The 487587-nt window shown below is 33.3% G+C and overlaps 13 protein-coding genes and 1 long non-coding RNA gene across 33 annotated transcripts; 8 read left to right on the forward strand and 6 right to left on the reverse strand.

The window, feature by feature from the left end:
- Window positions 1-35275: 35275 nt before the first annotated feature.
- LOC145333813 (ethanolaminephosphotransferase 1-like) lies at window positions 35276-429524 on the reverse strand. 15 transcript variants are annotated; one of them, XR_013884620.1, is made up of 18 exons: window positions 429486-429524; window positions 108122-108170; window positions 107238-107332; window positions 98425-98561; window positions 97969-98006; window positions 95604-95674; window positions 83608-83657; window positions 80474-80563; window positions 79617-79706; window positions 78389-78475; window positions 78126-78228; window positions 77731-77822; window positions 77493-77545; window positions 75020-75092; window positions 59264-59358; window positions 47511-47800; window positions 47244-47263; window positions 40848-41519 (listed from the first exon to the last, which is right to left on the reverse strand). XR_013884620.1 is itself a non-coding variant. In XM_080179112.1 (17 exons), exons 2-17 carry the CDS (start codon window positions 108147-108149, stop codon window positions 37692-37694), a joined length of 1287 nt encoding a protein of 428 aa, XP_080035238.1. In that variant the 5' UTR covers window positions 108150-108170; window positions 429486-429524; the 3' UTR covers window positions 35276-37691. The 15 variants fall into 15 exon arrangements, 2 of the variants coding, with proteins under 2 accessions (XP_080035238.1, XP_080035182.1); XR_013884623.1 differs by having other exon boundaries at window positions 40848-41148; window positions 47244-47306; XR_013884617.1 differs by having other exon boundaries at window positions 47244-47306.
- LOC145333860 (proteasomal ATPase-associated factor 1-like) lies at window positions 108172-429528 on the reverse strand. Its single transcript, XM_080179122.1, has 16 exons — window positions 429487-429528; window positions 139874-139966; window positions 139358-139403; window positions 138757-138882; window positions 137105-137182; window positions 136731-136772; window positions 135831-135953; window positions 130669-130725; window positions 130473-130510; window positions 130220-130283; window positions 129665-129783; window positions 129441-129505; window positions 128973-129077; window positions 124030-124113; window positions 110508-110571; window positions 108172-109364 (listed from the first exon to the last, which is right to left on the reverse strand). The coding sequence occupies exons 2-16, from the start codon at window positions 139963-139965 to the stop codon at window positions 109322-109324; spliced, it is 1146 nt and encodes a 381-aa protein (XP_080035248.1). The 5' UTR covers window position 139966; window positions 429487-429528; the 3' UTR covers window positions 108172-109321.
- LOC145333869 (uncharacterized) lies at window positions 115506-123176 on the reverse strand. The gene is made up of 8 exons (XM_080179134.1): window positions 122867-123176; window positions 120248-120385; window positions 119562-119705; window positions 118910-119005; window positions 117937-118028; window positions 117080-117151; window positions 116299-116358; window positions 115506-115538 (listed from the first exon to the last, which is right to left on the reverse strand). Exons 1-7 carry the CDS (start codon window positions 122894-122896, stop codon window positions 116313-116315), a joined length of 618 nt encoding a protein of 205 aa, XP_080035260.1. The 5' UTR covers window positions 122897-123176; the 3' UTR covers window positions 115506-115538; window positions 116299-116312.
- Window positions 156994-162024, reverse strand: LOC145333797 (methylcrotonoyl-CoA carboxylase subunit alpha, mitochondrial-like). 2 transcript variants are annotated; one of them, XM_080179045.1, is made up of 6 exons: window positions 161891-162024; window positions 161533-161663; window positions 160507-160590; window positions 159497-159568; window positions 159036-159148; window positions 158537-158675 (listed from the first exon to the last, which is right to left on the reverse strand). In XM_080179045.1, the coding sequence occupies exons 2-5, from the start codon at window positions 161617-161619 to the stop codon at window positions 159077-159079; spliced, it is 315 nt and encodes a 104-aa protein (XP_080035171.1). In that variant the 5' UTR covers window positions 161620-161663; window positions 161891-162024; the 3' UTR covers window positions 158537-158675; window positions 159036-159076. The 2 variants fall into 2 exon arrangements, with proteins under 2 accessions (XP_080035163.1, XP_080035171.1); XM_080179037.1 differs by lacking the exons at window positions 159497-159568; window positions 160507-160590; window positions 161533-161663; window positions 161891-162024 and adding exons at window positions 156994-157127; window positions 157708-157813; window positions 158036-158124 and having other exon boundaries at window positions 158514-158675.
- Window positions 429529-433656: 4128 nt separating the features above from the next.
- LOC145333908 (uncharacterized) lies at window positions 433657-437310 on the reverse strand. The gene is made up of 5 exons (XR_013884644.1): window positions 437172-437310; window positions 436706-436773; window positions 436409-436476; window positions 435857-435975; window positions 433657-435071 (listed from the first exon to the last, which is right to left on the reverse strand). It is a non-coding gene; the product is annotated as an uncharacterized LOC145333908 (long non-coding RNA).
- LOC145333880 (uncharacterized) lies at window positions 436807-440113 on the forward strand. 4 transcript variants are annotated; one of them, XM_080179163.1, is made up of 3 exons: window positions 436807-437346; window positions 438467-438528; window positions 438881-440113. In XM_080179163.1, the coding sequence occupies exon 3, from the start codon at window positions 438882-438884 to the stop codon at window positions 439185-439187; it is 306 nt and encodes a 101-aa protein (XP_080035289.1). In that variant the 5' UTR covers window positions 436807-437346; window positions 438467-438528; window position 438881; the 3' UTR covers window positions 439188-440113. The 4 variants fall into 4 exon arrangements, with proteins under 4 accessions (XP_080035289.1, XP_080035282.1, XP_080035274.1 ...); XM_080179148.1 differs by lacking the exon at window positions 436807-437346 and having other exon boundaries at window positions 438195-438528; window positions 438881-439207; window positions 439461-440113; XM_080179156.1 differs by having other exon boundaries at window positions 438467-440113.
- Window positions 440114-440145: 32 nt separating this feature from the next.
- Window positions 440146-443529, forward strand: LOC145333917 (uncharacterized). The gene is made up of 4 exons (XM_080179180.1): window positions 440146-440309; window positions 440856-440971; window positions 441236-441410; window positions 441878-443529. Exons 1-4 carry the CDS (start codon window positions 440282-440284, stop codon window positions 442513-442515), a joined length of 957 nt encoding a protein of 318 aa, XP_080035306.1. The 5' UTR covers window positions 440146-440281; the 3' UTR covers window positions 442516-443529.
- Window positions 443530-443986: 457 nt separating this feature from the next.
- LOC145333928 (uncharacterized) lies at window positions 443987-445716 on the forward strand. The gene is made up of 4 exons (XM_080179186.1): window positions 443987-444200; window positions 444428-444744; window positions 444973-445196; window positions 445410-445716. The coding sequence occupies exons 1-4, from the start codon at window positions 444111-444113 to the stop codon at window positions 445550-445552; spliced, it is 774 nt and encodes a 257-aa protein (XP_080035312.1). The 5' UTR covers window positions 443987-444110; the 3' UTR covers window positions 445553-445716.
- Window positions 445717-445756: 40 nt separating this feature from the next.
- On the forward strand, window positions 445757-448975 carry LOC145333937 (uncharacterized). Its single transcript, XM_080179198.1, has 4 exons — window positions 445757-446161; window positions 446439-446561; window positions 446872-447069; window positions 447480-448975. The coding sequence occupies exons 1-4, from the start codon at window positions 446063-446065 to the stop codon at window positions 448104-448106; spliced, it is 1047 nt and encodes a 348-aa protein (XP_080035324.1). The 5' UTR covers window positions 445757-446062; the 3' UTR covers window positions 448107-448975.
- LOC145312357 (uncharacterized) lies at window positions 448370-451138 on the forward strand. The gene is made up of 4 exons (XM_080151596.1): window positions 448370-448493; window positions 448785-450097; window positions 450428-450514; window positions 450769-451138. Exons 2-4 carry the CDS (start codon window positions 448864-448866, stop codon window positions 451131-451133), a joined length of 1686 nt encoding a protein of 561 aa, XP_080007722.1. The 5' UTR covers window positions 448370-448493; window positions 448785-448863; the 3' UTR covers window positions 451134-451138.
- A 2062-nt stretch (window positions 451139-453200) lies between these two features.
- LOC145333948 (uncharacterized) lies at window positions 453201-458232 on the forward strand. Its single transcript, XM_080179208.1, has 8 exons — window positions 453201-453307; window positions 453533-453664; window positions 454061-454171; window positions 454367-454447; window positions 456495-456575; window positions 456796-456879; window positions 457106-457173; window positions 457448-458232. Exons 1-8 carry the CDS (start codon window positions 453225-453227, stop codon window positions 457693-457695), a joined length of 888 nt encoding a protein of 295 aa, XP_080035334.1. The 5' UTR covers window positions 453201-453224; the 3' UTR covers window positions 457696-458232.
- Window positions 458233-460489: 2257 nt separating this feature from the next.
- On the reverse strand, window positions 460490-463524 carry LOC145333956 (sodium-dependent nutrient amino acid transporter 1-like). The gene is made up of 4 exons (XM_080179219.1): window positions 463097-463524; window positions 462549-462809; window positions 462262-462346; window positions 460490-461961 (listed from the first exon to the last, which is right to left on the reverse strand). The coding sequence occupies exons 1-4, from the start codon at window positions 463450-463452 to the stop codon at window positions 460663-460665; spliced, it is 2001 nt and encodes a 666-aa protein (XP_080035345.1). The 5' UTR covers window positions 463453-463524; the 3' UTR covers window positions 460490-460662.
- Window positions 463525-467903: 4379 nt separating this feature from the next.
- On the forward strand, window positions 467904-474324 carry LOC145333967 (uncharacterized). Of its 2 annotated transcripts, XR_013884659.1 has the most exons (8): window positions 467904-468448; window positions 469935-470112; window positions 471236-471351; window positions 471702-472002; window positions 472251-472406; window positions 472981-473042; window positions 473489-473858; window positions 474177-474324. XR_013884659.1 is itself a non-coding variant. In XM_080179232.1 (7 exons), the coding sequence occupies exons 1-7, from the start codon at window positions 468399-468401 to the stop codon at window positions 473589-473591; spliced, it is 966 nt and encodes a 321-aa protein (XP_080035358.1). In that variant the 5' UTR covers window positions 467904-468398; the 3' UTR covers window positions 473592-474324. The 2 variants fall into 2 exon arrangements, 1 of the variants encoding a protein (XP_080035358.1); XM_080179232.1 differs by having other exon boundaries at window positions 473489-474324.
- Window positions 474325-474877: 553 nt separating this feature from the next.
- On the forward strand, window positions 474878-486730 carry LOC145312358 (uncharacterized). Its single transcript, XM_080151597.1, has 13 exons — window positions 474878-474970; window positions 476347-476434; window positions 476954-477013; window positions 477452-477520; window positions 477951-478030; window positions 481623-481680; window positions 482230-482282; window positions 482667-482730; window positions 483800-483913; window positions 484274-484403; window positions 484725-485270; window positions 485652-485965; window positions 486500-486730. The coding sequence occupies exons 1-13, from the start codon at window positions 474936-474938 to the stop codon at window positions 486728-486730; spliced, it is 1842 nt and encodes a 613-aa protein (XP_080007723.1). The 5' UTR covers window positions 474878-474935.
- The last annotated feature ends 857 nt before the right edge of the window (window positions 486731-487587 follow it).

Raw genomic sequence — 487587 nt, forward strand, 5'->3', positions numbered from 1 at the left:
TTTATCCCTTAACCATGGGTAGTATATGTCAAGTAGATACACTGAGTTATATTGAGAAGTAGTTACTATTTATCCCTTAACCATGGGTAGTATATGTCAAGTAGATACATTGAGTTATATTGAGAAGTAGTTAGTATTTATCCCTTAACCGTGGATAGTATATGTCAAGTAGATACATTGAGTTATATTGAGAAGTAGTTAGTATTTATCCCTTAACCATGGATAGTATATATCAAGTAGATACATTGAGTTATATTGAGAAGTAGTTAGTATTTATCCCTTAACCATGGATAGTATATGTCAAGTAGATACATTGAGTTATATTGAGAAGTAGTTACTATTTATCCCTTATCCATGGATAGTATATGTCAAGTAGATACATTGAGTTATATTGAGAAGTAGTTAGTATTTATCCCTTAACCATGGATAGTATATGTCAAGTAGATACATTGAGTTATATTGAGAAGTAGTTAGTATTTATCCCTTAACCATGGATAGTATATGTCAAGTAGATACATTGAGTTATATTGAGAAGTAGTTACTATTTATCCCTTAAACATGGATAGTATAATGTATATGTCAAGTAGATACATTGAGTTATATTGAGAAGTAGTTACTATTTATCCATTGTCCATAGATAGTATATGTCAAGTAGATACAAAGAGTTATATTGAGAAGTAGTTATTATTCATCCCTTAACCATGGATAGTATATGTCAAGTAGATACATTGAGTTATATTAAGAAGTAGTTACTATTTATCCTTTATCCATGGATAGTATATGACAAGTAGATACACTGAGTTATATTGAGAAGTAGTTAGTATTTATCCCTTATCCATGGATAGTATATGTCAAGTAGATAAATTGAGTTATATTGAGAAGTAGTTAGTATTTATCCCTTAACCATGGATAGTATATGTCAAGTAGATACATTGAGTTATATTGAGAAGTAGTTACTATTTATCCCTTAAACATGGATAGTATAATGTATATGTCAAGTAGATACATTGAGTTATATTGAGAAGTAGTTACTATTTATCCATTGTCCATAGATAGTATATGTCAAGTAGATACAAAGAGTTATATTGAGAAATAGTTATTATTCATCCCTTAACCATGGATAGTATATGTCAAGTAGATACATTGAGTTATATTAAGAAGTAGTTACTATTTATCCTTTATCCATGGATAGTATATGACAAGTAGATACACTGAGTTATATTGAGAAGTAGTTAGTATTTATCCCTTAACCATGGATAGTATATGTCAAGTAGATAAATTGAGTTATATTGAGAAGTAGTTACTATTTATCCCTTAACCATGGATAGTATATGTCAAGTAGATACATTGAGTTATATTGAGAAGTAGTTACTATTTATCCCTTAACCATGGATAGTATGTCAAGTAGATACATTGAGTTATATTGAGAAGTAGTTACTATTTATCCCTTAACCATGGATAGTATATGTCAAGTAGATACATTGAGTTATATTGAGAAGTAGTTAGTATTTATCCCTTAACCATGGATAGTATATGTCAAGTAGATAAATTGAGTTATATTGAGAAGTAGTTACTATTTATCCCTTAACCATGGATAGTATATGTCAAGTAGATACATTGAGTTATATTGAGAAGTAGTTAGTATTTATCCCTTAACCATGGATAGTATATGTCAAGTAGATAAATTGAGTTATAATGAGAAGTAGTTACTATTTATCCCTTATCCATGGATAGTATATGTCAAGTAGATACATTGAGTTATATTGAGAAGTAGTTACTATTTATCCCTTATCCATGGATAGTATATGTCAAGTAGATACATTGAGTTATATTGAGAAGTAGTTACTATTTATCCCTTAACCATGGGTAGTATATGTCAAGTAGATACATTGAGTTATATTGAGAAGAAGTTACTATTTATCCCTTAACCATGGATAGTATATGTCAAGTAGATACATTGAGTTATATTGAGAAGTAGTTATTATTTATCCATTGTCCATGGATAGTATATGTCAAGTAGATACATTTAGTTCTATTGAGAAGTAGTTACTATTTATCCCTTAACCATGGATAGTATATGTCAAGTAGATACATTGAGTTATATTGAGAAGTAGTTACTATTTATCCATTGTCCATGGATAGTATATGTCAAGTAGATACATTGAGTTATATTGAGAAGTAGTTAGTATTTATCCCTTATCCATGGATAGTATATGCCAAGTAGATACATTGAGTTATATTGAGAAGTAGTTATTATTTATCCATTGTCCATGGATAGTATATGTCAAGTAGATACATTTAGTTCTATTGAGAAGTAGTTACTATTTATCCCTTAACCATGGATAGTATATGTCAAGTAGATACATTGAGTTATATTGAGAAGTAGTTACTATTTATCCATTGTCCATGGATAGTATATGTCAAGTAGATACATTGAGTTATATTGAGAAGTAGTTAGTATTTATCCCTTAACCATGGATAGTATATGTCAAGTAGATACATTGAGTTATATTGAGAAGTAGTTACTATTTATCCATTGTCCATGGATAGTATATGTCAAGTAGAAACATTGAGTTATATTGAGAAGTAGTTAGTATTTATCCCTTATCCATGGATAGTATATGTCAAGTAGATACATTGAGTTATATTGAGAAGTAGTTACTATTTATCCCTTAACCATGGAAAGTATATGTCACGTAGATACATTGAGTTATATTGAGAAGTAGTTACTATTTATCCATAGTCCATGGATAGTATATGTCAAGTAGATACATTGAGTTATATTGAGAAGTAGTTACTATTTATCCATTGTCCATGGATAGTATATGTCAAGTAGATACATTGAGTTATATTGAGAAGTAGTTACTATTTATCCCTTAACCATGGAAAGTATATGTCACGTAGATACATTGAGTTATATTGAGAAGTAGTTACTATTTATCCATTGTCCATGGATAGTATATGTCAAGTAGATACATTGAGTTATATTGAGAAGTAGTTACTATTTATCCATTGTCCATGGATAATATATGTCAAGTAGATACATTGAGTTATATTGAGAAGTAGTTACTATTTATCCCTTATCCATGGATAGTATATGTCAAGTAGATACATTTAGTTATATTGAGAAGTAGTTACTGCAACTGCAATCAAATTGCAAGAAATCAAGAAGGAAAAGAGAAACAAATAAACTTTATCCTAATATTATATTATTATCCTTCTATAGCATTGAAGAATATGCATAGTATAAAAAAAAAATTTCTCAGATATATGAAGTCCTATTTTTGAAGTCTTAATTGATGAAAATCAATTAGTTATATTTAAAAATAATTCAACAAAATAAGACACTTCGAATAAATTTTAATTTTGATAATTAAAAAATAAAAAGAGTAGGATTTTACAGCACACAAATTTTGATTTTATAAAATAAGAAAACAATAAGAAAAATCCTTTTTACATTTAGAAAAGAAACATTTAAATATTTTCCTTGAATTTGCCATTTCTGATTTGTGTCCAGTAAAAGGAAAGATATTTTGTCTTAAGGTAAGAAATTAAGGTTTCTGTAGGTAATTGATTTGATAAATTTTAGGGGCCGTGTGACTAGAAAGGTATTACAGCTTGACACATTTTTAAAAGCGAAGCTTTTCTATAATTATGGTTGGTCCGTACGTCCGTACGTCCGTACGTCCCTCCATCCGAGATAGATAGCTTTTATTCGTTAATTTAGGCATGTTAGAATTGTCCTATCGATTTCAAACTTTGCATGATGATTCCTGTAGTATTTAGGTACGATTTAGAAAGCGTAGCAACTCTATAATCATTACCAGAATTTCCGTACGTCCATTTTAAACATGTTGATTTTTCTACTTTTTTAACAACTAATTTTTATGTGATCTAATTATCCGTTTGATCTGATTTTTTGTATATTGATTCTTGGGACAACAAAGATCAATATTATAAGCGAAGCAACTCTATAATAAAGTCTTAAAAATGTAAGTATGTCCATAAACATTATCCTGTATCAAGCACTTTTTCAACAAATTTACTTACAATTTTGCGTCGATTCTTATGCTTTTATATTCTGATTATTCAGTTCAGACACTATACAAGTGTTAATGTCCGTTTGTCCTACCATTTCAGTGCTTCGCTTTTATGGATGTTGTCATCCTTGTTATATTGAAAAATAGATGCACTGTTACAAAACAAATTGAACAAAGATATTTATATGTAATACCAAGATAGAAAATTTAATTAAAGAGATATTTAGTATAAAAAAACTCAAACATAAAACTCAATTTGATGTAGACATTATTTGTTTTAATATTCTTTATATTTAAGTACAAAATCTCTAGCAAGAAAACTATTAAAGCTTTTCCAGATTTCCAATTCAATTCTTTTACCTTTTATATATTTTCAGAATGCTAAAAATTATTCCATATTTCTTATGTCCTGCAAAATAAGCTGATTTATCAGTCTGGGCAAAAGGTAATGTCAGTTAAAATAAAGCTTATTATCTAGTATAGAGTTTGTTTGTAGGTCTAGAAAGACTAGTGAAAAAATTATCAATAGAGATTTGGATATTTGAATGAAGTTTTTTATGTCATGCTTTTGATTTAAAGCTAAATACATGCTCTGAACTTTCTATCTGAAGGCTAAAGTGCAGCAACTAAAACAACAGTAACAAGCCCTTTTCACTCCACAGGAGAGCATAGGCCGCTGACAATTTGTCAGTGTTTCTGTAACAATGTGGCTTTTTTATGGATATGGGATTGGGTTGTCAGCCCTAAGCCCTATCATTGCAGTATAAAGCGTCCATTTACCATAACCCGTGACTTTGGCTCAACATGTAGCGCATCTGCTTGTCGTCAGGAATGTGATAGGTTCGAATCTAAGTCTGACACCGCGTCATAACAAAAGACGCTAAAAATGGTGCCTTCTGCTGCTATGTCAGGTGTGCGACATAAATAGTTAGAGTAGGGGTAATGCCTTGGCCCAAAACAGGCAAAACCCACTACTATGTACAGCTAGGACTTCTCAGACCAGGGTCGCGCAATCAAAGGGTTGGTTGTCTGATTGGCAAATGGACAATGCAGCAACTAGTAGATATAAATGCAATAGGTTCTACTAAAATAACATATTGCTCAAACTAATCTTTTTGTTTTCTGTAAATATTAAAGAACAGGCTAAACTGACAAAAAAAGCTAGACAAGTTTTTATAATAAAAATTGTATTGAATTGTGAAATATGTGGACAGAATTTCTTTGCAACTGTCTGCCAGAACTGGGTTTGATGTTTTATAAATATTGGCATATTTCTGCTGGACTAACAAGATTCATAATCTAAACTTTCAATGTTGATGATAAAAAATATAAATATCAAATATTTGTTTAACTTTGTTATTTCTAAGGGTAAGGTTAAAATAATAAATTCTTGCAATTCAATAAAATATTTCAGAAAAGATGTTAAAAACCATTGTGAAATATATAATTACAACTTTACTTTTGGAGGTTTATTATGGTTAGTTTTTAGGCTACCATCACACAGTGATTTAGCTATTGTAAGTTTTATGTCTGCTACAGGGGCAATAATCTTGAGTGCAAGGATTTTGGTAAAAATTCAAAGGATCTTTAGGTATTGATCAGGAGATTATACATCTTTGAAGTCTTGTTTTTGATAAAAAAAAATATAAGACAATAAGTGTAGAGATCAAATACTTTATTTGCTTGCTTACAACATTATCACTGCATTGTTCAGTAATATTGACTAAAAATATCATAATTTCCTTATTTTAAAACCTTTTTGTACTTCAGTACTTATTCACATAAATAATAATTTGTCCACATATATAAAAAAATCTCATTGTTCAAGAAAACAATGCCTTCTTACATGACTGTACAACTTACTTACACACAAACAAAATTCTTGGAATTAAAATGTTGTAAAGTTAATTTGTATATTTACCACTGGGCACATTCTTGGTTTAAAATGGAGTTCAGAGTACTTGAGGTAAAGTTTCAAAGATGCGGGTCTTACCAGGAATTAAGGGAGATCAGTAAATTATCCTAAAATTACATTTCTCAAAATTGCAGACAGCACTATATTAAAAGTTGTATTTATTTATTTTTGTATTTTATCATCATTTGTCATAGATTAAGATTGTTGTCTTTAAAATTATTCATTACTGACTGGTACTAAAATAATTTAAGATGATAACTTTGTTGAAAAAAAGTAAAATGACATCTTTAGATTTTGGAGTTTCAGTTGGGAATAGGGGAGGGGGGGGAATACAAATTATTAACAGGGACGTGCAAGATTTTTTATTTTGATGATGGTAAAATGAAGGGCCTCTAGAATTTGACGCGGGTAATTTAATGTACTTTTAAAAATTTTAAGGGGGTAAAATGTGGAGTTTCTAGGTTTGAGGGGGGGGAAACACCAAATTAACCCCCACCTTTGACGTTATAAACCAGTCTGTATCTAGTGGAAATTCTGCAAGCTATAATTGAGATAGTTGACCTATCTATTTATTCTTAGAACATTATTATTCTCTTATTTCTTAAATGCTAGGGAGCATAAAATACTGAAAATAATGTATATATTACAAAATGTGCATCATTTCAAAACTATAATATTAGGTAACAGCATGTATTTTAGGCGCTATTTTTGAGTTGAATTAGTGCTATTATTTTTAGTTTCATATATTTTGAATTTTTTTTGTATTTATTTGTCTGACCTTTTTAAATATCATTTTTATGTTAGATTAAACTCAAGACTAAACATTGAATTAATGTTGACTTGTTGATTTTAAAAACTCTTTAGAAAGTCTGTCTGTTTTTTCTTTGTACTTTACTGACGTCATATTCAACATGAATGACACTTTGATTTGATTTATTTTCTTTAAATTTCTCCATTATACTAAAGTAAATATTTTTTTAGAGTTTTAAAACTTTAGTGCTAATTTCTAGATACTTTTAAAATGTGCTAAATGTTAACCGATTCTAGCAAGTGTTTTCTCTAGATGAAAACCTGTTTTATCTGTGCTGAAAAAACATTTATTGTATGTTTTCAGAAATTGTTAAATAAAGAATAGATAAATAAATAATCTCTTTATATTTGGCAATTAGGAGTAGTCCATTTTATATTTGTTATTTTCTTATTCGCTGACAACTTTGTAATACCACCAAAAAGGGACCAGGATTATATCAAACTATTATAAGTGAACTATTTCACCCAATTACTTTTTTTTTCAAATCTTCGTACCATAATACCCACACCAGTGTATCCCAATTTTTAGTAGCGAAGCTACTCTATAATTTGAAATATCCGTCTGTCCGTATGTAATTCTGAAACTTTTGGGGAAAACGTAAATTCTCGGCTCCTATAAAAGATAGACAGCTGAAATGTTTAGTGAAGATTCCCATAATATATGCTCATCTAAAATATACATTGTTTTGTCCATTTGTCTGATATTTGGGGTGCTAGATCGATTCCTAGATTTTTATATTTTCGTGATTTTCTCAATTAGTTTTCAAGATAGATGACTCAAATTCTCAGGGATTAATTATTTTTACATTCTACATATTTTCACCAAGTTTTATTAAGATATGTTTATAAATTGGGGTGGTAGGTCAATTCCTCGATTTTTGTGATTTTCCCTATTCCTTTTTAGTATTGACGGCTGAAATTATTAGGGATTAAATTTGCCTATATTCTACACTTTCCATCAAGTTTAATTAAGTTTATTAATTGCGGTGCTAGATCGATTCCTAGATTTCATGATTTTAAAGGTTGCGTGATTTTAAAGGTTTCTTGATTTCCATATTTTATCAAGTTTAATGTTTATTGTATGACACTGCTCTATATAAAATATTTTTCCCCCATATCCCTTCATAATTTTTGAGCTTCGCTACTCATAGATGTTGTCATCCTTGTTAAAGTATATGTTACATTAAATAACTGCATCACGGTCCATGAATATATCGAATGCAAACAATTTGACAAATTGCAAATTTATGTTAAGATTTTTTGTCCATGTATCTGTTATGTCTGATCAGTCTGTCTGTCTGTCTGTCCATCGTGGAAGTAGTTTTTGCCTGGTCCATTACAGAATTAAAATCATGGACTGAATCTTTAATATGAAAACTATAGGCCCACTTGAGACGCACAATTGTATGGTTTAAAACAAAATTTTACTTTTCAAATGTAGTATAAAGTATTTGAGTGCGCCTATAAAAAGGGGGATAAATTTAAAAATGAGTAATGGACTATTCTAATATGACGTCAATCAGAATGCTTCGGGCAAAATATTTTAAATTTGTGCCCTTTTTTATAGACACTATAGAGAGTTTTATTTGAATGTTACTCAATCTATAATATCAATTCAATCTTAATTGATTTATATAAACTTTTATATTTATTCGGAGGTAATGTGGATTCAATAGGTAATCATGAAATTGGATTAGTAAAAGAAAGAGAGCTTGATAAATTGATTAAAATCGTTCACCTATTATTAAAAAAAAATAACTATGGAACATTTCTGCGACAAGCCATATGTGAAAATTTGAATTAAATATTTCAGACGCTCAAGTCTATAAATATGTTTAAGATACTCTTACTATTTGGCCGCAGTACATTTATTTTTTTATTTAGAAATTCCATTACTAATTAATTAATGTACGGATAAAACGGTTGGCTCATTTCGTTAATTTCAAAAATTTATTCAAATGCATGATGATTCATATAACGTATAGTTACGATTTAGGAAACGTAGCAGCTCTATAATCGTCACCAGATGCTAGATTTTTACTTTTTTGACAACAAATTTTTTATGTTATAATTATCCTATTCATCTAATTTCTGGAATGCTGATTCCTATTACCACAAGGTACAATAACAATGAATACATATTTCTTAAATATTTATATTTATCAAAAGTAAATTACAAAAAAACGACCATTTTTTGTATTTATTTTGCTAATGGATCATTACCCATTATTAATCCCCTCTAACCCTAAGAAGTGGAAATAAATGATATTCCAAGGTATAAGTCTTACTGTATATTCTAATTAAGGTTAATGTATGTATGACATAAATCTACAATCACAAACACAAATTAGCACTGTTCATTATTTCAAATCTTTATTATTTCATTTTATACAGCTGGATCTTTAAAAGTGTAGCCGTTGCCGTAGCCGTAGCCAGAGATACAGCTACTAACCTAATAACGATCTTTAAATTAAATTGGCTACGCGTGGCCATGGCTATATGCGATCTTTAAATCAAAACCACCTTTTGAATTTTCAGTAAAAATATAAAAAAAAATAATAATAATAATACGTAAAAACTTCAAACATTTATAAATCCATGTTTTACTGGCAGCACTTGCAGTGGCGACGGCTACGGCTACGGCTACGACTACACATTTAAAGATCCAGCTCAGGCCTTTAGTGAAAATTATAAAAATAAATAGGAAGTGGAGAAGAAAGGAACATTGACTCCTCAATTTCAGTTTATCTTTTTTTAAAAGGTATAAAAATTGGGAAAAGTATTTTTTTCTAGGTTTGATTTCTTTCAGGAGGGTTAAGATACTCTATTCCCAAAATATAAATAAAGGGTAGTTTGATCGGTCCAGTAGTCAGCAAGATATTTCGTACACACAGACAGACGGACATCTTGTTATTTCCCTGTCTAATCTGACATAAAGTAAAACAAGAACACATAAAACTACCCCACGCCTTATTTTCAAGGGAGTTCTGATGTCAACTAGGCAAAAATACATTTATGAAACCATAGTGATTCTTGGGCTCCTAAATTATAAGTTTTCTCAATAATGAACAGCCCTGATACACTTAAATAGATTTCTAACACTGTGTCTCTTTGTCATTTACAATACAATATCAAAATACAAGGAAGAATTGTACTGTAAAATTGTGGTATCATATATTTCTTAGAATCCCTATATGTCTTTGTGTATGACTATTAGACAAGTTTCTGTATTCCAAAGGTCCATTACAAACTATAGATAAAGGTAATATTAAGTTGGCTTTTATTTTTAATCAATATAAAATATCTTACTACCTAATATTTCATTATCTGTATAATTTAAATTTTTGCTGTTATAATATGATCAACACTTCTTTTTAAGTGCTGTACATAAAACATATTTACCAATTTCTTTTAACTGTAAACAATGTAGGTAATATAAAAACATAGATTATCAATATGAATGGCGTGGGTATTATGACAGCAGAAAAAAATATCGTCAAATTAGGTTTTAAATATGGACAATACATCACTTATTTGTTAGTTCGTTCATTCAGTAGGAGGAGAGGGAATAGGATAAAGGTTGTGGATGGGGGTATCGTTATTGGTCATTCGTATTGTATGATGTCATTTTTATATAGGCACTATAAACTGCTTTATTCTACTGTAATTGTACAAACAAACCTACCTCCTTTTAAAGTCTATGTTGTGTTACAAAGTCTATTAAAGGCAGGGTGGGAGGGGACATTCGACTGTTAAATACACATGTACCCAAAGTTTTATAACAATAAATTATCTTTGGTTACTTGTAATAAATTTAAATTTAAAGTAAAAGTGTCCAAGCTTTTCAACCAAACATTTAGGTTACAGAGGAGGGGGGGGTTGTTTATTTCATTGGGGATGTATATCAATTTATCTTCCATTGTCTTATCCCTTAAGATCCCTGATACAGGGCGAGGCAGAGATTACCAAGAGTTAGTCTGAGCAGAGAATATTAATCATTACACACAGACCTACATACATACTGTAATTACATCTCAATAAGATTCACTCAAAATATGGCCCTTAAGAAAAGTGACTTAAAATTATATCCTGTTCTCTAATCATCGCCTGCGGAGCTAACCCGTACCCCAAATGACCTAACCTAACTTAAACAAACAGACAATAAACTAATCTCCATCCTCTAAAATTTCAACTCTGACGGAAGCCGCCAGTCAATGATGACGAAGGAAGTCTCTAAAAAATCAGCATGTTACGTCATAAAAACGAGGGTTTATCTATCTATTTTTTGGGGGGTTTTATTTCCTACTCCTCTCCTCATCCCTCATATTTATGACGTCATTGAGGGACCTTTTTCGTCTTCCCAGTCAATGCGATGTTCTCAAAAAGGATAGTACTATTGTAAATGAGATATCAATTATTAAAATGTAAATTTTTAACTCAAGAAGATTTATTCGAATTTTGCTTCAAAATTATACGGCTACTTCAAATACAAATCTTATAGATAATATCACGAGTTTGTTGATTTCTGAGAGGCGTTTTTTGAGGTTAGTTTGACCTTATGTTTCCAAACTATCCTTAACACCACCCTAATGACAATTCACATTTACTGATCTGCCAAAACTTTAAACAACATAATGATATACACATTATAATGTAGTTATAATCTCATTAACATAATGTTTATTGATAATATGTCATCTAAGACCACTTTTATTTAGGGATCTAGTCGACGTAAAACTTTAAACATTATTGAATATTTATATTTATATCATAATGACAGTATAATTATATTAATCAGGGCTCGGCATTGTAGGTCAGCCGCCTGTAAGTCTCAGGGAATCAACCATTTACAATTTTTAAAAACATCTGGAGTTTGAATATATGACAAAGCCTTGTTTTAAAAAAATTAAGGAATCTAAACAAGTTTAAATTTGAGGCTTAGTTGTGGCTTACGCGCAGCTGTCGAGCCCTGATATCAATTCACTAATTATAACAACTTTGTATATGAAACAAAGATTTAGATATGCATGGCTTGGTATATCTAAACTTTAATAATGAAGGCTAAACCTTTCATACTAGTGCACTGTCATTTTTGAGGTGCAGCTACTTTAAAATTAAAGTATGTCCGTCCAACGCTTCAGTTTTCATTTTTTAGTAGGAAATACATAGCTTCTTAAAGAGCCTATAAAAAAAGGGGATAAATTAAACATTTTTTGTCCGATCTATTCCGATTGACGCCATATTACAATAATCCATCACTCTAAATTGACGTCATTCGGTATATTTCGACCAAAAGTTTAAAATGTATCCCCATTTTTATAAGCGCTGTAAGACCTTAAGCAGATACTTAAAGAGCAAATAATTTCGCAACCACCGAAAACATCAGGAAATTCGGACGAAGCCCATTTTGTTCCGAATTTGTATCACTTTTGAAAAGTGCGACTCCAGTTACGTCATATTTTTCTTTCCCGAAAAAGGGAAGGGGGGGAAGAAAATCTCTTCAAAAGAGATGGGGAAAACCCCCTTTTCTCTCATCTCTTTTTTCTTCCCCCCTTTCCCTTTTTTTCTTTCCCCCTTCCCTTTTTCGGTAAAGAAAAATATGACGTAACTGGAGTCGCACTTTTCAAAGTGATACAAATTCGGAACAAAATGGGCTTCGTCGGAAATTCGTAACTATTTTGCTTTTTTATTTTGCGCTCTTGCTGTTCTGATTGTACAAAAATATTTTTACCCATTTTAACTTTATTTTCTTAAGAGGGTGGTGGTAATAATTTTTGCTTTTGCAAAATAGGATTAATTCATATTCCAGTTAATCTTGTAGAACAAATAAATGGCATATTAATTAATTGCTAAAATTTGTCCAATATACTAAACCTCCAGAATAGTAGAATACTATGCAAATTTATATCAATCCAGGTTCAGAGACAAACAATTGGGAAACAAGGACGATTGCATTTAATTTTGCTGACGCTTTTTTAAACATTCGAGAATTGGTGCATTGGCGTTGTAGAGCAGACAGACACACACACACTTATAGAGTAGCTTTAGCACTAAAATGATATTACATGAAAATAAAAAATTACCTTGGGGCTTTATAAGAAACTAGCGGCTACGCCCCCTAGAAGCCTCTAGGGGCACTTGAAGAGGGGAGAGTCGAATTTGATAACCCAATTTATTATTGTAGATTTGAAAAGAAAAAAAAAAATTTTTTGGGGGGGGGGTTGAGTTTCCTGGCTTATTTAATTGTTCCTCATGCTGTTTTGTCAGATTTGTACTTTTATTTATTTATTCCTCCGGCTAGAAAAGTTAAATATGACATAATATATTAATTCATATTGATAATACAATTCTTTAACTGTCATATTCTATTAATTGTTTCTCAGAGTATAACTCCAGTGATCTGTGAATAAAACTCTAAACTTAATTGAAATCTTAATAGACTGTAAAAACTTCTCCGCAAAATTTGTAAATTTTCAGAGGGTTGGGGGAGGATTGTTTGCAGAGATTTGATGCATTTACATTTTTACTTTAATTTTGGCTATTTTAATCTAATTTTATGATACTTCCCGAGGACTAATTCATCAGTTCTATACATTAGATATAAAAAGGTTTAGATATTTATCTATTTAATGTACCTAAACCTTATCAGATCTCCTTAAAAGAAAATGCAGGTGTAAAGGCTTTTATTGTATATTTTAATAAGCATAGCCACACAGTAATTGTAAATGTACGTCTGTCTGTAACGTTTTTAACTTTTTTGATATATAACTAATTTTATCTATAATACAAAGAAGAACGATGTCGGTCTGTCTGTTTGTCTGTCTGTCTGTTTGTTTGTAGCGAAGGATCTCGCTAACCGCTGAACCGATCGGGTTCTCCTTTACAGGGTAGCTTTGCATAGGTCCCGGGAAGGTTTCTAACTATTTTCTTGGAGGTGGAACACCCCCAACCCCCCAAAAAAATGAAAAATCCCCCTCCTGGAATTTTTTTTTAAACTAAAACTAAAATTAAAATAGTGGGGTCGACTACCCCCCCCCCAAACAATTTTTTTTTTTTAATTTTTCTTTTAAATCTAAAATACAAAAAAATGGTTCGATCCAACCTCTTGGGGCAATGCCCCAAGAGGCTAGGGGCGAAGCGGCTAGTATGTATATATTTCATACATAAGAACAATTCGAAAATCTTTAGTTCATTGGACTTAGAATTTACTCGACTGCAGTTACAGGCTTTAGCCTTCAGTCTATCATATTAGGGATTTAAGCATGTGAGGTGTTGACACCCCTCTACCGCACGCTACTAAAAAAACCTTCTACAACAAAACTTTTAGATCGGGATTTTTGTTTATTTGAACGAAATTAAACCATTATGGTTACATTTTATTCATTCCCTGCATTATTTATTTGTTAGGCCTCTAGGGGCACTTGTGGAGGGAGCAGTTGAATTCGATAACCCAATTTTTTATTTGAGACTTAAAAAGAAAAGTAAATAAATATATTTTTTGAGGTTTTTTTTATAGGGGCGATTTCTCCAAAATATTTATAAAACTACCAAGAACTTCTGAGAAGCTACTCTGTAAGGGAGAACTGTATCGGTTCAGCGGCTACATACAAACAGACATCTTGTTACTTTATTATAAGTATTTGTATAGTTGGACATAGGTATGGGGAAATATTTGTAAATCTAAACACATGTTCTTTCGCATGAAAATAAGAAAATTTATGAATACAAAAACCAAATCTAATATACATCGGTTGTACTTTACATTAATGATTTCTGATAAAAATGCATGCTTTCAGGGATAAAGGAATTCAAACTCAAATTTCAAAATGGTTAAATAAAATACCCAGGGACGGTGGGGGCATTAGCCTGTTTATTACACTATTCCCCAAAGTTTTATAAAAAAAATTCTTAATCGTTGGCTTAACAACTATTTAGTTTTGATTGGTTGGTTTATTTTTCTAAGTGTCCAAATGTTTCAATCACTAATTTTAATCTACAGATGGGGTAAATTTGTCTCTCATCGTCGGAGATGTAAATCCCAACCCCACCATAGCCCCCACCTCACTACCGTTATGAGGCCTCTATAATCTTTGGTAGTAGCCGCTTGTCAATTAGAAATTTGTGTAAAAGAAATATTTTCCTTCATATATTTCTTATTGAAAATTGTTTTTTTTTCATTTACCTATTTCTTTAACTATTTTGTACCATGAATATATAAGACTTTTTTCTTCTTCTAAAATTGGTGTTTATACGTTTGTTATATAGGCAAAAAGAAGGATAATTAAATCTTAAAAGAAGCAAATCACAGTAACAAAACTTTAATCTGAAAAATATAGAAAATAAGTAATCCTTGCTAGGGGGAATCTTCAAAAAAAACTGAGAAAATTCTCGTTCCCCAAAAATATTTATTACAGACATATATTTGGACATATATATAGAGTAGGTACTAAAAATAAATATATTATCGTACAATTTATTAATAAAACATATTTGTACATATGTGATATAGCTGTTAAAAATATCCCGTTACAATGTATGGACACTGTAATATTGTATGCATGATTTATCTTAATCAATCAACATTTACCTACAAAAGATCTTGCTTGACAGGGAAGCTTGAACATACACTCACAGATTTTTATATCAATAATTTATATGATTCCTAGCGGTTGCGCCCCTCTAATGCCACTGAATTTGAATGGGGAGGGGGGTTGACCTTCCCCCCAGTTAAATTTAGGTTCTTAAGAAAAAGTAAAAAAAAAGTTTGTGGGGGTATCATTTTTTAATTGCAAGGTGGAGATACCCTCCCACCAAATAGTTAAAAACCTTACCTGTACCAATATGTAGCTTCCTTGTCCCGTTGTTCTAAGGATTTTTATGTTCATAGATGAAAGTTGTTTTATTTTCCAAATGATGTGCAAAAAAATGCGGACATTTTTAAAATTCATAGTGCGCGGCTTGAATTAATAGTAGAAAAATGTTACGCGTACTGTTACACCCGCTTTGAATTTTACTTTTTGGAAATAACAAAATAAAGCTTAATTCACTTTGTTCGTTTGTCAATCCATGTTATTTGTTCTTCGCTCCTTGTGGATGTTGTCATTCTTATTTGAATAAATATTAACCTTGCATGTTTCAATAAAAAATTTAAATTTTAACCTGCGGCCTGAGCTCTGAAAATATTAAATTTTTGATACAAATATAAAATGACATATTTTGTACAAGATATAAATAACCAGGTACAGGGATAGGTTTATCGAGAAGAAAAATTAAAAAGAATAAAATAAATGCAAATCTGATGCCTTTGAGTTTTGATTTCCATTTTAATTATTTATAAGCTTTTTTTAAACTTCGGAAAGGATTATTATGACAATTGATCATCTGCTTCACAACTCACTTTTTCCAAATGTCCATTCCACGATTTTTTATGCTTCGCTACTTTGTATATTGTTTTGCGATAATTTCTGAAAGCAATTCACTGTGGCTGGTAATAAAATTATTTAGAATGTTATTTGACCACGTATGACACTTGACAAGCAAGGTTTAGGCTATTTCCTGAAATCTTTTCCCATGACAGCATCACACAAACCAGGGGCGTCCAAGCTTTTTATTTTGGGGGGGGGTAAAAATTTTTAGGGGGGGGGGTAATTCGTGTTTGGGGGGGGGGTAAAATGGCGCAAATTTTTTTTTACCCCCCCCAAAATTTTTACCATGGGGGTAAAATTTGCTTGGGGGGGGGGGGGGTAATTACCCCCCCTGAAATCTGTTGGCAGGGGTAAATTTAGTTTACCCCCCCCAAAATTTACCCCCGGGGTAAAATTTTTGGGGGGGGTAATTTAAATTTTATTAGATATATAGTATTAAAAATGCGCGCGAAGCGCGCAAAAATTTTTTTTATTGGAGATTTTTTATTTTGGGGGGGATATTTACCCCCCCAAAATTGTTTGGGGGGGGGGGGTAATCGCCCCATTACCCCCCCCCCCCCTTGGACGCCTATGACACAAACAAAGTACAATTCTTATTAATTTTGCACAAACAATTCAGACAAACTTTACAAAAGTTAAAATTTGCATTTGATAACAATATTTATTTCAGTATGGCTTTGGAACGGATTAATATCTGATTGATTAAAACCGGCTCTGAGCCGAACTGAAAAGACATGTATCATATCGTATTATAGCAAATTTTCTACGAATAATGAAATAAAAATCATAAAATATAAACCAATATTGTTGGTATGCGTCTACGGCCCAATGGGCCCAACAAAACAGGAATTAATCTAATGATTTTTTATTTCAAAATCTACGAAAAGCTTTTTATAATACGATGAAAGAAATAATTATTAATATTTTCCAAGAGACTAGACTCTATCATAATAAAAACATTACAAAGTGTACCAATTGAAGTTATGTCAAGGTATACAACATCAAATATAAGTTTAGGAGGAATGTTTTTGTCTATAAAAAGGTACAACTTTTACTGTACTTTTTTAGGACTTATAAACAAATGTTGTACAATCTACAATATAACCCACTAGGTCCTTAGAATGCAACAATGGACAACAAACCTTTTATCTCAATCTTTACAGGTATTCAAAATATTGATATGCTTTTATTTCTAAAACAAATATTCTATTTTGTCTAATATTTAATATTTTAAAGATCAATTTTTAATTTCAAAATTAGTTCTTCAAAAATTCTTTCTTTAAAAATATTATAAAGAATTAATCAATTCTTCTTTCTTCACATTTTTGATTTTGCGATTTAATTAAAAAAATAAAAAAATTTCAGTACAAACAATCAAAATTTCTTTAGAAAGAAATCTATATCAAAGCCTAAAACAATGTAATTGTACAATAGAATTTTATTTTTCCTTAAACGAAACAAAAAAGTATGGTTATGAAAAGCACTTTTCGTACGTTTACAACAAATTAAAATTTAGTAGCAAGCAAGTGAGTTGGAATTAAAATTTCTTTTGAATTTGTGTTAAATTAAGAAAACCATAACTTCTAGACTAGCCTAGGATATTCTAAAGGATTGGCCCATTGTATTTCAAGCAAATTTTAGTTATATGCTGTATAAAGCTTGAAATATTTCTAGGAAGCTGCTCTAATTTAGAATTTTCTTACTTTTTCAACTTTATTTTTATCATTGCATATTTGAAACTCTATTGTTGATGTACTATAATCTTATTTCCTGAATCTTATATGTTATACACAGACACACACTCAAGCCAAAAATAAAGAAAAAGTAAACTACCTGAAAAAAAGAAAACATACTATAATAAATAATGATAACTTATATTAAACATAAAAAAGCCATAGATCTTGTTTTGGTAACTTTTTGGAAGTGCCTAATAAAAATGACGTCATTCAAATATAATATTGTAATGACCTATAACAGTATACATTTTAACATTGGTCAATTTTTTTGCTTTAATTGCCATATTAATTAAAATGGTAGATCACTTTTTCAAAGGATACCTCAAAATATGACTTTGTTTCATTACTGGTGTATCAAGCAGAGTCCTGGAACTCCAAATTTTCACTTACATTTTTCTAACCATTTTCCCCGTGACATACAAGAGATGTATATAAAAAGGATTCTTTTGTATAAAAAATATTCTTGAAGAATAATACTTTTATTATTATGATAATATATGTATTAAGATATATAAGTTTTCCGGAATTTTAAAGTTAGGGGGAGATTTGAAATCTGCATCAAATTTTAAGGATTTTTTATAAAATTAGTTTTTTGTATAATTCTTTATCTAAAAGCGGAAATGCATTTTAAGTTAATTAATTTTGACCAATAGGATAAGTGGATTTTAAACTACCTGCGCTCTAATTGGTTGAATGATGTACGACATCCAATCAGAGCGCAGATTTTTTAAATCCACCAATCACAGATGCCAAAATTAATTAACTTAAAATGCATTTCCGCTTTTAGATAAAGAATTATAGAAAAAACGAATTTTATAAAAAATCCTTAAAATTTGATGCAGATTTTAAATCTCCCCCTAACTTTAAAATTTTGGAAAACTTATATATCTTAATATGTATGCCAGCCACTGACAAATATGTGTATGCAATATTCCAGGGTTTCTATGCTGGAAGGTCAGGTACCTATTTGGGCACTAGTAGGACGGAGAATCATTTTTCTCGTATTCATTCGAATCCGGTGGATAGGAACCGGTTCTCATCCATACGAAAAAACTATGTCTAGCATCGTATTATATCCAGTTTTCTACGAATATAAAAATGTACAATCATAAGATTAAAACCAGTTTTTTTAGCCGGTGCCTCCGGCACCTCGGGGCTAAAAAAAACTAGTTTTAATCTTATAATTGTACACTCTATATCCGCGGAAAGCCGTTTATAATACGATACGAGAAATAACTATTCCAGTTTGGCTTAAAAACCGATTAATATGCGCTTGACCAGAACTGGTTCTCAGTCATACTAAAAAATCATATATAGCATCGAATTACAGAAAATTTCCTACGAATATTAAAATAAAAATCATAAAATTAAAGCCAGATTTGTTATCCCCGCAAAAGTCTGTCTATAATACGATGCTATAAATAACTATTACCACTTCAATTTCTTCGTTCATAACAAATTAGAAAAAAACCCTTGATAATCATAGTAGAAATAAGACAGTAATTAAACATCTCCCCCCATTAAATAAGACAGAATGTTTCTTTAGTCGTATGTATAGAGTTGACAGTTCTAAAAAGCACAACAAAACTTTAGATTTTTAACAAATCATTATAGTTAATTTAAAGTTGACAGCTTCGCTCCTAGTTCCTATTAGTAAGGGGTGAGGGGGGTTATAATCAGCATATGTTTTCTGTATTAAGATCTTTTATGGGAAGGAAATTTTTTCATGGAACCTTGGTTTTTAACACTCCTCCATAATGGAACAATTAAATTTCCTGAAAAATTTTGCAGTCATGGTCGACATGCAGACAGGATACGAAAGATAGAAATCTATTCGATTTTTTACTTTATGAACCTAAAATTAAGAAGTTCGCCTCTAGCCCCTAGGGGAGGTCAGGAAAACAGCCAAAAACCAACATAGGACATTTATAAAGCTTCCTTGAAAAGTACTATCCATTTGAACCGGCAATTTCCAAGATCTTTAGCAAAAGACAAAATAAAACCTTACCACTTTATATTATAGGATATAATATTAGTACATGGTGTGTGTAGAGGGGTGTCAATCTATCTTCCCCTTTTCATCCCCTAATGGATTAACATCTCCTTGATGAACGCTGTGCACACACTGGTTTAAAGCAAAATATCTCTGAAATGTCGGAGGGAGTCACCTGCTTCCAGGAAAATAATAGTTGAATAATGGAAATATTTTAGAAATGTTTTGAAGGAATTTACTTTTCAGAGCAGCATACTACCAAATGTTTAATTTTTAGCCTCTCCTTGTAATAAATTTAAAAACCATTAATTTTCATAGTGGCAGGAAAAGCACCAGTGTAATTTTTTGTCCGTCTAAAAGAAAATATTAAAGGGCTTTGCTTTTCAATGTAGAAACGTTATACTTATGTTTAATTTTTAATCTGTCATTGGAATAAACATAATCACCCTAATTCGATTTAATTTTCTAGTCTTGGGCACAAACCTACTTATAAAGTAATAATAACTAATTTACAGAACGGGTATTTTTGTTAATCTTCATTTGGATTGTACATCAAATTATCTAAAGGGTGAGCAAAAAAAAATGCGTAGATTTTTAAAATTCAAATTGCACGGCTTGTGTTAATAGTAGAAAAACGTTACGCATACCATTAGAACCGATAAGAAGTCTATTTTTTGGAAATATAAGAACGATGCCTCTGCTACGTATAGTTAGGGAGCTACGTGTTAAAATGTCCCAACTGACTAAAAACTTGACTTGCGAGTATATTAGTAAATATTAGACACTAATTCTTGCAAAACGACGTGCGTACATTTTTCAAATTTAAATTGCGCGGCTTGTGTTAATGGTAGAAAAATGTTACGCATACCGTTAGAACCGCTATGAACTGTATTTTTTGGAAATATAAAAACGGTTCCTGTGCTACAAATAATCTAGGAGCTAGGTGGTAAAATGTCCAAAAATTTACTCGCAAGTCAAGTTTTAAGTCAGTTGGGACATTTTAACATGTAGCTCCCTAACTATACGTAGCAGAGGAATCGTTCTAATATTTCCAAAAAATAGACTTCTTATCGGTTCTAATGGTATGCGTAACATTTTTCTACTATTAACACAAGCCGCGCAATTTGAATTTTAAAAATCTACGCATTTTTTTTTTCTCACCCTTTATATTGTCTTATCCCTTAAATTCCTGAAAAGAAACTTGCTCGAAAAAGTGATGTCTTTCAATCTCGTCCCAAACTTTGTCATACCTAATGATATGATAGTTAATTAAATCACATCGTATTATAGACAGTATTCTACAGATAGGAAAATGAAAAGATAAATTTAACAATTTTAGTTTTATTACTTAACAAAGGTCGCACTATCAAAGGGGTGGTCAGCAATGATGAAAAAATAGATTAATAGGTAGATACAGTTTATTTACTAAAATATATTGATCTATTTAATTCTATCATTTTCGCATGAAGTAATTAAGCCTTTAAAAGCTGGAAATATTAGGGAAAGACAGCAGAAAGAATATAATTGCCATTGTCTTTGCTACCTGTACGCATATATACATAAATACTGACCATATCTACTAGAAATGAAAGAAGGAGCTACTAATATGTGTGGCATAAAAATAGCTAAGTATTCTAAAAAAATAATCATCGGTTAAAAATAAGTAAGGTTACACCTAAATATTATCTATATAGCCTGTTCTTTATCCTATTAAAGGCAAAACTCTTAAAGGTTTTAATTAGCAGTGGCATTTTAAAATTAACATAGAAGGATAAACCACCTACCGCATTCTAGGTGAAAAATCTTGCTAATATTAAGCCACATCTCAAACTATTGAGATTATTCTACAGTTAAGAGTGGGTGTACCCAACAGTATTATACTTGCTAGGAATAAGCCATACCCAGACTAATTCATATCTTTTGTGCAAAGTTATGTAAAAACAAAATCTGGTTAAGTTTGAGCCACACCTGAAAGTATTGAGATTGTTGTTGGTGCCAAGAGGGGTGAACCCAACAATATATCACTAGATCAATGGAGAAAGAGTGAGAGATGGATGGATGGATTCTCAACAATGGGGGAATTTAGGAATACGTTAATTGGCCAAATTCAGCAGAATTGAGAAAATTAATCCCAGGATTTTTTTGAGTAGTTTTTAAAACATAAATATTTTTTTTAAAATTAGGTTTAAATAAGTTTTGTATAATAATTACATTTAGATGAAGCTTCTATACTTGAATTTTTAAAAATATGACTTTCTTTTTTCTTTAGTCAGATGACTCCCCCCCCTCCCTCCCTCTCAACACAATAAAAAATAATATATGAAGATTTCATATTATGAATTAAAAAAAATCTAATTTAGGTAAATATATTTTTCCATTTATTTGTTGTAAAGAATAGGTAGGCGCCAATGTATATTAGTAATATACACACCACTCACGCATGTATATTAGCTGGGCTTGTAACCATATATACTCTGATGCATAATCACTGCAATCTTTGCACCTATCTTTGTCTACAATATACTGTGATTGAATAGTTTTGATGTCTTTATAATTCAGTTATTACATGTACATTAGGTAAGCCACATTTTTGGCAAATTATTTTTCTTTTTTTTTTTGCTACTTGAGCGCAAAAAAATAATAATTCATACAATGATTTACATTTGGTCTAATGTTGTTTTTATGTGAATTGCTACTTGCTAAAATGTACAAGTGTATTTATTAAAAAAACATAGTTCTTTTTAATAAAAAAGGTTAACAGCATCAATAAAAGCAAAGCTCTATAATCAGACAAAACAACATCAACCCCTAATTTAATAAGCAGTTTGGCCCTGTATTGTAAATTTAACATAAAAAAAATTGGTTTTAAAAAGTTAAAAATCAGAAAGTTATAAATGGACAAAAAGACTTTCTGGAAACGAGTTGGTACAAATTAAAAATAGACAATTCTAACTTGCCTACATAAACGTTTGAGCTATTCGTTACAGATGGACGTATGAACTGACCCTGATTATGGAAAGGCTTTGCATTTAAAAATCAGCATGTTATTGTTCATCTCATTAAATTAAATACAACGCATAAAACTTTCTAAATCATGTATGCAAAATACTTGTTTCCTAAGTCCAACAAACGTCATTATCAAAAACGGAAACATAATAATAACATATAAAAATAATGCTTAATCACTTTTTAAAAGCAAAGCTTTTCTATAATTAGGTCGGTCCGTTCGTACGTCCGTCCGTCCTCCCGTCCGTAACAGATAGTTTTTTTCGTTAGTTGAGGCATGTTAGAATTGTCCTATTGATTTAAATCTTTGCATGGTGATTCCTTTAGTAGTTAGGTACGATTTAGAAAGCGTAGCAACTCTATAATCATTACCAGAATGTCTGTACGTCCATTTTAAATATGTCGATTTTTTTTACTTTTTTAACAACAAATTTTCATGTGATCTAATCATCCGATTGATCTTATTTTTGGTATATTAATTCCTGCGACAACAAAGTATAATGTTATAAGAGAAGCAATCAAGTCCTAAAAATGCAAGTATGTCCATAAACATTATCCTTTATCAAGCAATTTTTCAACAAATTTACTTACAATTTTGGTTCGACTCTTATACATTTATATTCTGATTATTCAGTTCTGACACTATACAAATGTTAATGTCCATATGTCCTACCGTTTCAGTGCTTCGCTTTTATGGATGTTGTCATCCTTGTTTAACCAGAAAATATTTGAAATATATTATATTCAGAGTTGTATACATATATGTACAGTATATACAGAATTTATAAGTTATGTACCCCAAGTAAAATTTGCATTTAATATGTTCAATTCAACAATTTCTTTTAAAGTTATTTTTAGCGATAGAATAGGATTCTTAAAGAAAATTCAGTTTTCTCCTTGTATAAAAGAAATATTTTTAAAAAAGATATCTTTAAAATCTTAAAGCAGTTCTTGAAATTTAAAGACGTTTTGTCGACTATCTGAATTTTATGGACATTGTTATAGTCCCTCCCTTTATTTTATGCCTTACCATTGCAAGGGGCTCTAACCAGGCGGAGCCAATAATTGCGTTAACCTAACCCTGCGGGTCTACGCTAGACTCAAGATAACCTGACATAAACTAGTCTAAATAAAATAAAAATATAAAAATAAATAGAAACATCTATCAACGATTCTAATTTCGATATAATGACAGCAACAAAGTTTAACAGGTGATATGTTAATTTAATAATGTTTTACAGAAGCACTGCCCGCATCCTTGGTTCTATTAAACTTAGATCACTTAATTCTCAGTGGATCACCTATAAAAGGAATAAAATTCCAGTTAATATAGACAATGATTCCTCTTTAATAGTTCACACGGGACAAATTTATAAAACACAGAGGAGGGAAAACTTAAATTATACTTCAATTGCATATTTATATGCCTAGGATCTGCGGCCGCTGTATTTTAGGGAGGCAGGCAGCGGATCATAAAAATAAGGCTAAAGTCTGACATATAATCTGGTTACCTTATTATACTGACGAGCATCTAAACAGCTACAATAATACTCAAGGCGACTAAGAACTCCTATTTCAACATTTATAACAACAAAAAGTAATCTTGAGATGTTTGTATTCCATTTTCAATATAACTATGCTCATATTACCATGATGTTTCAACCATCTTTCATTTGGTTAATCCCAAAGCAACTTTTACCTTAGTTCACCTTGAAAAAAAACCTTTTAGTCATTTTCATGATGAATTGATTGCATACTATTGAAGTTAAAAACATCAAGTAATGTAAGTAATCAAAATTTATTATTTAAAAAAGAAAATGTACAAATATACATTATACAATATACATATTCCAATGATTTCTATGATCTGTTGAAGAAAAAAATCCTAAATATTATATGAAAAGTTATGAATAAGTAAGGAGGAAATATTCCCAATAATCTGAGTTCTTTCTCTCCAATAATTTATTTTATTTCAAGTGGACTATCCTCAATTTTTCCTCATCTGATTTTTAGTGGCAGAGGTATTCTATGGTTCGGTGGTTCAGTACGTCAGTCCGCACATCAGTCGTAATTCAATAGAGTAGAAATCTTTATAATAAATTAACATGATCTCTGTATGTCCATGTGTCTGTCTGTGCGTGTGTACCAAAGGATTTGCTAACCGCCAAACCAATATAGTTCTCCTTTACAGTGTAGCTTCTCATTGGTCCATGGGAGGTACCACCAAAAGAAATCGAAAAAAAATATAACTAACCCCATTTTTTTTGGTAAACAGCTGAGAACCAAAAACATTTTTGTGTCCCTAGAGGCTTCAAGGCGCGTTGCCGCTAGTATAAACTATAGTGAGTTTACTGAATATTTTGTTTTACAACCGTTCAGACATTTTCTCGTATTCATTCGAATCCAATGGATAGGAACCTGTTCTCATCCATACGAAAAAACTATGTCTAGCATCGTATTATATCCAGCTTTCTACGAATATAAAAATGTACAATTATAAGATTAAAACCAGCTTTTTTTAGCCCGTGCCTACGGCACCTAGGGGCTAAAAAACTGGTTTTAATCTTATAATTGTACATTCTATATCCGCGGAAAGCCGTTTATAATACGATGCGAGAAATAACTATTCTTATATAAGGTGTAAATATTGCATCTCAAAGAGAAGAAAAGAACCAGAAGCGTTTTTAATTTGTCTTTGTCTAGAAAATAGATATAACCCTTTCCCCCCGATATAATTTCACTATCCCTGTTCGGGGAAGCTCTTTATAGTGCCCATAAAAAAGGGGATGAATTTAATTACTTTTAGCCGAAAAATAACGAATGACGTCATAATGACATAAATAGTAATGGACTATTCTAATATGATGTAATACAAGATACTTTGGCCAAAAGTTTTAAAATTTTCCTCTTTTCTTATAGTCTTATAGGCACTGTAAAGATCTTCGGGATCAGACAATGACAATTAATCTTTTTAAAAATTCTTGCTTGGTTGCTGTAAGTTTGGAAAAGGAGGCAAAAAAAAGCTTCAAACCATCCCAAGACTTGAATTTACAATATAAAAATGGCCCATGACCAATCTAAGAATAGCTTAAATAGAAAACCAAAGATTAAGTACAGTGCACTGCGGTGGTTAGCGGGATTTTAAGAAACAAAATAGCCTTACTACTTATATAAAAGGCGTAGTGGTTAGGCCCCTAGGGGCCTCTAGTACTGGGTAAGGGCGGGTGAAGGTGACCCTCAACTATTTAATTTGGTTTTAGAAGAAAAAGTAAAAATTATTGGGTGGGAGTTTTTTTCCCAAAATAGTTATAAAGTTTTACTCCAACCCTGCTAGAAAAATTCGGAGACGAGGCAAACTTAGAAAAATATTGGAATATCTTGTATTAACATAAATAGGATATTTCTTTCTTATACTCTGTCATAAATTTGAGTTAGTGGGTCGTAGGGGGTACAGCAAGGGATTTATAGGGCAGAACTTTTCCTCTCTAGTTCTCATTTACGTATGCAGGTTAAACAGTTCAGGAATTGAATTAGGTTTTAGGTTTACTGACTCTCAAGTACGTAATAGATAAGAAAAATCTAGAAAAGAATACTAGGGTTGGCCGGATATCCGGTATCAGGCAAAAAAAAGTATCCGGCCCAACCCTTAAAAATACATAATTGTACCAATAGTAACAGAGTTTAAGATATATATGACCAAATTAATGTTGAAAAGTTTACACATTTTGACACAAAAAGGATGGTATTTTTCTCTTTTTCCGCAGAAGAATTTTCAGTTTTTAATAGTTCAATTTTATAACGCTTTTCTTTGTGAAATTTTCCAAAAAATTTGTTTTAAAAATTGTGGAAAAAATCACACTACCAACTTGAAGCTTCATAACTTCAACTCAGTTTTATGCTTTATAGATACCACTTTACACATCCAACTGTTATTTCTTACAAACGGGGCAAAAAAAGGGAGAGAGGTTAAACCAAAAGGAATGATGAGAGAAATGAAAGGGGAGGTAGACTACCCATTCAAACTTTTATTACTTTGGACCTATTGTTTTAAATTTTAAGATCTAATATTAAGACATTTTATTATCTGAAATTGTGGATGATATAATATCATTATTTAACTGCAAAACTTTTCTACACATTGGCTGTACCAGTGTACCCGTCTTTCAATCTGTCTGCTTGTATGTAAGGAATAGTTGGATCGCAAGTTATAACACATCATCATGATCGTTACAGTAATATATTAAGATTCCTTAATAGTTATTTCTCGCATCGTATTATAAACGGCTTTCCGCGGATATAGAAAGTACAATTATGAGATTAAAACTAGTTTTTTTAGCCCAGAGGTGCCGAAGGCACCGGCTAAAAAAACTAGTTTTAATCTTATGATTGTACATTTCTATATCCGTAGAAAACTGGATATAATACGATGCTAGACATTCGTTTTTTCGTATTGATGAGAACCGGTTCCTATCCACCGGATTCGAATGAATACGAGAAAATAATTTATCCCTCATAAAGCTTATTAAATTACCACTGCAGACATTTTCAAACATAATATTTTTAATATTATTATAGCACATTAATTTGATATCATTTAATCATAGTTTGATTTTCAAACTAATTCCTAGAACAAGCAGGCGTGATTTCATAGGCGAAGAACTTCTTAAAACTGCCAAATAGAATATATACATTTTTAAAACCTTTACACTTTTTCTATAAAGTTTTAATTGTTTTTTCCCCTCTTTCTTTGATTTTTTGTTATTTTTATTATTAAAACTTTTGTTATGCTTTGCTTTTATGGATATTTGATCTTTGTTTAAATATTTTAAATCATATAACTAAACATCAAATTGTTAGATTTTAAGTATAATTAAAATTCAGTTTTTCCTTCTTTTACCTTTATATTGGCTATTCTATCTATTTTTCTAAGCGAAATTTCTCTTTAACTATAAAATGAACAAGTTTTCTAGGTTCATTAGGCAGTGGCACTTTTTCTTTCAGACGAAAAAAAAATTTTTTTTTGGCGAAGCCAATTTCTAGGTAGTGTGGTGGTAACCTGTACAAAAATAGCCATAACCCTTCTAAGGACCTATTTGAAGCTATATTCTAAAGAAGAAAAATATCGGTAAAGTGATTGTCGAGATATTGTTACACACCTAGACACCCTGTTACTTTTATATAAGGATGTTTTTCAGCAACATTATATAATTACACCGAAGGAATAGTTATTTCTCGCATCGTATTATAAACGGCTTTCCGCGGATATAGAATGTACAATTATAAGATTAAAACTAGTTTTTTTAGCCCCGAGGTGCCGAAGGCACCGCCTAAAAAACTGGTTTTAATCTTATGATTGTACATTTTTATATTCGTAGAAAGCTGGATATAATACGATGCTAGACATAGTTTTTCCGTATGGATGAGAACCGGTTTTTATCCACCGGATTCGAATGAATACAAGAAAATATTTTTATTAATGTATAATATTTTTCTATATTTGTATTGTTTTACTTACCTAGAAATTAACATTATTGTTCTTGTTATTTCAAAGAATTATCTAAATTAAATTTTCTTCATAGCAAAGTTTTTTAATTATTGGTGCTTCATTATTTTCTTCATAAATAGTTTCAAGTCTACAGTGTGTGTATATGTGGGCGTGTGTGTGTTTGTCAAGATTACCTGTGGAAACATTTGTATTGGTAAATTTAAAATAAATTCTACAAGAGGAAATATGATTTATCTTTAGCTGATAAATAAAAAGGAATTATTGTGAAGATTCTCAGGTAAGTATTTAACAGGGCTCCGCCTGTAAGCCACAGGGAAAACAATCTTTTACATTTTAAATTTATCTAGAAATGTAAACCTGACCAAAATATAGCAGTCCCTCATTACAAAAATGATTCAAAGTATCCAAACGGGTCTAGATTTGGGGCTTAGTCGCGCGGCTGCCGAGCCTTGGTAATTTTCATTAATTCTTAATAATTCCTTGTTTTTTTTTTTTTTAATTTTGTCTGTTAGTAATTAATTTTTATAGTTCTGTGAGGGAATTTTTTTATTTTCGTGACTTCTATTTAAGATAGAATGAAGGATTTTTTTTATTTGGAAAAGAACAAACCCCAAACTGTCCCAGTTTTGAGCAAGACGATTCCAGTTACGTCATATACGTTTCGGAAAAGAGAAAGGGAAGGGGGGAAGAAAATCTCTTCAAAAGAGATGGGAGAAAAGGGAAGATATTTTCTTCTTCCCTTCCCTTTTTATATGACGTCACAGGAATCGTCTTGCTCAAAACTGGGACAGTTTGGGGTTTGTCCCTAAAGAGCATCCTGCATACATCTTACTTGTTCGGGTGGTCCTTCGTATATAAATATAAAGGTTTCGTGATTTTCTTTTTTATGACCACTGAACAATTGCTCTAAGACTCAAGTTTTGCTTTTGCCAATCCATGATTTTTTTTTCTTACGGCTGTTATGTTGCTTTTTTTCTTTTTTATAATCTTCTTTATGTAAGAGTTTGTTTTTAAATGTTAAAAAGTTGCATTTTAAAAAGAGTATATTTGAATGAGAATGCTTTTTTGTATAGCTATACTGGGAATTGAATCCATTTTGTGTTTGTGTGTGTATGTATACTATGTTTGCATATTTGTGTTTATGAAAAAAAGAAGCATGTATATTTTTTTTATAAAAAAGTTAAATTCTTATGTTAGAATTATAACCATGATTTAAAACACAAGATACAATAGCATTAACAAAAAGTTTGCCATTTAAAACACATTGATTTTTTATCAACTTTACAAACTATAATATTGAAAGTCAGACTGCCTGAATAGTTTACTTTACTTTTATGGATGTTGTCATCCTTGTTTTATCTTAATTGAAGCAGAGTATTAAAGAGTCACAAAAAAACGCTTTTGCCAACCTTAAAATACAAACTAAAGCAAATTATGAGGTTTAATAATCTTTATTTCAAATTAAAGAATAAAATAAATAATGTTAAAAAAAAGATTGCCTATAATAAAACATTATTTTTTCTAACATATCAGCAAAAACTATGGAACCACAATACATATTATTTTTAGAAAAGATTTACCCAGAAGTTATAATACAGGTATAGTTAAAACAAAATATGAAAATTGATAAAAGGATGGGTTTATTGATGGTACACTTACGTACGCCGTAAGGAATTTTGCTTTGATCTTTACTGTAAACAATAAGTCATCCATATAACAAAGTAGAACGATGTCTGTCTTTCTGAAGCTTAAGATCTCGGTAACTGCTAAACCGATTGACCCCTACTCTTTGAAGAATAAAGCTACTGGTCCTACGGTGGTTTTCAGCCCTTTTTGCGTGGATGGGAAAATACCCTACCCCCCAAAAAAATTATTTTGCGACCTTTTGTAATTGTTAAAAATTTACAGTTTCTTTTTTTTAAACATAGGCATTAACTGAAAAGCTAGGTGCGAAGCCATAAGTTACTTAAAATGTATTATACAAGGGGTTTATTAATAGTCAACTTATATTGCAATTTGCTCTTTGCTGCCGTAAAAAAAGATCACAGAAGCCTTTATTGAAGGTCCACCTAATGCATAAGGGATGTTGTCATGATCTTTTAAACAGTTAGAAAGTCAGTTACCTTCAATAGGATTAAAGAATGGTTTATTTATGGTCCACTTGATACATAGGGATGTTGCCATGATCTTTGCTGCAGTGAAAAATTCATTACCATGAAATAAGATTGCAGTCAATTTTTAACAGAACAGCTACATAATAACTTGGGTCTGTCCGTATTTCTTTCTGTCCTGGGAGGTTAAAAAAAATATTAACTGAAACAATATAATCAAAACTCTTTTATTGCTTTAAATTTAATCATGATGTTTTTGATAAATTGAATAAATACAACCCAAAGACGGGTGAGAAGACCAACCATTTTTTCAAGCTTTATTCCTCCCTCCCCCCCTTTCTTTGGACGTCGTTGTTACATCCCAGTATAATAATTTGATAATATTATGAATGGTTTTGTATAGCACAAAACAAACACACAAAACAAAATATCTTAAATGAAATAAAAACCCAAGGAAAGGGAATTATGGTACTGTAAACATAAGTTACACTGTCAAACCTACATTATTAATATACTAGCGGCTCCTAAGGGAGGGGAATCGACCTACCCCCACCCCATTTTTAATCTTTTTAAAAAAATCAAATAAAATTTTCTCTTAGGCGGAAGTTCTAGTGGCATTTTCTCTTAGGAGGGTTGTGGTGTCCTCCCCAAAATAGGAATAAACCTACCCAGGACATATGACAAGCTACCCTGTAAAGAAAAAACTATAATGGTGCAGCGGTTAGCAAAATCCTTCGGTACAAACAGACACACAGAGATCCTTTCACTTCGTCTATTATAACAAAGTATTTTTCATGAAATATGTCTTTTTCTATATGTTTAGAAACATAAAAAGCATGGAATTGGAAACAATCATCAGAGTTCGGGCCTTAAATATTTTTCATTTGTCTGTTTCACTCATGTTTTGAATCATAAAAGGCATGGAATTGGAAACAATTATCTGAGTTAAGGCCTTAAATATATTTCATTTGTCTGTGTTTCATATGTTTAGAAACATAAAAAATATGGAATTGGAAACAAAAATCAGAGCTGTGGCCCTAAATATTTGTCTAAAGCACTTATGTTTGAAACATAAAAAAATGGAACTGGAATCAATCATCAGAGTTGGGACTTTAATTTATATTTCATTTGTCTCCTATGTTAAGAAACATAAAAAGCATGGAATTGAAAACAATCATCAGAGTTCGGGCCTTAAATATTTTTCATTTGTCTGTTTCACTCATGTTTAGAAACATAAAAAGCATGGAATTGGAAACAATCATCAGAGTTAGGGCCTCAAATATATTTCATTTGTCTATGTTTCATATGCTTAGAAACATAAAAACTATGGAATTGGAAACATTCATCAGAGTTCGTGCCTTAATTGTATTTTATTATCTGTGTAACTTGTGTTAAACTTAATTATCACTAATTACAAGTTACCATAATCAATTTTTAAAAAATGTATTATTTTACAAATCTTTGATACATAACAATACATTTAGTTTTAAAACGTTAACATAAATCACAAAATAATATTTTGAGTATTGGACCCAGGCCCTTTTTCTTTTTGCTGACTTGCTTTTTAAAGTCCAATCCTTTAAAAATATAAATGTAAACTATCTTTTTTTCTTTAGTAAATAGAATTTTAAATTAATCGCTCGATTTTGTAGAATATAATTATACAGAAACAGTTAAAGGAGTAGGTATAAAAAAGTTTCTAGGAAATTTTTTATCGTAAATTTTCTTGTGAAAAACCCCTGTTAAAGCTGAAGGGTTCTATTGACATAAAATTGAATGATGTATGTAAACTATAAATATCATTTAAAAGGGATCTAATTATCATAATTCGACCAAAATTTAGGAGATCTTAACGCTATTCTAAAAATGACTATATGTAAAGGTCGATATAATAATAGAACCAACGTTTAATAGATAAGTGGGTGCGTATTCGGCTTTTCATGTTTACCAAAAACTCTTTTCAACTAAAAAGTTATTTTTTTTAGAAGCGAAGTATCTCTACCTTCATCTGAATTGGTTATTACGTTGTCTATACACATAATCTACGCCGCGCTGTAAAGCAGATATAATCGATGGAAATTAAATTTTTAAAAATATCATCTTTTCTATGCCAAATCAAAGAAAAGGCTAGCCTAAGAGCTTCCTTACCTAGTCAGATGCAACGGAATTTGGAAACACTGGCTTCTAAGCTAAGCAAAGAATTTGTAAAGGATTCGGCCCTATATTTTCAGTTAAGACAAAGCTTTACAAGAAACTATTTATCTAATACAATTTCCATATTTTGATATTTTGTCTTTAGTCGTGAGTGTAGGAAATAGTTTAGTTAAATTGTTATCAACTGTAAATGTTAGTAGACGTAATTTCATTATAAAAGATTCAAGCGCTTACTTACACTTCAAATTTTTTTTTTAAACATGGCTTCTATGACTTATCAATCAATAAAAAATCTCACAGATGTAAGTACCTGTCCGGGCAACATTTATTTTGTCAAAATGGCGTTATATCTATTACAATACGTCTATTTAATACGTTTGTCTAGTCTGTCTAAAAACATTTTAACAAATGAAGGCAAGATGTTTAGAATTAATAAGTTATGCTCAGAATATCTCCACTTAAATATTAAAGTTTATTTATCATATTTCTGTCAAAGTGTCATTAGTAAAATGTATGCTTTTGATATTTAAAATTAATTTGGATTTAAAGGTAATCTAAAAATTGCCTCTAAAAAAATTGTGGTAAAAAAGTTAAAATCTAAATGTTTTCAGTGGACCTACGGACTTTCCGGTGGTGATTGTATGGTTGCTACGCTTTATAAATTGTACTTAACTGTTGTAACTAGATAAAACCGTTGCGTAAGGATGGATCGACACACCCCAAAAAAGCAATTAGATTCAGTTTGACTTTAACGTAGCGTTTGATAAAAATAATAAAAAATTCAAATAATTGACGAATAGAAATAGTTTATTGAGATCAGTATTAAAAATAACAATAAATGTTTAAATAAAATATATTTTTGACAAACATTCTTTATAAAATAGAAGATTTAGGAAAGGGAGAAGTATACCTTGTAAAACAATTACTAGAACAGAATTGACAATTACCAAATTGAAAAAGAATAATAAACAAAACAGTCTAATTCTAAGCCCTTTTTCAAAGTGAACGAAACATTGTAATTAAAATTTTATGGCAGATGTAAAAATGCTTTCTTTCTAACAAATTTTTATCTATGCTGTCCTTGATTTGTTTTTTGGTAACAATGTGGAGCCGACGACTTTAGCGATTAACAGAGTTAGATTCTTTAAAAAAAATTTTTTGTTTGGCTCACCACCTCACTAAACTTAGTGAGGCTCGCTAAAAAATTTGTAAAAATCCTCCAAAATCGCATTAAAAATCTACAAAAATTAAACAAAATCTTATGTTAATAACCCTTTTATGATTTCATTCAATTTTTGGTAGATTTTAAATGCGATTTTGGAGGATTTTTTTTACAAAATTTTTAGCGAGCCTCACCAATTTTAGTGAGGCAGTGAGCCAAAAAGTTTTTAAAGAATTCTGACTCCAGTTGGGGGCTGTCATAAAAACTAGAACTTTGCCATACAAAGTTTAGTATCTATCACCCTTCTCCCTAATCAGACATGTAATTAAACAGAAGCCTTAAAATTACTTCGGCTCCACATCACTGTTTTTTTTTTGTATACTAATCCTTTTCCCTGTATAGATTGACAACACTTAGATTGAAATATAATTCTTATATTTTCCTAGTTGAAATATAGGACGAGGTATCACATAGCCCGGGCCTGAGAAACCCAGCAATAGGGTATTTTAATTTCCCGCCTAATTTTAAAGGTTTCAATGTTAATTATTGGGGTTGAACACCCTGAACAGCGCTAATAAGCATTATAGATATAATTTTTAAACTGCTTTGTTATTTTGTGCCAAAATATTCAAATAATTTTGAAAAAATATGTTGAGTTTTAAAAAAAAACTGATTGAAATGCTCAAAAATGGTAATTTATAAAAAAAAACTTACTAAAATAGACATTTAATTATTGAAGCATAAGTGATAATGATATTTACCCACTCTCATTAACAGAATTTATTATACATGCCATATAATTCCCTTTCATAATGTATCCCCTCCCCTCTCCCCAAAATTCCAAATGTGTCACTTCTCCTTCGCCCCCCCCCCTTCATGGCAATAAATACATCATGCATGGTGTTCATACATTACTATTAAATAAAATAGGAAATGATCATAGATAGAGTTATGTGAAAAAGAGCCTTAACTATCTTAAAATATTCAATAATACTGTTATTCTTCTAATATTTGATTTAACAATATTGTAGGGTCCCCAATAGAATTTAAAAACTTATCTTTGCTGAAATGAATTGACACTAATTATCAAGCATTAGTAGTATGATTAGGATTGCATACAGGTCAGCAAATTAAAATGCTAGCAAAAATTCATCTACCATTGTTAAACATAATCATGAAACTAAATTAATTTAAAGTAATTAAATTAATTCTTATTCTTCAATTAAAACATATAAATAATACATAACATATAAAACATAAACATGTAAAAGATTTTTAAAAGTTTTACAATTCCAAGTAAAGAGAGGGGCTACTCCATAATTTTCTTTGAATTACAAATTACCCTTCTGTAGATTACAATTAGTGGCTGAAATGTATGAACACTCAACTTAACTAGTGTAATAAACAGATCAACCCATCCTCTCCCTGCATTATATAGCCTTTTACCTCTTTCCTCTACCCCCCCCCCTCTCATGGCATATATATAACTAACAAACTAACAACCCCTGCACTCATTGTTTTGTTCTATAGAAACTCAACCCCCTCCACTTAACACCTAAGTCAGGGTTGTATATTCTGCACAAGAATAAATTTTTTTACCACTGCTGCAAAATGTTTTTTTTCTTCCCCCTACTAGTTTTTTACATCAAGAAAGGTGAAAAAATAGAAAAAAAACATTCAGAATTCTTAATTTTATTCATATTATTATATTATCCCACATATTCTTTTAGATTTTTTTTCAACAAGGAAGAGAAAAATGGAAAAAAATGTTTTCATTTCTCTTAATTATTTTACATTTTCCCCCCAACTTTATATTTATTATTCTTCCCCCCACTTTAGCAGGGTCAACCATGCAGAATATATACCCCTGGTTTAAGTTTAAACCTGAATAATTTACCTTGAATTTGATGGGAAGTCCAAAATATTAACTTTAAATTCTATTACTGGCTTTTTGAGGCGGGGCATTTGAATGTTTACCCGAAATATATACCAACCTCCAACTAATGCATTTTTAAAAATAAGCTTTAGCGGGGCCATAAATAAGACAACAAGAGAAATAAAAGATTATGCCATAAATTTGATAGAGTTACACATTGAAAACAACCTTAGTAAGCAAAAGAAGGGACATGCATTCTAAAGAAATGTGTAGAAAAATAAAATTTTCGAAAACTTTTAGTTTGTTTTTTAAATTAACAAAAAGTATAGCGGACTTAAGACTTAATTGCTTACATCCAACTCTGCCTTATTTTTTTTTGTTCTCAATACTTGTCTCTGGGCTGGGGAAGCGAGCAAAGATTTTTAGTACAACACATTAAAGCCTTTCTTATATAATGAGCTATGAATTTTACTATAGATTTTTAAATAATAAAAACATTTACATAACGTTTTAGACTAGAAACAGTTATATTGAAGTAAACGTGGATTAAAAACACTTTTTAGGCAAACTTTAAAAACAATTATTTCATAGCTAATTTGTTTGTGTTTTACAATTAGCTGCGCTATTACTCAAGTCTTGAATGTATGAAATGCGGTACATAGAAGAGAGTTAATAAGAAATTTGTACCAAATAATTGAATTTAAATCTTTTTAGTGTTAAAGACTAAATGAAAAAGAAGTCAAGTAAACGATTTATTGACACTACCCGCCATAAAATTAAATTGATTTTGTAGTTTTTAATATTACTACACAACCAAAGGCTATATTTGTCCTTGTTTTCTCTATATCCACTTAAGTTCAATTGTGCATTTTTTTTTGCCAACTATTGGTGCCAAAACAGCGTATTAAATCACTTTTACTGGATATTCAAACATATTAGCGGGGTTACAGAGACAAATAATCATTCAGTCACAGCATGATATTATTTAGTCTACCATAGGCAGAATTATTCATGTAAAATTGTGCGATTAATATCTCTGAAATCGACGAATGCATTGACTAGTGTGTTTATGGACCACTTTGTTTCAATAACAAAATCATGGCTTGAAGGGGATAATTCATGAAATAGATTCGCATAGATTTTAAATAAATCAAGTAATAAGGACAAAATTCCTATGACTGTACTGGAGGGACTATAGATGCCTACTGCCCTCATTTTTATCATAAAAGAAAGTAAATTTGCTAGGATAAAGTACTTTTTATGAGGGTCGCTCAGACACCTAAAAAATAGGTAAAAACTTTCCCAGGGTCTATGAGAAGATACATTGTAGAGAAGAACCAGAACTGCTCTGTGGATAACAAAATCTCAGACAGATTTTCTGTTTTTTTTCAGAATAGTTCAAGTATGTTGAACATTAGTAAAGTGTTTGACAACCCATTTATTGAAATATGATCAATAGAAAATTAGGTGGTAAAACTATATCTTGCATGAATTATCCCCATAGTTACAGCCATTGGGTAGAATCATTCAATGAGTATACTTTTGTAAAAGGTATACCTAACTAAATATATTCAATTAGTTAAAGCTTTCTTTTCTGGTATTAAAAGACTATACAAGAAAAATATAAAATTTCAAAATACAATTTGAGTCTTCAATTTGAGCACTGTCGAAGATTTGTTTGAAGATAATTTTAGGGAAGATATCGGAAGTTTTCAACCGAATGGTTTTGTTGTAAATTTTTAAAGATATTCAAATTTTTATAGATATTGATGAACCAACTGGGAAAGTATTCTAAATAAAATTAACAGTAGACTGGTTAAGAACAGATTTTCTAATTTGAGGAAAGTTGGAAAAAATTCCAGGAATCTTAAATGAATCTGTGTCTACCATGTGCTAACTATTATTTTTTTCAGAATTTATATCTATCCTTGTTTTAACAAAGCTTCATGTTCACTTCTTAATTATCTTTCTTTTTACCAGGGCTGCTCTTGACTCCATTCTTTCTAAAAACAAATATTTCTATCAAAATAAATAGAATTATGAGCTTGGATTACAAATGATTTACCCAATGATCTACAAGACTAGCTTCCCTTTAGATAGGATCCGTACGCAAAGACACCAGTTCACGGGAGGAACATTTAAGTATCTGTATTTTTAAAAATATTTGAATTATTTTTGGAGGATAAAAAATATTGCTTGCCTCCCTTACCCTGAATAATCCCCTCCCCCTCCCAACAGACAAAAATAAGAGCATGGGCATGGTTATAATCAGGGAGTAAGGGAGGGGACAATGGATCGAATATTCAATTTTTAGGAGTCTCAGACTTTGGGGACTGGCTTAAAGGGAATGTGCAAGAATTTAGCAGTTTCTGACTGAGTTTGGGGACTTGCGCATAGAATGCCGCTACTCGTTATGTATTTTTTGAATATTGCAGACGGGGAGACGGGATAAGGGAAGTGGGGGGAAGGGAAATAAATATTCGTTGTGTTAGTTTGGAATGTAGCAGACGGGGAGAAGGGAGGTGGGGGAAAGGGGCAAGGGAAATAAACAGAATAAAAAGGGGCAGTCATATTCTTGCTAGGAGCTGGCCAGGTCCAATAATCTTTTAACATAAAAATCACACCAAAAAACCTCTATATATTTCATCAAAAACAAGTTGTGATTTCACTTTACATGATGCTATGGAAATCTATTATTCAATTAACAATCCCTTTTTAATTTCCTACAAATTTATTGGATTAAACTGGATTTCATGCCCTTTCTTTGATAACTCTTATATTGAATTAATTGCCCATTGTCCCCTCCCTTACTCCCTGGGTTATAATACTTTCGTTAATAAAATTTTCAGAGCAGCTCTTCATCGATTCACTCACAAAGTATAATAGCCATATTACAGTAGCTACATCAAAAACTGAAAGTCAAACTTGTGTAATATTTTTTTTTAATTTGCGAGCTTCGCTTTTATGATTGTCAGTATGTTTGGACATTATCAAGGCCCAGTCGCATTCTAACGCGCAGCTGAATTTAGTGCTGCTTTAAAACCACCCATTAAGGCTCAGCCAGCCTATGGCATAATCAGTCACACGGCCAATTAGACTTCGCGGCCGCAATAATTCGCGCAGCCGCAGACACTAAATATCAATTCGGCTGACTCCCGCCAAAAAAACTCGATAAGCCATATTAAAATCGCAGCTGCGTAATTATATATTATAATTAATATAATAAGACAACGTTCATATTTAATAATAATTTTGCTGATAAGTAATGTTTGATGTTTTGTGCGTTAACGCGCATGCGACATTAATACAACGTGCATAAAACGTGCACCAATTAAGTTGTAATGTTTAATGTGGTAAATAATAAGCAAAGCAATTATTGAAAGAAAAAAAATGGCAATTTACTTATTTCTTTGAAATCATAAGTAATTTAGCAAATCAAATTGTAAATAAGTAAATAATATTAATCGTTAATATTTTCGCTTTTATGAAATTAATACATTGCTAAAAGGGGAGTATGCAGATGAGACACTTCTTGAAACCAACCCTATTTTCAAAGAAACTCCCGTTCTGCCTAAAACCACCGTTTCCCGACGAGTTTTTAGCTTTTTCTTACCAAATTAGACAATTTTTATTTGAATCATCTGAAAAAAACTTGTTTTTTTTCAACTATAAAAATCCTTTATATTTGCACTTTTTTATTGTTGACATGTTTGAAAAATCACAGTTAAGTGAAAATAAAAAGGATTTTTTTTTATTGTAAAAAATAAGTTTGTCTCAGATGCTTAAACGTAGGTAGTCTAAATTTGCAAGAAAAACGAAAAAAATTCGGCAGGAACAAGTGTACGTCCACATTGAACATAACTAAAGCAACTGTCGAGTCAAAGCTCAGCTCTATTTCTGGTTTTGATTATTATATTGAAAAAGGAAACTTGGTTTTACTATTCGAATAAAAACTGGGGCTTAACAAACCCGCCAAAGGGTAAAAAAGCCTTAATTAAAATTTGTCCAAAAAAGTTGAGCCGCTTAATTATTAGAAAAATAGGTTTTAGTAACTACTGAACGGCCGCTGAGTTTATCACAACTAAAACATATAAAAAATCCAAAATACCAACAGAAAAACAAAGGCTTCAATTATAGGACAGCTTCGCTTGACAACCTATAGGTCAAGCAGAGAAAGGGGCAAGTCACTCAAAAACAAATAGTAGAACAGAGCAGTGAAAATCTAATTAAATAAAATCTAATCTTAACCTTTGTTAGCACTATTCTACTATTTGTAAATTTTAGTCCTAGAAAGGCCAATATTATTGTATAGTATTATCCCTTAAAATTATTCAAAACACAATAATTAAAAGCACAAAACGAGGATCAAAGGCCAGTATTCTGAAGAAACATATAGTAGAACAGGGCAAACTATTCAAGATTTATTATAGTTAACGTTTGTAACTTTAAATTTCCATACTTACTAAAACCATTGATAAAGTTTACATGATTGTTCTGCTTTGTTCTAAGTGGAAAAATCATATATTTCTTAAGTTGACCACCTCTACACTCTTCTCCTCCCTCCCATGATTTTCAATACTTAAAAAAGGGGGAAGGCGGATGTGCCACTTTTTAAAACCAAAAGTAAAACGTGCATGATCTCAGCCCATTAGAGTTACAGCTCTAAAATTCTGCACAGCAGTTGCTTTTGTGGTGAACAATATGGAACTGTGAAGAAACGGCGGCGGAACCGCCGCCGTTTCTTCAAAGTTATAACCCTATTTATGGGCTGAGATCATGCACGTTTTACTTTTGGTTTCAAAAAGTGGCACATCCGCCTCCCCCCTTTAAATCTAGAAAAAAAATTTCTTATTGATAAAAAAAACTAGGGTTGTATCGGATATTGGATTTTTTTATGTTTTATTTAATAACACAAAATAAATTTTGCTTCAGGTAACGCTTTTTGTTTCTTTCCTTAAAATGAAAACTATAACATATGTTGAAGAAAAAGGGTGTTAAAGGTGGTCAACGAACGAAATAAATGAATTTGGCAATTTAATTTCAAGAATACTTGCCCTTGTCCCTGCACAAACCCATAATCTACCTCACTAAAACGAAAAAAAAAATACAAAACTAAAAAATCTAATTATATTTGAATACAACCTAACAATGTAATATAATATACACAATAACAAATCTTATCACAAATATTTCTTTATTTAAACAATCTAATAATGTCAGAAAGGGATAGAATATTATAATAAACAACAAGTAAAATAGGTAGTAATAAGTTAAGATTTAAAAGGGAAAAAATACTATAAAAAATGAAGATAAATTGGTTCGATGTAAATTCACCTTAAAATTCCTTCTACAGTTTGTTTATCATTATATAAACCATCTTCCTGACTACATTAACGGCTTTACTTTTGAGTATTCTATCAAATCTACGTATCCAAAAAATTTACATAAATTTAATGTAGCTTAAAGTAAAAATACATAAAGATGTTAAATACGTGAACTTATTGACTAGATTTAATAAGATTTTTTAATGGTACATTTTTGTTTTCAAATACCATTTAGGAAGATACTTAATTTACAAAAAAGGAAGAAGCATTGCAATATGTATGTAATGGCACTTTTTATTTTTAGTTTTGGTAAAAAAAAAGGAGAATTAAGGTGTAAAGCATTATAATATTTGAAATAAAATTAATTTATTTTCAAACTAAATACATGCACTTTTCACAAATTGATACAAAACAATTCAAACAAGCAAAAACGAAGAAGGAATATTTTATCTCAAGAATGCCTATTTTGGCTTTAACTTTTTTAGCAGTAAAAACAGTAAGTTTATTCTTTTTATAATCATGTTGACTGAGAAAAAGTTAAAGGCATATAGAATACTTTAGATTGAATATTCATTTCTAAAAAAAACATACACACAAGAAAATAGCATCCATAAGCAATACAGACATGTTTTTGCATAGCAATAATAATGTTAGTATTGTAAAAGAGCAAACAGACAAACAAAAAACCTTATCACCAAATAAAATTTAAGTGGCCATATTATGACAAAAATATATTTATTTGACCTTATTCTGTTAACGTACTAGTTTAAAACGTTTATTTTCAAATTATAAATATTTTTACAGAATTTTAAGTAAAAATTCGTTTAGAATGTAAGGTGTATACTTAGGGTGTAAGGATTATGACAATTAAAGGGGCATTTTCTTACTACACATAATTATATAATTGAATGATATTTGAGTTTACTAAAAGGCAAGTTTTAGGCTATTTTCAAATTAGAAATTAATTAACCGTGTCATGTTTATTAATACATGAAATGACATTTTAAAGGCTTCAAACAAATTTCAACAAAAGAAGGCATTCTCTATGCTTTAAACAGCGAGGTGTCTCCTCCCCCCCCAAAAAAAAAAGTTCATTGGAGCACGCCCTGGTTCGGACTGTAATATTTTCAATTTTGTGAGCCAGACATGTCAATGAGATTTATGTACAAGCAAATATTATTTTTCTAAGTTGGTCACTTAGACTTTACTTATAAAAACGACCAACACAAAAGAAGGGGTAATTATTCACTATACCTTGTAATCAAGACATATAGGACACTAAATCCTTTAAAGGGTATTACGAGGCCCTGTTGTAATAAGAATTTTGTCATTATAGTTCAGTACATTCATGAAAAATATTTTTTATTACATTAGCATTCCAAAACAATATGAAATATTTGCAATTTCATTTTCTAATTGGAGAATATTTTTTGTTTAAGAACGATGAAAAAAATTGAAAGTACGTTCAAATGTAAATATTAGGAAAGTGTTTGTGTAACTTTTTTCTTATTTTTCTTGGTAAGGTAATAGTATTGGTAATGTATTTGAAAGGGGAAGAGTATCATAAAAAATTCTAAAATTTAACCTTAAATAACCTTATATCGTATAAGAAATATTTTCTAAAACTAAATCACCTGATTTTCTATTGAAAACTATGTGCTTTCACCCATTCTTCAAATAAGGAACAATGAAACTCCTCCACTAGTACACAATGTTTAATATTTTTTTATTGCTGGCTCAAAACTTTGGGTATTTTTATTTAATTCGGATATCTTGGTAATAAACTTTTAGTGTCTAAACCTTTCAACCAATAAAATTAATCTACAGAAGAGTTAATTTTGTTTATCATCATTGGGAACGCATATCAATCTATCATCCATAATCTTATCCCTTATTATCTCTGAAGGTAAATAAGTAAGGCTTATTAAGGTACACAAAGATTTCGGATCCCCTCAGATAATAGACATTTTTTTTCTAATGAAAAAATACTATGTAAATCTGCCTATTAAATGAATCTCCATTTTAATTTGAATGTAAACTTATCCCTGTTCATGGAGCTGTGTGTAAATAAAATAACAATGAATGGTCTTTGTTGACTTTTTTTTTCAACAACGGTCAGATTACAAAATTTAAATATACAAAATGTAAATTTTAGGCATTATATGAATGTATTTTTAGTAGCGAAGCTACTCTATAACTTGCAATGTCCGTCTGTCCGTCTGTCTGTATGTCCGTATGTCCGTATGTCTTAGTTTGGGGGAAACGTGATTTTCTCGGCTCCTATAAAAGATAAAAGGCTGAAATTTTTTGACAACATTCCCATTATTAAGGAGCACAATTAACTATAAAACATCAATGGCGGTTGGACCGCTTTTTAGCAGGTTTTAGGCTACTTTTGTATTTTTCACATTTTTGTCCATATCTTTGGTGTTTATGGTCCGATTTCCAAAATTTTTTTCAGTTATAGTATCAAAATTAAGTTTCCTGTCTTTTCAATAAAACAATTATAACGGTCAGACTGCCTTTAAGCAGGTTTTAGGCTATTTTTGTATTTTTTACATTTTTCTCCATACCTTTGGTGTTTATGGTCCGATTTCCAAAGTTTTTCAGTTATAGATATCAAAATTTAATTTCCTGTCGTTTCAAGAAAACATCAATGGCGGTCAGACTGCCTTTTTGCAGGTTTTTGGCTATTTTCATATTTTTCACATTTTTCCTCACAATTTTGGTGTTTATGGTCCGATTTTTAAAATTTTTGAAATTAAAAATATCAAAATTAAATTTCCCGTTGTTTTGAGCATCCATTTACTTTGACTGACAGTCTGTTAGTCATAGTACTGAAATATAAATATCAAGAAATTAAAAACAAATGTTGAAAAGGTTTCGTGATTTTTTCCCTAATATACATGCTTTTGACAACTAATCTTTAAATTCTTATACATATTTTTTCTGCTTCGCTACTTATGGATGTTGTCATCCTTGTTTTTGCTCTTATCAAGTAAAAAGCTAAACAATATGGAATTTATTTGGAGTTGAATGGGGATTATTGCTTTGTTATGCTATGTGTATTGTGTAAATTTAAAAACATTAGAAATTTCTAAGGCCTGATGAACCATATTGTTAAATTAGTTAAACCTGGATGTTTGCTGTATTGCCAAATCCAAAATTTGCTATAGGTGCAGTGGGGGTTCTCCTATCCCATTATTTGTTTTTGTTTACAAAAAAAAGCTATCCCTGCTATGATACAAGCTTGGCCACACATAAATTACCCACGGCACCACATCCCTGCTATGATACAAGCTTGGCCACACATAAATTACCCACGGCACCACATCCCTGCTATGATACAAGCTTGGCCTTGGCCACACATAAATTATCCACGGCACCACATCCCTGCTATGATACAAGCTTGGCCACACATAAATTACCCACAGCACCACATCCCTGCTATGATACAAGCTTGGCCACACATAAATTACCCATGGCACCACATCCCTGCTATGATACAAGCTTGGCCACACATAAATTACCCACGGCACCGCATCCCTGCTATGATACAAGCTTGGCCACACATAAATTACCCACGGCACCGCATCCCTGCTATGATACAAGCTTGGCCACACATAAATTACCCACGGCACCGCATCCATGCTATGGTACAAGCTTGGTGGCCACACATAAATTACCTACGACACCGCATCCCTGCTACGGTACAAGCTTGGTAGCCACACATAAATTACCCACGGCACCACATCCCTGCTATGATACAAGCTTGGCCACACATAAATTACCCACGGCACCACATCCCTGCTATGATACAAGCTTGGCCACACATAAATTACCCACGGCACCGCATCCCTGCAAGGATACAAGCTTGGCCACACATAAATTGAAGATAATTGAACATTATTTGTATAAACTATAAACAAGCCACGCTGCACTTACACTATACAACACATTAGATCTGACATGCAAACAGGGAACAGTTTCCCTTAAACAAATTGAATAAAAAATAACAATTAAATTAAGAAATGGTAAGAAACATTTAAACCCTTCATTATGGCCCCCTCAAAAAAAAAAAAAATGGGATCAACTGCAGTTCACGGTAAAATATTGCTGGTAAACAATATTTCCAAAAATCTATGAATTTTAAAGGCTGCTAGCTTCCAAATGGCTGAACGTACAGATCATGCCCGCACACTGTTTTAAGCGGAATAAGAAGGCCTACAAATAATCTGGAATAGCCATAAATCAATAATGCATAATTATCTCGCAGTGCAGAGAAATGCGCGAAAAAGAACTATTTTACGCGTTTTTTCTTCAGTGAAGCTTTCCCTGTGCATAATTGGATCTTGGCTATTCCAGATTATTTGTAGGCCTTCTAATGCCGCTTAAAATGGTGTGCAGGTATGATCTGTACGGTCAGCCGTTTGGCAGCTATCAGCCTTTAAAATTCATAGATTTTTGGAAACATTGCTTACCAGCAATATTTTACCGTGAACTGCAGTAGATCCAAAAAATGTATTAGATTACCCACCTCCCTCACTCTGAAACCTTTGAGACCCAACCGTTTATTCTTCTTAAAATAAAAAGCTTGGACGTCCCTGAATACTTCTCCCTGTTTGTACTTACAGTACTTAGCATTATATGTGCAAGCAATGAAAAATGAACATTATATTCACTTTTTTAATAACATAATGTACAAAACTAAAGGAGGAAAGGCAGAAATGCAACATACACAAAGGAAAGCAGAATAACGACAGTGGCATTTTGTTTTTCAGTTTGTTTAATGTAGTGCAATGTAAAAACGTAAAAAAAAACGGTATAAGTTGACGGTTTTTCAGCGACAGCTGCATTTAAGAATCCTTTTTTTCACAGCTTCTATTTATTCTACATTAAAGCTAATGCCACCCAAAGTCACAGTGCTTTTTTAGGCCAAGTTACTTTGTGTTAGTTTTTTAAAGTTGTACGTCTGTCCTCCAACTTTAAAAGTGAAAAAAAATATTCTTATCATAAAAATGATATCTAATGTAAATCTCTTTTTTCAGCTTGTTAATTAAACAGCGAAATTAAAAAAGACTAAATTTTAAGTAGATTATTATAAGCATTAACTTGCAGCACAAAAAAAACATGACAAAACAAAACCATAACAAGACGAAGCAAACACACAAAATTAAAAAAATCAAATCGATAAATTGTATAAAAATTTAATTTTAATTAACTTTAAGACTAAATAGGTAAGGGTGAAAATGACCACGAAAAATTAAGATTTGATGAAAAAATAGAATTCCATTTTTATACAACCTTATAGAAGCACTGTTAAAATAGGAAGATTCTATGATATAAAGCTTAATACATTGTACAAACATACATGTACATGTTAGTAATAAAATATATATGTTTAAATACAATATTTCATAAAATACATATATTAAAATTGTATGTGTGTGTTAATAAGCAATGCCCACTATTATTTGATTATAAATAAAAAAAATTTCTAATCTATTGAGTATTAACCAAAGTTATTATTTTGACTGAAAAACTGAGTTTTAATACTATTTATCTTCATTATCTAAGCAAAGATATGTCATTTTTAATCCCAATTATTAAGTTTTTTTCAGTCAAAAATATATTTTTGATTATGTGTTAAAAATAGCAGCAAAATAGTGATGGTCAAAATGAGCAAAGCTAAATTAGAATTTATTCTGGATGTCTTAACGTGCTCAGTATTGGTAATATGCAGGGCTCGGCAGCCGCATGTTAGGCTCCTATAAACCGAAGGGTAATCAACCTTTTTAAAAGTCAGCAGGAAGTCTAAACATTACCTAAATATGGCAATTCCCCTCCAAAGAAAGAACATCCAAACAGGTTTTAATTTATGGCTAGCTAATTAACGGCTGACGCACGGCTGCCGAGCCCTGGTAGAATGATTATAAAAAAATTGCACTTGGGAATTTAAAAGGTTAAAATTAGGTACCAGAGTAGTATTAAGAAACAGATAGGTACAACCTCTTTTTAAAATTAGGACTAGGGTTATTATTAAAAAATTAAATAAGTTTCTAAATACATACATGTTGTAGGTATTAATTCATAAATTAACCCCAGTTAAAATATAAATTTCAATGAGCATTTACTAGTCCTGTTTAAGTAAAATACAACCTAGAAAGTTATCACAACAAACCTACCCTTCAACATATAACATGGTCTAATTTGTAAAGGTAATGTAGTATTAAGTATTTAGAAAGGAACTATTCATGAGAAAAAATTTGAGAGTTTGTTAAATTATACCTAGCTATTGACTGAAACATAATATATATGCTTAGATAATTTGCCAATTCCAATATAAACAGCCCAGAAAAGAAATTATTTAAAGAAATGGAATAAAAACTAGTTTAATTATCTTATTTAGGTATGAATTTGCATAAAATTTCGGAGACCCATTTAACTCTCACAAATGAATAGTTCCATGAAGGGGCAAGGAAGCATTGAATACTATAACCAACAAGGTAACACCATTAGCGGCCTTATTTTCCATAACTATGACAGACAGCCTAGTTTCCCATGACAATGTCAACGTCGGATTCCTCGTCGTCGCTAATTAACCTGACAGTGTCGTAGAGCACGTGCGGGGCGGAGGGCGGGGTGCTGGGCTTCACCAGGCTGAAGGCTCGAATTCCAAAGTGCTGCGACATCTCGCGCACCACGCACACGCCGTAGTGGATATGCCATAACGTCACGAAAGCTAAAAATAAAATAAGTGCAAAATCTTATTAATTGTGTATTCTTGAAGGAATAAAAATTTAATTAAATTAATAACTAGGTAGATATGTAGATAAAAGGAGGATGTGCTTAAGGACCATTTGGGCAGGGGGGGGGGGTTTACTCGAGAACCCTTAGAGCTAGAGGGAGCTAATTTTGGATTTAAGCTTCTATGGGGCCAAAGTTACTTTTAAAATTATCGTCGACCCCCCACCCCCCCCCAAAAATTTTTTTTTTGGGGGGGGGGTAAAAATTTTTTTTATTGCATTTCTCGCCGAATTAGGCAATTTGGAATCATTTGAGACCATGTTATTTTTTTCAAAAATTTTTCGCCTTACAAGCAACCCTGCGGGGGGACTTAGTCATTTTTTTCAAATTCTCGGTTATGAAGGTATATCTTAAATACAGTATGCTACTCTCTTAGTTTTAAAGATAATTGGATGAAATCTTTTTGATTGTGTCACTTATTACCCCAAGTTTTGGTATCTTTAAAAAAAAACGGCGGCGGGACCGCCGCTCCCGCCGTCCGCCGCCGTTTTCCGTTTTGAAAAAAATAACATGGTTTACTCGAGAACCCTTAGAGCTAGAGGGAGCTAATTTTGGATTTAAGCTTCTATAGGGCCAAAGTTACTTTTAAAATTATCGTCGACCCCCCACCCCCCCCCCTATTTTTTTTTTTGGGGGGGGGGCGGGTGGATTATACTATAGGATGTTTCTAAGAAACGACTTGAGATAAATGGAGCAAACCTTAGGATACAAGTTTTGTAGGCCTATATTTGATTTTAGAATTATCGGTGACCACCCACCCACCCCCAAACCCCTAATTTGGGGGGGGGGGGGGCAGGTGGATTATACTATAGGGTGTTTCTCATAAACGACTTGAGATAAATGCAGCAAACCTTAGGATACAAGTTTTGTAGGCCTATATTTGATTTTAGAATTATCGGTGACCACCCGACCACCCCCAAACAACTAATTTGGGGGGGGGGGGCGGGTGGATTATACTATAGGGTGTTTCTCATAAACGACTTGAGATAAATGCAGCAAACCTTAGGATACAAGTTTTGTAGGCCTATATTTGATTTTAGAATTATCGTTGACCACCCACCCACCCCCAAACCCCTAATTTGGGGGGGGGGGGGGCGGGTGGATTATACTATAGGGTGTCCCGCCGCCGTTTTATTTTAAAGATACCAATAGTTGGAGTAATTAGTGACCCATCCCAAAAGATTTCATCAAATTATCTCTAATACTAAGGGAGTAGCACCCAAAATAAAATTGCTGGTATGTCGTGTGATGAGTCACAACATTTCCCCCCCCCCTTATCTAATACCTAATATTCTAAGTGTTTTATTTTGGGTGCTACTCCCTTAGTTTTAGAGATAATTGGATAAAATCTTTTGGGCTGGATCACTAATTACCCCAACTATTGGTATCTTTTAAAAAAGACGGCGACGGGACCGCCGCTCCCGCCGCCCGCCGCCCTTTTCCGCCGCCACCAAAAAAAAAATTTTATTGCATTTCTCGCTGAATTAGGCAAATTGGAATCATTTGAGACCATGTTTTTTTTTCAAATTTTTTTTTTAAAGATACCAATAGTTGGGGAAATTAGTGACCCAGCCCAAAAGATTTCATCCAATTATTATCTCTAAAACTAAGGGAGTAGCACCCAAAATAAAACATTTAGAATATTAGGTATTAGATAAGGGGGGGGGGGGAAATGTGGTGACTCTTCACATGACATACCAGCAATATTATTTTGGGTGCTACTCCCTTAGTTTTAGAGATAATTGGATGAAATCTTTTGGGATGGGTCACTAATTTCCCCAACTATTGGTATCTTTAAAAAAAAATTTTGAAAAAAATAACATGGTCTCAAATGATTCCAAATTGCCTAATTCGGCGAGAAATGCAATAAAAAAATTTTTTTTGGTGGCGGCGGAAAGCGGCGGGAGCGGCGGTACCACCGCCGTTTTTTTTAAAGATACCAATAGTTGGGGTAATTAATGACCCATCCCAAAAGATTTCATCCAATTATCTCTAAAACTAAGGGAGAAGCACCCAAAATAAAATTGCTGGTATGTCGTGTGAAGAGTCACCACATTTCCCCCCCCCCCTTATCTAATACCTAATATTCTAAATGTTTTATTTTGGGTGCTACTCCCTTAGTTTTAGAGATAATTGAATGAAATCTTTTGGGCTGGGCGGCGGAAAACGGCGGCGGACGGCGGGAGCGGCGGTCCCGCCGCCGTTTTTTTTTAAAGATACCAATAGTTGGAGTAATTAGTGACCCATCCCAAAAGATTTCATCAAATTATCTCTAATACTAAGGGCGTAGCACCCAAAATAAAATTGCTGGTATGTCGTGTGATGAGTCACAACATTTCCCCCCCCCCTTATCTAATACCTAATATTCTAAATATTTTATTTTGGGTGCTACTCCCTTAGTTTTAGAGATAATTGGATAAAATCTTTTGGGCTGGATCACTAATTACCCCAACTATTGGTATCTTTTAAAAAAGACGGCGGCGGGACCGCCGCTCCCGCCGCCCGCCGCCCTTTTCCGCCGCCACCAAAAAAAATTTTTATTGCATTTCTCGCTGAATTAGGCAAATTGGAATCATTTGAGACCATGTTTTTTTTTTCAAATTTTTTTTTTAAAGATACCAATAGTTGGGGAAATTAGTGACCCAGCTCAAAAGATTTCATCCAATTATTATCTCTAAAACTAAGGGAGTAGCACCCAAAATAAAACATTTAGAATATTAGGTATTAGATAAGGGGGGGGGGGGAAATGTGGTGACTCTTCACATGACATACCAGCAATTTTATTATGGGTGCTACTCCCTTAGTTTTAGAGATAATTGGATGAAATCTTTTGGGATGGGTCACTAATTTCCCCAACTATTGGTATCTTTAAAAAAAAATTTTGAAAAAAATAACATGGTCTCAAATGATTCCAAATTGCCTAATTCGGCGAGAAATGCAATAAAAAATTTTTTTTTGGTGGCGGCGGAAAACGGCAGAGGACGGCGGGAGCGGCGGTACCACCGCCGTTTTTTTTAAAGATACCAATAGTTGGGGTAATTAGTGACCCATCCCAAAAGATTTCATCCAATTATCTCTAAAACTAAGGGAGAAGCACCCAAAATAAAATTGCTGGTATGTCGTGTGAAGAGTCAACACATTTCCCCCCCCCCCCTTATCTAATACCTAATATTCTAAATGTTTTATTTTGGGTGCTACTCCCTTAGTTTTAGAGATAATTGAATGAAATCTTTTGGGCTGGGTCACTAATTACCCCAACTACTGGTATCTTTAAAAAAAAAACGGCGACGGGACCGCCGTTCCCGCCGCCCGCCGCCGTTTTCCGCCGCCACCAAAAAAATTTTTTATTGCATTTCTCGCTGAATTAGGCAATTTGGAATCATTTGAGACCATGTTATTTTTTTCAATTTTATCCAATTATCTCTAAAACTAAAGGAGTAGCACCCAAAATAAAACACTTCGAATATTAGGTATTAGATAAGGGGGGGGGGGAAATGTGGTGACTCTTCACACGACATACCAGCAATTTTATTTTGGGTGCTACTCATTTAGTTTTAGAGATAATTGGATGAAATCTTTTGGGATGGGTCACTAATTACCCCAACTATTGGTATCTTTAAAAAAAAATTTGAAAAAAATAACATGGTCTCAAATGATTCCAAATTGCCTAATTCGGCGAGAAATGCAATAAAAGTTTTTTTTTGTGGCGGCGGAAAACGGCGGCGGACGGCGGGAGCAGCGGTCCCGCCGCCGTTTTTTTTTTAAAGATACCAATAGTTGGGGTAATTAGTGACCCATCCCAAAAGATTTCATCCAATTATCTCTAAAACTAAGGGAGAAGCACCCAAAATAAAATTGCTGGTATGTCGTGTGATGAGTCACAACATTTCCCCCCCCCCTTATCTAATACCTAATATTCTAAATATTTTATTTTGGGTGCTACTCCCTTAGTTTTAGAGATAATTAAATGAAATCTTTTGGGCTGGATCAATAATTACCCCAACTATTGGTATTTTTACAAACAAACGGCGACGGGACCGCCGTTCCCGCCGTCCGCCGCCGCCACCAAAAAATTTTTTTATTGCATTTCTTGCTGAATTAGGCAATTTGGAATCATTTGAGACCATGTTATTTTTTTCAAAAATTTTTACCCTTGCAAGCAATACCAATAGTTGGGGTAATTATTGATCCAGCCCAAAACATTTTATCCAATTATCTCTAAAACTAAAGGAGTAGCACCCAAAATAAAACACTTAGAATATTAGGTATTAGATAAGGGGGGGGGGGAAATGTGTTGACTCGTCACACGACAAACCAGCAATTTTATTTTGGGTGCTACTCCCTTAGTTTTAGAGATAATTGGATGAAATCTTTTGGGCTGGGTCACTAATTACCCCAACTATTGGTATCTTTAAAAAAAAAATTTGAAAAAAATAACATGGTCTCAAATGATTCCAAATTGCCTAATTCGGCGAGAAATGCAATAAAAATTTTTTTTGTGGCGGCGGAAAACGGCGGCGGACGGCGGGAGCGGCGGTCCCGCCGCCGTTTTTTTTTAAAGATACCAATAGTTGGAGTAATTAGTGACCCATCCCAAAAGGTTTCATCAAATTATCTCTAATACTAAGGGAGTAGCACCCAAAATAAAATTGCTGGTATGTCGTGTGATGAGTCACAACATTTCCCCCCCCCCCCTTATCTAATACCTAATATTTTAAGTGTTTTATTTTGGGTGCTACTCCCTTAGTTTTAGAGATAATTGGATAAAATCTTTTGGGCTGGATCACTAATTACCCCAACTATTGGTAACTTTTAAAAAAGACGGCGGCGGGACCGCCGCTCCCGCCGCCCGCCGCCGTTTTCCGCCGCCACCAAAAAAAAAAATTTTATTGCATTTCTCGCTGAATTAGGCAATTTGGAATCATTTGAGACCATGTTATTTTTTTCAAAAATTTTTACCCTTGCAAGCAATACCAATAGTTGGGGTAATTATTGATCCAGCCCAAAAGATTTTATCCAATTATCTCTAAAACTAAAGGAGTAGCACCCAAAATAAAACACTTAGAATATTAGGTATTAGATAAGGGGGGGGGGGAAATGTGTTGACTCGTCACATGACAAACCAGCAATTTTATTTTGGGTGCTACTCCCTTAGTTTTAGAGATAATTGGATGAAATCTTTTGGGATGGGTTACTAATTTCCCCAACTATTGGTATCTTTAAAAAAAAATTTTGAAAAAAATAACATGGTCTCAAATGATTCCAAATTGCCTAATTCGGCGAGAAATGCAATAAAAATTTTTTTTTTTGTGGCGGCGGAAAACGGCGGAGGACGGCATGAGCGGCGGTACCACCGCCGTTTTTTTTAAAGATACCAATAGTTGGGGTAATTAGTGACCCATCCCAAAAGATTTCATCCAATTATCTCTAAAACTAAGGGAGAAGCACCCAAAATAAAATTGTTGGTATGTCGTGTGAAGAGTCACCACATTTCCCCCCCCCCCTTATCTAATACCTAATATTCTAAATGTTTTATTTTGGGTGCTACTCCCTTAGTTTTAGAGATAATTGAATGAAATCTTTTGGGCTGGGTCACTAATTACCCCAACTACTGGTATCTTAAAAAAAAAACGGCGACTGGACCGCCGTTCCCGCCGCCCGCCGCCGTTTTCCGCCGCCACAAAAAAAATTTTTTATTGCATTTCTCGCTGAATTAGGCAATTTGGAATCATTTGAGACCATGTTATTTTTTTCAAAAATTTTCACCCTTGCAAGCAATACCAATAGTTGGGGTAATTATTGATCCAGCCCAAAAGATTTTATCCAATTATCTCTAAAACTAAAGGAGTAGCACCCAAAATAAAACACTTAGAATATTAGGTATTAGATAAGGGGGGGGGGAAATGTGTTGACTCGTCACATGACAAACCAGCAATTTTATTTTGGGTGCTACTCCCTTAGTTTTAGAGATAATTGTATGAAATCTTTTGGGCTGGGTCACTAATTACCCCAACTATTGGTATCTTAAAAAAAAAAATTTTTGAAAAAAATAACATGCTCTCAAATGATTCCAAATTGTCTAATTCGGCGAGAAATGCAATAAATTTTTTTTTTTTGTAGCGGCGGAAAACGGCGGCGGACGGCGGGAGCGGCGGTCCCGCCGCTGTTTTTTTTAAAGATACCAATAGTTGGGGTAATTAGTGACCCATCCCAAAAGATTTCATCAAATTATCTCTAATATTAAGGGAGTAGCACCCACATTAAAATTGCTGGTATGTCGTGTGACGAGTCACCACATTTGCCCCCCCCCCCCTTATCTAATACCTAATATTCTAAGTGTTTTATTTTGGGTGCTACTCCCTTAGTTTTAGAGATAATTGGATGAAATCTTTTGGGCTGGATCACTAATTACCCCAACTATTGGTATCTTTTTAAAAAAACGGCGGCGGGACCGCCGCTCCCGCCGCTCGCCGCCGTTTTCCGCCGCCACCAAACAAAAAATTTTTATTGCATTTCTCGCCGAATTAGGCAATTTGGAATCATTTGAGACCATGTTATTTTTTTTAAAGATACCAATAGTTGGGGAAATTAGTGACCCAGCCCAAAATATTTCATCCAATTATCTCTAAAACTAAGGGAGTAGCACCAAAAATAAAACACTTAGAATATTATGTATTAGATAAGGGGGGGGGGGGAAATGTGGTGACTTGTCACATGACATACCAGCAATTTTATTTTGGGTGCTACTCCCTTAGTTTTAGAGATAATTGGATGAAATCTTTTTGGCTGGGTCACTTATTACCCCAACTATTGGTATCTTTTTAAAAAAAACGGCGGCGGGACCGCCGCTCCCGCCGCCACCAAAAAATTTTTTTTATTGCATTTCTCGCCGAATTAGGCAATTTAAAAATTTATTTTTTAAAAAAATTTTTCCTCTCTTAATTGGTAGGACAAACCAACATTAATACTTAAATAGTGTTAGAACTAAATAATCAGAATATAAATGTATAAAAGTCAAAACAAAATTGTAAGTAAATTTGTTGTTACAGAAGTTTAATATTAATTTGTATGGACATTCTGGTAACAATATTAGAATTGCTACGCTTTTAAAATCATACCTCACTAATGCAGGAATTATCATGCAAAGGACAATCCATAGGATAATTCTAACATCCCTAAATCAACAATAAAAGCTATCCTTTACCGACAGATGGACTGACTGACCTACCATAATTATAGAAAAGCTTCACATTTAAATATAAATCCATATTATTTTTCTCTAGATTGATTTCAAATACTGAATTTTAAGAAAGATTATTTTTTTGTTAAAGGCTAAAAGGGACAATCATGTGGAACAACACAAGAAATTTGTATGCAAAGCTTGCTTGAATCAATTCTTAACTAAGAATACCCTGAAGAATCATCTGAAATACCATAAACTATGTAGAATTTTCAATGCTAATAAGAATCCTGAAAATGTTAGGAGTAAACAATCTTCTCCTGGGCATTCTAGAAACTTCCATTGTAAAAATTGTTTGCTGCAATTTAAATCACAAAAAAGTTTTAAAAAACACACGAGATGGAACTGTAATGTATCAGGTATTTTTAAAAGCAAAGCTTTTCTATATTTGGGGTAATTCCGTCCATAACTGTTAGCTTTTTATGTGGAACTTAAGCTCTTTTAGTTACTTTAGACATGTTAGAATTGTGTTATTGTTTTTAAACTTTGCATTATGATTGCTATAACAGTTAGGTAAGAGTTAGAAAGCGTAGAAACTGTAAATGGTATCAGAAGGTCTGTACGTCCATTAAAAACATTTTTGAAATAATTTTTAACCTCTTCAACAACAATTTAATACTTCTTAACTTAAATAAAAATAAAATGTAAACCCACTTAGAGTATTTATTCTTTTAGTTTCAACCATTATCAAAATTATTGTGATTGAAAGGATTATTTTGAACAAAGACCTGTTAATTATTTTTGTTATTTCTATTAAACTGTTATTTTTCAGATACTTGTTAAATATAGAAAAGATTTGATGGCTATGGTGTAATCTTGTGCTGGGATGAAATGTAACTATAAAAAGTAAAAAAATTATAAAAGCAACTATAGGCCTTCATAAGTTTAATTCCAATTAGAAGTATTTATGGTTAATCCTAAGGTTTGCTCCATGTATCTCTAGTGGTTTCTGAGTATAAAAAGTATTAGCTACCAGGTCCACCTCCAAAAATTTGGTCTTTTGGGGGTTGGTGAAGGGACAGATATTTATAAAATTAAATATAGTTCTACAAAAGTTTTATCATGAGGTAAACTCCATTTTTCTCAATTGGTTACTGAGAAACACCCTATAATATAATCCACAAAATCCCTAATTATAGGGCCACAAAAGTTTCATCATTAGATTTGCTCAATTTATCTCAAGTGGTTACTGAGAAGCACCCTATAATATATAATCTACCTGCCCCTCCCCCCTAAGTTTATGGGGTTTGGGTGGGTGGTCAATGATATTTCTAAAAGCAACTATAAGCCTACAAAAGTTTTAAATTAAGGTTTGCTCCATTTATCTCAAGTGGTTACTGAGAAACACTCTATAATATAATCCACCTGCCCCCCCCCCCCCTAAATTAGGGCTTTGGGGTTGAGTAGGTGGTCGAAAATAGTTCTAAAAGCAAATATAGGCCTCCAAAAGTATTATCCTAAGATTTGCTCCATTTATCTCAAGTGGTTACTGAGAAACACCATATAGTAAAATCAACCTACCCCTCCCCCCTCAGTTAAGGGGGTTTGGGGTTGGGTGGGTGGTCAACAATGTTTCTTAAAGCAACTTTAGGCATACAAAAGTTTTATCCCAAGGATTGCTCCATTTATCTCAAGAGGTTAATGAAAAACACCCAATAGTATAATCCACCTACCCCCCTCCCCCCTAAATTAAGGGTTTGGTGGTGGGAGGGTGGTCAACAATATTTCTAAGAAAAACTAAATGCCTTCAAAAGTTTTACCCTAAGGTTTGCTCCATTTATATCAAGTGGTTACTGAGAAACACCATATATTATAATTCACCTGCCCCCACCCCCTCCCTAAATTAGGGGTTAGGGGGTGGGTAGGTGGTCAATGATAATTCTTAAATCAAATATAGGCCCATAAAAGTTTTATCCTAAGGTTTGCTCCATTTATCTCAAATTGTTTCTGAGAAACACCCTATAGTATAATTCACCTACCCCCCCCCCCAAAATTAGAGGTTTGGGGATGGGTCAGTGGTCATTGGTCAACAATAGTTCTAAAATCAAATATAGGACTACAAAAGTGTTATCCCAAGGTTTGCTCCATTTATCTCAAGTCGTTTCTTAGAAACACCCTATAGTATAATCCACCCGCCCCCCCCCTTAATTAGGGGTTTGGGGGTAGGTGGGTGGTCAGCGATAATTCTAAAATCAAATATAGGCCTACCAAAGTGTTATCCCAAGGTTTGCTCCATTTATCTCAAGTCATTTCTTAGAAACACCCTATAGTATAATCCACCCGCCCCCCCCCCTTAATTAGGGGTTTGGGGGTGGGTGGGTGGTCAGGATAATTCAAAAATCAAATATAGGCCTACCAAAGTGTTATCCCAAGGTTTGCTCCATTTATCTCAAGTCGTTTCTTAGAAACACCCTATAGTATAATCCACCCGCCCCCCCCCCCTTAATTAGGGGTTTGGGGGTGGGTGGGTGGTCAGCGATAATTTAAAATCAAATATAGGCCTACAAAAGTGTTATCCCAAGGTTTGCTCCATTTATCTCAAGTCGTTTCGTAGAAACATGCTATAGTATAATCCACCCGCCCCCCCCCCAAAAAAAAAATTTTGGGGGGGGGGTGGGGGGTCGACGATAATTTTAAAAGTAACTTTGGCCCTATAGAAGCTTAAATCCAAAATTAGCTTCCTCTAGCTCTAAGGGTTCTCGAGTAAACCATGTTATTTTTTCAAAACGGAAAACGGCGGCGGACGGCGGGAGCGGCGGTCCCGCCGCCGTTTTTTTTTTAAAGATACCAAAACTTGGGGTAATAAGTGACACAATCAAAAAGATTTCATCCAATTATCTTTAAAACTAAGAGAGTAGCATACTGTATTTAAGATATACCTTCATAACCGAGAATTTGAAAAAAATGACAAAGTCCCCCCGCAGGGTTGCTTGTAAGGCGAAAAATTTTTGAAAAAAATAACATGGTCTCAAATGATTCCAAATTGCCTAATTCGGCGAGAAATGCAATAAAAAAAATTTTTACCCCCCCCCCCAAAAAAAAATTTTTGGGGGGGGGTGGGGGGTCGACGATAATTTTAAAAGTAACTTTGGCCCCATAGAAGCTTAAATCCAAAATTAGCTCCCTCTAGCTCTAAGGGTTCTCGAGTAAACCATGTTATTTTTTTCAAAACGGAAAACGGCGGCGGACGGCGGGAGCGGCGGTCCCGCCGCCGTTTTTTTTTTAAAGATACCAAAACTTGGGGTAATAAGTGACACAATCAAAAAGATTTCATCCAATTATCTTTAAAACTAAGAGAGTAGCATACTGTATTTAAGATATACCTTCATAACCGAGAATTTGAAAAAAATGACTAAGTCCCCCCGCAGGGTTGCTTGTAAGGCGAAAAATTTTTGAAAAAAATAACATGGTCTCAAATGATTCCAAATTGCCTAATTCGGCGAGAAATGCAATAAAAAAAATTTTTACCCCCCCCCCCCCAAAAAAAAATTTTTGGGGGGGGGTGGGGGGTCGACGATAATTTTAAAAGTAACTTTGGCCCCATAGAAGCTTAAATCCAAAATTAGCTCCCTCTAGCTCTAAGGGTTCTCGAGTAAACCCCCCCCCCTGCCCAAATGGTCCTTAAGCACATCCTCCTTTAGAGCATAGATTGACACATAATACGGCACAGTTAAACCTCAACCATAAGAAAACAAAAGTTATTGAAAATAAATGTTGATTTCTTGGTTAGGTTATGTTTGGTAAGGGTAAAAAGAGGGGATAGATGTTTTTTTTATATCTATAATACAAAGTAGAACGATGTCTGTCTGTTTGTGTGTTTGTCTGTTTGTAGCGAAGGATCTCGCTAACCACTGAACTGATCGGGTTCTCCTTAACAGGGTAGCTTCTCATAAGTCCCGGGAAGGTTTATAACTATTTTGGGGGAGGGTACCACCACCCTCCCAAGAGAAATGACAAAAAAATCAAAAAAAAATTAAATTTAGGGGAGACTTCAAATAAGGTGGTATCGTACATAAAAAATTAACTTTAACAAACAACAACATTTAAAGTGCCACTAGAGGCCTCTAGGGGCGTAGCCGCTAGTGATAAATAAAGGGAGAGGATTTGGGTGGAACACTTAAATCAGTTCAAAAACAAAAACTTTTAAATAAACCTTACCTGTAAATCCATAAAGAAGAATAAGCTCATTTTGTTTGGACAGATTTGCAAATCCACCAATCAAACAGACAACAGAGTAGGGTAGCAAGATTGCACTGGGGGGTAAGCACAGATTTTATTTCTTTTTTAATTTCAAATCATATTTGATTAATGTTTATATATTAATTCAACATATTATTTTTTACAAGAATGGCTACTCCAAATGCCACCTGTGTCCGTTTGTGAGGTAATCTACACACTCAAGTACAGCATAATTCTACACGATTATAAATGCAGCTAAAACAATCTTTATTTTATGTAAATATACATACAATACACTAGATAATTAAAAATAGAGCTATTAAATAGTTTGGGTATAGTCCTTTCCATGACATCGCTCCATATGGGGCGATGATTTTCTATAGCTCCTTCAAGGAGCTATAGCATAGCCTCTTATCATATGGAGCGATGTGATAGCCCCTTTTAAGGAGCGTTCATATCGCCTCTTATGATAAGAGGCTATGCTATAGCTCCTTCATGGCCTCTTAATAGCTCCTTTGAAGGGGCGTTAATATCGCCTCTTATGATAAGAGGCTATGCTATAGCCCCATGATGGCTCCTTCATAGCCTCTCCATCGCCCCTCCGTAGTCCCTTACCTTAATTTATATAACAACCCACTTGATGGTTCTACATCGCTCCTCCATCGCCCCTTCTCCAAATTTATATTACATTGTACTTTGATGGCCCCTACATCGCTCCTACATCGCCCCTACATCGCTCCTACATCGCTCCTTCATCGCTCCTTCTCCAAATTTATATTAAATTGTACTGTGATGGCCCCTACATCGCTCCTACATCGCTCCTTCTCCAAATTTATATTAAATTGTACTGTGATGGCCCCTACATCGCTCCTACATCGCTCCTTCATCGCTCCTACATCGCCCCTTCATCGCTCCTTCTCCAAATTTATATTACATTGCAACTTGATGGCCCCTACATCGCTGCTACATCGCTCCTTCATCGCTCCTACATCGCCCCTCCATCGCTCCTACATCGCTCCTTCTCCAAATTTATATTAAATTGTACTGTGATGGCCCCTACATCGCTCCTACATCGCTCCTTCATCGCTCCTACATCGCCCCTTCATCGCTCCTTCTCCAAATTTATATTACATTGTACTTTGATGGCCCCTACATCGCCCCTCCATTGCCCCTCCATCGCTCCTACATCGCCCCTCCATTGCTCCTTCATCGCTCCTTCTCCAAATTTATATTACATTGTACTTTGATGGCTCCTACATCGCCCCTCCATCGCTCCTACATCGCCCCTCCATCGCTCCTACATCGCTCCTTCTCCAAATTTATATTAAATTGTACTGTGATGGCCCCTACATCACTCCTACATCGCTCCTTCATTGCTCCTACATCGCCCCTTCATCGCTCCTTCTCCAAATTTATATTACATTGCAACTTGATGGCCCCTACATCGCTCCTACATAGCTCCTCCATCGCTCCTCCATCGCTCCTTCATCGCTCCTACATCGCCCCTTCATCGCTCCTTCTCCAAATTTATATTACATTGCAACTTGATGGCCCCTACATCGCTCCTCCATCGCCCCTTAATAGCCCCTTACCTTAATTTATATAACAAAGCTCCTATATGGCCTCTCTATCGCCCCTTAATAGCCACTTAATTTAATTATATAACATTGCCCCTACATAGCCTCTCCATCGCCCCTTAATAGCCCCTTACCTAAATTTATATAACAAAGCTCCTATATAGCCTCTCCATCGCCCCTTAATAGCCCCTTACCTTAATTATGTAACATAGCCCCTACATAGCCTCTCAATCGCCCCTTAATAGCCTCTTACCTTAATTTATATAACATAGCCCCTATATAGCCTCTCCATCGCCCCTTAATAGCCCCTTACCCTAATCTATATAACATAGCCCCTACAAAGCCTCTCCATCGCCCCTTAATAGCCCCTTACCTTAATCTATATAACAAAGCTCCTACATAGCCTCTCCATCGCCCCATAATAGCCTCTTACCTTAATTATGTAACATAGCCCCTACATAGCCTCTCCATCGCCCCTAAATAGCCCCTTACCCTAATTTATATAACATAGCCCCTACATAGCCTCTCCATCGCCCCTTAATAGCTCCTTACCTTAATTTATATAACATAGCCCCTACATAGCCTCTCCATCGCCCCTTAATAGCCCCTTACCTTAATTTATATAACATAGCCCTACATAGCCTCTCCATCGCCCCTTAATAGCCCCTTACCTTAATTTATATAGCATAGCCCCTACATAGCCTCTCCATCGCCCCTTAATAGCCTCTTACCTTAATTTATATAATCCTTACCTTAATATATATAACATAGCCCCTACATAGCCTCTCCATCGCCCCTGAATAGCCCCTTACCCTAATTTATATAACATAGCCCCTACATAGCCTCTCCATCGCCCCTTACCTTAATTTATATAACATAGCCCCTACATCGCCCCTCCATCGCTCCTACATCGCCCCTTCATCGCTCCTTCTTCAAATTTATATTAAATTGTACTGTGATGGCCCCTACATCGCTCCTACATCGCTCCTTCATTGCTCCTACATCGCCCCTTCATCGCTCCTTCTCCAAATTTATATTACATTGCAACTTGATGGCCCCTACATCGCTCCTACATAGCTCCTCCATCGCTCCTCCATCGCTCCTTCATCGCTCCTACATCGCCCCTTCATCGCTCCTTCTCCAAATTTATATTACATTGCAACTTGATGGCCCCTACATCGCTCCTCCATCGCCCCTTAATAGCCCCTTACCTTAATTTATATAACAAAGCTCCTATATAGCCTCTCCATCGCCCCTTAATAGCCCCTTACCTTAATTATGTAACATAGCCCCTACATAGCCTCTCAATCGCCCCTTAATAGCCTCTTACCTTAATTTATATAACATAGCCCCTATATAGCCTCTCCATCGCCCCTTAATAGCCCCTTACCCTAATCTATATAACATAGCCCCTACAAAGCCTCTCCATCGCCCCTTAATAGCCCCTTACCTTAATCTATATAACAAAGCTCCTACATAGCCTCTCCATCGCCCCATAATAGCCTCTTACCTTAATTATGTAACATAGCCCCTACATAGCCTCTCCATCGCCCCTAAATAGCCCCTTACCCTAATTTATATAACATAGCCCCTACATAGCCTCTCCATCGCCCCTTAATAGCTCCTTACCTTAATTTATATAACATAGCCCCTACATAGCCTCTCCATCGCCCCTTAATAGCCCCTTACCTTAATTTATATAACATAGCCCTACATAGCCTCTCCATCGCCCCTTAATAGCCCCTTACCTTAATTTATATAGCATAGCCCCTACATAGCCTCTCCATCGCCCCTTAATAGCCTCTTACCTTAATTTATATAATCCTTACCTTAATATATATAACATAGCCCCTACATAGCCTCTCCATCGCCCCTAAATAGCCCCTTACCCTAATTTATATAACATAGCCCCTACATAGCCTCTCCATCGCCCCTTAATAGCCCCTTACCTTAATTTATATAACATAGCCTCTACATAGCCTCTCCATCGCCCCTTAATAGCCCCTTACCTTAATTTATATAACATAGCCCTACATAGCCTCTCCATCGCCCCTTAATAGCCCCTTACCTTAATTTATATAGCATAGCCCCTACATAGCCTCTCCATCGCCCCTTAATAGCCTCTTACCTTAATTTATATAATCCTTACCTTAATATATATAACATAGCCCCTACATCGCTCCTCCATCGCCCCTTAATAGCCCCTTACCCTAATTTATATAACATAGCCCCTACATAGCCTCTCCATCGCCCCTTAATAGCTCCTTACCTTAATTTATATAACATAGCCCCTACATAGCCTCTCCATCGCCCCTTAATAGCCCCTTACCTTAATTTATATAACATAGCCTCTACATAGCCTCTCCATCGCCCCTTAATAGCCCCTTACCTTAATTATGTAACATAGCCCCTACATAGCCTCTCCATCGCCCCTTAATATCCCCTTACCTTAATTATATAACATAGCTCCTACATAGCCTCCCCATCGCCCCTTAATAGCCCCTTACCCGATTTTATATAACATAGCCCCTAAATAGCCTCTTCATCGCCCCTTAATAGCCCCTTACCTTAATTTATATAACATAGCCCCTACATAGCCTCTCCATCGCCCCTTAATAGTCCTTTACCTTAATTTATATAAAATAGCCCCTATATAGCCTCTCTATCGCCCCTTAATAGCCAATTTATATAACATAGCCGCTACATAGCCTCTCCATCGCCCCTTAATAGCTCCTTACCTTAATTTATATAACATAGCCTCTCCATCGCCCCTTAATAGCCCTCCATCGCCACTTAAAAGCCCCTTACCTTAATTTATATAACATAGCCTCTACATAGCCTCTCCATCGCCCCTTAATAGCCCCTTATATCCTCCTTCAAAACAGTTATACACCTTCCCAGGATCTATTGGAAGCTACCCTATAAAGGAGAACCATATTGGTTCTGCAGTTAGCGATCTTCTTTGATACATACAGACAATGATCCTGTTACTTTTTATAAGGATTAAAAATAAAATGGCCTAAAGCCATCTCATTACCCATAGGAAGCTTCACTGTAAAGGAGAACCATGTCGGTTTAGTGGTTAGCAAGGTACAGACAGACATACATACAGACAAAGATCCTGTTACTTTATTATAAGGATTAAAATAAAATAGTTATTAACCTCCCCAGGACCTATGAGAAGCTACCCTATTAAGGAGAACGATCTCAGGACCTATAGGAATCTTCACTGTAAAGGAGAACCATATTGGTTCATCGGTTAGCAAGATCCTTTGGTACAGACAGACATTCATACATACAGACAAAGATTCTGTTAATTTATTTTAAGAAATACAGATAAAATTGTTATAAACCTTTCCAGGCCTAAAACCATCTCAGGACCTAATTTCTGCCGTTGACAACTCGAGTTAAGTTACTATATTATTTTTACAATGTTTAACTTATCTGTTATTATTGGCTGACGAAAAGTTTGGGCAAAAAAAAAATTTATTCTTCAATGAAATATCTCTCCAGTATAATTTTGCCAAGTGCTAATTTATTAAGAATAAAGTTTGCCACAAATTTACCAAAAAATCTCATTGTCATTTCGCCAGGGAGGATTAGGATAGTTCCCAAAGTGTTATAAGTTGGCTTATCCAAGAGTGCTGTCTAGTCTCCAAAGTTTTATAATACCGTTTTCTTATTCGTTAGATTAACAACCTTGGGGACTTTTTATTGTTTTGTGATTGTTTAGTTCATTAAGTTGAGTGTCTAAATGTTTCAACCACTAATTCTAAACTAAAGAAGGGGTAATTTTGTGAATCATCAATGGGAATAATTAATATATAAACATACATATATATACAGTGTTTTTTTTTATGAGAGCATTTTTGAAAGCAATTTTACCCTACTTATAGTTATCAGAATTTAATGATTAATGGCTTATTCTCTTCGTTTTTTATAACCATTAACAGAAAAGCAAAAAAATATTTCAGTTTTTATTTAAAAAGTACAGTAAATTCAAAATTTCAAAACATGGGTGTCAACATCTAAAATAGTTATTTCTCGCATCGTATTATAAACGGCTTTCCGCGGATATAGAAAGTACAATTATGAGATTAAAACTAGTTTTTTTAGCCCCGAGGTGCAGAAGGCACCGGCTAAAAAAACTGGGTTTAATCTTATGATTGTACATATCTATATTCGTAGAAAGCTGGATATAATACGATGCTAGACATAGTTTTTTCGTATGGATGAGAACCGGTTCCTATCCACCGGATTCAAATGAATACGAGAAATGGTTTTAGCGCATTTTTCTTATGCTCAAATCTTCTACCCTTTCCAAGAATGGAGGGAGTACATTGGGGGGCCAGTATTCCCTCCCTGGTTGAGATATGGCCTTCAAATTTCAAAATGTTCTAGTACATGTCACAAGTAGTATCTATATAAATTTTTAGCTCAATATCTCAACTTTGAAGCGTTTTGCAGCCATTCTTGCAAAGGTAGATTATAAGAAAAATGCACTAAAACCATTTTTAGATGTTGACACCTAAGTTTTAAATTTTTTAATTTACTGTACTTTTTGAATAAAAACTGAAATATTTTTTGCTTTTCTATTAAAGGTTATAAAAAAGAAGAGAATAAGCCATTAATCATTAAATTCTAATAACTATAAGTAAGGTAAAATTGCTTTCAAAAAAGTTCTCATAAAAAAACACACTGTATATATGTATATATATCATTTTATCGACAATCGTCTTATCCCTGTAGATCTCTGATTATCAGAGCATTTTTGAAATATTTGCTGCTTATTTTTTGGCTGCCTTTGGCAAAATAATTTTTTTTCATAAAAAATGTATACAAAATTATCGTATTAATTTGGTAAATATATCATTGCACTTGAATTATTTTTAAGTCACTAACGGCTAATCCCATAGATGACCCTAGGAGTACTTTAATGAATAGATGTGGTGGAGAGGGGGGGGAGGGGGAAGGTTAAGAATTTAAGGGAAGTGATACCTTCCGGGGGCTGAAAGTGTTAGTCCCCTCCCCAAAATGAAAACTTTTCCTGCGAGTAAAATAAGCTTCAATGTAAAGGAGAAGCATATCGGTTCAGTTGATACTGATAAACATCCTGTTACTTTAATGTAAATATTAGTTTAAGGATAGTCTGTATAATCTCAGGGATAAAGGAAACATTAGGCAATTTTTACAATAGTCTCCAAAGTTTTATAATGAAGTTTTCTTATTCGTTGGCTCAAAACTTTGGGGACTTTTGTCATATTTTGGTTGTAGTGTTGCAATTTTGTGTATCGTTATTAGGGATGGATAAAAATTTATCGGCCATTGTCTTATTCCTTTAGATCCTTGGTATAATCAACTGAATAACAGTTCCAACAACAAAAATTAAGATATTGCTTCGCTTTTTATGGACAAATATCCTGTTATTTTATTATAAGGAAAAAAAATAAACTATCTTAAAATCATCTCAGTACTCAGCGGTTAGCAAGATCCTACGGTATAGACAGACAGACATACATCATATCGGTTTAGCAGCAAACGAGATCCTTTGCTACAGACAAAAAAAAACTTTGTATATCGACTAGCGGCTACGCCCCCAGCATCTATTGGCTCTGTATTCAAAGGGGAATGAATAAAAGCCTAAAGCCTTCCCAGGACTTAAAATAGAATAGCCTAAAACCATCCCTCGACTTAAAATAAAATAGCCTAAAGCCATTACAAGACAAATATTAAGCTTACCTGAAATAGAAAGCCCAATCTGTTTAGTAGTTATTGAGATCTTAAGTTTCAGAACAGAAAGCCTTACTAACGTGGACAAACACAGGATATTTCGGACAAATGTCGGAGTGGACATTATATAAGTAAAACGCAGAAGTGTCTATAATATCTTAAAAATTAGGTTTCAACAACATTTGTTTAGTTATTTCTACACAGGTTAGGTTAGGTTAAGATATAAATATACAAATAAGCCCCCTGCAGGGGTTAGGCATATAAAAAAACCTATTTGACAGTTGTAAACAATGTGAGAAAAAAATATGTTTTAGTTTAATGAAATGTTCTATCTGTTTCAAACCTTTGCCTTTCGATAGAACTTACCTACTTTGGAAAACTGTTAGACTGATTTTAAAATTTCAGTCTGTGAGAAAAGATATTCAAGATTTTTTTTTGTTTTGAAAGATTTTTATCTTATAAATAAAATAAAAGACACTCCTGCGTTTTACATAAGCAATGTCCACTCCGACGATTGTCCCATTCCTAGGTTTGTCCACTCCAACGTTTGTTTATGTTTTACTACTTTATATAATAGGATAATATGTATTCTTCTTTTATATTTCTCTTTTCTTATTCACTTGCAGCTGCGCTCTTTTTAATGTAAGGAGGCAGAAAAATAGCCTAAACCAATTAGGGGCTTAAATCTGAAAATGAAAAAGCAAAATACCATCCCATGACCTATGTGAAGCTTCCCTTAAATGGAGAATTTAGTCAGTTTATGAAATTTTTAAGCTTCAGACCAAAAAAAATACTTTTTTTGTTAAAAGAGAGACTTTTCTACAATTAGGGCTAGTCCTTTCGTCATTGCTCTTCTCATTAAGTTAAGCATGTGGTTTTCTCTGCTATTGTTAAAGATAGACTGTTGAGATTTTTAGTGAATATTCCCATGACATATGTATATCCAGTCTATAAATTATTTTGTCTATCTCTCAATTATGCTTCAAAAGACTTAGGTTTCGTGATAATCTTTGAGTAATAGCATATTCTCTTAAAGTCTGCTCTATAACTTACTTTGTCTGTTTGTCCATTATATGATCCTTATTCAATATTCTATTTAACTAAAAAATTTCATTCTCTTAGTTTATTTTTTTTCTTTATTTCATTATGTTATTATATTATTTATATTTATTTTATTAATTCCTTATATTTTCATTATAATTTTCCTTTTTAAATGCGAAACTTTTCTATAGTAAGGATTGGTTTGTCCGTACGTCCAAACGGTTAGACGACATTTTCTTTAATTTAGACATGTTATAAATATCCTATCGATTTCAAACTTTGCAGAATGATTTCTATAACAGTTGGGTACAATACTATATTCATTACTAGAAAGTATGTACGTCCATTTTTTTGTATAATATCATTGTCCCATTCATCTGGGTTTTGGAGTAATGTTTCTTAGGACAACAAGGTTTAGTATTATAATCAAATACTAAAAATAAAATTATGCCCTTTTACTATATTCTATACTAGCAGATTCGCCCCTAGCCTCAGGGGCTTTGCCCCAAGAGGTGATAAAATTTTTTTTTGGCGAAATTCGTAATAGGACCAAGAAAATCTTCAGCAAAAAAAAAAATGGGGGGGGATTTTTTTGTTTTTGGGGGGGTTGGGGGTATCCCACCCCCCAAGAAAATAGCCTAAAACCACCACAGGACCAGTAGGTATATTCCCTGAATAGTAGAATATAATCGGTCCAGTGGTTACCGAGATCTTAAGGGACTGACAGACGGACAGACAGACGGACAGACAGACGGACAGACAGACGGACAGACAGACGGACAGACAGACAGACGGATGGACAGACATCATTCTACTTTGTATTATAGATTTACGCTAATTTTAACAAAATTTATGTTTGACCTCCTGATTTTAGAGCTTTGCTTTTGTGAATGTTGTTATCCTTGTTATCTTGCTTTTTTTTCCTTTTTCATAACCTATTATATAAAGTAGTAATCTTTTTTTTGTCTGTAGAAAAGCTAACCGCTGAACCTATATGGTTCTCCTTTACAGTGAAGCTTCTTTTAAGTTCATAGAGGGTTTATAATTATTTCGAGGGAGGGTATCTCCACCCTCCCAGAAAATTCACCCCAAGAAAAATATTACCCCAACCCCTCAAAAAATCTTTTTAACTTTTTAAAAGCAAAGCTTTTCTATATTAAGGATCAGTCCGTACGTCCGTAACGGTTAGCTATTTTCGTTAATTTAGGCATGTGATTCCTGTAGTAGAAAGGTACGATTTAGAAAGTCTATAATCATTATCAGAATATCCATACGTCCATTTTAAGCATACTAATTATTAACTTACAACAAATTTTTATGTATCAAAATTATCCGATTAATCTGATTTCTGGGATACTGATTCCTAGGACAACAAAATAGAATGTTATAAGCGAATCATATCTATAATCAAGTCCAAAAAATGTGAGTACGTCCTTAAGCATTTTCCTGCATGTTAGCAATTTCTCAATAAATTTACTTACAATTTTGTTTCGAATTTTAAATTTATGTTCTGACTATTCAGTTCTGACACTCTACATTATTAATGTTCATTAAAGGACGCCTGCAAGAAATAACACGCTTTAACTGCTAAAAGACTGCCACAAGAAGACCCAATACCCCAAATTATAAGCCTTCAGCTTCAATAACAAAAAAGTTCTAGGCATTTCAAAATAGCATTTTATGTACAATGGAATTTTTGAAAGATTTCCAATGCTCATAAAAGAAAAAACAATATTAAATTACGTTGCCTAGACATAAAATTATAACCTTATCTTTGTCAGAAACTTAGATTGCCTGTAACTGATTACATTTTTACAATAAAAACACCACATTTCATAGTCAAAATCTATGAAAAAAAATCGATTTAAATTGCATTTTTAAACGAAAATCATAGCGGAAACAAAGGGGTAAACTAATACAAGCTTAGCTGTGATTGGTTGTTAAGCTGATTCAGCCTTCTGATTGGCTACAGTACATTCGGTACAACGCAAGTAAAACTTATTTTTTTTTAATGATTTTGACTATAAAAATGGGTATTTTTATTGTAAAAATATAATTAGTTACTGGAAACCTAAATTTATGACAAAAATAAGCTTATAATTTTGTTTCTAGGCCACGTAGTTTAATTTTAAAGTTTTCAACATGAGCATTGCAATTCTTTCAAAATTTCCATTGTACATAAAATGTCATTTTAAAATGCCTAGAACTTTTTTGTTATAGAAGCTGAAGGCTTCAAATTTGGGGTATTTGGTCTACTTGTGGCAGTCTTTCAGCAGTTAAAGCGTGGTATTTCTTGCAGGCTTCCTTTAAACTTTTTTCTACCGTTTCAGAGCTTTGCTTTTATAAATGTTGTCATCCTTGTCATCCTTTTAAAACTTAAATTTAAAACTGTAGAGGGTCACATTCCTTCCTTACCTTAATGCCCTACCTTCTATAATGAAGGGGCAATATAATTACAGAGGCTGTACAGGAGCCATAAAGGGCCTATGTTATATAAATTAAGGTAAGGGGCGATGAAGAGGCTATGAAGGGGCTATGTTATATAAATTAAGGTAAGAGGCTATTAAGGGGCGATGGAGAGGCTATGTAGGGGCTATGTTATATAATTAAGGTAAGGGACTATTAAGGGGCGATGGAGATGCTTTGTAGGGCCTATGTTATATAAATTAAGGTAAGAGGCTATTAAGGGGCGATGGAGAGGCTATGTAGGGGCTATGTTATATAAATTAGGGTAAGGGGCTATTTAGGGGCGATGGAGAGGCTATGTAGGGGCTATGTTATATATATTAAGGTAAGGATTATATAAATTAAGGTAAGAGGCTATTAAGGGGCGATGGAGAGGCTATGTAGGGGCTATGCTATATAAATTAAGGTAAGGGGCTATTAAGGGGCGATTGAGAGGCTATGTAGGGGCTATGTTACATAATTAAGGTAAGGGGCTATTAAGGGGCGATGGAGAGGCTATGTAGAGGCTATGTTATATAAATTAAGGTAAGGGGCTATTAAGGGGCGATGGAGAGGCTATGTAGGGGCTATGTTATATAAATTAAGGTAAGGAGCTATTAAGGGGCGATGGAGAGGCTATGTAGGGGCTATGTTATATAAATTAGGGTAAGGGGCTATTCAGGGGCGATGGAGAGGCTATGTAGGGGCTATGTTATATATATTAAGGTAAGGATTATATAAATTAAGGTAAGAGGCTATTAAGGGGCGATGGAGAGGCTATGTAGGGGCTATGCTATATAAATTAAGGTAAGGGGCTATTAAGGGGCGATGGAGAGGCTATGTAGGGCTATGTTATATAAATTAAGGTAAGGGGCTATTAAGGGGCGATGGAGAGGCTATGTAGAGGCTATGTTATATAAATTAAGGTAAGGGGCTATTAAGGGGCGATGGAGAGGCTATGTAGGGGCTATGTTATATAAATTAGGGTAAGGGGCTATTTAGGGGCGATGGAGAGGCTATGTAGGGGCTATGTTATATTTATTAAGGTAAGGATTATATAAATTAAGGTAAGAGGCTATTAAGGGGCGATGGAGAGGCTATGTAGGGGCTATGCTATATAAATTAAGGTAAGGGGCTATTAAGGGGCGATGGAGAGGCTATGTAGGGCTATGTTATATAAATTAAGGTAAGGGGCTATTAAGGGGCGATGGAGAGGCTATGTAGGGGCTATGTTATATAAATTAAGGTAAGGAGCTATTAAGGGGCGATGGAGAGGCTATGTAGGGGCTATGTTATATAAATTAGGGTAAGGGGCTATTTAGGGGCGATGGAGAGGCTATGTAGGGGCTATGTTACATAATTAAGGTAAGAGGCTATTATGGGGCGATGGAGAGGCTATGTAGGAGCTTTGTTATATAGATTAAGGTAAGGGGCTATTAAGGGGCGATGGAGAGGCTTTGTAGGGGCTATGTTATATAGATTAGGGTAAGGGGCTATTAAGGGGCGATGGAGAGGCTATATAGGGGCTATGTTATATAAATTAAGGTAAGAGGCTATTAAGGGGCGATTGAGAGGCTATGTAGGGGCTATGTTACATAATTAAGGTAAGGGGCTATTAAGGGGCGATGGAGAGGCTATATAGGAGCTTTGTTATATAAATTTAGGTAAGGGGCTATTAAGGGGCGATGGAGAGGCTATGTAGGGGCAATGTTATATAATTAAATTAAGTGGCTATTAAGGGGCGATAGAGAGGCCATATAGGAGCTTTGTTATATAAATTAAGGTAAGGGGCTATTAAGGGGCGATGGAGGAGCGATGTAGGGGCCATCAAGTTGCAATGTAATATAAATTTGGAGAAGGAGCGATGAAGGGGCGATGTAGGAGCGATGAAGGAGCGATGGAGGAGCGATGGAGGAGCTATGTAGGAGCGATGTAGGGGCCATCAAGTTGCAATGTAATATAAATTTGGAGAAGGAGCGATGAAGGGGCGATGTAGGAGCAATGAAGGAGCGATGTAGGAGCGATGTAGGGGCCATCACAGTACAATTTAATATAAATTTGAAGAAGGAGCGATGAAGGGGCGATGTAGGAGCGATGGAGGGGCGATGTAGGGGCTATGTTATATAAATTAAGGTAAGGGGCGATGGAGAGGCTATGTAGGGGCTATGTTATATAAATTAGGGTAAGGGGCTATTCAGGGGCGATGGAGAGGCTATGTAGGGGCTATGTTATATATATTAAGGTAAGGATTATATAAATTAAGGTAAGAGGCTATTAAGGGGCGATGGAGAGGCTATGTAGGGGCTATGCTATATAAATTAAGGTAAGGGGCTATTAAGGGGCGATGGAGAGGCTATGTAGGGCTATGTTATATAAATTAAGGTAAGGGGCTATTAAGGGGCGATGGAGAGGCTATGTAGGGGCTATGTTATATAAATTAAGGTAAGGAGCTATTAAGGGGCGATGGAGAGGCTATGTAGGGGCTATGTTATATAAATTAGGGTAAGGGGCTATTTAGGGGCGATGGAGAGGCTATGTAGGGGCTATGTTACATAATTAAGGTAAGAGGCTATTATGGGGCGATGGAGAGGCTATGTAGGAGCTTTGTTATATAGATTAAGGTAAGGGGCTATTAAGGGGCGATGGAGAGGCTTTGTAGGGGCTATGTTATATAGATTAGGGTAAGGGGCTATTAAGGGGCGATGGAGAGGCTATATAGGGGCTATGTTATATAAATTAAGGTAAGAGGCTATTAAGGGGCGATTGAGAGGCTATGTAGGGGCTATGTTACATAATTAAGGTAAGGGGCTATTAAGGGGCGATGGAGAGGCTATATAGGAGCTTTGTTATATAAATTTAGGTAAGGGGCTATTAAGGGGCGATGGAGAGGCTATGTAGGGGCAATGTTATATAATTAAATTAAGTGGCTATTAAGGGGCGATAGAGAGGCCATATAGGAGCTTTGTTATATAAATTAAGGTAAGGGGCTATTAAGGGGCGATGGAGGAGCGATGTAGGGGCCATCAAGTTGCAATGTAATATAAATTTGGAGAAGGAGCGATGAAGGGGCGATGTAGGAGCGATGAAGGAGCGATGGAGGAGCGATGGAGGAGCTATGTAGGAGCGATGTAGGGGCCATCAAGTTGCAATGTAATATAAATTTGGAGAAGGAGCAATGAAGGGGCGATGTAGGAGCAATGAAGGAGCGATATAGGAGCGATGTAGGGGCCATCACAGTACAATTTAATATAAATTTGAAGAAGGAGCGATGAAGGGGCGATGTAGGAGCGATGGAGGGGCGATGTAGGGGCTATGTTATATAAATTAAGGTAAGGGGCGATGGAGAGGCTATGTAGGGGCTATGTTATATAAATTAAGGTAAGGGGCGATGGAGAGGCTATGTAGGGGCTATGTTATATAAATTAAGGTAATGGGCTTTTAAGGGGCGATGGAGAGGCTATGTAGGAGCTATGTTATATAAATTAAGGTAAGGGACTATTAAGGGGCAATGGAGAGGCTATGTAGGAGCTTTGTTATATAAATAAAGGTAAGGGGCTATTAGGGGCGATGGAGAGGCTATGTAGGGGCTTTGTTATATAAATTAAGATAAGGGGCTATTAAGGGGCGATGGAGAGGCTATGTAGGGGCTATGTTATAAAAATTAAGGTAAGGAGCTATTAAGGGGCGATGGAGAGGCTATGTAGGGGCTTTTTTATATAAATTAAGGTAAGGGGCTATTAAGGGGCGATGGGGCGATGGAGGAGCGATGGAGGAGAGATGTAGGGGCCATCAAAGTACAATGTAATATAAATTTGTGGAAGGAGCGATGAAGGGGCGATGGAGGAGCGATGGAGGAGCGATGTAGCAGCGATGTAGGGGCCATCAAGTTGCAATGTTATATAAATTTGGAGAAGGAGCGATGAAGGGGCGATGGAGGAGCGATGTAGGAGCGATGTAGGGGCCATCAAGTTGCAATGTAATATAAATTTGGAGAAGGGGCGATGTAGGAGCGATGAAGGAGCGATGTAGGAGCGATGTAGGGGCCATCACAGTACAATGTAATATAAATTTGAAGAAGGAGCGATGAAGGGGCGATGTAGGAGCGATGGAGGGGCGATGTAGGGGCCATCAAAGTACAATGTAATATAAATTTGAAGAAGGAGCGATGAAGGGGTGATGTAGGAGCGATGGAGGGGCGATGTAGGGGCCATCAAAGTACAATGTAATATAAATTTGGAGAAGGAGCGATGGAGGAGCGATGAAGGGGCGATGTAGGAGCGATGTAGGGGCCATCAAGGGACTAAGATATATATAATAGTGAAGGGGCCATGAAGAGGCGATATTTAATTAAATAGCCCCTTGGGATAAGAGGACATATCATCTCCTCTTTAGAAGGGGCGATAAAGGAGCGATAAAGGATCATTTAATCGCCTCTTAGGGCAAGGGGCTATTAAATCGCTCCTTTCAAGGAGTCATAACATCGCCTCTTGTTATAAGGGGCTATTAAATCGCTCCTTTCAAGGAGCCATTACATCGCCCCATGTCATAAGAGGCGATCAATTAAAATCATCGCCCCATATGGAGCGATGTCATGGAAAGGACTATACCCAATAGTTTTATAGTGTCGGTTTCAAAATTGTAACTAACAATCTAGGATCTTGATGGACAAAAATTGATGTACAGTACATCATTCATGATAATGATTAGTATTATAGATAAAAATAATTGGACACTTCTAATAAGAACAAAAAGTTTTAATTTAAGTAGGTATCCAAAGTTTTAAGCCAGCGAATGAGAAATCTTATGAGTGTATGGCCTGTCGCATCATATAATCATTTTATATGATAGGACTTACGAACATTGTAATACTTAGTATCTTTGACAAGTAATCTATTATCCAAATCTATCTAAAGAGTGTATAAATATAAAATCTGCTCTTGACCTAAAAAGTTCGCACTGGGTGTTCGACATCTGAGAGATGATCAATTTGCAACATATATTTGCAAATATGGTACCTAAATATAAAATATAATGGTTATTAATAAGAGGAACAGCATGTGGTATTTTTTAACTGGTGAAAAAATCTGAAACTAAATAATATCTCAATGTGTCATGTGAGAATAACATTAAAGCATTGAAACAAAAAAGTAATTTTTAAAAATATTTTTTTTGTTTTTTTCTTATTCTGATAATTTTTTTTATCTAATTCCTTATGAAAAAATCTGAAACTAAATAATATCTCAATGTGTCATGTGAGAATAACATTAAAGCATTGAAACAAAAAAGTAATTTTTAAAAATATTTTTTTGTTTTTTTCTTATTCTGGTAATTTTTTTTATCTAATACCTAACCCAGTGGTGCTTTAATATTGCTAGTTAGTCAATCCAAATACATCAAAGGATGTCATGTCATTTCATTTCAATTGAGGATAAATGGAAACAAAATAATAGAAGAGGTTGTAAAATCTAATCTATAATACAAAGTAGAACGATGTCTGTCCGTCTGTCTGTCCGTCTGTCTGTCCGTCTGAAGCTTAAGATCTCAGTAACCACTGAACCGATTGGGCTCTACTCTTCAGGGAATATACCTACTGGTCCTGTGATGGTTTTAAGCTATTTCTTGGGGGGTGGGACACCCCCAACCCCCCCATAAAAATGAAAATACCCCCCCCCAAAAAAAATTTTTTTTTTTTACTTTTTTTTAAATCTAAAATACGAAAAATTAAGTTGATCAAACCTAGCAAAGCCCCTAGAGGCTAGGGGCGAAGCCGCTAGTTTTTATTAATAGTACAACGTGTGTAAATGTACTATGTAAGAGGTAAATCAATCAGGACGGATAAGAATTTAAATTTAAATTATAAAGGATTGTGTAAATAAAAAAAATAAGCTTTGTCACAAATATGATTTGCTTTTTTAAAACTAGCGGCTACGTCCATAGAAGCATCTAGAAGCCCTTGAGGTTAGGAGGAAGTCAACTCCCTGCTCCCCATTTTTATTGTAGTTTTAAAAAGAAAAATTTTTAGCACCCTTTTAGGAATGGAAAACCAGTAAGTCTCACTTTTTTTGGCGAATTTTCTTGAAGGGGTGGAGATACCCTGCCCCCCAAAAAACTTTAAACCTTTCCATGACCTATGAGAAGATAAAATGTAAAGGAAAACCATATCGATTCAGCGGATAGCGAGATCCTTCGTTACAGTAAGATAGACAGACGGACAAAAATCCTGTTATTTTTATGTAAGGATTAAGTTTTAAGGTTTTTGTTTGAAGTAAACCACCTTTTTAAAACAAAACTTTTTTTGAGAAATTCTGGCTTAAAAATTACCCAACAAAAGTCTGAGAGTGCAATAGAAAATAGAATTAAATGTGATGTAAGACATTATTGTTTTTTTTTGTTAGGACACCCATTAACAAATATTGAAATAGGTAAAGTCAATTTGAATCCTTTGATTCCAGCCATCAGCCATTCAGTTACAGATAAAGACATATATTCTGGGAAGAAAATAGGAATAATTAAAATAGATACAAGAATTTACAAAACTTATTTGGGTTAGTACAAAAACAAATTTTCAAGTACATGTATATTTTTATAGTAACGAAAACCATACATTGCATGATATGCTTCATATTATACTAGCGGATCCGCCCCAAGCCTCTAGGGGCTTTACCCCAAGAGGTAATTGAGAAAAAAAAAATCGGAGATGCCCCCACCTCGAATTCGAAATTTTCAGAGAAAAAAAATGGGGGGGTATTTTTGTTTTTGGGGGGGTTGTTGGTGTCCCAACCCCCGAAAAAATTGCATAAAATCACCACCGGACCAGTAGGTATATTCCCTGAAGAGTAGAATCCAATCGGTTCAGTGGTTACCGAGATCTTAAGGGACAGACATCATTCTACTTTGTATTATAGATTAGGCAAATTCAAAAATGATATCATAATATTATTTAAAAGTAACAGAATGCTTTGCTAAAATGTCTGCCTGTGTGTAAAAAAAATAATTTTCCTTAGTTTTTCCACAAATCCCTCTAATACACAGAAAGTCTTACAATTGGTTATTTAGAATATTCAACCCTCTCTTCACTGAGCCATCAATAAACATTGATAGAAATGTGAAAATGGGAGAAAATACAGGGATACCAGGATAGGACAATCGGCAATAACTTAATGTTTCACTTCTAAAATCATATTCGTGTGTGAAATTCTATTTTTGATCTTTAGCAATTGTTAGGATGAAGATTAATATTCATGTTATTGTCCTATTCCATTATGCCTGGATTAAGTGCATTTAGATTAAGTAAAGACTTATATTAGGTAATTTTGTGTACCTACATCTAGTAAGCAGTTATTATCTAACACAGCGAATCTAGATTTGACATATTTTTTTTAACTTCATTGCTATTAACTATTTGAAAATATTACCTGACACATAAAACATTGCTCTAGGATCTAGTTCTAGAATATCATTTGGTGACCTAAAAAAAATCAATACAGCTCTTTTCTTCTTTTTTAATGCATAATTGTTCATTAACCTTAAATTTCAAAATAAACCATAACTGGGGTTGTTCTAAGCGACAATTTCAGTAAACCCATCCTAAAAATTCCCTTAGGGCTATGGGTGAATTTTTTGATTTACCCTTGTATAAAATAATGGTTTTACCTAAGAACCCAAATGAGAGAAACAATAAACGCCACAATGGTAGAAACCAGAGGACGGTTGGCTTCCAAAAAACTTCTGTTCTTGCCAGTGCCCTAAAATTAAAATTAGAATCATTAAATAACGTAATTATTCCTTAATTTTATGCTTTAAAATTAACAGCTGATGTTAAAAAGGTGTCGTGTTCGCGTCTGGAACACACCACACCAAAAATATTACCTACTGCAGCTAACTCTTCCAAGGACCACCAATTGTAAGAATGGAAAAAATGTTTTTGCTCAGTTAGGACTTTCAAACAAAGGTCGTGTATTCCATAGGTTAGTTGTCTATTAGGTATTTCAATTTAATTGGTCGGTGGTCGATATTTTAGAGTTGTCTGTTATGATGTATAGACTTACCTCCTTATAAGATTTGTAGATATTATAGAGGGCGACGGGTAAGGTGATTCCCATATTTCCAACGTAAACCATAATCTCCATGAACGGCCCGGGATACTGATTGCCTGTTACAGGGACATAACAATTGTCCTTTTTTGTCTGATTCGGGGTTATGTGATCCGGAAAAAAAATAGACTGCCTTCAACTTATCTTCCAAATTTTGAAATGAGTAAGTATTCTGATCAAAATAATGATAAAATTGTACTTAAATGACAATTGTCTTTCCTGGCAATAGAATTTTCCAGTATGACTGTCCAACAACAGAGGTTATCAGGTACATTACAAATCCACTCACCATAGAGAAATCATATCTAAATAAATAGAATAATAATCAGGTACATTACAAATCCACTCACCATAGAGAAATCATATGTAAATAAATAGAATAATAATCAGGTATATTACAACTCCACTCACCATAGAGAAATATCTAAATAAATAGAATAATAATCAGGTACATTACAAATCCACTCACCATAGAGAAATCATATCTAAATAAATAGAATAATAATAAGGTACATTACAAATCCACTCACATAGAGAAATCATATCTAAATAAATAGAATAATAATAAAGTACATTACAAATCCACTCACATAGAGAAATCATATCTAAATAAATAGAATAATAATAAAGTACATTACAAATCCACTCACATAGAGAAATCATATCTAAATAAATAGAATAATAATAAAGTACATTACAAATCCACTCACATAGAGAAATCATATATAAATAAATAGAATAATAATTAAGTACATTACAAATCCACTCATCATAGAAAAATCATATCTAAATAAATAAAAAAATAATCAGGTACATACATTACAAATCCACTCATCATAGAAAAATCATATCTAAATAAATAAAAAAATAATCAGGTACATACATTATAAATCCACTCGCCATAGAGAAATCATATCTAAATAAATAGAAATATAATCAGGTATATTACAAATCCACTCACCATAGAGTAATCATATCTAAATAAATAGAAATATAATCAGGTACATTACAAATCCACTCACCATAGAGTAATCATATCTAAATAAATAGAAATATAATCAGGTATATTACAAATCCACTCACCATAGAGTAATCATATCTAAATAAATAGAAATATAATCAGGTATATTACAAATCCACTCACCATAGAGTAATCATATCTAAATAAATAGAAATATAATCAGGTACATTACAAATCCACTCGCCATAGAGAAATCATATCTATTCTAAATAAAACTCCACTCATCATAGAAAAATCATATCTAAATAAAGAAAAAAAATTAGGTACATACATTATAAATCCACTCGCATGGAGATCTATCCAAATCTAAATAAATAGAATAATAATATCCTATGAAAGATTTAGTGTCGTTATCTATTATCGAAAGTTTTTGCATCGTTTTAAAAAAAAAATTAAAGTGATAACTCTATAGAAGTAATTCTTACCCCCAAGGCAGGTACAGAACACCAGTATTGTACTTCTCCCAGTGAGAGGTCAGGAAACAAAAGTACACGTTCCAGAGTACACAGTACATTCTGTACATTTAATAATCATGTCGTTAACACATGCTAAAGAGTCAAGTACAAAACTAATTAGAAGAAATGGTTAGAATAAAAAGTGACAATATTTGTCATGTACCAATCTTCTTTAGTTCAGCATCGTTTGTAAAAAAACCACTGAGATAAATGAAATTTATTTTTTGAATGAATTAATTGAAAAGCATAAACAATATTTTCTTAGAAATCTCTGCAAGGGGAAGTTAGAAAGTAGTTATTTTCTCGTATTCATTCGAAACCTATTCTAATCCGATGAATTAGAACCGGTTCTCATCCGTACAAAAAACTATGTCTAGCATCATATTATACCCAGTTTTCTACGAATATAAAAATGTACAATCATAAGATTAAAACAGTTTTTTAACTCGTGCCTTCGTCACCTCGGGGCTAAAAAAATAGTTTTAATCTTATAATTGTACATTTTATACCCGCGGAAAGCTATTTAAAATATGATGCAAGAAATAACTATAAAAGACCTACTTAAACTATTGATAAATCGTTTGAGGTGAGGGAAGACTACAACCAAATTTTCAATTAAGTTTTTTTTGGAGGGGAGATTTTTTGGGAAGATTTTAACCCCCAAAATAGTTGAAAACCTTCCCTGGACCTAAAAGAAGCTTCATTGTAAAGGAGAACCATATCGGTTATGCGGTTAGCGATATCCTTCACTGCAGATAAAAAATCTTACTTCTATATTGGATTGATTTTATATTATTATTTTTAAAAATCTGTTGCAATATGATTTCCTGAATGGAGAAATGCTGAAATGATCTTCGCTCCTACCAAAGATGGAATACACACTTCCAGTAATGAAAATTGTGGCCCAAGAATCCAACCTAAAATATTTTAATTTGTCTGTTTTGTTTAACTGTTTATTTTATATTTGATTTAAAGAAAAAAATAGCATAGTAGTCTAGCCAAAATTAAATTATATTTTGTTTGCCTTGTTCTTTTACTTTTTAAGTTACTAGTGTCTTTACCCCCCAAAAAGGAGGTGGATGGGGGAATTACCCACTTATATTAAATTTTAAAGTAGCTTTGTCACTTTTGAAACGACCAAGCTAAAAATGCTTGATTTACTTCTTATAATAATGTAATTTAACATATTCTTAATTTTAAGCATTTTTTAAATTAAACCTAAAACACAACGGGACTCATCCAAAGGAGTCACAATATTTAAATTTGACATTATTATTGAATCATATCTTTAATAGTTTTAATTTTTAAGTTCCCTTGAGCATGTTAAATATTTTTGTATTAAACTGCCCCTTTAGTGGTAGATAAAAAGAATTGTAAATATTAAGCAGAGATGCATTCTCTTTTAACAGAGCAAAATTAAGTTTTAATGTAACCAAAACTATGATTGAGAATTTTCAATAATACATGGTCATCCCTGATAAAGAAAACTGCTTTATAAGACTTAGACTACACGTGGTTTTTTCTTTGGTTTGTTTCATATTATTATTTGTTTCAGTTATAGTTATATGTAACAGTCTATAATTCCCTGTTAATTTGACACAAACATTTATGTTGCACCAAATTTAAACAAGGACGACGACTCCAAAAGCGAAGCACAAATAAAACTGTATTGAAAAAAATAGCTGCTGCGTCCCTAAAGAGGCTTCCCTAAAATGGATAAGTACAGACAAATTAAACCTTATTACTTTATATAATTGTATAAGACAAATGCATGGATGTAGAAAGTGATTACCAAATAAGGATACAAATTTGTCTGTAGAATCTTCATGAAAACATCAGACACTTATGTAGTTATGCAACATCCGACAGACAAAGAGAGGTGTAGAGCAGAAGCTCATTATATCTTAAATAAATATCTCGAATTTGGTAGCAAAATAAAACTCATAGACAGGGTGCCGGAGCCGTATAATTTTGATGCGGCTCCGGCTCCAGTTCCGGCTCTGGCTCCTACCTTAAAATTAATATATCATTTTTTTTCATTATTGAATTTGATAAAATAAAATAAATAGTATAAAATATTTTGCTTTTATTTGATTAAAGCTATATAAAAGTAGAAGGATGTGTGTCTATTTGTAAAGTAACAATAGTTTTTCAGTTTATTATATGGAAATAGACCGTTGCCAAATTATAATATTACTTTAAAAAATCATTTTTAGCTAGTCTGGAGCCGGAGCCGTTTTTAACGAAAAATACGGCTCCGGATTCGGCTCCGGCTCCACCAAAAATGTTACTGCTCCCGGCTCCGGCTCCAGAACACTGCTCATAGAAATACTACTGGCTGACAGGCTAAAAAGGTGAAATGCAATCTTTAATCTTCAATAGCAGCTGGTTAAGGTCGAGGTACCGACATGAAAGTACAGATACTATGCTTGAAAAAAGTTTAACAGACAAGTCTCAAATCAAATAAAACACAAAATGCAAATTAAAAATCTAGTTTATTTGCAAACATTAAAAATATTTGTTTGCTTTTTTTCTGTGTATTTTTTGTTCAGCAATTTAGCATTTTAGTGCATTTTTGTACGCTAATTTTTCATGGGTTTTGAATTGAACAAAGTGTACATTACAACAGTACAGATACGGCAAATTCCTTTTGTCTGTTATTTTCACATTTTATTTCCATTGCCCTGTCATTTAGTGATCACCGCGCCCTAGCACCCCTTTGTGAGTTTAACTAGCACGCACATAATAAATTAAAACCTGTCTGGTAGAGAACACTTTGACTAGTCCAGTGGGTAGTTATATTTTATGTTTATACTAGCGGCTACGCCCCTAGAAGCCTCTAGGGGCACTTAAGGTAGGAGGGGGAAAAGTCGACCCCATCCCATTTTAAATTTGTGTTCAAAAGAGTAAAAGATAAATTTTTTTGGGGGGGGGAGTGGGGTGAAGACACCCTCAGCAAAAATAGTTTAAAACCTTCCCAGGACATTTAAGAAGCTTTACTGTAAAGGAAAACAATATCGGTTTAGCGGTTAGCGAGATCCTTCGGGACAGACAAAAAACGCTTACTACTTTATATAATAGGATTTATAGTTATATTTAGTTTAAAATTTGTCTATTTAATTCTTTTAAAATAATAATTACACATTTTAACTAGGTAAAAAATATTGTTGTTTTATGTCAAGGGGGGGGGGGGTTGTACAGTTACAGGAAATGAAAATTCAGTACCAAATTTTGCCCTGGCCGTTTGGGCCTGTGTTTTAAGTGCCCAACCAAATTCTTTTTGTAAGCTCTCTTATATGAATGAATTTATCTGTAAAATTTTAAAAATTTAATTTTGGGACTTTCCCTCTAGGGGCTAGTGGGGCATAAGACCCCCCCAAACACTAAAGTTTTAACTTATGAGCTTATTTTTAAAGATATCGAGCTGATTTTTTGATTGGAACCTTTTATTACATAGATGAGTTGAATAGCCACCCCATATTTCATTTTTGCACTTTACTTCTAGGGGCTTTTGGGGTAAAACAACCCCCCCCCCCAAATACAAAATTTTTAAGTTTTGAGCTTACAAGCCCCTAGAGGTAAAGTGAAAAAATGAAATATGGGATGGCTAGGTAATCAACTCATTTATGCAATAAAAGCTTCCATTTAAAAAATCAGCTCGAAACCTTTAAAAATAAGCTCAAAACTTAAAATTTTAGTGTTTGGGGGGTCTTTTGCCCCACTAGCCCCTAGAAGAAAAGTCCCAAAATTCAATTTTAAAAGTTTTACAGGTAGATCCAATCATATAAGAGAGTTTACAAAAGGAATTAGGTTGATAACTATAAAAACAAGCCCAAACGGCCAGGCCAAAATTTGATACTGAATTAAGAATTTTCGTTTCCTATAACTGTACAAACTCCCCCCCCCCCCTTAATTTTATACGTCAAACTAACTTTAAAAATCTAAAAACTGGATATCTTACCCATGATCAAATAGTTCTCCTAATGGTGTGGAAGAACCCGTTCGTCGAGCCTAAAAAAAGTAAATTATTTAGAAAATGTCCCTAATTATTTGAAAATATCCTTAAACAATGGCACAAGAACCAAAAACCATGATAAATATCAGTGTTGCGGATCCGGATCCGCATTTTTTTTGAGTCCAAGGATCCAGATCCGGATCCTGGGGTATAAATTTATGGAAAAATCTACCTAAATTTATATAAAATTGTAACTTACAAATTTTGAAATATCTGGTAACCTTGTTAAGATTAGCTGATTCACTCCCACACTCTTCTCTCTTCGAGATTAAAGAATAAATATTTTTTGAAAAATTTGGTGATTTTATTTTTATTGTCAAGGATCCGGATCCGCACTGACCAAATTTGGAGGATCCGGATCCGCATACAATCAATGCGGATCCGCAACACTGATAAATATAATTATAAGAATCTCTCACACTTTCTGCTTCTGAAAATATATCGAACTAAAAACGATTTATCAATATTGAACTAAATGGATTTTAAACAATGACGTCATACTATGCTCTTTGTTCAGATTATGAAAAATAGAAAGGGGTGATTAATATAAAGATCTCGTGATCACGGGCACATTATGAAAGCACTTAATCATAGAGACAGAGACTCAAAAACAAAACTATCGTAGCTAAATATTTTGATAACTACTGAACCGTTTGAGTTCCTTTAAGGGAAGCTTCACATAGGTCTCGGGATGGTTTTAGGCTAATTTCCTGTCCTTCAATATCATTGCGAATGCAGACCCCCTAGATGCTGTGGATTCATCCACTTCCAAATATTTACGTTAAATAAATTATCCGACATTGATTTAGTCTTGTACAAATCAATTATAATAATTTGGATGAGCAACGAACTTAATAATAAAAATGTGACTTAATTAAGAATCTACTTATTGCTCATACCTTGACTTACGAATCCTCTACTATAATTTACCCCCCTCCCTACATAACTTTTGTACATATAGGGCTTTAATATGAAGTTTAGTAGCTCCCCCACTTTTAATTCACAAAGAGTTCATTTCCTCAATAAAAAATGAAATATTGAAAACTCTGCACACACACCCACACCCACACCCAAACACACACACCCTTACACAAAACACACACACACACACACACACACCCTTACACAAAACACACATACAGACACCAAAAGAATAATAAGAACAAGGAATAAGCGTAAACTTGCAAACCACAACCTTTTAATTGCACGACTTTTTTCTGGGTGCACGTTTTATGTATTATCAATAAGTTGAGCCTATGCATTGATATATGATATCTGAAAATTGCAGATTAGCGTAATTAATCTAGCAAAGCTGCAAACTGTCCCCTGAATCCATGACTCCTAACACACACACACACACACACACACACACACACACACACACACACACACACACACACACACACACACACACAGTAGCATTCACCAAATAGAGAACTGCAAAAATTTTGCAAAGCAATTCTTTAACAACACAAGCACACATGAGAGGGAAGCCAAACTCATAATGGCAAATTATTATCCACATAAAATTAGCCAATTTCATATCCATCTCATTGGCTAATGTAACATTAAGTGCGGCTTCATTAATATTTTCGTAAATATCAATATCGATTGGTTTATGATATTGAGAAAAGCTCAACTCAAGCTCAGCTTTTTACTCCAGCTTAGATTTTATCGAAGGTTTCTATATGAAAATTAGGCCTACATAGCATGTTATAAAACCTAAAATAAGCTTTAAACTGTAAACTAAGTTTGCTGGACATAGATAAATGCTATACTTAAGTCAAACTGTTTCATTGAAATTTAAGACCCAAATCTCCGTTCGCCAACATTTTATAGGTATCTCTTATTGAATTTCAAACAAAACAAAAAAATACAAATAAACAATTTTAAATACATATAATAAAGTAAAACGATCTCTGTCTGTTTGTTTGTATCATATCGGTTCAGTGGTTAGCGAGATCCTTCAGTACAGACAAACAGAAAGAAATTTTGTTGAAGCTGGAGTATATGCAGATTGATAAGAAAATTTTTTACGTGCCCTTAGAGGCCTCTCGTGGCGTAGCTTTAGTCAATATTAAAGAAACATTTAAAGCTTTTAAAAATATTATTTCTTTAATGTTCAGTGTCCTTTACGTAAGAAATCTCTGGGAAATACTTAGCAAGAAGAAAAAAAACATGTTTGTCTCAAATCAACTCAAGATCTAAATTTAAACAGAATTAATTATCAAAACATTGGATAAAAATGTTATCAAAGCTTTTTATTTTATGTAGAAAGAAACCTTTAATAGTATTTATATTTAGCATAGAGAAAAAAATAAAAGAGAGGAATCGAAGCAACTAGAAGACGAAAATAGGCAGTGGGCCTAGAGGCCTACTTAGCGCTGTTGCCGCGCTAAAATTTATTGCTATTCCACTACTTTTCAAATGGGAGGATTAAAAAATATTTAAAAAAAATATTTTTTTACTTTTTACTATTTCCATATTTATGGCAAGAATATTAGATTAGATATTTTCGTTTTAATATTTTAATTAAAAATTACATAGGATTTTATTTTTATTTAAAAAAATTTGTTCATGAAAGATGAATCCTTCTATTTCAAAAGAGGGGGAAATTTTTTTCATAATGAACATTCAGCTGATTCTGACCGCCCACGGCTGTTTGCTAAATATCGCTTTTCTTTTTATTCACATTATTATTTATGATTGACTTACAAAAAGCCCTGGGCGGTTTTTGATTTTCGCCTGCTTCTAAATTTAGGGATGGGGAAGTAGTATTTTACCATAAAAAAGGGGTGAGTATTCATTATTAATTAAAAGAGGAGGGGGGGGGGGGGCGTAATGACATCTAAACTTAAACAGTGAGCATTGAGCAAAATGGTCTAAATGTTGAGCTAAATTCTTGAAACTTGGTACATAAGCCTAGTCCTATAGGTACTACATCTGAATGAAAAAATTCAAAAATTTTAATTTTTAGGTTAGGTAAGAAAACACTGCGGAAATAGGATTTTATAGCCTTTTTGGGTCTATGTAGAAACTTACTTTAATTGTTTTTTCTTAAGTTTTTTCTATTCATAAGGACATTATTTAAGATGATGGTAGACCCAAAATACTTAACAAGAAAGTCCTAGCTTTTATTTGACGGGAGAGCTTAGGGCGGTCTTAATAAAACTTACTGAACCCCCAAAACATTTTGTATACTGAAGTAGTAAGTTATAAATTTGTGTAAAATAAACATGACTAGAGGAAATAATATTCTTATAACGTTATCTTTAATCCTGAGCAGGTTTCAGACTATTCTTAGGGTATAGGGAAGAATTAATTAATAAATGTGGAAGGCATCCTTAGAGGCTAGGGTTCAAAAATCAATGCAGTAGGGTATCAAATAGAGCTAAAACCGTAAAATAAGTTATAATAGTCTAAATAGTATTTTATTCTTTAAGCAAAAATAAGAAACATTGACAAGGATATTCACATTGATGAAATAGTAGATACAAATACATTTTTGTTAATGTAGCAATGAAAGACTTTTTTTTCTAACCCAAAATTAGTTGTATCTATTCATGGTGCTTGTTGATACCTATTTCTGCGCCCCTATGGAAATCTTTGTCTACCTTATTAAGTTATTCTAATATAAAAATACTAGTCCCTATCCCCAACAAAGCATATGTTGTGGGTGATTACTTAAATTTATATTCGTGGTGGCAGTTAAGCGTGCAGAATAGAAATGTGCGTACCCACCCTCCTAAACTTTTTATTCACAGGGCTCAAAGGATATATACAAATTTGAAAGATATAGTAATTTAAGTATAAACAGAGAAAACAAAAAAAAATATGAATATTAATAATAATAAAAAAGAAGTAACAAAGATTTTAAAAGATAATCAGTAAAAGGCAAATATAATAGATTGTAATATAAGGGGGGGGGGGGGTTTTAATGCAACCATCTCCTAATCAATGTATAAATGGCACTTAGTATTCGAATTTCGATCTCAAATTTTGCATGAGTTATCCTTGGTAGGTCTATTTTCCCTAAATCGAACAAAAAGTTGGAAAAGTAACGGCTGGCAGCTGGCGGCTCAGCCGTTTAGCCGTTTTTGCCTATTTTCAGGGCAAATTCGTCATTAATTACGTAGGAATCAACTTTTTAAAACATATTTTTGGTTAAATTCATGTTAAATGATAGCAATAACCATTTTTTAAATTTCTAGTACCAGCTGCTAAACGGCTAGAACCGGCTGAAAACGGCTGGGAGCTGCCAAGAGTATGAAGAGTTGATAGGGCATGTGACATGTCTAGGGGTAGGTTTTTATGGTTGCTGAGCTCAAAAATGCTACCAAAAATAGTGGCAGCCCATCCATATGGCAGCTGGGTAACAGCTGCAGCTCAGCTGGTAGCGGCCAAGAGTAGAATGAGTAGATAGGGCTTGTAACGTGTCTAATGGTAGGTTTTTATGGGTGCTGAGCTCAAAAATGCTACCAAAAATAGTGGCAGCCCATCCATATGGCAGCTGGGTAACAGCTGCAGCTCAGCTGGTAGCGGCCAAGAGTAGAATGAGTAGATAGGGCTTGTAACGTGTCTAATGGTAGGTTTTTATGGGTGCTGAGCTCAAAAATACTACCAAAATTAGTGGCAGCTCAATCATATGGCAGCTGGGTAACGGCCGCTGCTGAGCTGGGAGCGGCCAAGAGTAGAAAGTGTAAATAGGGCTTGTGACGTGTCTAGGGGTAGGTTTTAGGGGTGCTAAGCTCAAAAATACTACCAAAAATAGTGGCCGCCCATCCATATGGCAGCTGGTTAACAGCTGCAGCTCACCTTGGAGCGGCCAAGAGTAGAATGAGTAGATAGGGCTTGTGACATGTCTAGGGGTAGGTTTTTAGAGGTGCTGAGCTCAAAAATGCTACCAAAAATAGTGGCGGCCTATCAATATGGCAGCTGGGAGCGGCCAAGAGTAGAATGAGTTCATAGGGCTTGTGACGTGTTTAGGGGTAGGTTTTTAGAGGTGCTGAGCTCAAAAATGCTACCAAAAATAGTGGTGGCCTATCAATATGGCAGCTGGGTAACAGCTGCAGCTCAGCTGGGAGCGGACAAGAGTAGAATGAGTAGATACGGCTTGTGATGTGTCTAGGGGTAGGTTTTTATGGGTGCTGAGCTCAATACTACTACAAAAAATATTTGCCGCCCAACCATATGGCAGCTGGGTAATGGCCGCAGCTCAGCTGGGAGCAGCCAAGAGTAGAATGAGTAGATAGGGCTTTTGACGTGTCTAGGGATAAAAAATTAGGGTTGGGCCGGATATCCGGTGTGGCCGGATATCCGGCCATTTTCAATATCCGGCCGGATACCGGATATTGAAACTATCCGGCCGGATATCCGGCAATAAAATCTTTTATATTTTACAACAAAAATCTCTGTGTTTTTAAATCTTAAATGGCTGTAATTTTCTTATTATTGAAGCTAGAAGAACAATTTTTTCTGAATATGTTTATCTTTATGTAAATTTTATATTAGAAATCTCAAAACATAAATTTTGGCAGTGGCAGCAGTACTTGGCAGCTGCCAGCCGCAAACTGACAGTTGAAATTGTAATATGTCATAAAAATATGTATATAAAAAAGCCTAAATTTAATATTTGAAATCTTCAAGTAAAAATTTGCAGTCACAGGAACCGTTTAAAGATTTCTGGAGACCTGGAGGTTCAGGCCTTGCAGGATTATACCTGGAACCTGAAATCGACTTGAACATATGAGGATGTATGACTATAGGATATTTTAGTATTAGATAACATGAAATGCTTTGTTTAAGTAAAAAAATATTTTTAATTTTACCTGAATGACCTTACCAGATGTTGCTGGCATCCTGTGCCCGCCAGGAAGGAGGTATTAAAAAAATTTCAACTCTCAGTTATGTGTCATACCCATATTTCGAAAGTCACTCACCCTAGCCCTCTACCTTTTATACACAGAAAATGGGATAGAAAAAAAACAGATGGGGGCAGACATTCAACGCCACCTCCCCGCCCATCCTCCAACTGTTAGGGGTTGATATTACAGATTGAGGGTAGCAATAGTTAATTAGATTTATTTGTTAAGAAGAAAGATCATTTAATAGTTACTTAATTTTATCCTATTATTTAAAGTAGTAAGCTTTTTTGTCTGTAGCAAAGGATCTCAATAACTGCTGAACCGATATAGTTCTCCTTTAGAATGAAGCTTATTATAGGTCCCAGGTTGGTTTTAGACTGTTTAATTTTTTTAAAAAGTCATTGTTAGGTTTTAAGTTATTTTTCTGCACTTTCATGTATCTTCTAATATCCCTAGATACTAGGGACGCAGCCGCTAGTATTTTTTTGCGGGTATAGTCCCTTTCGTTGCAACGCCCCTTAAGGAGTGATTATTCGTATTTTCACAGTAGCTTTTGTTAACCAAATTTGTACTTTTAGCTATGTGAGGGGTTTTTAGAAGGACTGACAAACAGAATAAAGAGTGTAATCGCAAAGTTGGTAAAGTGTAGACACTTAAGCATATGAATAGTACTAATTGACCCTACGAATAACTTCGCACCACGCGTCGGGGTATCATAATTAAAACTATAAAGAAAAAGTTTAAGAGATGAAAAGTATATTGTAAAAAAAAGAATAACTATTTATATAATAAATTACTGGTAAAATAGAAACATTCATTAATATTAAACTTGACTAGGGAATTGATAATATCCTTCATAGATACCTGTGGCAGTTTTATAGTATATCTGCCACAGATATTTAATTCAGACATTACCAATTACCCAGTCTGCCATACCTTTGGGAGGCTGGGGGGAACAGTTGGTATCAGCTTGTGCTGCAAAACTGAACCAACTTTTTATGACAAAATATGCCTTTTTATATAAAATTGTTTTAGGTGTTGGCTCTGTATAAAAAGAGGGGGAGAACTCTAGAAGCCTTTGTGTGCCAGGCATGTTTTGTTGTTTAATGGTTAACAAGGATGGCTATGTTTTAGATAGGTATGGCTTTTATAAGATTACATACATTAGTGGTTTATTAACAATTATATGACTAAACTTTATGAATTTTAAATAACAACAAAAAGGTTTAATTGTTGTTTTTACAATCATGAAAGATGGGGTTTTTCTAATAATATATAAAGTGCAATTTTAGTAAAGTAAAAGTTTTTATTTTGATTATTAGAAAAAGAACATTCAACTAAAACTTGAAGTTTGTAAAAAGACCTTGAAGGTTTGGGCTTTAATAGGAGCTATGACTCAGTTCTTTGTTGAGGAGGTTGTTGTCTAAAGATAGTTGTAAAAGCTTGGAAGTATTCTTAAAACATCTGTGGGATAAAATTGAATTTTAGCCTTTCAGTGAAGCTTTATTTTGCTTGGGAAATGGGTTTGTGATGTTTATATTTTACTTAAAAGCTTTTATATATTACAGTTTGGATTTATATAAAATAAAAAAAACATAAACCTTTTTTTTACGGGTTAATTATAACATATTAAAGAGTAAAAAGAATTAAATTTAGGGTTAGGTTTTTCCTTAAAATATTCTAGTAGGGGCGCAGCCAATGGCTTATGCTGTTGAATAAAAAGGGCCTTGATACTTTGAAGCGTAAAAGGCGTGGTAGAGTGTTTAATATGTCTACAGTTAGACTTAAAAATACCACAAAGAACATTTTAGTTGTATAGTGGACTTTTTAGTAAGAGGTAAGTTTAAATAAGGCTTTTTGTATATGATATTTTTTTTGTGTTAAAAATATTTTTATTTTTAGGAATGCTGAAAGAGAACTGTTACAGAATAGATATGGTTGATTAACTTGAGGATATAAGGTAATTGATTTTTATAAAATTTTTTTAAAAATTGGGGGATAGAAAATGTAGGTTTTTAATCACCACTTTCCTCCTATATCTAGCCCCTCGCTGGGGACTCTAACCTTCTGGGGCCAATTGCCTAACCATGCGGGGTAATCACCTAACTAAATATAACCTAACCTAACCTAAAATAACCTATTAAAAGCAATTTTAAAAATACAACGAATCGCTCCTTAAGGTGTGTTGCCATGAAAGGAACTATATCCTTTTTTGATACTTTAATATGTAGTAATTTGGCCGGTTATCCGGCCGGATATCCGGTAATTTGGCCGGATAACCGGATATTTGCCGGATATCTGGCGTTGGCCGGATATCCGGCCCAACCCTATAAAAAAAATACTGCCAAAAATAGTGGCCGCCCATCCATATGGCAGCTGGGTAACGGCCGCAGCTCACCTTGGAGCGGCCAAGAGTAGAATAAGTAGATAGGACTTGTGACGTATCTAGGGGTAGGTTTTTTGGAGTGCTGAGCTCAAAAATACTACCAAAAATAGTGGCAGCCCATCCACATGGCAGCTGGGTAACAGCTACATCTCAGCTAGAGGGGGCCAATAGTAGAATGAGTAGATGGGGCTTGTGACGTGTCTTGGGGTAGGCTTTTATGGTTGCTTAGCTCAAAAATACTACCAAAAATAGTGGCCGCCCATCCATATGGCAGCTGGGTAACAGCTGCAGCTCAGCTGGGAACGGCTAAAAGTAGATGAGTAGATAGGGCTTCTGATGTGTCTAGGGGTAGGTTCTTATGGGCGCTGAGCACAAAAATACTACAAAATTTAGGGCTGTGCCTTCTATATGGCAGCTGGGTAATGGCCACAGCTCAGCTGTTTTTTGAGGCTTAAAAAATTGCTTATTTCAGTAGAATTAAACTTCTCCCAATAAACATTTTACCTTTTTTTCATGGATATAATACTAATAACTCTTTTTAATTACTAGATTTCACTGTTTCAAGAGCTGAAAACTACCAAAAAACAGCTGTTACCCAGCTGCCATATTGATAGGCGGCCACTATTTTTGGTAGTATTTTGAGCTCAGCACCCAATAAAACCTATCCCTAGACACCTCACAAGCGCTATGTACTCATTTTACTCTTGGCCGCTCCCAGCTGAGCTGTAGCTTTTACCCTGCTGCCATGTGGATGGGCCGCCACTATTTTTAATAGTATTTATGAGCCCAGCACCCCTAAAAACCTATCCCTAGACACGTCACAAGCCCTATCTACTCATTCTACTCTTGGCTGCTCCCAGCTGAGCAGCGGCCGTTACCCAGCTGCCATATGGATGAGCTGCTACTATTTTTGATAGCATTTTTGAGCTCAGCACCCATAAAAACCTACCTCTAGACATGTCACAAGCCCTATCTACCCATTCTACTCTTGGCCGCTACCAGCTGAGCTGCAGCTGTTACCCAGCTGCCATATGGATGGGCTGCCACTATTTTTGGTAGCATTTTTTAGCTCAGCAACCATAAAAACCTACCCCTAGACATGTCACATGCCCTATCAACTATTCATACACTTGGCAGCTCCCAGCCGTATTCAGCCGGATCTAGCCGTTTAGCAGCTGGTACAAGAAATTTAGAAAATGGTTATTGCTATCATTTAACATGAATTAAACCAAAAATATGTTTTAAAAAGTTGATTCCTACGTAATTAATGATGAATTTGCCCTGAAAATAGGCAAAAAACGGCTAAACGGCTGAGCCGCCAGCTGCCAGCCGTTACTTTTCCAACTTTTTGTTCGATTTAGGGAAAATAGACCTACCAAGGATAACTCATGCAAAATTTGAGATCGAAATTCGAATTCTATGTGCCATTTATACATTGATTACGAGATGGTTGCATTATTCATATCTTCATTTTTGTTAATTTTTAGCTTTAAATCTCATTTATGTAGCTTGTGGACTTTTTTAAAAGCAGGGGCGTGCGAGAGGTGGTTGTGATACTTTCATAAAAAAAGAAAATTAAAAACAAATATGAGGGGTTAATTAAAAACAAGTGCAATCGTTACCATGAACAGTTACAACTCTCAGAAAAAGGTCGTGAAATAAAAGAGTTGGTTCTCTATTGGGTGTTACTAAAAGAAGAGATGAGAAAAGCTCATAAAACAATTGAAAGGTAGCTTTACGGTTTATGGTATTTTCATGGAATTTACCTTTTTAGCATTTAAGAAAGGTGTAGTAATACTAGGTATCTACTTATTTAACTATCCTTTTATACCATTAAATTTTTCACACCCGAAATATCAACATTTGGATTTAACTGCCTTTAGCTTTGTGCTGCCTACATATTTATGGCCAACCCAGGGTTGAGGTTGCCATATTTTTTCAGGGGAGGGATACTTTATCAACAGAAAAAACTTGTTCCACCTCACTAAATTCTTTATTAATTGGGTCTTAGTAACTTATTACAATAGATCATCACGATTAGATATATTCTAATAGTAGAATCAGTAAAAAAAATACCCACTTAAACTACTTCGACTTTGTCCTGCCTTTATAATTACAGCCAGTTCAGTGTTGTAGTTAGTTTTTACTGGATGAGTTATAAAACTTAAAAAAAAAACAGTTTTCCCTCTCAATTTTCACAGTGATATAGGTTAACAATATAAATATTACGGGACATATAAAGATAATCTTTGTTTTTGGATCTTTGTTTTAGCTAAGCTTCACATAAGTCATGTGATGGTTTTTTGCTACATTTTTCCGATTTAGATTTTTAAAAGCTATTTTTCTAGCCCCTTCTAGCTCCTTTTAAAGCCTCTATATGCTAGAAGCGTATCCGCTAGTATTTAAAATACATCAATATCAATACGCTGTGAAATTATCTATTACTATATTATCCTTGAAATACCTAGGTATATTTTTTAATTGTTATCAGAAACACAGGCTGTTGTGTAATTTTCATATTTAAAGGGAACTATCCACGAACGAGAGCAAGTGATTCTAAGCACCTTCCAGCATTATTCCATAGTATTTTTTTAGTGAATATACTAGGTTTATGTTTAATAATTTGTTTATCAACTAAAAAGTTGGGTCTTACCATGGTTTGATATGAAAAAAAAATTGAAATGTAAATCGTTTTTTGATGCATTATCATCAAATGCTTTGTTGAGTTCAAAGGACAAAATAAAATAAAACGGAAGAAAAGCATTAAATGCTGTAAATTGCAAAAGTACATTAATTAAACTGTTTACAATGTTACAAGTTATCAACGCATTTTCTAAATATCCATTTTTAATCAAAATAATATACTTTTGTGTCTAAGCTATTAAAAAACAGTTTGAACTCATCAAAACATTTGATGATATTGCACCAAAAAATTATCTACTTTTCAAAGGTATACCTATTTAACATAAACCTAGTATATTCACTAAAAAAATACTATGGATCAATGTTGGAAGGTGCTTAGAATCACTTGCTCTCGTACGTGGATAGTTCCCTTTCCTCACGATGACTTGCAAGAAATATATTTAGGTTTCATGCTGCTTATTTAATAGGTATTTTCAAAAGAATACAATAAATACAATAACAGGTGTGAAGAAATTGTAGTTAATCTATAATACAAAGTAGAACGATGTTTGTCTGTCTGTCTGTTTGTTTGTAGCGAAGGATCTCGCTAACCGCTGAACCGATCGGGTTCTCCTTTACAAGGTAGCTTCTCATAGGTCCCGGGAAAGTTTATAACTATTTTCTTGAGGGGTGGGACACCCCTAACCCCCCAAAAAATGAAAACACCCCCCCCCCCCCCCGCAAAAAAAAAATTTATATATTTTTTTAAAAATCTTAAACACGAAAAATTAGTTTTTTAAAACCTCTTGGGGCAGAGCCTCTAGGGGCGAAGCCGCTAGTGCTTTAAATACTAGTTGTTTTTTTGGGGGGGAGAGGGGGGTTACCGAATTTGAACGATAATTTTATACACAACACCAATGGTGATAAACAAAAGTATTCCTTCTGTGTTGGGTAATATTATTGGCTGAAAGTTTTGGACACTACTAGTTTTGATAATAAAAGTTTGGGTACCAGTGTAATTAACAGTCTAATCTCTCCTCCCTCCATGTAAAAAAAAAGAGAATTCTAACCTGTTTACCATCTATACCATCAAGTGTGTGGGAGAGGAAGAGAAACAAAGCAACTAACACCCAGATATAACCTAAAATAAAAATATTCTATAAAATAAAGTAGTTAGAATTTTTGGTCTGAAGCTTAAGATATCAATAACTACTTAACCGATTTGGTTCTCTATTTTAGGTTAGCTCCACCTATGTCCTGTAAAGTTTATAGGCTATTCTATTTTCAGATTTAAATGTTATGATGGTTTAAAGCTATTTTTTTTAGCCCCCCTGCCTCTTCGAATACAGTGCCCCCAGATGCTAAGGGAGTAGCGACTAGTATCATTATAAAGCAAAGTCCTCTTAACTCTTTTAAAACGAATAGGTAGCAGAATACAGCAAAATCTTATACCAGTTCACCAATTTGGCCTAATTTTCCTTAAAAGATAGAAATTTAGTTTCAATAACTACATAATACTATTGTGCTCACATTTTATACCTTTTAACCTGTACTAAAATATTGTTGGAGAGGAACTAGAATTCTCATAAACAAATTGTAGACAAGATTAACAAGAGAGGGCAGAATAAAGCATGTATTAAGCTATATCCTTAACATTAGAAAGGCTTACTGGGGTTGGTAAAATATTTCAGGCATAATTTAGCTGTCATTAATCAATTGTAGGGTCTTGGGGTCAAGAAACTCAACCTTCCAGCCGGCGGCAACTCGTGAAACTTTATAAATCTGTCTTTGCAATTTATTTAAAATTATAAACAATGTATTTCAATCTAGTTTTTAAGTCTTAAATTTTTTCTAAAACACATTTATCCCTACATTTTTAAGAAATTGGATCAGCCTTATTTTTGCTTTCAAAATTTCATATTTAATATTGATATGTTAGACCAATGAATTTGCGAGCTATATCCAACGATATTTGTGATTTAAGAAACGGGGCAGTTATAGGTTTTAAATACTTAGACCCCTTACCTAATAGTCTATTAAACTATCTATTACTAACAGCTCCTCCTTCGAGGCCTCTAGGGGCCTATTTTTGAGGGGGAGGGTCACAGCCCTTCACTTTTTTAGTTTTAAAAAGAAACTTTTTTGTAGAGGGGGGAGGGGATGAGGAATTTTTGTCTACTTTCTTGAAGGGATTGAATTACACTCCCCAAAATAATTATAAACCCATCCTGAACCTATGAGAAGCTATATTGTAAAGAAGAACCCCATTAGTATACCAGTTAGCGAGATCCTGCGGTACAAACACATATACACAGCATGATACTATCAATTAAGGATTTATGTTATTTAATGTAGTTTTGACTTTAGGATAGTGTTGAATTTCAGATGAAAGTTTTTTTAAATTATTTTTTTTAATTTGCACCAAAAAAAGGCTTTCGATTGTGAAAAAATAATAATACGTAGGTATGACAAATCCACATGAATGGCTGGTGAAAAAGATTTAGCAATTTAAAATGTTCACAGTATTGGCGGTTTTCTGCTGCATATTCTACAAATTACAAAGGGGAAAAAATTACTATAGACAGAGGTAAAAGTTATTTGCAAAACGTTTTTCTTTTCATAAAAACTCTATTGTGAATTCCATCACTACTTGGCTTTAAAATTTGAGAGCAATATTTGGCATACTCGCCTAGTTTTCAAGTTTACCCCCTCCCCCATGAAATCATAATTTATGATGATAAATCGTATTAATGATTTTTGAGCTTAACAATCAAAGATGTCCGCTAACATTTTTTAATATTAAATGAAGTGGGGGGGGGGGGGGGTTATAGGTGGTCTTCTGGGATTCAAAGGATCTACACAATATTTTGATTAAATATTAATTTTTCCTTTGAAAAATGTGGAGCTTCAATATCCTGGACACTACAAGCTAAAGCCAGGAAAACAGGGAAAGGACAAATGAAAATTAAATAATATTGTCACTATTTTGAAAAATTTAATACTGTCCTAATCCAAATACAGCTTCTCATATGATATAGCTTGCTATGAACAGCTGATATTAACAAAGATCGAAAAGAAGATATATTATGTTCCACTAGAGCAGCCGATGGAAGGTATATAAATTAGTATGCTTTGTTTGTCTATACCGATGGTTCTCTTCATAGAATATAATGCAACAAAAGAAGTATACAATTAGAATTCTGAGCTCAACGGCCGTAGCCAAAATTCATCAAACTTGCTTTAGACTATCCGCAGCTGAAGTCAAAACCGCAAGTTATTCATATATATTCATAGCAGTTTATGTCTGTTATAGGCAAAAAATACATACATACAGCTGAAGCCTCAAATTCAACTATACTAGGTATTTTATTTTAGTAAAATATTGCCGCAAACAAGCCACGCTTAAAACTGAAGGTAAAAAATGTAAATGCTTACCAGGTACAGGAATGCCTCCAGGAACATCCGGGATATTACTACATAAGAGAAAATTAAATCCAGGTTATCTAATATAATCCCTACAACGCTGAATTTTCATAAATATCATAAAGTAGTAAGGTCTTTAGTTTTGGCTGGTCTGGTCCAATTGAACTATGCTTTTTATGGAAACCTCATCTATTATATAAATTAGGCTCCCACCCCCCCCCCCCAAGTCTATAGAATCAGCCACTAGTATTTTTATAATATAATAGCCACACATGTAATAATTGAAATTCCTTAAAAAAAAAGAATCCAACTTTAGCCAACAAATGAATTAGAATAAAAATTAAATAATAAGATCAAAAGTGTAGAAATTTGTTTTCCAACCTAAATTTTTTTTTTAGGTGTTTTGAGGTATTACTTTTTACAGTGATTGCTATGATTATGTCATTAAAATGGATTTAATTAATTTTCCTGATATCAGGGGGTGCTGTTCCAGATCTGTAGTCATAATCATAGAATGTCAACAATAGAAAGTGTCCAACACAGAACATAAAACCAACCAGAGTCAGCAGGTTCGGCGCTACCCACAGAGGACATAATTTTACCACCTGAAAAAAAAATAACATATTATTTCTATCAAGCTTAAGTGGGAAAACTTTAAAATGGGATAAAATATTTTAAAGAGAAATAAAAAATGTGCATAAAAAAAGAAATAAACAAACAGCCAATGATTAGATATAAACATTTTATTTATGTGAAGCGTGATTACTGCTTTAACAATGGCTGTTAGATCGAAGGTCTTGAAAATTAGGCTTTATATCCATCTTTTAAAAATAGCATTGTAACTGAAATATTATCATGTCATGCCTAAATTTTGAGAAGCTAAAAAATAATCTTGTTTTTCTGTACTTTCTATCTTTTTCTAGGCGAATTCTTTGTATATGAGGAGTACTATGATGTTATTTATTTAAGTTTAAAAATTGTGTTTATTTAAGATGTATACCTACCTACCTACTAAACAGAAAGTACAAAAAAAATGCAATTTCTTTCCTAGATAAATTGTAAAGCTTTTTATATTTATATGAGATCTGATTTTTAACCAACAGGCTCAATATTACTCAAATAAGCCATGAAGTTTTCTCTAATAGAATTGTGCAACATTTAAATTTTCAATTTAATACAATATAAAAATTCATAGGTCATGTAGGCATTTAAGTTTAAAGCTGTATTTACTTAAGATGTATACAGTACAAAAAATGCAACTTCCATAAACCACAACAACAAAGCTAAAAATTTATTTTTGATGTTAGTACAGTTTGTACTATGAGTGTTACTTAATCTAAACAGAAAAAGAGAAGGTTCATAACAAAAGTAATCATGTAATGATGTAGTTAAAATGAATTAACATTTGTCCATTCAAATAGATTTCATCACTGCATTTCTATCCTAGTTAAAGACTATAGATAGAAAAGTACAATTTATAAGCTGTACAAATCCATAAAATAAACCTAGTTTGATTTGAATTTTGCATGATGACAAGCCAATAAAAGGGTTCCCTCAAAAGAAACCTTAAGTGGAAAAGGAAGGTTCAAAGGCAAATAAACCTTACATAAACCTTAAGAAGTAGGAAATAAATGGTTAGGAGGAATAGGAAAAGCATTCTGGAATTTTTTTTGCATATATATAAAGTTGTTTAAAATTGAAAAAAAAAATATTTACACCAAAGTTATATGACATTAAATCAATATTACTAAATCCCCAGATGTGATAAAAAAAAACTACCTTATTAGATTAAAAAGTTTGGTGAATCTTAGCTTGACCAATCAAATCCTTAACAAAGCTTTCTTCTTTACAAGTTAAAGCCAATCAATAGCAGAAGGAGCTTAAAAATTTATGGATGGAAGAATCATTTTTTTTTAAACTTACAATTAGCAATCACAGCATGAAGATAAACTACACTTTTGGATTAATACCTAGCCGCAGAGATTATTTCCAACTTTTATACTAGCAAGTTAGAAGCCAAATAGTTTTTAATCAGACTAAACCCTGTTTCTGTAGAGTTGATGGAATGATGTTAAGATATTTGTGCATAAGAAGATAAGATTTGAATTGGCAATGAAAAGATGAAAGAAAGCCATGAGTATCCTCCCAAAATATGCCTTGTTATCTTGGTCATGGATAGAGAGGCAAATATTCAGAGATTGCCAATGTTAAAATGAAAGAAACTATTAATAAACTTACATTATGGGTATATCTTTTATAATCAAAGTCCTAGACATAGAGTTAAACATAATTTTTTAAAAATTATAAAAATGTATGGGTATTGTAGCCTTAAATATAACTTAAAAAGTTAAAATTGTGATCACTTGTGGATAGGGAGATACCATGAGAAAATAAAAAATAGAAAGATGAAAAAGGCCATGAGATTTCTTAAAATAAATGCCTGGTTTTTACAGTCACGGATAGGGAGATGAATTTTGGGAAATTTGAAAGAAAAAATCAGAGTCATAAAAAGTCAAGAAATATTTACAACTTCTACTATATATATTAACTAGCGGCTTCACCCCTAGCCTCTAGGGGCTTTGCCCCAAGAGGTTTGATCAACCTAATTTTTCGTATTTTAGATTTAAAAAGAAAAAGTAAAAAACAAATTTTTTGGGGGGGTATTTTTCATTTTTTGGGGGGGTTGGGGGTGTCCCACCTCCCAAGAAAACAGCTTAAAACCATCACAGGACCAGTAGGTATATTCCCTGAAGAGTAGAGCCCAATCGGTTCAGTGGTTACTGAGATCTTAAGCTTCAGACGGACAGACATCGTTCTACTTTGTATTATAGATGGAAAGGGGGGCGAATCTTGAGAAATTTGCATTGAAATTAAGAAATAAAGCCATTAGGTACCAGAAAACAATATTTTACTTGTTCCCATATTTATGGCCTATCAAAGCCTTCTTTGGCTGGCGGAAGTGTTGGTAGAAAAGTGAATTAATGACTGAATGAGAATAACCAGGAAAGAGTTTTTTTTTCTGAAAAAAAATATATGCTTAACACCAGGAAGGGAGGGGACATTGGGCTGTTTATTACACTAGTTCCAAAAATTTTTAATTTCATGGCAACTTTACGGACATGTTTTTGAATTTTGATTGGTTGGTTCATTAAGTTGAGTGTCAATACACACTTAAATTTTGTTTTCAATAGGTAAGTAATATATGATGAAAAAATTTCCGTAATACCTATCTTGTCACTCATGTTCTTATTTAAATTATAGATTATCTATATCTGTCTTTCAATATGCATGTGTATTATGTATATTAAAACATGCAGAAGTTCTACTAGAAAAATACAACAAAAAACTGCATAAATATTTTATAATCTACTCATGTAGTGCATATTCTCTTCTTTTATTTGTATTTCAAAATAAAAGAATTCAATATGATTCTACCATGGATTATTATAGATAAAATTTCAGATATCTTCCTTAAATCTTAAAAAAAGTACATTTATTAAAGAAAAACTTTTTTTGCCGTAAAATTCTCCTACATAGAAAGTTTTTAGACAAAATATAGTGGGCTTTTCAAGAAGCGTTAAAAATAAGCAAAGACCTAACATAATAAGTACAACATAAATTTTTAATAAACGGGGCAATATATATTCCCCTTCAAAATGTCAAAATTTAAATTCTATGTTAAAGAATACGAAATAAAATTTGTGTATAAAGGCTATATTCTTGGTAATAGAAAATTTCTACCATATTACATGCTAGGAGTTAGGTTTCACCTGCCATAACCCCCCCCCCCCCCCCCATCCTTCCCTCATCCCTTTCATTCTTTACTTGAAAAAATGTGCAAGGTTGATCTACATTTTTCTATGATATTTTAAAGGAAATAAGAAATGCATAAGAACATAGGTAGAATATGAAAACCTTGCAAGTACATAATGTAGGACCTTAGATATACTAACATATTTTGGAAAGATATATTTCTCTTTCGTCAATTTAAATTAGAAAATTATGAAACTTCTAATGTCGTATACCTTTAGATAAAGCATTTGATGAATTTCTAAAAATTACCTAGGTTCATTGTATCAAAAATGTTTTGATATCATGAGGCCTTTTTAAACAGTCACATAATAATTTATAGCTATCAAAGGTGGGATAATTTTCTCCTGGATATAGAAATCTTTTAAATAATCTTAAATATGTTATTTTTAAGGAACCTTTGCAAATTCTAATTACAACTGTATTATATAATTATATCATTTTATTGGTTTTCAATAAATCTGTTTTAAAATTGATAAATTGAAATTCTACCGATTTCTAAAAGATCCTAGTTTACAAAGAACGACCTTCGATTTGTATGAATTAAAGACTATTAATGCAAAGGCCAACTCAAACTCAGAATACAAGTTATAATGCATTGAAGGAGATGTCTTTAACAGAACATAATTTTGATTTCTAGGATTGCTTGAATAATTTGCAATAAGCAAAAGCTCTTCTACTATAATATATTACTAGCGGCTACGCCCCTAGAGGCCTCTAGTGGCCTTTAAATGTTTTTTTTTTATTTTAAATATCTAATTTGAAAAATAACTTGTCTATGTTTCAATTGTTAAATTCATGCGTCTACGCAGCGCGACTATGCTAGCGACACTATGCGGCGGAAATATTTAATATTTTTGATTTTATTGTGATTTCTCTTGGGAGGGTGGTGGTACCCTACCCCAAAATAGTTATAAACCTTCCCGGGACCTATGAGAAGCTACCCTGTTACGGAGAACCCGATCGGTTCAGCGGTTAGCGAGATCCTTCGGTACAGACACACAGATACACAGACAAACAAACATCCTGTTACTTTAGTATAAGGATTACAATATTAGTCGTCTTACTCTTGAGAGATACTGACTTCTACGAACTGTATTCTTCATTGAAGCTTAATCTCTTTTAATTCTAGAATGAAACTTCATGCATACAGATGAATGGCATAGTTATACATAATAGTTCACTTTAAAAATAGATCTATATTCTTGGGTTATGCCTTTCTCTGATTTACTACTTGAGTTTGTTCCAGGAAAAGAGTTCAAAGAGAAAGGGTGGGTGTGACACTTCTTGAAACCAAAACTAAGTCAAAGGAACTTAAATATAAAAGAGTTTCAGCACTGAAATTTGGAATGGCAGTAGCTTTTAAGAGGTAAAATGTGAAGAAATAATGACGGAACCGCCGATCTCGCCAAGAACTGCCATCTTCTGCCGATTTTTTTTTTCCTTTTTGTCGCTAATTCAGACAATTTGGAATCATTTAAGGAATAATTGTAAATTGTTAAGAGGAAAATGAACACAAAATGGTAAAATTCTAAAAAGCACGAAGATAAACTTTCTTTACAAATAAATAGGAGATTAACTTCCTAGTTGCTATACCACTTGAAGTATAAGTAGTTCTCTATTGTATAAACTCTGATTAAATAATACTCTTGTTAGTATTCATTATGTATAATATGCATAATTATTACAGAATACAGAAGTACATTAATAAATCTAAGATTCAAATACTTGACCTATTATTTCTTGCTATCTGTGAATTTTATATAGATATTACTCTTTCTTTCCCAACTCATTTTATAATTTTTACTTGATTTTTCTTTAAATGTTAGGTATTAACTATGCAGGTGTAAAAAAACTGTTTTTATTTTCATTCTTTTAAGTAATCATTTATTATCAAGTTACATATATCCCACATAAATGATTTTCGATCATTAATGCTATATTATACCTACAGGTAGTTAAACAAAATATAGAGATAATTGATGAAATAAGTTACCCCTTTCAATAAATGTCGTTTTTTTTAAATTCTGTAAACCAGAAAAGTTAATGAAAAATAAACATAAAGGCACAAAACGCCTTGCTTATGCCCAAAGATGAAGGCTTAAGGAAGATTAACAACAATAGATTTAATTTTGTAAAGTCATATTGTAATACTGTTCATTAAATTGATAATTTTTCTAGATTTGCATAAAGTTAAGATGGTTCAATAAATAATAAAAATCACAAGGGATATAACATGACAAGGCTTATATAGGTTGTTATCTCACTGTGATATGATTGGATAAGGTAACTGTAGAAACTACTTATTTAAAGTGTGTTAAAGTTTTGGCAAGTCAAGAGCACTACACTTCACTGTAGGATGAAAGGGATTATGTGTCACAAAAATATTAACATAATATGTTTCAAATCAATTGCAATTAAGATTGGAAATCGTTAAAGATGTTTTTTAAATCTGTTAATTAGACATCAATGGATGGGGTCTAATTTTCAGCAATATTAGCAAAAAAATTCGCACCTGAATTAATCCAAAATTAAACTGAAAAAAACTTCAAACTTGTGTAAATTAAGATTTTATGCTCGGATTAATTAGAAATCTTAATCAATTGTGAATTATACTTTGTCTATCATTGGACTTTCCGAAAAGAATGTTAAGAATCTGAAACCTATTTTAAAAAGTTCCTTGAATTGGCAGGAAGTTTTATATTGTACCTCAAATTGTTTAGGCTATTCCTATTCGAATTAGGTAACATTAAACATTAGAATCCACCCACTTCTTTATTACAGTACACAATTGATATGTGTGTAGAGTACTTTAAAATAGGTATTACCAAAATATCATGCTGCTCGCTTTAACTTTTTAATCCAACTTTTACTAAGGTTGACCAACTTTTATTATGGATTTGACCAAAATGTTTAGCCCTGAAAAGAGGGAGCATTCGGAGAACAAGAGATATATTTGTTTTAATTCTTTTAAAAAGCAGTATCCTATTATAAAAAGTAGTATGTAGAGGTTTTTTGTGTCTGTAGCTTAAGATTACGATAACTACTGAACCGATTGAGTTCCCTATTTAAGGTAAGCTTCACATAAGTCATGGGATTGTAATTTTGGATTTAATCCCTAGGATGGTATTAGGCTTTTTTTTTGTGTCCCAATCCTACCTTTTTATTACAGCGCCCCTAGATGCTAGGGGCCCAGCCGCTAGTAATAATAAAAAGGACTTTATAAAATCATGTTCTTTTACTAGATTTCATGGGAAGTTTAACCCTTTTTTATTATGAACACCTACACTTTAGAAAAAATTCTAAATTTCAGTATACTGTACTGTTATGTAAATATAACTTTCCGATCCGAATTTTATTGCAAATGCAACCCTGTAATTTACCTACCACTTTATCCTAAGAAAAATTTAAAAGTTTGTTGATATACTTGTAACTTATTTGAACTTAAGAAGAGGTCTAATAAAGTTTCAATTATACCTATGTAACACTTCTCTGTAATTTACTTGAAATACAAGTTTTCCTGTTACACCAGGCGATATAATGGCTATAAACCCCGCATTTTTGGGCAGCTTACTGACAGAAAGGATTTACAAAATTTAAAAAGTATGCGTAAAATATTTGTGAAAGGTACACTTTTCAAGATACAAGTACAGGTATTCTGGAAAATAAATTTACAAGGAATTAGTTAGTCATGAATATGTTTGGCTATTGTCACCTGGTCAAGATGATAGAAGAGTAACATATTTGATATTGAAGTGCCTTAGTGAAAGTACCGCAGAAAACAGTAAGTTGATAAAAATACAAAAGGCTGTGCCTATTAAACGGTTTAGGCATTCCCCCTTTATTGACATTCATGTAATGGACCTTTTAAACATTCAAAATAAAATTTTGCATAGAAAACCTTACCTTAAAAGTAAGCAAATAAAAGATTGTTTGCAAAAAAAATTTAGGTACTTTGAAAAATCTCAAAAATTCATAAGCATATTCTTTCATGCTAAACACAAACATATGTAAATATAAGAAGAATACACTATAATTGAAGTTGTATTTATATACGTAATAGATGTTCTTCAAAATATTGTTCCCTTACTCTAAATCTTACTATTTATATAAAATGCTCATAATTTTATTTACCTACATCTTAAAGGCTCATTATATGCAAGGATGCCATTAACTATTAATATTATTTCATATAGTTGCTTCGCCCAAAGCATCTAGGAACGTGAGAGGAAGGTCAGATAAATGGCCAAAAACCACCAAGATATTCATGAAGCTTCCCTGAAAAGTGCAACCAATGCCGACCATCATTTTCGGTGATTTTTTAATTTAGACAAAAAACCTTACTACTTTATCAAATAGGATTGCTATGGACAAGTTTACACTTGTTAATTCATACATTTATATTTAATGTCTATCATAACTTTATATGTGAAGGTATTTATTTAACATACTTTTATCTTTTTAAATTGGCTGAATAGGACATTTCAATGGTGTGTATATCATCCTTTTAGTGTCTGGATATTGCATCAAAGAATGTATGTTCATATATTCACACTCTCAAGTTCTTAATGTTTAATCTTTCTTTTTCATACCTAGTGAATTTTGTATGAAACTAAAAAGAATCCTTTTATTTTGCCTTGTGTGTGTTTTGTATAATTGATTTTTCATAAGAAGAGAAGTGTCATTCTGGTCTATGTCTATAGGCTTTATCTTTGGACTGAGAGGATAGGTTATTAAAGATAAAATCATTCTTATATGATGATTTTCCCAAGTTTTAAGATATTTTGGATAGGACTCCAGGTTCAGGAGCTCCAGGCCTCCAGGTGGTCTCTGTACAGGTAAAAATGGAAAAAAAATTTTTTAAAAGAGTTAGAGGTCAACTTATAAAACAAAATATGCATCTTTTTGATTGTTATTCACATATTTGAAGAAAAAACATGCATATTTTGTTTCATAAGTTGACCTCTTCCTTTTCAATAAATTTTTTTTTTCATTTTTACCTGTACAGAGACCACCTGGAGGCCTGGAGCTCCAGAACCTGGAGGCCTATCCAAAAAATCTTATAACTTGGGAAAATTCATCATATAAGAATGATTTTATCTTTTATAACCTATCCTCTCAGTCCAAAGATAAAGACTATATACCAGGTTTACACAAATGTGTCAGAACTTCCCCCCCCCCCCCTTATTGATTGAAACGAACTTAATGAAATTCTATAAAAAGTCCCCAAGTTATTAAGCAAACGAAAAAGAAAACATAATTATAAAACTTTGGGGATTAGTGTAATAAACAGCCCAATGTTCCGTCCCTCTCGGAGCCCGTATTTGCTGCAATTAATGTAGTTTTGAGCTAACCAAAGCTTTAAAATGTCATAATATATTGAATAAAAGGCCGTTGTTTCTTTACATCTAGATCGTTAGTGCAGAGAGTAATTTTGAAAAAAAAACTGCGATACTTGTAACAAGAATTACCTGATTCCAGAACGGGTGCATAACATATTGACTGAGCGGACTTGTGTCTTTGCAACTGTATTTATATGTATCAAAACCAGCTAATATTTTGGCACCTATAAAATAATTTTTTTTATCTATAATACAAAGTAGAACGATGTTTGTTTGTCTGTCTGTTTGTTTGTAGCGAAGGATCTCGCTAACCGATGAACCGATCGGGTTCTCCTTTACAGGGTAGCTTCTCATAGGTCCCGGGGAGGTTTAAAATTATTTTCTTGGGGGGGGGGGTGGGACCCCCCCTAAAAATGAAAAATACCCTCCTTTTTCTTTTTTTTTCTTTTTAAAACTAAAATTAAAATAAGGGGGTCAACTAACTAAAAAGCCGCTAGTTGATTTAAAAAGGATGACAACATACATAAGTAGCGAAATAAAAAAAAGGATTGATAAACAAACTGGCAAACTTGAAATTCATATATATATGTATTTTGTTGTAAAAAGTTTATTATTTACCTACCTAGATAATAACCTTAAATCTAATTAAAAGGTCGAAAAAACTGAGCCATAAAAAATCTTCAAATGAACATAATTATCTATATCAAAGTAGAACGATGTTTGATTGTCTGTCTGTTTGTTTGTAGCGAAGGATCTCGCTAACCGCTGAACCGATCGGGTTCTCCTTTACAGGGTAGTTTCTCATAGGTCCCGGGAAGGTTTATAACTAATTTCTTTTTAAAACTGAAATTAAAATAGTGGGGGGAGATTCCCCCCCCCCTCCAAGAAAAAAAATCCCCCCCAAAGAAAAATTTATTTTCTCCATTTTTCTTTTAAATCTAAAGTACGAAAAATTGGTTTCATCAACCCTCTTGGGGCGAAGCCGCTAGTAATCTTATAAAACTATAACTTACCTAAGTATTCGTAGTGTAAACCCACCATTTTAAAAGTATAATTTCATCAGTCTGAAATTAATAAAAGATACATAAATATTTATAAATATTATCTAACTATCCAGATTGTTATACTTTTACAGTCAAAAACACATGCTGTACCAATTAAAAGATATTTTTTTTCACCAAGTATTTTGTTTCATATTTTATAGTTCTGCTGAATCATATTCCTTTTACCTCATGTTTTTTTTTTCAATTTCGCATAAATAATCAATAAATATTCAACAAATACTTAATACATTTTACCTTGTAATATAATAATAAAAAAATCTCCGAACATATGTATAAAGTGGTAGCTCTTCATATGAGTTTACATAATATAAATCTTATCATTTATCACATAGAATTTTGGTATATATACTGAATAAATAGGTACTACATAGTTATATAAATGTGATGAAACATTTTTTTTGAGCCAAAGAGAATTTAGTAATTGGAATTATTTAGAAATGTAAAATGGATTCTCAAAAATCTCGACTGTATATACTTTTCATCTAAAATCACACACCAGGATTGGTTTTTCATTTTTCAAAATGGTAACAAAACTACAGTACAATATCATAAAAATAATACAGTGGGATGCTTTTAAGGTGACTCATATTTCTCGTATCGATGTCCCTTTCGTCTTTCTGGTGGGAGCTGGGTGAGAGAAAAACTCTAAGTTCTTAAGAGTTTTTTCTTTGTTATGGCAATAACATTCTATCAAAGATTGGTCTACTATGTAGCCCCCCCTGGTGACTTGCCAAAGTCAAAACTTGTTTTTAGTGTTCGGTAACTCCTTAAAAGCAACCCACTGTACTTCAGCAAAGGAAAAATTGTCAGTGGGATATTTTCTGGATAAAAAAAGCTCTTAACTAATTCTCTAAAGTTAAAAGTTATTAGTACCTATGTAAGTATTGTTTTAGTGTAAACATAAAACTGTATGTAATTCTTAACAGTTATTGTTTACCAATGAAAAAGTTGCATATTATTATTTTAAAAGTTTCAGATTTTCCAAGAATCTTACAGTTAAACGGAATAAAGGAGGTAAAACGTTATTAAATATGATCTGAACCCTACAGCACGTGACTGTAACCAAATAAAAAAGACATTAGAACCAGATTTCTTAGTATTGACATCTCCAATAAATTTCACGTTTCACTGCCCATTTTCTCAGATACATTACAGAAGGTTGACAACTTTATACTTCCTAACAACTCCGTCTCTGTAAATAGAATGAGATTAGAATTATGTAATGGTAATACGGCGTGGCTTTAAACAAAAAGCAATAGCAAATGAAAAAATGTCATCTTACCTAGGGATATAAAGGAATAAGACAATGGCCGATACATTGATGTACACCCCAAAGGATTAACCACAAAATTATTCCTTCTGTAGGCTTCAATAAGTGGGTGAAACGTTTGGACACTCAACTTTATGAACCAACCAATCAAAATTCAATTATAGTCACCAAACTTGTTGAGCCAACGTTAAGAAAACGTCATTATAAAACTTTGGGGACTAGTGTAAGTAACAGTCCAATGTCCCCTCCCTCCCCGTAACTTTTCAATTCTGATTAGGAAACGATATTTTTATTTATCACCCACCAACTACTCTAACTTAAATTTTAGATATCTTATTGAACAGACACGTCCAAATATTTTAGTAATAGTTGTTTTGCTGTTTAATTTCCACAGAACAGTCAAGAAAACAGTGAGATAAGAAAAAATAGCAAGGCGCACTTTAATTTATGAAAGATAAAATATTTTGTATAAAAATAATCTATTTAATATGAAGGTTAAAATTCCTGTTTATTTATATTTGCAAGAAAGTTCAGAGATAACGAATTTTTTACCTCGTTCTTATCAGGATATACAAAAATGTTCGACGTACTTAACATTATTCAAGCGATGCTTTTCAATAATTATGGCCTAGACGAGTACGGAAGCAAACTTACATTTTTCAATTAAAAGGAATTTCAGTATTGCCTGATCGTTCGTTGGAATCTTTGACTTGTTATATGGAGGATTTATTAAATCATGTTAAAAGCTACGCTTTGATTCTTTAATGTAAGCTACGATTTTATGAATGTAGACAACCTTGTTTCATACAAAGTCAGTAACAAAAAGTACGTACTCGTGAAAATGGGAAAAAAAAACAGTTTTAAAGGGAGGGAGGAGATATTGGGATGTTTATTGCACTAGTCCCTAAAATTGTATAATGAAGTTATATTATTTGTTGGCTTGATAACTTTAGGGACTTTTAATGAATTTGGAATTCCAAACGTTTCTAATAGTAAATATTTGGGCGTTCTCCTCTTGGAAATTTATTTTTCAATTTTGAAAATTTGAGTAATAATTTTGTATACCTAGATCCAGTATAAATATATTCGTCATCTCTTGTTATTCCTGTTATCCTTTCATAATCTGGACCTAAAACAATTAAGAACGTTAAATTAATCATGTAGGTATTTAAAGCACTGGCTTATCAGAAGTGGATTCTTAAGAAAAAAATTAGGGTCGCTGCATCGCTCCTCACCAAATTTGTTCAGGTTAAAATCCTCCAAAATCACATAAAAAATCTACAAAAACTAAATAAAATCTTTTGTTAATACCTACCTATCCCTTCTATGATTTTATTTAATTTTTGTAGATTTTTTATGTGATTTTTGGAGGATATTTAAAAAACAATTTTGGTGAGGCAACGATCCTATTTTTCTTAAGAATCCACCGCAGATCTTTTTTACCAGAAACGTTTTCATTTTCGCTGTATAATAGGTAGGTATAAGGCAAGTTTTTAATTTAATCTTTCCCCTTTACTATCATAGAAAGTAGTATTAATCAATTTCATCCCTTTTCTATTAACATGTTTTTATCAGGAAAAAAGGGGACAAGACAACAGCCAATAAATTGATGTACAATGTACATCCTGTGGTAATCAACACCCAAGTTTATGTATCCCTATCCCTGTTCACATTCCTATACTTCTCTGGCTGAGTCAGACCTCCACTTGTAACCGCCACCATACTCCATCCTGCTGTGTTGAGGGCCAGTTGATTGTTGCAGGCCAAAGAGTGAATACGCTTCCTCCCGTCTGCATTCGGTTAGATACAAGCCTATATGTCTAGGCTGGCGGTATCTATATTTCCCACGTGTTCAAGTACGTCGTTTCTTACCTAACTAAGAAACAGGACGTCCAAGCCTTTGATTGATATCATATTAAATCTATCCTATAATAATAATCCCATTAATCTGCCTATTTCTAACCAGTTTTAATTGTTTAATAAATGTGTATTTTTTAGAAATACTTTGTTAGATTATTGATTATTAAATTGTATCGGAGCTACTCTATACTCGTATTCCAGTCTGTCTGTACATCCCCTCATACGTCATTTTGGCGCAGTCTTGTCTACCACTCATTTTTTGAGGGGGGAAGGTTTAGATAATTAGCGTACAGACAAAATTAAATTGTAAAGTAGCTTCGATTGCAAAGTGAAATTAATATTTTCCTGATAACTAAGTTTATTCACGGAAACGGTTTACAGTAACAATTTGTTACAGAATATTTATAATAATTATTTCGTGGCAAACTGCCAAATAAAGATAAAAAGGAACCCGCCTTTTATTTTCACACTAGTATTTAATTTCACACATTTCCATATTTTCTCCTTAAAACAGGAAGAAAGGGATATTCCCAAGTTCTTAAAAAGTTTCGTGGTAGACAAATCAGTGTTAACGAACACTACACTCCAGCACCATGACCGATAAGAAAGGTGAAACTGATAAAACCAAACCGCCGCCTCCGCCGGCTCCGGCCGTCTCTGGTACCTCGCAGCAGCAGCAGCAGCAGCAGGCTGACCCGCTTTCCCCTGAAAAAATCAAAGATCTCATATCGGAAGCGTTAAATGATAAGTTAAACGAATATTCGTCCCATTATAGAGATTTAATAAAACAAGAATCCGAGATTATGCAGCTCGAATTAGAAACAAAATGGGCAGGGTTTAAGGACACAGAATCACATCGCAGATTATTAGCCGACACCGACATTTTAGATCTAAAACGCAGAGTATCAAAACTCCCAGCGGACGGAAATCTTGGCCCATTGTTTGCGGAAAAAACGTTAAACGAAAGTCTTAACATGACTCATTTTAACACCATAGGTGATGATTCAATTAATGCCACTTTTTATGACCGGATATCGGTCCAGCAAAAGATAAACGTGGTTGAATGGGTCGCCAAGGATAGGATGACAGCCCCAGGTTGTATGGCCTATTCAATTGTAGGCTTTATAGGTCCGGCGGATAATGACAATTGGATGAATGTAAGAGAAACTTCTCTAACTGAATATGAAAAAACCTTGCTAGAAAGGATTCCCTTTATCCCTGATAGGATTAAGTCGTTAGAACCCCTCCGTAGACCTACAAGGTCTGCACCCAATGTAGCAACAAGACCCTCTACAAGAAATACGCCAAACACAGGCACAGCCGCAACGGCAACAACTAGCGCCGCCGACGATGACTTTATTAAAGAATGCTTTATTAAGGGACAAAAATGGGATTCCGATTTTGCGAGGGATGCCCCAAGGTGGGACGGTAGGGCTGACTTTGATAACTTCTTTTCTAATATGTGGAGGGTTGCAAAGACATACAGAATCTGTGACCCAATTCTTTTTAAGGATATTTTATACCAGCGAATTTATGACTCTAGAGGGGAACGATTAGGAGACTTAATTACGCCTGAAAGAAATCAGGCCTTATCTGCTTTAAGTTATTACCTGATGATTAGGAGGCTGGTCACTCCTTTCTCGGATCCAGAAGTAGCCTCTCAGTACTTCTACAACCTAAAACAGGAGACTAATCAACCCCTTGACACCTATTTTGAAAACAAACTTAGGGTGTTCAAACTCATGAATCCTGGCCTCATACCTAAAAAGAAGTGGAAAGAATTCTATCTTAACGTTAGCAAAAATCTGCTGTATACCAACCTTGCCATAGACATGGCCAATTATGTTGAGAGTATGCAATTTTTGGACGATTACAACGCTTACTTAAATAAACTTATTAATCTCGGACAGAGATACGTTAACTGGGATGGGTCTGGCCATATTAGCAAGGAAAACCTTTCGGCTTGCTATTCTCAAGCCATGGAAATGTTCCTACCTAAAAATTCTGCGGAAACGAAAAAACAACCCATAATCAGTATTATCGAAGATAATATCCCCACTAACACGGCAATGTATAAGGAAAACTTAACCGAAGAACCTGACGAGGTTCCTTCTTGGGTAGACCATGAGGATGATCCTATTGCTTGGGATCAAATCGAGGGCGTTATAGGAGCCTTTAATGGGAGGAGTAAAAATATTAAATGCTGGCATTGTAATATCCCTGGCCATGTAGTGCAGAATTGCAACAAAAAGAAAGCTGGGGAGCCCCCAAATCCTGAGTCCCACTTTGGTAAAACACGGAGTAAATTCACGCCTAGAAAAGCTCCAAGTAATAGTAATAAAATACCTGAGCAGTATGCGCGTAAAACTATCAACCAAATGGATCAGGAAGCCAGCGAAGAATCTGAAATAGATAAATATGTACAAGCGATTGTTAAAAATCACGTCCACTAAATGTAAAAGTGGATTTACGCGATATTAATTGTCCCTATCCCAGAAAATAAAAATTTGCTGAATGAGTTTCATATTTTGATATGAAAGATAAACAAAATATCCCATGCCAAGCTAAGCTTGCAAATTCCTTAATATCAAATATCCCTTGCCAAGCAATGCTTTGGCGCGAAAAAATAAAACAAATTATTGTTATTAAGTCTGACTAAGCAACACAAAATAAACTCCTCCCCCCTCCTTTCCCTATCCAAATGTAGCTGATACAGGAAATTGGGGGAAATAGGGAAGTAACCTGAGGAGCATTTCACATGCACTTAATATTTCCATTTTTAAAAATCTAATAGTCTTTATCAAGAAGCTAATAAGTGAATACCTATTTTCTATTTAGTAATATTTATTTTTAATATCGCATGACCTATCTAAAATGTAAATATCGTATATTCTGAATGTATATATAGTAGAACCTAAAACATTCTAGTTCAACTTTTAACCGCTAGGGGAACTTAAGCGAATTATCTGTATATAAACAATGATTTTTGAGTTGAACCCTCAGTATCAATTTTATCTGAGAGTTGCTCACTCTTAGCCTCTGATTTTTGTAGCTGAAATATCTCAGCAATTATGTATAATAACTTATCCATATGGATAAATATTATTGCATTTTGTACAGTGACAATAATAGAACTATATTTAATTTATTATGTATCCGAAAGATGTCGCCTAGAATGCTACCGCGGTCCGTATAAGTAAATGATAAGATTAAGTAGGGGGGGGTCTATGGAAAATCTGTATAAATACAAGCAAATTTTCAAATCTAATTCAGTTGTCCTTCAGTTCTTTGTTGTTATCATTTACTCATTTTTGAGCTGCAACCAAGCAGCATTTAAAAATTAAAATCCTTAATCACTTAAGATGTGATTAATAAAATCTTAAAACATTTTGATTAAATTATTTTCCGCTAGGATTACTAGCAGAATGAAATAAAGTTAGTTCTATTAGCTTCCGCTAGGATTACCAGTGGAATAAAAAGTCTATATAAAAGTGAATGCACATTATTAATCGAGGCCAGTTACTATCAAAGCAGTTACTACAAACCACATCCTATTTTTTTAAGCTGATTTCAGCATTAATTATACTCTAGTAAATATATATAAGCTTGTCCTACCCCATAGGTGGAAAAATTAAGTATAAATACTAACAATATCAGAATATTAAACCAGTCATCATTGACCCTCTTTATTATATTAACCATATCTAATAATTTTTGAGCTATAATTTAGCGCTAACCTTAAATTATTTGTATCGTGAATCAGATACTGACTAATGACACTATATTTTGTATAAATACAGATGTAAGTCAAAAAATAAGTCAGTCTGTTTTTAATGTCTTGTTAGTTGCAAGCTGAACACTTATTTTTAAGCTACTTTGTAGCCCTTCAATCTTTTAAAACTTTTTAGTTCAGTTTTATTCCGATAGGTTTCTATCATATATCCAAGTATATAAATAAGGACCCGTATAAAAATTAAGTAGTTTCTTTAGAACTATTAACATTCTCATGCTTATTGAGACATTTCTGGAGCTGAAAAGCGCTTGATAAAAAACTTAATGAAACCCAGAAAGCTATACAAAATTATTTTAACAATTAACCATATTGTTAAAACATTTCATTATTTAAAAAATTTCGACAGACAACTATACCTGGAACACAGGAAGTCTCTGTGTGAGGATTACCATCGTCTAACCGCTGAGGTAGGGATCTTGGAAAATATGCATCTTAGGCTTCGACTAAAAATATAATTTATTTTATAATGCCTATCTGTGCAAAACTAAAAGTTCTTAATCCCGTGGGGGGGGAATTCCTGCAACACGCTTTAGTGGATACAGGAAACAACTTTAGGTCCCTTATTTCTAGAGAAATCTTAGATGATAACAAAATCACATTCACCCCCGCCAATCTTAGCGCTCTGTCTGTAGATTTAAAACCAGTAAATATCATAGGACATGTAAGTTTAAAATTCAGCTTTGATGGGTCAGAGAAAATATTCGAAGAAACGTTTTACATCCCTGAAACGACGTCTAAAATTATAAATCTAGGATATGAATTTCTCAAAGTTAATCGAATTAATTTATTACTAGATAAGTTCTCCTTTGAGCTCCCCACTGGCGAGCAAATCCCCATAGAAAATTCAACAATTAATATAGTTGAAGAAAGTAAAAACATACCCTTAATTCCTACAAATAATGTTCATACGGAACAAAACTCCCTTATCCCGGGAATAAATTGGAGTAACCAGGGGGGTACTGGGACATTAAAACAAAATAAAACATGCGTAAAATTAGCAAAGAAAACAACATTCTTGCCGGGGGGGAATACAACGGTGATAACAATTCCTATTCATCAGAAAAATAGGAAGCTGTATATATCCCCAAATAATTCTAAAATGACAAGCCATAACGGCTTAATGCTTATGGAGGGTATTTATAATGTAAATGAGAAGGGAGAATGTTGGGTAAATTTTGTTAATTTAGCAGGAAAAAATATTACCTTATTGGATAACGTTAAAGTTGGATATTGCTTTGAATTCGAATCAGATTCCCCAAATTCCTGCAATAAAAGTATTAATCAAATAAATGAATTATCAGGAACTACACTTCTTAAAAGAATTAAATTCATTAAAGAAAAATTAGATTTAGAAAATAGTGATCTTATCAAAAATAACCCAGGGATGAAGGAAAAGGTAGTAAAATTATGCCTTGATCATTTTGATATATTTTCGGCTGACGATGCCGATATCGGTAACTGTGATCTTTTACAGTATAAAATAGACTTGATCCCCGGGGCTAAACCTATTAAGGCTAGAAACATTCAGTTAAACCCATTATACGAAGCCAAATTAAAAGAACAAATTGAAAATTGGCTAAGGGGGGGCGTCATTGAGGAGGGCTACAGCGAGTGGTCCTCCCCAATCTTTGCGGTAAAGAAAAAACCGACGGCTGGGGGGGAAGGCAAGCTTAGGTTCGTTATCGATTTTCGTGCGCTTAATAGTGTAACACGAAAAATTAATTGGCCCCTTCCCCTGATTTCTAGTAATTTAGAAAAATTAGGCACTGGTAATGTATTTACCACCCTCGACTTGACTAGCGCATTCCATGCGCTAGCCATTTCGAAGGAAAGTAAACACTTGACCGCGTTCACAGCCCTTAACAGGCAGTATCTTTTCAAGAAACTGCCGTTTGGACTGTGTAACGCGCCAAGTGTTTTCTGCCACTTGATGGACAAAGTCCTAACCCTTATCCCTGGCTTATATGAATTTATAATATCTTACCTTGATGATCTTATTATATTCTCAAAGAATGTTGAGGAACATCTGAAACATCTCAGAAAACTCTTCGGAGTCCTAAAAATAGCAAAACTTAAGTTAAATCTAGCCAAATGTAAATTTTTCACATCCGAATGTACATATTTAGGTCATATAGTCAGTTCCCAAGGACTTAAAATGAACCCCGAATATTTAGAACAAATTAAAAATTGGAGCAGGCCCAGGACAGGCAAGGAACTCCAGCGTTTCCTGGGCTTCTCCAATTATTATAGGGCCTATTTCCCATCCTATGCAAAAAATTCTTGTACCCTAGATGAACACAGAAACGATAAAATTATCGAATGGACCAATTCCCTATCAAAAGATTGGGAAAATTTCATAAATATGTTCTCAAATTCTATAAGTAAAGGCTATCCCCAGTGGGATAACCCTAACCCCTTTATAGTAGACGTAGATTTCTCTACGAGTTATTTCGCTGGAATTCTCAGCCAAAACCAGGGGGGGGAAGAAAGAATTATTGGAATATGCTCCAAAAAATGTAACGGGGCAGAGAAAAATTATCCAAGTTATAAAGGCGAATTAGCATGTCTAGTATTTGTTCTTAAAACCTTTCTGCATTATTTAAGATTCAGAAACTTTATTGTGCGTACAGATTCGATTTCCTTAGTTCATTACAAAAAATGGCAAAAAGGAACAATAAATGGTGTAACTTTGAGATGGATTTTCTTCATCCAAAGTTTTGACTTTACAGTAATTCATCGAAAGGGTAGGGACCATTGCAATGCCGACAATCTATCTAGAGGGCAATTTTTATGCAAAGAACATAAGGAAACCGATTGTGAAAAATGTACTAGCTCATTTACCTTGGATCCTTATGAACAGGATTGCCCATACCAAGACCAGATTTTTGAGTTACATTCGGCTTCTGAAGTCGGTGTGAACAATGTTTGGCAATCTGAAACACAAAAAGATCAAGTATTATCTGAAATTCGTAGGTGGATATTCGAAAAAAAGAAGTTGTCGAGTTTTGAAAAAGCTGAACTAACCGGCCGGAAAGAGGTCCTTTTTAAATTAATAGAACATTTATACGTTATGGAAGGACTTCTAATATTTAGACAACCTCTTAGCAATGGAACATTCATTGAAAGACCCGTCGTACCCATTGGATTATATAATAAAGTTTTTGAATTGGCACATAATAATAGTATAGGTCACAAGGGGGTTAACGAAACAACACGCAAGATAAATGAAAGATTCTTCCTTATAGGAATTAATAAGTTTGTCGAATCACGCATCAAAAATTGTATTACCTGCCTAAGAAAAATAGGGCAGGTACCTAAACACAAGCAACCTATCACCCATTCAGCCATTAGTCACGAGATTTTTGGCCAGGTGTCCGTAGACCTTATCGGTCCTTTAACCCCTAACTATTTTCAAGGACAACATGTCCGTTACATATTTATCCTTGTTGACCTATTCTCTAGGTACATTATCGCTCACCCCATCAAGGACGCCACCGTGGAAAGCACGGTGAAGGTCATCCTTGAACAGGTGGTACCCATCTACGGCTTATTTCGGTCATTGAGAAGTGACAGGGGAACAAATTTTACTGGGGAAGTTTTCAAAAAAGTTATGGAGGAACTAGGTATCGAAACTAAACTTATTCCCCCAAGAAACCCTAATAGTAACCCATGTGAAAGGCATAATCAAAGCATTTATGCAGGTCTAAGATCCGATGACCGATTCGAAAGTAAAGACTGGGCAAGAAAATTAGCTTTGACCACTTTTGTAATTAACTCTAGTACGTCTAGAAGAACGGGGTATACGCCATATTACCTTATGTTCGGCAGACAACCAACTCTCAATCTCGATTTCTTTTCTCCAATCTTGCAGAAAAGGCAGGACATTGACTGCAGGTCTTACTTGAACTACCTAAAAAATTTGGAAGAAATTATTGCACAGGTTTCCAAAAAATCTACGATCTATTTAGAGTTTCAAAATAAATCTAGGAAGGCTTCATCTCCCCTTTTCGTTAACGACGTGGTCTTTGCATTTTTTAACCTAGTCAAGATAGGGGTCAGTAAAAAATTGCAATCTTTCTATGGGGGTCCTTTTATTGTAACAAAAAAATTCTCAGAGGCCCTTTTTGAGATCAGTCCCTTTGGATCAAATCCAATAAAAACTAACCAAGTTGTTAGTAGAGATAAAATACGGAAAATAGATTCTAAAATAGAATTATTAGGGGAAACACTTTCCTTTAACGTCTTTCCTATTGAGGAAATCGTCCCGTCTGAGGAAATAACCTTAACAATAGATAATACCGGGCAAACCGAAATAAACGATAATAAAGGTATGGAAAATGACGATTTTACCTACCTAGATAACGATGGTGACGATTTTATAGAAGGAAACCCTGAAACTAGTCAGGATTTACCCCAGGGGGAGGTGGATTGTGATGGGGGAGGGGATATAATGGAAAAAAACTCACCATTTGAGTCACAGCCCAAAGACCAAGAACCCCCTGGCGCAGATCGGTCATCCGGTCCCCAAATTCACGTCGAAAATAGTTTCTTGGAAGAAACCGTCCCGTCCGAGGCTTCTTTCTTCGCACAAAGACCCAAACAATCCAGCCCTGAAAAGGTTATTAACGTTAACAAACAAAGCATAGTACCCAAGTATATATTAGAAGAAGAAAGAAAAACTAGGTCACAAGGGGGGGATAACCGCATACATGTCCAAATCGGACTGCATAACCCAATTAAAAGGAAGAAATAAAATGTATATAAATGTATTATATAAAACCAAGGTGGCAAATGTATATAGCTTAATCTACGTATGTATAATAACGAAAATAAACAAAAAAAAAAAAAAAATATATGTTAAAACTAACTAATTAACATATTTCAGAGAAAAACGAGAAGCATAAAAATAAAATGCAGCATCATTTGGCAAAGGCACCAGGAGCTCGAGGTAAATTTATTTTGGGATTCTTGGGGCTTTTTATTATTTTGGCAAAATCAAATGCGTCCGAAATAATACAAATAGATGCGACTCAATGTGTAGCAAACGAAAATCCGCGTTTGAAAATCTCTGAATGCGCTGCGTTTCTTAATATTACTAATATTTAACAAAAACAATTTCACCTGCTGCAAAAGGTTGAAAGAAAAATTATACCTGGAATTCGTTGCCACCTCCGAACCAGTACTCATTACTGGTATTGTGGCAGATATAGCCACATACACCTCGCTGCTCCAGCACTTGTAGAGATACCGAACCTCGTAACTTATGAAGACTGTTACACCATGTCCAAAACTAAAATATTTAACTTTGAAGGGAAATCAGTCTCAGTGTATGAACACCAGATGTCATACACGCGTTTCCTGGTAAACGGGACACTTACTTACCCCAACAACATCCTTAACGGCATCGACCCCGCCTGCGAGGGGAACGGCGTAAACATTAACGGCATTTTTATCCCTGGGACATTTGAGGAAAAACAAATAGGGGTCCAGGCTGAGCCTGTTGAATTATTACAAACAAAAGCGGGCTGTTACCTGGGCAGTCACTGGGTGGGAAACAATTGTTTAGATCACAATCTGAGAATAGGCTACGATAGAATTATCTCAGATGATAAAACTGATAGCGCACAAAAATTCACTTCTCCTTGGCGAACGGTAGACATCTTTAATATTTCATTGTTTACATTTGAAGGAGAACAGGGTGCCCAAAAATATCTAGTGATCGATCCCCAAATTACTCTAGCACTAGAACTTAAAGATAAAAAACATTTTGAAAGTCTAATTCCCGAATTATTTTATTACAAAACTAATATTGATAACTTAATGGTATGGTTCACAAATTCTATAAAACCATATTTCCCACTCTTAAACGCTAAAGAAAAAGATGATATGTTACCACTAGAGATTTTCTATTCCTACCAACAATATAACAAATTAATTGTCCCCGAAACTCGCTGTTTACAGAACCATTTTCTGTCTAAAAGCAGTATTCAGACTCATCGTAAAAAACTAGTTAGGGCGCTCGGTGAGCTGGATTTAGTAATACAGTGCGACAGTCTTAAAATCAATGTTTCTTTGGGAGAAAATTTACCCTGTTTTGTGGATCATTTTTCGGTTTCAATCAATAATAAGACTATGGGAATATCACCATTTTCACGCAGATTGGTTAATACCACCCATTTAACCCCGACTAAATGTGCCGAAAATCCAATTTTCTTACATTTGTACCAAGGAAAATTCCTTGGTAATCAAGGGCAGGGTATGCAAATACTAAATGTAAATCAATATCTTATGGATAAACCGATTAGCTTATTTCTATATCATTCTTGGCAAAGCCTAGAAAAAACTAATTTCTCAGAAAGTGCCGAGGAATTATACCTCAGCCAACTTGCCGCAGACTCCAATAATTTTGAAGTAAAAATAACTGACTCCTGGTTTATTCAAACGTATCATAAGGTGGTTGATTTTCTATCCAGTACTTGGTATCATATAGTGCTTGTAGTAGCAGCCATCCTTACAGGAATAGGGTCGTTATTATGCGTCGCTTTTATTATTTACATATTAGCCTGCACCAAAATTCACGCGTACAAAGAAGGAGGTACGAGTGAAACACACGAATTGCGGGATTTTACAAATAATGGGGAAAACTAATCCCCTCAAAAACGGACGACCTGTATCAAGCATATATACCTATAAGATTGTCGTCCCTAAAGGTCGTCTTTGTAAAAATATTTCCTTATTCGGTATAAGGAATTAATGACCCTTAATTTTAAGTTTATTATTTTTGTTTTAGGATATCCCAGGCGGAATTTTTCAAGGGGTTTTCACCACTCCCATGGGGCCGGTCACTCTTCATACCGTCGAGAATATGAAGAGGCACCTTTTTACAATGAAGAGGACTATTACTATGACAGCAATCATGGCTATCCCCAGGGCGGCCCTGAGGAAGCCTACTATGAACCTGATGAAAACAGGTATCAGCCGCGTGTAAAACCGCCGCGCAACCCTGAAAACCTCAGTGAACTGCAATGTGTCTCAAAATCAATCCACGTTTACCGCACCGCGAGAAAAGATGTTCCAAAGGAACTCCTAGACTTGCAAGAAAAATTGCGGCAGGCTAAAAACTTAGAAGCCAACGAATATTCCGATAAAGCCAGGCCTAGAACCAGGCCTCTAATGGAACAAAATAGGGGAGGGGAACCGCAAAAAAATCGGGTGGAATCGCCACCAAAACGTAGTGCCTCACCTGAATTGGAGGTAGTCGCCGTAAAATCTGCCCCAAAAGCGGTAGAAAAACGTCCGCCAACACCAACAGGCAGCGGCGGCCCAGTAGCCAAAAAGGCTAAGGTGGAAATTCAACCGCCTCCATTACCCCCTAAAAAGAAAGAGACATTAGCAGAAAGCAAAAGTGAGCCTAAGGCTTTTTGGGTGACCGCTGAGGAATGGAAAAAAGTCCTATCCTCCACTGTAAAAGAAGCAATGGAGGAAGCTCTTCTCCCCTTCCAGAGAAGTCTGGAAACTAAAATTGCTAGCAATGCTTCATTTGTTGAGAAAGCATATATACAACATGGCAAGCGCCTTATTGAAATTTCCGCAGAATTACTGCGGAACCGCAAAACTTTGCGCGACAAAATTCGCACCGTCTCTGAGGACTCGACCGTTGAGTTAAAATCACGAATGACCACGGTTATTGAGGCCACTAGTCGACTGTTGGACCAAAACTCTGACAGGGTAATTAAATATATTAATACTCGTTGTAATGTAATGAATGTACCTGGGCAGAATGTGGCAACCATAGAGGCATCTCTTCCCGCTGGGGACGTACCCCGGCCAGATGATGATGGAGTTGAGCTGATCTCCCATTATGGCGGTTCTGAGTGCTCTGATGAGTACAGGCCCACCGATAGAGAAGGCAATCCAGAGGTCCTGGATCCTGCAGAGGAAAACAGTGACACAGAGCTCGATGCTCAAATCAGTGAGCTCTTTCCATCTGGAATTGATCTGCCTGTTAATCCGCAGGCTGGCGCTGCCTCTGAAGATCCAGTAGCCACGGCTCCCTGTGAGGGCATGTTAGCCCTCCAGAATGCTGTTGCGCCAGAGCCTCCAGCAGCTCCAGAAAATCCTACTCCCGCTGAACCCAATCCTGTGGATATCGTAGAGAGGGCTATGGCCGCAATCGAAGAACCTGCGAGTACCACATCAACCCGCAGAAGCCGGCGTGCAGGTCAACTGTGAGGGAATATTTCATATTCCCTCAGAGGGGGCAAGTGTGGTAATCAACACCCAAGTTTATGTATCCCTATCCCTGTTCACATTCCTATACTTCTCTGGCTGAGTCAGACCTCCACTTGTAACCGCCACCATACTCCATCCTGCTGTGTTGAGGGCCAGTTGATTGTTGCAGGCCAAAGAGTGAATACGCTTCCTCCCGTCTGCATTCGGTTAGATACAAGCCTATATGTCTAGGCTGGCGGTATCTATATTTCCCACGTGTTCAAGTACGTCGTTTCTTACCTAACTAAGAAACAGGACGTCCAAGCCTTTGATTGATATCATATTAAATCTATCCTATAATAATAATCCCATTAATCTGCCTATTTCTAACCAGTTTTAATTGTTTAATAAATGTGTATTTTTTAGAAATACTTTGTTAGATTATTGATTATTAAATTGTATCGGAGCTACTCTATACTCGTATTCCAGTCTGTCTGTACATCCCCTCATACGTCAATCCCCAATCATGATACAAAAAACTCCACTCCTGTAGATTACAATAAGTTGTTGAAATGTTTGAACACTCAACTTAATGAACCAACCGATAAAAATTCAATTAAAGTCTTCAAAGTTATTAAGCCAACGAATAATAAAACATTGAAAAGTTTTGGGGAATAATGCACGGTGTAATATATAGCCAAATGTCCCATCGTATTTTAATACCTGACAAAACAATTTGATGGGAGGATCTAGTATTATACAAAGTACATGTTCCATCCTGCCTACCACAAAGAATCTTTCCTTCTCCTAAATATAAAAATTTCATAGATAGGTAAATCATCTTTAATACAATATATATAAAGAAGTAAGCGTTTTTTGTCTGTCCCGAAGGATCTCGCGAACCGCTGAACTGATATTGTTCTCCTTTACAGTGAAGCTTCTTATAGGTCATGGATAGGTTTTAAACTATTTTTGAGGAGGGTGTCTTCAACCCCCTCCCTCCCCCCCAAAAAAAAAATTTCCCTCCTATGAAAATCAAATTTAAAATAGGATGAGCTCGACTTTTCCCCTTCCTACCTTAAGTGCCCATAGAGGCTTCTAGGGGCGTAGCCTCTAGTACAATATAAAGTAGGAAAACGTAGTTATGGAGTACAAATGTTATTATATACTATTGTGTAGACATAAGCAAGTTTATGTAATTTTATGAAGCAGGTCTAATAGACGGACACAAACTTCAAAGACATAAAATCCTCATTATGACAATAGAGTTAAAGATCAGAGTAGATGAAAAAAAGATACATTCTATGGCTTTAATAAATGGAAACTAAGATAAAGCGTAGAAAAGAGTAAAATCAACCAGGTATTGTTTTATGATCTTTAAACCATTTTAACCCCAGAACTGTTCTTTTTAGTAAAATACTTCTCTTCTTTAATGTGATCTCTTTTGTATATTGGTGTAAGATTACATGTTTGTACCTATAGAATATTAGAATATTGATTTTATTCAAAAGATTCAATAATGTTTAAGTGGATGCTAGAGGGGGCAGATTTTAGAAGGAATTTATGTACACTCAAATATTGGAACAGGTAAATAGGATGCAAATTGAAACTGTTACTTTAAAATTGGTCAAAGGTTAGGTATTTCAAATTACAATCAGTAATTTTGTGTGTCAAAATAAATCTAATCTAATCTGAAATATAATATTTACAGCAAAGCTTATCTACACGTATCCGTTAGTAAGTCGTATCGGAATCTGATAGCTCTTAATATTAGAGTTGTCCATCAATAACAAACTAAATAAAAAGATTCCTGTAATAATAAGGTATACTCTAGGAAGCGAGCTAAATCTACAGATTATTTCTATTCTCATTATTTCCTTGCATCCATTTTGGATATCTTAACAATTACGCAATTTTAAAGGGGTTACCTATATAACTTAATGGCTTACCCTGCCATTATCTATCACAGAATTGACAAAATTCTGAGTGTAAGGGGGCAAACGAGGTTAAATTAATAAACATTTTTTTTCTTTCAATTGTTCAATCCCTGTATCTCTTTATATGTATCTAGAAGGGGTTATATCAATTATTGGTTTTATCTTCCCATTAGAAACTTGAACAGATATTCATGTTTTAAAACTTTACATAAATGCTTAAGAGAGAAGAGAGTTTACACGAGATAAACAGATAGATAATCAGAAATTTCTTGTAAAAAAAGTAGCAGGATGTCTATCTGTGTGACTGTTGGTCTACGCTTCGGTTTTCGCACAACACGTTTTTAAAGGTCCAGGAAATGTTTATAACTCCCTCAATTTCATCACTTTTTCTTTTAAAATCTAAACTTTAAAGTGGAGATTTGACTTACCTCCCCTCTTAGACTTAAATAAATTTAATAAGATTAATATATCTTATGTTTTTTTAAGTATTTTAAATAAATAATAAAGTTTATCAAAGATTAAAAATTACAAAATATTTGCATATTAATAATTAAAGATAAGTTAACAAAAAATTCAGAGTTCAAAGTCTGTTTGAAAAAAAAACCCATTGAAAAATTTTCATTTTAGCAAAAGGGGGGGTTTTTAATGCAACCATCTCGTAATCAGTCTATTTTTCCTAAATCGAAATAAAAGTTGAAAAAGTAACGGCTAACAGCTGGCGGCTTAGCTGTTTTGCCATTTTTTGGATATCTATAGTACAAATTAGTCACGAAACCTATCTCCACATAATACTTGTTTCCATTCCAAAACTCTATTAAACGGTTCTAGACGGTAGCTGTTGGTACTAGAAGTTTCAAAAATGGTTATTGCTATCATTTAACATGAATTAAATCAAAAATATGTTTTAGAAAATTAATTCCTACGTAATTGATGATGGATTTACTCTGAAAATAGGCAAAAAACGGCTAAACGGCTAAGCCGCCAGCCATTACTTTTCCAACTTTTTGTTCAATTTAGGGAAAATAGACCTATCAAGGATTACTCATGCAAAAGTTTAGATCGAAATTCGAATTCTAAGTGCCATTTGCTCACTGATTACGAGATGGTTGCATTAACCCCCCCCCCCCCCCTTAAGAAAAATCGTTTTCAGGTCAATAGCGGGAAAGAACATAATTTATAATATACAAAGGAAATTTTTCATTTTTTATTAGTTAAAATTGGGACATTGAGATCTAAAGCTATTACTACACAAAACTTAATTGACCTTGCAATTTCATTTCGTCGTAGGTATTAATTATTGTGGCTCATATGGTTTAAAATTAATATGCACATGAACACTAGTAAATGGTTTATATTAATCTCAGATATTTGTGCAAGAAATGCATATAGGCCAAAACAGAAACAAAGACAGATATCATCTGATTTTAGTCATTTAATGCTTGTGAGTAAAAGTTGTTTTTGAAAACTAGGATATGAAAAATGTAATTAGGGCAACTAACTGGTCATCATTTTTTAGTAATTGAATTGAAGTTAATAAATAGCATAGGTATAACGAGCAGATTTATTACATCGTCAAAGTTACTTGGTGGTATAAGTTAATCATTTTTGTCTTAGAAAGTTATACATATATTAATAGAATGATCTACAAAACAGATGATTCATTAGTTAATAAATACCCTTTATGGAACTACTATCAACAGCTTTGAACCCAAGTAAAATTACTGTATAAGGTCATATATACTATAATATAATGTTTCAATGAAAAAAGTAAAATTTAGAAACAGGAATCATCACATCTTGTAATGTTATTATGTAGAAAGAGGAGAAACAACAATGTTCCTGAACTCCTTATAAAATGATTAAAATCTGTCCATGTCCGTGTAAAAGCCTTGTGTAAACAATATATAGAATCTTATTAAACATAAATATGGACAATACATCATGCATAAATATCATGGATATGGACAAATAAAAAATAATGGAAAGAAGATAAGTGCAAAAAAATTGGAGTTTAGAAAGAATTAAAAGTTAATTTTTAATCAAGATAAACTTCCTTATTTGAACCTTAATTATCTCTTCTAATTCAACATTAAATGAAATAAAATAGTTAATAGATGAGAGTATCATAGTTATTATTAAATTCTTAATAGATGATTTTTTGTTCAATAGACACAAATTGAAAAGGTTGTTCTTCAGAACACATAACCCCAAAAATTTGACAATTTAATTAACTTTGTTGTCAAAAAAAAAAATTGTCCTTAGGTTTTCTTGAGAACACTTAACCCTGTCCCAGGTATGTTGTATAATTTGTCAAGATTTGTTGCCAAAATTGATTAGGTTGATCTGTTGTATTCATGAATAAATGATCTAATTTCACTACCCTGCATTGCACACCCTTATGAAGCAGGGATATAGAGCGACCAGTAAATTGATGTACAACATCCCCAATGATGTTGCACAAAATTGCCACTCCTGTAGATAACAATAAGTGGTTGAGACGTTGGGACACTCCACTGAATGAACAAACCAATCAAAATTTAACAAAAGTCCCCAAAGTTAAGCCAACAAAAATAGAAAACTCTGTTATAAAACTTTGGGGACTAGTATAATAAATAGCCAATTGTCTCCGCTCTCCCAGCTTACGAATTTAAATTAATCGAGAATATTTAAAACAAAGTAAAATCAGTCCTTTTGAAGTCTAAGATCTTGTTAACTGCTGGACAGAAAATGTTCTGCTTTTACATCATGGTTTATGTCTATCAACTTGTTATTTCTTCAAGACAAATATTAGAATATTGTTCATTTAAAATTAATGATTTTAAAAATCAATTCTCAATTTAATTAAATGATTTTTAATCATTTGTCATTAATATCTACCTAACAATAAAGATTATTAGAAATTAAATAAAATTATTTTCAGATAAAAAATGTTGTTTTTTATTGAAAGAAATCATAGTTTTAAAAAATAGAAACCTACCTAACTTTTTTTCTTTGTATTTAACTTAAATATTTTCTAAAGAAGAAATTAAAAAATGATTCTCTTTTAAAATTTAATAGTTTAAATTAATGATATTTTAGAATCTGATGATCTGATAATTACCTAAAAAGTTTAGCTGTTTTCTTGTAGATCAAGGGGGGGGGGGGCGGATGAGACACTTTTTGTAACCAAAACTAAAACTCAAAAACTCGAAGAATAGTTATTTCTCGCATCGTATTATAAACAGCTTTCCGCGGATATAGAATGTACGATTATAAGCCTAAAACCAGTTTTTATATTCGTAGAAAGCTGGATATAATACGATGCTAGACATAGTTTTTTTCGTATAGATGAGAACCGATTCCTATCCACCGGATTCGAATAATACGAGAAAAAGAGTTACAGCACTGCAATTTGAAAAAGCAGTTGCTGTAAGAGTAATATATTATGCATCATTCTAATCTAGTTCCAAAGTAAAAAGTAAACTATCCCTTCTGTATATTAAAATTAATGGTTGAAACGTTTGGAAACTTTACCTATTCAATTATCTAACCAATTAGAATTCATGAGTAGTCCCCAAAGTTATTAAGCCAAAACGCTATTTTAAACTTTGGAGACTATTGTAATACACAGAACATTGTCCTCTCTCTATTATATATATGTTGTACCTACTACTTTATTTCTATAAAATATACCTACTGTGTCTTTGTTGAAACAAAAAATCATGGTAATATTATCAATTCTAAACTTACCTAATGAAAGCAATGAAATTACAGGACTCTTAGAAGCATGGATTGAGAAGATTAAAGACGCTGGGTTCTTTACATCTAATTCTAGTACTTCTCCATTTTCACAACCTAAAAAAAGTAAAGTTATGAACTTACATAAAATACTTAATATTTTATTTGGCCTCTTTAGGGCATTTAAAGAGAAGGTTGTGAGTCCAACACCTTAAAGTTTAGTTAAAGTAAAAAAAAGAGTATTTTTTAGAGGTTATTTATCTCGGGATTGTGTATCTAACCTCTCGAAAAATAAATAAATTCCTTTCTAGGACCAACCTAGATGAAAAATTGCTAATCGGTCCAGTGGTCAGATAAGAATTTTAATTTTTAAAAAAATTAAGATATTCTGGACTGCAGTAATAAGCATAAATACCCTAAATGTATTGGCGTTTTTAATTTATAATTCAATTTAGTTATTTAATAATCTTAGTAACCTACCTACTAACACACTCTGATGGTTAGTGGATGGTATAACTTTATTGACAGCTGAGTTACAGGTATATCTAAACGAACAAAAATATAATATCGCTTTTAAGACTAATAACTAAATACAAAAATTGGTGAAGAAAAAACAATTAAGTTAAAAAAAGGCACTTTTTATTCTACTAATATATCTCCATCGTTTCGGCTTGATAACATAGAAATAAAGAAAATGTACCTACCTATGTAAAATCTGATTACTGCTGAGTTGAACAAAAATAACTTCGCCATGTTCAGAACCAACGACTCCAAGTTTGTGATCGAGAGCTTCTTTGTCATCGATGTGTACACTTTCATTGGTCTGAAAAACAATAGGTATTTACTATTTATACCTAGTGTTATTTTACTGCAATGTTTTATGTTGTCATGTTTAAGGATGAGATACAAAAATAAAATATAATAGAATGGATTTTTTTTGAAAATTTGCCATTAGTGTTGTGTATCCGATCCTAGTGGAAGTTATTATTAGATATTATTATTAAATCTACATTTGTAACTTAAAAACATATTATTAAATAACTATCAATACTGCTAGCAGGTGTTAAAATTTACTAATATTGAATAATCCTAACAATGTTACTATTATGGATATTTGAGACTAAGTTAAAGTATCTGAAACTATAATACTTGTGTCAAAATAATACCCATCCCATTACCTTGCCACTTTTAGATTTACTTTAGATGAGTAACGTTTGTATGTGTTGTTATCTCTGACAGTAATATCAATTATAATTTACCTTATTTAAATCAATAACACAGCAAGAGTTCAGAGTTCCTCCAATATCTGTACTTGATGTACAACTAAAACAATATAAAATGGTTAAGTACCTAAAAAGAACACTAAAATAACACATTATCCATAGAAATGTCATAGATGATAGAGTTAAATAAGAGTAAAAAATATTTAAGAGATTTTCTTTGCAAATTCATCAGGTACCTATCCAATGATCTATAAAATTTTTTGAGATAAATAATAAAATTTGAATTTACCTAGATGATGCACAGTTCCAAACTTTAATACATCCATCCTTAAAAAGTACTACTATATAATAAAATGTAAATCTATAATGGAAACATTCTAGGGCTATCTGGACCATAGGTATGAATATGCATATTGAAGTCTTTCAGGAAATTAAGTTTTTACTATTATATTTTTAACTTTGGGTAATAATAAGAATTTACACACCTTTGAGCATGAAATAATATTTCTTCCTTTTTCGATAAAATCCGTGTCATTAACTGCCTGAAACAAAAAAAAATATTTTGAATATTTATTATACACATTACCCCGTCCCGTATTTGAAAAATTTTGTTAAAATTTTTGCCCCCAGCCAAAATATGGTCGATTTATGCAAAAAAATGACCCATGCAAAATATTTTTTCTGTAATGCAAAAATTGCGATGGTACAAGCACTGCAAATGTTTTAAAATCTGCAAAAACCCCTGTTTTTAGGGCTTTTTTGGGGCTTTTGTACCATCCCAATTTTAAAGATTTTTACAAAAGGGGGGGGTTTTTAATGCAACCATCTCGTAATCAGTGATTAAATGGCACTTAGAATTCGAATTTCTATCTAAAATTTTTCATGAGTAATCCTTGGTAGGTCTATTTTCCCTAAATCGAACAAAAAGTTGGAAAAGTAACGGCTGGCGGCTAAGCCGTTTAGCCGTTTTTTGCCTATTTTCAGGGCAAATTCATCATTAATTACGTAGGAATCAACTTTTAAAAAAATATTTTTGGTTTAATTCATGTTAAATGATAGCAATAACCAATTTTTAAATTTCTAGTACCAACAGCTACCAGCTAGAACCTTTTGATAAGGTTTTTGAGTGAGAAAAAGTATTATGTGAAGATAGGTTTCGTGACTTTTTTGCTTTTAAGATAGTAAAAAAATGGCAAAACAGCTGAGCCGCCAGCCGTTAGCCGTTACTTTTCCAACTTTTTGTTCGATTTAGGGAAAATAGACCTACCAAGGATTATTCATGCAAAATTTCTGATCGAAATTCGAATTCTAAGTGCCATTTAATCACTGATTACGAGATGGTTGCATTAAAAACCCCCCCCTTTCAATTCAAGTGTGTTGATATATACCTGAAATTTACCAAAAAAAATGGGGGCAGTCTCAATCATAACATATGAAGGTGTAGCAAGTAATCTTCCAAATACAAAATTGTTAAATTGCATACATATATAATATGGTTGGGCCAGATACTTTTTAGGACGGATACTGGATATATGGCTGATTTATAATTCCGGATATCCGGCAAATATATGTTATTTGGCCGGATATCCGGTTATTCGACCAGATATCCGGTTATTTGCCGGATATCCGGTTATTTGGCCAGATATCCGGTTATTCGACTGATGTTCTTTTATTCAGCCAGATATCCGGTAATTTGCCATTTAACGATTATACGTCATTAGAAATTAATCAGATATATCCTGTATCCAGCCAAAAAAGTATCGGCCCAAGTTCTACAGTTCTTGTGAAAATTAGATAATTTTTAACATTTTCTTTTTATGTGTCATTATCCATTGTTTATCTCTGTTTATTAATTTTGTATTGACTTAAAGGAAAAGATGTCTTAGCTTATAAAAGATGTTCGGTGCTTTCCCTCAAAACGTCTTTTGAGCACTGACAACCCCTCCCTCCTGATATTAACTTGCAAGGGTCCCTGGTACCCAATATAAACTATCCTAACCTGACCTTATATATTTAAGCAACAAACTAGAAAGTATCCGGTACTTGCTTACATGTGGTAGACTGGAGCACCGAAAACCCCCCCCCCCCGCTTAGTTTTGACAAAAATCAAAAATAAGGGGGGGGTAGTTTTTTAATGTCTGGAAAATGGCAAGGAGGAAAAGTGCAGGGAAAGGCAAAGACTTTTTGTTCAAAACCCCCCCCTTAATTTTGAAGAAAATCAAAAATAAGGGGGGGGGTAGTTTTTTCACTGTACATTACGCCAGAAAGTTGAGTGAGGTAAATCAAGTAAATCTAGTATACCAGAAGGGAAACCTTATTACAGGGATATTCATGTTTTGGGGCATAATTTCCTTATTTATTTATTTATTTTCCCAGTAAAAGGTTTTAATTTTGTGCGCACAAAATTAAAACCTTTTACTGGGAAAATAAATAAATAAATAAGGAAATTATGCCCCAAAACATGAATATCCCTGTAATAAGGTTTCCCCTCTGGTATACTGGATTTACTTGATTTACCTCACTCAACTTTCTGGCGTGTTGTACAGTGAAAAAACTACCCCCCCCCCCCTTATTTTTGATTTTCATCAAAATTAAGGGGGGGGTTAAAAACTACCCCCCCCTTATTTTTGATTTTTGTCAAAACTAAGCGGGGGGTTAAAAAACTACCCCCCCCTTATTTTTGATTTTTGTCAAAACTAAGCGGGGGGGGGGGTTTTCGGTGCTCCGGTCTTCACATGTAAGCAAGCACCAAGTATCCCTTCCTTTTTTCAAGGTCGGGTGAGGGGGGGGGGGGGTATGTGCTCGACTTGGCACTTGGGAAACTGGCAATAATTTGCATTAAACTTACGTCTTCAATATATCAAAAACTAAAGCTATAAAGCAGAAGTACCAATTGCAGAGTTGCTTCACTTTCTTAACCCTTATTGTTACAGGAATCATCAACCAAAGTTTTCAATCAAAAATTTCAACTTGCTTAGAATAAAGAAAAGAGCTAACCTTTACGGAGTTCGTTCAGACTCATATTATAGAAAAGATTTGCATTTAATAAGTATTAGAGATAGATGGGACAAAGGCTGTTTATTACACTAGTCCCAAAAGTTTTAAAATAACCTTTTCTTATTCGTTGACTTAACAACTTTGGGGACTTTCAATCAATTTTGATGGATTGGTTTATTAATTTGAGTGTTCAATCGTTTCTACCACTAATTTAAAAATCTAATGGCTTTTAAATTTATTTGTATATCCCATGATGATACACAAACTGACCCTTTCTGTTGATTACATAGTGGTTGAAACGTTTGATCACTAAACTTAATGAACCAACCAATTAAAATTCAATAAAAGTCTCCAAAGTTGTTGAGTTAAGAAATAAAAAAATGTTATTATTAACCTTCCGGGACTAGTGTATTAAACAGCCCAATGTCACCTCTCTCCCTAGTTATTATTAGACTTGTGATACACTCTTGTATAGTTGATTTATTAAGTTGAGTGTTTAAAAATTTCAACTTCTAGTCTTAATCTACAGAAGGGATAATTTTTTGTATCATTATTGGGGATGTACATTAATTTATTAGACATTGTCTTATCCCTTTAGATTCTTGAATAACATGTTATTTCTTGTTATGTAATAAAAATGAAAGTTGAGTACAGGGATCTAGAGGGATAAGACAATGGCTGATAAATGGACGTGTATACCCCATGATTATACACAAACTTAACCTTTCTGTTGATAACAATAGGTGGTTGGAATGTCTTATTAAACCAATTAAAATTTCAAACAATCTAAAAAGTTGTTGAGCAAACAAATGAAAAAGTTTTTAAAACTTCGGGGACTAGTGTAGTTAACAGCCAATTGTGCTCTGCCTCCCTAGTTATTATTAGACTTTTGGTACACTCTTTTATAATTTAGAGAGGGAGGGGAAATTGGACTGTTATTTCACTTGTCCCCAAAGTTTTATAATTGTTTTTCTAATTCACTAGGTTAACAACTTTTGAGAATTTTATTGATTTTTGATTGGTTGGTTTATTAAGTTAAGTGTATAAACGTTTCAACCACTAAGTTTAATCTACAGAAGGGATAGTTTTGTTTATCAAACAAATTTCATACTTATATAATAGAGGTGGGCCGGATACTTTTTTGGCCGGATACTGGATATCTAGATGATTTATAATGCAAGATATTCGGTATCCGGCAAATTACCGGATATCCGGCCGAATAACCAGATCTCCGGCCAAATAACCGGATATTTGCTAGATATCTGGCCATATACCGGATATCCGGCATTATAAATCAGCCATATATCCAGTATCCGTCCTAAAAAGTATCCGGCCAAACCATATTATATATGTATGCAATTTGACAATTTTGTATTTGGAAGATTACTTGCTACACCTTCATATGTTATAATTGAGACTGCCCCCATTTTTTTTGGTAAATTTCAGGTATATATCAACACACTTGAATTGAAATTTTGTAAAAATCTTTAGATTGGGATGGTACAAAAGCCCCAAAAAAGCCCTAAAAACAGGGGTTTTTGCAGATTTTAAAAACTTTGCAGTGCTTGTACCATCGCAACTTCTGCATTACAGAAAAAATATTTTGCGTGGGTCATTTATTTGCATAAATCAACCATATTTTGGCTGGGGGCAAAAATTTTAACAAAATTTTTCAAATCCGGGACGGGGTAATACACATTCTTATTTTCGCTATTTTTCTTGTATGTTATGTATTGGGATAGAACTTGAACTGCTCTAATGACAAACTCGCGAATGCCTTGGTTCATACAGTGGTGCACAATAAGGATTTTGGTACGAGCAATACAATGGTCTAATGATTGTGAATTAATGTAACTTTACTTATTACAAAGCTATTACATAAACATGAGAGTTTGAGCCAGTGTTGCGGATCCGCATTGATTGTATGCGGATCCGGATTCTCCAAATTTGGTCAGTGCGAATCCGGATCCGGATTCTTGACAATAAAAATAAAATCACCAAATTTTTCAAAAAATATTCATTCTTTAATCTCGAAGTCAAAAATACTTTTAATTTTCAAGTCTGAACCTAAACCTTAAAGATTGGCTCTCATCACGAGAATGTCTGAGATGATGACTATTTTATATAAATTTAGGTAGATTTTTCCATAAATTTATACCCCAGGATCCGGATCAGCATTTTTTTGCGGATACGGATCCGGATCCTTGGACTCAAAAAAATGCGGATCCTTGCGGATCCGGATCCGCAACACTGGTTTGAGTTCAACTCCCCATGTGACAACTCGAATTTCTCTGACATATTCATGCAACTTCCCCTGATTGTGTAAGGAAGATTATTGAGTGGTTTGGACACTTAATAGTCACGTACATAATATCTGTAGAACCCTTATCCCAAGCTACTCTGCAGAGGGCGTCATTCATTACGGTGACTTAATTTAGGACACCTGCCGTACGCGGCGAGATGAGGTAATAAAGAGTAGCTCCCATTAGACAGCGGGTCAAGTCATAATGTACTTAAACGTGGAGCTTGATAGCCCTAGTGGCTATTCAAAATTGATTCGTCCTAATTCATGAATACTTAGATCAAAAACACTTAGAAAAGTAGCTATAAAGTGTATAAACACACACACATAAAAAACATAAACACCTACCTTTGTATGACCTTTCAAAGTAACGGGACATTTGCCATCCGTAGCAGACCAAATCTTTATTTGCATATCAGCTCCGCTGGTCAATCCAACAATACCACTTGGAAATAGGGATCCACAGTAAATCTAAACAAAAAATAGTTTTAGCTACCCTATGTAAGTACGATAAATTCTCATATTGTTTGTCGAATTTAGTTTGAAGGGGAAAAAATTATAGAAATTCCAATATAAGAATATTTAATGAATAATAAGTTGACTTTTAAATGATTTCAGAAGAAACCCGTATTTTGAATCTTAATTTAGGTAAACTAAGCCACACAGGGTGAATATTTCTTAAAAAGTTATTATTCCAGAAGACATTAACTTTTGCGTTTTTTAGCATTGAAAAGGGGGGAGGCGGATGTGCCACTTTTTGAAACCAAAACTAAAAGTCAACAAAGGAACTCAACTAAAAAAAGAGTTACAGGTCTGAGATTTTGCATGGCAGTTGCTTTATAGAGGTACAATATGGAACTGTGAAGAAACGGCGGCGCAACCGCCGAAAACCGCCGTTTCCCGCCGAATTTTTTTGGCAATTTCTCGGCGGTTTTCGGCGGATGCGCCGCCGTTTCTTCACTGTTCCATATTGTAACCCTATAAAGCAACTGCCATGCAAAATCTCAGACCTGTAACTCTTTTTTTAGTTGAGTTCCTTTGACTTTTAGTTTTGGTTTCAAAAAGTGGCACATCCGCCTCCCCCCTTAGTTAGATTGGGAAAGGGGGCGGTATAGTTTTGTGGTCCACTCATCTGTCTTTTAATTGGATTACGTCAATAGATTCTATTTAAGTCAGCTATTAGCCTAAATTTATGACATTTTAACTTAGTAAATAACAAAATTATTAATTTAATGGATTTCATTTTACCTCGCCTACGTGTTCTGTGAATTCTCGCCTAACTTCTCCACTCTAAAATTCATCATAGAAGAAATTAGGCATTAAGAAATAAAATTTCTCGGCAAATAAGAAGAAAAAAAACAACAAACATTGACGAAATTTACCTACTTGAAAATATGTTTGGGCTATGTAAAGTTACAAAATCATACTAAAATTGCAAATCAATAATCAAAGATCATAGAATAAATTTAAGTTTGTCTCAACATGGCTTCATTGTCCAAATGATGACGTCTAAATATCGGAATTCCTACAATCCATTTAACCAGAGAGAAGTAGAGTAAAAGAAAGACCAAAGTGAAGTGAATTATCTTTCATTGTCTTATATCTGTATCACCTAAATTTACCTGAGCATCAAATATCAAGACTTTCTTATCTGAGGTGAACAAACCTAGTCCACCGCTGGACACTGACAAACTTGTTATCTGAAAAATTAATAAAATAATTTAAATTAGGGTTGGCAATCCGGATTCCGGGATCCGGAATCCGCCCAATTTTTGGACCAATTTTGGAATCTGAATCCGGATCCAGAATCCGTTTTTTATTAGTGGATTCCGGATTCTTAATTAGTATGCTAAAATTAGCGTCTTGAATTTTTTTCTTTCAACAATCGCTTTTTGAAGGCAACATATAAAATTTTTCAAAATCTTGTTCGATTCTCGGAAGTGAATTATAGAGAACACCAAGAACATTAATTTTTAGGACATATGTAGCACTTAATTTTTTTAAAAAGCCTTTTAAAAGACTGCTAGAATCCGGAATCCGAATCCGGAATCCATCAAAAATAAGAATCCGGAATCCGCAAGGAATCAACCACTTTTTTTGACGGATTCTTTTAAGAATCCGGAATCCGAATCCGGCCCAAAAATTCGACGGATTGCCATCACTAATTTAAATATATCCAGATATTTATATTTAAATATTTGTTATAATTTACATCTAAAAGTAAAGGGATGATACCTATACAAACATTGTCTCGCAACAATAAATGTTAGTAAATTGTATAAGTAGGTACCTATATATTTACAACCCTGACAACTACCTGGCCAAGGTGGTGGGGACCTTTTTAGTCTGCAAATTAATTTCTGCCCTTTAGTAGCGACTTGGCCGTGTTTATATTTCCGACGCTATTGGCTAATATTCAAAGACTTAATCAATTATAGTCTTCAAAGGGTTCTCACCCCTTGGGTAGAGTTACATATAGCTCATGCCCCCTCCATTGTTTTATTTGAATCTTGCAACAGCCAACCAAAAGACAGAGCAAGAGAGAGGTCATTTTCTAGTAAATCCCGTAAAGGTGTGTGTTATAAGGCCTAAAACTAGTAGTAGAACGATAAGGTGCTCTATATATTTGTATTTCCTATTGAATTGAACAATAGGGAAGAAATTTTTTTTTTTTTTTTGATAACCGTACCTGGAATATCTAAGAAATTTCTATCAAACGCTTTGTTTGGCTCAAACTGACACAAATAAAAAATAATATAATTATAATAAATCAACCTGTAAAGAATGACTTCTTCCTTTGTTTAATGGTATAGATTGTTCTTAACCTTACCTTGTACCTATAGAAAACATTATTATCATAATTATATTTTTTTTTAATTTTTGTCAGTTTGAGCCAAACAAAGCGTTTGATAGAAATTTCGTATTTTTTGAAGATATTCCAGGTACGGTTATCAAAAAAAAAAAAAAAATTCCCTAATGTTCTATTCAATAGGGAATACAAATATATAGAGCACCTTATCGTTCTACTACTATTTTTAGGCCTTATAACACACACCTTTACGGGATTTACTAGAAAATGACCTCTCTCTTTGTACGATATTGTAGAAATAAATAGTGGTTCTTTAGCATTCATATTAAAAAAAAAACTTGGGTCAGCGAAGACACGACGAAGCACATTTCTAATTGAAAAGAAGACTTCCGAACCATGAAAATAAGCGAAACCTCCAAATTGAATTTCTATTAGAAGTTAAATTAAAGACAAGTGAAGTCTTACCGGATGTTTGAAAGAAAAGCACTTTTGTGGGGCCAGGAACGTTACTTCATCTGCACCATCCCAAGTTAATGTTAGCACTTTGTTATTCTTTAGCTGGCCTTTTACTTTTCCAGATTCTGTGCCAACCTATTTTAATGATAACAAAGGTTAGTCAGTCCTATAAAAAACTAAGGGATATTGAGGGATATGACAATGGACGATAAATGATAAATGTACATTCCAAATAATTAACCTTTATAAATTTTTTTTTAATTTGTAGAAAAGTTTGGACACTGCTAATTAGTAGGTACAATCTAATCACAATTTTAAATATAACTCTAGGTTTTTAAGGCAACGAATGAGAGAACGAGAGAAGGTCCATATGCATGCATTCCCCTCTTTCCCTGAAAAAAAACCCACAAATTCAGCTATTTTCCTCTCCTAATTGCTTTCTTCCAAGATTTTGAATGTGAATTAAAACAATAAGTACCTACCTAGTTTAGAAAAAATTATGGAAAGATATGTAATAAATATAACGTACGGTACCAAAAGACACACCTAGGGCATTCTCCAGTTATAAAGTAGTTGCGCTACTTAAAATACATTTAGATAGAAAAATTACCTCGTCCCCAGATTTGATTAGATCAACATGGTCTCCTTTGGCATCTCTAAAAACATGAAGGTAAATTTTAAATTACATATGATTTAGGCATAACTATAAGAATTAATAGGTATATACTATATGTACCTATTGAAATACATTATACCCACGACCGTGGCTACAACTCGTAGCGCATCCGCTCGTCGTCGGGAAGGTGATAATTTCCAATCTCAGCTTAACACAACACGTAATAACTAAAGGCGTCAAAAACAGATCCTACTGCAGTACTGTTACTATGCAATGTCAGGTGTGCGACATAAATAGTTAAGAGTACGTAGGGGGAATGCCTTAGCCAAAACAGACACAACTCATTACCATGCACAATTAGGACCTCTAAGATCGACAAAGGTCGCGAATGTTGGTTGTTTATGTGGCATTTGGACCCCTTACACAGCTATTAATTCGCGGTATATGTTTTTAGGTGTGTGGAGACCAAGCTCCCAATTATAAAGTAATTTTTGTTTTATATTTTCTCACCTCAGCTTTCTGGTTGCCCAAACAGAAGCATCACTCTCGTTGCCTCCAAATCTATTTTCCCATCCGCCTTCTATACTATAACTAACATTCATTTCTGAAAATGATAATAACAAATTAACAATAAGTTAACAATAAGTTAACAATAAATCCCGTGGCCCCAAATTTCCATGCCCTATCTGTTCCTTAGGTGTTACAAAATCCACTGGCTCCTTCCAATGTAACTCCTGCCTCCAATGGGTCCACCCCAAATGTTCCCTCCTTCCATCCTCCACCCACTACTCCCCCTTCTGGATATGCCCCTCCTGCTCCCCCCAAAATTCCCCCCCTCCCTCACCCTCCACACCCAACTCCCCGTCTCCCCCACCTTCCCCAACAGCACCTCCATCACCACCACACCCTCAATCACCCCCGCCCCCTCCTCCCCCCACCCCTGCCCCCCGCAAACCTCCTGGTAAACCTTTCATCCTCCAATTCAACTGTAATGGTCTCCTTACCACCCAAGATGAACTCCACAACCTTATTTCAACCCTTAACATCCCAATTACCTGCCTCCAAGAAACTAAACTCTCCTGCAAATCCAATCCTAAACCCCTCCCTGGCTATAACTTCATCAGGAAGGATCGACAAGACCGACCTGGTGGAGGAATAGCCTTCCTCATTGCCGAAGACATCCCCTTCACACACCTTAACCTCAACCACCTCTCCAATGGCCCCATTGAGGTTGATGGCATCCAAATTTCCCGCAATGGCTCCCCTCTACAAATCATCAACCTTTACCTCCCCCCACACTCCTCCTGCCCCCCACAATACACCCCTGACTTTAACCTCCTTTTTGAAAATCCAAATGACCTTATCCTAGTCGGTGACTTCAATGCCCACAACCCTGCCTGGAACTCCATTACCCTTGACCAATCTGCCTTGAATTGTGGGGAGGCTCTGCTGGAAGCTCTCAATGAGAGCAGCCTTTGCCTCCTCAACGAGGATTCCCCTACCCGCCTTCCCCCCAATGGCCAACCTACCTCCCCTGACCTTTCCTTATGCTCTGCCCACCTTGCCCTTGATTTTTCCTGGCACACCCTTACCACCCTCCGTTCTGATCACCTTCCCATTCTCCTCTCCATTCCCGAAATCACCAGAACCCCCCGCCCTGTCAAAACCTTCCACAACTTCCATAAAGCAGACTGGGACACCTTTACCCTAGAAACTGAAACCCTTTTTGAAGACCTTCCTGACCCTTCCTCCTGCTCCCAAGGTGAAGCCACTTTCCGCCAAATCCTCCAAACTGCCTCCAAACACACTGTTCCTGCTGGCTTCATCAAAAATTCCAACCCTACCCTCCCTCAGTCTGCTAAACCCCTTATCCAGCAAAGAGACTCCTTAAGAGAAACCAACCCCCATGATCCTCAAATTCAAATCCTTAATGACCAAATCTCCTCAATAGTAAACCAACATTCCAACAAAAAATGGCAAGAAACCCTTTCCAAATCCGACCATAGAACAAATCCTTCCAAATTCTGGTCCCTCCTCAAGTCCCTTTCCGGCAAACACAACTCCCCTCCCTCCAACCAACCCATTTCCTTCAACAACAACAAAGTCCACACCTCCCACCTCCACATTGCCGAATCCTTCACCAGTCAATTCACCTCTGTCTCCCGTCATACTTCCAACCCTTTCTCCAGAAAAATTATCCGTAAAATCCGCCGCCGCAACCACCTCAACAGAAACTTCCAACCTTTTACCCCTGCTACCCCTTGAAGCAATTAAAAATTCCTCCAATTTCTCTGCACTTGGCCCCGACAACCTTAACATCCTTCACCTTAAACACCTTGGTCCAAATGGCATCTCCTACCTCACTAAACTTTTCAACCTCTCCATCTCCGCTGCCAACATCCCTGCCATTTGGAAACTATCCAAAATCATTGCCCTCCTCAAACCTGGTAAACCCCCTGACCTTTCCACCTCCTACCGTCCAATCTCCCTCCTCTGTCCTGCAGCAAAAGTCCTTGAACGCCTACTCCTCTCCTACCTTAAACAATCCCTCTCCACCCACCCCTCACAACACGGCTTTAAACCCCTCCACTCCACCACCTCCTCCCTCCTCAACCTTTCCACCACCATTGCCAATGGCTTCAATCAAAACCTCCCCCCCAGCCGCACAACTGTTGCCTCCATCAACCTTTCCAAAGCATTTGACTGCATTCCCATCCACCTCCTTCTCCAAAAAATCTCCTCCTCCAACCTTCATCCCAACATCATTAGATGGCTATCCTGCTACTTGCGTGGCAGGATGGCTTTCTGTTCCTATCAAAACACCAATGCCTCTCCTAAAATTGTCCACACTGGCGTCCCCCAAGGCTCTGTTATCTCCCCAGTCCTCTTCAACTTCTACATAGCAGATGCCCCCCACATTCCCCCTGCCCACACCTCCTCCTATGCCGACGACCTTAACTCCTTCCACTCCTCCCCTAACATCCCCCAGTCAGTTGAATCCATCAACTCCCACCTCTCCTCAATCGCTGACTGGGCCTCCACCAACGGCCTCTCCATAGCTCCCAACAAATCCACTGTCACCCTCTTCACTTCTGACCGCAAGCACCAATCCAACCTCCACCCTCAAGTCCAAATCAACGGCTCCACCCTTCCCCTTGAGAAAACCCCTAAAATCCTTGGAGTTACCTTTGACACCTTTTTCAATTTCAGTTCCCATGTCTCCACCATTTCCTCAAAAATTTCCTCCCGCCTTAGAATCCTCAAATGTCTGGCTGGCACCAAATGGGGCCACCAGAAGGAGACTCTCCTCACCACCTACAACACCCTCCTCCGCCCCATCACCACCTATGCCTGTCCTGTTTGGTTCCCTAACACCTCCAAAAACAACATTGACAAACTCCAAGTCCTCCAAAACCAAGCCCTCCGCATCTGTACTGGTTCCACTAAAAAATCTATCAGCCACCTCCACCAAGAAACCAAAATCCTACCAGTACGGAACCACCTTTCCCTTCTTTGTTCCCAATACCTGGCCTCCTCCCTCCGCCCCTCCCACCCATCCTTCCACAACGTCACAACCCCCCCTGGCCCTAGATCCAAAAAATCCACCCTTCAATCCATGTTCCTTCCTACTCTCCAACCTTTTCTTTCCCCCGACAACACCCTCCTTCCCACAAACTACAAATCCACAATCTCCAGACTCCACACCTCAGCTGTCACCCAAGCCATAAATTCTTACCCCCCTAATCCTGTCCCTAATCAAGCTCCCCCTGACATCAACCCCTCCGAAATCCAACTCCCCAGGCACTACAGAACCATCCTCTCCCAATTAAGATCCAACTATTGTCCTAAACTCCAAAGCTACCTCCATTCCATCAACGCTTCTCTTACCCCCAACTGCCCATCCTGTCCTGTTAATCCTACCCCAGAAACAGTCCAGCACCTCTTTTCATGCCCAAATAATCCTACAAATCTTACTCCTATGGACCTCTGGCAAAATCCCACCCATGTAGCTGCCTTCCTCTCCTCCCATCCAAGTTTCACCAGCCTTCCTCCCCTCCAACGCCCCCCTCCAGAGCCCCCACCATAAGCCCACGCCCCCCCCCCCTCACCCCACTGATGACTACCCGGACCGGAAACTGACCATGAGCAGCCAAAACAACAACAACAACAATAAGTTAAAACAGGGATAAATCAATGGCCGATTAAAATACTCCCTCTTAATATGATACACAAAAATACCCCTTAATTCTGTAGAGTACAATTATTGGTTAAAACGTAACGTTTAATTAGACAGAAATGCACTCAACTTAATGAAATATCAAATTAATTCAGTTATAGACCCCAAAATTGTTAAGCCAACGAATAAGAAACCGTTATCATAAAACTTTAGGGACTAGTGTAATAGACAGCCCAATGTCCCCTCAGTTCTCTGATGTTAACTTATCAATATTAGAATAATCCCATATATACGTTTCGAAAATTGAAAAGTCAAATTTTTTTAAGATCTTGTTATACGCTATATAGAAAAATATATATGAAGAAATAATCGAATTATGATTCTGAAGAAAAAAGGCTTGTTTAACTTATTACTCACTAAACAAAACATGATTATTCATATTTTGATTTTTTTTCAATTTCATTTTCAAAAGTCTCATCCTCATGTTTACATTTGGCTAAACAGCTGATTACATAACATAAGATATTTTTTTGCTTTTTTGCAGTCACTTCTGAATAGTTAGCTTATTTATAACTTTAATAATCTAATTTTTTCAATGTGTTTGCAAAATTAATAAAAAAAAATCAATGCCTTTATTATATATCGCAAAAGAGCTAGCTTTTTATTTATTAAAAATATTCAATCTTCTAAGCGCATGCGCACATTAAGGTAAGGAAAAATTGTACTTTTAGCTTGAGGGGAATTAAAAATTCTCGTATTTATAAGGTGTGGCTAACCCGAATTTATTATAACTAGGTTTTAAATTCTTAATATTTTTTTTAACTGATTTTAAAACCTACAATTTCATTAGAAATAGTTTAAAAAGTTAATATCACATATTGGAGAGATTTACACGATTTTTAAAAGTGAAGCTTTTCTATAATTATATGGGTTGGTCCGTCCGTACTTCCGTCTGTCCGTACGTCCGGAACGGATAGCTTTTTTCTGTAATTTAGGCGTAAAGTTAGGCTACAGCACTTACACATCCAGCAAATTGGTAGTGGATGTATTTTTGGTAAATTGATTTCTTAGTTTTTTTTCATGTCATAAATACATCCAACGCTGACAAAAATACATTCCGATAATGATCCAAAGATTTAAAACTTTGCGTGGTGATTCCTGTAGAATTATTACTAGTTATAATATTTTATCTTGTTCCCGACTGAAAAGTATTATCAAATATTAATAGCAGTGGCGTGCGAACCGAAAGGGGGCACTTGGGTGACCCCCCCCCCCCCCTGAACCTGAAGGATGGGGGGGGGGTATTAATAAATATTCATTTTTTTGCAAGATGCCTTTTAGCTCAAGGGATGGGGGATATAGATGAGGGATAGGGAGGGGGGAAGCAAGGGGGAAGGGATGGGGGAATGTATTGGGGAAAGGGATGGGAGGAAGGGATGGGGAAGAAGGAATAGGGATTAGAAGGCCCATAATCAAGTAATTCCACCACCTTAAAACGCCCTTGTTTAAAATAGGTATACATAATCAAAATGCCCCTTCCCCCCCTAAAGGGCACTTTGCTTTAGGGGGGGAGGGCAAAATTTTGCAAAATGTTCAAAATGCCCCCCCCCCCCCCTAGACAAAGTGCTTCGCACGCCACTGATTAATAGTAATTCCTTAAAAATTACATAGCTCATTTCCAACTGAAACTGAATATGAAAAAGCTTCGCTTTTAACACTGAAAGTATGTCCGTTTACGATATACTGTATTATGGCAATTTTGCAACAAATTTATTTACATTTTTATTTAGACTTGCAAATTATTGTTTTGTTTATTAAACTCTGACACTCTACAAGAATTGTTCGTTTGTTCTTCTTTCTGTTTCCTAATCCACAAAGGCAAAGTCAGATTTTAAAATGACAATAACAAACCATTTAGAGAACAGTTTTAGTTTTATATATAATTACTAGCGGCTACGTCCCTAGAGGCCTCTAGGGGAACTTAAGAAGAGGGAAGTTGAACGGCCAATTTTGAAAGAAAAAGTTTTTAAAAAATTTTGCGATTTCTATGTTGTGTTCAAGTCTCTACGAATATTTTTATTTTTTGTAATTTCCCTTGGGAGGGTTGGGATACCCTCCCCCAAAATAGTTACAAACCTTCCAAGGACCTATGAGATGCTACCCTGTTAAAGAGAACCCGGTCGGTTCTTCGGTTAGCGTGATTCTTTGGCACAAAAAAACAAACAGACAGACAAACACACATCCTGTTACTTTATTATAAGGATTGAAATAAGTCTAGATCAATGGATTGATTATTACTTAGATCTTACACCAGATTATCCCTGAGATTATCATTTCAATAAAGTTAAACTTGTAGCTTCCTAGAAAACCGATTCCTCTATCCACCCCCCCCCCCCTCACCCTCCTACTGGATGAACGAACTGACCATTTAGTGATGTCCATGTTAATTAGCTTCAGAAATTGGCGACAATTTTCCCCTTTCATAATATCCACGTATTTTCTACGTCCATTAAAAGAAATGGATTTGTTTAACTTAAACACTATAAAATGTCGTCTTGCGCATGAGAAATATTATTTCCTTATAATCTTTTTAGGTTATTAATAGCTTTCTATAGAGCATTAAAAAAAAACATTAAACTTAAAAAAATTACGAAACCTTGTAAGGTATATAAAAAAATTAATTTAAGTCAATTATCAATTGTTTAATACTACTTATAATAGCTTTTAAATACTAGGGGGGAATGTTTGGAGAACTTTTACTTTCTGGCAGTGGCCCTTCCCTCCCTGAAAATAATGATATTATACTAAATAGACTTATTTAAAAAGTTGGCCGAGCAACCCCCCACTTATAACTGTGCATGTAACACGAATTACATTTTTTTCTGCATAAAAAGCAATTTATTTTACAATTCAAGGAATAGTAGGAGAACATTTTACCCCCCAAAAAATGCATTTGCTGTTTCATAGATTAATGAGGAAAACAACATCCATAAAAGCGAAGCTTTAAAATCAATTTTTAGGTCAAACGAACAATAATTAAACTTGTAGAATGTCAGCACTAAATGAGATAATATTAATATTATAGTCTACACAAAATTGTATATAAATGTGTTGCATTATTGCTTATATGCCAGAATACTGTTAAAAAACACTTACATTTTAGGACTTGTTTATTGAGATGCTTAGCTTATGATATTGTACTTTTGTGTTCAAGAAATGATTACTCCAAAAATCAGATGAATAGGATAATTATTTCACACAAAAAATGATTATCAAAAAGTAATAAAAAAAACACCAAGTTTTGAATGGACATACCGACTTTTTGATAATGATAGTAGTGTTGCTAAGTTTTCAAAATTGTACTTAACATTTACAAGAATCATCCTGCAAAGTTTGAAATGGAAAGTTGCAAAGAGAAAAATAAGAAAATTTTCTTGAAAAAAATTTAATTTTACGTTCATCACTGAATGACAACATGGTTTAGAGGAGCAAAGATACTCTAATACAATGTATTATTATTTTGGTTATCAACAAATTCTTATCTATTGGGGTGAGATTAGCCCCTTCAAATGTTATAATTTCAACCGAATGCGCTAGAAAAAATCTAAAATGAAATTAAAAAGGCTATCATACGCAAATCATAAAACATAATAAGGGATGAGGCGCAGGCGCAAACAGCTTTTTCTTTATTTTGCAAAATGAATCACTATATTACTAATTTCATCAATTTTACACTTTTTGACATTTAAATGTAGAAAATTTACTTATTCACCTTTAATGGATTTCTTTGTTTGTAATCTTTAATTTTCTTTTCCAACTGAAAATGTCTAAAACTTTGCTTTATTTTACTTAAACTTTTCTTAGTTGTGATAATAATAATTGCAACATAATTATACATAATTGTATATGATCACAAAATATATAGAAAATAATAAAACATAGATGCACAATTGGATAGAAATCTGGGTTATTAACCAGAAATAAGGTTGATAGTTCGATAAAATAAAGGATAGAAAAAAAGATTATCGGAATAGTCTGAAGAATTAATAGTGGGCTATTTAGATAGATGAAAAGCTAGATATTATTTTGTTGGATATCAAGAAATATAGAAATGTAATTAGATATTTGTTTAGTAAGTTAGCTAGATCTAAAGCAAGATATCTGAGGCAGTGTAATAGGTCGCAATTTAGCCAGCTGTGAGAATCAGCTAACAAATTAGTTATTTATATATATATTATATATATATGCATATAGCTGGATAGCAAGTTTGATAAAACATTAAATCAATAATACTAGCTATTTAGATAAAAATGGCAGCCAGATAGCAAAATATCCAAATAATGATGTAGATAGATAGATAACCAGCTAAATGTCGGAAATGTTTTGCCCGAAATGGATTTTAGATTTGCAAATAGAGTAATTTTCAGGCTTGGAATTGTGTTTTGCCACTTCAAAAACTATGGTTAACAAGAATGGACATTAGATAAAAGGTTGCTCTTTAATTACTAATATGTAGGTCTGTCAGTATTAAAAATAATTAGAAATATTAAGAAAGAGTGCATAATTTTCATCAATAATTTTCCACATAACATTTATATTTAAAGATTTTCTGTGCAAGTAAATGCTTACTTTTGAGTTTTCTACTAAGATCTCATATTCTGCTAGCCTTTTAGGAGAGGAAAATGATTCGATGTGTAATCAAAAAAGCCTTAAAATTTTTTTTCTTTGATCCAAATTAATTAATTTTTTTTGTATGCCAAACACTTTGTAAAACAACAAAAGATTATCAAATTTTTATCATTCTTAAAAACTTGTCTATGTTGCGAACTTTGGATGATGCGTGCAAAATTTAGAATTACGCAGAAAAACAACCAATTTATGCAAAAATTACAGTGGAGGGTTTTTGGGGCCAAAATCTTTTAAATCGTATAAGAACCACCCAATAAACTCCCAAAACATTTTTCATGATTTTCAAGAAAAAATAATGTTTGTAAGCGTTTTTTTATGTTGGTTAGTGGCATCCCAGAGAGCCCCGTTGGATAAGATATCCTTGCAGGAGTCATGAATAAGAAGTTGTCCTATCCTATAGCCTTACCACCTAAAGAATAGGGTTTGTTTTTCATAATTGCTGAAAACAGACTTTCAAATGTGCCCTTAGTATTCGAAGCAGTAGGGAAAGCAGAAAAAATGCCACAAACCATCTTAAAGCTTAAATCTAAAAATGACTAGCTAAAAAACGTCCCGGGACCTGTGTGAAGCTTCCATAAAATCGAGAACTAAAAAAACCTCTCTATGTTATGAAATAGGATTATCAAAAGGACAGTGGGTTGATGGGTTGTCAACGAATACGTTTATAGGATTCTACCAGATTTTGGGCAGCCATTAAAAGGCAACGCTTTAAATTCAGGAGATATTTTTTTTTATTCATTATGCATAATATGCTATTACAAAATAATCGATATTTTAAAGTAATAACAAAAAGTAATATGATTAAAATAAATGAGACAATTTTCTAACGTAGCTCATTGATTAGTTTAAGATCATAGTTTTAATCTTTATTCCTCAAATAACCAGCTTTAAAGTAGTTTAAAATGCAAATACCAATAGGTTGCTATACCAAAAGGGGCGATCTATCACAGACAGTGGCAAGCAATGTTACGCCGTTTTAGGAACATTGTAACCGCCGCATGTAAGCCTCAAAATGGAAACGTTACATTATTACTTTGACATTCTGCTGGATGTCTAAACCTTTTCCTTGATAGAGACAATCCATCTTTTTAGAATTTCATATTTTGCACACAAGCGGTTTTAAATTTGTGGCTTTTGTGCGGCTTATGCACGGTTGCCGAGCCCTACATATTATAACATTTTGTTATAAACAAATAGTTCCTTGTATTCGTGTTACTTATTACATTTGAACTTCAAATCAAAGTTACATATAATGTTGTTGAAAACTGTAATTCTAATAATTGCCAAGCGAATTTTTAGTAGTGAAGCCTCACAATAACTGCAGGGTATATCCGTATTATCATATATGTTTTACTGCTAATATGGACAGCCATGCAAGCCAAATTGTATGTGTTGACTATATTGCAGTTTGTTTTTATGTCTGACATATGATCGAAATCAATTTATTCATAATGACATCGAAAAATATATATTGTTCTAATGACATTATCGACCTATTATATAAAGTAGTAAGGTTTTTTGTCTGAAGCTAAATATCTCAAAAATTACTAGTTCGGTCCAATTGGAGTAACTAGTGACTGTATTATTCAATCATATTGATATTATTACTACACTAAGAGTTTAGTTTTCAAAAGCAGTTTATGAAATGTTTTATCCATTGAAAATGCAACATTATGATTTTTATTGACTTACCTTAATTCTTAATATGTAATCTTTCTATTTTTAATGATTTATTGCTACGCTACACATAAACCCAAATATCCTTGATAATAATTGGCAAGTGTATTTTTATCCATGAGTTTAGCGCGCATGAAGATTGGGCATGATAATATATACCTAAAACTGCCCAATAATCATCCACTTCTAAAATCATATGATAACACATATCTAGGTGTATGTTTTCCCTTGTAATTTTATATATTTTTAGTGTTTCATATATAATACTAGTTGCTTCGCCCCTAGCCTCTAGGGGAGAGCGGGGGATGTCAGAATAAAAGCCTTAAACCACCACAAGATATTTATGAAGCTTTCCACAAAAGCACAGCCTATTCGGACGTGTAATTTCCGAGGTCTTTAGCTTCAGACAAAAACCTTACCACTTTATATTTATAGGATTTTAGTAAGAAAAAATCAAATATATTATATTATTATTATTTATTTATTTATTTTAAGACGATTAAGAATGAAAACTTATGTTTTTGAATTATATATTTGGCCTGTACAAAGATGTTAGTTTTAAAAAGTAGTCTTGGGTTGAAATTTTTGAAAATTTATTTTATTATATATTTTATGCATTTAATAAGAGTTTTTTCAAGCATCGTATTATAAACAGCTTTCCGCGGATATAGAATGTACAATTATAAGATTAAAACTGGCTTTAATCTTATGATTGTACATTTTTATATTCGTAGAAAGCTGGATATAATACGATGCTAGACATAGTTTTTTCGTATTGAACCGGTTACTATCCACCGGATTCGAATGAATGAGACAATATATTAATTACTAACATAAATAAAAGGTATACCTATCACGCCAGGCTACAATTGAATCAAGATAAAAGTAAGTGCCGAGCTCTGGGACCTATGTATGGTGAAATTAGACATAAAACCATAATGATTCCAGGTAAAACCAAAATATTTCAGCGGGATCTTTTTGAGAAAATTAGATATGAAAATTTCAAGTTCAATTTTCACCCCCTAGGAGTTGCCGCATAAGCATGACAAGAAAAGCAAAGATTGTTTAATTAAAATTTTGAACAAGTTTGCTTTCATAAAGTTCTTCATAAAACCACTCCTGAAGGGAGATAACTGATGGCCATTTTTATCAGTTGCTTTGCTAAGGTCACGGAAATTCAGCCATAAATAAATCATATATAGAGAGGTTTTATGAAAAACTTCATAAAAGCAAAGTTGTTCAAAATTTTAATTATTTCCGGTCATTAAACTGTTTTTAACCTATTTTTAAAACGTATATAAAAAATATACTATGACACCAGTAGAATAAGACTGCAGAGCCTAAATTTGAATTAAGTCCCCAATAAACTTTTTTGGGGGGATTTAAATATTAATTTTTACTGTTGCCGTGATCATTTTGACCGAAGCAAAAGGTTTTTTTTATTTGGGTAAAATTCGTAGCTTTTAGAGTGTTTTGCTTCATAAATATTGTATTCTGGTTTAGAGTAAAATTAGGCCTTATGATTTTACTATAAAAATTCACTAAAAAGTTAATTCTTTATAATATATCAACGAATTAACATTAACATTTTTGTGTTCTCTCACTTATTTTAAAAACATAAAAAATGGCTGTAAAGGGTTAAATGACAACAAATGTTTATGCAATACAACAAATTTATTTTTGTCACATATACAAATGTGTTATAAAATAAGATTATTCAAACTTATCTTTTAAAATAATTTTAAAAAGTATGTATCTTTTATGTGTATGGTTTTCATTCTTTTCATTTTAATTAAATAAAAAATATTTAACTACATTGGAAATAAGTCACTTTGTGAAAACACTCTTTTTTTGAATTGTAAAGAATTATATAAAACAAGACTTCTTATTGGTTAGATTTCAGAATTATTTGTTTTATTGTAAATGTTAGATTTTTCAATGAAATTAATTGTTTTGGAGAAAAAAAATTATTTCCAATGAACAGAGTAATGTTTTTTTATTGTATCAATATAAAGTGAATTATATAAAAATGTTCTGTAAGCCACAATATTAACCGAAGTAAAAAAAGAGCTTTTGCTACGGTCAAAATGATTACAGCAACACTAAAAATTTATTTTTAAATCCCCCCAAAAAAGTTTATTGGGTACTTAATTCAAATTTGGGCTCTGCAGTCTGATTCTATAGGTGTCCTAGTATATTTTTGACCCCCCATTCAAAAATAGGTTAAAAACAGTTTTAAAAAAAAATTCAAATTCAATTTTTAAGATCAATTTTCAGGTTTTCTTTGGTAAAATCTAAAATTTAATATGGACTTTTCAAGAATTAGGCCAAAAAGTGAATAGAACAGGTTTTTTTTATAAAAAAATATAAATTTTATTTCTTAAACTGTTTTTAACCTATTTTTAAAACGTATATAAAAAATATACTATGACACCAGTAAAATCAGACTGCAGAGCCTAAATTTGAATTAAGTCCCCAATAAACTTTTTTGGGGGGATTTAAATATTAATTTTTACTGTTGCCGTAGTCATTTTGATCAAAGCAAAAGGTCTTTTTTTTATTTGGGTAAAATTCGTAGCTTTTAGAGTGTTTTGCTTCATAAATATTGTATTCTGGTATAGAGTAAAATTAGGCCTTATGATTTTACTATAAAAATTCACTAAAAAGTTAAATCTTTACAATATACCAATGAATTAACATTAACATGTTTGTGTTCGTTCACCTATTTTAAACACATAAAAATTGGCTGTAAAGGGTTAAATTTGATGTCAACATGACAAGATGTCAACAAATGTTTATGCAATACAACAAAATTATTTTTGACACACATACAAATATGATATAAAATAAGATTATTCAAACTTATTTTTTAAAAATATTTTTAAAAATTATGTATCTTTTACGTGTATAGTTTTCATTCTTTTCATTTTAATTAAATAAAAATTATTTAACTACATTGCAAATAAGTCACTTTGTGAAAACACTCTTTTTTGAATTGTAAAAAACAGAAATGAAACAAGACTTGTAATTGGTTCAGACTTCAGAATAATACGTTTTATTTTAATGTTAAATTTCTTCTATATAAATTATTGTTTTAGAAAAAAATTATTTGCATCGAACAGAGTAGAGTTTTTATTATTGTATTGATATAATCTGAATCACATCAAATTGTTCTGTAAGAAACAATTTAACCCCAAACTAAAAAATGCTTTTGCTTCCATCAAAATGATCACAGCAACATATAAAATTGATTTTTAAATCCCCCAAAAAAAGTTTATTGGGGACTTAATTCAAATTTGGGCTCTGCAGTCTGATTCTACTGGTGTCATAGTATATTTTTGATATATGATAAAAAAATAGGTTAAAAACAGTTTAAGAAAATTAAAATTTTTGTAAGAAACAAATCAAAATTTCTCGTCTTTAAAAAAATGATTTTTGACATACAAGGAATAGTTCGTTTCTTACGAAAAATTTTGTGGATGATCCCTATAACCTATACTAAATATGATTATTTATGTTTGGCTGGCCGTTTTTCATCGTTTTTTTTAGGTTGAAAAAACGTTACCGGTTTAGCCCCCCTGTGGGGTAATTTTCGGTAATTCCTTCGAGTCCAATTATGAAAAACTTCTAAAAGTCCTAGGATAACGTCAGGGGCGTCCAAGCTTTTTTTTTTGGGGGGGGTAAAAAATTTTAGGGGGGGGGGTAATTCGTGTTTGGGGGGGGTAAAATGGCGCGCGAAGCGCGCCGAAATTTTTTTTTACCCCCCCCAAAATTTTTACCCCGGGGGTAAAATTTGATTGGGGGGGGTAAATACTCCCCCTAAAGTCTGTTGGGGGGGGTAAATACTCCCCCCAAATCTGTTGGGGGGGTAATTACCCCCCCCAAACTAATTTACCCCGGGGGTAAAATTTTTTGGGGGGGTAATTTAATTATGTAAAAAAAGCACCTACCTAATCTATTAAGTTAATAAGTACTATCCTATAACATAAAGTAGTAAGTAAGGTTTATTTGACTATAGCTTCAGATTTCATTACTTTTAATACTGAGTTCTCCTTTTTAGGAAAGCTTCACATAGATCCCATGATGGTTCCACACTATTATAGGTCAATCCTTTGAGTGGTTTTAGGCTATTTTTCTCCTCCCTTTTTACCCTTTAGAAAACACGAGTTCTTAGATGCTAATGGCGCCACTACTATTCAAATATATAGTAGTATCTCATTCTTTAGAACATAAAAATACAATAATTAACTCACTAACCAATGAACCAATATGATTATACTTTAAAGTGAAGCGTCTTATAGGTCCTGGTAAGTTTTATAACTAGTTTTGAGACACACTGACATCCTCCCAAAAGAAATCGCCTATAGAAATTCTTTTTCATTATTTAATGAAATATTTAATTTAGTTAGGTATCTATTTTATGGAATCTTCAGTGCTTTACAATTACATCATAGATCCCCGGGATGGTTTTAGCCCTTATAAAGGCCCAAGCAAATAAAACATGATCAAACTATTAGATTTTTTGTTATCATGGTTAAGAACTGTTTTAACTGGTTGGACTATATTGGGGTATAGTCCCTTTTGTGACAATGCTCTTTAAGGGGCGTTTCTTCGTTTTTTTCACACAAGCTTCTCTCCTATTTCTAGCCCCTGCGGGGGGCCAATTGCTTAACCATGTGGGGCAATCACCTAAACCAATATAACCTATCCTAAAATAAACTATCAGTAAAATTTTTTTTTAAAGAACATTCAATTTGGGAGGGGGGTAAATACCCCCCCAAAATTTTTTTTTTAAAGAACATTTATTTTGGGGGGGTAATTACCCCCCCCAAAATGGTTTGGGGGGGGTAAATACCCCCCCCAAAATCGTTGGGGGTGCCTACGGCACCCCCAGGGTAGGGGTAATTTTTTTTTGGGGGGGGTATTGTTCACAAAATTTTGGGGGTGACTACGGCACCCCCAAAATCGTTTGGGGGTGCCAAATGGCCCATTACCCCCCCCCCTTGGACGCCTATGGATAACGTCCTTTCAGGACCTGATAGTCTTTTCCGTAAGCTTTTTTTTTGGGGGGGGGGGTATTTTTCATTTTTGGGGAATTGGGGGTGTCTCGCCCCCCCAAGAAAATAGTTATAAACCTTCCCGGGACCTATGAGAAGCTACCCTGTAAAGGAGAACCCGATCGGTTCAGCGGTTAGCGAGATCCTTTGCTACAAACAAACAAACAGACAGACAGACAGACAGACAGACAAACAGACAGACATACAGACAGACAGACAGACAGACAGACATCGTTCTACTTTGTATTATAGATAGAACAATGATGATTGTCCATTTATAAAGAACATTTTATAAAGCAAAACAAGAATGATATAATCCACAAGTCGAAAGAAAACATTAGGAATAAAAAATGTAAAATTAAAGAGTTAGTTTTTATTAATCTTCCAAATTTCTTTATACCAAAATATTAAGCTACCAGAGGCAAAACTTCACATAATTTTAGTTCAGAAAGAAACAATGAACTAAAACACTAAGAAAAAATGAAAGAAAGTAAGAAAAGAAATACAAAAATAAAAAAAAAATTCGTATTTTAAACAAAGACTAAATAGAAAGAAAAATGAGAAGATAGTTGAAGTTCAATATTCCATGCTGACAGACAAAATTTCTTACAGAGCAGCATAGCTTCTAAGATTATATACTATGAAATATCACAGTCTATCTAGAGTTATGTTTTAAGCACTACAGATGAAATCAAAACATGTCATTAATATATAGTCTAAAGGAGGGGTGGAAGAAAACAGCTAAAATATTGGAAAGATAAAATCACGCAACCTTATTCATTAGTCCTGGGTCTTCAAAATATTTTTGAATTTTACTATACAACTAATCATTTGGTGTAGAACAAGGATGGCAATATTCTTGATTAGTAAAGCGAAATTCAAATTCTTTAGGTAAGCAAAACATATAATCTTACTTGGAAGCTTGATGTACAGAGGAATATTCACAAAAAAAATATCTAAGTTTCTCATACAACAACTTTCTAATAAATCGACGAACATTAAGAATTATAGAGTAGCTTTGTTAATACAAAGATTCTTGCAAAGAAAGTTTTTTTTTTACCCGGAAATGTATCATATGTCATATTTTACGTGTTTAATTTTCTTTACTAAAGAAATTAGTCATCTTTAGTTAATGCAACAAATTTCCTTTGTTGGAAAATATAAATTATATTCTTTTGTAGCGAATCCTCTATTTAACTTACATTTATAAAGCACCTACCATTCTGTAAAAGAGTATTTAGAAAAAAAAGTTTGATCTATGGTTCATTTCCTTCAAACTGAGATAGACTATTGAAATTTTTTGTGAATATTTCCCTGAACTGAAAAAAAGACATTTACTTTAGTTGTCTACTAGCGGAATTGGCCCCTAACTTCTAGGAGATTTGTATTGATGGCCTTAATCAAAGATAGCCTTCATCATAAATCATTTATTCATTATTTGATTTTGATATTTTTTTTCGTTGCTTCGCTACTATTTAATTTGTTATTCTTGTTTGCCTTTTGTTATAAGAGTCATTTCCGTATCCCAGGACGGAATTAATACCATAAAAAAACCTAGTTTTTACCACTTTTATGGTAAAATTTTACCAGCCTATACGATTTAAAAGGTGGTAAAATTTTACCATAACCGTGGTAAAAACACTTTTTGTGGTACTCTGTGACGCTTTTTACCATCGATTTTTACCACAATTATCGGTAAAATTTTACCAGATTTCCGGTAAAATATTACCATTTTAGGACGCAAATTTATACCAGATTTTGACCAATTTTTACCACTTTTTTGGTAAAATTTACCGCAAATTTCTGTAAGATTTTACCGAAAAAGTGGTAAAACTGTTCAACACCTGGTAATATTTTTGCCCTAAATTGGTAAAATTTTACCAGAAATAGGGTAAATATGGTAAAAATTTACCAAAAATTGTGGTAAAAACGGGTGGTAAAAATCACGAGAAAGTGGTAAAAAACGACCTTAATTATAGAAAAACATCGCTTGTACACAAATCGCAAAAATAAAAAAAAATTGTTTTCATTTTTATCTTTATTGATTGAAACACTTAAACATATTTTTCTTGATTCTACTGCTCTGGCCGAAGAAAACTGTTGCGCAACCTCCTGGATTTGCTGGGCACCGGCCCCATTCGACCTCGTATCACTGATATTCAACCTGGAATAAAATTGCTCATTAGTTAATTAGATAAGTACAGGGATATAAAGGGATAAGACAATGGCTGATAAATTGATGTTCATCTCTAATGATGATACACATCGTTACCCCTTCTGTAGATTACAATAAGTGATTGAAATGTTAGGACACTCAACTTAATGAACCAACCAATAAAAAATCAATAAAAGTACCCAAGGTTGTTAGGCCAAAGAATAAGAAAATGTTATTTGAAAACTTTGGGGGCTAGTGTAATTTACAGCCCAATGTCCCATCCCTCCCTACTAAATATCTAATCTATAATACAAAGTAGAACGATGTCTGTCCGTCCGTCCGTCCGTCCCAAAGATAAAGCCTATACTCGCTGTTTACGCAAATGTGTCAGAACTTCCCCCCCCCCCTTACTCTCACACCTAAATTTTTTCTTTTGAAAGCAAAAATAAAAGTGTGTAGGTTCGACTCCCCCTCTCCCCCCTCATTCATTTCCTACAGGCATCTTGACACGTGGCAAAAAAATCAGCAAACTTATCTAACTAAACATCTTTGAAAACGCAGAACGAGAAAAAATAAAGGGAAAGCTTACCTGGAAAACATAATCAGTAACAACATCCGTGGCTAACAAGAACAGGATAGTACTCGGCATTACTGATATATGCTTCACGTGGCGTATGGAGTCGTGGAACGCGGGGTCCTAAGTTATGGAGGATTAAATGAAGGAAGGAAGTGGACTGTTTATTACACTAGTCCCCAAAGCTTTATTTTCTTCTTCGTTGCTTTAACAACTCTAGGGACTTTTATTGAATTTTGAATGGTTGATTAATCAAGTCTACAGAAACGTAAATTATTTTAGTACAATGTTTTTTTTAACTTAAACAATATTTTACTTCGTCTTAAATCATTTAATAACCCATTCCTGAATAGCCTTCTTTAAGAAGTTGAGCACAGATTTTAGCAAGGCAGCCCGCTGGGGTAGGCAGTGAAAACCAGGCTTGGGTACATCCTAAATAGAGATAGGTTGTTAGAAGATTTTAGCAAGGCAGTAAGAATGTTTGGAACTTTATACAAATGTCTAACTACGTTTTAAATCAACCATCTCTCTCCATAGGCATTAATCAAGTATAATTTCCCAGGGATATAAAGGGATAAGACAATGGCCGATAAATTGATATACATCCCCAATGATGATACACAAAATTGCCCCTTCTGAAGATTACAATTAGTGGTAGAAACGTTTTAGCAATCAACATAATGAAGCAACCAATTAAAATTAAATAAAAGTCTCAAAGGTTGTTAAGCAAACGAATAAGGAAACGTTATTATAACACTTTGGGGACTAGTGAAATAAAAAGCCCATGCGTTCCTGATAATTTCCCCTGGAACAAAACTGACCTGAACTTCTACGTGTCTGGGGTCAACAACAAACTTCTCCAGGAGCATCACTTCGTCACCGAAGGACTTCATCGCCTCGCGCTTGGCAGACTCCAGCTGGGCCTCGAACTCGCCAGCGGTCATGGCAATCCTCATACCCTTGCCACCCCCTCCGCGGACAGCCTATGACAATATCAAATAACAGTTTTCCACAGGTAGAAAAATAAAAACAATATAAAATTTAGCAGCTACTCTACAATAAGGTATGCCGTCACTCCGTCTGACTGTACTATATATCATTACACAATGGTAGAAAAATATAACACTACATTTCTTTACATACATATATATAATTTATATAACTTACATATTCCTTTTTTTTTTAACATTGATTCCCAGAATTATACCTAAGGTATAATGTTATAATCGAGCCTTGAAGTTGAAATATATTATGTCATTGTCCATATTAAACATCCTGTTTTATATTTATATTATTTACTATTTTATTGCGGTACATGTGGACATACTTGTCCTTGTTCCCACCTTGATCATAACAGGGAACCCGATCTTGTCTGCCTCCGCCTTCAAGGTGTCCAGGCTCGGTCCTCTCCGTGGTAACCGTGGATTACAGGTACGTTAGCGGCTTCCATGATCATCTAAAAAACAGGTTAAATATTAGAAAAATTGTAACGACAGACTTCTTTTAAATACACAGTTGCTTTTCCTAGAGCCTACTTGTGTTTCGTCTTAAAAGAGGATGGTTGGAGGGTTTTTACCAATGAAAATATTCGAGGTCATTTTTCCAAGAAGCGGTGTCATACCCCCCCCCCCCCCCGCCAAAAAAACAGCATAAACATTCCCTGAAAATTATGGAAGACCAGAAGATTGAGATCGTAGAGGACAAATGAACAGACATCCTGTTACTCCGGTATAGTATAGAGTGTTATTTCTTTCTACTTGAAATCAACCAAAATAAGTTCCTGAGTAGCTACTCTATCATTTACCTTAGATGTAGACTTGATACCCATATCTCTAATGGCAGTGGACGGTGGACCAACAAATATAACTCCTTTCTCCTGATAAAAAAAAAAATTAAATTAAAAGGTAGGTATCATTCTTATTAATATAATATTACATTCTTGAAATTCACCAGAAAAAAACGTAAGCAGTACAGTGGCGTGCACAGGGTTTTTACGGGAAGGGATGTAATCTTAGAGGTTTTTAAAAAACGGGGGGGGGGGAATCTACATAATTTTAATTTTAAGGGGTGTGTTGTCAACCCCATTCCTCACACTAATGACCGTGGACAAGATAATGAACGAAATATACATATATAAATCCCCAAATATATTGAACAAAACAACACCTTAGATTAGTTCAGACACTGCTAGTTTGAATGAACCAATCAAGATTTAAAGTTGTGAGCTAACGTGCTTATAAAACTTTGGTTACCAGTATAACTTCCAGTCTAATATCCACTCCCTCCCTGCAGTCAAATGGAAAATATTACCTGTCCAGGGATATAAAATACACGTGGATATTATTAATGACATATCATGGAAATTTGTTGTCATGAATTTAGGTTCCTAACATGGACTTCATATATTGGTCAGTTCGTTTACCCAGAAGGAGGTAAGGGGGTGTTGTAAGGGAGGAATAAGGGTGTATCTTTATTTTAGCCCGCTGTGAGTACCGCTTTATTAGAGTACATGAAAAACTGGTGTAACATCCAGGTAATAATATATCCATTTACCCAAGAATCTTAAGGGATAAGACAATGGTCGACAAATTGATGTACTGTACATGTACAACCCCATTGATGATACACAAAATTACCCCTTACATAGATTACCTTTTGTGGTTGATACGTTTGGACACTCAACTTAATGTACCAACCAATCAGAGATCACTTAATCCCCAAAGTTGTTAAGCCAACGAATAAGAATACGTTATTATAAAAGTTTGGGGACACGTGTAGTTAACAGCCCATTGTCCCCTCCCTCCCTGCATTTACCTGGCAAAGATTAGCAAACTCGACATTCTCGGAGAGAAATCCATAGCCAGGATGTACAGCATCGGAGCCGGTTTCCGCCGCAACCTAAGATAATACAGTGTATGGTCAATAGTAACTAAGCCCCTAGAGGCCTCTAGGGGCACTTGAGTTAGTGGTGAGTTGAAATAGATCCCAACATTTTTTTATTTTAGTTTCAATAGAAAAAGTAAAAAATCCATCTTAAGGCTTAAATATGATCAGAAAATAGAATAAAACCAACTCAGGACCTATGTGATGCCTACCTAAAATAGAGAACCCAATCGGATCAGTAGTTATTTAGAAAAAAAGTCTTACTGCTTTATATAATAGGATGATGCATATAAGAGTTATTCTAAATCTTAATAGGTAGATTCTTCCAAGTTTCAATTTAAATTATCAATCACACCATTAAGCAAAAAACAACACCCATTTTTTTGCAATGTGAAAGGTGTGGGGAGGGGGGGGGGGGGCTGGGAAAGAGCCGACCCACTACCTTGAATTTTAATTTTTCAAAGTTTTTAAAAAATAAAATTTTTGGGGTAATTTTTCTTAGGCCTATAAAAAAATCCATGTATAAATTAAAACCTTTCCGAGACATACAATAAGCTTCAATGTAGAGGAGAGACGTGTACGTACGCTAGATATTTCGCTACAAACGAAGACAAACAAACATCCTGTTACTTTTATTTAAGGATTATTTTAATCAATCAATTCTTGTAATGTCCATCTAAAACTAATACCTAACAGTATAATGTCAGAGATATAAAGGGATAAGACAAAACAATGGTCGATAAATTGATGTAAATCCTCAATGATGATTAACAAAATTACCCCTTGGATTAATATTAGTGGTTGAAACGTTCGAACACTCAACCTATTGAGCTAACCAATCAAAATTCACTAAAGTCCTGATGTCGAAAGTTGTAAACCAACGAAAATGTAAACGTAATTATAAAACTTTTGGCACTAGTTTAATAAACAGTATCTCCTCTCTCTGGTATAATATACCTTTAAAATAGTATCTCCCCTGAGATAGCTCTGTTGTGAGGCAGCTGGACCAATTCTAACAGCTTCGTCCGCCATGGCTACATGCATAGAGTTTCTGTCGCTGTCACTGTAAACTGCCACAGTTTTAATACCTATAATAAATTTTGACTAAAACACAATAAAATGTAGGTAACAAAGGAAGGGTTGGGGCGGAGGTGCCACTTTAGGAAACAAATAAAAATCGTCGGAAAAAGCCGTTTTTTAAGCAAACAAAAGCGCGTTTTGCTCTATCTGTGAGATATTATGAATAAGATAATGTTAAGATTTGATATTAAGATGAGAAAAATTTACGTTCACAGTCCCTTTAAAGACACAATACCTGTAATAATAATACCCTGGCCTTTCTCATTATAAGCCTAGGCAGAGCCATGCTGGTGAGTGATGCTAGCCCAAGCGTGGACCGTGGTGAACTGTACTTCTAACGCTAATACCTAATTACAGGGTTACGAAAGTTTAAATTGATGTTTTTTTTTTTAATGTTAATATTAAATGTAATATAGTTTTGTAATGACATATAAAATATATATTCGATAGAATATAAAAAAATATAGTGCATTCAATATTAAAAAAAAATATTTAAATATATATATAGTTGTTAACCATATAGAATCTATTTCCGGCCGGGTTCTTAAAAGATATTGCCGCGTTTTTTCGACATTTTTTACGCTATGAATAACAAGCGCGACATTCGCGAAATCTAAAAGAGTATACAATGATTTATTTAATTATTTCGCTTTTGATGGTACGGCCTTCATAGAAAAAAAAAGATTATCTTCAATCCATTTTTGCTGCATATTAATTAATGCATCTTTTTAGAGCTGTGTTAGACATTAGAAAAATTGCTAAAAAAATAATTTAAAATTCAGTATTTTTATGTTATATACTCTGTTTGAAATTCTATCGTCAACGTTCAATCAATTAATGTCTAAAAAACGCCGAAAAAATGTGGCATTCATCTTTTAAAAACCCATCTCGGTGGTATTTCCGGTTGGCAAAGACAACATAAATATAGAAATCATGAAACATTGTTGTTCCACAATTTTGCCACATTTTTAAACATCTTGCTTAAAAAAAATCTTCCAAACAAATTGTAAATTCTACAAATTTAAATATTTAGAGAAAATTGAGTAGTAATTTACTTCTTGATTCAAAATATTTGATTAAATTGAATCAAAACTAATAATTATTTTTGGCACTCTATATATTCAAATAATCATAAGCTTATCAATAGTGCGCATGCGTGCACAGAGGTGCCATAAATTTCAAAACTTAAAAATATAAGTTTTGTAGCGAAATTACTCTATAATTCGAAATCTCTGTCTTTCTTTTAGAAACATTCAGGGGAATATACGAAAGCTTATATTTATATTAAAGATGAAAAATCGATAAATTCAAATGCACACGGCACATCTGCGTAAACACACAGACCTGGATTTTTTTTCTTTTAATTTTAATTCGTATGAAGCTAGCTCAAATAAGTAAATATTAAATTTGATATATTTTTGACGATGCGGGAGGATGTTTTAAAAGAAATGATGAAATAATTTTCAAGGTTTTAAAAAAAAGTTAGCTTCTTTTATGCGAAAAAATTCAATAAAAAGTAAAAATTTTTACCAAAAAGTTGGTCAAATTTTACCAAGTTTTTTTTTTGTTTAAGTCCAAAAATCTGGACTTAGCCTAAAAATTTACCTTGTCAATTTTTACCAAAAAGTTGGTCAAATTTTACCAAGTTTTTTTTTTGGCAAAGTCCAAAAATCTGGACTTAGCCTAAAAATTTACCTTGTCAATTTTTACCAAAAAGTTGGTCAAATTTTACCATGTTTTTTTTTTTGGCAAAGTCCAAAAATCTGGACTTAGCCTAAAAATTTACCTTGTCAATTTTTACCAAAAAGTTGGTCAAATTTTACCAAGTTCATTTTTTTTGTCAGAGTCCAAAAATCTGGACTTTTTAAAGAAGATATTTCAGACGTGAAATATCTTCTTATTAGTTCTAATATTAGTTAGAATACGTCACAATTTGAATCAGTAAAACTAAACCATTTTGAAAATATTTTTAAATAGCGAGAAAAAAAGTTATACATACTCTACAAAGATGGACTCTGAATTAGACTATGATCGTTAAGGTGAGTAGAGAACCTGCCACTATAACTTAGTGCATCTGCCATCGTTGGTTTCAATCTGGTCTGAATCACGTTATAACTAATGACGTTAAAAGTTGTACCTACTGCTGCGCATTACAATGCACAGGTAGGGCTTACAAACTAAGATCATTCAATCAATTGTCTACAATAGTTGGGAATGGTGTTAGTGCCTTGGAACCTACTATAAAGGTCTGGCCCTACGTTGTTATCAACTATCTCCAGAGGTATAAATCAGGTTTATAGTGATTAGAAAAACGAAGCACACAAAATGCTATAAATATTTCTGACAGACTACATTAGGAAATTATGAAATGTGGGTTAGTCTAAAAAAATTATATTGCATAAATGATTAGTTTAATTTTGTTGATATGATGAGAAAATTTGTCCATATCTTGACTTCTCTCATGCTCTTTCATTCATATGTTTTTCTCAGGAATAATTGGATATTGAATATTGATTTTTCAAAAAAATTTAGTAGCTAACAAAAAATTGAGCACCAATGGATATGTTCAATTTTGTTATTGTTGAATTGTCCATTGGAAAATGGAAAAACTATAGAAGTAGTTTCTTAATTGTCAAACAAAACAGAAAATGCATATAGCCTAAATACATTACATCGTAGATCGTTTTGTGCCTAAAAAATGACATCATTAAATACAAATGACCAATGATAGACCAAAACACAGACTAATTTACCAATGGCAGTCCGGTATACATTTTAATTGACCAATGGTAGGCCAGTATGGTGTCATTTTTATAGGCACTATAAAAAGCTTCTAATATGTCTATCCTGAAAACATCAAAAATTATTATCATCGCCGTTTAAGAGATTTTCTTTGTCAAACAAAAACATCATTGTTAAGAAATTTTTATAATTAATATCTGATAAAAATCCAAATAAATATCATATTAAATGATCATATTAAATTAAACAGATAAGACTTGCTCACTTTTTTCTGTATTTTCACGACAGAGGAAGCCAAAAGTCAACCTTTCCGGAATCTCATTAATTTTTCATATCTATTAGAGTTAATACTAGACTACAAATTGTAGATTAATCAGCAACATTTCATCATAAAAAGTGGTGTATAATATTTTACAAAGGTTATAGGAGAGATGAACCTAGAGCGAGAAGAGTATAAAAAGAAAGAACTACATTAAGTCTTCAATGAAATATATATACTAAATATCCTTATACTAAAGTAACAGGATGTGTTTTTGTCTGTGTGTCTGTACCGAAGGTCTCGCTAACTGCCGAACCAATCGGGTTCTCATTAACAGGGTAGCTTCTCATATGTCCCGGGAAGGTTTATAACTATTTTCGTGTAGGGTACCACCACACTCTCAAGAGAAATCACATAAAAAAAAACTTGAAAGCAACATAAAGAGGTATCGTAAAGACTTGAACAAAAAGAAATTAAAAGTGCCACTAGAAGCCTCTAGGGGCGTATCCGCTGGTTTAATATAATGCTTTTAACTTTTATTTTTCACATAGTTTCAAAATTTTTACTATCGATATATTATGACTAGATATTGCACCAGATTTTCATGTACTCTTTTCATAAAAGAATTCTTGCAGTAGGCTAAAATAACGCTACACCCCCTTCCCATCTGCCCCCTTTAATCCACCCCTCTTCTCATAATGGATGAAAGAACTAACCAATAAATAAGGTAAAATTCTGTCAATATATCCATGTACAATTACATCCTATATCCATTTACCAAGCCCAGAATAAACTATATCTAGAATGAATAGTCTACAATTAATCAGTCTATAATAGTAAATACGAGAGGAAGTCGGGGTAAAGAGAATCGTGTAATTTGGGTCAATAATCGTGGTGGTAGCTAGCCACAAAATTATTACCTGGGCCTATACCTCTCTCAAATATGGAACTCATATTTATAGTGGCGGAGCTACTCTACAAGTTTTGTTGTGATATCAGATTACAATGTACGATTTATTTTCCTTCAGTAAAGTTTAAAGCAACATATTATGTCCTTGGTATCAGAGGCGTGCAGGTGGGGGTTGTCCACAACCCCCATACAGATGTAATTATGAAGGCTTGCTTTGTTCTTTGTTCATCCACTCATACCCCTGGTGAATCACTGTGCTCGCCACTGCTTGGAATAATGATATAAAGGGAATAAGATTAATAGGATGATTAAATTTCCAAGTCAAATGCTCGGCCCAGTCATCTTTTTTCTTTTTGGTCGTAATCGACCTTGTTTGGGATACACACAATTTCCTTAATTTCTTCCTACTTCGTTCTGTATTGTTCTTTTGACTATTTAAAGCTATTCTTAGCTCACTTGTGCAAGAAATAAGATACGAATATTCATATATATATTTATAACCTTATCCAAAAAAAAATAACCTGGGTGTATGTACTAATCTACCACAATCTCTGACAATTCACAATAGGTATACCTAACTTTTGCAAATATTTCCTAAACATAAATAAATATGATTCCAACCAGTGAGCGTGATATTACTGCGTTATTCAGGATTCTAACCGTGTAAATGTATTTGTATTGCCTTTTCAGGGAAGCTTTTATATCTTAGAGTGAAGGCATTTGCAAACAAAAAAATTTTCATCCCTTTATTTTACCGGATTTAATATTCAATTATAACTTTGAATCTAAAATGTCTGCACGCTTTAACAATTAAGTTGACTTTAATTTATTTCATTTTTTTATTTTACAGAAAATAATGTGTTTTAATAGTTATTTCTCGTATCGTATCATAAACGGCTTTCCGCGGATATAGAGTGTACAATTATAAGATTAAAACTAGTTTTTTTAGCCCCGAGGTGTCGGAGGCACCGGCTAAAAAAACTGGTTTAAATCTTATGATTGTACATTTTTATATTCGTAGAAATCTGGATATAATACGGTGCTAGACATAGTTTTTTCGTATGGATGAGAACCGGTTCCTATCCAACGGATTCGAATGAATACGAGAAAAACATATATGTATACTTTACAAGCGTTTTCATAAACTTATTCTGGTGCTGACTGCTTCTTCGCCCCTAGCATCAGCTGGGAGCTTTTTCTATATTTAATGTGACTATTTCTATCCAAGGATCTAAAGGGATAAGACAATGGCCGATAAATTGATGTACATTCCCAAAATTACTTCTTCTGTAGATTAAAATTAGTGTTTAAAACTTTTGGACACTCAACTGAATGAACCAACTTATCAAAATTTAATAAAATTTCCCAAGGTTGTTAAGAAACAAATAAGAAAACATTATTCTAAAACTTTGGGTAGAAATGTAATAAACCAGAGGGAGAGCGGGGACAATGGGGTATTTATTACACTGTCCCCAAAGTTCTATAGTCATGTTTTATCCTTCATTGACTTAACGTCAACTTTGGGGACTTTGATTGTATAATTTAATAAGTTTAGTGTTCAAAAGTTTTAATCATTGTTTTTTTTATTTACAGAAGGGGTAATCTTGTGGATCATTGGGGATGTACATAAATTTATCTGCCATACTATTATCCCTTTAGATCCCTGGTAATAAACAGTCTAATGTCCCCTCCCTCCTATTCGAAGTGTCAAGTAACGATTAAGATAATGTTTTTTTTTTTAAATTTTGGGATACATTTTATTTGAATTATATTGCCCTTTTCCGCCCTGGTGAACAAAGCAGGATGGAAAGGCCCTAATCCTTATACTAAAGTAACAGGATGTTTGTCTGTTTGTCTGTGTATCTGTGTGTCTGTGTGTACCAAAGGATCTCGCTAACCGCTGAATCGATAGGGTTCTCCTTAACAGGGTAGCTTCTCATAGGTCCCAGGAAGGTTTTTAGCTCATTTCTTGGGGGGTGGGACACCCCCAACCCCAACCCCCCCCCCAAAAAAAAAATGTTTTTACCTAAAATCTAAAATAAGAAATTGGGTTATCAAATTCGACTCCCCCCTCATCAAGTGCCCCTAGAGGCCTCTAGGGGCGTAGCCGCTAGTTATTAATAAACTGCGCTATAACAACATGAATAGAATCACGTTTTGTTGTAATTGGTTGGTAAGATTAATATCTAATCACTTTGTGTGTGTCTCTCTAATTCTTAACATTTAGTTGTACTTAAACTCAAGTGTACAAGAGTATCATGACTGGCAAGCATTATGTGAGTCAATGTATCTTACTAATGAATATGCTCCTAGAGCCCTCTAGGGGTACTTGAGAGGGAGACGTTTGTTGACCAATGTCAATTTTTGATTTATTTTTCAAATGAAAAAAGGAAAAATTTGGAGGGGGATTTCCCTTGGTGTGGTGGTGGTACCCTTCCCCAAAATAGTTATAAACCTTTACTGGACCTACGAGAGGCTACATTGTAAAGGAGCACCATTTCGGTCCAGCGGTTAGCTTTATATAATCAATCTTATAAATTCAAGTGATTTAAAAGACCAAATCCTTAATGTACAAGTCAAACAAGCTTGTATGAAAATCTTAAGCTTCTTCGGCTTCACACACATGTGAAATATACTTCTTTACATGGCTAAGTTTTTTTTAAAGCTAGTTGATCTTATAATGCAACTGACTTGTAAAATCATTTAGAAATGTATCTAAGGAATAAAGGGAAAGTGATAAACATAAAGACTTTAAATTCAACAAAAATGTAACATTTTTTATATCGATAAAGTGAAAACGAACACCTAATGCCAACTTACAATTTAGTACAATTTTACTTTTATATTTCACGCACTTAATTTTAGGGTTAAAGCAAAAATTAAGACCCTCTTATCCATGAATGCCTTGAATTGCACTACATTATGCAGTAGGGCAAACCAGGGTTGTGGGACAACAATTTTGTCAAAGATGCATGGATTTTTACAAGGTTTTATTTGTCTATCTTAAGAAATAGAAAACTTCAAACAAAAATCTTTTGAAGTTTAAGGTCCATTATCCCCAAATTTTATTCTAAAACTATTTTGGAGGTTTTCTGAATCTTAATTAAACCTACCCTACATATAAGAAGCAGTGTCATTGAAATAAGATTATATTATCCTTTTTGAAAAGTAAAAACTTCAAGTTATGCACTGGAGCCACGACTCTGGGACAAGCAATAAAATGGGTAACTGGATTCCCTTTTTATTTTATGCAAAACTTTAATGATTAAATCAACAGTTAGGAATTACTATACCAACGTTTCTGTAAAAAAATCTGAATTATTTTATTAGAGCAAAAATGTATTAATTTTCAATCAAATCTCAACCACTTTCCCACTGTCTTGAATAAGCTAGTTAATAAACATTACATTTTCTAACCTAATAGTAATCACATTATTTTTATATTAGATGTATATGTATGAAGACGAAGAAAGTTCCTTAAAAAAATCAGCATGTTACGTCATAAAAACGAGGGATTATGCATCTCATTTTTAGGGGTTTCTTTCCCACTCCTCCTCCCTCATTTTTATGACGTCATTGAGGGACTTTCTTCGTATTCTATATGATTATGTATAAACATGCAGAAAAGTGTTAAATTGACTAATTTACCAACCCTGGAAAAAATTATGAAAAACAATAAAAAAATAAGTAAATGTTTGCAACATTCTAAGAACAACCTAAACATGCAAGATATTGTGGTAGCGGCCGGAGGGTTGTCAAACTATAAATACTTTAATACAGGGAGGGTTCAAATGGCCCCACCTCCTTCTTAGGGGAGATCTCTCGGACCGCCCGTATGTTGGAAGCGAAGTTACTATACAATTAGGGGCTTCTGGGTGGCGAATACCACAATATATCTTATGCAGAACTGACAATAACAACTGGAGATCTTATAGGTCAAGAGTGCAATTAATCTTATTATCTTGCAACTAAATGTATTCTAATAATCAGAACCGCAAGTCATTAATTGATTACAACTTTTTTGTCACCCCGAAAAATTTTTTTTCTTCGCCTTTTTAGTAAAATCCATCGAACCAAAGTGAATGGACTACAAAAACACTCTCATCTAATTATCATATTTAAAAAAAAACGTTTTAGCTCATTTGGGGAGTGTAAATTCTAGAGGGCTCTATCCTTGTACTGTTCTCATAACCCAGCACAACTTAACCTAAAAGAAGGATCATAATTTACTTATTTTCTAAAAGTTTTTTCATTGAATATAAGCCGCAAAATTACAGGAATTTAAAAAAAAACGGTATAACCATATGTAAAATCTAATATTCAAATGGATTTATTTCTTTTTATAGCTCAAATATTACATGAAAAAGAAAATTTTATTTTTGTATATTTTGACACGTTGCTTCTAACTGTCCTTGTTTTTATAAAAAAAAGATGTGCAAAAAAGTATGAAGATCTTTTGATCTACAAAGGTGTTGTTTTGCCAAAGTTTAGAATGTTAATTTTTAGTTATTTTTAGGATAAAAGGATATGTAACTGAAAGGTTGAAAAATGTACAATGAAATAAATATTTTGGTAAAAATAGTGAGATATTATAGTTCATCAGATTAACATAACATTTTGTAAAAGATGGAATAATCATAATATCATTGCAATGTAGATTTATGCTTATATTAGAACAGAATGGCAATTGTTTGCAGGGCACGGTAGCAGCGCTGCAGCCGCGTGTAAGCCTCAGTGAAAGCGTCATATTATAACTTTAAAATTCAGCTGGATGTAAACCATTTTCTATCCAGACAATACATCTTTTCTGATTTTTCTCTTTACTCAAATGGGTTTAAATTTGAGACTTATGCGAGTATGAGGCTTTGCTGCCGAGCCCTGACAGATTTTCAGTTATGGCAATTCTTTGAACACAGTAATAGTGTCTGACTGATTATGACGTAACCAAAAAAATTAGCCAATGAGAGGCCACTATAAATTTTACCATTGGTCAATAACGGCCTCTCATAGGCTAATTTTTTTGTTACGTCATAATCAGTCAGACACTATTACTGTGTTCCAATTCTTTGTAACGTTATACAGTCAGTACAAAACTATATCAACAATTGTTTTAGCTTTGACAAAAATTTCCTATTTTCTATTGGCGGGTCTCTGTATTCCTGAAAGAATTTGGCATATTTAGGTGATTTGTTGTTGAAGTCATGTTTTTACATAATTTACAGCTATAAACAGGTATACCTTCACCTCCGCACATTAAAATAGTTATATACATATAATATAACATAGATTTCAACTTATAGAGCATTATCACTTCAGTGAGCATCAAATAACGTCCGTCAAAAATTAAAATATTGATACTGGCAAATTTTTAAAAAACAAATTCCTTATATCCTTATATACAAAAGAAATAGCATGTTCGTTTGTCTGTCTGCAGCGTACGATCTCACATAACGCTGAACTGGTGCGACTTTTCTTTATAGTAAAGGTTCTTATAAGTCTAAGAAAGTTTTATAACTATCTTTTTTAGGGGGGGGGGGGGTTACTTCTACCCATTCAAGTCTTAAGAAAAAAATCTTCCATTTGAAACTAAACCTGAACCAAAAGGCCTCTATGGATGAAGCCGCTAGTTAGTAACTTTTATTAATTGTAAAATGATAAAATATAACAATTTTTGATTAAATAATTTTTTTTTGGATGTTAGAGTTAGGGATAGAAAGATAGACTTGGATTAGTTATTTCTCGTATCGTATTATAAACGGCCATAGCGTCAAAACTACTTGACCAATCAGGACGTTTGACCACACTATAAAAAGCTTAGGTAATGACCTTTTAGCACAAAAAAATCTTTGGACGAAGATGGACGTATACAACGAGCTGGCCGCGCATATGTTCAACAATGCAGATTCCAAATGCGCCGGTGGTTCAATCTGGATTCTCGACCACTAAATCGGACCTCAGCCCATCTGTAGGTGAGGTAGAGTTATGCAACTTACTGGGGATACTGTTAGATACACAATTAAGACACTAGAAAAGACTAGAGCTCTCTATCTGAAATGGCTTGGCCGTAGTACTCCAGCAAAGTGAAACGGGGCAGATTTTAAGATGTAAAAACGTCAAAAACTGTGAAAATTTCTCAATTCTTGACTTCAGGGACACATATTGAAATTTAAAACTCATTTTAGACTATGGGTTGCGCTGACAACCCTAGCTGAAACTGCATGCCATTTCTAAAAAGGTAAAGAACGTCGTTCTAGCTTAACTGTGGTCGAAATAAGAGCCTCCGTGTATAAGGGTAGCTTGAAAGTTGGGCGAATTTGGATCCTGCGGTTACTCACGTTCCTAAGGAAATGTGGCCTCCCAGAAGCCCGATCTTTATTCAATGGACTTTTGGGCCTAGGGCTACTTTGAAGCATCCACCAATAGACGTGTCCATACCACAAAGACCTCCCTCATTGCCACTATTAAGGAGAATTACGCCAGCTTGAACAGGTACATTTTGATCTGGACCTGCCGGCGGTTGAGGAGGCGGGTAGAGGCGCTGATTAAGGCTGGCGGCGATTTTATTGAATAATCTAATAGTCATATACCTATTTTGCTTGCTAGTTTTTAAAATTCAATAAAATCTTTAAAATTGACGATTTTATGTTCATTTGTTTAGAAGTTAGAATTTGTCCGGTCTTATTTGCCCCACCCTGTATATCTTACAGACAGGCTAAAATGAGGAATTTAATTCTATCTTTAATACATTTATCCACAAACAAGGATTATAATGAGTAATACTGTAATAAGTGAATGGAAGATTATTTAATTTTTCTTAATTTTTTACATAATTTACAACAATAAAATAAAACCTTATCAAGATTTAACCTGCTCATAACAATAGTTTTAATAGACATGCAATTAAAGGTGTTATATCTAAAGTATTTTCATAAGGAAGGATAAATTTAAACTGTATTAACTGTTAATTATATCCTAAATAATATTCAAATAGCCTCAAATTACCCACACCCTAAATATAAAACATAAAATTACAAGGACAATCACATCCATAGAATAAGATATTTAGATTAAGATAAGAGAAAAATTATCAGTAAAATATGAAAACATATCAATAAAAAAAACATAGTAGGTAGAAACAACAGTAAAATTTATAATCTTACAAACAATTTTTAAAATTTTAATTTAACGAACAGCAACTAAACGAGTTAACATATGGTTGTACTGGTCTCTTTAGGTAAGTTTCTAAAAATTTATTTTAGTATGACTTACTAAAAGGTACGGACAAAAAGGTACCCTAGCTGTCTCCTTCCTTTCAATAACCAATATATGAAGATTATATAATGTATATCTAACCAATAGGGTACATCTTGTGGTGTTAAAAGCCCAGTTCCTTTTCAAATCAGGCATGTAGTAAGAATTAAATTTTCCCCCTTCCCATTATTTAAATATTATAAATCCAACTGTAGTATATCGTATTTTAAAAGGTAGAACATGCGTCTGTCACTCTATACTAAATTATTAAACAAATTCCTTTTAGTCTTACTTTTCAGAGAAGCTTTGATGTAAATTCTGGTTAAGTTTGAATGGACAAGGTTAGGTCAACACTGAACACTTTATAAAGTAATAGACTTCAGAAAATGCAAACCCTAAATCTCCCCCCCCCCCCCCACAATTTTTTTTATTCTTCATAAAAGAAATTGAAATGGATAAGGGGGTGGGGTTAGAAATACTCCCTATTTAAACAAATTTACATTTTCTTTTCTCCCAGGTGGCCACCATATTTGGTATTTTGTTTCACGTAATGATCTTCCTTTTGCCCATATTTGTAAAAGTCTTGAGTAACATAAAAGCTGTTCCATCAATTCCGCTTAATTGCCCTAGTTATCATAGTTTTTTGTGTGTCCGTTAAGATATCGCCAACCACAAGGCCAATGCAAATGCCCCTCCATCCTCCTATATGCAGAGCCCCTTGATGCTAGGGCTTAGGGTAAAAACAAATAATTGTAATTCATGAAAAAAGTACAAATGAATTAAAGCAGGGCTCGGCAGTCGCCTAAATTTACATATAATTTAATATAATAGATTGGTAGTTGTGGTTGCTACTTGCTAAGTTGAAATACCCTTCTTTAAATTTTGTGTTTAATAAGAAGAATAAAGTGAAATCAAAGATTAATTTGTGATTTTTGAGATACTTTTCAGTTGTGATAACTTTGTTGACGTAATTGCACACCTGCTTGAGTAACCGAAATTGCTTGATCAAGTTATGACATAAGGTTTATACATATATAGACTTCAAATTTCCTATAATACAAATTTTGTACCTTTTTCAATGCTATACAAATGCAATCTTATAACTTAAAAGTTTTTTTTTATAAACTTTAGAAGTCTTATTAAAGATTGAACCGATTTTTCCACAATCATTTACAAGATATCCCCTTGTATTTTAAACATGAATTAATCTTATTAAATTAAGCCCTTAAAATGCCCATAAAAATCAACCGTACAATGGAAACGAAAGTCTTAAAAGAAGACCTTTAAGTACTGCTTTGATATATATGCATATGTAAAAGCATAGTTATAGAGTGGCTATGCTACTAAAAAATAAAACATGTTTACTATTTAACAATTAGCGGCTACGCCTCTTGTAAAAGGTGCTACATTTATGAAAGAGAAGGGAAGGGGCTTAAATCTAAAATAAAATAGCCTAAAGCATTCCGGGAACAATGTTGAGCTTCCCTAAAATGGACAACTATGTGGTTAGCGAGATCTTTGCAGACAAACAAAAAACCTTTCTATCTATCCTATCATGAATTGTCCGTCTTATAATGTTCAAATTTTCTATACAAAGGGGGTAAAAAGTTGTTCCAAACAGAATCAACTGGGAAACTGTCTGTATAGTGTGTATAGTGGTTAAGATAAATTCCCAAGTTCAGATGGTTAAAAAGATTGGATCGTTTTCTCATAATATTTGGAAATATATAACGGAGTTTTATATAAAATTTTAACAAGATAAAATACTTTTTTAGTTGCTTGTGTTTTTAAATTTTCTGAGCATCTTACATAAAGATATATCTATAAATAACGCAGCAATATCTAAATCAGTAGCGTGCACCCTATTAAAATCAAAATTGAAGGGGTTGAGCTTTTAGAGGGGTGTAATACATACAACAAGAGAGGTGTTATTTTTTTCTGAGGGCTTGTCTTTTAGATGTTGTAGGTATTTTTTGAGTCCTATTGATTTTTATACGAAATGTTCAAAGTTTCCATTTAAAAAAAAAATCACTGTAGAGCTTAAACATACAATATTTCTCAAATACCTTTCCACAGCCGGAAACGCTAGAAATATTTGATTTATAAATGATTATTGTTTAAGAGGGTAAATTAAACAAGGGAATCGAACTTTCAAGGGGCTTCACCATGGTGTTTATTCACTTCCGCATAACATTACATCCGCAAACATTGAGAAAATTTACAATATTAAATATATATCATTTGGGATGTTTAATGATGAGAGTGAAGCAATGGTGAAAGTGAAGTTTGTCAGAGAGAGAGGGGACAATGGTCTGTTTATTACACTAGTCCCCAAAGTTTTCTTATTCGATGGCTTCACAACTTTTGGAGCTAAAGTGAGTTTTTGATTGGTTGGATCATTAAGTTGAGTGTTTAAACGTTTCAACCACCAATTGTAGTCTACTGAAGGGTTTATTTTGCATATTATTATTGGGAATGTACATCAATTTATCTGCCATAGTGTTATCCCTTAAGATCCCTAAAAGTTTGTACTATTGTAATTATTTGCGTTTCTGATGATTTGATAATGTGATGCATATGCTGAAGTGAATATTTTCCTGAATGGCAAATATAAATTAGCTAAAGTCATCAATAGACTAATAAAGTAAACCTAAAATCAAATGTACGAAAAGAAACACAGGTGTTTGAACAATAAATTAATGTATTTAGTGAGCATATAAATATTTGAATAAGAATAACATGCTTTTTATATAAAGAGTTTGAATTATATTTTAATCTCAATGCTTATTTGCTTCTAATTTAAGCTTTACAAAGCAGAATTTTGATATTATTTATACAAAAAAAACCTTATGTGATCATCATAGGTTAATACTTAGATGTGTGATTATGCTATTTTATTACACATTACTTCACACAAAATTATTATTGGTAATTGGCTAATGGAAATTTCTATTTCATGTCTCAGTTAGATACTCAAGAGATTTACTCTGAATTAGGAGAGTAATGCCCTTCTCTAGATCTTGGTTTTAAAGGAGGAGGTGGTTGACACAAAATTAATTTATTGGGGATTATTCATTTAGCCCAGGGGGGGGGGGGGGTGGGCTGAAGGTTCAAATTAGTAAAAAAAAAGTACCCCGATTGAAATTAACAACAAATAATTTGTATTTAAGCATCTATTAAATAGGAAATATCTCCCCTGAAGATTTTAAATTTGTTTAAAATAATTAAAGATTCAAGAGTTCATTAGCGTTCCCAACGCACAGTAACTTATTCATGTACCTAGTTGTTCCAAGTTAACCGCATCCGTTCATTTTCTAATTTCTCAAATTAGATAAGAAGAAAAGGAAGAAGGGGGACTTGTATGTAGATTTAATTATAGCAAAACTATTTTTAAATATATTGGTTGTTCACAAAGAAAGTAACAAGAATGCCCTTATTTATTCATTTAAGAGCTCATTAAATCAAACTGTTATAAAAATGACAAAATTTACAAAAAAAAAATACAGTACCAATGCATTAACTACTTATAATTATGAATGAAAATTCTTTGTAAATTTATCAAAAAAATTAAATACCGGATGCTCAATATGAATCGGCATGCATTATAATATGATAACAGGATAATTATACTATCATATGTAATCAAAAATATGTAATCAAAGAAGTTACAAATGTATTATGGTTAAAAGTAACATTTTATGCCTCTTTAGAAATAATTACACTTTCTAAATTGATGTACCTGACTGTTCTAGGAATCAGCACCAAGTTCAAATCGGTATTGTAATTCTTTGAGCAAAGCCAGACCTATCAGGAATATAGAAAATATCCGCCTTTAAAAGATAATATGTAGTAAAAATGTATACCCGCTAAGTTTACGATAATAATTCACAGAAAGCTATTTATCAATACAATTTTGTGAATATTTTACATCTGAACATCTGATAACGAAAATATTACATGGACAATTGTTTCCATAGGAAGCGCAGCAACTAATAATGTGTTCTAGCTCGTAGATTTCTAGAGACCGATAATGGCACCATTAGCAATAGAATCTATCTAATCTATGATACAAAAGGGAATATACCTACTGGTCCTGTGGTGGGTTTAGCCTATTTTCTTGGGGTTTGGGACACCCCCTAACCCCCAAAAATAAAAAAAATCCCCCCCATTTTTTTTTTTTTTTTGAGAAGATTTCCTTGGTTCTTTATTTTTTTTTTGCAGAAGATTTCCTTGGTCCTTAATCTTTTTTTGCAGAAGATTTCCTTCGTCCTTTTACGAATTTCGCCTTAAATAAAAGCCGCTAGTATAAATAAAAGTGTTTAACAATAGAAATTTTTTTTATTTACTAGTGGCCATGCCCCTGAAGAATTTCAGAACCGCATGTGGAAAAAATGTAACTAAACCCTCCACTCTCAATTTTAATTTTGAAAAAAAGTAAAATAATGGGGAGGGGCATATTATTTTCCATTGGATTATAACTCTTGGAATACGGAGATACTCCCCCTCATATAGTTGTAAACCTTTAATAGACCTATAGAAAGTGACTGTAAAGAAGAGCAATATTCAGCTGACAGACTAACAAATATACATCTTGTCACTTTTATATAAGGCCAAGATAGCTACTGTCTACTAATATCAAGTATGATATTTCTTAACTGTGAAATAGATGTATTTAACAGCTAGACTATTCTAGAGCCCTAACAAATTAACTTTAAAAAAACAAATAATAGATGTGCTACAATAAGAAGCAAATCTGTAAAAAAAAATAAAGTATTATACAGTTGGGATTGATAGAGTAAGCCTAATTTGTTTTGGCATTGGTATCAATGAATTGAAGAATAAAATATTTTCGTTGGATAGCTTATTCAAATGTAAGCAATTGATCACGCGGGTTTTTGAAACCCCTCATTTAACCAATCCTCTTAATAAATAGCTTGGTTGGGGAGTCTTAATGAGGAGTATATAAAACACCATCAATGCATTACATGAAACATTGGTAAAGTTATTTTGCTGAGAATTATTACAATTATTACACTATAAATAACAATTTGTATATTCTTTGGATCTACTGCAGTTCACGGTAAAATATTGCTGGTAAGCAATATTTATAAAAATCTATGTATTTTAAAGGTTGCTAGCTGCCAAACGGCTGAGCTTGCAGATCACACCCGCACACCATTTTAAGCGGCATAAGAAGGCCTACAAATAATCTGGAATAGCCAAGATCCAATTAAGCACAGAGAAAGCTTCACTGAAGAAAAAACGCGTAAAATAGGTCTTTTTCGCGCATTTCTCTGCACTGCGAGATAATTATGAATTATTCAATTATGGCTATTCCAGATTATTTGTAGGCCTACTTATGCCGCTTAAAAAAGTGTGCGGGCATGATCTGTATGTTCAGCCGTTTGGCAGCTAGCAGCCTTTAAAATTCATAGATTTTTGGAAATATTGCTTCCCAGCAATATTTTACCTATTCTTTAAATGCGAGAATTAAAGGGCTCCAACCCTTGCTATGTAAGAAATACCCATGTCAGATCAATGTAATATAATTTATCCAATGAATGGTAAGTAGGGGGTTTAAGTAGGAGGGTTAAATATGGGTTTGCTGAGTAACTTAGGGGGGTTGGAGAGTAGCTCGGTAATGCTAAAGACAGCGCCTGTTGTTAGTGTTAATAGTTGGTTACTTAAAAATGTAGTCGGTTAAACTTTCTGTTACCATCAGTCTAAAATAAATAAAAAGTTTTATTAATGTTGTTAAACACAATGAAATTATTTATAATTTTCATTTTTCTAACTGTGGTTGATGTTTAAAAACTTATTTTTAGTATTATAAAACTTTTAGATACTAAAAAAAACATTAACATGTTACAATTTTATTAAAAACTAGCGGCTCGTCTCTAAAGACATCTAGGAACACTCAAGTGTAATGAAAAAGTAAAGAAAATATTGGGGGGGGGGGGGCTGTAATTATTTAGGGACTTTTTATCTTGGAAGCGTTGTGTTACCCTCCCCTAAAACAGCATTTAAATGTAAAAAGTTTGAAATCTAAAGGACAATTCTTACATGCCTAAATTCACGAAAAAAGCTATCCATTCCGGACGTACGGACCTACACTAATTATAGAAAAGCTTCTCTATAAAAAAAAATATAAAATATAAGAATTGTATAATATTTTAAGGATCGCACTATAAAAAAAACCCTACGGCATGACATCTCTACAGTTGGCTTATACGCATTCCACGGTAATGCATAATCATACATTTAACCCTTTGATACCAACGGTAATTATATTATCAGTGCCGCCGTCATAACCCATATTTAATCTTCAATTACATCTAACTGATATCTTGGATGCTATGGTTGGTGAGGCTATTGAATTTCTTAGGGTAAAACAGAGTGGTATTTTTCAGGTCTTAACTCTAAGAAAGTATATTTATTGGCCAAGCAATATTGAAAAATAAGATTCCTTTAATTCGTTTAAAAAACCCCAAATTTATTTAATTAATCCAAATCATATTAGTGACTTAAGTATCAATATTCTAAAAATCAAATAATTCGAAAAATCTGTAATATAGAATTTTGGTTATAAAATTGCTAAAAAGATACAGACAAACAGATGGACAGACAGGTGGATGAAGCGATAAACAGGCAGACAGACGTTCAGGCTAGTCGCTCTACTAGACTTAAATCGTTTGAGAACCCATACTATATAGAAAAGAAAGCATGTTATGAAATTTTACAGCGGTTTCTGTATCCTATAAGTGAAATTTTATTTTCTTATTAAATATGTGTCATCTGAGTACAATTTTGTTAATCATTATTTCAGCATCAGGATTCTGTCAAGAACAGTAAACTGCAATTCAGTAGATTAATAAATATTTTTGTGATATATTTAGTAAATGTAATGACTAATTTATAATGCAACAATATGAAAATTTAAAGATATGTGTAGAATACAAAATTTACAATTAACAAGGATTACAACATCTATATAAATAAAAAATGGATAAACGAAAAAGGTTAATTTTTGAGCAGATGTTCAGTTTTCATAACAAAGGAAAAGAGAGAGAGACAGACAAACGGAAAAAACATTTTAAAAACTAGATGCTTATTTGTCCATGAAATCTTCACTGGAAATTTCAGCTGTCTAACTTCAATAACAGCTATTTCTTCAATAGCGTTACGGACTGACTCACTGAAAGAGTTAATTATAAAGTAAAGTCGCTACTAATAATTAAATCTTATTAAATAAAGTTTTAGATCAATGTTTCATCTCTTATTTGTAAAGCTACTCTATAGTTACAGTTCTCTTTCAGTTGAAGCATTAAAGAGAAATGATATTTTCTTTACAATTAATTTTAACAGACGACTGTAAAGATCCCATGAAGTAATAAGCATAATTTTTCTCACTATCCATTTATCATATGTTCTGCTTAGGATATAAAATTGTGAAATTTGACACAACCCAATCTTTCCCGATTTTGTATAATTTTTGATGAAACACGACTCCAGTGACGTCATATTTTTCTTTCCCGAAAAAGGGAAGGGGGGAAGAAAATCTCTTCAAAAGAGATAGGGAAAACCCCCTTTTCTCCCATCTCTTTTTTTCTTCCCTTCCCTTTTTCGGGAAAGAAAAACATGACGTCACTGGAGTCGTGTTCCATCAAAAATTATACAAAATCGGGAAAGATTGGGTTGTGTCTGAAATTTGATGTCTTTAGTCTTTTTTTAGTTATGAACTTCTCTTCTTGTAAAGGTTGTTTTCCATGCTTTTTTTAAGTCATGTTGTTATTTTGACAGAACTTATAATTAATCCTGTATTCCTGGCTATAACCCCTTATCATTGATTGATACTGAGTCATACTGTTATGACAGAACTAATATTTATCCCTGTATTCCTGATTATAACCCCTTATCATTGATTGATATGGAGTCATACTGTTATGACAGAACTAATATTTATCCCTGTATTCCTGGTTATAACCCCTTATCATTGATTGATATAGAGTCATACTATTATGACAGAACTAATATTTATCCCTGTATTCCTGGTTATAACCCCTTATCATTGATTGATATAGAGTCATACTGTTATGACAGAACTAATATTTATCCCTGTATTCCTGGTTATAGCTAACCCCTTATCATTGATTGATACTGAGTCATACTGTTATGACAGAACAAATATTTATCCCTGTATTCCTGGTTATAACCCATTATCATTGATTAATATAGAGTCATACTGTTATGACAGAACAAATATTTATCCCTGTATTCCTGGTTATAACCCCTTATCATTGATTGATATAGAGTCATACTGTTATGACAGAACTAATATTTATCCCTGTATTCCTGGTTATAACCCCTTATCATTGATTGATACTGAGTCATACTGTTATGACAGAACTAATATTTATCCCTGTATTCCTGGTTATAACCCCTTATCATTGATTGATATAGAGTCATACTGTTATGACAGAACTAATATTTATCCCTGTATTCCTGGTTATAACCCCTTATCATTGATTGATACTGAGTCATACTGTTATGACAGAACTAATATTTATTCCTGTATTACTGGTTATAACCCCTTATCATTGATTGATATAGAGTCATACTGTTATGACAGAACTAATATTTATCCCTGTATTCCAGGCTATAACCTCTTATCATTGATTGATATAGAGTCATACTGTTATGACAGAACTAATATTAATCCCTGTATTCCTGGCTATACCCCCATCATTAATTGATATGGAGTCATACTATTATGACAGAACTAATATTTATCATTTTATTCCTGGCTATAACCCCTTATCATTGATTGATACTGAGTCATACTGTTATGACAGAACTAATATTTATCCCTGTATTCCTGGTTATAACTAACCCCTTATATTGATTGACAGAACAGATATTTATCCCTGTATTCCTGGCTATAACCCATTATCATTGATTGATACAGAGTCATTCTGTTATAACAGAATTAATATTTATACCTGTATTCCTGGTTATAACCCCTTATCATTGATTGATACAGAGTCATACTGTTATGACAGAACTAATATTTATCCCTGTATTCCTGGTTATAACCCCTTATCATTGATTGATATAGAGTCATACTGTTACGACAGAACTAATATTTATCCCTGTATTCCTGGCTATAACCCCTTATCATTGATTGATACAGAGTCATACTGTTGTGACAGGAATAAGATCAAATCTTCTTCCTTATTCTGCTTACAATGTATCATTAAAAACAGCCAATATATCTAATTTTATATCAGTTAATTGTTGGATGGATGGACGGACAGAATGGGGATCAAACGGACGAACAGACGGACACACAGACGGACAGACAGACAGACGAACGGACTGATGGACCGACGTTTTACTTTGCATGATAGATCAAAATACCAAAAAAAAATCAGGTAATATTCTTTTCCCTCCATTCTTGTATAAAAACATGTCGTTTTATTGTTCTGTAAGAACACTCTCCTACAAACTTGCAAAAATATTTTTATCGTTACCCAATCAAGGATTTGCCAATTCTCAAGTTTCATCACAAGTAAAGCAATACAAAATATAATTATCTCCAAATTTTGTTTTAATTTTCAATGGCAATATATCAATAAATGATCGATATCCTTTTTATAAGACAGTAGTACTTTTTTGTTGGTTGTTTGTTAAGGTCTCACTATTTGATTTGTAATTTTTGGGCAGCTTCAGATGGCTCGAAGATTGGTTTTAGGCCATTTCCTGCCGCCACCCTATATCCGTCGAAAACACAGCCCCAAGATGCAAGTTGCGAAGCCACTAGTAAAATTTAAACCAAAAATTATTTGTTCTAGAATGATGTTTACTTTCATGCATTGAAGGTTCTACGTACTTAGAGAAATGGGCCTAATGCTCGACTCACTAAACATTTTCAAATTTTCAGTATAGGATCATGTTCCAATGGTGGAAAACCGTTTCGGTTCAGTGGTTATTAAGTGTTGTCAGGCAAACCAAAAAAAAATTACTATTTTAAGTAATAGGGTATATGAATTTATATAGTCCTAATTCATTATTACTAAGAAGTAGGATCTTATTTAGATTAGAACAAAAATTATAGGAGTGGTATTTAATATAAAATATAGTATGTTGTACCTAAATCACGCTAAGAAACATTACACATTACAGGAAATAATTTCATTTTTTGGGGGGTTGGCCCGGTTGGGGGTGTCCCACCCCCCAAGAAAATAGTTATAAACCTTCCCGGGACATATGAGAAGCTACCCTGTTAAGGAGAACCCGATCGGTTCAGCGGTTGGCGAGATCCTTCGCTACAAACAAACAGAAAAACAAACAGAAAGACAGACAGACATCGTTCTACTTTGTATTATAGATAAACTTTGGCATGCTTCTCAAAAGGCACATGAGCCATTATGTATTACAGTAAGAGATAAACGAAGTTGGACATTATGTATTCCTTGACACAGCAGGATGCCATTGGGAAAGGACAATAGCAGTAGCAAAACAATTTAGATTAAAATAACTAATAGCTTTAAGGAAATTTATGGTAGATTTACAGATTACAAGGCAGTTTCCTATTGGTTCAGCAAGCAAAAAAGGAAACTAAAATAATAGAAGGGGATTTTCCTATCGCCTCTATGAGCAAATGCTTATCCTTTTATATAAAGTAGTAAATATCTACCATATAACTACTGAATCGATTAAGTTCTCCATTTAGGGGAAGCTTCATATAGGTCCTAAATAATTTTTTTTAGAGCTTTTTAGATGCTAGGAGCCTAGCCTCTAGAATGTTATAAAATATCATGGTTTTGTTAGGCAATTTTTCCGAGAACAATTGTCTCTGTCAAGATGTCAAACCGTCTTGAAGTTATGTTGTAGTTCATATGTGCAATCCTTTTGTTTTCAATGGAGCAGAGCTTCTCTATAACTTGCTCTGTCAATAATATTGACATTCTGTGGATATGCATTTTTTATGTTTTAATAAAAAAAGCGAATGTCTTGCATGATATCAACATTTGGATACATGATATCACATTATTGACTTTCACTCATGATGACATATTCCATTAGAAACAATGGCTGATATAATATTGACATACTAACGACTTTATTATGACACTAACGATATCGATATCTATAATTTTACAAAGTATATAGTTCGAATTTGATCATTCAGTTTTAGTTGGGGGGAAATTGGATTTATTATTACGTGAACGAACTGACCAATAAGTCAATGTTACAAACCTAAATTAAGAGATAATTTTTGCCCTGTCATAATATCCACGTGTATTCTATATCCATTGTTGCAATTGGAAGATCATTTCAATACAAAAATTTCTTTGCTATTATACTAGTGACTGCGCCCCTAAAATTTTGCACATTCGATAAATGACAACACAAATCACACAATATTCTTTCTTTTAGAGGGGTACAATTATTTCAGTGAGGAAGGTATCAGGGATCTAAAGGGATAAGACAAGGGCCAATCAATTTATGTACATCCCCAATAATGTTGCACAAAATTACCCACGCTGTAGATTAAAATTAGTGGTTGAAACATTTGAAAACTCAACTTAATGAAACAATCAATCAAAATATACTGAAGTCCCCAAAGTTGCAAAGCCAAAGAATAAGAAAGTGTTATTTTAAAACTTTGGTGACTAGTGTAATAAACAGCCCAAATTGTCCCATCTCTTTTTGGGAAGAAATCCTAACTTATCTTAGAAAATAGCTAAAAACCACCATAACGGAACCAGTTGGTATATTTCCTGAAAAGCAAACGGACGAACAAACATAGTTCTACTTTTTTTCCCTCGTTTTTTAAGTTTATGAAAAAATCATTTATATAACTATATTTTGTATAAAAACTGAATTTTTAGTTTAATGTACAAAATTCGATCATTTTGTGTCTCAGATCAATAAAAATCAATCAATTATCAAACGATTTATTAAAAATAATTTTATTTAGATGTTCAAATTTCGATCCATGAACAGAAGAACTTCATACTTTGTTGATTTTCTTTCATATAAAATTTTCGGGCTAAAATATTTATTAATAAAATTCTGACCATTTAACACATTTTACCAGGAAAATTATAAGAACAAAAGAATGAACTTAGCCACCTAATTAACAATGTAAATTTGTTCATAGAAAGCGAAGCAAAAACAAATATTTGAGGTGCAAATTAGGGAAATAAAAAACCAACTTTATCATACTAAATAGCATTATTTAGTGAATGAGTCAAGTTTTAACTTATCTTTTAAACCCATTATAGCATTTAACTAAAATAATTTTCTTCTGGAAAGTATTTATCTTATTATTTGAAATAAATTTTAGTTTAGGTATGTTCATGTGCGTATTTCAGCCCGACAGACTGACAGACAGACTTTCCTTAGGTAAAGATTATTTTTGCTATCAAAAATAGCGTTTGTGTGTACTTTTTTACGTAAATTAATTCTGTGCGTCAAATATAAATAATCCCCTGTGGCATAAATAATCTATCAAAACTAACTGTTCCTCATTTGGCCTTAGATTGTTTTCATTTACGGGCATACAAACGTGTGGTATATAGAAGGATTATTTATAACTTTAGCAGATATTCTACTGTACTATACATATATTTTAGTTAACTTATTAAAATATCCACTAAAGGTTTCGTGATCATTCGTCAAAGGACCGTACCTTTCACATTTTTATTTTATACCAAATAAGAGAAATGGATTTTATTAAGATGCTCGGGGAAAAAAATGGTCTATACCTTACAAATTTAAGGGGTGTTTATATGGGAATGCATTTTTCTGAGGATTTACCTCAAACCCTGTCAATTATCCTCAGGCTCTAACATACTAAGTGTTAATACTTTTGTGGATTTTTAGGTGTAGTCGTTTACAAAATCAATCGGATTGATCTACAAATAAAATTAAAGACAATTGGCTGAGATAGTATGTATGAGATAATACAATCAAATAAGTTCAAGGGGGGGGGGGGGTCCTTAAACAATTAAAAAAAACATTAGATTTTTCTTCCCACCCCCCTAACACTAAAAAAGCGTTGACGTCCGTGTCTCTAACTACATATAATTTTTATTATTGTGACAAGTTTAATGAGTTAAATAAGTTTAATATCAGTCAATCTATCGTATTTCTCTGAGTATCACACATCAAGATTAAGCTATAAGAATTGGAAAGAATTTTAATGAATATAATAGATTTGAAATCTGCATAAAATTTAAGGAATTTTTATAAAATTCGTTTTTTGTATAATTCTTTATCTACAAGCGCAAATACAAATTAAGTTAAATAATTTTGACATCTGTGATTGGTGGATTGAAAACTATCTGCGCCCTGATTGGAGAAGCTTAAGTGACGTACATCATTCACCCAATAAGAGCGCAGGTAGTTTCCAATCCACCTATCCTATTGGTCAAAATTTATTAACTTAAATTGGATTTGCGCTTATAAATAATGAATTATATAAAAAACGAATTTTATAAAAAAAATCCTTAAAATTTTATGCAGATTTCAAATCTATTATATTCATTAAAATTCTTTCCAATTTTTATAGCTTAATCAAGATATCTAAAAGTCGCTTCAATAATTGAAAATATCTTCAAACTCCACACTCCGCACTGAATAAACAATAAATGTGCAAAAGTTTATCATCATAAACCCTTTTTTAGCACAATAGTTATAGAGCCCTGCTAACGAAAGAGGCATTGCGTTGACCAAAAGTATTAAATGTTTATGTCGAATATTCAATAAGGTAAACAAAAGTGACATGTTATAGATATGCTTTGAAGGGATAATTTGTCTTACATTTTAACCTAAAAGCTTTACAAAGTGTCCTAAAATATGTTCCGTGAACCGTCATAAAAATGAAGGATGAGGAAGAAATGGAAAAGGAAACCCCTTAAAAAGAGATGGATCTATTGACGTCACACGGCTCACTATTTAGTACACTTAGTAGAGCTTCCTTAACCTACATTAAGCATCACAGTTGTGATCTTTATTTCCTATGTGATCCTGTGAAACTAAAGTTTCTGTTGATAGAATTATATCAATAAGTTTCAACAGGGAAGGCTGCCTTGGCAGTGCAGAATTTAAACAGTTGCTTTAAAAACTTAGAAGTCCTACAATATGAAGATAAAGTAAATCATCGCAAAAATTCATTACGCAATTAAATTATGTTTATAAGTAGCAGACTATAAATAACTGGACAAAATAAAATAAAATATCTGAATACTGTTATGCATAAGTAATACAAAATAAAAAAAAAAATAAAAAGGCAAGAACTTTCACTATAAGCATGTAAATGTTTGTTTAAGTTTAGAGGTTGAACAACATAAAATTTGTTATTTTGAAGCCAGCTTCCTAAAACTAAACCATTGCTTCCATATTTGTGCTAACACTGTTAAACATAGATGTAGTCTGTTAACATACTATTTCAATAGGTTATGTCATTTTATAATGTCATTTGAACATGCTATAATAAAGAAGACGACCCTACACCCCATGATCAAAAGTACACCCCTCTGGTTGTCTCTAAAATACCCACTAAAGCTCACACTCCTCGATTTTGATTACCTTTAATTACCTCGTACAGGCGGGATTGCAGTCAGGTATCTTATCGACTTGATGCACTTTCCAGGTCCTGGTCCAGCAATCCAGGAAGACTATGGATGACTGTTACGCACCCTTCTCTGTCCCAACACCCATGAATATTTGGTTAAGTAACATCCAACAGACAACTAACTCTCTGTGATGCACGACCTTTGTCTGAGAAGTCCTAACCGTGCATGGTAACGAGTTGCCCCTGTTTTAGGCCAAGGCATTCCCTCCCCTCTATACGTCGCGCATCTGACATAGTAGCAGTGGGAACCATTTTTAACGTCTTTAGTTAAGACGCGATGTCGGACCGAGATTCTAACCTATCACCTTCCCGACGACGAGCGGATGCGCTACGTGTAAAGCCACGGTCGCAGGTTAGATTTTGATAAAGGAGAGTGTTAAGTTTTTGGGTGCCCTATCAGCCATTCTGGCAAGACCTTGTTCAGGCCACTGTATACAACCACATTAAAATAAGGTGCATCTAATAACCTAGCTAGATCTAATAATTTGAGTATATGTGTAGATATGTAAAATATTTATATGGAAATATTATAGTAATTTATATTTTTGTTGATATAATATTGGCAACAAGGTTTATCATGGATGTGGCAAACAAGAAAATAAATTAACCCAGAAGATAACCTCTAAAAGTGACATCAAGTTTCCCGTGGCGCACACAATATTTAAGTGTTTCTTGGTTAGTGTGGTTAGCTGGGGCTATATTTTTACTTGGAAACACATTTTTTATCTCCAGTTTTCTTGGGACACATTTGTTAATCCGGGACAATTAATGTGGTTTTCCTCAGAGTTTCTTAGTAACAGTTGGGTCTTGTAAAGAAATTTAAATTATTTAAGGTGAGGGTTTAATTTGGAAATAAAGATTACCTAAAATTATTTAATTAAAGTGATCTCTACAAAAGACCGAAAAAATCTTAGTATTCTATATTGACTTCATCCACTGCCTCTTGAGCTTCAACCCTACCCCCACCACCTCCCACCCAACACTTATTTTTTTAATAAACAAGGATGACAATATCAATAAGCGCGAGCACTGAAACGGTGGGACAAACGGACATTAACACTTATATAGTGTCAGAACTGAATAATCAGAATATAAATGTATAAGAATCGGAGTAAATTTGTTGAAAAGCTGCTTGATACAGGATAATGTTTATGGACATACTTACATTTTTAGGACTTGATTATAGAGTTGCTTTGCTTATAATATTATGCTTTGTTGTCCCAGGAATCAACATAACAAAAATCAGATCAATCGGATGATTAAATCACAAACAAAATTTGTTGTTTAAAAAAGTAAAAAATCAACATGTTTTAAATGGTACTAAACATGCCTAAATTAACGAAAAAAGCTATCCGTTTGTGACGGACGGACGTATGGACGGACGGACCTACCCTAATTATAGTTAAAGCTTCGCTTTTAAAAATGTAGTTTATTTAACATGTTTTCTTCTTTTGAGTGGAGGAACGAATAAATGAAGCGTAAAAACCTCTTCCAGACCATTGCTTGGAAGACGAGCAATAAGCCTATTTTATAACAATGATTTTCATTGAGTTAAAACAATACAGAGGTGAAGTTGAGTTTTATTGTACCATTTAACAAAAATATACTGCAAACTATTCGGCAAAAAGCGACAGCAACAAAAAATGTTATAATAATTTTTACTCTTTTAATTGGTATCAAATTTTAAGCAATTTTAGTATATTACATTTTTTTGGAGGGGATTAAAACGCCCGAGTTAGAGAACATCGTTAAATAATAATAATACAGATTATTTGAATGAAGGCGACTAAACTTGTATTTATAGCTAGCTTCTTTTTTGTGTTGTTTACATTTTTAAAATTTCTTTTAAAGAAACATTAATGAAGTATCGCTAAAATTTGTAAAATAAAATAACTTTAACAAGGTGTATTGTCTGACCTGATAAGTTTTGTGTTTAAATCCTATGCGGACAGATATAAAAAGTAAGAATAGTTATTTCTCGCATCGTATTATAAACGGCTTTCCGCGGATATAGAATGTACAATTATAAGATTAAAACCAGTTTTTTAGCCCCGAGGTGCCGAAGGCACGGGCTAAAAAAACTGGTTATAATCTTATGATTGTAAATTTATATATTCGTAGAAAGCTGGATATAATACGATGCTAGACATAGTTTTTTCGTATGGATGAGAACCGGTTCCTATCCACCGGATTCGAATGAATACGAGAAAAAAATTAGTGTTTTCCTACGTGTTGCATATGGACCATATGAAAACCAAACTAAACTATTTTAATGATTATCATAGATTGGTAGTATCACTTAGTTATAGGTCCTAGAGGGCTTGATCAACACCTTTCCCCCACATAGAGATTTTTTTTATATATTTGGGGGGAGGATATATGGTTCATTAATAAGTTTGAGTGCAAGTACCAAAATTTGTTAAAAGCATTAATTTTTCGGAAAAAAAGAGAAATGTTAATTATGTTAATTTTTAAGTTTGTTTATTAGTTCTGTTATATCCCAAGTGAGAAAATTACAGGGTCAACACAGCTTTATTGATAATTTTGCAACTTTTACACTATATAAATAATTTTTGCACACACTCAACTCACAGACACATTGGCATGCAAATGTGTGTGTGTGTGTGTGTGTGTGTGTGTGTGTGTGTGTGTGTGTGTGTGTGTGTGTGTGTGTGTGTGTGTGTGTGTATGTGTGTGAATGTGTGAGTGTGTGTATGTGTGAGTGTGTGTGTGTGTGAGAGTGTGTGTGTGTGAGTGTGTGTGTGTGAGTGTGTGTGTGTGAGTGTGTGTATGTGTGTGTGTGTATGTGTGAGTGTGTGTATGTGTGTGTATGTGTATGTGTGTGTATGTGTGAGTGTGTGTATTTGTGTGTATGTGTGAGTGTGTGTATGTGTGTGTATGTGTATGTGTGTGTGTGTGTGTGTGTGTGTGGTATGAGCATGATTTATTGATAGTAAATTTATACCACAATATCCCATGTTTATCTTTTGATTTAAACTTTCCCTACAATTCCCTACAGTTGCCTTGTTCCTGACCTCCAGCGGCTTTTTTTATATAATAAGGAGACATCTCTCTCTATTCGACTCTCCCTCACTTAAAACAAATTTTTATCTGGCCCAGTATTAGGTTTCCTTGAAAGTTTTGCCGTTAGTCAGTTTCTTTAAGTTTATTAAATGTTCCAAAATTTTAGAAAAGTTTAATAATGGTCAATCGTAAGTTTTAGGCTATTGTGCAAGGGGGGTGAATTAGTCACCCTTTTCTCCCTTAAGAGATATTGCCAAGAGAAAAAAAAAATACCTAGTACATTTATGTGAATAATTTTATTACTACTAAATTTATGTTTAAGTCTTAATACCATATATTATAATATTTTATGTGTTTGTAATTACAAGTTTTTAAACTTTAATTGCCATGTGTTATTTTACATTATTCTGCATAATTTAATTTTATGCACGCAAACTATGTTCTATATTCACTTCGTAAGTAAAACTTATATACATAAATTTTTTACTACAAGTATTAAAACTTTGAAAACCTTTTGTTATTTTACATTATTTAGTACTAGGGGTTACGCCCCCTAGAGGCCTCTAGTGCTACTTTAAATGTTTGTTTTTTGTTCAAGTCTCTACGATACCTAGATGTGTTGCTTTCAAGTCTCTTTTCAAGTCACTACGATACCCTGTAATGTTGCGTAGGAGTCTCTATACTTAAAATAAATATTTCGATTTATTGTGATTTCTCTTAGGAGGGTAGTGGTACCCTCCCAAAAAATATTTATAAACCTTCCCGGGACCTATGAGAAGCTACCCTGTTAAGGAGAACCCGATCGGTTAAACGGTTAGCTAGATCCTTCGGTACACACACAAAGACAGACATACAAACATCCTGTTACTTTATTAAAAGGATAACTTTTTTTGCGCTTACAATTTACTGATAATTAAAGTTTCGTTTCCATCTTTTCCACCATTCAAAGAAGATATTTACTTTTTACTGGTATACAAGGATTGTTAATTCCCATGCTTGTTTTCTCAAAAAATGTTTAATATTCTGAAATTATAATTCCCACGAAAAAAAAGGGACAATAAAGGTGCGTTTCCGGCAAACTATATCATATTATGTAGAAATATTAGTAAAGTAAATCATAGGATCAAGTCAAATCAGGTAAGTTGTAATCTGAAAAAAAATAAAAGGTAAAAGGATCTATCCTGTAATGTGAAAAATTACCTTTTTTTTAAAAATTGTACAGGCGGCTAGAAGTCAAAACGCTGGATTTCCGCGCAATCGAATTTGTAAGAGTTTGGATAAACCAATTTTTTTTTTATCAAAGCTCAAATACGATTAGACCATTTGTATATAGTATATGATGCAATAATCCAAAAACAGTGATTTATTGACGCACATACCCTTATTATTGAAAAAGCACAAAAATATTTTGTAAACTTAATATTCGCTTAATATGAAATGTAATAACATATATTTAACCAAGGTGGTAGGGAGGTAGGGAAAGGAATAAAAAAGATAGAATGTTTGAAGAAAGCTCCCTCTCTGGATCTATTTGGAGAGGAAAATATCTTAATATCCTTATAATGGGGGTGCGGCGTAGCCGCTAGTTTTATATTAAAGAGATAGGGAACAGTTATATTGAACAATAAATAAATCTTACCCTTAAACTTCATAAAATAATTTAGGTATAGTTACATTTGTCAAATGGAAAGGTTGGAAAAATCCAATTGAATCCAAATGAACATTGTGACTTATTTTCCATTGACATATCCCTTTATCCGTGAACCTAAGTGTAATCTTACCAAGGCAGACACTTTGCAGACAGGATTTATGTCGTCTTAACTTCCATGCTGAGTTGCTATTTTTGCTTAAAATATTTTTATTTTATTTACTAATAATACAGTTGTGCGTTTCCGGTAAAATCTTGTAAACGGCCTAACCGATTGCTCCTCAATAAGAAAAGTTAGCGGAGAAACATTACCCCGCCGAAAAGGCGCATGTACTAATTGTGTTAACAGCCTACAATACCAATCAAGCTTTCCTGAAAAAAATAAGAACTCATTTTTCTCTGCTTTCTAGTATTATTTCCTTTTTAAACTGTGATAGAACTGTCCTTTTATTTAATAGAATTAAGTAATCCTAATGTTTTATAACTTTTAGGAAAGCCTGCTGTGAAATAACATATATCTGTAATTCTCCAAGTCAGTAGGATGCAACCATAACAAATTGAAACTAACAATTTGTAAAAAAATCTTCCAAAATTATTTGGGATGAGTTTGCCAACATCCAGAAAAGCGAAGCTTAATAAAATTTACATCTAGACATTCTAAAATGAACATATATATATGTAGATAGTGTAACATTACTTTTACTTTTTCATAATCTTAAGTCTAAACGAAATTAGATATATAATTGTTATAACATAACACATGCACAGTTGGGACTTTCAGACAAAGGAAATGCAATCATAGAGTTGATAACTGGTGGGTGTTGTTTATCCTAATATACCGGGTGTTTGGACTGAAAAAGAGACATTGCGCTCCCCTTAGTTTTCCTTGGTTGTTGGACCTGACGTTAAAGTGTCATTGACAGCAGCCTCGCCCGTATGAGGTATAGGTATAATTCTTCTTCTTAGTAAATATGTAGTAATAAGGATGACAACATCCATAAAAGCGAAGCACTGAAACGGTAGGACAAACGGACATTAACACTTGTATCGTGTCAGAACTGAATAATCATAATATAAATGTATAAGAGTCAAAGCAAAATTGTAAGTGAATTTGTTGAAAAACTGCTTGATTCAGGATAATGTTTATGGACATACTTACATTTTTAGGACTTGATTATAGAGTTGCTTCGCTGATTACATTATACTTTGTTGTCCCCGGAATCAATATACCAAAAATCAGATCAATCGGATGATTAGATCACATAAAAATTTGTTGTTAAAAAAGTAAAAAAAATCAACATGTTTAAAATGGACCTACGGACATTTTGGTGATGATTATGGAGATGCGATCCCCAATTTTCAAATTCTTTGAACGTACATATAAGACTTTTACAGAAATGCTTCGCACCCAGATTATCTACCTATGTTCAATATAAAGTTAACACTATATAAGAGTAGAATCTAAATATTTGATTGACGTGCCTCTGTAATTATCAAGTAACAGTCAGGCACGAGACACAATTACTTTAGCTAGGCCCAAGGCATTATTTGTATCCTTTTATGTATTCATAGGCCTACCTTTACCAATATAAGACCATATATGGGTAACGCTAGCCTATTCATGGTAAATTGAATGTGATTCCTTAATATTATATGTTTATTAAAGACATTTAGTTTATTGTTAAAGTAATCATGTAACCAATTAGTACAAGTATGTATGCCTACAACCATGCCTGATTTACGTCACAAGTTAACATACAGACACTTTATTGAACAGACAAACACTAAGATCCTTATTATAAGCTGATGTTATAGCATGTATCTCTTAAAATAAGTTAGTTATTTATTGACTCTCCTACCATCAAGTTCTCTTCTGGCTTTAAAAGGTAATGACTTAGTTGTTTGGCATGCATTGTAGTTTAAATTTAGGACCCTTAGTACTTAGCATGAATTGAGCTTAGGCCTTATGTTAGAATTCTAACACTTAGCACAATTCAATGCTTGGCACTTTTCTGTCCTACACTACTTATGATTTTAACACTTATCCTGTAAATGTTTTCATACTTAACTTATTCACTTGTAATATAAATACACTTTATAAAACATTTTCCTTCCTTAATACTAATATACTTATATAATTCCGATCGAATATCAAAACCAACCATTTATTCTTAGATTAAAGCAATATAATACTTCGCGTGGGTCTTTTGTTGAGCTTCCACCAGCTCAACCAAATTCGTATTATACGTGTGGGAATAGAGGGATAAGCATTCTAAATAGACGAACCGACGATGAGAATGTCTATGTGTATTGCAGTAAAAGTAGGTTTTTAGTAGTACTCATAGAAGAGCGGTCTCCATACCATATTATTGGACAAACGCCCCATTCGCATTACCAATTATAGAGTTGCTACGCTTTCTAAATCGTACCTAACTATTAAAGGAATCACCATGCAAAATTTGAAATCGATAGGACAATTCTAACATGCCTAAATTAACGAAAAAAGCTATCCGTTACGGACGTACGGACGTACGGACGGACGGACGGACGGACGGACCGACCCTAATTATAGAAAAGCTTCGCTTTTAAAAAGCTGTGATTTGTCGTTTATATTAGATCACTACTTGGATAAATGATACAAACACATTTACATGACTACTAGAGCTAAATAAGAGTTTTCATAAAATCCTTATTAATCCAGCTAGCCCTGAACACTCAAATGTCTAGGTATGTCATTTAAAACTTGAATTAAAAAGCAGCAGTAAACATAAAATAATCGTAGCTGGAGTAGTTATTTTCAATTATTAACAAGCCACCATCATTTGTCTAGATTTTAAAAATATTATTTTGCTAAGTATTTTAGTTTTGGTTAGGTCATGTTACGGTTATGAAAGCCTTGTAGGGATATGATTATCGTTTAATGCTTACCAACCACAATCTTTCATATTATACTCTTGGACAGCAGTTGAACTTTGCTGAAGAATACAAGAATGACAGATCGTCAATTTTCATGTCTATTGCCTACCCTCCCGGACATGTATGCAAAAACACTGTACATAAATAAATAAACATACAGAATTTGGAATTGTTAAAGTATGGTTGTTAGCTTGACTCCTCTCTGTTAGGGTCATGACCAGCAGTGAATAATTTTATTAGAATGTAATCTTTTAAAACTCAAATACAACATTTCTATAGAAACTTGAAAGAAATAAACGCACTCAAACAAAATTTCTTAAATTAAAAGAAAACCCATAAAATTGCAATTTTCCCCCGATACTTCCTTTTTAAAAACCATTTTCATATATGATATACATATTGACATATTCAACTGACAGAGAAAATCATTTTGCTTTTAGGAGCTTTGGTTCTAGGAATTCTAAGAATTTATCAAGTATAAAAAAAAACATTGTAAGATAGGTAAACCTAATTTTGTTAAAAGAAAACTTTCCTGAGAGGTAAGAGTAAAAAAAGTATAAATATATTTTCTCGTATTCATTCGAATCCGGTGGATAGGAACCGGTTCTCATTCATATGAAAAAACCATGTCTAGCATCGTATTATAAACCGCTTTCTACGAATATACAAATGTACAACCATAAAATTAAAACCAGTTTTTTAGCCCGTGCCTTCGGCACCTCGGGGCTAAAAAATCTGGTTTTAATCTTATACTGGTACATTCTATATACGCGGAAAGCGGTTTATAATACGATGAAAGAAATAACTATTCTATGCTATTCAAATAATTGAATCATAATTTTATTACTTTCAAGATATAAAGAAGATGGCACTTATAGATACTGTAGGTCTAACACTCTTTGTTGAATTAATCTTTGAATCAAGCAGCGTTATTGTGTTTCACTCAAGTAACACATTAAAGTCAGAGAAGTGACTGAAAACTTGACTTGTTACAATCGCAAATGAGCTGAATTTTTCCTTAAGCATTCTTATAATCTAAAATCACAACACATAAAAAAAATATAAAAAAAATGGTAGCAAGTCAAAGCCGACCTATCTAGCCGACCCAATTCATTTGCCTACTGCAGAAAATCAATTACATCCGCGTAGATATTTTCTAGTCCGTGCGCCAAGCGCTTAAAGAATCCAAGACCTCCTTGTTAAACAGCCGAGCTGGGAAATAAAACATTTCCTTTAACCTCCATTTCTATTTTGAAATTTGCAGAATCATTTTTTTTGCACGTATGAAACAATTGTGAGTGTGATCGAATAAACACCATTTTACCGTGTCAAACTTTTTTCTCTGCAGAAGTAATCCAATTGGTATTCACAATTTAGTGTGTTTATAGGATATTGTGGTTTGATCATTAAATAAAAGTAAAAAAATATGAAACTGAATTTTACTTTAAATTGTGGTCATAAAATATAAAGTTAGATTTTCAACAATTACAAGTTATTTGATCAACTAGGTAGATGCTTTTAAATCGCTCCCACTCTTCAAGTTCCTAGAGGCCTTTACGCACGTAGCGCTAATTACTAAAGAATACGATTAAGGTAAATTCTAGTTAGATTTATATTTTTTCTATGATTTTCAGTTTTAAAAACGACAATTACAGATCAAATACACATCAAATATAATTCAATGAGGGATAAGGAAAAGATCTTAAAGAATAGAAAGAAGTTACTACAATAACTGAATACAAATGGCCTGAATGAAAAACAATTTTTATAATAGATTCACTGGTGAAAAGGAAATGGTCTTGAATTCTACACTTAAGCATAGAGCACAACTTAAATAATTGACTAAAATATAGACTTGTATGTCATTAATGGGAATGATTTGCCCAAACCTACATTCTATTCCCCGTTTTGGTTTGGGAAGTAATCTATTTTATATTGGTTCTGCCTTACAGCTAAAACAAGATTTAAATTTTTAGATTTATGGCTCTGATGATTTAGCATCGTCTAACACTCTTACAATGGATCTTCCCTTAATATGTACCATATCGTATTAAAGACAGTTGTCTCCGTTTGAATAAAGATTTTTCATATTAGCACGGGACTTTGACGAAAAGAGTCCAAAAAGCATTTTAAAAAAAGCATTAATTTCAGTATGGTTTTTAGAAGCAGCTCATAGTGCCAAATCAAAATAGAAGTCATATAATACATGTGATCAATGATACGCCAATTTAAATTTTACAATTGATCAATTACAATGTATGCTGGCCTATCATTGGTCATTTGTATTGTATGACGTCATTTTTTTATTTGACACTATAAGCTGCTTCTGGTTTTTACCCTCCTCCGCAACGTAAATGAAAATCATATTACTAGTCCCTTTCTTCCACTAAACTTAATTACCCTTGCTTATGCTAATAGCATAATTTAGCTTTATCAAATGTTGAATTTCGTTGTTTTATATGAATACCATTCAATAGCAAAACCAAGAAGAAATGAGGAGGGAAGTAAAGTGAATCAAGTTGGCTACATTTTCAGGCATATTGCGAAAAGTTATTTCTATAGGCCATGTTGGGAGCCGCAGGGGTAAGGTATAGGAAAAAATACCTTCCAACTTTATTTACATTTCACAACGTGAAATTGTTGAAAATAAGGTATTTTTCTTCTTGTGATATACATTTATGATATAAATCAAACTTTTTATTATTTTTCATTTAATTGTAGACATCAAATTATTGTATGCCATTCAACTATCCCATTCAGCTAGTAGAGTGTAGACAATCTACTAAAACCAATTTATTAAATCTTTTACTTGCCGCTTTATGGCTGTTAAATGAGTAGCAGGAAATGAAGCTTGATTAGCCCAAAACTGCAATTTAAAAGATGGCTATAATGAAACACAGTTTTTTTTCCAAGCTAAATGGTCAAGTTTAATGAGGATATTGGAGCAACGATAATAGGATGTTTTTAGGAGCGTAGCAGCTATTAGGCTTGAGTTCGTCCGTCATAGTTATTTATGCCATAAATGAATCGTCCATCCCTAATGATATGTATAATAGCTTTTATTTTCTTTATCGTATTATCATGAGATAATTGTTTAACAAAAAGATTTGTATGATAATTCAATTAAATTTTAATTCAAACCATATTTTTGGTATCAAAATTATACTTTTTATAAAATTAATTTCCTAAGTTTATTCTTTACCTGAAAAAATATCTTCCAAGTAATAGTCATTCATAATATCTGGTATTTATATTAAATATAATATTTTGCCTAATACTTGTAAATTAGAACGCTGACCGTTTGTCTCTTTGTTCTCATGTTTTTGTTAAAACTTATTTGTTTGTTAACCGATGGACCGATTGGGATCTTTTTATTGAGCACTTTACCTACTGGTCATAACAAAGTTTTAAGGCGGTTTATCCCTCTTACTAAAAATTATGATTTTGTTAAATCATTGGTTTTAAATATATATAGAATATAAAATATTTATTCACAAAACCTTGCACAATTCTATTATTCAGTTGTGTCACTGTTCTAGAAAAGATAATGTTTCTAAATATATAACACATTATATACAAGAAATATTACTTAAGAACAATCTTCGAATGAAATTATCTTAACTCTTTAGAAAGTGTTTATTCATTTTGTAATTGAGGAATGAAAGTTGAGAAAAACTTCATTATTCAAATGCAAATGTTTTGAATTAGCATTTGCAATGTATAACACACTTTACAAATCCAAAAACACTTTATGGTTAGTTACATGAATAAATAACTGTGTCTTATAAGGGAATTTTAATACTCATTCTCGACTAATGGTTGGTACCAATCAGACTTTTCCTGTGGAGCGATTAGTTCTAGGCACAGTAATCTATGTATGTATCCAGCTAGGAAATGCAAGGCACATAGTAAACATACACACTACACAGTAGTCTATGTATGTATCTAGCAAGCAAATTCAGGGCACATGGAAAACTTATAAGTATTTTCTACAGTATCTATACCACTGCACGGTAGTCTATGCATGTATTAATCTAGCAAATGCAGGGCACATGGGAAACTTATGGGCATGTTCTACAGTAGCTATACCATTACACACTAGTCTATGTATGTAACTAACCAGCAAATTCAGAGCACATGGAAAACTTATGGGCATGTTCTACATAAACCCAAGCCAAAATGTTCACACAAAACGACTTAAAGCTATACAGAATTATAAATATATTTTGATAGGTTTCGAACCTAAAACTTAAAGATACAAAAAGGTTATCAAAATATAACATTATTTGGTTCATCTAACAGCTATGGTATTAGAAATATTGTCATCATATTATTGTTTAGAAATATTAAAAATTGTTTATCCTGAAAGGTCTGAAGTAATCATCAGTTCTGCTAAATAAAAATTAAGCATGCAGAAATTACACATTTTAAATTAGCATGGCTTGAATTGTAAACAACGAAAATAATCTATGTTATTTTATTCATAGCCAAAAAATAAAAATGATATAATTATAGAGTATCTTCATTCTATAGTTTAAAACAGACTAATATAGCAAAATATTTCTATATATAATGCTTCACAATGTGTTTAAAACTAATTTGTTTAGATAAATAAATTGCAAATAATGTTTACACAAAATATTATCTGATATTTTGAGTCAAGATAATTTATATTACAATACGCTTATAATGCTTAAAATGTCTATTTCATACTTTGAGTCAGGCTAATTTAATGTAATATGTGCATATAATGTTTACCATGTTCATTTAATGAAACCTCCATGTGCGTTTGGGCGAGCCGATTTTAGATACTAGAATAGCGGGGAAACTTTTGGTGCTTTTACACAAAGTACTCTAGTGATCACATTCACAGATAACTGCACCCCCCGGCCCCCCCCCCCCTACCCCATTATCTAAAATAAATGTTCGGGAAAGGGTATTTTTTCGTTTATTTGTCTATTAATTTAGGTCAGGTTAAGTTAGGTTATATTTGGGTACTGAGAAGCCCTGCATAGTTATGGTGAAATATATGGTAGATTTAAATAAAGTTAAATTTCCGCTTGTGCAAAACCTATAGACTTCAAGAGAAGCCAAACAAATTAAAATATTCCTATATTTCAAAACATTTACTTGATACTTCAACATATATATATAAAGAATAACTATGCGAATAAAATACTTCATACTTTGAGTATTTTTAAGATTAAACTTAAAGTAAAATGTGTTTTAAAACTTTGCAAAAAAATCGACCCATTCTAAGGAACATGATGTTTAAGCAAAGCTCAAGGACTATTATTCAAAGCAAGGCATAATGAAAGCTAAATTCAGCAAGCATCATCAACATTTCTTTTTAAACATATCCTTTCATCAATATAAAAAGTTCTACATACAAATGATTACAATCAGGACTCGGCAGCCGCACTGTGTTCCAGAAAAGCCAAAAAATGACAAAAAATCATAGAGAGTGTATATTTTAAAATTTTAATGAAATTTTATTTAAATAGCAATAAGTATCCATATATCTTTCAATATAATGGCGAAATTTTAAATATCTCCATCCTGGCTGGCACAGGATGCCAGCAAACCTGGCAGGGTCATACAGGTAAAGAGTAAAAATATTTTGTTTGTCTTAAACTAAGCATTTTAAGTTACCAAATACTAAAATATCCTATACTAGTACACACCAATATTAAATTTAGGTGTTTAAGTCAATTTCAGGGTCCAGGTATGATCCTGCAGGTCCTGATCCCTCAGAAATCTTTAAACAGCTCTTGAGACCGCAATTTTTGACCTATAGACTTCAAATTTTAAACATAAGCTTTTCTAACAAGTATGTATGACCTACTGAAATTATATGAAAATTTGCCGCCGTTTTCCCGCCGATCGCCGCCGCAGAAATATATATTTTGATATTTCTAATCTAAAGTTTACATACAGATGATCCTATTTCTTATTTATTTTCTGTGTGTATAAGTAAGAAGGGAGGGGACAATGGGCTGTTTATTATAATAGTCCCCAAATTCATAAAATAGCGTTTTTTTATTTGTGGGCATAGCAATTTGTGGGACTTTTATCGAATTTTGATTGGTTGGTTTATTAGTTGAGTGTCCAAACGTTTCAATCACTAATTGTAATTTCTAGAAGGGGCAATTATGTGTATTAGCATTTGGAATGTACATTAATTTCTCGGCCATTGTCTAATCCCTATAAATCTCTGATATGAAAGACTTTCATTTTATTTTCAATATACTTGAAAGGAAGCATTTCTATCTTAAACAATACAAATTCTACTTGTCTTTTTTTAATAAGTATGAAAGCACCTTTGGAAAAAGGTTGCTTAATAAAAGGGTAAAGGGAGTAAATGCTAACGAATCAAATAAGAATATATATTTGAACTAGGAAACCACATACGAATTTTTCAACCTATAGCTTTAATGGGATCAGATGTGGAAATAAGCTGGGCATTCCCCCCCCCCCCTCCCCCCTAATAAAAAGGTAAAATGGTTCAGATAAGAGCCTAGACATTTAGGGATAATCTTTATTGATTTTAAAACTATTCTTTACTTTTAGTTTTATTGAATATGTGTTTGAAATAAATAGAAAAATAAATTACTTTTATATCTTAAAAATTGTTATTTTTTGATAGACCCTAGAATCTTTAAGGCTTAAAAAAACAAACTTCGCATAGCTTCGCATACACAGGGTAAAGTTCTCTGATATTATACATACATCTAATATCACCATGTAAGAGGATTTGCTTGGACTTTTTTGGTCTTAAAAGATCTGGAACCAAACGTAAAATTTTCATTAGAAGAAAATTGTCTATTTTACAGAAATCGGGTAGGCTAAGAAAACCATCTACAATTACAACAAAAAATGGAGATTTGACTTCTTTTAAAGGCTAAACGTATAAATTATTACATACTGATTCCAAAAATATATAATACTTAAAAATAGCTTTAAAAATAAAGGGTCCACGATGATTTGAAATGTAGTTTAGTTGACCTTAAAAATAGTTGTTTACAATAATGAAAAGGAACTTAATTCCATACCTCTGGTATAATTGCACATCAAATTCTTATTTTTCATAGTAAAAGCTAATCCTTTCGGCTATATTTCCAAAAACTTGTGTATATTACTAATCAATTGTTTAAAATTGTATTTTCCAAAATGTAAAAAACGATTTTTTGTCACTCGCTGGAACATAGTGAGCCGCACATAAGCCTCAAATTTCAACCAGCTTGTGCACAAAAAAAATCTGAAAAGATGGATTGTCTGTTTAGGAACAAGTTTAAACATCCAGTTGACTTTTAAGGATCTAATATGCCAATTTTACTATGGCTTACATGCGGCTGTCGAGACCTAATTAACTGTATATATATTAAAGAATAAAATTTTAATTATTTGTAGTAAAGCTTTTGGTAAAATTAAACAAGGACCACAACATACATAAAAAAGTCAATAATGACTGTAAAAATTGTAACGGTTAACTTTTTTGGACAACTTCCCTCTTTTATATCTTTGGAATCTAATCAAAATCTTATGAAAATAAAAAAAGGCCTTTAAAAAAAGTATATATTGTATTGTTGCTGCGTATCTTTTATTATGACAAACATTGTAATTTTCCATGTAAAAAAAAATTAAAAATAAAAATATTCTATGTTCAAAGATAAAAGTCAGGCCAAATCGCAAACAGACAACTATAATATTCATTTTTTATTCATTTTTTATTCATTTTCCAAAAAGTATCACAAGTCTTTAATTTAGAGTCGAACAACTATTAAATCTTAAAACTTTTAATCAGCCAATTTTCTTAGTTAATTAAATGGACAGCAAAACGGGGTTTTTATCTTTGATCAAAAAACTAAACACGTCTCACAATAATCTCCCCGTCACCTATGTTTAGTTATGAAGCTACTCTCAAATTAAAATATTCTTGTCATATTTCAAGAGAAATTTCGTTTCTTTACTAAAGTTTTCGAATAATAAGAAATATGTTATTGATAACTCATATTTAAGATATGTGTTTTAAGATTTTGTAAACTACTTGACATATTCAGATCTTTAAAAGGGAAGCTACACATAGGCTCTGCATAGATTTGATTTAATACACTTATAAACGTCGTAATGGGAGGGTAAAGGGTGTGTTTGTTTACCCCCCTCAAACTTTGAAACCCTCATTATACCCCTCTAAAAATCATAAAAATACATTAGACTATCCCCCTTCAATTTTTTTAAACCCCTAATTTTACCCTCTTCATAGTAAAAAGCGCGGACGGCTTGTATATTTGTTAATCCTTCTCTATATTCCAACCCTCCCCCCCCAAAAAAAAATCCATTTTTCTTTCTACAAGATTTCTTATCTTTGCGTGGAGAGAGATTTGCCCGAGGGGTGTTGAAGTTGGCATTTGGACATAACACCCCCCTTGTACACGCCTATGATGGTTTGAATATCCATTAAAGTAAAATAATAGAGAGGACACGAACCATATGTAAATCTACCCGCGGGTTGGGGACCTTGTGCCGACTTTCAATTTGGTCTTTGAATATCATCCGATAGCGTCAAAAATATAAACACAGCCAAAAGAACAGAATTATATTTGCTAGCAGAGGAAAATTGTCCCCACCACTTGGGCCAGGTATTTGTTTGGATTGTACATCTATACTTATAGATTTATTGGATATCCCTGACCAGACTTTAGTCTTGTATCATGCTTAATAATAAATTTGTCTCTATGTATGTATTATATGTCAAGAATATTATAACCATAGGTTGGAAAATAAAGGTTTCTTATTAATGTAATTTAGTAATGTAATATACACTCTTCTTACAGGTATGTATTTTTCGTTGTTTCTTTCATATACGATACACATAAAAAGTACAATATTTCTTTTTGATTTTTTATCTTTTTCAGTAGTTGTCTTTTTCTCCGTAAGAAATATATATGATGCGCCAAATTTAAATCTATTGTCCATATTTTGTATAATTTTTACATCTACAGGGTGTTTTTTTTTAATGAGTTAAAAGTATTGCTTAATTTACCCCACTTGCCATTGACAGAAATTAATAATCTATATCTTAATTTCTTCATTGATGTGGGACATTTTGTATGAGAAAAAAATATTTAGCGATTTTCAACAAATTCTGCCTTAAAACCGGTTTTTCTAAAGTACCTATATTTGGAAGATTTTTGGATAATGACAAATTTTAAGAGTATGCAAAAATGCGTACATTTTTAAAAATCAAATTGCGCGGCTTGTGTTAATAGTAGAGAAATGTTACGCATATCGTTAGAATTGTCATAAACTCTAGTTTTTAGAAATATATGTAACACATACATGCTATTTGTAGTATAGAAGCTACATTGGAAAATGTGAGAAATGTTGAAAATTTTAAGTAAGTTGGAACATTTTACCACGTAGCTCCTAAACTATACGTAGCACAGGAATAGTTCTTAAACACCTAAAAACTAGAGTTTATGACGATTCTAATGATATGCATAACATTTTTCTACTATTAACACAAGCCGCGCAATTTGATTTTTAAAAATGTACGCATTTTTGCATACTCTTAAAATTTGTCATGATCCAAAAATCTTCCAAATATAGGTACTTTAGAAAAACCGGTTTTTGAGGCAGAATCTGTTGAAAATCGCTAAATATTTTTTTCTCATACAAAATGTCCCACATCAATGAAGAAATTAAGATATAGAATATTAATTTCTGTCAATGGCAAGTGGGTTAAATTAGGCAATACTTTTAACTCATTAAAAAAAAACACCCTGTATAATATTACTATATGTTTTTATTTTTCATAAGGTAACAAAAAAGTAATTTTGTTAAATAATCATAACGTTTGTTCAGTAAGTGTATCTAGTCAAAGAAAAGATGTACTTCTTAATCAAAATCCACGTAATTCTAAACTTTTGAGTGAATAATCTGTTGCTTGTGTGTGAGTTAAAGCTTGCATAAGCTTTTAGGTGTGGGATAAAATCTAGTAGTAATACCCTTTAAATATTAAATGCCTTAAAAATTTAACCCCATTCCTTTAATGAAGGTTCTTGTGGGAAGCAGTGTGTGCAAGTTTCAGCGCCTCCTTAAGAGAAAAACTGAGGTATTTTTTTCCTTTCTAACCTTGAATAAACTGTGCACTTGCCTTCTTTAGATTAAGCTACATATGATTATAAAGTTATTTTTGATGTCTAAGTTTAATCTACATGCCAGACAATTAATATCAAACTAAATTTAGATCTTAAATATTTCAAAAGTTTATATTTTCAAGAAACGGTTCGAGAGAGGGTTTAAACAATCCAATTCAAATCCAAGAGATTTTTCCAATCTTTTAATTGATTTTATAAGCCTAAACTAGTGTTTGGCCGAAGAAGATTTGATTTAAAATCTTTTAGGGAAGATTATTTGCGAATATTGATGTTTGACGCTTAAACAATACAAAAGTTTTATTATTGTTATTTCTATGGGAATGCATAAAAATAAAAATTCCTAACTTCTTACAATCCATAATTAGAACTTCTGGACAAGGGATTTGTAATCGATGCACAACCAACACTAGGTCACTCTTACTTTTATTTTTAGCGAAGCTTTAATATATTTGAAGCTTGCCAATCCATCTGTAAATAATTGTCTTTAAAACATAATTTTGATTTTAGAAATTAGATTTTTTAAAGAATAATTCTGTACAGGATCTTTAAAATGTAAGTTCTCCTTATTTTTAATGATTTGTAGACAAATTTAGCGTCCAATGTTATAGCTGGAATTTTTTCGTTTTTATGAATGTTTTACACATTCTAATTTTTGCCACAACCCTAGTGAAGAATGAATTAATGAAAAAAAGTTTTATTTGATGAATGATGGATATTCGAATTAGCGGGTCATCAGACACACACACACACACTCAAACACAATTCACACAAAGAAACACCAACACACACACATACACACATATACACACACAATATTGACACAAAGAAACACACACAAACACATGCTCAGACTTTTTATAATTAATCAAAATTTAAATTTATAGGTATATTTTGGCCCACAGAGCATTCTGAAAATTTAAACTTTCAAATTTATAATGTTGAAAATTGACGCGATTCACACAAAAAAAGCATACGAAATGCATGCCATCAACAGGCTAGCTAGTACTTATGAGTAAACAGACGGACGAACAGCCATATTTTATTTGTCTGTCACATTAGATCTCGGTAATTACTAACCTGATTAGGATATGCATTTTTAGGGAGTGGTAATCTCCATCCACTCTTGGGGCGAAACACATGAAGGCTACATGCAAAAAAGTCAAATGACAATTACTGTAAACCTTTGTATTGTTTGTTTAAAAGTCCTTAAGCTTCAAGAAATCTGCAAAGACATTAAACTAAAAAAGCATCCATATTAGTAGTACATGATCTGTTTTAATTCATTTATTTTCGCAAGTATCAATTTGCTTTTCCTTGTTAAATTGATGCCATGCGAGGATGTAGTTTTCATGTATAATTTTATTTTAAAAGTATTATATATTTTTTAAAAAAAATATAAAAAAGTACACACGGATGGTGTCATATTTATTTCTATTGTAGATCAAATTCTTGTAAGCAAATAAAACTGTATTTTTTCAAATTATCCAAAAACAAGGATTGATCTGTCCATAACCTTAACCAGTTGTTGAAATTTAATGTTTTTTGGAATCTACGAAACAGTTTGGTAATTGTGGTAGATTAAAGTAACAAACTCAAGCTAATCACAGTTCTAACCTAATAAATAATTTTTACTAACATGTAAAAATAAGCAACACCTGTAATCTTATAAAGTAGTTTAATATCCATCTATTAGATTGTTAAAGCAGGAAAAAATTTATTTGATACGCTATAAGGATAATTTATAGTGTTGCCTCGATATTAAAAAAAATAACTTTACATGAACAATATTCAAATAATTCCTTTTATATTTCCCATACAAAATGTTAATAAACATCAAATCATACAAAAGTGTGATACACAAATGGATTACTGTGTTTTAGTAAATATATGGTAAACAAAACTACGATTAAAAACTTTTAATTTTATGGTTATCATACGGATAGGTCTTTTATTTTTAAATCAAATGAAAATGCACGAAAAACACGAAATACATAAAAAAAAATTATATGGAATAATCTATTCCAATAAACAAAATCCAACAATTTACCTAACTGCATAAACATTCATATTTTCACATGCAACTCGTAATTTAATAATCATTTTTCATTCAAATCATATTTTAGTAGGACTTTCTGGAATAAAAGGATAAAAGGACTCAAGGACGTCCAAGAGGGGGAGGGGGGGGTGAGGTAAAAAGATAAATATCTGCTTGATTAGAACGGGTTCTCAGCCATACTGAAAAATCTCGTATAGCATAGTATTACAGACAATTTTCCACAAATATCAAAGTAAAATCATGAAATTAACACTAGTTTTGTTAGCCCTAAAGGCCAAATATTTTATTTTAATATCTCATGCGATAAATAACTTTTACCAGCCAATAGCAATATTGTTTATATACATTTTCATTAATTTATGTTTACTAATAATTCAAAAGTGATGATGGATAACTTACTATCGTCATGTTGTTATGATAGCCTTAGGTTGAAGAAGGTTGATATGAAGTTAGCTTATATATCTAATTTACTCATTTATTTATAGGGTATAATCTAAAGTAAAAGCCAACAGACAACCAACTATATAATTACACTTCTACTAGTAGGAATTTCTTAGTAAACTTTGTATGCAATTTAAGTCAAGAAGCAGATGCAGCAAATTTTATTCTTGTATTTCCTTGCATATAACATGTTTTATACTTTTTGCATTCGAAGCATGGAACCTTAATTCCTGGTTATTTTTAATGTATAATAAACAATGAACACTTAATGGATAAAGGAAACAAATAATTAGAAGAGAGCCTATCTTAGATTATATACTTATTACAAGGATAATAATGTCCATAAATAGCACAGAAATTGCAAGATAACAAAACTTTGAATAAAAAGAATAATGAAATATTATAAAATTTCTTTTACAAAACTGAATTGTATTTTATTTCTGATTTTATCAGTAATTATTTTCAACTAATGTAAAGGAAGATTGAATTAAATCCATAATACCCATTGCAAATAAAAAATTAAATCGCCATTATCAGGGAGGGAATAGTTATTTCTCGTATCGTATTATAAACGGCTTTCCGCGGGTATAGAATGTACAATTATAAGATTAAAACTAGTTTTTTTTAGCCCCGTGGTGCCGAAGGCACCGGCTAAAAAAACTAGTTTTAATCTTATGATTGTAAATTTATATATTCGTAGAAAACTGGATATAATACGATGCTAGACATGGTTTTTTCGTATTCATGAGAACCGGTTCCTATCCACCGGATTCAAATGAATACGAGAATAGTTATTTCTCGTATCATATTATAAACGGCTTTCCGCGGATATAGAATGTACAATTATAAGATTAAAACTAGTTTTTTTAGCCCCGAGGTGCCGGAGGCACCGGCTAAAAAAACTGGTTTTAATCTTATGATTGTACATTTCTATATTCGTAGAAAACTGGATGTAATACGATGCTAGACATAGTTTTTTCGTATGGATGAGAACCGGTTTCTGTCCACCGGATTCAAATAAATACGAGAAAAGAAATTAAACTATTTATTAGTCTGGTACCCAAAGTTATATGAACATGCTCTCTTATTCGCTGGATCCAAAACTTTGGATACTTTCTTAAAATTGATTTATTGTTTAAAATTTGCAGTCGTGTTCAAACTTTTTAACCACCAATTTAATTTTACGGTAGGATTAATTGTATTTATCGTCCATTGTCTCATCCCATAAGATCTCTAGTCATTATTTTGTAATATAACATTAATCTTGAATTTACAAAAGTAATTTTGATATTTGAGAAATTGCTTTTTCCTACCCCATCTTTATTTTAATCTAACTCATCCCATCTCACCCAGGGATAAAATAGATTAACCATTTTATTTTTATTTTTTTTAAAACTGTTTTTACGTCAAAAATATTTGGACCATTGTGATTTAATCCTGAAAAGGGGTAACATAATCGTATTAGTAATTAGTGGGTTCTTTTTTATCCTGCGAAAACACCTAGAGTTTAAACTCCTGCCGTGAGACTACAACACCTGGCGCGGTGAGCAAAGCATAGCTTGGTTGTTATAATGAAATAAACCATAACAAACACAACCTAACTTAACCTAACCTAAATAATGGCAAGATCATTGTGAAAAGAGTGCAACTTCGCAAGGTTACTATTCATACGCAAAAAAAGATATTATAGTATCTACATCCCTGTATTTTTTTTTCAGAAGCTATAGCTATTTGTACTCCTAACAAAACAGAAGAATTTCTAGTATTGCAACCATAAAAGTATGATGTTATTAAGAAGACCCAAAGGAAATGGACTTTGATAGGTGCTATCACTACCGCTTAAAAATATGCAAATAAAGTCAAATATAAATTTTAAAATGACTAAAGTAATACAAAAAAATACCAAATCATCGGTGGAACACTGATATTATATTACCAATGATTAGATTAGCTAACACTTTAAATCAAGAAATCTTAACTTTTCGAAATAGTAAATAACAAAAGTGTGCGAGAAGAAGATGTATGTTGGTGTCAACACCTCCCTTGAAAAAAAACTTGGAAACCTCCTTTGACAAACAGTTGTCTAACAATTTTGACCCTGCAAAAGGGCCACTTAGATACTATATTAGATAAAGATTTTTTAAAAGCATTTTGGGTATAACCAAATTTAAAAATATATCTTTATGATTTTGGCGGTAATATGAATTTATTGATGTTAATAATTATGAGGAAATGAGGGCACACCTTTTGTATGATGCAGAGAGAGATAGAGAGGGGACAACGGACTGTTTATTAAACTAGTTCCAAAGGTTTTATATTAACGTTTTCTTATTCGATGTCTTAACAACTTTAGTTACTTTAGTAAATTTTGATTGGTTGGTTCATTTAATTAAGTATTCAAACGTTTCAATCTCTAGTTTTAATCTACATGAGGGATAATTTTGTGTATTCTTATTGGGGATGTACATCAATTTATTAGCCATTATCTTATCCCTTCAGATACCTGGGTATGATGAGTGTTGATGAGGGGAGGCGCCACTAAGGACTAGATAGAAAGCCAGTAGCCACTATAATTTTCATGTCTAGGACCATATCATACTAAATTTTATATGGATCTACTACAGAATGCAAATGTATCCTATATTTTTGAAAGAATAAAAATAGATTTTGTTTGATTGTTCTCTTTAAACTTCTTTTTGTGAGGACCAATTATTGGAGAGAAAGATCCATTTACATCGTTTATGAAGATCAATTTTATTGCAAATAAGTATTACTGCTTAGCATACTTAAAGTAGTAAGGTTATTTATGTTAGAAGTTTAGGATTTCAATAATTGCAGAGCTGATTGAGTTCTCCCTTTAGGAAAGTTTCATAAAGTTCCCAGGAAGGTTTTAGACTAAATTAACTTAAGATATAAGCCTCAGGATGGTTTCAGGCTACTTTTCTCTACCACTGTCTTACCCATTTGAAGAGTCCCAGGATAGTTGCGCATCCGCTAACATTCCAAATTCAGTAAGTAAGATTTATTAAAAAAAGGAATCATGCCTTTATTTTATTGAAAAATACACCAATTTCTAGAAGCTCCAAAAATTTTCTTTTCCTCTATTGTGTGAGGTTATACTTTGTTAATATTTAAAAATATTAAATATAAATTTTTAATAATTCTTTTTAGACAAGAATTTCCTATTTTTCATCATCATGAACTAAAACAATACATTTTATACGCAAAGGAATTTGTATAAAATAACAAAATTATTTACTAAGTATATTTGTAATAACTTTTATTTAATGAAATCTTCCAATTTTTAACATGTACAAAACGGCCTGCTTAATTGCTTCAAGATCCATGTCAGATCTATATAGGAAATGAATGTCTATAAACGAGCTCAAGTTTTCCAAGAAATATATGTATATAACTCATAGTGCTCCAATAATCCATAATAAACTCTCATTGGCTAGAACGATAAGACCCATTATTTTACTTTATTAAAAATAAATTCATTATTTTTATTTCATGTTGCTATTTACCTTATATTGATGTATTTAATTTCTAATCATAAAAAAGAAAATTTAAATTTATAATATAATAAATTTAAGAAAACTCTGTTTTAAAAGAATTCGATTGTGGCGACACTTTGTGTGTTCAAATATTAAACTAAAATTGTAATCATCATCATTAACCCTTTGGTGATGGTAATGTAAAGAAAAAAATATAATTTTAAAAATCTTTTTAAAATCATTTAAATTATTGAATATTTACTTTCTTTTAGATAGTAATGCCGGGTGAGGAAAATAGATTTATTGAGAAATAGATATGCATATAGAAAACTAGCCAATAGGGAGATAATTATATCGAGCCAACTCTAGTAAACCATAAAAGCGAAGCAAAATAAATACAAAGAGCATAAAAAGATTAAGAGTATCAGAATTTTCAATAGTGAACTTACATCATATATTTAAACAGCTGAACAAAAGTTTTATGTTAATCTTACTTAAAATTATTTAAAATACAGGATACTTACATTATAGGTAGGTTATTCTTATCTTTTTGGAATCACTATTTCAAAAACATTTGTGAACAATGAAATAATTCAAAAATCTATTGTCAAGAAATCTCTAAACACATAAGGTTTAAGATAAACGTATTTACTTTCTTAAAATTCTTTATAATTGTATCTAAATGTTACTTAAATCCTCATGTATAGTTTTTATTTATTATAATTAATCAGAGCTATCTGTTAAGGACGGACGGACACATCGAATGCAGAAAAGCTTTGCTTTAAAAAGTTTTGGGTTCTTCAGTGTGAAGAGGATATGAATTTTTGTGTGGAAAGTAAAAATTTAGTTTTCTGAGAATAACGCACAAAAACTGCCCAAAAAGGAAATTGCTTTTTCACTATTTATTACATTCTAGACAGATTTTCAGTAACATAGCCAATTTATAACTAGAAAGACTTTTTAATATCAATGCATTAAAAGTATCGGGTATAGTCCTTTCCACGACATTTCCATAAGGAGCGATTTTTCGTATTTTTAAAATGGCTTTTTATAGGTTATTTTAGGTTAGGTTAGGTTATATTGTGTTAGGTGATTGCCCCAAAGGGTTAGGTAATTGGCCCCGCAGGGGCTAGAAATATGAGAAAAGATACTGTGAAAAATATAAGGATCGCTCCTTAAGGAGAGATGTCGTGGAAAGGACTATACCCAAAGTATCTTTTATATCTTTTATAAATAACAAATGCTTTAAATGGTCCTTATAAAAAATATGAAACTTCTTGACAATACACCTTCCCAAAATGGAAAATTTGGTCTTTACTTTCTTTTAATAACTAAATTTTGTAAGAAAATTATCCAAACTTTATTATTTCTAACTAAATACTTACATTAAAGTAACAGGATGTCTGCTTTTCTGTCTCTCTGTATGTAGCTCAAGATCAAGATAATTTTAGAATTTATTTCTTTCATCTACTGAGTGAAGCTTTTTATAGGTCCTATAGAGGTTTATAACTATGTATTAGGAGGAGTATTACTAGAAAAAATACTATACCCCCTTCCTCCATAAAGATCCCTTAGAGGCCTATTAATGACATAATATTCAGACATATACTAGTTTAACAAGGATGACAACACCTATAAGTAGCGAAGCACAAAATATATTATGAAATAGACAAACAGACAAAGAAGAGAAAGAGAGAGAAAGAGCGAGCAGTCAAACTACCATAGATTTTTCATATCTAATTATGGAGCATAAAGAAGGGATTATTGTCAAGAAGTTTCAGCCATGTATCTTTTGTAGTAGCCGAGAAAATCAGTTGTAAAAAGTATAAGCGGCTAAAAAGCGAGATAAAAGCAGTCCGACCGCTATTGATGTTTTCTACTTTACTAGCTCCATATTGATGGAAATGTTGTCAAGAAGTTGTAGCCTTCTATCTTTTATATGAGCTCTGAAAAAATCCTATTTCCCCCAGCGTTACAGACGGAATGACAAAGTAAATTATAAAGTAGCTTCGCTATTAAAAATAGTTACATATAATATTCGTATTTATCATTATTCCATTGTTAACTTGACTAATAAAGTTTTATTTTCCCAAATGACATGACCAGGGAGAGACAAGACAAATGACATAACCAGGGAGAGAGAGACAAGACAAATGACATGACCAGGGAGAGACAAGACAAATGACATGACCAGGGAGAAACATTGACAAATGACATGACAAGGGAGAGACAAGACAAATGACATGACCAGGGAGAGACAAGACAAATGACATGACCAGGGAGAAACATTGACAAATGACATGACAAGGGAGAGACAAGACAAATGACATGACCAGGGAGAGACAAGACAAATGACATGACCAGGGAGAAACAAGACAAATGTCATAACCAGGGAGAGAGAGACAAGACAAATGACTTGACAAGGGAGAGACAAGACAAATGACATGACCAGGGAGAGACAAGACAAATGACATGACCAGGGAGAGACAAGACAAATGACTTGACCAGGGAGAGACGAGACAAATGACATGACCAGGGATAGACAAGACAAATGACATGACCAGGGAGAGACACGACAAATGACAAGACCAGGGAGAGACAAGACAAATGTCATAACCAGGGAGAGAGAGACAAGACAAATGACATGACAAGGGAGAGACAAGACAAATGACAAGACCAGAGAGAGACAAGACAAATGACATGACCAGGAGGAGACAAGACAAATGACAAGACAATGGAGAGACAAGACAAATGTTAGATAATTTACTATTCCCATATGTGTGTTGGGCTTGACCAACAATTAAGACAGGCATTGACAAATATTAATACATTTTTATCAGGAAAAAATATTTGAATGAGTTCCACAGTTAATTCACCGAAAAATGAATACTAATGAGCAAATTATTAGCACATCCAATATGTTAACCTAATATTCTTGGGTGTTTGGACAGAGAAGGGTGCGTAACAGTCATCCTTAGTTCTCCTGGATTGCTGGACCAGGACCTAGACAGTACACCAAGTCGAAAAGGTCCTGGATGTAATCCCGCCCGTACGAGGTAAATTATTAGCACAAAGTAGGGCAGAATAGTTATTTCTCGCATCGTATTATAAACGGCTTTCCGCGGATATAGAATGTACAATTATGAGATTAAAACTAGTTTTTTTAGCCCCGAGGTGACGAAGTCACCGGCTAAAAAAACTAGTTTTAATCTTATGATTGTACATTTCTATATTCGTAGAAAGCTGGATATAATACGATGCTAGACATAGTTTTTTCGTATGGATGAGAACCGGTTCCTATCCACCGGATTCGAATGAATACGAGAAAAGGTTTTCCAGTATGGCTTCAAAATCGATTAATACCAGCTGGATTAGAACCGGTTCTCTGTCATTCTAAAACATCATGTATATTGTATAGTATCGTATTACAGACAATTTTCAACAAATATTGAAATAAAAATCATAAAATTTATACCAGTTTTGTTAGACCGGGCCTTAGGACTCTCGGGGCTAACAAAAATGGTTTTAATCTTATAACTTTTCGGTACTTCAAATATAAATTTTCTTAACGTTTTCTTATGTTTTACCTAAAAATTAATTAAATGAATGAATGTTTGACCATGTTCCAGGGCTTGACCCGACCCCAAAGAAGGAAATAATTGTTGTTTAAGTCTGAATGTGTCATTTTTCATATTTACATCAGGGATGTTAGGGGATAAGACAATTGACGAGAAATTAATGTACAGTAGCATTCGTAGAGAGTTTTGTTCACTGATAGTTTGTAAAACTAGATTTGATTAAAGTCTCTAAAGTTTTAAGCCAACGAATGATATATCATGTTTATGAAACTGTAGGGATAAGTATAATTTACAGATCATTATCTCCTCTCTCCCTGATTTAACATGTTAAATTTATTTGGATGTAAAGTACACCGTTGATTATCTATAATACGAAGTAGAACGATGTTTGTCTGTATGTATGTTTGTTTGTACCGAAGGATCTCGCTAACCGCTGAACCGATCGGGTTTTTCTTAACAGTGTAGCTTCTCATAGGTCCCGGGAAGGTTTATAACTATTTTGGGGGAGGGTACCACCAATCGCCCAGAGAAAAAAAATACCAACCTCCCATTTAAAAAAAAAAACTTTTAGTTTTAGATCTAAATTATAAAAAATGGGTTTTGGGATTTAACTCCCCCTCCTCAAGTGCCCCTAGAGGCCTCTAGGGGGCGAAGCCGCTGGTATTTTAGAAAGGGGTAGAATTTCGGCAAATAAGTATTTTTTTATTTTTTAAGCCAAAGTACTCTACAACTGCCCTATAAGTCATTCAGGTAGATGTCTTTTTCTCAATTCATAGAACCTGTAAAAAGTATATTTATTTAATCATAATTAATTACTTTTACTTACAATTTGTTAATGGTTGCTTTCTTATTTTTGAAAGACTTACATTTGTATATATATATATTTATAGGTAATCAGTAAAATATAAAATGATCAGTGCATGAAATGAATCTTTTAAAGAAACGGGGCGCATCACTCCCTATGTTTAAAAAGAACAGTACATGACATAGGTGTGTTAACAACACCGTACATGGAAAAATACAAAGTATATTGAAAAGTCACTAGGGTTGCAGCGAATATATTTGTTTACCTTATGATAATCTTTACGTTTTATTTGCTCATTGAGTGATGAATAGAATATAGTAATATCTATATTTAGCTTTCTTTAGCTTTGGTTAACATTATATTTTGTCTCAGGAGATATTTTTTTTAAAATGTACTTTTTAATTTTACTTGCCTCAATAATTTCGTTATGTGAATGTGTCATGCTACACTTTTAAAAAAGCTGTCTCTTAGTTATATAAAAACTAACCGTGTTGGTTGGTCAAAAATATATTTAAAGACTAATCTACTGAAAACAATATTTAAATTTTAAACTTAAAGGACCCTTTTTAAGAATAAAAGATTTACAGTTTAGCAGACATAAAGTTAAGATAATTGTTACATCAACAATTGTGCTACAGTCTTAATATCTTGGTAGATCCAATTACAGAGTCAAAGCCCATTATACAAACCCAATACACGATGAGACACTCTTCAAAAAACCATCACAACCAAAATATTTTGTGAAGAACATATTTAAAGACGCCTCTACTCAATCTTTGGCGTATGTTTTGAGGAAGCAATACATCAACTAAAAACACGAAAATAAGTCACAAACATGGAGACGACAATTTTTGTGCAATGTTCCTTTAGAGTTGAATTTATCCCTCCCCCATCCAACTTAACCAATAATAAAAATTCACCAGCATCTATAGCAGAATTAGAAGAAAATTATTTTTCGTTCTGTTAATTTTCTAATTATTAGAATTTCCCCCAATTTTTTAAATCCTTAAAATAAAGTAACAGGATGTCTATGTGTTTGTGCAGAAGAATCTCCCTAACCGGTATGGTTCTCCTTTGCAATTTAGCTTCCCATAGGTCCTTCTAAGGTTCCTAACTAATTTTGGGGAGGGTTCCACATCCCCCCAAGAGAAATCTCCCCTAGAAAAATAATCCACCTCCTCCCAAAAATAAATAAACAAAATATGGGCGATGGGCCTCTAAGGGCCAAGCAACTAGTAATTCATAAAAAAAGAGGATAGTCCTGTCAGCTCAAAATAAACTAAAATGATCTTGTGACCAAATCTTCTTGTTTTTAATTGAAAGGGACGTGTAAACAGATATTTAAATCATCTAAAGATTTAAGTTTTAAAAATACAACACTATAATACGATATAATTTTAAGAAAATTATATAGCAAATAAAACGGTCTAATGAAAGGCTATTACACTTAGGGAGTTGAATCCATTTTTATAGAAGCAGAAATATAATCTATGATTATGGTTTGGACCCTCTAAAACTGTAATCTACCTTTCCACTTTCCCCTCTCTTGGTGAAGATATCTTCAACGCCGATACGATTTTTGAAATGTAAGATTCTACTTTCCCTTCTCTTGGTGAAGATATCTTCAACGCCGATACGATTTTTGAAATGTAAGATTCCACTTTCCCCTCTCTTGGTGAAGATATCTTCAACGCCGATACGATTTTTGAAATTTAAGATTCCACTTTTGCCTCTCTTGGTAAAGATATCTTCAACAAGAGAGGCAAATGTGGAATCTTATATTTCAAAAATCGTATCGGCGTTGAAGATATCTTCACCAAGAGAGGGGAAAGTGGAAGGGTAGATTACAGTTTTAGAGGGTCCAAACCATAATCATAGATTATATTTCTGCTTCTATAAAAATGGATTCAACTCCCTAACTGTATTAATCAAATTATATAGCTACATTTAAATCAACTGTGCTGCAATCATCAATGTTTATAGTAGTTTTCAATGCACTGACAGCACAACTACAGCAGACAATCAGCCCTTTATTTGCATGACTTTTATCTGGAAGTCCTAACATTGCATGGTAATAAGTTGCGTCTTTTTGGGGCCACTGTATCTGATACTAAAACTATTAATGTCGCCAGCATTTGGTAGATCTTTTAATACCTTGAAGCTGCTTTGGCCAGAAATCTAGCCTCTTCAACGAAGAGCAGGTGCGCTAATAGTTTCCGCACAACCATGTGATACACAAACCTTACATGATTATTGATTAAAGAAACTGAATGTTTGTCCCTGTTCCTTGTTTGGATATGGTTGTGTCTAGTACGTGCAGTGTCATTAATCAGTCATCAGATAATACACAAAATAAACGCTTCCGTCATTCTAGAAAAAAGCATTTAGCCTCTGATAGCCTATTGAGGACGGGATAAACTTGGATCGATCTAGGTCACCAAATTAAACAAAAACTTTAACAGTATATTTTATGTGGAAATCTTATCTTGCTACCCACTGGACCTTTTTGGGAAATATGCCAACTTGGGACACTATGTTTTAAATTTTAAAAAAATATACGCAATTTTCTACACTTTTTCAGGAGGGGTTCTTCATTTCATTTTCTCATAGTAATGTTCCACAAACAAAATTGTCCCAAACTGCATTTCCATAAAAAGTTACAAAATTTTCCCAAATGATATGAAAAAGAGTGAAGAATTCTATTGAATAAATGCCATTCAGGATAATTCAATGAATTCATTTCCTAGGCTATTTTAGTAGCTTCTACGTTTATAAAAGTTGTCTGTAAGTTCTATATTTGTAACTGTATATTCATATGTATATTTGTAACTGTATATTCATATACATATTCATATATCTGATTCTTTTTTACGCATTTTTACGTATTTTATATCGGTAAATTTTAAGAGATAAAACTCTACTGTTTTAAGTACCTTTAATTACCTCGTACGGGTGGGATTGAAGTCAAGGACCTTATCGACTTGATGTACTGTCTAGGTTCTGGTCCAGCAATCTAGGAGAACTAAGGATGACTGGTACGCACCCTTCTCTGTCCAAACACCCAAGGATGCACGACCTTTGTCTGAAAAGTCCCAACTGTGCATAGTAAGGAGTTGCGCCTGTTTTGGGCTAAGGCATTCCCCCTACTCTAGCTACGTGTTGAGGTCGCGGTCGCGGGTTACTGTTTTAAGTAAGTCGGTCGGATTATTCTTTTCTCAAGAATCTAACAAAGTTCTGAGATTTTAAATTACCAGGTAAAGAAAAAATACAGAGATATATTGAAGACAGACAGACGAACAGTTATCAAGCTACTTTGTTTTAAAGATTATCCATAGACTTGAACGAATAACAAAAAGGTATCTTTATTCTAAATACAACCTTAAAAAATTGTCTTTAAATAAAAGTTTGTTTTTGGTTTAAGGAAATTCATGTGAAATGTTCTTTTTATATTGAAGCATGTTATGTATTGTTTTATTTTGTTGTGTATATTTATCTTTATTTTCATAAATTATTTATTACTGATACACACATTTCTATGGATAACATAATTCTTGTTGTTTTGGTAGTAACCTATTCAGCTAAAAATTTAAATAAGTTCTAAGAACATTTCCCATGCAATCTGGAATACGGAGATATGACAATGGACGGAAATTTATCACCCTCTTATATATTCTTTTGTGAGTAAATGTATGAAGTAACTATTAACATCTAAAAATGCCTATAGAGTTGCTACGCTTTCTAAATCTTACCTAGCTGTTTCAGGAATCATTATGAAAAATTTCAAACTAATAATCATGACTTTCCTTAATATTTATAAGAGCTATATCTGTTACAGACGGACGAACATACGGTACGATCCTAATTATGGAAAAGCATCTTTATGGATGTTTACCTACTTCCCCAAAAATGCACAGATAACTAATTTCATAATTGAACAAGATAAATTGTGTTCTAGTGTGTGAATGATTTAAATCAGACAATTCTTTCATTTCAAAACACCTAAATTTTCTTCTTGTACGAAGTAGTGACGTTCATAGCATAATTATATAAAATTCTTGATTTCCCAAACTGTAAAATGCAGAACCATTGAGATATTTTCTCTTTACATGACATGATAAAACTTATAGCTGTAAAAATTTCCTAGAAGTTTAGAGCTGCTTTTGAATGCCTATTATATATTATATTTTTTTCATATAGTGCTTAAAATTAGATTTTGTAGCGATGCTATTCCATAAATTACATTTCCAGTATTGCTTTGAAACCGCTGAATTAGAACCGGTACTAATCCATACTTAAAAATAATGTATCGTAATAAAGCCAGTTTTCTACAAAATGTTAATTAAAAATCACAAAATTAATACCAACCATTTTTGTTCGCCATGGCATTCGGCACTTCGGGGATGACAAAACTGGATGATCATAAAACTTTTTATATTTATATCCGTAGAAAGCTGACTATAAATACGAGGATGCGATAAATAACACTCCCAACTTTCACTTGCATGTTGTCTTATTGAGGATTTGCTGTCATATATTAAGGAGGGGGTGAACAATTGACTGTAAATTACAAGGGTACTCAAAGTTTATAAACATGTTTCTCATTCCTTAGCGTACAATCGATATTATTTTTATGATATTGATAAAATTGGTCCTTGTTGACATATTACCGTCACATCGACACTGACACTATAACTATATACACAAGCTACATAACTTTATCGTTCATTGTCTCATCCCTTAAGATCCCTGACTTTGTTCAAAGTTTTTATCTGACTATCGATTTCCTTTAATTTTAGTAATTACAATTAAAATTGATGTCCTTTATAATGATCAAAATTGTCCTTGTTTTTTTATTGTACTTTTGTTTGATTCTTTCTCATTCAGGAATACTAAGCAATTGTCTATTTATGTCCTAACCTAAAAGAAATTTTAATTTTAAGCACTTTCTAAACACAAAGGCTTAGGCGGGGCTGTGCAGCCTCAGTCACAGTTATGAAGGTTACAACGCCTCACCATCAACCGCGCAGCTACCTAAGCCGTCTAGTAAGCCTCAGCCTCAACAACATTTACTAATCTTCAAATCAGACACCCTCTGTTTCAGCAATACCTAAGCTTTAATATTCTCAGCCAACCTTAGCCTTCCTCAGCCTCAGACAACAATAGTCTCACTCAGTCTCAGCCAACACTAGCCTTACCTAGCCTTACTCAGCCTCATCCACCTGCAACTCTTCCCACCCTCCCTCATGTGCACGCTTCAAGCGTAAACAAGCGTAAACAACAAATACAATGTTTAAACATGAAAAAAGTAAATTGTTGATTGTTTAAATTTCAACCTAGCCTGTCAAATTAAATTATAAGAATATGGAAAAATTTTCAGGGATGATACAATGGATGAAAAATACACTAATCAACCCCCTTAATTTAGGTATATTACGTAAAATAATTTGGAAGAATATTGGGGTGTAGATTTATTTACCTGTAATTATCCTTATCACCCTGAAAAATCCTTCATGTTGTCTGATTGTTGTTCAAGTTTTAGCCTTGTGTCTTACACAGAGACAAGGATATAGTACACGAAGAAAAATATTTTCCCTTTGTATTTTTAAAAGCGAAGCTTTCCTATAATTAGGGTAGGTCCGTCCGTCCATCCGTCCGTCCGTAACGGATAGCTTTTTTCGTTCATTTTGGCATGTTAGAATTGTCCTATCGTTTTCAAATTTTGCATGGTGATTCCTTTAGTAGTTAGGTACGATTTAGAAAACGTATCAACTCTATAACCATTACCACAATGTCCGTACGTCCATTATAAACATGTTGATTTTTTTACTTTTTTAATAACAAAATTTTATGTGATCTAATCATCGGATTGATCTGATTTTTGGTATATTGATTCCTGGGACAACAAAGTATAATGTAATAATCGATGCAACTCTATAATCAAGTCCTAAAAATGTAAGTATGTCCATAAACATTATCCTGTATCAAGCAGTATTTCAACAAATTTACTTACAATTTTGCTTTGACTCTTATACATTTATATTATGATTATTCAGTTCTGACACTATACAAGTGTTAATGTCCGTTTGTCCTACCGTTTTAGTGCTTCGCTTTTATGGATGTTGTCATCCTTGTTTTGCATAATATTGTGCAATTTCTATTTTCCTCTGATATTCCTGTGCTGCCATAACTGCAAAAATATTATCGAAAACAAACAATGTCTTTAACGTGGTAGGACATACAGAAAACAAGGATGACAACATCCATAAAAGCGAAGCACTGAAACGGTAGGACAAACGGACATTAACACTTGTATAGTATCTGAACTGAAAAATCGGAACATAAATGTATAAATGTCGAATCAAAATTGTAAGTAAATTTGTTGAAAAACTGCTTAAAAATACGATAATGTTTATGGACATACTTACATTTTGGACTTGATTATAGAGTTGCTTCGCTTATAATATTGTTCTTTGTTGTCCCAGGAATCAATATACCAAAAATCAGATCAAACGGATAAATAGAACACTTAAAAATTTGTTGTTAAAAAAGTAAAAAAATCAACATGTTTAAAATGAACGTACGGACATTCTAATAATGATTATAGAGTTGCTACGCTTTCTAAATCGTACCCAACTACTACAGGAATCATCATGCAAAGTTTGAAATCGATAGGACAATTCTAACATGCCTAAATTAACGAATAAAAGCTATCTATCTCGGACGGACGGACGTACGGACGGACGGACGGACGTACGGACGGACGGACGGACCGACCCTAATTATAGAAAAGCTTCGCTTTTAAAAAAATTGGCAGCTAGAATGTCTGTATAGAATTTGACATTAAAAGGTAGTAATCTTTGTTGGATATTGCTAGTTTGTGCAAACCAATCATGATTTGATTTCAGATTGAAAGATTTTAAAGATTTTAGTTCAAAGAATGAAAATAGTTATTTCTTGTATCGTATTATAAACGGCTTTCCGCGGATATAGAATGTACAATTATAAGATTAAAACTAGTTTTTTTAGCCCCGTGGTGCCGAAAGCACCGGCTAAAAAACTAGTTTTAATCTTGTGATTGTACATTTCTATATTCGTAGAAAACTGGATATAATACGATGCTAGACATAGTTTTTATGTATGGATGAGAACCGGTTCCTATCCACCGGATTCGAATGAATACGAGAAAATGTGTTCACTGTTCATTAATGTTAGGAACAGTATATAATTTACAATTGAACCTTTCGTTTATCTTTTTAATTTCCCAAAACCTAGTCTTCCTTGCATATACAATATATGGAAAAGGATTTTTAATTGGAAGAGGGCCAATTAATAATAGAATATTGTTTATAATGAATACTTACAATAGATTAAAAATACATCTATGAATAAAAAAAATAAAATTGTATACAATTTTAAGGTAAAAATATAAAGTACAAATTAAAGTAAAGTAAAATAATTTGGATGTTTTTATCTGCGGCTCTATATGAAAACTAACAGGATGAAAATAGAAACAAACGGCAATGATCCAAAATATCAAAGGTTGGTAATAATAAAGATAATTTGCAATAAAAAAAAAATATTTGATTATTATGTTTGCATATTACAGTCCTGTTTGTTGCTGTGTGAAAAAAATTGTTGTGGGAGAAAATTATAAATTTTCCAAACATTATTTATGAATAAAATTTCTCTTTGATGGTAATGTGGTATTCGGCAACCGTGAGCCATGCAAATGGCACCCCTGACCGGGGTTCGGTGGAGGGTCAATGGCCCTCCCCCGAGTCCTGGGGAAGGGGTCTGACGACCCCTTCCCTATGCCTAGAATTAATGATTGAATCTGTCATGTTTTATTATGGTTAACTGTATTCTTAATTCCCCCCACCCTTTCCAGGGATGGGGGATCATTATTGCCCAAACTGACTATTGTATATGTATTATAATGCTTTTATGTTATGATTATTTATTCCTATCCATGTAGTTATTGTTTGTTGTATATAGCTTTAGTATCCTTTAAACCTTCAATAAAGTGACAACTGAAATAGATGTTGATTCTTATCTAGTGAATGCTAGAGAAGCGTAGCCCCTCTATAGTAAGGTGTCCACGTCTGTCACACTGCCGTAATCTAATTGAACTCCGGTGTCTGCCATTTATCCTCGGCGGATACCACAACTTTGGTGACAGCTGTGTGAGATTACGGCAAACCACAAGTGTAGAGCAGACGCGCATCTGAGGCCAAGGTACTCCCAGCAGTGAAACTGGCAAAACTGACACAAGCAACCTGAATTACCCACCCTGGACAGCAAAGTCTAACTCTGCATCCGGCAGTTGTGGAAGCGAGACAGCGAAACCTGACGAAGAACCGGCTGAAACAAGCCAAACAAGTGTAAGAACCGGCTGAAACAAGCCAAACAAGTGTAAACGGCTGAAAAGAGGCCAACTTTACTGCAAGAGATAGCAGGATCCGAACCAGTGGCGCCAGCAGGACGGGACATTCCCTGCCGCCATCAGCCGGATTTGGATCAGCGGCGCCAGCAGGACGGGACATTCCCCGCCGCCGATAGGCTGAAACATGCCATATAGCTGCGAGCTGCGAGCCAACATATGAGTGTAGTGCACCAAAACAGAGAAACTACGTCAACTCCAAGTATCCTGAGAGGCTACAACGCAGCCGCCCATCTAGAAAAACAGATATTATATCACATTTGCAGGGATTACCACCCTGGTGTGATGGCTAAACAATAGATTTATGAGCAAAGCTTGGCAAACAAATTGTTGTGTTGTGATAAAACTAAAAATAGAACAGGCTTGGATTATTGTGTATTGTGATAACAACTAAAAATAGAACAGGGTTAGTAAACAAATCTGTTATGTAATTGTGATAAGGACAAAAATAGAAGCTAGATGTAATAAAATAAAGACCCTGATACACAATCAAATCACCTCAAGCCTACAGCACAACAACAATACACCCCTTCTTCCAGAGGAAAGGGAGGAGCCCCTCTCCATTGAAGGCAAATACAATCAGGGTGATATAATAGATAAGCCTAGGATTAAGAAGAAAAGGCACTATTACACCAGCACACAGTTACCCCCCCTCTTCCATCACAGGGGGAACGGACGGAGTTACCCCGTCCCCTCACACGCTTCCCCCCTTCCTACCCACACTAGACTAAGTCCGTCCGTAGTGTGGGGCTAGTGACCGGGAACACAGAGCGCCATTCACGGGCAGCGCAACAGAGTGCGGAAATATCATAAATTCAACGTACAAAGCGGACCAATGAGAGAGCGAGTTGCGGGCTAAGTGCGAGTTTTCCCGTGTGCGCGGATTTGACGGTGCATACGCGCGTTGCAAGGACAGGAGATTTCACGCACACACACACACACCGGAGCGGAGCTACTCCATAGCATCTAACAGGGGTATTTTTAGCAAATAAAGGATTACAAGCCTCCTTCCTTCTAGCTCTGGTGTGATAAAGGAAAACCCAATCAGTTCTTGACAGCAGTTCAGACCCTCAACATCTGTCTACACCTACCAGCCTACTCTACCACCTCAGAATCCAACTAGTGATAAACACAGCTAAGCTATATTTTTGTAACTAAACTACCAACCTAGTGATAAAAACAGTGTTGGCTGTTAGGCTAGCCCGCCTCTAAGTGACAAACCATTTATTCTATTTACGTTATATCTTTGCGTCCCGCCGTTGAACCGTTGCCCCGATGGACCAGCCGCAAGCGCCAGGAGGTGACCAAGCCCCAGTATGGCTCCAGGATGACCCTCAGCCGGCTCCAGCCGAGTACCGCAAGCTGATGCTGAGTAACCTGCCAGAGTTTAGAGGACCGCCCAAGCAATCCTGGAGTTCACATATCCGCAGACTCGAGATGTCATGGGCGGCTTATCGCGTGCCACCCCATGACTCCCTCAACCGCCGCAACGCCCTCCTACTGTCACTGGTAGGGCAAGCGGCGGAAATGGCGTCCCATCTGTTTGGCGAGGCAGGCCAAGCCTTGACCTACGAACAGGTCAAGGCCGAGTGTGAATTGCTATTTCGCCCTGCTTTTGAATCCCAAACGCTTAAACAAGCGTTTAGGGATTACAAGCAACACTCGACAGAACCTATACAAGCGTACATATCAACTAAGTGCGCCTTGTATAGGGATGCCTACAACCATGAGGATCTTGAGTTGTTGGTGGACGAATTAAATCGTGGAATTCGTAACGCCAATGTAAAACGCCTCATGATGAACCATGAAATTACGAGTGTACCTGAGTACACTCGTAAGGCCATGTTTACCGTCACCATGGTTACTAAGCAACTGAAGGAAGGTGTGTGCTTAGTGGACTCGACCAAAGGGCTGACTGGATCTGCTTGCATCCAGTTGCCCCAATATGACGAGTCGGAGCCAATGGAGATTGGCGCCTTGGCTCCGGGTCTCCACCAGATGGGGAAGGTCGCTCCAGATGACAAGGTTCCAGGTCGCTGCTTCCGCTGCCAGGGGAGAGGCCACAGTATTCGAGACTGTCCGACGCCTATGGAAGTTAGTCTAGAGGAGAGACGCACCCAGCCACGCCGTGACCGTTCTGCCAAGTGCGAGCGTTGCCACTACGACGGCCACACGGCGGCCGAGTGCAGAGCTGACTGGGCCCAGGTAGCCAGCCGCAGGCGCACCGCCGACAAGGGTGCCCCTCCAGGGAAGCCCAGCAGAGTGGCCCACATGGAAGGGAGCGCGCCCCCAGCACCACCGCAGCTGGCAGCCGCCCCCAGAGCCGCGGAACGAGCCGACGGGATGCCGCAGTTTGGGACCGTTCCAGCCAGGATCAACTTACTGGGCGGCGCGGCTGAACCTAACCGGGTTGGCCTAGGCTTCAGTCTCAACCACCTGGGGCCGGAGCTGGTGCAACCCTACAACATAGCCGAGCCAGAAGTCCTGAGGCCCCAGCCTTTTAGCCTCAACATGATGGAGCCTGCGCGGCCGAGCCTACCCAGCAAGAGTGGAGGGGCGCTACCCAGCGTCCCTGAGACGATGTACGGGGAGGCCCTGGCGGCCGCTGACCAAGAGAGGCAGGAGGCGCTAGCCAGCGCATCAACATTGATGTATGGGGCGCCACCCGGCGCCGCCACCTGTGACGACTGGGGGGTGCTATCCAGCGCCTCCCACCTGGTGCCTGGGGCGACACCCGTCGCCGCCACCGAGATACCTGGATCCTGGAACGAGCCAGCCTCCAACCGGGTGCCTGGGGCGACAACCGTCGCCGCCACCGAGAGACCTGAGCCCTGGAACGAGCCAGCAGTCCCAGAGGAAGGGGTGACACCCGTCACCCCCAGTCAGCCAGCGCCACCAGCCTGCAGGGAGAGCCCAGCCACATGCCATCCAGAGCCCCCTGCCAGCCGAAGGAACCCAGCTGCTCAACACCAGGATAAGTTGAATTTGTTAAATGTGTTGTATCCAAGCCATTGTAAAACCCCAGCCTTGCCTGTGCCCCCTGCACCTGAGGCTGGGGAGATTGAAATTTGGGAAAATAAGGACTTGCCTGTGCCACATGCACCTGAGTTCCTAGGGCAGGGGAGGGAAGTGAGTAAGGGCGAGCCTGTGCCACATGCACCTCCGCCCCATGCCACTGGGCATGTCTTGGACAAGGGAAGGGAGCACTTGGGGCTAGGGGAGCCGACACCCAGGCAAGCGCCAGTCGCTTGCCAGTCTGTCATTGGGGAGGGTATCGGGGTGCCCCGGCCGCACAAAGATAACGCTCAATGGAAACTTGTATCTAGCCAGGAGCAGCCCAGCCGTGTCCAGCCACGAGAAGCAGCCGTGCCCAGAGCTGAAGATCCCCAGCCGCGTGTGCGAGGTAGATGGTTGCCTGGAAGCCTCTCCCATTGGTGGATGGTCCTGTGGGGCCTCCTGCTGGCAGCCGTGTGGCCTACAACCAGCTACGTCCTGGTGGGATGGGACTGTGCCAACCCCACCCATGTCACATCCTATAATAAAGAAAAGATGTGTAACACGGAGCCCCTACACCAGGGGGTGCCCCTGGGCCATGAAGTGCACGTCCTGCAGCAAGTCAAGGTGAGGGAAACAACCGGGTACAGTTGCCAGCTCACCGTGTCCCAGTGGACATTCAGGTGTGGGGTATGGGGTCACCTCAAGGTGACCTCGGTCCCCACCCTCATGAGGCCAACCAAGATAGACCCAGAAGCGTGCCGAGACCTGGCCAGGAACCGAGTCTACACGCTGCCAGGCAAGACCCAGCCACTGACGTTCCAGCTGAACCATCCCCTGTTCTTCACCATCGACATGGTGGGCGCCCTCGTCAACAGCCCCGAGGGGGTGGGTTGTGAAGGGGAGGACGTCCACTTTGAGGGCCAGCTGTACCGCAATGAATTAGTGCTCCAGGAGCGACGGCTGCTGGTCAAGGAAGAGACCTACGTGGTAGAGGATGGACGGGTGGAGTCCCAATCTGACCACCTGACCCTGGAGTGTCCCCATTCTGAGCTGTCCTGCATCACTGGGGAAGCAACTACGTGTGGGACCACCTGGGGAGAGATTGCCCCTTGAGGCTGATCCGCAGCCTCCAGCCCAGCCTAGTGATGGATGCATACCTGGTTGACCATCAGGCCCAGTTTTTTATCAACATGACCAACCCTACCTCGATTGTGAACTGCGACTTCGAGGCCCATGCCACCAACCATCCAGCGTTGTTCGTGGCAGCTGACCCAGCCGCGGCTGCGCTGCCCAGAGTGTCGGCCAGGGATGTTGACGTCCCCCTACAAGCCCAAAAACATGCAGGTTATATCGGGTTTACCCTGGAAACGCGCATGAAAAGCACAGCAGCAGAAGAAGTAGCGGCCAACTGCTGGAAGCTCCAGCAACTAGACCCGGCCCACCCGGTGCGTGTCCAGGGGAGCACGTTCTCGGTACTGAGGGGAGACATCCTGCTGCAGCTGACCTGCCAACGCCATAAATACGTCGTCCGCGAACACAAGGAGTGTTGGGACAAAGTGCCAGTAGAACCCACAGGATTTGTAGACGCTGTGACCCGAGTATATAGTGAACACGCCACCAAGATTCCCTGCTCCTCCACATACCCCCTGACTGTGCACGCGGAGGAAGGCTGGATAGAGTTAACCCCCGCTCCTAAGAAGAGGCCACCCCCGCTGGATACGCCTAAGCAGTTGCTGACAGAGCCCACCCCCGCTGGATACGCCTAAGCAGTTGCTGACAGAGCCCTCGGATGACTTCAGTTCAGGGGGCTTGTATTCGCAGGCTGAGTTGAACGACTGGCAACAACTGCTAGCGTTCCCAGCATACAAGAGCGCCATGCTGACCGGCCTATCCTATGGCTCCTGCGTTCAGCAAGGCAGCTGTTCGGCCACAGGAGACCATGGGATAGTGTCCTACAACATTGACCGACTGGCGGAGGAAGGAGAGGCCGCCCTGGATGTCTGGGCTGGATTTAGGCAAGCTATCCACGAGTGGGGAGATGGCGCAGCCATACTGTGCTTGCTGTTGTTGATCCTCAAACTGCTGGGGGACCTAACCATCATTTCTCTGGCAGCAGCACAAGGGGGCGTCCGAGCGGCCTTGAATGCGGTGTCACAAGTGTTCCTGTACCATCCAGCTTTGTATAGGAAGGCCCTGGCTAGAGCCAAGCTCACCCATGCCAAGTCCCGGGACTTTTCAGTAGACTGGGATGCCATACCCATCGGCCGGGAAGAAGCCGAGGAAATGGTGTCCATGCAATCAACCGAGAGCGGGCATGACCGCCCAGGTAGGCCAGGACCGCCCTCTGGCCGACCCCGCGGCCCCACGGGAGGGCAGGCCGCTGCCCATACGGTCAACTTGGCCGCCAGTGCCCCAGCCGCGGCCAACAACAACCAGCATGCCCCACTGCTGACTGTCCCAGCAGCTACTGTGCCACCTGCCAACCTGACACCTGCCGGCGCTGAACAACGTGCCCAACCAAAGCCAGCCTCTGCATTCTACCCCACGTTGGGAGCCCACCAACCCTGAGAAACACTCACCACTAGGATTCCATTGAATCATTATCGCTTGTACATATATATTAGCCCTAAGGAAGCGGGCCGAAGGCCTCAACCACTGTCGGAAGTCTGGTAGGGAATCCTCTCCCAGCCTTCCGAGGGGAGAGTTGTGGTATTCGGCAACCGTGAGCCATGCAAATGGCACCCCTGACCGGGGTTCGGTGGAGGGTCAATGGCCCTCCCCCGAGTCCTGGGGAAGGGGTCTGACGACCCCTTCCCTATGCCTAGAATTAATGATTGAATCTGTCATGTTTTATTATGGTTAACTGTATTCTTAATTCCCCCCACCCTTTCCAGGGATGGGGGATCATTATTGCCCAAACTGACTATTGTATATGTATTATAATGCTTTTATGTTATGATTATTTATTCCTATCCATGTAGTTATTGTTTGTTGTATATAGCTTTAGTATCCTTTAAACCTTCAATAAAGTGACAACTGAAATAGATGTTGATTCTTATCTAGTGAATGCTAGAGAAGCGTAGCCCCTCTATAGTAAGGTGTCCACGTCTGTCACACTGCCGTAATCTAATTGAACTCCGGTGTCTGCCATTTATCCTCGGCGGATACCACAGTAACACAGCCATAGTTAATTCTCATGCACACAAATACATGAACAAATACAAGGAAAGCAAAATACAAAAAAAGTGTTTTGTCATTTTTGTCTTTCACATGGGATTTTCATAATATGTGGACTTAAAGGTCTTTCTTTTTCAAGATATAGAATTTCTGGCTTCTAATAAATTTTCAGCCCTTAAAAAGAAAATTTTCATATGAATTTGAATTTTATATAAAAAACATCAATGGCTGTTTTTAAATAGTACTTTATTCAAAATTTAATTCTATAACATCAATTTACACTAGAAAAATAATATAGATTTACATTTATTCTCACAATTATAAAATTATCCTAAGAAATCAGTTTTCGCTAAGATTAAACTTCCAAAAATATTTGTTAATCAATCTTGTTGTTTTTTGTTGTGTCGGGTTATTTGAAATAGTCAAGCAAATAGAGTTATCTTAAAACGATCATTATTAATACAAATTGTATTTGTATTTCTGTCTATATATTGAACTAATATAACATTTAGAAGTAATGATTTTACTTTAGATTTTATTGAAATCAATATATGTTTCTTCATGTTACATATCCCTGTATCAACAAAAAACCTATCCTTTCTTTAGTAATTTGTCTAAAGTAAAAGCCATACTAATTTTTCATATATTTTCTAATGATTAAAGCTTTCTTTACAAGACAAATTAGATTTTTTGATAAATTAATGCAGCTAAAATTCTTAAACTTAAGGTTTGCCTGTTCGTAATTTTCCGTTTGTTTAAGAATCTTACAAAAACTCTTCAGCTATCATAGGACCTTAAATCTGTCTAATAAGATCATCCTTATAATAAAGTAACAGGATGTCTATCTGTCTATTTGTACCGAAGGATCTCGCTAACCGCTGAACTGATCGGGTTCTCCTTAACAGGGTAGCTTTTCATAGGTCCCGGGAAGGATATGGACTATTTTTAGGGAGGATACTACCACCCTCCGAGGAGAAATCGCCCCTAGAAAAAAATCCCCCCCCCCAAAAAATGTCTTTTAGCATTCCACTCCCCCCTTCTCAAGTGCCCCTCGAAGCCTCTAGGAGCGTTTCCGCTAGTAACTCACATAAAGCATTACTACTTGATGCTGTAAAGAAGTTTTATTATAACATTTCGATATGATTTTTGTCTTGTTATAATAATAGCAACTTCATGTAACAAGGAACTACAGCCTTTGGTATTAGGAAATATTACAATAATATTATAAAGATCCAACTTTTATACTTTATAAAAAAAATCTTAAACAATAAATTATAGAATATAAAAAAATGGGGAATAAGGAAGAAGGGTTATTTTGATTCTGAATCAAATTTTTTTTTTCTATAATGCCTGTGGGAAAATATTCTTGTGAAACCCCTCAATCCTTTGTGGAGGAACATACCCCGCCCCACCTGTTATTGACAATACTATTAGCATTCTATCTATATTTGGATTTACTTATTTCAGTCGATTGCCAAAGTTGATGCAATTTTGACATGCCATCAAAATTCAACAATTTTAACCTGCAAATGGTGTTGGCTGATGTAGTATCGACACAACAATAATCTTTGATATTATGCTGCATACTTTTGTTGATAAATTAACTACACAAAATTTGCTGACCCGATATACATACCACTTGACTTGAAAATAGTTATTTATAGCATTACACATTAGACAGCTTTCCGCAGACTTTAAAATGAAAAATCATAATATTAAAATCAATTTTGTTAGCCCCGAGGAGACAAAGGCCCGGGCAACAAAACTGGTATTAACTTTATGGGTTTTATTTCAACATTTGTGGAAAATTGTCTGTAATATGATGCAATGCATATTTTTAGGGTAAGGCTGAGAACCGGTTCTAATCCAGTGGATATTAATTGGTTTCGAAGCCATACTGGAAAATTTATTATAAACACTAATAACACTTTTAACAATTTTAAGAATTAAGCGGGTTGGGGAATATTTTTTTTGGTCCACTGGATGCTTGAGGGAACTCTCCACTTTTGTTTCCTGTTCACTAATTAGAGTCAATGCATTCTATGCATACCAACACATACTACACACACACACACACACACACATAAAATCAAAACATATAAATCTAACAGATTAAATTTTCTATTATACATACATTCAAATAACTATGGATAAGCTAAAAAAGACAAAGTATCAAACATTGGAATAGATTTATTGTATTACCCTATTTTCCTGTAAAAAATACATACTTCATACATAAAATGCTGTAAAAATATACGGATGATTAAGTCAAATAAACTTGTTAGTGTTATATTAATTTTTATTTATTTAATTACAATTTTTCACTCATTTATTGTTAAGATTCAATATTATTATGTTCTTGATCAGGCTCAAATCTAAGGGAAGCCAAGTCACCAGTACTTAATACCAATATCACATGATCTATAGGGTATTATTGCATATAGGGCCCCGTAATATTAGAGGATAATTTCAAATTAGTTATTCTTCAAAAATTAACAAAAAGATTAAGGGGGGATAAAGTAGAGACCGGTGTTCCAAAAGAAAGTTGGATAAAAGCACAAAAAACATCAAATTTTAAATTAATTAACAATTCTTTGAGATATTTTAAACCCAGTGAAATTGTTTCATATATGTATGACACATATATGAAACAATTTCAAGCCAAGGAAAAATATATATAAGATATACGTGAATATACATTGACAGAGGAAACTTAATCGTCAATTTAGCTTGCTAATATGGACCTCATTTATTGGTCGTTTTGTTCATCCAATAGATGCGATGGAGGAATCGTTATTTTAGTCAGCTTCAAGCATCACATTATCAGAGTCATGGAAATCTGGTGCAATATCCAAGTAATCATTTATCGATTCAAGGAAAGTTCATGATTTTTTTTATAAATACTATATGTATGATTAATTCTTACCGTTACTGAACCCGGTATTAGTGTCTTAGAAATTATCTTAGTGACGTAAAAAAAATAGGATGTGTCGATACTACTAGGATTTTTAAGAATTGTTAATATAGGCCTGAAATCAAGATTTTTTGTGCTTTTAAAAAATATTAAAAATATTTCTAAAAATTCTACATTATTTTTGCTCACTTTTAAAAAACAAAATCAACTTTTTTTTATTTTTTTATATAAAATTATCTTTCAAAATTGAAATAAGATCTATCAGCTGATATTGTACTTCTTACATAACTCAAGAGTTGACTTACAATGTGTAAATATTTTATAGATTATTTAGCAAAATAATAAAAAACCTATATGTAATTTCGTGATTAATAATTGGCTTAATCTTACATTAAACATTGAATGATTTTAAATAATTTTCAAATATTTGCTTTTATAATTATACTTATTGTATAAACCCCTCATAAGTTAGCGCAAAATGCTATATATTTTATCACATATGAGCTATTTTTTAAGCCAGCTTTTTAGTCAAAATTTCAAACCAATAACAATTAAATCAAAAGATATTAGGTTAAAACTATATATAAACGAGAGTAAAGAAATAAGATATTGCTATCAACAACAACAAAAAAGGGTTTTGTCTAGTTTTTGGTAAAAATAACGCATATTTATCATTTTAAATTAAAGCTATCTTTTCAAGATTACATCTATAAATTCGTCTGTATTTTATAACTTATACCTGTTACCATGAAAAATCAATTGATTTTCCATAATAATTTTATTTCTATATTAAATTTAGAGACAGCTAATTTTTCTTTAAATATAATGAGATGTTTATCAGAAATTTTTAATTAAGCATAATAATGTATATATAAAAAAGACAATTACAAATAAAAACAAAACAATCAATTATTAGATTATTTATATCAATAAATTTAACGGAATTTGAACGTAATTGTTAAAAAAGCTAGCTTAAACAGTTTTGCCATTAAAAAATAACCTTCTTTATGAATGGTACATTCTAACAAGGGTAATGATATCCAGTAGAGCAACATATTTAACAAATATGTCTTTAAATAATCAGTCTATTTAACAAATATCTTTTTAAAATGCATAAGTTATATTACCTTATCATATTGACACTGTACATAATTATTATTTGATTGATCTATCCTTAATTTTTATTCATATTCAATTTTATTGTTTGTATATAAATATTTAATACCTGTATTATAATACGGTTATTATTTTTTTTGCTATGTTTTTATAAAATAAATATCTAAGCAAATGTTACCAATTCTTATAATTATCTGGAATTGAAAAGAATTACTTTCATTCGGTTGCTAAAAAGAGGAGAAAAAGAAATGTATTGAGTCAGATAGTAGCCTTAACCTGTACAGCTTTACATTTCATAGATAAATTGAAATTAGATAAAATTATTAATTGATTTTAGATTATTAAACAAGACATGTTAGAATTATCCTATCAATTTCAAACTCTTCATGATGATTCCTATGACAGTTAGGTATAATTTAGAAAGCAACTCTATCATTGTTAACAGAAAGTCAGTACGTCCATTTAAAACATGCTTTGTGTGTTTTTTGGCTGCTATTGAAGAAAGACAACTGAAATTTTAAGTGAAAAGGTCTTTTAAGAGGTGTTTTAATGTATTTCTTTTTACAGTAGCTTTTGATGGATTATTTTAGGTTAGGTTAGGTGATTGCCCTGCAGGGTTAGGAAAATGGCGCCGCATGGATAGAGCCCCCCCCCCCGCAGTGGCTAGAAATAGGATAAAATCTACTGTGAAAATACCAAGAAACGTCCCTTAAGAGGCATTGTCATGAAAGGGACTATACCCAAGATATATGTGCATCTACTTAACGACTTCCAAAATTTGAGGGTGCCCTCAAGTAATCACCCCTTCCCCCCCCCTGCATCTACTCTATACATTATTGTGTCTGTCTGACTGTCGGTCATGCTTAAAAAACCTTATTGTTGGAGAAATGTTATTTTCACGACTGCTTTTTTAGATAGCCAGCTGTAAGTTTTAGTCAAGATACCTTATATTTATACAGATCTGCTCCATATATTTATTGTCTGTCTGTCTGACAGATATACTTAAAAGGACAATTTAGTTTTAAAAGAAAAAAATTTAAAAAATGTTGGTGGGTTTTTTTCTAAGCGCGTGAGGGTGCAGGTACCCTATCCTAAAATAGTTATAAACCTTCCCATGACCTATGACCTATGTCCCTGCAAAGGAGAAGCATATTAGTTAGGAAGATCCTTCCATATAAATAGACACACACACACAAACATTCTTTTACTTTGATATAAGGATTAGCATTTTGTTACTGTATCCTATTACTAGCGGCTACGCCTTAGAGGCCTCTTGGGGCACTTGAGGAGGAGAGAGTCCAATTTAATAAACCAATTTATTTTTCTAGATTTTAAAAGAAAAAGACAAACAAACAAACAAAGAGACAGACAAACAGACATCCTGTTACTTTATTATATCCTATTATATAAATTAGTAATCTAAGCTTTTTTTGACTGTAGCAACGGATCTTGTTAACCGCTGAACCTAAAGGGTTCTTCTTTACAGTGAAGCTTATTATAGGTATAGAGAAGTTTATAACTATTTAGGAAGAGGGCTCTCCACTCTCCAAAAAAAATAACACCTAGAAAAAAAGTACCATCTCCGCAATTTTACTTCTTTGTTTTAAAACTTAAATTGAAAATTGGAAGAATGAACTTTCCCCCTTACCACCCTAAAAGCTTCTAGTGATGTTACTGCTAGTGATAATATATTATAGTTTATATCAACATAATATGCGGATTTTAAGAAAAATTTAATCAAATATGCGGACTTTTTTCAACCTTTTTTTGACAACATTTATTAGACATATTAGAATTATACTATTGATTTCAAATTTTGCACGGAAGTATGTCCTTTTACTGTATGCTATATTTACGCAATTTTGCAACAAATTTATGTGCAATTTCATTTAGACTTCAAAATTAATATTCTGCTTAATAAGTTCTGACACTCTAGCTATTGTGCGTTTGTTCTACCTTCTGATTTTTGTGCTTCGTTTTTATGGATGTTGTCATCCTTGTCTAGAAAATACAAATTAATTAATCTATGGTAGAAAGTACAGAGAGTATAAATTATTTCCTACATTTTCTTTATCAATTATCAATTATCAATCACCTCTATTATCCATCTCTTTTTTAGGGGTTACCTTTCCCACCTCCCCTCTAATCCCTCGTTTTTAGTTACGTCACTAAGATAATTTCTAAGACACTAATACCGGGTTCCCGTTACTCATCCCATGGCTTAGGTTGTCCTTGTTAAGAGTCATGGTTATACATTAAGGGACAGAAGACAAGTTTTAAACATGAATACACACTTATACTTAAAATTAAACAAGAACAGTAATGTTCATAAATAGCGTAGCATTTTATATACACACACGTAAACATGCACTCTAAAATTAATACAGGTTGAGGAGACTCTACATTTACAAAGTGTCCGAAAATGAGCCGTGTGACGTCAATAGATCCATATCTTTTTTACGAGTTTCCTTTCAAACTTCTCCTCTCATCTCTCCCTTTTATGACGTCACACGGCTAATTTTTTCGGACACTTTGTAGAGTCTCCTGGCTAAGAAATATTAATAATAATAAAGTAAAATTTAATCCTTAATAACTGCAACAATGTATAAATATAGATTTATAACCCAAGTGGTGGGGATCTTTTTTGTCTGCTTGCAAATTACTTTTTGCTCTTTTTAAACGACTTTGCAGTGTAATATTTCCGACATTATTGGATGATATTCAAAGACCCACTTGAAAGTCGGCACAGGGTTCCCTTTCCGTAAATAGGATTACTTAGAGCCTACCCCCTCTATAATATTACTCCTACTAAATCAATTGATAGAGTTTTTAATTTATAGGTAAAAATTTGACAATTTTAAAAAATCTAATGTCAAAACTTTAAACTTACAATTTATCGAACTAAAATATCCCTTGTCTAAAATAATTTTTTAAAAGCGAAGCTTTTCTATAATTAGGGTCGGTCCGTCCGTCCGTCCGTCCGTCTGAGATAGATAGCTTTTATTCGTTAATTTAGGCATGTTAGAATTGTCCTATCCTATTCAAACTTTGCATGATGATTCCTGTAGTAGTTAGGTACGATTTAGAAAGCGTAGCAACTCTATAATCATTACCAGAATGTCCGTACGTCCATTTTAAACATGTTGATTTTTCTACTTTTTAACAACAAATTTTTATGTGATCTAATTATCCGTTTGATCTGATTTTTGGTCTATTAATTCCTGGGACAACAAAGAACAATAGTATAAGCGAAGCAACTCTATAATCAAGTCCGAAAAATGTAAGTATGTCCATAAACTTTATCCTGTATCAAGCAGTTTTTCAACAAATTTACTCACAATTTTGCTTCGACTCTTTCGATACTTTATTATTCAGTTCTGACACTATACAAGTGTCAATGTCCGTTTGCTCTACCGTTTCAGTGCTTCGCTTTTATGGATGTTGTCATTCTTGTTTATTCACAATTAGAATAGACAAAAAGAACATGAGGAATGAAAGAGTATCTGCAAGCATAACAAAACATTACCCAATTGTAAATATAAGTTACTCATCCTCCCAGTGCAATTTAACGGACAGTGACATATATTTACATTTTTTAAATTATATATCTAACATTTATCTGTTCGACCGTCGGAACATTCATTTTTATTGCTAACCACGGAACCGATTGAATCTCTCTTTTCAGGGATGATTCACATAGTGATAAGAATGGTGTTAGACTATGTTTCTGCCCCCTTCCCCTTCTATATCATTTACTCTAGGGACGAAACCGTTAATGTTTCTAAATTTCTATAAATCGATATATTTTTAAAATAGAACGATGTCTATCCCTAGTCCCTTCAGGTCTCGTTAATCGCTGAACCGATTGTGTTGTGCCACTAGTTCAATCAAGATTTTTCTAAAACTAGGACCTCGGTCTCGGGTGTAGGTAAAATCTACCCATATTTAATTTATTTAATTTAAGAAATCTGTATTTACACACAAAAATTACGTTATTGAAATAGCTGAATAAATATCTGTAAATATGAGTGTAGCAATGATTGTTGGAATATCTGATCTCATGCCCATATGACTTGCCATTATATGGGTTACAATAGAAATATTTATGATAAATCGCTAATTGGACATTCTTATTAAAATTAAGATTATCTAAAACTATATTTGAATGGAATAGATACTGAAAAAATGGACGCCCCAACCAAATATCTAAAATACGAAAAAATGTGTTTGAAGGGGGGGGGGGGGTAGGTAAATTTCCTTGACCTTCCCTTCCATAGAATAGAACAAAATCCTGTAAAATGTTTCCCTGTAAAAAAAATTTAATTTGTCTAGCAGTTAATGAAAAGATAAACATCCTATCTTTTAATACTTTTAATTTTTTTAGTTTCTTTTCTTCCTTATTATTTTCAATTCCTAGAAGATTGGTAAGCCATACTCGTCTGTAGAGGAAAAGCCGTGAAGTCCCAAAGGCTAATGGCAAAGAATTTTTTGAAACATTGAAAATTGTAAAAATAAAAAAAAACATATAAAAGATAATAATTTTTATTAAAAAATCTCCCCTAAACCTGTAGGGAAAAACCACTCGTTAAAAATAAAGCAAGAAATTTTTAGCTGGTTTTAATGATTGTACACTTTTATATTCGTAGAAAACTGGGTATAATACGATGCTAGACATAGTTTTTTTCGTATGGATGAGAACCGGTTCCTATCCACCGAATGAATACGAGAAAAGATAATGAGTTTTATTAAAAAATCTTCCCTAAACCTGCATGGAAAAACTACTAGTTAAATATAAAGCAGGAAACAAAATTTTGTCTTTATTTTGAATTTGAAAACAATCATGGCTGTTTTGTATCACACATTTGTAAAACAAAGACCCAACCCCTAATCTTAAGATTTAGAATTATGGTATAAGAATGAAAAATTGTCCTAAGATGCTTGTCAATGATAAACAGAGTATGTTTCGACCTTATATGTATATCATAATCAAGGATGGCAAAATACATATCCTATAAAAAAAAAATGTGCATTTCTAAATGTTTCAATATGGTCAAAACTATTTCAATATATATTTGGGCACTTGTTGACTTAACCAACTCTTATACAGTACGACTTTAGCTACAAGAACTAAATGTTGCTAAAACAAGAATGACAACATCCATAAAAGCGAAGCACTGAAATGGTAGGACAAACGGACATTAACAATTGTATAGTATCTGAACTGAAAAATCGGAACATAAATGTATAAATGTCGAATCAAAATTGTAGGTAAATTTGTTGAAAAACTGCTTAAAAACAGGATAATGTTTATGGACATACTTACATTTTTGGACTTGATTATAGAGTTGCTTCGCTTATAATATTGTTCTTTGTTGTCCCAGGAATCAATATACCAAAAATCAGATCAAACGGATAATTAAAAAACTTGAAAATTTGTTGTTAACAAAGTAGAAAAATCAACATGTTTAAAATGGACGTACGGACATTCTGGTAATGATTATAGAGTTGCTACGCTTTCTAAATCGTACCCAACTACTACAGGAATCATCATGCAAAGTTTGAAATCGATAGGACAATTCTAACATGCCTAAATTAACGAATAAAAGCTATCTATCTCGGACGGACGGACGTACGGACGGACGGACCGACCGACCCTAATTATAGAAAATCTTCGCTTTTAAAAATGAGTTGCGCCCGTTGGAAAAAAGTCATTACGTCCTCTTACAATTACAAACATATACAAGTTAATATCTAAAAATCTAAATAAACTTTTTTTTGTCACAAATTCAACAAATAACGTTTGTGCTACATACATAGAACTTTGATTTAAGAAAAGCTGGGCTCTTAGCAAACATAAATCTAGCTGTGCTGTGACATAAATAGATTTTACCTTTGATTAAATTTCAACGCAAATAGATTTCATACCATAAATATGTACATTAGAAAATGTTTTTTTAGTTAGATTTATATTTTTTTTCTTATTGAATGTATGTATTCATCCAGTTTTGTTAGGTTAAAATTTTTATATAAAGCTCATTTATTTTTTTTGCATCTTTTCAATCATATGTTTATGAGAAGAAAAAAAGTTCTTTTTTTTGTTAAATGTCATTCTAATGACAATTTGGTTTTACCACTTGGTTCTTATTTGTATTTCATAATTACAAAAGCAAAATTTCCTTAAATTTGAATTTTAGGGCATGACGAAAAAAAGTGTAAAACCCAATAGTTACGTCAAAATATAAATTAAAGAGAGGGCGATGAACGAAAGAGACAGAGAGAGAAAGAAAGAGAGAAAGAGAGAGAGAGAAAGAGAGAGAGAGAGAAAGAGAGAGAGAGAGAGAAAGAGAGAGAGAGAGAAAGAGAGAGAGAGAGAGAGAGAAAGAAAAGGGGAGAGAGAAAAATAAAAAAAGTGCATAAACTTGTTTTGATAAGGCAGTGTTTACTAGGTAAGTTTTTAACACTAACAAGGATGACAACATCCATAAAAGCGAAGCACTGAAACGGTAGGACAAATGGACATTAACACTTGTATAGTATCTAAACTGAAAAATCGGAACATAAATTATAAATGTCGAATCAAAATTGTAGGTAAATTTGTTGAAAAACTGCTTAAAAACAGGATAATGTTTATGGACATACCTACATTTTTGGACTTGATTATAGAGTTGCTTCGCTTATGATATTGTTCTTTGTTGTCCCAGGAATCAATATACCAAAAATCAGATCAAACGGATAAATAAAACAATTGAAAATTTGTTGTTAAAAAAGTAGAAAAATCAACATGTTTAAAATGGACGTACGGACATTCTGGTTATGATTATAGAGTTGCTACGCTTTCTAAATCGTACCTAACTACAACAGGAATTATCATGCAAAGTTTGAAATCGATAGGACAATTCTAACATGCCTAAATTAACGAATAAAAGCTATCTATCTCGGACGGACGTACGGACGGACGGACGGACGGACCGACCCTAATTATAGAAAAGCTTCGCTTTTAAAAACTGTCTAAACATTGTATTAATCATGTTAAAGGTTCATGCATTTCATATGTAAACAAGAATGACAAATTGCATAAGTATCAGATGTTTAAAATTGTATAGGTAGATGAATATCTAATTGAAAGACAATTTCTTTACATAAATATGTAATCTAATTTTGAAACTTTTAAGATGTTTTTCTAAATATATAAGGCAAATAATTAAAAGCGAAGCTTTTCTATAATTAGGGTCGGTCCGTACGTCCGTCCGAGATAGATAGCTTTTATTCGTTAATTTAGGCATGTTAGAATTGTCCTATCGATTTCAAACTTTGCATGATAATTCCTATAGTAGTTAGGTACGATTTAGAAAGCGTAGCAACTCTATAACCATTACCAGAATGTCCGTATGTCCATTTGAAACATGTTGATTTTTCTACTTTTTTTACAACAAATTTTTATGTGATCTAATTATCCGTTTTATCTGATTTTTGGTATATTGATTCCTGGAACAACAAAGGATAATATTTTAAGCAAAGCAACTCTATAATCAAGTCCTATAAATGTAAGTATGTCCATAAACATTATCCTGTACCAAGCAGTTTTTCAACAAATTTACTTACAATTTTGCTTCGACTCTTATACATTTATATTCTGATTGTTAAATTTAGACACTATACAAGTGTTAATGTTCGTTTGTCCTACCGTTTCAGTGCTTCGCTTTTATGGATGTTGTCATCCTTGTTTGATATAAAAATTCTTAGGCTCGCCTAAAAATAAGGCTTCTCTATACCCTAAATCGTCTTTTATGTCTATGTAAGGATAAACATAAACACAAGTCGCGAAGATTTATAAAAACAAGGATGACAACATCCATAAAAGCGAAGCACTGAAACGGTAGGACAAACGGACATTATCACTTGTATAGTATCTGAACTGAAAAATCAGAACATAAATGTATAATCAAAATTGTAGGTAAATTTGTTGAAAAACTGTTTAAAAACAGGATAATGTTTATGGACATACTTACATTTTTGGACTTGATTATAGAGTTGCTTCGCTTAAAATATTGTTCTTTGTTGTCCCAGGAATCAATATACCAAAAATCAGATCAAACGGATAATTAAAACACTTGAAAATTTGTTGTTAAAAAAGTAGAAAAATCAACATGTTTAAAATGGACGTACGGACATTCTGGTAATGATTATAGAGTTGCTACGCTTTCTAAATCGTACCCAACTACTACAGGAATCATCATGCAAAGTTTGAAATCGATAGGACAATTCTAACATGCCTAAATTAACGAATAAAAGCTATCTATCTCGGACGAACGTACGGACGGACGGACGTACGGACGGACGGACCGACCCTAATTATAGAAAAGCTTCGCTTTTAAAAACAAGTTAAAATAAGAATCTGTGAACAATTCAGAGTCTGTGCTACTTTTCATAAGGAATGTAATTTTTTGTAATCCAAAATGTTTAATCTAATATTTATGATTTTTTACACAAAGAATCAGATAAAATGTTAATAAAATCATTGCACGAATTTTTACAACATTTTAAAAGTGTTCCTTTGTTACTACTAAGTTCAAATAATTGAAAGCAATGTTGAGATTTCATTTGCCAAAATTTTGGTAGTTTTTGTTTTAAAATAAAATAGTATTTATGGGATAACTTGAGGGAAAAATGCTTTTCTAAGTCTTGTTTGAAATGGTTAAGGGGGCATGTGATTGTGGAGTCTAAAAATAACCTCAATTTAAAAATCTAGCGAAAACAAAGTGTTCTTTAAATTTGTAGATCTAGCACAAAACTGTTTTAGTGACCTTAACACGCAAATCCAAAAAAGGTTTTTATAATATTTTTATAAATAGGTTTATTTAGTTACTTTAAATGTTTTGAATTAGCCATAAAGCAGCTTATGACAACAACGAAATTCATTCGGGGAATAATCACGAAACCTATACGTGATTTTCAGCTGTTGCTAGGGGGCATCACATAGTAGAATTAACGACCTTTTTATATACCCCCCAAATATCATTTTAGATTTATTTCGCTTGTTGGCTATACCTTATTCCTGGTCATAAAGCCATCTATCTATAGTTTAGCTGATTGTGCTGTGCTGGTTTGTAATCACACTTTCTTGACCTGCTACTCCTCAGTCAACATAATTTTCATAAATATAAAATGTCAAAGAAATAGAGATCGGTCAATAGAAGTCACGTTAAATTGACTTTTATAAACACCTGTTTTTTTTACATATCTTAATTTAATCCTAGGTAAATCATCAGGGTTGGCAGCCGCGCGTCATCCGCTTCAGTGATATCGTCATAGTATAATCTTAAAATTTAGCTGGATGCCTAGACAGACAATCGATCCATCGGAAATTGTTTTAAGCCCACAAGAGCTTTTACATTTTAGGCTCATGAGTTGCAGAGGCGTGGCTGCCGAGCCCTACAAATTATTTTCTCTTTTTAACAAAAGGAGTATCCCCGTGTCCAAAAAGAAATATAGAATTTTAGCAATATAAGGGTATTTTAAGTTTTATTAGCTTACAACCCGTCTTTTCTCACAAAAATCTTGTTTTGTTGCATATCTTAATTTAAATTAAGGTAAATTATCAGGGCTTGACAGCCGCTCGTCATCCGTGTGTAAGACTCAGTGAAATCGCCAAAGTATGACCTTAAAATTTAGCTGGATGTCTAAACTTGTTACTAAACAGACAATTCATCTTTTCTGAATTTGTTTTATGCACACAAGTGGATTAAAATTTGAGTTGTTGAGGCTTGTCTGCCGAGCCCTACAAATTATTTTCTCCTTTTTTACAAAAGAAGTATCCCAGTGTCCATGACAATATGTAGAATTTCAGTATTATCAGGGAGGAAGGGAATGTTGCTAGTTTAATTAACTTACAATTAATTTTCCCCCTAAAAAAATATACAAATACAAAAGGCAGACTATTAGATAATATATTAACAGAAGAATATTTATCGTACAATGACTTATCACTAAATACCTGGGAAAAATACTACAACAAAAGACAACTTACTCACTCCAGTGGATGATAATAGTTGATCTTCTATCTTATATGTTTTTTCAAACATAAAATAAAAAATTATGCTAACATAGCAATAATCTGCATAGAAAAATATTCAAGACTGATAAGTGTGTTAAAATTAAAATTGAGAAGGCATGCCTTTCCCTTTTCATTGTTATTATAAAAAACAAAGCATGCAGTTTACTATTTTCATATACTAAAAATGCTATCATTAAATTCTTGTTAGTTAACATGAACACTGAACTACTACTAGCTTAGTGAGTAAGCTATAAAAACAAAGAAAATTCTAAAATTTCCCGCATTCCAATTTAAAATATCTTTTCTAAGCAAAAATCCATGGAAAATTTTATTTAACAGTATTCAAATTTTTCTTCTGACATTTTGAAACTGCAATTTTAAACTAGGATGTCAATGTATAAACGTAGGTAATATATTTGTTAATCATATATCATAATGGATTTAATATTATTTGAATTTTTTACACCAGATTATCAAGTTCTGTATAAAAGTGAAACTTGTAGCTGACTAAAATAACATCCACCCGCTTCACCCCATTACCTCCACTCATACTGAACGAACTGACAAATAATGATGTCCATTTAGCAACTTAAATTGATGACAATTTTTTACCTGTCATAATATCCAGTCCACGTATATTCTACATCCATTTATGACATGTAAAAAGCTGCACACCGATTTTTATGTATCATTATGAAAGACACACACAAAAAATAAAATTTAGGGAAGATAATAGTTATTTCTCGCATCGTATTATAAACGGCTTTCCACGGATATAGAATGTACAATTCGGCACCTCGGGGCTAAAAAAACTGGTTTTAATCTTTTGATTGTACATTTTTATATTCGTAGAAAGCTAGATATAATACGATGCTAGACGTAGTTTTTTTCTTATGGATGAGAACCGGTTCCTTTCCACCGGATTCAAATGAATACAAGAAAGACATGTTATTGAAATTGTATATAAAAATTTATAAAACTAAAGCAAATTGATATTATTAACATTATCTCAGTAAAATAAATTTATGTTTAAAGGAAGTATTAGAATGACTATTTTTATAGAAAGAGCTGAAATGTCTCAAAATAAACTTTAAATGAAAAGATTTGAATAAGGCTCATTAGTATTAACCTTCTTTTGCTGACTATAGAAATGATGGATTTATAACCTAACCTTCTTGTCCTTACTGTAGAAAAGCTTTGTTTTTGACAATACAAATATAGAATGTAAAGATAAATTTATTTATTCATCTTATCAGTCTATATTGATAATTCAAATCAGAAGGTGGTCATTCATTCCGCATTCAGATAGAATGTGGGGGTGGGGGGCGGGGGTTACATAATATTTAATAAAAATAAATAACATTTTTAATAATCATACTGTTCTCAGAGCTGGATCTTTAAATCAAAGCGATGCCACTGCCGATGCCTCTAGTGAGCCGATTTTGAAAGCGTCGCAACATGACTACTGCCACTGAGTCGGTGGGTGTTTCCAAGGTGTTTCCCGGCTCACCACTACCTTTTTAATTTAAAGATCCATGTTTTCTTGGCTGCACTGGCAGTGGCAGTGGGCAGCACCAAAGATCAAGTTCAGGTTTATTAAATTGTGTATAATGTGCAGAAATGAATGCACACTAAATCAGAATGTTATCAAGGATATGGCATATACAGGGCATACAGGTATATTACAATATGTATAAAATTTAAATTATGATAAAAGTATTGTAAATAGAATAGCAAAGGCAGATTTTCGCAGATATTCAAATAAAAAATGGTTAGAATAAAAGAAGTTTTGTTACCCTCGAGTACAAACTGGTATTAGTTTTATGATTTTTATTTCATTATTCGTGGAAATTTGTCTGTAATACTATGCTATGAATGATATTCATTATTGGGAACTGGTTCTTATCCAAAGTATATTAATCGGTTTCGAAGCGACATTCTGGAAATTAAATTGATTTTCTGATTGTCCTTTCTATGCATTCCTGGAAATTCAAAAATTTATACATTTGTGTTGATAGTGGCTAGTTGGTGGTGTTACAATTATTCCCAATATTTCGTGAAGAAATGGATGCAGAATATACGTTGATATTATGACAAGGGAAAAATTGTCGTCAATTTAGGTTGCTAACATGGAACTCGTTTGTGGTCACTTTGTTCATCCAGCAAGGATATGGTAAAGGAGTGGAAGGTTGTAATCGTTATTTCAGCCCGCTGAGAGTTTCTATTTTCTTATTTCCTGTGATACTCTCTTTTAAATTTTCCACCTGTCCTGAGCCATTCTGAAAAATAATGTATAGTTTTGTATGATAGAGAATATATAACGATAAATAAAATTAAAATCATAATTCTATTTTATTGGCGCCGAAATGCTGAAGGCCCTTTGAGCCAACAAAACTTGAATGTGTTAAATGAACATCATTAAAAAATATATAAACTTGTTTGATATAAATTACTGGTAATTTTGTAACCCTAGAAAACCATGAAATATCCTAAGTTATATTATATTTGTGTTGATAGTGGGTAGTTGGTGATGTTACAATATTTCTAGTTATTTATATATTATATGATGGTAATTTTGTAACCCTAGAAAAGCCATGAAATATCCTAAGTTATATTATATTGACAGGCGTGGCTCAACGTATATCAACCCATTAACAATATAGAATATTTTGGGGGAAAAGGATAGGTAAATTAAATAAAATGAATATGGATACTGCAGTATCTTTAGTAGATATTTTGAGGACAAAGGTTTGTTATAACCAATTCCAACCAATAACAAAAGCATCCGAATTTTTAATCCAACGAATGAGAGACGTATTACACTTCAGGTACAATCATTAATACACAATCCAATGTCCATCATACCCCACTGATCTAAGTAAATTATAAAAATTTTGACGGCTTTCCCTACAAAAATCTCCCCTTTATTATTGAATAAATTGAAAAAAAAGGGAGGAAGGAGTTTCGATTGTTTGTATTTTACTTTCGATCAGGTTAGGTTTAGGTTTAATTGAATACAGGTTGGCCCCGCAGATTTAGGAAACCCACAGAGGTAGGGCATAAAGAAAACAATATTATTTTTAATTAATTTCATAAAAGGGCAGCGGACAATGTGCTCTTTAGTCACTTTAAGGGAAAGCCCCAATTTTAATGAATTTTACTTATTCCTTATTCCATATAAATTGTTATATGCAGAATATATTGAATTATCATATTTAAATATTAACAAAATTACCATATCCTATAGGTTAAATTTTGATATATATTTGCTAATAAGGAAAAATGATATTCACAAGTAGAGCAGCTTTTATGATAAGAAAAACAGTATACTTTAGATAAATAACTGAACATGTATTTTTTCAAAGATCTCAAATATTATTTTTGATTTTTAATTCAGCCGACAGATAAGAAAATTTTTATCAATTTATGCACATATTAAAATTTGAAGTATATATTAAAGTAGTTGCAAAATGCACACGGTCATATGTTCTTCAGGACATACACTAAATCATAGGCGTCCAAGGGGGGGAGGGTAATGGGGCGATTACCCCCCCCAAACACGAATTACCCCCCCCCCCCTAAAAAATTTTTACCCCCCCCCAAAATAAAAAGCTAGGACGCCCCTGCACTAAATATAGAGTAGTGGAGCAATTGATATTTAAAGATGAAAGAATATATATATTACCTTAGATGATCAATAAAAAATAATAATCCATTCAACTTATCTACATATTTAGTTATGGACTATAATTATTATTTCTGTATACACACATTTAGCACAAGAAACTGATGATTATGATTATTGATGAAAGGTAAAAATAACTGCTCCTTTCAATAAATACCTAAGTACAGATGTGTAACCTTGACAACTATCTGGTTGTGGGGACTTTTTGGCTTTTTGCTCTTTTGTAGCAACTTGGCTATGTTTATACTTTCGAAGCTATTGTTTGATATTCAAAGACCCAATTGAGAGTTGGCACAGTGTCCCCACTCCGTATGTAGAGTTACATACATATAGCTCGTGTCCCCACTATTCTTTTACTTAAATATACCAACTATGTGGATTTTTAAACCAAAAACTTTGCTTCTTTGCTCGTTGGTTTTCTAATCTAGACATTCTATACATCTATAGATGAGAGATATTGGGTAAAAATATGAATTTTCAGTCATGTAACGTGTCTTCCTCGCTGTGGATGGGTTTAAAAATCTATCGGCCTTAAATAAAACAACTTTTTTGAGGACTGGGAAGACACGCTGCCGCGGATGGCAGCTGATATTTTGGCTGAGTAATAAGACTATTAAAATATAACTAGTCTGTTGCTTTCAATGAGCTGGGTTTTTTGACTAATGCTTAATGTGAAATATTTGAGGATGCTGATGATATTAGCTTTTTATTTGATTAAATGTAAGATTTTCAATAAGGTAAAGACAAGTTAACGCTATTTTTAAGCCCGTAATCTAATCAATCATTTGCTTATCGTTAAGTGTTAAGGTACTAAATTTTATCAAATAAAAAAAATTTAATTCAACAAAAATTATCTAAATTTTCAATATTTTTCCAAATATTTGGCACCCTCTTAAATTTTCACTTTATCAATTTAATTTTTTGATCAATCAATCAAGAAGCTGAAAGCATAAACTTGTACTGTCATCCAAATAGGGATATAAAGAGATATCTTAAAATGATTAAACATAAGTGATTTATATTGGGGGGAATAGTGGTACCCCCCCCCCCCATAGTAGTTATAAACCTTTCCAGGACCCAGGAAGAGCTATATTGTAAAGGTGAACCATATCAGTTCAGCGGTTCCAGACGGTACAGACGGAATGAAAGATAGACTCTGAGACATCTTGTTAGTCTTATATAAGGATCGCTACTTTTTGGCTGATGAAAGTATTCAAGTTTGTTAAAGCTAAAGTAATTAAGCCCTAGATGGACTTTAATTGGTGTTTTTCTCCAAGCAACATAAAACTACATTTTCAATATCTATAATCTGGTTTCCGACTTTCCGACCAAGAAATTCATGCCAGCTACTAATAGCATGCAGAGAGGAAGAGGAAATGCCAGTTAAGTGATTTTCCAACCCTTTTATCCGTGCAACTTTTGCCCTAAATCTGGCAACAATTTATTATGCGCTAATTACCCAAACTGTTTTCACTATCATTCAAATGAGAACAATTTTATTTTTTTCAAACGTAGTTTTAGCAACATGCATAATGCGAAGTACAGAAATAAAAACAGAATAATTGCTCGTTAAAATTCCGATATCAACCATTGCATTATACCTATGTTAGTGTATAAACATTAAAACATTGAATTTACTTTAAAATCCTTTACTTTTGTAGGAAAAAACAACAGTTTTAGAAAAGGCCAATCATTTACAATATTAATTATGGATCAATTATTTCGGTTTTATAATTGTTTGTTTTTTGTCCAGATTAAAAAATCATTGACCACTGTTACTTAGTGTTGGAGTTTCTTGGGTTTTGCATTTCAACATAGAATAACTTTCAATAGATCAATATAACTTATAAAAGAAACTAAAATTGATACATATATTAATCTATGATATGTTTATGATTATTGATATGTTTATGATTATGATATGATTATTATATGATATATATGTTTAGTCTATGGTGTATAATGATGGAAATATTGTGTAATTTGCACCTCCAATTATAGCCTTACTAATCAATTATGTCCAATCTAATAAGACTTAGTCTATGTATTATTGAATAATCTATATACATTTAGTCTATGGTGTATAATGATGGAAATATTGTGTAATTTGCACCTCCAATTATAGCCTTACTAATCAATTATGTCCAATCTAATAAGACTTAGTCTATGTATTATTGAATAATCTATATATATTTAGTCTATGGTGTATAATGATGGAAATATTGTGTAATTTGCACCTCCAATTATAGCCTTACTAATCAATTATGTCCAATCTAATAAGACTTAGTCTATGTGTTATTGAATAATCTATATATATTTAGTCTATGGTGTATAATGATGGAAATATTGTGTAATTTGCACCTCCAATTATAGCCTTACTAATCAATTATGTCCAATCTAATAAGACTTAGTCTATGTATTATTGAATAATCTATATACATTTAGTCTATGGTGTATAATGATGGAAATATTGTGTAATTTGCACCTCCAATTATAGCCTTACTAATCAATTATGTCCAATCTAATAAGACTTAGTCTATGTATTATTGAATAATCTATATATATTTAGTCTATGGTGTATAATGATGGAAATATTGTGTAATTTGCACCTCAAATGTAGCCCCTAACTCATCAATTATGTCCAATCTATTTATACATAGTCTATGTATTATTGAATAATCTATATATATTTAGTCTATGGTGTATAATGATGGAAATATTGTGTAATTTGCACCTCCAATTATAGCCTTACTAATTAATTATGTCCAATATATTTATACTTAGTCTATGTATTATTGAATAATGTTTAAATATTTAGTCTATGGTATATAATGATGGAAATATTGTGTAATTTGCACCTCCAATTATAGCCCTTCTAATCAATTATGTTTGCAAATAATCATATGCATGCACACTAAGATATATAAGTTTTCCGGAATTTTAATGTAGGGAGTAGATTTGAAATCTGCATCAAATTTTAAGGATTTTTTATAAAATTCGTTTTTTGTATAATTCTTTATCTAAAAGCGGAAATACAAATTAAGTTAATTAATTTTGACCAATAGGATAGGTGGATTTTAAACTACCTGCGCTCTAATTGGATGAATGATGTACGCCATCCAATCAGAGCGCAGATTTTTTAAATCCACCAATCACAGATGCCAAAATTATTTAACTTAAATTGCATTTCCGCTTTTAGATAAAGAATTATAGAAAAAACTAATTTTATAAAAAATCCTCAAAATTTGATGCAGATTTCAAATCTCCCCCTAACTTTAAAATTCCGGAAAACTTATATATCTTAATGCACACAGCACACCTACTATACAGAAATACTATGTCCCAAGAAAACAACAAAAAACTAATAGTTAGCATAACAACAAAAAATTGTAATAAAAAAGTAGACATATAGTGTCTGACTGATTATGACGTAACAAAAAAAATTAGCCAATGAGAGGCCGTTATTGACCAATGGTAAAATTTATAGTGGCCTCTCATTGGCTAATTTTTTTTGTTACGTCATAATCAGTCAGACACTATTACTGTGTTCCATATTACATTGTATGTGAATCATGCATGGTTAAAATAAAAAAAAATCTTTGGGAAAAAGGCGATAGAGATAAATCAATGTACGAACCTAATTATGATAAACAGAAGTAGCCCCTATGCAGATTCAAATTCTGCTAATTTCAACCAACCAATCAAGATTCATTAAATTACCAAAAGTTAACGAGTAATAGAAAATATGCATAAAACTAGCAAAATAATTTTAAGATGTATTATATGAACTACCTTTTTTTAAACCTGTTCTTTTTATTACAAAATATTACCCAAAATACAGGGGAATTAAAAAAAAAACTAAAATTAAGATAATTATGATTCAGAAATAAAACAAGGATGTGCTAGATGCAAGAAGAAGAAGCAAGCTTTAAAAATGAGTTATAGCAATAGAATTTTCATTTTGTTAATGAGCCCCTTATATTTTAGGACATAACCTAACCTTACAATGTGTTTTCCATCACTTATAATAATACATAATCTTGGAAGTTCCAGCCCTATATTAGCGGACATATATACTTATCTTAATAGCAGGATATTTTTATAATTCTATCAAAGTATAACAATGTCTGCCCGTCTGTTTGTCCGTATGTCTGTCTGTCAGCTATTCCTCAGAGAATATAACTACAGATCCTACTGTGGTTTTAGGCTATTTTTTTTGCGAAAACGACATTTGGATCAAATGTAGGCCATGAACATTTTTTATATGGAATTTCATAGTTTTCATCACTTATTTACATTTTCTGTCTATCAATGTGGACCGTTTTACCATTGATAAGCTCAGTAATTGTATTTTTTTATATAACCGATACAAGTTTCAGATCAGCTAGACTCCTAAAAACAAAAGATGATTTTGTATGTCCGTTATTCAAAATTGTAGTATAGTGTTTTTTTAGCAAAACAAGTGTTAAAAATTGACCTAACATAAAAGCGTGTTGTTTTATTACAAACGAAGATTTTCTACATCATGGGTTTACTTCAGGCACGTCAAGTTTAAAGGATGGCCAAAAAATATAATCTTCCCAAGAACCTTGTTAAAAGATTTCAACACTTTTTATAACCTCTTTATTTCAAGATGGGTTAAGATTTACTTAATAAAATACTCTTGTTGATTTCTTTTTTCTTATAGAGATTCTAAGGGCGATTTGGCACAATTTTTAAGTAAAGCAACAATAAATTGTAAATACTAAAGAATATTTGTATCCACATCTTAATAGCAGAAATCAATAGCAAAAGTATTTCAGCTTCTTTTTATAACGATTATTTGTATTAAGTTACGCCTTTATGAAGGGTGTCACCCTTGTTATAAACGTATTCATGTAACAAACAATAATTTAAGTTTAACCAGTTTTATATAATAATATGTTGTTGCTTTTAGAAGCGAGACTTATTGAAAACTAGGATATGTCCGTCCTACCGTCCGTCGTTTGTATAGTATTTAAGGCCTATTATACTTGTCCTATCAATTTAAAACGCGGTAATTTGATTCCTGTAACAATTTACAACCTTTCCTAGGATTTCAGACACTATATTATAAGCGAATTTTCTCTATAATCATGTTTTAAAATTTTAATGTGTCCTTTTCTCTTCTGCATTTACAATCAATTACTACATGGAATTATTGTTTAGTCTTCAAGATTTATAGATTTGTGTCATCCTTGTTTGAATTTATACAGCAAATCTTCTCTAACACTTGATTTTAAAGCTAGTTTTACACTTAATTTTGCGCACTGCAGAATTATCCTATTGTATAATGATTTGAATTTTCAAATAGCGAATTATAAGATTCTGTAGCTTTAGTGAATTCGCAAATATTCGCACAAACATCGTTTGATCACAAAACGTTTACGTAATATTTCTTCCGTACTGGTAGAAAATGTAAATGGCAAGTTGTTTTGGTTTAATAGGAAAATTTTGTTATTATCATAATTTCAATAAGTCAAATGTTTCACGATTTAAATGTAATGACTCAAGAACTACAATTAATTAAAGTTTAATTATGGTTAATTTCCACTGTGTTATTAATCTTAAGGATCGGGATTTATTTTCTTTTAAAAAGTCGCTTTCCCAAAGGTAGCCGGTTGAGCACTAGTAATCCCCTCCCTCTTTAATTTTTGCAGAAGAATAGGGGGTATGAATAGTTTTTTTCCCCCTAATCCTTAACCCTACTGGAGGCCTTAACCCTACGGAGCCTATACCTGCTGTGCCCAAATCTGCGTAACTACCCAGTACCCAGTATAACCTAACCTAACCTGAAGTAAAGTAAAAAACTAACAAACAAAGAACTACACTTTTATCTTTTATTTTTTCAAAATGAGGCGGTGGAGTTAATTGTGCTCAAGAGGGTACTTTGTGTGAAACGCCCAATAAAAACACATCTTTAGTAGTACATCTAAAATAAACCATTACCATGTCTTAACAATTGTAGAGTTGCTACTAGGGTTGGGCCGGATATCCGGTGTGGCCGGATATTCGGCCGGATACCGGATATTGGAACTATCCGGCCGGATATCCGGCCACACCGGATATCCGGATACCGGATATTGAAACTATCCGGCCGGATATCCGGCCACACCGGATATCCAGCCCAACCCTAGTTGCTACACTCATGCTAATAGGGGTGGTGATGCCCCAATGTCAAAATGTGGTAGGCAAAAAGACTGACAAACGATGAGAAAAAGTCCTAGTGTTGATTTAACCCCTCTGAACTAGGTGTTTTTATAAACTTACAAAATTTAACATTTTTTATAAACAATACTTTTTCTGTGGCATAGCTACTATACATATAGAAAAATATGTTGTTCTTTTGTTTAAGGGTAGAATCAACTTTTATCTTCAGATCGAAACAGTATTACATTCAGATCATTAAATAATCTAACGCCCATGATATAACTAATATTAATTTAAAGTGATCGCGAAGCTAATTTTTCAAATTGCATTTTTATTTACTTTTTCTTATGTTTTAGGTAATTTTCATTGAATAATGCCTTAAAAATTCCATAAAGGTAGAAATAAATTAATTAAGAATGCCGAGATCCACTTCTCACAAAAATACCACAACAATCTGTGCACTTATAAGACTAAGGAAAAATCACCCTTTTCTTTGCTTACACATAAAAACAACGAAATTTATACTACAAAAATTTTGTTGTACTGCACCTCTTTTGAAATAAATGTTCAAACTTGGTTTACAATTAAATATAAAACCTGCGTTAATTTCGTAAAATCAGTTACCAAATATTGATATATCTATGCAGGTACACTAACATATGAAAAATTGTTGAAATCTTCAGAAAATACATGATTTAAGAATAAAATAGGGCAAAAAGAATAAAAAAATATCATTTGCTATACATATCTAGCAAAAAAATTAGCAGTCTTACTAAAGGTTTTCCATAAACAAAAGCAATCTTTTTTTTCTCCCAATTATCGGAAAAGAGTCAAATTTTTCTAAATACCTGCCTATATTTAAACCCTAGATATCCAAATTTTGTTTTTTGTTTAATTTTTTTTAAAGCCTAAAATTCATATTCCTACAATCAATATACATAAGTTTCAACTAAACATTATTTAAATGAAAAATCCATTTAAAATAAACATTCAGGGCCCATTATTTTAAGTAGTTGTCTGTTTCATTCAACAGAGTTGGGGATTTAAAACAAAAAGGTCGTCAATTAAATAAAATCTGGATAATATATAAGTTGATTTTAATTAATTTTTATCCAGTAATATCACTGTTTCATTCACACAGAGTTGGGTCTTTGAAACAAAAAGGTTGTTTATCATTGAAAATCTTGATAACATAGATCATACTTTTCAAGGACGTCCAAGCATTTTTATTGGGGGGGGGGGGGGGAAGAATTAAAAATTACAATTTCTGAGATGCCTACAGCATCACAAAGTTCATTTTGGGGGGAGAAATCTTTATGTCATAGAGTTAGTGACGACTAAGCTTTTTTTATTTTAAGGGGGGTAAAAATTAAAAATTTTGGGGATGCCTACCCCTTTATCCTCCACCCCCTAGGACGTCCCTGGTGATATTATGTAAAATCTCGACAACTTGGTTAAACAAGTTTATTAATTTATTGATTTATAATCATACAGATTTTGTTTATAAACCCAACTTATAGCCGTTTGTATTTCCCTCTTTCTTTCTTCGTCCCCTCTCTTACCTGTCATTGTACAAATGGTACCAACAAATTTTGTTAAGTTGAAATATAGAAACCAAACATTTTTGAATATTGTAAAAGTTGCAGTCCCTTCAGTGTATTTTAAGTTATAAGTTTGGACCAATATAGGACAATTTCAATAACTATAATAAGTAAATAATTGTATTCCCATAACTGAAAAGACATGTTATTTTATAAACTGACTTGATTTAATATCTCAGGAACCATCTTTACGTAATTTTGTTTAGTATTAAAATAAAGCCTTGCTTTAATTATTGTACATCCATATACAACAGATTTATATATAAATTTATTAAAAGAATAGAATTTGTGTGCTCTTTGTCCTATTCCATGTTTTGAAGAATAAACTTTAATACAATCAAGTTCTGTGGTGTCCGTACTCTGTCTGTGTGTATGTGTGTGTGTGTGTTTAATTTAACCTGTCTGTACTCAAAAAACGCCTATCTTAGAAAACACTTACAGCAAAACCTTTAATTAATTCACATTTTAAAGTTTGTTTCTTTTAAATATCTTCTATAAATTTTAGTTAATTAATTAAATATAATCTAAGCTAGAATTTTACCCCAAAATAAAATAAAACCTTAATATCTGTAAAAACTTTCTCAATTGATAATAAAACTTTAAAATCCCCCAATTATGTGGGGGCCTATTCGTATTTTTAGCTCTGCAGTATGATTCCAAAAGAGAGTACAAACACACAGACAAACATCCTGTTACTTTATTAGTAACAGGATGTTTGTGTATTTGTGCCAAAGGATCTCGCTGCAATCAGGTTCTTCTTAACATGGTAGATTCTCATAGGTATCGGAAAGATTTGTAACTATTTTGGGGGAGGGTACCACCACCTTCCTAAGAGAAATCACAAGAAAACAAAAAAATTATATTTCTTGATTTAACAAAGAGCATTCAATGAAACATAAATGTCAAACGCAACATAGACATATTTTAAATATAAAAAAAAACTTTTAAAGTACCATTAGAGGCCTCTAGGGGCGTAGCCACTAGTTAGAGCTAAAAAGCTTGGACTTTATCTTAACAATTTTTAATAAATGAATGTGTCTTTATACAAAATGAATATAATTAAGTCATATTAATGATATCAAAATATATTCTTATTAATATATTGATTGCTAAATATAAAACAATGCTTTGCTTTTTAAAATGTTTTTAGAAAAGCATTTTCTGAGATAAGCATTTTTTGAGATAGGCGTTAATTAAGATGATACATTATTGATGGTCCCGAGAATAGCTTAATTTTATAGTTTCAATTATAATATTATCAATTGCCTGTATGTATCCGGTTCAATGGTTATATTACATTTTATCATACATATACAAAGCAATTAACTGATTTTAAATATTTTTAACGTCACATATCTAAAGCCATGTAGATATGTAGAATTAGATATTCATATAAATTTTTAAATAAAGGAAAAAATGAAAATCCAGGTACCATTATCAGTGATATTCATTACCATATATGGCTTTATTTCTGTGACCATCTGAAGAAAATTTTAAATCTATCCGTAGATAACAATTTCAACATTATTTGGTTAGTTTAATACGGTATGTAACAAAAGCTTTTATTTTACTATAAATTTGCAAGTAAACTTCAACTAAAAGATTGTTATTTGTCGATTTTGATAGGTTTTTAGATATGTATAATAAAACACAAAATACAACGATGTTTTCAAGGGAATAAATTCGTTTTTTTAAAGTTTGATTTATTTTTAAATGGGAAGTATTTAAGACTTAATTCTCAAAAAAGTAATCCTAAAATACATTAATCAGTGACATATATCAACTTAATTCCAGCTTCGTGAACACTTTAAAGGACCTTTTTCTGTAAGGACTCACTATTCATGGTAGAGAGTTGCACCTGTTTATGGACTTTTTTATCGTCTCTATTTATAGTAGGTTTAGAGGTCCAAGCACAATCCTAACAGAAAACAATATTGAACAAGGTGTAGAAATTTAAGCTAATGTTAATGGAATAATTTTTGTTTACATTGTATAAATCTTAGCTCTGGTAACTCGTGACCTGGGAAATCATCAGTTATACAAGATCACACACACACACACACACACACACACACACACACACACATATGTATTGAGTGTTCATACAAATTACAAGTGAACCAAATAGCAAAAAAAGAAAAGTAAATTTTGAGGAATAAAAGTAGGGTATTTGGAGTTAAAGAGTAATGGAAATTGCGGATTTTTACTTTTCAAACTTTTAAACTTTCAATGTTAAATGTGGTAAAAAAAGCTGAAGTAATCGTTCATTTGAATATAACCAAAAGTGAAAATCTTTAAGGTTAGGTTAAGTAAGGAATAGCAGCATAGCCCCGCAAAGATGGATCCTTTTCAGATTAGATCTTTATGTATAAAATTTAAATTAGGAGTTGGGTCTACCCATCAACTCGTTGGATAATAAACAAACCATGTTTTAATTCAATTGATAAATGCTAACGTAATTATTTACATCTAAATGCTTTTATTGTTTGAACACAGGGCCATTCATTTGTTTTCTTTAAGTATATAGAATGAAAACACACACACAAAGAGAGAGAGAGAGAATTATAAATCAAATTAGTTTTCAATCTTCAAAAAACAGCAAAAAGAAAACTTTAATTGTTTATTACAAAAACGTGCCATAATTTGAAATTAGAAGAAAACAAGTTTATTATTTAAAAAGAACTTTTATTTTAATTGATATTTGAATGGCATGGAAGGCGGAGGGGGGGGGGGCATTTAAAAACTCTCAAGAGACATAAAAAATGCTAAATATGCATCATAGTAATAATTTAGTTCATAACCGTAGTCTTGAGTGGCAGCAGTCTGAAAAAGCCACTAAAGATGCTATTTTGTGACATCTTAACTTTTCTTAAGTTATGATGGGGATTGTGATCATATAAAGCAAAAAATGTGATTCTTAACGAGTTAGTCTACTTGCCTCTTTGTTTCTATTCTTTTTCACTGTACAGTGGAAAAATAAATGTAATCCTTTTTATTGAATGACATGGTTTCAAACATATTATGATGAAGGGGGTTTATGTTTGAAAATGCGGGGGGGGGGGAGGAGTCACATGTAAGAAAGGAGGTTGATGGAGGGGGTCATGTATGTCAAATCTAAGCTGCTTCCGGGAGGCTATTGCTAGGGGGAAGGGGGTTAAAGGGACAATCTTAGTTACTGACAGTTATAATAAATAAGCAAATTCAATTTTAAAGCAATATTGTTATATTGGTATCAAACAACAGAGAATTTTTATGGAGTAATTATTAGAGATCTTAATGGATAATACAATCGATAAAAGGATGTATTCATTATGATAAATTATTATGATTAATAAAATCACAGCTTTTCTTTAGATTATTATACATTGGTAGCTTGTACAATCCAATCAAGTGTAGTGTTAAAAGATAGAGAAATCCTAAATTTAAAGAAACACCACTTTTTATAATAATACAAAATTGAGTATTATATTGAAATACTAGCTTTACAAACCTACCAATAGACAGACAAGAACGACTTGTATCATATATTCGCAACAAAAATGAAGTACCCAAGATGAGGCGACGTAATGCCTTTTCAAGATGAAGACCAAAAAAATAAATTACAGAGTGTCCTATTATTAATGATAGGGAAGGAGACAGTAGAAAATTGAATGAAGGCAAAAAAATGAAACTTTTTTGCTGTTAGACATTTGTAAATTGTTTATTCATACAATTCATTTGGGCCAAAGCTTTTCTATAGATATAGTCTGTATGTCAGCAACACCTTTGAAATAGTCTGATTAATATTTTATTATCTGATTGTTATGATCATTTTGTGCAAATATCTTGATATGCTGGTTGGGTTTATGGTCAAAATATTTGAATTTCTGTCTTAACTTATTTGAATTTTAGTGTCTTATTACTAGAACTCGCTATGTTTTTTCAAGCTACACAAGAGTAGCATAATCTTCGCTGCCATGGACATATAAATGTCCTTGGTATTTGTTTGAAATGATTAATGAATCGAATCATTTATGTTAAGCGATTTTCTTTGCATTAAGGTTAAAGATTGTATTCATAAGTTTGTTTTATTTATTTGATTAATTTAGGATTAGTAATTTATTGAAAGTTTAAATTGAAGTGAATTGAAGCCTCACCAAGGTCCTGGGATATTTCTATGCTATATTTAGAATTCGAGTATTTGATTTTTTACTGCCCTTACCCCACCTAATGGAGGATGAATGGAATCTTCAACATAAGTTATTTTATTTAAAATATTTATATTTGTTTTTGAAGGGGGGGGGGGGCAATTTTTAATAGACAAGGGTTACCTGCCCTAGAAATTGCTTAAAATCTACCTAGACCAATAAGAAGATTGCAAAGTATATTTGTCTACGAGATCTTACGAACATTCGTACAGTGCATGCTAGTATAGGCGTGTTTATTAAAACTTAAAAAGAAGCGCTAGAAAGTGTCATGTGTGACGTCTTAATAATACGTATAAAAATGATGGATGAGTGGAGAAATGGGATAGGAAACCTCTAAAAAGAGATGAATTGAGACGTATTTTTATGACGTAACACATGACACTTTTCAGCGCTTCACTAAGGAATAAAACAAGAATTACACTACTATTGAAAGAAACCGAAGAAATAACTTGAACATTTTTTGTCAAGGATAACTTTATTTATGTAGATTATGTTACAAAGAATCATCATCATTTACATATATTTCTAAATTACTCCTGATTATACTATTGTGGCATATGCAATGTGTAACATGTCAAATTTTACCATTATGCTTTTAATGATTCCTATTCTATGGGGTAGCTTCCTATTAAATTTTTTTTTTTATATACATCATGCATAATATTCATTACTACAAAGTACAAATTGCCTTTTTATGTGTTAAATAAGAAACATTAGTCATAGTTAAATGCTAAAATTTAAATACCTCACCACCTTTCCCTTTTTATTATGCAAAATCACCCCCCCCCACTTATTCCTTACCTCCACTGTAGGAAAAAAATCATCTTTTGTTTTTAATAAACAGTATAAAATTTATGCTCATTAAAGCACCATGTCTTTTTATTTATAACCAACTGAAGATTGTTTTTAACACGAAACACTGTGTATTGGACTTATCAAATAAAAATAACATGTTTAATTAAACTGTGTTGATCACTCTTTAATAAAAGAAATAAAGGAAACTTTGAAGTTTTTTTTTTTAACTACAGCCATTTTATTTTCTAAGAGAAGGCTAATAGATTTTTTATTAGACGTGAACTTTTTATTAAACTTAAGTCTCATTAATTTCGTCAATAATAGACAATGTTAACAGGGTATATGGTGATTATTAACTATATCTAGCAAAATATTGTGTACCTTAGTTGTCAACTATAGTAGACAATGTTAACAGGGTATATGGTGATTATTAACTATATCTAGCAAAATATTGTGTACCTTAGTTGTCAACTATAGTAGACAATGTTAACAGGGTATATAGTGATTATTAACTACATCTAGCAGAATATTGTGTACCTTAGTTGTCAACTATAGTAGACAATGTTAACAGGGTATATAGTGATTATTGATTACAACTAGCAGTATATTGTGTACCTTAGTTGTCAACTATAGTAGACAATGTTAACAGGGTATATGGTGATTATTGATTACATCTAGCAGAATATTGTGTACCTTAGTTGTCAACTATAGTAGACAATGTTAACAGAGAATATAGTGATTATTAACTACATTTAGCAGTATCTTGTGTAACCTAGTTGTCAACTACTCTATGTCAACAGGGTAAATAGTGTTTATTGATTAGATCTAGCAGTATCTTGTGTACCTTAGTTGTCACTATAGTAGACAATGTTAACAGGGAATATAGTGATTATTGATTACATCTAGCAGTATCTTGTGTACCTTAGTTGTCAACTATAGTAGACAATGTTAACAGGGTATATAGTGATTATTGATTACATCTAGCAGTATCTTGTGTACCTTAGTTGTCAACTATAGTAGACAATGTTAACAGGGAATATAGTAATTATTGATTACATCTAGCAGTATCTTGTGTACCTTAGTTGTCAACTATAGTAGACAATGTTAACAGGGTATATAGTGATTATTGATTACATCTAGCAGTGTCTTGTGTACCTTAGTTGTCAACTGTAGTAGACATTGTTAACAGGGTATATAGTGATTATTGATTACATCTAGCAGTATCTTGCGTACCTTAGTTGTAAACTATAGTAGACAATGTTAACAGGGTATATAGTGATTATTGATTACATCTAGCAGTGTCTTGTGTACCTTAGTTGTCAACTATAGTAGACAATGTTAACAGGGTATATGGTGATTATTGATTACATCTAGCAGAATATTGTGTACCTTAGTTGTCAACTATAGTAGACAATGTTAACAGAGAATATAGTGATTATTAACTACATTTAGCAGTATCTTGTGTAACCTAGTTGTCAACTACTCTATGTCAACAGGGTAAATAGTGTTTATTGATTAGATCTAGCAGTATCTTGTGTACCTTAGTTGTCACTATAGTAGACAATGTTAACAGGGAATATAGTGATTATTACTTACATCTAGCAGTATCTTGTGTACCTTAGTTGTCAACTATAGTAGACAATGTTAACAGGGTATATAGAGATTATTGATTACATCTAGCAGTATCTTGTGTACCTTAGTTGTCAACTATAGTAGACAATGTTAAAAGGGAATATAGTAATTATTGATTACATCTAGCAGTATCTTGTGTACTTTAGTTGTCAACTATAGTAGACAACGTTAACAGGGTATATAGTGATTATTGATTACATCTAGCAGTGTCTTGTGTACCTTAGTTGTCAACTGTAGTAGACATTGTTAACAGGGTATATAGTGATTATTGATTACATCTAGCAGTATCTTGTGTACCTTAGTTGTAAACTATAGTAGACAATGTTAACAGGGTATATAGTGATTATTGATTACATCTAGCAGTGTCTTGTGTACCTTAGTTGTCAACTATAGTAGACAATGTTAACAGGGTATATAGTGATTATTGACTACATCTAGCAGTGTCTTGTGTCCGTAGTTGTCAACTATAATAGACAATGTTAACAGGGTATATGGTGATTATTGATTACATCTAGCAGTATCTTGTGTACCTTAGTTGTCAACTATAGTAGACAATGTTAACAGGGTATATGGTGATTATTGATTACATCTAGCAGAATATTGTGTACCTTAGTTGTCAACTATGGTGGACAATGTTAACAGGGTATATGGTGATTATTGATTACATCTAGCTGTGTCTTGTGTCCGTAGTTGTCAACTATATTACATCTAGCAGTATCTTGTGTACCTTAGTTGTCAACTATAGTAGACAATGCTAACAGGGTATATGGTGATTATTGATTACATCTAGCAGTATCTTGTGTACCTTAGTTGTCAACTATAGTAGACAATGTTAACAGGGTATATAGTGATTATTGATTACATCTAGTGACTTCTACTTAGGTGTGTCATCACTTCTGCATTAAAATCTAAAAAAATTAAAATGTTGAAATCAGCATAGTATACGTAAATGCTTTAGTATTGCAATCTACATATTATTACTTGGATGATGCACAATATTTTCATGTACTTAGATAAAGTTATGATCACAGCTGGCTAAAATAACGATACCCTCCATCCACAACCTTTACCCCATAGCAGCAAGTAAAATTAATGACAAATTTTCCTTTGTCAATATATCCACGTTTATCCTATATTCATTACTATTGCCTAGTTCTAAATAGTAAATGAATAATAAACGCCAAAGTTAAATATACAATGAATATAATATTTTTTAATTACATAAAATAAAAGGGGTAATGGCTGATATAATATTGACATTCTATAAAATCTTTGCTGACATTCCAATGCCATCATGCATCCAGCGCTATGTATTTTTAATCGGAATTGATAGCACATAATCTGCTTGTGTTGTAAGTTTTAATGATAATTATCCAATGATTAAATAACCATTAACCTACACGTACCACCTTCTTCAATATATTTGTGGCTTCAGATACAATTTTAAAATTAGAAATTTATCTTAGATTATTGATTTTTAACATCCAAGTTACTCAATACTTTTATGTATTTTTCCTACTTCAAGTACCTAATAAGAATTTATTAGGATTTTTAAAAAAATATTTGTTGTTGAATTAATTTGTTGCTTTTCAATAAAATTTTATATAATTTTTAATAGGATGTTGTTCTTGGCACTTATAAGGTAGATTTGATATAGAATTTTATATCAAATTATATTTAACTAAAAAAATACATTTGTAAAATTCAGAGCTAAAAATGATTTTTTGTTTTACTTTTCTTTTCTTCTTAATGTGTAAATAATTCTATATTAATAAATTAATAATCCATTTGTCAATGGCGGTTATAAAAAAGTAAATCATAAAATATTTTCTCGTATTCATTCGAATCCGGTGGACAGGAACCGGTTCTCATCCTTACGAAAAAACTATGTCTAGCATCGTATTATATCCAGCTTTCTACGAATATAGAAATGTACAATCATAAGATTAAAACCAGTTTTTTTAGCCGGTGCCTTTGGCACCTCGGGGCTAAAAAAACTAGTTTTAATCTCATAATTGTACATTCTATATCCGCGGAAAGCCGTTTATAATACGATGCGAGAAATAACTATTCTTTGTTTTGAAAAATCGTGTAAATGAGAAAACTAATAACCTAATTTTTGTTTTTATTAACAAATAAATTTGTTCTATATTTGGGCTTTTGTAGGCTAAAAGCACTACAATAATAATATGTAATCTTCTAATGGGGCAATAGATAATTTATTTATAGATGGATAGTTTCAAAATATTAGTTTATTATAGAAACACTTAAATGAACTAACAGATATAATAAAATAGATGGATATATAATAAATTTGTTTTTATTTGGTCTTCTATACATAGACGTCCAAGCTATTTTTTGTGGGGGGTAAAATTTTTTAAGGGAGGGGTAATTCGCTTTTGGGGGGGTAAAATGGCGCGTGAAGCACGCCGCAAATTTTTTTTACCCCTCCCCAAAATTTTTACCCTGGGGGTAAAATTTGCTTGGGGGGGTAATTACCCCCCCTGAAATCTGTTGGCAGAGGTAAATTTTGTTTACCCCCCCCCCCCCAAAATTTACCCCCGGGGTATAATTTTTTAAGGGGGGGTAATTTAAATTTTATTAAATATTTAGTATTAAAAATGCGTGCGAAGCGTGGAAAATTTTTTTTTGTTAGACATTTTTTAATTTGGGGGGGGTATTTACCCCCCGAAATTGTTTGGGGGGGGTAATTACCCCCTCCGAAATGGTTGGAGGTGCCTACGGCACCCCCAGGGTAGGGGTAAATTTTGAATTGGGGGGGTAAAATGAAAAATATTTTTGGGGTGACTACGGCACCCCCAAATTCGTTTGGGGGGGGGGGGTAATCGCCACTTTACCCCCCCCCCCCTTGGACGTCTATGCTTCTATAGGCCAGAAAATGCGACTCGACTTTACACTTTTCTTATAGTTTTATCACAGTAACTAAAAATACGTACAATGAAAAGTTCCATATTTAGAATTAAGATGATGCTTCTACTAATTTGTTATTAATTATAATTTTCTAGAGTTATTAGTATCTATTTCTAATATGTTATTTGATGTAATGAGCCTCAAGTAACCTTAATTACTTCAAATAGATAGAAGGAAGACTAAAATTGGCGAAGGAGATATTATTAAGGGGAAGGGCAACAGTACTTTTAATTATTCTTTTAATTACTATCAATTCGGCAGGTCGGAACATTTGAGGATTTAAAATAGAGTAACAATTCAATGTAAAAGAAAATATAAATCCCCACTCTCCTTCGACCATACAATTGTTTCACCCTGGTGATAGAATTTTCATTGAAGGGGGGATAATTACCCCTCTAAAATGTTTTTGGTTGATAGTAAAAAACTTGGGGGGGGGGGGGGAGTTGGGGAGGTCTCTTTAAGTGTGACCTCATCCCTCCAAAACTTTGAGGGTAAAATTCTAGCAGGGAAATGTTCAATGTGGATTGTTGATTTTATGCATACGTCTATAGTACCGGGAGTGTGTTCTAGAAGTAGAAAGAGGAGTGTTTACAGTTTAAGTAGTTCAACAATTAAATAATCAAGAACACACAACTTCAAAAACTGTCAAAAATTTGTAACTAGTAAACGGAATTATTTTAAAGTTATTTTAATAATACCTAATGCAGTAAAGTATTAAGCAAAAATCAATGCTTTTAAATTTTAAGAGAGTTTGAATTTAGCTTTTCTCATATTTAATTTTTTTTTGATGATATCAATGAATTATAGAATACTCTAGTTTAAGTTTTTCATTGTAATAATTTTACAGACTGAGTAGCTTTGCTCCAAGTACAAGCCCTTGTATTTTAGATTATATCAATGAATATTTACCCTATACAACATAATAGTTGAGGTCAAAAGTAAATGGTTATAATTTTTGTACTGTATATTTCTTGGGAAATGCCTTGACCAAAGACAGGGACAACGTCTTACCATGCACATTTAGAACCTGTATACAAAGGTTATGCATTTGAATCATCAGCTATCTACAATAATTGGAAATTTAGTGTTTACTTTTAAGGTCTGTTTTTCGTTGATATATCCTATCTCTTAAGGTCTAGCTACTTTTTTTTTCTTTGTAGAACCATTTCCCCATGACCATGAAACTAATAGTCTAGTTTAATCATACTTAACACGTAATGCTAGTTTTGATGGAGGTTATTAATTACTAAACTTTGGGTTTGTCCGATCATGTTGAACCTAGAATCATCGTGTTAGCCTATAGTTTTCATGGATTATGTTGATTATGTAAAATAGTCATGTTAAACGTAAGTTGCATTCGTGCCCATGGTCAAGCAATTAGTTCTTCAACATCGCTATTATGATATTGACATCATGACGAAAATATGATGTTGATATAATGGGAGCATCAAGTAGTAAAGTCTGCCATTTTGACCCTGACAATTAATTTTAGATTTTTTTAAACAAAAAAAGAAGAAAAAAGCTAGATAAATCAAAGCATATATAAGTAACAACTTTTAAAAAGTTAAGTTAAGATGGGAAGCATAGACGTCCAAGGGAGGGGGGGGGGGTAAAGGGGTGATTACATTCCCCAAATCAATTTGGATTTTCAATTTTTACCCCCCCCCCTCCCCCCCCACCAAATAAAAAAATGCCTCTGAGAAATAAAGATTAACCCCCCCCCCCAAATGAGCTTGGAGGTGCCGTTGGCACCCCCAAAATTTTTATTTTCAAAATTTCCCCCCCCCCCCAAATAAAAAAGCTTGGACGCCCCTGATGGGAAGAGAAAAATCTCAAAGGATTGGGACAAAAAGACAATAAAAAGTAAGCTTAAAGAGTAGCTACACTCACAATATTCAATGTAAATAAATTAACAATCATATCCCTGACAGACCGACCCTACTTATAGAAAAGCTTTGCTTGTTAAAAGAACATTTAAACTAAACGTAGCTTCCGTTGAAAGTCTCATATTTTATATTAAAGAGATTTAATTTGGTACGGTCAAATATCCGTAGAAAATATTGAATTAAATGACCGGGCTCTTTTTTCTCATGTCTGCATATGTATGGATTTTTGAGTTAAGGTGGTTAGAGTGATTGTGAGCAGGTTTAATACCAAAGACATTACGACAAGAGCCTATTTGAGGTTCATTATAATGAATATGGAAATACCGACAGATTGGCGGACAGTGCTAGTTGATACAGGGAATATTCACAAAAAAATCTTCAAAAGCAGCATGGAAAAACTCATTTTACCTCAACGTTACGGACGGACAGACGAACAGACAAAGTTAATTATAGAGTAGCTTCACTAATAAAAATATGTGATACCCAGGGAGTAAGGGAGGGGACAATGGATCGAATATTCAATTTTTAGGAGTCTCAGACTTTGGGGACTGGCTTAAAGGGAATGTGCAAGAATTTAGCAGTTTCTGACTGAGTTTGGGGACTTGCGCATAGAATGCCGCTACTCGTTATGTATGTTTTGAATATTGCAGACGGGGAGAAGGGATAAGGGAAGTGGGGGGAAGGGAAATAAACACTCGTTGTGTTAGTTTGGAATGTAGCAGACGGGGAGAAGGGAGAAGGGAGGTGGGGCCGAGGGGCAAGGGAAATAAACAGAATTAAAAGGGGCAGTCATATTCTTGCTAGCAGTTGGCCGGGTCCAATAATCTTTAAATATAAAAATCACACCAAAAAACCTCAATATATTTCATCAAAAACAAGTTGTGATTTCACTTTACATGACGCTATGGAAATCTATTATTCAATTAACAATCCCTTTATAATTTCCTACAAATTTATTGGATTAAACTGGATTACATGCCCTTTCTTTGATAACTCTTATATTGAATTAATTGCCCATTGTCCCCTCCCTTACTCCCTATGTGATAACTCTAATAAAATCTCTGTAGGAACATGCAAAACTATCCTTCTCTTTAAATTATTCTCAATCCTTTTTACATTAGACTTATAACAATAGAGAAACAATGCCTTAAAACAGAAAGAAATGTATTGTTCATAACTTCATTAACTTGGGGAAATTTAAATGCTGGTTTTTTTCCTTCAAATTAACTTGACATATTCCTCGTACAAAAATTGGGACAGTTTTTTTTCAATCAACACTTATTCCTTCCTGGCGCCTTATAATCTTTTTATTTAAATGAAAAATAATCATCATAAATAAAACAATGAAAATTAAGTAAATGTTAGTGTTTGAAATCTAGATATTTTTTTTTAATTTTTCAACTATAAAAGTTCTAGCATATAAAATCTTTTGCTCTTAATATATTACACCCACAAAGAGATATATTCTGAAAAAAAATACAATGGAAAAAATTTGTTGCAAGTTTAAAAATTAAACAACAATCATTTGTAAGTGTGATTTTAGCTTCCTATGAAGGCATACTTAAAACATTAAAAATGAATAGTATATTCTGGTTTATTTAACAAAAACGCCTTAAAACAGATTAAAGTCCCTTAACACATTATGAAGTCACGCAATAGAATAGCCAATAAGAGGCCAGTAAACACTGTAATTGACCAATGGTAAAATTTATGCTGGCCTCTCATTAGTTATTTTATCGTATGACGTCATAATCTGTTGAGGGAATTTAATCATCTTCAGTCTTATGTATTAACCATTCACAGATCTATTAATCAAAGAGTTGGTTGTCTTTAGAGATACACTTAGAAACACGTCTTTGACACCCATACGTTCATTTTTCCTGAAGCCGTCTTTTTTCTTTCTTTTTCCCCAATTCTTATCTCTCTCTAGCTTCTACTACTAACTACAATCTTTTTCTCAGACTAAATGGTTTAAAAGGTTGGGAAAAGTGTCAGGGAGAAAGGACGGGTCAATACAAGATAATCTATTCTGCATAATTATATTTTTCATGTTTATTTCATAATTAAATTTTTTTGGGAGAGGAGGGGGGGGGGTTGATTGACTTATTGTCCATTGTCTAATCCCTAAATTCCTGGAAAATTGTATTCAAATTGAAATTGGCATTGAGCTTATTTGTTCTCAAGTTCACGGACACCTGCACTATTTTTTACAGGAAATAAGGAAAGAGTAAATTATTTTTCCAGAATAACTTCGAAACCGATTAATATCCGCTGGATTAGAACCGGTTTCTCAGCAATACTATAAAAGCATGTTTATCATCGTATTACGGACAATTTTCCACGAATATTGAACAAAATCATAAACTTTACACCTGTTTTGTTAGCTCATGCCTTCGGCACCTCGGGGCTATAAAAACTGGATTGAATCTTTAAATTTTCCCTTTTAATATCCGCGAAGAGCTGTTTATAATAAACTATAATATAAATAACTATTCTCATAACTGTAGAAACTTGCATATCTTTCTAAATATGCTTTTTATATTTAATATAATGGAGTTAAAATCAGTCAATTACTTGTGAAATGGTAAAATTAAAGTTTTTAAGTAAAGTTTTGTTAAGGTAAAAATAAAACAAACGCTATTATAATATTCAGTGAAATTTTAAAATAGATAAGCAAAAAAAGTTAATTTTATATTTTTTGAAACTCGTCTTTATGTGAAGCTATAGAATGTGAATTTAAAAATAATACATCATCATCATCAATATTTTTATCTATTACAGTCTTTTGTTAATTTTTGCAATCCCTTTGATTACACTTAATCTCTGAGTTTTCTCATTCATTTAATTGTTCAAATTTGAGAACAACTAAAAACGTGTAACACGTTTACGCGGACTTTAATTATAAGGTTTAGGATTAAATGGTTCAGTTGTGTCGGCTCTCAAATTAACTTGTCTTGGTACTCCCACCAAAAAAAAAGCATTTTTAGGTCAAATAGAAAGTTTTTAAATCAAAGGAAACATGATATTTTGCTCACAAAAATCTACTTTAAATAAATTCTAAAGATCCTCGGCAGACCATCTATTGATGGCAATGTGTGAATTTAAAATCGGCATTAAAGGGACTGTGAACGTAAATTTTTCTCATCTTTATATCAAATCTTAACATTATCTCATTCATAATATCTCACAGATAGAGCAAAACGCGCTTTTGTTTGCTTAAAAAACGGCTTTTTCCGACGATTTTTATAAGGTACAGGGAAAGGAAGAAATTTTCCGTATTATATAAAATGTCCATTAAATTGATTTTTTCTCCCATTATAGCTAAAATTAAACTTTTTCACATAGTTCTAGTTTTTTCCTAACAGTTAAGCTGACTTTTAACATAATCCTTGCTTTAAACCAATGTATAGTTACTTAGAAATTGATAAAATAAGCAATATTTTTTATTGAAAACCAAATACAATAACAAAGCCAGAAACAGATCAGCTGAAATAAATTTCCTATTCGAGCCCTAGTTTCCTAAAGTGTACAGCAGATAACCCAATTATTGCAGACCCTATTTTCAGCGACTCTGGTCAAATGGAAAAGCGATTTAATGTATAAACGATTTATACATTATACGGCACCATCCCAGTTGAGGAGTGAGATTCTACCCCATACGAAAAAATAAACCCCCCCCCCCCGCCATCTGTCAAAATAAACCCCCCCCCCCCGGCATCATTTGATTTTGTACCCCATCTTAAATTTTGGTCCCTGTAATTTTCAATGTTTAAAACAAAGCTTGGTGGTAATAAACTATGAGTTATAGGGGTAAAATATTACATATGGGGTAAGTATATAAAATATGGGGAACAAAAATCACACATGGAGGTCCAAAAATTAATATGGGGTCATTTTTTCATGATGGGGTAGCTTCAAGTGCTTTATCTGGAGAACCGTAAGAGATAGAGGCCTAGTTGCTTGACTGTGGTAACTCAGATTTACATAAGAAAGCCATTTATGCACATGGGGTGTCAAAATTTGAGATGGGGTATTTTTTTCATGATGGGGCGTCAAAATTTGATATGGGGTATTTTTTTCATGATGGGGTAGGTTTGAGTGCTTATATCTGGTGAACCGTAAGAGATAGAGGCCTAGTTGCTTGACTGTGGTAACTCAGATTTAAATAAGGAAGCCATTTATGCACATGGGGGACCAAAATATGATATGGGGTATTTTTTTCATGATGGGGGTAGTTTCAAGTGCTTATATCTTGAGAAACCCGGGGGGCCCTAACCTTGCAGGGCTCCTCAATATTACCTAACCTAACTTAACCTAATTCCCTCTCCACCATAACAAATGGCCCCTATTTTCAATTTTTACCCACCATCATGAAAAAAGAAACCCCCAACAAATTTTAGTACCCTATGTTCATTAATGGCTTCCTTATGTAAATCTGAGTTACCACAGTCAAGCAACTAGGCCTCTATCTCTTACCGTTCTCCAGATATAAGCACTTGAAACTACACCCATCATGAAAAAATACCCCATATCAAATTTTGGTCCCCCATGTACATAAATGGCTTCCCTATGTAAATCTGAGTTACCACAGTCAAGCAACTAGGCCTCTATCTCTTACGGTTCTCCAGATATAAGCACTTGAAATTACCCCCATAATGAAAAAAATACCCCATATCATATTTTGGTCCCCCATGTTCATAAATGGCTTCCTTATGTAAATCTGAGTTACCACAGTCAAGCAACTAGGCCTCTATCTCTTACAGTTCTCCAGATATAAGCACTTGAAACTACCCCCATCATGAAAAAAATACCCCATATCATATTTTGGTCCCCCATGTGCATAAATGGCTTCCTTATGTAAATCTGAGTTACCACAGTCAAGCAACTAGGCCTCTATCTCTTACGGTTCTCCAGATATAAGCACTTGAAACTACCCCCATCATGAAAAAAATACCCCATATCATATTTTGGTCCCCCATGTGCATAAATGGCTTCCTTATGTAAATCTGAGTTACCACAGTCAAGCAACTAGGCCTCTATCTCTTACGGTTCTCCAGATATAAGCACTTGAAACTACCCCCATCATGAAAAAAATACCCCATATCATGTTTTGGTCCCCCATGTGCATAAATGGCTTCCTTATGTAAATCTGAGTTACCACAGTCAAGCAACTCGGCCTCTATCTCTTACGGTTCTCCAGATATAAGCACTTGAAACTACCCCCCATCATGAAAAAATGACCCCATATTAATTTTTTGACCACCATGTGTGAGTTTTAACCCCTTGCTTCAATTTTAATATCATAGCATTGTTTGCTACCCCATCTGTGTTTTTCAACCAATCATCATGTTTGTTGACATCCAGAAAAATGTATATTATGTAGTTCAATAATCTGCCACTAGATGTTCCTATTTCAAACAAACTATTGTTTTTTTTCTTCAATGGAGCCAAATTTTTATCTTAAAATATTAGGTAAAGTAAAGTATTAGAATATGTTGGTGATTTAGTATTAAAAAAGTCTTAAAAGAGAAATAAAAAAAATAAATAGAGGCATTTTCAAATTTTATTCAAAATATAGGAAAATATAGAAGAGTGAAAGGCATAGCTTCACTACAGTGGAGTATGGTAGCTTATGCTACCCTAATATAAATTCTTTCGCGCGAGGCTCACCTCGCAAACCCCTCCAGACTCTCCCCTCCCCCCTACCCAGATTTTATTTCCCCTTCTGCCAATCATTCCCCCATCTGTCAAATCAGACCCCACCTTCCAATCCTGGCCCCATGTTCCTATTTAGACCCCATCCTTCATTTTTGTCCCCTGTTCAATAATTTATCCCTTCTCTGACATTATTTTGTTTCTCTTGGAGAGGTACAAAATATGAAGATGGGGATAAATTAACATGATGGGGACAAAATCATAAGATGGGGTAAAAATTTCATGATGCCGGGGGGGGGGGGTTTAATTTGATAGATGGCGGGGGGGGGGGTTTATTTTTTCAGATGGGGTAGAATCTCACTCCTCAACTGGGAACTTGCCACATTATACATTCAAAAATTTTAATTTTTCAAATTTTGATTTTTTTTTGAAGTTTTAAGCTTTTTTAGCTAGTAGCAAATATTGAGATAGGACGCGGAAGCTACGCACACTTTCGGAAACTAAATTCAGTTCATCCAGAAACAGGTTTTTTATTATTATCCAATTAACTTTAGATGGCCCATCTCTCGCCCACCTTTAATTACAAATTTGTAAATAATAAAGACGCAATATTTCTTTATAAACAGTCTGATAAAAGTGTAAACTAATTCTCCAAAGTGGGTTATTTATTGTCCAACACAATAAAAAAGGATATTATTATTTTAATAACCTATGAGATTCAACCCTTTGTAGACAGTGCGGTATTTTTTTTGTCAATAATACGAATTTAAAATATGTCTTTATTACCTAATTACTACGTTATAAAAAAACTAATTGGCAATTTTATAGCATAAAATATATCCTTAACAGTTCATTGTTTCAACTATATATGACAAGTTAAATATCCCTACAAACATTATAAGAATCAAAAACGTTCAGATTTTCCCTGTTTTTTCCTTTTTCCCTCTCAAAATACCATAAAATCAAGGCATTATTCCTGGATATTTTTGTTAATAGGACGTTTTTGGTTGATCAGTGTAGTGAAATGTGCTTAGTAAATGTTAAGATTTGATAATCAGTTGAGAAATTTTTACGTTCACACTCCCTTTAATTCAAGATTTACAGGTTGTAGCTAATAGCGGCGGCTGAACAAATGTATTAAGAAATCCAGGTTCTATGATTTACCAAAACATTACTGCTATGGCTGTCAATTGTAAATATTTCGTAAATTTAACTATTCAAAAACTATAGATTTATGCAATTTTTAATATGATTAGATTTATGGTTTATATTACTAATTCAGCAAATATTATCTTTCTTTTAATTGGATTTTGAAACCAGATTAATCTTTATACATTAAAGTAATTTTTAAATATTTTTTTTTATTACATTTGCAATGAATGGATCTGTGGAGGTGAAATTAATTGACTAAAACCAATTTAAAGGATTTTTGTCTTGGGTGGGTCAAACATTATTTTTGTGGTGGGTAACCACAAAATGTACCCTCGCCCAAATTCACTAACCGCCCTCACCCCCCATTAAACTGATAGAAATTATGAAAAGTTAGTTTAAGTTGAGAAAAGTAACCAATACAACTTAAATTCAATTATTAATGCAGAATTTCTTTTATATTTTTTGTTGTATTTATGAAGTTTTAATTTTGTACACATAATATGCCCACTCTTTTATATATTTTGAGAAATAACAGCAGAGACAAAACATATTATCAAAAACTAATGTAAAAACCATATATTTTTTCAATATTACACATTAAATATTAATCTATACACACATATTAAACGATTAAAATCATTTAAAATTCTGATTACCCCCTCACCCCCAACACCCCCTCCACAAGTAAGACTAAAACAATACCTACTATTAAAAATTAATGTAAATAAACACCTTGTAATAGTTATCATTGTTGCCCATTAAATTGATAAATTATGCCAATAGTAATAATACGCACATCGTTGGCCCTTTGTGTTTTCTTAAAACAGCTGACCTTTGTAATTTCAGCAATTTTTATTAACACAGCAATTCTAAATTTACTTTATTAATTGAAATTAATTATTTTAACATCTGTTTGACTGTTTTTTATTTCTCTTTTCGTTATTTATTTAAATAATATGAATGGCTCCTTATTCCCTCTCGCTTTGACCTATACTAAAAATATATTACAGGACTTGAAACACTGACAAAAAGTAACATTGTAATTATAACTTATTTTTCAAATTCAAAAGCTTATTGTTTTAAAATCAAAATTTAGATTTTTGTTGCTGAGCTTATTAAAGACTACATTTTACTAGTGTACTAGTCACTGGATATAGGTATATTATAAAGTTCACAACAAGGGGAAGTGGAAACGTACATTATTTTAGAAAACGTACAAACGCTGCCTATTAGATGAGGCATTAATATGCACAACTGACTGACGGACCAATCAAAAATCCTATAAAATATGAAGAAGAAATTGTTACAAAAATATTTGGAACTTGGAATAAACACTGATCGAAACTACAAAGCTTTTGGGCAAGCCCTGTTTTACAATTTACGCAATGATGACGCACTGCGTATACATAGAATTATTGATATGTACGCTTCTCTTGTACCGTTGCGTTCAAATCATTTTTCAAACATAAAACAAATACACCCAAAGAATGTGGAAACTTGAATTGAATGAATAATTATTGGAAATTCTTTGGAATTTTTGTTTTTCCTTTAAAAATCTTAAATTAAGTCAATTTGGATGCAAAAAAGCAATTACAAATTATGTTGATTCGTACGTTAGAGTGACGTCAGACCAAAAAAACATAGATATCCTATGATATAAAATAGTCTGAAGTTGAGGATCTCAGAAATTGCTGGTTCGAATAAGTTTTACATTTCGGTGAATCTTTATACATAGCTTTATACATTATAACCTAGAGGCTAGGGCAGACAAAAGTAGTATGATAATTACTTCTAAATTAAACAATACCTTTATCAAATTATAGATCATTTATATTTATGTAAAATCGTCTGGTATTTTAATCTATTTACAGTTAGTTGTCCGCGGATATAAATATGATAAGGTTAATTTTTAAACTGCTTGAATATTTTCAAGAACTGGTTTCAATTTTGTTGAAATCAACAAGATTCAGAGTCATACTTGTAAATTGATTTCCCCCATAAAATTGTGTTAGGAACTAGATAAAAAAAAATTTTTGGATTTCATTTTAGCTTTCAGACCGATTTAGGTGTTTACATATCATGATGGATTTATATAGATCCCTGTAAGGTTAAAGATAGTTAACCAGAGGGTTCATTTACCCCCCCCCCCCCTCCAAATGAAAAGACTTTGTTATTAAATGAAAAGAAAGTGACCCCCTAGGCCTACTACCGTACATTTGGAACTAAGCCCCTAAGGCTAAGGTCGCAGCTGTCAAAAACCAGGACTAAAAGAAAATAAAACAAATGTTCTAAAATGATTCTACTTTCCCTCTTCCTCTCACTCTCTCTCTCTCTCTCTCTCTCTCTCTCTCTTTGTCTATCTCTCTCTCTCTCTCTCTCTCTCTCTTTGTCTATCTCTCTCTCTCTCTCTCTCTCTCTATATATATATATACATATATCCCCTTTTCTTTCTCTCTTTTTTTCTCTCAATGTGTTTATGGTTTTTCAATTTGTGTAACAATGTTTAAAATTTCTCATAGCCTGACCAAAATTGAACTACTTTAAATTGTTTCTATTATACCAACTAAGGGCATATTCAGACTTTTAACAAAGACTTATTGTCCAATAACTGTGATATTTTATTAATTTGGTTAGTTTACTTACTTACTTTAAATCGATTAAGCTCTGATATTTTAGAAATAAAATTTAATTAAAGTCTTCATGACTAAGGTTGCTAGGACATGTGCTTAGAATGGAACATAATAGGATTCCAAAAATGTGCTTAAGATGGAACATAATAGGATTCCAAAAATGTGCTTAAGATGGAACCCCACTGGTAGACGACCAAAAACTACCTGGAGGAACAACACTGAAAATGATCTAATTAAAATTAGAATGGACATGGGGAGAAGCTGAAGCACATTATAAGAACAGGACTTCATGGATGAACAGGGTGGCCGTATTCTCTGAACTACATAGTCAAATACAGAGACGCGTCTGAACTGAACTAAAGTCTTCATATGAGTGAAAGGGGGGGGGGGGGGGGGAGGTTCTCTAAAACACTTTACACCACCATTGTACACTTGCCTGCTTGGATGTATAATATAGATTTTTGTTTTAATTTACTTTCTCTTAATGCTTACTAAAAAATATTCACTTAATTTTATTACTTTGCTAAATAGGGTAATTTAAAGCTTCATTTATTTTAGTTCAAACAAGGACGTTCATAATGACCAGCCTATTTTATCTAAAAGAACAATTATGATCTTTCAGCTAAAAAATTTAAAAATTAAATCGTCTTACATTATTTTCTTGTTTTAAAACCTTTAAATATATATTATAACAACCAAAAACACAACATCCCTAAAAAGGAATATATAACGGTAAAAACATAAATTATCACTTTATAAATTTATAGTCTAGCGGCTACGCCCCCAGAGGCCACTATTTTTTTCTAGGGGCGATTTCTCTTGGGAGGGTGATTGTACCCTCCCCTAAAATAGTTATAATAATAGTATTCTTTAACTTTCTATGTTAAAGATTTAAATAGAATATCCGGATCTACTGCAGTTTACAGTAAAATATTGCTGGTAACGAATATTGCTAAAAATCTATGGAATTTGAAGGCTGCTAGCTGCCAAACGGCTGAACATACAGATCATGCCCGCACACTGTTTTAAGCGGCATAAGAAGGCCTACAAATAATCTGAAATAGCCATAAATCAATAATGCATAATTATCTCGCAGTGCAGAGAAATGTGCGAAAAAGGCCTATTTTACGCATTTTTTTTTCTTCATTGAGGCTTTCACTGTGCATCATTGGATCTTGGCTATTCCAGATATACCGCTTAAAATAGTGTACGGGTATGATCTGTACTGTCAGCCGTTTTGCAGCTAGCAGCCTTTAAAATTCATAGATATTGGCAATATTACCAGCAATATTTTACCGTGAACTGCAGTAGATCCGAATATCCTATAATGATGTTTGCAAAAACCACACAACATTGCCTTAATAGATCTTTGTTAGAAAGCTTATATTAAGCGATTATTATATGTATTCTACTCTATCCGAGTGTATGTACTTAAAAACAGGATACCACTAGTAACTAAAAAAATGGTTTCGAAAGCTTACAATTTACTACATCTTTGTGGAAATAAACTTCATTTTCTAGTGGTTAATTTCATCATTATTGCACTTTTTGGTGGATTTTCCTATCTACCTAATAAAAGCTCGTAGTTGCTGCCCTACATTTGCATATAATTGTCCTTGTTAATTTTCTAATGAATATATATTGACCTGTTAGGAATGTTAATACTCCTATTAATGGTTCTTAAAGGGACATACACATACATTCAATTGTTAGTTTGCAGGGATCTAAAGGGATAAGACAATGGCCTCAAATTGATGAACATCCAGAATGCATATACACCAAATTACCACTTCTGTAGATTACAATTAGTGGTTGAAACGTTGAACACTCAACTATAATGAACCAGCCAACCAATGAAAATTTACTACAGTCCCCCAAATTGTTAAGCCAGCGACTAAGAAGACTTTCTTTAATAAAACTTTGGGGACCAGTGTAATAAACAGTCCATTGTCCCCTCTCTCTCTCTCTTTGGTTAGTTTGTGTAGTGAAGTGACGATGCTCTACAATTTCAAAAGGAGGGTGGTCGGTTGGTTAATCCTTTTTTATTGTTTTACTTATTTAATATTTTATAAGAATACATAATTATTCTATCTATGCCAATTCAAATAACAGTTCATAAAAGATAAAAATATAATTATCAAATAATATTGTAATGTATATAGAATAAACGCTGCTATATTGACAGGGGAAAATTTGTCGTCAATTTCGGTTGTTCTCACTTTTTTGTCAGTTCGTCCATCCAGTAAGAGGGTAGGGGATGGGATAAAGGGGGTATCGTTATTTCAGCCATCTGCGACAATCACTTTATTAGAGTACATGAAAATAAACTAATAATATATCTATTCATATTTATATACTAAAATGTAGATATTTTAGTTCTCTCTCTCATTGCTTTTTTTCATTAAGAAATTTTTAACTGGCTTTTATATCTAATTGGGGTTTAATTTTAAAATTATAAAGTGAGTGACTGTACCTTTATAAATACCTAGATTATTACTTTCTAAGATTAGCATAAATAAACATTCTAGGTTAAACTTAGATCTACAGAGTGTTGTGAAACCGCTAGATTTAGCATGGCTGTGTTTATATTTTTTTTCAGGTTTAAGAATGCAGATAAAGGAAAACCATTCGGGCATATGTATGTATACAGCGATTGGTGTTTTTGAAATGGTAATCCTTACGACGATTTGGTAGGTATAATGTAATAAAAAACAAAGCAATTCCATATAAAAGTCTAAAGGTGAAAGTATGCTAATTATAAATATCTTTTCTATTTTTGAGCTTTTATTTTATGCATGCTTTTATCCCTGTTATTGTTAAATTGTTTAAAAATAAACAATAAAATGGGCAGAGTGTGAGTAAGAAACTCATTAGAACTCATAAAATAAATAATTTACCATAAGTATTTAAGATAACATGGTAATGATATATTTAGAGTAATATAGAATGTGCATAACGTTTTTTACCTTGATTTAAACTTGTTACAATCAAATGTATTGTTTGATTTAAATGACTTATTCTTAGCAGAAATGGAATAACAATAAAATTATAATATAATTCTATAAAAGGATTAAATAATGTTTTTTTCCTATAAACTGAAGACCTGAGGTAAATCCTTTTTTAAAAACTTTTGCCTCACTAAAATTTTATTGAGGTTAAATTATCCCCTCTAAATTTTAGCGAGCCTCACTGATTTTAGTGATGCAAACTGACTTTAGTGAGGCAAAAGTTTTTTAAGAATTTACCTCTGAAGTAATAGTAATATTGGGGGAAGAAATATACGTAGGAAAAAAATAACCCCCCCCCCAAAAAAAAAAAAACGTGGTTATGGAAATTAGGAAATTAACTCTCCCCTCCTCAAGTACCTCTATATGAATCTTTAGTAAAAATCGTATTAGAGTGTGTAAAACTATGCTTTCCGGCAAATTCTTTTAAATCTTTAATTAGTACATACTTGTGGGGAAACGTTTAAACCATTTAATTGACAGAGATAAGTTTACCTGAAATCAATTATAATTCATTATAAGTACAGTGAGAGGAAAAAAACCTAGAATTAAAGAAATTTATACCTAATGATATACTTTTGTTTAACTTTTTTTGTTAACCCCTTACAGTCGGGCCCCTTGCCGCACCTTAATCAGTCGGGGGGGGGGGGGGGGGGGGCGTTCAACGCCCCCCCTATTATCTCAGTCCCTATTAGAGCTAGAGGGCTAAAAATTCTTGTGCAAGTCTTCTGTAGTATGATGAATTTCCGACCTTAAGTAAGTCAAGGTCAATTTTCGCTTCCTTCACCCTTTTATTTAACAACCTTTGTTTTTAGGTCCTTTTTTACTTATAAATTTCAAACGGCTGTAATTTTTTTATTTTTGAAGCTAGAATAAAAATTTTTTTTGCAGAAAATGTTTATCTTTATGTAAATTTTATATTTTAAATATCTAAATATAATTTCAGCGGCCGCAGCTGAACTTGGCAGCTGCCAGCCGCCGCAGTCGGCGATCGGCGGGAATACGGCAGCGGATCTTTATGAAATTTTAATACATTATGTAGACATGTAAGCTAAGCTTAAGTTTAAAATTTGAAGTCTCTAAGTCAAAAATTGCGGCCACAGGAGCCTTTTAAAGATTTCTGGAGACCTGGAGGATCAGGACCTGCAGGATCATACCTGGAACCTAAAATTGACTTGAACACCTGTATTTAATATGAGGATGTACTACTAGAAGATATTTTAGTATTTTGGTAAGATAAAATGCTTTGTTTAAGTCAAAAAAATATTTTTGCTCTTTACCTGGATGACCCTGCCAGGTTTGCTGGCATCCTGTGCCCGCCAGGATGGAGATATTCAAAAAAATTCAACTCTCAGTTATGTCTCATACCCACACTTAAAAAGTCAAGCAGTTTGGGCTCTTTATCTTTCACTATTTTTCAAACACAGAAAATGAGATAGAAAAAACCGGATGGGGGGGGGAACGCCCCCCCCCCCCCCCCCGACCGTTAAGGGTTAATGCATAGTCTAGTGTTCTTATAAAAGGATGCACTTTGCTTGGTGGAATGTTCAGCTAGGGCCTTTAGCTCCTCGGGGCTAACAATTTTTTTTTTAATTTTTCATTTTAACTCATTCAAATCTGTTGAAAGCTGTCGGTGGTACGACCAATTTTTAACTACCGATTCCTTTTTTATTAATTACAATTGTTTTAATTACTCTTATATATTTTTACCTGCAGTTATCACAAATCCTACATTGTTCTGTTTTACATTTTTTTCAGATTACATATCACCTCTCTGTTTTGTATAATTAGTGGTTATCGTTGATGAGGGGCGGGGGATGGATACGCCCCTGCAGGTTAGGAGGGTGATTTATGAATGATACGTGCCTAAATAGTTTTCAATAATAACATAAACATTTTAAAACCACAAAATATCAGGATTTTCTCTTTCTTTTAAATTTCACAGATTTCAATAGATGAATGGTCTTGTAGAACGCCTTGGAATTAAATGATATAGGTAGAAAGTTGCTTCGACCTTGTTTACTTAAACTAATTTGAAATAAATTTAAAATATAAGGGGGGGGGGGGGGTTAGTTATTCGAGTGTTTGGTTTTACTTCAGGTCAGGTTAGGTTATGTACAGGACAGTGTAGCTCCTCAGTGTTTAGTGCAACGCAGGTGCAGGCCTCGCATGGTTAGGGTCCTCCAGAGGGGTTTGGTATTAAAAAACTAAAAAACTACCTCCTTTTGAATTTATTTTGAAACAGGATGGTTGGGGGGGGTTCATAGACGTCCAAGGGGGGGGGGTAATGGGGCGATTACCCCCCCCCCCTACGGAACCCCCAAAATATTTTTTTCATTTTTCATTTAAGTAAAGAAATGTCCGCCTCAAAAAGTTGTTCAACATCAAAGAGATGCTTGAAGTCTCTAAAACGACTCCTTCCCCTACTTTAAGGGGAAAAACTGAAAAAATGTGATTTACAAAAGTATGCCCACTTTGTGGGTGTAGGGGGTACTGAACCCGTCACCCCAGGGTCACCAAATATAAAGTCTAGTCGGCCCACAATGCTGAATTTTCACCAAGTGAAAGGCTTGTGTCATTATCTCTTATGAGAAAAAAGTTATTAATTAATTAAAATTTCAAATTGTGATTTTTTGATGGATTTCTTTGATGAAATGACGGGCTGGTCAATTTTTAGACCATTTTTTGCGATTTTCGGCCCGCCACGCCCAAACGGTTTGAGATAATCTCACGGGACCTTTTGCCCAACCTAAGTCTGGTTATTTGTGAGGTCTAAGAAAAAAAAATCCCGGATTTGATGAAGCACGACGTCGCCGCGCACCGTCCAAAATCGCTGGTCGGCTCATTTTGCCCCCTCAAACCCTCACCTTGTGCCATTTTTCTGTGTAAAGATTATTATTATAATCTTTTGCATAAGTCTGTTTTTTTTCCTAGACCTCACAAATAACCAGACTTAGGTTGGGCAAAAGGTCTCGTAAGATTATCTGAAACCGTTTGGGCGTGGCGGGCCAAAAACCGCAAAAAATTGGCCTAAAAATTGACCGGCGTGTCATTTCATCAAAGAAATCCATCAAAAAATCACAATTTGAAATTTTAATTAATTAATAACTTTTTTCTCATAAGAGATAATGACACAAGACTTTCACTTGGTAAAAATTCAGCATTGTTGGCCGACTAGACTTTATATTTGGTGACCCTGGGGTGACGGGTTCAGTGCCCCCTACACCCACGAATTGGGCATACTTTTGAAAATCACATTTTTTCAGTTTTTCCCCTTAAAGTAGGGGAAGGAGTCGTTTTAGAGACTTCAAGCATCTGTTTAATGTTGAACAACTTTTTGAGGCGGACATTTCTTTAATTATGTTTGATTCGTCTCCAGCTGACCGTTTAGCCGTTATTCGCCGCCGAAGGAGTGATTTTTGGCGATTTTTGCCGTTTCCGAGATTTTAATGGACATTTAGGAGGGGAAAGAGTTGTCCAATCAAGTTGATGATGAAGTACATTTTTGTAGGCAATTACATTGGCTAAATTTCATGTGAAGTAAAATTTTATGTACCTCCAACCGGTTTTGCTCCAGCTGAATCGATTTACAGATACCCCCTAAAAACCGGAAAAAAACGGTTTTTTATAAAAATCACGGCCGGTTTTGGCCGGATCAGGCTCAAATTTTGCATGGAGTCATCCTTTGGTATTCCCCACAGTTGATACTTGATCTGGCAAGATCCCAGAAAAGTGTGGTATATCTACCCCCCCCCCTTTAAAATTTACCCCTACCCTGGGGGTGCCGTAGCCGTACCCCCAACCATTTAGGAGGGGTTATTTACCCCCCCCCAAACAATTTTGGGGGGGTAAATACCCCCCCCCCCCCAAAAATAAAAATCTCTAATAAAAAAAAATTTTGCGCGCTTCGCGCGCATTTTAATAATATGTATTTAATAAAATTTAAATTACCCCCCCCAAAAATTTGGTAAATTTGGGGGGGGGGGTAAACTAAATTTACCCCTGCCAACAGATTTCAGGGGGGTAATTACCCCCCCCCCAAGCAAATTTTACCCCCGGGGTAAAAATTTTGGGGAGGGTAAAAAAAATTTGCGGCGCGCTTTGCGCGCCATTTTACCCCCCCTTCAAAAATTTTTACCCCCCCAAAATAAAAAGCTTGGACGCCCCTGGGGGGGTTCTGTGCAAGCATTGTACCTTTAGGGAGAGCACCGTTTTGCTCTTATATTTTATTTTCGAATGCAATCAAAATAGTTATAAAATAATATATATGTTGATTTGGATTACATGTCAGGAAATAGAACAACTGAAGTAATTTATATGTCTCATACTTTAAACAAATCATATAGCAGTAGTTTTTAAAATAACATTAAACATTTTAATATTACTTTGTTAAAAAAGCTGAATGTGCTACAACATATTGATAAGAAAAAAGTACGATGTCATTAATAAAAAGGTTTTATAATTTTTTCTAAAAATAAGTAAAGACATACTTATAAAAGACAACACACAATCCCTTTTAAAATAAGCTTAATAAATAAACCATACCATATTTATCAAGAAAAAAGCTAAGAAAACTGATCCATATTCCTGCTATTTGCACATAAAGAAGTGATAGGATAACTGCAAATTTATTGGTAAATTTGACCCCGCAACGGTTACTTGAGAAAATTTAAATTTAAACTTTTCAACTGTTTTATGATTTTGTTAGCGTATGCAAAAGGAGGCTTGTTTTACTATGGTTAATATCTTAGCGTAGCTGCTATATAACTAGAGCATTTAGTCTTTACATTTTGCAGTATAAGTTCAATTTTACTGTAATTCTTTAACAAATTGTCTACTGCTCTTATCTGGTACCGAAGCTACTCTATGATTTAATTTATATCTGTCTGTCAGTCCAGCTGTTCGTAACGCTATTGGAGAATTGTAATTTAATCAGCTGATTTTAATAACTTTTTATTTTGTCAACACTCCCACCATTATGGAGCATTATATAAGCATAAAACATCAAGGGTGGTAGGGCAGTATTTATCAGATTTTAACTTTTAGTACTGATTGTTTTATTCTAGCTTTCAAAATTTCTGTTTAGTCATATTAGTCTATTTTCAAGAGCATGGAAGCCCCTAAAGGTAAACAAAAATTCTGAACATAAAATAGCCATTATTAGGACAGCTACAATACTATTGTGTAAAGAAGTAAGATTTTTATGCTGTAGCAAAGGATCTCGCTAACCGCTAAACAAATATGGTTCTCCTTTACAGTGAAGCTACCTATAGGAAGGTTTATGGAAGGTTTTTAACTATTTTTTTGGAGGGTTCCACTACCCTCTAAAGAGAAATCATACCTTGAAAAATGCTCCCACTCCACTTTAATTTTTTTACTTTTCTTTTTAAAATTTAGATTGATGGGTGAGGTCGTCTTTCCCCCTGCCCCATATGAAATGCCTTTAGAGCCCTTACGTGCGTAGCCGCTAGTTTAATAAAAAGACAGTTATATTAAGAGTAGCTAGACTGCTGACAATTACATTTATAATGATGAAGTGTTGTAAACTAATGGAAGCTTAATATCACAAATTCAAGGTTTATGGCGGGCCATTTTTTAAATAGCGAAGCTTTTCTACATTTAGGCTGTGTCAGTTCGTTCAGCCGGAGGGATATAGTGTAATTCTAGATTCATATAATTACCAGTTTCTTAGCCCCTAGCCAATAGGGAGGCCGGCCGAGGTAGTCATTTACAAAGCTTCTCTGAAATGTGCAGCCTTTTCGGAATAGAATTTTCCGAGATATTGAGCTGCAGACAAAAATTACCTCACTAATTCATATTGTAGGATTAGGATAACATTGAGGCAGCTAAATTGATACTATATATGATAAATAAAAAATATATGCTACATTCGAGTTGATTTCAAACTATTTTGATTTATTAGTCATAAAAGGTGATTACTAGAAAAATAAGCATACTTACAAACACAACTTTTGCCATTTTGTTAAATTTTTAACTTTGTTTGTTCGGATGTTGTTATCCTTGTGATGCATGCAATCTGTAATGTTAAATTTAAACATGTATAATATGGCTTTTGTACAGTCACATCCGTGCGTCTTTCATATTTTTAGAATAGCATATCATTAAATAATTTTGCAGGCGTTTTCCCTCAAAATGTCTTGTTGAGCACAGGAACCACCATCCACACTTACTTTTGACACAAATTCTTAAGGTTAGGTTACTAAGTAGCCCTACAGGTTAAGTTCTGCAGAGGTAAGTTATAGAACCAAAATTCCCCTATATTTATTTTGAATTTAATTTATTTTTTAAAAATTGGGTGGTTTTAGTACTCGCAGGGTTATAAGCCCCACAGGGGTAATGCATAGAAATAAAACAATATGTCTCTTTGCCTTAAATTTAAAATTAATTGAAAAAAGGGGGGTAGGGTTTCAGTACTCGCAAAGTCATAAGCCCAACAGGGTGAATGCATAAGAACAAAACTCCCCTTTTTTTATTAAAAGCGGTGGGATATGTATTTGTATTATCAAAAAAAACTACACCTCCACTTATTTGGAATAAAATATTTTTTGGAAAAAAAGGGTGTTAGTACTCTGCAGGAACCTTTAAAGAAAGAACAGAATTGTATATTATTGCAACAGCACATTCCTCCTCTTTCCAATGTTTTCTTACCCACCATTGCATATTGTTTTTATGTATTATATACTCATATGAAACACAATGCAGAACTGATTGCATACCAACATGGTTATTATCTTCAAGTTCTGAATATATATCAGTTAGGGAGTTGAATCCATTTTTATAGAAGCAGAAATATAATCTATGATTATGGTTTGGACCCTCTAAAACTGTAATCTACCTTTCCACTTTCCCCTCTCTTGGTGAAGATATCTTCAACGGCGTTACGATTTTTGAAATATAAGATTCCACTTTTGTCTCTCTTGTTGAAGATATCTTCACCAAGAGAGGCAAAAGTGGAATCTTAAATTTCAAAAATCGTATCGGCGTTGAAGATATCTTCACCAAGAGAAGGGAAAGTAGAATCTTATATTTCAAAAATCGTATCGGCGTTGAAGATATCTTCACCAAGAGAGGGGAAAGTGGAAAGGTAGATTACAGTTTTAGAGGGTCCAAACCATAATCATAGATTATATTTCTGCTTCTATAAAAATGGATTCAACTCCCTAACTGTTTATCTTCATTTAAATGCATGAAAAAAAAATACAATATTATGTCGACTTTGATAATGTTTTGTCTGTCCGTCAAGATTATATTAACCACTGAACCGGTTGTTTTCTCTATTTCAGGGAAGCTTTACATAGCTCCTGTGGTAGTTTAATGTAATAAATTTTAGGCTTTTTCTCTTCCTAACTTTATCAATGTATATATAGTAGCTTTGCTAAAGAAATTCATTATAGTGATTTTTAAAAAATGTTTTAAATGGGAATGATTTCTTAGATTTGTGATTCGCATGAAGTGATGTAAGATGTTGTAATTTCTTTATAATTTTCCCATTATTATAAAATTAGAAGTGGATTATTTCTTCACATTTCTTAAGAAATCATCATTGGTACCTTTTTGTGTATAATTGATTTTATGAAGAGTAGCTACTATATATATATCTCACTCTTTTGGTCCATTAGACGCAATTTTACGCTGATTCAAACTTAATTAGAAATGAGCATGTGCCTTGTTAGTCTTTACAAATAAGATATAAGAAATGGTAAAAAAAATGTCTGTTTCTCAGCTGCTTTTAATGATAAATATTATTGGTATTTTTTGGTAAAATATCACAAGACCAATGAGCATTTAATCTCCTAATCAGAGCTTGGGAACCAGAGTCTTAGCCTCATCCATAATCAGAAGAAATCTCACAATCAGGTCATAAGTCGCCCTGTTTGAAGCATAAGCCATTCTCAGCCTCAGCCACCTTTATCTGCATCCACTCAATCAAAGCCACCTTATGCATGACTCTTGATTTTACTCATTTTTATCTCATACTTTTATACACCAATAGCGACTACGCCCCAAGCCTCTAGGAGCTTTGCCCCTAAGAGGTTTGATCAACCAAATTTTTCAGGGAGGTTAGTCGCCCCCCACCCTTTTTTTAATTTTAGTTTAAAAAAAAAATTTTTAGGGGGTATTTTTCATTTTTTTGGCTGGGTTGGGGGAGTCCCCCCACTGAGATCTTGAGCTTCAGACGGACAGACAGACATCGTTCTACTTTGTATTATAGATATCCTACATGTTTGAAGATCGTAATGAACAATTAATATTTCCTTTAGATGTTGCCATCCTTGTTATGTTGAAAGTATACTTTAATTGAAATATAAAAATTGACACAGTAAGTATGCTGTCTATATTTCAAGGACTAATTCGAAGCTTCTCTTAAAATTGTTAAGTTAACAAATTTTAAGTGCAACCCCAGACAAACAAACACTTAAACATCAAAGAGAAAGGGAACAATGAGCTAGAATCCAGATTTTTTATTAATGTTGTCTTATTTGTTTGTTTATCAACTTTGGGGACTTTAACGGATTTTGATTGGTTGGTTTATTGAGTTGAGTGTCCAAGCGTTTCAAGTTCAACCACTAACTGTAATATACAGAAAGATAATTTTGCTTATTAACATTGTTGATGTGCATCAATTTATCGGTCATTGTCTTATCCCTCTAGATCCCTGTATAAACCTTTATCAAACTACTTAAGTGTACCTAGATATGTAGGATTCATGAATTCCGATTAAATTTAAAATGAATATTATTCATAAGCAATGTGTGTGTGAGTGTGTGTGTGTGTGTGTGTGTGTGTGTGTGTGTGGTTGTTAGTGTTGTTGTGTGGGATTATGTAAATAAGATTGTTATTAGTGTGTGTAACAAGGATGATAACATCCAACAAACCAACAAAGGCATAATTTTTCATAGTTTCTACCTTTTCTCATATTAACAAAAAACGAACGTAATATATGGCCCCACCCACAGGGTAAGTGCCCTCCCCAGGAACTTAGTATATATAGTTATATATTAGTTATATAAATAAGATTGGGTTGAAGCGAGGGGGGGGTTCATTGGTCTAAAAGTAGGTTATAGAGAAAACACTCATATTTTTAAGATTGTTTAAACATATCTATCAAATATTTTCTAACGGGGAAGCCTGTAACAATATCATTTCAATTAATCTATAGACTACACCCCTTTCATCACTCATTCATTTGCAATTTATCAAAGGAAATAAGTGGCAAAATTTTGATTGGTAAAACTTTAATCTTAATTGTTAATTATGGTAGTAGTGCAACTTTTAGTATTTGCTTCGCTTCCAAAGAAATGTGTGTTTGAATAGTTGATATTCATGTGTTGAAGGAAAAGACATAAATAAAATTCTTAGAAAAAACATGTATAGTTAGGTTTTTTAACTTCATAATTTTAATTATTTATCATCAAAAACGCAAATATATAATTTTCCTAAATAGAGTTGGTAGAATGGCTATTGTAAGTGTAATATTGTTAACTTGAAAATAAAACATCTCCCCGTTTATGTTAATTTCAGCACTTTCCGCAAGGACCATGTTGAATCCTTATACTAAAGTATATATTATTTGAATTAATTTAAGAAATAAAAGTAAGGTGGGTAATATATGAAATAGTTTATCTATGTCAATTGTCCTAATGTGTCGTCGTTTGTGAATAAAGTGTTCCTTAAAACTAGCAAAATAATAATGTTTTGTTGTTTTTAAAAGTTTGAACACAAAAATTCTTCTTCTTGTATGACTTCAAATCCGATCAATATGCGCTGAATTTGAACCGGTTCTCAGCCATACTGAAAAATCATGTTTAGTGTCGTATTACAGACAATTTCCCCCGAATATCAAAATAAGAAATTAATTATACGATCAGAACCAGTTTTGTTAACCCGAAAGGCAAAAGGAAATCTGTGCTGTCTATAATACGATGATATAAATAGCCATTCTTAATTCTTTTTAAACAACTTTAAAATCAATTATTTTCAGCTGGATGAAAGTTAATTCTAAACCGAAATAAAAATACATAAATATCATGTTTTAAAGAAATAAAGATCCCGTTTTATCTTTATTTATATAACTTTTTTTTATTTTCCTACCCGCGGAAAACTCTCTAAACAACCATCCTATAGATATATTTTATAAAGAATTTGTAGTAATATGATAACACCATAGGACAAGGTTTCTATCCCATTAAAAAAGATTTCTTACGTGACTTATAATGTAAAGAGTCTCAATAAACAGTAAACACTTAAGATAATTCAATTATATAATAAAGGGTTAACTTTTGTAATACTTTTCTATGTTTAGTCTCAAATCTCTGTATAGCAGTGGCGTGTACAGGGTTTTACCAAATAGGGTGTGCGAAGCTCACGCAAAAAAATTTAACACCCCTCTTACGATTTTTTATAGAGTGTGACATTTTTACTTCAAACCCCCTAGCTGTATTAGGAGGGCCAAGGAGTTTGTAGATGGGTGTATTGGGGAGCGTCCACCCATCTTAAGTTTACCATTTGGGTAGATACACTTCTCTCTCTAATCTAATTTCTCTTACATGAGACTGTACTGAAATTTACTATTTTTCACGTTTAATATTGTTCCTGTGCTTGGACAAAAATCCTCTTTTACAATTAATCTATGAAAATGTATGTATGTATGTATGTTACTCAAGTAGTATGGAGCAGGCTGGAAGGATAACTAATATGTTAAATAATTTGAAATCTAGCTTAACTTCTATTCAATCAAACGTTAGAATATGTAAAACTATTAAACAAATAGACTTTGCTATTCAAGGCAGCCTCGTCATTTGCAGAAATTCTTGCGATTTTCCAAGAAATAGAAAGAAACAAACATTAAAAATAAACGGACGTAAATTATACAAATCACTTATTTTCCCTTGCTGAAATTCCTTTTTTAAGTTCTTGTTTGGTAAAGTATCTGCAAGGCTCTGGAGCATGTTTAAAAATGCGGGGGTGATTGTTTGCTTCAGTTGCTAAAACTTATATTATACTCTCAAAATAAAAGAAAAAAATCATTTGAATGTCTTCTCCCTTTTTCCCTGAGTATGTCGTTCTAGCAAAAAGTTGCAAATGGAAATTAAAAATCATTTAACTTTGAGACTACCCTTGCAAAAATAAAAGTTTGAATTCAACAAAAATATTTTATAATTGAAAGTATAAGAACTGTAATAAACAAAAAACATCTAGACCAAATGTAAAAGAATTCTTTGTTTTCTCGTTTTTGAATTACAACCTTCCCCCAATCCCAATAAAGAAATATTATGATTTACAAATTCAAATCCTTTTATATAAAGTAGTAAGCTTTTTTTGTCTGTAGCGAAGGATCTTGCTAACCGCTGAACCGAAATGGGTCTCCTTTACAGAGTAGCTTCTTATAGACCCAAGGAAGGTTTTTAACTATTTTGGGGAAGTCCACCATCCCAAGATAAATCACACCTAGAAAATCCCCCCCCCCCCAAAAAAAAATTTTCTTTTACTTTATAGAAATAGAATTGTGAATGGTAGACTTCCCCTAGAGGCCTCTAGGGGCGTATTTGCTAGTACTTCAATAAAGAAATAGCTTATTATTTTTTTTCTTAGTATACTCAGACATAGTGACGGATTAACGAGAGGATATACCCTAGTTATAGAATAGCTGCGCTGAGGTGGCTAAAAGTTTATAAACTATTTTCCAATGACAAACATTAAGTGGCCAAACCCTTTGGTATACACACAAAAACCATCTCCCCAAATCTTGATAAGACGCTTGAAAATACATTAAAATTAATTCCTACATAAGGTTTTGTCTTGTTCACTAACATTAACTGTTATACCCCTTAATTGATAATTAATTGCCTGCTTAAAACTATCATTTAAATATCTTATGCGTTCCTAAGTTGAAAGTCATACGTTTTTTTTTGACAATTTAGCACATAATTCAATATATGTGTTTTGTAAACTGATTTTAATAATCTTTTATTATAAATATATCAACAATTTAAATATCTTTTTTGATTTTAGTATCTAAATATTAATCCATTAGACCTCCAAATTTTGAGGTCAGATGGACCACCTAAACAATGTCTTTTCAAAGAAGTAATTATAATGATATAATTGTGTAAAAAGTGTCATTAAAGATGTTACTTAATTTCGACAAGCTATTACAGTTAAAGCTGGCTATTAAGTAATATTAATATATATAATAGTTTAGATTTACTGTTATAAGTAGCGCAGCTACTCTATATCAATTGGATAATATTACTAAGCGTTATTTTTATGATTACATTTTGTAATTAAATTTTTTGTTTGAAACTTGTTATTGATTCTCTACTCATGGACTAATGGGCGTTATCCTCTTAGGCAGGCAAGGGGGCCGAGCGGTGCGGCTAGGCAGGCTAGGGAGCCGAGCGCTGCGGCCAGAGTTTATAGATAATAGAGAGGATAATACCGACAAATGATAATGGTTAAATCTCTAATTCTTACCCGAAAGATCTTATTAAAAAATGTGCTTTTTTACTTATTTTTGACAACTTATTTTTGTATGATAAAAGGATCATATTCATCTCATTTTAAGATAATGTTTCCTAAGACAACAAGGTACAATATCATAGATGAAGAATCTCTATAATTAAACTCTAATAAATGAACTTTTGTCTTTATAAAGTATCACGTATTTTCGCGATTTTGCAACAAATTTTTGTACAATTTTATTTAGACTAACAAATGAAAACAGTAAAAATGTCGAACTATGACGTCAGAAAAAATTAGCAATTAACCATTGAGAGGCCGCTATATATTTTACCACAGTGAATACTGGCTTCTTATTGGTTAATTGTTAATTTTTTCTGACGTCATAGTTCGACACTTTTACTGTTTTCCTAACAAATCAATGTTCTGCTTATTAAGTTCAGACACTCTTCAAGAGTTATTGTTCGTTTCCTTACTTCAGATTTTATAGCTTTACTTACAGGGATGGTGCCATTCTTGTTTTATTAAAACTAAACCAATATTCATTACTTCGCCCCTAGCCTCTAGAGGCTTTGCCCCAAGAAATGATCAAAAAAAATTTTGCCGAAATTTGTAAAAAGGACTTAGGAAATCTTCTGCATAAAAAAAAGGACCAAGGAAATCTTCTGCAAAAGAAAGGACCAAGGAAATCTTCTGCAAAAAAAATGGGAGGGGGGATTTTTTTTTGTTTTTTGGGGGGTTGGGGGTGTCCCACCCCCCAAGAAAATAGCCTAAAACCACCACAGGACCAGTAGGTATATTCCTTGAAGAGTAGAATCCGATCGGTTCAGTGGTTACCGAGATCTTAAGCTTCAGACGGACGGACGGACGGACGGACGGACAGATAGACAGACAAACATCAAGCTACTTTGTATTATAGATAAGATGAATTACTATGGAGGAAAATCAAATTTAAATATATAATAAAAATACTCCTTGCAAATTAACTTAAAAAAAGTTAATTGACTATTATTTTCTTGAATTGACTATGTATTATTCGCACTAGCAAAATTATTTGGAGTGTTTAAGACAAATCTGATTTTGTAAAACTAATAAGCTAGTAGTGTTATAAAAAAAAACATAGTAAGAGTATTTTATGTAAGGTCATTTTTTTATTTTTTAGAATAAAATTTACTTTATACTTTTGCGTTCGTTCTTGCTATGTTTTACAATAGTAATTGATGAGAATCAGATAATAATATAACATTGTTAAATTAAACAAATAGATCATTAAATAAAAAAGTAGATGTACAGTTATCTTAAATGCTCTTAATTTATGTTCACTTAAATTTGAAATTGTAGCTCAATATACTTTCAATAAATCTGGTCTGAAATCATCATATTTTAAAACATTTCTTTATCTTAAAAGCAGCTTTAAGCTTATGATATTAAGTTATATTTATAAATCAAAGTTTAATGAAAATCTTTTACGTCTGCTACCATAAGGGTCTTGGCTATTTGGGAAGGTAGTTGTCTGAAATATAGATCCATAACAAACTTTCGAGGCTAATTTTGACATAAAATTGAGCTGTCTTAATTTTCTGGAAGTAAAATGTGAAAATGTGTATGGTAAGATTTACATAAATGTTATGAAAGTTGCACTGTAATGTTTATTTCCATGATTCTAGCTAATATTTAGTTGAGAAGGTGAGAATATTTTCTTTCTCTTGAATGTTTGTACTATTAACTTAAATCTTTTTAAAAAATGAAGACAACCTCAAAATATAGAACCGTAATTCCTCTCTGCTTTGTCCTTATACATATTTAATAAAAAAATAACTATAGAAGCCTACAAAATACAGCAATTTCAAATTCTTAATAACTGTTAGATTATTCATGATAATATCTAGCAATAGTACATTTTAAGTTTAAATTGGTCCCTGTCCTATTATATTTATACAGAAAGCACCAACCAACCTTTAAATTCTAATTTTCTAATTTTACAAATTTTAAAAGGATATAGATTTATCTTTTATATTTTATTGACCCAACTCTTGTGAGATGTGAAATTGTGAATATAAATTTAGGATGATCATCACTTTTACAAAAATACAATTCTCCAACGTTTGCACTGGGTCAAAATAAAGTTCAGCTTTCAAGAAAACTAGGATAACAATATCCATAAGTAGAGGAAGAAAAAGAGAAAGAGCTTTTATATAAATTCATGTCTTTTCTAGCATGTCCGCTTGATCAACGGACAAAGTCATTTTAATTGGAAGATCATTAGTAAAGGAATCCAAGATACTTATAAAAGATAAACAGACGGACATTTAGAATTATAGTGTAGACTAGCAGCTAAAAACAATTGTGATAAAAAGAACAATTATTTCTTTAAATTGTAAGTTTATTTCACTTTACCATAAGAGACTAAGAAAGTTAATACTATAATTTAAATGAATCGAAAGATTTGTATTTAGTGATTTTAATCTTTTAGCCTCGTTGTATTTATTTATAATAATAAAAAATTCTAAACAAAGTATCATTTGATTAATGTGAAAAATTAGAAATAAATTTGTTTATGATTAGAATCAAACATGAATTGTAAACTTCTGTCTATTTCTTAAAATGAAAATATATACATTATACATGTATATACTATATATATGAATTTATATATATTTTGAAAACATGAAACTTGGTATTAACAACATTAACCAACTCACATACTGATAAAAAAAAAATTTCTATGGTTTTCAGTTTATAAATTAAAAGTTATGTAATGCTTTATTTTGGCAGTCAGAATCTAAAACTGATCGTTCTTTTCCTTTCTGTTTATATATTCTAGTATTTTTTTACTTTTGAAAATTTAAGTAAGTCAATATTTTCTTTAAAAGAGCATGTTGCTACTTTAATAGTAAAGTAGCTTTTGTAGTTGTTAACATACTTATTTTAATGAAACTTTTTTAGAGTGTGAATATTTTGACTAAATTACACACATATTCATCCTACACCTAGGACGCCAAAAAAGTAGCAAATCTTCTTGGTTTAGAATTGTAATGTTGTAAATTGTACAATTTAGTCACGCACAGCTATTATGGTAGAATCTCATTAATTGTGAGTAGTCTTTCCCTCTACCCCCTTACCTCTTTGAACCTCGGCGAATAACTCAAAAACAATTTTGTGAATTTTTGTAGACTTACACTATGGCACCCATATATTGTTTTTTTTTTTTAAGAGGGACATTACCCCTCCCCCCTTCCTCCTTGATTTAATGTCGATATATGAGGAGAGTGGGGGAGGGAGTATGCAGCTTGATCCACTCGCAAGATGCGGAATTTTACTTCTCGCACAGCTATTTGTAAGAGTAGAAGAAGATTTATGGCTTAAATTTGATTTTAGGACTCTCTTGTAGGTTTGTTTGTAGTTTTATAAAAGGAATAAAAGATAAGCAATTTTAATCGTTTTTAATCTTATAATAAATGTGATTATTTGTAATTCAAAGCATCTCCCCTGTTTTTTGGCTCTTGTTACAGAAAATTGACACATTCTTAAAAATATATTCAAATCTATCAAATTGCCCAATTATTGTCCCTGTTTTATAATATGTGCATGTGAAAATATTGGAAGCGATTCTTTTCTTCAATGATGGTCGAGAGGAGGCACAATCCATTAGGAGGAATTTATTATTATTGAAGAATTATAATGAGTAAGAGAAGATAGATAGATCTAGAGAGAGAGAGAGAGAGAGATAAACATATATATCCTTATACTAAAGTAACAGGATGTTTGTATGTGTGTCTGTGTGTTTATCTGTGTGTCTGTGTGTCTGTACCGAAGGATCTCGCTAACCGCTGAACCGATCGGGTTCTCCGTAACAGGGTAGCTTCTCATAGGTCCCGGGAAGGTTTATAACTATTTTGGGGGAGGGTACCACCACCCTCCCAAGAGAAATCACAATAAAATCAAAAATAATAAATATTTCCGCCGCATAGTGTCGCTAGCATAGTCGCGCTACGTAGTCGCGCTGCGTAGACTCATGAATTTAACAATTGAAAACATAGACAAGTTATTTCTCAAATTAGATATTTAAAATAAAAAAAAACATTTAAAGGCCACTAGAGGCCTCTAGGGGCGTAGCCGCTAGTATATATATATAGAGAGAGAGAGAGAGATAAAGACTGAAAAAAAACTGAAAGAAATAGGGAGAGGTAGATAGATAGATAGAGAAAGAAAGAAAGAAGGAGGACAGACAAACAAAATTATTTAGAGTAGCTTCGAAACAAAAAACTTAATCAACATCTTAATTCATTAAACATTTTATAAGCTCTGCATTTATCAATTCAAACGACTTGGTCTCTAGGTCAATTTTACAGACTAAATTTTTTCACAAGCTGTCTGAACTTGATGTGCAAGTTTAGAACAAATTTGCAACTTTCTAATGATTGCAAATAAAATAAAAACAAGGACAGACAGATTAGGTGGGAGGATTAATAATTTACGATGCCTTCCTATTTGACAGTTAAGGTCATCAACTAAGTAGCATTATTATTATCCTATTATATAAAGTAGTAAGCGTTTTTTGTCTGTCCCGAAGGATCTCGCTAACCGCTGAACCGAAATTGTTCTCCTTTACAGTGAAGCTTCTTATAGGTCCTGGGAAGGTTTTAAACTTTTTTTGGGGAGGGTGTTTTCACCCCCCTCCCCCCAAAAAAATATTTTAAAAATCTTTTGAAACTCAAATTTAAAATGGGATGAGGTCGACTTTTCACCCTCCTAGCAGTGCCCCTAGAGGCTTCTAGGGGCGTAGCCGCTAGTACATATATAAAGGGAAAGTGGTCAGTTTATGTGTTTGTATCATGTTCTCATGTTATTTGAACAAAAAGATTCATTACACTAAAATATAATGTTATCTATAATGTTGATATAATGTTATATTTTTAATTGTTTTATAGTAAAACAATCAGCTACACCCCTAAAGCACCTTGAGGACAGGGGAGGAGAAGTAGAATTTCCACTTATGATTTTAGTTTGGTATTTTTTTTTTTTTTTTTTGCGGGGGATGGTAGCTTTCACCCAAATTACCATTACCTCGTCAGGGCGGAATTCGTTTTCGTATTAAGTGATCATCTAGAGAATCCGGAGCATCATCCACGTGTAATGGGATGCGATACTCTAACACCCAAGGAGATTATGTTAAGTAACATCCATCAGACAACCAACCCTTTGATTGCACGACCTTTGTCTGAGAAGTCCTAACTGTGCATGGTAGTGTGTTACGCCTGTTTATGGGCCAATACATTCACCTTACTCTTACTATTCATGTCACGCACCTGACATAGAAGCAGTAGTAACCATTTTACCTTAACTAGTTTTCACGCGGTGTCGGCTTGAGATTCGAGCCTATCACCTCCCCGGCGACGAGCGGATGCGATACGTGTTGAGCAACGATCGCCTACACCAACATTATTGTAAACTTTCCCTTAGCCTGTAAGAAGATTCACTGTAAAGGAGTACCATTTCTGTCCTTTAGTAGTCGGATCTTATGGTTCAGTCATACAGATACACAGTAAATAGACAAAAAAACATCCTGTTACTCTTATATCACAATAATAATTTAAGACTAACCATCTTTGTTTTTAGCGCATAAACTATTAATTTTATTAACCTTGAATAGCTGTCACCATGTTAAATGTTATAAAACATGCCAATAAATTGCATTAGTTTCGCCATTCTTTTCAAATTATGTGTTGCCGAATAAAAACTTAAAGGCCAATATCCCAAACTTTCAGAATTCCTAAGACAATGAACGTAATAATGATAAACAAATTATTGGTTTAAAAGTATGGACACTGTTAGTTTGAAACCAAGAGACGACCAGGTGGGGGGGGGGGGGTATTTATCCCTCTTTTACGAATTTAAGGTTGACGTTGGCACCCTCCAAATTTCTTGAAAAAAATATTTTTACAAATACGGTGCTTTTAGTATATTTTATTTTATTTATGTTTTAAGCCTTTATATTTCATTTTATTATATTCGAATTATTTTTAATAATTTTTGTCAATGGTTAGTGGCTACACCCGCACCAGTAAAGAGACTTTCTTGTAAAGAAGAACCACATTGGTTCAGTGGTTAGTAAGAAAAAATATTTCAATTTTTCTACAGGATAACTCGAAGTAACCTTATAAATAGGTTAAACGCATAAGCATTTCATTTACAATCTACTTTCTTTTCTGTCACGCATCTGACAAAATCGTTGTAGGTAATAATTTATCTGGTCTTCATGCTTTTGCGATACTTGAAAAGAAATAAATAGCGTTAAATTAGGAAAAAATGCTATCTGAAAACTAAATTTAAGGTATTAAGGTATAAGGGAATGAACCAAAAATAACTTCTCTTTTGAGGAAAATTGTATGTTAGAAAATGTTAACATTTCCACTATTTAACGGGTCCCAGGTTGTTCCTAGTATAGGTAGAATTTTTTTTTTGTATTATAAAAATTATACAAAACATACAAAAGTACTATTGTATAATTTTTTTTTAAATTTTGTACAGTAAATTTTTTTTGGCAAAGTCCCCTCGTACATGTTGTATCAATTTTGTATACAATAGTACTTTTGTGTTTTTTTTATTTATTAGTATATTTTTTTTTGTATATGTTGTACACTTTTTTTTTATTTTTGTACTGATACCATTTTCCTGATTGTATATCTTGTATTATTATTTTGTACAATAGTATTAATTTCAAAAATTTGGCAGAGTCCAAACATTTTTTACTGTACTGAATATTTCATTATGTCTCGAAAGTAACAAAAATAATTAGAGTATAATTTGTGGATTTAAACGAGTTTTTTGTTTCATGCTTATTGTATTTCTTTTTATATACAATAGTAAAGTTTAGGAAATTTGGTTAAGTCCAAATTTTAGAACTTTGCCTAAAAATGAACATAGTATTTATAGTACACTTATTTGTGTGATAGTATTCATTTCAAATTTTTGGACTTTGCTTAAAAATGAACATAGAGTTTATTGTATAATTTTTTTGTATAATAGTATTCATTTTAAAAATGTTTTTAAAGTTCCAATTTTGTAGACTCTAAACAAAATCTTAAGAATGTATACAATCGATCAATAAAAAATATACCATAACATAAATTTAGATGAGTTCCAAAACTGAGGACGTAGGAAATATTTTGAAAAACATTTTTTGAATATCAAAAAGAAATTTTAGAATTTGACAAAAAAATTGTCTAATTCTACAATTTTGATTTTAAGTACAAAATTTTTTTTTAAGTAAAAAATTTTGGGACTTAATATGTTACTTAATGAAAAAAACCATAAAAGTACTATTGTAGACAAAAATGATACAACATGTACAAGAAAAAAATAAGGGACTGTACAAAATTACAAAAAAATAATACAATAGTACTTTTGTATAATTTTCATAATACAAAAATAATTCTACTTGATATAGTTCAAATTTTTGCTGCTAGGTGTCTCTCACTTGTTAGAAAAACTTTGTTTTTTTGGGGTTTCCAATATATATATGGTTGTTTAAAAATCAAATAAGTAAATCTTATTCAAATTAGTTTCTCATTTCATTGTTTTTTACAGTATTTTAAAATATTTCATTTTAAATAATTACAAAATCTAAACTATAGACACCAGTATACCAAACCTAATCAACTTCAGTATAGCATGGAAAGGATCATAGCCTAGCCATGATAAGAGTTAAAACATGAGAATCTCTTCACTGAGCTTCCATTATAGAAGTAAAAGATGAGAATATCTCATGTACTCTTTTCATTATGAATAGTTTAAATCATGGAAATATCTCCCTTAACTCTATGATATTTTTTGGAGAAAATATAAGTTTTCTAACCCTTAAAGAACCACATTTGTACTTTTGTATGATTTTCATAATACAAAAAAAATTCTACTTTTACTATGTATTACCTGGGAATTTTTTTAAAATTTGTAGTATACATTTTGTGCTTCTCGTACTAATTTTAATTTGTATTAATTTTTAATGACTCATACTAATTTTCTAACCTACAGAATCACGGCCGAAAAATGGTTTTAGTATATAATATATGTCTCTCGTACTAACAAAATTTCTCGTACCCTCGTAAGAATTCTTGCATAACGATGGTATACTATCGTAGATCCGACAAATTTTCTATACTATAGTATAATAAAATTGATACAATTTTAGAGTAAGGCCATGTATACTATTGTAAACAAAAATGTATACTAAAAAAAGGATCCACGTATACAAAGGACCACCTGGGGTGGGTTATGAGTTTGAATTTTAGTTTAAACTGTTCAATACTAAAAACGTGTTGTTTTTTATTTATCCACAACCACTAATTTTAGATTAACTGCCTAAAAAAAAAATTAGGGGGATTTTTTTTTATTTTTTGGGGTGTTTGGGGTGTCCCAACCCCCAAGAAAATAGCTTAAAACTACCAAAGGACCAGTAGTATATTCCCTGAAGAGAAGATTCCAATCGGTTCAGTGGTTACCGAGATCATAAGGGACAGCCGGAAAGACGGACAGACATCATTCTACTTTGTATTATAGATATACAGTTAGGCATTACAAATAGTAGTTTTATCAATAATGATATTCATAACCCCTGATAAAGTAAAGATTCGAGAGGAGAAATTAATTTATTTTCGATTGGCCCATCCCTCTACCCCTAGTATATCCTAATGTTAGTAGATCTAAATATGTAGTTAAAATTCTTAAGGAACACTAAACAATCTAGAACATTATGTGCTTTGATGCATGTCTTGGTAAAAGGACTCTCAGTTGCTTAGAATTACTACACTTGTAATATCTTAACAAGTATTTTCATTGAAGTATCATGATCATATATATTATTATCGAATCATTTAAAAATCATAAAATTAACATGATTTATATCAATTGCAATCGAATATCCGTCTCTAGAACTTAAAAAAAGTATATAGTAATCTCTGATATGCGGTTCTTATTCGACTATAAAGAATGGCATCATGGAAAAAAACAAAGTAGCGGGTTTCGTCGTATTTTCACAGTACCTTTATTCCCATCTCTATCCACTGCGGGGACAATTTTCTAATCCTGCAGGGCAATCATTAACATTACATAACATAAAACAACATATCAAAAGCTACTGTGAAAATACGATGAAACATTCTACTTCGTTTTCTTTCCATGATTCAAAAAAAATATAATTACAAACTTTAAGGGAACGACTGCCCTTTTGATGTGTTGTGGTTAGTGGATGAAAAATTGGTCCTATTTTGCCTGTCTTATGTGCGAAGGGTTTTTCACTTTAGCATTCTTTTCAGTAGGAATGGGTAATTTGAACATTGTGCAGTAAAGCTTCTCTTTCATCCCATTTATCTGTTAATAAGAAACTTATTGGTTTTATGGTAGATTATCTAAATTGGATAAATTGGTTTTACATCTCTAATATTAAAACATAAATAAATGGGGTATTCCTGTCCAGTTTTTTGTTTAGGAATGAAAATTTCTTACCCGAGGGAATAAATGATGGACCGATAGGTCATCATTTATTCACGAAACCAAAATTAAACCACATTTTAGCATAAAAAACTGGACAGGAATATCATTCTCATTTAAACAAAAAACTCATTTTTTATGCTAAAATGTGGTTTAATTTGGTTTTTAATTTTCATTTATTTCCCGGCTATGATCATTTTTATCCCTGATATCAAGTTTCTTTTAATAATTAATAAAAATTCAAAAATCTTCCAAAAAAATTTGAAAATCTTCTAAAAATGACTACCTCGGGGAAATAGATGGTTACCTCCGGGAAATAAATGAATATTTACATCCACTATTTAAGGGGTTGTTTATATGGGAATGAATATACCCTATTATATAAAGTAGTAAGGTTTTTGTCTGTAGCTTAAGATTACGATAATTATGAACCGATATATTTCTCCAGTTTAGGGAAACTTAATATAGGTCCCTAAGTGATTTTAAGCTGTTTTATTTTCAAATTTAAGACTTGGGATTGTTTTAGACAATTTTTTCGCTCGTCTCTGCCCCTTAGAATATAGAGCACCTAGATGTTAGGGGCGCAGCCGCTAGTGGTAAATATAAGATAGTAAATTTTTGTCTCTCCGTTTGTTTAGCCACTGCACCGATTAAGTTCTTTATGTAATTAAGTGAATTTTCAAAATGCTCATGAGATTGTGTTTTTTCTACATTAAAGTTTTTGGGTGGTTTATTTTCTCTCCCTTCCTTTAAAACAATACAGAAGTTATAGAATAGAAGCAAATATATTTATTATTATATAGGGAAAAAATCAAGAGACTGGCAAAACGAAAATTGTAGTGTAGTTTCTTGGTCTTTGGTATTTAATAAACTCATAAACTGAATTGTACTTTCTTTCTACTTTTTATTAGCCAGAAGTTAAATGAATTGTTAAATTTTATGGTCTTTTTTTATTGCAGGTATTGTTTTCTAATCACAAATGTCGGACACACTTCAGTCTAATCAAGATATGTTCACAAATTGTATGTTTATTACCTTTTTAAAAGCGAAGCTTTTCTATAATTAGGGTCGGTCCGTCCGTCCGAGATAGTTAGCTTTTATTCGTTAATTTAGGCATGTTAGAATTGTCCTATCGAATTCAAACTTTGCATGGTGATTTCTCTAGTAGGTAGGTACGATTTAGAAAGCGTAGCAACTCTATAATCATTAACAGAATGTCCGTACGTCCATTTTAAACATGTTGATTTTTCTAGTTTTTTTGTGTGATCCAATTATCCGTTTGATCTGATTTTTGGTATATTGATTCCTGGAAAAACAAAAAAACAATATTTTAAGCAAAGCAACTCTATAATCATGTCCCAAATATGTAAGTAAGTCCATAAACATTATCCTTTATCAGGCAGTTTTTCGATAAATTTACTTACAATTTTGCTTCGACTCTTATACTTTTATATACTTATTATTCAGTTCAGACACTATACAAGTGTTAATGTCCGTTTGTCCTACCAATTCAATGCTTCGCTTTTATGGATGTTGTCATCTTTGTTTTTTCTAAAAACAGTGTTAAAGGAATATGTTAATTGTTTATCAAAGCAAATAATTTAAAAACTTTACATGAGGAGTAAAGTAGCAATTAGGAATTAACTAACAAGCGCAGCAACTCTATATTTATTACCAGAAAGTCCTTAAAACGTGTACATGTTTAATGTTTTCTGGACTATATTGTATTGTTAAGCGTTTTAAAAAAAAAATTCGGATCTACTGCAGTTCACGGTAAAATTTTGCTGGTAAGCAACATTTCTAAAAATCTATGAATTTTAAAGGCTGCTAGCTGCCAAACGGCTGAACGTACAAATCATGCCCGCACACTGTTTTAAGTGGCATAAGAAGGCCTACAAATAATCTGGAATAGCCACAAATCAATAATGCATAGTTATCTCGCAGTGCAGAGAAATGCACAAAAAAGACCTATTTTACGCGGTTTTTCTTCAGTGAAGATTTCCCTGTGCATCATTGGATCTTGGCTATTCCAGATTATTTGTAGGCCTTCTTATGCCGCTTAAAATGATGTGCGGGTTTGATCTGTACGTTCAGCCATTTGGCAGCTAGCAGCCTTTAAAATTCATAGATTTTTGGCAATATTCGTTACCAGCAATATTTTACCGTGAACTGCAGTAGATCCAAATTTTCTACCAAATATAAAAAAAAAATATTGAATATTGTTTCAGATAATACAAGAATTTGCAACAGATAGATTGGTCTACAAATTTTTTCATAAAATATTTTTTTTTCAAAGTAATTTTATAATTCCCATATTTTCTGATGCCGTAGAGACCTTGTCCATATACTAATAAAAATATTAATACTACACACAAGTTGTTTTTAAATTATATATAATACATAACAGGCTGACAGATAACAAAATAAAGTTTCAAATTGTCCTCTTAAGGGGCGTTCCATCGTATTTTCACAGTAGATTTTCTTATATTTTAAGCCCAGCGGAGGGCTCTAACCTGCGGAGCAATCACGTAACATAACCTAAAATAACCTATCAAAAGCTACTATGAAAATACGACGAAGCGCCCATTACGAAGATTATTAGGGTCCCTCAACATATTATGACGTCATACGATAGAATAGCAAATGAGAGGCCAGCATAAATTTTATCATTGGTCAATTACAGTGTATACTGGCCTCTCATTTGCTATTCTATCGTATGACGTCATAATCTGTTGAGGGACTTTTATCATCTTCGCCCATTAAGATGCGTTTTCATCTTTTCTACCCATCCTTTGAATATAGAGTTTGTAGATTCTAATGGCAAAGCCACTAATATAAACTGTATGGAGTACGTATGGTAAAGAAATAAATGAGCTAGTTAGTAGTTACTTGTCTTATTAAAGTCATCTAGAACTCGACATAGCCAGAGGCATGAAAAAAAACTTTTTATTTTGTACTAATAGATTTGTAGCAATTATACTAAGAAGTTGAGGTATATATAAATGGAAGATAAACAAATTAAAGAAATTGGTTAGTTACTTGCATATCAAAGCCTTATCTTTCAAATACTAGAAAATGTCATATACAGAATTAAGAATATTATCATTTTGTACTAATTGGTCTTATGTTATCTGGATACAATGTAATTAGAGATTAATTTTCTAATTTCCACCTCAGGGTGTAAAGGAGGGGACAATGGATCGAATATTAATTTTTAGGAGTCTCAGACTTTGGGTACTGGCTTAAAGGAAATGTGCAAGAATTTAGCAGTTTCTGACTGAGTTTGGGTACTAGCGCATCAAATGCCGCTAACTCGCTAAGTAAGTTTTGAATATAGCAGACGGAAGAATTTGTTATGAGATGCATGGTTTAAAAAAAATTCTCCAAAAAATATCATTTTATAGATCTAAGAACCCTAACCTAACAACCTAAATTTAAATTCTTTAGGAGAAATATTTACAGGCCACCTTAGGCTGAATTTACACATTTCATTTATTTTGTATTGTCCAATCTCTGTATCACTGTATTTTTATGCAGACAAATTAATATTCATCATGCCCACCTGAGATAAAATTTATATGTTAATTCAATGCAACAATTATTCATGATACAATATAATGATGTGAGACCTTCTGTCTTTCTGGAAGAAGCTTTACTGCTATTTCCGTGGATTACTAAAAAACAGTAGGCCTCAGCCACAGTCACCAAATTCCAAATCAAATTCCACAGACTGGTCCAGCTGGGAAGTGTCCTTATATTGGAAAGACTGATCGAGAGAGTATATCAGCCACACTCAGCCTTATCCATTCTCAGCCTCAGCATCCCTAAGCTTCATTAGTCTTAGCCATCTCAGCTTCAACCACTAAGAGCCGCAGCCACCATTACGAAGCGGCTTTTTAGTAAGTGTAGCCGCTGTAACAGCTCAAGGGCTCTGAATTAAAAGTTGCAGAAAAGGGCTGCTTGAAAAAATAGCTTGAAACAATCCCAAGACTTAAATATGAAAATAGAATTGCCTAAAATCATTACAGGACCTATGTGAAGCTTACCTAACATAGAAAACCCAGTCAGTTAAGTAGTTGATGAAATCTTAAACTTTCGACAAAATCCCTAACTACTTCATATAATAAAATATCCATTTATTATCGTTAATTTATAAGTTTGCTGTTTTGTATACGCAGTTTCTAGCTAAATTTGACGTTTGATTTAATGTTTGTTGTTTGCTGATTTAATATTTTTGCATATCATTAATAATGTTAATTTGTTTAGTTTACCTTAATTCAATTCTTTGCTAATAAACCCCCCTTCTATCACTTAAAAAATTTACTCGTATATAAAACTTTACTACGCCCTTAGTCAATAGGAAAATAGCTTAAAACCACCTCTAGACATTTATAAGCTACCCTGAGAGAACAAACAATTCGGACAAGTTTTTTCCGAGATCTTTTGCTTCAAATAAAAACATTACTACCTTACAATATAGGATGATTGAATTATGTTGAGTAAGAAAAAAATGAAAAAGTGGAGGTTATTGTTGAACTACTTATAGAATTAAGTGATTCTGCTTTTCATATTTTATTTATGAGATGTCATTAATTAATCCCTAATTTGTATTAAACACAAAGACAGTAAAAATAAGATAACTATTTAGATACCCAATCTTAAAAAAATATAACCATTTTCTAAATAATTATATATTCATTGGCTAATAAGAAGTAAAATTAGTAATATTAGATTAGATCGAAAAAAGTAAGATTCCACAAGATAAAATTATTCTCTTTTCTTTTTAATGGAAAAGGGACTCAGAAACTAGAGTTTAGTTAGTTATGAGTACAACTTTTGAATTTTTAACTATTTAAAATACGTCATATATAAAAAAAACATTTGAAGCGAACAATGACAGACAGACAAAGATACCCTAGGTATAGAAAAGCTGCACTCCTAAAAAGTATAATTCATGCATACGTCTACTCTACAATTATCAAAAAAGCTTCCAAGTCATATAAAATGATGCACTGGGGTGTATACATTAAACAACAAGAACAAAAGTTACGATTTAGCAAACTTTTTATACAGAGATTAAGAAAATTTAAACAAAAATAGATTTTTCCTTCTGACTATGCATATGAGCATATTTAATTATTGGTCTTGACTTATAATTTTTAGTTGTAAGATCTAATTTGACTGATATATACTTCGTAATTATATTAGATATTTGAATTCAATACTACCTAAAACCCATAACAAAACATATAGATATAATATAGATCTTACCTCGTTAATTTTTTATTCTCTAAAAATTGTTTTGTGCTATTTTGTTTTAAAGCAACATTGTATGAGTACTGTAAGAGAAGGCATATATTTAAACAGAACTATTAACCCTAGGGCCTCGTAAACGAATATTTTAACCTTATCAAAGGCAGAGACAGGTATGTGGATCTGTTGCACTGTATTTAGACAGTTTTGTGTTGTGTTGGATGAGTAATGCAATGGCAGAAGAGAATTATTTATTTTGTGTTTCACTATATAATATTTATAATATAATGAGACAAATCACTACACCCCGAGTAGTCTATAGTTGAGTAAGAGGTGGTGGGGTCTAAATTTTGGAGGTTCCTTTTTTAAGGGTCTTTTGAAAGTGGTTCTCTCTCCTCCCCCCCTCCCAAAAAAAAAATACACACCTTCCATATGTCTAGGGGAAGCTTGATTGGTTGGTTCAAACTTTTCAATTAATAACTTTAATATACAGATAGGGTAATTTTGTTATTCATCATTTGTGTAATTATTTATTTCCATTGTCTTATCCTATGAGATTGTCAAGGCATCCAGTTTTCTGACCGATACCAAAGCCAAGCTTCTAGATAAATAACCCGTCTCCACAACTCTGCAATGAAGGGTATAATTAAACATGTTGCAGCATCCGGAGTTATTTATCATATTTAAATATTTTATACAAATTTTAACTGTTTTAAATTTATGCTCTGTCAAACTTTTTTTGAATGAAATGAGCCCAAAACTTGATCATAAATATATATATTTAAATTTCTTTGTTTTTTTTTAAGCCTGACTTATCTATAATTAATCCAATTTTAAAGTTTTACCTCCTATGTTTGTGAGTTTTTAGTAACCCCAGAGAAAGGAGAGAAATAGTTGATTTGTAAATTACACTACAACACAAATTCATACAGACACTTCATCTCATTTGTTGGCCTAAAAACTTTTGGGAATCTTGATTGATTTGTACGTATTTGTATAAACTATCAATGTCTAAAATGTTTCTTTTAATCTAAACGAGAGGTAGTTTTGTTTATCGTAATAGTGTTTGTGAATCAATTTATCGTACATACATATAGCATAAGTTGTCGTGGTCAAATATGCATTAGTCAGACTGATAGACTGTTAGACTTAGTTATAGAGTAGCTGAGCATTTAACAATAAATTTCTATATGTGCATGTAAATAAGGATATTTATTTACACTTTTTTACCGCCCCCCAAAAAAAAACTCTTTTATGATTTGATTGTTTTAGGTGTTTACTGTTTTAGGTTTTTTGAATGAGGAATTTCTATGCTTTAGGGTATACCATTGCGTGTGTTACACCTTTAAAAGGTGATCATATAATCCAGTAAAAAACATAGAACGATTTTCTTAAATTATGTTGAACTGTGTGGGTTTTGTCAGCAAAAATCAGATACACATTCTGAAAATCATATGATATACTTACACATAGAGATTTGGGGAAAAACTCTATAACATTAAAATTCTTTTCAACTTATATATCTTATTCTACATGCCTCTGGTCTCTAAAGCTTACGAGATATTCATTCTTGTTTTATGCTATTGTTTTTCTTTAATAAAAATGCTACAAAACTTGCTAAACTATTCTATTTGTCTGTATAGTATAAATATTTAGAGTTTTTGGTATTTAACCAACTATCATTCTTATGATGAAATATAGCTCTAAATTCAGTATTTTTAGAATACCTATTTATATGTATATTGGATCATAGAGATAAATATATATGAAGTAGAGGTATACCTATCTTATTATTTGCATAGATGCTTTGTATAAGTGACCCATATAGACATGTCTCTGTAAAACAAAAATAAACCTATCTTAGTGAATAGATTTTTATGATATATTTTTTATTATCAAGTAAAATTTGATTAAATATTAACTTATACTACTGAAAATTTAAGTTAATTTTGAAAATGGATTGTTTTAAAGTTGGAATGCTAATATGTAAATTTTACGCTTTTTCAGCAAAGAAGTAGTATGTGGCCTTTTTAGGTTTACAACAATAATTCGTTTTGTATGGTTTTTTATATTTTGATAGCGCAAAACTATCAAATTCATTTGTGTAGCTTTTCTATACATGAATGTATGTTCGTTTACTAGAACTAAAGATATTTTTTCATACATCTCTAGACTCGCACAAAATATTTGTGCATTTACAATTATAGTGAAATAATTTCTAAAAAGTAAAAAAATATATGCGTTGGGGGTTTTGCCAGTAACTTTAACAAGCTTTATTATAAAAGAGAACCACATTCAAGATATCGGTTACCGAGATCTTTCAAAACATACAGAAATACATTTAAAAACACAGATATACATCCGACCACTTTTCCATTAGAAATTTCTATTGTCATTATAATTATAGTTGTTAATGTTTGTTTGTCTGACTAATTTGTCATTTTTAAGGATGTTATTTTGTTTATAGAAAATCCGCCACATTAGAATAAGAGAAAAGAAAAAGGCTGAATACATAAAACTAAGCTAGCTAATGCTCAGCTTTTTATTTCAAGTTTTGAGTTCTCTATAATTTATGTTATTACATCTAGAACGGGTGTGCATTATTTTCCGCATATCATAATACTAACAAAAAGTAGTATATTCGCATAAAAAATACAAAAGCAATTAAATTAAAATAGGTATATTCATAGACGTCCAAGGGGGAGGGGTAAAGTGGCGATTACCCCCCCCCCCCAAACGAATTTGGGGGTGCCCCCCCCCCCAATTTAAAATTTACCTCTACCCTTGGTGTGCCGTAGGCACCCCCAACCATTTAGGAGGGGGTATTTACCCCCCCCCCAAACAATTTTTTGGGGGTAAATACTAAGAGATATAAGTTTTCCGGAATTGTAATGTAGGGAGTAGATTTGAAATCTGCATCAAATTTTAAGAATTTTTTATAAAATTCGTTTTTTGTATAATTCTTTTTCTAAAAGCGGAAATACAAATTAAGTTAATTAATTTTGGCATCTGTGATTGGTGGATTTAAAAAATCTGCGCTCTGATTGGATGTCGTACATCATTCAACCAATTAGAGCGCAGGTAGTTTAAAATCCACCTATCCTATTGGTCAAAATTAATTAACTTAAAATGTATTTTCGCTTTTAGATAAAGAATTTTACAAAAAACGAATTTTATAAAAAAATCCTTAAAATTTGATGCAGATTTCAAATCTACTCCCTACATTAAAATTCCGGAAAACTTAAATCTCTTAGTAAATACCCCCCTAAAATAAAAAATCTCTAACAAAAAAATTTTTGCGCGCTCTGCGCGCATTTCTAATACTAAATATTTAATTAAATTTGAATTACCCCACCCAAAAATTTTACCCCGGGGGTAAACAAAATTGACCCCTGCCAACAGATTTCAGGGGGGGTAATTACCCCCCCCCCCCCCAAGCAAATTTTACCCCCGGGGTAAAAATTTTTGGGGGGGGGTAAAAAAAATTTGCGGCGCGCTTCGCGCGCCATTTTACTCCCCCCCCCTTAAGATAATTTTACCACGCCCGAAAAAAATAAGCTTGGACGTCTATGGGTATATTATTATGAAAGTTCAGCTTAGGGGAAAGACAGTTTGAGCTCCTATAATAATAAGAGGTTCAGATGATGTATTAATTTGATAAATATGCGAATTTGAATACTCACCCTTGAAAGACATGGCATGAGTATTTTATACAACATTCTTCTAGCACTCTTAAAAATGTGGGGAAAAAACTTTTCTTCTTTTTTTAGTATTGAAGCTGTCCTTTTAGTCCTTCAGTCTGAGGAAAAATAATCCAAGCTTACTGACGGACTGATAGATTGACAGGGGGACAGACAGACAGACTAACTAACGGACAGACGGACGTACAGACAAACGAACATTTGAAATTTTAGGTAGCTAATAATGTTGAGTAGTATAATTCTTTTTAGAGTTTTTAAAAAGCGCAATTCCAAAATTTTCAACAAGGGGCTATGTCCATAATATGTATGTATTAAAATAAAAATATAACTTAAAAAGGAATTGTTAAAAACAATACCAGGAAAAAATATATTTAACTCCAAATTAATCATGATTTAGTTTCTTTAAACAACAAGTCAACAAGCGAAATAAAATCTAAAATGATATTTGGAGTGGGACAGATAAAAATAGTTGCCCCCCACGAAAAAAATCAGCTAAAATTACCAAATAGTTTTTTGGATTAATTTACTTGTTAAATACAGCTGGCTTCGTGTCCTTGTAAAAGTGAGGCTGTTCATATTTAGAGTTAGGTGGTCAGTAATGAATAGCACATTTCGCTCATGATATATAGAATCGTCCTTTCGACTTCAAATCTTGTCGAAGAATGCCTATAAAAATGAGACAAGACGAAGCTTGTCTTGTAGGTCGATGTTTTATTTTACTCTTTGTAATACTTAACTTTCATAGGCATTATTGTCATTTTAATTGGATTTTTTAATGTTCTGATTCCATATTTACAAATTAAATATAATTTCTTCAAGATAAAAAGTGATAATTTGTTAATATATTTAATTGTCTGTATTATTGTGTTCGTATTCATGGATACTACTATCCTTTTTTTTAAAGAAATTATTCATTTGTTAACAATGTGTGTTTTAAGTTAAAACAAAAGTAATTTGTAAAAACAAACATAAAAGGATAAATATATAAACATCCATTAAAGCGAAGCTTGACAAATTTAACAAAGAGATAAATGACAATTTTAAAAGACAAATTTTTTCAAAACAGGTGAAACTCGTTACCATGCACAGTTGGAACTTCTCAGACAAAGGTCGTGCATCACAGAGAGTTGGTTGTCTGTTGGATGTTACTTAACCTAATATCCTTGGGTGTTTGGACAGAGAAGGGTGCGTAACAGTCATCCTTAGTTCTCCTGGATTGCTGGACCAGGACCTGGACAGTACATCAAGTCGATAAGGTCCTTGACTGCAATCCCGCCCGTACGAGGTAATTGAAATTAACGTAAAAGTAGCTATGCACAAATTTGCTACGCTTAAAAAATTTGGTTTTAAAAATATTTATTATAAAGACAATTTTAAGACAAAAAAAAACATGTTTTTTTAACAGCCTTTTAAGGATTTCTTCCCATAAGTGACGACAATTTGTAAGTGTAAAATGTTGCGTATGCGGGCAGCGTGCTGAAAATGTAGGAAAAAGGAGATTTGTGGAAAATAAGTCTTAATTATTAAGGAGAACATATTTTAAAAAATAAGAAAAAAACAAATTATCAAAGAAGATTTTTAACGTTTAGATTAAAATTATCTATTGGTTATAGGAACATTAGAAGATACAAGTACGACAGACAAACAGACAAAATAGAATCTTTCTGATAATTTTTCCCTATATTTTTGCACGTAAAACGGTAGACAGACAAACATTTAAAAAATTCATATACATTAGATATAATTATGTCCTTTTAAGATTATTCTAAATTCTATATCCGCTTTTTTTTAAAGTAAGTAATGCAAAACGAGAATGATTATATCCAATAAAAGCAAAGCTTATAAATGAGATTTTAATCAGAAATTCTAATGGATAAGACAAGGGACGATAAATTGTTACATATCCCCAAAGATGATAAACAAAATTACCCTTCTTTGGAAAAATAATGGTAAAAAAGTTTGGATATCATAAATTTGGAATCAAAATCAGGCAAAATTTGGTTGGTGGTTTATCGACTCCAATACTGGAGATAAATTTCTCCAATAAAAGAGAAATAATCGTCTTTATTAGGGTAGTAAATACAAAATACATGTACTATTTACATAAAAGATTATTCTGCTCTAAATAATGAGCTCGCTTTTTGTCCAAATCTATTATCAACAAGGTCTAACACTGTAGGTATTATCATTAAGGAGCTTATTTCACTTACTATATGGTCATTCCAAATTTTAAGTCAATATCTTTACATTTTGTCGTAGTTAAGCTACTCTGTAATTCTAAATGTTCGTCTGTCTGCCTGTACTTTAGATACACTGAAGCGAAAAAGTAGTTTACTGAACAACAGCTATTAAAGTATACGGCATCTACTATTTTAGACACTTGGTATGTCTGCTTGTCTGTTTTGCTCTAGGGTTCATTAAATTTCCATAATAGATATTTTTTACCTTCTGCTATTTAATATAGAAGGCTAATTTTTGTATGAGATTTGGCAGAAAATGCAATCTACTCTATAATATTACTTGGTCTATCTGAGCTCCTATGGAATGCGAAATTTATGCTTTCCAACCTTTGTGAAAGATAGATCCTAGGATTCATATGACTACTGAGCTTCTACTACTCTGTCCGTCCGTCTGTCTATCTATTTACTCGATCCTTTCCTTATTGTCTCCTTTGTAGTGTATCCCATTGTAAAAACTCCTCTCTGGTCATGCGAGCATGCTAAATTAATGTAAAAAGTTGCTCGCGAATTATCCACTGAATAATCTATTCAATCATCTTTTATTAGGCTACACATAAAAAGGTGGGGGGAGTGTATTAAATACTCAATAATATATCCATTATTTGATCTTAGGGGCTTCTTCCCTAGCTTTAAGGGTTTCAGTACTAGATGACTTTTTAAGTTAGAGATATTTAGACTGCCACCAATACACACAGAAATATAATAAGACCAATATTATGACTCACTAAAAAGCACAACCTAGCATATTGGACAAGAAAAAGAGCTTCAAAGTACAATTATTGCAATACAACATTATAACGAATAATTCTTTTCATTAAATTCTCAATGAAATTGTTTTAAAACTACATTTATGACAGGCATGTAATATTAATATTTGAAAATGTACTTAGAAACATGAAATGACAAAAAAAGTGTAAAATTGCATTAGCATCTGTCACTTTCAGGGAGGGAAGATAAATATTATCAAAAAAAAGGAAATGAAACAACAGAGAATATAAAAGTAATTGCATAGTTAATGTAAACAGATCATAGAGGCAGGCATAGAGACTGTAGACTGTGCTTAGAGACTCTGTTTGGATACTGTACAATATATAGTAGACTGAATAGATACTGTAGAGTATATAGCAATAAGATGAAATTAGAGTCAATTGTATGGTACTACAGATGTACAAACATGCTTTAAACGTAGATTTTTTGGGCTTCTTAAACTTAGACCAAGAAGAGAAAAATCTTTAATTTGCTGTTTTTTTTATAAAAAATAATCTTTGTCTAATGTTACATCATTAATATAATTCTATTTCTTTATATAAAACTGTCAATTTTTCATGATATTCCCACACAAAATAATAGGAAAGGTCAATGTTAAATGTTTATAATATTAGAAGCGGCTATTTTCTATAATTAGATTCGTCTGTCTAAGATTCTCTCTCATAAGATTGTATCAAAAAAAACAATCTTAAATTTTGTATATTTTTCGAACCGAAATTTTTTTTAAATGTTCTTTTTTCTTCTTGTAAATTTTAATAAGCTTCTAAATAAATAAAATACTCTTTTAGGTAGTTCTATTTTAAATGTATGCTTAGATAATTGCAAAACTTTTTTAAAAGAGTATGTATGTAAATTTCTAGGCACTTGAAAATTACTGTAAGATAAAAGCACTTCTTTGCTAAATTCTCTATTTGAATAGTTATTCCATTTCTGATAATTGTATTGTCCAAACGTCCCTTCTCTACTGACGTATAAAACACTAATTGTAGAATTGCTTTTTTTTATTAAATAGCCTTTTACATTGAATAATAATAATATCAAAGTTAGGTTTAAGAATGTAAATCTTGCATGTATTGAATGTTGTTATCCTTGTTTATTACTATATAACCCTGAACGTACGTTAAACTATTATTGCTTTATCTAATTGATTGTTTTTTAATTTACATACTAGTAAAGCAGGGGATAGCTTAGTCTACAACCCTTTATACCACCAAAATAAAATTTTTTGAAGCTAAACAATAACTTTGGCAGTTTGAAGATTGGTTTATTTTTCATTCCCCTGTCTATATTTCCCTGATACGAGGTTGTTGTATGTTTATACATCTAGCAGACATAATTGGGAAGAAACAGATTTTTTAAATATTTTCACACCTTTAGAAATATTGAAAGATCATATTTTAAAATTGAATAAAAGATGTCGTTGCTGACATAATAAGGACAAAAAAATAATAGTTATTTCTCGTATCGTATTATAAACGGCTTTCCGCGGATATAGAATGTACAATTATAAGATTAAAACTAGATTTTTTTAGCCCCGTGGTGCCGGAGGCACCGGCTAAAAAAAACTGGTTTTAATCTTATGATTGTACATTTCTATATTCGTAGAAAACTGGATATAATACGATGCTAGACATAGTTTTTTCGTATGGATGAGAACCGGTTCCTATCCACCGGATTCGAATGAATACGAGAAATGTCATTATTGACATTTTATCGACTACATGGCATTCAATAGAAGTAGATATCGACGTAATGATATTCTCATAACCTTATTAGAAAGGTTAACTCAAAATACTTTTAATCATTTAAAAAAAATATACTTAGGATAGAAAATTATCTAGGATTCAAAATATAAAAATATTTGTTCTATAGTTTTGTGTCCTTATATGATATGTTGTAAGCTACAAGATATAGTTATAGGATGTGTCATCAAAAATGACCAAACTTTGAACAATATGTAATATTACATGTTAGCAACTAAAGCCATTGTATAATGATTAACCTAACTAAAAATATAGTTAAAATTATTATCTGATTTCAAAGTTATAGGCAATCTATAATACTGAATAAAACGATTTCTGTTTGTGTGCAGCCTAAGATTTCAGTAACCACTAAACTGATTAGGCTCTACTCTAGGGTTGTCCAGTGCCCCCCAAAGGCCTCTAGGGGCAAAGCCTTAATGTAATATAAAGTGTAAGAAAACGCAGAACGTAATATTTATATAAAGCAGAGATTCCCTCACTCTGTCTGTCCGTCTGGCTTTGGCACCTAGTTTTCTTTGAATACATCATTTCTTATTGGAACTGTTAAAATCTTTAGCATAGTTACTTTATGTAGTCAAATGGAAGAAGTGTTTAATTGAATTCAAAGATTTTTTGCAGATGATATCCAACCCATCAATTTTTAGGTCTTATAAATCAAAACATTTTGGACGATTTAAGTGACGCAGCCTGTGTACATGTATGTAATGATGTGATGTATGTTTTGTCCCTAGACTTAATTTGACATGTTGTATACAACATTTACGCAAGATAACAACGTTTCTTTTGCACCAATTATCATGAAAAGGAACTGGTATTCGGTTATTTAAAACATGTAAACCAATCACTTTACATTTTGTAATATAAAATAATTTCTGTTTTAATACTAAAGTAATAAAAATTAATCCATCATGCTCAAATAATGACAATAAGAAAATAATAGTGAAAATGCTTACATCCCAAGAGCACAACAGCTTGAGTCCAAGCCCTATAAGATATTTTAAAAAACATTTTTACATTGCTTTAAATGTGAAGTAATTGTTTTTTTTTTTAAATTCACATGATATGACTATGAGAAATCAAGCTTAAAAAGACACTTTTCATAGTGTAAAATTTTAAACCTTTAACGTCTAGGTACAAACTTTTGCAACACTAACCCTTAAAGATAAACAGAGTACGAGAAGAACTTGTTATTCGTGATAAAAGTGCCCAAAAATAAAGATAAATTAAATTTTCTTAATTCAAGTTGAAGGACCTTCTTTGAGTCTTTTAGGAACTGTCAAAGGAAACTTAATAAGAAAATTATAGCTTCGTTATTGCCTTTAGATATGATATGATAGAAAATTTATAATTTTCAAACCCTTGTTAGATGATACAATCACTGATGAGTTGCATGTTCTAATAAAAACGCTTAGACAATTTTAATGATCAAACCCTGGTTGGATAATATAATTACTACTGATGCATTGCCTAATTTATCATGCTTTCTTGAAGTTTAAATATTCTTAAGAATTAACCCTGTAAAATTATAGTTTTAATAGTAAACATTCATTTGATAATCGAACCATTATTAGATAATAAAATTAATATTGCGTTGCCTAATTTAATTTACTTTACATTGTTTTAATTAATACTCTTTTCATGAAAAAAAACACCTTTTAAGGATCGAACCCTGGATGGATGATATAATTACTGTTGCGTTGCCTAATTTAATCACGAAATCCTTAAAAACCTTCGACAAGGTCAATTACAACATTTTCTAGAAAAACTGTGTTTAGATAGGAGGCAATTTTCCTAACAGAGGAAAGCACCTCTTAAAGCAAGTTTCATCAAACTTATAAATTTCATGTAATTGTTTCAATTTACAATTGAGAGGAAGACCAATCTATCATCTATTGTCCTAACTTTGTCCTGTATCTTTCACTTTTTTACTTTAGAGGACAATGGAAATTTTTTTTAGCTTTTAGCATTATAAATATATTTAAAGCTGTTACCAAAAGACATAAAAAAAAAGATATGTCTTTTTATCTAACGTTTGCCTATCATGGAAAGCGTCTTCATGAAAATAAATAAATAAAAAAGTTAAATCGTTCATAAAAAATTGCAAACTTATCAATAAAAAGTAGTATCGTGCTTAAGGGGTGTGGATACACCCCCTAGGTCCTCACCCCCCTACACTTATCTAATAATTATTAATTGCAGATTAATAAGTTGCAAACACTTTAAATTGAAAATAGATAAGTTAAACAATGGTAAAATTATCTAAATTATAACTAAGTCCCTCAACCTATTCTTAAATGAAAGATGATTCACTGTCGATTAGTTTCATTCAGGATGTTTGATAGGGATGCACCTCTTATGCCTTAAAAGATAACATTTTAAAATCAAGCAAAAATTTTTAGGATTAGACCTCATTGTTACGATTACGCAAAATTTTTTTAATTGATGAAAATATCTTATTCTTCTAATTATATAACTAATAATCATTGATTTGATATTTTCTTTCAGTGATGGGACCAGTCCTTTTAAGTGAATAAAAAATCTGAAAACGGACAGTCTTGTGAAATCTAATTAAGTGAGTTGACATTTCAATTCTCTATTCTTCCTTATTTTCTCTCTCTCTCTCTTCTTTTTGATTGGCTTTCAGGGAGGGAATTAACAATGACAGATAATCTTCCCTTATAATTCATTGTTTTGAAAGACAAGATGGCAAACATAAAAGAGCATAGTAAATTTTACATAGAAGATGTAAATAGAGTTTATTAACCTTTCCCTGTTTCCCTGAAAGGATTCTCTTTTATGCTTTAATAAGGTTGTCCTCTTGGTAGAAAGAGTGGATTTAAGTCAGCAAAATAGGAAACATGGATGCTTAGTTGGTATAAAGTATGGAAATAAGTCAGCAAAATAAGACACAAGGAAGCTCTGTTAGTAGAACATGTGGATATAAGGCAGCAAAATAAGAAACAATGAAGCTCTGCTAGTAGAAAGTGTGGATATAAGGCAGCAAAATAAGAAACAAGGAAGCTCTGCTAGTAGAAAGTGTGGATATAAGGCAGCAAAATAAGCAACAAGGAAGCTCTGCTAATAGAAAGTGTGGATATAAGGCAGCAAAATAAGAAACAAGGAAGCTCTGCTAATAGAAAGTGTGGATATAAGGCAGCAAAATAAGAAACAAGGAAGCTCTGCTAATAGGAAGTGTGGATATAAGGCAGCAAAATAAGAAACAAGGAAACTCTGCTAGTAGAAAGTGTGGATATAAGGCAGCAAAATAAAGACAAGGAAGCTCTGCTAATAGGAAGTGTGGATATAAGGTAGCAAAATAGGAAACAAGGATATCCTGTTGTAAATAGTGTGAATATAAGGCAGCAAAATAAGAAACAATGATGCCCTGTTAGTAAAAAGTGTGAATATAAGGCAGCAGAATAGTAAACATGGATGCTCTGTTGGTAGAAAGAGTGGATTTAAGGCAGCAAAATAAGAAACAAGGAAGCTCTGCTAGTAGAAAGTGTGGATATAAGGCAGCAAAATAAGAAACAAGGAAGCTCTGTTAGTAGAACATGTGGATATAAGGCAGCAAAATAAGAAACAAGGATGCCCTGTTAGTATAAAGTGTGAATATAAGGCAGCAGAATAGGAAACATGGATGCTCTGTTGGTAGAAAGTGTGGAAATAAGTCAGCTAAATAAAAACAAGGATGCTCTGTTGGTAGAAAGAGTGGATTTAAGGCAGCAAAATAAAAACAAGGATGTACTGTTGGTAGAAAGAGTGGATTTAAGGCAGCAAAATAAGAAACAAGGAAGCTCTGCTAATAGGAAGTGTGGATATAAGGCAGCAAAATAAGAAACAAGGAAGCTCTGTTAGTAGAAAGTGTGGATATAAGGCAGCAGAATAGGAAACATGGATGCTCTGTTGGTAGAAAGAGTGGATTTAAGGCAGCAAAATAAAAACAAGGATGTACTGTTGGTAGAAAGAGTGGATTTAAGGCAGCAAAATAAAAACAAGGATGATTCGTTGGTAGAAAGTGTGCATATAAGTCAGTAAAATATAAAATAAAATTTTTCTCATTTTGAAAACAAAAAATTTTAGCTACTTTATTCCCACCCCTCATAAAGGACTATTCACCACAAACATGTCCTAACAACCACACACACACACACACACACACACACACACACACACACACACACACACACACGTACACACATATCTTGATGCTAAGTTTCTAAAATTGAAGGCCATCAATTATAAAAATTAACCCAAGGCTATTTTTATCAATTTTATTAATAAGATGATTATTATACATACATATTCGCTCATTTATTAGTTGCACAGCTACTCTACAGATATAATTTGCCTGTATGTGTGTTCCACGGTCAGTCACTTTAAAATTATAAATAATAACAGCCGAGAAAATCAACACATCTGTCTATAAGTTGACTGTCTGTTTGTCTGAAATTTAGAATCTCGGCAACCGTTGGACCGATTTAACTCTGATTTTCAGGTATATACCTCCTGGTCATTACATGGTTTTAAGGTTAGGTTGGGAATTAGCCCTCCCCCATACCAGCCATACAAACGCCTCCTGAAATTAAACTGTTTTGATGAAATATAAGGAAAACACTTTCCCAACCCCTTAAAAATAAACATAGAGGCTATAAGGGTGGAGCAACTTGTACATTAAAACATAAAATATCAGCTATAAATTTATCATATATTTTTACTCTATTACAGTGTAATGTAATTTTTTAATTGATAATACAATGTTAGCCCTGCCACATATGGTCAGAAATATGTTTGTTCATTAAAATAATATGCACCCTTAATCAAAATTAAAGGGCACACCAAGATTTTACAAAGATGGTTGATTAATAAAGTTATTGAAAACTCCCTTGCATTGGCAATTGGATGATATTAAATTCTTAAAGACATATTTTTATAACTCACTGTGGGCTAGAATTGAATCAAGACAAAAGTAAGTGCCGAGCCCTTGGACCTATGTATGGTGAAAATAGACATAAAACCATGATTATTCCAGGTAAAATCAAAATATTATAGCAGGGGCTTTTTGAGAAAATTATATTTGAAAATTTCAAGTTCAATTTTCATCCACTAGGAGTTGCCGCAAAATCATGACAAGAAAAGGAAATATTATTTATTTTAAATTTTGAACAACTTTGCTTTTATAAAGTTCTTCATAAAACCAATCCTGAAGGGAGTTAATTAATGGCCATTTTTATCAATTGCTTTGCAAAGGTCACGAAAATTCAGCCTAAAATAAATCACATATAGAGAGGTTTTATGAAAGACTTCATAAAAGCAAAGTTGTTCAAAATTTAAAATAAATACTGTTTGCTTTTCTTTTCATGATTATGCGGCAACTCCTAAAAGGGTGAAAATTAAACTTGAAATTTTCAAATCTAATTTTCTCAAAAAGCCCGCGTTGAAATATTTTTGGTTTTACCTGGAATAATCATGGTTTTATGTCTATTTTCACCATACATAGGTCTCAGGGCTCGGCACTTACTTTTGTCTTGATTCAATTCTAGCCCACAGTGAACTGCTTATTTAGTAATTCAAAGAAATATTGACATATTTGGCCATATAAAGAGTCTCTGCACTCGTAATATAATTCTTAATAATCAGTATATTTTGATAAAAATGTAATGATTATATTGACAGGAAGATTTCCATGAAAAGTGATGATTATGAAAAGAAATTAATTTACAACGTAGTCCTGTATACTTGTACTAATGAAACACTAATTATATAATTAGATAAAGACTAATTTAGTCCCTTTGTTTAATAAAAGTTTTTAATTGGTTGAGAAAATTTAGTGAAAAGACGTCTTAAAATCCGGAACATGGAAAAGTATTCCGAATAAAATAAAAAGACAAATAATTTTCGTGTATGAGGAATGTCATTAGAATACCATTTTGTAGATTTTTGTCATAGGCAATTTTTTAATGTTGTATAGTTATCAGAAAAATATTTATAAAAAATACATAAAAATATTATGTCAGGCAAGACCAATATTTTCATCCTCCTGGCGCACTCTCCTTTTTTCCCTGCCTATATTATGACCACTGAATTATAATTCAATTAAAAAGATCGTCCTAAAATTGTGTTTGTGTTTCACTAGTTATGGATGCTTGCATCCTTGTACCTTACATAATAAAGTCAATAGAAACTAAAAAAATTTAGTTTTTATAATAACTTGCCCTCTTTAGTAGAAAAACTCAACAAAAGACTTGAAATGAAGGAAGGAAAATTAATGTACAATTACAATTAAGGAACAAAACACTTTATATCAAAATATTTTTTACCTTATTTCTTATAAATTATGAATTTATAGGGGGAAAATCCTTGAAACGTAAGTAAGTAAATCTACTCCTCATGTTGCTTGTGTCTGTTTGTATCTGATTAATACCTCTGGGGACGGTCCATATCAACGTAAGGTTAGAACTTTATAAAAGGTCCCAAGACACCAACAACCCAAATAATATATACAATCAAATATTTGATTGCACGACCTCTGTCTGGAAGTCCTAACTTCGCATGGCAAAGTTAAGACTGTTTTGAGTCAAGGCAGCCCTATTCGTCTTACTCTTATTATCTACATATGTACGTCGCGGATCTAACATATAGCAGTTGGTGCAACTTTAGTTAAGTGAAAGCAATGGGTTTTAAAAATAATACTTTATATTCTATCCATGTTGATTCATTTGTTATTTATTGTTTTAGAACGAACGAACCTTTTGAAATATTGAGTAGCTTCGCTTTTGAAAACAGGACGTTTGCCTAAGATAGTTTTAGTAGCTTTAATATCATAGAAAAAAAATAGGTTTACTTTCTAATGATAAAACAATAATTTTGTTACCTTAATATCTAATGTAATAAAAATTATTGTGCTCATAATATTAGTAAATTATCATTAAGAAAATCACCAGTAATTTCCTACTTGGTGAGCTGGTTTCTTGCGGGTTTCTTATGACAACTCAAGTTACTTAGATCGATAATTGAATATATTGGTATCTCTGTATTTGGCATTTGGATATTTTGTTGTTTTGGATATGCACAAAGAAGTTTTTTGATAATTAATGTCTTTTTAAAAATGTTTTGTGTTTTTATCATTTTTTTAGTATATTTATTTGTCTTGAAAAAATTTCAGCGCATTTATGCCTTTATGTTGCTCTATTATGCGTCAGACATATTAGCTGTTAATTCAATTTTTAACGTCTCTATTATAACGCATTATTATTCTTGTGTCATGACTCGAACCCGACACCTTTCGGGAAGCAAGCAAACACAATAACAAACCGGTAGGAAAAAAGCAATCGAATTAAGTAAAGTCACCTGGTTGTGAAAATCAGATATGTTTTGAAACCTTCATGTATATCAAAAACGTCTCGAATATTCTTCAGGCTTCAGAAATCAACGAATCGTCCGAATTGTGTTGAATTTCCTGATAGAGAAAAAAAGCCTAAAAATTAACTGTGTTAAGCTCCCATTAATGGGGATATTAGACCAAACCGCAGATATTACAAATATTATGTTTTTACTTTGCTTACAGATATTATATAGTAGCGCACATTACATTTTACATAATAAAAGAACAGTAATTTCAGGTAATAATGTCAAGTAGTTTAAAGACAACGATTTTATTATACAATAAATTACAAAGACGTTTTTCTAGTTTAGATTGTTTTTTGCATATATTTTTTTGCTGTTAAAGGTACCACCTTAGAAGATTTAAAGTTTTAAGTAAGTGGTTCAAAGTTCAAATTTAGGGTGACTAGGTTTCAGTACATTTTTTCTCAGGGATAGGGAAGCTGAAAAAACTCTTGTTTGAATATTTTTATATTATATTGGTTAGTTAATTGGATGGGGGGGGAGGCAATACCTACCTCCCCACCCCCATTAAGAACAAACTATACATAATTAAATCACATAGTCTTGAAGTATTAATATATTAAGTTAAATTTTAACATTTCTTACTTAAAATTATTCTTTTTACATACCCCCCCCCCCATAATAAAAACGTTTGGCCTCATCTACCCTGGGCCTATTGTCCGTGGTCGAGAAATAGAAGTTGGAGATGACTTCGCCCCTACCAGATAACTATAATACTTACTTTTATCCGATTCAAAAGTTTTTTTTTAAGATGCCGTATCCCTATTTCTTAGTTTTCTACAATAAAAAAAGATTCAAAGAAAAAAAGGTCTTTGGGAAATTAGATTAGGAAAATTGTTGATACCAGGAAAAGGAGAAAAAATAATTAAATCACAGGAAAATGATTTTTGATAACAATAAAAGAACGTGTTCTAAATTTTGTGACTTTTTAAAATAGCTAGTCGGTGTTTTTAGCAAGTAGTAGATGTAAAATGATCCATAGAATTTAGATATACAATCGTATTTTTAGACCTCTTATTTTTGAAGTAATTTAATTTTTTAAAATTAAGTTTCTTTTAAGGTACTAAAACGCAACAACAAAAAAGAAGAAAATTGACATTATGAACAAAAATTGTAAGATCTTTAATTTGACACCTTACTTTTGAATTCTGTTCACCGGTGTCCTGGATAGGAAACAGGTTTTTTTTGACATACGTCTCACAAGACCTATGTAGTCATGACCAGGAGACAATGACGGTTCAGTACATGACTTTCGTTAAATCACAGCTGATCATTTTTGTGACTTTTTTTGAAAATTACTTTTATACCCAAATTTTCATAGTTTTTCCTTCAAAAATCACAATTTTCTCACATTTGCAGCTTAGTTAACTTAAATTTACACAAGAAAAGTATAATAAATACAGCTGAACTAAAAAACTGTGTTATCATTAATAACAAAATCTTTAAGAATCTTGAATAATCTAAGATTTGTAGTCTAGAAATGAAATTTGAAGTAAATACTTGAATTGATGTCTAAACAACTCTTGTAATTAACTTTTGAAAAAATATTTCATGTCCCTGTTGCATGCCTCATGACATATTATATTTTTAAAACAAGTTTCCTTGAAATATTAACAAGTTATCCTGCTCAATATTGGTTCCTGGCTGATTTGATGTCTCAACATCAAAACAATATCTGCTTGGAGTATAACATATATATCCACAACCACAGTTGCCATGTTTAAAGTCCTATATTACCATATATACCAGGCTACAATTGAATATACAACCAGTCCTTGGTTCAAAAGAGCTTAGTAGAAGGTTAATATTTTTAACAAGTGGGATTATCACTTGTAAGTGTTTGACATGAACTTGGAATCCGTGTAAAGACCAGTCTATAGCTGGTCTTGATTGAGTCTCTGCCTTTTGTACACACTGCTTGTCTTTACTACTGATTAAATGTCATAATGAGAACCATGGAAGGTTTTACATAGGTGAACCTACAGAATGATTATAGATACATATTGGATTCTAAGCTGGATGAATAATTTGCAAGATAGTGTAAGAGCAGCTAACTGACAGGAGAGCACTTGGCTCATAGCTTGAAGAAAATAATAGTAGCTTAGTGAATGTGAATGCTGGTTACATGATCATAACTGGATTTTATTCAAGTGTGATTTCCAATGGCGACTTTAAAATCCAATTTGAAAATAAACACAGGCAAGTTCTTTGTCCTAAGCAGATCAATACCAACCTTTCTAAAAGCTACCAGTAGTAATGGGATCTAGGAAGGTGTTGAACAAGAAGACCAAAATGTAGATTTAGCAAAGCAAAAATAAAGGGCAGTTTGTTTATCAAGTGGTGTTAAATTTGGAATCATAGACCCACCTGACTTTCAATCAGCAGAGTAGGCGGAAACCATAGTGAATTTCTGAGTAATAGAGAATGAGAGGATATGAGCTCTTAGCTGAAATAACTAAGGCAAGGGAGTCTTAAAGACCATGTAGCTAGATGCATGGCAGTCTTGGCTTTCATTCATGGAAAGATCTCTCATGACAGTAGTTGGTTCATAGGAAACCAAAGGAAGTAAAAAGTAAGAATACTTGAAAGTTTATTCTGAATCTTGAGGTTATCCCTTTATATGGCATAAGTCAAGCCACAAGTTCAATAGCAAACAAGTGCCATAAAGAAAGAGTCAAAAGTGTGTGAAATTGTTGATTAACAAACAAGGTCAGAATTCTAAACTGACTTCCATCAAGATTTATAGGCTGGGTGAAACATGTCAGCCGGCTAGAATAGAGGTCTGGCTATACCAGGGTGGAGAGAGGTACCCTGTTTAGTGGAAAGTATTATGAGGCATACTTGTTAAAGTTGAAGGACAGGGACGGTAACTTTAACGTCTTTAAACAAGAAGTTTAACATGTGTATTGATAGGAGATAATGTTTTAGTGAAAGAAATTTGAGGGCAAAAACTTTATGTTGTGGTGTCAAAGGCAAAGTCAGATAGATTGAATCATGTTAAAGCCAGGTGAAAGCCTATGGAGGCTAGGAACAGTTCTGACGTGCAAATTTATTGTTGAACATTAATTCAAAATAATTAACTCTTACTCAATTTTTAGACTTCAAATCTTATTCCATTGATTCTGAAAGATCTTGTTATAAGTGATAGCACAATCTTCAGTACAGCTGTTACTTAATATACTTTTCTTGCGTAAATTTAGGCTAACTAAGCAACTAATGTGAGAAAATTGAGATTTTTTTGGGAAAAACTATGAAATTTTGGATAAAAAAGTAATTTTAAAAAAAATCCACAAAAATGATCAGCTGTGATTTAACGAAAGTCATGTACTGAACCGTCATTGTCTCCCGGTCATGACTACATAGGTCTTGTGAGACGTATGTCAAAAAAAACCTGTTTTCTATCCAGGACACCGGTGTGTTGAGTAATTATCAAATATATCACGAAAGTTAGGACACGTACTTTAAAAATGATACAAAATTCAAAATGTTACAGACCCACTAGATCGCAAATGTACTAAAAATTTGTTTTAAAATTATAAGTGCAAATAATCATAAACTGCTGTCACGAAAAGCTGAATTAGTTGATTTTAATATTATGTTTTATATTATTAATTCCAAAATGAATTATTTCAAAACTCGAATTACTTTTACTCAATTCCATTTCTCCATTTAACTCTACAGTCCAGAAACCATAATTAATTGCTTATCTTGTAGCGAAAACATACACAGTTAAAATTTTATTAGTTAAGACATAAATCAAAAATATGAGAGGGGTAGGATAACAGCCTAAAACCATCCCAAGAAATTTTAAGACAGAATAGCAGCAAAGCCATCATGATACATATTTGAATTTTTACTAATATGGAGAGTTTAATCGGTTCAGTGGTAAGCGACACACAAATCTTTTTACTTTTACATAAGGAAGATATAAATAAAAATAGATCTCATCTATAGGAATGCAACCTTTTATACATATTTTTGCATCGGCTAATAAAATTACAATGATATGTTAACTATTTTTCATTTAACTGAAACATAAGTTAAATCAATACATTTGCAATAGAATTTTATTATCTTCTTTCATTTTCAAAGGAAACTACATCCGTTTGCGTTATTCATAAACCATATTTTTAAAAAATGTCTACTTTTAAGGCAAAAAAAAGTCACCAATGAAATACTTTATTTCTTCTTGATAAGTTGCATTGTCTTGTTGAATCATTTAAATTGAAGTAAAATTAATTCCTATTTCAGTACATATAATTTTTAAAAGATTTGCAGACACAACCTAATGTGTTGTAAATTCAAAACTTATTTCAAAATAAATAAGCAGAGCTTACAGAATTTTGAAGTAGAGTGTCCTTTCATAAAGTAACTGCATGTAAGTTGCTTATATCACATAAATAAAGGGATAGTCAAATAAGCTATACAATCTTGTGGTACGTTTTTTCGTTAGTAACATTAATTCAAATGATCACTGACGTCGTATAATATACATATGACGTCGTATAATATACAAACAATTATACGGTTCTTTTTCTTCCGTGACGACCGTATTATTGTTGGACTAAGCCAATGTACGGATTCTTTAGTTCATTTGAAACACGTATAATGCTGGAAACAATGTACGGATCTTTTTATATGTGTGACGCCCGTATTATGTTGGACTTAAACAATGTACGGACCTATTCACTCGTCTGAATAATTTTAAACTTATCAATGTACGGACCCCTTCATCCTTGTGACGCCCGTATAATCTTGGACTTATACAATATACGGATCCCTTAATCCGTGTGACGCCCGTATAATGTTGGACTTAAACAATATACGGACCTATTCACTCGTCTGAATAATTTTGAACTAACCAATGAACGGACCCCTTCATCCTTGTGACGCCCGTATAATCTTGGACTTATACAATATACGGACCCCTTAATTCGTGTGACGCCCGTATAATGTTGGACTTAAACAATGTACGGACCTATTCACTCGTCTGAATAATTTTGAACTAATCAATGTACGGACCCCTTCATCCTTGTGACGCCCGTATAATCTTGGACTTATACAATATACGGATCCCTTAATCCGTGTGACGCCCGTATAATGTTGGACTTAAACAATATACGGACCCCTTTATCTGTGTGACGCCCGTATAATGTTGGACTTATACAATGTACGGAAGTACTTGACTTGAAATGGTAGTGCACGGTTGGGATACAAATACACATTCATTTCAATTTAAAATATGAAAAAGTAATAGTGCCTAATTTAATTGGATCATGGAAAGAAAACGAGCTCTTATCCTGCGTGGCAATCATTAACATTTACCTAACCTATCAACGGCTACTGTGGAAATATGACGAAACCCGCTACTTAATTTTCTTTCCATAATCCAATAACCCTTGTTGGATACAAAACGGAGATTTTCCTTTTCGTATCACCATCATAAGTATACTTCGCAAAGCTCCGTTGTTTTAAATCAAATTAACTTCGCACTATTCTCTATGAAACAAGCATAATTACATACATAGGCAACAAAATTTGAGGAAAATAACATCATTTTGCTACCGATTCTGGGGACTAGCATTTTATAGAAAGATATGAGTTTTTAATGTCTTTCTGAATTCTACAGAACTATATATTAATACTTTTTCTCGTATTCATTCGAATCCGGTGGATAGGAACCGGTTCTCATCCATACGAAAAAAACTATGTCTAGCATCGTATTATATCCAGCTTTCTACGAATATAAAAATGTAAAATCATAAGATTAAAACCATTTTTTTAGCCCGTGCCTTCGGCACCTCGGGGCTAAAAAACTGGTTTTAATCTTATAATTGTATATTCTATATCCGCGGAAAGCCGTTTATAATACGATGCGAGAAATAACTATTATATCCCCCCCCCCCTCCAAATATGAGTTTAAACCCCCAAAGTTGAATTACCCCCCTACCTCACTATTGAGATTTTGTATAATAAATAATTTCCTTGCCAACAGGCATAGACTGAATTATAGAGTAGCTTTGTTACCGTGCACCAACAACAAAAATGCGAATCCATTGTTTTCCTTCTCAATTTTGGCAACTGTACTTAAGTATGGATTTCAACTAAATTCTTGGCTTTTATGAAAAAAATACATTTGAAACGGGAAAAAAGGATTTTCTGATGAGTTTATAGGCTTAAACAGTTTTCTATACGTCATGCATTATACTTTTACAAGAGCAGCTACTCTTAAAAGATACAAAAAAAATATGGAAAGAAAATAAGAAATTTATCTTTATTTTTTTTTTATAATTTTAGTATATTCTTAAAAGCAAGGACGAGTACTTTTAATAGTAACGAACAAAACTGTTTTAAATTATAAGCAAAACTGAAGGGAAATAACTACAGAGTTAGAAAAGGAAGTAAGAAAAGAAAGAGAATGAACACATACAATTATATAGTAGCTTCGCTATTTAATATGTACAATCAGATAAATGTCTTAATTCTGTTTATCTTTATTTTCTGGCAATTTTTACGTTTAATAAATGTTCAAGCTCCCAAACATGTTTTAATTGGCGGCTACTGCGAGGCTTCGGTGACCTGTACCTTCATATTTAGCAGCTGCAGAACCCTATTATTTATAAATCTTTGAAATCACACTTTTCCACAAAAGCAGTCCATTTTAAAATTTAGTTTTACAGTTAAAAGGTATTTTAGTGACAGTTTAAATGGTTAACCACGACAAGAATAACTAATAAACTAATAAAAGCGAAGTTTGTAGTTTAAAATAATTTGGATAACTATCCAATTTCGCATATATATCGCATCGTATTATAGACAGCTTTCCGCGGATAAAATTATTAGCAGCTTTCTTAGCCCCGAGGAGAAGCCCGGTTTAACAATTGATTTCGAAGCCATAATGAAAAATCACTTTCAAATCTCACTATCCTTTACTTTATGATTAACTAGCTCTAACTATAGATAAGCTTCGCTTTTAAAATTTGTATATATAAAGAAAACAATGTCAGACAGAACAGTTAAAAAACAAATATTTACATAGGATGTAAAATTCTTAGAAAAGGCGCTTATTTTTCATAGGTAAGATCTATACTCCCCCCCCCCCCTATATTTATATACTTTTGTCTACCTGTGGCGGGTTATTCTATCCTACAGGGTTAACTTACCACACTCTTTTACCTAACCTTTCCTATAATTCTATTATTACTTACAACTATCCCCTTGTTTAGAAGACCTTTTGTGGGTCAAGGCATTTTACCCTATTCTTATCCATCATTGTCACGCATCTGACCTAACAGCATTATGTTTCCTACAATGACATTGTTTGAGGATGAAATATAGACCATGATCAACTTTGACAACTAGCGAACGTATAAAAAAATACAAAGTTATGGGGGGGGGGGGCAGGGGGTGTATATGTGAATCTATAGCAGAAATATAGATTTTACTAAATTCTTTTGGGGTACTTAAAATAATTTGAATTTAGAAATGCAGGTATGGTTAGGAATTTTTAATCCCGAACTTTATACTCAGACGACAAAACACAGAATTTTGAGGAAAAAATGCTATTAAGGAATATAAAGTAGATAGAATAGACCCTATTTTTTGTCGACCCTGCAAAAGAATACGCTTTTTTAAATTTGACTAGACCGTAATACAAGGATTAAAACATCCATAAAAGCGAAATTTAATAAATATGTCAGACAAGATAGACTAACGAACATTCACAATGATATATGAAGTAGTAAGGATTTTCTGTCTGAAGCTTAAGATCTCAATAATATTATAAAGCTATTTGCATAGAAAAACCAAAACTCATTAACTTAAAATAGACATGCGGACTTTAAAGTAGTATTGCTAAGATTACTAAGGAATCATCATATAATGTTTGAATTCTAACATGCCTAACAAAAACGTTAAGAGATATCTACGTTTTAGTAGTGAAACGGTTTGTTTACTAAAATCTATAAAAGATCCTTGCCTTTAACTGAAGTGTTTTCCCGTAATCAAATTGTCAGAAATGATGTAGGTTTAAATTGAATCACAGTTAACTGATCTATTGTATCATAGTTCGCTTATTACTGCTGCTCTACTTAATGTCAAAATTTAGTCCGACCAAACACATATTAAAAAAATATTAAGCAAGAAAAAACAAATTCAAAAATTAATCTTGTCCGATCGTGTTTTATAAAATTTTAATTATAGTGTTTAGGTCAATACGTCAAAGTACCTTCATACACTAGAGGCCTTAAATTTTAAGCATATCCTATTAACACAAGAAAAAGAATAATCATAGGCCCTTTCATCTAAAGATAATTTAAAACCCTATAATCTAAAAATTTAAGCCCATTTTTTTAATTTACGGTAAACATCTAATCTAATTGTGTGCTGTTTTCAAATCAACCTAAGACCTAAAATTAGACAAACAGTATATATCAGTCCAAACAACTTTTTAGCGTTGCTCTAATCAGACAAAATCATTTTTATAGAGTAGCTTTGCTTCTGAGAAAAAAAAACATTATTTCACATTTGTAAGAAATATATTTTGTAACTATGATACTAGAAATATTTATATATATATAAAATATATAACAGAATGAATTCTAATTTGATATATCACAACAGTTTAACAAAAATATCTTCCTCTATTAACCAAAATTTAAAATTGTCAATTAACAAGGAAGATGAAAACAAATTAACTTATTCACAATCAGATTGTATATAAGTAACAAGCTGACTTTGAAAGTCAAATTTTGTACAGTTTTTTTTTATGTTTTACATGCTGTAAAAAAAAGATAACAGTAATTTAGGACTTGAAAATCACATTCCAGTTTAGGTAGCAGGTTTTGTTTCTGGGTTATTTTTGTGTTTTCACGTATAAAAAGAATTGTCATGACCATGCAGACTGTCAAGTGAGCTACAAGACAACGAGCTCACACCAGAGGTTGAACAATTAAGATCTCCTTCGCTGCGGGTCTCGTCCCCGACACCTCCTAACTCATCATTATCACTGGACGTGCTTGTATTGGCACTTGGGTTGCTTGTACAACTCTCCTCCCCTCCGCTGTCCTCAATGCTGTCCTCACGGATTATTTGTCCGGATAGGTTAAACCGACTCAAGGAGAAGCTCTTGGTTGATTGTGCCGAGGAATCATTCAACTCGATGTTGGTCATGATACTATTATTACTGCTGCTTATGCGGAGTAGGTGGGGATCATTAATCATTGACTTGAGGAACTGCTTTTTACGCACAGATTGCCTGAGATAAGTATTTCTGACCAGAGTTGAGCGTGTGAACAATTCTGCTGGCGGATTTTTCACATTGGATACATCAATGCCAGAGTCGTTAGCTTCAAGTATGTCACAGCCGGCTTTTGTATATTTCTTCTTGTTGTCCTTCGTCTTTTCTAACCGGAAAATCTTTCTGGATAATTTACCCCAATCATCTTTGACGTCCAAGGGTTTTTCTGAATTGTCCAGAAGCCGTGTGTCGCCAGTTTCTAGGTCAACTTCGTACAGGCGCAGGGCAACATTGTTTGGCAGGTTGTAACAGGACTCCAAAATATCCAGCGTGTCCAAAACTGAGGAATCATGGGAGATAATAATTGACTTGTAGACAGAATCAGCTCGGACCTCGCCATCGTAGACCTTTATCAATCCACCTTGACGGGCCTGCAGACGGAACCGACATGTTCCCCAGGGATTGCAGGCAATCAGGTCGGCCAGACAGCTGGAATCCTCCAGAGCAATGGTACGGGTGGCTGCACCAGCATTACCAATATTAACCTCCATGGTTAGGTAAAATAATTTAGGATCACGATGCTTCATACGAAAGCGGCTAAGCAGGCCAAGAACAACCTGGCGCGAAGTTGTATGGCGGGTTATGATAACAGTCTTGTAGGATAAATGTGGCCGCAGGCATTGGGCATACACTTTGATGGCAGTTATGTTAGAGAAGTTTGGCAGGCTTAGGCAGCTCTCTGATAAATGTTTGGCACTGGCCGCATTGGTAACGCCGCTATGCTGGCTGTTGTAACTGTTGCTAGCCGCTACAACCGCCAGATTTCTGTTTTGGCGGGGTAGTGTAACAAGACCGGAATAGTGGCCGGTTTTGGTCAGGCAAAAACTTCGGTATTCACGGTCTGCGGCGGTGGCAGCGGGCCGATGCGAAGAACCGCTGCTGGAATGTGACCCGCTACTGCTACTGCTGTGCACAGACTTATTATCTGCGGCCACTAGTTCGTCCAGAAATTCGGCAGACGCGCCTAACCGCGAATCAAGCGAGAATGAATTGTGCCGCAGCGAGCGGCGGGAACTCACGTCAGAACAGCTTTGTGATACGTGCTTCAACATTTTCACTTATCCAACTTTTAACAAAGTTATAACTTAAAAATCTTTTTATAATGTTTTATACACTTTATGTTTACATTTTATTTTAACAGGCAAAAAAGCACATTCTTGTGCGCTGTGAGAAATACTTGGTGCGACTGATTCAAACCTTATTACGATTGTCCGTCGACGTCGCGTATCACACTACCCCTCCCCTAACCCCACACCTTCCTTGAGGAGAACCATCTTTGAGTTTTCTTCCTAGCTAGCGCCCCCCCCCCCTCACATCAGCAAATGGAGGAGGAGAGGAGATGATGGTTTGTATGAAAGTAAGTGGGAATGGGGAAAAGGAATGGATGTAAACGTATGGTCAACACATAACACGGTGTATATAAAATACTGCTTCTTTAGATTTATAGCAAACTGCCTACATATTTTAGTTATACATTAAAAACTGTCTTTTTCTAACAGACTAAATTTGCTTTTTAATATTGTTTTTTAATTGTTAAAATTTATATGAAAAAGTTATCATTTTTCGGGTGTATAAGCTTTTTTAAAAACTTAATCAATTTGGAAGTCTCTAACTTTTTTGTCATGATCTTTAACTTAGTAAACTTTTTATCATTAGTACCTAATACCTTTTTAAAATATTTAATAAAATTATTTAAAAGGAGATTAAATAACCTCCATAAACTTTAAAGTGTTTTTACCGCACCCTAATTTCTGCTGCATTGTAAGCGTTCCAAAACACTACGTGCTTATGTTGACATCAACTCGTGCACAGATTTCAGTGGGGAGGTGTTAAGGGGGAGGAGGGAGACTATTATATAATCCTTTGATGATGGTCAACAATCAAATTAAATAAGAGGGGGGAGGGAGGGTGGTGTCTGCTGCTTGTTTGTTGATGTATGACTGTTGAGTGGTGGGAGGGGTTAGAAGATGCTCTTTAATTTATTTATCTATACTAAAATCTAATAATTTAAAAATAAATGCTGAATGTTTTAAACTTAAATTTACAATAGAAAATGGGGTATTTTTTAAGTTTTTTAAATTACTAATTATCTATGAAGATTCTAAATTTAAAGGTGAACAAATTTACACTTATTTTGAATCGCACCCATTTCACATTTAAATTGGGTTGTTATAGTTATATTTAATGAGGTTAACTGGTTTAGGCTCCCGCATGGGACATAGGACTTGTTTGCAGTAAATTGATGGAATTATAAGGAAAAACAAAAAGAACAAATTTACTTTAATTACAATAATTTTATATAGACTTATTAATTTTTATTCTGTTAATGTTCGTTTGTCCTTTCATTTAAGCTTTTATGGATGTTTTAATATTTGGTTGTAAATCTGTATTAAAGTTAAATGATAGGTTTGAATTGCTTGCATTAGTGTGATTTATTGTCATGGGAATCAGCATTAAGAAAAGATTTAAAGAAAATACTAATAGGAATTTATTGTGGATATTTAACTTCCATAGGGGAAAAGTGTGGATATTCAACTACTCTTGGGAAATATGCGTGAATACTCAGCTACTATTGGGGAATTCGTGGATACTCAGCTGGTATTGAGCCAGAATTTTATATATTTTATCTTGATTTTACATCTTTAGATGTTTTTTTTATTATCTTTTTTTCCCCTCTCAATTATTTGTATAAGCACATATATTTTGAGTAAAATTACGACTTATGTAAATTACCTACATATTGAAGGACCAAAACAATAGATTTGATATTAAATTAAATGGACAAGTGTCCTTTGAACTGAAATGAATCGTATAAGATGTCTCAATAATATAATAATTTTACAATAATTATGTATTACATGTTTACTAATGTGTAAGGATAGGGACAGATAATTTAGATTTTAATTGTTTTGTATCATGAAATGTTAATAAGAAAAAAATATTTTAAAATTGCTATTATGTCCAATGGGGGGGGGGGGTAAAGGGTGTTTAAACCCTACCCCAAACCATTTTTTTGAAAAAGATTACCCCTTACCCCACTCAAAACGATAACTTTGAAAACCCCATGTTAATCACCCGAAATTAGAAGCTTGGACGTCCCTGGGTTGAATAGAGATTGAAATCATATTAATAAAATGCAGATTGGGGAAAAATCAAGAAAAGTTATTTATCGCATCTATTATAAACAGCTTTCCGCGGATATAAAAATGTTCTATTATAACATTAAAACCAGTTTTTATACTGGAAATACAGGATTTAATTATTTACAGGTTTGCTAAAAGGTCAATATATAAAAATAAAAATATATTGCAAAGAAACTCTGCCCTAATATACAATGCTTAAGAGTTTGATTTATATATCAGACATGTCACAAAATCCTTACATGATTTAAATTACTGAATATCTGTCCGTATACAGTTAGGGAGTTGAATCCATTTTTATAGAAGCAGGAACATAATCTATGATTATGGTTTGGACCCTCTAAAACTGTAATCTACCTTTCCACTTTCCCCTCTCTTGGTGAAGATATCTTCAACGCCGATACGATTTTTGAAATGTAAGATTCTACTTTCCCTTCTCTTGGTGAAGATATCTTCAACGCCGATACGATTTTTGAAATGTAAGATTCCACTTTCCCCTCTCTTGGTGAAGATATCTTCAACGCCGATACGATTTTTGAAATTTAAGATTCCACTTTTGCCTCTCTTGGTGAAGATATCTTTAGAGGGTCCAAACCATAATCATAGATTATATTTCTGCTTCTATAAAAATGGATTCAACTCCCTAACTGGTATATATGATGTTTACTAATGTGGATAATAGTAATATGGGGTTGCTTTGTATGTATGGGTACCGACACAAGGGTAATAGAACAAGGATTACCAGTCGCGCAATCCAATCTTTATTTTATGATTTTTAAGTAATTTGTAATCACTTAAAATTGATCTTATGATTGTAATATATAAGATCCCTTTATAGAAATAAAAGAATTTAAGTCTGTGTTTCTCTAACCGCTGAACCCCTATGGTTTTCCTTTACAGTAAATCTTCTCATAGGTCAAATGTTTCTAAGAGAAATGCCCCTAGAAATAACTTATCCCTATCCCCTCACTACTCAGGTGCCCCTAGAGGCCTATAGGGGCTTTGCCCCAAGTTTTATAATATATAGTATAAAAGTCTGAGTATTAGTATTTGGGTAAACTACCGCTTAATTCTTAATGAATATCAGCGGCTGGCGAAACCTACATGTTCATAATACGATAAGATAACGATTATTATGGTATAGATAGAGAAAGTATATATAAAGGTAAACGCCGATCTATATAACCCAAATTTTCGCTTCTTAATATATTTAGACCATAGAATATTATAGAAAATTTTCAGTATGATTTCCCAAATTGACAAGTGGACAACAGAAACCCTTCTTCCTTTATTTTAAAAAGTATGTTTAGCCACTGCGTGGAGCTCTAACCCACTGGGACTTTTATAGTGCTTACTCAGCCTACTCTTACCTAAAATAAAAGAATTTACATTACGTTTTACCCAAAAAACATTTTAGCTAGGTAATTGATACTATCGTTGTATTTACCACAATTTTTTTGTAGGTTCTTTTTACTTTAATAAGACATTTTAAAATACTATTTTACCTGAAAAGACAAAATTTATAGAGAAATGTTTATTTTGATGTAAAATTAATAATGATTCCTGTCTCTATTCATGTACAAGTAGGTCTTAATATGATAGTAATGCACCATATAATTCATCAGTGAATGACATTTCTTAAACATATAATAACCAAGAATACTTATGTCAAAACGCTGCGCATCAATAAGATCCTTGGTTGATAGTGAAAAAAGTATTTACAATGAATGTAGGGAATAGTTTCAATTTTTGGTAGGTAATGTCAATAAACTTGATATTTCTTATTTCAACGAAGGAATTTTATTCAATTTTCAAGAGAAAACTACTACTACAGTTAATTTTCATATGATCGTAGGACTCACAGACAAAGAAATCAATTTTCCAAAGTTATGGAATGCTGTGCTTCTAACCTGTCTATTAAATTAATCCTATTTCTAATAGGATTAAATTTTCAAAATTGTATGTATATATTTGTATTGAAATTAGACCTTGGAATATTAATTTGTAAAATCGAGCTGTTCTATTCATAAGAAAATTCACAAAATGAAAAATAGTTAAAACCTACCTTGACATATAAGAAGCTTCACTTTAAGGAGCACAATTTCGGTTCAGCGGTTAGCGAAATCCTTCGCTACAGACAAAAAAAGCTTACTACTTTATAAAATAGGATTGAGCATTAGGCATTTTGAAATATATCACACTAATTCACTTAATGCAATTGTCAAAATTTTGTTTTATTTTATGATTCTGCATTATTTAAAATTACTGTTAAACACATTTATGAGAATGGGACATATTACTCCTCCTATTGTTAACAAATTGGTGAGATTTTCTTTATAGTTTCTAGCTACTCTTTAATATACCGTTTCTAAGAGCGAAGCTTTCCTATAATTAGGGTTGGTCCGACTATACGTCCGTCCGGAACGCATAGCCCTTTTCGTTAATTTAAACAGAAATAAACGTTAATCTTAATACAACAAGGTACATTGTTATGGACGAAGCATCTCTATAATCGAGTCCTAAAAATGTAAGTATGTTCTTAAACAATATCCTGTATTTAACAGTTTTGCTACAATTTTACTTATAATTTACATATGCATTCATATTCTGTTTATTCATTTAATGTTCGTTTTTCTAGCAATTTCTAAGCCTTGCCTTTATGGATGTTGTCATTCTTGTTATTGTTATGTGTCCACAGATCTTTTTCATCATTCCAAATTGCATTTTTAATTTTCTGTTTACGATATGACAAATAGCACATATGACAAACGCTCAAATTATGATTGTCAAATGTCAGACATTTTTGTTTTTTTTATTTTAGTGAAACAATTATTACCGTCGTTGCCGTTTAGTTTTTAATTTACGTTTTCGTGCTTGTTTAATCTTATAAATGTGTCTCATTACTCCGCCCATTTTTAACCCAATTTCACACATTTTATTTTCTCTTGTTTGTCTTTTATGATGAGGTGCATTACTCCGCCCATAATTTTTACTATTTCACACATTCCTCTATATATTTTTTATTGGTGTTTTCTTAAAAACGCAACAGTAAAAAATGAGTAAAATTTTAAAAAAGCAATAAGTAATTGTCTCCTTGGATATCCTCTAATTAAATTTTGCCTTCTCTGTCATAATGAAGATATATTTACACCCACAAGTTCAAATTAATATTAGGTAAGGTTAGATTGGTTTTAGATATATTAAAGTTGGTCAATTCATACCCAAGTCAACCGTTCGTCATTCGGTAACTACAGGGAAGGAGGGGACATTATTGGACTGTAAGTTTTTGTACCTAATGTTTTGAAAATACTCTTTCTCATTCGCTTGCTTAAAACTTTGGGAACTTCTATAAAATCTCCATTGTTGTTTAATTCAAACCAGTGCAGTAGTGTCCAAACTTTTCAACCTATACTTTTAATCTACGTAAATGGTAATTTTTATCACAGCCAGTTTGACATTTTAAATTTAATTTTTTATGATATATTTTAAAATTTTGACTATTTTTGTATAATTCTTAATGCTTTTTTTCATTTATTTATGTTGTTGTTTTCTATGAAGATTTTTTTCTTTGAAATATATTTCGTTATGAAGCAGCAGTAGTTACTAATTTATAAATGTTATGGTTGAGATAGATGTATAACTGTTAAAAGTAATTTTTATCTTTGGGGCCTTACAGAACATTTTTTTAAAAAGACACACACATACATATTTTAGAGTTTATATTTTGAGTAGTTTATGGATTAAAATAATGAATAAATAATCTAAACATTTTTTATTTAGATAATCCGTATTAAAACAGTCACATCTCTGGGCAGGGATCTAAAGGGATAAGACTGTAGGTGATAAATTAATTTATATTCCCAATAGTGGTAAACTAAATTATCCGTTTAATACATTAAAATTATTGATAAAAAAGTTTAAACCACCCAATTAAGATTTAAGGAAAGTTCCCAAAGTTTATGAAATTTTCGGTACAAGTACAAATTACAGTCCAATGTTCCCTCCCTCCCTGGTGCCAATGTCACGACAAAGAGGATGGAAGGTCAAATTAGGAAAATATTCAAACGTTTCCCAGACCCCTCCTTAACACGGATAGAAGGATAGGTAAAAAAAAATCCCTGATTTTAATTAGAATAAATTTTTTTTAAAATTTCAAATCAGTGGCGTGCGGAATGGTAGTGTCAAACCCTCGATTAAACAAGATCCCTTTTCTTTCTCTCTTCAATGCTTTACGCCTGGTGAATCGCTGTGCACGACATGTTTCAAAAAAGCTTGATAAATTACAATTTGATACATTATTGAATGTTTTTAATAGACCAACCAAGTCATGACTAGGACAATGACGGTCAAAATAATCTATATTATTTCTCCCCATTAAATATAAGCTGCTTTAGACTGAACTCCAAACAAAAAAGCTAAGGCTGAAAGTCAATTGTCCCATGATTGCAAACTAACCTACCTTTGCTGCTAAAATTTTAAGTTATCATTTTTGATTGATTGATCCCTAAATTCTAGGAATTAGCACCTTCCTACCATACAAAATTTTCCTACCTTCCATTTTTATAAATTTAGTGACTAATTGAAAAATTTCTCAACTGTGAAGAAAACTCCGGGGACAGGGATACATTTTAATAAATTTGTATGATAATTCTGAGTTTTTAGTTATTTAACGCATCATATTATAGAAAGCTTTCCGCGGATGTTAAAATAAAAAATTGTAAGACTAAAACCAGTTATTTTAGCACGGACCTTCGGCCCTAGTTTTAATTCTCTAATTTTCATTCAAAACTCGTGGAAAATTCTCTGTAATTCGATTTTATACATGATTTTTTAGTATGGAAAAGAACTAGTTCTAATCCAGCAGATAGTAATCGGTTTCGAAGCCATACTGGAAAAGATTTTAACTTGGTATTTAGATATTTATTGGTATAATTTGATATTTTATAAATAGATTTGATTAAATCACATACAGAGAAAAAAAGGCTGTAGACAAAAATATTTTATGATTAAAATAACTGAATGTGTGTCCTTATCCTTCTGAGAGAAACCTTGAAATTAATGGACATACTTAAAGATATTGGTTGATAAACAAATCTAAATTATAAAATTTAATTCTTTTTCAGATAAACCGCCGGGGCCGCTAATGTCTAGAACCTAGATTTATTTTAATTTTGTCAATTAGTAGCAAAGCCTCTCAATAGTAAATCTGTTAGTATGTCTAAAACATTTATGAAAATATATTTTATTGCTATTTAGTATTTTAGTTACCTTTTTCATAAAATCAATTACCCATTATATATTTTTTTAAATCGAAGCTTTTCTATAATTAGGGTCGGTCCGTCCGTCAGGAAAGGATAGCCTTTTTCGTTAATTTAGACATGTTAGAATTGTCCTATCGATTTTAAACTTTGCATGGTGATTCCTGTAGTAGTTAAGTAGATTTAGAAATCATTACCATGATGTCCGTACGTCCATTTTAAACATGTTGATTTTTTTACTTTTGTAACAACAATGTTTATGTGATATAATTATCCGATTGATCTGATTTTGGTGTACTAATTCCAATACAAATAAAGTACAAAATTATAATCGAAGCAAGTCTATAATCAAGTCCTAAAAATGTAAGTATGTCCCTAAACATTATCCTGTATCAAGCAGTTTTTCAACAAATTTACTTACAATTTTGCTTTGACTCTTATAAATTTGTTTAAATTTACAATGATGTTGCTTAGGTTAGGTGAAGCTTAGCTTACATGATTTGAACTCGAAACCTCTCACATTTTTATTTATCTGCATGGTTTGATACTACTGCAATTGCAGCTTAGATAGCGACTGATTGTGGCTATGGATGCTGCTTTCTAGTTCAATATCAAATGTAGTTATTATATATACTTTGTGTAAGCGATGTTTTTTTTTAGTAAATTAGGATTTTTATGAAACTCTTCTTTATAAGAATTATTTTAAAGAGAACTAAATACTAAAGAATAGCTATAGTAGCACATACATTAACATAGGAGTTATGAGGGATTATCTTAATATATCCATCATTGTTGGTAACAAAGCCAATTTATAACTAGGGTCCGTACGTTCGTCAACTTTACTATTGATCCAAGATATTTACTAACCCAATCTTAATATATTTGTAAACCTCTACATCGAAAAAAATAAGATATGTTTAATGCAAAAATAAATCTTCCCTGATAAGGAGAAATTACTTGGCAAAGCTACATAGCTTAACTTAAAAAAATGCACAGTCAAACATTTATCCTTTTTATATTTAAAACGTTTATTAAAAAGTAGTTATGTCTTTTTAAAAGCATATATGCACAATCCAAATATTTACCTGGCCCAAGTGGAGGGAACGCTTTTCGTCCGCTAGCATTTTTTTTTGTAGCGATTCGGCTGTATTTATATTTCCGACGCTGTTAGCTGATTTCAAAGACCCATTAGAAAGTTGGCCAAGGGTTCCACTTACATACAGCCCGTACCTCTCTATTTTTAAATTTAATTCGGTAAGATTATTCATTATCCATCATATTATTTGTTTCATTTTTCGCTATTTATGGACATTTATATCCTTGTTATTTTAATAAAATCGTCCTTGTTGCCACTAAACCTACAATCATTCAAACATAAAACAAGAACAATATTATCCAAAGATATTCAGCTTTATAATTATGATCAAAACAATGTAATGGTGTTTCTAATAATGACGATGACACTATAAATTGTTGTAAAAACCCCATTTGGATAATCAAAATTATCCCTTCTGTAAATTTAAATTATTGGTAGAAAAGTTTTGACAATCAAGGATTGTACAACCAATCAACTTTGGTGAACAGTATAATTTACAGTACATTGTCCCCACCCTCGATCCCCTTAAATAACTCACAAAGTAAAAATTAACTGATAAATGATTGATAGAGTAGCAACGCTAGTAGAAACAAACTCTTACTTTTTTTAAATGGATAAAAAAAATCCTTCTCTCACGATTTTTCCGTGGAATTTTAGTGGTCAACAAACTGTAAAAAAATGGCTCTGCAATCAAAATGGGTTTCATTTTCAACAATAGGCATACGACATATAGAGAACGAGTTGGTTATGCTAGTTTAGATTTGACTACCACTATTAAATCTCTTGAGGGGAGGGGGAGGGGGGGATAGGTCAACCCCCCACCTAAATTTTTAGTTATAAAAAGAAAAGAAAATATTTTGTAGGGGAAAACATTGTATTTTTATATTTTTTAAAGTTTGGATATATCCTCCCCCAAAAATTGTTTTAAATCTCAACTGGGCCCATATAGATCTTAATTGAAAGAAGAACCATATTGGTAAAGCAGGTTGCAAGAATTTAAGCTACATATATACAAACACACAGACAGTTAGATACACATCTTGTTACTTGTATATTATTTTACCTAATATTTACGTCGACACTATGACCTATGTCAAACAGTACTAGAAGAACTATGTTTCTAATTCACGATCATTTTGAATTTTGATTTATTTCGCTTGTTGGTTATACCTTATTCCTGCGTGGAAATGACTTTTCGAAAGACATAACCGGTAAATGATATATTAGTTTTATGTTTAAATATAATTCTGCAACTATCCCTTTGAAAAATATCTTTATTGTTTCTTTAGAATGAAAATATCTGTAGCGCAAATTGCCGATATCAACACGAGAAGTTTAATGTTAAAATGTTGCAGTTTGCAGAAGCGATGCTTCTCTATAATTCACTGTCTTTCTGATTGTTTACCGCATATTATTGATTCTATTCGAGTACTGTTATTAGACGTAATAACATTTGGTAATAGTGAATCTGCTCTACAAGTTGATTTGTTTGGATTATCATCCTCTCCATCTATCGTTCTTTTTAACCAAGTTTGTATTACTTATTACTTTTTCACTTGCCTGTTATTGTGTACTGTAAAATGAAATAAACAAAAAAAATACTTCGCTACAAATGGAAAACATTTCTTGTTGGCTTGCAAATAGTGTTAATTTTAGAAACAGGAATAACTAAATCCATTAAACATATTTTACTTCTTAATAATGTTATCGCCAATGTTGGAAATTAACCACTCAACATGGAAACCTTTTTTGCTTATTTACAATTTACAGTTCAAAATCTGAATTTTGTCCAGAGTATGTCGTTTAAACACTTTTGATTATTTCTAAAACTTCAAATAAATAATAGACAAAGAAAATTTAGGAATAGCGTTGCTATCAAAAACTGCACAAATTGAAATAAAGTAGCTACATTTCAAAATCATTTATTTTCAAGGGGAAAAACACAGCTAATTTAAAATTCAGGGGGTCAAAAATACTGCCAATGATTGCCAATGGTATTTTTTCAGAAAGAAAAACAATTTTACTGCTAAGATAAGAATTAGATTTCCTTTATAATAATACGTAATTTTTCTCATAAATAACAATTGTTGAATTGATATTGATTAATTTTTGTTTTGACTGCAGGAAAAGTTGTTCTTTTGCCTTTTATGGTCATACTTTTTATTATATTTTCCACCAGAAGGCCATATTTACTATTCTTAACTTATTTATTATTAAATATATAACAAGCTAAGAAAATACTTTGTATGTTTTTCTTTATATTTACATTTTTATGGGGTTGTTGGAATTGCTATTTTATGGTTTATGTCCATATAGGATTAAAACTTGCATTGTAAAAAAAACAAGGGTCTAGCAACCGCCATTTTTAAGTAAGGTTCATTTTTATTGGACTTTTCAAATAAACGACAGAACTGTTAGGTTTCAGAAATGCAAAAACGATCTGTGGATAGCATTTATTTTTGTACAAGTAATAGCCGTTAATTACCGAAAATAATCCTTTAGCATGTGACATTTTATTCTAGACAGTTAAAAAATTCATATTTGAACATTTTGTAAAAAAAATCTACCCGCATTTTCTAAAGCTTAGACGATACATTTTTTAACAATCCACAATCAGCTACAGAAAAAAAATTGGCGGCTGCCAATTACCTTAAAAAACATGTTTGTTTTCTACTTGCAAAGTTGCAAGGTCATTTCTTCAATTTACATTTAATCAGCAATCAAATGTTTGTTACAAGAAATATAATAAAAATTGGCAGATTATTGAAAGCTAAGCTTTTCAATAGTTAGGGTATATGCATAACTACGATTATACGTCAGGCAAAATTCAGTGTATTGCATTGTCTGTTCTTTACGAAACTAACAAATTAGATAATAAATTAAATTTATGAAATCTGCTCAGTGATTGTAAAATTTTAACTCTCTATTATCTATAATAAAGTAAAACGATGTCTGTCTGTCTCTCTGAAGATCTCAGTCCACTGAAAAGATTTGGCTCTACTCTCCAGGAAATACAGATACTGGTCCTGCGGTGGTCTTAAGCTATTTATAGGACACCTTTAACCCCACAAAAATATAAAATCCCTCAACCCAAGAACAAATAAGGGAGACGGAGGGACCCCGACTGTATCATTCAGGGAAGCACCTTCGAGAATATACCCCCCACCAACATTTTTTCTGGATTTTTCGAATTACATCCTAAATTTCGTAGTTCATGATTTTGCAAAAAATATGAAAATAACTTACAATCCCAATATAAAATAGAATTACCTGAAAGCATCTCAGGACAGACATGAAGCTTCCCTAAAACGGAAATCTCAACCGGACAAACCAAAAAGCTGACAACTTTAAATGATAGAATCTTTGTTCTGATATTTTGATAAAATTAGCTGCCAAGGCTGCAATAAAACTTGTAAAGCAGCTCCACTCCAAAAAATGCAAGGTAAGTAATCTCAATAAATTTGCATTACATATGACTTTAAGTAAGATATACTCACATGTTCAACAATTTCTTCATGACAATTTTAGTAGGTATGTATTTTGCAATGTAGACAACCGTTTAAATCTGTTTAGCTAATTATTTTTCTTGTGAATATATATTGGTATTTATCCTTATAATAAAATAACAGGGTGTTTGTTAGTAACAAAGGATCTCACTAACCGCTGAACTGAAATGTTTCTCCTTTACAGAACATGTGCTCTTTACTTAGCGCACCCTAAAGCTCCTACCTTTGCGTTAGTAAACTATTTTTGTATAGATTGATGGATAGTCAGAGACGTACAAATAAACATTACTTTTATAATAGCTGTCCTATTTACATGGACTATCACTTCTATGGGTAATATCGCAAACAAATATTTATATGTACAAATTGTTTCATTTCAGGATACTGGATGTAACGCTCTTTTGCTTTTAAAAGGCTGTTTAAATTTCTATTTGGATAAAATACTTAAGATACGTCACAAACAGATTGACAAACCTACATAAAAGAGCACACCAAAATAATCATTAACAGTTTCAGATTTCCATAGTTTTGCAATCGAAGTTATAAAACTTTTGTTACAATTCTGAACTGAAATCCGTTGTCTATCCCTTGTCAAATTGCCTAAAATGTTAAAAAATATTATTTACTAAGTATATTTGCGATAACTTTTATTTAATAGATTCTTCCAATTTTTAACATTTACAAAACAGCCTACTTTATTGCTTCAAGATCCATGTCAGATCTATATAGTAAATAAATGTCTATAAATGAGCTCAAGTATTCCAAGGAATAAATGTTTAAAACTCATAGTGCTCCAATAATCCATGATAAACTCCCATTGGCCAGAACCATGAGACCCATTAATTTACTTTATTAAAAATGAATTCATTTTTTTCGTTTCATGTTGCTATTTACATTATATTGAAATATTTAATTTCTAATCATAAAAAAGAAAATTTGAATTTTTAATATAGAAAATTTAAGAAAACTCTGTTTAAAAGAATTCGATTGTGGCGACACCCTTTGTGTGTTCAAATATTAAAACAAAAATTTTAATCATTTTAACCCTTTGGTGATGGTAATGTGAAAAAAATATAATCGAAAAAAAATCTTTTAAAATAATTTAAATTATCAAATATTTACTTCTTTCTTTTAGATAGCAATGGCGGGGGAGGAAAATTGATTTATTGAGAAAAAGATAAATAGATATGTAATCATAGAAAACTAGCCAATAGTGAGATAGTTATATCGAGCCAACTCTAGTTAAAACATAACTATAACTTAGAAGTTGCATATTATTTGTTTTTTTTGTATACATAATTAAGTTTTAAAATGAATAATGTGTTTATTTTGTATTCATCATAGTGTCATAGAAAGCAAACAAATAATCCAACAAAAACTGTTTTTGAAAGTGAATTTAAAGCAAAACTTCTCTAAAATCAGTATTGCAATTTGTATGTCCGGCCAAAAAAAAGTAAAGCAACAACATGCCAGCAACAAAAACGATTTTAATTGTTATAAGTTGCCAATAAATAAGGAAATGACAGTAAATTTTGGATTTTTTTTACATTTTCCTGAATTCATTCCATTTTTTATCTTATTTTATTGCTTAATATACTCCTCCCTTTTCAAAAAGCAAACTTTTCCAATTTGAGAAACATTAATAGTCTGACATAATATCAAACATATATCTCTACATAATTGTACTGGGTACCTTTTTTGAAATACCCATTTTTAAAGCGAAGCTTTACAATAATTCAGAGCTTCGCTGTTTTGGATGTTGTCATCCTTGTTTATATGGTTTTTAGGGATCAAATCTGCATCAAAAGCTAGGCAAGCTTCTTGTAACCTAATCGTTCTTGTTAATGTACAGCTAAACAAAAAAATATTTCAAAATGAAAAGGTTAAAGATTAGTATAGAGTTTATATCATTTACACAACAATATTTTAATGGATCTGTAAGATAAGCCATCTCTTGGATGTAACTCTGGTAAGCCGAGCGTTCTCGGCCCACGGGGTAACGAGTTCGGATTCAATGAGCCCTAGCCTTTAAGTATTCTACCAAACAAACAAGCAGGATTCAATCATACAGAAATTATATATTTAAACTGAATAATATTTACAAGTTATGTTTACTATATATATACAACAAAATATAACAATGGTTAGGTTTGAAGGGGGTGTGGGGCGCTAGGGCTTAGCGCCCGACGGTAGACAGGCTGTGGGGGCAGCGGTGGTAAAAGGGGAGGCAGCGCCTCCCGATTATATAAGAGCGTGAGGGACTCGTGATAGTTGCATGTTCAAGTCCCCTCCCCACATTTAGGCAGGCTAGTTTGACCGCTGGGTGCGGGGTCAACAGCGGTCATGAGATGGATAGTGATATAATAGGATTAGTGCGGGGGGTTTGTTATCATAAGTCACAGCGAAGCAACTCTGTAAACGGCCTGTCCGTCTGGGTGTCGTATTACCACAACCTCCCCTTCAAGGGTTGCGTGGCTCCTGAGCCACCAGGCCTTGAACCTGGGGATACGACAGCCGGCTCCTGCGCCGGACAGGCAGTTCTTGGGGCACAGCTCGATGGAGGACAGCTCGGGCTACACAGGCTCCCTGGGACACTCGTTGCTCGGTCTGACTGTGGTTGGTGATCAGCATTGTCAGCTCCTGGTTGGCTTCTAGGCGTGGGTTGGCGACGGCCAGGCCTCGCCGCTGGAAATTTTGCCTCGTCTGCAGGATCAGTTCTGTCGCGGCTGGTAGCTGGACACGGAGGCCTAGGCAGACTCTGGTGGTTCCTAAGGGTGGAATGGTGATGGCAAAGGGTGCATAGAACTCCATGGGGGCGCCTGCTTGATTCAGGTTGCTTGGCCTCCTAGCTCCTACCCGGATGGGGATGGCTGTCATCAGCAGGGGGCACATGGCTTCTTCTTCTTCTTCTGGGGCGGCCTCTTCCATCGCAGTGGCTGGCTCTTCTCCTACAGGCTCGCTGCTGGCTGGCAGGTTCTCCATGTCCGCGTCAGGGTTCCAGATGGCATCTCTGAGTGGCTCTGGAGCGGGCGGCGGCGGCGGTGGTTCGTTGGGCTGCTCCTGCAGGTTCTCCTCCACTGGGTCACGATCTTGGCCGCTAGGCTGTGGGGCGGCTGCAGCTGGCTGGTGCACTGGGAACTCTCCTGGGTTGCTAGCTGCGGGCGCCGCCGCTCCAACTGGCAGCTCGGTGGCATCCTCGTCGCCGTCCATGTCAACTTGGATGTCTTCTGGGATCTGGTGGGCAGTCACATCTCCGGTGTATTTGCGCAGTCGGCCTACATGCGCGGTAACTTCTGAGATCCTGGCTACTGGAGAGGCAGGTTTGATGACATAATGGACTTCTGTAGCTTTCCTCACTACTTTCCAGGGGCCAGTCCATCTCTTGGTAATCTTGGCTGCCTTCCCTGGCACCAGGCGGGGGGCCAGGTACCAGACCTAGTCTCCAACCTCATACTTGGCCGTGCCTTCGTAAGCTGCCGCGCTCCTCCTGATGGCTCCCTCCTCCTTCTGCTGGATGGCATCATACACTGCATAGTAGCGCTGCAAGAGAGCTTGGACGTTGGCTGGAACTGAAGCATATTCGGTCTCTGGCAGCCGTAGCACCATGTCCACCGGAAGTTTGGCCTCTCTCCCAAAGAAGGCCAGGAACGGGGTCACACCAGTGGATCTGCAGGCCTTGGTGTTGTAGGCAAAGGCGATGGCAGGCAGGTGTGGCTCCCAGTTGTTATCGTCTCTGTCTAGGAACAGGCGCATGCCTGTGTTGAGCGTCCTATGAAACCTCTCCACTCGGTTGGACTGCGGGTTGTAGGGTGGTGGATGTGTCAGGCCAATCTCGAGCCTGGAGGCCAGTTCCTGGAATACCTGGCCGGTAAATTCCATTCCATTGTCGGAATGGATCTTCAGGGGGCATCCGAACGTGGCCAGGTGGCGGTGCAACAGGGCTTCAGCCACCGTGAGGGTGCGCTTGTTGGGGATGGCGTAGAGGCTGACAAACCGGCTGAATCCATCTTGGCAGGTGAGGATGTAGCGGTTCCCAGCTGGGGTCTCTGGCAGTGGCCCCACCAGGTCGATGAATAGGACTTGCTGTGGATACCCCTGGCGGGAGGGCACGTGGATCCCCTGCTTCAGCCTCTCCTTGGTAACTTTCTGGACACACTCAGGGCAGGTTTGTACCATCAGGCGGACGTCACGGGCAAGGTTGGGCCACCAGAAGTGCATGGCAACGCGGGCGATAGTTGCGTCCATCCCAAAGTGCCCAGCCATGGGGGTCCCATGGGCTAGAAAGAACGCGTCCTGCTGGAGGGCCGAAGGCAGCAGGTATCTTGTCCTCTCTCCTGTCAGAGTCTGGTCAGTGGTGGTGAGGCAGCCGTGCTCGTCAAGCCCCAGGGCTGGGAAGCGGCTGGCGTACTGCTGCTCGTCTCGTTCCTTGCCACGCAGCTCAGCCTTGGTTGGGGCCTTGCCATCAGCCACCCATTGGCGGACACGGAGCAGGAGGGGGTCCTGTGTCTGGGCTTCCAATACTCTAGCTGAATCCAGTCGGGCGGCAGGAGGCCGGCTAGCTGCGGCCTCCCCTAGCTGGCAAAGGTTGTGGATATACTCAGCCTGCTCTGCTAATTCTTCGGCGCTAGCCGTTGGCATGTTGGCATCTTCCCGGCGGCTGAGGGCGTCGGCGTTGGTATTCTGGGTGCCAGGCCTGTGGCAGACGGTAAAGTCTAAGGCCGCTAGCTCCTCCTGCCAGCGGGCCACCATCCCTGTGGATGTGTTCAGTGATTTCATCTGTAGCAGGGCAGAGGAATCAGTGTTGATCTGGAAGCTGCGGTAGGACAAGATGCCGTGGAATTTTCGGATCCCATAGATAATGGCGGCCATCTCTCCCTTCCAGGACGGGTAGCGCGTCTCAGGGTCGGTTGTCTTGCGCCCCACGGCGGCAATCAGCCTCTCCTTGCCCTCCTGGCATTGACTCAGTATGGCAGAGATGGCGCGGCTGCTGAAATCTGTGGTGAGCTGGAACACTGCTGGCAAATCAAACCTGGGCGGCGCTCGGATGGGGGCCTTGCGGAACTTGTCCTTGAGTTGCAGCAGCTGGGCTTCCATCTCAGGCGTCCAGGTTAGGGCCTTGGCCGTCTTCTGCCGATTCATCTCGTAGGTGAGGTCTGCATACTCTGGGATGAACAGGCGGTAGTATTCAAAGAAGCCCAGCAACGCCAGCAAATCCTTGGGGGTGCTAGGGGCTGGCCAGTCCAAGATGCGGTCAATATAGTCCTCTTGCATGGCTATCCCCTCACGGCTGAGGGTGTGACCCAGATAATCCACCTTGGACCGGAACAACTTGGTCTTGGCTGGCTTGAGGCGGATCCCTCCCCTACGGTGGGCTTCCAAGACCTCTCGGAGCCTGGCCAGGTGGGCCCAGGTATCCTGATGGAAGGTCAGGACGTCGTCAAGGTATGACTGGAGGTTGGCTGTGCCTAGTGGGTTTAGGACCCCTGCAATAAACCTGGAATAGACAGACGGTGCCGTAGCCAGGCCAAAGGGCATCCTTTTCCATTGATACAAGCCCCTGGGGGTGGTGAAGGCGGTGCAGGGCCGGCTATCCTCAGACACACGGATGGTGTAGTATGCGGCCACCGCGTCTAAAGCACTGTAGACACGGTGCCCGCCAGCTCGTTCCACCAACTGCTGGATCCTAGGCAGGGGGTAGCTGTCCAGCTCCAGACACTTGTTGAGGGCTCTGTAGTCGACGGCCCAGCGGGTGCTCCCGTCCTTCTTCTTGATGGGCACCAGGGGGCTGCTCCAGGCGGAGTCCGACGGCTCTATAACTCCTTCCTGTAGCCAGGTGTCCAGTTGTTTCTCCAGTTCAGCCTCTTGCCGCGGGTTCAGATCCCTAAATCGCTGGCGGATCGGCTGGGTCCCTGGCTTGAGGCGCAGCTGCAACTCAACCACATCTGTGCAGCCGGGGGTAGAATTGGAGAAGACGTCCCTGTACTCTGACAACGTAGTCCAGACCTCCTTCTTGAGCAAGGGGTCCTTGCGTAGGAACTCATTGTCTTCCATCTCCAGGGCCTCCCACAACTCCTGCATGTCTATAGGCTCAGCAGGTTCTTGGAACGAGTAGAGACGCGGGGGAGGCGTATCAGAGACCTCTAAAATGTCAGGTTTGACCAGCTCCCCTGCCACTGGGAGGCCAGCATCCAGCAAGAGGGGCACCTCCCCCTCATTGACCACCAGTACTCTAAACACAGTGGCAGAGCCAGGCCTGTGGGAATACAGGCCCTCTGGAATAACAAGGTCCTCCCCAAACCTCTGTTCTGGGGCAGCTAGTTGAATGGCATCCTTGGTGCGATGGCCTACTAGCTCAACAGGGACCGCCATAACCCCGCGGCCAGGCAGGACCACCCGCTTGGCTGTGCGGAGCTGGGGTGGTTGACCGTCAGTTGGAGTGACAGCGCTTAGCCTATACGTGGCTGGTGCGGGGTCAGCCTTGGCTCCGGGACCCACCGGCCGCGACTTGACGGGCTCGGCTTCTGGAGGGGCTGACGTGTCGGAGCCAGGCGTGGCTCCGGGGGCGTCCGGCCACGATTTGACGGGCTCGGCGCTGGGAGAGGCCAAAGTGCTGGGTCCAGCTTTGGCTCCGTGGGCGTCCGGCCGCGACTTGACGGGCACGGCGCCGGGAGAGGCTGGGGCCTGAGAGTTGAGTGTGGCTCCGGGTACATCAGACCGCGACTTGACGGGTCTGGACTCGGGCTTGGCTGGTGGACTGGCTGGAGGTCCCAGGTAGAGGGGGCCAGGTGGACACGGCTGGCCGTTGATAAAAATGTCGGCGGAGAAGATTGGTTCTGGAGGGCTGGCAATCTCAGGAAACGTTGTTGGCAGGCTCTCCCTTGGCACCTTGGGCACTGGGGGCAACCCCATGGCTAGCAGGTTAGCTCCCTTGTGTGCGTTGAGCTCAGCGTCCACCCAGTGTGTGCCTTTCTCAACCACACGCGGCTGCTCAGGCAGGGGGCCTGGCAGAGGCCCCTCATAGCTTAGCTCTCTCTCGGCTGTCTCCCGGTCAATGGGGACGCCACGGAGTGGGATAAACTCCCCACGCACCCACAAGCAAGGTGGTTGCATGTCGAAACAGAGCCTAGTTCCGAACTCCTTGAGAAAATACCCTCCTAGGTTCAGAGGGTGTGAGAGATTCCGGACCACAGTCACGTGGTATAGATGGAGTATAAGAGTGTGTGAAACTGCCATATATAACTCTTTTAATTTTCCGATTACCTGGAGGGGCTGGCCTTCCTCATTAGCAGTCAGGATCTGGGTGTTGTCCGGAATCAACATGCGTTGCACGCCCATCGCGTGCATGAGATGCTCAGAAATTACAGCAGACCCTGGTACACGGTTGCCAGAATCAATCATGGCATCAACCTGTACATGCTGGGCAGGGTCAGGAGTAGGAAACCTCACCCTGACATGGCAGGGGAAGTGGAGGTCCTGCCCTTGAGACAAGGGGGCCTCTCGTTCGGCTGGGGTTGGCAGAAACTTTGGTGGTGGCCGCACCGCAGCTATGGTGGTATCGCTTACCATGGTGGCTTAGACTGTAGCTTCGAATCACTAGAGCTTATTAATTATCACTTGGTCAACAATTTTATATTTATTTTTATCACTTGGTTGACATTTATACACAATGATGTGTTGTTATCACTAGGAGCTCTAGGTGTGATTCTGGAAGCACTGGCAGCAGGGAATGTCCGTCCTGCAAGGTTCAGAGGGGTGACGGCGGTAGGGAATGACCCGTCCTACAGCGCCGCTGGTTCGAATCCCGAAAAATGGCGGCAGGGAATGGCCCGTCCTGCAGCGCCTCGGGTTCGAATCCTGGGAGGCAGCGGCAGGGAATGTCCCGTCCTGCCGTGCCTGTGGCTCAAAATCTGCTATCCGTCGCAGTGGTAGGGCTTACTTGTGTGCTGAAGCTTCGCAGCCACACATTGCCTTCTTAGGGAGACCAGCACACAGCTGTCTGTCTCGTAGGTTTGGCCTGGGTGTCCTGGGGCTTGTCCCAGCTACACTTGCCAATTTAGACTCAGTTCTGTAGCCGTCTGAGCTAAATTATCCGATTGCCGTGGCTGCGCACCTAGCGCTACTCCTACACGACACGAAAAAAGCGTCTTAACTGGCGCTTTTAGCAGGCTAAATCTGCTTGCCGTAGGCCAGAGGCCCACATATTGCGTTCAAAATGATGGAAATTCGACCTAAAAAGGCCGTCTCACGGGTCAGTTGGCGGCTGATTGTCCCCTTACTTGCCAAAGGGTCCAATCAGAGGTAGAATAGGCTAGTTTCTGTAAGGCTCGATTGAAACACGCTGACACCAAGTTCTGGTAAGCCGAGCGTTCTCGGCCCACGGGGTAACGAGTTCGGATTCAATGAGCCCTAGCCTTTAAGTATTCTACCAAACAAACAAGCAGGATTCAATCATACAGAAATTATATATTTAAACTGAATAATATTTACAAGTTATGTTTACTATATATATACAACAAAATATAACAATGGTTAGGTTTGAAGGGGGTGTGGGGCGCTAGGGCTTAGCGCCCGACGGTAGACAGGCTGTGGGGGCAGCGGTGGTAAAAGGGGAGGCAGCGCCTCCCGATTATATAAGAGCGTGAGGGACTCGTGATAGTTGATGTTCAAGTCCCCTCCCCACATTTAGGCAGGCTAGTTTGACCGCTGGGTGCGGGGTCAACAGCGGTCATGAGATGGATAGTGATATAATAGGATTAGTGCGGGGGGTTTGTTATCATAAGTCACAGCGAAGCAACTCTGTAAACGGCCTGTCCGTCTGGGTGTCGTATTACCACATAACCACTCCACCTTTATTTACAGTGGGGAATATCAGTGGAGTTTTTATTGCCAGAGCCAAGTGGGCGGTCAGTTTGGGGATTTGCATATATGTCGAAAAAAAGTTGATCGACAGCGGCTTATAAATGTTGACTGACTGACGGTTGAAAATTGTAGGAAAAAGCTACCGCTAAACAAAAGCTGTAAGAAAGAAGCGACGAGGATATTTTCTGAAATGAGCCATTTGATTTGCAGCTGGCAGCTTCAGATTATTTGAAAACATTTCAATTGGCTTGTCCAAATAATAAATTAGGTTGGTGGTTGCAGAATCAGATGGTTAATTAACCAAAAATAATTAAATAAACATAGAAATATTGTTGCTCAGAAAAATATTATTTTTTTCAAACGCCACTCTGTTTTGAGGCATAGCTAGCTTTCAGATTTTATATTTTATTAGCTGCATAGCTACTCTTTGACTAACTTAGAAATACTGGCTATAATTTATAATAACTTTTAACAAGATATTTAAAATTAATGCAAAAATTAATTTTGAAGCTGTAACATGTAAGGTAAAGTTTTAGTGTCCTGTTATAATATAACTTATTTTTATATTTCTAAAATTTTTTTTGAATATTCTTAGTTTTGTTAATAATTATTTACTTTAAGAAAGTACACAATTAATTTCTTTTTGTTGAGCAATTCTGTAAACAATTATCTTTGTTATATTAAGACATAAATAGATGTACAAGTATTAAAACCAAATAAAACAAGAGTAAGTATATTTGTAAGTAGCACAGTAGTAACAAATTATTTTAGGGAAATAACAATAACATATTCATATCAATATATATACATATACATAATAAATATATTAGTGTAGATAATCCAGACAACTATATGCCCCAAGTGGTAAAGGCCCTTTCTTTCGTCTTCAAGCAAATTGCTTTTTGTTCTTTTAGGGACCCGGGTGTGTTTATATTTTCGATGCTATTAGCAGAATTTAAAGACCCAATACAAAATCAGGACAGGGTCCCCTATTTTCTTTAGCTAATTTTATATTATAAATCGAGATTGGATTGAGATATTTCAAATAACGAAGAAAAATAAATTCAGTTTTAATAAATATACTGAAATTCTGACGGACCAAATTATAGAGTAGCTGCGCTGCTAATAAAATACTTGCTTAACGGTCGACCATCTTGAATTACTCGAGGATTTTTTGTATGTGTACTTAAGCCATCTTTCTCTTTTTACACAAAGATATTCTCAAATATAAATAAAAGGACTTTGGTGGATTAAATTTACAAAAAAAAATAACAGAAAAGCTTCTCTATAACTAGCATTAGATTGTTTTAAATGTAGATTTATAAAAATGCCCATTACATCTTTCTTTAATAAAATAGATTTATCAAAAATGGTGACTTCTAAAGTAGCTATTTAAACTTCATGAAAATAAGAATGACAGTATGCACTAGAGCTAAGCTTAAAAATTAGACAGTCGAACAAAGGAACATTAACACTTGAAGAATTTAAAATGCTCTAAGAATTTCTGGAATACATTCAATAAAGATTGCATAACTAGAACATACTTGATTATATGTAGAGATAATCAGAATAGTTAGTTATTACTAATTTTCCTGGGAATCGTCATTTTTAAATGACAAGATTATATGATACGCATATCATGTACATAGAAGGTGTTAAACAAATAACTAAGATATCAATATGGTTAAATCACATAAGCTTTGGTGATGTACCTTATAGTTATAAAAATTCATGATGCAGAGAATAAAATCAATAGGATGGTTCTTAATTCAACGGATGTACGTATGGAACTAATTTAACTGCAGAAAAGCCTGAAAATACTAGAACTGCTTTTGTTTATAAATCAATTAAGCAAATTTATATTCAGATATTTATATTTTTTGTCTGAACTAAGTAATGCTTTTTAGCCTACATCTCCAAATGAATAGGATAACTGGCAGTGAATAAAAAGTTCAATCAATTGAACATCTACGCTTTTTGTTATCAGTGTCAGACAGCCGCATATCTTTAATGTGGCTGGTTGCAGTTGTTTAATGTAAAAAAAAAGGGCAAGACAGCTGCTTAGAATTAATTAGGGCCATTTGCTGGGCTGGTGTCGGCTAGTGAATAAAATGACGGCTCTGGATAAATATTTAGTAGCTGGAAACCATTGGGCTGAATGTTGCTGCAAAAATTAGGCGGCAGGCTAACACAATAGCTGAATCAAAGGCGGCATCCGCGGTTGCGGCTGTCGAGTTCTGCTTGTGATGGTGTAAAAAGACTTAATTGAATCTAATGGCATTCCTTTTTATACACCTCAAGTGGAAAAATAGTTCAGGAAGGGTTGGTAACAATCATGTCGTGTGCTAGGAAAAGGGTTGGTCACTAAATTAACCCTTTTCACTTTCGCAAGTAAAATCTAAAAACGTGGATATATTTACTGAGGAAATTTGTTTTTAATTCACTGGTCAGTTCGATCCTCCAGAAGAAGGGAAAGGGATAGGGTAAAGAGAGTGGATGGAGGGTAACGTACTAATAGCCTGCTGCGAGTATCACTTTATTAGAGTACATAAAAATCCGATTAATAATATAATGATTAATACAATTCATTATATTTTGTCTTGTTTTTATATAATTTGTTGTTGAAAATGACCAATACCATTCAATATAGGGGGGTGAGATAAAGATACAAAATGATTTTAATGAAACATTGAACATTTTTTACTTCCAGCTTAAACAGTTTTAAAGATAGCTTATTAGGATAACATGTAATTGAGTGATTCTGTTTTTATATGGACAAGATAGGAAAATATAAACATACACAAAAACTTTATCTGGACTTAGGTCGGTTAGAAATAGTACAGCTATCCTACAACTCATTCTAAAGAAATAGATTTCAGAATAGATATATTAATGCGTATTAACTTGGTCGAAAATAAAAGACGAAAAATATTTTTTTGTTAGAAGCTATCATTCTTTGCAAAAATAAAAAAAAATTCTAGCATATTTTTATTTGTCTACCTTTCAAATTTCATAAACCACCTCCACTAAGATGTAACTCAATACCAAGAACCCAAATATCTTAAGGCATATGTCAATGGACGATAAATTAAAGTAAATACCCAACAAAATATTCAAAGTTTTGAAACCAACAATTAAAATAAAATGGTTGTAAAATTTGGGTAGCAATGTAATTTATGGTCAAATTTACCTTGCATCCCTTCCCAGAACCTAAAATTTCCTGCAAATTTCAATCTAATTGAGTCGCAAAATATTCTTAAAACAAAACAAATTCTTAAGAATAAATGACGATTATTGAGGAATCTAGGGGAGTGTCATTATTTTTTTTATGTCCTTGAAGACATCTTTTGCAGTGTCCTCTTAGTTTAATTTTGTTCTCTTGAAAAACCCTTTAAATACAAAAAGAAATTAATCAGACGACGAACGTTCAAAGTAAGATTTTAAGTAGGTGTTAATAATTAATATCCAATAAGAATACAATAACTTCTACAGACGTAGCAGGGTAATTCTTGTTGATGAAAGGTTCTTTCGTTGATACCTTTTATACATTAAAGTGTTTTCAATACACAGACGTACAGTCATTGTATTTTAAATACTTGTTTAGATTTACATCTATAATACAAAGTAGCTTGATATCTGTCCGTCCCTTAAGATCTCGGTAACCACTGAACCGATTCGATTCTACTCTTCAGGGAATATACCTACTGGTCGTGTGTTGGTTATAGGATTTTTTCTTGGGGAGTGGGAAAAACACAACCCCCCCCCCCCCAAAAAAAAAAACAAAAAAAAATCACCCGCCAAAAACCCCCCCCCCCCCATATTTTAAAAATGTAATGGTTGTTGCACCAGAGGTGTTGAATTTTTTTTTTTAATTACCTCTTGGGTCAAAGCCCCTAGAGACTAGGGGCGAATCCGCTAGTTTATAAATAAAGCAGGATTATTTTAAATGGTCAAAATAAATCTTATGAGGATTGAAGATTTTTTGTTGCTGTAGCCAGAATACACACTGTAATAAATTTAAAATTTAATATACTGAACTTTTGAGAAAGTCGCTTCGCTGAAAAATATGCAGTAAAAAAATCAACACAGTAATATAGTTTAAATAATAGGGCACAGTTAAGTGTAATAAAGTAAAAGCAAAGGAAATGTTATCCATTAAAGTTTATCAGATTATCAGCATTACTAAGAATTGTAATAAAAGTTTTAAAATTAGAAAGACATTTTACTAGTGTATAAAAAGAGAAGATAAAATCTAGAAAAATTCATTCATATTCATTAGTTACACATCAATTTCATGAGTTCTAGAATAAGCATAGGTTGTTTATTAGCGAAGGGAGCTACTCTATAAGTTTGATATGCCATTCTACAAGAAATATGGTTTATCTAATTTAGCATCATTAATTAATTTAGTATGAAACATATTTGACAAGTTGTCGTTTTATGAAATTACTAGCGCCTACACCACTAGCACCAAATTCTATAGGCTAAAAAAATAGCTTGAATCTATTCTAAAACTTAAATCTGAAAATAAAGTAGCCTAAAACCATCACAGAAGCTATGTGAAGCTTACCAAACATAAAGAACACAATCGGTTCAGTAGTATATTATATAGAGCAGAGGATTAAATACAAATATTTTTTGTTAGTAAGCTCCTTGATCAGTGCAATCCTCACAAAAAACATCAATCCTTGTAAGCACACAGTTATTTTTTTCTAGATAAAGGTAAACGTGAAATATATATTTTCCAACTAAAATGGTTAAATAAAACCATTCTATTCTCACTCTTTTACTTAAGAAGTCCTATGCCAAGAATAAAACATTTCCTTAATGTCAAAAAATGTTTAAGTATTAATCTTACAAAATCGGAAATAATTTTTTAGATTTTAAAGGAGGTGGGTGGGTGTATTAATCACCTTCCTGGCCCTGTGAAAATAGATGAGGTAATTAAGGAACTTTGCCAAGGACCAATATAAATCCCCATTGGTCTGGTAGTTTGTGGTATCTTATGGAACTGTAGACTTTTATAGTCCTCTTTTAGGATAGAGAATGTTCATTAGTTGATATTATTCGTAGCCCCATTTCTTTGAAGTATGGATTCAGATGCACACAAAGACATGTTCATTAAAAAAGTAGCGTTCTGGCAAAATGTTTGCTATTTTTGTGTTTTCCACCCAATAACTTTAAATTTCGTGTCTCTGATCAGTCTCTAACTATCCTCTAAAGTATACTCATCAAGCCCCTTGAACTTTATCTAACTAACAGGCCTTACAAATGTGTTATGATCAAAATATTGTTCGGCCTCAAATATTTTCTTCAGTATAAAACTTGTGTTCCAATGCTAGACTTATAGCGAAGCTTTGCCACGGAAGATTGTGTTATCAGTAATAATGTCTGTATTTCCTTAAAACTTTTGCCGCGGTAGTCTTTAATAAGCCAGGGACACGGAATTACATTTTAATTATGCATTGTTTGAGCTAATTTATAAACAATCATTTAAACTTTCATAAGTAGCGCAGAAATATGCTTTAAAAAACTGGTAACTAACAAACAAAAAAGGTAACATTATTGAGTGTACGACGAAAGAACGGACAGATTGAAGTGCATGAACATACTTTGGTTATAGAGTAACTGCGCTACTAAAATAAGTAGGAAATAAATTATTAAAGGAAATATCAATATAAAACTCATAACAATTAACAATTGTTTCCATGAATTAAATATCGCTTCATAATTTTGGTTCCTATCCATTTAAAGATATTAGGCTCATTTAATGCGTATTGACCCACCATGACGTTCAGATAAAATTGCAAGAAAACTAATATAGCAAATTAATAGAAAATTTATTTCCATAAGTAGAGCAGCATTCACAAAAAAATTAAAATTCAAACAAAAAAACCTACACAGACACATTCTAAAAGAAAAGATGATTATAAAAATAACAGTTTAATTTAAAAGTTCTAGGACAAACGTCGATGTTAAAACTAATAATTTTAAAACATCTACAAGTTTTTTAATGCCTAACCTCTGGGGGGTGGGGAGCTTATTTGTATATTCATAACTTAACCTAACCTAAACTGTACAGAAATACTTCATTTGTTTAATATTTTAGACACTCCTGCGTTTGTCCGCTCCAACGTTAGTCACTCCAGCGTTTGTCCACTCCAACGTTAGTCACTCCTGCCTTTGCCCTGGTACCAACTTTATGAATTCTAACAAACTAAGCAATTAGAGTCATGTATTATTTGTGTCATTGTAGGAATACTAAAATGCTCTAACTTCCTTTCACTGCTATCCTGTTTAAATTGCTCATTTATACACAGAGATTTACATTTCTCAAAGCAATCATGGATATATCAATATAATGTAATAATTTCTAAATAAAAGTTTTAAAAGCAAGATAAATATTTTTTTCATAGATTTGTTAACCTCTATTAGCTCAGTAAAATTGATTAATATTGAAGGATTGTAGAGAACCTTTGCTTAAAAACTTTAATATTTTTAACATTTCGCTAATTTAAAAGTATATTTTACAAAAATGATTTATACTTGATTAATTTTTTATTATTTTCTATACTCCTGAATCCTAGGAATTATGCTCACAACACACAACTAGTAAAATAGCCCAGAAAATGAATTTGAAAATTTTCAAGGCCTAGTTTGACCCAGAGCTACGCTTTTTTATTAACACATTTAAGGACTGTGCGTGTGCAATTTTTAAATACCATAAAATGTTTTTTTTTATCATTTAATGTAAAAATTAGTTCAAAACCTTTTGATAACAAGACTAATAGCACCGAAGCTGGTGTACCTATAAAAAAGATGAATCAGTCGTAAAATTTCATAAAGTTTGGATACTCTAAATTTGGACGAACAAGATCATAAGACAATCATAGAGATGCTACGCTTAAATATTCTCTGAAATGGATAGCTTTCTCATAGATAGGATACCCATGATTTCCAAAACTGTCATTAGTTTGTAGAAAATGTTTGTAGGAAAAACTGAACAAGACAGTCCTTGTGTCGAATGAGCCAAAAGTTAGAATTACTGGCAGTAGTGGCATGTGCCTATTCGCCCACCATGTTAAACGTTGGGTCTGTTACTATATCGATAATGGCTTTCTATAGATTTATTAATAGACTTACAGACCAACGGATAAAGTGAGTTTCATACTAAATGAATGCTCTATCTCTCACGTGAGAAAAAAAGCGGAAATATATCTTAAATAGCATCCGAGAAACACACATTGGCCATTGATTTTGTTTTTATTAATTGTTAGTCAGCACAATAGTTCCAAGTTTTACAGGTGAACGGCAAAAACAAATAGAATAATGAAAACAAATGTAGAACTACAATATTTCTATTTACATGAGACTTAATCTCTATCTTTAGGTGAGAAGTTTTTAAAAATCAGTTAGATTTAAACTAATTTTATGCATGTTATAATCGTACCGTCGTTGTCAAAATTCTATTAATACCCAGAAAACTGTTAAATTGATGATGAATGCGACCACTATGAAAATAATTTCGTTTAAAAATGTATGCCACTATTAATAGATTTTTAATAAGTGGCGTGCACTGGGGGATGTTAAGTCTTGTGGGACTATACAAGGGGAAGATAATCCTACCCAATTGTACTATATAAAAATTGTTCTTAGACAAAATGTAACTATACCCTAATAAAAGCATGTAGGTCTAGGAATTACAAGTTTATGTCAGGGATGGAAAAGTTAATAAAAGATAAAAATAATATTAACACCTATCTCTTCAAACAGTTAGTAAATGAAGAATTTAACACATAGAAATTGGCAGGAAGATAATTTTATTGTCCATTGACGTATCACTGGATCCCTGTTTTACTCAGCTCACATTACAAACATAATAACTTAAATTTCAAATGCTTTTTGTCTTTCCTTCACAATTTACCGAAAATTACTTTAGTAATTACACTTTGAATGTACATCATTTAGTCTGGAAATTTTGCCCTTTATGTGAATTTTATGTACGCTTTTTCACAAATTAAAAGATTAGGAAATTATAATTTAAAGGACAAAGATTTTTCTTTATCAACCTATTAAATCAAGCTTTTAGGTGAGCTGTAAATAAAAATGCATAAAACCACTCTTGTTATAAAATTAAGTTTCTATAAGTCATTAGGAAACTTGAGACTTTTAAGACTTAAGTATAGAGATTCTTCGCTTACAGCATAGCGACTAATTGTCATAGAAAACATTATTCCAAAAATCAGATGAATAAGATAATTTTTGTTATTATTTAAAGATTGTGGCCCAATTTTTTTTTTTAGATTTAAATTTACCTTCAGACTTCCTGGTAGTAATTATACAGTTTCTACGCTTTCTAAATTGTAAATTTCAAGTTTAAAATTATTAGGACAATTCTACTCCAACATACATATATAAATTAACGATACGAGCTGTCTGTTCCTACCCTAATTTATGGAAAGGCTTGCTTTATTTTTGATTGTTTACTTACTATGGGTGTTTTGGTCCAATTTTTACATTTTGTTGTTAAAGTTTTAAATATGTTTATTCTTCGCAACTTAAATGGATGTTATCATCCTTGTTTGATATACAAATAAACGATTTAAATATTTGAAACCAATAATTTGTTCATATAGAGGGGTAAGGGTCTTTGGTAGGTCTTACTTTTGGTATGATTGATGCAGATCAAGGACAATCTTATCAATAGAGGCAAAAACAAGTTAGTTTTTTCTAAAATGCCTTATCTCTGTGGGCCTTTGCCTTCGTTGCCCTACCCCTGCTAGGCTACTTATAACTCAATATTGCCTAACCTGACATAAATAAACAAACAAAAACTAAACTTTTTTCCCTAATTTTCAATAAATATTTTAAAACTGTACATGAAAATAAACTACTAAGAGATTTTATCTTGTGTTAAGATTGAATTGTTTCGAATGTCGGAGAAACATACGGACATGCCCTATGATAATTATCAACTACGCCACGAAAAAAAATACTATGCTCGTGTTAATGGTTTATATCAGACACGACCAACCAATTTAAGAACTTGCTAACAGCTATCTTTTTTTATCAGAATAGTCCAGTAAACAAGGATAATATTGACCATTAGTACCGCAGCAATGGAAAGATATTATTGCAGATTGTGACAATAAATCATTAATAATAATGTTTCATTAGATAGCTCATAAATGCTTCAAAAATCAAAAAGGAGCAGCAATTTTAAGTGACTTGTAGAAAATTTCTATGAAGAAAATAATCTATAAACGCAAAACATAATTCATAATTCAAATCAATCAATATCTTTGAATGTCTCTGAAATTAAACATTGAAGATATGATGATATCAAATACGATCTTAGAAATAAACCAATAATAATCAAATCAATGCAAAGTCATCATAGATATTTGTATCTAAAAGTAAAAAAGCCTATAAAATAATTCGTTTTTTATATTTTTTATTGAAAAGATAAATATTAAACCTCTTTTTTTTACTTTTCCACGCTACCGTTTGATTTATATTTCTGTTTCTTTGTCTAGATATTAAAAGGGAGATGGGAATTTCAAAAACTATTATCATGCAAGTGATCAATATAAAGTTTACCCAAAAAGCAGGTTTTTTATCTACTCGATTTGTTCATTAAAGGAGCCCCTAGAGGCTAGAGACACAGTTGCTTATAACTATTTAAAGAGATGTTAACGAAAGTTAGAACAACATCGTATTTTTTGTTTAGTTTTTCTACACACAATTACTACATGATAAACTAGCATCTAGAGGCTCTGCATTCAAAAGGAGCTTTAAACCATCTACAAATAAAATAGCCTAAAACTATCCCCGGACCTGTGAGAAGCTTCTCTAAAATAGGGAGAAAATATCCATTTCAAATTGCTCGAAATCTTAGGCTACAGAAAAAAAATTACTACTTTATATAATAGGATATAATATTTTTATGTCTTATTGTACCAGAAATTATAAATTTGTAATTTATCCTATTAAATTCTGTGTTGATAATCTTTTTAAATTACTTACTGACACTCTGATAATAACTATAAAGTTGCTGTGCTTCCTAGATTATTACAGAAATCTTCATAAAATGTTTATTTAATTCATGGCCGACTCTCATAACAATGACTCCCTGAAATGTTATTGCCTAAAGATGTTAAATCAATTATTAACAGTTAATTATAATCACCATTTTTAGATTCACTCACAAATATGTTAACAGTTGAACATTTAAATCCAGGAATTAAGGGAGGTACAATGACTGAATAATGTTTAAAATGGTACTTACTGCTGCTACTGAACCCAAAAGCAAGAATGAGCAACTCATTATTAGACATAGTTAAGACTTTTATAACAAGGTCGTGCAATTAAAGGGTTGAATGTCATAATGTAACTATAACACTAGCAAATATTAAAAGTGCGTGCTTAATTATAAGTGTTTAGGGACATCTCCTTTTTTCCTTGAATTACAAATAAAACTAATTTTGAATTTGAAAAATTTAGTTTAATTGAATTCTTTGTTTTGTTGTCAGTTAATGTTATTAAAAATTGCTTAAATATTAATATAAGAAAGAATAAAATAGAAACTTCTTTCTGATCCAACAGGATGTTTACTAATTAAGCTGAGCTGGATCTTTAAATCATTTTAGTGGTGAGCCAGATCGGGGTTTGCCAACTTTCCACCAATGAGAGCACAGCACTTACTGAAATGCCACGCTGTGATATACGATTAACTTTGTCTCTGACCGTAAGTCCGTCTTTAAAGCTATTGGAGTACTGTTTTTTGGCGAATGCTCCTACGAACTTTTTAAAGGTTTAAAACCGATATGACGATTCTAATATGCTTAAATTTGCTGTTAGGTCTACCCGACACGGACGTATAAACGAATAGACAAGAAAATAATTGCTTTTATAAATTAGATCTATCATTTAGATTATCTTTTTTTTTATTCTAAAAAATTGTCATGATAGCTTTTTAACAAATCATATCTTTACTATGAATTCAACAAGTATAGTTATGACCATTTGTTGCACAAAATGAAAAGATATATTTAACATTGATGACTAAATCAATGAGGAGCGAAGCTTATATGTCCAATTATACAAAGTAGTACGTTTTTTTTATGTAATGAAGGATCTCGATAACGTGTGAACCCATAAAGTTCTCCTTTACTGTATAGCTTCTTATAGGTACATCTTTACCCGCCCAATAAAAGATGACATACCTTAAAAAATTTCTTTTTAAAACTCAAATCGAAAATGGGGGTTGGGGTCGAATTTCCCCTCCTAAATTAAGTGCCCCAGAGACTTCTAGGTCACGCAGCCGGTAGCATATTTATGAAACATTAAGCATTTATAGAGTATTAGAATTATAGAGTAGCTAACTTATCAAAACTAAATCGTCCACTATTTTTGTATTACCTCATTCCAAAAATACATTTCTTGTTAATAGGTGTGTCAAAGTTCTCAAAATCTCATGCACCCAAAAATACAAGTAATAATACATTTCAATTTCGCAATGGCAATTAAACAGTGACAAGCAAATGATTTCACTTTTAATCTTGTAATTTTAATACATCCATTAAACTTATCTAATTTTCTATGTTGGAAAATCAACATAAAACAGTATTTCTAATTATTTTATTAAATTCAGCTTATACCAATAACGAAATTAATTCGGGAAAAAATCACGAAACCTATATGTGTTTTTCAGTTGTCGTTGAGGGGCAACACATCGTAAAATTGACGACCTCTCCATTTGCCCCCCAAAATATTATTTTAGATTTATTTCGCTTGTTGGTTATACCTTAGTCTTGATTAAATTTAACTTCATTCATAAGCTACTTAAAGGTTTTAAGAATGTGTGCCACAAAAAATCACTAATACCTTCATGTCAAATAGTTATTGTAATTTAATGTAATGGAAAATTTATGTTTTTCTAAGGATCACCCTGTATGTAACAGCTTGTCAAATTTCTTAGAAATTTAAAAACTCGTGTATCTCAATCAAAAATATCTTTTTTTGTTTTGTGGACGCAACCCAGATTGGCATGTAATCGCATCTGCATGATTCTTAAGTTTTGCTATTGTTAGCAGAACCATGCCTTTACTTTTCTCGTATTCATTCGAATCCGGTGGATAGGAACCGGTTCTCATCCATACAAAAAAACTATGTCTAGCATCGTATTATATCCAGCTTTCTACGAATATAGAAATGTAAATTATAAGATTAAACCAGTTTTTTTAGCCGGTGCCTTCGGCACCTCGGGACTAAAAAAACTAGATTTAATAATCATTATTGTACATTCTATATCCGCGGAAAGCCGTTTATAATACGATGCGAGAAATAACTATTCTCTCACTTACCACCCAAAAACACCCCATTAAATTTATTTGCCATCATTTTAATTTACTAGTATTTATGTACATAACATGGCTTTTAAAAAGTGTCCATGGCTGACATATTACCGAATAAAAACCCTAAGATTATCTAATATATCTTAAAATATATACATATTTTCTAAGTTTTATAGATTTTGTTTTAGAATATAAGGACAATACAAAGTATTTTAGCTGTTAGATAACGTCCGATCTCCATTGTTTTAAAAAAAGTAATATGAAATCAATATAAATCAAAATATAACATTATGTTTTAACATGTATATATATAAATATGTTTATAATATGTAATATTATCATATTTGATTTGTCTATGATTTGTCTAATAAGAAGAATAAATCATTTAAAACACACGTTATTTTGACTTGATTTGTGACATTGGCCATTAAAAACTTTCTCTCCGACTTTGTCAATTATTAGAGTTACCCTAAATTACTATGTAGGATGTAGGTACCCTCTATACAGTATTATCAAGAAAAGACTTGGCCACGAGTAGCTCAGCTATGTAGATTCTTACTTAATATAGTTATATTAGCAGCTGTACCCCTAGCATGTAAGCGAGATAATGCAGTAAAATAACCTATAACCAACAAAAAACTTAAATTTGAAAATAAAACAGTCTTAAACCTTCATATACCAATGTAAAACTTCCCTTAAAAAGGACAAATCCTTCTCTATAATTCAAAGTAGAACGATGTCTGTCTTTCCGTCCGTCTGTCTTTTATATGTTTTCCAGGCAGGATTGAAATAATTTATTTGTTTACTTTGCATAATTTGGATATAACATATTACTTTTATAAGAAAAAATGGATCTACTGCAGTTCACGGTAAAATATTGCTGGTAAGCAATATTTCCAAAAATATATGAGTTTTAAAGGCTGCTAGCTGCCAAACGGCTGAACGTACAGATGATACCCGCACACCATTTTAAGCAGCATATTAAGGCCTACAAATAATCTGAAATAGCCAAGATCCAATTATGCACAGGGAAAGCTTCACTGAAGATAGGTCTTTTTCGCGCATTTCTCTGCACTGCGAGATGATTATGCATTATTGATTTATGGCTAATCCAGATTATTTGTAGGCCTTCTTATGCCGCTTAAAACAGTGTGCGGGCATGATCTGTACGTTCAGCCGTTTGGCAGCTAGCAGCCTTTAAAATTCATAGATTTTTACCAGCAATATTTTTTTGCTTTTTTTACAATATTACAAAAAGTTGTAGAGCATCTTTGCTCCACTAAACCAATCCACTAGTTAACCTCATTATAGAGATAAAAAAGTGTATCATAAACATTTCAAATTGAGGAGTTTTTCTCCCTTCATACAAAAGGGTAGCAAGCAGGGAGGGAGGGGTCATTGGACTATAAATTACGCTGGTACCCAAAGCTATATAAACACGTTATCTTATTGGTTGGCTAAAAAGCTTTGAGAACTTTTAATTATTTTTGTTTGATTGGTACAGACTAACATTGTCCAAAATTAACAACCAATGATAAATAATTATAAAAGGTTTTTTACTGGAGATATATATAAACTATCTGCCATTGACTTATCCCTTAAGATCCCTGGAAGAAAGCAAGTCAAGTTGAAATTTCATTTAATTTTCACCAGAGTGATATTTTTAAAGAAAATGCTTTCAAATAAGAAAAAAGTGAAGCTTTTAATTCAAACAAAAGAGGACAATTCATGGTATAAATACCACAAAGTATTACATATTCACGTATTTACTTCAATACTAAAAATAAACAAAACACACTAGGTTTCTTGATTTTTAAACCGCTACTAAGCATTACTCTATGGTTGATTGATGTATCAGTCTTCAAGTTATTACTAATAGCAATCAAAGGGTTAATAACCTTGTCCTAATAATACCTATAACATATTTCAGAAACCAATTTAAGCATACAAATTGCAGTCTAACCCAATATTCTTTGTAAATCAATAATTCCTAATATAACAAGGATGACAACATCCATAAGAGCGAAGCACTGAAACGGTAGGACAAACTGACATGAACACGTGTCAGAACTTAATAATCAGAATATAAATGTATAAGAGTTGAAGCAAAATTGTAAGTAAATTTGTTGAAAAATTGCTTTATACAGGATAATGTTTATGGACATACTTACATATTAAGGACTTGATTATATAGTTGCTTCGCTTATAACATTATACTTTGTTGTCTCAGGAATCAATATACCAAAAATCAGATCAATCGGATGATTAGATCACATAAAAAATTGTTGTTAAAAAAGTAAAAAAAATCAACATGTTTAAAATGGACGCACGGACATTCTGGTAATGATTATAGATTTGCTACGCTTTCTAAATCGTACCAAACTACTACAGGAATCACCATGCAAAGTTTGAAATCAATAGGACAATTCTAACATGCCTAAATTAGCGAAAAAAGCTATCCGTTATGGACGGACGGACGGACCGACCCTAATTATAGAAAAGCTTCGCTTTTAAAAAAAGTATTAAAAGTAAAAGCATAATTGGCAACATCTTTGAGTAGCAAAGCACAGAAATTTTGAAATATCAGGAAAAGTCAAAAGTACAAAAAATATAGATTGGTAAAACCTTCGGGATTTTCAGCAGCTAAATTCAAACAGCTACAGGGAACAATACATTAATCCATTATATCTCCACAGCATACAAACGGAGTCAGAGAGAGTATATGCTCATTAACATACAGACGGACAAAGAGACTCAGAGAGTAGATGCTAATCTGTCGAAAGTTGATTATTTTCATATCACCTTAATAAATAAAACATGCCGTCTAGAAATCCAATGGCTCCAAATCAATACTGAAGGACCAACATATAATATGTGGTATGCTAAAAATCATCAGAATCTCCATGTAAAGTTCAGCTGGAAATTTTTGAAAATAACGTGTCTAAAGGACGAACAGACGAACGGACATACATCATTGATTATAGAATAGCCTTTATACTAATAAAAACAAACAAATCACAATTGACGTAAGTTTAAGGAAGTGTGTAGAAATGGATGTAAACACAAAACAACGACAAAACATGGTGTGGCTACGAATAAGCTGATATAAAACTATTTCGCCTTTAATTTAACCCTTCTGATATTTAACCAGTGTAATGGCTTTCAATATATAAAAACAAATATTGGTGCTTTCCCTCGAAGGGCTTATTGAGAACTGATAACACCTAACCCCTATGTGTTGAAAAAATTGGAAACAAGGAATTTCTCTCCTTTATCTAACCCCTATAGGGAGAATTAATTCGGCGAGGCAACCAAGTACCTAATATAACCTAACCTAACCCAACCTAAAGTAATTAACAAACGAAATAATTAGCCCCCTCCCCCATTATATTAAATTTATCAGTGCTCAGCAAGGTACTTTGTGTGAAAGAGTTAAAACTCTAGGATACTGTCGCAACTGTCTTAACACTTATATAGAAAGTGTAATTTATTTAGTGTATTTCGTAGCACAATACTCCTAAAGAATAGATTATTACGAAGCATTATCCGCTGATTTTGTAATGACAGGGGTCAGTTAGATATTTTTGTAAAGCGAAGCTGCTATATAAATAGAGTATATGTAAATAATTACATAGATACATCAATAAAAATTCATAATGTAGGTACCATCCTTCATTAAAGACATATGCTTTTAAACTGTTTGTTTTTATTAAAATGTTAAGCTTTTTATAGTTCCTATAAAAATGACGTCATACTTGCCTACAATTGATCAATTAAAATATATTGGCCTGCAATTTGTAATTCTATCTGTGTATTGGCCTATCATTGGTCATTTGTATTGTATCAAGTCATTTTTTACAGGCACTATAATAAGATTCTAAAAAATTGTTTTATTGATGCGCTAATATTTAAATGTATTTTTCTTGTTTTAAACAAACAAAATATATTTACTCATGGTTTAAAAGTATGTTGTGTATGATTTTAAAATGTTTTGATAACCCCCCCTCACCCCCTGTCCTAATGATTAGGAATCTAGGGTATGATGTTTTAATTTGAAGTTGTATCTGTCTGTGTGTATGCTTAAGATATACAAACTGACAGTTTTTGGGTTATAGAACTCTCAGAAAAGCTTTGTATTAGTCTGAGGCACAGTTAAGAATTTCAGCCATATTATTTAAAGTTTTAGAAAATTTAAATTTTTTAAAGCACAAGTGTTAAGCCTATTTTTTTATAAATAAAAACTAAGTAGAAGTATAAAATAAAAGGAGTAGGTCTTATTGATTGCTTGAAATCTACCCAAACGATTGTTTGCCAGAATTATGATCCCTTGTCCTTGAATAAAAAGTCCTTACATTTAGTTTCTTTAAAATTGTTAGAACTAAATATTTTTTTTCATATATGTATACCTTTCATCCTTAATAATTAAATTAAAACACAATACTAAAAACAATTAAAGAGTAGAAACAAAAATTGTTTTTTCTCTCATAAAATTATAAAAGTATAAAATAATATTTTGTTAAAGAAACAAGGATAGTTTTGACAGTAGGTCTCGAAGTAGGAAAGAATAGTTTGTACAAAATATTGTGACAAGATTATCCTATAATATAAAGTAGTAAGGTTTTCTTATTCTGAAGCTTAAGATCTCTGAAATTGTAGGTGCGAATGTATTGTACTCTTCCGGAAAGCTTTATAAATGGCCTCGGATGGTTTTGGACCGTTTTCCTGACCTAACTCTCTCTTCCCTAATGGCTAGGGGGAAAGCTACAATTAATATATACAAAAATAAAGACATAAATGATTATCAGAATAATATTTATAAAGTATGACATACAATTTTCCTCGAAATAAAAAAAATCTTAAAATCAAAACTAGTTTTGTTATTCCAGGCCTTCGGCCCCTCAGGGCTAACAAAACTGGTTTCAATCTAATATTTTGTTATTTATCATTTGTGGAAAAAAAATTAGATCCGCTGAAAGCTGCCTAAAAAAAAATAGATAAAAAAACTATTGCAAGTCATTAGCGTCAGACAGTCAGACGAAACATCCCAATTAATGAATAGCTGCACTGCTTTAAAGAAAAAAAAAACAATTTACCTATCTTGAGGCGTAATTTTATTACTAAACATTAATCGAATTAAAATTAATGATTTTAGTTAATCTTGTATTTATCTTCTTTTGTAATTGTATTATTTGTATAAAAAAGTGTTTCCTTTTTAAATTAAGACACAATATTATTTAAAATTCAAAAGTATGCCTAGCTGAAAGAAAATTTTTAAGGCGTTCATCTAAAATAAAAAAAAATTAATACATTAACTTATTTTATCTTATATTGAGTTTGTCTCTAGCTTCTAGAGTGTGGTTGATGCTCCTCCCCCCTCTTCCCACACTTTCTTGTTAAGTTATGAATAAAAAATAAATATTTTTAGAGGTAATTTTTTCTCGGGTGCTTCTCCCCAACGGATATTTGGGAATTCCATAGATTCTTCCACTACTATACATTTATTTTGTTTGTCCTACTCCACAGGAAAACAGCTTGAAACCATTTCTTATTCTGAAAAGTAGAGATATTTAGCTTTAGATACACAGACATCGTTTTCTTGAATATTATACTTTTATAAAAGTTTATTTTAGTTTATATACATATGTAATAAAATATTTAGAAAATTTAATAATGGTTTGCTTGGTGGAATGAACGCTCAATAGAGTAGCTTCGATCTTTGATAACCTTGGCCTATCCTCTAAAAAATAGAATATTTCGCCTTCTGGACTTAAATAGATGATCTAAAAAATCATCAGGACACAGAATAGATGTATAAAACTAGAGGTGCACTTCGAGTTATACATAATAATAAAATAGATATATAAAACAAGAGGTACACTTCAAGTTATACATAATATCAAAATAGATGTATGAAACTAGAGGTGCACTTCGAGTTATACATGATATTAAAATAGATGGTGTTATCCTCTTAGAAATATTTTTTTTCAATTTTTTCAATTTTATTTTTAAGATTTCGATTTGGAAAGATAAATTTTTATCTGTTTGTCCGTCTATTCTTCGCCTTAATTGTACAGTTTATCTGGATATTAATGATTAAGATATTAGTTTCTTCAAAACCATTAAAGAGATTTATTATTAAACATGCAATGGGATTGGAGGGGTCGTAGATTGGAGGGGGGGGGGGAGTAGAAGAGAGTGAATTAGAATATATCCTTATATAAAAGTAACAGGATCTGTGTGTGTGTGTGTGTGGGTGGGTGTATGTCTGTCTGTACCGTAGGATCTCGCTTACTGCTGAACTGATATGGTTCTCCTTTACAGTGTAGCTTCTCATAGGTCCTGAAAAGATTTTTTTTATCTATTTAGAAGTAAATATTATGTAAAAGTAGCAAAAAACAAACAAGCAAAATTATCTGTGTATAAAAGACAGAAGTAAGAAAACTATCCAAAAATCACTCTAGACTGTATTTCTATTTTGTGAAAGAAGAATCCATTTTATGGATTTTTCATCATTATTTTTCTTCATCTTAAATGCATATAATAATAATATATGTATATATCTTTTATGTACAAGGACGTAAATTTTACACATAAAAAGCAAATTGCATAAGAATTTTTAAAAACGCGACCACTCTTCGTCGGGAAGGTGATTGGTTCGAGTCTCGGCATAACACCGCGTCATAACCTAATATGTTAAAAAAGGTCCATACTGCTGCTATGTTAGAAGCGCTGTTAGGGGGAATGCCTTAGACCAATACCTCTTTACCATGCACAGTTAGGACTTCCAGATAAGGACAGTACAATCAAAGAGTGGTTGTCTGTTGGGAGTTAATCAAAGTAAGAAAAAGGGTGAAATATTAAATGTGAGTTTTTTGAATTTATCAATACAACAAAACCCTGTAAAATTGAAAACTTATTTAAAATTCCTGGAGTAGCTGCAAAAAAAACTTTATGAATATTCATTTTTGTATGTTGTAGTGAACTGATTAAGGAAGATAATGAAGAATATATGCGTTTTATATGTCACTAGCGTTTACACTTTGAAGGGTAGGGATCACAGAAAAATAGCCTAAAACCATCCCAAAACTTTTTATCTTAAGCTTCTAAGGTAATTAACGAAAATAATTCTTCAAAATATACTTAATACATTAAATGACCGGAAAAAAAATATATTACTTTCATGGCATTCATTCAATTTATTAAAAACAAGCGGCTGTGCACATATCATCTAGGGGGAATGTATTGAAAAGGGAAGAACGGAGCTGAAAAAAGAGCTTAAAACCACCCCAAGACTTAAATCTAAAAATTAAATTGTCTAAAACCATCAAGTTGTGAATCTTACCTGAAATAGATAACCCAATCATGTCAGTAGTTATTGAGATCTTAAGCCTCAGAGAAAATTCCCGTACTACTTTATATGATGTATCTATATATAACACAAAACAGAAATCCTTAATTGTCCATACATTCATTCTGCCTATGAAAAAAAGTAATTCTTGTTTTATTGTTTTATTTTATCTTTTAACAAGGATGACAACATTCACTAGTGACAAAGCTCGGTTTGAAAAAATGGCATAAAAGAGTTGCTCCTTATTCGTGAAGAAATTTTAGAATGCTTTTTCGTGTAATTATCGATAGTTTTTATTGAAATTTATTCACCCCTATATAACAGACGTAAGTGCAAAGCGACATTCATTGAGCAAGGGAATCAAGTAACATCGCAAGTCTAACAAAAGCCGAGAAAAACATGTTTTTCATTGGTAATCTCATTAACGCAGTCAGTTAGATATGAAATAATCTAAAGGCCAGACACACATTTAGAATAAACATAAATATTATGACAGGGGAAAAATTTACATCAATTTAGCTTGTTATTTCCTCTGTCATTTATTGGTCGGGTCGATCATCCAGTAGGAGGGGAGGGGTTTGGGGTAGGGGGGCATGGTTTAGATCGTTATTTTAGACCGCTACAACGTTCACTGAAAATCTGGTGTAAGATCCAAATAATAATAAATAGAATATATGTCTTCACCAAAGAATAGAATCAAGTAGATCCCGTTTACAGAAAGAAATGTAAACATTTGTAATTATAGCGTAGCTTCACTACTATAAAGATGAATGTATGGAATAAAACCCTGCATGTAGTTTCTAAAATACCTTCGTTGTATTTAGGGTGTTCTATCATGTCCACACAAAATAATATTATGCCACTATCACATTAGTAAATGTATTATCTTCATCTATGAAGGGTCAATTGCAATGTATACTGGCATATCATTGGCATTTGTATTGTATGGCGTCATTTTTTCACTAGGCAATCTGAGCTGCTTCTGAAATTGACCCTATTTTTTTCTTTAGCATTGCATTCTTAAACTAAAATCTGGTGTTCGGGGACCACCCCTCGCCCCCTTTTAGAATGAACTCTAGAAGCTAGGATAGAGCATTTTTTTACAAAAAAAATCATTTGTGGATTTAATTAGACACCTAGTTGTATTTATAGACACCATATCATCAAATCTCCATAAAGATTTCAAATCAACAATAGCTCAGCTACAATAGGAATGTCGGATCAAGTACCAATTATACAATTCAAGTTTTTTTTAAACACTGCTAAAGGCCAAACGGCTGAAAACAGTGTCTACATTTATTCATTAATAGAACTGACTTAACAAGACTTAAATAATATCCAAGAATCACAAAGAGCGCATTCTTTTAGAAAATGCGCGTTAATTCGATTTTAATGAGCGTTTGATGTGCTTTTCAGTTACCTTGTAGGGTCATGGCTACTTCAGATATTTTGTAAGATTTTTTTGTCAGTTATTATTTATAAATATTGATATTATATTTATATGTTGTTTTGTCCCAATAAATATTTGAATTTGAATTTGACTTGCATCTTACTCCAGATTATCATGCACTTTAATAAAGTGAAACTTGAAGTGGGCTAAAATAACGATAGGTCCCACCCCTTTACCCCAACCTTTCTCCTCCTACTGGATGAACGAACTGACAGAGGAAATAACAACCTAAATTGACGAAAATTTTTCCAATTTTATATATATTACCAATTTTTCCAATATCATAATATCCACTTATTTTCTACATCTATTGTTGTAATGATGTGAAACCGTTTTGGAGTTTCGAATTAGGCCTTATTTTGTATTTTTGACATGATCCCGAATGTGTATGTAGAAAGTCTTATCTTAATAATCTAATGTTAAATCACTGTGAGGAAGTATGTCCAAGTATTTTAGATACACTATTGATATCATCAAAAACATAAATTCCATTTGCCAGAAACATTTTTTTAAAAGCGAAGCTTTTCTATAATTAGGGTCAGTCCGTCCGTCCGTCCGTCCGTCCGTCTGTCCGTCTGTCCGTCCGTCCGTCCGTCCGTCCGTCTGTCCGTCTGTCCGTCCGTCCGTCCGTAACGGATAGCTTTTTTCGTTTATTTAGGCATGTTAGAATTGTCCTATCGATTTCAAATTTTGCATGGTGATTCCTTTAGCAGTTAGGTACGATTTAGAAAGCGTAGCAACTCTATAATCATTACCAAAATTCCGTACGTCCATTTTAAACATGATGATTTTTTTACTTTTTTAACATCAAATTTTTATGTGATCTAATTATCCGATTGATCTGATTTTTGGTATATTGATTCCTGGAACAACAAAGTATAATGTAATAAACGAAGCAACTCTATAATCAAATCCTAAAAATGTAAGTATGTCCATAAACATTATCCTGTATCAAGCAGTTTTTTTAACAAATTTACTCACAATTTTGCTTTGACTCTTATACATTTATATTAGGATTATTCAGTTCTGAAACTATACAAGTGTTAACGTTCGTTTGTCCTACCGTTTCAGTGCTTCGCTTTTATGGATGTTGTCATCCTTGTTTTATAGCGAAGCTTTCCTAAAACACATAGTTTGTGAGTCAGTAACAGATAGGGGTTATTCTATGTTTAAAAAAAATATTTAATCAAAATGAAACTCGATATCGTTTATTTTATCGTAGCTACTCTATAACGAAACCAAGAAAGGTTTAAATTACAATTTTAAGTCTAAAGAAAAACATTTTTCTTTGTTACTAAGACTTTTAAGAATTGTTGCTTACAATATTTGGAGTACTAAATAATAAAAAAAACTTATGGAATTTTAAAAGATTGTTTATATTTGTAAGTATGTAAAAAGTTTCAGATTTCACTGTGCAAATTTTATCAATTATACCCAAACTTATTTTAAGTGGCGCACCGCAGTATTCTAGATAGTTATATGAATGTATTATTGTGTATTCAGAATGAAATTATATTACTTTTAACACTTAACCATATTAATCAATGTTAAAATATTTTTAAAAAATAAATTGAAATAAAGTAAGGGGGGTTATCTTTTTGATTTTTGATTACCTTAGGTCAGTTTAGGTTAATTTTCATTAAGTACTGGTAAAGGTTCAGGTCACCGCAGGTATAGGCCCCGCAGTGGTAAGGCAATGAAAAAAGCTTACCAAAAACTCCACCCCCCCCCCCTCCCACCACCTCTACGACTTAACTAATTCTACATTCTTAAAGCTATTTAAACATACTTTTATCCGCAATATTCAGAGAAGAAATTGTTTTTAGTGAAGGTGTTAAGTGATTAATATATTGTTAAATTTAATTATCATTACCTTTTTCATAACTTTTTATTAGAGTGATAAGTATAGAAAAACCAAGATCAGCATAATATGTAAAAGAATGATTATTATAAACTCTTCCAGTACACTGTTATGTACGTATGAACCTAACTGATAGTATGTTGGTTAGTATATAACGTGAGTCGCAATTTTTCAAGCTTCCTTTCCCATATCACGAAGTAAACAGGGACAGATTTTAGGCCATTTTTTTTGGTTTATAAAATCTAAAATTTTTTGAAAGGAATACCTCCCCCCCCCCCCGTGATATTAGACACATGTTGTGTAGATGCTAGGTTGTAATCTCGACTCACTACCGCGTCATAAATAAAGACGTTAAAAATGGGCACTGCTTCGGATGATGTGGCAGGTGCGTGACAATAACAATTAAAGAAGGAGGAGTGGCCTCGCCCACAACAGGCACAACTAATGCAGAGATAAGAATTCCAAACAAAGGTCGTTAAATCAAAAGGTTGTTTGTCTATGAGATGCTTGGCCACTTAATCATGCACTTTAAACCGTCATATTATGCGCTTATAGGACTGAAAATAAAGGTGCTGCAATCAAAGTGACGGTTATCTAGTCAAAATACGAAAGTTAAATACTTATCATTTTGATTTGACACAAACAATACATGATTCAATTAGATTAAAATGTGTCCCTGTCCCTTGATGCTCTGGCTTCTTTTTTGCATTATACACTTACTAACAATAAATATAACAAGGATGATAACATTCATATAATTATAGATTTTGAGTTATGTGAAGAGATACAATATCATAGAACTTAAATCCTGATAGAGGCATCTCTATTCTTTTTACCACTTTTTTATCCTTTTACAAGAAATAATTTTAAAAAACTGTAAAATTCTTGCCTACAATTTCTAAAAATTCAATAAGGCAATATTTATAATAATTTACTGAAACTGTTCTTTTTGTAATCATAGACGTCCAAGGGGGGGGGGGTTAATGGGGTGATTACTCTCCCAAATGAATTTTACCCCCCCCCCCCCAAAAAAAAAAGCTTCCCTCTATGACATAAAGATTACCCCCCCCCCCCAAAAAAAAAAAATGAACTTGGGGGTGCCGTAGGCACTACCAAAATTTTTATTTTCAAATTCTCCCCCCCCCCCCCAAATGAAAAAGCTTGGACGCCCCTGTTTGAAATATTTTTTTTTATCCTTTGCAAAATTGTTTATCTTAACTAGAAATAAGAGAACTATAGACAGACAGACAAACATACCATAGTTTGAAGAAGTTACTATCTTCAAACACACTGATAATAAAACATGATAAACCAAAAATTTCTCTATAAAGTTACAACATTTCTTTCCTACTCCCCATTTCAATAGTTTTACAATGAATAGGATTATTCTATCAAAATAAAAGAAGCTTTTCATAGTGTAATCTTAATAGTACTTAAATTCTGATTCAAATACTATTTTTCCCGAAGTAGCGGGTTTTGTCATATTTTCACAGTTTTTGTTATTTTAGGTTAGGTAAATGTTAATGATAGCTCCGCAGGGTTAAGAAATAGGATAAAAGCTACTGTGAAAATACGACGAAACCCGCTAATTCGTTCACTTTCCATGATCCAATAGCAACTCTATAATCATTACCAGAATGACCGTGCGTCCATTTTAAACATGTTGATTTGTTTACTTTTTGAAAACAAATTTGTATGTGATCTAATAATCAGATTGATCTGATTTTTTGTATACTGATTCCTGGGACAACATAGTACAATATTAAAAGCGAAGCAACTCTATAATCAAGTCCTAAAAATGTAAGTATGTCCATAAACATTATACTGTATTAAGCAGTATAACAAAGTTACTTACAATTTTGCTTCGACTCTTATACATTTATATTCTGATTATTCAGTTCTGACACTATATAAGTGTTAATGTTCGTTTGTCTTCCCGTTTCAGTGCTTTTATGAATGATGTCATCCTTGTTTTTATAAAGTTTTATTCCTTGTATGATAAGAAAGGTTTGGTTTTAAAATTTAATTCTGCTAAAAATCTTCAAGCTTATTTAAACCCACACCCGCAGACTTCTGAATTGGGTTCACATAGTTCAAAAATGGATTTAAATTACATTAGTTAGAAGCTAATGAGGTTATCATTATTGCAGAGTTTCTCTTTTTAGTCTGGACATTCAGTGGATTTGTATTTACTTAAGCAGAATAGTTAAAATGTTAGCATATGGAAACAAAAATATCTGCAATATCTGTTCGGTTATTTAAAATCTCTTCATAAACCAAGCCATAGTTTAAATATTATGAATTGAATGCTGCTTTGGTTATTAGGTAAATGATTACCAAGCAAATTTAGGATTTACAGTAAAAGTTTAACACTACTCGTTTTAGTAAACGGCTATTCACTCAAAAACCACACTCATTTTCTAATTTTCTCAGTAGTTGTTTCATAATCAAAAGCAAATATTGTTTTAATAGAAATTTAATGGGTAAAATACGTACTAAAATAATTTGAAACTTTAAACCAATTTTTGTTTCGATTTTGTGATTTATAATAACTTAGATATCAAATTTATTTGTTATACCAACAATGAGTTCCTAATTAGTACTAATGGCGAATGTAAATCTATTATATGATGGATATAAAACTAAACCTTACTTCTATTTCTATCTAATCTTTTATTACTAGGGATAATATACACAGAAACAAGAATTAACATTTTTATAAGTAGACAGCTTATTTTATCACATCCAGGATCTATGTTTTACCTACAAATCTTAGAATAGTCAATTGAGGTTATTGATCTTGTTATAGCTGTCATCTATTATACTTTTTTGCATGAATTTATAATAATTAAGCTAGAAATGTGAGAATATTGTGATTTTTTGGGGGAAAAACTATGAAAATTTGGGTAAAAAAGTAATTTTCAAAAAAAATCCACAAAAATGATCAGCTGTGATTTAATGAAAGTTATGTGCTGAACTGTCATACACGCCCGGTCATAGAAATATAGGTCTTGTCATGTGTAACTCAAAAAAAACCTGTTTCCTATCCAGGACACCGGTGCATACTATTTTTTTAAAATCGATCATGAGTAAAGTTCCTCTTGTCATGTTGTCATAAAGAGATTGATTCGGCAGCTAATATAATGTACGTAATTTGAGTATTTATAGTACAAGTTAGTTAAGCAATAGAGTAACTTCGCAGATAACAAGCATACCAAATGCTTAAATACTGATTTAAGCTTGAGCTTATGTCTGTACTGGTAAGTCATTAATTAAAGTTATTACTACATAATTAAATGTTTGCCTTTGAACATGCAAACATATGAAACATATGTAATGCGTATGTTACAGTCACATTTGCCAGTAGCCTTACTCGAAATTTTTCAGGGATAAGGGATTGTTCACCAATGTTTACCCTACCTTTTATAAACTTATTCTCTCATTCATTGGCGTATAAAATATGAAGACTTTATAAAATCAATAATAAGTTTTCTCGTATTCATTCGAATCCGGTGGATAGGAACCGGTTCTCATCCATACGAAAAAAACTATGTCTAGCATCGTATTATATCCAGTTTTCTACGAATATAGAAATGTACAATCATAAGATTAAAATTAAGATTAAAACTTCGGCACCATTGGGCTAAAAAAACTAGTTTTAATCTTATAATTGTACATTCTATATCCGCGGAAAGCCGTTTATAATATGATACGAGAAATAACTATTCCACTATTTATTTAAATCTACAAAAGGGAAGATTTCAATTATTATTGTGATATAAATCTATTTATCTTGGCCTTAAAAATGAAGAATATTATTGGTACATTCTGATCTTCTAAACTGATTTAGCTATTGGTTCCAGATATCTTAGTCCCTAGTAAATTCCATCTGTAATACAAAGTAGAACGATGTCTGTCTGTCCGTCTGTTTGTCCGTCTGAAGCTTAAGATCTCGGTAACCGCTGAACCGAATGGGCTCTACTCTTCAGGGAATATACCTACTGGTCCTGTGGTGGTTTAAGGCTATTTTCTTGGGGAGTGGGACACCCCCAACCCCCCCCCCCCCAAAAAAAAAAAAATCCTCCCCCATTTTTTTGTAGGAGATATCATAGGTCCTTATTTTTTTTTCAGGAGATTTCCTTGGTCCTTCTTATTTTTTTTTTTTTACGAATTTAACCATAGATTTTTTATCATCTCTTGGGGAAAAAGCCCCTAGAGGCTAGGGGCGAAGCCGCTAGTAATTTTATAAAATAAGACAAATATTAACCATACAAATTTTTACCAAATTGATCCAGGCTCTTTGTTAATGTCTAATGTCATACATAATCGAATAATGTACACTAATAATTACATACTTAAAACCTCATGCTTCTTCCGTATGTCGTTTTGTTTAAACAAATTTAATAAACACTGAATGACATTGCACCAAAATTAAAACAAGTTGAACAAAAATCTTAAAAGTGGCAAAGCTCAAAATTCACTATATTTAATAATAGAAACAAGGATGACAACATCCATAAAAGCAAAGCACTGAAACGGTAGGACAAACGGGCATTAACACTTGTATAGTGTCAGAACTGAATAATCATAATATAAATGTATAAGAGTCAAAGCAAAATTGTAAGTAAATTTTTTGAAAAACTGCTTGATTCAGGATAATGTTTATGGAAATACTTACATTTTTAGGACTTGATTATAGAGTTGCTTCGCTTATTACATTATACTTTGTTGTCCCAGGAATCAATATACCAAAAATCAGATCAATCGGATTATTAGATCAAATACAAATCGTACCTAACTATTAAAGGAATCACCATGCGAAATTTGAAATCGATAGGTTAATTCTAACATGCCTAAATTAACGAAAAAAGCTATCCGTTACGGATGGACCGACCCTAATTATAGAAAACCTTCGCTTTTAAAAAACTTTATAGTAAATCACTCCATGCAAATATAGGTATAAAGAAACTATCGATTGAAAATTTAAATCACATTTCTTCCAAGAACATCCAAAGGGGGGGGGGGGTGTTTCAAAACCCCTTATCCCCCCACACCCCCATCCATTTTACAAATGATACAGATCAATATATATTTAGTTTAAGGGAGAGGGGGAGGGGATTAATAGTCATTAGACCCACCCACCCCTGCATTAGTATCAAAATCGTGAAAATAATACAAAATTTTATGTATTTTTTTAACAATAGATAAATTGAATTTTATAATAGATAAGATAAATCAAATATTTGAAATATTCAATCTTTTTGCTTTCATTTCATGCTTATAGCAAAACTACTCTATGACAATTATGAAATAATCGTAAATACGAGAGTTTTAAGAACAGATCTATTGTATAGATGTATGTATATACTCCCTTCCTTTCTCAAAGACCTCTTTCGTCTGCTTCTAAATTAAATTTCTGCTACTTGGCTGTGTTTATATAAGCGACACCATTGGTTGATTTTCATTGACCCAATAGAAATGTTGCACAAGGCGGTTGCGATGGGGAGATACACAGTTATTTAACCCTTTCTCCCTCTAGTGTTTTACTCTAATGTTTTAAGTAAACTCTGAAAGAGTTGTATTCATATTGCTAATAACATCCCATATAATACGGTAACTAGGATTGTTAGTGTTTCTGTATGTCCTTTGAGATCTTATAAACGGCTGGACCGATTATTCCACAATTTTTATGGGAATTTTACTTTCTTCTAAGGAAGTTTTTTAATATAAAATGCATTTGTTTAGTGGTAAGCGAGATCCTAATGGACAAACAAACACATATTATAGGAGTGCTATTATATAGTACAATATTAGCATCAGCATGATTATAATATTAGTTATTAGAGATATTAATATTAATTTTGTTATACATGCAATATTGAAATTTATCTTGTAAGTTTTATTATAATAATGAAGAGCACTAATCATTGTTGCGCTTCTTATGGATATATTTACACTCGTTATTGCCATTTAACCCTTAACGGTCGGGGGGGGGGGGCGTTGAACGCCCCCCCCCTCCGTTTTTTTCTATCTCATTTTCTGTGTGTGAAAGATAAAGAGCCCAAACTGCTTGACTTTTTAAGTATGGGTATGACACATAACTGAGAGTTGGAATTTTTTGAATATCTCCATCCTGGCGGGCACAGGATGCCAGCAAACCTGGCAGGGTCATCCAGGTAAAGAGCAAAAATATTTTTTTGACTAAAACAAAGCATTTTATCATACCAAATTACTAAAAAATCCTCTAGTAGTACATCCTTATATGAAATACAGGTGTTCAAGTCACTTTCAGGTTCCAGGTATGATCCTGCAGGTCCTGATCCTCCAGGTCTCCAGAAATCTTTAAAAGGCTCCTGTGGCCGCAATTTTTGATCTAGAGACTTCAAATTTTAAACTTAAGCTTTTCTTACATGTCTACATAACGTATTAAAATTTCATGAAGATCCGCCGCCGTTTTCCCGCCGACCGCCGACTGCGGCGGCTGGTAGCTGCCAAGTACAGCTGCGGCCGCTGAAATTTATATTTTGATATTTCTAATGTAAAATTTACATAAAGATAAACATTTTCTGGAAAAAAAATTTTCTTCTAGCTTCAAAAATAAGAAAAATACAGCCGTTTGAAATTTTTAAGTAAAAAAAGACCTAAAAACAAAGGTTGTTAAATAAAAGGGTGAAGGAAGCAAAAATTGACTTAGACCTATAAAAGATCGGAAATTCATTATCAAACAGGGGACTTGCACAAAAAAATTTAGCCCTCTAGCTCTAATAGGAACTGAGATAATAGGGGGGGGGCGTTGAACGCCCCCCCCCCCCCCCCCCCCGACCGATTAAGGTGCGGCTAGGGGCCCGACTGTAAAGGGTTAAAGTAAAATCTATACCATGTTGTTTTCATTGGCTCTGAAGATGATAGGAATTTGAAGTATGTTGTTTTGATATTTTGCATTCTCGACCATACTCATTATTTTACATTACAAGAAGTCATACATGTATAAGCTTTTATACAAAAGAGGGATGTAAGGAGGCATCAATATTCAACACTCCCCTTAAAATCGAAATTTTAAAAATTACTGCGTAACCCTGTGTACGCAACTGGTTTCCTACATCTGATTGTTTGATTCATTTAGTTGAGTGTCCAAACGTTTCAGCTACTATTTGTAAACCACAGAAGGGGTAATTTTGTCGTGTCATCATTGGGGATGTACATCAATTTAATGACCATTTTCATATCCCTTTAGATCTCTGGGGCTTTTATGTGCAAGTGGTCAATGGTCAATGTACCCAATTATTTTAAAAATAATCCTAATATGAATATTCATAAATATGTAGCAAAGTTACATTTCTAACTGGATTTAACTTGTTCACTTTTTCATTAGTCGAAGCTACTCTACAATCTCGGCGGGCTTTGCTGTCATGACGGGTAAATGACAGTCTGATATACAGACTGGCAAAATTAAGTAGCAGCGTTGGCTAGGACTGAGCAAAAGTGAAGGCTGGATGAAAAACAGCAATTGAACTAATAAATTACGAAGTTAATTAAATATGCAATTAGTTTATTTTCATAATTGTGAATTAAATTATGCAGGATTTATATAAATCTTATAACTTGTAGTTTTTTTGAAAGAGTGGAGAATGGCGGTCTAGAGCCCCTTCACCTCAAAATAACTAGTTAAGAAAAAAAATTTATTTTTGAATGAAAACACATTACTTGTAGAAAAGCTTTGCTTTTTAACAATTTGAAGAAAAAAATTTAAGTAAACAATTCATTGAGATATTTTATTATATAATGCGTGAAAAATGATATAATGTTTAATGGTTACTGGTATGAACTTTGATCGACCGTGCCCCTATCAATTTCATTAATTTCCTGAATATTAGATTAAAATTTTATGAACATTTCAAAACAAGAATTTTTTTTGCAAAAAGCAAAGATAAGAAGCTAAATAGATTTTAAGATGATTGAAAAATTTGTTAATGCTGTTAATTAAAGGCGTAGAATTTGCTTTAAATTAAGAAAGGTTGCGTGATTCTAAATTTAAAGAGTCGGTTGATGTGTACATCTTTGCTTTGCCAAACATTTGGTTAATAGGCAGAAACTTTAAATATTGTCATGTTGTCATCAACCATTATTTATATTATTTCTTAAATTGTATGCAGGCGTAAAAATTATCTGCATTTAGAGGCTTTGCACTCAAAAGGGAACTGAGGCTATAATCATACCAAGACTTTAACTTAGAAAAGAAAAAACTTTCAACACCACGGTTAGTGAGATATAAACCCAAAACCTTGCTATTCTATACAATAGGTTGAAGATCTAGTACAAACACACACAAAAACGGAGGAAAGATATTTTTACCGTCCATTGAACTATAATTGAATCTCTGGTAATAACTTTTTAAACACACTTTCTAAGTATTTTTAATTACTCGTAAATAAAACAAGGATGACAACATCCAAAGGAAAAGAAACACGAAACCTTAATTTATTAGTTACAAACGGACGGACAGACGGACTTTTAGATTCAAAATTCATAAATAAAAATTCAAAGATGTAGGTCCACAAAGTAGTGATGAAGCCTATTAAAGAATAAAATAAAAATCGTAAAGGGCAATCGTTTTGAAAATGTGATATTAAAAAGTACATTGTTCATATAGAACAACAGGTTAAACCTGTAGATTAGTTTTTTTTTACTAAACGGAGAATCGTTTTTAAAGGTGGGATATTTAGAATGCACCAGTACTAAGAAATATAAACTTGTACAAGTACATAGATACAGTTCGATACTCAAATTAGCCGTCATTGTCGTTTACGTCCCACAGCAACAGAACGTTGACAGAGTCGTAATTCTGTTATAGATCCGTTTCAACGTTTTTGCCGAAGCTTTAAAGAACATTTACTGCGTGTCTAAAAGTCAATATTATTAGAAAAGAATATAAATAATGGAATAGTTATTTCTTTCATCGTATTATAAACAGCTTTTCGGCACCTCGGGGCTAAAAAAACTGGTTTTAATCTTATGATTGTATATTTCTATATTCGTAGAAAACTGGATATAATACGATGCTAGACATAGTTTTTACGTATGCATGAGAACCGGTTCCTATCCACCGGATTCGAATGAATACGAGAATAGATATTTCTCGCATCGTATTATAAACGGCTTTCCGCGGATATAGAATGTACAATTATAAGATTAAAACCAGTTTTTTAGCCCCTAGGTGCCGTAGGCACGGGCTAAAAAAACTAGTTTTAATCTTATGATTGTACATTTCTATATTCGTAGAAAACTGGATATAATACGATGCTAGACATAGTTTTTTCGTATGGATGAGAACCGGTTCCTGTCCACCGGATTCGAATGAATACGAGAAAAGTAATTACTAACTGAATCATATTATACATAAATTACTAGGTCGCGCTGCTGGATCAATTTGGATTTCAGGGAAGGGTATGGTTTAAGATTTTCCTGACTGTTTACATACATATCCACTAGTTATTTAATTTTTTTTACTTTTAAGGATTGGGCAAAAATAAGTAGAAAAAAGATTTAGGGTTGGCTAGAGGGCTCATGAAAGCTTCCTATTCTTGAGATAGGCAATTTTAACCAGAATCATTGCTAAAGGGTGAAGTAGTTGAGACCTATTATTGGTTTTTTTTCAACATTGCAGCTACTCTGTAATTCAGATTATGGTTCCTGGATTTTATTCATTTCATAACAATTTTACTTCAGCTGCATTAATTAAATATTCGGAGATTGAAACTTTTAAAAATTTAAATTAAAATTTTCTACGAAATGGATAACACCGGAGGTAAATTAGACTTAAAATTTATGACGAACTATGTACATGTATGAGTCTTTTTGTTTTGGGTAGCTTTTGGATTACTTTTAAACATTTAAAACACAGCTTAATCATTTACTGTTGTTGTTTATTCTTCCTATGGAGAAATTCAAATTATAAACTTCATCATATACATTAATCAATGAATCCTCGAATCAAGATTCAAGATTTATGAATAAAAAAAGATAATTTGTTTTATTTTGTTTGTAGAATAATTTCAAAACTTTTTCAAAAATTTTGTAAAACATGTTCTTAAAGCTTAATCTTCCTCACAATGTATGTAACTATGTATTTATGTATTGAATGTTTTACTTCTTTCGATTTGTGTAACAAATTTGATTTAAAACTCTGTACTATTTTTTAATATAAAATTAAATACAATATTTGCGTATTATATTAGAGTAAAACACTAGAGGGAGAAAGGGTTAAATAACTGTATTTCCCCATCGCAACCGTCTTGTGCAACCTTTCTGTTGGGTCATTGAAAATCAACCAATGGTGTCGCCTATATCACACAGCTAAGTAGCAGAAAAATATTTAGAAGCAGACGATAGATGTCTTTGAAAAATGAAGGGAGGTAGTTGTCTGTATATACATCTATACTATAGATCTGTTCGTATTATGACCGTTTCCTTCTTTTTACTATTGAACTCTGAAAACATTTATCCTTCTTTTCATGAAATTTAAAAATGTTTTGTGTGTTTTCCGCGGCGATAAAGTTTTTGTTTAATTATCGTAATGTTTCATATTAGCGACAGCAGTTAAAATATTTAACTTGTTAGCTATGGAACATTTGATAGCTACATAATAATTATGTTACGAGAAGAACATACAGCACATTGCAGTATTTTTGAGTATATTAGTCTTTTCATTTTTTTCAGCAACCTTTCAGATTGTTTACTACTTCTGTTTATGATTTTCCCTCCCTTTTGGCATAAAGCAACATCTGAAATGGAATATAGATAGAGCAAGCTATAAGAATTGAAGAGTAGAGCCGCTCCAACACTAATTCCATACTGAAATCCTCATTTTTGTTTGGACAAAGGTGCGGTAACAAAGATTATCTTGGCAATTTATCAAGACACAGTAATGCAAAACATTCTACTGATAAAATATAAATTAAGAAGACCATTAAGAAGATGGTGCTGGTGTAGTGATGATGATTAACAATGTTGCCGACAATACTAGCATATCTAGGGGCGTGCAGGGGAGCATGTATTTAGTTTTTTACAATCTTCATCAATTACTAAAAAAATTACCAAGGTTGATTGTAAATATACACTAGGATATATAAGTTGGAAGAAATTTAGATGTTAGGGGAAGATTTGAAATCTGCATCAAATTTTAAGGATTGTTTTTATAAAAATTTTTTTTTGCATAATTCTTCATCTAAAAGCGGAAATACATTTAAGTTAATTAATTTTGACATCTGTAATTGGTGGATTTAAAAAATCTGTGTCGTAAATCATTCACCCAATTAGAGCGCAGGTAGTTTCCAATCCACCTATCCTATTGGTCAAAATTAATTAACTTAAATTGTACTTCCGCTTTTAGATAAAGAATTATACAAAAAAAAAAATTTTATAAAAAATTCTTAAAGTTTGATGCAGATTTCAAATCTCCCCCTAACATTAAAATTCCTTCCAACTTATATATCCTAAAGTACACCACTTTATATAACATTTTAATTTAATATAAAACCTCCGGATCATAGAAAGAAAATGAAGTAGTGAGTTTCGCCGTATTTTCACAGTAGCTTTTGATAGGATAGGTTAGATAAATGTTAATAATTGCCCACAGGGTTTGAGCTTCCCACAGGTGACATAAATAGGAGAAAAGCTACTGTGAAAATACGACGAAACCCGCTACTTCGTTTTCTTTCCATGATCCAATCCTATGCACGTGCCTAACTAAGCATATCATTTACTGGATTCATAATTATAAACTTCTAAACAAACAAAGAATAACTATTTTCTGTTTTATTTTTCACTTAACTTAGCAATTTTAGCATAAATATTGGATAATAGTCAATATAGCTAAAGTTAGAAATGATATCTTTTTAAAATTTGAAATAATAATAAATTGAATAAACTTAGAGAGGTCAAATCTCCATTTTAATTTGACGATATACTTAAACTCAACTAAACATTTCAGTTTATGAATAGTTTCTTGTAAAAGCTAAATAATCTATCTGATACGTATACAGTGCAGTTAAAACACTAGCTTGTTAAAACTATGGCTTGTTTACGTTTAGCATCTAGGTTAATAACAAGAATAATTAACAACATTATTAAAGGCTTAAGCGCAACAATAGAATAAAAATAAGACAGTTCGAATTAAATATTCTAACAACCATAAAATTTATCTCATTTATAAATCTTAAATGCATTTTATCTATTATTTTTAAATCTTATACTTTGCTTGAATCTTAATTTAATTATCCACGATGTTTGTTGTTATTCTTGTTTATCTTTGATGTTTTATTCGCGTAATGGACATTGGACAAGGAACCATATTCTGACAAACAATTCTAAGTGAAAATTTCCCCACATCCCACTTCCTTCTTTTTCCCACTTCTCTTTGGCTTCGCCAAAATTACCCCACAAAAATATACAAATATTCGGCAATTTCAAATGGAATTAATTTGCTGAATCACAGACCCTGGGCCTGAATCGCACTTTTATCTAAGTGGTTGCACATTGCACAACATCATTAACTATCTTTTTAAAACCTATAAACTTTGAAAGAGGAATTTGAAATAAAGATCTTTACAATAGAGTGGCTAATTTACTGTATTATTTACTACATTTTTAAAACCTATAAACTTTAGAGAGGAATTTGAAATAAATATCTATAAAATATAGAGTGGATAATTTACTTTAGTATTTACTACAAATTTACAAACTAAAAACTATAGAGTGCAATCTAAAATGGCTTTCTATACGGCCCCAAAAAGTGGTTTGGTGGGACCTGATCTCTTATTTAATCTTAAAATAAAATAAAAATATTCCAGGACCTTTTCCTTTGAATATATATTTTCCTATACGCCCTGAGGAGTTCAATTGGCGCACCGGTTTCTAGCACTGACAAACACACATATAATTATCCTTCCTATATATTATGACTAGCGCCTCTGCCCATAGCCTCTAGGGTCTTCACCCCAAGAGATCATTCACCACATAGAATGGTTCTTGAAGTTATATGTATAATAAAAACATTTCATCATGTGTAGTCTAAACAAAATAGCTTAAAACCACCACAAGACATCGGTCAGACAGACAGATATCGTTGTACTTTGTATTATAGATAAAAGATAATGCCGCTCTAATAAATTGGTGTTATGTTAACTTCCCGACTATTATTTAGCATCTTTCCAAGCATATATATTATATACATTATTGCTTTCCGCTTGCAAGTGTCTAAGTTGGATTCAATCAGGAAAGATGGGTAAATAAAGGATAATTACTTATAACTGTGGCGAAGCGTAATAAGAATTCTAAAAATAGATGAAGTATGGCCAACCATCACACATAAAAAAAAACAGGGTATGATAAAAAGAAGATCAAAATCTTTTTCCTATCCCCTTTCCTTTTTCATTTCACGTCAGCTTATTCATGCAGCGTAAATACAGTTCTACTACTTTACATAAAGCCGCACCAACATCACCAAACACTTGTAGAATATTGTCGCTACCAAAAAATGCATCAAATGTGCACTTTTACTGGCCAATTCGATGTTAGCTCTGAGTGTGTTATAGGTAACAGATTCTTATTTGAAACAAGGATGACAACATCCATAAAAGCGAAGCACTGAAACGGTAGGACAAACGGACATTAACACTTGTATAGTGTCAGAACTGAATAATCAGAATGTAAATGTATGAGAGTCGATGCAAAATTGAATTTGTTGAAAAACTGCTTGATACAGAATAATGTTTATGGACATACTTACATTTTTAGGACTTAATTATAGAGTTGCTTCGCTTATAATATTGTATTTTGTTGTCCCAGGAATCAGTATACAAAAAATCAGATCAATCGGATAATTAGATCATTTAAAAATTTTTTGTTAGAAAAGTAAAAAAATCAACATGTTTAAAATGGACGTACGGACATTTTGGTAATGATTATAGAGTTGCTACGCTTTCTAAATCATACCTAACTACTGCAGAAATCACCATACAAAGTTTGAAATCGATAGGACAATTCTAACATGCCTAAATTAACACAAAAAAGCTATCCGTTACGGACGGACGGACCGACCCTAATTATAGAAAAGCTTCGCTTTTAAAAATATTTCTATGATATTTTAACCAGTATGTTCCTAAAAGTTATGTTAATAAGTTAATCGTTCGTTGTATACTTTTAAGCATAAAGAAAACACCGTTTCAATTTAGTTTAATCGTGTCTTGCCCACATATAGGTATGCAATCGACTTTACATTCTGTATTGCTTACTAGCGGCTTCGCCCCTAGCCTCTAGGGGCTTTGCCCTAAGAGGTTTGATCAAACCAATTTTCGTATTTTAGATTTAAAAAAAAAAAAAAAAAAATTGGGGGGGGGGTTAGTCGACCCCACTATTTTATTTTTAGTTTTAAAAAGAATTTTTTTTTGGGGGGGGGGTATTTTTCATTTTTGGGGGGGTTGGGGGTGTCCAACCTTCTAAGAAAATAGTTATAAACCTTCCCGGGAACTATGAGAAGCTACCCTGTAAAGGAGAACCCGATCGGTTCAGCGGTTAGCGAGATCCTTCGCTACAAACAAACAGACAGACATCGTTCTACTTTGTATTATAGATTAAAAAGGGTTCTCATTCAAATCTTCATGTGCCTCTGAATCCTAACTGAAGAGACTAAAGACTATGGAAGTTGTAGACCATTTTATAATATTTTTAAAATTAAAATCAAATCAGTGATGTTCCTACTAAATTATCGTATTTTTGTTTTTTTTCTAACCGAAAATTTGGATCTACTGCAGTTCACGGTAAAATATTGCTGGTAACGAATATTGCCAAAAATCTATGAATTTTAACGGCTGCTAGCTGTCAAACGGCTGAACGTACAGATCATACCCGCGCACCATTTTAAGCGGTATAAGAAGGCCTACAAATAATCTGGAATAGCCAAGATCCAATGATGCACAGGGAAAGCTTCACTGGAGAAAAAACGCGTAAAATAGGCCTTTTTCGCGCATTTCTCTGCACTTCGAGATAATTATGCATTATTGATTTATGGCTATTCCAGATTATTTGTAGGCCTTCTTATGCCGCTCAAAACAGTGTGCGGGCTTGATCTGTACATTCAGCCGTTTGGCAGCTAGCAGCCTTGAAAATTCATAGATTTTTGGCAATATTCGTTACCAGCAATATTTTACCGTGAACTGCAGTAGATCCGAAAATTGAATAAATACCACATATATTGAAATAAAATGATACCAGTTATTAAAAATGGCCTAGCAATATACAATAAATCTAATATGGACTAATAAGAAGCTTCCACGAAAAGCACTATTATATGATCTGAATTCATCGTGAACAAGCATTACATCATAAATCTATAATACAAAGTAGAACGATGTTTGTTAGTCTGTTTGTTTGTTTGTAGCGAAGGATCTCACTAACCGCTGAACCGATCGGGTTCTCCTTTACAGGGTAGCTTCTTATAGGTCCCGGGAAAGTTTATAACTATTTTCTTGGGGGGTTGGACACCCCTAACCCCCCAAAAAAAAAAAATACCCCCCCCCCCCCTAAAAAAACTATTTTTTTTAATCTAAAACACGAAAAATTAGTTTGAAAAACCTCTTGGGGCAAAGCCCCTAGAGGCTAGGGGCGAAGCCGCTAGTATATATTAATTTCACCAATCTAAACGTAAAGAAAAATCTTGGTTTAGAAAGTAGGTAAGGTGCTAAAAAACCAATAATGACAACATCCATAAAAGCAAAGAAAAAAATTGGAAATTTTACAAACGGACATCTATATTCAAAAAAATGTATGTATTCCCTTCTTACATATTTGATTGCAGACTTACATACTGAACGTTTTTAGAATGTCATGCAAGATTGAATGTAATAAAGCGATTCCAAATGTACAGATACGTCAAAAACGTAGAAAATCTTTGCTTTAAAAATACGGAAAGACTGGCAGAGATAAAAAAAAATATATGTTATGTTTGTGTGAAACTGTCGTTGTAAAAGTAGTTGTAAATCACATTAGAAAATCTTATGTCACACTAAAAAAGTTACATGTTCAAATCCTAATGGTTGTGCCAATTTTAGCTGCAAAGCTTCTTTGTAATTTTTTTGTGACTTAGACTTCGTGTACGTCAACTTGGGGATCTAAAGAGATAAGACGATGGCCGATAAATTTAAGTTTATCCCCAATTATGATACACAAAATTACCCCTTTTGTATATTACAATTTTTGGTTGAGACGTAATGACACTTAACTTAATGAACCGGCCAATCAAATTCAATAAAAGTCCCCAAAGTTGTTAAGCCAACGAATATGAAAACGTTATTATAAAACTTTGAGGACAAGTGTATAAATAAAAATTACCCAATGTCCCCTTCCTCCCTTGACAAAATTAAGTACAAAGAACTTACTTTTCTTGAAACATTTGCCTTTCTTTCGGGTAATGTTTTAAAGTGGGGGGGGGGGGGGATTGTCATCATTATAATTTTCTTTTTACTTAGTTGATAAGATGCATACATGGGCTGTATCATTCTTGTTCAAATGAAGAAAATTCCAGAGTATTGTTGATTTTTTTTTACATCTGAGTGACAAACTAACAGAGTTTAGAAACTAAACATACCACAGGATCTGTAACTTTCTGTCTGTTCCGTAGGATCTCGCTAACCACTGCACCAAAATTGTTCACCTTTACAGTGTAGCTTTTTATAGGTCTTGAGAAGGTTTGTAAATACTTTTACGACCACTCTTCCAAGTGAAATCGCTCCTAGAAAAATTACCCAACCAAAATTTTGTATTACTTTTTTTAAACTAAAATGCCGCAATTTTGCGCTCTCTTATGCCTCTGACATACGAAAAATCTTAGACAAAACTTTGTCCAACATTTTTCGCCTACTTTTCAATTTCAGGGATAGGAATTAAATTACAGATGTTGTTCTCTACTTATTAAAAAGTATCCTTGAGAACATTTTAAAAGTTAAATCACAATACCTGAGTCATGTGACAGACGTGATCCCAACTTTTTATCCCCGTAAAATATTTACAAGAGTCCGTATAAAGAAAATGTGCGCGCATGTCAAATTGTAAAATTCTCTGATGAATACTCGAATTGTCTGTTTGAAGTTTTGGGGTTCCTCAAAAACAACTAAAAGTTTAACAAAACATCGAATTTCAAAATTAAATAAAATGAATGCATGTTCTTCAGTTTAGACTCTACTTAAATTACAAATTTATAACAGAACAGTCTTTGCTTTTGCTTACAAACAACAAGATAATAGTCCCTAGTAATCTCTGTCTCAGCAATTTACCTTTTTTGTGCTTATATAAGCATTTTTGTCAGATTTAAGTAGGACGTGCTCACATCGGGAAAGTCCGCACTTTACAACAAAAGTGGCTTACTTAAATCGGACATGTCGGACTAACGAGCCATTTTCGTAGGTTAATTGCTTACTTGAAGAACTATTATTGCCCTATAAACCCCTAAAAAAACCCAAAAATAAGGGTGGCTGATAAGAATCAGCAAAATCGGACGCTTTTGAGGTAAATGTCTTACAGATTAAGATTTTAATCCGGATTATTTTTCCTCAAAATTTAATCCCTTCTCAGCCATTTAGGCTATATTTGTAGTTGATTGCTTACTTAAACAAGCCATTTTTGTGATTAATGTCCTACTTATATCTTCCATTTTTGCTACAAAATCCTTACTTAAACAAGCAATTTTTGTGATTAATGTCCTATTTATATCTTCCATTTTTGCTACAAAATCCTTACTTAAACAAGCCATTTTTGGGGTTGATTGCTTACTTAAATCCTCCATTTTTGCTGCAAAACCCTTACTTAAGTAAGCCATTTTTGGGGTTGATTACTTACTTAAATCATCCATTTTTGTTGCAAAATTTTTACTTAAATAAGCCATTTTTGGGGTTGATTACTTATTTAAGTAATGATTTTGCAACCAAAATGGATGATTTAAGTAAGTAATCAACCCCAAAAATGGCTTATTTAAGTAGGGATTTTGTAGCAATAATGGATGATTTAAGTAAGCAATCAACCCCAAAAATGGCTTATTTAAGTAAGGTTTTTGCAACAAAAATGGATGATTTAAGTAAGTAATCAACCTCAGAAATGGCTTATTTAAGTAAGGTTTTTGCAACAAAAATGGATGATTTAAGTAAGTAATCAACCCCAAAAATGGCTTATTTAAGTAAGGATTTTGCAACCAAAATGGATGATTTAAGTAAGTAATCAACCCCAAAAATGGCTTATTTAAGTAAGGATTTTGTAGCAAAAATGGATGATTTAAGTAAGCAATCAACCCCAAAAATGGCTTATTTAAGTAAGGATTTTGCAACCAAAATGGATGATTTAAGTAAGTAATCAACCCCAAAAATGGCTTATTTAAGTAAGGATTTTGTAGCAAAAATGGATGATTTAAGTAAGCAATCAACCCCAAAAATGGCTTATTTAAGTAAGGTTTTTGCAACAAAAATGGATGATTTAAGTAAGCAATCAACCCCAAAAAAAGGCTTATTTAAGTATGGATTTTGCAACCAAAATGGATGATTTAAGTAAGTAATCAACCCCAAATATGGCTTATTTAAGTAAGGATTTTGTAGCAAAAATGGATGATTTAAGTAAGCAATCAACCCCAAAAATGGCTTATTTAAGTAAGGATTTTGCAACCAAAATGGATGATTTAAGTAAGCCATTTTTGGGGTTGATTGCTTACTTAAATCATCCATTTTGGTTGCAAAATCCTTACTTAAATAAGCCATTTTTAGGGTTGATTGCTTACTTAAATCATCCATTTTTGTTGCAAAAACCTTACTGAAATAAGCCATTTTTGGGGTTGATTGCTTATTTAAATCTTCCATTTTTGCTGCAAAATCCTTACTTAAACAAGCCATTTTTGTGATTAATGTCCTACTTATATCTTCCATTTTTGCTACAAAATCCTTACTTAAACAAGCCATTTTTGTGATTAATGTCCTACTTATATCATTCATTTTTGCTACAAAATTCTTACTTAAACAAGCCATTTTTGTGATTAATGTCCTACTTATATCTTCCAATTTTGCTACAAAATCCTTACTTAAACAAGCCATTTTTGTGATTAATGTCCTACTTATATCATCCATTTTTGCTACAAAATCCTTACTTAAACAAGCCATTTTTGTGATTAATGTCCTACTTATATCTTCCATTTTTGCTACAAAATCCTTACTTAAACAAGCCATTTTTGTGATTAATGTCCTACTTATATTATCCAATTTTGCTACAAAATTCTTACTTAAACAAGCAATTTTTGTGATTAATTTCTTAATTAAGCTAGAAACTAATGACAAAAAGGGCTTGTAGATGTAAGTGTTCTATGACAAAACTGGAGGACATATATAAGAAATTAATCACAGAACTAGCTAGTAAGGATTGTATAGTAAAGATAGAGGATATTATTAAGAAATGAATCACAAAACTTGCTTGATTAGGTAAAGGTTTTCAATAATAATAATGAAGGAAATAATTAATAAATTAACCAAAACATTTGCTTACTTAATTAGAAGCTTGTAGCAAAAGGGCAGAACTTAGCCAGTAAATAGGGATAAAAAATGCTTGTCTCAATAAAGCTTTTTTAGTAAAATTCTAGGATTTTTGCTTTAAAATTAATTAAAACTTGAATTCTACTTTTTGCTGCAAAAGTCAACATTTAAAAAAAATCTTGACTCAAATATGGCTTACTGAATTATAAGACCCCTTATTGCTGTTAAAAAATCAATAAAAACATCACATAATCTTGCTCAAACATTTAAAAAAATTATTTTATATATTCATTTATAATACAAAAGACTCTGATTTATTCAAGTTGATACAAATTAATTTGATGTTTCTGATTAAATGAAGTCTATAGGAGTTCAAGCAAAACCACTCTAACAACAGACTGAATTAAAAACAATACAATCTATTTTTAAAGTGATTCTAAATGCCCCCTATTATTTTTTTCAGGTGATAAGTTTCTGTTCTTCACTGAAGTAATCTAATGAAAAATAATTACAGACAATCAAAATATAATCAAATGTACAAAATAGCATTACATAAAAATATTTCTTAACAATTTCCAATTAAATATTCAAGAATTATTATCAACATTTAATAACAATAAATACTAATAAAAATATATCAGATATAGAAAAAAATAATATTCCAATGCCTGTTTGTTAATAAGTATTATAATTTAGGATTGGACTTTTATAAGGAAACTTTTAAACATTTTGATTATTATTGTGCCTTAAATACCAGTTTTTCTAAACGCCTTATAATTAAATATTTATGGATTTAAAGGTTATGGAAAAAATGCACATATTTTTAAAATTATAATTGCGCGGATTGTAATAACAGTAGTAAACATTTTTCAGCTATTTGTAGTTTAGGAGCTACATTGAAAATGTGAGAAAAAGGTTGAAAAGTTTTAAGTAAGGTGGACCATGTAGCTCCTATACTAAACTTGGCGCAGGAATAGTTCTTACATATCCAAAAACTAGAGCTTATGACAATAAATTTTTGACTCCAATTCACAAGTAGCTATACGCTAAAAGTGACGTTTAAAAATTGAATGTATGGTAACCAACAGTTTTTAGACTTAACCCATTAGTGCCGAGCGCCACTTTTATGGACCGATCGAGCTGAAAATTTCAAAAACTTTAATATGTCAAAAAACGGAATTCCAATTTTTTTTTTTGCTCTAGTGGTGTGCACAGGAAAGTTGCAATAAAACCCAGTTCGGCATGGTTATAAAAGCCCAACGGGCGTAGGGACCCATTTTTGGGCAGTTTCTAATGGCATTAAAACCCGTTTTTTTCTAAATACCCATTTTTTTGGCCCAAAAAATTTAAAATGTAATTTTTGAACGCCCAAAGTGAGATGAACAGTAGCTAATACTACATACGATCCATAATTGAAAACTACATAACCTCATGTAATCTATAGAGCTACAAATAATATATGAAACGATTTATATCACATTTGGTGTTTTGGCTATAGGTGCCACCCTTTTCGGTTAAAAAAAAGCCCGTTTCTCGAAGTTTTAAAACTTCACACACACACAAACTACAAGAAAGAACATATAAATATTGGGTGATACATATCAGAAAAAGAGCATAAAAATATTGGGTGACACATATAGAGATAACTAGGGTATATTTATTAGGGTGGCTCAAACCCTTACCAATGACGTAAACTGTTATTTTTATTAAAAGAGAGTAAGGTACATTAGGATTAAAATGATAAAAATGCATTAGATGCATAGAGACATAAAAATTAAACAAACAAAGGGTCATTGGGGCTAATAAATTGTTATTTAAATAATACAATAATGAGTAGTGTAGTAGAGACAATCTAATGGGTTAATAATAGGAGGGATATTGATAATGTAATTTTTGAACGTCCAAAGTGAATTATAGAGTAGCAACTATTCTAATACTATCAGTAATTGACAAATATATAAAAAAATGTAACTAACTATCTATTGTATTATCATTGAGGACCAACATCAATTTATCGTCCATTATCTTATGCCTATAGATCTGTCTATCTATCTATCTATCCATCCTTTAATCTATCTATCTATCTATTGTATTATCATTGAGGACCAACATCAATTTATCGTCCATTGTCTTATCCCTATATATCTGTCTATCTATCTATCTATCCATCCTTTTATTTATCTATCTATCTATTGTATTATCATTGAGGACCAACATCAATTTATCGTCCATTGTCCTATCCCTATAGATCTGTCTATCTATCTATCGATCTATCCATCCTTTAATTTATCTATCTATCTATTGTATTATCATTGAGGACCAGCATCAATTTATCGTCCATTGTCTTATCCCTATAGATCTTTCTATCTATCTATTTATCCTTTTATTTATCTATCTATCAATTGTATTATAATTGGGATATAATGAAATTTTTACATTTGAAGAGAATAATACATGATAAAAAAATTCTAATGGTTGAAAAGTTAAAGCGGTTAATAATAACCATTGCCGAACCGGGTAGATAACAGCGACGGGCATTTATAACCAAGCCGAGCAGGGCGTATATAGATCGTAAAAAAACAATTAAAAAATCATATAAAAAATAATAATTTCAATAAAACGAATTCACAAATGTTTGTACTTGCCAATAAACTTTAGATTTCACGAAAAAAATCAGCGACTTTACTATAAAAACAAAAAAGTTAGAAGGGGTATTTTGAATTCACCTCATTTTTCTTGGTTTTCAAATTTTGTTGAGCTATACCGGCAAACAGAAGTAAGCAAAACTGCCTGCTCCAGGGGGAAATGAAAACCAGGGTAGTAGAGGGGGGATTCATACTGAGAATGATGCAATTATGAAACTGGAAACCGGTTATTTTTGCGATTTTCTGTAACCGGGTTTTAAAAACCGGTTCAGCACTAATGGGTTAAGATGAATCAAATTCATACAGAGAGGTGTATTGTAGTTATACAAATCAAGTGCAAGTTCCTGCTTTGGTGTCAGAAAAATTGCCATTATGAACCCACCCTTATAAACATAATGAACAAACTAACAAACAGACAGACAAACTGTGAGATATCCCAAAGACCAGACAAAACTACAAGAAATCTTTGAAAAAATATTTTAAAATGGTGGAATTGAAAACTTGATGCCTTTTCTTCAAAATTTTTTTTAAAAATATTTATTTACCTTACACAGACAGTCAAACAGACAGATGTAAATATAGATAGACATATCAACAGACATTTAGATAGACTTTCAAACAGATAGTAAAACTGCCCCCCCCCCCTACCCCCAATTTATTAGGGTTAATATTCTTGTTTAAGAAGGTATGCTTGTTATGTTGCCCTACTTATATTCTAATTATTCTTGCATTGGAAGGTATAGCTTGGTATTGCTGCACTACTTATAAAATAATTGTTCTTGTTTAAGAAAGTATAGAATGTTATTTTGTGCTACTTAAAAAATAATTAATCTCGACAGAAGACTAAGAGACAGACAGAAAAACAGATTAAATACAAATAGATAGACGGACAGACAGATGGACAAATAGATAGATGGACAGAGAGATGGATATGCAAACAGATGGACAGTTAGAAAGACTTCAAGACAGATGGATAGACAGACAGACAAATGAACGGAGTAACAAATAGACAGATAGTCAGATGGACAGAAAGATTGTTGGACATATAGACAGACAGACAGACTGACAACAGTCTGACATACAGACTGACACACATGCAGACAGATTGTCAAACATACAGATAAACATACAAACAAATGGACATTTAGCTAGTCCAGTGAAAGTTAATTCTGGTTCTTAGTGATGGGAATGTTGTCATAAAGTTTCAGCCTTCTATCTGTCATAGGAGCCAAGAAATTCATGTTTCCCTACTTTTTCTCTGACAGAATGACAGATGGACAGACGGATGGACGGACAGATGGACAGACGGATGGACGGACGGACATTTAGAATTATAGAGTAGCTTCGCTACTAAAAAGTAATCAGCTATCTATATCCAATTGTTGCCCTACTTATAATCTAATCATTCTTGTTTAAGAAAGTGTAGATCGTAATTGATGCGCTTCTTATGAAATAAATATAAAGATTAAAAAAGGTTAAATTGTTATTGTTGCCCTACCTATGATCTTATTATTATTGATTAAGAAAGTCTACTTTTTATTGCTGCGATTCTTATGAAATGACCATTTTTGTTTGCTTATCTATAATACAAAGTAGAATTATGTCTGTCCGTCCGTCTGTCTGTCCGTCCCTTAAGATCTCGGTAACCACTAAACTGATCGGATTCTACTCTTCAGGGAACATACCTACTGGTCCTGTGGTGTTTTTAGGCTATTTCCTTGGGGGGTGGGACACCCCCAAACCCTCCAAAAATGAAAAAAATCCCTCCTCAATTTTTTTTTTAATTTGTGGGGGCATCTCCAGAGTTCTAAAGGCTAGGGGCGAAGCCGCTAGTTTTTTAAATGTTAGTATTTGAAATTTATAACAAAGGTTATTTCGTCTTTCTTAATGATAATTAACTAGCGGCTACGCCCCTAGAAGCATCTAGGGGCACTTAAGGTAGGAGGGGGAAAAGTCAACCTCAGCCTATTTTGAATTTGAGTTTCAAAAGAGTAAAAAAATATTTTTTTTGAGGGGGGGTTGAAAATAGTTTAAAACCTTCCCAGTACCTTTAAGAAGCTTCACGGTAAAGGAGACTTATATTGGTTCAGCGGTTAGCAAGATCCTTTGGGACAGAAAAAAAACGCTTACTACTTTATATAATAGGACTAGCGGCTTCGCCCCTAGCCTCTAGGGCCTTTGCTCCAAGAGGTAATTTTTAAAAAAAATTTAAAAAATCCTGGTGCGCCTTATGGTCAGAACCATTTTTTTTTTGGTGGGGGGAAAATTTTCATTTTTTCATAGCTTAAAACCACCACAGGACCAATAGGTATATACCCTGAAGAGTAGAATCCGATCGGTTCAGTGGTTACCGAGATCTTAAGGGACAGACGGATGGACGGACAGACATGATTCTACTTTGTATTATAGATAGTGCATCATCACCTTCGTCAAAATGATAGAATATTCAGAACCATAGTTTGTTACTTAATCTTCCCATTTATATTCACCTTTATCGAACAAAATTCTATTCAAATATGTATATACTAGCGGCTTCGCCCCTAGCCTCTAGGGGCTGTGCCCCAAGAGGTGATAAAAAAAAATTTGGGCGAAATACGTAAATGGACCAAGGAAATCCCCTACAAAAAAAATGGGGGGGGATTTTTTGTTTTTTGGGGGGTTGGGGGTGTATCACCCCCCAAGAAAATAGCCTAAAACCACCACAGGACCAGTAGGTTTATTCCCTAAAGAGTAGAATCCGATCGGTTCAGTGGTTACCAAGATCTTAAGGGACGCACGGACGGACGGACGGACGGACGGATGGACGGACGGACAGACGGACAGACGGACAGACGGACAGACGGACAGACGGACGGACGGACGGACATCAGACAAACAGACAGACGGACAGACAGACAGACATCGTTCTACTTTGTATTATAAAATTCTTGTGCTAATTTGCAAAAAAAATGTTTTAATTAAATAGACAATATGCAGACGTAAAGGCCCACCAGAGTAAAGCATTGTATGGATCGTGAAGGGATGTGACAATAGACGAAATTAAAATAACTAAATTGTTTCTTTAGTAGCTTAAGATTATTTGATTGCACTTATTTATTGTTGCTTTAATGCAGGGATCTAAAGGGATAAGACAAAGGCCGATAAATTAATGTACATCCCCAATAATAAAACAAAAATCTTCCATTACAATTAGTGGTTGAAACTTTTGGACACTCAACTTAATGAATCAACCAATCCCCAACGTTGTTAGGCCAACGAATAGGAAAAATTATTATAAAACTATGGAGACTAGTGTATAAAACAGCCCATGGTCCCCTCCCTCCCTTTAATGGATTGAACTATCCTTGTTTTCATTTTAGACTAAATTTTCTAGGAATCTAATGTGATAAGACAATGGATGATAAATTTATGTAAGCACCTCATTTACAATAAATCTTTTCTTGTAGGTAACACTTTTTTTAGTAGAAAGGTTAAGACACTTTCGGTTTTACAACCCAAAAACACAAACAAATTTTTAAGCCAACAAACAACAAATTAGTTTTTGGGACAAGTATAATTTCCAGTCAAATGTGCCTTCCCTCCTTTGTTTATACAAAGCTTTAATAAATTGTAACACAGAAAGAAATATTGAATATTATCAGGGGAGGGGGCCTTTGCCTGTAAATTACTCTGGTCCACAATGTTGTGTTTGATGGCTCAAAAACTTTGGGTACTTTGAACCAATAATTTTAATGTCATAATTTGTCTATTACTTTTTGGAATGTATAAAAAATTATTATTATCCATTGTCTTTTCCCTTATGAGCGTGATTGGATAGTGTTAAAATTTGTCATTTTATTAAATTTGGATTGGTTAATTGATTTACTTGCATTGTGCAAACATTTCATTCAATAAAATTACAATTTATGAGGGGTAGTTTATCATTGAAGATATATATTAATTTATCATTCATTGTCTTATCCCTTTAGATCCTTGAATTCATAAACAGTTAACCACGGAAAAAAAAAAACAATTATTCAAATCAAAATACCGATATTATATCAAAATATTAGACAATGGCTAATAAATTGATGTACATTCCAAATGATGAAACAAAAAATTACCCCTTCTGTAGTCCCCAAAGTTGTTCAGCCATAGCACAAGAAAACGCTTTAATTTTTGGGGACTAGTGTATTAAACAGCAAAATGTCCTCTCTCTCTTTGCTTAATAACCTAACCATTCAAAATCTGAAAAAAGTCAGCGAATAAGAAAATGTTATCGTAAAACTTTGGGGACTAGTGTAATAAACAGCCCATTGTCCCTCTCTCTCTGCTAGTTCCCAAAGTTTTATAATAATGTTTTCTTATTCGTTAACTTAACAACTTTGGGGACTTTTACTGAGTTTTGATTGATTGGTTTAATCACTGCTATACTAAATAACCTAACCATTCAAAATCGAATAAAAGTTCCCAAAGTTTTTAAGCCAGCGGATAAGAAAACGTTATAGTAAAACTTTGGGGAATAGTGTAATAAACAGCCCATTGTCCACACTTATTCCCGAAGTTTTAAAGCAAAATGTCCCCCCTCTCTCTCTGCTAGTTCCCAAAGTCTTATAATAACGTTTTCTTATTCGTTAACTTAAGAACTTTGGGGACTTTTACTGAATTTTGTTTGGTTGGTTTGACCACTGCTATAATAATAACCTAACAATTGAAAATCCAATAAAAGTCTCCAAAGTTTTTAAGCCAGCGAATAAGAAAACGTTATAGTAAAACTTTGGGGAATAGTGTAATAAACAGCCCATTGTTAATGTCCACCCTTATTCCCGAAGTTTTATAATAACGTTTTCTTATTCGTTAACTTAAGAACTTTGGGGACTTTTACTGAATTTTGATAGGTTAGGTTATTAAGTAAGTATAGTGTCTAAACTTTTCAACCATGAATGGTAAATTACAGAAGGGGAATTCTGGGAATGTATATCAATTTATCGGCTATTGTCTTATCCCTTTAGATCCCTGGTGGCGCCGATAAAATTAAATTTTAGTCCCACTTAACACCGCTAAAATCAATTGAATTTGGTTCCATACTGGAAAAATATTTTCGCTTCGAAACCGATTAATATCCGGTTCTCAGCCATACTGAAAAATTATCATAGTCATTTTTCTACGAATATAAAATGTACAATCAAAAGATTAAAAATAGTAAATTGGTGTTAATAATTGTACATATTATTTATCCGCAGAAAGCTGACTATAATACGATGTTATAAAAAAAAATTATTCATTTGATCATGTATAACCCTGCTCTATATCCTTTTTTAATAAAGTAATATGATCTGTATGTATCTCTGTCTGTCTGTACCTAAGGATCTCACTATCCGCCCCCAATATTTGTTTTAAAACTTTGGGTACCAGTGTAATTTATGGTCTAATGACACCTCCCATGCTCAAAGATATGCATCACATGAAAAAAACGTTTTGATCATTGTTTAAGTTTCTAATCTAAACATTTCTATATAAAATCCCGCCCATTTCCTATATTTGTAAAGTTATAACAAGTAAATGTTAATAACAAAATTCTTAGCTAATAAAAAAATATAAAAAAATATATATATAACGGACGCAATATGTAAAAAGATACAATTTATAAAGTTTAGAATAAATACATACATAGACTAACCTTTTAAATAGATGTGCATAGAATCCTTTCAATAAAGTTTGGCTTAATTTGATTGAATGAGTAGTGTTATTTAACAATACAATTTCCAACAACTTAAATATTCTTTAAAGTATTACTTAATAATAATATTTAGAAAATTTAGATGTTGAAAATGTATTATTAAAATAGAATTAGGATTCACTAGGAGAATGTTTCATAAATTATCAAATTCAACTATCACTGTAGAATAATACTTTGCACACACTTATAACACATACATAGTTCTCACCTGAATAACTTTGAGATACTGACGCGACTTTGTTAGCTTATGCGTTGACCCTATTGGTCCGCGGGCAGTCACACACACACACACGTATACACACGCACAGAAACACAACCATACACAGATTTCGTTTTATACTATTTGCATCTAAACTTTAGGTTTGGTATGGGAAGGGAAAAGACAAATAACAAAATAAATTTTACATCAAATTTTTAGGAACCAAATTCGGTCTTTTTTTATGATTATTTGTAGAAATATTTTTCACAAAAAAAATACTTGTTGAGCACTGATAACTCCTACCTGAAAACCAGATATTAGGCTGTTTATAACATTGGTCCCCAAAGTTTTATAATAATGTTTTCTTAATCGTTGGTTTAACAACTTTGGGGAGTTTTGATTGGTTAATTCATTAATTATAGTGTCCAGACGTTTCAACCATTAATGGCAAACTGCAGAGGGGTTATTTTTGTATATCATCGTTGGGGATGTAAGACAATTTATCAACTATTGCCTTATCCCTGGTGGTTAAAATTTTAATTAATGTACCAAAAGTTTATATGCTAATTAATAAGGTAAAGTAGTTAAGATACATATTTTAATTCAGGGATCTCAGGGGATAAGACAATGAACGTATAAATCTAAAATGATGATGAATCAAATTACCCCTGTTGTACATTAAAAATAACAGGTCGAATCTTGGGCACTACAAGATATAAATTAATCAATCAAAATTAAAAAAAAGTATCAAAAATTTGGGTATAGTCCCTTTTGAGGCAACGCACCTTTAGGGGCGATTCTTCATTTTTTTCACAGCAGCTTTTCTCCTATTTCTAGCTCCTGCGGGGGGCTTTAATTCTGCGGGGCCAATTGCCTAACTCTGTGGGGCAATAACCTAATCTAACATAAAACAACCTATCAAAAGCCATTTTATAAATATGACGCATTGCACCTTAAGGGGCGTTGCCACGTAGGGGGCTATAACCAAAAGTTTTTAAGCGGACCAAAGAGCAAGAGTGGTAATAAACCTGTGTCTATGATATCACAAGAAAGATAAGAAAATGAGAGTATAAATATCAGAGAGAATTTTATTTCCCATTGTCCAATCCCTTGTGAAGCTTCTCTGTAACGTCTGTTCATTTAGATTATTCTATATTATATTATTCTTATAGATTCAAACTTCAGGTAATGATTCCTATAACAAAATTTGAATGTGGAAAAGAAGGCCCAGTCCAACGAAACTGGTGTTGATATTATGATTTTAATTTTACTATTAGAAGAAAATTTCTATATTACGATATGATACATGTTTCTTCAGTATGGTTAAGAACTGAATCCAGCGGATATTAATCAATTCTAAAGCCTATTGGAAAATCATATAAATTAATGACTGAATGATGGACAGGCAGAAAAGTTTCTTATTTAGTATTTGTTCACAGAGAGGGTGGAGACAATTGACTGTTTATTACAATAGTCCCCAAAGTTTTACAATAACGTTTTCTTATTCGTGAACTTCGGGATTTTTACTGAATTTTGATTGGATGATTAAATTAAGTGTATAAACTTTTGAACCACTAATTTTAATCTACAGAAGGGGTTATCTAAAGTGTCATCATTAGGGATGTGCATTAATTTATCGGCCATTGTCTTATCTCTTTAGATTTAAATCAATTTTAGGCATATTTTTTGTGGTAATTTGAATTTAAAAGATTTTTTTATACTTTTTAGTAGCGAGGCTATTCCATAATTCCAAATGTCCGTATGTCTGTCCTTCCAATTGTCCGCCTGTCTTTTTTCCGTTCATCTGTCTTGTTTGTTAGTCCGTTTGTCTGTCTATACGTCTATACGTCTGTCCGTCTATCTGTCTATCTGTCTGTATGTCCGTCTGTCTGTCCATCTGTCTGTTCATCTGTCTGTCCATCTGTCTGTCCATCTGTCTGTCCATCTGTCTGTCCATCTGTCTGTCCGTCTGTCTGTCTGTCTGTCTGTCTGTCTGTCCGTCTGTCTGTCCGTCTGTCTGTCCGTCCGTCCGTCCTTCTGTCTGTCCATCTGTCTGTCCGTCTGTCTTTCCGTATGTCTGTCCGTCTTTCTGTCCGTTCGTCTGTCCATTTGTCTGTCTGTCCGTCTGTGTGTCCGTCTTTCCGTCTGTCTGTCTGTCCGTCTGTCCGTCAGTCTGTCTGTCTGTCTGTCTGTCTGTCCGTCTGTCCGTCAGTTTGTCCGTCTGTATGTCCGTCTGTCTGTCCGTAAGAAACAAATTGGGGAAAACCTGATTTTCTTGGGTCCTATAAAAGATAGATGGCTGCTTTATATCATAGAAATTTTTTTCATATCTTATTTTTTTTCTAGTTACGCTTTGGGTACAAGTCCTCTCCATAAAACCAACCCTTTGATTGCATGACCTTAGTCTGAGAAGTCCTAACTGTGCATGATAATGAGTTGCGCCTGTTTTGGGCCAAGGCATACCCCTTACTATTTACGTTGCACATCTCACATAGCAGCAAAAGGAGCCATTTTTAACATCTAGTTATGACGTCGTGTCGTACCGAGATTCGATCACTTTCTGACAACAAGCGGATCACTACCTGTTGAGCCATGGTCGCGGTTTTATATTATTTAAATGAAAACAATTATTTTTAAATCTATTATCCTATTCCTCATATAAATGTATCAGGATGTCTGTCTGTTTCCCTGTATGTCTCAATGTCTGTCTGTAACCCCTTAAAAAACCAAGCATAAGCTTGTATTCAATCAGTATATAGTTAAATAGAAATTGTCGAAGACCTACTTTTCCCTAAATTACAAGCAATCAATCACATTTAACCCTTAACGGTCGGGCCCCTTGCCGCACCTTAATCGGTCAGGGGGCGGGGCATTCAACGCCCACCCCTATTATCTCAGTTCCTATAAGAGCTAGAGGGCTAAATTTTTTTTGTGCAAGTCCCCTGTTTGATAAATAATTTCCATCCTTAAGTAAGTCAAAGTCAATTTTCGGTTCCTTCACCCTTTTATTTAACAACCTTTGTTTTTAGGTCCTTTTTTACTTACAAATTTCAAACAGCTGTAATTTTCTTATTTTTGAAGCTAGAAGAAAATTCTTTTTTACGGAAAATGTTTATTTTTATTTAAATTTTATATTAAAAATATAAATTTCAGCTGCCACAGCTGTACTTGGCAGCTGCCAGCTGCTGCAATCGGCGGACGGCGGGAAAACAGCTGTCGATCTTTATGAAATTTAAATACGTTATTCAGACATGTAAGAAAAAATTAAGTTTAAAATTTGAAGTATTTAAGTCAAAAAATGCTTTTAAAGATTTCAGGAGACCTGGAGGATCAGGACCTGCAGGATCAAACCTGGAACCTTAAATTAACTTGAACACCTGTATTCAATATAAGGATGTACTAATAGAGGACATTTTAGCATTTTGATAAGATAAAATGCTTTGTTTGTGTCAAAAAAATGTTTTTGCTTTTTACCTGGATGACCCTGCCAGGTTTGCTGGCATCCTGTGCCTGCCAGGATGGAGATATTAAAAAAATTTCAACTCTCAGTTATGTGTCATACCCAAACTTAATAAGTCACGCAGTCTCGAAAACGGCAAAAATTGCCAAAAATCATGCCTTCGGCAGTGAATAACAAACGGTCAGTCGGGGGCAAATTAAACATAAGTAAAGAAATGTCCGCCTCAAAAAGTTGTTCAACACCAAAGAGATGCTTGAAGTCTCTAAAACGACTCCTTCCCCTCCTTTTAGGGGAAAAACTGAAAAAACGTGATTTTCAAAAGTATGACCTAAGTCTGGTTATTTGTGAGGTCTAAGAAAAAAAAATCCCGGATTGGATTAAGCACAACGTTGCTGCGTGCTGTCAAAAATAGCTGGTCAGCTCATTTTGCCCCCTCAAACCCTCACCTTGTGCCATTTTTCTGTGTAAACATTATTATTATAATCTTTTGCGTAAGTCTGATTTTTTTAGTAGACCTAACAAATAACCAGACTTAGGTTGGGCAAAAGATCCCGTGAGATTATCCTAAACCATTTGGGCATGACGGGCCAAAAACCGCAAAAATGGCCTAAAAAAAGAAATCCATCAATAAATCACAATTTGAAATTTTAATTAATTGATAACTTTTTTCTCATAAGAGATAATGACACAAGACTTTCACTTGGTGAAAATTTAGCATTGTGGGCCGCCTATACTTTATATTTGGTGATCCTGGGGTGTGGGGGGCACTGAACCCGTCACGAAGTGGGCATACTTTTGAAAATCATGCTTTTTCAGTTTTTCCCCTTAAAGTAGGGGAAGGAGTTGTTTTAGAGACTTCAAGCATTCTTAAATGTTGAACAACTTTTTGAGGTGGACATTTCTTTACTTATGTTTGATTTGCCTCCGACTTGCCATTTAGCCGTTATTCGCCGCCGAAGGCATGATTTTTGGCGATTTTTGCCGTTTTCGAGATTTTAATGGACATTTAGGAGGAGAAAGAGTTGTCCAATCAAGTTGATGATGAAGTACATTTTTGTAGGCAATTACATTGGCTAAATATCATATGACGTAAAATTTTTGTACCTCCAACCGGTTTTGCTCCAGCTGAATCGATTTACAGATACCCCCTAAAAACTGGAAAAAAACGTTTTTTTATAAAAAATCACAGCCGGTTTTGGCCGGATCAGGCACAAATTTTGCATGGAGTCATCCTTTGGTATTCCCCACAGTTGATACTTGATCTGGCAAGATCCCAGAAAAGTGTGGTATATCTAGGGCGCCCCCCCCCCCCCCCAACCGACCATTAAGGGTTAATGATTATTTGGCTTATATACCAAATAATGCATTTTTTTTGATAAACTACCTATAAGCAATCAATTACAATAAATGCTTATTTGGCTTACAGGGTGCGCCACATATAACCGGACTGTTTTTAAATGGCCAAAGCGTCAAAACTATTTGACCAATTAGGACATTTGACCCCACCGTAAAAAGCTTAGGTAATGACCTTTTAGCAAAAAAAATCATTGGACGAAGATGGGCTTTTATTCCGAGCTGGCAGCACTTATGTTCAACAAGGCAGATTCAAGACGCACTGGTGGTATAATCTGGATTCTCAACTAGGGCCTTATAAATCGGACCTCAGCCCATCTGTTCATGAGGTAGAGTTATGCAACTTGCTGGGGATAATGTTAGATACATAAGTAAGACACTAGAAAAGACTAGAGCTCTATCTGAAATGGCTTGGCTATAGTACACTGGCAAAGTAAAACATATCAGATTTAGAGATGTCAAAAACATCAAAAATCGTTAAAATTTCTTGGTTATCAACTTTAGAGACCCATATGGAACTTAAAAACTTATTTTAGACTATGGATTGCACTTACAACTCTATCTGAATCTTAATGCCATTTCTAGAAAGATATAAAACGTTTTTCTAGCTCAACTGTAGTCCAATTCAACGCCTCATTGTCAAAGGTAGCTTAAAAGTTGGGTGAATTTGGATCCTGCGGTTACTCACGTTCCTTAGGAAATGGGGCCTTCCAACAGCCCGATCTTAATTCAATGGACTTTTGGGCCTGGGCTACTTTGAAGCATGCACCAATAGACCTGCCGGCGGTTGAGGAGGCGGGTAAAGGCGGTGATTGATGCTGGTGGCGATTTTATTCAATGATCTAATAGTCATGTACCTAGTTTGCTTTCCAATTTTAAAAATCTAATAAAATCTTTAAAATTGATGATTTTATGTGCATTTGTTTAGAATTTAGAAAAAGTCCGGTTATATATGGCGCACCCTGTATATACCAAATTATGATATTTTTTTTATAAACTACTTATAAGCAATTAATCACAGATATTGCTTATTTTGCTCTTATACCAAATCATGCAATTTTTTCATAAATTACTTATAAGCAATCTATCACATTTATTGCTTAATTGGCTTATATACCAACTAATGCAATTTTTTCATAAATTACTTATAAGCAATCAACTACAAAAAATGCTTATTTGGCTTATACAACATATCATGCAATTTTTTGATAAATTACTTACAGGCAATAAATCACAATAAATGCTTATTTGGCTTATATACCAAATTATGCAATTTTTTAATAAATTACTTTTAAGCAATCAACTACAAAAAATGCTTATTTGGCTTATACAACATATCATGCAATTTTTGATAAATTACCTAAAAGTAATCAATGAAAATTATTGCTTATTTGGCTTATATACCAAAACATACTATTTTTTCATAAATTACTTACAAGCAGTCAATCACAATAATTGCTTGATAGTAGCGAAGCTACTCTATAATTTGAAATGTCTGTCTTATAAGCAATATATATAATAAATTACTTTTAAGCAATCAACTACAAAAAATGCTTATTTGGCTTATACAACATATCATGCAATTTTTTGATAAATTACCTTTAAGTAATCAATGAAAATTATTGCTTATTTGGCTTATATACCAAAACATGCTATTTTTTCATAAATTACTTACAAGCAGTCAATCACAATAATTGCTTGATAGTAGCGTAGCTACTCTATAATTTGAAATGTCTGTCTGTCTATCTTAGTTTGGGGGAAACATGATTTTCTCGGCTCCTATAAAAGATAAAAGGCTGAATTTTTTTGACAACATTCCCATCATTAGGGAGCACAATTAACTATAAAACATTAATGGCGGTGAGAACGCTTTTTAGCAGGTGTTAGGCTATTTTTGTATTTTTCACATTTTTCTCCATATCTTTAGTGTTTATGGTCTGATTTCCAAAATTTTTTCAGATATAGTATCAAAATTAAATTTCCAGTCATTTCAAGAAAAAAACTATAACAGTCAGACTGCCTTTAAGCAGGTTTTATACTATTTTTGTATTTTTTACATTTTTCTCCATACCTTTGGTGTTCATGATTCTGAAATTTTTCAGTTATAGATATCAAAATTAAATTTCCTGTCGTTTCAGGAAAACATCAATGGTGGCCAGGCTGCCTTTTTGCAGGTTTTTGGCTATTTTTATATTTTTCACATTTTTCCTCATATCTTTGGTGTTTATGGTCTGTTTTTTAAAATTTTTGTAGTTAAAAATATCAAAATTAAATTTTCTGTTGTTTTGAGCATCCAGTAAGCAATTTACTATGACCATCAGTTTGTTAGTCATAGTACTGAAATATAAATATTAAGTGATTAAAAAAAAATGTTGCTTATAAGTAATTTATCCAAAAATTGCATGATTTGGTATATAAGCCAAATAAGCATTTATTGTGATTGATTGCTTATAAGTAATTTATCAACAAATTGGATGATTTGGTATATAAGCCAAATAAGCATTTATTGTGATTGATTGCTTATAAGTAATCTATCAAAAAATTGTAGAATTTGGTATATAAGCCAAATAAGCAATAAATGTGATTGATTGCTTATAAGTAATCTATCAAAAAATTGCATGATTTGGTATATAAGCCAAATAAGCATTTATTGTGATTGATTGCTTATAAGTAATCTATCAAAAAATTGCATGATTTGGTATACAAGCCAAATAAAGATTTATTGTGATTGATTGCTTATAAGTAATCTATCAATAAATTGCATGATTTGGTATACAAGCCAAATAAGCATTTATTGTGATTAATTACTTATAAGTAATTTATAAAAAAAAAACATGATTTGGTATATAAGCCAAATAAGCAATCATTTTTATTGATTGCTTATAAGTAATTTATGAAAAAATAGCATGATTTGGTATATAAGCCAAATAAGCAATCATTTTCATTGATTGCTTATAAGTAATTTATGAAAAAATAGCATGATTTGGTATATAAGCCAAATAAGCAATCATTTTTATTGATTGCTTATAAGTAATTTATGAAAAAATAGCATGAGTTGGTATATAAGCCAAATAAGCAATCATTTTCATTGATTGCTTGTAAGTAATCTATCAAAAAATTGCATGATTTGGTATATAAGCCAAATAAGCATTTATTGTGATTGATTACTTATATGCAATTTATCAAAAATTACATGATTTGGTAAATAAGCCAAATAAGCAATCATTTTCATTAATTGCTTGTAAGTAATTTATCAAAAAAATTGTATGATTTAGTATATAAGCCAAATAAGCATTTATTGTGATTGATTGCTTTTAAGTAATCTACCAAAAAATTACATGATTTGGTATATAAGCCAAATAAGCATTTATTGTGATTGATTGCTTATAAGTAATCTATCAATAAATTGCATGATTTGGTATATAAGCCAAATAAGCATTTATTGTGATTGATTACTTATAAGTAATTTATCAAAAAATTAGATGATTTTATATATAAGCAAAATAAGCATTTATTGTGATTGACTGCTTGTAAGTAATTTATGAAAAAATAGCATGATTTGGTATATAAGCCAAATAAGCAATCATTTTCATTGATTGCTTGTAAGTAATTTATCAAAAAATTGCATGATTGAGTATATAAGCCAAATAAGCAATAAATGTGATTGATTAATTATATGTAATATATCAAAAAATTGCATAATTTGGTATATAAGCCAAATAAGCATTTATTGTGATTGATTGCTTATAAGTAATCTATCAAAAAATTGCATGATTTGGTATATAAGCCAAATAAGCATTTATTGTGATTGATTGCTTATAAGTAATCTATCAAAAAATTGCATGATTTGGTATATAAGCCAAATAAGCAATCATTTTCATTGATGCGTGTAAGTAATTTATCAAAAATTGTATGGTTTGGTATATAAGCCAAATAAGCATTTATTGTGATTGATTGCTTATAAGCAATTTATTAAAAAATAGCATTATTTGGTATATAAGCCAAATAAGAAATAATTTTCATTGATTACTTATATGTAATTTGTCAAAAAGTTGCATTATTTGGTATTTAAGCCAATAAGCAATAATTTTCATTGATTACTTATAAGTAATTTATCAAAAACTTGCATGATTTGGTATATAAGCCAAATAAGCATTTATTGTGATTGATTGCTTGTAAGTAATTTATGAAAAAATTGGATGATATGGTATATAAGCCAAATAAGCAATCATTTTCATTGATTGCTTATAAGTAATTTATGAAAAAATAGCATGATTTGGTATATAAGCCAAATAAGCAATCATTTTCATTGATTGCTTGTAAGTAATCTATCAAAAAATTGCATGATTTGGTATATAAGCCAAATAAGCATTTATTGTGATTGATTACTTATATGTAATTTATCAAAAAATTGCATGATTCAGTGCTTATTTGGCTTATATACCTAATCATGCAATTTTTGAAAAATTACTTACAAGCAATCAATTACAATAAATGCTTATTTGGCTTATATACCAAATCATGCTATTTTTTCATAAATCACTTACAAGCAATCAATCATAATAAATGCTTATTTGGCTTATATACCAAATCATACAATTTTTTGATATATTACTTATAAGCAATCAATGAAAATGCAAATTACTTATAAGCAATCAATCACAATAAATGCTTATTTGGCTTACATACCAAATCATGCAATTTTTTGATAGATTACTTATAAGCAATCAATCACAATAAATGCTTATTTGGCTTATATACCAAATCATGCAATTTTTTGATAGATTACTTATAAGCAATCAATCACAATAAATGCTTATTTGGCTTATATACCAAATCATGCAATTTTTTGATAGATTACTTATAAGCAATCAATCACATTTATTGCTTATTTGGCTTATATACCAAATCATACAATTTTTTGATAGATTACTTATAAGCAATCAATCACAATAAATGCTTATTTGGCTTATATACCAAATCACCCAATTTGTTGATAAATTACTTACAAGCAATCAATCACAATAAATGCTTATTTAGATTATATACCAAATCATGCAATTTTTGGATAAATTACTTATAAGCAATCAATCACATTTGTTGCTTATTTGGCTTATATCAGCCAAATCTTCTCTTTTTTTCATAAACTGCTTACAGGAAGGAAGGGATTAATCATTACTCCGCCTTCTTTTTCTTCACTTCAACTTATATAAGCCACTTTTACTGTAAATGACTGAGTATTTATTTACTCCACCCTCTTTTATCTCACAAGTAAGACCAAATTGTTGTAGAATGCTGATATAAGTAAGCAATTAGTATTCTTTATGGCTTATCAGTAATTTACCACAAAAATGGCACAATGGCACATTTAAGTAAGCCAAAAAAAATGTTAATTGCTTACTTACACATTTTGAGATTACTAGGGAGTATTTTAACAAATTAACATAGAAATGCGTTAGTATTACATACAGACAGACAAGGAAAGGTAAACAAAGTAATATAAAAACAAAGATGACAACATCCATAAAAGCCAAGCTATAAAAGCAGAATAAAGAACATACGAACAATAAGTGTCTGCACTTGATAAGCAGTACATTAATTAATTAAGTAAATTATTCATAAATTGTTTGAAAATACAGTCGATAAAGTAAAAGGACATACTGGCAAATTTATGATTTGATTATAGAGATGTCTCGCTTCTAAGTATACTTTTATTTGAATTACTATAAACAATTAAAAAGTTTTCATTTCATTTTAACATAATATTCATAATTAAAGTCGTATTTCATATTGGCAGTCAGCTTTGTAAAAAAAATGTTTTGCTTGAAAACATAACAAAATGTACTTTTCAAATGATTTACAATGCTATGAGCTTGTAAACTATGCATAGCTAAATTATAGTGCAACAACTAGAATAATTATTTACATAATTAGTGCAACAAGTAAAAGATATATAGTTATTTTATTAGAACCATGTCATACAAAGAAAAAGATAATTTAGAAAAAATAAATCACTATAAAGATGACTAGGTAATTATTATGCTATGATCAAAAATGCTCATAATGTACAAACTGGTGGCTACGCCCCTACACACTAGGGGCCCTACAACTGGAAAGAAAATAGCCTAAAACCACCCTAAGATATATATTGGGCTTATATATTTCCGAACTCTTAAGCTTCAGACAAAAAAACTTACTACTTTATCTTATGTACAAATAAATGTAAGTTAACAGCAATATAAGCAACTTACGAATATACCCAGGAATCGGCATCTGTGCCTATAGCCGTGCGGCTTAAATCAAATCTGCAGCTTTTGCTTTGGTTGGTTGCCGTAAAGAGTGGCCAAGACATACAGTTGTACGTAACTACAGATAAGACATAAAGAGTAGCTTTAGAACTCTATTTATGAAATGGTAATTCTTTTGGGTATAGTCCATTTCATGGCAACGCCTCTTAAGGGGCGTTTCGTCTTATTTTCACATTGGCTGTTGATAGGGTATATTAGGTTAGGATAGGTAATTGCCCAGCAGGGTTAGGTAATAGGCCCAAAAGCTACTGTCAAAATACGACGAAACGCCCCTTAAGAAACGTTTCCGCAAACTATACACATTCTTATATATACTCTGAACAAGGATAACAACTTTCATAAAGGCGATGCTAACACAAAAAAAACTCACTAATAGTATGACAACAAACTAAAAATTTTAACATAAACTTTGTATACTCATTGAGTCAAAATTGATTACAAAGGATGTATAATCACCTTTGATTTTAATTGTAGTGTAGATATGTATATTGAATGATGTTGCTTTAATTATGGAAAAGCTTTGCTTTACAAAAATGACAGTTAAGTATAGAATTATGAGATAATAAAAAGATAAGTTTAATCTACTCTACATGGTGTATGTCACATATTCATAAGAAATAGGGAACAACACTCAATAATTTCAATCCATTTAACTTGTGTAGTTTTTGTGTGGAGTTATGATATATATTGGTCAAATTTCTACCCTAATAAAGGTCCAATTAGTATTATAGCACTATTCTTTCATAAATATATACATTATTGTTTTAAATGCGATAATAGTTATGTAACGCATCGTATTATAAACAGCTTTCCACGGATATAAAATGTACAATTATAGTTCGGCATCTCGGGGCTAACTGGTTTTAATCTTATGATTGTACATTTTTATGTTCAGCAGAAAACTGAATATAATACGATGCTAGACATAGCTTTTTCGTATGGATGAGAACCGGTTCTAATCCACCGGATATTAATCAGTTTCGAATGAATACGGGAAAAAGTGTCCATGTTTATTTTGATAAACTTGGTACAGGACCTAATCTACTAATGATGGGAAGATTTAAAATGTCAGGTTAATCAAAACTATTTCCGTATACAATTATATAGTTTTTAAATGGGGAAGACACTTTTTTATAAACGGGGATCTTTTGGAATAAGTCATTCCTTTTATATAAGTAAAAGGCTGTATGTCTGGGTATACCGAAAGATCTCGCTAACCGCTGGACTGATGTGGTTCTCCTTTACAGGAAAGCTTCTCCAGGTCCTGGAAAGTTTTAAAACTATTTTTTTTTTTGGGGGGGGGGGGGGGGGCGGGGGAGTTACCTTAACACTCAAAATATAAATCGCCTCTGGAAAAATTCCCCTCCTATGAAAATTTGCTTTTACTTTTTCCTTTTGAATTTAATTGGAGGGATTCCCCCTTTATCCAAGTGCCACTGGAAACTTCTAGGTGCGCAGCCGATAGTGGACGATAAATTGATATACATCCAAAACAACGTATAATATGATTACCCTTTCTGTAGATTAAATTATTTGTTGAAAAATTTTGGTCACTAAGTTTTGAGCCAAAATCTAATAAAAGTACCCAAAATTTTTGAACAAACAATAAAGAAAACGTAGATATAAAACTTTGGGTACCAGTTTAATTTACAGCCAATGTCTCCACCCTCCCTGAATTTATATGCCTAACCAACTAATCTAAAAATTTGATGAATTTTGCAAATTCTGTATTATTTTATATTGCATGTGTACGTAGAGAGACATACCTTAATCCAAGAGTAGGTACGGTACAACTACACAACAATTCAATGAATTATAAATATTATCTTATTGTTTAAAAATGTAAAAGAAAATTCACGTCAAATTTATCAAGATTGATAAAATTCTTGAGTGACATTTCTAACATTATATACACAATAATAGATTTATTATTACTTGGATCTTACACCAAATTATCATGTACTCTGGTAAAGTGAAACTTGAAGCTGGCTAAAATAACAATTCTATCCCCCTCCATCCCCTTAACCCAATCCCCTCCCATTCTACTGAACGAGTTGACTGACCAAAAAGTGATGTACACCTTAGCAACCTAAATTGACGACAATTTTTCCGCTGTCATAATATCCACGTATATTATATATCCATTCACACAATACTTATCATACAGAGCGAGATTTTGTCGGTTTCCCTCGAAAGAGCTAGAAATATGTGTATTTTTTAATTGAAAAAAGGTAGTGTTGAAGTATGTGGACTGGAGGGATTCAGTGGTCCAAAATAGGTTTGAATGAAAGTTATACATTGACATCTGAATGCTCGAAACAATTTTAAATCTTATAGAAGCTGTAAAAAATTCATTTTTTTTATTTTTTTTGACATAAATTTGACGGACATTTGAAATTGTAGAGTAGACATTGCTACTTTAAAGAAGGATGACAACATCCATAAAAGCGAAACACTGAAACGGTAGGACAAACGGACATAATAGAAATAGAAGAATAGAAGCATATTCTGAACCCTTTTTTCGTCAAATCTAAGAAGGAAAATTTCTAGCAGACAAAAGTATTGTTTACTTTCGACTCAAGCTGATGTGGATTCTTAAAAAATTATAGACTCGCTACTTGATAGCGCATTAAAAATCTACAAAAATTAAACAAAATCACATGTTAATAACCCTTTTAAGATTTTATTTAATTTTTGTAAATTTTTTTATTCGATTTTGGAGGATTTTTCACAAAAATAATTTTGCCTCACCAGCGAGTAGCCAGCCTAACTTTTTTTTAAGAATCGACCTCGTTTCGAAGCTTTCAAAGAAGGTGTATCAACTTTTTGGCTTTTTATTTAAGATAGCTAGCCGGTTCTTTTAGTAAGTAGTAGATGTAACATTTTTCATAGAATTCAGATATGCAATCGTTTTTTTGTAGATCTCTTATTTTTGAAGTAATTTAAGTTTTTAAAAAAAAATAATTAAGTCGGTTTTAAGGTACTAAAACGCAACAAAATGAAAGAAGAAAATTGCCAGTATGAACAAAAATAGTAAGATCTTTAATTTGACACCTTACTTTTAAAATTCTGTTGAGTAATTATTGAAAATATCTATTTTTTTAACCTCGGTTTAATAAAAACTCTAAACCTAAATATTTTCTCAAAAAGACAAAAACAATATGGGTTCATATATACCTTTAGAATCAGAAAAATATTACGAATCCATTCTAAGCAAAATTGAAAAAAAGTAAAAACTTAAAAAAATAAAAATGGCCTAAAAATATTATATTTTTACAGGCAACACTTAATTTTAACTATTAAACTAGCCAATCAAAAATCTTAAAAATTGATGAATCATGAAGCTTCACCTCAAAACTTAACCAATAGAATTGACAAAAAAAAGGATAATGTTCATACAATATATACAATAGATACTACAATAAAAATAGTGATACTTACATAACATGTAAAGAATGAAAAAGTGTGAACAAATTTGCTTCAGTCTGTTTATAAACTTCAAAACAATGCAGTTAAAAATGCATTATTGTTTCTTGTGTTTAAAAAATATCTGTTACAGTGTATGTACATTTGTTTAGGTTTTGTTCAGGTTTTGTTCAGGTTTTGTTCAGGTTTTGTTCAAGTCAACCATTTAATGCCAAAAATTATGATTCTTAAAATAAACTTATATTTTTTATTATAGTTTTATAATTTTTTTCAATTTTGCTTAGAATGGATTCGTAATATTTTTCTGATTCTAAAGGTATATATGAACCCATATTTTTTATGTCTGTTTGAGAAAATATTTAGGTTTAAAGTGTTTATTAAACCGAAGTTAAAAAAATAGATTTTTTCAATAATTACTCAACAGAATTTTAAAAGTAAGGTGTCAAATTAAAGATCTTACTATTTTTGTTCATACTGGCAATTTTCTTCTTTTATTTTGTTGCGTTTTAGTACCTTAAAACCGACTTAATTTTTTTTTTTAAAACTTAAATTACTTCAAAAATAAGAGGTCTACAAAAAAACCGATTGCATATCTGAATTCTATGAAAAATTTTACATCTACTACTTACTAAAAGAACCAGCTAGCTATCTTAAATAAAAAGCCAAAAAGTTGATACACCTTCTTTAAACGAAATTTTTGGGCAATTAATTCTGATTTTGCAAAGCTTTCTACTAAGAAAATATACTGTTTACAGCTAACTTTTATCTATGTATGAAATAAAAAAAAACATGCATTCGTAACAAGATGTTTAAAAAATTTCAACCAATGAAATTAAATGTATGTACCGATTGGCCCAATCAGACATTCCCTCTCTTTCTTAGTACCTTTATTACGGACATTAACACTTGCATAGTGTCAGAACTGAATAATCAGAATATAAATGTTTAAGAGTCAAAGCAAAATTGTAAGTAAAATTGTTAAAAAAACTGCTTGATACAGAATAATGTTTATGGACATACTTACTTTTTTAGGACTTGAGTATAGAGTTGTTCGTTTATAATATTTTACTTTGTTGTTCCAGGAATCAGTTCAGTATATCAAAAATCAGATCAATCGAATTATTAGATTAAATAAAAATTTGTTGTTAAAAAGTAAAAAAAAATCATGTTTAAAATGGACGTAATGATTATAGAGTTGCTACGCTTTCTAAATCGTACCTAACTACTAGAGGAATCACCATTCAAAGTTTGAAATCAATAGGACAATTCTAAAACGCCTAAATTAACAAAAAAAACTATCCGTTACGGACGGACGGACGGACCGGCCCTAATTATAGAAAAGCTTCGCTTTTAAAAATGGCAACATTAATTAAATAAAACGTAATGAAAAGCAACAAGAACAAACTTGTCCAAATATTAAAATATGATATATTCTCAGAGAATTCTTTACTCAACAGATATTTTGAGACACGTAGCAACTTTTTTTACATAGTTTTTTTTTAAATTGTATAGCAGTGTTGTTGTTTAATGTACCTGCATGTTATATTTGTTGATTAAGGTATCGAACTATCGGACGTATTTTGACCATTTATAGAAAAGCTATGCTGCTAACGTATCCTTTTTAAATGCAAGTTAATGAATGGCGAACAAGAAAGGTGTTCAATCGCATCCGCAAAACTGTTGTATCCTGAAAAAGAAAGGCTTCTGTATAAATGGTATTTGAAAATATTTAGAGATAATCAGCGATAGTTTATAAACATTTTTTGCAGCTTTACTGCGCAATGACTGAACGTACCTCAGCAAAGTTCCATCTACCTATAAACGAAGTTTGGATTCCAAAAATTTTTTTTATGTAATAAAGTGTTGACACACAGAAAACTGTCCCGAATTTGTATTAATTTTGAGGAACAAGACTCCAGTTACGTCATATTTTTCTTTCCCGAAAAAGGGATGGGGGAAAGAAAAAAAAGGGAAGGGGGGAAGAAAAAAGAGATGGGAGAAAAGGAGGTTTTCCCCATCTCTTTTGAAGAGATTTTCTTCCCCACTTCCCTTTTTCGGGAAAGAAAAATATGACGTCACTGGAGTCTTGTTCCTCAAAATTAATACAAATTCGGGACAGTTTTCTGTGTGTCAAAGTTTTTCGTGGAGTTAATTGGACACCGCACAAGGAAGGTAGTACGGAACAAGTATGGGTAAATGCAATTTTGTTGTGACAAGTAAAAATGTTTAATGTTTTCTAAAGGTTATGTACTGCAGCAAACTCAGGGGGTTTAGGATAGTTCAGACTAATTTTGGGTTGGTTATTGCAGGAAGTAAATACCATTGTTGTGCGTTTAACAAAAAAAGATTATTTGTTTTATATTTTTCTCAAGCTAGTTCAATAGATTGTATAATATTTCTTGGTGTTTAGTTATCATTTTTTTAAACTCAGGAATGAAAAAAATGTTTTTTTTCCAGTATGGCTTCGAAACCAATCAATATCTGCTGAATTAGAACCGGGCTAAAAAATTCTTTTAATCTTATAAAACTGTCTATAAAAGAAATAGGACAAATAACTATTCCAATATAACACTATTTTCCATACAGGTAAAACAAATATTTGAAATTAAAAACTTAATTTTAAATCAAATATAGATTACTTTGTAATTTTTATGAAATTAAAAAAAGACTTTAACGGTAAATTAGCAAACGTCGTAACCTAGTATATAAGTAACCTAATAATAGGAATTTAAGAATTGAATGAATCCACGGACAGCAGATTTCACTAATTCTTAAATAATTATAAACACATTTTCTTATTCGTTTGGATTACTAAATTTTATTGGGTTGTACAAAATAACTGTTTTCACACATATCTACCAAAAAAATATCCTAGGATAAACGCAGAGGTGACTAACGTCGGAATGGACAAACACAGAAGGGAAATCGACGGATGGACAAACGGCGGGGGGCGATTAAGCTTCGGAGCCGACATTACATAGGTAAAACGCCAATTGTCTTTTCTTTTAAAATTCCTGGATTTATTTCAATACATTCTTAATAAATAATAATTGATATACAATACCTTGCTCTAAATACATGCATATCTATAATACAAATTAGAATGATGTCTGTCCGTCCGTCAGTTCCTTAAGATCTCGGTAACCACTGAACCGATCGGATTCTTCTCTTCAGGGATTATACCTACTGTTCCTGTGGTGGTTTAAGGCTATTTTCGTAAGGCGTGAGACACCCCCAACTCCCCAAAAAATAAAATAAAAATACCCCTCATTTTTTTGATAATGTATATGATGAAGATCCTCAATTTTTATTTTTTTTTGATGATGCATATGATGAAGATTAAGATCCACCACATGTACTACATTTTTTCTTTTAATTACCTCTTGGAGCAAAGCCCCTAGAGGCTAGGGGCGAAGCCGCTAGTTATTAAAACAACTTGATAAATCCCAAATGTGTTGCATTACAAAGAACCCAAAGAAAATTGCAAACATTGTAAATTTTTGTTTGTCCTGTAATTTAAACTAAGCAAGGCCAAAGGTGTTGTCACACATTTGCCAAATAGATTTGCATATTATAAAACATTAAAAAAAGCATATTTGTTACATTTTTAAAAGCTATAAGAAAAAACGATTAACTAACATCAATTTCACTGTCTTAAAAGACAGAATATTCAGGAGGGTAGAGGACAATGAATCCTGATTGGTTGGTAAAAACTAGTAGTGAAAAGGTAAATTTTTGTATTACAATTACAAGTAATTTATCTCTACTGTCTTATCCCTTAAGGAGTCCAAAAAAGATTATACACAAATATATTAGACTGGGGCAGCTTTTAGCTGTCATTTTAGCGGCTACGGCTGCATATCGTTGGACTTATTTTTTTACTGTCTGCTACGACAGTAAAATGTCAGTAAAGCTTGATGAAAATGGCTGGCTTGATGCGGAAGACGTATTTTTATGACGTCACACATGACACTTTCCAGCGCTGCGCTTCCTGGCCGCGATTACAGCTGTGGCTTTCGAGATCTTGGTATGATTATTATGCGGATGTGAATAAAGCCTGAGCTCAGCTGTGAGCCAGGAGCGCAGCTACTCGTGCCAACTAATCAACCTTAATTATAGCACACACGGATATCTTCAAGGATATTTACAAAATATGCATTATTTGCCTTTTTGAAGATTTTTCATTCATAAACAAGGACAATTTTGATTATGTAAAGTGCAGCAATAATAAGTCGAGTTATGTGTGTGTGTGTGTGTGTGTGTAAAAGAATAAAGGATCATAAACAATGTACAAAAATCGGCTAATGGCAGGTTTTTGTTTTAAATAGCAGCAAATTAAAAAAAAAACTTTTCGTCAAATTTCAAACACTTGCTTTTTTTCAACTAGGGGATACGCCTCCCTGGAGGCCTCTTGGGGCACGTTAAATGTTTTATTTTCACTCTATGATCATATATTTACCCCAAAATAATTATGAACCTTTCGAGGACCAATGGATGCTGCAATGGAAAGAAGCAATACATGCGGTTCAGCGGTAAGCCAGATCCTTCGGTAAACACCGACAGATAGACAGAGATACTTTTACTTTATTATAGCAATTAGAATGTGCTAGTCTGTAATTTAGGGCGAAGCCACTATATACTACCAAAGTACATAGAATATATTTATAATACATTGAATGTTTGAAATAAATAAAGCATATAAAATTGTGACGTCTGCTGTTTGAATATTTGTATATATTTAATTTAATCAAATAGGCTATGTTTGGTGTTTACTCGTTTGTGCAAGTATTCAATTTTAGAATTGAGATTTTTTGAAATAAGTGATCAACTAAACCCCTTGATGACAAATCGCCCTAGCAGTTTCAGAAATCTTATCAACAAACCCATATAACTCTTGTCGGATGGTTGGCTGTTTTCTCTGCCTTCAATAATAATATCTTGTCATCAGGAATTAGTAGCACATGAAATTTATATATAAATATTCATGTAATATTTTTGAGTTATTATTCCTTTAAAGAAACACCTACAAATTATACAACGTTTGTCTGTCTGTCAGTCAGAATTTAATGAAGAGGAATTTAAAATAAGAACATGAACGCTTGTATGACCTTCGCATTATCAAATGTATTAATAGATCAATAGGGTTTGAATTTATTTTAATAGCATAAATTACATTGAATTAAACAACAAAAACATTGAATAAAATATCAAAAGTTTTTTAAATAAAAGGCACTAATAAGAAAATGTTTACTATATTGCATATATTATTCGTATTAATTTTGACAGGGATATTACTCTATAAATTACACCGGTACCCAAAGTTGGATAAAAACAAATTTTCGTATTCGTTGACTTAGCAACTTTGAGGACTTTTACTGAATTTTGATTGGTTGTTTTTTATTAAGTTTAGTGTTCAATTCAACGTTTAAATCACTAATTTTAATCTGTGTAAGGTGTAATTAATGTGTCATCATTGGGGATGTACATCAATATATCAGCAATTGTCTTATCCTTTTAGATCCCTGATAAATTACACTGGTACCCAAAGTTTTCTTGTAGACTTAAAAACCTTTGGGACATTTAACAAACTAGTATATAAACTTTACAAACAGTTAAATGATCTACAGAAGTTGTAATTTTGATTATTGCATAATTTAACATATAATAAACATCCTTAAAACTGAGTCATCAGCTTAGAATTATGCTTAGCAATCCACTAAGAGCTAAATAAGTTTTAAATAAATCAGATAATTCTTTATCGGATAAATGTGGCATAAAATGGCTGTTTTTATGACGTTAAATCCAAATAGTAGAAAGGCAACACTTAAACAAAAAATATTTGCATGAAAGACCATTTTAGACAAAGCGTCCATTATTGATAATATTTGTACTTTGCAACTGCCATTTCAAATTTCAACTTTTCATGGCAGCGAAGTGTTTCTACAATTCGTAGGTGCTGTCCTGTTTGTTTTTAATGCTTCTCCTAGAGGATAAACAAAAATATTTGCTATTTTTACCTTCTCCATTTAATAAAATATTAGTATATATAATACAAAGTAGAACGAAGTCTGTCTGTTTGTCTGTCTGTTTTTCTGTCTGTTTGTCTGTCTGTTTGTCTGTCTGCTTGTCTGTATGTTTGTCTGTCTGTTTGTATGTCTGTTTGTTTGTCTGTCTGTTTGTTTGTCTGTATGTTTGTTTGTCTGTCTGTTTGTTTGTTTGTCTGTTTGTTTGTCTGTCTGTCTGTTTGTTTGTTTGTTTGTCTGTCTGTCTGTCTGTCTGTATGTTTGTTTGTCTGTCTGTCTGTCTGTTTGTCTGTTTGTTTGTCTGTCTGTTTGTTTGTCTGTCTGTTTGTTTGTCTGTCTGTCTGTTTGTTTGTCTGTCTGTTTGTTTGTCTGTCTGTTTGTTTGTCTGTCTGTCTGTCTGTTTGTTTGTCTGTCTGTTTGTTTGTCTGTCTGTCTGTTTGTTTGTAGCGAAGGATCTCGCTAACCGATCGGGTTCTCCTTTACAGCTTCTCATAGGTCCCTGGAAGGTTTATAACTATTTTTTTGGGGGGTATATATTTTAGTATGGCTTCGGTTCTCAGCCATACTGAAATTTCATATATTGCATCGAATTACAGTCAATTTTCCACGAATATCCTATTACATAAAGTAGTAAGCTTTTTTTTGTCTATAGCAAAGGTTTACTAACCGCTGAATTGATTTAGTTCTACTTAAGAGAGTTGCTTCTCATAGGTCCATAGAAGGTTTTTAGATATTTAGAAATTTGGGGGGGGGGGTGCAAGACGTTTCTTCCTCCCACCTTATGTGCCCCTATAGGCTTCTAGGGGGCGAAACCAATCGTTGTAATAAAAAGCATTAAATTAATACCAGTTTTGTTAACGGAAAGCTGTCTATAATACGATGCGATAGATAACTATTACTCGTGTGAGAATTTTGAATTTAATTTTTTAAAGCTTCGCAACAAACATACCTAATCGTTCTAGTTTCTAGTAATCATAGATTTGTAAATCGTGATAAGTAGACAGTGTACAAAGCTAACAACTCAAAATTTCGTTGTTGTAGATTTAGCAAAAAAATTAACAAGAACAATTAATGTCTGTAACTTACACAGCTATGCAAAAGAATGTTAACTAATAATTTAGTATTTTTTGTCACCTCTTTGTAATATTTATCAGAGGGGACAATAGGATGTTTAAAACACTAGTCCACAAAGTTCTATAATAACGTTTTCTTATTCGATGGCCCAACAACTTTGGGGATATAAGTGAATTTTGATTGGTTGGTTATTTAGTTAAATGTTCAAACGTTTCAGCCACTAATTTTAATCTAAAGAAGGGGTAATTTTGTGTATCATCATTTGGGGTATACTTCAAGATATCAACGATTGCCTTATCTCTTTAGATCCCTGAATATTTATTCATATTCATATCTGCTGTAAGCGTGTATGCATGTTTAAGTTAAATAAAGTACTCTTGCTTTTAACTTGAGAAATGTCTGTTTTTTGTTAACTAATGCATTTATAATCATCCTACATAATACAACGGTGGACGGACACATTCAAGTTTAAGAGTATCCAGGCTTCTGAAAAAAATGAGTATCTGTAAATGTCATAAAATCTTCTTTATTTTGCTTGAAGCTACTGATTTCTGACTAATACTGAACAAGCAGGTTCGAGTTCTAAAAAGATTTTTAGTAGCGAAGCTACTCTGCAAATAGTTTTTGGGATCTACTGCAGTTCACGGCAAAATATTGCTGGCAAGCAATATTTTCAAAAATCTATGAATTTTAAAGGCTGCTAGCTGTCAAACGGCTGAACGTACAGATCATGCCCGCACACTGTTTTAAGTGGCATAAGAAGGCCTACAAAGAATCTGGAATAGCCATAAATAAATAATGCATAATTATCTCGCAGTGCAGAGAAATGCGCGAAAAATACCTATTTTACGCATTTTTTCTATAGTGAAGCTTTCCCTGTGCATAATTGTATCTTGACTATTTGGCAGCTAGCAGCCTTTAAAATTCATAGATTTTTGGAAATATTGCTTACCAGCAATATTTTACCGTGAACTGCAGTAGAGCCAGTTTTTGTAATACATTTCCATACGGCCCCAGTACGCAGCTTAAGTACTATTTATGGTTGGGATTCTAATTATTTGTGTTGATTCCAGTTAACAAAAACAAGCAGGCTGTCTGATTACATTTATTTGGAGTCTTGCAGGAGTAGTGAGTTTATTTGTATTTAACCTTAAACCAGTTTAGTTTCACATTTCAGGAAAGCATTTTAAAGTTTCAGGGCAGGTTCATATCTATCTTATTTCAAAATGAAGTCTACCTCTGAGTTTAAAAGCAGGTTTCTCAAAAAGAGCAATTTCTATGATATTTAAATGCTTCTTAGTTTAAAATATTTTTGAAAATTAAATCAATCTATTCAATGTATTCTTTCTCGAAACTTAATGCACACACAGATATTAATCAACATTCTTTGTTGCCACTTCGGTTCCTCTTTACAGAGAAGCTACATATGTATAAGTCCTTATAAGGGACAAAGCCAATATTGTCCTGTTGTGACGTCATTTCGGGATAGGAGAAGGGAAGGGGGGAAGAAAATCTCTTCAAAGGAGACGGGAGAAATGGGGTTCTCATTTCAATTTCCCGAAATTTATGACGTCACAACAGGATAATATGGGCTTTGTCCTTAGAAGGTTTTTTTCCAATTTAGTGGAAATGTCGACAATATCATTCTAGATGGTCCTTGGACCAAATAATCTCAAAATGAAGCAGTACAATCATTGTAAACAATACCGAACCGAACATCCAGTTGCAATAATAAAATACAGCAGACTGAACTGTATGTGCAGCTACGCTTTCTAAGGTGCTGGAAAACTAAGATCACTTAGATAGAAACACTATGCATATAAAAAGTCTAAATACAACCATAACAGCAAAGCTCAACAAAATACATATTGGCACAAACAGTTAAGAGTCCAAAAAGTCTAATGAGGATGATCTAACCCCCCCCCCCCCTCCGAATCCTAAAACTCCCCCTCCCTCCCCCCCCCCCATAAGCAATATTGATCTACATTTCTTACAAGATCAAGGAAACATAACACTCACCTTAAAATAATGGAAAGGGCTGCCCTAACCTTTTTGCACCCCCTCCAGAAATACAATCCCTTGGCCAAACCCTGTGCACGTCACTGCTTTAAATTAACTCACATACCTTCGGATCATGGACGAATGTGTAGGTTGGTGCCCCAAAAACGGCCAAAGGGCCTGCAAATAAAGTTGCAGATCTTTCTGGGTCATACCTTAAATAAATCAATGTTATCTTCGTACAATGTTTTATATCAAAAGGACTAATCAAACTTAAATTGCTAAGCAACGCAGTGGTCAAAGCAGACATGCAGAAGAACAAGTCTAAATATGAAAAAAGCTATGCTGCATATATAAAAAGTGTGCGTGATGATCATGTAAAAATCTCTCATGGTGGAATTTAATCTTGGAACCATCAGTGAAAGTAAAAAAAAGGGTAAAATTGAAATTCTACGTACATAAAAACAAGGATCACAACATATACATCAATGAAACTAAGTAGTTATAATCAAAATAAAATGTGAAAATCGGAATCAATATATCAACAAATTAATTTAAGTTTTAACATATAAGAATAGCAGAACTTGGCATGTTTTTACTGCACGTACTGACCTTCAAAATGATTATAAAGTTTTTACGCTGAACTTTCAATTAGATACAGACATACAGACAAAAATGTCTATTGTACAAAGGTCTCTTTAGAGGGTTAGGTAATTAATATAAATGTGTTATTTTATTTATTTTAAAGTTAGTATGTTTTTCAACCTATTTTAAAAAAAATACACTATTCTAAGACATGAAGATATATTTCGATTTTAGCAATCATTTTCAATTCATTTTGTCTCTTGTAGAAGTGAATCAAGCAATATTAGCTTGGTCGTTTTATATTTGTGTAATACATGAAGGCAAGATTATGAGGTTTTGTGATTTTTTATTCCTTCTAAATTTTCCACAATATCAAATTGCTGCAGTATAAAATATGAGTTACCACCGCAGAATAGGATATAGTGTACTATTTCCATTCTTCAGACAATTTTAGCTACTTATTTTATAAAGTTTTAAAATCTACAAGATTAGCAAAGCTTTAGATGTCGTCTTTAATCTAGGGTAAAAGATTTGAATTAATCTCCTTAAAGAGAATTGATCAATTATTATTTGGATGTTGCAACAGATAGCAACAGGCTGAAATCTCCCTACACCTCCCCCCCCCCATTACCCCATCTTCCACCCTCCTGACCAATAAATGAGTTGCGTATTAGCAAGCTAACAAAATTTCCGCTTTTATTATATTTACTTATATCCTACATCCATTTTAAGGAGTGTTGTATGTGCCTTAAAGTTTAAGGGAAGAATGGAAAACATTAATACATGTCCCCTCACTCCCTCCTTACTATGACAACAATAAATGTATAACCCAGACAACTACCTGGCCAAGTGGTGGGGACCTTTTGTCTGCTAGTAATTTGCTTTCTGCTCTTTTATAGATACTTGACAGTGTTTATATCTACAACGCTATTGGCTGATATTCAAAGATCCAATTAAAAATCGGCACAGGGGGACCTCAACCCGTAAGTAGATTTACTTATAGCTCGTGTCCCCTATATTATTTTACTATAATATAATAACACTAGCGGGTGCGCCCCTAGCATCTAGGAGCTCTATATTCGGAGGGCACGAAAATAACCTAAAACAATACCCAGACTTATTTAAAAAAAAAAAAAAAATAGCCCAAAACCCTCTCAGAGCCTATAAGAGGCTTCACTGTAAAGAAGAACCATATCGGTTCAGCGGTTAGCGAGATCCTTCGCTACTGACAAAAAAAAGCTTATTATTTTATATTATAGGATATAAAACGGAAATGATAAATGAAGGAATTTAACCCTCATTAAAGTTTTTGTTACTTGCAGAAACGAAGACTATTAGTATTATTAAGTAATTTGAATCATTTCATGTAAAAAATTGTAAAGCTATTATTAGTCATAATATCATTCGATATCGGTAGGCCGATATCAGCCAAGACAATATTCATACTTTTTCTTACAGCTTTAAGGAATTTGGGATTGCACTGGACAAAATGATGCAAGTTTTAGAAGTGTTACCCCTATTGATGTAAATCAATACATATTTCTTTGATTGGCACAAAAATTTAACAGAATTAGAATAGATTAAAATCGCTTTATAACTGCCCTCCTCCCCCCCCCCCCCCTGTTCATTGGTATGGTATGGTCACAGTTGATAAATTTTCTTATAACTTTAGGCAATATTCCTTTAGCCAGAAGCAACACTTGAAACTTGTTGATCCATATCAAACTATTTAGAGAGAGAAAATGAAAATCTGTTTATATTGTTCAGTAGGGAAGCTTTTGGTTGGTAGATTTAATAAATTATAAAATAAATGACAATACTTATTAAAAAGAAAACGATTATTTTTTGCAATATTTCCAGTTGCTTATTCTTTTCGCTTTAAAATAATTTAATTTACAGAAATTCATTAAAGTTTATAGCACAATATAGTCATTATTCTTTCTTTTTATTCAACATTTTAGTTTTGTTAAATTCAAAAATTCATACTTATATTAGGAAAGAGGTAAGGGTTTAGTTTTATGTTGACTTACTATACATTTTTACGGACTTATTATATATTCCTACTATTTTACAAGTAAAATATAAAGATATAGTAGTCACGCTTCACATGAAGCAACCGTAAAGAATTTGACCTGGGGTTGTTATTCTCGTCACAGTGGTTTACTTTTGTCTCGCCGTGGGCAATATTCCTTGCGCCTGAAGCAATACAGACCAGCAAAATCATTTCCCTTGACGAAGAAACAAATAGGAAAGCAGAAGACAATAGACTTATTCCGTTTAGAAAACCAATTGGCATTTTAATACTTATGGAATTATGGTAAGATTTTTATCTGTATCTCCCCCTAAAGGTGCACTAATAAATTGGCCGATGAAGTTCTCCTTCACAGGGAAGCTTTTTTATGTTCTGGGGTTGGCCAAATAAAATGTAAGAACAAAATCAAATGTCCTGGAAATTATTTGATTTCTAACAACTCTATTGTGTTGATTAGGGGATTAATAGTGAACTAAATATATCTTTCTGTAAAAACTATGTGCAATTTAAATCATAACTCTATAGTATTAGTATAGATGTGGGTGCACCATATATATCTTACTTTGAAAATGAAGACTCTATTGTATTAACTCAATTATATAGTTTAGGGGTTGGTTCACATAACTCTTGCTGTGAAAACTACCAATTATAGTGGTGTGTTTTAGGGCTATACGGAATTCAATACACTTACTCAGGAGCAAAGCTTTTCTTTCATTTACTCAGATACAGAAATTTAAAAAGAAAATCGTTTTGAAGATTTGATTTTGAACATAAAGTGAGATTTTGTAAGCTATCATGTAAAACACATGCAGCAAAAATAAAATAGCGGAATTAATTAGTTCATAAGTAAATGCAACTCATTACATTGTAAAAGGCATCAAAACAAAGGTCGTGCAATCAAAGAGTTGATTGGTTTTAATTGTAGGGAATGCATCAATAGACTAGCGTCTGGGAGCAGAGTTGAATAAATTTACATTTAATTTTTTAAGTGCAATCAAACTTTTGAAAGATAAAATGTGCGCTGTTTTGCAGAAATTTACACTTGTTTTGAAAGCACGATAATTGTAGTAAGATAAGGATCTAAGTAAATTGGTCACGCATGTTATTTTGTATCTCTTTAGCTTGGGGCTGTTTTGGAAAAGCCTCAGGCAACTTTTTCCTACCCCCAGGGTGTATAAATGTTGGGAGGTCATGCGAATCAACTCATATCTAATCAGTTTTATAGTAGTTGTAGTTTTATAATCTTTCTTCAACATTTAAATACTATTAGGTAGAAGCAATCTCTTGTTTTTTTTAGAGATGCCAAGTAGATTAGGTTTCGCTCTTTTAACCCTAAGAGGTTTTTAGTTTGAGGTAATATATCTTAACTTAACTCTACTCAACATAATTAATCTAACTTTTTCAAAACCTGTTTTTTTTATTCGTATTTGTATTAATGGAGAATTGACTCCAAATTGGCTGTTTTAAATCTTATTGTGTATACTGTATTGTATGGAAACTAATGTATACTACTTTATTTTCTGATTTCCTGAAGTGAGAATCGTGAGGTGGATCTTTCTGAAGGTGTAGAATCACTTTAACGAAACTATATATATATCTACTAAGATTAGCATATGAATCAAATTATAACCCAGGTTCTACGAAATACCAGAAAAAAAACTCGTTTTACCAGAAAAGTGGTAAAGCTGGTCAACCTGGTATAATATACCAGTTTCGTGGTAAATTTTACCAGCAAAAATTTTAGCCAAAAAATTAGTCAAATTTTACCATTTTTTTTGTAAAATTTGACGAAACAAAAAAACCCGTTTTTTGTGTTTTAAATAAAAAACAGCTCTTCATAATCAGTTGTAGTACTTTAAAATAATGACTTTTATACAATGAAGCCTAAATTTAAATTTTTTTTTTTTTTTTCAATTTTACCACTTTTGGAAGTTTTACCAAAAATGTGGTCAATTTTACAACTCTATTTTTCAGGTTAAGTCCGAATTTTCGGACTTAGACAAAAAAACACAATTTGGTCAATTTTTACCAAAAAGTTGGTAAAATTTGACAAGGTAAATTTTTAGGCTAAGTCCAAATTTTTGGACTTTGCCAAAAAAAAAAACTTGGTAAAATTTGACCAACTTTTTGGTAAAAATTGACAAGGTAAATTTTTAGGCTAAGTCCAAATTTTTGGACTTTGCCAAAAAAAAAAACTTGGTAAAATTTGACCAACTTTTTGGTAAAAATTGACAAGGTAAATTTTTAGGCTAAGTCCAAATTTTTGGACTTTGCCAAAAAAAAAAACTTGGTAAAATTTGACCAACTTTTTGGTAAAAATTGACAAGGTAAATTTTTAGGCTAAGTCCAAATTTTTGGACTTTGCCAAAAAAAAAAACTTGGTAAAATTTGACCAACTTTTTGGTAAAAATTGACAAGGTAAATTTTTAGGCTAAGTCCAGATTTTTGGACTCTGCCAAAAAAAAAAACTTGGTAAAATTTGACCAACTTTTTGGTAAAAATTGACAAGGTAAATTTTTTGGCTAAGTCCAGATTTTTCCAAACAAACATCCTTCTACTTAATGATAAACATCGCAAATAAAATATAATGAGGAAATATTCAGACCTAATACTTTCCAAACAAAGCATCCTTTTACTCAGCACTATTTGCTTTCGTTATATCGAATATGAAATTAATAAAATATGATGATAATGATTTTATTTAGAATTTATTTCATATTATAACATAACAGGTCATATAGATATTATCCCTAGGTCAATACTGAAACTACAAAAGATTGGCATCCAAGATAACAACAGTCTACTACTGATGCCTAAATGTCGATTGATAACAGTGCCACCTGGAGAGGTAAATTGTAATGCTGCTTTTATGGAGATTAATGTACTGAAGAACAATCAGGCAAGTCTCCTACCTGGAGGTACTCTGACTATTTGGCTGGAAGTTATAAAACCTGGACCTGAAAGTGCAGTATCCTGTCTCTCTGGTGACCTGGAGAATTGTTTTGAGGATCCAGAGTTTACTGATTGTTTGATAGAAACTAGTACATCCAAATTAAAAGTGCACAAGTTTATACTTGCCTCAAGATCTCCAGTATTTAAGGTAGGTTTTTCCATTCTTACTTGTTAATTAAATTCTTGTCAATATTTTTAGGTAAATTTTTAGGCTAAGTCCAGATTTTTCCAAACAAACATCCTTCTACTTAATGATAAAAATCGCAAATAAAATATAATGATGATAATGATTTTATTTAGAATTTATTTCATATTATAACATAACAGGTTATATAGATATTATCCAGGTCAATACTGAAACTACAAAACTTACTAGTATCGTTTCTGTAAATAACATTTTTTAGAATTTTAGCTTGTGGAATGTTTGGAGCTCTCGAGTAGAACTTAATTAATAAACACCGATTGGGCGGATTGTAATCAATACGCTTTATATGTTAAAGTCAATATTTTTTAGAATTTTAGCTGTGGAATGTTAGGTGTCAACATTGTCGTCATAATAAACACTGATTGTAATCAATACGCTTTATTTAAGTTAATTTTAACTGACTAACAGAATATTCTCTGTTCAACATTGATCGTCATAATAAAACTTATTAGTATCGTTCTGTAAATTATTTGTTAATTTTAACTGACTAACATATTTTAACATATTTTCTCGGTTCAACATTGTCGTTATAATAAATATAATGAAATTTTTTGTATAATCTGTGACTGTTACATGTTGAGATGGAACTCTCGTTGTTCTCCATGGAACTGCAAAGCTCCACGTACTTCAAAACTGGTTCAACTCCAAAATCCTGAAAAAGAATATTCATTTTTAAATTAAGCAATTAAAGGATTAACAAATCAAAAAGGCCTTACAAAAAGGAAAGTTAACGGTTTTGGGAAAATTTCATGGAGAAAGTAGATACAGCTTGTGTATGTGCCTGCTTATTAGAGAAAGTTTAATTCAGTTATCAATACATAACCAGACTGAGAGAAACTAAGAATGTCTTATAACGGGAATTTGGAGTTATGGTATGAATTAAATAGTCGTATGTTAGTACTAAGAGAGAGTCTAGAGATTAGAGCCAGAACTGACAATGTCGAGATCCAGAGGGAGGTTTGTAAGAGGTTATATCAACATGGATGGATTACTACACATCTTAATCGCTGCCGTCCTTCCCCTCTGCTGCCCGCCGCTGCCCAGGCTGCCGAACTGGCAGCTGTTCTTCACGAAGTAAACATGCACGAGGATGAATGTAATGCTGTTTAGATTTTAATAATATCCTGAATGTACTGTTTCAATAATATAAAGTAGTAAAATCTAATTTTAAATAGCTACCTATCTAGTACATTATTTTTATGTATTAACTTTTGTCTAACCAGTTTAATATCTATCTAATAAATTTAATAATAGCTTAATTGTTAATATAATTTAGTATACAGTTTCATAAAGGTAGTTCGATGTGTGTCTGTGTATATTAACTTCATATTTGTTATGCTTGTATACATGGAAACTACCTTTTGGCGCCGAGGTGTTGCCGTAGTTGCGTGTAGGATTATTCCAACTATCTTTTATTACAAATAATTAAACACTTACTTTTAACGGATGAATTTCTGATGGCAACAGCTTCATGTTGGTGCTTAAGAAATGTTCCACGGTCGAATTGCGGTCAGCTTATAATCAGAGAATACACCCAGCTGTGTGCGAAGCTAAACCTGAAAAAGAATATTAATTGAAATATAATTTATATATATTTTTAATATTATTTTACATAAAACACATCTTATAATATCTTTCTATTAAGGGTATAAAACTTCGTTACGCTTAAAACAATCATAAACCTTAAAGGGCGAATATAGGTTGGATATAATATGAGCTTATTTCAAAGGTGCTATTATATAAATTATAATAAATAATTTAAAGATAATGACATATAGCTAATTGTATTAGTCTGTTTACAGCTTATAAAACCTGTCTAACTCAAGATAATATTATGTAATTAGTGTGGTTCCCTAAGAACTCAAACACTCTACCGGTATCACACAAGGCTTCGTAGCAAGGTTGAATTAAAAAGGTTTCGTTAAAGGATAGTCTTAATAACATGGCCTAAAATATCCATGTTCTTAGTAAAATTATTTTAACACTTACTTCTATGTAAACCATTCACTAATTGCAGCGCCCATATATTTTCTCACGAATCTGATTCCTGGTTAAGTCTGAAAAACAATATTAATTGAAATATAATTTGTTAATATTTCTATTATTATTTATATATATTAATAGTAGAATACTTTAAATATTAAGAATAGGATAAAAAGTCGTTCTTATATCATATATCAAAAAGGTTTAAAAAATTATAAAACAAACAGTTTATCGAAGTAGCTTAAAACCATGCGTAAGGTCCTAAATTATATTGATTTTTTTATTACATTATTTAAAACTTACTACTAAGTGAGCCCTTCTTTAATTGCAGCGCCCAAATAGTTATTTCTGATGAATCAGTGTTGCTGAACCTGAAAAACAATATTCAATTTAAATATAATTTATTAATATTTCTTACATTCATATATATTAAACCCGGATTATTTAATATTAAGAATAGTATAAAAAGTGTTTCTTAGATCAAATCAAAAAGGTTTAAAAAAGGCTTAAAACAATTATCCTATTATATATATTAATATTGTTCTCTTTTACAACGAAGCTTTTTATTTATTTTAATCTATAGCTGAAACTCAAATTAAAAATAGGATGAGGCCTCGACTTTTCTCTTCCTACTTTAAGTGCCCCTAGAGGCTTCTAAGGGGCATAGCCGCTAGTAAAACTTAAACCGTTAATCGAAGGCAGCCTAAAACCGTACGCTCAAGGTCCTATATTATTAATGTTTTTATATTAAAATTATTTAAACACTTACTTTTACGCAAACCACTCTTTGATTGCAGGGTCCATATACTAACAGCCAAGACTGAAGGTGGACACGTACTTTTTTAAACATCTGACTATCATCTCTTTGATTGCAGGGTCCATATATCAACACTAACAGCCAAGACTGGTAGACATAACATCAAGTATCATGCCAGTATAGCAAGGTACTTTTTTAAACTTCTGAATATATAGCTCTCTAGGAGTTCTTAACTGACATTCATATAAATCTTGTGACATGGACCATCTCCTGTCAATCATACTTGGATATAACACGTATTTTCTCTAAGAGACTTGAACTATAACACTCATTGTTTACAATAGTTTTCAATCGGTATAGCGGCATTCATGCACATGCTCTGTACAGGTATACAACTTTATATTGAAAAATATTTCTTTTATATCCATTGCAATATATTTTTTTATATTTTATCGATGATATTTCATTTAAGTCATTGCCAAAAATATATTACATTCACATTAAAAAAAATTTACATTTATTTAACTTTCGTAACCCTGTTTTCAGATGATAAAATCAACGTGCTGGACAAAGTTGCCAAACTTTAAAAAACACCTTATGTATATAATATCATTTTAATATTTTACCGGTTAATCAATTAAAACTGCATAACTTATATAATTCATGAAATGTTATTATTCGTTGCAATTTTACGATTAAAAATATAACTGTCTTGCAAAGTGTTTTGCCACCTATTCAATCTGTATGTTGGCAACCGTAACTTTCCATCGGCGCAATAATTCAACTGGACTATATGACTACGGTGCATTTTTGTATTTTAGTAATCATTTTTAGTGAAATTACAGTGAATTAAGACGTTAATATGTATCATTCTGTTTTATAATTCAAATTTTATCATTAATTATTGAAAATTCTTTCTAAATATTCTTCGTATTCGTTTTTTCTCCCATTTTTGGGACTCTTTTTAGCTTACGTAATATACAGGACTTTTTTAAATGTAAAATTAATAAATATATGTCTTGCACCGTAGTATAAACGGATTGTCGCAAATATAGGAGTACAATTATAAGAATGAAACTACTTTTTTGGCCCAGAGGTGCCGGAGGCACTGGCTAAAAATAACTGTTTTTAATCTTATGCTTTTAGATTTTTATATTCGTAGAAAACCATGCATATAATACGATATGCTAGTTACCTAGTTTTTTGGCGTATGAATGAGAACACCTGTTCCTATCCACCGGATTCGAATGAATACGAGCTATTTTTATTTTGTAATTTTTTATTTCTTAAATATTCTACCTTTTCAGATAGTTCTGAATAACAGGCTATTCAAGTTAATCACCTGGGTACGCGTACATCATAATAACAGGTATGGGTGTATATTAGCTGTATAAGATTTATTTTTTTTCTCCTGCTACAAAATTTGTTCTAAATAAATAGGGGGGGGGGGGGGAAGTTTTGACACATTTGCGTAAACAGGGAGTATAGGCTTTATCTTTGGACTGAGAGTATAGGTTATTAGGGATAAAATCATTCTTATATGATGAATTTTCCCAAGTTTTAATATTTTTTGGATAGGCCTCCAGGTTCCGGAGCTCCAGGCCTTCTCCCCCCCCCCCCCCTTGTTTAAGGACAAATAAAATACCGGAAAGTTAAAAAACATTAATCACACCCCTCCCAAAAATAAACAAGACAAACAAAATAATCATTCCTCAAATTAGGATGGATCCATACCAATACCACGAGCTGCATGACAGATGGGACGCCCTCATGGTTAGGATGTTGAGACTCTTCTCCAAGCTAAATATTCGAGTTCAAGAAGAATCATGTGGCATTGATGACGCTGTTGAAATAGTAAAACTCTTATACCATCACGGTTGGGTAGAGACACACTTAAAGAAGATTGAACCTATGCCCGAGAATCTCTACGAGAACGAGAGACCCCGCCTGGATGATACCGAGAGACGTGTCATTGACCATGAAGCCGACTGTGCACCTTTCCTCACCAACGTCAGCCCTTTTTTCTAAATAAAACCCAGAGTAACAAGGTAAAAACTACGAAATTATTGCAGGGGTGTATATTCTGCTCCGGGGGGGGGGGGGAGGGGAGGGGGAAAAAAGAAATAAGTGGATCAATGATGGAAGTTGCTTCAAATCACATGCTCTTGTTCATGGCTAGTTGTCTTTTTTAGCAGGGGAAAAAATTGTTTTTAACCAAAAAATGTTTCAGAATTCTTTGAGTTTCTTCATTAAAAAACGCTTTAGTTTTCTCATTTTTAATTCAATGTTCTTTCCTTTCAGGGAAGAGAAAGGAGAAGCTAGGAGAAGCCGAGCTCGCCGCCGGCGATTTCATCCAGCCTCCGGATATCCATGCTGAAAGCGAATTTTAATTGTAATTTGTGGCGTTATCCTCTTAGAAAATTTTGTTTGTATTATTTAACTCCCCATCCCCCCCCCCCCCAAACTAAATTGCTGGGTTAGGTTAGGCTAGGTTAAGTTATACGGCTAGGTAGAGGCCAGGGGCCGTTTTTCTAGGGGGGGGGGGTATTTCCTAAGAGGATAACATCAATTTGTTCTTTCAGAACATTTACGTTAACCTCTCTTTGATTGCAGCGCCCATATATTTTATAATTAAGTACCCATGGTGACAGTGATCGAGCCCCACTGGTCGTGCAGATATATAATTTCCTGCATATAAACATTAATAAACATTATTTACCCCTAAAGCCGACGATTACGTATGCACGTGTACAGTTTTTTAAGCTTCTGGCTATAGCTCTCTAGGAGATCTTAATTGATATGTTTTATTTTTTGTTTTTGTTTTTTGTTTTTTTTGTTATGTTGTTTTTTATTATTTATTATTATTTATTTTATAGCAAATTAACAAATTTTCTGGGTTCAACATTGTTGTTATAATAAAACTCCATGCAACTGCAGAATTCTGCAAAAGTCACGACCAGTGGGGCTCAATTATATATGCGTTCGTCGGCTTTTCAGGGAAGGCAGGAAATTTATATAGGTATTATCCAGGTCAGGACTGGAACAAACAAAATTTTATGTATATATTGTATATAGTTATTTTTTTCAAAGTAAAAAAATGTCAGACCAACGCTGGATGACGTATGTATAATTGGATCACAATTTTGATAGGTAAGTTTAATTAATTTTATAGACAATCAAAGAATAAATAAGGGTATTTTCTTGTTTGTAACTCTAACTCTTTATTTTGTGAGTTCCTTTGACATTTAATTTTGGTTTCAAAAAGTGTCACTCCCCCCCCCCCCCCCCTTTTTTACTTTCTCCTTCTTTCGTTATATGTAAACAAGTAATAACCTTATTATTATAACCAGGGGTGTATATTCTGCACAAGATTTATTTTTTTTCCCCTGCTACAAATTTTTTTATTTTTTTTCCCCCCTAGATTTTTCTGAAAAAGTAGGGGGGGAAATAGAAAAATATTTAAAGAACTCTATACTTCATTTATTTTATCCCTCCTACCACACATTTCTTTAGTTTTTTTTCACCAAGGAGGGGGGGGGGGGGGAAATGGAAAAAATGTTTTCAGTTTTCTTAATTTTTACATTTTTTTTTCCTCCAACCACTTATTTTTTATTTCCACCCCCCCCCCCCCCCCCTGAGCAGGGGATCCCATGCAGAATATACATCCCTGATTATAACATATACTTCTTATTTCAGGAGTTACCTATACACCCCTGTTAGACGTTATTGCAATGGGAGACAATTTGATTGGTACACTCTCTAAAGCTCTACTGAAGCGTATAAGAAGTGGAGATAAGACGAAAAATGTACAGGTGACTTTTTACAACTAATTATTTCTACATATTTAAGATGAGACCTTACTTTTCATTACTGTACTTAAAGTATAATCTATGCTCGACTTTAATTTCTATTTTTCACTTGCAGTCAGCGCACTATAAACATGCTTGCTCTTACACCAGTATAGTCATATTTACTGTAATCAATTGACACGTGTAGCTTGCCCAAATAACGATCCATAACAACTCCCCTATATTATTTTAAATAAGTAATTCACTAATTATGTAATCTTTTTCCAGTTGCAGCATAAACTGAGGTCCATAAGAAAACTCTTCTGTAATGCAACGAGAGCCAGAAGTAAATACTGGCGCAAGAAACATCAACAAAGTGAAGACAGTCAGCCATTACTAGAAGAAGAACAGCAGGAGGATTTGATGGATGTGGAATATGAGAACGAAACTGCATCGTCAAAAGGTAACCTACAATATCTGTAATATAAAGTAGAACGATGTCGGTCTGTCTGTTTGTTGTTTGTTTGTCCAAATTCCCACAAACATTGTCTCCCAATTTTTGTTTTTTATTTTCCTTTCAATCTAAATTTCAAACAATTGGTTTGATCAAACGTTAGTTAAGTTTGTCTCAAGATATCCTTGTTCCAGGGGTGTATATTCTACATGGGATCCCTTAACCTAACCCACCTTCACCCACTCTCTACATTTATCTACTTTTTCTGGAATTTTTAATTTTTTAACTTTCTAATTTGACTAGTTTTTCTTTACGGCATTATCCTTATACTAAAGTAACAGGATGTCTGTGTGTCTGTTCAAAAGGATCTTGCTAACCGCTGAACCGATTGGGTTCTCCTTTACAGGGTACCTTCACATAGGTCCCGGGAAGGTTTATAACTATAAAACACCATGTTTAACATCGTATTTTTTTAGGTAAAGTTTGTACAGGCTGCAATACCAACTTCACAAAGGAAACCGAAAGTATATGTTATCAATGCTACGCAAACCAAGTTTTGGAGCGATTAAATAACAATCCTGAAGAAACAAACTACATTAATATTGTTGTAGACAATATTAACAACAATAATACCAACGATAATAATGATGCAGACAATGACAGCATTCAAGATGCCGAGGACTGGGAACACGTCGAATTGTTTGATATACCTGAAGATGATTTTGACCCAGATGATGACGATGACCCTGATGACGAACCTGATGGCGAACCTGATGGCGAACCTGATGGCGATCATGACGGGGATCCCTTCAAACATCTTACAGAACTTGAGAAAGAAATTGTTAATGATTTCAGAAGCGTTTGTGTTCTAGACAACCCCATCTCTCACAACAAAGTGAGAATCATCCTGGCAATTCTGAAACGCTCGTGTATTTTCAAATTTCCGTCATATAATACATTATTCAAACCCAAATACAAAGTTGAAATCAAAGAAAACAAATATAATCCTACAAATGCTCCTGGTTCACTGATTGAGTGCAGGTATGTTTATATACGATTTAGAAAGCGTAGCATTTCTATAATCATTACCAGAATTTCCGTACGTCCATTTTAAACATGTCGATTTTTCTCCTTTTTTAACAACAAACTTTCAAGTGTTCTAATTATCAGTTTGATCATTCTTTGGTATATTGCTTCCTGCGACAACTTGAGAACAATATTATAAGCTATTATTAGTTAAAAATATATTTCTTTTTCCAGATTCCCTACCTATGAGATCCTCCAAGACGCCATCACAGACTTTAAACGGTTGAATGGACAACAGGCCGTTGATGATCATATAACTTTTGACATCTCGGGCGACGGAGTGAAAGCAGCTCAGGGATCTCATATCTCCTATTATACTGTCTGGATTAGGTAAGTAATTAATATATTGTGGATTTGAAAGGGTTGGGTTGGGATAAAGTTCTTTTCATATACAGCATGACCCTCGAAAAAATATTTTTTAGGAATGGCACCCTATATTTCAAAGGATATCAAAATATTTGTTTTACATCAATTGACAGCCCAGATTTTTAAAGCCAAAGTTTAGGAAACCATTCAATAAAGAAATAAAAAAGAAAACTAAGTTTACAATTGATACTTTTTTCTATTGCATACATATATAAAAATCTGTCTTACTGTATACCAGGACTTAATTAATACCATAAGTAAACCTAGTTTTTACCACTTTTACGGTAAAATTTTACCAGCCTTTACGTTTTATAAATCAGTAACTACAATTTTAAGTCTAAGTTATTAAATGCTATTATTATTAATTCTTCTTTATTATTTCAGGTTATTCTTCAACAAGGATTTCAGTGTTATATTGCCAGTCAGCATATTTGAGAAGACGAGGAGGCGTCCCTACAGTTACAACTTTCTGGATAATGTTACCCGATTCATCAACAAACTAATTCAAGAAGGTTTACCTGGACATACCTTTCAATGTAGAACCATCATCCACGATGCCGTTGCGAGAGCCGATGTATTCGGCATTCTTGGCCATGGATCAAAAAATGGATGCCCACACTGTGACCTTCCAGGGATGGCTTTTTCACAGACTTATCTCCGTCAAAAGAACTTGGTATTGTTCGAATCAATGAATGTATTTTACCCCAGTGACAGTCAAAATATGGGTACGCCGAGGTCTGACGAGAAATTCCGCAAGTTAGAGGAAAATAATCAGAACATGAAAACCAGTTTTTCTGAGCTTGACCCGAGCTTGGATTTAATACAAGATACCCCCAGTGATCCGATGCACGCGTTGCACCTGGGCTATGTAAAGAAAGTGATGACGTACCTGAAGAAAGGACGTAATAGTTATCCAGAATTGGAAGAAGAAGACTTAGTTCAAATGGAGAGAATTACAGGGATGTACTGCATTTGACTAAAGAAATGACGCGTAAAATAGGTGTTTTCTTCGCGCATTTCTCGGCACTGCGATAAAATTCTGCATTTTTAGATTTATGTCTATTACACATTATTTGTACGCCTTGTTATGCCGCTTAAAAGAGTGTTAGTTTGAAAAGTTTAAAGAACTTAAATTTTGAAAATTTTCTCCTTATCACCCATATTTTACCATGAACTGCAGTAACTCCAATTATAGATGAAATCAACGATCAATTGAAGCTTGTTGGCGATTTTGATCGCGTTCCCCGTACGTCCATCATGCGCCTGACAGAGAAGAAGCTAGCCCTCAATTTGAAAAGTTCTGAATTCAAAGTACTGGGCTTTTACCATATGATATTTTATGCAGAGGTAGGTTTTTACCATATTATAATCTTTTTAGAATTTAAAGCTTATTTCAGTTTCATTATATTGTATAGCAATAACATTCTTTTTAAATTTGCGCACGTGTGCTATATTATATATATATTTCTATTGAGGAGGGTGGACTTCCAATAAGTATATAGGGCGAAGCCCCTAGAGGCTAGGGGCGAAAGAGCTAGTTTTCCCTTAAATTATTACGATGTTTTTTTTTCCAGTTGGCAAATCTTAAAGATGAACAACGTCTGATATGCAAGTTTTTATTCCACATATTGCGCTGTCTCGAAGAGCATATAACAACTGAACGTGTGGCTGAGCTCAAGACCATGATAATGGTCCTGAACTCAAAATTGGCGGAGATGTACGGCGAATCGTGCTTGAGTTACAATACTCACATGCTTTACCATATGCCGGAACATGTCCGCCGATTTGGACCATCCATGGCGTTCAGTTGTTATGCTTTCGAAAGTGCCAATCATGTGATTGCAACTTACATCCGAGGATATAATTTTGGCCTTAAAGAGGTTTCAAACAGGTAATACTATTTTTTTTTAGTTGAGTTCCTTTGACTTTTAGTTTTGGTTTCAAGAAGTGTCACTTCTCCCCCCCCCCCCCCACTCTTTACAAATTTTAATGTAATTTTTAAAAATGTAACATAACTTTCTTTCCGTGTATTGCTGATCAAACACTTAAGCTATAACGATTTCACCAGCAACATACCTTTCCGTTTAACAGCCATTAATGACATAAATGACATATTTAGATTGTTGATATTTCACACAGTGAAACCGTACATAAATGAAAAGCTGGCTGTCAGGGGAAAAAGGAATGCCAACAAACGAAAGTTCGAAAGAAATCAATTCTATACAGACTGCCAAGACCTCTACTTTGTCCCAGACTGCCGTCGTGATAAAACAGTATGGTTGGTCCACAAAGTGAGGACATTTTTTCCGGCATACACCTTTCCTGAAGATTCCAGAATAATAGGTAGGGGTGTATATTTTGCACATGATTAATTGTTGTATAGAAATATTTCATGAACTATACATTTCATCTAATTCCTTTTTAACCTACCACAATTTATTTGTAATTCTTTATCATGCCAGGAGGAGAGTGTGGTAAAGGGGGGAGGGGGGGTCTAGGAAATATGAATTAAGTTTTATGGTTTTAAACACTGAAAATATACACCCCTGGTATTAGGAGTAGGCAAGACTGACGATCCCGAAGACTATAGCCATCCTCCAACAGAACTAGCCTCCAACCTACTGAAGTACAGAGTAGCACATATCTCCGTACACCTGTTGCATCAAGATGTCTCCATCGTAATTCCTATCGGAATTTAATTTTGTACATTGAAAGCAGAGAAAGGGGGGGGGGGGGAAATGACACTTTTTGAAACCAAAACTAAAAGTTCCATATTGTACCCTTATAAAACAACTGCCATGCAAAATTACAGATCTGTAACTGTTTCTTTAGTTCAGTTCCTTTGACTTTTAGTTTTGGTTTCAAAAAGTGTCACTTCCCCCCCCCCCCCCCCTTTTGTTATAATATGTATGTAAAATGTTGTAAAATTCAACTGAAGGCCCTTCCTTCCCTCTTTATTTGGAATTTATGTGAAATGTACTTTAAAATATTTTTTTCATTAAAATTATTTTTTATAGCTAATTTTAAAAAAGGCATTTCAACTAAATTTAGCAAAACCCTACCTTTTTGGCCATCGATGGGTATGAAGTTAAAGTGTTATAAGTCTAGTCTGTAATTTGAAAGAGTACATGTTTGCAATTTAATTTAATTTTACATAAAATTTTAATTTCTGTCTACACATTTCAGATTTAAAACTATGCAAATTGCCCATGCCAACGACCTGGATCCAACAGCGTAACTTCGACTGGCAATTGATCAAGCTAGATCCCAAAATGACGAGGACTGGAAAGAGTGCTAGTTCTGTAAAGGTAAAAATTATATTTAAGGCCTAATTTACTATTGTACAAATTGCTGCTACCCTTCGCTCTTAAAACTTATAAATTCGCATGTTACCGGATCGAAAGGAAAACCTTATCGGTTCATGCTTAACAGACCACAAAAGATTATTGACCAAGTATAATTATTTATTAATTTTCCACAGTGTGTTTAACATTTGATATTAGTAATTAAAATTCTAGGGGCGTAGCCACTGCTATCTAATATCTTTTTATGCATTGTAAATACAACAATTATTTCTTGTTTTAGAACAACAAGCCTACTGGAGGTGGCAAACCTAATTTAAGTGCCAGAGGTGGAAGTGCCAAAGCTCCAAGTGCCAAAACTGGAAGCAACAAATCTACTGGAGGTGGCAAAGGTACAACAGCAAAGGTAGGATTTTAAGTTTTATTGTTATCGGTTTTTGGTTTGTTGGTGTTTTGTTGTTAAACTAAACTTACTAACATGATGTCTGTTTGTGGGTTTGTACCAACAAATCTCGTTAACCGTTGAACAAATTGGGTCCCTCTAACCATATAACTTAACCTAGCCTAACCTAACACAGTCATTTTGTCGGGAGAGGGGGGGGGGGAGGGTAAAGTTTTAAAAAATAGAAGAAAAAAATTAGGATAATGCCGGTGTTGTTTAAAACTATAATCCTCGGTAAGTAATGCTTTACAATAATTATCTATATTATTTTTAGAACACAAATAGAACCACAACATCTCCAATGAGGCCAATAAATATTACCCCACCTCCATCTCCACGGGCACGGCACCACTCCGCGAGTCAACGGACCGCGAGAGCTGTAGTTCCTCCTGCAACATCATCACGATCCCAGTCCCAGTCATCACGACCCCAGGGATCATCTGGCCCTTCTGGTGAGATGGAAGAAAGCGAGGTATTATTTTTATTTCATTTTGTCATCCAGAGGATACAAATTACAATTATTTAGGATATATATCGACTTAGCCTGGAAAAAATAACTTGTAAGATTTGACTAAATTTTTGGTAAACATTGACCAATAAAAATTTACCTTGTAAATTTTTACAAACAAGTTGGTCAAATTTTACCAAGTTGATTTTTTGGTCAAAGTCCAAAAATCTGGACTTAGCCTAAAAATTTACCTTGTCAATTTTTACCAAAAAGTTGGTCAAATTTTACCAAGTTTTTTTGTTTGTCAAAGTCCAAAAATGATGGAAGATGCTTAGGATCACTTGCTCTTGTTTGTGGATAGTCTTCTTTTCTACCACATAGTTTTTAAAATACCAAGACTTGAAAATATGTGGTTTAATATGTTTCATTTTAAGGATTTGTTCACCGGGGCCGTTATGAACCAAATTCAGAACCAATTTCAGCAGCTACGTACTTTCTTGACCTCACAAATGAAAAATCAATTAGAGCCCATTAATGCGTCCATCAGAAACTTGGTAAACAAAACGTCCACAAACCATGAGTTAGTGAAGAATGAAATCAAAGACCTGCAAGACAGTGTATCAAGAGATATGGCTGAAAATACTAAAACCCTGAAAACAGAAATGAAGAAAACCGGCCAAATTGTGGAAACCTTGGTGACTGATCTAAGAAGACTGACCAATGTGGATGAGCTTGATGAGGAGGAGGCGAATAAAGGGCCTAGTGAGAATCAGGATGTTGTCGTGGACCAGATTTTCTCACCAGATTTTTACAGAGAAAGAATAAAGAACCAGGACCCCTTGGAAAAAGATGGTTATATGAGAAGAGAAGAAATTATCTTTTTCATCCAAAATTTCGAAGACTCACTGAAAGTGGATATAGGCTGGCAAACCTTACTGAAAGTATGCCGCGACATCATAACCTTCCTGTATGTCGTGTTCGAGCAGTTCACCTTTGACGCCCGCATCACAGCTGCCTTTTGGACTGCTCCGGAAGTTATTGATGACGAAACTGGTAAGTAAATATTATTTTGTAAATTTGACATGATGAGAAAACGTTTAAAACAGGGAGAAGGGAGGTGGGGGCAAGGGAAATAAACCGAATAAAAGGGGCATTCCTATTCTTGCTAGCAGGTGACCATGTACAATAATCTTTTTATATATATATTTTATTTGTGAAAATAAATCTTGTGCAGAATATACACCCCTGGTACAATAATAAACATGTACCTATGCAGAGTTAATTGAAAATTTCATTATTATTTCAGTGGATCGTTTCTTGGATCATTGTAAGTTAGTGCTTAACGAGACGTACCTAGATGAAGCTATCCCACCAAATTTGTGGAGAACAGGAACCTATGTGTCTTCAAGCGACCTTTTTCTAGTGAGGAACCACATACAAGCTTGTAGGTAATTCAATTATTTATCGCATCTATTCCGCGTCTATTCAATGTGAAAGTGGTAGTTTTACAAAATGCATTTCAATGTTCTTTAGTTAAAAAAGTAGTTTCACGAAATGTTAACTGCATATTGTATTCTTGTTAAATTGTTAAACTACATTTCTATGGCATATGTTTCAAAGAATTTCAATTTTGTACCATGTATTTTTTTATGTGGCAAGACTTTTAGTTCATCTTTTCTTGATATATGTTATATGTTATATATTGAGACTGTTTTGATATAAACCCTTTTTTTATCTAGGTTCTTGCGCAATTTCGAACACACTTTTAAAGAGGACGCGACTGGTTTTTGTGAAAATAAGAAGAGGGCCCAAGATTATATGCTTGCTAATGAGGATCCTGTCTGCTGGAGGCTATTTCGAGGGCTGGTAACGCGAAAACAAGAACGCGCATTGTCAACCCCAAACTACACGTATGAACAGGTTTTTGAAATCAAGCCAAGGAAGGAGACAAGCAATAAGAAAGGCAAGAAAGACAAGAAAGACAAGAAAGACAAGAAAGACAAGAAGGAAAAGGCACAGAAACGATCAGCCTTACAGATGTGTGAATTTTATCTGGCCCCTGCAGAGATACAAAGAATTAAGCGGCGTATTAAACCGAAGACAATCACAACTTCAACACCAGGTGTTACAGCCGAAGACAGGAAATTTTACCACATGTTAGGTGCCCACTCAATGGGTTGCTTACCCCACGAAGTTCAAGGAAAGAACCCGATTTACTTGAGAATAAACAATGACAGGTCGAGAAATTCATTTCAGATCAAAGATTATGCAGACATGGCAAAGAACCCCAAGCAATTTTTCAAGACAGTCCATAGTAATAAGAAGGTTATACAAAGAGCTGTAATGTATTATTCGTACGCCACAACCAATTTGAAACCAGAAATGAGTGAAGAACAGACAAAGATTCACAATGCCAGTGAGAAAGCAACTAGAATTTCAAGAAATAGAAAGATGAATGCTGCTGATGAATCCACTGCTGATGATTGCACTGCTGATGATTCCACTGCTGATGATTCCACTGCTGATGTATCCACTGATGGTGAAGACAATGAGGGGGGAGGCAATGCTGTTGAAGACAATGAAGCTGAAGGCAATGCTGTTGAAGAAAATGGTATGGAAAACATTGCTGATGAAGAAAGCAACAATGGTGAGGAGCTTGTAATTGATGACGGAGCCGACGACGTTGAAATGAATTCAAATGATGATCAGATTGGGAATGACTTACCCGCGGAGAATCCAGCAGTAACTCCAGAACCAGTAAAGCACCCAGTAAAGCCACGTAGGTTATATGAAGATCCAATTGTCAACAGCCAGTCCAATAATAAACCCAAAGTAAATGTATTTAAAAACATCACAAGCTCCAAAAGGAAGAAGCATGGAAAGGGCTCGAAGTCGAAGTCGAAGAAGATAATTATTTCTGAAACAGACGATGAGGGCCAAAATGTGGGAAATCTTGATGATACAGTCCCAATGCAAGATGATGAACAACCACCAAACTTTCCACCACTGCAAAGACAGAAAGAATTTTATGGACGAAATAATTCAATCACAGGTACATATTTGTTGAACATTAATTATTATTTATAAGTTTTATCTTTCCTCGTATTGTGTATATACTGCACAAGATTTTTTTTCCTCTGCTACTAATTTTTTTTTAAATTTTTCTTCCCCCCCCCCTAGTTTTTTTTCACCAAGTAGGGGGAAAATTGAAAAATATTTAAAGAACTCTATGATTTATTTATTCTATCCCTCCTACAACACATTTCCTTTTAAAATTTTTTTTTCAACCAAGTAGGGGGGGTGGGGGGGTGGAAAAATGTTTTCAGTACTTGCTTTTTGTTTGGAAACGTATAAAATTAATGTATAAATTAATTATTTACAGGCAACAGTAACGAGAGACAGGTGACTGGAAAGGCAACAAGAGTCGTGGAGGAAAGCAGCAGTGATGAGAATGATGAGGATGCCGAAGGTATTGTTATTTATAGTTTGAAAAACGTAGGAACTGTATCACCTAAATTTAAGTTTATTAATATTTTAAAATTTTACCATAAAAGTGGTAAAAACTAGGTTTTTTATGGTATTAATTGTATCCTGGAGATCGGATTCTACTCTTCTGTGTATTGGTCCTGCGGTGATTTTAAGCTATTTCCTTGGAGGGGGGGGGGGGGGGGGGGTTGGGTAACATTTATACTATTTGAAATAATGACTATAATAATTATTTAGATGATGTGGCGATCATTCCAAAGAACCGGGAGCGAAGGCAAACCGCATTGGAAGCCGAAGCAAAAACCAAGAAAAGTTTACAGCTGGACAATGAACCATCATTCGAGGTGGATAACGAAGATGACGGAAACCAGAGTGACGAAATTGTGGAGGTTGAGGACAATGAGGGCAAGAATGACGGCAATGCAAGTAAGGAAATTCGGATACATCCATGTGGAATAATATTACCCAAACTTGCCATTATAATTCACAACCACACGGGTCATTATGAGGTTGTTGCAGTAGGCTCAAATGTTTCTATATACAACCAAATGGAAATTTTAGAACTCATCAACATTGACGGTAAGTTACAGGTCTTAATGTAATAAATGGGGGGGGGGGGGGGCGAAAGTGACACTTTTTTGGGGCTTTTATTGGCGGTTATCGGCGGTGGCGACGCCGTTTCTTCACAGTTCCATATTGTACCCCTATAAAGCAACTGCCAATGCAAAATTCCCCCTTTTATCTTTGATTGGCATATTAATATAGGGTAAAAAATATTGCTTGTTTTCATTTGAATCTGATTAATAGTAACTAATGTTCATATAGGTATGGAAATAATATTGAAGCTACAATTATGTACATTTGCTTTAACATTTTTTATTTCTTTGTAGGAGAAAAAGCAAAGTGGAAAAAAGATGGAGAAGAAGGTGAATTACCTTCTGACATCAAAGAAGAAGCACCAGAGAGTGATGATACAGATGAAGGTCATCAATCAGACCCAGACACTGGAACTGGCAGTAGTAGTAGTAGTGAAGAAGAAGAAGAAGAACGCAGGCCAAAAGCAAAAGTGGCCCAAAAGCCAAAGCCTACCAAAGAAGGTCCTAAACGTCCCAGAAAACAAACAACATTTCCATCAACGAATCAAATTAATGCGGTGTTGTACAGAAACCAGAGCAGAGCAAGCACGAGCACAGCACAAATTAATTCAAGCCGGGAATATGCTGAAAGCGCAGGCACATCAAATCCTGATGAAGACGTAAACACAGAACCAGGTTGTAGTTATAGTCCAGAGCCAGGTTGTAGTAATAGTCAACTCAGTGAGCAACCTAACCAAATTAAGCTGCAGCAAATGTTGAACAGAACAAATACACATTTGCCCGATTTCGGCCAGCGTGGTGAGGCTCGGACAAGAAGAGATGCCAACAAACGAGTAAAGGACAACATGAAGAAGCAAAGATTGTGGGAACAGGGACACAGGCCTGAAGATGATGAGTTAGAGAAGAAGAAAAGATCAACCTCCAGACCACCACAGAGAGCAAGTTCTCAACAATGTTCTCAAAACATAAACAATTACGGTATCTTTGGCAGCTACATTACAGCTGATTCGGGAAAGGGGTGTATATTCTGCACAAGAAATATTGTTTGTCCACGGCTAAAAATTTTTAAAATTTACAAATGTTTTCAGTTTTCTTAATTATTACCTTTTTTCTTACCTCCATCTATTTATATTTAATGAAATCTAATATACATCCCTGAGCATTCTTGGAAAAAATATTACACATCCGAACCATGTAGAATATACATCCCTGGCAGAATGGAGACAAGTATTATCCGTCGGAACCTTCGTCTGAAAACGAAGAACAAGACGAAGAACAAGACGAAGAACAAGACGAAGAACAAGACGAAGACCTGATTATAGGTCGCAGTCAATCCCAATAATTCCAGGACTTTACGTATATATATATTTATATGTAATTTTTTTTGATGTCATAAGTTTCATCTTCAATTTTTTTTTATAATATCTAGAAAGGAGTCTTTTCCCAAAATGCATTTGAAGTTAATTTAGTGAACCGTATATTTGAACCTGTTTAAATGTGTTTAAACTCTATTTATATGGCATAAATTTGAAGAAAGTTAAATTTTCTACCACGTACTTTTACCATCTTAACAAAGAAAAATATGCAATTCACAAAATTAAGTTCAAATGCATTTTGTGAAACTACCCCTTTCCACCAATTAAGTTTAATGAGCTTAAAGTTAAGAGCTTAAACTGAAAATTTTTTGTTGTATAATCTGTCGCATTTTTTGTAATTCAGTATATAGCAGTTGTAGTTTACCCCCTAAACTAAGGAAAAAAGTATTCAGAACTAGCTTTTGTTAATATTATATATTTCTTTAATTTTGTAGAAAAATATTATATATATGACAGTTATCGTAGGGAATGTTTTAATTAATACGGTGGTAGATTTCCATGGTAAAATGCGTAATGTTTATGTGCTGTATTAAAAAAGAGAACGTTTCAAATTTGTATAAACTTTTTGTAAATGTTAAATTTGTCTATATACTTGTTTACCAATATGTGATCTTGCTGGCCACCGTATTATATTAAAATTCCCTACGTCAGTTTTTTGGACATTTATTAATGAAAATTTAATTACCAGTGAGAATTTGTTTCTTTTCAAATTTAATATAGAATGTCCGACATGACAGCCACAGCAGCAGCCGACTTAGAGAGAGACGAACAGCACGAAGAACAGAAGCCGGAAACCACAAGTGGGTGAGTAATATTTTAATATGTATAAAACGAAGTAGAATGATGTCTGTCTGTCTGTCTGTCCGTCCGTCCGTCCCTAGCTATATTTTGGTAACCATTCATCGAATCGGATTCGACAATCCATCACAACATAATTACATAAATACATATTACATATTTTTTGGTAATTACTTCTTTGGGCAAAGGTCCGATTACCTGGGATATATAATATATATTTATATATTTCAGTGATAGCGAAAAACAGAAGAACGAAATGAGTGTGTCTGAGCCTGAGCTGCCTGCTAAGCTGGATGACCTGACTGATACCCCTCCTAAATCGTCTGATACAGAAGATTTGAACCTAACTTTGGATTGCACTACGTAAGTTTATTTATTTTTGTTACCATTCTATTTCTGTTCGGAAGGTGGTAGTAGCCGGATTGAAAAGAGTAGGATAAACATTATTGTTATGGCGAATAATTATAGTTTCATTCAGGGGTGTACATTACGCACAAGATTTATTTTGTTCCCGTGGTACAAAATTTTGTATTTTTTTCCCACCTATTTTTATCTCACCAAGTAGGGACGGAAATGGAGAAATATTGAAAGAACTAAAATTTTTGGTCCTACCACACATATTTTAGTTATTTTCCCCCCACCACCTGAACAGGGGATCCCATATAGGATATACCCGATCTGTTCAGTGGTTATCGAGATCCTTCGGTACATAAACACGGACATCCTGTTACTTTAGTATTATTTTTTTTTATTTTTCAGGGACGACGATGGATGGGAGACAATGCAGAAAATAAAACAAGACCTTAGGGCAGCAAAGCAAAAAATTGCTTCTTTGGAAGAGGAGATCGCTTGTTTGGAAACACAAACAAAGTAAGAAATTTTTTTCACTTCTTTTTTTGGTATTTAATCCGGGCGACTGTGTTGTAAATGATTTTTCGGTACAGACAAATTCACCTTTATATATTACAAAACTAGCAAGTATGCCTCTAGGGGTAAGGTGGGAGGGGTAAATGTGGACCAAAAAAAAAGTTTACTATTTAATTATAATATGATTGCTTAATTCAGGGAGCAATCCAAGAGATGTCCGGCGGCACAAAAGGATGACCAGAAGGTCGGACAAGCCTCTGTTATGGAAGGAGAAGCAAAGTAAGATATCCTATTATATAAAGTAGTAAGCGTTTTTTGTTTGTCCCGAAGGATAACCGCTAAACCGATATTGTTCTCCTTTAAAGTGAAGCTTCTTATAGGTCCTGGAAAGGTTTTAAACTATTTTTGTGCAGGGTGTCTTCACCCCCTTCCCCAAAAAATATTTGTACTCTTCTGAAACTGAAATTGAAAATGGGAAGATGTTGATTTTTCCCCTTCCAACCTTAAGTGCCCCTAGAGGTTTCTAAGGGCGTAGCCACTAGTTTCTTTTAATAATCTTTTTTCATACTTTATCCGGGCGACTGTGTTGTAAATGATTTTTCGGTACAGACAAATTCACCTTTATATATTACAAAACTATAGCAAGTATGCCTCTAGGGGTAAGGTGGGAGTGGTAAATGTGGACCATAAAAAGTTTACTATTTAATAATAATATGATTGCTTAATTCAGGGAGCAATCCGAGAAATGTCCGGCGGCACAAAATGATGATCAGAAGGTCGGACAAGCCTCTGTTATGGAAGGAGAAGCAAAGTAAGATATCCTATTATATAAAGTAGTAAGCGTTTTTTGTCTGTCCCGAAGGATAACCGCTAAACCGATATTGTTCTCCTTTAAAGTGAAGCTTCTTATAGGTCCTGGAAAGGTTTGAAACTATTTTTGTGCAGGGTGTCTTCACCCCCTCCCCCAAAAAATATTTTTACTCTTCTGAAACTGAAATTGAAAATGGGAAGATGTTGATTTTTCCCCTTCCAACCTTAAGTGCCCCTAGAGGTTTCTAGGGGCGTAGCCACTAGTTTCTTTTAATAATCTTTTTTCATACTTTATCCGGGCGACTGTGTTGTAAATGATTTTTCGGTACAGACAAATTCACCTTTATATATTACAAAACTATAGCAAGTATGCCTCTAGGGGTAAGGTGGGAGTGGTAAATGTGGACCATAAAAAGTTTACTATTTAATAATAATATGATTGCTTAATTCAGGGAGCAATCCGAGAAATGTCCGGCGGCACAAAATGATGATCAGAAGGTCGGACAAGCCTCTGTTATGGAAGGAGAAGCAAAGTAAGATATCCTGTTATATAAAGTAGTAAGCGTTTTTTGTCTGTCCCGAAGGATAACCGCTAAACCGATATTGTTCTCCTTTAAAGTGAAGCTTCTTATAGGTCCTGGAAAGGTTTTAAACTATTTTTGTGCAGGGTGTCTTCACCCCCTTCCCCAAAAAATATTTTTACTCTTCTGAAACTGAAATTGAAAATGGGAAGATGTTGATTTTTCCCCTTCCAACCTTAAGTGCCCCTAGAGGTTTCTAGGGGCGTAGCCACTAGTTTCTTTTAATAATCTTTTTTCATACTTTATCCGGGCGACTGTGTTGTAAATGATTTTTCGGTACAGACAAATTCACCTTTATATATTACAAAACTATAGCAAGTATGCCTCTAGGGGTAAGGTGGGAGTGGTAAATGTGGACCATAAAAAGTTTACTATTTAATAATAATATAATTGCTTAATTCAGGGAGCAATCCGAGAAATGTCCGGCGGCACAAAATGATGATCAGAATGTCGGACAAGCCTCTGTTATGGAAGGAGAAGCAAAGTAAGATATCCTATTATATAAAGTAGTAAGCGTTTTTTGTCTGTCCCGAAGGATAACCGCTAAACCGATATTGTTCTCCTTTAAAGTGAAGCTTCTTATAGGTCCTGGAAAGGTTTGAAACTATTTTTGTGCAGGGTGTCTTCACCCCCTCCCCCAAAAAATATTTGTACTCTTCTGAAACTGAAATTGAAAATGGGAAGATGTTGATTTTTCCCCTTCCAACCTTAAGTGCCCCTAGAGGTTTCTAGGGGCGTAGCCACTAGTTTCTTTTAATAATCTTTTTTCATACTTTATCCGGGCGACTGTGTTGTAAATGATTTTTCGGTACAGACAAATTCACCTTTATATATTACAAAACTATAGCAAGTATGCCTCTAGGGGTAAGGTGGGAGTGGTAAATGTGGACCATAAAAAGTTTACTATTTAATAATAATATGATTGCTTAATTCAGGGAGCAATCCGAGAAATGTCCGGCGGCACAAAAGGATGACCAGAAGGTCGGAGAAGCCTCTGTTATGGAAGGAGAAGCAAAGTAAGATATTTCTTTTAATATTATTTTTTCATACTTTATCCGGGCGACAGTGTTGTAAATGATTTTTCTGTAAAGACAAATTCAACGTGTTCCTTTATTTATTAAAAGCGAGTACTAGCAAGTACGCCTCTAGCTGGGTAAGGTGGAAGGGGTAAATGTGGAACCAAAAAGTTTACTACTTAATTTAAATAGATTATTATATATATATTGTTTAATTCAGGAACAAAACAGCTGCAGCTGGCTCTCCAGAAAATTCGGATGAGAACGAGGTTAAGGAAGTCACTGTTATGGAAACACCAGCAAAGTAAGATTTTTTAAAATTACTACTTTATCCTGACGACTGTGTTGTAAATGATTTTTCTGTACGCTAAACCCTCTAATATGAAGTATATCCTTAAAGTTTCTTTTGCCACTCCCTTCCCTTGCCGGTACCTATGAGAAGAACCCGATCGGTTCAGCGGTTAACAAGATCCTTCGCTACATACAAACAAAAATCGTTTTACTTTGTAGTATAGATTGTTTAATTTCAGGATGAAAGACCAACCGGATTTTGATATAATTTATGAGAACATAAAGAATCCAGGACCAAAAAGCCCAGGTATAGTACAATATTTATACTAGCGACTGTGCCCAAAGCATATAGTGAAACATTTCTGTACTACATTGTATTATTACACTAGGTTAGGTTAGGTTAGGTTAGGTTAGGTTAGGTTAGAATAGGCTAGGCTAGGCTAGGCTAGGCTAGGTTAAAACTAGAAATATTACTCTTTCTATTAATACACTAGGTTAGGTTAGGCTAGAAAAAAAACTATTGTAAAATTGAAGTATTTTTTTGTAAAAAAAAGTAATTTTAAAAAATATTTTAATTTCAGTGTATGGGGTGTCAGATGATGAGCAGGAGATGTTTGAACCACCCCCTCCTACAATCCGGCCAGCATCAAAACTGAGTAGGCGCAAAAGAAGTGCAACACCGGGGAAAATCAAGACATGCGCCCATGGACGCAGTCCCCGAAGCGAGCTGCCATTGGACACGAGACTCATCGAATGCACCTATATGTGCCCAGACTGCCGCGTCTTCTTTCACAAGAGGCAAAAACAAAGAAAAGAAGGACAAAAGTAAGCTGATGTATAATAGTCCTTCCATCCCGTCAGATCATATATAAACTATTTGTGATAAAAAAGTGATATATATCAAGATATCTTGAGTCAAAAAATATGTTTAACCACCTTTAATTTGTACGTACATTAATCTTGACAGTTTGACAGTTTTGTTCTGACGATGAAAATATTCATATAATATTATATTTGAAACCGCTATTCCTATATAGCAAAATTTTTGAAAATTTAATAATGGAAAGTAACTTCGTGATATATTTTTCTTGTATAAAAATGTTCTAGTATAAAGTACAATTAGAATCCAGATCTCAGCAATTAAAACCTATGTATATTTGTGTTAATTTCTCAGCTTAAACCGATTAAACATGCAGTTGTATTATCTGTAAAACTATGTAATATTTGGTCATTTAAACCACGTCTAGAATTATAGACTAATTAAGAAAATTTCTGTGAATATATACCTATATAGTATCGCGCTATCGTACCTATGTAAATCATTATGTAAAAAAAGTGTTTCAATCAATAAAGTTAATAATGAAAACAATTTTTTTTTTATTTTTGCGTTTTGTACAAGCGAGGTTTTTCGATAATTAAGGTCGTTTTTTACCACTTTCTCGTGATTTTTACCACCCGTTTTTACCACAATTATTGGTAAATTTTTACCATATTTACCCTATTTCTGGTAAAATTTTACCAGTTTAGGGCAAAAATATTACCAGGTGTTGAACAGTTTTACCACTTTTTTGGTAAAATTTACCGCAAATTTCTGGTAAATTTTACCAAAAAAGTGGTAAAAATTGGTCAAAATCTGGTATAAATTTGCGTCCTAAAATGGTAATATTTTACCGGAAATCTGGTAAAATTTTACCGATAATTGTGGTAAAAATCGATGGTAAAAAGCGTGAGAAAGTACCACTAAAAGTGTTTTTACCACGATTACGGTAAAATTTTACCACCTTTTAAATCGTATAGGCTGGTAAAATTTTACCGTAAAAGTGGTAAAAACTAGGTTTTTTTATGGTATTAATTCCGTCCTGGGAAAAGTCTATCATGAAGTATGAAAAATCCATACACATGCTCAATCATTTATGATATTGTATTTTTGCAAAAATATATGAGAATGCTAATGTGATTTTCGCGGTATTGTTCTTTTGTGTGCTTGACGTGAATGTAATTAAACACTAAATGGTAACTAAAGCATTCATTCGAATCCGATGGATAGGAACCGGTTCTCATATATACGAAAAAACTATGTCTAGCATCGTATTATATTCAACTTTCTACGAATATAAAAATGTACAATCATAAGATTATTACCAGTTTTTTTAGCCCGTGCTTTCGGCACCTCGGGGCTAAAAAAACTGGTTTTGATCTTATAATAGTACATTCTATATCCGCGGAAAGCTGTTTATAATACGATGCGAGAAATAACTATTCCAATATGGCTTCAAAGCAGATTAATATCCACTGGATTAGAACTGGTCCTTAGCCATACAGAAAAAAAACCTTGTATAGCATCGTATTACAGGCAATTTTCCACGAATATTAAGATAAATATAATAAAATTAATACCAGTTTTGTTAGCCCGGAACCTTCGGTCCATCGGAGCTTATAATTTTTAATTTTAATATCTGCTGAAAGCTGTCTATAACACGATGCGATAAATAACTGTGGTAGTCTTATTAGTATGTAAGATGGGTGACAGTATTAAAGGGAGTGTGAACGTAAAAATTTCTCATCTGATTATCAAATCTTAACATTTACTAAGCATATTTCACTACACTGATCAACCAAAAACGTCCTATTAACAAAAATATCCAGGAATAATGTCTTGATTTTATGGTATTTTGAGAGGGAAAAAGGAAAAAACAGGGAAAATCTGAACGTTTTTGATTCTTATATTGTTTGTAGGGATATTTAACTTGTCATATATAGTTGAAACAATTTACTTACTGTTAAGGATTTATTTTATGCTATAAAATTGCCAATTAGTTTTTTTATAACGTAGTAATTAGGTAATAAAGACATATTTTAAATTCGTATTATTGACAAAAAATTACCTCACTGTCTACAAAGGGTTGAATCTCATAGGTTATTTAAGATAATAATATCCTTTTTATTGTGTTGGACAATAAATAACCCACTTTGGAGAATCAGTTTACACTTTTATCAGACTGTTTATAAAGAAATATTGCGTCTTTATTATTTACAAATTTGTAATTAAAGGTGGGCGAGAGATGGGCCATCTAAAGTTAATTGGATAATAATAAAAAAAACCTGTTTCTGGCTTTGTTATTGTATTTGGTTTTCAATAAAAAATATTGCTTATTTTATCAATTTCTAAGTAACTATACATTGGTTTAAAGCAATGATTATGTTAAAAGTCAGCTTAACTGTTAGGAAAAATCTAGAACTAAGTGAAAAAGTTTAATTTTAGCTATAATGGGAGAAAAAATCAATTTAATGGACATTTTATATAATACGGAAAATTTCTTCCTTTCCCTGTACCTTATAAAAATCGTCGGAAAAAGCCGTTTTTTAAGCAAACAAAAGCGCGTTTTGCTCTATCTGTGAGATATTATGAATGAGATAATGTTAAGATTTGATATTAAGATGAGAAAAATTTACGTTCACAGTCCCTTTAAAGTAAGATAAATGCCAACGATTACCAACAGGTGCATTCCTTTACAATAAGAAGTAAGGACTTAGTGACAAACAGGGTGCAATTAAGGAGTGCATGCATTGTCAGTATAAGAAGATAACAATTATAATATTACTAAGTAATAAAAAAAAGTATATGTTTTTTTTCAACTTTTATTGCAAATAAATTAAAAAAATCAATAAAATATACAATTTAAATATAATTATACAAATGTTAATATAACATTTGTTATCACAGAAATGTGAGTTATACTTTACAACTATAACAAATAATCAGGTACAAAAATATAAATTGTAAGTCAACAAAAAATTACATTTCTACAGTTTTTGATATTGTATGAATTTCCAGCATCGGAGACTCTTTCTCAATGGCAAAATTTATGTTTCCCGCATTTTCTTGGTCGTCTAGCATCAGCCACTTTATTCTGTGTCCCATTATGGCAGGTCCATAGGTGTCCAAGGGCTTGAGCATGCTACCTGCGGCACTCCAGATTGTTTTTAACCAGGTTTGGCCATTTTCTGAGATGGCTGAATGTTGTTTTCTAAATTGTTTGATCATAAAGGCAAAGACGACCATTACTCCAAAGAGGAATATTAACCATCCAGAAATTTGAGCGGCCAGAGGCAGAGGAGCATGGGCATATTCAACAGGTTTGTAGCATACTAGAGTATAGGCCAGAATACAGGATAGAGTGACAGGTATAAAGTAGAACCAGCAAAACTTCCAGTAGACGCCTAGCTGACGGTCCATCATAAAGTTCATATCCTTGATGAGCTTGCCTCTACCATAAACCCAGGTAAGCACCATAACCTCCAGCAGAGCCATGACCAAGATCAGCATACTGCCGCCATAATAGTCAACAAGCTCCAGAAGAGGTTGGCCGCCCGGAGTGGTAAATACAATGCCCACAACAGCACCAGCAAGGCAGACCAGACCGGCTGCGACCGACTTGGATAGTCCAGGGGAGGCATCATTCAGAACTGTAATGACAACATTAATCATACCAACTGCAGATCCAAGGCCCAGAGTGATCAACATGAGGAAAAACAGGACAGCAAACAATTGCGGGGCCATCTCAAATTTAGCTACCACCTCTGGATAGCTGATAAACGCCAGTCCAGTTCCAGATTTGATGACATCACTGATAGGACTGTCCAACTCATAAGCCAGGTGTCCCAGAATGGAAAATGTAATAACACCTGCCAGGGTTGATGTGAAGGTGTCTGCAAAAGCAATTATGGTGGCGTCCTTGTAGATGTTATGGTTGAACTTGTTATAAGAGCTGAAGGTTATGATACTGCCAAAGCCAACTCCCATGGAGAAAAATGATTGTGTAACAGCTGCGTACCATACTCTGGGCTCGTACAACTTCTCCCATTGGGGCACAAACAGAAATTTAATTCCCTCCATAGCACCAGGCAGCATTAGGCCACGGACCAGCATAGTCAACATAACCATGTAGGGGAAGATGGCGGTGAAGTAGGCCACTTTGCCCGAGCTGGCAACCCCCTTGCGCAGTGTTAGGTAGATGATGAACCAGCAAAGCACTAGACAGCCTGCAAGGGCGGGATCAGGTAGACCAATTCCATCAGAAATGTCAGAAATACCCTAAACATTACATACAATTAGACTTTAATCTAAATTTAATTGTATAAATTTCATTGCTAAAAAAAAATAAAAGGGCTAGTTTGATTTAGCCGTGTATATTCAAACTAAAAACTCTAGAGAAAAAGAAGTTTTATTAAGTTTAAAATCAATCTGGATGTCCACTTATTTCTAACATAGGAATCTGTCTAGTAAAATTTGTCAGAAACCTAATCGGGTTGAATTGACTACTAAGACATATATTTCTGTAACTTATTTCCTTAAGATTTAACAGTAATGCATTATAACAAAAATGATTAGTACCTTCAAAACGCCTTTTTGAAAATATTGTTCAGATGAAGCCACCAAGGTTAAATTTTCTCCATGTAATGTCATATTCAGTTCAGATCTAAAATTAATATAGATAATTCATTTCATTTGAATTTTTTATATATCAGAATTAAAGTTTAGAATCTTTTCTAATTAGATGTAGAAATTCAGGGAAAAGCAAAAAAAGTTACATTTCTTATAAAAGTCTTAGAGGTCAAAATAATAAGATAACATCGATTTTTAATAGACTTATTTTTTTTTATAAAAGTAAAAAAAAATACCTGTTGCTATTTGATGGAAGGCAAAGTATTCCGGCCTCCGCCAACTCCAGATGGCAAACAGTCCAGGGTAGAACAGCCTGCATGGAGGCAAACAGGTAGTAACATGATATACCAATGAGTGCACAGTAGTAGCAACACACAATGAAAGTGGCCAGGCTTTGTCCATATCCGATACCTCTGAAACCTGGAGCTAGGTCCCAGATTTTGACACATCCACTGCTGGAGAATTGTCCAATGCTAAGCTCCAACAAATATAAGGGTCTGAAAAATATAAATATATCAAGTTAAATTCTGCTTAGAATTTGTTAAAAACATTAATGTAAAGTCAATAAGTTTGAATATAAAATAATAGCAATTGGCATTTAAAAAATATGAGGGAATCCATATCTCAAACATAAGCATGCCATTATAAAGAACTTCAAAGATTAACATATTTTAATAGATAGCTATGCTTAACTTTAGAATAATCCTACCTTTTTCAATGTATGTATATTTTCAAATATAATAAAAAATAAATAGAGTAGTCACGCTGCTATTAAAAGACATACCTTCCAATTAAAACAAGGACAATCAGATAGGGTATCAGGAAAGCTCCACCGCCGTTTTCATAGGCTGTAAACGGGAAGCGCCAAACGTTTCCTAGGCCAACAGACATGGAAATACAGGATAACAGAAACTCCACTGGACTATCCCATTGTTGTCGCTCACTATTGCTTTCCTCTTGTTCTTGTTCCGTTGTTAGGTTATTTACCAGAACAGCTTGAGATTCTGAAACCGGCAAATTAGCTGCTGGCGGCTGCGACACTGTCTGTGAGGTTTGTTCTTGTGTTTCATCTTTATCTTCGTATTGTGACCCAGACAGTAAACGGTTAACAATCTCAACAAGTTTTAATTTTAATTTCATTTTCACAAATAGAATTCTTATACAATCTGTAATATGTTATCTTTTTTGTCCCAAATTTGTAACTGATTAGAAATCGCTTTGACTGGTCTTAAATAGGAAAATGTAAATACGCAAAATTTTCCATATCTATGGTTTCGAAAGTTCTCGTGCTTGCGTTTATTCACGTACGCATTGACGTAAGTGTTCTTACATTCTAGCTAAATTTGAAATAGCATATTTAAAACAAAACTTTTGCAATGGTTTTGTATGTCATATTTTTTATGAGTCAATAATTTCTAAAAAGCATAATACCTAGATGAAGTTTCATTTGCTATTTTCGATTGAAGAAAGCTTTGAAAGTTAACTTTTGGATTGTTTAAAGAAGATTTTCGCAATAAAAGAAAATAATAAGATTTTAGAAAATACAGTTACAATGTAGGAGTACTTTAGGCTTCTATGGTAAGTGCTAGTGCACCTAAATCAGGCTAATTGTTGTTGTTGAAATTGTGAAATAGGGGTGGAGGGTTGGGGGCACGGAAGGTTATAGAACAATTGAGTAGGGTGGATACTATAGTAGATACTTCTACAGAATTCGGAAATTTTCTAGATGAATATTTTACAATGTAGCAAAAATAAATACTTACAATAGCGTCAATGTATAATCCTTATACTAAAGTAACAGGATGTTTGTCTGTCTGTGTGTCTGTCTGTCTGTGTGTACCGAAGGATCTCGCTAACCGCTGAACCGATTGGGTTCTCCTTAACAGGGTAGATTCTCATATGTCCCGGGAAGGTTTATAACTATTTTGGGGGAGTGTACCACCACCCTCCCTAGAGAAATTAAATTTTTTAAAAATTTACCAATTTTAGAAAGAGAGTTCAACGAAAAACAAACGCCAAACGTAAATTTTTTTTAACTTTTTCTTTTATAATCTAAAATAAGAAATTGAATTATTAAATTCGACTCTTTCCTCCTCAAGTGCCCCTAGAGGCCTCTATATATAGCCATCTTATCATTTTGAAATTTTGAGGTAGGGTAAAAAACAACCCTTTACCCTCTCCCCTATTGGATGTTTAATGTTTATTGCGTCAATTGATACGTGTCAACATTTAATTACTACATTATTTACTTTTTTTTTATCTAAATAATGAATTCATTTATAGATGATACTAACAAGAAATTAAGAGTTTTTTATTTAAAAATAAAAGTAAAACAAACATTATGGTGGGGGGGGGGGGTAAAGAAGGGATCAAATACCCCTCCCCCATTTTTAATTCTAGTTTTAAAAGAAATCTAAAAAGTTAGAGGGGGTAATTTTTTTATAGGGGCGATCTCTTGGGAGGGTGGTAGTACCCTCCCTCAAAATAGTTATAACCTTCCCAGAATCTATGAGAAGAAACCATGTAAAGGAGAACCATATCAGTTCAGCTGTGAGCGAGATCCTTCGTTACAAACAAAAAGACAAACAGACATCCTGTTACTTTATTATAAGGATACTAGTTTTTTAAACATTCAATCAAAATGACTGTTGTTTATTTTTTTTCTAATCACTAGGGTAACAAATACATGTTATTGTTTAACCCGAGGGTAAGAAAAATCACATTATTTTGAAGAAGAGATATTTGTTGTTTTCATAGAGCATTTGAATTGGGGTGCAAGTGATTTATGATTGGGTAAATAAATTATTGGGGGGTGGTGAAAGGGGAGATGATAATTTTGGCTCGTGTCCTGTCTCTCTGAGCATTCGACAGAGTTGGATGGAAATTTCCATAGATTTTGGAGTCAATATGATAAGAGGGAAAGGGGTTCAATCAATAAACAATGATATCAAATATTCTTTAGAAATCTATTTTAAAACCAAAACTCTTATTTACTAAGTATATTTGCGATAACTTTTATTTAATGAAATCTTCCAATTTTTAACATGTACAAAACGGCCTGCTTAATTGCTTCAAGATCCATGTCAGATCTATATAGGAAATAAATGTCTATAAACGAGCTCAAGTTTTCCAAGGAATATTTGTTTAAAACTCATAGTGCTCCAATAATCCATAATAAACTCTCATTGCCCAGAACGATAAGACCCATTATTTTACTTTATTAAAGATAAATTCCTTTTTTTAATTTCATGTTGCTATTTACCTTATATCAATGTATTTAATTTCTAATCATAAAAAAGAAAATTTAGATTTATAATATAATAAATTTAAGAAAACTCTATTTTAAAAGAATTCGATTGTGGCGACACTTTGTGTGTTCAAATATTAAACTAAAATTGTAATCATCATCATTAACCCTTTGGTGATGGTAATGTAAAGAAAAAAATATAATTTAAAAAATCTTTTTAAAATCATTTAGATTATTAAATATTTACTTTCTTTTAGATAGTAATGCCGGGTGAGGAAAATAGATTTATTGAGAAATAGATATGCATATAGAAAACTAGCCAATAGGGAGATTATATCGAGCCAACTCTAGTAATTGGATATTACGTCACAATATTTTGACGAAAACAAGGGAAGAAGGGGGGGGGGTTATAATCTCTGTGACCGCTAAGAACACTCCAAAACAAAGGTTATGTTGGGCCACCAAAAATTTTCATTCCAAAAAGTGTTTCCAGGGGGGGGGGAGGGGGTAATAAAGTAACCTCCCTGAGACATTAGGAAGGAGGGAAACCATCAACACCATCCAACTCCTGGGCAAAGCATTTGGAAATACTATTTTCTAGAAACACTAAAATACAGATTGTTCTTTTTTTAACTAGGCTCTAAAATAATTTATTGAAAATTCAATGATATCTACAAAGATTCCATGTAAATCTATTCCATATTACATTGGACTCTGCAACATTAGGGGCTTTAGTGAATTTGATTGGTTTATTCATTAAGTTGAATGTTCAAACGTTAATCACAAGACTGACCTTATAATAACATAAAGCTTCGTTTTATAATACAAGTTTCTGGAGGTGGGTTCTTAAGAAAGTTTCTTAAAGAACTCACCTCAGATCTCTTCACACGGTCCAGAAGAATCTTAATTCCTCAGTAAATTATCCTAGAAAAAAAATTAGAAATATTAATATACTGTTCATATATCCCAGCCAGAAAGTAGCGTCACTATCGCGCTACTATAGCGCACGATATCGTGTAGCAATCGAGCACGAGTTCTTACGATATCGCTAAATAGTCGTCCAATGCACATCGACGATATGTTACGATAAATGGTCGAAAAGGTACTTAGAGCTGCGCGATACACCTACGAACTCGTAAGTGATATCGTAAGTATCGCGCGCGATATCGTACCAAAATCGTAAATAAAAAGTACATTAAAAAATTTATTTAACATCGTGTAGTTTTAGGTAAGGAAATGGTTACGTAAAACAATAATATTCATAACATAATCTAATTGTACTTTCCATACAGAAAGAGAGAGAGAGAGAGAGAGAAAGAGAGGGTGTATCTCTGTGTTTCCTCTGAAATTATAAGGGTGATTTTAAATCTGTTTCCATTTTAATTATAAATCGTGAGGAACTTAGAAATTTTTACTAAAGGGGGAGGTCATTTTCTAGTAAATTCCGTAAAAGTGTGTAAAGGTGTGTGTGTTATAAGGCCTAAAAATAGTAGTAGAACGATAAGGTGCTCCCTATTGTTCTATTCAATAGGGAATACAAATATATAGAGCACCTTATCGTTCTACTACTATTTTTAGGCCTTATAACACACACACCTTTACGGAATTTGCTAGAAAATGACCTCCCCCTTTATCTTATTTTAATTGCCATTTAGACATTTTTGTACACTTGCTGTGGTTTGAAATGAAAATGATTAAAAAAAAAATTTTTTTCAATAAAAGACCATTAACACATTTTGATATTATGTTATACCAGTTTTTAATTTATTTTGTTTGAAAACAGAAAGATTGTGTGTGTTGACAAACATAAAATGCGAGATACATACGATAGTCACGATTTTTACGACAAATTCGATTTTTGCTACAATATAGTAAATATCTCCTTACGATTTTCCTTACGACGTTTCTGGCTGATGTCTTTAAACATTTTTTAATTATTGGATAATTGATTTATCTTGCGTTGATTATTTCTTATTGTAATTAAGCTGCTTTACGTTTAGGCAAGTTATCTTAGATCTATTTTGCAATTTTAGAAAACTTTTCCTTGAAACCTTATCATTAAAGTCATATGCTGCAGCAATGCAGCAATGTCGTCTTTGCCCTGAGCATATATGGGGACAAAAACTTTGTTTGAAAAGTTTCCCATTATGTTGTAAAAGATAAGTTACAACACTGTAAAGATAAAATATATGTTTTTACTATATTTGTTAGTTCAATATATCAAGAATTATCCTCAAATTTCTTTATTTACATATATTCTTAAATTTTTAAAACATACAGTCGGATTAAAAGTTGGGAAATTAAGCACGGAGAAATATTGTGTACAACCACTGACAAATTCATGTTTATTTTGATTTCGTAAAATGGATGGAAAAAATATAAAGAAAACTTATTTATAATTTGGAATTGTACAAATAGGATATTATAGCAGAAACTTATTGTATTTATAACATTTTTTAAGTTTCATAGAAACGGCTAAGAAAAAAATCAACATAACTAGTTAGAACAGAAATACACGCGGAGTTTTAATTTATCGGCGAACCCGCCAAAAGTTGTAAAACGCCGGTTAGACGCTTAATTTTGGCGTTTTATGGAGTTTATTATGATAAAAAAGCACCTTTACATGTATCAAACATATTGTCAATCGTTTTTAAGATCAAATATTTTCCCAATTTACAAGAATTTGACTTTAAATTAAATGCAGATATATATAATAATTTATATGTCAAACTATATATAGAGTAGAATCTAACTTAATGTGTAGAGTGCATTTTCTTAATTGTATTAATTACCTAAATTTGTATGTTTCAGATATTTTATATCGATCTATAGCTATAAAATGTCAAGTTCAGAGGATGAAATTAAAAGAAGACCCAAGTCAAAGTCCAGGTATATTTAAAACTCATTAGTTCTTAGGATTTAGGATTGTCTATTTCAATTTATTGACTTATAGTGCAAGTCCTTTATTCTCTACTTAAAAGTTGCATTTTATGAATAATAAATTTAAGCTTATTCACTGCGGCCCTGCAGCGTAGTGTAGTGTATCTTTTGTAAACAACTTTAGTCAATGCGATATTTTGCCCAAATCCCGACAAAATTAATCCTTTTAGTAGGTGTTAAAAACATCATATCTTTGGTCTTATTTAAGATAAATTAATAATTTTTTTGCATAAATAATTTAATAATGGCCTCATTTCTTTTTTTTTTAATGAAAAAAATTAATATTTAATTTTTTTTAGGGCATTCGGAAGTCTCTAAATATAGGATATTTTTGAGCGGTTACTATTAGACCAAAAATAGTGCTACCAGTACCATTATACGCAGCAAAACGCGGCAACAAGACATGCTTAATAATGAGTGTGCAAAATTTCATTACATTTTATCCGTGGGAAGTTCACCCCATTTCACCCCGTATGAGGCATACTTTTTCTTACCGTTTCGGTTTTTCCCCCCGGGCGGCTTGGGGGTGGGCAATATTTTTAAAATTTAAACCAAATGTTTAAGACATTTTTAAGACCTTTCCAAAACATATTTTATAGGTATTTATTGTAACTCAAGTATTACTTGCACTTCAAATTTTCAAATTTTTGAACAATGTGTCTGAATTTCTCCCTCCCTGCGTTGAGTAAAACAATACGATTTTTTCATCAAAAATTTGCATATCTTGGTAAAACAACAGTAGAATTGATGAAATAAATTATATTTTTAAATTTTCCTATTAAAATACATGCAATCCCATTTCAAAAAAAGGAAAAAATTTAGTCATAACTCCTAAAAATAAAAAAGTTATGACAGTTTCAACTATTAAGGTCAAGATTTTTAAGCCAAAGATACGCTAGGGCCACTGAGTATTTTCAACAAAAAAATTTATCGACGTTTATTTTTAACATCGTTTTCATCTAGGTACCTACATATACCTAATAAAATAGAGAGAAATTAAATTTTATTTATATATATATTTTACCACTTCGGAAAGTTTGATACGATACCTAATTTGTTTAATTCTAAGCAGATGAGAAGTCTCATAGAATTTAAAAAATGTTTAAGCTAACTTTTTCCTCAAATGAATTACAACTTTAAAGGATACTCGTTTCGATTGTTTTTCGTGGATGATAACGCGCGTTTATAACCAAGGCAAATCTTTAATTGTTCTTATGTACTTAATCTGTTAATCTATCTGTAATTTATTTGACGTGCACAAATACGCAATAGTCCATTGATTTGAACTTGAAAAATGCATAGGTACCTAGTGGAGTTAACGCAAATATTTTTTACAAATTAGAAATATAAAGTTAAGTTACTTTTCTCGCAATTATTTCATAACTGTATTATCAATATAAGGTTTGTTGATATTTAACGCATTGTTCATTTTTAGAAGCCGTAGTCGGTCAGCCGGCTCTGGCTCTGGATCCGAAGAGGAGGGTGAATACGAGGTGGAGGCTATCCGCGATAAACAGTACCAGGACGGACAATGGGTCTATCTGATCAAATGGAAGGGCTGGGACTCTGACACTAATACCTGGGAACCTAAGGAGCATTTGGAAGATTGTAAGGTAATTGTAGCGCATCTTCTCGTGTTAGGAAAGTGTTGGGTATTATTGTCGTTTTAAAAGGGTATGTTTTCTGAAAATTAGGTAGACCTTTAACCTGGGTAATGCCAAGGCATATTTTAGGAATGTTGATGTGGTTTCTAAATCCTTAAGTAAAGTATTTTTGCGTTAGAAAAAGAAAAATTTCACTTGTAATATATTGACATCTAAATGAATTCCTACTAATCGACCCCCATCCACTTTTAGTTTTAGGTTTAATAAGTAAAACTTTAAAAAGTGTTTTGGTGGGGGTAATTTTTTTCCTAGGACCCATAAAAAGCTTCGCTTTAAAAAGAGGAACATATCGGTCCTGCGATACAAACATACAGACAGATAGATATCCTGTAACTGCTATTTAAGGACTGATTATATTTATGACTAGCGGCTTCGCCCCTAGCCTCTATGGGCTTTGCCCCAAGAGGTGATAAAAAAAAATTAAGGTGAAATTCGAAAAAGGACCAAGGAAATCTCCTGCAAAAAAAAGAAACCAAGGAAATCTTCTGCAATAAAAAAATGGGGGGGGGGGAGATTTTTTTTGTTTTTTGGGGGGTTGGGGGTGTCCCACCCCCCAAGAAAATATCTTAAAACCACCACAGGACCAGTAGATATATTCCCTGAAGAGTAGAGCCCATTCGGTCCAGCGGTTACCGAGATCTTAAGCTTCAGACGGACAGACATCGTTCTACTTTGTATTATAGACTAGCGACTACGCCCCTAGAAGCCTCTAGGGACACTTAATGTAGGAGGGGTAAAAGTCGAGCTCATCTTATTTTAAATTTGAGTTTAAAAGAATAAAAAAAATATTTTTTTTTTGTGGGGGGGGAGGGGGTTGAAGACACCCTCCCCAAAAATAGTTTAAAACCTTTCCAGGACCTATGAGAAGCTTCACTGTAAAGGAGAACAATATCAGTTCAGCGGTTAGCGAGATCCTTCGGGACAAACAAAAAACGCTTACTACTTTATGTATTATAGATAAACGAACGTAAGGGGAAGTAAGTCATTAATTTTTAATCAGACATCAAAAAACGAATAGGTACGTGCCTACTCCTAGGTTTTTAAATTACCTATTTGATTTTTTTCTTTTAAGGAAAAACTGTATGACTTTGAGAAAAAGTGGAAAAGGGACCAAGATGAAGAAAAAAGACGGAAAAAAGAAAGATTTGAGAAAAAGTTAAAGATGATGGCTGAACGAGATAAAAGAAGGTTAGTTGTATTTTCAAAAAATAATAAACTTAAATTTTGCGCTTGTTGCCAAGTCAATGTTATTTTAGTCCTATGGCATATTTATTTATGTAGGAGATATTTATTACAATATCATATTCAAGAGGGGGAAATTTTTGTCACATTAATGTAAACAGTGCAGTGCAGTGTATAGTGTATCTATACTTATAGGCTTTATCTTTGGACTGAGAGGGTATGCTATAAAAGATAAAATCAGTAGGTAATCAGTACTTCAAAGGTAAGGGGTGGGGGTGCTTTTTTTGTAACCAGACTTTAAATACAAATATATTTCATTCTATAAATTCTTCTAATTTTATATTGATTTTTTTCAGAGAAGAAAAATCTGAAAAGAAGCGGCTACCAAGCAGCAGCTCTGATTCCAGTGATAATGAATCTTCAGACAGACACAGGAAAAAGAAACACCATGACGTCATGAAGAAACGGGACAAAGAGAGGCGAGACTCAACAGATAGTAGAAAGAAAGAAGACAAAAACTCATCTGAAAGTAGAAAGAAAGAAGATAAGCCTAAATCTATTGTTAGTAGTGAGAGAAGAGACTCTGGGGACAGTAGGAAGGGTTCTACATCTGAAAGAAGGGACTCCACGGATGTTAAAAAGGAATCTAGCTTTAAGGTAAATAAACTAATATTTGTTAACAATTGTTTTGTTTAATTTTTAATGCTTATAAAAGTAGGACAACTATTATAGTAGGTAGATAAAGACTAAGAGGTTTCCTATGATTAGAAATGTGATTTTTAGAGACAACAGGGAGGTTACATGTCTTGTCTTTTATCTACATGCGTCTTGGTATTCATTATACTCTTTAAAATGTATCTATAAGGCATTGAGAAATTATATTAATTTAAAAATTATAATTTAAGGATAAGAAAAGAGAAGAATTGAAAAAGAAAAAACACAAAGATGAGAGATCTCTGTTTAAAGTTGAGAAGAAAAAAGAAAGAAAAGAAGATAGACCTGAAAGAAAAGAGGATTCTACAGTATCTAGAAAACCAGAATTTAAAAAGAAAATTGCCAGGGTAAGATTAATATGTAATTTTATTAACAATGAACCAGGTAAAATACAAGGTAGGTATCTATAAAAGCGTAAATTTTATATAAAAAAATCATTCATAGTTAATTTAAAATAAATTGCCTTTTTAAGTTTTTATTTTTGATTTTACCATTAGGTTGCGCTAAAAATCCATAAAGGTCAGGTGTGAGTTTTAAGGCTTAAAAAAAATAGTAGAACGGTAATATTTACTAAATAAGTGTATTTCTTATTGAAAAGAACTAGACATTTTTTTTTTGAAGTTAACTTAAATTTTTATCGTTCTACTGTTTTTAACTTAAAACTTACAACCTTTACGGATTTTTAGCGCAACCTACACCTCCCTTTATGTACATACCCGATTATGATAAACTAAATTAAACCTTTTGCAGAATGTCCCCCCCCCTCTCTTTTTTACACTTTCCCTTTCTTCATATTTGTTTTTAATTCTACTACTTTTATTATAGAAAAGGTATTTGAATAAGTAATTCCACCCCCCCCCCCCCCCTCCTCCAAAAAAAGAGTGAAATACCATCGAAACTAAATACATTGATATTTTTTAGGAACTACCAGCCAGAATTTTGGGGATGACCAATGAACCCGGAGATTTGCATTTTGTCGTCAAGTAAGTTCATTTGTTTTTACATTGCTGCGGTAGAGGATGTAATTGCGAAGAAACGAAGTGGAAACCACTGCTTGCCGAAAACCGCCGTTTTCCGCCGATTTTTTGCCCTTTCTCGCCAAATTAGACAAATTTGAATCCTCTGAGATAAACTTTTTTTCAATATAATTTCTCAAGGTAATATTTTCACTTGACATGTGCCAAATATAAGGGTAATATTAGAGAGAGAGAAAATATGTCCCAGTTGAGAGTTGCGGTTCGAGCGCCGTTTCTTCAACACCACATTGTACCTCTTCCTTGACTTAGTTTTGATTTCTAAAAGTGTCACATCCGCCCCCTCCCTTAATACCTTAGCTACTTATTGACGTTGTCAACCTTGTTTTATAATGCATATAGTCATTTTTTTAAATTTTTTTTATTTAAAATGATGATATGTTATTTTGATTTAGGTTTAAGAATGATGATATGGGATTAATGAAACAGTCAGAGGCCCATGACTTAGTACCAAAAATGTGCTGTAAATATTATGCCAAGTTAATCAAGATCAAGTAATTACAAGGCAGCGATTAGTGATTTCAACGAACAATAAGCAAGAGACAAGATTATAACACCAAGAAAAAGAAATTGTTATAAATGTTTATTTGATTAAAATTATCAACTCAATTTGTTCGATTTAACAACAAGAATTTGGCGCCCAATGAAATTTTTTTTCTTCAATTTTCCACCATTGAATATTTCTTAATCTTATTGTGCAATTGCACCAAGTAATTTTAAATTACCTAAGAATTTACAAGTGATCTGTGTAATTTTAATTTGGCTGTAAATGGCTTTCTTCAGATACAATGTTCTTTTTCTTTATTTTACTTTTAGAAAATTAGGTAATTATCATCTTTTCCAGTATGGCTCCGAACCAAGGCCTCCGGGGCTATCAAGGCTGGTTTAACTCTTAATTTTTCATTTATTATCTGCGGAAAGCTGTTTATAATAACGATGTGAAAAACAACTACCTACTCTTTTTCAATTATTGAGTTTCGACAATTTTTATATCTCTAAAAAATTTAAAGACTAACAAATATTTTCCTATTGATTTTTAATGGGTAGTTAGCCTAGTGTTCAAAGTCATTTAACACTCAACAGCCAACATAGATTTATCCCTAGATTAATATTTAATTTCTACAGTCAACCTATTGTACCTGAATTAGTGACAGTAGTTTCTTGTACAGCATAAATATTATATTGTTCATGTTTTTATGTAATCGGAATTAAAAAAATAAATTATCTGTTCATCTGTTCTTTATTTTAGTAAATCATTATAGTTCATTGTATTATTTCCATTATTTATTTTATCATTATTTGGATCTTGCACTAGATTATTATATACTCTAATAAAGTGAAACGTGTAGCTGGCTAAAATAACGAACCCCTCTGCCATTCGCCCTTTCCCTCACCCCTTTCCATCCTACTGGATGAAAGAACTAACCAATACTAAATGTCCGTATAAGCAACCTAAATTGACGACAATTTACCCCTGTCTAAATATTTACGCATATTCTATATCCATATCATATGTACCTATTGTGTACCAAATTCCAGCAGTAATATTCTTACCAACACTAGTATAGGGACATGCGGGAAGGTTCTGTCGGCAATTCTAAAATAAAGAAATTACAAAATACCGGATCCCTATTTCACCCCCCCCCCCTTGTTAAATCCCTTTGCACGAGAATACTGAATAAAAGTATAGACACTGGAAGATTATTTAAAGTAGAATAAAAGACGGGCATAATTCACATTTTCGTCTAAAACATGTATTAGGTAATAATTCAATGGATTATAGGTTTTTTTCCTGGTAAGTTGGGTAAAAGATTAATTTCAGAATATTGTAATCTGTAAATAATGAAGGAAAAAGAAGAGGAAGAAAATTGTATCACGTAAGTAAATCTTCTAAACCTATTCTCTCCAATATTCTACAACTACCAAAGGGAGCTTTATACAAACCGGAACTAGAGTTAATATTAGTTTTAGCGGTAATGGATGGTACACCGACAAACTTCCTAAATGGACAAATGTCCTAAAACTCCTAAAGGGACAAACCTACTAATGCGACATATCTTATGTAAAACCTCCTAAAAAAATCTTAATTTTTAAATCTTCCAAAATTTATCAAAAATTCTTCCAAACATTATGTACTAACAGTGAAATAATGTAAATATCCAATCCAATATAGCGATAAAACACACAGAAACGAAATTCAAAACCGAAAATTTATTTCTTGAATAACTTTGTCCACAGGGTGAAATTTAAAAATCCGTCCGACAGGTCTCACAAAATCGGTGTTGGCTACCCAATGGCATGGTTTCGAACCCGACACAACCTTGTATTACAAAAATCGACCCTTACCTCACATTTAATAAATGTGATATCACGTGAAAAAGTTTTTAGGAGGTTTTACTTAAGAGATGTCGCATTAGGACTTTTGTCGTAGTAGGACGTTTGTCGGTGTACCGTTTTAGCCTATTGTCCTTGTGTTGAGGTTTCGCAGTGATAGCATGTATGTTGATGGTATCACTGCTCAGGGAATAGATATAATATTACTTCGATCGTAATTTTCATGTTCTCTAATAAGGGGTGACACATTCAGCGGGTTAAAATAATGATCCTCCCCTTACGTTCTACAATTTTTCCCCTGTCAAAATATCCACGTTTATTCTACATCCATTGTTCAGGGAAGCTTGAACAGTAAATCTATTTTTTTAATTGGTGTAAGGTGTCTGTCCAATTCTATGACAATTTTAACATAACTTCAACACAGACGTTTGTATTTCCCCATTTCTTGAGAATGTAACACAAGATCTTATAACCTGAAGTGTTTCCTTAGTGCCGATTGAACAATGAAAATACCCAACCCCTTTTTTTTTAAAATAACATACCTAGAGGTGGGGTGTTTTTTCCTATTTCTAATATCCGCAGGGCCTAAAACCTAAAAGAAAACGATATTTACCATCAACCCCCCTGATCTTCAATTTGTTTCAAAGTAAGAGGGAGGAAGCGTTTCTGTGCTCGACTAGGCACTTGAGAGAAAGCGCCACATAAAAAAATCCTATAATTTGAGCAATTGCAAAGATCATCCCCAAATAACGAAACAGAGTTATATGTCAGTTCTATGATTTAAAGATGACATGTCTCCTCAGTCCTGGGTTAATCGTTATAGTTTAAGCTTCTATGGGAGCTGAGGAAAACATAACTATCATTAATAATCATAGGACACTAAACACTGTAGATATATTTGTATTTTAAACCTGTTTAGATGGAAGAGATGCGAATTCACTATATTTAGTAACAATCAAAATTTGCCAGTTTCAGAGGTTGTTGAAAACTATCTAAGAAAACTTAAGGTAATCTCTCTCCTAATCTACTATCTCTATTCCTGAACCTAGTAATAGTGTCTAACTTTTTATCTTTGTGAAGTAACAAAAATCCATCTCTTTTAGGGGTTTCCTTTCCCACCTCCCCTCTCATCCTTCGATTTTTGTTACGTCACAAAGATAAAAAGTTAGACACTATTACTAGGTACTCTATTCCTTTTTTCTTTCCTCCTATATTTTGTTGAAAAAGTTAATATCTTTTAATACTCTTAATTTTCAGCTTAATTCTATTACTAATTTTATTAATTCAATTGTTATGATATTCCAAGCATGGCTTCGAAACAGATAAATATTCGCTGGATTATAACCAGTTCTGAGCTGTACTGAGAAATACCTAGCGTTATAGAAAATGTTTCTACTGAGAATAAAATAAAATATAAAAACATTGCTAACTAAATTGGAATTATTCTTAAAACTGCTTACTTTACTGTCCGTTGAAAGCTGTCTATAACACGATGTGAGAGATAATTAATCATTAATCTTGTATAGAAAAGCGGAAATCATGTGGCAGAACTTGGTGGTATTTTGATACATTATGACAAGATTCAGGTATGGAAACACGTCGCAGCAAGTACATGTTTAAGATATATCTCCCATGAGCTCAGGGATCTTAATGTATGGGACACTGCACTGGGCATATAAATTGAATGTATTCTTAGAACAAATTAAGTCTCAATATCACTTTAGTTTCATAAAACAATCAATGACTCAGATTTATAAAAAAAAAACTTGAAATAATTTTGGCTGTGCAATCAGAAAAAAATCAGCAGTTTGAACTAAACAAAGCGTTTAACCCACTGTGTCTAGTCATTATATTAATACACTAAGAAGACGGGGATATTTTACCGTATATTATGGTGGTCCAAAGTTTTATTAACGCGTGTTACATTATTTGTATTTGGAGACTTATTAAAGGGAGAGTGGATATTTTTGGTAACTAATATTACTTACTGCACGCTACTGCTTGTATTTATATTTGTATTTTAGTCTGATGACAGTGTGGTCAATAAATATCCCAACGTGAACAGATTGATTAAAATAACAGGCGATTTTCAGGTAAAAACGTAATAATAGCAGTTTTCAACAAGCTCCTCGGAAAGCTTTAAAAGGAAATGTGATTAATATTATAGAATTGATGTTTTTACTCCCTTATTATTTTAACCGTAGCTATTTAGTTTGATAATAGAAGCTTCGCATCTTATTTTTTTTTTTGGGGGGGGGGGTTTATATCTTCGATAATATTTAAAATCTTCCTTGGATTAATGTAAAACTTTCCTGAAAGTTGTGAAACGATCGTTATAGCCGTTTACCAAACCTTAGCGGACATGCATCATTGCATACATACAAAAAGACATCCTGTAACTCTAATATATAGGATTATTTGAGCTTCTTTATAACTGTTTTTTTTAGTAAATAATTTATTTATATTGAAAGTTCTAGAGGATTACTGTATATCCATATTAATCCTATCTCTCTTTTTCTTTAGGTTCTAGATTTAAAAGAAGGAAGAATTCTAAAAACGGAAGTATTAAACATTTATAATGATGGAGTATTTTGTCAAGACAGGTTTGTTTCTCTTTATATTATTTTTTTTATTTCAGTTATGCTTATCTGACTGAAAGGTCTCATCATCATCGCCATTTATCTCTACTTTCCAGAGCATAGGCCACGCACAATGGTTCTCCATTTATCTTTGAATTGGGCCTCAGTAGAGGCTTCACTGAAAGATGAAAAATTCTTCTTTCTCAGTTCCTCAAGGAATTCCCTCCTCCAGGTTGTTTTTGGTCTGCCTGGTTTCCTATTTCCTGTGAAGGGGTCCCAAGTCAAGGCTTGATTGGTTAAATCATCATGCCCTTTCCTTAGAGTGTGCCCCAACCATCTCCATTTTCTCTGTTTTATTGTCAGTTTGATGTCTGACATATCACTGCGCTCTAAGAGCTCAGCATTTGTGATCTTGTTTGGCCAAAAGATCTTGTGGATTCTCCTAAGACATTTGTTGACACATGTCTGTAGCTTGGAGATCACTGCTGTGTTTAGGAACCAAGTTTCGGCCCCATACAGCAAAACAGAGAGAACATTTGACTTGAAAAGTCTTAACTTGGTCTTTATGGAGATGTTGTTAGAATTCCAAATTTTGTTCAAGCTGGCAAAGGCTGTTCTAGATTTGTTAATTATAGCTTTAACGTCTGTCAAAGTGCCTCCAGCTTCATCAATTTTACTTCCAAGATACTCAAAGCAGTTAACATCCTCAAGAATTTGGTTTCCAATAGTTATTGGTTCTTGGGAGTTTGCATTTAATCTGAGTATTTTAGTTTTTGGAACATTTATTTCAAGTCCAACTTTCTTGGAAGTTTCAGCTATCATGTTAGTCCTTCTTTGCATTTGACTTCTATTGCTTGTTAACAAAGCAATATCATCAGCAAAGTCCAGATCTCCCAAATATTTTGGATTGCCAAATAACTGCCAGCGAATGCCATCATTGCTTTCACAGTTCTTCATGATCCAGTCAATGGCAAGGAGGAAAAGGAAGGGAGAGAGAAGGCATCCTTGTCTGACACCTGTTACAATCTCAAAAAAGGTTGATAGTTTACCTTTATACATAACATTTCCACCTCCTTTATGATAGATAGCTTTAATGATATTGATTATCTTTTCTGGAATGCCATAGTGTCAGCAGATTTTCCAGAGAGATTTCCTGTCTAAAGAATCAAATGCTTTTTTGTAGTCAATAAAGTTTACAAAAAGCTCAGAGTTCCATTCCTTGGATTGCTCTATGATGATTCTTAGAGAGGTTATCTGATCAATAGTGAAACGGTTTGGTCTAAATCCAGCCTGATTAGGTCTTAGCTTTTCATTAACCTTCTTTTTTATTCTATTAAGAAGAATCTTACTAAGGATACGGCCAGGTACTGAAAGAAGCATTATCCCTCTGTAGTTTCCACATTGGGTCAAGTCTCCTTTTTTGGCCATAATTGAGATATGTCCATTTTTCCAGTCCTCTGGGCATAACTCATCATCCCATATCTTAGTGATCAAAGGTAGGAATGCCTCAGCAGATGTGTCTAGGTCTGCTTTCATGACCTCAGCTGGGATGTTATCAGGTCCAGCGGCCTTGTTATTTTTCAAACTTTTAATGGCCTCTTTGATTTCCAATAGATTTGGCGCTCGACAGTCAATGTCAAGTGCATCTGAGGGTGGAATCTCAGTTTCTTCCTCTGGAACTGGAAAATTAAGCAGTTCAGTGAAATGCTCTGCCCATCTATTAAGAATATCCTCATCAGTTTTAAGGAGTGAACCATCCTTGTCCCTGATGTGTGATCCTGATTTGTGTACTTTACCTGCAATGCTCTTAGTAATCTCATAGACATCTTTCATTCTATTTTGATTAGCAGCATTTTCTGCTTGCAAGGCAAGGTTTTCCAAGTGTTCTTTTTTGTCAATTCTGACACTTTTTTGGATTTCCCTGCTGAGCCTCTTATACAGGTCTTTATCTTCTGGAGAGTTTCTAGAGAGTGTCTTTTGTCTTACCTCTCTTCTTTGATCCATGAGATCAATGGATCTTTGAGTGATCCACGGCTTTTGGTTAGCCTTTTTGAAACCTAATTTTTCTTGGCTAGTACCATTATAAACTTTTTGATACCTTGCCAAACATCTTCCACTCCATCTTCCTCTTGAAGAGTCAGCAACTCAAATCTATTCTTTAGAGTGAGCTTAAACTCTTGTAACTTTTCAGAGTTTTGGAGGGTTGTTAAATTATATTTCTTCCTGGGGTTAGGCTTTGTGTCCTGCTTTTTAAATCTAAGCCGAACTTTAGAAGATAGAAGATAATGGTCTGAATTAACATCAGGTCCTCTTTCAACCCTGACATCAAGGAGAGAACCTTTAAAGCGTCTAGATATACATATGTGGTCTATCTGGTTAAAGGTTCTTTGATCTGGTGATCTCCAGGTGGCAGTATGAATCTTTTTGTGTTTAAAGATGGTTCCACCAATGACAAGTTTGTTTTCAGTACAAAAACTTACAAGTCTATCACCATTGTCATTTTCCTTGCCATTATTTAAGCCTAGGCCATATCTGCCCATGACTTCTTCTAAATTCTCATTATTACTTCCCACTTGAGCATTGAAATCTCCTAGGAGCATGGTCAGATCCTTTTCTTTATGACCATTTTTAAATACAGAGTCAAGCTGGTCATAAAATTCGTTTTTGACCTCTGTATCTGCTTGTTCTGTAGAAGCATATGCTACTATAATTCTATTTCTCAGTTTGATGTTTTTAACTGAGGATTTGAAATAAGCCTCCATAATTCTAGGACCATGGGGTTGCCAACTGATCATGGCCTGCTCTGCTTGCTTGGTCAGCATAAGAGCCACCCCTTGATTATGGCCTAGATCCTCATTCATATGACCTGAGTATAGTATTTTCAAGCCAGAATGGTGTTTAAACTCTCCATTGTTTGTCCACCTTGATTCGGTGATAGCCAGGATGTCAACCTTGGCTTTTAGCATTTCTCTGCAAATGTTTTCTGTCTGGCCTGACTGAAACATTGTCCGAACATTCCAGGTGCAAATTTTTGCTGGTCTGCGGGAATTCAGAATCATCCGCCTGACTGGTCCGTTAGTGGTTTCCCAGCCAAACATCATATTGTTGTTTCCAACCTCTACTTCGTTCCCGTGCCCAAAGTTAAATTGGTCATTACTTTGTGCGGGTTGAACATAAGCAGGTTTTTTCTAGGGAAGGATTGTTAGCCCCACCCAAACCCCCTAGATTGGGGGAAGTGACCAGAATTCAGTCTGGCATCTACCCTAGGACCTTTCCAGCACAGTAGGACTCTTCTGGTGTAGCTCCCAGGGTCATTGATGCACGGTGCAGGATTGAACGGCGTGCACGTACCTGGTCTCCCATCCCAACTGAAGGGTCTACTTTTCGATTAATAACTTATTTATATCAAAATTAATAGTAATGTGTGTTACCCAGTAACCACTAGAGATAGGTACATGAAGCAAAACTTGGGATTATACTTTTAAGTTTAATCCCAAAGTTTGCATCTCAGAGGTCACTGAATTATAAAAAGCCTTTATTTCCTGCAAAAAACTTTCCGCGCATCTCCCTATTTCAGTATCCAGACAAATATATATGATTTTTTAACAATTATTAGACACAAGTACAAAATTGTAGTGCAAGATATAGCTTCACAAGTGATATCAAATCTACAGGTTAGTCGTAATAAAAAGAGGGTCATTTTTTGCGTATTTTACGTAATGTTTTAAGCCTGTAGTCAAATGTGCTTATTAAGTCAAACTGTTCATTTTGAACAATTATATATTTAGGAAATGGTCAAAATTAATAAGTGCATTCAATTAATGAGTGCATTTGACTAGAAACACTAACTCACAATTTTACAGGAAATGACCCCCTTTTTGCCCCAAAGCTACTCTACAAGTTACTTTTGACGGCATATTTGATCTTCAAGTTTCTTCACCTTTTTTTCTCCTATTAACCCTACCTTTTTTCTTTGCCATTTATTGTTTCCGCACTCTGTCATCAATTTTTTGTATGGTTTATATTTTCTACAGCAAGCCTGTTCATAATACATACGTTTATAGGCGTGTTCTCCGTCTGTCCTACGTAGTTAGTGAAATATTGATGACAACAAATGTCTTTACTGACTGATTTTATTAAAAAATCAAAAGATTTCAGGATGTAACAAAAAGAATAGATGTTCTATATTTAAAACAGTCCAGTATTAAACTTAAATTATTTAGGTTGGTAGAGATATTTTAGTAAAAATCAACAAAGTGTGTTATCCTGCATCCGGGTATGTAAATATTCATAATTTTAATCAGTATTCTTAAATATTTCTTGACAAAAATCTTAACTAAGAATAAAAACTGGGGTCTATAAAACTCCCTCTTTTTTTAAACAATGGAAATAAGGGGTGGGGGTCTCAGGTTCTTTTTTCCTATACCTAACCTCTGCGGTGCCTTTACCTGCGGTGCTATCCATTATCCAACACACCTGACCGAAAAAAAACAAACCCTCTGCATATTCTAGTTTTATTTTTAAAACTAAGGATTGTTGGGGAAGGGGGTTCAGTTGTAAACAAGGCACTTTGAGTGAAATTGCCTACAAACTTTTAAAATATTTTATAGATGCTTTTGGACTTACTGTCTCTATTTCATGTTTCTTTTTTATATTTCAGAGATGATTTTTCATCTTTGATTATTGGAGAATTTTACAAAGAAGTACAGAATCCTGATGTAGAGGTAAATTAAATGTTTTAAAACCTCAGGGAGGGAGGTATATTAGACTTAAAATTATACTGATCATTAAACACTCACTCTTTAGTTGAGTTAAAATTATACTGATCCTTAAACACTTTCACTCATTAGTTAAGTTAAAAACATTTAGAACTAACTATCAATAATTTTGATCTTAATGATAAGATGAGAAATTTAACATCACATATGAGGGTGTACGTCGATTTATCGTCCATTGGTAAACCTTAAAATCCTTGAAAAGCGTAGATACTCGTATGACTAGAAATGTCTGTCCGACCGTCCGTGAAAGTCTAGCTGTATTTATTATGGCACAATGTTATGAAAGGGGACTATACACGAACTAGAGCAAAGGATTTTAAGCACCTTCCAGCTGTGAACCTGAATATTTTTTTAGTGGATATACCTACTAGGTTATCCTTATAATAAAGTAACAGGATGTTTGTGTGTTTGTATGTTTGTACCGAAGGATCTCGCTAACCGCTGAACCGATCGGGTTCTCCTTAACAGGGTAGGTTCTCATAGGTCCCGGGAAGGTTTATAACTATTTTCTTGGGGGGTGGGACACCCCCAACCCCCCCCCCCAAAAAATGATAAATCCCCCCCCCCAAAAAAAAAAAATTTCGCCCCCCCCCCCCCCAAATTTTTTTTTACTTTTTCTTTTAAAATCTTAAATAAGAAATTGAATTATTAAATTCTACTCTCTTTTCCTCAAGTGCCCCTAGAGGCCTCAAGGGGCACTTTATATAGTTATATCTACTTTAAAAAATTATGCTTCATCGTGATTTTATATAAAAAATTCAAATGTTAATAATTTTTTATATAAAATTTTGGCGCAATATCATCAATTTTTTTTGTTAAGTTTAAAAGACAAAACAAAATAATACGACAAAAATCATCAAATGCTCTAAATTGCCACAGTTAATTAATTATTACAAGCTACCACTTTTTTTTTCAAAAATACATTTTTCATCGAAATGATAATTTTTTGTTGAAACAACAGTTTGAACTCTGCAAACATTTGATGATATTTCATGTTAAGTTGTTTATTCTTTAGTTGAATGTTGCACCAAGACTAACTAGAAATGCAAGCAAACGAATCAACCAAACATGTGATAGATTGGGTAAATCCAATTCCCAAGACACAAATATAACTACTACTCAAACCAATCAGGATAGTTGATACATGAATGTAATACAGGGGTATCTTTTAAAGTTTTGTTTTGCAAATTTATTTTATGTATTATTCTTTCATTAGGCGGTTATGAAACACGATGTGGATGTGATAAGATGTAAAAGTATATCCACCTATGTATGATACGTTGTTTTTTTGATATTGTATTTCCCTATCGTAATGAATGACCGTGGCCGATTCTCAATTGGGTCTTTAAAATCAACCAAAAGTGTCGGGAATATTAACACAGCAAAGTAGCAGAATATAATTTGCTAGCAGACGAAAAATTTTATTTGAAAAGGGGGGAGGGAGTAGTTATCTGTATATACAATAATAGTCCATTCATGACTCTAACTACAGGATTCTAACGACTCTGGTGATCCTTGTTCAAGCAATAACAATGATAATAATATTTGTCAAGATATTCAACCAAATAATGAGATTGTTGATGCTAGCGAGCTACAAGAAACGCAACAAGACTTAGTTGGTGAGTTATTAATCATAATTTTTGTTAATTTTGCACCTTTCCCCCTAATCTGTGTTTATTTCGTAGTACAGGGAGATAATAAATAAATTTTAAAAGAATTTTTTTTAACATTGTTATTCAATTAACATAGGCATTTTTTTATAGATGCATTATCCAGACAACTACCTATTTTTATGTTTATTGGCCACCTGATTTTGCAGATGATTATTTAATATTTCTGAAGCTTAGGTACATTTAAAATGTTCAGAAAGCAACACAGATTCTTTATTACATTGCTAAAAAAAAAGAATATCATCTTTCTCTTAACTTCTTACCATTTAGGCATAGATAGCAACGACAAAACTAATATTAAGAAATCAAAGAAGGATTCGACCAACAAGGAGAACCAAAATCCAAATATGGCAGAATATCAAGTTTCTAACGTTGAGTTATTACCTGGTTTCATATGTGAATTAATTCCCTCAGGTAGGAAGCATTATTTTGAGAGTAAAGGCAACAAGTTTAACACCTTTAGGGAAGCCCAAGAAGCATTTGTTGCTGGGGAAAAATCCAAAGGAAAATTGCCATCTGGATTTCATACCAAGACTCAAAAATCCGGAAAGAAATATTATCTTAATGAAAACAACTTGAGATTTACCAATGTAGCCTCATGCTGGGATGATTTCAATAAGAAATGTGCTATATCAGCCAAAGGAAAATTGCCTCCAGGTTTTAAGGCAATTACCCGACCATCAGGAAAGAAATACTATATTAATGAAGCTAACATGAAATTTTTTAATATACCTTCATGCTGGGAGGCTTATAATAATATAGCTTGTGTCGACAAATCTCAAGACTCGGCATCAAACAGGAATGAACTATTTTTTTGTATCATAAACTTTTTGAAAATCTTTGTACTTCCTGAACTTAATCATTTTTAAATGCTTTCTATACAAATCACCTATGTTAGTCAATGATATTTGATTCAGTAGATAACAACTAATCTAATATACATTTTTTTCTACATTCACCTAAAGATAACCTACTTTCCAGTATTGTTAGATTTAAATTATCATGGTAAATAAAAGTAGAACATGGGAACATGGATATACCACCAGTCAGGAATAGGAAAAGGTGTCTTATGGTTTTTCTCATCTTTAAAATTTAAACAATATTAAAATGAGTCAACAAGAAATAGTTTATTGATAAATAGATCAGAGTACAGCAGCAATATTTTGCTACCAAAATCATCGCAGGCAAATATTGGAGACAATGAAAGCGCATCAGCCACCAATCCCATCAAAGTAACTGCCAGAAAATTGAAGGGTAACATCACAAACAAGCTGTCAGCCGCTCAAATTGAATCTACAATGAACCAAAAGGAGTTGTTATCTGTTGAAAAGAATACTAATATAAACCGCCAGGAGTCGTTAGCAATTCAAGAGCCAACAAGAAGCCGCAATGCATTGTTAGCTGCGCAAAACAAACCTGATTTAGAAAATGATTACAGCTCAAGTGACGAAGATTTTGATATTCCTAAGGAGCCAAGCACAAGAAAAAACAAAAGCACCACGCCTAACAAAGTGATTGTTAAAAACGCAAGGCATAATGCATCCATTAAAGATTTGATTCCTTGTACATTATCTCCACAGGAAAAAAAAACATAGTTTTCTTTTCTGTTTTGTGTAGTACCTTCTTCTTTTTTCCTAGTATTTATTGGGAGCAAACCTTCTTCACTTTTAAGAGCGAAGCTTTTCTATGATTATAGTCACCTTGTCTTTTTGTAACGAATATTTCCTATCTTTAAGTTTGGTATGGTAATTCCTGTAACAGTTAACTACGATTACGATTAGGCGAAGCAAGCCTAATAGTTGCCAGAAAGTCCATTTAAAACAAGCCAATTTTATAATTTTTGACAAAAAAATTTTATGAGATAATCATACTAAAACTATTCATCACTTTTTTTGTATTAATGATTCCTAGGAAAACAAGGTTTTTATATTCTTTAGTGATTTTGCAACATAATATACAATTTTGTTTAGACTTATAAATTGATTTGCAGGTTTTGAAGTTCTGACACTCCCTTCATAGCAACTATAACTACATTTTTTTACCAGGATTTAAGATCTGATAGCAGTAGTAGTTCTGAAAATGATGATATCAGGGATAACGTTGATTGTGTTAAAGCCTCAAATAATGAAAGCTCATCTAGCAGCGACTCTGATGATTGTCCAATTCTAATGAAAATGAGCAAGAAAGACAGACAATCTGTTGAAATGATTGACAGTTCTAGCTCAAGTAGTAGTGAAGATGAATCAATCAAGAATCAGGAACAGGGACAGATATGATTATGCAGCTATTTATACAAAGTGATATAATACCCTTAGGAATTTTTTTTCAAAATTTTAATTTTATACAATCCCGTCTACCTACAAAATAATGATAATGGCTGCAGCGCTAGGCACCCATATCCGAAGCACTCGGCCCCCAAGCCTGCCTAGTTACGGGTGCTCGGCTCCTAGCCTTATAACCTAACCCAACTTAAAACCTAAAAATTGTAAAAACTTAGCCGGGGGAGGGGGTTATAAAAATTTTCAAAGGGGACTATCCACGAACAATAGCAAGTGATTCTAAGCACCTTCCAGCATTGATCCATAGTATTTTTTAGTGAATATACTAGGATTATGTTTGATATTTGGTTTATCGACTTAAAAGTTAGGTTTCACCATGGTTTTATATGAAAAAAACTTTGAAATGTAAAGCATTTTTCAAAGCAATATCATCAAATGCTTTGTTGAGTTCGAAGGACAAAATAAAATAACACGGCAGAAAAGCATCAAATGTTGTAAATTGCATAAGTACATTAACCTTATTTCTATATATAGAGTAAGACCCACGAAAAAGTATTTTTTAGGTTGTACAGCCAATATTTCCTAATATATTATCAAAAGTTATATATATTCTTCTCTTATACATTTCCACATAAGACTATATAAAAATTGAAAGTTTACCTACATTACCAACGGAGATTTTTAAAAGCGAAGCTTTTCTATAATTAGGGTCGGTCCGTCCGTCCGTCCGTACGTCCGTACGTCCGTAACGGATAGCTTTTTTCGTTAATTTAGGCATGTTAGAATTGTCATATCGATTTCAAATTTTGTATGGTGATTCCTTTAATAGTTAGGCACGATTTAGAAAGCGTAGC

Source organism: Acartia tonsa, chromosome 2 (genome assembly GCF_053477335.1).
Source record: "Acartia tonsa isolate MP-2025a chromosome 2, ASM5347733v1, whole genome shotgun sequence".
In the NCBI taxonomy this organism is placed as follows: Eukaryota; Metazoa; Arthropoda; class Copepoda; order Calanoida; family Acartiidae; genus Acartia; species Acartia tonsa.

Coding starts and splice junctions, on each gene's coding strand:
- LOC145333813 (XM_080179056.1), bottom strand. CDS start 108,149: ATGGTGGGTTTACACTACGAATACTTAG. Junction 95,675..97,968: donor TGGAGGCATTCCTGTACCTG/GTAAGCATTTAC, acceptor TTTTTATTTTAG/GTTATATCTGGGTGTTAGTT. Junction 75,093..77,492: donor AGCAATGTTTTATGTGTCAG/GTAATATTTTCA, acceptor TTTTATATTTAG/GTACCATATTTGCAAATATA.
- LOC145333869 (XM_080179134.1), bottom strand. CDS start 122,896: ATGCCTCTATGGTTGCCACATTCTGCCCAG. Junction 119,706..120,247: donor GAGGTGGCAACGAATTCCAG/GTATAATTTTTC, acceptor TAACCTTTTCAG/GGCTGGATTGTTTGGGTCTT. Junction 117,152..117,936: donor CCTGTTCATAAGGATCCAAG/GTAAATGAGCTA, acceptor TGCTATTTTTAG/GACTCCGAAGAGTTTTCTGA.
- LOC145333860 (XM_080179122.1), bottom strand. CDS start 139,965: ATGAATGTTAGTTATAGTATAGAAGGCGGATGGGAAAATAGATTTGGA. Junction 129,078..129,440: donor CCATCAGAGTGTGTTAGTAG/GTAGGTTACTAA, acceptor TACTTTTTTTAG/GTTGTGAAAATGGAGAAGTA. Junction 110,572..124,029: donor CCATCAAATTGTTTTGTCAG/GTATTAAAATAC, acceptor TAATTGTTTTAG/GTCCAGATTATGAAAGGATA.
- LOC145333797 (XM_080179037.1), bottom strand. Junction 158,125..158,513: donor CCAGACACGTAGAAGTTCAG/GTCAGTTTTGTT, acceptor ATCTCTATTTAG/GATGTACCCAAGCCTGGTTT. Junction 157,814..158,035: donor TTAAAGAAGGCTATTCAGGA/ATGGGTTATTAA, acceptor CATAACTTAGGA/CCCCGCGTTCCACGACTCCA.
- LOC145333880 (XM_080179148.1), top strand. CDS start 438,374: ATGAGAACACCTGTTCCTATCCACCGGATTCGAATGAATACGAGCTAT. Junction 438,529..438,880: donor CGCGTACATCATAATAACAG/GTATGGGTGTAT, acceptor TCCTCAAATTAG/GATGGATCCATACCAATACC.
- LOC145333917 (XM_080179180.1), top strand. CDS start 440,282: ATGTATAATTGGATCACAATTTTGATAG. Junction 440,972..441,235: donor ATAAGACGAAAAATGTACAG/GTGACTTTTTAC, acceptor ATCTTTTTCCAG/TTGCAGCATAAACTGAGGTC. Junction 441,411..441,877: donor CGAAACTGCATCGTCAAAAG/GTAACCTACAAT, acceptor GTATTTTTTTAG/GTAAAGTTTGTACAGGCTGC.
- LOC145333928 (XM_080179186.1), top strand. CDS start 444,111: ATGCGCCTGACAGAGAAGAAGCTAGCCCTCAATTTGAAAAGTTCTGAA. Junction 444,745..444,972: donor CTTAAAGAGGTTTCAAACAG/GTAATACTATTT, acceptor TGACATATTTAG/ATTGTTGATATTTCACACAG. Junction 445,197..445,409: donor TGAAGATTCCAGAATAATAG/GTAGGGGTGTAT, acceptor CCCTGGTATTAG/GAGTAGGCAAGACTGACGAT.
- LOC145333937 (XM_080179198.1), top strand. CDS start 446,063: ATGCCAACGACCTGGATCCAACAGCGTAACTTCGACTGGCAATTGATC. Junction 446,162..446,438: donor AGAGTGCTAGTTCTGTAAAG/GTAAAAATTATA, acceptor TTCTTGTTTTAG/AACAACAAGCCTACTGGAGG. Junction 446,562..446,871: donor GCAAAGGTACAACAGCAAAG/GTAGGATTTTAA, acceptor TATTATTTTTAG/AACACAAATAGAACCACAAC.
- LOC145312357 (XM_080151596.1), top strand. CDS start 448,864: ATGCTTGCTAATGAGGATCCTGTCTGCTGGAGGCTATTTCGAGGGCTG. Junction 450,098..450,427: donor ACGAAATAATTCAATCACAG/GTACATATTTGT, acceptor AATTATTTACAG/GCAACAGTAACGAGAGACAG. Junction 450,515..450,768: donor GAATGATGAGGATGCCGAAG/GTATTGTTATTT, acceptor ATAATTATTTAG/ATGATGTGGCGATCATTCCA.
- LOC145333948 (XM_080179208.1), top strand. CDS start 453,225: ATGTCCGACATGACAGCCACAGCAGCAGCCGACTTAGAGAGAGACGAA. Junction 456,576..456,795: donor GTTATGGAAGGAGAAGCAAA/GTAAGATATTTC, acceptor TGTTTAATTCAG/GAACAAAACAGCTGCAGCTG. Junction 457,174..457,447: donor TCCAGGACCAAAAAGCCCAG/GTATAGTACAAT, acceptor TTTTAATTTCAG/TGTATGGGGTGTCAGATGAT.
- LOC145333956 (XM_080179219.1), bottom strand. CDS start 463,452: ATGAAATTAAAATTAAAACTTGTTGAGATTGTTAACCGTTTACTGTCT. Junction 462,347..462,548: donor CTTCCATCAAATAGCAACAG/GTATTTTTTTTT, acceptor TATTAATTTTAG/ATCTGAACTGAATATGACAT. Junction 461,962..462,261: donor TTCAAAAAGGCGTTTTGAAG/GTACTAATCATT, acceptor TGTAATGTTTAG/GGTATTTCTGACATTTCTGA.
- LOC145333967 (XM_080179232.1), top strand. CDS start 468,399: ATGTCAAGTTCAGAGGATGAAATTAAAAGAAGACCCAAGTCAAAGTCC. Junction 468,449..469,934: donor AGACCCAAGTCAAAGTCCAG/GTATATTTAAAA, acceptor GTTCATTTTTAG/AAGCCGTAGTCGGTCAGCCG. Junction 471,352..471,701: donor GCTGAACGAGATAAAAGAAG/GTTAGTTGTATT, acceptor GATTTTTTTCAG/AGAAGAAAAATCTGAAAAGA.
- LOC145312358 (XM_080151597.1), top strand. CDS start 474,936: ATGAAGGAAAAAGAAGAGGAAGAAAATTGTATCAC. Junction 476,435..476,953: donor ACTATCTAAGAAAACTTAAG/GTAATCTCTCTC, acceptor AATCTTGTATAG/AAAAGCGGAAATCATGTGGC. Junction 477,014..477,451: donor TACATTATGACAAGATTCAG/GTATGGAAACAC, acceptor TTTGTATTTTAG/TCTGATGACAGTGTGGTCAA.